General features: G+C 48.0%; 8 protein-coding genes, 2 long non-coding RNA genes and 3 other non-coding genes across 22 annotated transcripts; 9 read left to right on the top strand and 4 right to left on the bottom strand.

The window, feature by feature from the left end:
- Positions 1 to 30,972: 30,972 nt before the first annotated feature.
- Positions 30,973 to 38,418, top strand: ZNF23 (zinc finger protein 23). Of its 3 annotated transcripts, none has more exons than XM_040982407.1 (4): positions 30,973 to 31,044; positions 33,614 to 33,740; positions 34,321 to 34,434; positions 36,542 to 38,418. In XM_040982407.1, exons 1-4 carry the CDS (start codon positions 31,012 to 31,014, stop codon positions 38,311 to 38,313), a joined length of 2,046 nt encoding a protein of 681 aa, XP_040838341.1. In that variant the 5' UTR covers positions 30,973 to 31,011; the 3' UTR covers positions 38,314 to 38,418. The 3 variants fall into 3 exon arrangements, with proteins under 3 accessions (XP_040838341.1, XP_040838342.1, XP_040838343.1); XM_040982408.1 differs by having other exon boundaries at positions 33,564 to 33,740; XM_040982409.1 differs by lacking the exons at positions 30,973 to 31,044; positions 33,614 to 33,740; positions 34,321 to 34,434 and adding an exon at positions 34,474 to 35,442.
- A 1,621-nt stretch (positions 38,419 to 40,039) lies between these two features.
- Positions 40,040 to 51,437, top strand: TLE7 (TLE family member 7). The gene is made up of 7 exons (XM_040982162.1): positions 40,040 to 40,090; positions 49,529 to 49,741; positions 49,855 to 50,096; positions 50,269 to 50,410; positions 50,519 to 50,672; positions 50,992 to 51,065; positions 51,333 to 51,437. The coding sequence occupies exons 1-7, from the start codon at positions 40,040 to 40,042 to the stop codon at positions 51,435 to 51,437; spliced, it is 981 nt and encodes a 326-aa protein (XP_040838096.1).
- Positions 51,438 to 67,467: 16,030 nt separating this feature from the next.
- Positions 67,468 to 86,504, bottom strand: CALB2 (calbindin 2). 4 transcript variants are annotated; one of them, XM_040982040.1, is made up of 11 exons: positions 86,339 to 86,502; positions 77,132 to 77,208; positions 76,177 to 76,266; positions 74,671 to 74,751; positions 71,749 to 71,805; positions 71,416 to 71,493; positions 70,964 to 71,019; positions 70,625 to 70,664; positions 70,416 to 70,469; positions 69,984 to 70,055; positions 67,468 to 67,584 (listed from the first exon to the last, which is right to left on the bottom strand). In XM_040982040.1, the coding sequence occupies exons 1-11, from the start codon at positions 86,433 to 86,435 to the stop codon at positions 67,468 to 67,470; spliced, it is 819 nt and encodes a 272-aa protein (XP_040837974.1). In that variant the 5' UTR covers positions 86,436 to 86,502. The 4 variants fall into 4 exon arrangements, with proteins under 4 accessions (XP_040837974.1, XP_040837975.1, XP_040837977.1 ...); XM_040982041.1 differs by having other exon boundaries at positions 67,468 to 67,581; XM_040982043.1 differs by lacking the exon at positions 76,177 to 76,266 and having other exon boundaries at positions 86,339 to 86,435.
- A 49,660-nt stretch (positions 86,505 to 136,164) lies between these two features.
- Positions 136,165 to 140,447, top strand: CMTR2 (cap methyltransferase 2). Its single transcript, XM_040982406.1, has one exon. It carries the CDS (start codon positions 136,229 to 136,231, stop codon positions 138,521 to 138,523), a length of 2,295 nt encoding a protein of 764 aa, XP_040838340.1. The 5' UTR covers positions 136,165 to 136,228; the 3' UTR covers positions 138,524 to 140,447.
- Positions 140,448 to 178,561: 38,114 nt separating this feature from the next.
- On the top strand, positions 178,562 to 187,186 carry LOC121157705. The gene is made up of 3 exons (XR_005884098.1): positions 178,562 to 178,649; positions 180,607 to 180,609; positions 187,173 to 187,186. It is a non-coding gene; the product is annotated as an uncharacterized LOC121157705 (long non-coding RNA).
- Positions 187,187 to 207,861: 20,675 nt separating this feature from the next.
- HYDIN (HYDIN axonemal central pair apparatus protein) lies at positions 207,862 to 443,460 on the top strand. 2 transcript variants are annotated; one of them, XM_040982405.1, is made up of 85 exons: positions 207,862 to 208,015; positions 211,001 to 211,126; positions 212,615 to 212,734; positions 213,524 to 213,658; positions 222,145 to 222,344; positions 231,770 to 231,894; positions 242,753 to 242,954; positions 250,669 to 250,852; positions 262,388 to 262,487; positions 275,405 to 275,523; positions 280,702 to 280,925; positions 285,427 to 285,494; positions 292,293 to 292,528; positions 294,501 to 294,601; positions 296,870 to 297,005; positions 299,230 to 299,394; positions 299,785 to 299,937; positions 319,749 to 319,987; positions 321,854 to 322,136; positions 323,732 to 323,875; positions 329,088 to 329,231; positions 332,076 to 332,389; positions 349,214 to 349,354; positions 349,946 to 350,024; positions 352,105 to 352,215; positions 352,454 to 352,663; positions 354,690 to 354,827; positions 356,070 to 356,247; positions 356,948 to 357,075; positions 359,055 to 359,188; positions 359,622 to 359,758; positions 359,994 to 360,121; positions 360,268 to 360,459; positions 360,793 to 360,942; positions 364,902 to 365,141; positions 366,069 to 366,234; positions 367,111 to 367,284; positions 368,970 to 369,143; positions 371,375 to 371,548; positions 373,245 to 373,465; positions 377,930 to 378,067; positions 379,837 to 380,020; positions 380,645 to 380,786; positions 381,870 to 382,032; positions 383,853 to 384,479; positions 385,308 to 385,529; positions 387,336 to 387,544; positions 387,711 to 387,893; positions 388,488 to 388,607; positions 391,794 to 391,953; positions 392,058 to 392,230; positions 393,379 to 393,577; positions 395,123 to 395,222; positions 397,042 to 397,141; positions 399,148 to 399,316; positions 399,802 to 400,040; positions 402,314 to 402,428; positions 403,260 to 403,464; positions 404,463 to 404,698; positions 405,170 to 405,321; positions 405,430 to 405,619; positions 407,018 to 407,120; positions 407,352 to 407,639; positions 409,089 to 409,231; positions 410,375 to 410,593; positions 413,968 to 414,128; positions 415,885 to 415,982; positions 416,385 to 416,592; positions 418,044 to 418,256; positions 418,715 to 418,853; positions 420,559 to 420,724; positions 423,279 to 423,426; positions 423,727 to 423,934; positions 424,802 to 425,023; positions 426,275 to 426,444; positions 428,471 to 428,669; positions 429,582 to 429,740; positions 432,387 to 432,664; positions 433,813 to 434,032; positions 436,337 to 436,549; positions 437,192 to 437,355; positions 438,103 to 438,253; positions 439,303 to 439,533; positions 440,908 to 441,132; positions 442,515 to 443,460. In XM_040982405.1, the coding sequence occupies exons 1-85, from the start codon at positions 207,881 to 207,883 to the stop codon at positions 442,995 to 442,997; spliced, it is 15,363 nt and encodes a 5,120-aa protein (XP_040838339.1). In that variant the 5' UTR covers positions 207,862 to 207,880; the 3' UTR covers positions 442,998 to 443,460. The 2 variants fall into 2 exon arrangements, with proteins under 2 accessions (XP_040838339.1, XP_040838338.1); XM_040982404.1 differs by having other exon boundaries at positions 367,105 to 367,284; positions 373,245 to 373,459.
- Positions 443,461 to 447,343: 3,883 nt separating this feature from the next.
- On the top strand, positions 447,344 to 530,948 carry VAC14 (VAC14 component of PIKFYVE complex). Of its 2 annotated transcripts, none has more exons than XM_040982403.1 (19): positions 447,344 to 447,707; positions 458,494 to 458,644; positions 458,836 to 459,003; positions 459,741 to 459,803; positions 460,307 to 460,414; positions 460,848 to 460,957; positions 461,186 to 461,292; positions 461,760 to 461,894; positions 462,230 to 462,382; positions 471,441 to 471,501; positions 478,334 to 478,478; positions 478,573 to 478,638; positions 492,719 to 492,875; positions 501,124 to 501,256; positions 522,727 to 522,901; positions 524,063 to 524,181; positions 524,945 to 525,024; positions 527,166 to 527,316; positions 530,357 to 530,948. In XM_040982403.1, exons 1-19 carry the CDS (start codon positions 447,604 to 447,606, stop codon positions 530,517 to 530,519), a joined length of 2,349 nt encoding a protein of 782 aa, XP_040838337.1. In that variant the 5' UTR covers positions 447,344 to 447,603; the 3' UTR covers positions 530,520 to 530,948. The 2 variants fall into 2 exon arrangements, with proteins under 2 accessions (XP_040838337.1, XP_040838335.1); XM_040982401.1 differs by having other exon boundaries at positions 471,438 to 471,501.
- On the bottom strand, positions 456,476 to 456,546 carry TRNAG-GCC. Its single transcript has one exon. It is a non-coding gene; the product is annotated as a tRNA-Gly (tRNA).
- Positions 463,256 to 463,326, top strand: TRNAG-GCC. Its single transcript has one exon. It is a non-coding gene; the product is annotated as a tRNA-Gly (tRNA).
- TRNAG-GCC lies at positions 464,087 to 464,157 on the top strand. Its single transcript has one exon. It is a non-coding gene; the product is annotated as a tRNA-Gly (tRNA).
- A 1,463-nt stretch (positions 530,949 to 532,411) lies between the features above and the next one.
- MTSS2 (MTSS I-BAR domain containing 2) lies at positions 532,412 to 549,826 on the top strand. 2 transcript variants are annotated; one of them, XM_040982399.1, is made up of 15 exons: positions 532,412 to 532,480; positions 535,982 to 536,043; positions 536,141 to 536,214; positions 536,580 to 536,664; positions 536,768 to 536,859; positions 536,951 to 537,025; positions 537,242 to 537,250; positions 538,020 to 538,177; positions 538,465 to 538,572; positions 539,241 to 539,338; positions 540,374 to 540,596; positions 546,014 to 546,088; positions 546,402 to 546,578; positions 546,700 to 546,865; positions 546,956 to 549,826. In XM_040982399.1, the coding sequence occupies exons 1-15, from the start codon at positions 532,412 to 532,414 to the stop codon at positions 547,723 to 547,725; spliced, it is 2,241 nt and encodes a 746-aa protein (XP_040838333.1). In that variant the 3' UTR covers positions 547,726 to 549,826. The 2 variants fall into 2 exon arrangements, with proteins under 2 accessions (XP_040838333.1, XP_040838334.1); XM_040982400.1 differs by lacking the exon at positions 537,242 to 537,250 and having other exon boundaries at positions 540,470 to 540,596.
- LOC121157932 lies at positions 540,999 to 543,479 on the bottom strand. Of its 2 annotated transcripts, XR_005884121.1 has the most exons (4): positions 543,407 to 543,479; positions 543,038 to 543,096; positions 541,877 to 542,041; positions 540,999 to 541,424 (listed from the first exon to the last, which is right to left on the bottom strand). It is a non-coding gene; the product is annotated as an uncharacterized LOC121157932 (long non-coding RNA). The 2 variants fall into 2 exon arrangements; XR_005884120.1 differs by having other exon boundaries at positions 540,999 to 542,041.
- Positions 549,827 to 550,551: 725 nt separating the features above from the next.
- On the bottom strand, positions 550,552 to 559,788 carry IL34 (interleukin 34). The gene is made up of 6 exons (XM_040982160.1): positions 559,572 to 559,788; positions 554,818 to 554,951; positions 554,099 to 554,176; positions 553,828 to 553,989; positions 550,898 to 551,033; positions 550,552 to 550,709 (listed from the first exon to the last, which is right to left on the bottom strand). The coding sequence occupies exons 1-6, from the start codon at positions 559,597 to 559,599 to the stop codon at positions 550,552 to 550,554; spliced, it is 696 nt and encodes a 231-aa protein (XP_040838094.1). The 5' UTR covers positions 559,600 to 559,788.
- Between the last annotated feature and the right edge of the window lie 10,781 nt (positions 559,789 to 570,569).

Genomic DNA, 570,569 nt, shown 5'->3' with positions numbered 1-570,569 from the left:
ATAGCACTTGTCTCATATTAGATCTAGAGATGAGATAAGGTGGTGGTGTTGAGGGGGAAGATATGTACAGATTATATGCAAATCCTGTGGCATCTTGAGCATCTTTAGATTCGGTTTCCTTGGGGAGTTCTAGAACAAGTTGCCTGAGGGACAAGCACGCTCCCCTCCACCTCCTGCCCCTGATCTCCTCACCCTCCCTCACCCCCTCCTGCTTCTGGCACCCAGGAAGCGATTCATATTGGTTGAACAAATAAATGAATGTGACCTCTTCTTTGTATTTTTTTTTAGTCATTGTTAACAACATCTGTTTTGTGCTGCAGTTTCCTATCTGTTTTATCTGCCCCCTGCTGTTAAGCAAATCAGGTCACCTTACTCATTTTGATATGACCCGTGATGCCAGGCACAAGGCTTGGTATGAACAATGTAGACAAATGTTAACAATAAGAGCAGGAAGAGCTATCACTGAGCCAAGTGTGATGTTTAACATTAATAGGCGTCACTTCACTTCTACAGGTCAAGTGTTCTTAGTCCCAAATGTTTGGTGGTTTTGGATTTGAGAATATTTGCACATATGTATGAGTGTTTTTTAAAACATTCCATGGAAAATGTATGCTATGAAAAGACTATTCATGGATTTCCAAAAAAAATACCCACCCAAAGATTTATTTTTCTATTTCCATTTTCCTGAGAACTTTCTGAAATTGCCTTGTGTAAGATATATTGGAGATAGGACCCATGTTTAAGTTTATACTTAATTTATGTTTCTTGTATATCTTAAATGCATTTAAAAAATTTTTTAAATTTATTTTTGTGTGTGGTATGATGGTTCGGTGGTTAAATTCTCACCTAGCAAGTGGTGGTGTCCCAAGTGGATGCTGATTTGTGTCCCAGCTGCTCCACTTCCCACCCAGATCCCTGCTTGTGCCCTGGGAAAGCAGCAGAGGATGGCTCAAAGCTTTGGGACCCTGCACCCATCTGGGAGACCTGGAAGAAACTCCTGACTTCAGAACAACTCAGTTGCAGCCATTGCAGATGAAGGATCTTTCTTTCTATCTCTCCTTCTCTTTGCAAATCTGATCTACCTTTCCAACAGAAATAGTCTTTTTAAGAAAATATTTATTTATTTTTATTCAAAAGGCAGATTTGTAGAGAGAAAAGGAGAGACAGAGAGAGTGATCTTTCATCTGATGGTTCACTCTCAAAATGGCCATAGTGACCAGAGCTGGGCTAATCCAAATCCAGGAGCCAGGAGCTTCATGCTGGTCTCCCACATGGATGCAGGGGCCCAAGGACTTGCACCATTCTTCATTGCTTTTCCAGGCCATAAACAGGGAGCTGAACTGGAAGTGAAGCAGTCAGGACTTGAACTGGCACCCATATGGAAAGTTGGCACCACAAAGTGGAGGTTTATTCTACTATGCCACAGTGCCAGCCCTACCTTAAACACATTTTATGTCATTATTTAAATAATGTGTATTAAACAGAGCTCCACAGTGTGAATATTCCAGTTATTTTGTCAGGTTGATGGACAAAGCATTTCAGATTTTGGAGAATTTCAAGCTTCAGATTTTAGATCCAGGAAGCTCAGCCTGTGTGTTTAAGTAATGGTGCAGATACCTGTGTCTACCTGTAAGGGCCCTTTCTGTTGCTAGTGCCACCTCATAGCTAAGGAAGCTCGGGCTCAGAGATGTTCAATGATTTGTCCCGGAGTCTTGTACCTAGTAGGTGCCACTATAGGGAAGTGGAATCCTAAGTTACATCACATGCAGAGTTCTCAAATGTGGCCCAGTCTGCAGGGCAAAACCGTTTTCATAGTAATATTGGATGTTGTTGCCTTTCCATTCTCCTGCAAGTATGTGATGATTTTCTAAAGATCATGTATCACATGGCAAAAAAAAAAAAAACCCTAAATGCAAAACTGGAAAAGAGAATCTTGCCACATTTGTCAAGGCAGATATGAAAGAGATTTGAGATTTTTGAACTTGTAATACTAAGGGCTGCCACCATGATGTAGCAGGCTGTTTATGCCTGTGACGCTGGCATTCCATGTGGGAACCAGACCTAATCTGGGCAGTTCCACTTCCCATCCAGCTCCCTGCCTGTGGCCTGGGAAAGTAGTGAAGGACGGCTCAAAGCCTTGGGACCCTATACCCACATGGGAGACCTGGAGGAAGCTGCTGGCTCCTGGCTTCAAATTGGCTTAGCTCTGGCCATTGCGGCCATTAGTGGTGTGAAGCAGTAGACAGAGATCTTTCTGTCTCTCCTTTCCTTAAATCAGCCTTTCCAATTTAAAAAAAAAAATCTTTAAAAATTGTGAAAGTAATGTAAGTATTTACTCCTAATTTTTTGTTTGGGAAAATACAGTTATTCTTCATAAAAAAATATGGCATTTATGTTCACCTATAGTATTTTTACCATTGTTATCCTAAAATAAATGAACTATGTTAAAACGATTTGCTTTAATTTCTAATATAGTAGCTGTTAGTAGATGGAACTTGTTGTAAACTAAAACTCTTTGGGGTCCTCTACCTTTTTGAGAGCAGTAAGGCACCCTCTGACTGAATGCACTTCTCAGCTGGGAGATGGTTCAGGTTGTCTGTGACTTTTGGAAGGCACAGATAGTGACTCAAGTTGGCTTATCCATCCCCAGCTGCATTCAGAAAAGGGGGGCAAGTGTGGGACCTGTTTCTGTACCTTCCCCTATCTGACCTTGCTTACCTGGATTTATTTCTGATTTTTAACTTCAGGGAACTTCCTACCTGTGTGGGTCTCACATAGAGTTCCCAGGCACTTACACGGCCACAGTCTGTCATTTTCTTTATCTGGTGTCTGTTCTGTTCATGTCTATGTGATTTTTTTTTCCCCTAGAGAGACAGAAAGTGTTTCCATCCACTGGTACACTCCCCAAATGACCAAAATGAGCTAATCTGGAGCCAGAAGACTTCTCTAGTCTCCCACAAGGGTGCAGGGTCCCAGGGTTTTAGCCATTCTCCTCTGCTTTCCCAGGCCACAAGCAGAGAGCTGAATTGGAAATGAAGCAGCCAGGACTAGAACTTAGGCCCTTATGGGGTTGAGGATGGAAACTGCCTTTGGGAGCTTTGACTGTTTGATTACTTCCGAAGTAGTTACCCAAAGCTTAGGGTGGCAGAATAAATTAAGAATATCAACTGGACTCTAGGACATACAAAAACAGTTGGGAAGTTCATATATACCATGAACTAAGATATACTGTATATGATACGCAGTGGACATACTGGATACACACTAGGGGTCGCTGTATTTGTGTTTAGTTTTATTTTTTTATTTTATTTTTTTTTTTAAAGATTTATTTTTATTATTTTTTCATTGGAAAGGCGGATATACAGAGAGGAGAGACAGAGAGGAAGATCTTCCGTCCGATGATTCACTCCCCAAGTGAGCGCAACGGGCCGATACTATGCTGATCCGAAGCCAGGAGCCTCTTCCGGGTCTCCCACGCGGGTGCAGGTTCCCAAAGCCTTGGGCCGTCCTCGACTGCTTTCCCAGGCCACAGGCAGGGAGCTGGAAGGGAAGCGGGGCTGCCGGGATTAGAACCGGCGCCCATATGGGATCCCGGGCGTGCAAGGCGAGGACCTTTAACCACTTGCGCCACCGCGCCGGGCCCTGTGTTTAGTTTTATTAGGTTTAGTTTATTAAGTCTCGCTTTTGTTTGTTTCTTGTTAATTTTTCATGCTGAAGGCTTTAGAGAAAGAAGTCAATGCTGACACTGGTCCCAACCCAGTCACCTACTTGCGTGTGGTCTTTGGCCTGTCTTGTCCTGGGTCTCTGTGACCCACATCTGTCACAATACAGGGTACAACCTGCCATAGGAAACTTGGGAGGGCCACACAAGACCCAGGTAGCAATGTCTTTAGAAAATTAAAAAAGCTATTCAAGTGCAAAGTGATACCACTCACTATTTCCCAACTAGAATTCTCAAACATATTATAAGAAGGAAACAGGAAACAAAGTATTGGTTCCCCTTTCCTGCTCAGAACAATACTGCTATAAAGCATGTTCTCAGAGTCCCAGGGTGACAGAATGCATTAGTGGTTGAGCTGGTTCTGTCTGCCTTTACCTGGCCCTCCTCAGAGCCGGGGAACTGGGGTCAGTGGTTTCCTGGCAGGAACACAGTGTGGACGGTGCGGTCAGAGTACTCAGTGTGGACGTGTGGTCAGTGGTGTCCCGGGCAGGAGCGCAGTGTGGACATGTGGTCAGAGTACTCAGTGTGGACGGTGCGGTCAGAGTACTCAGTGTGGACGTGTGGTCAGTGGTGTCCCAGGCAGGAGCGCAGTGTGGACGTGTGGCCAGTGGTGTTCCGGGCAGGTACACAGTGTGGACGTGTGGTCAGTGGTGTCCCAGGCAGGAGCGCAGTGTGGACGTGTGGTCAGAGTACTCAGTGTGGACGGTGCGGTCAGAGTACTCAGTGTGGACATGTGGTCAGTGGTGTCCCAGGCAGGTACTCAGTGTGGACATGTGGTCAGTGGTGTCCCAGGCAGGTACACAGTGTGGACATGTGGTCAGTGGTGTCCCAGGCAGTAGCGCAGTGTGGACGTGTGGTCAGAGTACTCAGTGTGGACGTGTGGTCATTGGTGTCCCAGGCAGGAGCGCAGTGTGGACGTGTGGTCAGTGGTGTTCCGGGCAGGTACACAGTGTGGACATGTGGTCAGTGGTGTCCCAGGCAGTAGCGCAGTGTGGACATGTGGTCAGAGTACTCAGTGTGGACGTGTGGTCAGAGTACTCAGTGTGGACGTGTGGTCAGAGTACTCAGTGTGGACGGTGTGGTCAGAGTACTCAGTGTGGACGTGTGGTCAGTGGTGTCCTGGGCAGGTACACAGTGTGGACATGTGGTCAGTGGTGTCCCAGGCAGGAGCGCAGTGTGGACGGTGCGGTCAGAGTACTCAGTGTGGACGTGTGGTCAGTGGTGTCCTGGGCAGGTACACAGTGTGGACATGTGGTCAGTGGTGTCCCAGGCAGGAGCGCAGTGTGGACGGTGCGGTCAGAGTACTCAGTGTGGACATGTGGTCAGTGGTGTCCCGGGCAGGAGAGCAGTGTGGACGGTTCCAAGGGCATCAGTTCCAGACTTGCCATGGCTCTTTGGGTGCATCTTTTGAGATGGTTCGTGCCTGCCCAGAATTTTGCTTCAGGAACCTAAAACCTCTTGGGCACCAAACAAAGTGACATTTTAAATATGTGTTTCTGAAGGCTTTTTAAAAAATTATTTCTTTTTATTGGTAAGGCAGTTCAGATTTACAGAGAGAAAGAGAGAGAGATCTTCTGTCCACTGGTTCGCTCTCCAAATGGTTGCAATAGGCAGAGCTGAGCTGATCTGAAGGCAGGAGACAGGAGCTTCTTCCTGGTCTCCCATGTGGGTGCAGGATCCCGAGGCTTTCAGTTGTTGTCCACTGCTTCATATTGGCTCAGCTCTGGCCTTTGTGGCCATTTGGGGAGTGAACCAGCAGATGGAAGACTTTTCTCTCCTTCTCTCTATAAATTTGATCTGCCTTTTCATTAAAAATAAACAAATCTTTATATATATATATTATATAATATATATATATATCGACTTCTCAGTATTTTCTGAGTATTTCAAATTAAACAAGGCATCTTTTTTTTTATTTTAGCAGATACTTTTTAAAAGATGTATTTCTTTTTATTGGAAAGTCAGATACCAGAGGAAATATACAGAGAAGAAGATCCTCTGCGCGATGATTCATTCCCCAAGTGGCCATAACAGTTGGTGCTGCGCCGATCAGAAGCCAGGAGCCGGTTTACTCTAGAAATGCCCAAAGCAGTTGTTGCTGGGCCAAGCCAAGGCTAGGAGCCAGGGCTTCAGCTCAGGCCTCCTACGGGGTGCAGGACCCTAATGTACTCTAACCACCACCTGCTGCTTCCTGGAATATGCATTAGCAGGAAGCTAGAATTGGAAACAGAGCTAACACCCAAACCCAATAACCTCAATGTGCAATGCAGGCAATTTTGCTGTATGAAATGCCACCCTACACTTAACTTTAAATTCCGTTTTCTGTAAATCTTTTGAAATACCCTTAAATTTGTCTAGGAATAGTACAGGAACACACATCGAACCTGTTGAGATATGTGTCTTCTAAAAATTTATTAACTTTTGGCAAAAATTATACATACTATGGAGCACAATGTGAAAATTTGATGTATGTATACAAATGTAAAATGCTCAGACTGGAGTAATTACCATTTCCATTGTCATTTCTTTGAAGAGATGTGTATTTTTTTTTTAAGATTTATTTATTTTTATTGTAAAGTCAGATATGCAGAGAGGAGGAGAGATAGAGATGAAGATTTTCCGTCCGATGATTTACTCCCCAAGTGAGCGCAACAGCTGGTGCTGCTCCGATCTGAAGCCAGGAGCCAGGAACCTCTTCCAGGTCTCCCTGACGGGTGCAGGGTCCCAAAGCTTTAGGCCGTCCTCAACTGCTTTCCCAGGCCACAAGCAGGGAGGTGGCTGGGAAGTGGAGCTGCCCAGATTAGAACTGGTTCTCATATGGGATCCCGGCGCGTTCAGGGCGAGGACTTTAGCTGCTAGACCATGGCGCCGGGCCCGAGATGTATATTTTTAACAAAATTTTTCCTGTTGTATTTATTTATATTGCTTATCAATTTTTGCGGAGCTTCTGCTGTTAGTATTAATTGTTTACCAATACCAACAATAGCAACCCAATGCAGAAGAAGGTTTCATTATTTGGAGACTTTAGTATCAGGAAATTTAAAGGAAGCTGTTAATTTACATTATTTACATATTTTTTATTGTATACATTTTATTTTTGATACTTATTACATATTTGATTAGGGTGCGAACGGTCAAGGGCTAGAGGAAAGTGAGTGAGACCATTGTTTTGACATTCTCTTTTTTCCTTCTTGTATCTGGGGGGAGGGGAGAGATAAGCAGAGAAGCCACACCCAGCCTCCCAACCATCCGAGGGTCCCACTGTGGGGCATGCTCCAAGGGTCTGTATGGATACATTTAAGAGAACAGTGTGACAGTTTTTATCATTAAAAAAAAAAAGTATTTATTTGAGATCCAGAATTACAGAGAGGAGAGTCAGAAAGATCTTCCATCTGCTGGTTCACTCCTCAAGTGTCCACAACGGCCAGAGCTGAGCTGATCCGAAACCAGAAGCCAGGAGTTCTGTTTCTCCCATGTGGGTACAGTGCCCCAGGCCTTGTCCATCCTCCTCGGTTTCCCCAGGCCATATGCAGGGAGCTGGATGGGCAGTGGAGCAGCTGGGACATGAACTGGTGCCCATATGGGATGCCAGCACTGCAGGCAGAGGATTACCTGTTGAGCCACTGTACCAGCCCGAATGTAACAGTCTTTATATTAAATTACATACTATGTATGTTTGCTACAAAATGTTAAATGTTAGCTGAAACCATATAAAAACTGTCATCTTTTTTTATTGATATTTTACTGAGTAAAATTCACCGCATGTAAAATTAACCATTAACTATTTTAAAGTGTGCAGTTCAGCAGCATTTCCATTCACAATATGGTGCAACCATCTCCCCCTTCCCCTTCATCTTTTCCTAAGGCGTTTTTATCAGTTGGAAGGGAAATTCTGCACCCATGCAACAGTCGAGGGCCACACACTCACCTGTTGACTGTTTCTGTAAATTCACCTACCCCAGGATGCTCATGCCCTTGGAAACACATGAGCCACCTGTAATGAAGCACTGAGCAACGTCCTTAGGTGCTGGGCTTGTCTGACTTGGCATGATTCTTTGAGGTGCGCCTGGATTGTAGCATGTGTCAGTCTTTGATCCCTTTATGTGGTTAAGTGGCATCCAGTTTTGTGTTTATTCATTTGTCTGCTGACAGACATTTGGGCTCTTTCTGTCTTGTGGGCAAGCTGACCAGTTCTGTTAGGAGCATCTCGTGTGTAAGTCTGTGTTTTGGGAGTAAACATGGAACAGTGAACTCGCTGGTGACTACTGAGGCTTGTGAGACATTCCCTAACTTTCCTGAGCTGACTGCCCCGTTTTGTGGATGGGACTCTCATCATCTCTCCATGTCCTCTCCAGTGAATCTTATTTCCCCCTGGAAGGTTTCGACTTGGGTGAGTGTGAAGCAGTAGCTCCCTGTGGTTTTCCTTGCATCTCCTTCATGACTAAGGACATGAAATGTCACTGGATATGCCTTCTGGCTGTGGCTATCTTGTTGTAGAATCATCTTGTAGGGAGCCAGCTGGGGCCAGTGATCCACCACCATGCTCCTGAGCTGGTGACCCAGCCGTGGGATGGCACGGGATCTGCCGGGCCTGAGGATGTAGGCTTGGGTCAGGGGGAAGGCTAGGGACATAGCACTGGTGGGCATGGGGGACCTGGGAGCTCACCTCTAAGCAGGTGGAGAGAACCAGGGATTTCCCCACATGCTTGGTCCTGGGCGAGCTGAGGAGGGGAGGGGAGAGCCCCAGGTCAGCATGCTGCTCTGGTGTGCTGGTGAACCAGTCCTGGAGAACTTCAATGGACCCAAATCAGGGGTGTGTGGAGGGCTAAGGCACAAGGACAGCACATGTGCTAGGAACTTGGGACTCTGGTGGGTGGGCAGAGCTTCGGATAAGCACACCTCCCACTGGGCTTCCAAAGGCTGGGTTGGAGAACCCCGGACTCCTGGGCACATGGATTGTAGATCAGGGAAAGGTGCAAGGGGATATGGAGTAGGGAAGACTGCTGTGGGATTATCTTGCAGGTGAAGATGATTCCTGAGGAACTCCCAGTGGCAAGGCCACTGTACTTGCAAGTAAGTAAAGGGACTGAGATCTAGTGGTTTGGAGGGGAGACACCGAAAAACCTTTATGGGTCAAACCTTTTATGGGATTGCTCTGATTAAGCTACAGCTCACACTGGTTTGTGTGAAGGCCAAGTATGGTGGGCAGGGTCAGGCTGGGCTATGACATCTATTGGTTTGCGTAGAAGACAGGGCTGGAGACAGAACTGACCCAGCAATTGCAACTACCAGTGCGTGCACAAGCTGATTTGGGCGATGAACTGTGCTGGACCCTATATTGGCAAACATACACAAGATTCAGGTCCGGGATCATCTCAGATGAGTTTTCTTTGGGGATCCCCTCAACTGAACTGCTGAACTCAAAACTCCAACCATGGAGGAAATTGCAAGTTCTGTGATCTGACCATGGAGTGTATGTGTCAGAGTTGGGCCTCCTCAGTGGCTCACACAGGATATCCAGGTGCACATGGAGGATATGGCAGTACTATAGCCTGCAGAGGACACCTGGTACCATAGCAGAGGATAGAGGACAGAACAAATTGATCAGCTACTCCAGCCAAGTGTTGGCAGTGTATATTTGGGCAAATGGAGACTCTAGGTAGACTATGTCAGCCGGTGAATTCTGGAGAGATTTCATTGTGATTAAAGTGACGAGACTGGCAGCAATGCAGAATTGTTGAACTACCAAAACCACTTGAGTACTTGAGTGAGAGCTTTGAAGCATGCCCCACAGTGGGGACCCTGGGATGGTTGGGACGCTGGGAGTGGCTTCTCCCCTTGTTTTCCCTCCTCCCCCCGGATACAGGAAGGATAAAAGGATGTGGAAACAGTGATCTCACCACTCTCCTCTAGCCCTTGACTCTTTGTACCCTAATAAACTATGTAAGAATCATTTAAAAAGATATTCTAAAGCAACAACAACCAAAAAGTATACTCTTGTAGGGGATTTGAAAACCATGGCTGTGAGTCTGGGCCACTGTGAATATCACAATCCTATCTGCCCCTCCTCCAGAAGCCCCAGAATGAGAGAGAGAGAGAGAGCACTTGGGTTGGGGACTGTTGAGCTTCCCTCTCCCCTCTTGATGGGAACAAAGCGGTAGCCACACTCAGGTGGCAGTTCGCCCAACAGTTAAGACATTGGTTAAGAAGCCTGAGCTTGCATCCCACATCCAACTACCTGGGTTCTATGCTCACCTCCTACCAGTGCAGGCCCTGGAAACAGGGGTGATGCCCAAGTGGTGTCCCTCCAACCTTGGAGACCTGGGTTGTGTTTCCATCTCTCATCTTTGGGCCTGGCCATCGTGGACATCTGAGTAGTGAACCAGCCAACAGAGGCTCTCTCGCTGCCTCTATCTTTTTCTGTCTCTTGAACTCTCAAATAATAATAATTTGAAAGTGGACATTTCACTGGATCCTTACTTACTCTTGTCCCTCTCAGTCTGACATCCTCTACGCACTTCCTCTCATCTCCTACCTCTCTCTCCTCTGGGATTCCAGCTTTAACATACAATGTCTGCTGTGGCAGATCATTGTTTCCAGAATGTTCCTCCTGCTCCCTTGTTACTTCCGCTGCAGTGTGCTGTCCATAGGCACGGCTCTGTTGGGAGTTCAAGCATCACTTCCATAACTGTAGTGAGTGTAGTGAGTGTTCATGAGAGTGCTTCACCTTCTGCTGCCAGGTCCCTCACTGCCCCCCATCTCCCAGTGTTAGAGGTCTATTGTGAGTTGTGCACTGCCTGTGAGGCTGCCGTCAGGGGCGTAACGCTTGCTTGGTGGTGTTTTGTGGAGCCAGGCGGAAGAACAGGCCTGGGGCTTGAGGCGAGATGTGATATTTCTCTGTTCAGTATTCACACATTGACTCATCTCCTTGCCTCAACTCCACCATCTCTGGGTGCTGTTCGTCCCACGGGAGAAAGAACCTCCTGTGTTGCCGGATATGGGAGTGAGAAGAGAAGTATCTACGTTTTGTACATGGGAATGGAGCCTGTGTGTCCAAGTGCTTCTCAAATGTCTGCCTGGAGGCCTGCCTCTCTCTGCCTGACAAGCGTCTGACACCTGCTTCTTTAGCCTTCGCCTCGGGTGAGCAGCTTGCTTCCTGGCATGGCCCACTGCCCTGGCCAGTCCAGCCAGCTCTTGGGCAAGGCTTTGCAAACTGTGCTGGCTGTTCAGTCTGCTTTCGTGTCCTTTTTCCTTCAACCATCCATGTAGGTTTTCATCATTCTGAACTATCGCCACCCCTGTATGGGGCTCAGGAATGCTGTGTCCCGCCCACACATGTAATAAGCAGCTGTTCTTTACAGTCCGTTGTTCCCTAGAGTGTAATACTCAGTGACCATTAGGTGGAATAACATTTATCCTCATGTCTGGGCCTGTAAAATGCCCTGAGTGATATAGAATATTGAACGAAAAAGGCAAGGCACTGGTTGGAATGTGTATAGGTACTTTAGAAAGTTTGTGGAAAATGTGTATATGGGAAATACTATGCATGAATTCAACTTTTTGGGTACAAGATAAACTTATCTGTTACTTTTACTTGTCTATAAAGTATTCTAATACAGTATAACCATTTACATTTAAACATTTAACATATTATGTGTATATATACATATATGTGTATTGCATACATATACCTTTAAAATTATCTGAGACAATATCAAAGCAGATATGTAGAGCTAATTACAGCTTTTCTTTTTAAAACATATTTTTATTTATTTATTTGAAAGAAAGAGAGTGATTTTCCATCTGCTGGATCATTCTGCAAACAACTGCAGTGGCTTGTCTGGGCCAAGCTTAAGCCAGGAGCCAGGAGTTCCATTCAAGTCTCCCATGTGAGAAGCAGGGTCCCGAGCACTTGTGCCATCTCCTGCTGCCTTCCCAGGCACCTTGGCAGGGAGCTGTATCAGAAGTGGAGCAGCCAGGACTTGAGCCAATGACCATATGAGATGTCAGTGTGGCAGGAGGCAGCTTTGACCACTGTGCCACAACCCCAGCTCCATTTTCATTTTCATTTTCATTTGGTAAAAATATTTCAGAGGATCTGATGTAACATTTTGGGTTAGACATTTTGCTAAATGCAGTGTTTCCCTTGTGGCTTAGGAACCAGTGAGTCTGGGTCCCAGGGGTTGTCCAGCTGCAGTGGCAGCTCCCTGGGGATCCCTACCCCTCAGGCAGACACTGCCCCTCACATACAGAGAAGGGAGAATTCACCTGGGAAGGCTCTGCTTGTCCCGGGTGACCGGCTCTGAGTGGCCCGTCCTCCCCGGAGTGTGGTTGTCTGACAGTGACTCATAAACCTTGGAGCTGTCCCAGGGAGGCTGACGCACAAGGAGCGCAACAAGCAGCAAGCCCTCCTTGGTGCCGACGTTCATTCTGTCACGCTGTGGGGAACCCAGGCACCCTCACCAAAGCGAGCAGCACTGCCCGTTTCCAACCACCCTCAGTTCCTACACCCCCCATCAAACCAGGAAGAATGGGTTCCCTTTCAGTTCAAGGTTAGTGGCACAATTCTGAAAGTTCAGCTACATATTCAGATCCTACGTAATGATAGATCTTTAAGAAGTTCTTAAATTTGGCTGCCTATTAGAATCCCCTGGAGAGCTTTGCAGGAATCCTACATCCAGGCTGCACCACTGAACCCACAGCATCATATCTTTGGACTGGGTTTCTCAGCCTTGGCCCTCTCGACATTTGAGCCCAAAGAATCTTTGGTTGTTGGGATGCTGTCCTGTGCATTACGGGATGTTCAGCAGAAGCCCCAGACTTTACCCATTGGCTGCCAGGAGTACCCTACCCTGCTGGAAGACATTGCCAAGTGTTTCCTGGGTAAGCCGCCCCGTTGAGGATCACTACTATCCGAGTGGGATGTGGGCATCATAATCTCTGCACAATTCCCAGCTGATCCTCAGGCGGCCCAGTTGGAACACCAGTGCTCTGACGGAGTCTCCTATGGGAAGCGGGCCCTCGTGGAAAGTCCCAGGGATCCTGGAGTAGGCTTTTATGAGCTACGATTTACTACAGCTTCAGTAAGAATGGGAATATTCTGAGCCAGATGAGCAGTTCCCACTCATCCTGTCCAAGAAAGCATCCGTTGTTTTCTGTCCAAGGGGAGTCTGTGAACAGCTTGCAAGGCCAGCAAAGCCAGCTGAGTGTGCAGCCCGCAGGACACCTGCAGGGGAACAAGGGAGTGGAGCTAAGGAAAGGTCTGGGCAAAGTAGAAGACCACAGGGCATACATTGTGGGGTGCAGAGCCTCTGTGCGCCATGGTCCAATATAGTATGAGGGTTCCCAAGCAGTATCTTAACTACCACACCATATTATAACACAGAATATTCACTGAAAAGATGTCTTGGCCCTACAAGAGAGAGAAGAGCTAAGATGTTAAGCTTTAGTTTCAGGTAAGTTGCAGAGCTAGTTAAGGTTTATCCAGGAGATTCTGGATTCGTGACTGTGCTATGTAAACATCGCTGCTACTTGACAGTTCTATTCAGTGTTCAGAACAGGATCAGGATGTGTACGTGGTTGGAGATTGGCCACTTCTTCCCTCTCTTGATGCCCGATTCAACAAAGACCGTGATCACCAATGACTCGGTTCCAGGAGGCACCAGATAGGACAGTTCTGCCCAATATCAGCCCCCATCAGCTCACAGAAACCAATATGCAGGGCCCTGGAAGCCACTATCTAGCAGCTAAAGTCCTCACCTTGAACGCGCCGGGATCCCATATGGGCGCCGGCTGTAATCCCGGCATCTCTGCTTCCCATCCAGCTCCCTGCTTGTGGCCTGGGAAAGCAGTCAAGCACGGCCCAAAGCCTTGGGACCCTGCAACCGTGTGGGAGACCTGGAAGAGGTTCCTGGCTCCTGGCTTCGGATCAGTGCAGCACCAGCCGTTGCGCTCACTTGGGGAGTGAAACATTGGACGGAAGATTTTCCTCTCTATTTCTCCTCCTCTCTGTATATCTGACTTTGTAATAAAAATAAAATAAATCTTTTTTTTTTTAAAGATTTATTTTTATTATTTTTTCATTGGAAAGGCGGATATACAGAGAGGAGAGACAGAGAGGAAGATCTTCCGTCCGATGATTCACTCCCCAAGTGAGCGCAACGGGCCGATACTATGCCAGTCCGAAGCCAGGAGCCTCTTCCGGGTCTCCCACGCGGGTGCAGGTTCCCAAAGCTTTGGGCCGTCCTCGACTGCTTTCCCAGGCCACAGGCAGGGAGCTGGAAGGGAAGCGGGGCTTCCGGGATTAGAACCGGCGCCCATATGGGATCCCTGGCGTGCAAGGCGAGGACCTTTAACCACTTGCGCCACCGCGCCGGGCCCAAAATAAAATAAATCTTTAAAAAAAATGAGGAGGCTGGAGCAGAGTGTGGGTCAAGCCAGGTTCAGTTGCGACGAAAGCAGCACACAACACAGAATGCCAAGGTGAGGTTGCCTGTGCCAGATGTGACCGCAGCACCCAAGCAGCACACGTGAGAATCAGGAAGGGAGGGGCAGAGCCGGCAGGGGAATAAGGGAGGGTTCCCTTGCTGGACAGACACTCCCACTGGAGAGCGTGTGAGCCAGGATGGGGACAGACCAGACTAGGCAGGGTTACAGCACCTGTGCGCCTCATGTGGCCCAGAGCAGGGAAAAGCCAGGCTGGGTGGATTATTCCTATGGGTGCAAACATAACTGGAGTGGGTGAGGATTGTTGGGGCTTAGCCGCAGCAGAAGCTGGCACTGGGGGCTGATACTGTCAGGTCTGACCACAGAACCACATGGAGAGTGCACAATCTGGGAGGGAGAGAAACCTGGGAGGAAAATAGTGGGCTCCTCCCTCTTGGGTTACCACTCCCATGGGAGGAAAAAAAAAAAAGGAACTAGGACAGAGGCTGGGGTGGCTAGACAGAGAGGCACTCAACAACATCTGTGAGGGCTGGATAATTGAGCTGGTTAGAAGGAACTAAGCTTCAATACCCTTCGACATGTACGAGAGCCAAATGGGATATGGGGCAGACTGGACTAGTCTGCCTCACATACTGGCAAACCAGGGTAGGGGGCGGGCCTGGTGGGGGTTATTGTGGGTCGCTCTGACTGGGCTGCAGCTCCCATTGGTTTGTGTGAGGGCCGAGAGTGTGCTGGGTGGAACCGGGCTGGACTGCAACGCCCATTGGTTCCATTGAAAGTCAGGGCTGGAAACAAAACCAACCCAGCAATTGCAACCACCAGCTGGTCAGGGCGATGGACTGTGGCAGGCCCTATACTTGCTAATACATACAAGAATCTGGTCTGGGAACACCTCAAAGCTTCTTTTGGAGATCTCCCCAATCGAAATGGCAGACTAAGAACCCTAACCAAGAAAAGACAGAAGACAGAACAGGCCAATCAATCATCTCAGCTATATGTTGGCAGAGAAATACAGGGCAAACGGAGATTCTATGATGGACTATGTCAATCAGTGGATTCTTCAACGACCTCATCGTGCTTGGAATGGCAAGATTGGCAGCAATTCATAACTGGTGAACTATCAAAACCCCTTGAGCAAGGATCTCAGAGCATGCCCCACACTGGGACCTGGGATGGGGAGAGACTAGGTGGGGCTTCTCCCTCAATATTCCCTTTACCTTAGATATATGAATAAAATTTTGTAAAAAATGAGAGAACTCTAAATAATAAATATGCACACACATATATTTGAAATATTGGTGTTTATATATTTGTGAAAAAGAAATGGTCAGAAGCGGGACCTCAGACCTTCAATTTACCAAAGATGAAAGTAACAGGAGGCTGGGAGCAAAATATGAAAATGCATTATTATGTCTTCCAGAAATTTCCACCAGGTGGCAATCTTGCAATTCTTTCCCCCCCCCGCCCCCCCCCCGCGCTTCCCCCCTCCCCGCTTACCCCCCACCCCAAAACCGCAGCTTAAACCTAGATGAACTATGATTTGGTTAAGCCACCTATGGGCCTTCTCCTCTCGGATCTTGAGCCCATGTCCTGAATAAGCTCTTCCCCTCCCTGGGTCCCTAAGCCCTCACTGTGTCCCAGAGGTCTTTCCTGACTGATGCTCCAACATGGCTGTGTAAACTTAAGATCCGTGCAGAGGTGAAAGTTCTGTCTCAATGAGCTGAGGCCTCTGAATTGCCTGCCGGCCCTGTGTGCTCCCACGCGGTCCTAGCTGTGTCCCTGAGGACCCTGTGGCCGCCCCGTGCCCTCCCCTGACCTTCAGATGCCCATTTTAAGTGGACCGAGTTTCCTGGCATACATCAAAAGCTCACCATTGCCTGTCCGTTTCTGCCTCTGAAACCCACCATCTGCCCAGTCATCCGAGGAAAAACCCAGTGTAACTTGACAGTTGCCCCTCTGCCGGAAGAAATCATGAAAGCTACAGCTCTCATCATGGCTGACATTTACCAAATGAACACAGAACAATTGGAGCCTCAGCTGCTGTGGGACAAAGTTCGGGGCAGCGTAAAAGCCCACGGCCGTTCCCATGAGGGCTAAACAGAGGATACCCAGGGACCCAGTGCATCCACTCTTAAACATACCCAACAGGGATTGAGAACTTACTTCACCAGGATGTGTGTGTGGGAATTCATAGAGCAAGTGGTATGTTTTTGTAGTAGCATCAAATGGCAAATGCCCTAATGTCCACCACAGTAGGTTGTGGGGGGGTAAAATGTTGGTTTATTAAGTGACAGAATGTTATACAACAGTAAAAATGAACTGTTGTGTACAATAGGTAAATTTCACAGAAATAATATTTAGTGAAAGAAAGCCACATACTTATGGTTGCGTTCTTCAGGCAGACAAAATCGATGTAAGGTGATGGGGATCCGAATATGATTATTTGTGGCACTATAAGGGGGGATCCAGAAGAGATTGTTGGGGTGATCTGACCATTCTCTGTGTTGATTTTGGTAGTTATATTTATACTCATGAAACCGTATGTTGAAGATGTATTTCCATGGTGACAAAACCCCCCAATTTTTAGAAAATATTATTTGGAAGGCAGGTTTTTACAGAGAGAGGAGAGACAGATAAAAATCTTACATCCACTGGTTCATTTCTCAAATGGTCGCAATGGCCACAGGTGAGGCTACCTAAAGCCAGCAAACAGGAGTTTCTTCTGGGTCTCCTATGTGGGTTCAGGGTCCCAAGGCCTTGGGCATCCTTCACTACTTTCCCAGGCCATAAAGAAAGGAGCTGGATCAGAACTGCAGCAGCCAGAATACACACCAGCACCTATATGGGATGCCACTGCTACAGGTGGAGAATTAGGCTACAGTGCCACCACAGCAGCCTCAAAGAAACTATTAAAAATGCCACTATGGTGAAATGGCTAAAGCCCCCATTGCAAGCACCAGGGTCCCATATGTGCACTGGTTTGTGTCCCAGCTGTTCCACTTCCTTTGTAGCTCCCAGCTTGTGGCCTGGGAAGGAAGTAAAGGATGACACAAAGCTTTGGGAGCCGGCACCCGCATGGGAAACCTGGAAGAAACTTCAGGCTCCTGGCTTTAGATTAGCTAACCTCTGGCCATTGCAGTCATTTGGGAATTGAACCAGCACATGGAAGAATGTTCTTTCTGTCTTTCCTTTTCTCCATATATCTGATCTACATTTCCAATTTAAAAAAAAAATCTTTAAAAAAGGCGCCCATGTGTTTACTATAAGACATCAAAGAGAGTGCTTTTCGTAGGCTGTTTAATCTTGTGGCAGGTGGTAAAGAATGACTGTATATAAAATTGAAATGAAGGACTAGGATGGGACAATGCAATGGCTCAGTTGGCTAATCCTTCACCTGCAAGCACCTGAATCCCTTATGGGTGCCAGTTTATGTCCCAGCTGTTCCACTTCCCATCCAGCTACTGGCTTATGGCCTGGGAAAGCAGCAGAAGATAACCTAAAGCCTTGGGACCGTGCACCCATGTGGGAGACCTAAAAACTCCTGACTCTTGGCTCCTGGCTTTGAATTGGCTTAGCTCTGGCCACTGTGGCCATTTGGGGAATGAACCAGGAATGGAAGATGTTTCTCTGTCTCTGTTTCTGTTTGTAAATCTGCCTTTCCAGGGCCCGGTGCAGTGGCGCAGGTGGTTAAGGTCCTCACCTTGCACGCCCGGGATCCCATATGGGCGCTGGTTCTATCCCGGCTGCCCCGCTTCCCTTCCAGCTCCCTGCCTGTGGCCCGGGAAAGCAGTCGAGGACAGCCCCAAGCTTTGGGACCCTGCACCCGTGTGGGAGACCCAGAGAGGCTCCTGGCTTCGCATAGCATCGGCCGTTGCGCTCACTTGGGGAGTGAATTATCGGACAGAAGATCTTCCTCTCTGTCTCTCCTCTCTGTATATCCGCCTTTCCAATAAAAAAATAATAAAAATAAATCTTTAAAAAAAATCTGCCTTTCCAATGAAAGTAAATAAATCTTAAGAAAGAGAAAAGAAAGAGAAGAAAGCAGAGAGGATGTAAGTAATTTGTCTAAAATCACGAAGTGAATGGAATAGGTTTGTAAATAAAGAAAAAATCAGCTCAACAGGCTCCTGTCTCTTCGGCATGATACCCAAAGAGTGCATTTCCAAGACAGTGATAGGACGGTTACATGTGAAGCCTGGGGTCACACTGCTGCAGTTTGGTTTCTGGCTGTGCCATTACTGTGCACATTCCTGAACATCCTATCTGATCACTGTCTTCAGTTTCCACATCTGTAACATGGGAGTTATGGCACCTTTTTTATGGTTCCATGACTCTCAGAATTTGGTGATTTCCCTTTGTGTCACCGTTGCCCACCCACCCCTCACCCTGCCTGGCCCCACCGCCTTACTGGAAGGGCCAAAGTCAGAGAGCTTGTGTCTGTAATGCAAGAACATAGCGTATCTGGGCATCTGAAGGACTATCTGATTTTTTTTTTTGAAAGTAAATTTTATATGGTGAAAGGTGTCTAGGGTTTAGGACTAGTGTAAGAAAATTGTATTTACTGGGGGCAGCATTGTGGTGTAGTGGGTTAAATTGCTACCTGTGACCTGGAATCTCCTGTGAGTACCAGTTCAATCTCTGGTGGCTCCAGTTCCAATCCAGTTCCCTGGTCTTGTACTTGGGAAGGCATCTGAGAGTGGGCCAACTGCGTGGACCTGTGCCACCTGCAGGGGAGACTCAGATGGAGTTCTTGTATCCTGGTTTCCAAGTAATGCAGCCCCCTACTCTGTTTCTCCCTCCCTTCATACTTCTCTCTCTCTCCTCTCTCTCTCTCTCTCTTTCTCAACTCTGCCTTTCAAATAAATAAATAAAGAGGGAGCAAAGGCAAAGCTGAGCCAGTGTGGAGCAGATAGGAGATAGAACTCGTATTTTTGTTGTGTCACCAGCCTAGGACATAATAAAAGTTAATTTAAAATTTATGAGGTCCAGCTCGCAACTCCCAGAATTTATTGTTTGGGGCAACTGAAACTGGGAAAAGCAAAACTGGGGATCAGCGAGGACTGCTGTACTTCCAGTTTCCCGGTGGGGTGGTAGGGGGGAGGGGGATATGCTCACTCTTAGCCTAGTTAATTCTTGTAAAGTTTTCCTTGGCCACAGTAGTTCCCTGCTTGCTTGTTTGACATAATTTGCCTCTACCCATTTTTAAAAATTCATTTATTTTTATTGGAAAGTCAGATTTACAGAGAGAGAGAGAGCAGAGAGAAAGATCTCCCATCCATTGGTTCACTCCCCAAGTGACCGCAATAGCTGGAGATGAGCTATTCTGAAACCAGGAGTTTCTACTGGGTCTCCTACACATGATCCTGGTTCCCAGGGCTTTAGGCTGTCCTTTACTGCTTTCCCAGGCCACAAGCAGGGAGTTGGATGGGAAGTGGAGCAGCCAGGACATGAACTGGCACCCATATGGGATCCTGGTGCAAGCAAGGCGAGAACTTTAGCCACTAGACTATTGTGCTGGGCCCCCAATTTTGTTTTAGACCACCGCATACCTATTCTGAGTGTTTAACACAGTTGTAAGTTAAACAGTTATCTGAAAGCTACATGGGAACAATAATTCTTCCTCTTACTGCCAGCCAGACTGCTTGATACAGGTGTATGCTTTCATAAATATGTGTTGATTGGGAAGGGAAATATAATTATGATGTGAGGTTGTTGGTACATGGTAATATAATGTGAGGTAATTGGTGTATAACACAGACTACAAGCCAGGCAGATTTGACTTAGATTGCAGCCTCCAGGATGTAACTTTCACACTGAAACTTTAAGGGTGAGAATTTAAGCATTTCAAGGCTCAGCTTGGTGCTGGGCATCCTGTGTGGAAAACCATTGGGTCCCAGGTGCTTCCCATCCGGCTCTCTGTTGGAGGACTAGGAAAACAGTGGAAGATGGTCCAAGTGTTTTGGTCCTGCCACCCAGGTGAAAGACCCAGTACTTGGTTGCTGGCTTCAGTCTTGCCCAGCCAGCACTGGCTGTTTGAACCAGCAGACCAAAGCCCTGCATCTGTGTATCTGCCTTTCAAAAAATAAACAAATCTCCAAAGGAGAGGGAGAGGGCAGGGATGTAGCTTGGGTAAGGCTATTGGGGGCAGATCAATAGCAAGTGCTACGGTTCTGAGTTGGGACCCACTGTTTTTTGTTTGTTTGCTGTTAAGATTTATTTACTTGAAAGAGCTTCATAAAGAGAGGGAAAATCAGAGACAGAGAAATATTCATCTGCTGGCTCACTCCCTAGATGACTGGAATGGCCAGGGCTGGGCCAAGCTGGAGTCAAGTGCTTCTTTCAGATCTCCTGTATGAGTGGCATGGGACCAAATACTTGGGCAATCTTCCACTGCCACTATTAGGGAACTGGATGGGAAATAGAGTAGTTAGGATTCAAGCCAGTACCTATATGAGATACTGCTGTTGTGAGCAGTGGATTTACTCTCTATGCCATAAAACCAGCCCAGTCAGTCAGGGTTCTTGTTTGTTTTGTTTAAGATGTATTTATTTACTTGTGAGGCACTAAGAGAGGATTGAGATCAAGATCTTCCATCCACCAGTTCACTCCCCATACAGCCACAACAGGAGCCTGGAGCTCCATCTGGGTCCCGTAATTGAGTGGCAGGGGCTCAAGCCCTTGGGCCAGCCTGCTATGCCTTCCCAGGTGCACAAGCAGAGAGCTGGCTGAGAAGCAAAGTGCTGGGGTCCGTGCAGAGGGTGTGGATGACACAAAGGTGTGAAGAGAACAGCTCCCCTATTTGACCTGGCCCACCAGCTGTTTGGGAAGGCCTGGTAGATGTCTCACCTTGACACAGTCTTACCCCCTTTTGCATGGACACTCAGCCATCCCACTAAGAATTCTGTAATTTATTGAGGCATTGTTGTTTGCCTGTGTGAGATGATTTTTGCAACCGATGTGAGCTAGGGAGTTAATGTTGCTGGTAATGTCTTGGTGAGCGGGCCTTTAACAGTTTACACACAGGAGCACAATTAAGATCGTGCCATTTTTGGACACCATATTATATGCCTATAGTTGTAGGGGGATTTAATATTTGAAACTTTTGTCTTGGATTTTAATGTTTTTTCCTTGTGGCATATTTTCCCATTAAATAATGGGTAAATTGTAGAAATAGAAATGTGGTAGGAATGTATTACTGATTAGCAGGTAATTGCATGTGCCTTGGCCTTGGAGTCCTGGCTGTCGCTCCATGGCTACTACTGAAGAATGAACAATGGCTTGCTTTGAAAAATATGAATATGGTGTTTTGCAGAATTATCTTCAGGGGCACGTGCTTAGCCATGAAGTACAAACAGAATGACCAAATGTCTGTACATGCCCCCTTAGTCCTGAAGTGAAGATAGAACAATTAAATGTTTATGCAAAAGCGTGTGATATGGCTGGCTAAATAAAAAAAGGACAGCTTTTTGAGCTGTTACAAGAGGGTACCAGCTGACAGTGTTTGTGTCTTATTACTGACTCCACACACCCTTCTCGAGCTCTGAACTTTGCTGGAGCTGGCCTCCAGCAGTATAGTAGCTGGGACCTGAGTGGGTGTTCACAATACCAGCCCCTACTCAGTTATTTCATATTTGTACTGTGATGTCTATTTTAACTCCAAAAGAAATAATACATTTCTACTAAGAAAATTGGAAGTATCAAAATAACACAAACTAAAATTCAATAAAATCATTATTTAGACATGTTCTGTTTATGTCTAAGGAATGATTAATTATGAATAAAAATATATGAAATTTATATAATTAGAGATTGAAACAGAAATCATTTAAAAAAGATTTACTATTTTTGAAAGGCAGAACTAGAGAAGGAGAGAGAGAGAAAGAAATCTGGTTCACACCCCAAATGGCCACAACGGCTGGGGCTGTGCCATGCCAAAACCAGGAGCTTCTTCCAGGTCTCTCATGTGAGATGCAGGGACGCGGACATTGATGCAACTTCTTGCAGCTGTCCCCGGTGCATTAGCAGGGAGCTGGACTGGGAGTGGAGCAGCCAGGCCTTGAACAGGCACCTATACTGGGATGCCTCCAGTGTCACAGGTGACACTTTAACCTGCGGCATCACATGGCTAGCCCTCAGAGGTAATTTTAAAGAAGGATCTATTTATCTTAAAGGCAGAGTGACAAGAGGGAAAGATGGAGATCGAGAGAAAGGAGTCGGGGAGGGAAATATAGGGAGAGAGATATAGATGTCGTGGATTCAAGTGAGGGCATGGTCAGTACACGTGCAATTTTAAAAATATTTTTAAACTTTCAATTCAGTTTCCATGAACCTTAAAAAATATATTTCTGTTTATTTGAAGGACAAAGTTACAGAGAGCAAGGCAGAGATAGCTGTTTCATCCATTGGTCACCCAAATAGCCCATAACTGTCGGGGGTAGGCCGGGCAGAAGCCAGGAGCAAATTTTGGGTCTTATTGATGGTTGCAGGACCCCAAAGACTTGGGTCATCTTTTCACTGTTTTCCCAGGTATGTTAGCAGGGAACTGGAAGAGAAGTGGTCCATAGGGGATGCTAATGTTGCAGGTGGCATGTGCCACAACACCAGCTCCTAACATATTTTATGTTTGAAAGTTTTTACTTTGAGGGAAAGACACAGAGGCAGGGGCACACACACACACACACACACACACACACACACACACCCCTACACACACACACACACACACACACACACACACACACACACACACACACACCACTAAACACATACACACACCCCTACACACACACAGATGCCCCACCAGCTGGCTTACTCCTCAGATCAGATAGGGTGTGGTCAAGTCGAAGCCAGGAGCCCAGAACTCCATCTGGTCTCTTCGATGAGTGATAAGACTCACATACTTTTCTGCCTTCCCAGCAAATGCATAGCAGGAAGCATGTAGTGGAGTAGCCAGTACTGAATATGCTCTGACGTGGGTTACAGGCATCAAACTCTACCTTAATTGCCGGGCCATATACCTGATACTTAACTTGGTATTTTCTGAATATCTTAATTTCTGTTTACTCATCTGTGTAGAGAGAACAAGAAAAAAAAAAAGCGCCAAACCCCACCCCTTGTGTAAAAGGGCATCATGAGAATTAAACGAGAGCTCTGCATTAAGCATTTAGCATAATGCTGCACATGATAGACTGGTAGTGAGATAAAGTTACTACATTCACGGATTGGTTTGCAGGTAAGTTGACATTTCTAAGATAATAATACTTTCCATAATATTTCATGTTGTTTTCTGTGAATTTGTTATGTTTCTTGTTAAATGTATTCCTCATGTGTGTATATATTAAGTGTGAGAAAACAAACTTATCAAGTTCTCACGCCTCTTATCTGTGCAACCAGTGTCATGGTAACCAATAGGCCCACCTGCGTGGCTAACTGGCTGTTATGTAACTGATTGGCTGTTGGCCACTATTGTTTATAAGCCCATAACAGCTACTGGGAGGAGTGGGGCATGATGAGACGCAGCTGCTTGTGGATAGATGGGGACACACGGAAATGACTGCATGTGACTGAGTGTGGCTATGTGTGGGCGTATGTAGGGTGTGTGTGTGTGTATGTATTCAGCCAACTCTCCCAGACACTAAGACAGATTTTTCTGTGGTCCTGATGTCTTGGGGGCGCTGGTGACTGTTCACTGTGCAAGTGAGGAAAGAGGGTGGGAGTCCTCAAAGAGCTCCGAGTTGGCATCTGAATCTGCTTGTCCTGGGCCCTCAGTTACTGGCGTGCAGGTGGGGGGGGTGCATGTTTGGCTTTGGTTTGCTGTTGTACATGTGGTGTGCATGCTTTGTTTTATATACTGTTTTTCTGGGGAAGAAAATATTATCTTATGGTTACAAATACAGGTCTAGAATCCCAAAGTAATGGCTTCACTTTTAAAGTCTCATTTTGTCATTTTGATGAAGTGATAATATTACCTATCTCCTGGCCCCTGAATGAACGCAGCATCATTTCAATTGGTGAGGGTAGATTGAATCAAAAAACTTTTTGTGTATTTCGTGGGAGCAGAGAATGCCTGATTCCTCATAGCCAGGGGATTCCAGCAAGGGAGCCAGAGGCCCAAGGCTAGCTGGGGTCTCACCGGGTCTCTCTTCCTATCCTGAGGGGTTCTCGGCAGGGCTGTGGCTCTGGGATTCCTCTCCTTCCCAGTGGGGTAAGGAAGCCATTCATCTCTGCACCCCATTGGCCCCTGTGGCTCTCATGGAATGCTGCTAGTAAGTGAACTTTTAGGACGAGGTCAGGTCTCCGTTCCCCTTGGGCCCACATTTCCTTGGCCTCTGCCATCTTCTAGCCTGTGTCCATGGACCTTGTGGCCGCTGAGCTGCTCTGCCGTATGTTTCTCTTGATGCAGCAGGCCTGGCACTGCAGGGAGTGGGGAGGGAATGTTGGGACACCAGTGTGAGATACCAGGTAGAGCTCCATTCCCCAACCCCTCTTTTCAGGATGCCCAGTTTGTAGACTTTCCCTGAGAGAGAGGATGGTTACCTGGAGACCTACAGGCACAAGATGGCCACCTTACAGGCAGGGTTGGTGTAATCTGCTAAGGTCGGCGGGTAGGCTTGGAGCTGGCAGCTGTGGTCCCTTGTTGGGCGTATGTCTGAGCATTTGCTGTGTGTAGGACTTAGCTCAGGAACCTATGGACGGTACTAGTTATGGAGACAGATATGAAGATGTTCATTCTTGGTAGTGTGTGATATGAGCAAGAGGCCGTGAGAGCATAGCACAGGGTTAGGGGATTCCATATTCCATTTTGGAAAATCAAACAAAGCTCCTTCAGTGTCAGGGTTGTTTGTTCCCAGTTCCACAGAGAAGGGTGTTTTTGCAGGGAGGGTGTTTGGCATAGCCAGTTAAGCTGCTGCTTGGGATGCCCGCTTCCCATACTGGAACACCAGTTTGAGTCCTGACTGCTCTGTGCTTCCCATCCAGCTTCCTGCTAATGTGCCTGGGAGCAAATGATGCCCCAAGTACTCCCGCCACTCATACCCTGGGCCCTCAGGACAATGATGCTCCCGCCACCCATGCGAGAAACCAGGATGGAATTCCTGATCAGCCTTGACTTGGCCCAGCCCCAGCTGCTGTGGACATTTGAGGAGAAAATCAGTGAGTAGGAGATCTTTCTGTCCCTGTCTGCTTGGAGAAAGTGACTTTAAGATCTAATATAAGTTGTGAGATAATGTATTCTCAGACAGAGGGTTGACACTCACCAGTAAAAACAAATAATCCAACAAAAAAATGTACTAAAGCAATGAACAGGCATGTCACCAAAAAATGGAATACAAATGGCAACATACCATGGAGAAGATATTCAATTCCTTTATCCTTCAGAAAATACCTGACCTGTATAACACATGTGTAATTGTGAAGAGCTTTGTGGCTGAACATGGCGCAATCATAGGAATAATTTAAACATGGATGATTCTAGAGCCTGCCTGTGAGCGTTCATTCTTCTGTCTTTCCTGGTAAGCAATGAGGAGCCTAACACTGAGATCCAACAGCCTAGGAGTCTGTAGTCACTGCTGCTCTGTGTTACTGTGGTATGCTTGTATCCCACTTTCACTGCAGTTAAGGGATCCCAGAAAGGAGTCTGCCCTGAATTTTATATCCTGGAATAATACAATCACAAGGGGGGAGGAACCATTGAAGAACATTCCCAGCAAAAAGTTTTTGGAGCAAGACAAATGTATCTTTCAACCTCCATTAACTTTTTTGAAGTACCATAAGGTGTTTCACACCAGGGTGTGGGATTCAGTAACTGCCCCTTCTCTACCTTACTACTACATTTGATCACTTCTGCACAATTATCAACCAATAAACGATGCACAGATCTGTAAACATGACATTGTCATAACTACAGGAACATGGTGCCAACCTTCTTTAGTCATTTGGTTTGCCTAACTTCATGGAAACTTGCTAAAAAGCAGGCTCAGAAGCTGTCTACCCAAGAGAGTAGACCAATTCTTTGTGTGTTTCTGGAAAGAAGTTAGAAGTTGGAGGTTAACAAGGCAGGAGAGGGTATATTTGAATCAACAGCCTGACTCCCAAGTGGTCACAATATATCTTCCTCCTCACATGCATAGTAGCTTGCTTCTAACCCAGAAATTTCCTCACACAAGTACTGAGTATCTTTCTTTACATGGCAAACCACATTCCTCCCCTCCCCCAACCCTAACCCCCCCACCACCTCTTGAAGGATGCTGGCCTCCAGAATAGCACAGTGGTCCTGGGACCAAATCCCACAGTCCAATTATGAACTGATGTTGAAGGTCATGTGGAAGGAAGAGAATCCCAATTCTCCTCTTAACATGATTAGCCTTCTAAAAGACTAATGGCTTTCATAGGATTACAATCCCCAGGTACCCAGATGTGAAATGCCACCTGTGCTTATACTGCCCTCCAGATGCAGAGGAATGCAGCAGAAAAACAGACTGTGGTTCTGTCCAGGGTGCTACCAGCCTCACGGGAATCTTGGTGGAGCTCTCCAAGGTGCTGGGCTGGCCTCCGGTGCAGAAGTTTAACCCTGCTACAACACAGTGCCGGCCCCCAAGGTATCCTTTCACTGTATATTTGTAAAAAATTTTATTTATCTGAGAGATGAACACCTAGAAGCTGAGAGGTTTCCCATCTGCTGATTCACTTCTTAAATTCCCAAGACAAGCTGAAGCTAGAAAAGCTTCAATCTAAAACTCCCACATGGTAAAAGGAACTCAATTATTTAGGCCAGCCTCCCTGGGGTTGCCTTCCAGGGGCTGCACTAGCAGGAAGTAGCAGTTAGGAGCCAGAACCAGCCCAGGTGCTCAATGCCAGGAGTTCTCATCACCAGGCTAGCTGGCTGCTGCCTCCCTCTCTAACTGTACCTTAAATCCTCAGATAGAGATTTTGCCTCTTCCAGGAATGCCACAAGCTCTCGGTGCACAAGCTATTCTGATCTATTGGGAGAAATAAAAAGTCTTTCATATGTCTTGTTGGTCACTCCCATAGGTGAAAAAGCCCATTTACAAAGCTAGAGCTCAGCACTGTTCATTTTTGCACAGCTCTGACAAATGCTGATGTTCCAGAATAAAAGTACTAAAAATTCAAGAGATCACAATTATTTCATTCAGAACTTTAACAAAAAGATCGTTCACTGATTTCTGAAACACCAACCTAAGATGCAGTTGTGCAGCTGTGGCATCCAAATTCTGTATGGAATGGACACTTCATTAGCTTTCCCACAGCAATCCCGATCCAGCATTTAACATATCTGAGTAGTATGGGGTCCAGCATTGCGGTAGGACAAACAAAGCTGCACTCTACGATGCCGTCATCCCATATGGGCACCAGTTCATGGCGTGGCTGCTCTACTTCTCATCCAGTTCCCTGTGAAAGTTTCTGGGAAAAGCAGCACTGAGTGTTTGGGTTCCTGGTTCGCAAGCGGGAAACCTAAAAGAAGATCCTGGCTTCTGCCTTTGACCTGGCTTAGCCCCTGCCATGGGGCCAGCTGAGCAGGTAACCAGTTGGCAGTAGATGTCTTTCTCTCTGATTTTCAAGTTATATATATATATATACACACACACACACACTTTAACGCGACAAATTATGGGGCCATCATTGTGGCATAATGTGTTTAGCTGCTGCTTGCAGTGCCAGCATCTCACATGGTTGGAGTCCCAGGTGATCCACTCCCAATGCAGCTGTCTGCTGATGGTTCCTGGGAAAACAGTGAGGGTGGACCCTTGCACCCATGTGGGAGACCCAGATAAAGCTCCTGCCTCCTTCCACTGGGCCCATCTAGGGAGTAAACCAGAGGATAGATCTATTTTCTCTCTCTCTTTGTTAACTCTACTTCTCAAATAAATCTTCAAAAAAGTTACAAAGTATGTTTTTATTTCTCCCTTGTTACATTTAATGCTTAGCGTCAGTTTTTACAACGCAGGGATTATTTATGAACGTCCACGCCACTATTTCTGAGTTCCAGGACAAGAAGAACAAACTGCGCACCTAGAAACACTCCTGGCAAAGGGGGCGCAGGGCTCGGCACCGAGCGACGCTCCAGCCCCTTCGCTCCGCAGTGCCTCTCCCTCGGCTTTCATTTTTGCCTTCCACCGGAGTGAGAAGACCCGCGAGCGCGAGCGGTGACGCACTTCCGGCTGCGCCGCGGCCGCGCCGTTGCCGAGGTGAGTGAAGCCGTGGAGGCCGTGGGCGGTGCCCCATCCCCAAGGCTCCGGGCCGGCAGCCCTCGGGTGGGCAGGTGGCCCGGGCTCCGGGACTGTGGACTCGGCGGTCGTTGGAGCACGAAGCGGGCACAGCCGCCCAGTAGGCGGTAGGCGCGCGAATAACCCGGGCGTGGAGGCGTGCGGTGCGGCCCGCAGCGGCACGGCGCGCCCTTGGCTGTGGTGAAGGCGTGCGGGGGGCGGGTTGTTCGAGAATGGGCGGCGCGCCCAGGGATTCTCGCCTCGACCCGACCCCTCCGGGCGGCCTGCTGCCAGGTGCGTCCGCACGGGGAACGGCCCCGGGAGTCTTGGGGTCCTGGGTCGGCTGTGACGAGGCCGTAGGTTTGCTGTTGCTTGTGTTTGATTTGGGGTCGTCGCTGCTTCACCGTGTGTGTGTGTAAAAGGAGTGCTTTTGGGGGGGGGGGCTTTAACGTGTGTGTGAGTAGTGACAACACGATGTGTCCTGCTGTGTCCATCCGCGTGCTGCCCCTCATCACCTGACCCGGGGGGGGCGGGTACTCAGGGATAGATCTGCACTTGTGTCTGTAATTATTTTGGCTTTATTTAGATGACGTAGTGTCTAGTCGTTTGGGACTTGCCTAATGTCCCATTGAGACAAAGATTTGGGCTCATTTCCAGATTTTTGTTGTTAAAATAGTATTGATGGGGAAATATTTTGGCACCTATGAGTTGCCTGAGTTGTTCAGATCTGAGATTTGCTTCGTGTATGTATTTTTTTAATTTGAAAAGGGAGAAAGTGAGAGACTCTGCCCAGAGTAAAGAACGTTAAAATGAGCTGTGAGAGCAGAACTTTCTGTAAATATCTTCAGCTTCTGTTGAAGGTCAGTACTCCTGTGCTCACCTTCCTTGTAGGAAACACTGATCTTTATCAGCGTGGGACGTGGGAAGAGCTCTGTGCTGAGCTGCTGCTTTGATGCACTGCTCCTGTCTCTGCTCTTTACCATTTAGAGCGCTCACACACAGGAGCGACACACACACGCAACCCACAGCCTCAGGATTCTGTTACATAGAAGTTGATACATCAGTTTATTTAAGCAGTACTTACCAGTACAAAAGAAGTTAGCAACAAGTTCTTCTGAACAGTTATTATGTCAGTGGTAATTACAATAGAGGTGCTAAGAGGCCTAGACCAGTAGCCTAGAGGCTAAAATCCTTGCCTTGCACATGCCAGTTTCCCATGTGGGCACCAGTTCTAATCCCAGCAGCTCTGCTTGTGGCCTGGGAAAGCAGTCGAGGACGGCCCAAAGCCTTGGGACCCTGCACCTGTGTGGGTGACCCAGAAGAAGCTCCTGGCTGCTGGGTTCAAATTGGCTCAGCTCTGGCAAGTTTGGTCCCTTGGGGAGTGAACCAGCAGACACAAGATTTTTCTGTCTCTCCTTTCTGTATGTCTGCCTTTCCAATAAAAATAAATAAAAAATCTTTTAAAAAAATTCATTAAGCTAGATATTTAAACAGGATGAATCTTATAGTTAAATTAAAAACAGTTGCTAACTGGCTTTAATATTGCAGTTAAAATAAGAAATGTAGAATTTCAGGAGCTTGGCTCATAGTATATTCAGAGGGAAAATTGTGGCCTTTTGAATTTTAATTGCAGAATTGGGAGAATGAAAACACATGAATAAATCATGCACCCTTACAAAGATGGGGGAAAACATTTGCAGTCCAGCTTTCCCTGGAAGCAGCGTGTGAGGCGAGGAGCTGTGTCTGACTGTTGAGGGATGTAGTTGTAGGGACAGAACACAGGCGAGTGAGACTGACAGGAAGGTGAGCCTGTTAACTTCAGCAAAGAGTGACTAAGGGACCTGCCTCATGCTGGAGGAGTTAAGCCGTTGCTTTTCGTGTCAGCGTCCCCTCATGGGTGGCAGGGGTCATGGCACTTGGATCATCTTCCACTGCTTTCCCAGGTGCATTAATGGGAGGTGGGTTGGAAATGGAGCCGTTGGGACTCAAACCCATGCTGTTCTGAGATACTTGCATTGTAGGTGGTGGTTTAACCGGCTCTGTGACAACGCTGGCCCTGACAACACACACTTTGGAGACTGGTTCTAGCACAGGAAGAAAATCAGAGAGTAACTACTTCCTGTGTCTGCTGAGCAGAAAGCACTGAGTGGCAGCGCTCTGCATGCTGGGCCCTTCCAAGTGGAACAGGAGGCCTTTCTCCTAAGATTTCCATAGAGGCCTTGGGGGCTGGAGGCTGCCTCTCTACCGTGTTGGGGGAGGGTGGGATGGAAGGAAGCTTGGCCTGAGTTCTTTCCCAGAGGAGTCGAGGTTGACATTTGTTTAAGCAAAGAGGAAGGAGTCCGAGATCTTAGTGATGTTCTGTGTGCAGCAGACTCTCCTCCATGAACCTTTGTTATAGTTGTCTTTAAGTTCTGCGCACGTGTTACATACGCCCTTTTGTATATGTGATTTGTGACCTGGTCATTTTCAGTGGGCACTAAGCCAGCGCACAGGTGCCTCCCTTCTGTCGGTGTTCCCGTCCACTGCAGGCTGCCTGGGCTGCCTTGCCTTGTGCTGTCTCACGCTCATATCTCTTTCTGTTTCTCCTTAGCTCCAGCCCTTCCTTGAGAGGGAGACCAGGTGATGACCACCATGCTCCTGACTGCCTGGCCCCAGGTGAGCTGGAGTCCTGCAGCCCGCCCTTTGGGGGACATTGAGCAAGGGCACTAGGGAGCCTTGGGGTGCGAGCTGGGACTTGTGTTAGAGAATGAGGCCCAAGACTGCCCTGGGGAGGAGAGGGAGGCAGTGTAGTGAGCACATCTGTGCTCAGCAGCCTTCCCTGCCAAGGGCTGCTCACGTGGAGTGATGTAAAATCACAGGAAGGGGTGCTTGGGGCAGTTGGTGAGGAAGAGTTGCAGCAGTAGCAGAAGGCTGAGAGGGGCTGTTCCCTGATGTGGAGACAGTAGACTAAAGGGTCAAGAGACAGGGATGACAGGAAGTCCGGTAGGATGGAGTGTGTCCTGGTGTCCTTGTGAGACATTCAGATTGAGATGCAAATCGTCAATTTTTTGGTCTTGGATAGAAACTTCCAAGCCTTTCCTCTGCACTGTAGACCTAATCTTCCATACACATTCAGGAACTTAAGGATTCCCATCTCAGGGGCCTTCCCTGAGACCATCAAGGAGTGAGGCGACAGTGCTCTTCAGCTGAAACACTGGAGATGCACGGGTGGTGAAGAATGTCTGTTTATCTTAGAGAAGTCACAAACTTATATAGGGTAGGAAAAGGGGGCAGGTAAAAGGCGGTCCCAACAGTATTTCCACCAAGCGACATTGTGACTGGCTTACAGATATGTCTATCTCTCTGGACCCTCCAGTGAAGTTAAAGGTCAGGAAACATAGGAAGCTTGTCTCAGGGCAGACTGGTTAGCTGCTGAAAAGCAGGATGAATGTCACATTTGATTTCCTAGAGTTGTTTACCAAGGAAGTCCTAACACAGTTCATTAAAGGGGCAGAGAAGAGAGACTGGGGTGCAGTCCCTTCCCCTTGCTGTATTCCCAGTGAACAGAACATGTTGGGGTCTCAGCCAAGGGTACAGTATGCCATATGCCTGTGGCCTCCCATATGGACTAGGCAGGTGGAGATCTGGGGCGATCTCCCACAATCCCCAGGTTGCATCTGTGGACCTGTAGTTTGAGACTTAGCACACTTAGTGTGCTGCAAGCCCCAGCCAAGCACTTTGCATGGGTCACTGTCTTCTCTGGAGGCACTGTGTCCTATTCTTTCTACCACAAAAGGGGGGAAAATAAAACAAAAAGAGAGGGGAAAGGGTGCAGAGCAACCTGCCCAGAGCCCTAGAATCAAAGTTAACTGTATGATGCATAGCTACTCAGCAGGCTGAGCACTCTGGAGCCAGCTGTGTCTGGAATCACTTCTAGGAGACTTTGAAAGCCAGGCGAGCAGTAGGAAGGCAGTGCAGGTGATGCAGTGTCATCGAGGAGAGCAATTGTCAAGACGGAGGGATCCAGTTCAAGTCGTGCTTAGAGTGGAGGAGAGTTGGAGGGTCGGGAGCTGGGGTGCAGGCCAGGGAGAGGGCAGTGTCAGGAATGGGCTCCAGGTTTCTGGGTGAGGTTCTCATGGGTTTTGCTAACATCAGCTAAACAGTGAATCCAGGTGGAGGTGCCCTCTCACTTGGAAAAGGGGAGTGTGGTGGTACACAAGTAAGGCATTTAAACTTTGCAGAGAAGTTCCTTGACTTTCCAAAGACCCCCATGAAGAGAACTCAGAGAAACATCCTGTCTGGATGGCACAGAATTGTTGGTGGGTGGTGGTCAGTGGGAGCCAGGAAGACAGACCCTGCCAGTGAGGCCCTCGTTATTACAGAAGACTGGAGTGGGCAGAGTAAGAGTTGGCAGACTGCAGCTGCCCAGGGTGGTGCAGGGCAGGTGGTGCTGGGAACCACACACAGTATAGCTCTGAGTGACAGGGTGTGTGTCGAGCACACATGCAATTTAGTGATGCAGAGATCAGACGAGATCGGGTGCATTCAGGGTGGTATGGCTGTAGACAGTGATGCAGAGAGAAGCTTAAAGGGAGTCAGTGGTCAGGGCTGGTCTCTCCTTTCCTAAGCCTTCTTGGAAAAGCTGAAGGCCAGGGAATGGTTTGAAAGAATGGTTTGAAAGAACTAGAGAGGGCGGCAGAAAATAGAAGAGCTGCAAGGAGCGGGTGCCTAACTTCCTAGGCCCCAGGGGCCTGAGTGGAGGCTGTACCGCCACCTGTTGGGGGCTAGAGGTGGGAGTCTGGCAGTGATGGGGGCTGCTTGAGCTGGAAGCCAAGACTCTTTTTGGGGGTGTGAGGGGTAAGGGTGAGGACAAGGTGTGGGAGTGGAACGGAGGAGCTGGGACCTCACTGGATGAAGTCTGTGCTGCTTGCCAGCACGGGTGTGAGGTGTGTTGAACAGAGCAATTGCTCTAGGAAGTTTACTCATGGGATGTGTTTTTTCCCTCTGCTAACTTGTATTAACTTTTTTTTCATGTAAAGAATGGCGTGAGGTTCCTATGCTGTGACAGAAGTCAGATATTTTGTGATTTACTTTCCTGACACCTTTTCTTAAGTCTCTTTTTTTTTTTTAATTAATTTTTTGCTCTCACAAGCTCCCTCCCCAAGCCCTTATATTGCCCTCTGCCCCCCACCTAGGGCCCGAGCCATGGAATTGGCCCTAGGGCAGCGGGAACCTGTTGTTTCAGAAGTCGGTGACCTTCGAGGATGTAGCTGTGTACTTCACCCAGACGGAATGGGATGACCTATCTCCTGCCCAGAGGGCCCTGTACAGGGACGTGATGCTGGAGAATTATGGCAATGTGGCATCCCTGGGTAAGGCCTCTCTCTTCCTGGATCTTCACTGTGCTGTTTGGGGGCAGGGTTCCTAGTTTCCTTTCCCAGTAAAGGTGCAGGTAGGGTTTATAGTAATTGCTTACTGAGCAGGAACCCCAAGACTGTGCGTAATCCTCTGGACTCAAGGCTTGCTGGGAACCCTAAGTCCTTTTGGAGCTGGTGTGAGACTTTGCTGGGACGGTGTGCTCGTGTGATGTGCCTGTGGAAGCTGTGTGGTGGACACCACACTTGGGGTCCCCGTCATCTTTCTTGTATGTTGAGCCTTTCCTGGGATCTGGGTGGGTTCTGAGTATTTCACTCTATTGCTTTGGACAGAATCTCGCTGTTTGCCCTGCACGAGGGTTTCAGGATCCTCTCTGGCAAAATCTGCCTTCCCTACCCCTTTTAAAGCTCCCTAGCTTTTGAAAAGTATGACTGCCTCGTCCTTTTCCATAGTCCTTGTCCTTGAGGCCCCCTGGGCTCCAACCTTGCTTTCCCATTGCTGAGACAATCTCAGAAGAGGCTTAAAATTGTCTATGGGAGAGTGTTCATCTATTTCTGTTTCCCTCCTCAATGCCAGGGTTTCCACTTCTAAAACCTGCTATGATCTCACAGCTGGAGGGAGGAGGTGAGCTGGGGGGCCCATCCCCTCCAGCCCCTGGAGCAGGAGCACGCCTCCAGAACTCCTGGACTGGTAAGGGAGACAATTACTGCTCTTTATTTGGGTACATTTAACTCTTGAGGAAGAGGGCCAACATTGGCAGCTTGCAAACACCCAACATACAGGAGGCAGTTTATATAAGCTTTGATGATTTGGAGTTAGGGATAATCCATTCCATTTTTGTCCAATTTTAAGAGCACTTTTTTTTTTTCAAGTACCTCATTTTCTTTCCAGTTCAATATTTGGCGTTCTGTTTTTCTCAGTCAAAATAAATGGATTTGGTAATTTTTGAGGCTCTTTGCCATTTTCTGACTGTGGTCTGCTTGATTTGGAGGGTGTGGATTAAGAGCTTTTCCACACAGGAATACAGAAGTGGCTAAAAACATGATTTTAAGATAGGTTTTTCTGGGTTCCGATTCCACCTGCTGATTCCAAGTTTTGTGATGGAGCATGTCAGTCCTGAGTGCTCTAATATTCAATATTTGTATCTCTGAAAGTGGAATACAGCAACAACAACAATAAATGAGTCTAGGGGATAATGATACTCAACTTGCTGCAGCTGTCACATGGCCATGACAGTGAAAGAGAAGATGGAAGATGTTTATTGCTGGTTATACTGCTACTCCTGAAAATGAAGATTGTGGAAAATGACCATGAATGTTGGCATCGGCCACAATGTAGGATTTGATAAACAGAAGATCATTAGCGGGTAGAAGCTGGCAGAGAATCTGAGTGGTTGATCTACATTAGGAAGAACAAATTCTGATAAAGGTAGAAGCCGCCACCCTCAAAAAGCCCTATACCAGTTACTGGAATGAGATTACAATGAGAGATTTCACCTAGCACACTGAGAACTATTAGATTACATGAAGGATTGGTTGCAGTGCAGCAGAACTGGAATAGTCTTCTGGGAGTGAATGTGACTCCAGGATGACAGCTTTGTACGTGATAACCTGGACATTGCCCGTTAGGACTGAGCCTTCTAAAGTAACTGAAGCCGTAGGCAAAAGTATATTCACACAGAAGTTTACATAGTATTATGTAAGTGTACATATAATATATAAATTTATATAAATTCATATGTGTCATAAAATATTGGAAACTGAATTTTCAGTATAATGAGGATGGTCAAATGAGATACTATTGTAAAATGATCATGAATATTAGAAAAACATTTTCAGTTTTGAAAAAAATACATAGTTGCTTTTAGAAAAATGATTTAAAGAAAAGTGGTGAAATTTAATTGGTTGTATTTCAGGTAACATTTACTTTCTTTAAAAAAAACTTTCTTTTAAAAGAAGAAGACAGAGAAGGTTTGGCATGATGGCTCAGTGGCTAAATCCTTGCCTTGCATGTGCTGGGATCCCATGTGGTGCCAGTTCCTATCCTGGCTGCTCCACTTCCCATCCAACTCTCTGCTTGTGACCTGGGAGAACAGTTGAGGACAGCCTGAAGCCTTGGGGCCAAATACCCACATGGGAGACCCAAAAAAAGCTCCTGGCTTTGTATTGGCTCAGCTCTGGCTGTTGTAGCCACTTGGGGAATAATGAAACAGCGGATAGAAGATCTTTCTGTGCTTCTCTGTGTAAATCTGACTTTTCAATACAAAAGGGGAGGGGAGCAGACAGACAGATAGATCTGCCACCTGCTGTTTCTCTCCCCAGATGCCTGCAGTGATGAGGATGAGAGCCAAAGATACGAGCCAGAAACTCAGTCCATGTCTGCCATGTGGATGGGCAGGAGTTTAATTTTTAAAATTGTTACCACTGCCTCCCCGGGTCTGAATGAGCAGAGCTGAGTATTGAATTCAGGTACTCCAGTATGGCACATGGGCACCTAAACAGATTAAACACCTGCTCTTTATAAATCTGTGATAGCACGCTGTACCAATAGCAGGTGTCTGGTAAAAGAATACCATCTAGACTTGTGCAGGTACGCTCTGTTTTCACCACAGCAGTGTTGCCCAAGGACATGTGTCTGAGGGTGTTGCCCTGTCGTAAGTGATGCCCAGCTCTACAGGTGTGTATGCATGTGTCTGTCCTGTAAAGTCCCCTGGTTCCTAAGGTTGTTTCTGTATCACACTTCTTGTTCTTCTAAGGTGTTTCTGACATTGAAATTTTATGTTTTGTGTTTGTAATAGTAGATACTGGTATCCAGACTGGCAGTCAGTTGACAAAGGACATACACGATGAGAAGGATGGCACATCCTTTATGTGTCACAAAGTCTCCTACCAGGAAACAGACATCTCAGAAGCTGTTACTCCAGTGCCTCCACAGGAAGTCCACTCGGTTGGACATGTGAAGGTGGAAAAGAGCAGTGCCCTTGCTGGGACAGTGAAAGAGGAGGCAGACCCTGTGCAGGAGGGTTTCTCTCATTTGAGTCCAGGCATGAGTGGGTATCATAGCCCGTGCAAAGAAGGGCAGTCCCCTGCGTGTCCAGGATGGAGGAATGCCTTCACCTTTGATGTACAGCTTATTAAATATGAGACAGTCAGCACTGTGGGAAGACCTCCAAAACATGAATTATCTGCAGAAACCTTTACCTGTGACTGTCACTTTAATCAGCCTCAAGAAAGCACTGAGGAGAAGGAATGTCATCAAAGAGTGGAGTGTGACCAAGGCCTCAGTATTAATGTAAAACTAGTTAGGCTTCACAGAGGGGAGTGCGGGAAAAGCTTCCACTGCAGTTCCCACTGCATCACCCACCAGACCGTTCACAGTGGGGAGAAGCCCTACCAGTGTAAGGTGTGCGGGAAGGCCTTCAATATTAATGGGAGTCTGAGCAGGCACCAGAGCGTCCACAGTGCAGAGAAGCCCTTTCAGTGCAAGGACTGTGGGAATGGCTCTAGCTGTAGTTCCACCTTTATCACCCACCAGAGGGTCCACACTAGGGAGAAACCTTACGAGTGTACGGATTGTGAGAAAGCATTCTCCGTTAATGCCAAACTCGTCCAGCATCAGAGAATCCACGCTGGAGAGAAACCCTATGAATGCAGTGAGTGCGGGAAGGGCTTCCTGTGCAGCTCCCAGCTGAGGCAGCATCAGAGTGTCCACACGGGAGAGAAGCCCTGTCGGTGTCAAGAGTGTGGCAAAGCCTTCAGCAGTAATGCCAGACTCGTCCAGCACCAGAGAGTCCACAAGGGCAAGAAGCCCTACACTTGCCCTGAATGTGGAAAGGCCTTCAGTGTTAATGCAAAGCTGACACAACATCAGAGGATCCACACCGGGGAGAAGCCCTATGCATGCAGTGAGTGTGGGAAAGCCTTCAGGTGTAGCTCCCAGCTTCGTCAGCACGGGAGGAGCCACACAGGGGAGAAGCCGTATGAATGTAGTGAGTGTGGAAAGGCCTTCAGTGTTAATGCAAAGCTGACACAACATCAGAGGATCCACACCGGTGAGAAACCCTTCCAGTGTGGTGAGTGTGGGAAATGCTTTACTTCCAAAAGAAACCTCCTTGATCATCAGCGGATCCATACAGGCGAGAAGCCTTACCAGTGTAAAGAGTGTGGGAAGGCCTTCAGCATCAATGCCAAGTTAACCAGGCACCAGAGAGTGCACAGTGGCGAGAAGCCATTCAAATGCACGCAGTGTGAGAGAGCCTTCAGCTGTAGTTCTGATTACATTGTGCATCAGCGCATCCACACTGGAGAGAAGCCTTTTCAATGCCAGCAGTGTGGGAAAGCCTTTCACGTCAACGCCCACCTGATCCGGCATCAGAGAAGCCACACTGGGGAGAAGCCCTACAGGTGCGTGGAGTGTGGCAAAGGTTTCAGCCTCAGCTCTGACTGTCTTATACACCAGACTGTGCATACTTGGAAGAAGCCCTACTTGTGTAATGTGTGTGGGAAAGCCTTCAGGTTCGGCTTCCAACTTAGTCAGCATCAGAGGGTGCACAGTGAAGGAGAAGCCTAGCAGTGAGGAAGGTGTGGGGCACTGCCAAGGCGGGTGCTGCCCTGGGTCAGATATGAGCTTCACCCTGGGGGGAAACGCAAGACAAATGAGGACAATAGTCTTCTGTGGAAATGTTTCGTTCTGTTTTATTTGTTTTTTTTTAATCAGGAATGGATGACCAATTAAAAAGTCACTTATTTTAAAATACTAACAACCAATTAGAAAGTATCATGAAGGAAAATACCCTGTTCCCAGCAGCATCACACAAAGTTGATTTTCTAGAAATGGGAAATTGTTTTGCAGGACCTCTATGGAGAAAATGACAGGCCACCAGAGAGTCGAGTAAGTATGTGGGGAGAAGCCTTGTTCTTAAATCAGAAAATACATATAATAAAGATATTCACTTTATGTTAATTTCTGTTTAATTTTTGACACCAAGCAGGCATTACTTTTGTGAAGGGGGAAGAATAGAGAGTTCTTTAAAAAAATACATGTGTAGGGCCCAGTGCGGTAGCCTAGTAGCCAAAGTCCTTGCCTTGCATGTGCTGGGATCCCATATGGGTGCCAACTTGTGTCCTGGCTGCTCCACTTTCCATCCAGCTCCTTGTTTGTGGTCTGGGACGGCAGTCAAGGATGGCCCAAGGCCTTGGGACCCTACGCCCGCATGGGAGACCCGGAAAAGGCTCCTAGCTCCTGGCTTCAGGTCAACTCAGCTCCAGCCACTGTGGCTATCTGAGGAGTGAACCAGCAGACTGAAGATCTTTCTTTCCTCCTCTCTGTATATCTGCCTTTCCAATAAAAATTAAGAAATCTTTAAAAACATATATGAGTAAGCGTTTTAATTTTATGAAATAGAGAAAACCTTTCTAAACATCAGGTGAAGGACAGAAACCAACCACAAGAAAAGTTCTGGTAAGTTCAAAATTAAGTGCTTTTGCATTTTTTCCTTTAAATTAATCCCAAATAAGGTGAAAAGATAAAACACTGATTACGAGTCAATGGCTTTATAAAATGTGTTATTAAAGCCGGACAAGTTCAGTGTCAGTGTTGGCTGTTTGCAATGTCACATCAGTATATTTTATTACACAGCATGCCATACAGCCCCAAGGAATGCCACTAACTGAACCTGATCTTAGCCAAAAGGCCGAGAAACAATAGGATGCCTTCAGGTGTGGATGCTCCATGGCATCAAATGCAGTCAGGATGGAATGTTAGAGGGTTTTGTCTAATTCTAGAATCATGGCTCCTGAGATCTGCGTTGAATTCCTTATCATGGTGCTTTTAGAAGTCTTGAATGAATGCCATCAAAGTCTTGGAAGCTTCAGCATATTCTTTAGAAGAAAATAATCCACTAAAAAAAATTGTAAGCAGTAAAAATATCCGAAACTGTTAGCTGAAGAACAGCAGGCACAAGACAAAAATGGAGAGGAGAGCCAAGAGGCACAGGTGGGCCTAGAGGACAGAGCCCGCCCTGCCGCCCACACTGCACACCTGCCTACCCGTGAGCTCTTGCAGGGTCGGTGTCTGCCAGCCCCAGCATTCCGCAGTGCTAAAGCTGACCTCTAGGTAGCTTTTGGTTGGTTTCAGTTTAAAACTCCTAAAACTGGAAGAGTCCTTTGTTTCGGCCAATTTGCCTTCTTGGGAATATCTCTTGTTTTCAAAGTCTTCTGTTTCACGTCTTTTCAGCTAAGAGGAAATGCTGCATTAAAAATGGCCACCGATAAGAGACAGTCTCCACCACTACAACATGCCGCTAGAGACTGAGCCCTTCACAGGGAACAGGTTGCTCCAGGTGGCCGTAAGGAGGGACGGCGAGGCTGGGCCACTGGAGGAGGCAGCAAGACAGAAGTCTTGTCAGTGTCAGAAAGGAGGTGTGAGGAACTCAGAAATAAAATCTCGGCTTCTGTGGTGTACAGCAAGAATCTGGCTGCTTGGTAGGGTGACTGAGTGTGAAAGCCAAGTTTTTGTGTGTGTGTGTGTGTGTGTGTGTGCGTGTGTGTGCTGTCACCTCTGATAGACATTAACGGAAAATTATGCTAGACACTCCCCAAGCCAGATGGGTTCATTTTCACACTAAGCAGTTCGGTTTCCTGTGGATACCATTTGGGTATCTCACAATTTGGTTCTGACACTACATAAAAATCATGGCACATCCCACAGGTGAAGGGTCCAGTTTCACAAACTCCTATCCCCCAGCCACTTTGTGTCTGACTTGGCTACGAGTTGGGGGTTCCCATGGCCCTCTCTCCTTGGAGGATTTCCTGTAACAGCTCACAGTCATCAGGGAGAACAGTCTTTGCTAGTGACAGAAATGAACAGCCAGATAATGAGCTCTCTGGACCATGCAGAAGGGTCCTAAGTGTGGGAACTTTTGCCCATGTGACCTTGGGATGCAGCTCACTGACACCTTTGCTTTCAAGGAGGCACCATGATGAAAGCCACGGTGAAGGTCCCTGCAACTAGATGGTAGGGTTGGTTTTCCTAGTCTGTCACCAGGAGATGCACTGTTAGCATAAAATCCTTCTGCTTGAGAAGGAATTGCTGCAGATGGCAAAGGATGGCCCAAAGCCTTGGGACCCTGCACCAGTGTGGGAGGCCCGGAAAAGGCTTCTGACTTCACATCATCTCAGCTCTGGATCAGCTCAGCTCTGGCCATTGCAGTCACTTGGGGAGTTCTATACCTGCCGCTGGGGAAGAGTCTGGAATTTATGCCAGAAACTGGGAACAAAGATCAAATACTTAAACCACTGGCAGAAATCCACTTGCTTGGTTCACATACAATTTTCAAAACCTACTTGCCGTGCTTGCTTATTCAAGGTGGTGGCTTGAATAAAAGACCCATAGGATGTTAACAACCACAGCCTATCGAAAGTAGATGTTTTTCTCCACTGTAGCTACATTTCTTCCTGAAATGCCTTCATTTACATACACATAACAACTTGAGTGCTTTCCCGTGTACCTTTCAGTACACTGACAGTCCATGCATGCTATGCCACTGACAGGCGAAGGAACAGCCTAGCTTTCCGGGTTCCTCTACGTGACACATCTACCAGCCACCATGACGGGGAACTGTTGGCCCATATATGGAACAAAAAAGGGGTGAGAGTTAGATTCTGAGAAATTGCTTCCCCAGAAAAACTGTAATAATTCATCCTGTGTATTAGAATGTACCTCCCCTTCCATTAAACAACTTAGTTAAACACAGTTCAGAGGTGAGGCATTTCTCAGTGAGCCTGACTTCTTGCTTTGGTGAGTCTCCTTTCACAAGAAAATGCTTGCTGCTTGCTGTGTGCTCTTGGTCTCTCATGGACTCTCTCTCACAGTGAAGCAGAGAACGTGGGTACCACGTGTATATGTAATGTTTGGCACCACCGTCTAGATCACCATGATTTAGTTTACATAGAACTGTTTTAATGGAAAGCAGATTCATAGAAGGAGAGAAAGATCTTCCATTGCTTGTTCACTAGCCAAGTGGCTGCAATGGCCAGAGCTGAGCTGATGTAGAACTGAGCTGATCTGAAGCCAGAAGCCTTTTTCAGGTCTCCCACATGAGTGTAGGGTTCCAAGGCTTTGGGCCATCCTCTACTGTTTCCCAGGTCACAAGCAACTGAGACAGGAACTGGTGCCCAAATGGGAGCCCAGCACTTGCAAAGTGAGGATTTAGCTGCTGAGTCATTGCACCAGGCCCTAGTTTATAGAACTTTTTAAACACCTCAAAAGGAAACCTGATAGTTTCTAAGCCATTCTTCTCAATCCCCTACCCCAACCCTACTTCCTAGCCCTTGGCAGCTACTTAAACACTTTTCATCTGTATTGGTTTTCCCACTTTTCAACATCTGTTTTTCTTTTGGGGATACCTAGAATTAGAGTTGCTTGATCAAATGATAATTCTGTATTTCACTTTGAGGAATAAGAAATCTGTATTCCATAGAAATTGAAATATTTTATATTCCTATCAGTGATGTATGAGGTCAATTTTTCTACATCCTCACCAACATTATTATTTACCACTTTCTATTATTTCAACTGTAGTCAACCTCATGATAATGAAGTGGTATCTGTGATCTTGGTGGTTTGAGGAAAGAGTGAGGGAGGAAGGGAGTGGACTTCCAGCCATGGCCACTACCACCATGGCAGGGCCAGTCTGAGGCCAGGGGCCCAGGGCTTGGCCATCCTCCACTGACTTTCCAGGCCATAAGCAGGAAGCAACCAGGACACAAAGCAGTGCTGGCACCACAAGCGGAGGGAGGCCTGCTATGCCATGGCACTGGCATCCAGAAGCATTTTATTTTGATGCTATTGTAAGTAGGATTTTCCCACTCCTTTTCATATTGTTCATTTCTAGAATACAGAAATTGATTTTTGTGTGTTGGTCTATCCTGGAGAATGTACCATCTGCATTTGAGAATTCTTCCATTATTTCCTAGTGTTCTGAATATGCCTGTTCAAGTCTGGTTAGCTTATTGTGTCATGCAAATCTGTTTACATATTAACCTTCTATGTGTTTATATCCAAGTGGAAGGTAAAGTATTGAGGTCTCCAGTTACTGTTGGGGTGTTGCTTATTTCCTGCTTCAACTCTCAAAATTCTGCCTCATATTCTAAAACTCTGACATTTCATATGTGTCTGTATCTCTTCAGGCTGCTGAAACAAATGCCTAAGTGGGACAGCTTATAAACAGTAGAAATGTGTTTCAGTCCTGGAGGTTGGTCAATCCAAGACCAGAGTGCTGGGAGACTCAGTGTCTGGTGAGGGCCTTGCCCTTCTTCCTGTGCATGACATGACAGAGGGGGCAAGACTGCTCTTGGGGACTTTTTCATGAGGGTAATAATCCCAGATGATTGGGTTTCAATAAATTGGTTGGGAAGTGGGGATACCAATTATAGCACAGACCATGGTAATGTGTATATGTTCACAATTTTATATTGTCTTGAAGAATCACTTTTTTAACGCTTATTTATTTATTTTTTTTATTGGAAAATAACATTTATAGAGGAGAGACAGTGAAAAGGTCTTCCATCCACTTGTTCACTTCCCAAATGGCTTCAATGGCTGGAGCTGAGCCAATCTAAAGATATGAGCCAGGAATCAGAGCTTCTTCTGGGTCTCCCATATTGGTGCAGGGTCCTAAGCCCTTGCCTTGGCTATCTTCCCTCCGCTGTTCTCCCAGGCCACAAGCAGAGAGCTGGATGGGAAGTGGAGAGGCCGGGACATAAACTGGTGACTATATAGGATATCAGTGCTAGGGGGATTAGCCAATCAAGCCCACATTCTGTCCCCTGAATCACCCGTTTATCAATATGTAATGCTCTTCTTTGTTTCTTGTAGAGTTTTTGTTGTGGTTATTTAATTTTTTACGTAAGATTTATTTTATGTTATTCAGCAACCATAGTTCGCTCTTGGTTTCTGTGTGCATGGTCTATCTTTTCCCATTCTCTCACTTTCCACCTATTTTTGTTTCTGCATCTCAACTGAGTCTCTTGTAGGCAGTGTTTAGGCGGATCATTTAAAAAATCCATTCTGGGCCTGGTGCAATAGCCTAGGTGTTAAATTCTTACCTTGCATGTACTGAGATCCCATATGGGCACCAGATTATATCTCGGCTGCTTTCACTTCCCACCCAGCTTCCTGCTTGTGACCTGGGAAAGGAGCAGAAGATGACCCAAAGCCTTGGGACCCTGAATCCACGTGGGAGACCCAAAAGAAGCTCCTGGCTTCTTTCCAATAAAAATAAATAAATCTTTAAAAAAATTATTGTAGTATTTATCTTTTCATTGGAGTATTTCACTCATTTATTTATTGTAATATCTAATAAAAGAATTATTTCTTTTACTTTGCAATTCATTTGGTTTTATTGTACCCTTTTAATTTCTTCCCTCAGTATCACTTTGTTTCTATTTAACTGATTTTTGTAGTATACCATTTAATGCCTTTTTTTTAAACTTTATCTGAAGGACAGAGCATCAGAAAGAGATGGAGTGGAGAGAAAGTGAGCTGTTCTCGCCGCTGATTCACTCCCCAGATGTCTGCAATGGCCGGAAGTCAGGAACTCCTCCGAGTCTCCCACGTCAGTGACGGGGATCCCAGTACTTGAGCCATCACCGCCGTCGCCCAGGATCTGCATGGGCAGGAAGCTGGAGTGGAAGCCGAGGTGGGACCTGACCCTGGCAGGTACTCCAGTGTGGAATGGAAACATCCCGAGTGGCAACGTAAACCTTGTGCCATCACGACTGCCTTTGCTGAGTACGGAATCTTGGTTGATATTTTTTTTCCTACATTTTGTCATTGCACGGCCTTCTGGCTTCCACAGTTTCTCATGAGAAGTCTGCTGTTGATTATAGTGAGGGGCCACTTGTATGTAATGAATTGTTTCCCCTCTTGCTGTTTTCAAGAGTCCCATGGTCTTGGTCTTTCAGCAAAGCGCCTTCTCCTGGCCTGCTGGCACCCTGATTGGCCAAGAGATCTTGCTCCCAGACGTCTGCCTCTGGCTGTGTCACTTGTCACAGGGACAAATGTGTGCAGGGAGGGGTGGTCTGCAAGGGCTCCTCAGGCACCTGTGAGTTTAGGCTGGATCACAAAGCCCCACACAGGCATATTTATTAATGTCCACCTGTTCTCAGTAGCAAAATTTGAGAGAGGGAAACAATTATTATTAATAATAATAATATCCTTCCATCTACCTCCAGCCCGTGAGTTTCAGAAGTTTTGCACATTCCGTACTGGGACTGATTCCTAGCTTGATGGGGGTGCAGACAGCAACTGTCACTGTGGTTTCACAGTTGTAAGAGGACAATCCTGAAAAATATTTGTTAGTATCTCTTTGGCTCACAAAACAGAAAGACTTGGTTTTAAGATCCTTAAAGAAAAGAAAGAGATTTACATATCCAGCAAAGTTAAAGGTTGAGAAGTTAGTCCTGCATGGTCAGGAAACTAATCATTTAGGGTGGGGAGTGGGGGACAAAATCATTCCATCTGGCTTTGTCAAGGCAACCATAGGTGGGACTCCAGATTCAGTTAAATCCATAGCAGGCTAATTTTTAAGTTGATGGTTTTGTATGGCCCTTTTGTATGGTATCTGCTCCAAAGAGGGGAGCCACTGAATGAGAAAGAGACTTGAGGACAGAGCAGCCTCAGTGAGAGGAGAGTGCCAGGACAGGGGGGCACTTGGAATAGACCGGTAGAGGGGAACACCCCACTTCAGCACAGCTGCCCCTCCTGCCAGGATGGGGCTCCCATGGAGAGAAATTGCTAGAAATACAATATCTGGAGCCTCACCCCAAGCCACCATAATCCAGATTTCTAGGGAGTTGGATCCAGAATCTGTCTTTGAAAGCCTGCATGGGTGTGATGCATGATTAAATCTGACAAGGTAGGCAAGGTGTCCTTGGGGATGCTTGGCTTCCCTGGCCCTTGTTTTTGGAGGTGCTGTGCCACGCAGCGTCAGGCCAGCATCAGGAAGAGAAGTCAACCGGCTGCTCCCTCCCAGGATTCCTCATCATTGGCTTCAGCCCAGTGGGCCTTTACAAGCAAGAGGATCACCTGCTGATGAGAACCTGCCTCAAGTTGATTGTGGTCATGCTGGGTAATTGGTAGGCCTGTCAGGCCTGGGACCCCTGGCCCAGGATCAGGTTCTAGGGCTTGATTATCCACTCCTTATATTGGGGCAGTGCCTGGGAGGGGAAGGGAGGATATCCTGGCCCGGCGGGCCCTTGCTGCATCCACCTCTCATCCCTGGGCTTTGAGCTTCTGCCTTCAGAGGTGAGTTTCCTGCGTTTGGAGGCTGTGAGTGCTGCCTGTGCTCTCTGTCTTGAGGCTTTGGAGGGAAACTTGTGGGGGTGGGAGAGGGCTAGGCTTCCCCTCTCCACCAGCTGTGGTATTCTCTGTATGCTCTGGTCTCCACAGGGCCTTCCTAGGGTAGACTGTGATGGAGCCTTCTTGAAGGAAAGCACTGCTCCACCTGAAATTCTTAAGGCTGTCAGCACAGTCCACAGCCAACCACACTTTTCCATCTACATTAATGTGAGAGGGCTACTTCATGGGAAGGGGAATGAAAAGAATTTTGTTTGGGAGTCAGGCGCTGTGATGGTGTATCCTATGTGGACACCAGTTCAAGTCCTGCTTGTTCCACTTCTAATCTAGCTCCCTGTTACTGCTCTGGAAAAAAAAAAAAAAAGAATGGCCCAAGTTCTTGGGCCCTTGCACTCTCTAGGGAGACCCAGAAAAAAAAGTAGACCCTGGCTTTGACCTGGCACAGCCCCAACTATTTCAGTCATTTAAGGAGTGAGCTAGTGGATAGAAGATTCTCTCTGTCCTATCTTTGTAACTTTCTTTTTTTTTTTAAAGATTTATTTTTATTATTTTTTTTATTGGAAAGGCGGATATACAGAGAGGAGAGACAGAGAGGAAGATCTTCCGTCCGAGGATTCACTCCCCAAGTGAGTGCAACGGCCGATACTATGCTGATCCGAAGCCAGGAGCCTTTTCCGGGTCTCCCACGTGGGTGCAGGGTCCCAAAGCTTTGGGCCGTCCTCGACTGCTTTCCCGGGCCACAGGCAGGGAGCTAGAAGGGAAGTGGGGCTGCCGGGATAGAACCAGCGCCCATATGGGATCCCGGGCGTGCAAGGCGAGGACCTTAACCACTGCGCCACCGCGCCGGGCCCATAACTTTCTTTTTAAATGATTTTCATGATAACATAGTTGATCAGAGTGAGATGGGTCAAGGGTTAGGGAAAAGTGGATGTGATCATCTCCGGATTTTCTATTTCTTGGGCCTGTTTGGGGGTTGAGGGAGCTGTGGACAAAGTAAGAAGCTGAAGCCAGCTTCACAACCACACCAGTATCCGGGGATGGGAAATAGCCATCCGATATCAACCCAGGGTCCTAAACTCTTTCAAGTAGACAAAATATTTCTAAAAGGGGGATGGCTGACACAGCGGCACAGTGCTCTAATCCTCTGCATGCTAGCTCTGGTATCCCATTTGGGTGCCAGTTTGTGTCCTGGCTGTTCCACTTCCAATCCACCTCCCTGTTTATGGCCTGGGAAAGCAGTAGAAGACAGCCCAAAGCTTTGGGACCCTGCACCTGCCTGGGAGACCCAGAAAAAGCTTCTGGCTCCTGGCTTCAAATTGGCTCAGCTTCAGCTGTTGCAGCCATTTGGGGAATCAATCAACAGAAAAAAGACAAAGGAAAATTTCACTTTGGTGCAGAAATGTTTTAAATTCACTCATATGAGGAATCTTCAACATTTAGGAAAAATATTGTATTGTGGCTAACTTGTGTGGATTTAATTTTTCTTTTTGCACTAAAATAAGTTTGGTTTCATTCTTCCACTGACTGTGAAGTGCCCTGCCCTTAGTCTCATGAGGTATTGAATATCGTCCTTGTGATTCCATTTAGTTAATACTCAGAGTTGTCTCAGCAGTCAGTTGTTCCTGACCCAGGTATGCGTGCCACACAGAACACCTGTGAGGCTCCTGTGGGATGTTGAAGCCCTCGGAGAGGGACACAATGGAGTATAGGGGCCCCATTGTTCTGTGTTTTATTTTGGGGCTAAGCTCTTCTCTGAAAAGTCTCTGGCAAGGAGAGAAGGTGAGTTAGATTTTCTGTGGTCAGAAACAAAGTCCATCTGTGAAAGTTGTAACACGTGGTGGCTGTTTCCAAATTGCTCACGCTAGCACTTGGGTAAGATGTGAGCCTGCAGCCCCAGACAGGGAAGCCTCAGCAGGGCCGGCCTCCTGGGTGCCTTCCGTGTAGACCTGCAGCACCTGTGTGCCTTCCTTCTCTACCCTGATGCAGGGGTCAGGGCCGGCTTGGGACCTGGGACTTGCCCTGCCGGTGTCTTTCTGGAGACCTCAAACTGGTGGCCCAGGTGCTTCTTCGCTGACCTCTAAAACAAGTGGAGAGAAGGAGGAAGCCTTCTGTTTGAGGATTCGTGATAAAGCAGAGGAGATGCTGAACCCGGAGGAAGGTTCTGGGGCTTCCTCGGGGCCTGAGCAGGGAGGGCAACAGCAGCTGGGACATCTGCAGGGAGCACCTCAGCCGTCCCCGGAGCACAGCCCTATTTCTCAAGACAAAAGTGAACTGTCCCAGCCTCAGGGGCCCCTGCCAGCTGCTGTCACACCTCAACCCCAGACCAAGCAGCTGGAACCGGCAGGAGCAGCAGAGGCCGGGGCCAGGTGGGTCTGGCTGGAGCAGGACCCAGTGGGAGGTGGCACACTGTCCTTGAGAGAGGCTGTCCTGGAGCCCTGAGCTTCCTGTTCTGTCTGTTTCCCCTTTCCCCCCACCCATCTGTCACAGCTTTGAGCTAGGATCTGGGCTTGGTAAGTAATGGCTGTGACAGGGTGGAGGGGCCAGGCTGGCTCCAGACAGGTGTCTGCAGGGTGCAGGGCTCCCTGGGGGTGTTGCTGTTTGTTTTTTTCCTGCAGGCCAGCCCTGTTGTCAGTCCCCTCCCAGTGACGTTCAGGAGCTCCTCAGGACCATTGTGAGTGTCACCTTAACCTTGGGCTCCTCCCCTTCTTAACGGTCTCGCAGTCAGGTGGGGGGTGTGGGCGGAGTTGATGCTTCTCTCCCCCCTGTGGGTGGAGGGTATTTAGAACAGAGCTGTGCTCCTCCGGTCAGCATCTTCTGAGTGAGGCTCTTGGTGACACTGTCACTCCTTGGAGAATTCTTGCCCAGAGGGAGAGGAGCCATGTCACATGTTCAAGGGCATGGATGCTAGCAGCTCGCGAAGAGGCCAGGGTTAGTCGGGGCTGCCAGCCATCTCCTCTCCCCAAGCCTGTTGGGGTTCAATAAATCCAAGCAAGACTCCAAGGCGAGTGAGATTTTAATTTCTAGTCCAAGGGGCAACCTCTTGCCATAAGCAGGAAGTGCCCTGAATGAAATAATCATGGGATTTTATAGTAAGAGTCAAAAGCTACGTGACAGTGAGCAAGTACATGATTAGGAGCTAACGGTGACACAAAACAGAAAACATGTGATAGGAATTTACAATGTATAGGCTTGGGGGTCCTGATCATATCACTTCAATGCAGACAGCAATAAAACGGATGCCTTGAAGGTAGCGGTCTTTCCCACAAATCTACAAACTCAAGGTTCTCCCTATCTTCTGCCTGCCTCCTGGTCTTTCAGGAAACAGCTTTGCTTGTAACAGGGTGCAGGTGTCTGGTGTCTCTTTGGAGATTCCAGACTTCCAGGAGCACAGTCACCTTTACGATTAACCGTTTCACCTCTCCCCAAGCCCCCTGTCCCACATGAAGCTGTGGTCAAGCAGAAGATCCCCAGAAGATTATGGAAGGTTGGCATGCTGCGACATAGGAGTAAAGTCCATGCTGTGGCAGTCAGCGGCTCAACCCACAATGTGTACACGTGTGGCTTGGGCTACATCAGGGTGTGGGATGAGAATTCTCTGCACACGTGGGACAAGACCCCTGAGGCCCAGCTGGATCTTCAGGTGACAGTCACCCAGGGAGGGCTGGAAGCAGGGTAGCACACACAGGGGCCCTGAGACCACAGGACATCTTGTCAGAGCAGCAAGGAGATGCAAGGGCGTGACTGTCCCCACAGGATCCCCAAGGGTGTATCCTTGTCTGCAAGCTGACCCCCGATGAGCAGAGCCTGGTCACAGCAGGCAGGTCAAGGACCTTGACTCTCTGGGACTTGGCACCCACTCCTCGTGTCAGGGCAGAGCTGCCTTCAACAGGCTCCGTTTGCTATTCCCTGGCCATCTCCACCGATGCCCGCATCTGCATGGCTTCCTTCCGAGGCTTTGTTGAGGTCTGGGACTTGCAGAACCAACAGTTGATCAGGTGTGAGACCTCTGCAGAGCCCCTTGGCTTCCTCTGTGGGAGGGTTTGCCCACTGCCACCTTACATCCTCTAGTCCAAAGGACTTTGAGTATGGTGAACCTGTCTGGGGTTTTCTGGCCTGGAAGCTTCCAGAGGAAGCAGACCTGCTTGTGACTTCTGGCCTGTTCCCCAGGAACCAAGTAGTGCCCATATATGGGTCCCGATGCATCGACATCGCAAGCACTAAGTTCTGGACAGGAGGTGAGGACACCAAGCTGTATTCCTGGGACCTGAGAAGCTACAAGATCGTGCAGCAGTACTCCTTGCAGTATGAGGTGGTGTCTGGGTGTTGGCAGCGGCAGGTCCTGCCATGGCAGGGGAGATGGGTGTGACTGAGGGCACCGGGAATTCTGAGCACTGAGCCCAGGCCTTCTCCCCCGCAGATCCTCAGTATCACTCATGACCCCAGCGAGGAGTGGGTACTAGCAGGCCTGGGAAATGGTGAAATCCTTACCGTTCACACTCAGCGGAAAGAGCATTTCAAGGTTGTTGGGCTAGAGTGCAGCAGCCAGCACAACCTCAAGTTTGCCGCCAGTGGTGAGTGGAAAACTGGGGGCACCCTGCTTGAATTCACTTTCTTTTTGGTTTGCTGGCTCCTTCTGTAATCTAGCTTCCTAAGTGGAATGGCAGCCTGAAGGCTGCAGGCAGAGACCTCCAGCTCCCTCTGATTGTCCTGTGTGTGGTGGGAAGGTGGGGACAGAAGAGTGGCTTGGGGTGTGGCTCTGATGGCCACAAGCAGTGTGTCTGTGGCAGAGCAGAGAAAGCCCTTGGTGTGGCCTTGTTGAGGACAGGAGCCAGGTGGAACTGGAAGGCAAGTTTGATCTGCGACCTTGCCACCTGCCCTCTCCTTCACCAGGGAGCTGCTTTGTGGACACAGTGGATAATTACATCAGGTGCATAGAGGTCCCCTCTCTGCGGAGGCTGTTCCAGGTACTGCAAAGTGTTGTGGAAAGGAAGGAATTTGTAGCCAGGCTATGGCTCCCAGAAGTGCAGGGAAGGACAGCCGAGAGGGTGTTCAGGGCTGTTTTGTAGGATGGGAGGGGCAGTGTGGACATGGGGGCCTGTGGGCTCACTGCTGTGTCCTGTGTGGAGACAATGACTCGGGTCTCCACTAACCTGGCCCTGGCCCTGGAGAATGCCAGACTGTAGCTGTAGCTGATGGCTCGGGGGTGGGGGTGGGGTCTCCCCTCGCTCCAGGTCCAAGAGCCTTCCGAGATCCTGTGTTGTGACCTGTCCTCTGATGACCACTACCTGGTTACCGGCTGTAAGAATGGTGCAACGGTATACCAGCTCCTGTACTGAAGGCTGTGCACTGTGCATGGCTGTGGTCAGGGTGGGTGGGGAGGTAATCTTGGTTTCCTGGCCAGTTTCAATACCTGCCACCCATCCACCTTGGCCTTGTACTCCCAGGTTCTTATCACATAGCTTGGGCTTTTTTCCTAACCAGCAATTTCTGGGTTTGGGTGGGACCTGACATTCGTAATTAATAAAATGGCAAAGCAAAAATGAAAACCTGAACATGTTCTTTTGAAATAGCAGTCATTCCTGCTGGGTGCTGGGGCCTGTGCTCAGCATGTGCAGACAGATTTTCCCTCTGTTCTTACTGGGGTAGGGAAGGAATTTTAGACCTGACGTGATTTTAGTACCATTTGGGGGGCAGCAGGACATTTTTGGACTCTTAAGAAAGCTTGAAAGAACATCTGGACCATCAACCTTCTATCAGCTGATTCAGCCAAATGCACATAAAAAATATTCAGGGAAACAACTGTGCCTGCGCTGAACATGTACAATACCCTATAGTGACTGACCGTAGGACTCAGAGTAGGTGTGTGAGTGAGCTAGGGGTAATTTCAGGATACCAGGACGTGGTTTGGGGCAAGTCAGAAATCCCTGTCTTGCTGCTGCTGAAGGACGTTTTCCTTCATATCCAAGGGTTTGACACTGCAGTGTTTCATGTGGCCTTCTGTCTGGGGGAGGAAAATCAGGGGAAAAAAGCATGTATTAAGAGGGTACTCTTGGGGTCAAGCATGACAGACTGACAGGCTAATAATCCTCCACCCCCAAGCAATGGCATCCTATGTGAGTGCTAATCGGTGCCTCGGCTGCTCCACTTCCCTTGAAGTTCCCTGCTTGTGGCCTGGGAAAGCAGTGGAGGATGAAATTCTTGGGTGCCTGCATACACACAGGAGACACAGCAGAAGCTTCTGGCTCCTGGCTTTGGATTGGCTTAGCCAAGGCTGTTGTGGCCATTTTGGGAGTGAATCAGTAGACAGGGGATCTTTCTAGCCTTTTATATTGGAAAGGCAGATTTGCAAAGATACTTTTTTTTAAAGAAGGTACTCTTAAGTTCTTGGAAAATTGATTAGATGAAAAGATGGAATCCATAGCCTTTTCATAAGCTGAATTTTCATGGGATTTTTGAGGCACTCATATACATAGCCTTTAAAATGTTTGCATAAAAACCATATTTGAAAGGTAGAGGGACAGGGAGAGAAGAGATACTTTCCAAGTTCACTATGCGAATGGTTTCAGCTGCCTGGGCTGGACTAACTTAAAGCCAAGAGCCAGGAGCTCTTGGTTTCTCAAATAGGTGCAGCGACCCCAAGCACTTGGGCCATTTCTGCCGCTTTCCCAGGTACACTAGCAGGGAGTTGGGAAGTGGCACAGCCAGGACTCGAACCAGTCTTCTAGTTTGGGATGCTAATATGAATGGCTTAACCTGGTACACCACAGTGCTAACTTCATAATCTTACCATTCAGTGCAATTGTTCCAGGAATTTTAGGAATCGGAATTTCTTTAGCCTCATGTTGAGTGGGCCTCCATTGGGTGTGGGGGTAAGGAGAGGGAGCTTGGACAAAATTGTTTGGGCCAAAATTGGTTGCTTTCACAACTCTGCCCAGCAGGGGCCTTCTGGGCCTGTGTTGAACACCCAGGGTGGGGGGCAGAGATGCCAAAGGTGAGTGAGGTGCCATCCAGGCTCATGGTGTCTGCACTTGAGACATTTGTCTTGCTAGTTTGGATTCTGTTTTCCCAGTGGCTCTTACTGCTTAAAACAGCTCATCAGTCCCATGCACACTTTGCTGTTTTTGTATACTCACCACGATCAGTTTGCAAACATTTGTGTCATGCCACTAAACACTACTTCAGTAGTAGACCTTAGCAGTTTATCACCTCCAGGTCTTGCATCAGCCACGTACCTCCTTGCCCACCTGCTGTTCCTTCAGATGACCACTCATGGGCTCTGTCTCCAGAGATTTGCTGACTTCTAGGTTTTCCTTAGAAATGGAGTCCCTATAGCATATATGCTTGCCAACATGATCTACCTCCTGATTCAATGTACCATAGAACACCATTTCTGTGTTAATCTTTTAAAAACATTTTTATTGGAAAGTCAGATATACAGAGAGGAGACACGGAGAGAAAGATTTCTCATCTGCTGGTTCACTTCCCAAGTGGCCAAAATGGCTGGAGCTGAGCTGATCCCAAGCTAGGAGCCAGGAGCATCTTCTAGGTCTCCCACATGGATGCAGGGTCCCAAGGCTTTGGGTCATCTTCTGTTTTCTTAGGTCATAAGCAGGCAGTTGGATGGCAACTGGGGCAGCTTGGACACAAACCAGAACCCATATGGGATCCCGGTGCATGTAAGGTGAGGACTTAATCCGTGAGGCTACCACACTGGGTCCTTCTGCATTAATCTTGCCTGATATGTACAATCTGGATTGAGTCATGAAGAAATGATAAACTGATTCTACAAAATTGCTAGCCAGCACTTTTTAAGGCAGACAGCATGGACTGTCTGAGGTTGGCGAGACTTGAGACCAAGTATGAGTAAATGGCTGTGTAGCAGACCATCAGTAGGCTAGTGCATGTAGATCCATATCCATTTCCTAGTAGTGATCATCCCTTTTACAGTGATGCCACTTTTAACATGGCGGGGGGAGTAAGGCGTGAGCAATATATGGGTGCTTCCTTTATACAGTGGTTTATTAAGTCAAAAATTAACAGCAAGTGAGCAAAAATAGAAGCCTTACACCAGCATTACACCAGAGATTGGGAACCAGGAAGCCTTTGGGGCAGTTTTATAGGTTTTTACATCAAGAAATGCATATACTAACATCCATGTTGCATTCTTTGGTGCTGCCTCTAACATTCATGTGCTTCTGAACAAAAGCCAGCTCACCAACTCCAAATGCAGTTACGGTTACCTTTGTGTGTGGGATGCTGGGGTGGGAAGGGGATAATGCCTAAAACAGCTCCTGTTCCCCCAAGAAGCTGATGGTTCATGGAAAAGGCACATACACACTGAGGACCAACTGGACCAACAGGTACAGGTTCAGGTTCATGGGGGTGAGATGGGGAGCCCTGGGGAGGGCAGCTCGTAAGCAGCAGTGGTATGCATCCTGACACAGAGTGCCAGTCAGAGAGCAGGAGCTGGTGGTACTGGCCCAGCCTCCCGGAGGCAGGGAAGAGCCGTTGGGTTGGTGGAATGTGGGGAGAGCCGCAGTCTAAGAGGCAGTTGCAGGGGGTTCTGAGAGGACTGTTGGGAGAGTATGCATTCAGTTGAAGCCAATGGGCCAGGGCCAACAGGAGCCCTGTGAGCAAGAAGGGAACTGGGCTTATGTGGGAGGCTGGTCTGGAAATGGGGAAAGGTCCAGATCTCCTGTGCATGTGGGGCCAGAGAGGCTCTCAGAATGGGATCTTCCACCCAGCATCCCACAGCTCATGGCCACTAGGAACAAGCCTCCTGGACAGGATGAGTTTAGTGACCCAAAGGGGTTCCAGGGAGGAGTTGGTCAAGTCCTGGACAAGGGTTGGGACCAGGAGGTGGGGCTCATCAGCTGTCAGGACAGCCAGCCTTCCCAAGGCTCCACCCTGTGAGTCTGTCGGTCAGAAGAAAAGATCAAAGTTCAGGCCAGGGGCTTAGATATGCCCTCACAACTGTCATGTGACCAAATGGGTTAGGAAGGGAAAGAGGAGTGTGGAGTGGCTGAGGTGGGATCCTGGATCTTCTCACTGTGGGAGGGGATGGGGAGAGAAAGAAGAGGGGTGCCACAGCCAACAGTCTTGACTTGGACTCCTGTTGTGTCCACATGCCAGTTCAGCCCTTTGTCACCTTGAAGTCAGGAAGCAAAGCCCACCTGGGAGCAGCAATATGGCAGAATTAAGTGATGTACACTTTGTAAAGTGGCTCGACGGATACAGCATATTTACTGCACATTCCTGGTAAATTAAGGGCAAGAAAAGACTGAAGGAGCAACTCAATGCAGAGAATACCAAGGAGGTACGAAGTTGCTGCAGCCCTGGGTAGAGCAGGTGACTGGGAGCAAAGTGCGGGAAGTATGTAGAGTGTGTCCTCCCAAACCGGCTCACCATGACCTTAGCTAGAGCCTTCTAGGAACAGGCCCTGCTGTCCTGAAGCAAGCCCGAGGGGGCAGGAGCAGACCTTGCCATTTCCAGGTATGATTCAGGCCTTGGGCTAAAGCCTGGAGCCTCTTATGGAAGGTCGTTTAATGTCAGGGTGCCTTCTGAGGGTCAGGATCCGGCCACGTGCCAGGGACCTGAAGGTGAATGGCCTCTGTGAGCTCCCTGAAAGAGGGGTTTTGTTTCGGCTTTCTCCCTGGTGCCAAGGCCACTACAGGGCAGGACAGAGTCCCAGAGGTCATACCAGGGCACAGAAGTCCTCCCCTCCCTGATTCTCTGTGACCCCAAGCCCAGGGATGGATCGAACTCTGCCTAGTCTCAACTTTCTGCTGCCCCAGTTTTGCCTCATGCTGTTGCCCAGCCCTTGCCTGGGGCCCCGGTCACGTTGGTACCTTTCCCACCCAAGACTTGTTGCTGTCTTGGTCTTTGGGTCTGAAAGGTAGCCCTCTTCCTCCAAGCTGTGGCCCTCTCCCATGCCCCATCCTCCCCTGCCCTGTCCTGCCCTTTTCCCCTGACTCTACGTGAACCTAGACTGTCTGCAGGAAGGCTTCCTGTCCCCACACAGCCTTCTCTTCTCGTTTTCCTAGATTTCAAGCAGGCTGCACAGCATGTCTGGAGGTGAGGGACCATCTTTGGCTGACATCACATGTCCATACTGAGTTATGTGTGAGCAGGAAAGCTTCCCTGGGGTCCCCCCAGGTATTGGGCTGTGGCTCTGGAAGTCCCCAGTACACAGCCTTACACACCCCACCACCAACCTCCAGCCTCTGTTGATTGCCATGTTGGTCCTGGACACAGCTCTGGATTGGTGGAGTATGTTTGGACGGGGTCAGAATCATGAAGTCTGTGTCGTCCTGCCCCATCCCTGGCCAGGGGCCTGAAGCAAGCAGATTGCTTCCTACTGGGTTCAACAACCTGCAAAGACCAGGCTCTGCCAAGCCTCAGAGCCATCCCTGACTTGACCATGGTAAAACACAGACTGTAATTCCATAGGTTTGGGTGGGTCTGAAGGTTTGACCAATCGGGGTGAGACCCCAGGTAGCTTTGAAGTCACCTAGAGCTGGAGCAGCCAAGCCAGGGGTGCCTGGCCCTCACTGGACCCTTAGAGAGCTTTGAGAAACTGCTGCCTCTTGACCTCCTTGTTTTCCTTCTCCACTGCCAGTGTTTCTGGTGTGGGAGTTGGGCCACACCTAGGTGCACTGAGTCTGAATTTGCAGGAGTGGGCATCGCCCATCAAGGGCCCAGGCCAAGGACAGTGCCCAGGTAGCACCCCAGGGTGGCTTTTGTGTTCCCTCATCATCAGACTTCCAACTCCAATTCTGGAGAGAGAGCAGAAATGGCAAAGGGATCAACATGGCAGGCATGGGGTAGCCCCATGTGAGTGGGCAGCACTCCACACCCGCTGCTCCCAGAAGACAGGGGAGGGCACAGGGTCCTGGCTTAGTGGGAGTAGATGAGGCCCCACCCCAGCACCTGCCACCCACAGGAAAGTGACCTGAGGGGCTGTGGTAGCTGACAGAAGGCCTTGGTGAGGGCAAGAGGGTGTTCTCAGAGGTCCCTTAGTGGGTAACAGGTTCAGAGTGAGGGCTCAGCACTCTGGGGCTACATTCCTGCTGCTTTTGTCTGGATTTCCTCTTCGGCCCCCACCACCGTGAGGTGCCCCAGAGGCCCAGCATCACCCCGGCCAGGCTTGCTGATTCACTTGGGAGCAGGAGTGAGGGGTTCTGCCCAGAGGACAAGAGGGCAGTAAAGCAGGTGAGGGGCTCATCCCAGACACTGCAGGGATGACAGGGGCAGCCTTTGCTCTGAAGGCCTTAGGCAGCACCTGGGGGCCTGTTGTGCCCTTTTCCTGTGCACAGTGCCAGCTTTACCAGCACCAGGGTACTCCTGGTCCTGGTCACACCTGCTGTGTGAGTGTGAGAGTACATCCCATGGGGAGGCCAGGGGCACTGTGCCCATGTGGGTTAGGTTTGCGTCTGCATACTGGGAGCTGCTGAGTGGTGCTGAATGAAGTTTCCTGATTGTCGCTGCTCTTGTTCAACAGCCTTCAGGCCTATGGGAGCCTTCTCTGGAATGTGAAGGCAGATGAGGAGTCCCTGTAGCTCCCAGCTCCTGAGCCTGGTGCCCATCCCAGGCCACAGCCTCCAGAGGGAAGAGGATGGAAGATTGGTTCCTGTGTGGCCACCCCATCCACAGAGAGACCCAGGAAGAGGCCTGCCCGAAGCAAGACTCACCTCACTGGGGTGCTCATTTCGTTATCTCCCAGGAGTGGGTCATCTAAGGGCCCTCTGAGTGGGCAGGCGGGTGATGGGTATGGCACAGATGGCGGGGTTGGAGCCAGCTCACTGGGGGTGGGGCAGGCTGCGGGATGCAGGGTAGGGCTGGAGACACTTGGGAAGCTGACTGGGGGACTCGCAGGTATGGTGTGTGGGTGGTGGCAGCGGCAGCAGCAAACCCTGTGGGACTGTACCTGGAGTCACTTGCACCTGCAAGTGATAAGGACAGCTTTCTGGAAACCCCTGGGAAGGGCAATATGCTTGCGCTGGTCAGGGGGCCTAAGGTCACTTTTTGTAGCCTTTACCTTCAGTTCTCATTAGGGAAGCGAAGAGGAGCCAGGGGGCAGAAGGGGCTGGCTGAGGTCTCTGTGGGCACCTCATGTGGCCTCTGAGCCTGGTGGGCGCGGGTGGGGAATGGGTGTGTGGGGGTGATGTGCCTCTGATCCTGCCACTTGACTAGCTGTGTGTCACTTTGCAAAGTTGTCTAATTCTTTGCCCGGTCTTTTCCTCTGTCATACAGTGCTCTTGAGAATTCCAATGATTGGGAGGTGGGGGGGACTGTGAGGGTAAAATGAGGTAGTATATGCAAGGCGAAACAAAGAAACCCCACAGCAGAAGTAGGAATGCTCCCTCAATCCAGTGGTTGGCCTTAGTATCTCTGGGTGCCTGAGATTCAGGGATGTTTTCTGAAGAGAGCATGGGTGCTCAGATGCCTCCAACCCTGCAAAGCTTTGTGTCTGTGTTTTCACAGGCTGGTTGAGGACTCTGGACTGGGCATGGATTCTCCAGCCTGTCCAGGGTGCTCACAGTGGTCATGACTTCAGGTCATACATCCACAGGGCTCTGGGGAACTACATTCTAGACCCAAGTATCCCAATCTTGGCTCTTGACACATGGGGTTGAAGCAGTTCTCTGCCACATGGAGCTGTCCCGGGCAGCATGGGGCAGCTGGCAGCATCCTTGGCATGACTCGCCTCTACTCCTTGGGTAGTCTACAGACACTGCCCAGCATCTCCTTGGCATGGGAAGGAGGGCGAAGCCTGCCCTGGCTGGGTGTTGTCTGAGCCATTCCCAGTTGGTGGTCTCAGCCATGTGGAAGCTGAGTGGCATTTGTTTTTTAAATCCTGGAGGTTCCTGCCTATTTCATGCACACTCTGGGGGAGTTACCCAAACACCAGCCTTTCATTCCATATAAATTTCCAGTTTCCTGCCCCTGGCTGGGGTGCCTGATCAATTTGCAACTTGGGGTGCTTTTTGTTCATTCTTCCATTCCATATTGTCACAAGGTTTTTTTTTGTTGTTGTTGGTTTTGTTTTAGAACATTGCATGCAACCTAAAACTCAGTCTTTTATGTGTCATTGAAATGCCAACTAGGTTAAGACACCAATAGTTAATTCAGTGGGAAATCCTCTATTGTTTCGGAGCCTATGGGTTCATGGCTGAGTTCATCCTCACGCGCACAAGTGCTACAGAGGGACTGCATGGGGCCTGTAATGAATGTTTTTATGAGAGCATGTCCCCGGCTTTCCTCATCTCGCCTGACTCTTGCACACCTGCCCTCCCATCTTGTGCTCGTAGCTGTATCACTTAGGGGCTCAGAAGATTCCTTCCACGGGCCAGTTTTTAGAAAATTTTTGGATCATTTTGTATACCTGCTAGACTAGTCCTCGGGTGTGAGTTCCTGGTTGTGGAGAAGGTGGCACGCATTGGCAGACGGGCTTCTGTGCAAAATCAGTACCAAGAATCAGTTGTGGGTCAGGCTCTGGGGAGCATGCTCCAGGGTAAGCCACTGTCCTGGCTGTGGAGCCAGGCCATCTCTTGCCAGTACCATGGCTGAGCCAAAGCCAGTGTAGGGGCGAGTGGTGCAGGGCTAGACATGTGCTTTGCTGCAGGAGGCCAATTGCTGCTGGCCACCATTTGCTGTTGGCCACTTTGCAAAGAACACGTGGCTGCAACCACAGTGCTGTCTTGGCAACAATACTGGGATCCTGGGTGCTGTGTGATGTAGATGTATTAGGATTGTCATGCACTGCTACACGGGAGGTTCTTGGAGGCCCTGGAGAGAGTGATTCCACAGAGTCCGAGTGTTGGGGTTGGAGTTGGTTGCAAGGGGCAGCCTCCCACAGTGCGGTCTCCAAGAGCCAGGCGTGCAGCCGTGTTGGTTGGCCTCCCAGCATGGGCTCTCTCATTAGCTGTGCCTGCAGGCAGTGCTGCTTGAGGGTGTCCCCACAAAGAGCCCAGGGGAGGCTCTGAGGAACAGCCTGGAAGGCAGAGGATGGCTGTCGCCAGGCTGGCCATCTAAAAGCTGAGCTTGCTCCTTTTTGATGACCCTTTGACCCAGTGGCTGGTGGGTACTGACAAGCAGAAGTGATGGCTTTTGGCAATGCCCACGTGGTGTGAACCAGGGACAGCGCATGGTGTTCTCAACAGGCACTGTCTCCTTCCTCGGCTGGGCTCTCCCCAAGGTGTGGCAATGAGAGCCTTCAAGTTTGGCTCTTTGTTAGTGTGGGAGGCATGAGTGTGGGGGTGAGGCCTTCTGTGTGGCCCTTCTGAGTGGCCCAGAGACCTCAGATGGTTGTCTACATACACTGTCTTGGGGACACGGAAATTATTCAGGGCAAATATGAATTGGGTTTGCTCAAAAAGGTCCTTGTTTTGTGGTGATCAGGGTATCCGGGTACGCAACCCATGGCATCTGGCTCATTGGATGAGAAGGGTTTGGCATGCCAGTTGGTGGGAGACAGAGGAGGCGGTGCTACATCGGGGGCCTCAGGGGACCCTCGGAACTGTGCTCATGGGGGCGTCCTTCCAGTTGGGGATGTTACTGATCGTGTGAGGAGGAAGACTGGTGCCTGCTTTGGAAAAAGCCTGTGGTGGTTGGGGGCTCTTTTGAGGACATGTCCAGCATCCACTATGGGTTACTGACACTAGGTTTGTCCCACAAACACATGTGTGAGGTGGGTATCTCCTCCCACCCCACCTAAGGAAGCAGCGCTCTTCTCGCACCATACATGATGGCCTTCAGTCAGAAGGTGGCTGTGGCCTTGCTAAGAGCTTGCTGGGGCGGCTGACTTTTCACCCAGCCCTTGGCTTTTCTGTCTGTTCACTTCAATTTCCTCAAGCAGCTTCTGCTCTTTCTCCTTTCTGCCCGTCGCAGTCCCTGGGGCATGTGTGGGTGCTGAGGGGGCAGTCTCCAGGCTCTGTTCTCCCTGCCTCATTCTCCCTCCTTCAGCCCCACACCTGGCCTGTGGCGAGAGGCCTGGCAGGTGGCATCCTTTTCAAACCACTCTGTTTCTTCCTGACTTTCTTTGTGTGGCAGAGCTATGATTGGCTGCCAATGGCCTCTGGAGGCTTGTGCCCGGTTTCCTCCTGCTTTTCGGTACAGCATGGGACATATCTGTGATATGGGTCTCCACCTGGCATGGTCATGGGAGGGAGGTTGGGGGTGTGGGGCGGGGACTGTGTTTCCACAGGCAAGGTGGAAAGTGTCCATATTTGATTCTGGAATTTTGGTGCCCCAAACTCACCAGACTTGTTGCTCTGGGGCAACCCCTGGGACTCAGCTGCTTTCTGGCTTGCGGCACATGGGACATGGGGCGCTGAGGGGCGAGCAATGCCAATCCCAGATGCCCAGGACGGAGTTGGGGTTTGGGGAGGTGAAAGTGGGGTTACCTCTTCTTCAGATCCCCGCCAGGTCAGGCTGTTTGCATCCTTCTTTATGCTTTTGCCTGTACCTCTTCAGCTTTTTCCTAATGAGAGGAGCTTTGTCCCCGATAAACTCTCCCATCTTCCCAGCAGTGTCTCCTGACGTTTGTGACCCTTGTGGGCACCTGGGGCTGCATCCCAGAGACCTGCCTGATGCCCAGTGTGCTGGCTCTTCTTGTATATTATTTCTTTTTGTGTGTTGACAGGAAGTTGTGGTCAACGTTGCCATGATAACTAAGCAAGGCTTCAGTGGTTTAGTGCTTAGTTTTATGATCATGAAAGACTCAAGACTTTCCTTTGGTTTCTAAAACTTCACATTCACAAACCTGGTTTTTATTCTTATTTTCTCACCTAAGATTCCTTTTTGCAGTTCCTGCCTCTGACCTGCGGTCCTCGCAGTTCCTTTTATGGGGAGGAGATGCAGGTCCCAGGCTCTCTGCTTCCTGCTGGATTTTGATGCTTCTTTGTCCTCCGCATGGCTCTGGCCTTGGTGTCTTGCTGGATTTGCACAGCAGGAGGCTTTGAGTTTTCTCTGCACATAAGGCCTTTCAGGTGACGCACATGGGCCTAGGGGCAGAAGAGTGTCCTGTGGGTGCTGGTGGCCATGGGAGAGGGGAGGAAGAGCCTGGCCCACCAAAGCCCATTCTTTCAGTGAATGGGATTTGGAACAGGATGAGGGCTCAGGCACTCAGGGTTGCTGCAGGCCAGAGCAGCCTGTTTCTGCTCCTTACAGCCCTTGGGTACATGTGGCGGGAGCGATGTGTGTGGATTTGGGTTGACAGGACCAATAAATGCCTGGTCTCCTTATGGGCGGTTTCATGGTTGGGGCTGTGTGTTTGAGTCCATATTAGTGAGCCCTGCCCCCTGACACTGGCATCTCGGCAATCACTCTGTGATTCTCAACACCTTTTTGGACCTTCATCCTGAATTCTGGCGCCCCCCTCACCTCACCCGTTGACATTTGCCTGCAGCCTGAGCAGAGCCTGCACCCTGCTTTTTCATCTCCCTCCACTTAGCCTGCTGCCATGCTGGATGGTGGCACAGTCCTGCAGCCCACTCCAACCACATTGTCTCTAGTTCTGAGTCACTTGTGATCTGCTGCCCACTGGGCTATGCAGTTCCTGCTCCTGGACAAACCCTGCAGGTCACAGAAGTCGTCTGAAGGCGTTTGGCGCATTGTCTTTGCCCCCGGGCTCTCCGGCTTGGCCCTGGCCTGGCCTGGCCCAGACGACTGCTCCCTCAAAGGGCCTCAGGATGCGTGGATCAGCTGGACAAAGTGCTGTGGAACAGGGGGCCCTCGGGAGGGTGTGGATGCTGGGGTTCCTGTAGCTACGGCCGTGCTAGGGCCGGGGATTCCTGGGGATGCACGTGGTTACCAAGGGTCCAGGCAAGGTCCTTGTTATCTCAGAATCACTCGCAGACACTGTTCTAAGATCTCCACCCTCCAGCCTGGGAAGGTACGGAGATTATGCCCAAGAACTTTGCTTTCTGTGTATTAAAGATTCTGGGTCTTGCTATCATAGAAATCAACACAGAGAGACTGCTTTAAAAAAAAAATGCACGTGTGTCTATCTGTTTTGAAAACAATTGTAAAGGACCTCTTGCATACCAAAAGCTGTAACGTTTCTATGAAAATGGTTTTGACCTTGCTGACCCTCTGTCCTGGTGAAGTGCCGGCCTGTCCTAGGGTACTGCAGGCTTCTTTAAATGTCACAGAATGGAGTTTGGTTTGCATTAGCAGAGCCTGACAAGAAACCGCAGAAAGTGTGAGATGGTACAAGGCCCACGTGGTCAGGAATGACTAATCCCTTTGCCTCAGGGAAGTTGTTCTGTGTCTGTGTCATTCTGTCCGCCTGGGATACTTTCTGGTGTTTTTGGTTGAAATTTTTAATGTTCCGGAACAGATGATTTTAAAACGCAAAGGACAAAACTTCCTCACGAGCAAGCTCTGTTGATACTTCTAGCTTCTTTTACTTATTTTGAAGTTCATGGCAGTGTAGATTTCCTCTCCCCGCAGCCCCTGCAAAAAAAAAAAAAAGTGTGAAATGTTTTTGTCATTTTTGGTGGTTTTTGATCCTCGATCCTTGTCCCCAAGCCACTACAGCCTCTGAGCTTCCTGTGTGGTGGCCCCTGGACCACCACAGAAATGGGAATCACGCAGTGTGTTGCCTCTTGCTCATGCTTTTTGTGCTCAGTGTGGTATGTTATAGCTGGCCCTCGATCACATGCCTTTTGCCCTTGGGATCTTCCCACTCAGTGGCATTTGTCATTCTTGCACATACTTGGTGCTGTGCGCTTCTTGATGCTTTCATAGCCCCGCTCTGATCATGTGTTAATCAAGAATGCACTCCATCCCTGGATCTGCCCCCATCTCCCGTCCCAAGTCAGAGAACAAGGAGAAGCGGGAGCCTGCTGGGGACTGCGACATCAATGATGACCTCTGCGACTTCGCTCGCGGAGGAACCTTGGAACAATCAGATTTTGGGGTTTTGTAGGTTTTGTTTTTCTTCTCCCCTTCTTGAAAGAAGGTTGCTCTGAGTCCTTGGGGGCCCTTTGCTGTGTTCCTGGTGTGAGTTTGCACAGGAGGAGGTGTTGGATGTGGGGACACGATTGTCCCAGCATTGGTGGGGAGGAGGTGGTTGCTCTCATTCACTGCAGTTGAGGGACCACAGCTACCAGTTGTGTTGTTGGCATGGGGCGTCTGCTTCCCTCCAGTGCTTGCTGGAGCTCTGGGCATGCCCTACACTACAGGCTGGGCTTGCTTTCATCTTGGAAAAGGACTTGGAACCTGCCAGCTGCCCGCTGCTCTGGGAATGGCCAGTGGCTGCCCCTCTAGAGAACAGACTTGCTGACTATCCCTCAGCAGCTCTTAGGGATCCCCAAGGATAGTCAGGGTTCCCAGGGCTCTCTGGAACCCATGAGTAGACAAGTGGCAGATACAGCAGAATAGGAGTTAGTTCCATGGCTCTATGAAAAGCCATGAGGGCACTGGGGTTAGAGTGATTCACTTAAGCCACTGCTGTTTTACGGATCTGGTTTTTTGCTCAATGAAGAAGTACCTTCTCATTTTAAGTTTCCCATAATGCACAATTTAATGGGCTCTGCTTTATGTCCATTGCAATAAAAAAATTTGAAACGGCACCTGATTTGTACACTGCTTGGGGATGTCTCACAATTCAAGCTTCCATTCCTTGATGGCAAATGGCATCCTTCACCTTCCCTGTGTCTGCTGGTTGGTTGTCTTCAGTGGTGTGGCAGGAGGAGAGGTTCTGAAGACGTATACACCACCCAACCCCTGCTCCCCATCCTACACATGGGTCCCTAGAGACCCCAGAACAGCCTGAAGCAGACCTGAGCACCCTGTACCAGGCCTCGGGCAATTTCAGGTGCCTTCTTTTGGCATGGGGTGGCTAAGCCCAGGTCAGCTCCCTATGTCTCCCCCACAGAAGAACCTGCTGGCTCCCAAGGGCCAATGCTGCCACCGGAAGTGGCCTACAATGTGCCTGGGAGGGGGTGGGCAGGACTTGTGAGCTTGGAGTCAAAGCTATCCCTAGGAGTTGTGGGGCAGTCACAGAGCATAAACCTGGTAAGGCAGGAAGCAGCTTCTGACCTGAAGTTCAGAAGCTTAGGACTGGCCTCGGCGGGCTGACTCGAGGGTACTAAGGGTGCCTTGCGCTTTCTCAATGCCTGTCCCACCTCCCTGTTCAGAGCCCATGGAGGAGGCTGGAGGGGCCTTCCCCATGTGGCTGCATCTCTCCAAGTCTGACCTTGCATGCTGCGTTGTGGTTTCATCATCCTGTGCAAGAGTTCCCAGTGGAGACTTGGCTGGACACCCACCCTCCTGTGCTGATGGTGAAATTATTCCTTCTCTGTGTCTGTTCTTGTGCCTCTCAAAACACAAACCATGGAGACTTAGAATAAGCAGGTAAGTAATTTTGGTGCAAGAGATTTGGAAATCCAAAGATATATTACTCTGTACATTTCTATGAATGTTTTTGAAGATCCCCAATTTGAAAGTGTTATTGTTTTCTATTGGAACCTGGGCTGAATTCATAATTGGTGCTGGAGATGGCCCCTAAGAGCTTCTGCTTGGTTATTCTGGGATTGGGTTGATGAATTACTCATGAAGGGCAGAACAGCCCTCCTTGCCAGTAGGACATGGGACATGAACCCTCAAATAGATCCTTAGTAGTCAAAGAGATGACAGGCAGGCAGGGGGAAAGCATGGCAATGAAAGGGCATCTGAGCATTCCAGAGTCCCATGGATTCTTGGGGTTGTAGAGGGCATATACGAGGAGCAGGAGGCTTTAGAAACCCCAGCCCCATCTAGTCAAGCTGCAGGAAGGCCTTGAAGGGTCCCTCTTCTCCTTGGCTGAGAATCCAGGGCCAGGAGACATGACCAGGCTGTGCGTCTGCATCCGTGGCTACAACACCAGGGCAAGGTAGAGTAGGAACACCTACATGGACCAGTTGAAGGCCAAAGAAATGGGCCTGCCAGTGTTGCCTTGGATTCCATCCCCCCTTTGTCCCCTGGGAGCAGTCCCTTCTCCATCCCGTCCTCCTCACTCCATCCAAGGTTGGGAACCCATCCCTCTTCTGCCAACAGCCTTGAAATGGCTGTACCTGCACTGTTGACCCCTGGGCTGACACTGGCTCCTGGGTGTTCCCCTGCATACACTTGTTATACTCCCCTAAAATGACTGCTGTGGTCAGGGCCAGACAGGTTGAAAGCCAATAGCCTGAGACTTCACCCAGGACTCCCATATGTGTGGCAGGAGAGCAGAGATGTTGACCGTCTTCCCACTGCCTTCCCAGGGTGCCGGACTGGAAAGCAAAACAGCTGGAACCTAATCCACCACTCTGCTGCAGGACTGGAGTTCCAGGCACAGGCTTACTGGTTTTGCCAAAATGGAGCCCCCATCTTTCAAGTGTGAGTCCATGAAAATACTCAACTTACATTATTTTTTAACCATAATTCTTACTGAACAAGCACAATGGAGCAAATGCAAGGTGCCCATGGGAGGGGCACCCAACCTGAACAGCAGGAAGCTTGGGGGAGGTGGTCTGTCAGCTGCACAGGCAGGGGCACTGCAGGGCACCAAAGGGTGTCCTCAGTGTGTATCCAGAGTGGCCAGGGCCATGCCTTGTCAGTGCCACTAGTCCTGATCCTCAGGTAACAAGTGGTAGGTGGTAGGAAGTGTTTGCCATGAGCCCTTTTCCTGGAGAAAAAACTGGATGTTGGGGGAGGGAGGAAGTGGCTCAGGCTGGGGAGGGGACAGGCAAGGAGTAAGAAGGTGAAGCCACAGCCAACCCAAGGTGATCCTGGCACCCTCCTCTCTCTGCAGGCAGCTGGCCACCTGCCAAGAAGTGGGCCCACACGCAGTCAGAGCATAAGGTTTCTGTTTTATTGTCTGTAAACTCTTCTTTGGTTAAGGAGACAAAGGGAGCCAAGGAGAAAGAGGAACACATCAAGGGAAAACGGCAAGGCAGGGGCGGGTGCCCCCACACGAGAGAGACAGCTACACCAGCAGCAGGGTGGTGGAGGGCCCCGGGGGCCTGGGGCAGGGGCAGCCGGAGGGACAGAGAAGCCTACACCACACAGTGACAGAGCTCATGCATCACACGGGGGTTGGGACGCTCCACCCATGGCCCCCATCCACCATCCGTGCAGCTGGGAATGCTCTTGGGGCAGAGAGTCTGCTTAGCTAGGGCTGGGTGCCAAAAGGCCACCCAAGGGGCCAGCAGCAGTCCACGCGCTGTCTCCTTCCCTGCAGGCTGGTGTGTGCAGCTTGCATGGGGCAGGCGGAGGGGTACCCACAATCTCTCTATCTGGGTGGGATGTGTCAGAGCGGCAGGGGTGGCTAGGCGGGGGGTCGGGGTGGGGTGGGGGGGTAGAGACGCAGCCCCTGTCCTCCACCCCCGCCCCCTTTTACATGGGCGGCTCGCTGCACAGCACAATCTCCAGGTCCTTGCGGTAGAGCTTCCCTGCCTCGGCTAGGGACATGACACTCTTCCTGTAGCTGGTGAGCTGCTGGATGTTCATCTCCTAGGAGACACAGCAAGAGGGTGAACGCAGGCTCAGGGGATGACCCCTACCAGAAGCCCCGCCCCCTCCCCACCTGACAGACACACCCACAGGTCAAACTGGCTCCTGTGGTACACCGGTGTGAGTGGCGTGGGGAGTCATGGGCTTTGAAATCAGACAGACCTGGTGACTTTGGGGGGAAAGAAGTCACCTTTTCAGAGATTTAGCTGCATCCACCTGTACAGTGGCACCTGCCTCACTGAGGAAAGAGAATCAGAGGAAACAACACAGATAAACAGCCCTCCACAGGACGGTAGCCATGGTAATGGCAATTATGATCTGTGTGTAGCCTTGGCTATATTCCACCAACTTGTCAGGCCTCCACCCACTCATCCCGTGCTGGGGACAGACGTCCAGGAAATCCCCAATTTAACAATCCCTGACTTTGTGCCACCACTTGGTGCAAGGGTGTTTTTGCAGGCTCTGCTAGCTCAGGGTGGGATGCAGGACATCTCCTCCAGTGTTGGGTACTCTCTGGATGTGTCACCTAATAATACCAGGATATGCCTGAGCTCTCTGTCACTCAAGACCCCATATTACAACTCCCATGGTAAAACATGGCTGCGGCAGACAACAGCCCCGAAAGACAAGCTGCTTCACGTTTTCTGCTTGTCACCGGGGAGTGCTGAGAAGGCCTAAGGAGTGCAGGTTCGGTCCCCCCAGCCTGTCTGCAGAAACCTCATCTTGGTCCGAGCCAGCAGCATCTGCCATGCAGGGATGGGATTCCCCCATAAATGGTCTTCCCTTCCCACCGCAGGCACTGCTGGGTAGTCCAGCCTGCACTATCCCCTTTCTGTTGATTTCTGGTGTCAGAGTGTTGGTGCCTACCCAAGCCTAGTACAGGTGGCAGGCTCTCAGGTGCACAGCTTCACTGATACCCTGGGTCTCGAACCCTCGGAGCCCCAACACTGCAACTTGTAACTTCTGTCTTCCAATCTGGGCTGCTCCTATGGCAGCCACAAGTGCTTCCCTTTTATTCAGAGTTTGATAAGCTCATGACCAGGCACTCTGGGTCTCTCAGATTCAAGCCTTCAGGGTTTGTGGACCTCAGGTGCCAGGCAGGGCCTCATGAAAATGAATTACACTTGATGAATCCAACTGTAGTTCCGGGTGTTCGTGGAAACAGGAAGGACGTGGAAATGTCTGTGTAGAACTAGGTTCATAGGAAATGTTGGCCACAAACACCTGCCAAGGACTTCCTTCTATTGCAAACTGTTTCTTTGGGTTTGCTTTCTGCCTCTTTCAGAAACGCAATTACAGGTGACATAAAAAACCATAAATTTAGGCTGAAATATGCGAAGGGTGATATTTAGGACAAAGATGAGATCAGAAGGTACTTGGAAAGGGAGACAAATAGACTTGGAGGCTTCAGTGAATTTTCTCCTGAAATTGAGCATTAAATTTAGCTCTTGCTGCAGGCAGACAACTCCAGGAATTACAGGGCTTTCATCATCTGATTAAAGAAAGCAGCAAAGCCATTTGCTCAGTGCAAGACCAGTTCCAGGAGGTGCAGGCAGGCAGCTGCAGAGGCCAGGGCTCCAACCGACCCCTCCCATCCAACTGCACGAGATGAGCCCACCAGAGGGCCCCTGGGGGCAATCTCACTCAACACCAGCAAAGAATGGGGTTCACTGTGAGCAGTTCTTCCTCTCAGCTGCTCCCCTAGATACTGTGCCAGTGGATTCTGCACAGCCTTCCCATCCCACTGACTCCTGGTGCCGACATCTGTCTGCATAAAGTCTTGGTGAGGTGGTCATTGGCAGCGTGCCTTTGTCCCCAAGCATACTGAGGACCAAATCAACCCCAGTGTCACAGCTGAGGGACAGGCCGAAGAAGCACGGTGCATGCACATGACACACCATGATCCAGCTTCAAAAGGAAGCGACCGTCTGCCGCATGGTGTGGCCCAGATGACCATTAGGACACCACGCTAAGTGACACAAGCCACTTACAAACAGTTCGTGTGGTTTCCACTTGTGTGAGGTGCCCACAGCAGTCACAGAGATAGAGCTGGGGTAGGGACCAAAGGGGCGTTTACGTCTCATGGTGCAGAGGCTAGTCCATGAGCAGCGCTGGGCCACGTACTTTGTGTCAGCAACTTGAGCAGCTAAAACTGGACAAGATGCTACATTTTCTGTTCTGGGAATTTTGACATCATTCAGTGTAGGAAGAATTCTCACTCCGTGAACCAAAAGCTCAAAAGGCAGAGCCGAAGCCAGAACCGCGCCCTTGCCATGTGATGGAGGGCCCAGACAGAGCAGCGTGCAGCTGGAGGCCTTGCCCTGCAGCAGCCTCTCCTCTTCCCCCGGGGGCTCCCCCTCCACAGGGACAGCGCCACAGGCCCTGGGCCCGTCACTCACCTTCTTGTTTTTCTCGTACAAATCCTTTAGGAGGGCGTCCAGCTCGTTCTCATCGATGTAGCCGCTGCCGTCCTGGCGGTGGGGCAGGCAGTCAGCTCAAAGTGCTGAAATCTGGCCACTTTGGTCTGAGCCCTTGCTTCCCCCCGCGCCCCCTGCCCAGGCAGCTCTCAGGGGCCAGCCCTCCTGTTACTCTCCCAAGGAGGCATATACACCTCCTAAGGAAACAGTGGCTCATCCCTTCCCTCCTCTGCAGTCGGGCAGTGCAGCCTGGGGCACCTCACTGCACCCTTCACCGAGCCTTCCCTTTCACGATTCCTCTTGTCAGACAGCAGAGGGCGCTCCAGAGCCGCGGCCCTGGCGAAGTCCACTTCCAGGAATGAGGCCTTTCTGCCCAGGGTGACAGAGCCTCCAAATCGTGGCACTCCCTCTTACCTTGTCGTAAAAGGTGAAGATGGCATTGAACTCCTCCGAGGTCAGCTTCATGCCCTGGAAGGACACAGAGGTCACCAAATGTTGCAAGCTCCGAGGGAGAGAGCCAGTGGAAGTGTCCCTGTGGCTGGACTGGGAGTGGAGGGGAGGGTAGCAACGCAGCTCAGACTGGAGGGGAAGGAGGCAGTGGAGGAGAGTGTAGCAGCTGTTACCTGGAACTTAAGCAGGAAGTTTTCCTGGACAGGCAAGAGTCTGGAAAGAGTGTTACAGCAGAGGTCAAGAGCAGAACCTGGGCCGGGACACCCCTCCCCCCACCAGGATGGGAACTGCGGGGACCCCCCCCCCCACCTCCAGGAGCATGGAAATGACCTCCAAGGATTAGTAATCAGAGTTACTGCAAAGTCCGAGAAAGAAGGGGAATGCACAAAGCCGGGTTGGCATCAGTTCCCTCTGGTGTTGTCGCGAGCTGCCAGACCCGTCACGTTTGCCAACTGAGCAGAGCAGCACTGGGGAACCCCGATGGGGAGGAGGGGGTGAGGGCAGGTGCTCACCGGGACATCTCTGAGAGGCCCAATTTGCCGTCCCCGTTCAAGTCAAACATCCGCAGCTGCAGGGGGAAGGGCGGGCGGGGTTATTGGCTTTGACCTTTCCCAGGTGGGACACTGATTTGCCACAGTCAGCCCCTGGGGAAGGCAGCGGGCAAGGGACTGTGGTGGCTGCCATACAGTAGGCCAGCACCCAGGGCCCACCCTTTCCAGGAGCTGAAGGGGTTGCTATGGAAGCAGACGCTTGTAGCAGCAGGGGAGCTCAGAGAGAGGAAGGGATGGGGAGGGGGAGACAGATCATGAACTTGCATCCTTTGTGTCAATTGCCACCCTGAGTTACTTCATCTGGACCTGGAGAGGCTGCAGACCAAAGGCCTCCCTACCCCCAACTGAGCGCCAGGGGCACAGGACCCCTCATGTCCCGCACCCTGGGGCCAGGTATCCTCGCGCCCACTCACTATGGTGTGGGTGTACTCCTGGAGCTTGGCTTCATCATATGGCCGGTTGGCCTTCTTCAGCAGGTCGGACAGGAAACCCTGTGGGACAGAGCACAGCCTCCTTGGTTCAGTCCCTCGTTGATCCACTTACCTGCTCACTCAGTCCCTGGGTGCCTTCTGACCCCTGACCTTTCCCACTGGCCCCCCAATGACACAGTTTCTACTGGTGTGACCACAGGCCTTGGGCCACCTTGGAGTGACCACAAATTCCCACTCCTCCTCCAAATCCTCCACTGCTCTGGCCTCAGGCCCCATTCCCTGGGCCTGGTGCCCCCTGCCCAAGCCCTGCCCTACCTTGAGCTCATTGGCTTCGATGTAACCGCTTCTGTCTGTGTCGTACTTCCGCCAGGCCTATGGAAAGAAGTGGAAACATCGGGCTGCTCATGGAGAGGCAACAAAACTATACCTGCGCAGCCCCCCGCTCTCTGCTCCCTCCCTCCAACCCAGCCAGGCTGGGTCTTGGTTATTTACAAACATTGGAGTGGGCCAGGGTTGCCCAGCCCCTTCACTGACCCAGAGGAACAGATTGGGGCCACTATCTTGGTCAGGATCATAGGAAGCGGGAGAAAAGCCCCCTGTTCAGGTCTCCCTCCTCTGCTTGGCACAGGCGTAGTTCTCCCTGGCTCAGCTTTGCATCCAGGGTGGGTGTTTCCTAAGGGATAAGCAGGCAGCAGCTGCTGCCATGGCTGGAGCAAGGCTCTGCCGGATTGGAGCTTTGCTGTAGGTATACAGGAGATTGACTCCTCTCACCCCAATCTCCGAGGCTGGTGGACACAGGACCCATGCCTCCCTGGATGCCCATGTGCGCTGGCTCCGGGCTCAGCTCCGAGCCCTCGTTGTTTGGGAGTTGCATTGGATTCCTGGCAGGAGCCAGGACACAGCCTGCTGACCATTGCATCTGGTGGGGTGCGGGGAGGGTCTTCATCTATTTGATTAAGACTGGTGACAGGGGCTCTGTTACGGCCATCCAGGAAGGGGCAGGCATTGCACAGGTGAAAGAAGGAAAAAGGTTGCCACCGTGTAACGAAGTCCATAAATTCTCTACTTCCCTTCCCAAGATGGGACCCAAACCCATTTCCTGATGTTAGCGGCTCACTTCCAATGAGCACAGGGCCAGCAGCTGTGACTTCTGACAATAGGACACCGGGTCATAAAACGTGCTGTACCTTCCTTCTCTCTCTCCCTCTCTCTCCACCCCCTGCCCCCATCCCTTGCTCTGGAGGGAGCTGGGGGGCAGCCAGGTTGTGAGGTGCTCAGGCAGCCCTTGATGAACCTTCCTGCCAACAGCTAGCCAAGCTTTTAGCAATTGCCATGAGAGCGAGTCATCTTGGAAACACATACTTCAGCCCCAGTCGGGCCTTCAGATGACTGGGGTCCTGTGAGAGACCTTGGACCCGAGTCACCTACCTACACTGCTTTTGAATTCTCGACCTCAGAAACTCTGAAATAAGCCATGCCTGTTGCCTTAGACTGCCCAGCGTTGGGATTAATTTGCCACATAGCAATGCGTACAGTCAACCACCTAAGGACACTTCCGAAAGTTCATGGGAAAAGGAATCAAAAGATAAATTTGGTGGAAAAAAATTGTTCAAAATCCATGCATAGATTATTACTATATTTCAATGTTCCATTTTTAATGAACTTGTGCAATGGCTCTTGTTTACTTAGATTTCAAAATATTTTGTAACAAAATAAGCTTGTCTTTTCATTCCATTTATGGTGAGCATTTTAAAATCTGAGTGTACCTCAGCACTTGACTTTGGATGACCAACAGGCTGGTGCTCCATTTTCTCCCCCCTCCTCCCCCACTTCTCCATACGTGTGCCCCTGTGACTGTTAGGGGTGCCAGAGTCTCTGGGTCTTTCAGGGTCTTTCTCACTGGCATGCTGGGCTGGGTAACTGTCACTCTTCATCATTATCAGGGCTCAGGGACTTGAGTCCTGGTTTTTGCTTTCCCCTTATTTGAGCAAATCTCAGTAGGGTAGACTGACATTGCAGACAATTTGGGTAGATGGCCACATAATTAGGAGTGGGTTTTTTTTTTTCAGTCAAGAGAAAAATGCTCTGGGACCTGTCAAAATATTCCTTCCTCAGGACGCTCATTCAGCGCCCAGATTGGGGTATCACCCGGGGCACATGTATCCCAGATTGGAGGACCTGGATTCGCCCTGGCTCTGCTCCGTCCAGCTGACCACTCAGTCGAGTCCCTCCTGGATCACATGGAGGTTTGTGGAACATTGGGGTTAGTCACGTATTGGACTGAATCCAATGGAGCTTCAATGTTTGTAAGTAGAAAAATGTTTTCACTATCAGCAATTTCTTAGTGTTCTCTCTTGGCTGAAGACCCTTGGGTTTGAGTGGCATCTTTCCCAAAAGGATCACAGAGACTTTGTATTGCAAAGAAGGCAAGACCTATTTTAAGGGAGCCACAGAGCCCAGACCACAAAGATCAGGCCCTGGAAACCAGAATCCTCATAGCGGGGTGGGGGAGAGGGACTCCTGGCTTTATTTATGCATTTGAAAGGCAATGGAGGGAGAGAGAGAGGAGAGAGAAGTGGACAGACAGAGACCTTCCATCCCCACATGTATACAACAGCTGGGGCCAGTGGAGGCTGAAGCTGGGAGCTGAATCCAAGTCTCTCATGTCAACAATAGGGACCCCAAAACTTGAACCCTCTCCTGCTGCCTCTCAGGGTGGATATCAACAAGAAGCTGGAATCTGAGACAGTCCTGACACTTGATCCCAGACCCTCCAATAGGGGCTCTAAGCACCCCGACCAGCAACCCAGTCCGTGTGCCCAGCTCCTGTCCCTTTTGTGACTTTATCCTGCTGAGCCTGCTCCATGGCACTCTGACAGTAGGGACACAGATGTCACCCGATGGTGGGATACCCCAGGCCACCATGTCTTGGCTGCAAAGTATCTGCAGAAGTCTATGACAAGTTCTCCAATGTAGGATGCAATTCCCAAATATCCTTGACCCCAAACTGACCCCACACTCTTACCATGCACTCACATCATCCAGGGGGCTCGTTAAAGTGTAGATCCTTCATCCAGCAGGTCCGGGAACCTGACACCCCAACAAGCACCCCGGGGTGCTGATGTCACCAGGCCACCCCAGAGTGCTGAGGGGCTAAGCCCATGTCAGGCCCATCCCCAGACTGACCCGGTGAGAGGCAGAGCTCAGGACCCAGAGCGAAGACGGTGCCTTCCTCACCTCCATGAACTCAGCGCTGGAGCCCACGCACTGCCTGAAGCACAGAAGGAAGCTCTCTTCCGTCGGTAGGATCTGCGCCAGCTGCAGGGGGATAGGGGACACAAAACAACACCCAAGTCACAGAGGGATTGTACTCCTGCCAAGGGTGGGGTGGGCAGGGCAGTGTTGTTCTGCTCCCTGTGGCTGCCTGCCTTGGGAATGGGGGGTTGGGGCAACAGCATCCTGAGAAGTGCCAGTAGCAGCCTCCTGGCTCAAAAGAGTACTGAAGCAAGGGCTCTGTTCCTCTGCAGGCCTCCCACCACCTAATGCTCCTGGAAATCTTGGGGCCATGGAAAAATCCTATTTAAGCCAACCACATGATGTCCTCCTATTCGCATGGCCAGTGGTTGGCTTATGGAGAGGCATGTGACCTGGTTCTGGCCAACGAGCGGTGAGAGGAGGGCTGGCTGAGGGGGCTTCTGGGAAAGGCACTGTTGATTACGGGGTCAGGGTTGCACTTGGATGTGATGTCTGGAGCTGCTGTGACCACTATGCCACCAGCCGCAGGGTTGGTGGGGGTGGGGGGAGGCTTTGGAGGGTCAGAGGGCAGAACCAAGAGGTTTGTAGAGAAACAGAGGTGGGGACCTGCCCTACCCATGGCCTCTTTCACTGGGAGCTCCTCCTGGCTTAAGACAGGAGTCAGTGAGCCACCACGGCCCACCAGCCGACACAGCCAAGGCCTGTTGGTGACGTTTCACCACTGGCTCTCCTCAGGAACGTACTGCCTGCACCTACCTTCAGGCTTCAGGGTCAGAGATGTCTTTGTGGACAATCTCTGATCTCCATATCATGTCCATCACCTGCAGCCTGAGCATCCCTAAGGTCCCCTCTTAGTGTCCCGACCTCCTGCTCCCATGCTTGGGGCAGTGAGGGTTGATTGCTTATGGCTGCCCCCTGCAGGGCATCTGCGGAGCTCGTTCACACCCAGGAATCCATGGCAGGAGGTTCCACTGGGCTGTGTGACCTGGAGGACGCAGTGGTCTGATCAGGCTGCCTCCATCGTCATGCTTGACCCCTTAACTATGGGATGCGTGCTTGTGTCTACCCTGTCCCATGTAAGACAGGGAGAGGGAGCATGTGCCTGTTGCATGTGCGAGAAATATGGATATATGTTTGCATGTGTAAATTACCTAGATAGTTGTTTGTGAACTCTACACACACAGAGGGCTATGTGAATATCTTAAAACATCTGGCCTTTGGATGCCTCTGGGTGGGCTGGAGCTTTCCTTCGCCAGTCTCCCCACCCCTCCTGTCTCAAGGCAGGTTCCTCCCACCGTTGTAACAGCTATTGGACCCCGAGGACACTTCCTGCCTTTCTGTCCTAGGTCACTACTGGTTGCCCTCTGTGGTCACCCTAAGTGCCATGGGCAGGGACTTTAAGGTTCCCAGGAGGAGGCACCTGCCCGAGGAGATGCACAGGGAGCCGGGGTGGGGTGAGGGCGGCCCGCCCAGCAGCCCAGTGCTCACCTCGGCCATCTCAATCTTCCCGTCCGAGTTCTTGTCGTACTTCTGCATGAACTCCTTCATCTTCTCCCCGAAGTTGTCGCTCTTCAACATCTGAGGACAGGAAAGGGGGGCTCAGCTTGCTGCCGCCGCCTCCACTGCATCCCACAGCAGTTCCAGGTCTCAGCACAGCCCAGCTGGCGGTCACCCTGTGTCCCTGACCTACATGGGCATGGAGCTGGGTTCTGTCGATTCTCTCATGGAGATCATTCCAGATGCACCTAAGTGTCCTTCAGGGTTCGGTTACGTGATTTTCAAAGGCAGGTAGGATACTGCGGTGTGACCCTCAGGGTTCCTGAGACGGACCGAAGCCCTCTCTGTAGGAATGCTTGGGATGTGCAGTGGACGCCAGCAGACATGCAGCTGGAGGGGAGGCGAGGTGTGACCAGCCAAGGACCCCAGTAAGCTAGAGAAAGCGAGCAGGTCTGACCCCACAAACTCAGCTCCAAAACACCTCCCTTAAGTGAGTTTAGCAAGTCCTCCCCAGCTCCCATGGTACAGAGTTTAATAGACACCCTTGCATCTGCACCATGGTTAAGAAACTCTGGTTTAGAACAAAGGCATGTGTCGTTGCCCGGGGCATCCAATCTTGACCCCTCTGAGCATCTTAGGGAGGCTGTAAACTTTGCCAGTAGCAGACTAATACTGTAAATGCAAATGGCATCATGAAACAGCTTCAGGGGGCTCATAACTCCTGCTACCCCGTCACAAACACCCTTTATCCCAGCCACCCAAGTATACTGAGGCAATGAGTGGGCATTTTTAAAAATTTTTAAAAATCTGTACAAATAAAATGCTAAGTGTCAAGGCCAGAGGTCTCCGGTCTGTAGATGGGATACACACCTTGGGATAGGCAGCCCTGAGAGCCAACGGTCAAGTTCACAGAGAATCCCCAGCCATGGCAGGGGGTGGAGCTTACCATGCCAGAGCCTTTTCTTGCTTTCTCCAGCTCTTGGAAAAAGTTCTCCAGCTCTTTCCCTTCAATGTAGCCATTTCCTATAAAGAAGGGGGAACGAGGAATCAATCTTAGAAGTAAGATGGTGGTGGGGAGACAGTTGGGGGCTGTATGAAAAGAATGTCTCTCCCCATTGGTCCCCAATGCAGCAGCCAGACCAGCTGCCTTAGGGAGGTGGGGCTTGTCTTCCGGGCAGCTGCCCCTTAGGGATCTGACGTCAGGAGGAGTGTGTGCCTGGGCCCTGTACTTGGCAGCTGGGGTATCCTAGGAGGCACTAACTTCTGGACCAGAAGCTGGGAGATTCGCCCTCTTCTGGGATCACCTGGGCAAGCACTTCATGGCAGAGGTGCCATGGGAGACAAGCCATCAGCTTCTGAAGTTATCAGCAGGTGGCAGTCCCCAGTTCGAGGCAGAGGTTGGGCCCCTGAGGATCAGGAGGTGGATGGAACCCAAGCTTTCCTCCAGAATCCAGGTCTGCGCATCGTAGAAACCCTGGCTGCCTCTAGACGCTCTGCAGTGACTGGCCTGGGTGTGAAGCAGGCATCACACTCACATTTCAACGCTCCCAGGGTGACTTCTGTGCCCAGCCACGGTTGGAATTCCTTGACTTCATGTCTTGTCTGAAAACTGGTCCAGAGCAGGGGAGCAGGGTTCCCCCAGATACTGGGCTTGAGCAAAAAGGGGGTCGGAGCCTCTGGGGCAAACAGAACTGTAAATTTCAGCAAGAGACAAAAAAAAGCATCTCTCTGCTGCTTCCCCAAGCAGTTCTGTTCCCTAAATAACCTGGGAGGACCCCACTAGTGAAGTGGCCACCATAAATAGTGAATGGAAACTCACATGGGATAAATTATGGATTTCTGTCTGCAGGGTAAAGATGTGACCAGTGAGCAGGGAGGTAGGGCTGGAGTTTCCTTTTTTTTTTTTTTTTCTGGGACAGTCATCTTTCTTCTAGGGTGTTCTACAAAGTATCTTGGGAGAAGTGGAATTTTACAGTCTATTGCAGTGAGGGACAGTGGAGTGGGGGGAGGGCAAAGAGGCCATGGTCATACAGAGAGTCAGCGGGTGCTTCTGCTGCTGCAGGGCTCCGGCTGTCCTCTCACTGCCTAGGTGTGATCTCTTGGAGGAGAAGGCAGATTCGCCCTCTCTCCCTTGGAGCCTTTGTGGAGTGAGACAGAGAGGGCGGAAGCTTGGCTCAGATGAGCTGAGCTCTAGGTCTCTTGGCAGCTTGTAGTAGCCTGAGACCAGTTGGGAGGCTGGTGGCCGGAGGCCGGAGCACTCAACAGGTGACACAGTGGCCACAGGAGCTGTGCCCTGAGGCCACGCTGGGCAGAGGCGGGGTGAGTGTGTCTGTGTTTGTTGAGTGTATCAGGAGTTGGCCGAGACGAGACGCGGGAGGAGGGCAGCTGCATACTGCTGGGAAGCCAGGAGGTGCTCCTGAGAGATGGCCGGAAGCCTTGGTTCTGCAGCCCCACCAGCTTCCCCATGCTGCACCGGAGCCTCACTTCCCATCACGCAAGTGGGCCTCACTATGAGCTGTACGGAAGTGAGCAGTACCCAAGCCCTGTCTAATTCCATCCCCGCTGGACGCTGGGTGAGGGCATCCCCCCACCTACTCTATACTGGAGTGGGCCTCTCCTTCACCATGATGAGTGGCTGCTTGCCTTCCGTCTAACCACGTTCTGTCACTTCCAGTAAATCCTGCTGTCCTCACGCCTGACACCTCCTCCTTGAGCTCCTGCCTGCCTAGTCTAAGTCCACCAGGGGCCCTGCTGCCCATATAGCATAGTGTTTGACATTTCCTCTTTTAAAAAACATTTGAGAGGCACAGGAGGCACTCTCCCCTACCCACTGGTTCACCCCTGAAATGTCTGACAGGGCCTCAGCCATGAAGCTGAAGCCGGCAGAGGCGGGAAACTCCTTCCAGGTCTCCCATAGGGGTGACAGGGACCCCAAGCACTTGGGGCAATCTCTGCCACTGCCTGCCCAACATGCACACGAGCTGGGGACATAGCCAGGATTTGAACCCAGGCACTCAGATATGGGATGGGGGCAGGGCAGTGCCCGAAATCTTTTCACAAGTCAAGGCCATGTCCCTGCCCTACAAGGCAGCTCAGAGATGCACCCCTCCCCACCCTCACACTGCAGGGTCCCTGCCTTGCCAAGGCCTATCCAGGCCTGTCCAGCCCCATCCACCTGCTGTCTAGGGCGTGGCACAGGGACTGTTCCTGCTTGTTGGGACACCGACACCCAGTCCTTCTCTTCTCTCTGTCAAGCGCAGGCTCAGGTATGTGGCTGTGTGTCCCTGTGTTCCTGTGTGTACATGTGTTAGTGTCTGTGTGTTCCTGTGTGGCTGTGTGTAATTGTGTACATTTGTGTGTGTCTGTGGCTGTGTGTCCCTGTGTGGGTGTGCACACACATGTATGTGCAGAAGGTCTCTGCTCCTGCTTTGGCTTCCCATCCACCTTTGGGAGGCCCTGCCATCAGAGGCTGGGCTAGGGGTCAGGTTGGCTGGCACCCTTCTAGGAGGGACTTCCCACAGTGACCTCCTTGCACGGGTGGGGTGACTGGCCACCAAGCAAGTCTCATGCAGCCAGGCAAGGATAAAGATGTGGTTGCCATGGTAACCCTCATTCCTAACCTCCTTATCCAAACACATCCTGTGCACTCCAGGGAGAGGGAGCTGGTGGAGCGCCAAGAACCCAGCATCCTTCTTGCCCCACCCCATGCCTCAGTTTCCCCAGATGTGACATGAGATGATGTTGCCCCTCTCCCGTTTCCCTGTCTCCCCCTCCCCGAGGCAGGCACTCTATGCCCTGCAGCGAGGCCAGCCTCTCTGGGTTTGCTTTTTTTCCTGACTTGCCCTTTGAGCTCTTCTCCTAGCTGAACAGGTGAGAAGCACCAGCCCTGTGGCTACCCACATCATGCTGACCCTCTCAGCATCTCCAATACAGGCAGAACCGTGGCTGCCTGTAACCCTTCAGGCCTCCTGGGCGGGCCCAGCAGGCACTGTTGGTAGAACACACCGGAAATGCTCGGTTGGTACAGGGTGTCACTTTTATTATCTCTTACGAGGCTGCCTGTGTCCACCATAGGTTAGAACCCTTCTGCCCGCCCAGAGTGTCCAACTCTGCTATTGTGTGTGTTTTTAAGAGCACTGGTTCTCAGCCTAGGTGGGGTACCAGGACCATCTCCCTGCCAAACCAACGGGAGGTGCCTCTAACAATGCCTTTCCTAGGGCCCCACACCTGCCTGGGGCCTCGGGTATAACAGATAGGGGTAGGGAGATGGTTTCGGAGCTTTTGAGTGATTCTGATGCGCAGCCAAGCTTGGCATGTCCCAGACTTCAAGGTGCCTGAAAGCCCCCGGGAGGCACCTTGCTGAGATGAGGACTCTAACTTGGTAGCTCAGGGCTTGCTGCTCCAGTGGTCTGGGGCCAGTGGGACAGGAACTGCCTGGGAGCCTGTCGGTGATGCTGTGTGCCTGGGCCTGACTTCCTGTGTCTGCTCTGCTGGGGTAGAGCTCTGTAATCCGCTTTTTCAACCAGCCTGGGTTTTGCCACACTGAGATCAGGGACACAGCTGCAGCAACCCCACCTGGGTGCTTGGTGGGAATGCAGATTCTCAGGCCCCCGCCCTGGACCCTGCTGAATGCTGGGCTCTGGCAGGGGTGGGGAGGACCCTGAGAAGCTGTGGCCTGTCTGTGTGCCCCATCCCTTGTAGCTCAGCAGCCCTGGTGGTCGCCCTGAGAATGTGTGGTGGGGATTCCACTTCCTGGCTACCCCCCAGCAGGAAACATCCGCAAGGCCAGGCCTTTTGGTGCTCTGTCTGGAGGCTCCTCTATCAGGAACAAGCATCTCTCCCACCCACCTTCCCCAGCTTGGGCAACCCTTGGGACAGTCGCAGGCCACTTCCTGGACAGGCAGCTGGCTCCAGCAAGCTCTGCCTGGTGGGGGATACAGTCCTGGTAAAGAGCTGCCCATTCCCCACTTCCTCCTGCCTCCCCAGTTCCATCAGGGTCTCCCACCACTTTGGACAAGAGGAGCTTGAGGGTGGCAGGAGGTGGGGCCATGTAGCTAATAGAAGTCCCGGGCCAGCACCTGCCAGGGACAACTCCCTCCATGTGGGTTCTGGCTCTCTCTCTCTCTCTGTCTCACACACACACACACACACACACACACACACACACACACAGAGTTCCAGTAGCTCCTAGAGAAACAGAATTCACCCCCTCAGCGAATGGCTACTAGGTGGCCGTTGGGACACTTGGGGCACTGTGCTCTCAAGCAGTGACACATCTGGAAGTGGCCGGGCAGCTGGACCTGGTCTCCTGAACCAGTGGCCATCTGGCAGCCCCAGTGCCAGGCCGAGTCCCAGGAGCAGGGGAGGCCAGAAGGATGGGACAGATTGAGTGAGAGTGGGGGACTTCAGAGAGCCCACTAGGAGAGCCAGGGCCATGCTGGAGGCCTCGGTGGGACTGGGGTAGGGAAGGTGGCAGTGGTGGTGCATGATGCAATTGTCAGGAGGGCACCAGGTGGCGGGGCCAGCACCGCAGGGGCTCCGTTCTTGGACAGCCTGAGCTGTTAACTGTGGCTCTCTGGGCGATGGTAGAGGTTTCCCGAGGGGTTGTCTGAGCCCTGGGACCTCCCCAGGGACTCAGTTAAGTAAAAGTGCTGAAGTCTGAGATGCGTGCCTCGGGGAGAGGGGTGAGAATAAACAAGATGAGCTGGCACAGAGTGGCTGAGCCGATGGCTACTGTGGGCAAGGCAGGCTGCAGTGTACCTCTTGTATGTGAAACGTGTCCCCTGGTGGCCTCCCAGGGAGCCCCAGGCCTAGCCTCAGTCACAGTCCCTGCCACGTCTTCTGGCTGGCATGGTTTGAGGGTCAGGGTCATGACAGCCCATAGTGCAGGGCCAGCCATTAGACTCACACCCAGAGCCGGGGCCAAGGGCCTGTCCCAGTTGTGGCAGGAGGCTGGTGCCAGGGAGCTGCCCAGCCTGACATCATGCCCCTGGGAGACTTAGGCAGACTTGCAGGGAGTCATGGGGCTGTGTGTGTGGCAGGGTAGTATGGGGAATGAGGTGATGGGAAGGGGAGCTGGGGATAGCACCTCAAAAGACAACCTTAGTCTTGGCTCCCAGCACCAGCCCCCGTGATGTGGATGGCATTTAAATGGTCCTTCATTTAACCCGTGGCCACCTTCTAGCCAGTGTGGTGACCCTACACAGTGCCTTGTCACAGACCCATGACAACACCAGTCGGACGGACTCAGGGGCCCACACATCCACCTCTGGGGGGCACTCTTGTTCCAGTTCTGCTCCTCTGCCCCCTCCTTCAGGTAGGACAATTCAGCAGCCGCCAGGATTTGGCCAAAGGCCATAGGTGACGCAGGGCTCAGAAGAAGTGGGGGGCAGATGGAGCGGAAGCCAGCAGCAGCAGAGGTAGGGAGGGGTTCAGCCTGTTGCTGTTTCTCAGTTCTTTCAAAGCTGAGGCTGACACAGACACAGAACCAGGTGCAGGCCCCTGGGGAGGCCTGGTGACCCCTCCTCCCCTAAGGCCCACATGAAGGTCGATGCAGCCCCGGAGAGTGGGGCACATACCCATGCCTGGAGAACCACGGGGTGTTCATGGAAAGCATGCATTGTTACAAACCTAGGCATGGGACACAGGGTCGGTCTTGTCTTTTGTACATAAATCTATGTGTCTTGGAATTCCAGTTCCTCCTGCAGGGATGTGTGTGTGTGTGTGTGTGTGGCTTTCAGCACTGCAGAAATCAACACAGTCAGTGGGAGCAGACTCCCCTCTTCATATTGTTATCCTACTCACTCTGTAGACGGAAGAGCCATGGCTTGGCTGTATTCTCCCCACGGTTCCTACACACACACACACACACACACACACATGTGTCCTTGACACGGAACACAAGCTTACATAGTGATAGGATTTCGTGATGGTTTTGACAAAATTCTAATCATGTTGAACATTTTTCCCTCTTGCTGCTACTCCATCTCTCTCTTACCTGCCATGTAATATTCCACCCAGAAGGTGACTATAATTTATCTTTCTATCCCTCTGCTCCAGTTTTCAGTCCTGCGCCGACTCCCTTGTTGCTGTTCCCTCTTTACTGTGACCAGTAAGTGGAGTGTCTCTTTGCAGGGTGGAGCCCCTGCTGGGTCCCAGCAATGTGTACCCTTGCCCATTTTCTCTCTGTGGCTTCTGGGATGGCGGCTAGTGGTGATAAAGGCCAGGGCATTTGTGTCCTGAGCCACAGCATGGCTGCCCTGCAGAATAGGAGGCAGGAGGCTCTCGGGTCATAGCCCCATTGGGGAAGGAGGAGGGGCAGGCTGGGGGCGGCATGTGCTCTGAGCTGCTCAGGTCTGGCAGCATAAGATAGTTCCCGATACAGCAGAGGCCAGCAAACAACACCACATCAGGGTTGAGCTCGAGTAAAGGGCACGTGGCACTGAGGTGACACTGTCCTTGGGTGGGCAGGCAGGCTCGCCTACTCTGCGACCCCCCTCTGTCATTGCCGGGCAATGTCTGACCACTCTAAAAGGCAGGACCTTGGCAGGAGGCTGAGCATGCTTTGGTGGGGTGGCACAGGAGGCCAGGAGGCCTGCTGTCACCTCCTGCTCTGCTGTGTGACCCTGTGTAAGAAGCTAACCTCTCTGAACCCCAGGAGGCCCCTTCTCCTAATCCCTGCTCCTTCCTATGACAACACCTTGACAATGCCTCCTGCTCTAACACCAGGACAGGCTGCGTTGGGGGGCAGCCCGCCTTACTCCTGCCCCCTTTCCTGGGTTCCACTTTCTCAAGTTCTCTTTGGCTTTGTTTTCTATGAGAGTCTAGAAGGGGTGCTGAGGTGGCCTCCCTCTCTTGGCACCTGTGACTAATTGGGCTCCAGTGAATTCTCTCCAGGGACCTGGCGAGCAGCAAAGGAGAGCTCTCCTACAGGTCCTTAAGGCAGTGAGCAGCAGTGGGGCAGGGCAGCTCTTGGAACTGAAAAGGAATCCTAGAGATCAGAGACCAGAGTCAGTAGGAGGGAGGCCGGGCAGGGCCTGGGACACCTGCTGTTAGGCTCACCTGGTGGCTTCTTAGGGAGGGGGTGTCATCCGGGGAGGACTAGGCAAGGAAGAGGGGCCAAAGGGAAGGCCCCAGGCGGGAGCAGCCAAAGCCCTGTGGTAGACCACGCAGCACAATGCCAGCTGGGCTGTGTGGCCTTTTCCGTCGCCTCCCTTCCATCCCCAGCCCTTTTGCCACTCTTCCTTCTGTTCAGGCCCTGCTCCTTCCTGGCACCTGCAACCTGTAGTAGGCAATGAGAAGCTTCGGGAACAGGCAAGCAGGAAGCAAGGGTTGAGCTACCACTTGTCGTAAGTGCAGGAGGCAGACAGAGGCACGAAAGAATGGGGAGCTCTTCCAGGGCTGTGGGGCTTGCCCATGAACCCCCTTCTGGGATGAAGATAGACCAGGTGGGGTGGGGGGGGAGGTCCTGGGTGGCCGAGGCGGGGGATTTGAGCCTTACATCATGGAAAGACCCCTCTTCTTGCCCACACGGGTACCTAAGAGCCCTAGTGGTAGGATTAGCCTGGCTGTGAACCGGCTGTGCAGCCCCAGGGGAGTCACACCCTCTGTTGCGCTCTTAAACTGCACTGGCTGGGTGTGGTGAGGGGCAGTTTTTCCTAGACTGCAAAGGGCCGTGACTGCAGTTTGGACAGTTCTACACGCCTGTTGCGAGTGCGTTTGGCTGTCCTCCCCCCGCCCCGCCCCCCCCCCCCCGGGAGAGACCAGGGCAGAGCAGAGTAGTGGAGTCCTCTGTCTATAGCTGACTCATCTAGTCCGAGGCCCTGTGGTCTACCCTTGGCCACCTGGTAACTTTCCCTGAGTCGTGGCAGGTGTAGCCTACAGGGAACATGTGTGTCATCTGGAATACTGGGAGCTTGCAGCCCTATTACAGCACTAAGGGCTCTGCAAATACAACCCGTTTAGCCCATTTCATGGATGGAACCATCTGCCACCTCCACCATCAAACAGGTGTCTGGAGACCCTTGCTCTCCGCCCCTCCAGCTTTGTCAGTTCATCCATGGACATCATGAGCCCCTGCCTGCCTACTCCACTGCCAGCCACTCCTACCCCCACCGCCAGCCGGGGTGAAGACAAGAGGTAGGAACCGAGGGAGTCCCGTTTCCTCCTCTCCATCCACCACCGACCCCCCTCCCTGCCCTCCACCCCAGGATAAACACCTCTAGCCCCCACCCTGCTGGTGGAGCGGAGCTGTTGGAGGGAAACAGATCGCTTATTTTTCTGGAATGACAGAGAGCAAGCCTAGCCATATCAGAGGTTTCTAAGCGGGGGTGGGTGGGTATCCCTCCTTGCCTGAGGCTGACCCCCGTAGACATTTGGGTCCCAACACTGGCAGTTGCCCTCATTTTTGCTGGTACTTAAACCTCACCCCCACTCCAACCCAGAAGCAGCCAGGACCATCACCCCAAAATAACCCTGTCCCACCACACCCATTGCTGCTCTGGCTGGGAAACCCAGCTGCCTGAGGGGAACAGGAGACGGTGGACACGAGGAGGCAGGCGCGTGGTGCTCAAGACCCCATCCTCCACTCCCACCCCTCCAACCCGCCGGTTTGGAGAGGCCAAAGGTCTCCGGTCTCAGGATGTGCAGGTTGCCTCGTCCCAGCGGGGCTGCACTAAGCTGGCATTAGCCCAAGGAAGGAGAGCAAAGATTCCACCACCGCCGCAGAAACCTGTGGCTGCCATGGAGGAGGGCAGGAATGTGGTCACCTCAGAGGGAAAAGGGGGGCAAGAGGGCCAGGGGAGGGCGCGGGGCGCGGGGAGAGCGCCTTTCAGCGCTTTTTCTGGGAAAGCTCCAGCTCGCCCTGAACGGTGGCTGCAGGAGCCGGTGGGCTCCACGTCGAGGAACAAAAGTTACTGACAGTTGAAACCAAAGCAGCCGGGGTGCCTTCCGAACACGCAGATGCCCAACCGCGGCAGGCAGACAGGCGTGCGTGCAGATCACCTCCCGCCCCGCTTCGGATCTTCCCTATCCCTCACGCACACACACCTGCCCGCCAGGAATCGGGGCCCCCCGCCCCGCCCCTCCGCCGCAGGACCTCCCACCCCACCCAGCGCCTCCACGGCGGGGCTTCGAAGTTGGGTGCTCCACTGACCGTCTGCGTCAAAGTGCTTCCAGATCTCCAGGAACTGCGACGCCGTCAGCTCGGCCAGGTGCAGGTAAGGGGGTTGCTGCTGCTGCGGGCCAGCCATGGCGAGCGGCTCGGAGACCTGAGGCAGCGCCGCGCTCTGCTCCCGCCGCTCGGACTCTGGCACTCGCGCCTGGACTGCGCGCCACGCGCGGACCTTATATACGGTCCGCGGCTGCGCGCTCGGCCGACCGCCGGCAGGGGGCGCGCGGGCCCCGAGGATCAGGCTGGGGCGCGGCGCGGCCGGGGCCGGGGCGGGCCGGCAGGTGGGCGACATCACCCCCAGGTCCTGCAGCCCTGCCCCTCGCAGACGTCCACCCAGAGACACCCCCCACCCCAGAGGCTTTGCTTTTCGGTGGGCTTGGGAACGAGGCTGCTGTCCCTGCTCGTGTGACCGCTGCGCGGTGTGGGGCCCTCCGGTGTTTTTCAGGTCTGGTCCTGGGGTCCCTCTCAGCCCGCCTTTGCACGACGGGAGGAAGCGGACCACTTTTCTGACGAGGGATTGGAAGGCTCCAGTGGCCCAGCCAAGAAGTGGCGGAGGCAGGATTAGAACCCAAAGTCCTTCTCATACTAAAGGGGCCACGTTCTCAGAGCTCTGCTATATGGACAGCAGGCTAGGGGGCGTGCAGAAGGGGCCGTGTGTGTGTGTGTGTGTGTGTGTGTGTGTGTGTGAGGGTCGCACTGTCTCTTTAGGTCTTCATTACCCCTCACCTGGGCACCTTCCCTCCCCCCCCCCCTTCACCACTTTGCACCTGCTTCTCCCCTACCGCTTGCCTTTCTCTGGGAGAATGTGTCCTGGGGTGGCAGAATGAGCCCCTCCCGCATGCAGTCTTCATGCCAGGCTTGGGACTTTGCCTACTGCTGCCCCAAGCTGGTCTGAGAGCCTCTCCCCACGTAGCAGACAGGACTCTCCTGGGGTGGCGGGAGGTGTGGAGGACCAGCTCTGTCCTGGTTCCTTCCGGTGGTCTGCCCCAGGGGTGGGTCTGTGCCAGCTGGTGATCGTCTGTCTCTCCCCGCCCCTGCCGGGGCACTTCATCTCTTCCCCCTGTGCCCTGCCGAGGTGAGGAGCCCTGGACTGTGGCTCATTACCATGTGCTAATGAGTGTTAGCGGAATGCCTTCCACGCACACGCAGAGTGAAAGGGAAGGAGGGAGGTGAGACAGGAAAGGAGGTCACCAGGGGAGAGGGGGCACCCAGGAGGAGATGACGGGGGCAGGAGAGGGCCTGGTGTGAGCCACGAAGGGACAGGGACGAGCTGAGTGTAGGTTCCACAGCTGCCCCACTTGACCTCTGCCCTGGGCAGGTGTGGCTGGAGCCACTCACTGAAGCTAGCTTTAGCTGGCTCCGGGCACCGCCACCCCTCACTGCGAGGGCTGAGAGGCTGGGTCTGTCGCTGGGCTCCGGAGGCTGGGAGGTTAGCAGGCGCTGCAGAGCCAGAAGCTGCAGTCTGTATACTGGAGCAGTCTGTGTGACGGTGGTCTCTGTGCTTCCCCGTTTCCCTTCTGTTCAGATGAAGGATGCACCATTCACCTCTTAGAGTGGACCTGGGGGGTGTTAAATGAGTGAGTGCTCCCACTGCCAGTCGGGCACCTGGGGATCAGTGGGCAGCTTGGTGGGGAAAGCCCTTGGTCAGCAGCCTTTCCTAGGGCAGGGGGGATGGGTAGCAAGGACTCCCTGGAGGGGTTCTGATCTTGCAGCTCTGCAAGAGCTGCAGCTCTGACACCTGGGGTTCAGCCTGCCTCTCCCCTGCCCAGGTATGGGGATGAGTGGGAGATGGAGGGGCAGGCAGCTCAGCCCTGGTGCTGTGCTCCGCTCCAAAGACAAAAGCCAGTGGTCACTGCCACTGCCGCTCCTCCTCCTCAAAGCTGCTGAGACCAAAGCCAGATGGTGTAGGGTGCCACCTCCATCCTCCGTACCAGGACACCTCCACCCTCTGTACTGGCAGTGCTTTAGGTTGCCTGGTGGGAGTCCTGGCCCCAGAGGAGCCCTGCACTCCCCGCCATGTTGCACAGTGTGGAGAACTGAAGACCCTTCGGTGCTGCACCCCCAAGCCCAGCAGAAGCATTCACGTTCAGTAATCCCAAGGCCTTGCCCTGGGCTCAGATGCAGAGCTCTCTCCAAGGGCTGCGAGTGCCTGGGCAAGCCACTGAGCCTCTTTGTTAGTGAAAATAGAGATTGGAATGGCAGTCCCACCGGGTCCAGGCCAGCTCGTGTGAAGCCCTTCATTACAAGGTAGGGGTTAGAGCACATCGACTCCTCACCAGAGAGACTTTGTCCTTAGGTCCCACCTGTCTCCTTGGTGGTCTCTGTCCCGGGCTGTGACAGACAGACCTGGCTGGGAGACAGAGGAGGCTTACCATTTTGGAGTGTGCAGTGTTTCTGGGCTCTTCTGAAGCTAAGCTGTTCTTTTTGGCCGGGCGGTGGGGGTGGGGGTTGGGGTTGCAGTCAGAGAATCTCTCCCGGGATCTTGGGTATGCCTGCAGCGCGGAGCCCGAATGAACACACCTGGTTCCTAGGTGGGCTGAGGCCAGTAGAACTCTGGTGGTCTGACTGCTTGTGAGAGAGGGCTGAGTGGTGCTCCTGTGACCTGGGTGAGGCCACTGTGACTGTCCAGGGCTGTGTCCAGGAGGAGGGAGGGCAAGCAGAATTCTCTGTAGCCCCAGGAGGCTGCTGTGATACCTTGGTGTGTGTGGTGTGGAGGGAGAGCTTCAGCCAGGCACCTGCTGGCATTTCAAGTGTCCCAGTAGTCCAGGGAAGAGGAGACTCTGGGCTCACTTCTGCAGAGGAGCTCAGACCCCCGTGTCTCCATCTTTGTCTGCTTCCTGTTGCTAGGACACAGTACCTGGAGCAGGTGATTCGTGAGGAGGAGACATTGTGTGTAGCTCATGGTTCTAGATTGGGAGCATCTGGGAGGCCTCGGAATGTGGGGCAGGCTGTCCCATGGCAGGCAGAACAAGCTGCTGGCTCTGGACTCTCCTTCTCCTACAGCTGGTACTGCAGGTGGAGTGTTAGCCTGTGAGCCACCGTGCTGGCCCCTCCCAACATTCTTAATACTGCAGCAAACAAACCTGAACATGTGAATCAGGGGAGGGGCATAGTCTGACCACAGGGTAAGAAGAACAGCAGCAGCCAGATTCCACAGCTCGCTCCCATAGCCCACAAGTGTCCAGACCCCCAAGAAAACCTCCTCTTCCCTGTCTCTCCTTTGCAGCAAGCCCCTCCCTTCCTGGGAGGAAATGTCCCAGAGCTCTTCCCCTGATCCCCGGCCTGCCCAGGCTCAGCCCTTTCTTCAGCCCGGGCCTCCTCCAGTGTGCACTGAGGAACAGGAGAGACTGGGGTCTGGAGCTGGGCCAGGCAGTGGTGGTGGAGCTGACGATGTTGCCTACACCGCCTTCGGAGCCCGTGTGCAGACTTGAAGGTATGGTGTTTGTGTGTGGGCCCCACGGCGTGGCCACTTTAAAGATAATGAAACCAAGGCTACAACCGTGACCTAGCCGGGGCAGGGTATCAAGACCACTGTGGCCTCAGCCAGTCCTCAGGCATGTGGCATCCTTGTGGTCCGGGGGTGGAGCCTCCTGGGGTGGTCCATGCCCAGTGCTCCTCACAGTGCAGCTGTCAACATGCCCAGGGCACCTCCCATGGGTGAGGAGGGATGCCCCATCACCGCTGGCCTCTGGTGGCTGGCTGTTTGTTCCAGGAGGGACAAAAAGGTGCTGTCTTTACTTTCACAACCCCCACTGCTGGTGCGGAGACGTGCCTGGCTGGCCTGTCTCCGCCCAGATCCCCAGAAGCCGCCCGGGCAGGGAGGAAGGCCTGGCAAATTGGGAGATGGTGAGGGGCCAGGAACTGATGACAAACAATCCTCAAGCCAGTGTGACCGCTGGGCCACAGTGATTGGCATAGCTGCTCGGAGTACCTGGTGTTGTTTTGGAGAACATCAAAGGAAAACAAAAAAAAAGAAAGAAAGAAAGAAAGAAAAGAAAACCACCCCAGAAGGTGACCCGGTTCTTCGCTCTTCCTGCTTTCACATGTTGCTTCTTTGGTCTTTATAATGGCCAGGCCTGGTGACTGGGGTGCCTGAGAGCTGGCCTTGCTTCCCAGAAGGGAAGATGAAAGGGATGCAGGAACCCAGCAGTTTCCATGGAAACAGATGGAGATGGTGTCGAGGGGGTGGGGTGGGGAGTAGGGAGTCCAGAGGAACCCAGAGGTGGGGAGCAGGACTTCTGGGCACCTTGGTCTGAAGCTTGCTGCTACCAGCCCCCTCTGCCCTGAGGCTTGCAGCTACCGGCGTAGCAACAGGAGGCAGAACAGCCACAGCTGTAGACTCAGTGACAACCCCAATCCCACCAATGGCTGAGAGGTCAGGCTGCAGCATCCCTTGGGTCCCTTTTAGCCCCCGGAAATACTGCTGAGCCTGGGGCACTCCCCCTCTGACCTTGGACCTCCTTGTCTGCAAGTGAAGATGAGCCCAGTGGTGAGCCAAGAGGCCCATGTGAGCGTGAAGAGAAGCAGTCTGTGTGAAAAGTGAGGGAGCAAGCCCAGGGCTCTTGGTGTAGGGGCTGGGTCCATCTGGGCAGCCCACCCTACCCTGAGCCAGGCCATCAGTCCAGGGACCAGCAGCAGAGGTTACCAGGAGCCACTGGGGTCCCCTCTCCGCTTGTGAAGTATTGTAGGGAGCAGGAAGGGCTGCAACAGCTGCGGCCCTCCTGGTCTTGGGAGTGTAACTTCGGAGTGGTCTGAGACAGAAGAGGGCACAAAGTAATGGGGGAATGAGGATGAAGCCAGTATTGCAAGAGGGGCAAGATGTGTGTGTGTGTGTGTGTGTGTGTGTGTGAGAGAGAGAGAGAGAGAGAGAGAGAGAGAGTAGTGGGGCAGAGATGGCAAGAAATCAGGTCACAGGCGCCTGGAGCTGAGCCTGGGGAACACCGGGCTTCTTAGTCATGTGACTCAATACGCATTCATTGGCATTAGAGTGCATCTGCGTTAGACCTTCTTTTACTTGCGATCTAAAAGGCACAGCTGGTAAAAGTCACAGAGGAGAGGGTGGTCTCTGTGGGAGCTAAAGCTAGGAAACCTTCCGGAGCCAAAGCCGCTTCCTCCCTTTTACTGTTGGTCTTGTTTGAGTTTGCCAAAGAGGTGGGCAAAAAGGTCTTTGTAATAGGCCAGAGGACAAGTAGTTTTGGCTTGGGTGGGCCGTGGTGTGTGTGTATGTGTGTGTGTGTGGAAGAGAGTCATTTTCTCAGCCCTAGTATCATGATGAAAAACAGCTGCTGCCAAGGTGCAAACCAAGGAACATGGCTGTTTCAATCTCACTCCTTTCGCAAGAGCGTGCGGTCAGCCCGCCAGACTGAGACTGTGGGGAGTTATTTTCTGACCCCAAGTCGACCAAATGAATTCCAGGTTCTTGCTCGCCTGCCCTAGAGCCAAATGGGATCATTCACAGCAACCTAGACAGGGGCTGGGCACGGTGACCTGAGGCATGGGGACTGGCCTAGGACCGGGAGATGCGGCTGCCTCTGTTCTCTGCTTTCAATCTGAACCCTCTTTCTGCCTCTGTTGAGTCCGGAAGAGTCTGTTCGACTGCTCCTAGCTGAGCTGGAGGAGGAATGGAAAGGCAAGACATGCCTTGGGCTGTCAGGGGAAAATGAAAGGAAAAATCTTAGCCACTGAGCCCCAAGCTGCAGGGACCCAGTGTGAGGCTGGCTTGGCTCTGCTAGGGCACCTGGCAGGGAGCCTTGGACTTGATTTGCAAACAAATTTGCTCCATTTCCTGCCAGAACAGGGCTTCCTGGTAGCCCAGGGGGGAACTTGGATCCTTTTAGTCAGGAAGAGAAACACGTCCCTGGAGAAGCCAGCGTGCCCACTTGCAGGGCCCCCCGGAGGCAGCCGGGGCTTTGAGGGGAGGCACACCGGGTCGCAGCTGCATTTCTTGTGCTCACACACTCCTCGGCGGTTTCTATCCATCCACATCGTCAAAAAGCCTTCGTTGACCTTGGCTCTGGGCCCCAGGGGTACAACGGTGGGGAAAACGGAAATGTCCCTTCTATCCAGAGTTCAAGGGGCAGCTGGGGAAGAGACGGTCAGACCCTGGAGATGTGGGGGTGTCAGAGCATTTCCGGTTTGGAGCTGCCTGTGTGTGGCAGCCCTCTGGCTCTGGGGGTGGGGAGGGCAGGAGGGTAATCCCTCAGTGGACTTTGGCAGCTGGGCCGCAGAGAGGGGTGTGCCCCAGACTTGGGGAGGGGCAGTGGGCATGGGAAGCAGGTGTTGGCAGGTGGGTTTTGGCTGTAGAAGGAGAGGCAGAATGGGGAGAGTACACATTTGCTGGGAGGGGAGATGATGGCAGAGAGTCAGGAGTGGCGAGGGAGGCCACTAGCGTGGTTGGATGTGTGGGGTCTGAGTTGTCTTGAATCAACCGGCCGTGGACAGCATGTTTGCATCCTTTGGAAATTCCCGCGTGGGAAAGCTGAGGCCCCTATGTGCTGGTGTTAGGAGGTGGGGTCTTGAGGAAGTCATGAGGTTGGAGAGTCATGGTGAATGGGGCTAGGCTCCCTGTAACGAGAGCAGGAAACTGCGCAGGCCCCTTCTTGGGGTGCTGCCAGCACGAGCTCACCAGGAGGTGCTAAACTTCCTGCATGCTGGTGCCTTTGTCCTGCACTGCCCACCCTCTGGTATTAAAGAAAACACATTTCTGTTGAATCCTCTAAGTCTACAGGATGCTGGCTACAGAAGTCCTAGCTCAGCTGCAGTCTCAGAGTGGACCAAGCAGGTGGATGTGTAGACCCTGGAGCTTGGCAGAGAAATCCGGGCAAGTGCGAGGAGCCTTGGATCTTGAGATTGAACACCACAGCCCCACCCAACTGGTACAGGTCCTGGCAACCGGTACTGGAGACGCTCTTTGCACCAGGGGCCTTTGGCACCATCCCCAGCCCTTCCACCAAACCCAGGAGCCATTCCAGGAGAGCAGCGAAATCCTCCCTTTCCCCCAGCTTATAGCGCAGCCAGTGGCTCTTCTATGCACAGTGAATGAAGAATGAATGAAGGACAGGCAAATGGAAGAGGGTGCACCTGCTGATGGTCAGGACCCTCCTAGAAATGGCCTCCCACTTGCACCTGCCAGGCAAGGAGCCCACTTGGCCCACCAGGAAGAGGGCAGCTGCTGGCCTGCTGGGGGCCTGGTACCGTCTGTCGAGGAGGAGCTGCTCGGCTCCATCCCTCATTCATCATGCCCAGGCCTGGCACGTGGCCGCTTCCCTGTGAGACCATTGTTGCCACGTCAGTGGGAATCCCCTTGGGCATGTTTGGGGTTGGGGGGTATGCAGGGCAGCAGGCCCTGGCTGGGAGAGGAGGCTTCCTGGAGTCTTCATATCTAAGGACGATTGCCAGTTGCCAATGGTTGAAGATGAGTGTGGGAAAGCTGGGTTGGCTGAGGTTTGGCCAGAGTTAGGGAGTGTGAAAGGAGCAGATCCAGCTGGAAGAGAATGTGGGAGCTGGGTGGCGGGGGAGAAGGGGGCGGAAGGAGAAGGCTGTGTGATTCTCCTGGAGGTGCAGAGCCCACTGGCAATGCCCCCCACCCTTATGATTGCTGTGGTGCCCGCAGAGGTGCCTTCTAACTGTGGGACGTCTTTGTTCCCCTGCTGTGTCAAGGCTGGTTGCCAGGGCTCAGAGTTGCAGTGTTCGCTGTCCTCACTGTAGGACAGCCCATAGCTGAAGACTGTCCCCAAAGTGTGGGAAATAGTGCCACCAGGGCTGTGGCCTGGGAGACAGTGGGTGAATTCAGCTCCCTGGGCTTGCAACTGACCTAATCCTGGGAAGCTGTGATTTTGCAGCAGCCCGTGGCCGGCTGCTGGCTCGGCTTGGCATCATAGCCGGTTTGTCACTCTGCTGGTCAGATCCCCAGGGATCGTGGCAAAATACAAGGAACAAATCATCTTTCTGTTTCCACATGGAGAAGGTAAGGCAGGGATGGCTTAGGGCAGAGACCAAGGGTACTGGGTGATCGGGGCTGACTGGGGCAGAGACTTGCTCCTCCCTGGCTTGTACCTCGTCCTTGTCTGCCCATCTCTTTGCCTTCAGATTGCCTGGCCGTTTTGTTAACACCTGGCTAACACAGGAAGAAGCTGATGAATGCATTCACACCAAGGTGTGGGTGACGTCATGGGCTGTACCCTTGTTCCTCCCAAGAGATTGGGCTGAAGGAATTAATCTGTGACTGATAGAATGTAATGAACTGTGGTGTGTGTGTGTGTGTGTGTGTGTGTGTGTGTGTGTGTGTGTGTGTGTGTGTGTGTGTGTGTGGCTCTTGAACCTTTGGTCACTAAAGGTGTCCGTTGTCCTGCTGTGAATTCTAAACCGCTACAAGATGGGTAGGGCTCCTCGGATGACACGATCACATCATGCACATACAGGGACTGTGTGAACAAGTCAGGAAATGGGAGCATCTCCTGCAGCCCTCACACCCAACATGGTGCTCAGAGACCCAAGTCTGTGGCACTGTCCCGGGACAGGTGCTAGTGGACTCACTGCCTTGGCAGGCCTTGCTGCTTGCTTGTTGCCGCAGCCGTCTTGTGCACAGACCGCCTGCCTTCACCCAGAGCCAAGCCTTTGTCTTGTTCTTCCTTTGCCTTGGAACTGAAGGTCAGTCACAGCTGGAGTCCGGGGCCAGGGCTGCCAGCAACTGTGGCATTCACCACTCCCACTTTGCCAAGCTTGTCAAGTGGGCATTCCATTTCTGCCACTGCGAAGGCATGCCAGTGACGGTGCCAGGAAAGGCTTGCTAAGTCATTGGAAGCATTCTGAGCAGCAGAAGCAAGCCTCATCGGCACTCCACCCAGAGCCCCCGGAAGGCTTGCTCTCTTACAAGTTCTGTTTGCCTTCCATCTCAGGGGATTTAGCTCCAGCAGCTCACACCTGCCGCCTTTATCAGGCCTGACCTGGAATCACTTCATCCACAGGTCACCCGGAAGCGTGCCCACAGGGTCATACTGGGGCAACTTCCTTCACGAGCCACCACATCCTGTCCTGGCTTCTCTGACTGCCCCGGCTTGCCTTCCTGACTGGACTCCCCTGGCAGTGTTTGCTCGGTGAGTTGCTCATGCCCAAATCCAGGTGGGGTTGGCAGTCTTGCAGCGCAAGGCCAGATAATGAATGTTCTAGGCTCTATGCTCCACAGGCCCATTGTCACATGAAGGCAGCTGGAGGCCTACTGGCTTAGGTGTGTGACGAGGGGAGAGTGGCACGGCCTGCAGACAGGCTTGGAGGCCACCCCGCCCCCACCCAAGTAGTAAGCATGGGTTGGTGAGTGGCTCCTGGAGTGGCCTGGGGTGAAGGCAAAGAGGGGTTCAAGTGGGAATACTCTCACTGGCTTCCCTGCCCCCCTTCAGGAGGAAGGTGGCACATACATACCAGGCCTTTCCTAACTCTGGCTAATCTTCCCCGACCCCTTTGGTTCTGTGGGTACTGGGCGACCTCAGGAGTCCTGGAATTCTTGATACACTCAGAGTGTTGGAAAGGTTTTGTTTGTTTGTTTTTAATAACAACAGGGGGCCAGGCGCAGTAGCCTAGTGGCTAAAATTATATAGTACTGGTTTGTGTCCCAGTGGCCCCATTTCCCATCCAGCTTCCTGCTTGTGGTCTGGGAAATCAGTCAAAGTCGGTCCAAAGCCTTGGGACCCTGAATCTGCATGGGAGACCTGGAGGAGACTCCTGGCTTTGGATCAGCTTGGTTCCGGCTGTTGTGGCTGCTTGAGGAGTGAATCAGCAGATGGAAGATCTTCCTTCCTGTCTCTCCTGCTCTCTGTATATCTGACTTTCCAGTAAAAATAAACAAATCTTTTAAAAAAATAGCACTTGATCCTTCAACAAATTGAGTGCTAACTGCCTGGATGGTCTGGCATGCTGGCTGGTAGATTACCCCCATGGCCACAAGTACTGCCACCTGCCACTGACGTCCCACTCATCCTGGGCTCTGCACTGTCAGGTGTGTGTTGGGATGGGGAGACCTGTCGGTTTACCTTGACCTTCCCAGCTCAGACTTGAGAGCCACGTCATCACAGTGGCTGCGACCTCTGTGCCTCCAGCACACCTCTGCACTTGCTGGGGTGTGGGCTGGGAAAGCCGGGCGCCCATGTCCATTGCCTCATCAACCTAGGAAGCGTTCTGTCAAGTTTTCTCTGTGCATGCGTGCGTGTGCACCCATGTGCAGACTTCCTCTTTGCAAAAATCATCTGTATTCATTGTTGTAAATGTTGCTGAACAAAAAGAAGAAAAACCATCCACGGTCCCTTGAGTTAGACGTTACTTTGATTTTCATTTATTTCCTTCCCATCTTTAGCCTCTGCCTATATTTGCATATTACTTATGTGTTACATAACCGGGACACTGCTGTGTATGTAGCTCACTTCAGTGAGATATCCTGCTCATCTCTGTGCCATTGCACCCTTCTGCATGAGGTCTTTTTGCAAGGGCCGAGCCAGACACAGTCTTGGGGTGAATATGTTACAATCTCTTTGTTTGCCAGTTCCCTACTAGGAAGGTATTCTGTTCAGTCGTTTTTGATGTGACAAAGCAGCTGACTATTTGCTTGAGTCTTTATTGATCCTGTTACCTTTTTTGTTGTTGTTGTTGTTGTGGCATCACTGGGGCTTGGGGCAAACTTTGGGAAGGTTGGACTTGTGATGATCTGTTAGATTATGGATTCCTCCTTGGCAGGAGGTACAGTGAGGGAGCAAGTGAGGACATGTGTTCTAGTGATCAAATGGCCAGCTTTGAACCCCAAGCTGACCTAGTAAATACCTGGGGCCCCGAGTATGTTGCTCAGCCCGTTTCTCCATCTGTGACAAGGGAGCCCTTTGACGTGGTGTTGCAAATACGCAGACTCCCCATCACTGCCCTGCCTGGGTACCTGCCCTTGCCCCTGTCCGCCCAGACTCGCAGCTGGGCCACAGCCCTGGCCTGTCTTCCTCTGCACCTGCTGACCTCTCGGTGTGATCATTCTTTCTCCACGCAGTCTGTCTCCTTGCTTCGGATCTTGGGTTACCCGAGCCCCTCTCTGGCCATCCTCTCTCTGGCATTCTCTGTCCCCTTATGGGGTTTTCATTCTTATATCAGCAGATGACTGCCTAGCCTGTTACATGCCTGTTTGCTTTTACCTATCCACCCAAAGGATAGAAATTCTTTGGGAGCAAATAATTTATTTTATCCCTGTCCATGACCCCAGTGTCTGAATTGCATTGCCCATTATGTCAAAAGTGCTGGTGAAATCCTGAGCACGGGGTGGAGCTGGCCCATGTGCAGTTAATGCTGTTCACCCACCAGAGGGCTGGATGAATGACTGAGGAGTGGGAGCGGCAACTCAAGGCGGGTCCCAGCAGCAGGGAGGGCAGGGAGGGCCGGGGAGGCGTCCTCTTCGGTGGCTTCTGCAGCTTGACAAGAAACAAGCCGTGGGAGCGGTGGCCACAGTTCCTTCCTCTTCACCTTCTGCCTGGGGCACGGCCCTGCCTCCTGCAGCAAAGGACCGCCCCTTGGTCCTTTCTCAGCTCATCTCTTCCTGGGCAGCAGAAACCCAAATGGGATGTAAGCATCTTCCTCCTCCTCACCCCCTGGATTTCTAACTGGGCTGCCCATCTCTCTCCCCCTCACCCTCACTCTCCAGCATCAGTCCCAGAGCTCCTTCGTGTGCTCCAATGTGCTGTTCCCTCGGCTGAGGGCACCTCTCTTCCTTCCTCTCCCCTCCCTTCCCCTCTGTGACCAACTCCTTTCCTTCAACACTCAGCTTAGGTCTCTCCTGGAAAGCAGCACCCTGGGTGGGTCTAAGGTCTCAGGATAAGGCATCCTTTGCCTGGGGCCATGGTATACCAGGCGCTGTCCAACTTAAATGCTTTTTGTAAATGAGAGCATTTCAGCTGGTCCACCGCTGCCATGGTAACTGCTTGAATTTTAGCACTTGGCCGGGAGACCTGGTAGTCGTTAGAAGCTCCTTCAGGGCTGAGAGCACCTCAGTGGACACTGAGTGTGTCCACTTGCCCTGTGGTGCTAGCACTTGCTGTGTTCCTCTCTTGGGGATGGGCTCTGATGGGCTTTTCCCTGGTCATGTTTATAGAGTCCTCAGCCTCAGCGTCTCAGGTCGTCTGGGCTTCAGGTGAGGTGGGCTAGGGTTTTCCTTGGCATACCAAGGTGGTAGTAACAGCGGAGAGGTATGGTAAGGCAGGAAGAGGAAGGCCACTCTGCTTCATAATGTTTGACTTTAGTCACACTTCTTCTGGAGCCGTAATAAGTGGTGCTATTTCCCTTATGGCTTTTTTTTTTTTTAAGGGCCTTTCTAAGAGGAAGGAAGGCATGGATTGAGGAGGCAGAAGCTGGTCTTTTCAGAGCCTTCCTTTGCTGGGATGGCAGAGCCATGCCCGTGTCTCCCCTGATGCCCAGGCAGTTCACTCAGAAACACACATTATCATTCCTAAACTCCAAATGAAGCATGCAGCAAGTGAACCTGATTATGTAGTAGATTTGACGAGCACAAAGAGAAATCAGTTCACATAACTTGTAAAACACACTTTAATTGTAGTAGGATGGAATCCTTTGTAGAGTGAATTTTTTCTTTGTCTTTTTATTTATTGGCAATAGGCAAGCACACACAAGGGAAAGAGAAAGACTATGAGAACGCTTCTTTGATCTGCTGGGTCACTCTCCAAATGCCTTCAACAGCTGAATCTGGGCCAGAGGGAAGTCAGGAGCTTGGAACCCTGTCTTTGCCTCTCACATGGGTGGTACGGTTTCCCATGATGTGTGTTAGCAGAATCCTGGAGTTAGACATGGAGTCAGAAATGGATCCTAAAGGTTATTGCGATTTGGCGTGGAGACATCTCATGTTGTGCCTTAAAAAAAAGATTTACTTATTTTATAGGTAGAAAAGAGATACAGAAAGAGAAAGAAAGAAGGAGGGAGGTTGAAAGAGAGAGAGAATTTTCTTTTTGCTGATTCATTCCCTAAAGGGCCTTAGCAATCAGGGCTGGACCAGGCCAAAGCAGAAGACAGGAGCTTCGTCCAGGTCTCCTACATAGGTGGCAGGGACCAAGCACTTGGGCCATTTTCTGTTGCTTTTCTCAGGGAGCTGGATCAGAAGTGAGCAGTCAGGACACCAAGACGCTTGCATATGGAATTCTGGCGTCACAGGTGAAACACTTTGCTAAAAATAGTGATTAGAAATAATATTACCATTATTATTTTGTATACTGAGAGTAAATTAAGCAAATAATTATTAACAATGATGTTAGTAGATACCAAGATTTTCAACATTAGAGAAATACAAAAATAAAATCAGAGCTAAAGAAACGATTCTTCAAAAAAATTTTAAGGTTTATTAAGGAGTCTTTATTAAGCAAGTTTGGTGATAACAGGGTCCACTAGAAGAAGCAAATCACAAGTCCATTTGGTAATCCATATGGTCATTCGTAACCCCAAGAGGAACAAATAGTCATTAGTCTGAAGCCCATCCATTAAACTGAAAACTTATGTCCCAACTTCTCCAGCAATATAAGTTATCCTAAGAGACATGCAACAAAGTTAGGAGACAGCAGAATTTAACAGTGTTGTTTAGGGGTATATGAACAGGTGGTGATTTCAAAGACAAGGTCCTCACAAGTTGACAATGAAGGACCACATTGTCTTCAAGTAGGAGGTGGTGGTGTGCCTCAGATGGGGCTCCTGGAGGGTGACTTGTCACTCAGGGTTTCTTCTTTAAAAAGACTTGAGGGATTTATTCTGTAGTTCACCCAACTACAATATAGGTTCCAGATACAACTCTATAAATGTGTTATATTTCACAATATAGATGTAAATACAATATGCCTTACTTATAGAGATTTAGGAAGCCAGACACAAGCGTGAGATGGAAAGTGGTCCCCTGTGATTTTCTCACCTAAAAGTAACCACCATTGAGGTTGTGGTGTGAGTTCTTTAGGAAGGAGTTGAGCTTGGTTAAGCAGATAGAATTTGAAGTTAAGCAGACCTCATCAAGGTTCAGATCCTGACATTGTGGAAATGTGGGCCAGTTACTGCAGCCCGCGTGTCCAAAGCAGGGAGATAGGAACAATGCTTGTCTTAAAGGGTTGTCATGGGGATGTGAGAAACTTTCAGAATATAATAAATTTTCCATCAGCATTTCCAATTTTAACTCATGACAATCTTTTTAAAAGCACATGTGTATAAATATACATTCTATAATATCTATATATTATGTATATGTGTATATATAGACACACACATATATATGTATGAATATATATCATCTATTTTATGAAATTAGCACTTCATCCTTACCAGTTATGACTTGGGATGATTTTAAAAAGCACTTCCCCCCACCCCCCGGTGAATGTCTCCGGCACAGTTCTGTGCAATGCAGCTTGTATTATCTGCCACAGCATCTGAAGTTATCTGTGGCCCATGCAAGGCTCTTTCTGTTCTCCACAGGTTGGTTACCTGCTTGTGCCTTTGTGTTGTTTGCCTTCTTTTTGTTGAGTGAGATTAATTTTGAAGTCTCTCTATTCAGTTGTGGTTGACATACAAAGCTTTACACACTCCCCGTATGCTGCTTGAGTGATCTGGAGAGAGGTATGCAGTTGTGAAACCATCGCTCCGGTCTGTGCGGTCAACCTAGCTGTCGCTTCCGAAGTTTCCTCCTACACAACTTATTATTGTTGTTGTTGTGATAAGAATACTAAACATGAGATCTACACTCCTACTGAATTTTTTAAAATACATTTCTTGACAGACGCAGTCATTGTATGTATTGATAGGGTGCATTTTTTTTTTTCACATTTTGATGCTTTTGAGGGATGTGGAGTTATCAGACCTGGGTGATCGGTGTTATCTGTTGATTCAGACATGCATTGTTTTATTGGTCTGGGAACATTCAAAATCTTCATTACCAGCTATTTTGAAATGCTCCATTAGCGGTCGTTAATAGTTAATAGTTGGCCTCCTGTGCTGTAGAGCATCAGAAGTTTCCCCTCCGATGTAAGCGCGTGCCTCTACCCACGAAGCAGCCTCTGTCCGTCTCGTCCTTAAACTCTGGTAACCACTATGTTTGCTTCCATGCTTAAGAATTCCCAGTGGGAACCTGGAGTGTTTGATCTCTGTGTTTGATTCATTTTTACTTAGCATAAGTCCTTTAGCCCCATTCATGTTGCTGCAAGTGTCAGAAATTCATTCTTTTTCATGGCTGAATCATACTCCACTACGTATGTAAGCCACATTGTCTTCATCCTTTCATCCATCCATGATTGCCTAAATTGATTCTGTCCCTTGGATATCCTGGAGAGTACTGCAAAACAAAACAAACAAAAACCACAAGAAAACATGTGAATGCAAATGCCTCATTGTCATATTGATTTCATTTCCTGTGGAATTAAGCCCAGTAATGTGATTGCAGGATCACTTGGTAATTCTGTTTCTAGTTTTTTCAGGCACTGCTGTTTTCTATGACACCTGTGCCGGTTCACACCCCCTCACCCCCTCATCAGTAGAAGGCTCTACCTTTCTCTGCATCCTGCCCCTTAGTTATTGTTTTTAAATCTGCCTCCCCCCCCTTTTTTTTTTTAAATAATAGCCATCCTAGCGGGATATGATGATATTTCATTATGTTTTCATTGGCATTTCTCTGATGATTAGTGCTGTTAAGCATGTTTACTCCCATTCGGCAGGTTGTCTCTTCACTTTGTTGATCGTTTCTTTGGCTGTACAGAACTATTTTTTTAGTGTTACAAAATTATATTTGCCAGTTTTTCGTTTTTGTTGCCATTGGTTTTGAGATTTTATATATATATACATATATACATATGATCAATGTACTGAAATGTTAGCACATGCTTTTTTTTAAAAACAAGAGTTTTATAGTTTCAGACCTTATGTTTGAATCTTTAGTACATTGTCAGTGATTTTTGTGTTTGATTAAAGAAAGGGTTTTACTTTTTTTGTTTTTGTAGTTGTTTATCATGTAGAAACACAGTTTTCCTAGCCCCATTTATTGGAAAGATTTTGCTTTTTCCAGTTTCTGTTCTTACTACTGCTGTTGCTGAAAATCAGCTGATGCTGAGTCTGTGGATTTATTTCTATATTCTCCATTCTGTTCCATTGGTCTGTCTGTTTTTATTTTACAAGCATGCTGTTTTGATTGTTGTAGTTACATAATGTATTTTAAAACCAGGAAATGTGATGTCTCCATTTTTTTTTTCAAAATTTCATTGACTGTTTATACTCTATTGACTTTTATATGGATTTAAAACCTTTTTTTTTTCTATTTCTATAAAATTTGTGACTAGGATTATGATGGGAATTGTATTAAGTCTGTGTGTTGCTTTGGATACCCTGGACATTTTAGCAATGTTCTTCTAATGCATGGGTATTGGATCTCTTCCATTAATTTGTATTTATTTTATTTCACAAGTATTTTATAGTTTTCAGTGTACAAACCTTTTATTTCCTTAGTTGATTATCCCCAAATATTTTATTTTTTCTGATATTGTCAATGGAATTCTTATCTTTTTTGAATATGATTTATTTGCTTGAGAGGTAGTGGCAGAATCTCTCTCTCTCTCTTTCTCTCTCTCTCTCTCACACACACACACACACACACACACACACTCACACTCTATCTGCTTGTTCACTCCCCAAATGACTGCAATAGCCAGGGTTGCCCTAATTTAAATCCAGGAGACAGGACCTCCATCTTTGTCGCCTATGTGCATTAGGAACCTCAGTATTTGGGTCATTCTCTTCCCAGGTGCATTATTAGGAAGCTGGGTCAAAAGTGGAGTACCCGGAACCACAGCTACAATCTGATAGAGAGCATGGGCACACCAAGGGGTGGCTTAACCCTTTGCGCCATCGTGCCTATTCCTGAATTAGTTTTCTTAGTTTTCTTTTTTGGAGAATTCATTATTAGTGCACAAAAACATCACTGAGTTTCATGCTGATTTTGTGCCTTGCAATTATTTTCCTGACAACAAATTGGTGGGCTATTTAGGGTTTTCTATAGGTAAGATCACATAATCTGCAAATAGAGATACATTTACTTCTTACTTTGATATCTTATTTCTTTTTGGTGCCTAATTGTTCTGTGCACATTAATACCGGGTTGAACTTACTAGCTAAGATGGGCATCCTTGTTTGTTCTAAACCTTAGAGGAACAGCTTCCAATCTGCTGCTGTTGAGGATGACATTAGCCATAGACTTGCTGTGCGGTGATAATTCCTGCTATACCTAATTTGTTGAGTACTTTTGTCATGAGAGGGTACTGAATGTTATCATAAACTTTTTCTGCATTTATTAAGATGATCACAAGTTATGGTTTTAATGTTAGTTAAAGACTTGGTCCCCCAATCTTAATGGTTAATGGGTGGATGTTGTTGGTTGATGGATTAATTAGAGGCTTGATACCATTATGATGTGTTGGAGGGGAACTTAGTGGGGGAGGCTGTCCTTCGGTCATTGCTTACATATCCTAAGAAGGAAGTTCTTTTATGACAATTAGTTATTAAAGTTTCCTGGCGTCTCTCTGCTTTCTGGCTCACTGCATGGTCCTTGCTTCCCTTGTGTTCTGTCATCTACTACTCTTATCGGAGGCTACAGCAATGGGACCATCTAATATTAGTCTGTGAATCTCCAAAACTGTGAGGTGAAATAAGCCTTCTACCAGGAATTTAGTTATAGTGATGTAGAGATGATTAATACACCATGTAGGTTTTACCCTTCATCCTGTTAATGTGGTATGTCACATTGGTGGGCTTGTGTGTGTTGAATTGTCCTTGTGTCTCAAGGTTAAATCTTACCTATTCATGGTATATATTTCTGTATCCCTTTAAATGTACTTTTGAATTTGTTGATATTCTGTTGAGGGTTTTTGCATCTGTGCTCATGAAGGATATTTAAAATTTTTCTTTAGCGTCTTAACCTACCTTTGGTTTCAGAGTGACGCTGAACTCATAAAAATAGTCTGGAAATGTTGCCTTGCTGGTTGAAATTCTACCCTTTGTGATCTATCTTAAAAAAAGGAAAATCCTCTTCTAAATCCTCCTCCTTTCTTACATTTGAGGGCAGGCAGATTAATCCTGTACCTGGAGAGCTTTGTTTTATGGAAGCTGTTAGTGGAGAAACCAATACTACCCCCTGCCACCAAGACGCAGGTGGAAACTTAGTCAATGTTTATCAATAAGGACAATGAATAAATCCCAGAGTTACTTCCTGCTGTTTTGAAAGCCATCAGTAATGAGTCCTATGCCAGGGCTGGAAATAACTTACTTAGATGCTAGGATCTTGAACAGAATTTTAAACAGTACAAGTTAGTTGGAATTCTTAATATTATCTAAAAGTCAGAAAAAAGCAAAAACAAAAGATCTTGCAGATTTAAACACGTAAGGATTTGTTTTTTTTTTTTTTTTACTCCAAATCCCAGAGGCACTAGGTCTGTTCCCCCTCGTCCCCCGGCATACCTCCGATGCACAGCTGCTCTCCAGTCACCCGGGGGCCTGAAATGGCTTCAGGTGTACCATTAGATGTCCAGGTCAAAAAGGGAGAAAAGGGCCTTTGTTTTCAAAGAGCCGTTCCAAACAACACTTCCATTTATGTATTGCTGGCCAGCACATAGAAACCTGCTCCATACTGGGATTCAAGGGGATCTGGGGAATATTACAGTTGGGTTTCTATTCAAAGGGAGTAGGAGGAGAGAATAATTGTTAAACTAAGCAGCAGCAGCTTGGGACTGGCATCGCGGCATAGTACACTAAGCCACCACTTGCAGGGTCAGCATGCTTCAGGTCCTGGCTCCTCTACTGAGGAGGCAGATGATGACCCAAACGTGGGAGACCCAGATAGAATTCCTAGCTCCTGGACCGTGGCCACCATTTGGGAAGCATGTTTCCTCCTCTTTCTGTCACTGTGCCTTTCAAGTAAATAAATAAGTAACTTAAAAAAAAAAATAGAGCAAGCAGCTTCTGCTATAGCTTCTGCCAACAGGCAGTGTTGTCTGCATGGCTCCCACCTCTAAGGTAAGATGGTCCAGAGCAGGCATTTCTAGGGTGACGATTGAAGGAGGAGGGGAGCATCAATGTCATGGTCACAGGCAATGCCGTGGAGGCCTGGAAGGTTGCTGATCCTGCCTTGCGGTGGTTTCTGTGTGTCTCCTATGTCTTGCTCAGGGATGCCCTTCTGTGAACTTGCCTTTTAAAAAGGCCTTCACCAGCTCCTCCTCCCCAGTGCAGTGGGCAGGTGCTCACAAAGCTTTATGGTTTGTTTTTTTCCCATCCCTTTGTATGTTCACTCTATTCACACAATCTTGCTTTATTCTAGCACCATTCAGGTGTGCTATAGGTGGTGCTCAGCGATCTTGCTCTCATCCAAGTCAAACAGGTGCTGAGCATTTTTATGGGCATCAGTCTACTTGACACTCATAATACCCTGAGAGGTCAAAACTGCTGGAAACCCATTTTCCAGGTGATGAGACAGAGGCTTGGAAAGGTTAAAGGTCACATAGGGTGTTGTTGAGATTTGAACCCAATTCTGTTGATTCTAGAGCCCTGTCTCTTGAACCATAAGCTGGAATGCTCCTATTGACCCTTGGGCATTGAGAAGACAAGCCTCTCCGAGAGTTTAAGTGACCTTGAGGGGTGCTGTACTTCTTGGTAGCTGTGCCACAGCTAGAACCCAGGCTCTGGCTCTTCTTAGTACATAGCTACATGGCCTTGCCGCCTGGGACTTCCGAACTCGTGTGCACCAGGGCTGCGGTGCAGTCTGGATTCTCCCTTTGAGCCCCGCTCACTCCACTCCATCCCCAACCCAGAGGCATCCAGGCTAATCAAGACCAAAGCAGGATTTGTGAGGTGTCAGGAGAGAGCAGGCCTGGTGGGAAGGAGTGGGGAGCATCTTGTGATTTGCTCACGGAGCCTCTTTGATCTGAAAAGCAGTAGGAGTAAATTAGCAAGACCCAGGGAAGTCTTGCCCTGCTCCTGTAGCTCTTAAACCTGTCACTGTCTGTCACACGGTGACTCCCCCAAGACGGCCGCTGTGGGTGGTCTTGGGGCAGACCCGCAGCCATTCAGCCAGCAGCAAGGCAGCAGTTGCTTCTCCTTTTTTGTTACTGGTTCCAGCATGTGGTGTGATTTTGATTTTCTTCCTACGGTTTGGCAAGGGCAGCTGTCCCAGCGGGTCAACTGTAGGAAGGAGGTCAGGATTTTATAGATCTTTACAGCCAATGCCAACAGTGCCCAGCCAAGCTTCCTGGATACTCTGCAGGGAGCACTCTTTGGGCCTGCTCCAGGACTGAGTCCTGACCCCAGCCAGCTGAGGCTGTGGTTTCTGGGCACTGTGTGCTTATCCACAGGTTCCTCTTCTCCAGTGAGGGGTCCAGGGTCTTCTCTTCCTCTTTCCATTAATCCATCCCAGAAATCCACCAGGCATGTGGTATATGCTAGATGCTGGGGAAGCAGTAGAAAATAAAATGGGTACAAGTGCAGGCCTGGTCTTACGGAACTGCCATTCTCTTCTTTGGGTAGCTCAGGGTAAAGGTGACCAGTTCCATGTGCAAAGCAACAGTGACCTTTTCTGACCTCTGTTCTTAGGCAGAAGACAAAAGGGTTGAGTGTAGTATAATCGAGTTAAGTGGGGACAACGGTTAACTACACAATACATGGTCCACTGATGGGGACAGTCACTTCTCAAATTGAGCTGTATGTAGTCCTGAACTTCAATAGTATCAGATATTTTTATTCTGTTAAACAATGAAAATTAATATTTTTATAGGAATAATCCATGTTTAAGAGTTGGGCAATTCATTCTAATGTTCCATATAAACCTCCTGCTACTATGAGCCTTATCCAATCTTTGGGCTGTTTGTTTGCAGTATTGGGTTTGTATCAATCCATCTGGTAAGTTAAGCATGAAGTCCCCATTTAACATTGTTATTCCATCCTGTGGCCTTTTTTTAAACACTTAAGGTTGAAATTTTATTCCTATATGTATCACCTTCTGCAAATAGTTTCGCGTTCTGGCTAATAAATACTATTACTCAAAGATACCTGGAAAACACACATATAAAACTCTATTTTGCTATGTGGATTTTACTTCAGTGTTTTATTTCACCTTGTTTTCAGGAGGAAAAAGCAAGGAAGAGGAAAACCTGAAGGGTTTTTTTTTGTTTTTTAATTCCATTTTGTTATGAACAGTCAGAACAGAGTGGAAGGACACCCAACTCAGGAACTCAGAATCAGGTCACAGACAGCCTTTTGTGTCTAGGTCACTGACTCGAATCCAGCCCCAGGCTTGACTGTTGAAAACGTGTGAGCTTCAGCAGTTGCTTGGTGGACCGTGCACAAGGGACCGGAGATCTCAGTTCTCTCTGCAGTTGAGTTTGCCATGTGACTCTGTGACTCTGTGCCACCCTTCGTAACAGCTGTGTGGCTGCTGCTGGCACTTCCCATTTGGTGGGTATTGAGGTGGAAGCAGAGGGAAGGAGGAGATAAGCATATATTTAGAATTAGCCAGCTGGACTCAGTTTAGATGGTCCCCAGTTTGGTTGACCACCCACAAAGCATCATAACCAGGAACCGCCTGGGCACATGCCTTCTCTCCGTCGGGCCTGGTCAGGTTGTGGGGCTTGGTCACTTCAGTGTCCTGCAGCTTGTTCACAGCCTTCCTGATCTGCTGCCTATTGGCCTTGATGTCTGCCATGAACATGAATGTGGTATTTTCTCCTGTGGTTTTTATGGAGACACAATGGTCATGGGGAACTTGACAGTGGCATGGTGGTCGAGGCTGTTTTTTGTTTGTTTGTTTTTCCTGAGGATTTTTGGACTACCCCAGGAGGCAGAATATGTTGGGTCTCCAGAAGGGTAGTGATGCATGGCTGTTGCTTCTTCAGTGGCCATGTATGCTTTTCCGCACTGCGTTTGTGGAGATCAGCTTAGTGGAATAACTAGGATGGAAAGATGTCAAAGCAATCTACTTGGAGATGTTTACCCTTTAACAGTTTGTGAGAAAGAAGTATTTTCCTCTGTCAGGATTGCCTGTCTCCACATGACATGGCTGTGCTAATGGGGCTTCTGCATTTCTTGAGAAATATTATTGTACCTAGAATAGAAGGTTCTCATTCTGTCTTCGGCTCTGAGCTCACATACACTGATGCAGACTGAAGCACACAGTGAGCAGGGAATTTGTCTTTGAGTCCCAGGCTTTTCACTGAGTAACTTGCGATGAGATCTTTTGGGAGATGTTTTCTAGGCTCCTTTGCTTTGGCCCGAAGCCAAGACAAGTGGGGCACTGTCTCTCCTGGGCTGGGTTGTGCATTTTGTTATTCTCCAGCAGAAAGTGACTCTGGAGAGGTTTCTACAATTTATAAAAAGTTTTACTGATGTCTACAAGTGAATACATTTTAGCTGCAACTTCCTGATTTGTAAGTTCCAGAGAGGAAAATATTACAGTTGACTATTTAGCACTAAGTATATCGAATCTCAGTTGTCTGGTTGTATTTTAAATTCAGTACCTTTTGTTATTTGGTATCTGGCTTAAAACTCAGAGGTGTGGTTGCTGGGCCCTTGCAGCTGCTTGGATCATTACGGCTTGATGAGGAGGAAAGGCAGGAGCAGCTGTGATCATAAGGAGGTCCCAGTAGTCAGGGAAGCTTACATAGTTTGGGAACAGATTGTTCTAGAGAAAAGTGAGCAATTGGGCCAGTGGTTTTCAACTTTTTGTTGTAATATATGGAAGTGTGTTTCAAATGATTGCAGTAAATGTAATTAAAATACAGGTTTGCTTTTGGTGGAAAAATACCTTGAAGTAATTTTTGCTTAATACACATTTTAAAAATTTGTTTTATTTTTATTGGAAAATCAGACATACAGCAAGAAGGATAGACAGAGAGGAAGGTCTTCCATCTGTTGATTTACTTCTCAAGTGGCCACAATGGCTGGAGCTGCGCCGACCTGAAACCAAGAGCATAGAGCCTCTTCCAGGTTTCCCATGCAGGTGCAGGGTCTAAAGGCCTTAGGCCATCTTCCACTGCTCTCCTACATAGGGAGCTGACACGAATTGGTGCCATGTGGGAGCCTGGCACAAGCCAGGCAAGGACTTTAGCCACTAGGCTACCACACCAGATCCTTAACACACATTTTTATGACCTTGCTTAAGGCCTGTACATAGAGATCCTTGTGGTACACACGCACACACAAGCAATATAGAACAAAAGGTCCATTTAACAATACTTCTCTTGGCAGCATATGAAAACACTACGCATTTCTTACTTTAATACATTTTTTCCTTTTACAGTGCTGGTCACAATCCTCTGGTATTGATTTTGCACAATGCTAGTTTCAAAGCATTGACACAGTAGTTCAAGTGCAAAACCAGCACCGTCTGCCCAGCGTGTAATCATTGGAGCTGTCCACAGTGCTGATTTCTGATCATGTGTTTCTCTCAGAGAGCAGAGAACATCCTGAATTCTATTGAATTAGACACCAGAAAATGCACTTTTCTCCTCAATTTTTCCTCTTTTCTACTCTGAAAGATGTTCTGTTATAGTGCTGGATATCTCAATGCATAATTGTTTGGAACTAAAGTAGCCTCTGCTGGATGTTGGCCACTGTCCTGAGCACTGGGCACAGACGGGCATCATCTCTTTCAGTGCTTATAAAAGCCCTATTCATACGAAGTAGACACATTGCTACCTTTATTTTCCAGCTAAATAATTTGATCCTAAGGGAGATTGCATAATTAGCTCAAGGTCAGACAATCACAGAGGTAAAGATGAGATTTAAATCCAGACCTCTCCTGTCTTGAAATATTTTTAAGAATTTTTTTCCCTTGGGATGTGTGGTTATTGGAGTTAAATCACTTAGAACAATTCTAAAGTACAGTGTTTACTTCTTCACAGGATGTTTTTGTTTCATATCTGAATACCAGTACTCACTCCGGGTCCCGAGCTGCTGGCGGTTGTCGCAGTGCACAACTACACATGAGGCTCAGTGTGGATAACTGGCCAGCACTGATGACTAAAGCTTGCTGATGGCCAAAAACACATTTTTATGAACGCCAAGCACCTCACCATCTGGAAGCAATGCTTCTCTTACATTTTGGTGATTTTTGCTAAACATAACAAATCCTTCATCTGCACTTTCCACACGACTGTATGTTGGTTTACACAACTCCAGCCAGAGGTCACACAGTCAACACACGAGAAATCCGAGGGGCACTCATGTTCAAAGAGTCCCTATGTTGCAATCCTCATGATAGATTCCCAGCTTAAACCAGAAAGTTCAACACATCTACATAAATGGCCACTGTTACACCAAGGCAAGGTTTCCCAAGGTCACCCAGGCATTGCAATATTTTACAATCCAGACAACTGTCACGAACCAAATGTCCCCCTTCTTCTTTCATAATAATGCATTTACTTCTTCTCATCCTCCATCTGACATTTATGGAGTACCTGGTCAGATGAGCAAGGAAAAGTAAGACAGGGCTCATCTGCTATCAAAGCTGTCGCAATCACCTTCCTTCCAGAACTGCCTATTACAGGGCTTTGTGTATTGCCCAAGGCATCACCTTTTCTTTTTCTGTTCTCTTTCTGCAGACTCCTCCTCGCTCTCCCCAGGGACAAACACAAATTAGTGTATGCACTGGAGACCAGCACGTGGTGACATCAGAATTTTAAAGAAGCCACTTTTCCCTGTGTAGAAATGATAGGATCAGCTCATCATGATTCCTTGATTTCTAAACAAACATGCTAATTAGAACACCATGAACAATCAAAGACTCAGAAGAGGGTGTTTTTGAAGAAAGTACATGTGGAAAGCGCTTCTGAATTTCACTTACATTGTTAGTTAATATTTCTTACTCCCTGTTTCTCACCAGCATGTGTTGTTTATACTCTCCCAACCTGCATTATCTTAACTACTACACAGGATAATTGTTTGTCCTTTTTTTTTTCTGAGAGTATATGGCCTTCGTCTTGATGATAACTGACAAGCAACACTTGTGACAAATCTGAGCATCAACAAACACCTGCACTAGAGACATAGGTCACATCAGCCACTTTGCCACCACCATCTGTGCCCATTTTAGATGTATTTATTTTATTTATATGTGATGCAGAGAGAGAGACGTGATGACAGAGAACTCTCTTCTGTTGGTTCACTCCTTAGATGTCTGCCGTGGCTGGGGTTAAGCTAAATAAAAGCTAAGAGTCAGGAACCCAACCTAAGACACCAACAAGGGTGGAAGGGCCCCAACCGCCTGAGCTGTCACGTGATGCCTGTCAGGTCTGCATCAGCAGGAAGCTGGAGTGAGTAGAATAGGAAGACAAGCCCAAGCCCTGTAATATGGGATGCTTGTGTCCCAGGTGCTAGGCCCAATACCTTCCCCCAGCACCCTTTTGGAAGGTCCTATTCTTCTTATATGAATTGATCCTAAAGATACAGAGGGGCTGAGAAAGCTAAATCTGAAAGAGAATGTGTGTGTATTATGAAATGTTATAAAAAGCAAAGTTTGGGGAACACTTAAAAAATCATGTAATTTTAATTACTTGGAGGAAGACTACAGTGTTGTCCCCATGATCTGGAAAAAATTAGTTGTCCATAACACATGTTAGTATTTCATTAGACCTCTGTTCTCTGGATTGACACAGCACTTTCAAGTGTCCCAAGGTTCACAGAACTTCAGGGCTGAGAAAAGTTGGTGTCACTAAATCTGAATCTCATTTCACACGAGAGTCTGTGGTGAGTTGAATTCTTTTGTTTATTCTGCACCTTGACGTCTGCATCTGGAAGAGTTAGTAGATGCTAGGGGTTGACCTCATGGTTCTGTCCCATGGCTCAGAGTCCTCCTAGCATCTCTCTTTGCTCATGGGAAGCTTGCATCCTAGTGAAATGATGCGGAAGAGAAAACAGCCATCAAGTGAGAGGCTGAAGTGGTTTCAGAGAGTGTGAATGCTGTGAAGGAGGCAGAACAAGGCGGTGGTCTGGCAGTGACAGGAATGAGGATGGGGACAGCAGAGGGGAATGTACCTCTCTATGGAGTCATCTTTGGGCTTTCAATGACGGGGAAGGTGGGGGGCGGGCAGTGGTTAGCCTTGCACAACTCAAGGTGCAGAATTTTCTGACTTCTTCTCTACCACAAGGTGGGAACAAGCTGTTATTTTAAGATCAGAAAGCAGGCAGGAGTGCATGGATCATGCCGAGGAGGAGGAGAGGAGGAAGAAAAACATACGCTGGGAGAGCTGGGCATTGGGCATATCAGGGACAGCTTTTTTTGGTCATGACGAGTGTTTTTGGATTTCACTCTTTGTACAGTGAGGGAACCATTGGAAAGAGCTAAGCAGGGAAATGAGGCAATATATGTGTTTGGGAGAACCATTCTAGCTATCCAAGGGAAATAAAATCCAGGGGGAGTGGCCAGGGAAACATAGGATGTTGGAGCCAGAGAGCCTGGATTCAAATTCTGCCCCTTTTGGCTATAAACTCTGTGACCTTGGTAAGTCAGTTAGTTAACTTGCTGTTTTCCTCATCTGCAGACTGGAAGGGGAAGAATTGGTTTTGCTTCATGGGACTGATGATGTAACACTGAATGTGGAGCAGTGCTTGGCATGTCATAAGCATGCAGCAAGTGTAATCAGTATCCTTTAATCACACCATGTGCACAGGAACTATGTTTTAGTTAATAAGTGCAAAGATCAGAAGTTCCTCATCTTCTGTGAACCCAGCATGTTCAGCCCCTGGAAGTTACAGTTTACTTAAAGCCAGATGAACTTACTCTGATTCCAAACAAGCTGGCAGAAGTATCCTAGCGCTCCATCTTGGCAAGAGTTTCCAAGGTCGTGAGTTTGTCCCCCTTGGAAGTTCTGCTTTAACACCTGCCGAGTTTGCTCCGGAGAGCAGGTGCTGGGGAAAGCGAGTTCTGGAATGCTGAGCTAAAGGCCGTGGTGGGGTTCAGGGGACGAGTTTGCAGAACTCCCATTTAGGAATAAAACCAGTGGGGAAATGTGAAAGGAACTTCGCTTTTGGCTAACATTGGAAGGACAGCCAAGCATAATAGACCAGCAACTAAGACCCAGATTCAGTGACTTGATGAGTTTCTAGAATGTGGGTAACATGGCTGCAATGAATTTTTTTTTTTAGTTCAAAAAGAGATCTTTCATCTGCTGGTTCACTCCCAAGTGTTCATAAAAGCCCAGACTGGGCCAGGAGCTGAGAATTTCAAGCAGGTCTACCACACAGGAAACAGGAACTTGACCATTCAGGCCATCACCTGCTGCCTTCCAGGGTGCGTACAGCAGAAAACCGGATTTGGAAGGAGTGCCGGGACTCAACCCCAAGCACTCTGATTTGGCTTGCAGGCATCCCAACTGATGTCTTAACTACAATGCCAAACACCCACCCCCATGGTTGCTGCAGTGCTTCCTATGCTCTCCCGATATCCCCATGATGAAAGGAAATGCAATCTTTGGACCTTGACGTTGCAGAGAATCAAGAGACCCAGAAGTCTGGATCCCATACTATACATCCAAGATGTTCAGAATAGGCAGTAGCAGGGCTTGGCCAGAGGTGAAAGGTCTTATTTCCCTGAACTCCTGGGAGCCTAGGAAAGGGAGGGAGTGTGTGGGTTGAACTGAGGCTGATAAAAGTTGCAGGTGATCTTCAGAGGTTGCTTTCTGCATGTGTGATATAAAGATTCCTCACCTCTTCCCATCCGACCCACCCTCCAGCACCCCCTCTCTACTGGTCCCTGAAAACAGATCTCCCCCTGCCTCTACAGTGTCTGCGGGGTTTCAGTGTCTGTGCCCTTACACACGACGGTCAGCAGGGGGCACTGTGACCAACATATTACTTGTGAGTGAGGGGGCTGTCTGCTTTTCGCATAAGGGTCTCAGGAAGAGGTACGCAACTAGCAACCATGCCGGTCCGCACCGTTTCTAAGTGAAAAATTCCCCTTGTCACTTCTCCCTGGGATCCCGTGCTGCCTTTTCTCCGTGTGGCTTTCATTTTGTCTCACTGTCCTGCAATCTGCTCCGTCTCGTGCCTCCACGTCTCAATTTTCACTTTTGTAAAGGAGGCTCGTGTGGATTTCTTGGGTTTCCAGATGTTCTCTGTAGAGCGCTGGGGGTCAGGTTGAATATTTGTCACTTTGCAGTTGAAGAGAAAATGGCCCAGAGCAACACCTGTCCCGTAGCCTCTGTCTCTCCTTCCGGCCAGTAGACGTATAGGACCTGTAAGCCAGATGGCCAAGCTTACATTGTTCAACAACACGGAAAATGCTCTCATTCCTCCCAGCACAGGAGCCGAGACTCTGACAAGGCCAGGAACCGGAAGGCGTGTGTTCAGAGCAAGGACTCTGGCTGAGGTTGTCATTTCCTCCTGTCCTCCATCAAAAGGATGGAGTTGAAAATCTCAACCCTTTGGAGGCATGCACTGGGAACCAGATGGGAGTAGGTCTTTCTCTGTGCTTCTTGAGAAAAAAATCACTGGCACTCCTGGCTCCAGGCCCAGGGGGCTGGACCAAGCCAGTTAAAGACATGAGAGGGTAGGGGGTGACCTTTTTCACTTATGTCTTTAGAATTCAGTTTTCAGTCCTATAAGGGGTGGTTGTGTCGGTGACTATTTCATCAGAGTAAGTTTTGAGAATCCAGTATATATTCACAGTCGATCCTTCTTGCTGTTGGTATTAAAATCGGAGCTGACTGTTATGGCTGCTCATGGCAGAAGGTGGTTCCAATGAGTGATTCCTTGCAGCCACAGCCTCCAGTCCTGCCCACTCAGACTCCAGGTCCGCCTGGGGTCTCGCTTGGGGTCAGTAGAATATAGCAGAGGGCTGCATTCTGAGTTTCCAGTGTGACTTCCATGGCCTTGAATTTCCCTGCCCTCTCTTGCTCACTCTTGAAATTCTGCCACCACCATATGGAGAAGCCTGGTGTGTCCTGCTGGAGGGTGAGAGTCGCAGGGAGCAGGGCCAGTTTTCCTAATGGAGGCCATCAGATGCGTCCAGCCGACAGATTCCTGAACACGGCTGCAGTCAGCAGAACTGCCGCCTGACCCTCAGCTGATCCCAGCTCCATGAGCAAGCCCTGCTGAGACCAGGAGAACTGCTCAATAGACCCTGGTAGTTTTGTTATTTTTAAGTTACTCATTCTCCACCCCATTGCATTTGAAAGACTAACAGAGAGCTTCCATCTGCTGGCTCACTCTCCCAATGTCAGTACCATTAAGGGCTAGGCAGAAATCAGGAGCCTGGAATTGCATCATGCTCTCCCACCCATGTGGTAGTCAGCCCCCATGCACCTGAGCCATCATCTGTAGCTAACAGGATTGCACATGAGTGGGAAGTTTGGCTTGGAGATGAAGGAGCCAGGATTCAGACCAGGCACTCTGATGTGGAATGCCTTAAATGCTGTGCTAGACGCCCACCCCCAGCACCACTTACTTGGAGGAAGTTTGTTGTGCAATGATACTAACTGATACACTAAAGCTTTGTGTAGGCTTGTTAAAGCGGTAGAGGCAGGTTGGTTGGAACAACTGGGAAGCGTTTTACCCATACTGCCTGATATTTAACGCAGTACTCATATTTTTAGCATCTCAGGCCAAGTGATAAATGTGTGATATGTCAAAATAATCACTGGGAAAAAAAAACGGTTTCTAAATCCTGTCTACCTCTGATCAAGTTTTCAAGCTTCTCTGTGAGTCAGTGTCCTCTTCTATTTCAGAGGATTGAGGTGAAGTGGAAGTTTGTTATGAGGACAAAGTGAGCTAATATATGCACAACATTCAGACGGGACCTTGCACATCATGAGCCCTCAGCAGGTGCTAAGCTTTCTAATTCATAATGGTAAATTAAATCTCCACTGTTGGTAATACAGGATAAGATCTATTCTTTCTAGAACTTTGAACAAACAGAAAACATTAAATAGGTATATTCTCTGTGTCTTGAATAATAGTTTGGGTATTCAGAAAAGATCCACATACTGGGGTCTTATGCCAATGGTGAATGGACTAAGGGTGGGTATTGGTCCAGTTGTGGCATTGGCGAGCTGGGCCTATGGAAAGGCTTTTTTGATCCCTGGGAGCTTGTCCTTGGGAAGTGGTTCTTATAGGGGGTTAGGTAAACTGAATCAGGCCCAGCTGTTTTCTCTATGCTTCTAATCCTTCCTCTACGTGTATTCTGCTGTCCACTGTCATTGTCAGACACCAGACTGATGGAAACCATGCATCTCCAAACCAGTGAGCCAAGAGGGACTCCTTCCTCAGTAGTTCCTCTTGAGTATTTGTTACATAGGAATGAAAAACTGACCCACACACCTTCTTTATTTAATGACAAGAGGAACATACTCTCTACACCTCAATTTCAAATCTCTCATAGGACAAAGCTTCTGACTTAAAGCAAATGGAGCCCGAGTTATGGCTTCCAGTGAGGAATACTGAACTTTGCTTCAGTGCGTTGATGTCAGCCTTGCTGTGCCATTCTTGTTCCTGTGGGAGACAGGCTCATGGGGCTCTTCATGTTGTGAATTGCCACAGCTTTCCTCACGTTTTGTTGAACAGGGAAGCAGAGCAATCATCTGCAGTTAAGGGGAGAAAAAAGGTGTCTGAACTCCATAGGAGATCACAAGATTTCAGGTTTAGGCTTAATGTTTAGGAGAAAACATCAAGGATCCTTTGCTCACTGGTGTTCAGGTTGCACTCATTTGTTTATTGCTAATGAAGAGGGCAAGCAAAGGGGGAGATGGCAAATCAGGATGTCTTTCCTAGTCTGGTTCCTCATTCCGGAGCGGGAGCACACTGTGTGAGCCACCCTGATTCTTTTGACTTACAGGTGATTTAATTGAGAATGAACTTGACACTGGCTCATGAGTGATGTTGCTTTTGTTTCCTCTTTGATCCTGTCATTTGTTGTCAGTCAGCCCCACACACAGCCCTGAAGCCCTGCAAGCAATAACTTGGGCCCCAGATTTCTATGTCCGTTCTGGAGGAAGAGGTGCTTCTCAAATCCCATCACCCAGGGCGGGTCTTTCCAGGCCTCCTCCCACAGGCTGGGCGTGGGATGTGCACCTCTCTGTGTTGGGCTTGTGTGTCTCCGAGAGTCACAGGGAAGGAGCCAGAGAAACACTGCTCATTGCTGCCCCCCACTCCGATAAGCCTCACCTGAGACTTGTAGTCCCCATAAGGTGTCTGCCATGGGCTGTGCCATGATTCCACATCCTGTGAGCTGGGACTCTTGGTGGGCACCCCGTGTCTGGTTCTGGCATACACTGATGTGTAAGAGAAGTTTTTCCTGAATTGACTGGTGTTGGGGCCTTCCTGGCTGTTAAATATTACAAGTATTCCCCTTGCTTGCAAGAGTGGAAATCTCACGTTTTTATTATGCCTCTCCAGATTCTTCAGGAACCACAGCTCCACCCCCACCCACACACACATGCACACACCTGTATAGACTGCCCAGTTAATATCACTTGAGGTCAAGACTCTGGCAGAAACCAAGCAGGCTGTCTCATTGCCGTCGAGAGTCCCTGGAGGAGAGACTGCTGTTGGCACAGATCAGGGATCACAGTGACATGGTGTGCGTACAGGTACATTTCCTTAAAACAGTGTCTGCAGTAAAACAAACTTTCACTCCATTCTCCACAGACTTTCTGAAATCCTCTCATGCAAGCTCGCCTTTTTGCTTATTCCACTTTACGGTGAAAATTTATTTTTATTATACCATTTAATAGACTCAGGGATTTCCCCTTCAACCTTCCTGCTTGTTTCCCCCTTGTATTATTATAATAATATAGTCCTTCAGCAACAGTCATAAGTTCATCATTCTGCTATTCAAGTGTATCATGACATTGTAGGTATAGACAATTGTAGAAAGTCCAACATCCTATTGTCAAGATATATTTAGCAGTTTCATTGGGAGCCCATCTTTTTGTTCAAGAGTAGAAATACATACTGCAGTGTATGTATTTTCACTTCTTGGAATGCTAGTTTCCATTCTACAGTTCCTTTAGATGAATATATATATATATATATATACCTTTATGTCTATTGATCTTGTGATGTGCATGATGGTTGCCTTATATCAGATAGAACTAAAGACGTTTGTCCTTTTGGGATTGGCTTGTTTCACTGAGCATAATGGTCTCAAGTTGGAACCATTTTGGCATAAATGGTGGAATTTTATTGCTTATGATGGCTGGGTAGTATTCCATAGAGTAGATGTGCCACAGTTTCTTTACGCATTCCTCCCTTGAAAGGCATCTGGGTGGTTTCCATGTCTTTGCTATTGTAGATTGGCAAGACACCTTTTAGTCCTCTGGTGTGAGTGGTGGTGGGGAAGAAGGTAGAGATGGCAGTATCTGAAAAGGGCACCATGGAAGGTGACTTCTGGGTTAACTCCCAGTGACTCCTACCCCCTGGTGTTTGCATATCTCACCTTGAGTAGGGCTGGACCTGGTGTCTGGTTTCTTATGGGCAGATGATGCTCAAGTGATGTGAAGTTATTGACCAGAGTAGTTTACAAAAGGTAGTGAACATAATCTGGGTCTTGTTTGCTTGCTCTGATACAGCAAGCTGCTGTGAGTACCCTATAGAGAGATTCTTGTGGCAGGAGACTGAAGGAAGGTGAGCTCTAGCCAAGTGCCAGCAACCACAGGAGGTAGCTTGGGGTGCGCTCCTTGGAGGAGGAGCTCCTTTGCCTGCAGCCCTGGGAGGGGCCATGAGTTGGAGGTGCCCGCTCAGCTGAGAATGGATTGCTGACCTGGAGGAACTGGGAAGTAAGAGGTGGTGCTTGAAGTCCTTGAGCTCTACTGTACCTCTCCACAAGTCTGGCCTCCAAGATGCTGAATAAGGGGAAGAGCTTGTTACCCATGCAGTGGCAGAAAACTAATGTGGGCATTTCAGGGTCTGGCAGGCTCTGAGATCAGAGCCTGTTTGGTCCTCACTTTATCAGATACCAGCTGGATTGTTTTGTGTGTGTTATGGAACCTGTGTAAGTCACATTCTCTTCTGTGGTGAAATTAATTATAATAACACGGTTGTGAATGTGGTCGTCAAAAACCCAGGGCCTTTACTTTGGTTTAGCTCTGTTAGTGTTAATCAATCCACCGATGTGAATATTAACACTATTAATACATTTTAGTGGTTGCTATGAAATCACTATGTCTCTAGCCTTGTATACTTGGGTCATTGGTACTTCGGATCCTTCTAGGAAGCCTAGAGAATTCTCTGACCCTTCCAGAAATGATATGGGAAGCAACACAAAATATCCAAAAATTTTCTTGGAGCAGATGGCTATTTAGCTACTGCATATGGAGAACTATTTTCATCTTACTCATTTTGGTCCTGCAGTAAAGAAGCACTTCATACCACAGGGAAGTCAAATGAAAACAGAGCTAGTACTCCCAAACCCACATCTCAAACAACAATGTGAGCTAATCGAGTAGATTTTTTTTTTTTTGCAGTTTCCTGCCACAGAAAAGCATTCAGCAGCCAATTATTTTTTTTGCGTGGAAATGCCAGGGTGTCTTGCAGGTGGTGGTCTGTCACAGAGGTGGGTCCTGCAGAGGATGCTCATAGCGACCTTTGACAGCCCTTGAAAGGCGTCTGCCTCCCAAGACCAAAGCCAGGAGGTTAGAGGTTGGACTTTGCTTATTAATTGCAAGCAGACGTCCCCACAGCCATGTTCCATGCATCTTTGGAAGTCTCTCCTGCCCTGGGAGCTGGGGGCCTTGTATTGTGGCAGGAGATGGAACTGGTGACCTCCCCTCCATCTTCTCACTGCTCTGACCAACAAGTTAAGATATGCCCCCTCTCCTCTGGCCCCATTGCTGTGCCTCTTCCAGGTGCCAGGGACCAAGCCTGGCTGCCTTGCTTCTTCTGGTGAGCATCCTTCCTCCCAAGTCTGGATGCAAGCAAGGCATGGCTTCTTTGGCTTCCTGAGTTGGACTGTCCAAAAACCAAGCTGAAGCCCCTTCTGGGATAAGAGTGACTCCACTCCTTACTGAGAAAGCAGAGAACAGCAAGAGTTGGTAAGTGTGATGGCCACATATCCTTCACAAAAACATCCCAAGCTCCCTGCACAGGGCATGTCCCTGGCCATGATGCTGGGGTCCGCTGGGAGTGCCACATTTTCTTCTTTCACCCCACCCTACTCCTGCCTGTAGGTTGCTAGAGGAAAATCCAGCTTTCTTTTCATTTGGTTTTTCTTTCAGAGTAACCTTCCCCCAATCTTCAACATGATAATCCAGATTTAAAAATTTCCCAGTAACAACCCAAACAGGGACAAAGGTTTTACTAAAAAATATCCAACAAGAAAACAAGGAGATTTGAGTGTCAGTTAACATTGTCCCTACATCACTTATTCCTTCAGAAATGATAAAATAGAAATTTCTAAAACTGAGAGCAGGGAGACTGAAGAAAAGTCAAGGAATTCTCTTTATGAACAGTCATTTTTAATATCCAAGATGAGCCAGAACAACTCTGTCCTTCCCTCACTCTGTAACTAGGTTTCAAATAAATAAATAAATCTTAAATACACACACACACACACACACACACACACACACGTACATACACACACACACGGGGGGAAGGTAAGGAGAGAGAGAGACTAGCACTACAGCATAGTGAGTAAAGCCTTTGCCAGTAGCAATGCTGGCATCCAATATGGGTGTCAGTGCCCCAGCTGCTTCACTTCCAAATCAGCTCCCTGCTCATGGCCTGACAAAAGCAGCAGAAGGTGACCCAGATGTTTAGGTCTCTGTCACCCATGGGGAAGACCTAGACGAATCTTTTGGCTTCCTGGCTTTGGCCTGGCTCAGGCCTATCCATTGCAGCCATCCAGGGAGTGAGCCAACAAGTAGATCTCTCTTTTTTCCTCTCTCAGTCCTTTCTCTGTTACTCTGACTTTCAAATAAATAAATCTTAAAAAAAATGGCGATTCAGGAAATACCATCCTCTAGAGCTCTGTAAACCCAGGGCTGATCTGCAGCCCGCACATGCCCACCTCGGTGGGAAGAGGGAGTTTTGCCTCTTGGACAGTCACAGTGTCTTAGAATATGATCTGGTCCTAAACCAAAGACTGTGGGAAGTTTGTTGAAGTTCCTGCCCTCAGATTGTAGGGAAGCTGGTTGAGTGTAATCCCTAGGTCTCGAAATATAATTGAACAGGGAAAGGAGTCCCAGGCAAGGTTGGGAGGGTGACAAGAATTCATTTTGTTTCTGGTAGAGTAAAAAGAACTGGACAGATGTGTCCACTTGAGTCATGTGCAAGGGGAAGAGAAGTAGTGTGGTAACTGAGCAGACTTTCTGCAGGAGAATAGAATCAAAGGGAAGACTTAAGCAAGCATAGCAGCATACAATGGGCGAAGGACTGCAAGAAAAATAGGCCAGAGAGCCTTGCAAAATCCCCCCTGCAATTGCTTGAAGCTGTTTATAAAAATTACCAAGAACACGGATCCAACAAGACAAGAACCAAAGCAAAATTCTTGTGTGGTGACATTCAGAGAAGCAAAAGATGAATACAGAGGTTGAGGGAAGAAGGGAAGAAATATTAAGAAAAACTTCCCTAAGCTTTTCTTAATATTTCCAAGACAAGCATGTGAGGGCAGGAGAGGGAGGCAGGGACAGGGGAAGGATTTTTGCTCTGTTGATAATAAAGCTACAAGTCCATTTGATGATGCATTTAATAGTCCTTCAGAGATTTGTACCCATTCATAACCATGGGCTTCATCTTCATGACAGCATGTTCTGGTGGGTGGCAGTTTTCATCTTCTCAAGGTCCCTAGTAGTGTCATCGATGCAGCATTTTTTGTGACCTTTCTTCCCCAGTCTTGGCAAACAACCTTGGTTGTCCTGGTAGGAGCTTGAATCCCCTGTAACTTGCTGTTGCCTCAGCCTCACTGCAGCACAGAGCCTTGGCTAGAGTTGAGGCTGGGAATGAGAGGTGAAAGTAAGGATACATTTTTTTAGATTTATTTTATTTTTATATTTTATTATTTTTTTTATAAAGGCAGATTTACAGAGAAAAGGAGAGACAGAGAGAAAGATCTTCCATCTGTTGGTTCACACTCCAAGTGGCTGCAACAGCTGGACTGAGCCTATCCAAACCAAGAACTAGGAGCTTCTTCTGGGTTTCCCACGTGAGTGCAGGGACCCAAGGCTTTGGGCCATCCTCAACTGCTTTCCCAGGCCTCAAAAAGGGAGCTGGAAGGGAAGTAGAGCAGCCAGAACATGAACCGGCACCCATATGGGAACCTGGTTTGTGCGAGGTGAGGATTTAGCCACTGGCCACTGTGCAAGGTTCAGGATACATTTTTCAAACTTTGTCATACTTTGTGCCTGGAGCTTCCTGGAAGAAAATGTTTCACAAAAGGCAGAAACGGATAAGCCACAGAAAAAAACGTTGAAAATGAATCAACTTACAAGAACTGTAAGAGTGAGTATTTATCTCATTCTAATCCCCAACAGTTGAAAAATGGGCAGCTGTAAGTAGAAGAAGTTTTTGCCACTGGTATTTAATTTCAGGTCAATTTGAGATGCCTCTGAGGCGCCTTAGTGGAAACACTGAGTTGGCAGTTAGACTCACAGGACCAGAGCCTGGAAGACAGATCTGGGATGAATGTACACATTGGAAAGTCAAAGATGTATAGATAGTGTTTAAAGCTAGGGATTCAGTAAGATTACTCAAAGTGATTATAGAGAAGAAGACTAAGGAATGAGCCACGATTCACTGCAATTTTAAGAAAACAGAAAAAAGCAAGAATTAGCAAATAAGATAAGATGGAAAGTTAGTAAGAAGGAAAAATTAGGAGAGGCTGTTACCTCAAAAGGCAAGTGAAGGCCAGGCAGCAAGAGGAAGTAAGTCATCAGCTGTGATTTCAACTTGGAAAATGTCCATTGCCTTTAGCAATGTAGAAGTTCTGGGTGACCTTGACAAGAGCTGATGTACTGGAGTCATATGTTTGGAAGCCTGGCTGGAGAAAGTTAAAAAAAAAAAAAAAAACAATAGAGAGGAACTAGAACAAGGATAGACAATTTTAAAGACTTTTTTTTTTTTTCTGTTGAAGGGAGCAAAGAAATGGCGTGGTAGCTGGCTGGGATGGTGGGGTCAAGATTTTCTTTTTTAAATGTGGAACTGATATGAGTAAAAGAGAAGAGGAATGATTTCTAATTCTGTTAGGCATTTGTATAGCTTTACTAGTGAGCTCTAGGTTGCAGAAATAAATTTGAAAATTCATCAGAATATTGACAGTTGCTGGAAACTAGAGGAGACAGACAAGGGAATCATGCAGGTTAGAGTGGAAGGATTCATAGGGAACAGTGCAGACATCTGTTTGAAACCAGGCAGAGGTATAGAGCCCGAGCAAGAATCACTGTGGGAGGAAAGTCAGATTGCATTGCCACTACAGCCACGAAGAAGAATGTTTCCAGGAGGCGAGATGACAAGGTTGAATGGTGTGAGGAATGCAGTAATGGGAAGAAAAGGACTCCTGGTTGGGTGCAGAAACAAGGGGAGTTATTTTACAAATAGATTTGTCATTCGTTGAAGAATTTTGGTGAGATGGTGAAATGGAAACAGTGGCTGTGAAGAAAAAGAGGAAATCAAGCGACATATGGAGGAAGATGAGGATTTGAGAGACTTCTTTTCAAAAATGGTAGACACATGTACAATTTGGTTTTTTTCTTTTTTGTTGTTTAATTTATTTTTTATTGATTACATTGCATTATGTGACACAGTTTTATAGGCTCTGGAATTCCCCCCTTCCCTCCCCAAAACCCCTCCTCTACCCCATGGTGGATTCTTGTTGCGTTACTACAGTTCAGATTCAGTTGAGATTCTTTCCTTGCAAGTATCTACAAAGCATAGAGTCCAGCATCTTATTGTCCAGATAAGTTCAGCAGTTTCTTGGGGAGACCGTCTCTGGTCTGAAGGTAGAGCCGACAGAGTATCATCCCAATCAATTAAAAACCCTGACATTACATCAGTAACAATTTATAACGTAATGGAATTAGTTGACATGGTATTGTGTAACCAGCATGATAAAAGACAGAGAGAGAGAGAGAGAAAAGAGTGCAAGTTCTGAACCACATCCTATAACAATAGCAAAACTACAAAGGCATATGTGGGGAATCAGGAGCAATCCCAGCAACCTCTTAACAGGAGGTCATATGCACAGAGCCGGGGGGACCCCAGAGTGGAGCAGGCAGACAGGAGGAGGCTTGTATCCCAACCCTGAAGACTTCTAGATCCTCACCAAGGACTATCAGTACGAGCTCCGAGGACTACATCCCAACCGCCAAGGAGACCACGGGGAATTGGAGTGCCTTCGGAGGCCGAGAACTCTGAGGTCACCCACCACCATTTGGATCTCCCACATGGGATGGCAGAAGCCCATACCCTGCCTTGCAGGATCCAAGGTCATCGGAACGACAGCCAGGAGCACTGAGCAGTCTGCAGAAACAAAACAGTAAACTTTCTTCGGGACTAGGGAGAGGAGCTTTCTCTGGTTCTTGCCTGGTTCCAACTTTGGGTCCCCACCCTCTCTCGTAATGACCATCAGGATCGCTCCAGAAACCCCCCAAAACAAACAAATAAATAAATAAACAAACAAAAAAACCCTAGAATAGATAGAGAACAACAAGGAAAGCTTAGAAACAGGAAACAGGCAGTGAGGATGCACTTATAACTCACTGGGTGGAACACAAAGATTAGTTACTCCTCACTAGGGTTTTGAAGATTTCTCTGCACACCCCTCCTAAAACTGTTCACCTAAACTGTTGACATATGTCTTGTTAGAGTTATAGAGTTAGACTACCTGAAAAACAGCCAGGTTCTGCAAAATCGTGCTTCAACGCTATGAACTGCTAAATATTAAAATTAAAATAGACATGAGACAGCTGAATGGTAATCTATAGCCATTTTAAGGTGTATAGAACCCAATTGTATATAAACTAATAATTGTAATGTCAATGTAGAAGTCATAAGATGTGGTTCAGAACATGTACAATTTAGATGTTTATGGGGTATTTCAAGATGAGAAAGAAGGGAGGAGAGAGAGAGAAGGGGAGAAGAAAGAAAGGGAAAAGGAAGGAAGGAGAGAGGTCCTTTTTCTCTCCTTAGTTTGGGATTAAGAAGGGATTGGCAACCCAACCCTGCCAGACACTTGGAAGCATTAGAATTCTGGGATTTGGGTCAAGGTTGAACAAGTAGTCAATGAAAAAGCTAGACATGTGAGTGTCTTTTTTTCTATCATCTATAGCAGAAGTCCTCCTACTGTGGCCCCCAGGATAAATCCAGCCCACTGTCTACTTTTGTAATGAAGTTTTACTGTAACACAGCCACACTTATTTACATTTTGTCTGTGCCCACTTCCCACATACAACATGGTGGAGCAGTTGTAACAGAGACCTCATATGGCTCACAGAGTTGAAAATATTAGCTATAAGCCCCCTCACAGAAAGTATTTTTCTATCCACGTTCTAGAGGAAAGAGGGAAAGTTTTTGAAGAAAGGGTCACCTTGAGTAAAATGTCTGCTTCTGAGTCTGTTTGCTTTTTTGCAAAATAAGGACACCATTCATTAAATCCTATTTTAACACCCATTTATTGATTGTTTGCCATGTGCCAGAAACTGGGAGTGCAGAGATCAATAAGATCGGGCTTTGTCCTTTCAAAGCCCACTGTCTGCTGACTGAGATAGATGGGCAAACAAATACTTGGAAGTCTTAGAGATAAGTGCTTTAATGTGCGTGCTGTGTGGTGAAGGGCAGGTGTCATGTTGTACCTGGGTTGGATGGGATTGGCAAGGACTGATCAGCATATAGGGTTGCTGTAGCTGAAATTAATCAAGGGCTGGCATGATAGCTCAATTAGCTAATCCTTCATCTGTAAGCACCTGCATCCCATTAGGGTGCCGGTTCATGTCCGGCTGTTCCTCTTCCCATTTAGCTCCCTGCTTCTGACTTTGGAAAGCCTTGGGACCCTGCACCTGCATAGGTGACCCAGAGGAAGCTCCAGGCTGCTGTCTCCTGGCTTCGAATCCACACAGCTCCAGCCATTGCAGCCATCTGGGAAGTAAACCAGTGGATGAAAGATCAAGAAAGAAAATCAGTGACTTTTACAGCATAAGGTAAGATCAGAGAATCAGTGGGGGAGAATTCTAGAAAATGCTGAAGCAGAAGTAGGTGAAGGGAGATGGAGAAGGAGCAGGAAGGAAGGTGGAAGGAGACTCAGCGGAGTGCTGGGAGTATCAGCTCCCTCTGTCCTGTCCTTGACACTCCCTCCTGAATTCAGTGTATTTTCAGTCTAGAAAGCTACCATCACTCAGCTAGATGTGGCCCCTGAGAGGAAACCTGTTGGTCATCACCTTTCTTAGTGTGTACACAGGCATTTGATTCACTGCAGTGTACCCCCCTGAGGTGTAATGTGGTTTTACTGCTGGTGCTTTAATAAAAGAAAATGAAATAAAATACTGGCAATTCAACCCAGCTTTTTGAAAGTATGAAATACCTTGTGGTAATGTCATATGAAATAAGCTGGCTTTTTAAAAAGAGATTTGTTTATTTGAAAAGGAAACGGAGATGAGAGAAAAGAGTAGAGGAGAATGAAAGAGGAGATAGGAATGCTTCCATCCAGTGATTCACTTCCCAAATACCCACAGCAGCAAGAATTGGGCTAACCCGAAGCCAGCAACCTCATCACGTTTCTCAGATGGGTGGCAGGAACCCAATTACTTGAGCCACTACGTGTTTCCTCCCAGCGTGCATTAGCAGGATGCTAGATAGGAAGTGTGGAGTAGCCAGGACTTGAACCAGGCACTCCTGGTACTCCCTAGCAGCAGCTTCGTCACGATACTCACCCCTGAACAATCTGTTTTTAATAAATTTACTACCCTCCTTTCTAGTTGAATCGAGGACATCTGCTGATTCCTAAACAATAATCCTACCTGTGATTTGGCTGAGGATTTAAGGCAGTTTGAATGGATTTAAGGATAGGAAAGGTGGTTCTCTTTTTATGTTGAATATTTCCAAGAAAGTATTTAGAATATTCAGTGACAAGAGAAATATAACACTTTTATAGCCACTGCCTATGTTTTAGAGGTACTAACACTTCGCCACTGTTACAGGCTTTGATAAAAAGAATATGCTTAATAAAAATGCAGCTTAATAAAAAGGTAACACTTGATGCTTCTATTGATGCTTTTCTGTCCCTTCTATCTTCTCAGAGGTTCAGAGGTATCTTCCTTGCCCAAGTTTTTGTATTTTTTTTACTGTTTGTGTAGGTCCGACCAAGCAACTGCAATATGTGTGAGCATGACAACAATGACCAGGGGTTTGGAACTGTCTGGAAAACTTAACTTTGCCACCCTGCACTGTTTTTGAAGTACCCATCAATCGTGAGTCCGTTCATTTTACAGCCTGTCTGCTTTCTCTTCCTTGAAACCTGCCCAACTGTTGAAGACAGAAAGCAGACACATCTTAACAGTCTCCACAGCAGATGTGAAATCATCTAACCTCAATCATCTTCTGTTTTCCTTTCCTTCTCTTCAGGAACTTCCCTTCTATTCCTCTTCTGCTCTATTAAGGATTTTTAAATATAAAAAGAAACAGCAGAAGAGAGAAAATTCTGTAGGAAGTTCTGAATTTAGTACCCAACCTTCCAGGAAAGAACCCGTTTTTCAGAAGCTGCTAACATTTCTCAGATATCAGCTAAGCACAGGTGCCCGTGCTGACTGCTGTGCAGTCCCCAGGGAATCCTCAGTAGGCAGCGTGCAGGTCTTCCTTGCCCAAGATTACAAAGCCAGTGGCTGGAGAATATAACCCAGGCACAGGGATGCCAGAGCCAGCGGTTCCCCGAGGCCTGTCGATTATAACGCGGGGCAGTGCAGGGGGTACTGTAAGCAGTTAACAGTCCCCAAGGCTGGTGCTTTAATAACCTTAGGTATTGATTTCATTTCTAGAGTAATATACGTTCTCTCTTAAACCTTTAGACTTTCAGAGGTGATTTTGGTCAGTTTTACCTGGAGTAAGGCAGTGTGCATCACTCTGCTCAGGCCTCCGTTACAAAATGCCGCACACAGACTGAGTGGCTTGACCAGCGGGAACTGTTTCCTGGCAGTTTTGGGGGCTGGAGCCCTAAGATCAGAGTGCTAATGGGGCTGATTTCTGGGAGCAGGTGCTCTATTCCCAGCTTGCAGATGGCGCCTCCTTCCTGAGCCGACACACAAGCTTCCCTCTTTCTGCAGGAGGAGAGTTGTAACACTCCATTTTCTTATGGGAGCATGTTCCTATCTGATTATAGTTTCACCCTTTTGAGCTCATTTAGCCTTAACTACTTCCTTCCAGGCTGTGTGTCCAAATACAGTCACCTCAGATGTTGGGGCTTTAACACAGGATTTTTAAAAAGACTTTATTTTATTTTTATTGGAAAGGCAGTTACAGAGATGGGAAAACAGAGAAAGATTTTCTATCTAATGGCTCACTCCCCAAATGGTCATAATGGTTGGAGCTGAGCCAATCTGAAGCCAGGAGCTCTTCCAGGCATCACACCTGGGTGCAGGGTCCCAAAGCTTTGGGCCACTCTCCACCGCTTTCCCAGGCCACAAGCAGGGAGCTGGATGGGCAGTAGAGCAGTCAGGACACAAACTGGCACCCATATGGAATGCCAGTACCAGAGGTGGAAGCCTAAACTGCTGTGTGATGGTGTGGCCCCAACACATGAATCCTTAGAGGGACACAATTTATCTCACAACAAAAGCTATTTAAAGTAAAAACATATTTTAACTCAGCATATTATTAATGACAGTGTGGCAAACTTACTTTAAGGTTAATTTTAAAGTATCATCTTTAATGATATTTATCACATATAAAACATTTTTTGACCTTTTCCCCATTTAGTGGTTCACACTGTTAACTGAACTGCGTGATTTAAAAAAAAAAAAAAAACTGAGGAAATTTAAGATACCTCATGTTGAGTTTTATCCCTAAATATATATCCATAACCCCTCAAAAAATCCTTTTAAGGTTTTGGAACCGTGATTTATATTGGTTTTCTCAGTTTCTATGTGAGGATATAACTTGGGACACAGCAAGTTGACTTGTGATAAATGACCACAGAAGCAATTCAACTTCTATTTTTCTTGACAAAGAACTATAATGAGAGCAAAGGCGCGGAGCCAATTGTTGTAATTCTTATATTCTGCCTATGTTCTTATTGTCATGCCAGCTGAGCATAAGGAAGCTAGCTTCAGGCCAGACACTGTTTTTGCATGTTGTTAAAATACGTTTGTTAAAATCTACGTTTAAGAGTCAATGCTAAATGCATTTACCTAACTGTGCATTTGTATTTGAATTTGAAAATCTCCTGGTATACTCATTATTTTGGTTTTTTTCTTTTCAGTTGTTATAGTTTATAGCTGCTGGAGCAGGTGTTTGGCATCAGCAGGTGGAGGGACCTGCATCTCACATCACAGTGTCTGGATTGGAGTCCTGGCTGTACTGCCACCTCCAGCTGCCTGCTGATACGCACCGTGGGAGGCGGCAGTGCTGTTGTAGCTGGGCGTCACCCCTGTGGGAGCCTTGCGTTGAGTTCTCAGCTGTGAATTCTGACCTGGCATAGCCTCAGTCGCTGTTGGCATTTAGAGAGTGAAGCAGCATATGGAAGTGCACCTTCTCCCTTGCTTTCTCTCTCTTTTCAATCTTTTCTCTGTGTGACCAGGGCTGTCTGTCTCCATCTCCCTGCCTCTCAAATAAGTAAATAAGCAAGTAAAGTAATAGAGATCAAGTTCATTCATAGTAGCCCATTTTTTTTTCCTAAAATCCTTCCAATAATCTGCCTTCCTGGTTTTATGACACAGTGAACTCTCTCTCTTCTCTCTTTCTCTCTCTCTCTCTCTCTCTCTCATCATGAGTGCTTTTGCTTAGGAGTGAGTGTGGACTCTAAAATTGTTGCTAAGTTACTGGAGACCATTTCTAGGCATTTCCTGCATATTCAGACATTCCTGAGTCCAGACACTGATCCTGCTGTTTATAAACCTGTTGAACTTCTGCCAACTGCTTACTCAGTTTGACTTTTAATTGCTGTTTACAAAATGGGGACAATAAAGGTACGCATCTCATGGAGTTTTGAAAAGGTTAAAATTTTAAAAGCATCTTCGTCTTAATTCTTAGCACACATTTTGTTCTCAAAAGTGTTATTTGATATGATTATTTTAGTCAGGACATTCTAGTAATATGTATAATACTCATTGAATGTAGTAGTTTTTGGGCCCAGTGCGATGGCTCAATTGGCTTATCCTCCCCCTACAAGTGCTGTTATCCCATATGGACTCTGGTTCATGTCCCAGCTGTCCCACTTCCCATCCAGTTTCCCTGCTTGTGCCCTGGAAAAGCAGTAGTGGATGGCTCAAAGCCTTGGGACCCTGCACCCGCATGGGAGACCTGGAGGAATCTACTGTCTGCTGGCTTCAGATTGCTTCAGCTCTCGCCATTGCTGCCTCCTGGAAAGTGAACCAGAGGATAGAAGACCTTTTTGTCTCTCCTCTCTGTAAATCTGCCTTTCCAACAATTTTTAAAAAGAATGTAGCAGCTTTATTTAAGATATTATGTATCATTTATTTGCTCTTCAGTCCCCCAAATAACCAATATTCATTTGTTTATGTTTTGTTAATGTTCCTTAAGAATATTACTTAAAAAGAAACCAGTTGCCACCAGCATTTTTACATAGCAGGTTGAGCCGCTGCATATAATGCCTACATCCTGTATTAAATGGTTGGTTCAAATCCCAGTTCCCTGCTTCCCAGGCAGTGGGATTCAGCAGAACATGACCTAAATACTTGAGCCCGTGGCACCCACGTGAGAGACCCAGATGGAGTTCCTGGCTTCTGACTGCAGCCTGGCCATTGTGGCTATTTGAAGAGAAAAGATTCCTTTTCTTTATCTCTTTCTTCCTCTGTCTGTCACTGTGTCTTTCAAATAACCAATCTTTATTATTATCATCTATGATTCAGTTTTGGAGGTTTAGGGATTCCTCCTTCCCACCATCTCCTCCCCCTATTACCACAGTAGTACAGTCCTTTAGTAACAGTTACAAGCTTAACGTTTCTACTATTTAAGAGAATCATGGCATTTTAGGTATAGGCTAAGGTAGAAAATCTTGTATTATACTGCCATGGTATATTTAACTGTTTCATCGTGGGTCCTCCTTTTATTTGGAAGTAGAGCTGTGTTCAAATAATAACTTAAAAGCACACAAAAAAACCTAACTTCTAATAATTGTTAAAATGAAAAAGGATTTACAACACCAAAAGTTGGTAAGAATATGAAGCAACAAATTAGCATGTATTGGGGGAAGGGATATAAGTTACGGATGAGGGTACTTGAAGAAATTGACTAAGTAGTGGAGGTGAAGGAGCTTATTTTGGTGCTGACCTTTTATAGGTTGGTGTTTTCCCAAAGACTAACGAAGCGGAGCACTTTCTGTTTGTCGTGCTTTTGGAGACCATCTTTTGGAAATCTTCATCCATTTTTCTGCTGGAATATCTGTAGGAGTTACAGGTTCTGGATGTGTTACATCTTTTATGTCATTACAGGTGTCACTCTCAATGGTGTCTGGATGAACAGTCTTGATTTTAATATGTTGAAATTATTACTTTTCTGATCAGTGGTTTTCGTGTTCACCTCAGGGTCATAAAGCCTATATATATTTTCTTACTGAATTTTAAGATGTAGATTAGCAATCCAATGGAAGTGTATTTTTATTGATGGCGGGAGGAAGGAGTCCGAATGAAGCTTTTAATCCATGTGGCTGTCCACATAACACAGCACCATTTTATTTAAGAGGATAAGATTTTTTCCTTTAGTGCATGTTCTGGAAGACTAGGTAAAAAAGCACTTTATATTTATACCTGTATGTCTCCTTACATAACCCTGGAAACGCTGCACCCCGTTCTGCCTTCTCCGTGTTCTTGGTCAATACTGTTGACACACACAGCCTGTGGACGGCCTTGTATAACGTATGTCTGTGTTATACGGCTAGACCAGCAGCAATGCAATCAGTTTCCTTAAAGGCTGCTTCCTTTTTTGTTTGTTTGTTATGATTGAGGCGCACAGTTGGCTCAAAATGAATGTCAGCTTCTCTTCTAAGGAGAAATTGCTGGGAGGGAGAGCTACTGGGCTACCATGCACATCTGGTTTGCAGCTTGCCCTATGTGAGGTGTGTAGCCATGGCACTACTCACCCCCCCGCCCCCGCACTTTCTTTCAATTTTCTTGGGCATCCGTATTAGCTAGCTATTTCACTTTATTTTTGGGTGAGGAACCACGCCTCCACTTATTATAGGTTGGGACAAGGACACACCCCCGCCTGCGCGCGCACCTTCTGTTGCCATGGCAGCCGGGCGGGGGACTGACCCTTCCCACTTCCTGTATCCGGCGGGAGGCCCCGGCGCTGCGTCACGTGGACGCCGTGACGCCAGCCCCGCCGCGCGGAGGCGCGTGCGCGGTGGGACTGGAAGGGCTCGGGCAGCCGCGGCGGGGCTCTCGGCGGAAGCGTGACCCACAGGTGGGTCCGGGTCCCTGGAGGAGCGGCCTTCCCGGCCTCCGGGCTCGGCCATCTCCCTGTGCTTGGGCTGGGTGTGCCGAGGACGTAGAGTGACGAGCACCGTGGGGAGCATTCCTGGGGAGGCGGGAAGGGGAGCGCCTACGGAGACGGTGGGCGTGCCGGTGGCCGTGAGCCAAGGTTCCCCAGGCCGGCGTGAGAGCCCGGGCCTCCCTCCACTCCCCCGAGGGCGAGAAGGGAGCTGGGCCTGAGCTTGCTCCACACCCGGCGAGAACCTGGCTGTTCGGCTGGGACTCGCCTGCAGCCCTGGAGATGAAACACACCTGCTGTCATTTTCCCGCTTGCTGGAAGCAGAAGTTATCCAAAGACACTTCTAACTCTCCTTTCTGAGGGTTAACCGGAGGAGTGACACCTATGTGGGCTTCCTGTTCGGCTCAGGAATTCTACACGTGTCCTCTTTGTGCCTTGAGGCAGGGAACTGTGTAACTTTTTACACTGGAGTGTGCAATATCACAGTGACCCACCCCCACCCGCACCCCTGAATTCTGATGCCGCAGAGCTCTCGGCAGGGTGCATAACCAACAGAACATCGCATCACTGCAACATGCCCCCCCCCCCAATATCCTGTAAACCACACGCTTCAGTGAACACGGAAAAACCAGGTTAGAGAGGAAATGAATGTGGGGAGGAAGGGAATAACTCTAGCGAGGAAATGCAAGATGCTGTAGAAGTCACGGGGAAGTGACATTTGAGTAGAGGCAGGCGGGTGAGGGAGTTAGGCAGGTGCCTGCCCCAGGCAGAGGGAGTGGCCTACTGGGAGGTCTTCGCACTGCGCCAGGTGGGGATGGTGTGTGGCCGGAACACAAGGAGGGGTGTGAAGAACATTGGTGAGATCTGTAATCAAAGCAGGGAGTGCTGGGATGGCCTCAGCTGCCTTCAGCGGACAGTGATGGTGTATTAGCTAAAGGAAGATGTCAGTGTACCCATAACCAGGAGTTGACACGGGAAACCCAGCGTCTTCCAAACCACCGTGGAGATGTGTGGGTCGTGTGCAGTGTGAGCAGTGTGAACTCAGACAAGTTCGCGTTACTTTCCCTCATTTAGGGTTTCAGTGAATGCAGAAGTGCCTTTTTGCCGTCAGAATTGTCTAAGAGCATAGCTACTAAACTGAAAATGAAACGAAAACCCCAAAGGCAAGAAAGGAAAAGATGCTGATGGGTAATTGTCACTGTGAGCAGGAGCTTTTTACTTGTAATTTGTCCATAAATTGGTAAGCAAAGTAATAATGAGTACTAAGTAGTAATACTTTGTAGTATTACTAAATAATAATAAGTACTAATACTTACACCTGTTACTTCAAAGAGTGTACACATTGGTCACGTGAACGCCCTTGTACATAAACACAAAATGATGAAAATGTGGTAAAGTCACGTAGAAGCAAAGGCTGCTGGAATGAAGTCATTTGGATGTTGTACTGTGGCAGTAGTGCATTTTTAAAAGTGTTTTAAAAGTTAGAGGCTGAGCAAGACTAACAAATCTGCAGATTCACTTCTCAGATCCCCACAAAGGCCAGGGTAATGCCAAGAGCCAGGAACACAGCCCAAGTTTCCCACATGGTGGCAGGGACTGCGTTATCTGAGCCAGCACCTGTTACCTCTTGGGGTCCCCATTAGCGGGAAGCTGGACCTGGGAGCACAGCCAGGTGCTGGGATCTGGCACACAGGCACCTTCAGTACAAGGACAGCTGTGCTCACAGCTCATGTTCATCTCCCACACATCTGCCAGTGTTTGCACATTTAGCAAACTGAGGTTTTTTTTAAAAAGTGATTGGTATGCCCTGTAAGTACAGAATTCATGAACTGAATCCTTCCTCTCTAGGAGAGAATGTGGAATATTTGTTTGTCTTTAATAAAAATACTGTTTCATTTTACAGTTAGACTACCAGAGCATTTTACGGAGTTTTAGGAGCAAGAAGAATAGTGAGAGTGCAGTGACATGCCAGGTGGACGAGTGGTGCGTCAAGCAGGAGGGGAAGAATTCAGTTCTAGCAGTTTACAAAACGATGAGTGTAGTTGGGGCTATTTGGGTGATTGGTGTGACAGCACAGACAAAAATAGGAAACGGACTAGGTCTTCCGGAGCGTGGACGAGTCCGTAACCTGACCTTTGCCTTAACCTTGGGTTCTTGGAAAGTCCCGGAAGGGAAGTGACAGTGCTTATCACAGGATGGTACCTCATTGCAGGATGAGATCTTGCTTTCCTTTTGAATATCAGGAAGTAGGCTAATGGTCCCACATTGTTTTCTGTGAATGGAAGACCTTTTCCCATGATTCCGTTGTTCACTACTAGGTGAGATGCAACTCTTACTGATTGGATAGTTTAAAATGTATGATGCTTAAACTGGGTATCTGTATTCCATGCTCCTACAGTTGATTGGATCATTTGTATTGTGCACTGAGGTGATCTTGGTTGATTGATTTGCTTCCTGTGCCAGTGCTCTCTTAGTTGATTGCTTAAGAATCCTTGAACATGGCTCGTCAGGACTGCTCCCCTCTTCCACATGTCATGGAATGGAACAATTCACTGGTTGGTGCCAGCAGGTGAATAAAGACTCCTGAGCTTCTAAGAGCCTGCCTTCAATTCATTTCTGCGTTAGATTTGATCAGCCTGCCACAGTTAGTACTACCAAAAGTGTGCTGTGTTTGCAGAGTGAAATCTGCATAGAGGAAGTGTTCTCCAAGGTTAGTGGTCCTGGTAGTAAGTAGAGTGGTTGTTGGCACAAAGGCCTAGTAGCAGGACCAGTGCTGGGTTCATGTGCAGAATCTCTTCCCAGAAGCAGGCAAGGTATGAAAAAAAAGTTAAAAGCCATTTTGTAGAGCTGTTCAGAGATGGATCTCTGGATGTGTGTTTGAGACCAAGCAGTTGGTGTGCCAGCCATGGGCAGAGAACCATGGGAAGGATTTTGATGGGTTATTGGTACGATAGTAGTAGCTGCCATTCACTGACATTCCGTAGTGTATGCTGTGTGTGTGCCACTGTGTTTTATCCTCTGAACAAAGATTTGATACAAAATAATTTGCCCAAGGCCATTTACCAAGCTGCAAGTAGCAGAGCTGGGATTTGAACCCAGGTCTGTGGACTAGCAAAGCCTTTGCTCTGGCTTCATTGCGCATCCGGTCATTCTGTAAGAGCTTGTGCTGCTGTCAGCCCTCTGCATTTTAAGGGGTGTGACTTATTCATCTGTTTGGTTCGTTTAATTATGTGTTTTTCTCTCTCTAGATTTTAATTTGGCTTGAAAATGAGTAAGTGCAGAAAGCCACCAGTTCAGCAGATGGCAGGGTCAGAGGCTTTTAGTCCAGAGGTACTTGCTGACATTTCTGAACTGTTCACCAAGAACTTCCCTTACAGAAAGCCACTCAATGGTGAGTGGCAGCTGCCAAGTCCACAAGAGATTTTCAGCTGTGACCACTCAGAACTGACTGTGTTTCTTGAGCTGAAACGCTCCCTAAATGAAGTGAAAAACCTATTGAGTGACAAGAAGCTGGATGAGTGGCACGAGCACACAGCCTTCACAAACAAAGCAGGGAAGATCATTTCCCACGTGAGGAAAGCTGTGAATGCCGAGCTGTGCACCCAAGCATGGTGTAAGTTTCATGAGATTTTGTGCAACTTTCCACTCATTCCGCAGGAAGCTTTTCAGAATCAAAAACTGAATTCTGTGCACCTCTGTGAAGCTCCTGGGGCTTTCATCGCTAGCCTCAATCACTATTTAAAGTCCTACCAGTTCCCCTGTGAATGGAGTTGGGTAGCCAATACCCTAAATCCATACCATGAGGCAAATGACAATCTGATGATGATTATGGATGACCGACTTATTGCGAATACATTGCGTTGGTGGTACTTTGGTCCTGATAACACTGGTGACATCATGACCCCGAAGTACCTGACCGGACTGCAGCATTTTGTAAGCAGCATGGCTACCGTGCACCTGGTCACTGCCGATGGGAGTTTTGACTGCCAAGGGAACCCAGGTGAGCAGGAGGCCCTGGTCTCCTCTTTGCATTACTGTGAAGCTGTCACCGCTCTGACCACTCTTGGAAATGGTGGCTCTTTTGTCCTGAAGATGTTTACTTTGTTTGAACATTGCTCTATCAACCTGATGTACCTTCTGAACTGTTCCTTTGACCAAGTCCACGTTTTCAAACCTGCAACTAGCAAGGCAGGGAACTCAGAAGTCTATGTGGTGTGTCTCCGCTACAAGGGAAGAGAGGCCATCTCTCCTGTGTTATCAAAGATGACGCTGAATTTTGGGACTGAAATGACCAGGAAAGCTCTCTTTCCCCATCATGCAATTCCCGAGTCTTTCCTTAAAAGACATGAAGAATGTTGTGCTTTCTTTCATAGATATCAGCTGGAGACTATTTCCCAAAACATCCGTCTGTTTGAGTGCATGGAAAAAGAGGAGCAAGAGAAACTGAATAATCTAAGGGATTGTGCGGTGCAATATTTCATGCAACAATGTCAACTGAAACCTCTTTCCAAAAATAATCGGTTAGTAAAAAAATCTAATATCGGTTGTAGTACAAATACAAAATGGTTTGGGCAGAGGAACAGAAATTTCAAAACTTACAATGAAAGGAAGATGCTGGAAACCCTTTCGTGGAAGGAGAAAGTGGCCAAAGGGTACTTGAATAGCTGGGCAGAAGAGCACGCCGTCTACCAGCCCGGGCAGAGCTCTCTGTTGGAAGGGACAGCTTCCAACCTTGAATGTCACTCCTGGACTGTTTTAGAAGGCAAGAAACTGCCAAAGGTCAAATGTTCCCCTTTCTGCGATGGCGAAGTCTTGAAGACTCTCAATGAAGCAATTGAGAAGTCATTAGGAGGCACTTGGGCTCTTGGTCCCAGGCCCAAACAGCAGTATTGCTGTTCTTGCCACCTTTTTTCTGCCGACCTGGTGCTTTCTGAGGTGTTCAGCCTCATCAGGTGCCTTCAGGATGAGCAGGTTGCAGAAGCCAGCAACCCAACCAAGTGCCTCCTCGTGGGCTTGCCCGCTCTCCGGGATATCAAAATGCATGCGCCCATGGAAATTTGCCTCTTGGAGTCAGCTGAACTCGTGACTTTCAGCTGTTCCTTGCTTCATGATGGAGACCCCACTTACCAGCGGTTATTTTTGGACTGTCTTCTGCATTGCCTGCAGCAGCTTCAGCCAGGAGATGTTATGGTTTTGCCAATACTTTCCTGTTTAACGAGATTTATGGCTGGTTTGATTTTTGTTCTTCACGGCTGCTTCAGGTTCATCACGTTTTGTTGCCCCACCTCCTCTGAGCCCCTGAGGACCTGCACAGTTCTGCTGTGTGTTGGTTATCAGGACCTTCCCAGCCCTGTTTTCCAGCACCTGCAGCATGTGAATGAACTTTTGAGTACTTCGCTCAACTCTGATTCTCCCCAGCAGGTTTTACAATTTGTGCCAATGGAGGTGCTCCTTAAGAGACCCTTACTTAATTTCTTATGGGATTTGAATGCTGCCATTGCCAAAAGACATTTACATTTAATTATTCAGGGAGAGAGAGAACTCAGCAGCCTTCCAGTATGAAATGGGGCGTGGCCTTTCTGAGATTCAATTTTGTAACTTGCAGTTTTTCATGTTGATTGCATCCATTGGCTCTCTTGATTCGGTATCTTTCATTGGAGGACAAGGGCAGCTTCTGCATCCTCCAGCTTCTTGTTCATTCTGGAAAACTGTCAGCTAATTTAGATCTCCAGGAAGTTTCTGTCCATCTGCTGGCCTGGAGTTCTCCCAGGAAGTGGTGGTGTTCAGCCTTTCAGATGAGCCGCGGGTATCATGCCTGCCATGGTCACACCTGTGCTTGCCTATGCAGGTCAGGTGATCAGATCTGCAGACTGGCACCCATGTGCCTTCGTTCCAGGTGGCTGGTGTTTTTCCAACTAACTGCTTCTCAGTGACTCGCGCAGTTAAGGAGTTGACAGAGGCCGATGATGGGAGGAGGCCAGTCGCTCCTCAGCAATGCTGGTTTTCTGCAGCCCTGGCTGCAGTGGTTGGGGCTTCCAGGGACCTCGTCTCCATGTGTGCCATTCGTACTCCTTAGACCCCGTCCTGATTTTATGTCAAGTGAGATGCAACTGGCATGCTGATTCCATGAATATTTAACCAGCCACAACCATCCAGCTAAAAAAAGAATGGAGCAGCTACAAACCAAAGATCACGTTTAAAGCAATGAAAAATTATCTAATCTTCTGCAATCATGAAAAGCCTAATTTAGCTATGAAATTTTTGACTTGTGTGAAATAATCTGTGAATGAAATGACTTTTAACATTTTAATGTATTTATAGTCTCATTGGGAATGTTTGATGTGATGTGCAAGGGATGGACTGGAGAATAGTAACGCTTTGAGGATGGTGATTCAGCATTTGAAGAGTTTTTAATGATTTTTAGTATGAATGTAACACTTTGCCCTTACGATAGCCATAAAATGGTTATTTTATCCATCACATTTGATTTGTTTCAAATTGTATATTTGTGTTGTGAGCCTTTCTGGCAAACTGTTAAATATTTCTTCATTGTAAGCTTCACAAAGTGGAGAATGTTTATATTCCCACATGTGCATTTTTAGGCATTTTGTTATATGAAAAATAGATGTATTCTCTGATGTATTTGGTTGATAAATATTCATCTGAAAATTTTTCATGTCTTTGCTATTTTGAGTTCCATTATAGATTCATGAATAAAGTCATTAGCAGAGCAATTTTTGTGTTCATCCTTTTTAAAGAGAATCATAGGGAAAGTTAAAATTATAACTTGGAAACAGACTTTTTTTAAAAGGGAGATTTGAATGGGAGTTAATGTTCCTTCATTTCCTCTGATTTGTATTCATTAAAATTTAGTCCTTAATATTGTAATATTTATGGAACATCTACTTTGGGAAAGAAATAGAGTCCATCAGAGTGGGGTTGGGGAGGGAAGGATGTGCACGTTAGAGGTGGATTTCTGGAGATTTTCTACTGCAGACTTTATAGAAGGAGTTCCAGTTTATGATGGTGGGAACCTGATAGAAAATAGACTAGTAGCAGAAAAAACCTCTTGGCACTTAATAGTTTTTATGCCATGTTAGGTTAGGGCTCATAGAGTGGTGTTCCTTACACTTACTTTAGCTGTTTGAAGTTGACAGCCTGGGTTTAGATGAAAATGTGAGCCCCTCAAAGAAGTATTGACTGTTTAGTGTTTTACACGTTGATCTTTATCAGAATGTATAGCCCTTGGGGTATACTAGAATATGTTTTTAAACAAAGTTTTGAAATCTGTTCGATCAGTTTATTGAATTCCGATTGCTTTAGAGATGAGATTGATTTGAAGGTTCAAATTGAATTGAATGAAAATGGCAGGTACCAGTATTGTACAGGAATTTCTCTTTGATTGAAAAGGGAGGAAAATTGGTACCTCAAAAATTAGTGAACAGAGGAGAACAGGAAAACATGAGAAAAGTTTTGGCACGTTTTTATCAAATTGGTTACTACTTGGAATTTTGTAAGTATAGCATTTTAAAGATTTCTAAGCAAAATGTAAAAGACTTAATAAAAAAAAGATGTCCTCATTTGAAAGGTGAAAGTTTTCAGAGATAGATTGTGAGTGTGAGCAAGAGAATTCTCATCTGCTGGTTCAGTCCCCACACTGCAATTCCTGGGGCTGGGCCAGCGGAAGCCAGAAGCTGGGAGCTCTGTCTTGCAAACTATTTCATTTTTATGTTCTGAAGACAATAATACACAGATACATTCAGGCCTAATATTTGGTGAAACTTAATTTGAACAAAATGTGGATGTAATGTAAATATTGCCTTCTAGTAAAGTGATGACAGGTTATTTTGCATCAGTGGTACAGATAGGTGTGGCCTGGCTGAAGACTGTTTCACTATATAGTTAATTTTGAAGAGAGGTAATTATTTGATAATGGGCCTTCGCTACCTATTTACATTTTTAAGAAACTAGGTAAAGCATTTTTTAGGTGGACCTTAGGAGCAGTGCTAGATATAAAAAATTTAGATGTTGAAATGAAAAACACATTTCATATTTCAAATTTAGTATTAAAAATTAATTTCTCTTTGGTAAACTTTTTTTTTTTCAGATTGGCTTAATGGACCAAATAGCAAGTAAACTGAAGCTTGGTCCTACATGTAATAACTGATAGTCCACAGATATGTTTCAGGATATGTAGTTGAAACAATCTGAAAAAGAGAGTAATGAAATGTTTATTTGGAGCTAATCCATACACATTGCAAATTTAAAATAAAGTGCTTTTATTTCACTCTCTGGTGACTGAATCACTTTAAGAGTTGCCTTTTCTTATAGACCGTCATACAAAATGAAAAGAGCAAATACCAGCTTATACTGGAATGATCTGGGAAGAGGTGAGGGTTGATAAGAGATTGATAAGGTTCTTACCATTCAGCCTCAGCATTTGATTTCACTTAGTGGAAACTCAAACTTCTAGTAATCTGGGTTCCCATGTAGATTGTATACTCATTTATGAGTTTTTCTTATCGTTTTCCTCATTTTCTTGGGATTTTTTTTTTATCTTTGTGTCTTCCTGGAGTATCTTCCTAGGCTAAATGGCTAAAATCTTTCCATATTCATTTATACCAAGTGTAGCAGCGTTAGTTTGGTCTATAATAGGACATTTAGTATTATTTAATGTTTCATATTGCAGCTGTATCTTCAATTTATGACTTAAATGTATTGTGATTTAAGGAATACAGAGACTGTCCCTTTTCTAGGAAGTGTTTTTGTTCTTTGAAAAGACTCTTGCATTAAAAATACTCCATTGCTCTTTGCATGTGTGCCTGTATTCTAAGTACTTATGCATCTTTCTGTTTTTTAAATTGTGCTTTCAGATTACAGAGTGCAATAGATATACTTGTCTTTTTACACCTTGGAGGCATTTGGGGTGTTTCTGTTCTGTTGCCAGTGTGTCTAAGGACTGGAAAGTCAGTCTGTGGTAAGTGAGCAAAGAAAATCCAAAGCAAGGGCCCGTATTCTCTTTCTGTCTGAGGAAACACCCTCCCTACAGCTCCCTGGTGATTCCTGAGGATCCTCTCCCTGGAGTCATTGCACTGCCAGGATTGTTCAGTTTGAACATTCAGTGGTCTTGCACAGCCCCCTTTTCACTCTTATTTTCTTGCCAGGATCACAAAAGTGCAGGGCTTGTACTTATTTTGTATGCCGTGCTATTCGTATAGGTGTCTGTGGGTATTATTTGACTTTATTATTACAGAAAACTTAAAAAAATGATTTGCTTATTTTTGTTGGAAAGGCAGATTTATAGAGGAAGATCTTCCATCCTCTGGTTCACTCCCCAAATGGCTTCAATAGCTGCAGCTGAGTCAATCCAAAGCCAGGAGCCAGGAGCCTCCTCTGGGTCTCCCACGCAGGTGTGGGGTCCCAAGGCATTGGGCCATCCTCTGCTGCTTTCCCAGGCCACAAGCAGGGAGCTGGATGGGAAGTGAAGTGGATGGGATAAGAACTCACACCTAAAATTCCCAGTGCTTGTAGATGTTGAGTGAGCCAATTGAGTCACCACACCAGCCCCTATTACAGATAACTTTCCAACAGGAACAAAATTAAAATTGAACAAGTCCCTTGTATCCTTACCTATACTCTATGATACTTAGAATTTGTGGTGAAATTGATACATCCCTTTATTCTTTTCCTCTTGGAATGTTTTAAATTTGTAAAGCACACACCTATGTGTATCAGAAAAACATTTTATCATACCTAGCTAAACCACTCAATACCTAATCTGTATCGTCTCAAAAATGCCCTCGTGCCATTGATTGGTTCAAGTATGGATCCAGCATTGCATTTTACTTAGTATTTTTCTGAAGTCTGTCTTATGAGTCAATCCTTTGAGATCAGAAGCTTTTCTTGTCATTTTTGCAGAATTGGTTATTCTGCACCTTTTCTGCATTCTGTGATTACTTTTTAATAACTCCTCCACAGATTTCCCTTAAATTGATACTTGAGGCTTGATTGCTTTGGGCAATAGTTCACAAATGGCCTGTGTACTTTGTTTTTCTTTCCTGATCAGAAGCACAAAGGGTTACTAGTTCTCAAGGACATTAGGATTAATCCAGCTACAGGTCAATTTGGTCCATCAATTATTTTCTTTCTCATGAGGTTTAGCATCCATGGAATGTTGATGTTGCATCTGTTAGGGGTTGTAGTGTTTTTCTAATAGCATTTTTTCCCCCTGTATTTGGAGTTATGAAAATATACCCATTATCAATTTTTTTTTTTCCTGAAAACTTGTACAAGAACAGCTGGGCAAGTTTGAGGCCTTTACCAGTTTTCAGAGGAATCTGTTGATGCATGTTGTCTCCCAGTCTTGGGCAGATGGTTAAACCCCAGAGTCAACAGATTGATGGAAGAATCCAGTTCTGTCCAGGAGATGAGCGTGGTAGGAGTTTCTGAACCCCTGAGCAGCATGTCCTCAGAAGGCAGTCCTTGTGCGAGTGTCAGTGAAGAGCTGGCCTGGCCCTGGCCCCTCATGCTGCCCGGGTTACTGGGCACTGCATCCTCTGCACATGTTCCACCCTCTGCAAGGACAGGTGACCCAGGGGTCTTTGTGGTGGTCCTGGGTGTGATTATTTTGAAACTGGGAATTCATGGGTAGTTATGCATGTAATGCATTTTAGTCAGTTCCAACTCTTGTTCTCACTTGATGCTCCAATTACGCCATTTTTATTTGTTGAGTGGGTGGAGGAAGGGCTCCTTTGTGTTAATGCCTTTTTTTTTTTTTTTAATTCTGTGGTGTAATTCTGTGGTCTCTGGTAGCTTCTGGCACAGCGTGTGCTGGGTTCATCTTGTAGATTTTCTGTCTGGTGCTGACAACATCTGGACATGAGTTGGAATGTCTGCCATATAGTGATTCTCAAAAAATTTAAATCAGGAGAGTTCCTTATATTAAAAATTATTGAAGAACCCAGAAAGATTTTGTTTATGGGAGCCATGCCCATTGATATTTTCCATGAAAAACTAACAGGAAATGTTTGCTTTACAGATTTAAAGATAAATATTAGGGAGTGAGCATGTGGCCTGGTGATGAAGATGCCGGCGCACACAGCATCGCTGTGTCTGGGTCTGATTCCTGACGCCAGCTTCCTGCCAAGGCCTTGGACACGCAGGTGATGGCTTGTGTGACTGGATTCCTGCAGTCCAGGTGGGCATGTTCCTGCTGTGGGCGTTGTCAAGCCCCAGGCTTTGTTGGCATTTTGGGAGCGAACCCTGAGGAGGGAGCTCTCTTTCTGCCTCTTAAATAAATACAGCAGCGATAAGCCTTTATGTGTTATAAAACAGCTTTTTAAAATGAAACATGTTCAAGATAAGTGGAAGATGTGACATTGTTTACAGTTTTTGCAACTTTATGTTTGTAATGGGATACATCTGGATTCTTAGCGGATTCTACATTGAATGAGTTACAATTTGTTGTTGTAATTACTTAAAGTATTAACTCCCACAGATGTTTAATAGGAAAGGGGAGGAATATTTTAACCACCTCCTCAGGTAATTGGGCCTGTTTGATGCTGTATCAAAATGTGACAGGTAGTGGTGTCTCTAATACATTTTTATTGGAAAGAACTCTAGCTTCCGTCTATTGGTTCAGTCCTCAAATGCCCGCAGTTCTTAGTGCTAGACCAGGAGTCTGCAGTGCCATCTGGGTCTCCTACACAGACGTGAGGGGCCCAGCTCCTTAATCATCGCTTGCTTCTCATAGGGTGTGCATTAGTGGGAAGCTGGATTAAAGTGGAGCAGCCACGACTTGAGTCAGACGCTCTAACACAGGATGCAGACAGCCCAAGTAGTGGCTTAAGTACTGTGCCATATCAGATGGCAGTGAAGAACTCAAATTAATTAGCTATTTATTCTCTGTTACACTATTTTTTAAAAAACTTTTATTTATTTATTTATTTATTTTTATATTCTTACTTAGTTACTTAGGGCACAAAGGGTCAAGGGCTTCAGGAAAGTGGGTAATACCATTGTTTTTATACTAATATCATCATTTTTTCCCCCAATATCTGAGGTCAGGGGAAAAATAAAAGGAAAAACCCCATCCAGCCTCCCTCCCATCCCAGGTCCACAGGCCCCTTTCTCCCGCCCCATTTCCCCACTGTTTTCCCTGGATAGTTTTTAAGTTCTCTTGTTGAAGATGAGTTTGCTATCCATGTGTGGGCTCACTGCTCAGGTTTCTGTTCTGTTCCATTGATCTCTGTTTCTGAACCAGTGGCAGATTGTTTTGATGACCACTGCCCTGTAGTATGTCTTGAAATCTGGAATTGTGATTCCTCCAGCTTTATTTTTATTCTTCAGGCTACCTTTCTAATTAACTTCTTATCTGCCAGGAAACAAATAACAAAGCTAGTACTCAGTTAAGCATCATGGCCACCTAGATGAAGAAGTGGATTCAAAGTGCAGGAGTCTTCCTCCCAGCTCTGCCTGGTCACTGTCTCCAACAGTGATAGCATCACAGCTTCTGACATCCGAGATGGACCAGTCTTGGGTTTGGACTATGTAAACATCATCATCCCACATGTATTCATTTATGTCTGGCTCTTTTCCCGGGTAGTATTTTGAGATTGTATTGTATCATGTGTAGTTTTTCACTGTGTGAGTATGCCACGGTTTGTTCATTTTACTGTGGACCTCTACTGGGCTTGTTTCCAGTGTGGGTTCTTATGAGCATTCTTGTACATTCTGTCTGGTGCACACATGAATTCTTTCTCACTAGATGTCATGTTAGCTTTCTAGAGCTCTTGTAGCCACAAACTAAGTGATTTAAAAAATATTTGTTATCTCACACGGTCCTGGAGGCCGGGATTTCAGATCTCAAAGTGTTGGCTGGACTTTCCTCTCTGTAGTGGCTCTAGGGCAGGATCTGTTTCAGACGTTCGTCCAGATTTATAGAAGTCCCTTGTCTTCTGATTACATAATTCCAGGTTTCACAGGGAGATCCCCCTAGTTAAGCTTCTATGTTCATATGATATTGGTCATGCTGAATTAACAGCTGGCCTCATTCCAACATTGTTCACAGCCATTTACATCTGCAACAACTCCATTTCCAAGTGACGTCACCTTCTGAGGTGCTGCCATTAAATGTTCAACATGACAACTTTTGGCAGGCACCGCAGTTTAACCTGTGACAGATATGTAACTGGCCGTGAAATTGCTGGGTTATAGAGTGGTTAGGAGACACTACAACCATTTCCCAGAGTGTCCTAATTAATTATTCTCTTAGTAGTTGTGATTTCAAATGGTGCAAAGTGACTTTGAGTCAGAGTCAAGGTGAAGGAGTTCCAAGAAGTGTACAAGGAAGTGTACGTGCTGCTTGTCCACATTCGTCAGCTGTTAGCATTTCCTCCTATCCTGCTGTGGATATGCATAACTCTGTTATCTGAACCATTTGGCAACAATAACTTAGCAGCCCTGTATCCCTTTATCCCTAAATCTTTCAGTGTGCATCCCTAAAACAGGGAACCTCCCTTATGTAACCGCACAGTACACTGATCAAAATCAGAACCTTTAACATCGATCCAACACCAGGGGCAGGGACTCCTTTTTCCGCCAAGGGCCATTTGGATGGTTACAGCATTGCTTGTGGGCTGTACTAATTTATCAGCGCACACATTAGCCTGCTGTGGATTTACTGACTTCCGTGTCCAGTAGTTGCACTGGCAAGGCTGGGTGATCCCCACCTGGACTACATTCACATTGCGTCTGCTTCCCTAATAATGTTTATCGCTTCCTCTCCTTCAAGAGACAGTCTAACAATACACTCTTTTTTTTTTTTTTTAAAGATTTATTTATTTTTATTGAAAAGATCTACAGTAAGAAGGAGAGACATAGAGAAAGATTTTCTGACAGCTGCTGGTTTATTCTCTAACTGACCGCAAAGGCTGGAACTGAGCTGATCCAAAGCCAGGAACCAGGAGCTTCTTCTGGGTCTCCCACACCAGTGCAAGGTCCCAAGGCTTTGGGCTGTCCTTTCCTGCTTTCCCAGGCCACAAGCAGGGAGCTGGATGAGAATGAAACAGCCAAGACACAAACTATCACCCATATGGGGTCCTGGCACTTGCAAGGAGAGGATTAGGCAATTGAGTCACACTGAGCCCTGTATTTGATTTTAAAGTCTCTTTACTTAGGAGACTTTCTTAGCTGTTCTTTTTCTTATAAGCAACTTAGACCAGTTATTTTTGCAGAATGGATCTCAATTTACATTGCTTTGTGTTTTCTCGTGTTTTAATTCAAATTAAGGTGGGGACACACACACACTCACACACAGAAGTGGTAATGTTTCATTTTCAGCACCTCTTATCCAGGGGCAGGGGATGTTACAATCAGTGTTGATATTCATTTTGGTTACTATGTATTGTCTGCCAAATTTCTCCATCGTCCTTGAATTTATTCACCTTTTTTCTGCTGCCATTAGCCTTCTGTTAATTCTGTCTGGTGAGTTGTTGTTTTTTTAAATCTCAGATGTTTTATTATCCAGTATTGTGCTTTTTGCTTGACTTTTTTTTTTTTTACAGTTTCTATTTTTCTGCATTTACGGTCCCTATGTTCATTCCATATGATCATATTTTCCTTACGTCATTTAATTACTTATATTAGAGAAACTCTAACATCTGAATAAACCCAAAGTTTTTTTTTTTACTGTTTCTCATAAGTGTGAATTATATAATACTGCTTCCTCATATGTCTCATAATTCTTTTTCCAAAACATTGTGGGTGGCGTGTTTGATGATTTTGAAATCTCTGTCCTAACAGGCATTTTACTTTGAATTCCAGACTCACTTTCCCATTTTTGAAAGCACCTGACAGTTATGCTTAGTTGGTTTTTGTAACATTTTTGGTTGTGTATCTATCTTTTATTTATTTATTTATTTTTAGCAAGCTGGTCTCATAATCTCCTCTGAACATTTTCAGCTCACAGGTTGGTGAATGATTTGGGCAAAAATTACAGAGAAAAGCTAGTGCTCATATTTCTTTGATTCTCATCTTCCTGAGATTTCTGTCCCTTGCTTTTTAGTTACTCTTGAAGGCTCTGGCCCAATTACTTGATTCCATTAGCTAGTAGGATTACATATTTCCTATTGAATTTGAGCCTTTCTGTGGGAACAGACTGCAATGACCAGCCTGTAATGTACAGGAATTATTGCTTGCCATTCCCTGGAATGGAGGTCAGCTCTCCACCGTTCAGATCTGTTTCCCTCCACTTCAAATCAGTCTTTTGCAAAAACATTTTGTGTGGAATGAGAATTATTTTATAATTACTATCTGTTGGATAGTTAATATGCTATACGGCACTCTATCATTACTGAAGAGGTAATTCAGAATGTTGTTGTTAAAGCTTGAGGTGCCTAAAGTGATTTTGTTAATACAGTTCGCATCTGGTTTCACAAATTAATCAGTAATTAGTCACCAAGGACTCTTTGGTGCTTGCACATGGCTTCTAATGCCTGGACAAAGTCGGGTGCAGGAATATATGGATTTCTGTTGGTGTTGATTGAATGTTTTCTGTGATCCAGACTAGTCAGGCTTAACCCTTTGTGAAACAGCTGTGACGTGATATTTCCTGCCTCCTAACTCGGCTAATGGAATGAAGGCTAGGCAATTACTGCCTTTCATTTCCAGGGCTGAATGTCCCACATTTGCAGAGTTACATTCGACTTTGCTTATTTAAATGCTATTTTTGTCCTTGGACTACTGAAATCACAGATGTTATTAAAGCATATTTTTCTGTAAACTTTGTAAAGAAGGAGGAAAGTAATGAATTTGGGAGGGTCTGGTAGTTAAGAGAGATTTTTATTAGGATTTCAAAGAGCAGGAATGCAATATTGTTTTTTGTTTTTTGTTTTTTTTTTTTTTGATTTTTAACCTAGTTTTATTGGTGTATTTTGATACAGCCTGTAAGTTTTGTTTGTATACTTTCTTTTCATTTATTAAGGTATTTACTTCCCTGTTAAGGTTTCTTTTTTTTTTTTTTTTTGTATTTTTTTTTTTTTTAAGGAATGCAATATTGTAAGGCAAGGTTTTCTTTTATCTTTTTATCTCCAATTTGTATCCAAATAGCTTTAGACTAACAGAGTTTTCTGCTTTATATAATCTTTTAACATGTATTCAAAAGGTGTAACTCAAAATAGGCAGATTTCTTTTTTCCTTTCAGTTTTATTTTGCTTGAAAAATTTCAAACCTACAGAAAAGTACTAAGAAGTATACTTAGTAAGTATGTTACATCCTTCACCTATGAGTGTTTCGGCATTTGAGATTTAGTGATCAATTGGCTTTGCGCATGTCTCTCACTGAGAGACACCAACCATTGCTTCCTCTGCCCCACACCATGTATGGTTTGCCTGTCTACAGGCTATCACTGAAACATCTCTTGTTTATGTGAACTTTTAAAATTGATTTATGTATTTTAAAGAGTTACAAAGAAGGGGAAAAAGACAAAGAGAAGGAGGGAGAAACAGAGTGAGGAAGAGAAGAGGGAGAGAAAGAGAAGAGATGAGATGTCTTCCTTTCTCTTTCTGAATGAGCACAGTGGCCGCAGAAAGTCAGAGACAGGCCAGTGTGAAGCCAGGAGCCATGATCTTCCTCCAGGTCTCACACCTGGGCACAGGGGCCCAAGCCCTTATAATGATCGTATGGAAACTGGAAATTAAGAAGCGTACTTGTATAACTTCCTACCAAAAACCGCAAGTGCAGGAAACAAGAACACGTTAGTGATTGCCAAGTGGTCTTGGTCAGGAAGGACTGGCGTATGTGACAGGTGGGTGTTTCCTGGCTGTGACTAGTTGCTTTGACTCTCTTTGCAGGCAAATGTTTTTAATTTTTACAAAGTCCAGTGCCTTAGTTCTTTCTCATCTAGAGCATGCTGTATCTAAAAACTCTTTACCTAACCTAAGATGACAAGGATTTTATGCTGTTTTCTTTCAGCCATTTTGTTATTTTACATTTTATGTTTACTTCTGTCACCTATTTGGAGATAATTTGGGAATAACATAAGGGTGGTCAAGGTTAATTTTCTTTTTGCACATGTAAGTTGTTATATATCATACATAAAGTTGTTAAATATTATACATGTCAAGCATTATATATAAGTAATTTTACATATAAAATATTAGATTCTATATAAAAATTATTAAAATTTTGCTGTTGAATTGCTTTGAAAATGACCTAGACCTTGGGTTATGTTGCACTGCTCTCAGTGGCCATATTTGGGTTATTTCTACACTGTCTTCGTTGCTGTGGCTTTCTAGGCAGTCTTTACATCACTTAGAGTGAGTCTTAAGCTTTCTCTGTCCTAAAAGTATAGTGACTATTTGGATTCCTTTGTCTTCCCACACGTTTTGCTGCAGCTGGCTCGTCAGTGTGTAGAAGAGAATTCTGTTGTGACGCACTGGGATTGTGTTGAATCTGTTGATCCCTTGTGTTATACTCTCACTGCAACATGCAGACAGTGGATAGGGCCCCTCTCCCCATTTGTTCAGGGGGGTTTTGGTTTCTTCATTGCCATTTTGCAGATTTCGGCACACAGGCTTTGTATAGGCTTTGTATATATCATCCCTACATCAAGCCTGTATACTTTTTTCTGTATTGATTTTCTGCAATGACTTTGCACCCATAAATATATGCCTTTTCAGATGGTTATGATTTGAAGTCACTGGACTTCTTGAAGACTTTTGATATGTATGTTAATGAAAAATACTAGTCTTTAGTTTTCTCATAAAACCCGGTTTTGGCATCAGGATAATGTTATCCTCATGAAACAAGTCCAAGAAGGTCCTCTTTTCTGGAAAAGATTCTGTAGAATTGATAGTTCTTTCTTAAGCAATTGACATAATTCACTGCTGAAACCATCCAGGATTCAAGTTTATGTTTGTTGGAAAATTTTAAACTATGAATTCTATTTCTTTATAGCCAGGCAATTATTTATCTTCTTGAGTGAATTTTAGTTTATATCTTTCATGGAGCTGGTCCATGTCATCTAAATTTTTAAGTTTATGGAAAAGAATCTTTAGTAATTTTATAGTCTTTTTTTCTTTTAACAAAAAAGATGCTTATTTTTGTTTGAAAGTTAGAATTACAGAGAGATAGAGAGATACAGAGAGATCTTTCATCTGTTAGTTTACTCCCCAAATGGCTACAATGGCCAGGGATGGGCCAGGTGGAAATCAGGAGCTGGGAGTTTCTTCTAGGTCTCCCACATGAGTTGTAGGAACCCAGATACTTGGACCACCTTTCATTGCTTCTCCCGGGCCATTAGCATGCAGCCAGAAAATAAATATAGCAGGCATACAGGAGCTAGCACCTGTAGGGAATGCTGACATGCCAGCCCCCGCCCCCCATTATCTTTATTTTTTTTTAAATAATGATTACATGGTTGATCAAGGTGGGAAGGAGCGATGTTTAGGGAAAATTGGGTGAACTCATTGCTTCTAAACTTACTATTTCTTCTTGATGTTTCTGGGGGAAGGGGAGAAACACAGGAGAAAACCACATGACTTTCCAAACATCCCAGTGCCCAGGGATGAGGAACCGCCACCTCATATCAACCCAGTCTCAATGAGCACCTATTCCAAGTGGTTTGGATAATTCTGAAATGCTGTCAATTTCACTGATCCAAGGATGATGTCACCCTTTCAATGTCCATTGGTTGACATGGTAAGCCTCAGGTCTCCATTCACCAAGGTTTTTTGCTGTCATCGTTTGATGGGGGTAGTTGTCAAGTTTGTTCTATTTTTCTTTTTCTACTATGGCACCAAATGAGCTGCCATATTCTGCTTTTACAACAGGGCCTGTGTCCGCAGCTCTGCCTTTTTCACTAATTGCGACATGTTTTTGTATTCTAGCCCCCTCTGTTATCTTTTTAATATCTGTGGCATGAAGCAGTAATCCTGTCCTCTTTTTCATTCTTAAAATTAGTGATTTCTAGCAGAATCAAGATGGTAGAATAGGGTAAGGACACTCTTAAATAGACAGAGAAACATTAGCCAGTGTGAAGCAGAGAGGGCGCATTCCAGGAAACAGGAGAGGTCAGAACAACAGCAGAGGGGCACCTGGAGGCTGACAGACACAGGAAAGCAGTGAACACAACGGTGTGGTGTTGCAGTGACTGATACTCCAGAAGCGTTCAGGGCAATCTGAACTGCACCAGCAGTCCGAACTCTACCGCAAGGTAGGAAGGGACATTCACCAGGAGCTCAGGAGGTGAACCCAGACAAAGAACTGCTCATCCTGCTGGTCTGCTTGATTTGACCAGGAGCAGAGACAGAGCAGCAGGTCCCAGACAGGCGGTGTGGGAACAGGGTGGATTTCACAGCCCAGCCCCCTAGAGCTGAGTCGGGTGCCATTTTGTGTAGGGAGATAAAGATTATGGGACAGGACTGCACATGCACTGAAATGGGAGCGAACTCGTTTCTGGCTCAGTGAACCGCAACAATGTCGCATGCTACAGGTTCTACCCAAGACGCGTCCAGGTAAGCCCTCAGACCTGATAGCCAGCAGATCAATTTTACAATTTCTATAATAAAATGTTTTTAAAGAGATTCAATTCAGAGCCCTGAAACAAACTTCCCAGCCTATGGATTCAATCCATGCAGTGATTTTTTTCCTGTGCGTATCAGAGGGCAAGTAGCATGTCTGCAAAGTTTATAAGAAAACTAACTGCTTCAATGATTTTTTTCTTTTTTTGAGAAAATGAGATGGTCTGTGATGTGGCAGAAACAGGGAGAAAAAAAGAGAAGAGAAAAGGTGCCGTGGTTTTGAAGTGTCTCAGTCCTGTCCACGTACGTGGAACCAGGGTGGGTGGCATGGGCCTGACTTGGCTTAGTCTCTGTTTGGTGCAGGTTTACTTGACAAGGGAGATGCTGCACTTTGCTTTGCTGTTATCCAGGTTCTCACATCTCCTCTTTTCCCTCTGTTCATTATAGAAAAAAGGTAGATGACTTGGGATGGGAGGGCTGGAAACTCCAAGGGGCAAGGTATGTGGCCTATGTTGACGGTGAGTGGTATCCTCACTACCACTGCCGGCACATGTAACAGTAATCAAATAAATATTGCAGGAAGAAATCAGTGAATAAATTCACATTTGCTGCTGGTACACAATTGTAATCTGATAAATACTATCTCTGTTGAATTAAACTGTGAGTGACACAACTGGAAAGGGAACTTTTCCATCGTGTGCAGTGAATGCTGGATCTATTTGCCAAATGTTCAGATGTGCTGAGACAGGGCGAGGGACGCCAGCATGAAGAGCAGCTTTCGAAGCAATAGGGTGGCACACCAGTGCAGTCGCGTGCTCCCCACTTTATTTTCAAATTTGTAGAAATGACTGGTCCTCTGTCTCTGCAAAGAGAATCAGGAGACTTTGTAATATCCTGCCTGTAACAAGTTGGAACGACAAGTGTCCTTAAATAAACAGGAGCAATTAATCATGGTGCTGCTACTTGTTCTGATGAGCATGCGGGAGTGACAAGTTATTAATAAGTCTGCAGCTTGTACTAGGAAGGTGGCTAAGGAGGTGCTGGGGTTTAATTTACATCTTCGGAAGACTCCAAAGATTTAATAATGTCCCTGCCTCATACATCAAACCAACACCCTGGAGGCAGAAAAGCAAAACATTTTAAACTGCTAATCGGAGAAGCAATAAAGTACTGTCTCAAGTCACAGATAAATCGAATCTCTGGTAGTCTCTCCAGACCCCTGGGATGTGTGATTAATTCAGATTCTAAAGCCACTCAGAATTAGGGGGTCCTGGCTGACAAACTGGCTAAGCCCGACTTCTCTAAGCGTAACAAATCTCATTCGATGGTTTTGATCAAGGGCAGTGAAGGATCTGGGCTTAGATTCCTCCACCTCAATAGTGTATTTCACCTTGTAGATCAACTACAGTATATCATGGCCTGGCAACATACATGAAATGAAGGTTTGCTTGTGAAGGATTGCTCTTACATGGGGTTTGAACTGGCTTTCGGCTTAAATAGAATGTGTTCTTAAGAAACCTGAAGCTGTCTTGAAGTTTCTGTGTTCCAGCTGGGCAAAATGGAATCCTGAAGGGAAAAATAACCCTCTGTGGCACGGTGAGCCTTTTGTGAAACCAAAAGTTTCTGGATTTGAAGCTTCTTTATTTGTAACCAACAGAACTGTAGTGGGGCAGGGAGGGGACTATATTGACTTTGTGAATTTGGAAAACCACCTCCTTATTCATACAGAAGTATCTTCCTCATGAACAGAATGGAATATTGTGATTCTTTAAAAAGGAGGAACATAGAGTTATGAGTATTTGTCATATGCGTATGTGTCTTTATTACTCCAGTTTGTCGTGAATTGTTTTCATAAGGGGTTGGAAATCATGTTCTCTAGCTCATCTGTTTACTAACACTGTTTCCACTCTCAACTGCAGTGTTTAATGCACTGCTGTAGGGAATGAAGAAAAGAGTCTAACTGGTTGATCTAAAAAGAGCCAGTTTCCCTCTCGACAATCCCTAAATTACAGCTGTGAATTAGGATTGCATCGTGCCGTGTCTTCTAGCATAATTCTGATTCTTCAGAGGGTCACTAGCAGAAAGGAAGGTGCATGGCAGCCCTGGTGTCCCAAGGCTGGTTCTGCATGCCCCTCTGTAAGGGAGTCTCTCTTCCTCTGATCAGAAAGGAGTTCATACTGGGCCAGGTTGGCGAAGCCTTGTAGCAGTCTCTCAGGAAATGGGCCCTGAATGCTCTGTGTGTCAGGTCCTGCTTTGGTCCTACTCAGAGGGGAAGGATGGAGGCAGAGAGCAGTGTGTCAGCTTCCTTTTGCTACTGGGGAAAGTTCTCCCAAGTACAGCAGCTTCAAACAAGACAACTTTGTTGTCTTACTGTTCCTGAAGACTGGAAGCCTAAAACCAAGGCAGTTTGCCCTGTGTTCCTTTCTGGGACCACGAGGGTAGCATGCGTCTTATCCAGCTTCTAGAGCACATCCACAAGGCCCCACGGTCCCTTCCTGGTCACTTCCAATCTGGTTGCCAGTGTTGCCTGGCCTACTCAGTCCGATCTCCTCCCCTTTACAGGGACTCTGTGCTGATGACGTTGAGCCCACCCACACAATCCACCATCATCTTCCCCAGCCAAAGGTCTGTAGTCACATTTGTTGAGTCCTCTTTTTCTATACAAAGTAACACTCACAAATTAGACATCTTTGAGGGGCTATTAGACAGCACAGGTTTGATCATTAAGATCCCCTGCCAGTCTCTAACTTGATGTAACGAATACATGGATTTCTTCACCTTTCCAGAACGGTCAGTGCTGTGCTTGCCATGGAGTTATGAGAAGATGGAATGCCTGAAAGCAGCTAGCACCGCGTCTGACACCTGCAGGGACTGGGAGACTCGTGCATTATTGTTCCTGTTATGCAGTGAGCAGAGGACGCAGCCTCACCTCTTTGCAGACTTGTGAGTCAGGGGCAAGATGAGCAGGTAAGCAAATAGCTGTAACTGTAGACAAGGCTACGGTCGTCTCTGTCCTCCATGCCTGACTTCGATCTTCTGTGGCTGAGCACCTAACACATTTTAAGGTTCAGGAAGACAAAACATAGACAGCTGTGTGAGGCTATAGCTCACATGAAATGCCAGGCACCAGAACAGTGTGGATTGCAGTTTTGACAACGTCATGTCTTCTCTAAGAAGAAGCTGTTTGCTGGCCTGGAGATGTTGTATTAACTCCCTTGAGCTCAGAGCATATGCTGTGCTACTGGGCAGGCCCTTGACAGGCCTGCAGTCAGACCGCAGGGAAAAGCTGAGTGCATCCTATCCTCTTTCTTCTCTCCTCTTCTCTCGCCTTTCACACCCTTTCTCCCAGGAGACAGAGGGTTGATCTGATTTCTAGCATCCCAGTGTTCTGGTTGGGCTAAGGTTGTGAGGAGAGTCCCTGTGGTGAGCAAGTCAGCCCTTTGGGTAGGTGTCATTCATTGTCCTGTCTGTGTGATGTGAGTGGTGAGGGGCTCTCTCTCCCTTCTGTGGGGCAGCTGGTCCCAGCACACATGCTCCCCCATTCTGTCCATCTTGTTTCCCAATTAGATCCTCATCTCATGACGTCACAACAATATGTGCTGCTGATCCTCCACTTGACTACCAGGACCCCACTTTGTCCAGTCTCAAGTCCATGGCTTCCCATTTGTCTCCCTGGGACTTCTTCATTTCTCTGACTTTATTGCTCAAATACCTCACAGCTCAGTCCCAAGACTCCTTCTCTCCTCTGTCCCTAATCATTACACTTTTACATAAGGACTTAAATACCATGAAATGAATGGCTAATGTGTTATCTTACAGTTGAAAAGTCTGATTTGATTTTCTCTGGACTAAAATCAGCCTACTTCCTGCAGACTTGAGGGGGGGAAATCTGTCCCTTGCCTTTCGTATTTTCTCTGGGAAAACCAGTTTTCTCTTTCCCTTGTCAAGGTCAGCAATGTCTTACCTTTCTTCCTGTCAGTGGATGGAGCCTCTGTTCTTCAAGGTGCACAGAGCAAATCTCTGTCTTTCATCTGTGTGTCCAACCTGTCTGTATCTGTCCAGAGGGACCTTGTAGCTTCAGCATGTCCCATGGGCTCTGTCCTTAAGAGTTCCATAGCAGCACAACTGGCATTTTTTGTTTGTTTGTTTGTTTGTGTTTATTATTTGTTTAAAGATTTGTTTATTTTCTTTGGAAATGTGGATTTACAGAAAGAAGGAGAGACAGAGAGAAAGATCTTCCATCTGCTGGTTCACCCCTAAACAGCCGCAACGGCTGCAACCAAGCTGATGGGAAGCCAGGAGCTGCAACTCCCATGCGGGCACAGAGTTCCAGGGTTTTGAGCCATCCTCTACTGCTCTCCTAGGCCATAAGCAGGGAGCTGGATGGGAAGTGGAGCAGCCAGGATTCAAACTGGTACCCATGTGAGATCCCAGCAATTGCAAGTTGAGGATTTAGCCACTGAGCCATCATACTGGGCCCAGCATGACGACTTTTAACCTCCTTCACTGCCATCTCTATCCTCTCCCATTGAAACTGTTAACAGCAGCTTCCTAACTGGTCTGAGCCTGAGCTTGCACTCTCCTTTCTGCATTCAGGAATCCTCTTAAGATATGAGTTGGGTAAAGTCATCCTTCTGTCCAAATGTCAGAGATGATTTCCCAAGTCATTTGGAATAAGGATCTACGACACCCTAACTACCCTGATCATGTCCTTGACCTCCTCCGGTCACCTTGCTCTTCTCGCTCGCTCGCAGTGGCCACCTTACAATCGCACGGTTATTCAAAGCACATTCACACCTTGAGATCTTCACACAAGCTGTTCCCTCTGCCTGGAGGATTCTGAGAAAACCACCTGGCTTCCTCTCTCGCCTTGTCCAACTCTCATGTCGCCTTCTTAGTGGTGAGACCTGCAAGGTCCTCCCCTGCTTTGTTTCTCTTGTACTTTGTGGTTTACTTGTTAATCTTGCCATGGCTGACTCCCCCCGCTGCCATCAGAGAATAAACTGCACAGAGGCAGGCGTTTATTCTTGGGGTGCTCAGAAAAGTAATTGACTACAAATAGAGGCCCAATAAGATGCATGAATGAATTGAATGCCTGAGTTCTCCCTACAGTTGGTAAGTGGTTTATTGATTAACCTTCCTTGCATCAAAAGAATTATCACCAAGCTTGGGTGCTGTGAGTCCAGAAAGAACAATGCAACGTGGGCTAGCTCTAGTTTTAGGGTGAGGGCTTCTGAAAAGTAATGTGCCTTCTACATATGGATGCTTTTCCTAGAGAAATAAAGCACATTTGGCCCTCAGGGCCTGGAACAAGAACATTTTTAATCAAACATATTTGTTGTCCATGATTTCTGATTCATGGGAGTTAATGAAGGGATTAGATTACCGCTCCCTAATTACCTTCTCCATACCTAAGGAAGCAGATGGTTGCAATGTTCACCAAGTTTGACTTGAGGCTTACTTCCTTTGTTTGCTATTTCTCTTGGAAGACATTCAAAGCTGTCCAGACATGTGAGAGTGGAGAAAAAGGCAAAGTTGAAAAAAAAAAACCCGAGGTGTTCCAAATTATTTTTCTCCCTGTTTTTAAAGCAAAAAGACTTCTCCAAGACTTGGAGGAAGAAGTGCGAACCAGTGATCCTGGGGCTTTTTGTCCTGTCCTGACCGAATGAAAACTCTTGAGATTGGAGTTGTGGCTGCCTGGTGGACCCAAGGGCAGTTTGAGAAATGAATAATTCCCGTGATTTCTTGAAGCTTAGCCCATATAAAAATATCTGAGTTCGTCCTGATACTTTAAAAATGATCCTCCCTAGAAATTTCCATGGCACCAGTTCATCACTCTGAACGGGTTTGCAGTCTCAGAATCAAGCAGTTATTCCATGTTTCCTAGAGGAGCTAGGTTCAGGAAAAAGAGGCTGAGGAAGAAAGTTACTGTGTGTGTGTGTGTGTGTGTGTGTGTGTGTGTGTGTGTGTGTGTGTGTGTGTGTGGCGGGGGTGGAGGGGAGGTATTTTGACTATCTTCAAACAATCTCAGACTTTCTGTAAGTGGCAGGTGTAGTTCGTGAAATTACTTCTCTTCCCCTTGAGTCAGTTAAGAATAAGTTATTAACCTATTGCCTCCTTAGTCCTGAACACTTAAGCGTGTCTTTCCTAAAAATAAGGGCCTTCTTTTAGACAACCACAACACAGTCATAAACATGAAATTAAAATTGATTAGCCAACTGCCATGAGCATATATTTGTCAGCTAAGGGATCTCATTTAGAATCACAAGGTCCTTTAGTTTAGTTGCCTATTTTGGAACTATTCCTGAATCCCTGAGTTTCATGATCTTGGCATTTTTGATGATCACAGCTCAATTATTTAGGAGGCCATCCTTCAGTTTGGAGATATTTTATGTCTCCTTGTGATGATAGTCTCATGTCATACATGATTGGGAGAAATATCATGGAAGTGAGGCTATGTTCTCCCCTTTACATTTTACAGTCAAGTGGTATTGTTTATGTGTGTTCCATCACAATTCATGTTAATTTTGATCTCGATTAAGTTGGTGTTTGCCACAGTTCTTTGTGGTAAAGTTACTCTTTTCTTTTTGTAATTATAGGATATAACTTAAATATTTTTAAAATATTGAAATACACCATTCTGCATCATTCGTTATATTAATTTATTTTTATTAGTTGGACTCATGAATTCTCATTTTGTTCAATGAATTATGTATAATCTCTTACTCTCAGATTACAAACCTGGTAGCTCCATGAACTGGGCTCCTGCATCCACTTGGTATCTTCCTTTAACCGTGTATATGCTTTCTGAATCAACATGTTCTAAGCAAATATCTAGTACATTCCTTACCCCAACCCTTGTGCCAGCCATTTCTCCAGGAGTTCCTGGGTCCTTTGAGTGAAGAATATTATTTAGAAGCAAGGTGATGTGTTAACTACCTTTAGGGTATCACTTCTTCCAGTTCTTCTTTCATCCTAATGGATGGAAAAGATATAGGTACACATGGGCCTTGCTTGTGGACTGGTTAAAAAGAACCGATTGTCAAAAGGCATTTTAAGAGGGTAGCGGAAATGTGATATGAAGTAAGAATTGGGTGATAGCAAAGACTTGTTAATCTTGTTATAATTGACAAAGACATTGTAGTTATGTGTGTGTGTGTGTGTTTTTAATCCGTATCTGAGAGAGGCAATTGACTTGCTTACAAGTGAGCTCCACCTTCAAGGGGGTTAGACAATAATTCAGGTGAGAAGCTCTTCCTAACTTGTATTCTATAAATGTGCACTATATAGTCACACATATGTGTATATACATTATGTACATGTGTATATATTTTTAAATTTAAGGTTAAGCTGGAGCTTAGTTTATAAATACCTGGAATTTCAGCAATGTTTAGAGCTCATTTACTCCTAAAGCTCCCTGTGGAAGTGAACTTGTACCGCAAGCCCTGCTTGCTAAGACCTCAGGAAGGTTTTTAAACCATGTTTGAGGAGGAGAGTTCTCTCCAACCTTCAGCTTGGCTGCATCTTATCCCAAAGATAGAGCTGATTTCAGGGTATCCTCAGGTATTCTTGGCATTGGGCCAGTTTATGTGACACCTCAAGGCAAAATACATCCTGCACACTCTTGTCTGAACTGCTGCAAGTAGGAGTGGAGAGGGCAGTAAAAGACATCAGGGCTTGTGTCTCTCACTAGGTAGGGTGGCTGTCCTTCAGCCTCCACAGCTGTTCCCTGCTGGCCTGCCATCCCTCATTAACATCCTGAGCAGATGTGAGAGCAGGTAACTTAATGCAAATGAGTCCATCTGTTAATCTGCTTGTCATTGAAATTTTCAGATGCTTATGCCTTCTTGAAGGGACTGGTGCTTGTCACAGACATACCTTAATGTTAAAGTTGTCCTGCCTACCCTACCCACCACGCGTGGTACACTCCAGGGCATAGGGAAGGGACATGCTGAGAGGTGGGGAGATGGCCAGTCCTTGGGTTACACACAAGCCCCTCAGTGCTGCAGTGACTGTGTCTTCCACCCAGATGCTGCCAGGGAGCCAGAGGTCTAACCTGGAATATTCTTTAACTGTGAAGAACATCCATTATTTGCAAACTTCAGTCCTTGGAACACTGCTAACAAACTAGTGTCAGGAAATCATGGTTGAGAGCTTCTCTAGAGGGATGCTTTTAATAAAGAAAAAGGTGAAAAACAATATCTGTGTACTCTGGCGGAATTGTCCAGAGGCCTGACTGTTGCCAATGCTGAAAAATCCCTTGGAATTCTTCAGCTTCACACTTAATTACCACCTCCTTTGGCTGTTTTTCTTTTACCGCATTTCTCTCCTCCCCTTGTGGTTCCCTTCTTGTTGCCAACACACTTCCTCTTCCAGACACCATCTGCTTTCAGAATACATTTGCATCTTCTAGTTCCTTCCAAAAGTGGCCCTACTTTGGGGCCTGTATTTTTGTCTCTCCAGGGTACTGGTACTATGTTAGCATACGGATTGGTGGAAGGGCAGCTGTGCCTGGCCTGGCACAAGTGAAATGTGGCTGGGAGCCCAACACAGACAGATTTTTCCTTGGCTTGGAAGTAAATACCCATTATACTCTTGGTGCCCCCTACCTTCTACAGAGATTCAGGGCTCAGGGATTCGTTTACAGCATAGCTTTGAAATATTTGTGTTTTCTTATGGACCTAGAAGAATTCTGGATTGTGTAAAGGCAATGCTGGAATCATTCTTTCCAACCACAGTTGTGTTTCCAGAGGCAGGTGAGCTCCACAACTATACAAGATAACCCCAGTGACTACTCAACACTGTATTGTGTGTGTGATCTTCCTCTTCTCACTATGAAGGCATCAAAATGTGTGATAAGAAGACAGAAATTTGAAGACAAATTGGATCATACAAAATCAGGGGGTATGTCAAATGGATCTTGGAAAAATGGAATTACAAGATATGTTTACAGAGAGGCAATTGGCTAGCAGTTAAGATACCAGCATCTTATATTAGAGTGACCAAGACCATTTCCCAGCTCTTCTCCTGGGTCAGGCTTCCTGCTAATACGCACTCAGAAAGTTGCAGATGATGACTCAATTATCTGGGTTTCAGCCACCCACGTGGGAAACCTGGATTGACTTCCTGACTCGGACCATGACCCTTAGCAGGCCTTGGAGTAAGTGGTAATGTGAGCTTTCTCTCCCACAAATGAAACAAGCAAATAGATTACTATGTTCACCAGTGTTTAATTTATATGACTTCCAATTAATGTGTTTTCCAGTCTGTGCTTGTTTTTTTTCATAACATGGCATTTTCCATGGAAGATATGAAGATCCTTCTATACTGTTTGCGAACTTGATTATTGTTTGAAATAAGTATCCCAGGCATCTTTTCCTGTCAGTATGCTTACAGTTTATCATGTCATTTAATATTTGTATTCCAAAGTCTGACTATAGTATGATTTATTTATGCAACTCAATCATGATGCAAGTTTTTTGATTTCTCATTATTGTTACCAATGTGTAGCTCATTTTTCTTTCTGTGTGTACAGCTCTGTAAGAGAGTTGGAGATAATGCATTAAAGGATGTGTTGTATATATTTCAAACTCTGACAGTCCAAATCTTTCTCCATAGCTGCAAATAGGAGAACATTTTCTCCCTTAAGATTCTATCCCTGAAGTTCCTATGTGGTACACCTTAGTCCTTATGTGATGGTGTTGGGAGAGAAGGTTTTGCAAAGTTCATTAGGTTATGGGGAAAAGATCTCGTAAGTGGGATTAATACTTTACAAAAGGGACCCCCAGAGAGCTCCCTCACACAGCTCCTGCGGTGTGGAAAGGAGAGCCCCACCAGACGCTGCATCTGCCACAGCCTTGTGCTTGGGTGTCAGCTGCCAATTTGTAAGGTTTGCAGTGCACAGCATTTCTATTAGAGCAGCAGACTGCCTGGGCTAAGATGGAGATGTAACCTCATCCCCAGTTTGCAAGTGCAGAGACTGAGGCTGTCCAAATCTGAGTGGTTTACCCAGTGTAGCACAGCCTGAGAAAAGAAGAGCTGGACCCCAGTCCCTCTCCTGTCCCCCAGACTGAAGTTGCTTGTCCTGCACCTACTGCCTCCCTGGGCAGTAATAGCATTCCTTCTGCTGTGAAGGACTGATAATTTCTCAAGGGGAATCCCACACCAAGGCACGGAGGGAATAAAATTGTGTCCATCGTGTTACATAATGTAAACTGTTGATGTAAACATGGATAGAAATATTTAACCTGGTTTGAGGATTATTAATCTGCATTTCTTTTCTCTATTTTCCAAGAATCTGATACAACTCCATCCCCAATTACACAACCACATTTTTTTTTTCCTTTTCTCCTAAAGCTTACCAATAGAGATTCCACTAGGGCCAGAGCTTAGCTGTCTTCTTGTTTGGGGGACAATAAAAAACAAAAAACAGAATTTTCCTCAGAGGTCTGTGGCTTGATGCATTAACAAACCCCTCAGGATAGTGGCTTTGCAAGTGGAATTGTGTGCATCTTCGAAACAAAGTGATGCATCATTCCTAATGGAAGGCATGAAAAATTTAAGTCAGTTTTGGACCAGAGGCCATAATAATGAGAATGTTGTCAAAGTCATGCATCAGAAAGAAGGTGAGAGAAGTGGGTGGGGTCAGAGCCTGTGGATGCTCTGGAGTCTTGGGGAAAGGATCTTCCTGCTCCTCTTGGAAGTGACACATCCAAGTCGTGGTGGCAAGCTGTTTGGGGTAGAAATTCATAACCTGGTCGCACTTCCATTTGCATACCTTCTTTGGATTCTGCAGGGAGTGCCGCTTACTGGGAATTGGTTAGGGGAAGAAGGGGTCATGGGGAAAGAAACACGAACAACGGGCCAAGAGTTTAGAATTTCTGAAGCTTCCAGAAGTTCCAGCTGCTATGTCCTCAAGCACATGACATGATTGACAGTCACCATGCATTTGTAAATGCTGGCTCATATGCCAAGAGTACTCCTCTCCCACCTACCCCAGTGACCCACTACTGATCTCAGGTGGCCTGGTTCAGAAACTGTCGCCTTCCTGGATAGAGTCCCATGTTTCCCCCTCAGTGCAACTTAAACACTAGTTTCCTTTTCAACACACAGCACCCTTCCATGAAGCATGCTGTCATTGACATGTTCTCTGTCCAGTAGACCATGAGCCCCTTGTGAGCAGGAGCCTCACTCCCTGGAGTCGAATGGCACCCAGCTTGCCCAGGTGTTGAGTGAATGGTTGGATGTAGCCAAAAAGCACAGATGTGTGAGGTTTGGGTTGGCAACCACTGGGAAAACCCTGTACTTCTCAGGCTAGCTTTCCTTTCTGTCATTCCACTGCTCTCTCATCCTCATTGCCCTTTCCTGGTTCCTGAAACTTTGTGAGGCGCTTTGCCCATCCCAGCCTTTGCTTTCAGGCAGCTGATGACAAGGTGGTGTGGTTGTGAGTGATGGGGTGTGACTTGTGATGGAGGAATGATGAGAGGGTAACAAGGTAGCTTAAAACTAGAGCATGTTTATCCATCATTTCTCTGTCAGGGGATGGAGTGAGGGGGATTGCTTAGCTGGCTTCTCTGGATGAGGGGTTCTCCAAAGATAGCAGCTTCTCAATTGATTTGTGCTCATTGCATATGGACACATGAAAACTCACCAGCCAAACCCCCACTTCATCAAACTGTTATAACCCCTGTCACATTCTGGGAATGGGCAGTTAACTACAAATGAAATTCCTTCCTGTGTGGTTGTCTGTCACTAGATATGTAAAGTATCCAGTTGTGCTTGACTGGGTAATATGTCTGTCCTAAACTTTTCAAATTTATTCATGTATTTGAGAGTTGGGGAAGAGGGAGAACAAGTATATATACTCCATTCCCTGGCTCACTCCGAACGTTCACAGAGCCTGAGACTGGCCCGGACAGAGCTGGGGGCTGGGAACACAATCTAGACCTCCCCTATGGGGGCCAGGAGCCCAACCACTTGAGCTGTCACTGCTGCTTCCCAGCTTCTGCTTTTGCCCAAAGCTGGAGTCAGGAGCCAGAGCTGGGTATAGAAACCAGATATTGTGGTATGAGATGAGTATCTAAAACACCAGGTCAAAGGTCCATCCCTGCCCTAAATTTTAATGAACAAGATAAGTTGGCTTGCAGATTCCTTCTGCCACTTACCCATATGAGTCTGCATCTACATTATTGAAGGCACAAAGTGCATGATGAATTTGTGGACGTCTTGTAGGAATCCTCTGAGGAACGTTAGAGCTGCCTAGATGAGGGACCAGTTTTATTATCTGCTGCCCAGAGCTAGAGAAAAAGAAGGGCTAACATGGGCAGTGGTGGAGGGGAGGAGGAGGACAAGCAGGCAAGCCAGTAACTGTGAGTCTGAGAGTGCCCGCGGCAGGAGTTTGGATAAGTCACTGGATTAATTAATCAGGAAGATAAATGCTTTCTTTGCATACTTATGAATGCTGAGCAGCCGTTAGCAGCTCAGTGAAACTGCTAATATGGGAAAGGCAGAGACTGATATAGTCAACACTGATTAAGGACTGTTTTATTTCTTGAATTCCTAAATTGCCAAATTCTTTTCTGAGAATGGAACAAAAACTGTTTGTTTTTTTTTTTTTTTGAGTTTGGGAAACATCTTACATGTAATCTGACAAAAGCATCAAATGTTATCAAAATATGGGTGTTTTCATGCCCTTTGGGAATCACTTTATTGATAAACATTTCACTGCTAAATGACTCTTTTTCTTTTTTTTTAAGATTTATTTTATTTTTATTGGAAAGTCAGATATACAGAGAGGAGAGACAGAGACAACACTCTTCTATCTGTTCATTCGCCTCTTCCTCCCCAAGTGGCTGCAGTGGCTGGAGCTGTGCCAATCCAAAGCCAGGAGCCCAGAGCCTCCTCCAGGTCTCCCATATGCGTGCAGGGTCCCAAGGCTTTGGGCTGTCCTCGACTGCTCTGCCACAAGCAGGGCGCTGGATAGGAGCAGGTCCTCTGGAATCCATATGGGATCCCGGTGCATGCAAGGGGAGGACTTTAGCCGCTAGGCTACTGCACCAGGCCTGCTAAGTGACTCTTGCTGACTATGGCAGTTGTCAGCAACAGAGGCAAAGACCATTTATTTAGGGTCTAGTGGTAAGCAGGGTACAGATATTAACAGGCTGAGACAGTTGGTCAGAAGCAAGAGCAGCACTGGACAAGCATGTCATGTAATTCCACCTTATCCATGTGGATTTAGGTTTACGTCCTTATCTTCATCTTGGTTTTGAAGAAGTATGCATGTGCACACAGGCACTCAAAATATTCATACACACATAGTCACACAACAGACATACAACATACATGCTTAACACAGTTACTCACAAATCATGCACATAGGCACAATACCCAGAATTAAACACACATGCACCACACACACACTGTGGTATATACCCATGTTTCTCCACATGAGTCTCAGTCTTGCCTTATTAATGTAATGCTAAGACTCTTTGAAATGTATTGGCCCTTTCACGTTTGCCTTCATTGGAACAGGCATGGAACATGCACATTGACTTCACAGTCTGGAGTTGCTACTAATCTGTTTTAAGTTTCATGGCTTGTTTTATCTGTTACTATAAGGAAGAGTTCTTTTTCTTAAATCCCCAACATAATTTTAGGTCTTGCCTTCTTCATTTCCCATCAAAAGTCCTTCAGCTTTCAAAGTCATGGTCATCTCTAGAGGGTCAAGGGCCAAATCATCCCCGGGCCAACATTGGCTGCCATTAACCCCTCTGATAAGTCCATCTGCTTCTCTAATGAGGTCTGAGGCCTGAGGACACTTCAACGTCTCGGGGATGGTCTAGTGGGGAAATGAGCTAATGGGGTACTTTGGAGTTTGACTTTCCTGTTTCTTCCAATTTTCAGCCAGGTCAGAGTGTGAAGGACCACTGGCTTAGTGCTTCACTTTCTGGCCTCTCTTTCTGGTAAAGACTTGGTGTCTTGAGCACAGTTGTCACCACATCTGGGCAAGGAATCCATGGACAACTAAGTCCCAGGCTGAGTAGGCATGGGGCACGGTGGCTGGTGGAGACCTTGCAGCTTATGGAGTACCCTTAGGCCTGTGACCTTCCGTGAACTCTAGCAAATTTTGGTATGGTGAGTGCAAGTATTGTTAGACCTGTTTTCATTGACATCAGAACTGATGATCAGAGAGGACTTGTCCAAAATGAGTTAGTCAGTAAGTAGCAGAACAGCACTCAAAAGTCTAGGACTGTTTTCCGCCACGGTGTGGTCCTCAAGGCTGGGCCTCTTGGTCTTACGAATCTTCATTTCCCTGGAGCTTTTCTGAGCAACTGGGAATTGGAAACAGTCAAGTAATTTTGGTTGAATAAGTGAGTGAGCAAATGAATGATACCTCTGACAACCCAGAGCTTTCCCATGGTTGTGTCCATGAAAACCCAAAAGTGTACTGTGAAGGTATATTTCTGTAACCTGCTAAGCACCCCTGCAAAGTAACTCGCTCTTCTCCCCTTCCCTCTGGGCTGGAGGGACAGCAGGGTCCGCAGAGCACTGAGCTCTTGGGTTTGTGCAGGAGTGTGCTCTCCTAAGACACAGCCTCCAAACCCCAGCTATGGCTGTTGTGGGTCAGGATCGGTTTGTTGCACTCAAGTTTTGAATCTCTAGAGTGCTTTGTCCATCTTTTTTTTTTTTTTAAATCCCAGTTCTTGGTTCTTGATGAATTTCTCTCCAGGGACTTCTCTTAACCTTTGTGTGTGTGTGTGTGTGTGTGTGTGTGTGTGTGTGTGTGGTGGTTATTAATGAGGGAAAGCTGTAATTCTTGCAAACTCCCATTAGGTTAGGTCTGACTTTAAAAGGCAGACTTATTGCTCAACATCATGAGGGACCAGGACTGTGCTCAATAAGTTATAAGCTGCCCCATTACTCAAGCTGTTAGAGTCCTCCTGTGGCCTTGGGGCATGCCTGGATGCAAAGTGGCATTTAGAGACAGAATGTGGAAGAGGTGACTGACTGCAGCTGCGGCGCTGAGCTCCCCTGTGAGATGGTGCTGGGATTTGGGCATGCCTTGAGTCCTCAGTTCCTCCACCTTTGACTGGGAACTCTCCTCACTTGCTCTGCATTAGTTCCTCAAGCGAGTTGTATAGATGACCTGCACTGTGGTAACAGCCAGAAATGAGCTGAAACTGGAGAAGCTTCTCGGGCACTGTGGCAGATTGTACACCTCCACCTTTAGTCCAGCTGGAAAATGCAAGGGGCCTTGAAAAACGTTTGTAGAAAGTACACATATTGCAAAGTCATCACATGGCTTTCCAAAATATTGTGCACTGAAATAAACTTACCTTTCGTTCCATTTACACCTTCCCACCTCATCTTTTTTGAAATGCCCTCATATGAGTAAAACTGATACTATATTTTTCTGTTCCTAGGAATCCAGTTGTAGAGTTTTCGGTGTATAGCTGTCTGGGGGATATGTCCTTAAATGATTGGATGATTTCTTACATAATTACCTGCATTTCTATGATTAGATATTCTAACTGTAAGATAAAAACTTTCTGTGGACTCAAATATTTTCTTCTTCTCTTTTTGGGTGGTCTTGCCCAGGCATTTCACAAATCCTTCCTTGTTGTTCTAGAAAAAAAAGAGAGAGAAATTGAGGTTTATCAATCCCCCTTCCCTCAGAATTCAGGAGCCTGGCTCCATTTCCTTCTCACTCTACTCTGTAGGTTGGTTGCTCCCTAGTCTTTCATTCCCAAGTGTGTAAGATGAAGTTTTCTCTCTGAAATCGTCAAATTTACCCTGGTGACCCTGTTGAGCTGTTTACAAGGGCTGTTTTTATCCCCTGCTTCTGGCTGGAAGCAGACTCTTCTTTTTTCTGCTCTCTAGAATCCTAGCTTGTTCGCAATTACACCCCAAGGGCCTGGCATACAAGTACTCCCTGAATAGCTGTTGTATATGCAACGTATGCAAACGAAAGGGCCCTGGCTTCAGTGGACTGCAGTGACTGGAGCAAGGGCTGAACACAGTGTGTGATGAACCCATCAATAGCTACCGTAAGTATGCTCTCCTCTGAATCCTTCTTGTCAACTCTAGCCAATCACAGTCTTCCCATTATTAACTGCTCTTGTGTTTATTGATTTTTTTATAGACTGTCATAGTGTCATTTATTGAGGGACAGTTCTAAAATTTTTGTTGGAAGTGGAGGGGAGAGAGGAGAGACGAGGAGAAAGTGAGTTTCTTCTTCAGCTTCACTCCCCAAATAGCCTCAGTGACATGGGCTGGCTTGGGCCAGAAGTTGGGTGCCAGGAACATAATTTAGGTCTGCCATATGGCAGCATCGTTGCTGCCTCCCAGGTGCTGCACTAGAACCTTGAGTGGGGGATTGGATCCCAACCGCTGCAGCGTGGGACGGGCAACTTAACCACTGAGGCCTGCTCCTGTGGTGCACTTACTGTTCTCCAATGTTTGTGTGTATGTGTGCTTTACCCTCTTTTATTTGTAAACTCTATCTGCAGGATGATTCAGATTTTGTAGGGTTTAAGGTATATATAAACTGTAATTGCATACCTTGCATTCTCAGGTATTTTCCTAGCAGGAGACAACTTTACTTTTGTCTACATATTGACAAGTATCAGATCCTCTTGTATTTGTATAGATGGTGATGGTTTTGGATGAGTATTCAGAGACTGGCTCCTTAGAGCTTCTTTAGCCCATGCCTCCAGTTTCAGAGCTCTAAGTAGGACACTTTGTCCTCGTGGATCAATCCCCGATCTTGTCCGCTGCTCTTTCAATTGTCTCAGGGCACAGTGAGTGTCTGGGGTCTCCCCTTGACAAGGATTTCGCCTGGGCTGTCCTCTTGACAGCTCATCCCTGACAGTGTAGTCTTGCAGGCAGTCCCAGCAGGAAATCCAGAACAGGACAACACCTGCTTTTAAATTCTATTCCAATCTAGACATCGACTATATTGATTAATCCTTAGGATGTAAAGTAAGATATATTTTTGCTCTTGAAACAAGCTCTTGGACAATTAAATGTGGTGCTTCATTGTAGCACTTGAGTCTGAGATACTAGTAAGACACGTCCAGTTCTCTACGGATGGGAGGGATTATTTTCTGTTCGTGGCACCCACTAGAAAGCTCTTGGCCTATTACAATCCCTCCCAGCCATCAGCAGCCCACTACTTAGGAAGTATATTTTGCATCTCATTTCTCTGTCTTCAGAATGACCTTCTGGTGACCTAGCCACCTTGTGATTGCTGAGCCCTGCCTGCCTGTCCCCTCTTGTCTGGACAGTGACCTCCCTCCCTGAGGCCGCTTTGTCTAGGAGGGGCCCTCTGGCAGATGCAGGGAGGCCATTGCCATCTCACCACTGGACTCACCGACTCCAGTGACCTTGGCCTGATTCCATCAGACCTCCCCTACTAGAACATCCTGTTTTATTATTTCCTAACACCTCCCACTTCGATATTTTACCTCTTAGTGCTTTATTATTTGACAATTTACCCTAGAATAGAAACTTTGAATTGGCAGAAATACTGTTTACTTGGTCTGTTTAAGGTGTGTGTCTTCTCAGTGCTGACCAATAGCAGTCCCAAAAAGGGTAAAATTTGTTGAGTGAACAGAAAACAATGTAGTCTTTTTATGTTTTAAGCACAGGGTTTAACACAGGACAAACAGGAATATAATATACACAGAGTGGTAAAATTGGGGTCCATAGTGAGGATGAAGTGTTGTACAAGGCATGCTGGGGAAGTAATTATAAGAAGTGGAAGCTTTAGGGCACTGAATTACAGATGAGCACCAAGTTGCTTCGTAAAGAACATCCTGATGATGGGACCATGCCCCTTAACAGCTGCAGAAGCTGAAATGCCCTCAGAAGCTGGGAGGTGAAGTAACTAGTCCCAGGACATAAAATTAATCCATCGTAGAACTGAGTCTGTAACCTCGGTTTCCTGGGTGTTGTCTGTTTTACTCAAAGTCACAGTGAGTGCTCAATGCATAGTTTCTGAATTGACTTCATCACACCAGACAACCCCGCAAGAGGAAGCAGAGAACATGCATTTCCTGGGTGGCACGGCAAATGATCTCAGAAAGACGTTTTGTACCTGAGAGGCCAGCTTAGTGAAACTCACGGGCCATTGATGATGCATTCTACCTGGATTACCTTAAAAGTTGAAGTCAGGTCTCTAAAGGAAGGGTGGAAAGGCGAACAATGGCTTTTATATCTTACTGATTGTGTCATCGCATCCAACAGCCACAAGAAACAGCCAACTGGTGATCAGATCCAACTATGTTAATAAGAATGTATTTACAAATAATTTAGTGTCTGTTGGCCGCTGTGCATCTTCTCAAGCCTTGAAGTGGTTTGGGAGTACACCCCTTCATTTGTTGTCCCACATTGGTTTTCGATAGGCATTTGTGTTTTACCACAGCAGTTGCTGTAAACCCAGCTTGAACAGATTTGGTATCATTGCAAGGAGTATAATAATGTAAAGTTGCAACTGTGAACTCCCCCCAGGCTAGTAGTTTGCATGGCATCTAACAGATGTATCTGTGATGCCCTGTGAGTTGGCTGTGGCATCTGTGGCTGCTCAGTGCATGGTTTGGGAACTGTGGCAGTAGACCAAGGCAAGGTAAGATGCTGGCTTGACTCAATAGACTATTTTACTACAAAACAGGGAGCAACACAGGGGAGATATTATAAGTGTCCTTGTTAATACTGTGTTTGCTACATCTCATGGGTTCTGATATATTTGTTTTTACATTAATTTCTTCAGTGACATAGGTCGTTCAGTAACATGTTATTTAACTTTGTTGTTATACGTTTTCAATTTCTCTTCCTGTTGTTGATTTTGTTCTATGGGTTTTCATTTAAGGGCATGTACAGTAACTGCTTGATGAATACTATCATAACCAGGTGTGAAGATGCACTGGAAATTTTACCATTCCCCAGCCAAAATGTCTATTTAACCATCTTAAACCAGATTTCAATTTTTTAAATTTTAATTTACTTTTTTAAAAAGATTTATTTTTATTTGGAAAGTCAGATATACAGAGAGGAGGAGAGACAGAGAGGAAGATCTTCCACCCGATGATTCACTCCCCAAGTGAGCGCAACAGCTGGAGCTGAGCCAGTCTGAACCCAGGAGCCAGGAGCTTCTTCCGGGTCTCCCACATGGGTGCAGGGTCCCAAAGTCTTGGGCCATCCTCGACTGCTTTCCCAGGCCTCAGGCAGGGAGCTGGATGGGAAGCGGGGCTGCCGGGATTAGAACCGGCGCCCATATGGGATCCCGGTGTGTTCAAGGTGATGCCTTCAAACACTATGCTATCGCGCCGGACCCAGATTTCAATTTGTTTTAATTCAACTAAAAAAATTTTCACTGATTTTCAGTCCAACAGAAATAAACATGAAGCACACATGTAACGTAATGGTTGAAATGAAGAGAAAAGGCAGGTGAAGTTAGTTTCAGTAATAATTCTTAGGTGGCGCAAAATATGAAAACACTTCAATATGAAATGTGTTTTAAAGAACATTAGTAACGAGATGTTTTGCATTCTCGTTTTACACGAAGTCATTGAAATCCAGATCTTACACTCCTATTCTGATTAAGACCTGACCCGTATCATGTGTTCCATGCCGTAAGTGCACTGATAGCATGGCATCCACTCAGTTCATAGCCAAGGTTGGTGTCTGTCTTGTTCTTTGCTATAAACCCACTGCTTGGCACATAGCAGGCACTGAATACTTCTGAGGTTGAACTACAACATGTTTCAAAGAATGAAGATTTTTTTTTTCAGGAGAATTATTGAAATCACATTGAATCCTATACCAATTAGTCGGAACCATTCCATTCTGCACATGGCTGCCCACATAGTTCGTAACTCATTCATTCCACCAGCATTTAAGCCTTGTGAGGACACAGGTGTTTGTGCTGCCCACAATTTTTGGAAACATTTTTTATTTTGAATTTTATGGTACAATTCCATAGGGTTTGGGATTTCCCCAACCCCCTCTAAAATCCCACCCCCTGTCTGATTTTCCCCATATTATTACAATAGTATAGACCTTCATAAGCAGTCGTAAGTCCATCAGGCTGTTATTTAAGTGTGCCCGGACATTGCTGCTACAGACACTGTCACACAGTCCAGCATCCCATTGTTTAAATATGTCCAGCAATTTTTATTGGGAGTCGTCTTCGCTTTGGAAGTAGGGGATGCATATTTCATTGTATCTTCACATCTGAATATAATAGTCCCGATTATGCCATCACTATGTATTGTCAACAGGCATTTACTTGGTGTTCCTATTGGGCCAGTTAGGATCTCAGGTGGTGGGGATACCAGGACCCTCATGGAGGTCACAGACAGTAAAAAGCAACAGGAGTGTGGATGAAATCAATAGGGGGATGTGGTAGGGTGCAGAGGGTGGCAGAGCAGCAAGGACGTGTGGAGGAGAAGCAGACAGTTGTGCGATGAGCCAGGCAAGGAGGGCCTCCCACAGCCCTGCCTGTCCGCCTGCAGGCACATGGGCCGCTCATGCTGGTAAGCAGCCCACTTTGGCTTCTGTCCTTAACGCTTGTTTCCTTTGCCTGTGCTGCCCTCTCCTCAGCTCCTCCAGAGCTGGATTCTTTTGTCTCACATCCGGTGCCACCTGCTCTCAGAGGCTGCCCCTGGCACCATGGCCACAGCAGTCAGTGCCCTTGGCACGCTCCGTCACAGTGCCGCCGGAACCACTACTACTTCTTCTTCTTTGGAGATTGATTTATTTTTCTTGGAAAGAGAGCACCACTTCTTATCATTACAGTGAAGTGCTAAGCAAGGAGACTGTCCTGGCTGTTACTGCCTTTCAGCATCTAGAAACACACCTCCGGGACAAACCCGTGAGCCTTACTTGGTTGTCAGTGTCAGTGACTGGAACATTAGCAATTTTTATATCTTTTGCTGAAAGACAAAACTTTGTATGTGGTGTGGATCAGAAATTAAATAATTTCATGATTTCAATTTCTACTAAACTTATTTCACTGAAAATAATTTAGAATACAGATAAGTTATACACGTGTTTTGTACAAAATTGTAGTTTTTGTTTGTTTGTTTTTAGCTTTTGAGCTTTTGATGTCAAAGGCTCCTGACATACTAGGGCAATTACTTGGTTAAGAGTAACTTCGGGGAGAGGGTATCTGAGGCGTCCCTGGAGACCAAATTCTTCCTGCGCCCAGAAGAGCTGCCCGGCGGTTGCTACAGACGCTGGTCTGCTCCAATCATCGCGCGGTTTGCTAGGCTGTCAGCGCCTCGTGGTTACCGTGGCAACAGCTAGCAACGGTGGCGCTGGACGCCGAGGGCCAGAGAAGAGGCGGCAGCGTGCGGTGGGTGAGCTCAGGGGTCCGTGGGCTGCGAGTTTGTGAGTTGAACTTCGTATCTCCTCAGGGGAGAGAGTGTGGAAATGAGGTGGGAGCCGCGGTGTGCCAGGGTCGCAGGTCCTTGCCGTGGTCCCGGGGACGGTACCTCCAAGAGGGGTTCAGGGAGGGGTGTCACCTCACTTCCCCACCCCTAGTCCCGGGACCGGCTTCGACTTTCCAACCCCCTTCCTAAACTCTTCCTTCCTCTCTTTTCGTCCATAGAAGTCACGTGGTTCTGAATTTCTCCTCGGGAGAATTCCCCAGTCAGGCAGGTAGCTGGGGGCGGGCGTCCGCCTGGAGGACAGAGGGCCCGGGTGTTAGCTGAGGAACCCGGAGGAATGGGGTGGCACGCCGCTCCCTCTGTCAGCTTGTTCCCCGCCGTCCTTCTCCAGATGGTTTTACCGGGTGGAGCCGGGGCCGAGCGCACCCAGGTGCTCCGCGCCGGGAGAGGAGCCGGCCAGTGAGGAGGCTGTGTGTGGGATTCGGGCAGGGCTCTACGCCGTGTCCTTCCATTCGTTTATGTTCCGTTTCTCCTTTCCTGCATCGATTGGATCCTTTTTAAAAAATTGTACTATTATTATTACTTTTAACACTTGAACCGGTATGTATCCAGTGTCTTGGAAAAGTCCGTCGAAAATCTGTTACGAAAAAACTGGTTTTCAAAATTACTTTTTAATTGTCAAGATAGGTGTCTCAATTCCACTTCCTCAAGCTTTCTGGAAGTGCCCTTGTTTTTTCCCAGGGAAACTCTTTACCATTAGCCTTCAAGATACTGAGGTAATTGAAGTCCCCGCTGTGGGACTAACCCGGTGTGTTGCAGAGAAGAAAAAAAAAATAATCCACTAAGGCGGGATGAGTGTCCGTGATGAGCAGAGCCAGGAAAGGCATGCTGAACTTGGCGGGGTTTAAATATCAGTGCATCATTAAGTTTAGAGTTGTACACAGGCAAAGGTGATTTCCCAGACAGCCCGCGTGTGCTCAGGAATTACCCATTTCAGAAAGCAAACCACTGAAAAGCTTAACTACTGGAGCTGTCTGGGCAGCTTTTGCCGAGTTGTGGTGTATGGACCACAGATGAGGAGGATGTTGCCGTCTGTCCCGTCACACCTTCGCTCTCCTGAGTTCTGCACGGCCCCGTTTTCGCACTGGTGTGTCTGTCTGAGCATGTTGAGGAGATGGCCAGGGTGGGGGGTGGCTACCAGGATGCCACTGTCTGCATGGCGGGGACTGACTCCTTGGCATGGTTCACGTGTCTGTCCCTTCGTTCCTCCAGTGTGTGCTGTCCTCCCAGCGCTTACATAACCAGCGTGTTCCTGGCCCTCCGTCCCCGCCTCCTGTGGACAAGCACAGTGATTGCGAGGGCAACAGTCATCTCTCAGCTACATGGCAGCGCGTCTGTCTTCTGACTTAGCTGAGCTATAAGCGCACAGTTGGAATTGCATCGTCCTGAGGGTTGCAGCCCTTTGGGGGGGGCTGTCTTTGTGTAGTGATTTAACTTTGCTTAAATGCTCAGCTATACTGGGTATGATCAGTCTTTTCCAGTCTTTTACATCTAATGGGAAGAATAATGGTGATCACTTTGTTATAGATTATGCTTTCCTGATGAGTAGTCAGGCGGAGAGTGTTGACCATGTGTGATTGCATCTCTTTGGTTATTTTTGCCAACTTTTAAATTTAGCCGTGCTTTGTATATCGACTTAGAGGAGTACTGTATTAGATAGTGATACTTTGGAAGTTATATTGAGATATAATTAAAGTTAGTTTTTTTTCTCAGGATATTCTCGGGTATCCTTTCATGTCAGGAAGATTGATGTGTACTCTGTAAACAGCAGACTTCACCAAGAAATTTGAAAAAAAAAAAACACACACACAATGGTTGTAAAGACCTGGGCTAGGTCAGCAGCTGGAGCTCCATGCCAGATGTCCCATGTGTGTGACAGGACTCCAAGCACTTGAGCCCTCTTTGACTGCTTTGCAAGGCACATTGTAGGGATGGCATGCTGGCATGCCCACTTGCGTATTAAAAAAAATTTTTTTTTCATGATTCTGTTCCATTTGAGTACTTTTAAATACCAGGAAGTAGGATTGCTATGTGCTAAGTGTGTGTTTAACTTTACAAGAAACTGTGAAGCTTTTCCAGGGCCATTGTACCACTGTGCACCCTCACCTGTATGGGATGGGAGTGTTGCTCCCGACCTTGGCGACAGATCATGATGGAGTTAATTTTAGCTACTTGGTGTCATTCTGGCTTTAGTTTGCATCTCCCTTATGACTAAAGGTGCTGCACAGCATGGAATTATTTGTTACTGTATCTGTAGTGAAGAAGTTTGCTGGATTTCTATTAGTTTAGAAATGCTTGCCTTGACACATTTTTGTATGTATAGTTCAGTTAATGATTTGTAAGAATATGGTTATAGGAGAATCATATGTTGTTTTGTTTTGGCTGAACACAAGGTAACAGATTTTTCTCCTAGATTTCTTCTTGAAGAAGTTTCATAGTTTTAAGTTTAGTTCTGTGATGAATTTGAATTCGTTTTTGTGTACAGTCAGGCAAAGGTAGAGATATATTTTTCTTATGAATGTTCTTTTATTCGAATTCCATTTGTTAAGGAAACCTGGAATTACCTGGAAGTTTTGTCAAGAGTTAGTTAGCCGTATCTGTGTATCTCTTTCTGTTTAACACTGGAATGTATTAGTCCCCAATCATTTCAGGCATGTGTTTCTCATGTGAACTGACAGTCATTACAACAAAATAGTGTATTGATTTTGTAAGTCTTTGGAATGTTTTTAAGTCGAGTAATTTTAATTCTACTTTGCTCTGAGTTTTCAAATTAAGTTGAGATATTTTTGGTTGCTTTATTTTTCCCATATAAATTTTAGAATTAAATTGTTGGTATATAGATAAACCCTGCTGAAATTTTGATTGTATGTGTTGACTTGTGTTTTAGTTTGGGAAAATTGACATTAACAATATGGAATCTTCCAAATCAGGTACACAGTGTATTTCCTTTTATTTAAGGCTTGTTTAATATCCCAAAGCAGCGTGCTATAGTTTTCAACATACAAATTTTGTAGATATATTATTACCTCTATAAGGTTTTCCTTTTATGTTACTGGGTAAAGTATTGTTCTTCAATGTTCACATTCTAATGATTAATTTCTTGTTATTGTGTGTAAAATGCAACTTATTTTTGTCGTTTGATCTTGTATGTTACAACCTCGCTATATTCACTCTGTCTCCATCATTTTCATTTTGGTAGCTTTTTCTTATTTTCCATGTAACAAGCATGTCTGCACATAAAGACAGGACTAGCTTTTTTTTTTCTTTCTTTCTTCCCTCCATCTTGCAGTTGGTGTCACCTAAGTCCTCCAAAGCACTGTTGACTAGAAGCGGAGCTGGCATCTGCTCGTTGTTACTAATTGTAGAGCAAAACGTTTCATCCTGCACTGTCACTCATGACATCATCTTAGTTTTTTTTTTTTTTGTGGAAATTGTTTATTATGTTGCTCAAGTTGCTGTGTTTTACTAGTTTTCTGGGAGAGTTTGCCCGTGAGTAGATGTTCACTATTTTCACCTTCTTCCTCTACCTCAGTGAAGAGGATCGTGGGATTTTTTCCCCAGTGTGTTGCCATGACAGATTACAGGGTTGTGTTTTTGAATGCTGAGCGTGCTTTATTCTCCCCTCCATAAGTCTCCTGTGGTCATCATGGAACACTGTTTTATATGCAGTTGGGTTAAATGTGCTTATATTTTGATAGGGGTTTTTAAAAAAGATTTTTATTGAAAAGTCATATATACAGAGAGGAGGAAAGACACAGAGGAAGATCTTCCATCTTTTGATTCACTCCCCAAGTGGCTACAATGGCTGGAGCTGCGACAATCCGAAGTCAGAAGCCAAGAACCTCTTAAGGTGCAGGTGCAGGGTCCCAAGGCTTTGGGTCATCTTCACTGCTTTCCCTGGCTATAAGCAGGGAGCTGAGTGGGAAGCAGGGCCTCCAGGACTAGAGCCACCACAAATATGGAATCCCCGTGCTTACAAGGTGAGGACTTTAGCTGCTAGGCCACCGCACCAGGCCCAAGGATTTTTATAAATCCATTCATGAGGGATATATGCTTGTATTTTTATTTTTATTTTTATTTCTCTGGTGATGTCTCTTCCTGTCTTTGGTGGTAGACCCACCCATTTTACAAGTCTGTCTTCCATTTTTTGGAAAATTTTTGTATACAACATTTGTATTGTTCCCTAAATGTTTAATGTTCATAGATTTTCAACTGTATTTATGGCATAACATCTTAGCAAAAATTTTAAATTTTCATGCAGCCAAACCTAGCAATCTCATCCTTTGAGTTTTGTTTATCAAAGAAAGTCTTTTCTATGTGAAAATGATTTGCTTTCTATCTTTGTCCAGTTTTGTATTGTTTATAGATGATGCTTCTTCAGTTTATAGGGAATTATTTAGTGGAATCAGAGGTTCACTAAATCATCTTAATGTAATCAAACGTAGCTTTATTTTTTTTTCCCTCCAGGATTAGTGGGAAAACCATTTTTTATGGTTTCTTTAAAATTTTTTGTAGACTTCCAAGTACACAAGGATTTAAAAAAATATTTTCTTGAAAAATTACATTGCTTACCATCCACATTAATATATTTTATTAATTAACTTTATTGCTTTGAAAGAATTTTTATTGGAAAGTCAGACTTAGAGAAGGAGAGACAGAAAGAACTTCCATCTGCTGGTTCACTCTCCCAGGTGGCCGCAGTAACCGGAACTGAGCTGAGTTTGAAGCCAAGAGCCAGGAGCTTCTTCCTGGTCTCTGATGTGGATCCAGGGGACCAAAGACTTGGGCCAGCCTTCGCTGCCTTCCCAAGCTATCATCATCAGGGCACTGAATTGGAAGTGGAGCTTCTAGAACTCAAACTGGTGCCCATATAGAATGTTAGTGCTGCAGGTAGAGGCTTGGCTTGTTATCCCACCATGCTGTCTTCCCACCCCCCGCCCCGCCATTAAGATATATAATTACTTAACAGTAATTTCTACATGTGGTATAGTTTGATAGGAGAATCTTTGTTACTTACTGTATGCATACTGACTTGTTTAGCACTCTATTGAAATGTCCCTAGTTACTCAAACGCTGTTACTGTCATAAATCATATGTCCGAGCATCTCTGCCACTTTGATTTTTAAAGGCAAAGTGAAATGTAAGAGGCTGGCATTGTAGTGTTTTAGATAAAGCTGGTGCCTGTGTTGCCAGCATCCTCCGTAGGCACCAGTTCAAGTCTTGGTTCCTCCGCTTCTGACCCAAGCTCTCTTCCAATGATCTGGCTCCTGACTTCAGATCAGCTCTGCTCTGGCCATTGCAGCCTTTTGGGAAGTGAATCACTGGATGAATGATCTCTCTCTCTCTCTTCCTCCCTCTCTCTCTTCCTCTAACTTTAGCTTTCAAGTATGTAAGACTATTTGATGTGAGGCGGAGTATTGCTTTGGTGTTGTCAGTACCGGCTTAGACCCACCCCCACGAGTGTGCATCCTTTTGCAGTCTCCTTGTTTGTTCCTGCTTCTCAGGCTTCATCCAGGGCACAGCTGTTCCTCCTGAAATGCATGTTCAGAAATCTCTTAGTGTAAGTTCTTATAGCCCTTCTCTCTTTCTCTCCTCTGTTTATGTCCAAGTTTCCCCGCAGTACTTTTCCAAGAACATTTTCACTGTTTTAGTATGTAGGCAGCACCCACAGTTAGATTTCTTTTTGTTTCCACTTTTGCCTTTGACATCCCACGATCTCATCCGGACGTGTCTGGATGTGTATTTATACATTCTCAATATTGACTTTTTTTCTTAAATCCATTTATCGCTATTGATCTGGGAAATATGAAGAAACTATTACTTCTTAAAGGATTTTAATGCTAACTACTACAGTTCTTCAAAAAGCCATGGAAAAACACATATTCTGAAACCAAGCTATGCTTGTTTTACCAGTGTTTCTGAGTGAAAGTTTGCTTACCTGACCATCTGCTGTGTCAGAATTGTATGTACTTTGAGGCAAAGAACCTGTGTCAGAGCAACATCAATTCTGCTAAAATTGAAGAGCCAGAATGTAATTTGTACTGAAGTTTGGGTAAAAGAATAGTGAAATCATTGATGCCTTGTTAAAAGTTTGTGCAGGAAATGCCCACAGTAAAGTCAGCAGTTTATAAATGGATAGCTTACTTTAAGAAGGAATGAGAAAGGGGCTGGCACCAGGGTGCAGTAGGTTAAGCCTCTGACTGCATTTCCAGCATCCCATATGTGTGCCAGTTCATGTCCTGGCTGCTCCACTTCTTTTTTTTTAAGATTTATTTATTTATTTTTATTACAAAGTCAGATATACAGAGAGGAGAGACAGAGAGGAAGATCTTCCGTCCGATGATTCACTCTCCAAGTGGCCGCTACGGCCGGTGCTGTGCTGATCCGAAGCCGGGAACCAGGAACCTCTTCCTGGCCACAGGCAGGGAGCTGGACGGGAAGTGGGGCTGCCAGGATAGAACTGGCTCCCATATGGGATCCTGGCACGTTCAAGGCAAGGACCTTAGCCACCAGGCCACGCTGCCAGGCCCCAGGCTGCTCCACTTCTAATGGCCAGAGAAAGCAGTGGAGGATGTCCCAAGTCACTGGGGGCTCTGTTCCCACATAGAAGATCCAGAAGAAGCTCCCAGCTTCAGACCAGCTCAGTTCTGGTCATTGCAGCCATTTGGAGAATGAGTCAGTGGGTGGAAGATTCTATCTCTGTGCGTGTGTGCGTGTGTGTTTGTGTGTGTGTGTTCTCCTTTCTGTAACTCTTTTGAATAATCTTATTTTAGAAAAAGAACGAGGCAATATTGAGGATGAAGCTCAGTGTAGTAGATCATCCTGATCAATTTGTGAGGAAAAATTAAGCATGTTCATGGCCAAATCGAAGAGGACCCATGTTTGTTAGCAGAAACGGTAGCCGATGCTTTAGAGAGCCCAGTGGCTTCGGTCATTCTGGCTGAACAGTTGAATTGAGGTAGACGACTCTGATTACGTGTGCAGTGATCAGCTGCAGGCAAGTCAAGTTTTCCATGGGAATTGTATACAAGTGGGATCAAGATGCTAAAGTAATTCTTCGAGGAATCCTAATGAGATGAAACTTGGCTTTCCTGGTTTGATCCTAGAGACAATGCAGAGTCAGCACTGTGACTACCAAGAAGTGGAAGTGATCCCAAAGCAAGAGTGGATGGGTCAAGAGCAAAGGTTACAGCAGCAGTTATTTTGGGATCTCAACTCAAGTTGCTTGTTAACTTTCTGGAAAGCAAAGGACCAATAGCACCTGCTAATGAGGAGTGAGAAAATGGCAAAACCCCAGGGAAGATTTTACCGGCAGGTTCTTCACCATAACATGATGCAAGCAAGGGCTATTTTTGAGATGTTTTCAGTGAGAAGTTACGAGGTATCTGAAAGTCCTAAGTTCTGACTTGTTTTATACTTACTCTTCAAGAATAAAAATGTTAAAGGGCGTTCATTTTCCTGCAGTTAGTAATGTGAAAAAGACTGCATTGACACGCTTAAATCCCCAGGACACTCAGCTCTTTCGAGATGGACTCAATATTTGATATCATGACTGGCTATCTTGAGTTTGGTGACACTTATGTTGAGAAATAATTTTACATATTTTTGTTTTAATCCATTTCCTGTTATCTTTCCCGGCACGTTTTGAAGCTCCTTGGTATTCCCCTTCGGCGCATGCTCTAACTGTACCACACACGTTAGTCGTGCTTTTATATTCCTTCTGCGAATGTTCTTGTTTTCCCTGTAGCTTAGAACTGTGCTTTTAAAGTCCATGTATTTGGAGATTTCCTAGATATATTTTGTGTTTGATACCTAGCTTAGTCCATCTGTGAGAGTATCTTGTCCGTCATCTGTTCTCTGATATTAGGATTTGTTTTACAGGTCAGCACATTGTCTGCCATTTTTTAGGAACTCCTTTTGTGTTTTTTGCTGTGTAGGTGTGCCTGCAACACATGCATTCAGCTTTGGTTTGTTTGAGGAACTCTTGTTTTGCCATTCGTTCTGAAGGTCAGAGACATCGAAGTTGCCTTTCCCCCTCCTTCAAGGCTTTACGGTGTTGTTGTTGTTGTTGTTGTTGTTGTTTTTTCCTGATGGTTTACTTGGAAAGTTAGAAGGCCTGTTCGTTGATTTTTAACTATATATTTTGTTCCTTGAATTTCTTTTCCCACGTATGTTTCTTTGGGGCTACTTTTCCCATTCTCCTAGTGCACTTGCCTGTTTTAATGATGAGCCGCTTGTTTTCTTCCCTGGAAAGCTACTCACGGCAAGTTCTGCAGGGCCTGAGCCGAAGTAGCCGCCCATGGAAGAGGCTTTGCCTGTGTCTCTCCTGGTCCCCCAGGAACCTGCCTGTCCAGGCTCACTCTGAAGGGCACTCGCCCGTGGAGGCCTTTGGAGCCCACTAGCCACGAGAATTTGGGCTGTGTGGTCATCAGAGTTGGCTTGTGGCTAGAGCCTCTCAGACACTTTGGGGTTTTCACGTCCCTTCCAGGTTCATTGCCAAGGAGACTTACCTAGCATTTAACTATGGCTGTGAGCACGGGGAGGGTTGATCTTTTGTTGGGTCTCACCCTCCAGGGTGGGGTCTCCTGTGACCGCCCCCACAGGAGAGTTCCTGGACTTTGACCCCTCTCCTGAGGCCCTGCAAGCTGAGCCCACAGTCCCTGTCTGCTGAGGAAACTCAGGATCCATTTCAGTACTCCACCCACCTCCTGTGGTTGCTGCTTTCCATTAAATATCGATCAGCTGATAATTCTTTCTGATCTTGTTAACTCTTCTGTTGCCTTTTTGGGGGGGGGTGAGGGGGGTTGGCGGTAAGAATTCAGAAAGGAATTTAACCAGTGATTTTGAAGTATATTCACGAGGATACATATGTGTACATCAGGAAATAATATATAATTGCTTGATTATAGTTTTTAACACAGTAGCCCACATTTTGCTTGTAAAAATAAAGCCATATACATTAGAAAAATAGAGCTGGAAAGCTCCTCATGCTTCCCTTTCTTCTAACACAAATCCCCGTAGGTAACTGACCACTCTGATTGGTATATTGCCTTATTTATTGAGAACATCAGAGCAAGTCTCTTAGGAAGTGTGGTCACTTTGGCTGCCCACATGTCTGGTAAAGATGGAAGGATTTGTGCTTAGCTGCTGCCAGTTGAAGAGTATGTTTCTACTAGGGAGTTCAGTATTTTCATGTAAAATAGGTATAATTATTTTATTGTGCATTACTTTTAAAGATGTGAAAATAAGTGCATGTCTGAAAATACCTGTGGGAAGATGGCATTTGTAAGGCATTGGGAGTTTCATACCTTATATACGCTGCAAAGGACAAGCCATTAGACGCCCTTGGCTTGTGGGTGAGAAGGGGTCACACCTTTGCAGAGTAGAGAAAGTCACTGTCCCTTCTTAATTAATGCTGTGGTGCCACAGGTCTTGAGAACAGTTTTCAGAATCTGTCTTCACTGTAGCAGCAAAAACGCTTGGAATGTGAAAGTCTCATGAGGTTTGGAAGAAGCCCACAGAGCCTGTCCGTGTGGAAGCCCTGCTTTAACTGGTGCATGTTTGAGAGCTGGGAGAAGTGGAGCTGCTTGACCCCAGGCTGCGTGGGCCTTGGGATTTGATGGTTATGCTCATCTTGGGGCACCGTGTGTGTAGTCTGCTTTGGATTCCCAGTGGGCCACAAAAGCTGAAGATCACTGTTTTGGTAGGAGCACTCTGCAGAATGCAGTGGACCGTAGTGAGCGCTGTCACCGTTGCTGTTGTTAAAAGTGAAAACACAGCGCTTTCCCAAGAGCAAAGGTTTGCTCTCAGATAATTTCTTCCAAGATGTATTTCCTCATTAACAGTGTGGGTGTCCTTAGCATATTGGTGCTCCTGGGACACAGGGAGCTTCAAATGAGGCAAAAACAGTGATAAGATCATGGCAGGGAGGACCTTAGGCTGGGGAGAGAAGGATAAGTGAGCAGTTGATATATTGTGACATATGCAGTATATCAATTGTAATTTAGTTTGAATACCTATGTGAGCCACCTTTTTCATTTCTTAAAGGATTTAAAGTGCAGTTCACTGATTTCTTTCTTTTTTTTTTAAGGGTCATTTTTATCCTTCAGGGTGGTGGGATGGAAAAGGAGACTTTGCAAAACTGATGTGTGCTCGTTTGATAGGCTGCTCAGAATTGTATGCCATTGTTAAAGTGATTTTCATCTAAAAACGGAACCAATCAGGTTGACAGATTAAAAAAAAATAAATGCAGTGACAGGAAAATAAATCTTGTTAATTTCACGTTATTCTAGTAACGTCATGGTCCAACTGCTTCTGTGTCTTTATTTCTTCAAACTGCTGCTATAAGCCCAAGCTAAACAACTTTGTCTGATTCTGTGTTCTATACAACGATGCTGTTGGTGCTTGCTTTATTGTTACTATAATAAACAAACCACCCAAGTTTACAACCACAGCTTTGAAAAATCCCTAATTAAAATAAATTTCAAGGTTAAGCTATTTCTATTCATGCCTGAAGACAATTACCCATAGTGGTAGCTTTTTAAATCCTAGTAGAGTGGTGAGCATGTTTCAAAACCAGAAAGGCAGAAATCTGTGTGTATAAAAGCCAAAAATTAGTCTTCAATGCTTTGGAATGTGCTGGTTAATTAATTATAGATGATGTGGTGGATTACATGAAGCCTTAAAGATTTTGATGGGACATGGAAAAAAAAGGGGGCCCACATATGTTTCATTTCTGATATAATCCCTTTAACTCTCTTAGGGAATTAAGGTTTAATAAAAAGAAATAAGAGAGGAATGCCAACTAAGAATACTAATGAATAACTTTAGCTCTGCCCGAGTGAGATTCTGTAATAAATAGTAGGCTGTCAGTTGCTAAACCATGAAATATTGTAGAGAGGGGAAGGGCAACATATTCTTTCACAGTGTGGCTCATGACATTAGGACTGTTGGTGGTAGAGAATTCTGCACTGGTTAATCATTTGCATTTTTGCATAGCCATTTGTAATTACAATTAAACAGATGGTTCAGAAAAAGATAGTGTGTTCTTAGCAATTAAAACCAAAGCAGGCAGATTTCTTTCTTTCCTCAACATACAATTAAACTGAACAGAATCACATAAGCCAGTGGGTTGTGCAGTGGAAAGGTTCTGAGTAGCTCTGCGTGGATTAGTATTCTGTCCCCAGCCTTTGATTTCTTGCCAATCTGAGTGGTTTGCAGCTGGCAGAGGTCTAACAAACATCAGTTTTATGAAGTGGTTACCTTTTCTCTGCTTTCTTCCCAAACACAATATTGCCATGTGATTAATAATAGGAAATGTTTTAAAATAGGCTGTCTGCCACAGTGTCCAGCTAGCTGTTGGGTTGTATCTAATACGGCTTGCTGAATTCTGGCAGTTCAGTTGATGCATGGAATGCCTCAAGATTACAGGAAAATTTTTTTCTTATCAGAAAAGCTAATATCTGACATGTTGGCTCGTGAAAAGAATTTTCTTTGTGAAAACAGTTTTGTATGAAAAGAATAAAGACCCTACTTTGGGGCCTATGGAATTCACCTAATTGCTGGATGTCTGCAACAACACATTGACTTGAGATTTTTCAACAAGTGCTCAGCGCTGAAGAGTATTTTTACCAGTGGAAATGCGGCTTTGTGGCCAGCGTCTCCTCTTTTGAACTCTGCCTGCACTGTTTGAATGGCTCCTCCCAGCAGCCTTGGAATTGGAAGCGTGCTGTGTGGTCCGCTCACAGATGAGTCTGTAGAAATGTGTTTTGTCTTCATGATCATAAATAGGACCAAGTTTCCTTTCAGTGATTTTAGGTGCAGCTTTTGTGCCCACAAGTAAGCAGTTATTTGCTCATGCAATTAACCATCTGCACCTTATTATGAGAGTGCAGCTGGCTAATTATGCTCAGCAGCATAGGGCAGGTTCAGTTTCTCATCTGTATGGGAACTGTATTTGCGGCAAAGGACGCTGACCTTTAAAAATGAGTCCTTCAATGTAACCCTTTCATTTGTTTTTTCAGTCACCACTCGTGGATTTTGGTGGAGTTTTGGGCTTGTTTTCTTCAGAAATGCAATTCATTTATGGGTACCTATATTGCCATTTGGAAAATTAGTACAGACATTTAAGACAGACATATTATTGTGAATCAGGGACAGATGAGATTCCTGTAAAGTTGAGCTTCCTTTGGCTTCTCATTTTGGAGATTGTATATCAGTACTAGTGACCACAGATTCATGAATTTGTGTGAATTAACAACTTAGATCATGATTAAGACATAAAATGGGGCAAATTTATGGATGAGCCAGTTCAATATCATTCTTAGCAATAGTTCTGTGTTATACTTGTAATTTATTGGATGGGTTGTTTGAGAGAATAACAACATCATTTGGGCCTGGTGCAACAGCTCAATTGGCTAATCTTTCCCTCTACAAGCGTCAGGATCCCATACGGGCACTGGGTTGTGTCTCAGAAGCTCCACTTCCCATCCAGCTCGCTGCACGTGGCCTGGGAAAGCAGTCAAGGATGACTCACAGCCTTGGGACCTGCATCCACCATGGGACACCTGGAGGGAGCACCTCAATCCTGGTTTCAGATCAGCACAGCTCTGGCTGTTGTGGCCATTTCTGCCACCAGCAAGTGGAAGATCTTTCTATCTTCTCTCTGTGTGTTTCCAATAAAATAAATAAATAATAATAATAATAATAAAAGAATCACTGGAAGCTTAGAAGAACCTATCCATTAGGAAGCTCCTGAGATTGTTTCCTGGGCCAGGTTTCTAAGCCTGTAAAATGTAGGACAAGAATTACAAAAGGCAAAGGATATCCAGGCCACACAAGCACAGTGCAGAGGATCTTGGGCTAGGGCTTGACGAGCAGTGGCTCCTCTAGTTCTGCCGCAGCCCACTCTAAGGGTAATTGTCTTGGAAAATACCAGTGCATTGGACCAACCATGCACCTGTGGAGTCAGGCTCTTTGGGGGAGTTGTTGGGTGATTCTGAGCTAAGGCTACGGTGGGGAAAATTCTACTCTTTTCTTTTTCAGGTAGGGTTTTTTTTTTCTCAGTTCACTTACAGAATAAACTAGGCTGCTTATAAAGTTCCAACATTATTGTTTTAATTTTAAATACTTATTATTTAATTGAGCAACAATTAGAGTTCGTGTTCATTGACTCACTCTCCAAATACCCTGGATGGTGGGGCTGGAGTGGGATCAGAGCCAAGGGTTGATTACCTAATCCAGGGACTCCCACATGGGTGACAGGGACCCTGCTATGGAGCTGTGACCTGCTGCATCCCAGGGATTACATTGGTGGGAACCACAGCCCAGCACTGGGAATTGAACTAAGACATTCCCATGTGAGCTGAGGGCATCTGTTTGCCAGGCCAAACACCTGCTCCCTCTATTTTATGATTTCATATCCTCATGGTGTAATTTGGAACTGAACATTTAGCTATACATTATTTTTGTGTGCATGAAGTGTAGAATAAGATCTAAATTCTTGATCAGATTCGAGTCTTATTTTTTTTTTAAAGTAATTCATAGTAGTGTGCACTCCCTATTCCATTAGGAGGATCATACATCTGGTTGTTTTCCTTTTAATGACAGTAAGATTGATTAGGGAGTTTCGGTGTTGTCAGCCAAAGTGATTGATCACAATGTTTCCTATTGAGATTTCACCTGTTGGCTTTGGCATAAGGGCGTCACTCCTTGCAGCAGAGTTGGCAGTGCGATCATTTGATGTATACCCATCAGCTAGAATTGTTCTGTAGAGAACAACTCTTTTCTCATTACTCTTTTGATACCATGAATTCTTTTCATATAGAACAGGAATGATTAATTCCTAGTTATTTCATGTATCCAGTGCTTATTTTTCCTCTCTTTTCCACCATCTCTCCTCCCTTTCTCCCTCCTTTCCTCTTTATCTCCTTCCCCTCTCTTCCCTATTCAGAACAAAAAAGTGATGTTTTCGTGACTTTCAAAGGTGACGGAAATTCTACCATTGGCAGCCAAATGGTCCCAACTAGAGACCGTTATGCTCAGTGAAATAGGTCAAACCCAAAAGGAAGAGAGTTGAGAGACTTTGTATTTTAGGTATTTCATCTTTTGCCTGTATGCCTTCCTTTTCTTCTTTGATCATTGCCTTGTTTCAGATGTGACAAGGTGTTTCAGGCATGTCTTGTCCATTTCTTGTCCCGCACTTGTCTTTGTGGGTGTTGATGTGTCATGCAGCAGCTCTCCACAATCTTCTCTGGATTGCCCTGAGAAACTAGAGCCCGAGTCCAGGACTTGAGTGTTGTTGATTGGTGTTGGGAGATGCTCGAAGGGGGATAGAATGAAGAGACTGGAGGAGTGAGCCATGACAGGAAATAGAAGCAGTATAAGATGTGTTCTGAGGCTAACCACTGCTGTGGGCAGCCAGAGCCTTAGGCCACTGAGACCCACAAAGGGCCTTGTAGAATGTACCTTGAAGAGTGGAACTTTGATTCACCAACTTCTTTGTGTCTCCCACTAAGCAAAGGCTGTCTCCTTCACGCTCTTGAGGCTGCATTTGTGTGGGTGCTAGGAGGGTGTAGTCTCAGGACCATCTGGGCATGAAGTGTGAGATGATGCAGTGCATCTGACGTGAGGTGCTTCCGGGTGATGCTGTGGCAGGCCCCATGCTGGTCTGCAGGATGTGCGGCCAGGTGCAGGTGCAGGGGATGTCCAGTAGATGTGGCTTGTTCTTCTTGTTCAATATAATTTTGATTATTCTTGACTCTCTTTCTCATAAAATTCTTAGATTCAGCTTATCAAGTTCTACCAAAAATTATGGCATGTGTTGGAGACTTGAGGTTTTAAAATTATTTTTATTCATTTGTATCTGTAGATAAATTTGAGAAAAATCAATCTCTTTATACTACTGAGTTTTACAACTAATAAACACAGACTTAACCAATTAGTTAAGTCATTTTAATCTTTCTTTTGAAGAAGATTTATTTATTTTTCTATTGGAGAGATGGAGTTATTAAGAGAGAAGAAAAAACAGAGAAATCTTTCATTTGCTGATTCACTCCATAAATAGCTACAACAGCTGGAGTTGGGCCAGTCAAGCCAGGAGTCAGGAGCCTCCTGTTGGTCATGGTGTGGATTCAGGGCCCTGTGGACTTCAGCCATCCTCTGCTGCTTTTCCAGGCATATTAGCCAGGGGCTGGGTCAGAAGTGGAGCTGCCGAGACTCAAACAGGTCTCAATATGGGATGCTAGCACTGCAGGTGGAGGCTTAGCATGCTGTGTTATACACCCTCCCCACTTTAATCCCTCTTAATATAATTTTACGGACAGTATAGCTCTAGGAATTTGAATTATCATTATTAGTTTTTAATTTATCTCTTTTAGAATCAGAGATGGACAAAGCTCCTATCCACTGGTCTGCTCCTATCCATCAGTCCACTCAGATGCCTTCAGTGACTTTTACGTTGGTTTTCTAAATGCCTTTAAAGGTGGTTAAATTTTTTTTTACCTAAAGCTTTTGCTTGGTGCTTACATAGTGATTGCTGCTACTACTACTACTTGCTATGACAGGAAGTGGAGGGTTTGTTTTTTTTTTAGTTTTAGCAGAGTATCTTATTATCCTTAATGAAGACATAGGCTCTATATGGATACTTTTTATGCTGTTATTAGGAATTGATGTCAACATACCCCATGAAAGCAACACACTGTTTTCTTACCAAAGTGGTAACTAAAAGGGGAAAAAAAAATGACCTTGCTGTGTGGCACACAGCTCAAGTACAATGTAATGGTGTGTAACTGATCTTTGCCTCTGGTCTTCATAACTACGTTCCATCATGACAGTCATCCATGAATTAAAATCACTACATTTGGCACGTTAATAAAATGTAAACATGTAACCTTGAACCAGATAGTTGCTAATGAAGATTTTTAAAGAAGCCACCTTATTTGTTACTCAAATCCTGAACATAGGGTGGGTTCAGGTGCAACTCCTGGCTCCTCCCTTTATTCTGGTCCAGCCCGTGCTGCTGTGGGTGTTGGGGAAGTGAACAAGCAGATGGGAGAGCTCTCTCGTGTCTCATTCTCTCTCTGTAAGTCTGTTCTTCAAGTACATTTTTTTGGAATAAGGAATGTATTAGTTTATTTGGTTAAGACACAGGGATGGCCTACAGAATTTAAAAACAGGCCTATGGACCCCGGCTGTCCCCCAGATTTAGAACTATTTCAGTGCCTACTTTGACTCACTCATATTCGTCTTTCTTCCCACATTCTGTCCGTCCACATGTCCATAATTCTACTCACATTATTATCTGCTTAGTTTTTTTTAAAAAGAAGGACTTCTTCGCTTAGTGAAAAAGCTGACACTCTTAGCTTTAAGTCCATTTCCAGGGAAGGAGTCCAAAAAAACAAGTTCTTTCCCAACTTCCAGCTCTCAGTCAAGGGAAAATTTTTGGTTCCCATTATTTGGATAATGTCCTAACCTCTGAGATCAACCAAAACAGAGGTGAATAGCATGACTGATCACGTAGACCTATTTGTCTGTACATGACAGAAAGGAAATCATACTGGGTAGTCAAAAGAAAACCACTCAGAAGAGTAGCTTATTGAGAAAAAGAGAGGGAGGTGTTTAAAAGCTCTTGGGCTATTTCTTTTTTATTTCTTTCAAGATTTAGTTATTTTCGTTGGAAAGTCAGATATACAGAGAGGAGGAGAGACAAAGAGAAAGATCTTCCATCCAATGACTCATTCTCCAAGTGACTGCAATGGCCGGAGCGGAGCTGCTCTGAAGCCAGAAGCCAGGAACTTCTTCCAGATCTCCCATGCAGGTGCAGGGTTCCAAGGCTTTGGGGCTGCCCTTGACTGCTTTCTCAGACCACAAGCAGGGAGCTGGATGGGAAGCAGGGCTGCCAGTATTAAAACCAGTGCCCGTATGGGGTCCTGGCACGTTTAAGGTGAGGACTTTAAACCCTAGGCTACTGCGCCGGACCCTCTTGGGCTGTTTCTGATTGAGAATACTGTCTTGAGTCCCAGCAAGGTAAATAGATTTGAGAAAAATATCCACTAAACTTATTTCAGGCATGTAAAAAGATATTTCCTATATTCTCTCTTGGATAGAAAATTTCGTGGATTAGAATTGATGCAGTACAAAGCCAACAGGACAATTGATTTAGAAATCATTGCAACTTTTAGGGATAGAAATGAACATATCCAGGAGTTCCTTTGCTTAGATTATTTTTCCACAAGAGGGCACAAGAAACGGTAGGCTGTGGCTTCCTGATGTCCATATGTATGCGTGTATTATTAACTGAAGAAGGGGTAGAGGGGTCATGATACCCATTCTGAACGTTGATATGTAAGACCTCATTGATTTGGTGGTCGGGTCCAGAGTAGTGATTTCAATATCTCTTTGTGAAAGTAATGAATCCCTGGCCTTCCTGAGAAACTTACAGAATAGATTACCTTGAGTGGTGCCTGTGTGTCCTGAAGCAAATGCTCCAGCTGAGCGTTGATCACGTGTAATAGCTGTGGAAGCCGAAGGCGTTCTCACTCTGTGTTTCTGAAAGCTTACCACCTTTTCAGGCTCTAATAGCGACAGAACCAATGGCATATAAAATACAAGTGACTCTGTTTTAGGAAGGTAAACAATGTTTTAAAATTGCTTGCCTGCCATGTTGAAATTAGCATATTTGACAAATTGAACAAGACCATCAAAGATTGTCTTTGCAAGTTATGGTCTGGATAACAATTCCAGCCATTCATGCTATGGTAAAACATTGTGAATTATAGATGGATAATTATTATTTATGAATAATTCTGTTTATAAAGAGACAGCAGTTGGAATGGTGAGATTGGCAGCAATTCCGAACTGATGAACTATCAAAACTGCATGAACAGGATCCTCGGAGCATGCCCCACATCTGGGACCAGGGATGGGTGGGAGGTTGGGTGAGGCTTTTCCCTTTATCTCTCCCTTTACCCAGGATACAGAAGGAAAGAAAAATATTAATGTGGAAGCAATGGTCTTACCCACTTTCCTGTAGCCCTAGACCCTTTGTGCCCTAATCAACTATGTAAAAAAAAGAGACAGCGGTCATAGCATATATCTCAGATGACACTCAGAATTGTCAAAGAAATTAATTACTTCTGATCACTTAAAAAACTCTGCACCTAAGGGTTCAAGTGTGGCCATCAGAGCTGTTTCTTGGCACTGTTTTGGTCTGTGTGGCTTCGTTCTCGGACACCATCTCTCCTCATGGGGACAAGGTGGCTCCCAGCAGCGCCAGGCTTAGTGGCCAGTCCTCAGCCACACAAGGGCAAGTATGCCTCATTTGCAGCAGCTCCTGTCTGACCAGGGTGCAGTCTCACTGGCCTTGACTGATTTGACCTGTGTTAGTGGATTGGTCTTGAACCATTGGTAAGGAGGTGTAATTTTTGGATAGGCCACTCCTGGATTGAAGGAAAGGAAACTTCCTTTAAGGAGAGTCAGGGTATTATTCCCTGGAAAAAAAAAAAAGGAGAAAAATAGAGGCTAGTAAACAGTAAAAAACAAAAACAAAAAAATAACCTACCAAATTATTCTTAACAATCTTTCCTAAGGAAAGTGTTATGCATAACTGGTTCAGTGATGCAACATAAGTTTGTGGACTTCCAGTCACTAGGCCAGGCATGTATACTAGAGGTGAACAAGACAGTGTGATCCCTGCTCTCCTGGGCTTACTTGCCAGTGAGAAAGGCAAATATAAAGATTAGTTGCACAATTTATGAAATATGTCAAAATGCATTGCTATGAAATAGGGGGGAATCCCTATACCTACAGAAACGTACCATGGATAATGATAACAGCAACAGCAGCACACACACAGGAATCATGTAGCCAGGGCACTTCAGGAATCTCAATGAACTTCTCTAAGACATATTTCAGTTGGGACCTGGAGGACTGGTTGAAGTTACTACGGGGAAGGAGGCAGAATGGAAGAAAAGTAATTCTGAGCATTTACCCATGTGTGTGGTCACAGTTTGATCGATAGGGAGGCCTTAGAGGGTGAAGCTGGGTGTTCCAGAGACGGTGTTGTGGGTTCTGCCATGTTGTCTGAGGGTGCCAGTGACAGGGACTGCTAATCCTGAGCTGTGAGTTAAGATTCCTGAAGAAGTCTTAAACTAAAGAGAGTTCTGGAGACTCTCAATTTACCTTTTGAAAAAGAATCTATTCTTTCATGTCCTTCAATTGAGAAGGTGATAGAAAATATGCTGTTCCTTGCTTTGCTTTTTTTTTGTTTGTTTGTTTGTTTAATTTTCTTTTCCTTCCTTCATTACAAGCTTATAAATAGCCATGTGTAAGTATTCATTTCCACTAACATTAACAGAGCAATCAAGATGTCAGAGCATCAGCTCTCCGTTTCTTGGGTTAGGTAGCATGAATGAACCAATCACATTCATTCCAGAACATGAGCAGCATTCCAGGTGAGCCATCCAGGTGAGTGTTCCAGGTAGACTTCCACCGGGCTTGGATGCTGTGGTGCTTCAGTGTTACCATTTTCCATTCAATTAAAAAAATTTCCTTTCTGTTTTAGAAAGTTTATTTTTTTTTTACATGAAGTAAGATCTACCCATTATATTATATTTACTTGGTAAATGATGGAATTTCTGCTTCTGGTAATTGTAGAGTAGGTAATTCAGGCATAACCTGTACTGAGAGCAACCAGAAAGGTTGCACAAATGATAAATAAATGTTTTCATTCAAGCTGGATGATAGTGAAGATTTATTTTTGGGAGATGTCTTTTTATTTATTTGATTATTTGATGGCAGGGTTACAGAGAGGAAGAGAAGAAGAAGTCTTTCAACTGCTGGCTCACATTCCAGATTGCTGCAGGAGTCAGGGTTGGGGTGGGTTGAAGCCAAGAGCCAGGAGCATCTTCTAGGTCTCCCATGCAGATGCAGGGTCCCAAGGTTTTGGGCCATCCTCCACTGTTTTCGCAGGCCACAAGCAGGGAGTTGGATGGGAAGTGAAACAGCTGGGACATAAACTAGCACCCATATGGAATGCTGGTGTCTGCAGGTGGAAGATTTGAACCACCATGCTGGCTCCAGCATATTGTTTCACTTATACCCATAATGCTTAAAGCGTGCCTACACAAGTAGAAAAAGACAGCCTGATAGAAGGAAGTCATGAGATGTGACTGTTTCATAAGGCATTTTACAAAAGGGGACACGTGGACTACTGAGTGTCATCAGTAATCAGAGCAATACAAATTAGACTACAAGTTAGCATGAAACATCTACCAAGCAGTTAAAATGAAGATTTCTCATAGCAGATGTTTGCAGAGTTAGGAAGCAACCAGCTCTTTCATTTACTGCTGGGAGAAGTGTACATGGGTGCAAGCACTTTAGAAATGATCTTACATCTTCTAAACAAGTTTTAGTTTTAAGATCTGTATACTGTGAATCAAAGTAGTGGTTTGCTTGGATTGATGAGATGGAATGGTTGCACACAGATTCCACGAGTGAGCAAATAGGCAGCAAGAAGCAACAGAAGTCCAGATTCACTGCAGGCTGGTCCCCCATGGTTCCAGAAAGCTGCTGAGAGCAGATGGAGGCTGATCTGACACACAGCATGAGGACTCTGGAAAGCCAGAGTCACAGGGCCACAGCACTGAAGGACATCCTATTCCCGGGGGTTGGAGTACTGGAACAGAGTGCAGGCTGTCCTGGCCAGTCTCTTCCCGTCTCAGGACATTACTGCTCAGCACCTTCTTTAATTATCCTTGCAGTCTGCAAATGAGAAAAGGACTCCAAGGCCATCCGGTGACCTTCCCTGCACACAGCCTGTGATCTAACACTACCTCTCTCCCTCTCTGTGCTCACCTCATGTTCATAGCATTAGAGTTCATGATAGCCTTGAGTTGGAAAAGCTGGAAACCACTCAAATGTTCATCAATAGCAGAATGGATAAATCAGTTGTAAAATATTCAAATAATATTAAACTGTCCATATATTAGATACATAGATACATAGAGAAAGAATAACACACAGGCCGTGTGATTGTATTCAACTAAACCTTGGAAACCAGGGAAAGCTATAATGTTTAAGTATGCATGCATGCCTAAGTTATAAAAAAGAGAGTCAGGGAAGTGATTACAGAAGTAAAAATAGTGGGTCCCTTAGGGAGAGGGGCCACGGGAGACCTTCTTAACCTGGGCAATTTTTGCACAGATGTTCACTTTGAATTCCCATGTGCGAAAGTCAAGCTACTTTGGAACTGAAATACTTGTAGACTTTTAATGCAAATCATGAAAATGATGTGAATTAGAGTTCACATATATTAATAAGCACCTTGTCCAGCTGCAGCTCTCTGTTCTTATTGCCTCCTACCAACATGGTCCTTTGTTGGCTGTTTGTTTTAAAAACTCTCCAAGCGTTGGGCCTGTGGAACTACAGTTTGAACAAGTCTCAAGGATCCAGCACAATAGCTCAGCTAGATAATCCTCAATCTCTAAGCATCAAGATCCTGTTGGGGCACCAGTTCATGATCTGGCTGCTCCACTTCCCATCCAGCTTCCTGCTTATGGCCTGAGAAAGCAGAGAAAGATGAGCCAAGTCCTTGGGACCCTGCATTCACGTGGGAGCCCTCAAAAAAGCTCCTGGCTTCTGGCTTCGGATCAGGTCAGCTCTGCCTGTTGTAGCCACTTGGGGAGTGAACCAGCAGGTGAAAGATCTTTCTGTCTGTCTCTCCTTCTCTTTATTTATCTGCCTTTCCAATAAAAAATAAATGTTTTTTCCTTTTTTCTTAAAAGAACAAGTTTATAGCACCTCATATTTTCCCTGTGAAGCAGCAGTTATTTTGTAATTTGAACCTTTGGAAAAATCATTTTTTATTGCACATATGTCTACAATTTGCTTTTTTTTTTTCAACATGGGTCAAACAGAAGGATTGTTTTTGGAATGTGTCCCTTTATCCATCAGATGTGGGAAGTCACACATCCTGCAGAGATGAATTGCTTTCAAGAAATAGTCCAAGGAGAAGAGGGCAGAGGCCATATGTGGAGCCTATAAAATCTAAAATAATCCAGCTTAAAGAAGATGGTAGGCCGAGGAGCACAACAGCTTTAGAGACAGCAGGAAATCAGAGGATGAAGTGGGATTATAAAGTGGAAATTGATCCTCTTACCCTGTGAGTGCTTAGAGAACTCTTGCAACTCATGTCCCATGTGTTTTGAGTATTATCCTTACTTTTTAACTTGATACTTTCCTGTTAAAGTGGTGTTCTCGGGGTAACTAACATCACCATCCCCAAAAATAAGAGTGCCTACCTTCACCGATAGCACTTTTAGACTTGAAATATTCATGTTTACTTTTAGCAAGCAAGGCTCATTGAATGGGTCCTTCCTTTTAGGTTTTCTTTTATTATTTTTTTTAAATTTTTGTTTTTGACCACATTTTTTGTTAATACCTACTGTGGTTACATGGCAGATACTCTACAGAGTGAAGTAATATACAAACACTGTCCCATTTCAGCTTCACCATAAACATTATGCAATGATATAGCAGGTGACTTTCAAGAGGACTCCTAGCTATCCTCACTTCCTGGTGTTCATATCCTGTTTTTTCTTTTAATAGTTTATATGTTTGACAAGCAAGGGAGAGAGAGGGAACGAGCAAGCTCCTAACAGCTGGTTCATTCTTCAAGTCCTCACATCAACTCGAACTAGGCCAGTCTAACAGGAGCTGGAGACTCACTCTAGGTTTCCCATGTGAGTATCAGAGACCTGAGAGCTTGAACCATCCCTGCTGCCTCTTAGGGCATTCATATAGAAGGCACTTGGAATCAGAAGAGGAGCTGGAACTCAAAGCCAGATAGTTTTATATGGGATAGGATGCAGGTACTCCATCAAATGCCTTACCTCCTGGTTATTTCCATCTGTGTATGGTCTTTCCCATATCGAACAGGGATGGTCAGTGGGGCCTAAACTGTTGTGTCCATGATGATGTCAAGAAGCACTTTTGGGTCAGAAAGGTCATTGGAGCTTTCCCCACAGTTTCTTGCATTGTTTGCCTTGGTGGTGGCCAGTGGTTAAGCTCTGGGGACTCCCATGCTGGCCTGCAGAGAGGCTCCCAATGGAGGAGCTCGCTGGCCGTGTAGGTGAGCCCTCCTCCAGCTCAGTGCTCTGATCCCAGTCAGGACTTGAGGGCACTGCAGCCCTGCTCACCATCTGTGACAGCAACCTAGGGGGAGATGCCAAGCCAGAATCACCAGGCAGGCCTCTTCTGAGATGGCCGGTCACAGAGCTGGGAGAGAAAAAAGGCAGCGTAAGTGCTGTTGCTAACCGCTGAATTTGGGGGCACCTTGTTAACATGGCAGTAACAATTAGAGTTGAGTCACTGCCATGCATTCCATTGAAGCCCAGTAAGAAAAATAAGGCATGGGAAGATCAATAGCGAGGGCTGATGGAAACCTGTTCTTTCTCAGGGTTTTGATGTGTTACTGCTGACAGCCCTTTCTGAAGGGCAATTTGAAAAATTAACTTGGAAAAAAAGAAAAATTAACTTGGGAAAACAATTTTAATCAGTGTATTTGTTTAGATGTGTTAAAGATAGATAGGCCCCTGAATTGCATGTATGAATATGAAATACAGAGTTTGGCACTGATACTGTTTGAAGCTTGTTTACAAATCACGCACTTTGCTCACTGGATAAAAAGGACTGACTTGTTCTGAGACTTAAGTGGGAGCAAACATGCCATTTATTTGCTTGGCTTTTTGTGCACCAAAAGAGGGTCTTGAGAATTGAAAGGCAGAAAAAAACACAAGTCAGTATGCTTTTGAGACATTTAGAATAAAAAGGAAAGCAAAGAGGGATGGACAGATTTGGGAGTGTGGCTGTGATTATGGGGGTCATAATGGTTATTAACATGACGTGGATACCTCCCTGCAGCATCTGGAGGCATTCTGTCTTACACACTTTAGATGTGAACTCTCTGAAAAATGTATTTGTTAAATTTGAAAGACAAAAACAGAATTTCCACCCACTGGTTCACTCCCCAAATGCCTGCAATCACTGGGGCTGGGTCATGGCCCAAGCCAAGAACCCAGAACTCCCTCCATCTGTGTCTTCCACACGAATGGCAGGAATCCAGCCTCTTGCCTGCCACATGGAGGGTGTGTCAGCATGGAGCAGAAGTCAGCAGCAGAGCAGGGCCTTGAACCCCCAAACTGTAAGATGGGATGCTGGCATCCCATGCAGTGTTCTCACAGCTGCAATAAACGCCTACCTCAGAATGTGAATTCTGAGACTCAGCTCTCTTAAGAGTTCTAGAGGTAAACAGCTCCATACAGAATGTGAATTTTGTGCTTTAGAATTTCTACTCCAAGGTATTTTTGAAAAATAAATGAGTAAATAAAAAAGAATCCAGGGCCCGGAGCCGTGGCCTATTGGCTAAAGTCTTCGCCTTGAATGCAGCAGGATCCCATATGGGTGCCGGTTCTAATCCCGGCAGCTCCACTTCCCATCCAGCTCCCTGCCTGTGGCTTAGGAAAGCAGACAAGGATGGCCCAAAACCTTGGGACCCTGCACCCGCATGGGAGACCCGGAAGAGGTTCCTGGTTCCAGGGCCACTGCGAGGGAGGACCCGAGACAGCTGCTAGGAGAAGAGCTGACAGGGAAAATGGATTAGGTGGGGTTGGTGGGTAGTGGCCTGGTGGAGGCTGAACACTGAGCTTGTTGTGAACTTTCCAGACCATAATATGGTTTACTAGCAGTTCTAATGGCCTGAGAGTAAGAGAGAGGAATTGGAGCAGCTATCTGGTCCAATATTTGGGTTTTAGAGGATGGTGAGACATAGGGGATTGACAGGAATGTTCAGAGGCTGTGTGGTGAGATTCCCTGTGAGATCTGAGCTGGGAGAAATGAGTGAAGCTGTGGGGCTTGAGATCACCAAGAGGGCCCAGAAGGTTCCGAGCAGGCTAATGGAAGATGCTACAGAGAGAGAGGGCTGGGAGGTGACAGCTTGTGATCATGTCCAGAAAGAGGGGTGCCCCTGCACTAATCCAGGGTTCCATTGTTAATTTTAGATTTTAAAGGCATGCTTTTGGTAAGCTTTTCACTTTCAAAAATGTGCTTAGCAGTGAAAGTCCTGTGTGCTTCTAACAGCTTGTTTTCATTATTTTTATCTGATATTGATCACAGTTTGACATATATTTGTCCCTGTTTTTTCCCATGCATCACTTCTTAAGTATTGTTCCAGAGATGGGATATTGTAATTATGTCCTGGAGCTTTGTCTAGCGTGTCTAGGATATAATGAATCTGTGCTACCTAGGAGCCTTTGAGAGTGCAACGTCTCAGCTGCGACCAAGGCATCCAAGGACTGTCAAGGCCTGTTGGCATTCGTTCAGCCCTTTGTTAGAGACCAGAGCGCTGCACAGGGATATTGTGATGCTTTTCCCCCCCCCCGCCAGCCCCCACTTGTGAATATTGACTCTGTTTGCTGGTAGATGGCGCATTGGAAATTCACAAAAATCCATTATACGCAAAGCACTGTGCCTTGCAGTCTGTACGCCAAGGAGTTTATAGTCTATTAAGATTAGAATAAGCACACACATAACTGCCAAATAGAAAGTTTTAGGTGCCATAAAAAAGAAAGAAGCAAGGTGCTGGAAAAGTCAAAAGTGGCTGACTAATCACTTCCGGATGATAGGATCAGAAATTGCTTTGATTAGGAGATGGCACCTTGGAAACAGGGAGGCATCGTTGCAGAGCTGGAGGAAGGACACTGACGCTGGGATAAGCAACACGAGCAAATCCTGGGCACAGCACTGCAGCGTGTGACCCAGGCACCACAGCTCGGAATCGCAGCACAGCCTCAGTGATCAGGTACAGAAGAAAGCAGTCGGATGTTTTTAAAAAGTACTCAAGAAGTCAGCGATGGGAATATAGAAGACCTGGGTTATAAGATTTTAGTAAAATTGCATCTTTATTGAGTTAGAATTATTTATTTAAATCATAGGAATCAGTGCAGTGATATATCAAGCCAATAATCTGCCTGTGGTGCTGGCATCCCATAGGTGTGCTGGTTTGAGGACTGGCTGCTCCATTTCTGATCCAGAATCCTGGCAATGGCCTGGGAAAGCAGTGGAGAAGAGCCCAAGTCCTTGAGCCTCTACACCTATGTGGGAGACCCAGAAGTTCCTGACTCCCAAATTTGGATTGATTCAGCTCTGGCTGTTGTAGATATTTGGGGAGTGAAGCAGTGAATGAAGACTCTGCCTACCTTCCTCCCTTGCTTCCTCCCTCTCTCCTTCCCACCCCCTCTAACTCCTTTCTAATCCTTCCTCTTTCTTTCTCTCCCACCCTTCCTTCCTCCCTCCCTCCGATTCTTCCTATTTCCCTTCCCCCACATCCTCAACTCTTTCAAGTAAATAAAATTAAAAAGCAGATCATAGCCTGCAGGGGCTGGTGCCATGGCATAACATAAGCTAAGCCTCCACTTGCAGCACCAGCATCCCACACGGACACCAGTTTTGTTTCTCAGCTGCTCAAGCACACGTCCCACTCAGCTCCCTGCTTATAGCCTGAGAAAGCAGCAGAGGATGGCTCAAGTCCTTGGGCCCCTGCATGCATGTGGAAGACCCAGAAAGGCTCTTGTGTCTCGCAGGAGTAGCAGGGGCCTGAACACTTCGGCCATCTTCAACTGCTTTTCCCAAACCATTAGCCTGTAGCCAGATCAGAAGTGGAGAGCATCTAGGACACAAACTGGTGCCCATGTGGGATACTGGGGTCACAGGCAGTGGCTCTACTTGGTCCTCCACAACACAAGCCCCTGAACATATTTTTATATGTTGTTTTTATTCCTGTCTGTGTGTCCTCTCTGGTGAAATGCCTTTTCACACCTTTTATTAATTTCCTAATTGGATTGTATATTTGGTAGAATAATGTCTCCCAAACATGGATATCCTTCACAATCTATCCGTATCCTAATTCCAGGAACTTGCAGTTGGGTTAATTATGTGAGACAGGAGAATTAAAGCTGCAGATGGAGTTAACACTGCTCATCAGGCAACTGTAAGGAAGGGATTTTACACTGGATTATCTGAAAGAATCCAGTATTATAACGAGGGTTCTTCAGAGTATGAAGGCAGGGGCCGAAGCAGAGCAAGTCAGAGAGCGGCCTGCCGTTGGAGACTGTGCAGACGGAGGAGACGGCAGAGGAGCAGAGCCAGTATGCGGAAGCCCGACAGTAGCAGGGAGCGGGCTGTCACTCAGAGCCCCCAGGAAGGGCGCCATCCAGCTGGAGCCTTGATGTAATGTCAGACTTCTGACCTCTGCGAGTTGTCCTTCATCAGATGTGTGGTTTCCAAGTATTATTTCCCTTCAGTTGCTGCTCTTTCCATCTTAAGAGGATTCTGTGAAGTGCGGAAGTTTTGAATTTTGGCAAAATCCCCTTTGTCAAATATTTCCCTTTGTAGATGATGATTTTGGGGCCATGTCTGTAGCAAGCCCTAGGTCTGGAAAATGTTCTGTTTTTCTTTCTAAAAATGTTACAGTTCTACATTCATGTCTGTGATCCATTTTAAGTGAATTATTGTATAAGGTATGCTATGGATTGGTGTTTAATTTTTACTTACAGGTCTTCCCAGTTGCCCTAGCACCATCTGATTATTTTTTCATTGAATGGTTTTTTGCATCTTTGTTTAAACACAAGTTGGGCATACTTGTGTGAATATACTTATCAGTAATCTTGTATTCTATTGATATTTGTCTTTCTACTAATAAAATATAGTCTTGATTCTTCTTACTCACTCACTTATTCTTCTTGAAGATTGTATTTAGCCATTCTAGGGCTGATGTCTTTCCAGATAAACTTTAAAATAAGCTTGTTTTTGTCTAAAAATTCCCCAGATTTTGTTGGTTGGTATTTCGTTGAAATGGTATTAAACCTGTGTATCAATTTGAGAATTAACATCTTGACTGTGATTGGACTCGCAGCTGATCAGTATAAATCACTAGCTATTCTGATGTTCATTGACATTTTCTAGCAACATTTTGATATTTTTAGCATAGAAACTGTGTTACCGTTTGGCTTATGCCTTTTTGTGGGGGCAGTAAAATTGTAAGTGATATTGTATTTTAAATGAGGGTTCTGTACTTTCATCGCCACTGGATTGAAATACACATGGTTTTTGTATGAGTATTCTGAAACCTTGCTGAACTCACTTATTATTTCTGAGTTTATCGAAGATTGAGGGGTAATATATTTGTAGGCATTCATACAATATATGAATGGGACATTTTCATTCTTCCCTATGTTGATAACCTCCTCCCCCTTTTGTTTTCTTGGTTGGCCTTACAGCAGTGAGTAGAACATCTAGTGCTGTGATGGAGAGCCATGATGAGTGTGGATAGCCTTGCCGTGTTTCCCATTGTAGGGGGAAAGTACTTAATTTAGTATTCAACCTGATATTAGCTATGTGTTTCTCTGTGCTTCCTTTATTCTGTTTCTCTCTATTCCTAGCCTACTGGAAGTAAACATTTTAAAAATTCACTTATTTCATACACATATCTCTGTCTCTGTCATCTCTCTCTGTGTGTGTGTGAATGTGAATGGCTAGTCTGAAGCCAGGAGCTTGGTGCAGGGGCCCCAGGACCTGGGCTTTCCCAGTGCATTACCAGGGAGCTGGATCAGAAGTACACAGCCCCAACACGTACCAGAGCCCACAGGAGGTGCTGGCACTGCATGGCACTGGCTTTACTTGCTGCAGCACAATACCAGCCTCCTTGTACTTGTAGACAGTTCTGATGTTTGTATGTCATCTCAGTGGTGGTGTCTACTGGTGAGGCTTTCTCACGAAAGATGGTATTTCCTGGTTTTTGAAGTGATTTTCTGTTGAAACCTGGGCATTTGCAGGGTTATGTTGTGAGATTCAGAATTTTACTAGAATCATTTGCCATAAAAGCAGTACTCCTGCATCACTTTAGTGGCCAAGGGTTGTGCTACCCCGTTACTGCCAAATGGAGATAGAAGTATGTTTCTTCCACTCAACATTGGCATGTAGGAATGCAAGGACGTCTTGTTACTGCCAGGCAGGTGTGTGAATTTTGCTTCCCGCTAGGCTTTTTGCAGCTCCCACCCAAGCTGAGAGGAGCAATGTGCCTGCTCACGTGGCCTCTGTTGACAGTGCAGTGGGGCAGAGTGGGCTTCTTGTTACTGCTGAATGATGGTCAACAGCCTGATTCTGCTGGCGGTGAGCCAGGCAGGTGTGGCCTCACCACCAGCAGGTGGAAGTAGCTGTTGAGGCTCACTGCACAGTCTTCATGAACACAATAGGGTGTGTTTGGAGGCTCATTCTTCCCATAGCCGCCTAGCCAGGGTGCAAGCCAGGCCTTTGCAGATAACCTACAGGCAGAAGTGTGGGCACAGTGCCGCAGCCTGAAGAGGGCTAGCGTCTAGAGTCCAAGGTGTGCCTTTGTTGTCAGGATTTGTGGTCTAACGTTATTTTTCCTCTGGGCTGTACCTTGAATACGGTGGTTTCATCTGAATCAGTTTTCTGCATTTCTGAGCTGCACTTCTGATTTGGGGTTAGAGAGAACATGGTTTGCTTGTGATTTCTTTTGGTTGTGGCTGTTTCCAGATTGTTGACTTGTCCAGAATCTAGCATGGATTATGAGAGAACGCTTCACCTTGTTCCCTGGTTCAAACAAGGTGCACCTTTGCGTTTGTTCAGTATAAAACTTTCTTTGCTTTCTGTTTTTGTCACCATTATTTTTCATTATACAGTTTTGTAGGTATAAGGCTTCCCTCCTTACCTCACTCTCCTCCCTCCCCATTCTCCTGATATAAAACTCTTAATTTACAATCATCCACCCTTCAATGTATTAGTTGAATAAACTAGGTTATTTTCTTATAACATTTCCTATAATTCTGCATATTGATGAATTGTTCCTTAAGGAATGTTTCTCCATTCCGTTAATCTCTGTCATCTTGTTAGTAGATCTAAGGGCTCAGTTAGATTCAGTTTTAGAGTTTTCCTAATAGTTTCACATAGGTGATGCCATGTACCAACTGTCAGTAAACCTCAGGTGTCAGATAAAGGTCCATTTCTCACTCGTTTAGTGCTAAGGTTGATTTAGAGGGCTCAGGTGGTGTTAGTGTGATTGAGCCATTATAAAGTTCTCCACCAACATCCTGCCTAATTAATTTAGCGTTGATGATCCTTCATTTCCTTAGGAGCTGCAAAATGGTGATTGTTTTTCTCTAAATTTATTAGCAAGACTTCTTCGATGAAGAATAATTTTCCTTCATTAACTTGTTGATAGGCCTACAATGTAATTTTTTTTTTTTTACCAAAAATTGCAGGATGCATGATTGATTATTTCCTTTTATTAGTTACAAGGCAGTTTCTTGTCCTGGCAAATTCTAAAGGTGAGTGAAGATATATATATATTTTTTATCATGATTTGAACTCAGCTTTCAACCACTCATCTGCTGTAGACATTCTCTTTTTTAATATATATGTATATTTTATTAATTGCATTGCATTATGTGACACAGTTTCATAGGCTCTGTTTTTTGTCCCATTTTTGGTAAAATCTGAACTCCTTCAGGTTGTTCTGGGTTCTCAAGCTTTTGGTGACTTCCATGTTTCATGGCACGGGACAGTGTCTCAAGTTGTCTTATCTGGTCCTCAACCTCACGTGGCCCGTTTTCCCAGGGGCGGATGCTCCTCTTAGTGGTGGAGTCTGGAGAATGCAGTGCAGCTCCCAGGGCTGTCATTAGTGTTGGTCTTCCACTGCTCCCGGGCTTTTCTTCAGTGAGCAGGTGATTTAAACAGAGAACATCACCCTTGGCTCACACACCTATTTTCAATTTAAAATGATAACAATTCATAGTGTCAAAACATTTTTGGTTTTAGACTTTTAAAATGCTGAGATGTTTAATTCCTAATAGTATTGATATGACTTATTTGTTTAAGATAGTATTATTAATGCTATGACCTAAGACCATTCAATAAGTGGCGAGATTTCCCTGCAGTTCTAAAGAGTTTAATAGTGTGTAACTTGGAGGAAATATAGCTAAAGTACAATTTTAAAGTCATTTAAAAGAGTGTGTTTTTTCCTTTGTAGTTTAAAACAAGTTTCAAACATAACAAGGTTAGTTTATTTCAGTTTGTTTCCAATTTTAAAAAAGAAGTATTTATTTGAAAGTCAAAGTTTCAGAGAGAGGGAGAGACGGGAAGATCTTCCATTCACTGGCTCACACTCAAATAGCCACAACCAGTGCTGTGCCAGCTGAAACCTTGAGCTTCCTTCAGGTCTCCCGTGCAGGTGCAAGGGCCCAAATATGCACATCATCTTTCATTGTTTTTCCCAGGCCATTAACAGCGAGCTGGATCAGAAGTGGAGCAGCCTCAAATTGGTGCTGTATTATTAGCAAGTAATCTTTGATTTTGATATTTCTAGGTCGTCGAACCTGATTTCTTTGTTTCTTAATATAGCAAATTTGTTGCTATCATATTTTCTTTAAAAGAGGCATTTCCCCCATTATTAGCAAGTAATCTTTGATATTTGTCTCTAGGCCTGTTTAATGCTTTACTCTGATCTGTGTCCACCCAGCATATCTAGTAATAGGAGGTTGAAAATCTGTTATTTGTGTATTTGTAGCTCCTTTTACTTCTTGTAGTCTGACTCAAACAGATGGCTTCTGAGCTATTTGACACATGTAAATCCATAACTTTTATGTTTTCATTTTTACTAACAGCTATAAAATATCTTCCTTTATATTGTTTAATGTTTATTTTAAAATTCTCACACTAAATTTGAATCACAGTCCTGCTTTTTAATTGCTTTTGTTATTGTCAGCACTCAAAGTGGACCATTCCCACCAAAATTTGATTTGAATGTCAAGGTTGATGATGCTATATGCACCTAGAAGATACAGAAAAAGTTTTTACTCACATAATGGGCTTTCTGGGAGACTAGGGCATGCCCCCAAGTGTGTTCCTATGGGGCGTTATTGGGGACCTGTCCAAACAGGCTGCAGTTCTAGCTGGCGTACGTGAGGGCCGATTGTGTAGTGCACTGGTTTGGTCTAGGCTGCAGAGTCCATTTGCACAACAGATGGAGCTGGAGACAGAACTGACCAGCAATTATAATTACTATTGTATGCATGGGTTGATGTGGGTAATTGACTGAGCCAGACCCCATACTGGCAAGCACACACAAGAGTCAAGTTTGGGGTCACAGACAAGGTTCCTGTGTGGATCCCCCATCTAATTGAACCACTAGACTCAGATCCTCCAACACACATGGAGGATATGCCAGCCCACTTGGATCTGCAGAGGACATCTGGTACCATAGGAGGGCAGAACAAATTGGATAACCACAGCAGCCAAGTGATGATAGCAAACATCTGGGCGAATGGAGGCTCTGAGGTGGACTATGTCAGCCAGCAGGCATTAGAAGGATTGACAAGCTTTGGATGGGTGAGATCGACAGCACCTCAGAACCACTGAAACCGCCTAAGCAGATCCCTCGGAGCATGCCCCACTTCGGGGAATCTGGGTTGACATCAGGTGGCCGTTCCCCATTCACAGGAACCAGGGTGGTTGGGAGGCTGGGTGTGGCTTCCCCACTTGTCTCCCTGCTTCCCCTAGATATGGGAGGAAGAAAAAGTTTTGGAGACAATGCTCTCACTCACTTTCCCCTGACTCTCAATCTTTCCCACCCTGATAAACTATTAAACTATGTAAACACCAACCAAAAAAAAAAAAATAGCCGGAGAATGCAGGGAGACACAGGTTGAGTTTCATCTTGTTCAAGGGTGCGGTTGTGACAAATGGGCCTGGTGTGCAAACTTCCAGCTTGCCTGGGTGGGTGGCAGAAGGGAAAAGGTAGTAGTGAACTTGAAAGCTCTTGGCAGCCACATAACAAAAGAATCAGGCTCTCGCCTATTGGATCATTGTAATTTTAGGCTTGTCTTCTATGTGTATATCCTAAAGTTGCAATTTCCTTTTGATTCAGTTTGAAATATCTTTCTTGTAACATAAGCCCATTTGCCTCTGTATTACGCTTGACTTTCTTTTTTTAAAAAAACAAACCCATGTATTTTTATTTGAAAGGCAGGAGAGATATATAGAGAGGTCTTTCATCCTCTGCCTTTCTCCCCAAATGGCTGCAACATCCAAGCCTGGGCTGGTCCGAAGGCAGGAGAAGGAGCTTCTCTGGGTCTCCCGTGTGCGCAGAGGCCTGAGCCATCTTCCGCTGCATCCCCAGGCCATGAGCTGGGGAATTGCAAGTGGAGCAGTTTGAACTAGAACTGACAACCATAAAGGATGCCGGTGGCACAGACAGAAGATTAGCTTGCTAAATTCAGTGCTGGCCCAGTATGTTTGACTTTTAAAATCTCACTTTAATCATATTATTTTATATTGTGCTCAAAGTGTCTAGTACATTTGATTTGTTCAGTGTGCTTGCTTTGCTTTTTTCAAAATTTATTTTGCTATTGTTAACTTGCTGAAGTTAATTTTTACATTTTTAAAAGATTTATTGGAAAGTCATATATACAGAAAGAAGGGGAGAGAGAGAGAGAGAGAGGAAGCTCTTCCATCCGCTGATTCATTCCTCAAGTGGCTGCAATGGCCGGAGCTGCACTGACCTGAAACCAGGAGCCAAGAGCTTCTTCCAGGTCTCCCACATGAGTGCAGGGTCCCAAGGCTTTGTGCCTTCTTCTGCTGCTTTTCCAATTTGGGGTAAGGATGAATCTAGACTAGCTGATGAATAGAAGCATCTGCTTTTGATATTTGTTCCAAACATTTGGTCTGTCTTTTGAAAATCAATATTTTCTAAACCTTTGCGTATTTGGAAAATCTTGAACATAAAAAAATGACCTGTATTTAAGAATTAACTATATTTGTTTTAAAACAGCTCTCTTTTTTTCTCCCCACTCTTAGATGATTGAAGAAAATAACTAAAAATGGCAAGTAAAAGACTGGAAGAGTCCATGGGAGCAGTTCAGATGGGGTTAGTGAAAATGCTCAAAGGATTCAAGAGCAAAGTTTTGCCACCCCTGAATCCAAAGGTTGTTACAGAAGAAGAAGTGAACCAAATGGTAATGTACCTGGGCATTTCTGTGTGGGATATTTTCTGCAGCCTCTTAGGTGGTTGATAGTTGCTATTCGACATTCTCAAGCTACCCACCAGAATCACTGATTAATATCAACTTACTTTAGAGTGATAGCTTGCTGTGGAGCAGACGCACATTTTAAAACTTGAGAAATTTTGGAATCGCATACATGTGTCCAAGTGGAGGCTTGAATTACTTAAATCAATCAGGAAAGAAGACTCCATGCCTCAGGCTCTTTCCTGTGGCTGTGATAGAATTCAGGAGCCTGGGTGATGATTTGTTTGGCTCACTAATCTACAGGGTAGGAAGTCCCAGATTGGTGGCTGCATGTCATGAAAGCCTTGTGCTGCGACCTGGCATGGTAGAATAAAGGGAGAGGGAAAGCAGGTGGGTGTATGTGGGATAGAAAAAAATGAGGAGTGGGCAGAAGTCCCTCAAAACCAACCCAGTCCCTCCAAGAAAAGGACAATTCATGTATAAGGGCTCTGTCCCTGTGACTCAAACTCTTTCCATTAGACCCCACCTCCCATCCTTGCTGTCCAGAAGAATTAAGGCTACGGTACGTGGACTTGGAGGGACACACTCAAACCATAGTGCCAGGCAAACTGTTGCATGCAACCATGTGGAATCATTTGTGTAGTTAAAGAACAAAGATGTGAATTTCATAGCAATCAGCCTAATGCTTTACTGCTCGCTGGTTGGCAAAAGTTATTTTTTGTTTATATATTTATAAAAGGTAGAACATTAAAATTGCTTAAGAATATCTAGGAAAACAGCACAATCTTTTGTCCTGCAAACTGAAATTTTAAGAGAGCAGGCATTGTGGCACTACACGTGAAACCATCCATTGGGACACCTGTCTTTCATATTGGAGTGCTGGTTCGAGTTCTGGTTCTCCTGCTTCCAGTTCATCTCTCTGTTAGCATTTCCTTGTGGGGCAGCATAGATCATTCAAGATTCTGGGGACCATGACACTCATCTAGAAGATGGAGTTTCAGGCCCTGGACCTCTGTCTGGTCAACCCTGGCTACTACATTTATCCGGGGGAGTGACCAGCACATAGAAGATCTTTCTCTTTTTTCTTTGTGTGTGTGTATCTTTCAAGTAGATGACCAAATAAAGATTTAAAATATTTATGTAATTTGTTATTTGTTGATCGCTGAATTATTAGCCATGTGCATTAGAAAATGTTAACAAAAATGTATAGTGATTGGAATAGCATTCACCATATTTTAAACAATTATTTTCAAGTTGCAAACTACTTAGCAAAATAAAATCAGTTAATCTGCATTCTTTTGTGGTTGGTACATATTTATAGAAATTCCTGCCCTTTTGCTTCAGACGTTTTAATATTCTAAGTCACCGTATAGCCGATACTTCTTACACTTTGTTACTTGCATCTGTGTTCCACAGAGAATTTAAACACCAGTTGAATACTTGTATTCAAAATATGCCTCCATTTGCATGGATTTAATCATAGAAATCAAATTTGTAAGAAAATAAGCACACTTGAAGAGTGTTGATTTTAAGACAAAATAAATTAGGGCCCTGCGGCTAAAGTCCTCGCCTTGAACATGCCAGGATTGCATTTGGCCGCCGGTTCAAATCCTGCTGGCCTGGCTTCCATCCAGCTCCCTGCTTGTGGCCTGGGAAAGCAGCAGAGCACGGCCCATACACTTGGAACCCTGCACCTGCATGGGAGACCTAGAGGAAGTTTTTGGCTCCTGGCTTGGGATCGGCTCAGTTCTGGCTGTTACAATCACTTGGGGAGTGAATCATTGGACGGAAGATCCTCCTCTCTGCATATCTGACTTTGCAATAAAAATAAATAAATCTTAAAAAAAGCCAAAATAAATTAGCTAGATGTTGTACCCCTGAATGTTTTTAAATTGATTAATTATTTATTTATTATTGACTCACTCCCCAAGTGGCTGCAGTGTCTGAAGTTGTGCCAATCTGAAGCCAGGAGCCAGAAGCCTCTTCTGGGTCTATCACATGGGCACGGGCTTTGGGTCATCCTCTACTGCTTTCCCAGCCCACAAGCAGGGAGCTGGATGTGAAGTGGGGCCTCCAGGATTAGAACCAGTGCCCTTATGGGATCCCGGAATGTGTACGGCGAGGACTTTGGCTGCTAGGCTACCACGGTGCCCCCCATCCCCCGAATGTTTTTTGAAGTATGTTACTGCCAGTGATCACCTTGTTTATAAAGTAGGATTTGGAATCATATGAAAACTCTAGAACAACATTGACTGATTAACAGTGATTTGTCCTGGCTAACTAATCCCTTTTTGCGTTAGTTTTATTTAAATGATAAATTATACTTCTTCATATAGCATCGGTAAGTGTTAAAGCATTTTGTGTTCTCGCTTGGACTGCTGGCTCTGATTAAGTTATAACTCTTTCAGGGGAAGATCTGAATATGCTTTTGTTATTTCTGAAAAGCTTGCTTTCATTTCTAAGTATGCAATACCCTTTCCAAGATCCTTTATATTTTGTAGGCTTTGTCTGTAACATGATGGCTAGGTACTGAAAAGCTTTGTATGTTTTGATTCTATCAGAGAAACAGAAATAGGAGTATTTCAAACTCCTTAGCTCTGAAGCCCGTAAGCGATTTTACAAACTTCGAATTTTATGCTCAGATGCCCCCTTTGAGCGTGAATACTAAACTGTTTGGACATGTTCCTTTATAATTTCTTGACTTTTTTTTCTCTAGAGTTCCTTTGTATGATTCCTTTGGAATTGTAAGCAAACAGCAACCACATGTCATTTTAAATTACTATGCAAAGACCTCAAAAGTGCATGGGTCCTTCTCTTGTATAATTTAGTCATTTTAAATATTTTATAAGGGAAGTTAGTGGCATGCCAGAATTATCCTGAAAGCCGAGAACACAAATTATTCATTGCCGTCACTTGCAAGCACTTTTTCAGTATAACCACTTATAAATTTCTGACTCTTATTTTAAATTCCAGCTGACACCCTCAGAGTACTTAAAGGAAATGTCCCTCACCACCGAGCAGAGGCTGGCCAGTACACATACGATCTGCCGACCGCAGATCATCGAACTCTTAGATATGGGAGAAACAACACACCAAAAGGTAGCTGCTTGCTGTTATACTCCTGTGGATATCCCAAAAGTTACAAAAGTAAATAGAAGTTGTTGTTTCTGGACTAGTGAATCCTTCTCCCGGTTTGTTTCATACCCTACTTTGATACCTCTGTTGATGCTGATACCTGTGATTTGATAATGGTGGTAATTACAGTAAGTGTGAACCTCATTCAAAATAGCTTGTAAATAGTCCTCAGCTACTTCTGGACAGTATTTGACCCTGTTATTTACAAGTTAGGAGTAAATTTAGGAATTGTATTAGCCAAGACTGATGAAGTTATTGTCTTGGCATAACAAGCAGGTCCTTCTTACTTGAGCTGGAAAAAAAGGAAGCATTACTTTTTTATAATTAGGTATTTACTCCCTATTCCTGCTGATTTCTAATCTTCTCCGAGGATTCCCCCACTGTCCTGAGTTTTTACCAGTTACACGGCAGAAGACAAATGAGTGTTTGAGGCCCTTTTGCTGCTAGCCCGTTACCTGTCCTGTTTAGGGCCTGCACAGACTCGGCTGATCTGAGCATTGCCAGCCTCAGTGAGTGTCTCTTCTCTCGACTGCGCCCACCTGCCAAAGCTGGGTGGAATGAACAAAGCCTTTCCCAAAGCTGATGCATCCTAATCAATGCTTATGTCATCTTTTCTGGAAGCATAATAAATGCTAGACTATGAGTAATATATTTCAGCATATACTGCTTATATGCTCATTTTAATATATCTACATATTGCCCGATATAGAACTAACAGATTTCTGATCATTTTTGTAGTTTTCTTGCAGTTGCAAAACCTTTTTTTGATAGTGATAAAATTACATAATTGTAAAATTATAGAAATGATTAGAGCCCTGTGGTGATGTTTCCTTCTTACAGGCAGACTTGTTTAATTCCATCTTCTTCATTCCCTTTTGAGGAACGGGAAGCCACAGCTTACCCTTTTTCTGTGATGCAGCCACTCAGGGGTCCCTGCAGGGCAAAGTCCATCAGAATCCTTTGACAAATCTTGAGCCTCTCTTTCTCTCCCTGGTCCTGCACTGTTTTCAAAAATGCTATACAGGATCTTGGCCACCCATTCTGTAATACACGGAGGAAAAGCTCACCTAACTTTCTCTACTCCCTCCACTCGCCGCCTGCAGTTTTCTGTTTTCTCTTGGACTCTGGCCATTGGTTGTTTGCTGTCTTATTTCCATGCAGATACATCTCAATATAGCTTTTCTGGTTATTCTTGGTCCAATATACCGTACTCACCATTAGTTAACTGGTATTCTGGGTTAATATGCTGATTAGAATATGTATATATTTTAAAGCTGAGGTCTGCTCCTAAGCTGATGACAATAAAATAATGACAATTAAAATAAACTGTTATTGTCTGTTATAGTTGCCCTTTTCTGAGTGTCTCCCAGGTGGTTAATTTTAATAGCCCGAGGTGTACACAGTACATTCTTACTGTTCTGGTAGATGAATAATTTACTCTTTCAATTGCAGTTTTCAGGAATTGACCTCGATCAAGCATTATTCCAACCCTTTCCATCAGAAATTATATTCCAGAACTATACTCCCTGTGAAGTCTATGAGGTTCCACTGGTTTTGAGGAACAATGATAAAGTGAGTATGTCTGCTGAACTTTTCTAGAATATAGCAAAAGTAGTTAGACAACATGGGGTCTCTGGGCTCCTCCAGAAGAGTGCTGTGCTTTGAGCTAGTTAGGAAAGTCATATGAAAACTTACTTCTTATTTTTAAACTTGTGGTTTTAGTGGTTCAAAGAACATGATGAGGCAGGTCTATTTGTTGGGCCATCTGGTGGGGTGTAGAGAGAGGAACAGTCACGTGGCAAGGCAGCGAGAAAAGGGGCTCCATTCAGCTTACATAACCAATGCTCGCCCAAAACTGCCCTGCCGTGGTACTTCACCGCCATCATTGGGTCAGGCCTGCACCCTCGTTAGTACCAGTAGGTTGTGACTTTGGGGAGTAAACACCCACATGAGTTGAGGAGCCAAAAGTTGCTCAAATGATAGCAGAAGGGAGTGCAGGATGATTTCTTTTTTCAGAGCAGTTTTGAAATATTGGGACATCCAGGTGAGCTCTGCTCTATAAGTGTATGATTTCAACTAGTCTTCAGTCTTTGAAGAGAGCCACATTCAAATGGTAAGATGAAACCAGACTTGAAGTTGTAATACAAATGAGTAAAACTAATAATGTTAATAAAAATTTAAGTTAACAAAGGTCCTGTCATCTCTGTGCACTTGAGGAAGCAAGTTCAGGCCTGACCAAAGCCACATGTCCAACAAGAAACTGACAAGGATTTCAGCCTATGCTTAGTTCCAAAACCTTAAAAAAAAAAAAATCTGCATTCTCACATCTATTGTGTGAGCCTTAATACATTTTTCTTCCAGATTCCACGGATGGTGAAAGTTGTAGAAGAAAGTTCACCTTACTTCAAAGTTATCAAGCCTAAAGAGATTGGCAACAAGGTGGCCCCAGGGGTGCCATCCACATTCCGAATCCTCTTCACACCAGAGGAGAACAAGGTGAGCTTCCTACTGGCAGAGAAGCCAGGAGAACGCGTGTTGCTGGCTGTTTGCAATTCCTTTCTGAACACTCACAGGGTTTGGTGGTGGCAGTGGCGGTGACAGCACTCCCCCTGCCTACCGCGGCCCACACCCATCTTGTGATAGACTTGTGATCGTCTTGCAGTAAACAGCTTCAGAATGCAGGTGGGTTATGTAAGTTGTGGCAGGCTACACAGTGCCACCTGGCAAAATACAGGACAGTTGTATTGATTGGCTAGGTTTATAACATGTGATAGATGCTTATATCCAATAGAAACATTGCTACTACCCTGAGGCTTGTTTCCCTGGGCTCTTTCTATATAAGCTTCTGCTTGGTTATTAATAAATGGACAACTTCACCATAACTGTCTCTTGGAATTCTTTATTGAGAATGCCGTCACCTCACCATGTAACCCGAGTGTGTGGTCCACAGCCGAGGCCCCCCACAGCATGGGAAATCAGTAGAGGATAGCCCAAGTCCTTGGAACCCTGCACTCACATGGGAGACCCAGGGAAGACTCCTGGCTCTTGGCTTTGGATCAGTTTAGCTCTGGTGGTGTGACCACTGGGAGTGAATCAATAGACAGAAGACCTGTCTCTGTCTCTGCTTCTCTGTAATATCTGTCTTTCAAGTAAAGATAAATAAATCTTTAAAAAGAAAAAGTAAGAGAAGACCTAAATAGGTACAACAGGATGTTCAGAACAGTGTGCTTGTCTATGGCACTATTTTGGTTGAAACCAGGACACAGTGAAGTTACACCTAGAAGTTAGACAGAAGTAGCTTCAAGTCCTATTCCAGCTTCTCCTCCACTAACACTGGCTGCTGTGAGTGACAGGACCCGCATTCCTTCCGACTTTATTGGAAAACAGGACTTATTATTCTAGACAGTTCTCTCCTTTTATTGACTGAAATTACTGCATCTTTGATATCTGCACCTGCCCTCACTGTTGGAAATCTGACTGAGCCATAGACTGAGTGACCAGTCGGGACTAGGCATGAAGTGTTCCATGCGAAAGAAAAAAGTCAGAGAAGTAAATAGAGCCAGGTTTACTTTGGGGAAATTAGAAACCAGTCATTCACCAAGTGTCACTGTTTCTCCATTTGGCCAAATTGGAAGCTGAAGTCTCTGTATTTTTTGCTCCTTATCCCCTGCTGATCTAAACATGCTCCCTGCTCATTTACCCTGCTCACATCTGGAGGGTGAGATATGTAAATTGCAGCATGCCATGGTTAACAATCCAGTCCCCTTTCAAATGGATTTTCAGTGCCCATGTATATTAGCACATTGAAGATGATAAAGCAACTAACATTTTCCCTGTCATCATCCTAGGGATGGGACTTGTTAAGGATTCCAAATACTCAGATAACAGGTGCAGCAAATTCTACTCTGATTTGCCTTATCTTTACTCACACAGACTTTTAAAAATGATTAAATATGTTATTAATCTAATAATTCTAGTTGTATATATATCATGCATTGTAGAATAGAATAGTCAGTGTTATCATTTTTAAAAAGTGCTATAAAATTCTAGAACTTGGCATTTTTTCTTGACCTCTTTAATTTGTATTTTTACTATTAAAATGAATATAAAAAAAATCAGGCTTTTATGGGAAGCAACACATCGTTGGAAGCCAGAGAGCATTGTTTTGTGGTTGTCACATGGAGATGCCAGTAAGGCTTGGAAAAAGGATGCTGTGATACACTTTTACTGCTTAGTTATGTTGTTTTTAAAAAGATTTATTTTATTTTTATTGGAAAGTCAGATTTACAGAAAGGAGGAGAGACAAAGAGGAAGATCTTCTCTCTATTGATTTACTCCCTAAGTGGCTGCAACGGCCAGAGTTGCGACAATCTGAAGCCAGGAGCCAGGAACCTCTTCCTGGTGTCCCACACAGGTACATCCTGTGTGTGGGCCATCCTCTGCTGCTTTCCCAGGCCACAAGCAGGGAGCTGGATGGGAAATAGGGCTGCAAGGATTAGAACCGGTGCCCATATGGGATCCAGCGGTGTGCAAGGTGAGGACTTCAGCCATTAGGCTACTGTGCTGGGCCCTTGCTTAGTTATGTTTTTTAAAAAATCTAATTTATTATCCAAGTGGTTTTCCTGATTTGTAATTATAAAGTTGAAAACTATAGCAGTAACAGAATAGAAAATTTTAGCATGTTGCCTAAATGTATAATAATAATAAACCATGTTGTCAGAGTTTTGACTTAAAATAGATATCACAAATTTTTTCACAATTGATCATTTTTGGCAAAACTATTGATAGGGATTTTTTTTCATTCTGCTTGGAATTAGACCTCCCTAGTTCTGTGGGGGGTCACCCTGTAACCCGGTCTAGCTAGCACAGTGCCTGCCCAAAGGATGTATGCAGCATATGTTTGTCAAGTGAGATTAATATACAACAGTTAATCCTTTTCTTTCATTTTAAAAGAATATTTGCTTATTTTTTTTAAAAAAAAAATCAGATTTACAGAAAGGAGAAACAGAGAGAGCGATCCTCCATTCATTGTTTGACTCCCCAAGTGGCTGCCAGCGGTTAGAGCTGAGTTGATCTGAAGCGAGGATCCAGGAGCTTCCTCTGGGTCTCCCGGGTGGTGTACTCAGAGTCCCAAGGCTTTGGGCTATCATCTGATGTTTGCTTAGGTTCAAAGTGGGAGCTGATTGGGAAGTGGAGCAGCCACCTACAGACCCATATGGGATGACAGCACTTGCAGGTGAAGGATTAGCCTATTGAGCTGCTGCAGTGACTCCAGTTTCAGGAACATATATGGAAGTTTCTTCATCTTGAAGTTGGCCTATGGTTGAGAAAAATAAAAGCATATCAGAGGGAATCAGATATTTTCCAATGTCATGAATGGCCTAGATGTTTACTCTTTGTTTTCGTTTCAACCAGGCAGGGGATGTCTGAGAAGTCTTCTCTCACTGAGGATCTTACTCTCCGTTGTGTTTTACGTCTTCAGTGAATTAAGTCACTACTTTTTGGTTTCTGGACTCGATAATGTCATTTGATAATGAAGTTAGTGAGGATCTTAGAAATTGTCTATGAACTCTTGATAGCTCAGAGCCTAAATTTAAATATTAAAAATGAACAATGTTATTTCATTCACACTATCTATGCCACATGCAGTTATTTTTTAGCCTTCTTTTCTCCCTCTTTTTTTTCTTTTATTTACATAGAGGGATCATGTTTCATGTATTTTACACATACAGGTATACAGGCTTAGAGGCATGGTGCTTCCCACACTCACCCTATCCCACCCTCCTCTTCCTCTTATTAGTTTACTTTTAATTTTTACAAGAACATATTCCAGCATGATTATAAACTGATACATGCATGTTCAGTAAAAATGAAAAATTAATGATTCAGGAAGCTCCCAGCGTGAGAATGGTTGAGTTCTAATACGTGGTGGGAGGCTCTGGTCTTAGATAGTGATGGAAGTACAGGTAGAGTACATGGGTTATAGACGGGAGTAGATCACTGGATTCAAAGGCAGAGGGAGGGAGAAGCCACCAAAGAGAAAATTAATGATTTATGTGTGAATCATAAGTAACCACACTATCATTATTTACTAAGCACAGAATAACCAAAATTAATTTCGACCTCCTGTTTTTGTTTTTGTTCTCAAGCCAGAGGCCAGTGACCATTGTCTTTGAATTAGTGGGGAGATGTAGATATCACTGGGGAGGCTGAGATCTCAACTAAGTCTCACACTTGGCCATGGTGGTATAGGAGAAGGCGTAAAATACCCAGTCTTGTTTTAAAGCCAATGAGAATTTTAGATACGAGTGTTCCCTTTGGAGGGTGAATTTCAGACTGAGGAGACATTACATAATATATACTTTTAACTAGTTAAAGAATTTAGAACGTTTATAGGATCACCAAACATTGAATTTACTGTCTTAACCAAACCTGGCTTCATCTGGTTGTCATCCCTCTACTAAGCTTAGGAGTGAAAAAAAGTCAGAGGGAATGAGGGCTTAGCCATATTGGCTTTGCCCTTGTTCATCCAGAGTCATTGCAGTAGAAGACATTATTTTCCTTTGCTTGAGATTTGAAAGGGCACAATTATGGTTATGTTTGCTTTCTATCTATCATCTTAATGTAAAATTAAGATTCATTCATTTCACAGAAAGGCATATCTGTCATTTTCATCTTCTACATGGTCTTTGCAAGTTTGGAGGATTGGTGTTTTGGCAGGAAGGCTAACAGCAACAACAAAAATGGTTAGGAAGTTTTATCCAGAGAGCATTGTTAAATGGCATAACATTTGAGGATAGAAAGTAGTTCATGGCTGAGCCTCTAATAGCAGAGGGGAAATAGTTCAGAATAAATATTTTGGCTTTGAATGGTGACCTGACAGCTCTGAATCCAGCACAAAAGGGAGTACATCAACTGAAGTAATTGCTTGGCTTGCAGGCTGCCAGAGCCTCCAAACATCTGAATTAATTTGAAGTCTGTGGAGCCATATATAATAGTACATTACATAAGCTAATACAGTCAGCCTAAATGCATAACTTCAGAGATTGGAATACATCTTAAAGGAATTGTTTAAATGACTTTCTTCATATGCTTAGATTGGTATATGAATTGGCTTTGAAAAATATGTATATATGATCAAATTTCATTCCTCATTTGGGTACTTGAGAAGGTTTGAGAACAGCCTTCATAGTATTTCAGTGATCTTCTTTAACTATTGTCGGATTCGGTTTCTTATAGAACAAAGAAAGGGATGTTTAGATATAGAATAAAATGAGGCAAAACATGCCAGGGTCTCTCCCATTCTGAATTCAGCAGCATTTTAAAATTCTTTCTCCCAAGCCTTCAGTTAATAGTAAGTTTTCAGATGTTTCAGGTGCTGTCCGGTTTATAATTCCCAGCAAAAGCTTTGCTGGCTGGATTTAATCTAGGGGAAAAAATGAACACAGTACTTGTCTCTTTAAGATTCTGTTATAAGGCCAGACGGTTGCTTTGTTGAATTCCGTGGGGTTTTCTGAGATCAGGTATCTTTGTGCAGTTTATATTTATTTCCTTAGGTCTGGATAGCATAATTTTTTAACCTGGTATTATCATTTGAAAAGCAGGCTCAAACTGCAGAGCTAAGAGTCAAGTAACTCAGTTTTAATAAAATTTCATGAATACCACCCATTAATTTTTATGACTCACTCTTACTATAGGACTTTGATGTTTGCAGTTCTCCTGGCCAGGAACACTCTGTCCCTGGGTCTCTTCTTGATGATTCCTTTGGCTGTTGAGATTGCCATGCAAAGGTCACCTCAGGGAAGCCTCATTGCCTGTTCTAATCAAAATAGCACCTTCCCCCATGATTACTCTGCCATGTTTTCTCTAAAGTCCTTGTCATCTTCTGAAATTATTTGGTTCTGTTATTTTTGTACATCATTCGTATTATCATTATTATTTCCCTAACAAGAGTGAGCACCTGTTACAATCTCCTTTATGGTCTGCTGCTCCTGAGGCAGCTGTAACTTCTCCTAAAACGCTGAGCTGGTTATACCCTGCTCAGCTTTCAGCATCCTGAATGCTTTGTGCCATCTTTAAGGCCTGCCACGGGCTAGCAAGATCCTGTGCGATGTGGCTCCCTCCCCTACCACACTCTTGGCCATGTGTCTAATTGCCTTCTTGCCTTGTTTCCCTTTGGCCACAGCTCTAAATCTTGCTTCTCTGGGAGAGCTGGCCACAGACGGGTCATCCCTTCATGGGAGCCCTTCCCGGCCACCCCATGTGGAAAAGCTCTCCAGTCACTATCTCCAATTCTTTTGGTTGATTTGTTTGTTTTTATTCACTACTACCCAACATATTATTCATTGTCCTTCAAGAACAAGAAGGTTTAAATGCTTGCCTAGTCCTTGACTCCGTTTAGGAACCCAGGATACAGGGCTGCAGACAGGGCTCTGGAGGGAGGAGGACAACACAGTCATGAGTAGGTAGAATATCCAATGTCTTCTGTGGCATCGGGGCCAACCAAAGCAGGAAGGAAGGCTGGGATCCACGGAGCGAGAGAGGGAGAATATAGAGAACCCAGTGAGAGTGCACAGTTGTGCCAAGACCCAAGGAGAAGAAGGGCTGAGTGTGGGGAGTGGCTGGAGGGGAGTGAGTGTGGATCTTGCTAGGAACGTCCTAGGCAAAGGCTCTACCCGTGGGATCCACTGCTGCAGAGATCATCAAAAGGAAGAGGGGGAGGCTGTAGGAGGAAGGACAGGGAACCAAGTAACACCAGCTCTCAGAGCTGCTCGTTTGAGCAGACAATGGTCTGAGCTGGCTTACTCTGAATGCCCTGGCCCCTAAGAAAGACTGGGAAACAAGTTGAAATAGAGAATCCCTTCATTTCAGGAGAGGCAGAAGTATCTAGGACGGGGAAAAGCTCTCCAGTGGGGATGGCAAGTAGTGTGATCAGTCTCACCATGTTTTGAAGGTATTTCTTAACAAGATTTGCCAAGAAACTGAGAGAACACCAGCAAAGATGGCTAAATCCAGAGTTTTAAGTCTAGGCCATGGGAATGATGGAGCGCTGAGATGAGGAGGCTTGAGGGAACAGGGCTGGGGTGAAGAGGAAATCAAGGGCGGCACCTCAGCTGGCTTTGCAGAGCCTTTGTGGCTCTGGCTTTACGACCCTCTCTGGGCTGGTCCATTTGGGGCCAGCACCGTGGCTAGATTTCAGGCCACATCCCTGTTCCTTGGCAGGGTGGCTAAACACACAGCCACAGGCCTCTTTCATTCACCAGGGGCTTTGTTTGGGGCAGGGTAAGTTACAGGACAGCTGGGTGTGAGAGTGGAGGTCAGCGGGGCCTAGGGAACGTTGCAATCCAAAGGCCATGTCCTCAGGCTGCCTTGCTATTGTATCTTTATATTTTATTTGTATGTGCCTTGAAGTTTGCATTATGTTCCTCTGTTTATCTGCCCAGTGATTTCTTCATCCTCATGTAAGCTAAAAGAAACCTGTGACTATTAGGTTGTTTCCTAATCAGTACATTGGTAGACCTAGCAGGGAGCCTGGCACAGAGGTATGTAATAACAGGTTGAATGAAGCAACCTGTTGGGGATGCCCTCACTTCCTACCTGTTGTGCTGTTTTATGAGGCCAAATGCGTGGTGAGGTCCATAGGTCAGTTTATGAGTCAGATGTTCTCATTCTTGCTCCATGCCCAGAATCCAAAGAGAGCTTTATAAAAAATAAATGAGTAAGTAAATAAACTTTCATCACTTAGTACCACTTACTGCATGGTTACTGAAAGGAAATTGGAGTTAGAAGTCATTTTACATTTATCAGGATCACCTTGCAGCTAAAACACATGCCAAACGGTGGTCAAACATTTAATGGGGAAAAAAGCCAGTTAGATAACAAATTCCTTTCATTGTTGCTTCTAAGCATCCGGCGTGTTCTTGAGGAGACTGTAAATGTTCTCCATGTACATCTAGTCGTGCTTATTGCTTGGAGTCCACTTTGAACTTTTTTCTTTGCTACATTGTGGGTGAGTTCTATTTCTGTAGTATGAGACAACGTAGTGACTTTGTTCTGTTGCATTTAGACTCAAGCCAGGAGCAGACAAATGCACAGGGCTTCAGATTTTTTTTATCTGGGTTGGCAGTAATGACTTTGCACCAGAGGTTTAACTGGGCTGTGTGTCTTTTAGCTATTGCTGTACAATGACAGACACTCCCAAAGTTCAGGGACTTGAATTAAAAGCATTTGTTGCTGTTCCTGAACCCAGGGTTCAGCCAGGCAGGTCCTGTGTTCTGGACTGGGCTCATTCACAGGTTGGATAGGCAGCAGTGTTCAGCCTGGCCCTGCTTTCTCAACAGATCTAGGCATGCCCATGGCTGGGTCATCTGTACTCCCATCCCACACTCAGCTAGACTAGGTCTGTCTAGTCTAGCAACAAGCTTCTAAGAGCAAGACCAGAGATGTCCAAGTTTCCCAAGGCTTCAGCTGGAAATGGGTGTGTTGTAAATGCCGCCCCCTTCCACTTGTCGAAGCAAAGGGTAGCAAGACAGACTCTGCCCTGGGTGGGAGTGCTGCGGGGTCCCACTGCAGAGAGCGTGAGAATCATGAGTCTAACACCTGGATGTGTAGGGTCACAGGGTCCACTAGGGCCTAGCAAGAGGACCCCAGGGAATGGTGTGACTCTCCTCTGTTGCTAAGAACACTGCTTCTCGACCCATCTCTGTCCTCACGTCCTGTTGCCCCAATATTTGGGAAACATTTTGCAGCTTGAACTTCTCTATTGGCTTGTAGGTTTGAACTGCTTCTCCCTCTCAAAAAGCAAAGAAATGAGCAAATGAACAATCTTGCCAGAAGTACATCTGTGATTGCCCTTTTTTTGTAGAAATATGTGAAAGTGAAAAGCAATATATATGAATATCTGGCGTATGACTGCTTTTCCTGCATGGCTCTCCCGACCCCTTTGGGTTTTCCACAGTGATGAGTGTGTACTTGCCTTGCAGGATTATGCCCATATGTTGACCTGCATCACTGAAAGAGAGAAGTTTATCGTGCCCATCAAAGCCAGAGGTGCGCGAGCCATCCTGGACTTCCCCGACAAGCTGAATTTTTCCACTTGCCCCGTCAAGTACAGCACTCAGAAGATCCTGCTGGTACAGAACATTGGCAACAAAGATGCTGTGTTTCACATCAAAACCCGAAGGTATGCGCTCCTGCCGCCCTAGTTTGATTGATTACGGCTAGCTCTAGTCAGCAGAAGTCATTTGCCAGAATAGCGTTCAGGATGGAACTGCTTGTTGCAGTTTTGAATCGCAGGAACTAAGAGACCTCACCAGTGCGGGTTAGACTTCCTCCTTATCCTAAGAGAAAAAGAAAAAAATGGGGTTTAATGTATTATATCCGTTAAAAAGAAGTAGATACTGTCAACATTTTAGAAATGCTGGTTGAGAATCCTTTTTCTAGTATGGAGAATTAGCCCATGGGAATTTATAAATGCATTTTGCCTGTAAATGTTTATCACTGGCTGGCTCGTTTTATATCGCTGTGATGGCGAATTTCTGCAAATTTAGTGGCTTAAAACATCACAGGCTTGTTATTTTACGTCTTATCACGTCATCAGTCTCGCTGAGCTGAAATCAAAGTGTCAGCAGAAATGGATTCCTTTCTGATGACCCAAGAGTGGAGTCCATTTATTTACCATTTTTCTAGTTTCTATAGACTGTCCACATTCTTTGGCTCAGAGCCCTCAGTTTTCATGTCTGAAAAATGGGAGAAAGTGTTAATAGTCATTTCCTAGGTTGTTGTGAGGGAACACACACACACGCACGCACTGACACATATACATATATGGTATGACAGGAAAATTTTTAATTTTTTTTCTTCTGTGAACCAATGTGGTAGGCAGAGCAATGACTCCCAAAATATGTGCACACCTTAATTCTCATAACCAGCACCTGCTGTGTTACATGGCAAAAAGGGATCTTTAAGGTTGTTAATTGAGTGACCTTAAAATGAGGGGATTGTCCTGGATTCTGAGGATGGGCCTAATGTAATCACAAGGATTATTACAAATGTAAAATGGAAAAGTTGAGAGGGATGAGGAGTTGTTCCCTCCAATAATGAGAAAACTGGGGGCTGGAGAGTTTGGGTCATCTCCTATAGCACACAGAGCTATTGGGCAAAGGAGAAGAATTTTAATATGAACATCCATGAAGTGGCTACTGTGTCGAGACCATAGAGCAATATAAGGCAATGGACAATCCTTGCTCTCAAGAAATTCTCCTGTGAGACAAGAAGAACTAATTTGGTATGTAACATGTATGAGACCAGTGACTGATCCATCCATGGGGCTTCATCTGGAAACCAGCTTGGGAAGAAAGGAAGCAGGGAGTCATGTTCTCCTCCACAACTGTGAGAACACAGTGTATGTGTCAGCCTGGGTTGGGAGCTCATTTTCCAAAGGGCTTTGTCTGTGGAGTCCTTGGCTGGTTTAAGAACGTATTTCTCCAGGAAAGATTAGCGTTTGCTTCTGACTGGTTTCTGAAGGTCAGTGTATGCTAGCATATCAAACTGGTAATTTCTTGGCTCAGAGGTCCCTGGGATGGTATTATATATTCAGACCACAAAACTGCATCAGACACAAAGTCCAAAGTTAAAAATTTGCTAGAGGAACTTGGTTTTCCTTGCTCAAAACCAAGACAGACAATTTTTCATTTTGTTGATGGTATAATGTTTTGGAAGCCTTTCCAGTTTCCACTGTTGATAGGAAATGTGGAATACTCACCTGACTTGACCATCCCAAGGCGTTGCCTCCTGACTCACCGGGGCTTTTTAAAACCCACATTTTTAGGCTTTGGAAAACCCAAGTAGACTTATTGCTGAGGTCTTAGTTTCCTCCTTGTTATAGATTCCTGTGTGTTTTTCTTATTTGAGTTCAGTGACACATTTGTGTAAGTTATTTTAAAATGCAGTCTTTGTAGGGTATTTTCCGGTGGAATGTTTCAGGCTACCAGTCTTCCATATTGCAGGAGTGCTGGGTTTACAGGTTGTAGGCACATCCCATTGGAGGAAAATTGAATTTATTCTTTATAGTGTTGTGAGAATATCATTATCTCTGAGTTATTTCAGATAGAGCACATTTATGTCTGATATAATTTGCCTGACTGAAAAACTACCTTTAATATTTCTTGTAGCACAAGTCTGCTATAAATTTTCTTTTTGCCTATCTAAAGAAGGCTTTTATTTTTCCTCATTTTAACATACTTTAATTATTTGAAAGGCATAATGACAGAGAGAGACAGAGAGTTCATCCGTCTGCGGGTTCATTCCCCAGGTAGCTGTGACAGCCAGGCTGGGACACACCGAAGCCAAGAGCCTGACCTCCGTCTGGATCTTCCCTTTGGTGACAGGGACCCAGGTGCTTGAGCCATCTTTCACTGCTTTTGCAGACGGGGGGGGGGGACCTGAATCAGAGCAGCAGGGATTCTAACTGGCATTCCCATATGGGATACTGGCGTCACAAGCCATGGCTTAACCAGCTATATGGCAACACTGGCCTTCTTTCATTTTTGAAAGACGTTTTCTCTACAGCATGAAATTCTGAGCCAACATTTGAATTATACACATATTTTTACAGCACTTGAAAGATGTCTCTCTGTTGTCCTTTGACTTGCATTTTCCGAAGGAGAAGTCAGCTGTATTTCTTGCCTGTCTCCTTTTCTGTGTGATTATGTCTTTTTCTCAATTTCAAAATTTTATATGTATATTTGAGTATTAGTTTGAACATGATATGTCTCAGTGTAGGGTTTATTCAGATGTTTCTTCTCTTTCATCTTCTCTCACAATTTCTTCTTCCTGTAGGGAAGCTCTGCCACCAGTGAAAGCCCCAGTTGAAACCATCTGTGCAGGGTCCATCCCCCTGGTGGAAAGGAAATTATCTTTCAGCTTCAGCCTATTTTTCCTGCAACATCAGTTGTCTGATGGGTTCAAGAAAAGTTGTGAATTTCATTTTTGTTTTTGTTTTTGTTTTTCATTCTGACTAGCTTTCTGCATCCTAGATAGAAGAATGGCTCTCCAAGTAAATCAATGAGAAAAGGCAAAGGCCTCATTCTCGAGGAAACCCAGGTCCTCTGAATTGTTCATATGTACTTGGTGTGTTCTGCCTTTGTCATCTCATGGTGAGCCATACAGATTTTGGTTGAGGGAGAAGGCAGCAGATTATTTTCCTGTTCCACTCTGGTATTAATAGGAACACATTTTTTTTAAATGAAAGAACTGCTGCTTACCATATTGAATACACATTAAAACTTTCTGTTGTGTTAATTTCTTATGGAGAATCCACCTATGGTGGAAAGCCAATGTATTTTCCTAATCTAGAACAATTCTGGTGTAAAATGAAGAACCAACTTGAGAACTATCAATGAATCAAACTACATGAGAGACTCTACTTCAATATTCTCATTTTACAAATGAAAGAAATAATTGCTTGCTCAAAATGTACCAGGAAGGCCTGGGTTAGGGTGAGCATGGGCCAATTCTGAGCCTGATAGCTTTCGGATCTTTTTCTCATCCTTCTCTTGGCTCCACCCAGGGTCACTATGGGGCTGTGTCAGTCTCTGCAGTCTCTTGGGTCAACTGGGTTCTGTCTGCATTTGATCAGTTGGGAACATTAGAAAGAGACTGGAAGGCAGGAAGAAGCCAAGGGATTTCTTCTACCCTCTGGTTGCCTCCAGAAAGGTCTCCACTGTGGCTGAAACTCCTCTGTGGTTCCAGCTACTGTCAGGTGACTCTGGCATGGTTCCAACTTCTGCCAGATAAGCCTGGTCCCCAGAACCAGATGACAGGCCTTCCTCTTCTTTTGCCTCCCACCAAGGGGTAGAAATGGCTTGCTATTATTACCAATCCCTGAACTGTCTCACCATCTTAGGTTTGATTTCTTAACTATCCCATTTTCTGAGTAGTCAAGTCTCTCAAATTCCCGGCTTTACAAGTTTTTTTTTTTTCTTCTGGTTAGAACTATTCAGGAAAGAGTAGTTTTAGGCTCTTGGCACAAAATTCATGCTTTCCAAACATATCGTCAAATCGTGAAGGTTGTCACAGTGCTTCCAGTCAATCTCTTGTCTGAAGTCGCCACACTGGGCAACTGATGTTCGCAGCTGAGGGTCTCGGGGGCCACAGTGGGAAAGGATGCAGTTGAGTTTGTGATTTTATGTTGAATCAGGATCTCTGGGGAGATCTCCTGATAAATATCCATTTCAAAAACTATCTGGAAAACTCTGTTGCCCCAGTACAGTTCTGTAACGACCACTTTGACTGATAGATTCATCTAAGTTATAAAAAATAAAACAGGCGCTCCTTTTATCTGGAAAACTCTGTTGCCCCAGTACAGTTCTGTGAACTTCCCAGACACAAGGATTGTATCTATTTGCATTTATTCTCATCTGTACGTTCTTAGCAAAGTGTCTAGAATAACTGAGTACTCTCTAAATGTTTATAGGATGCGTAACCTGCAATATATCACAAAAGCAAAGCTACAGCTATAAACATTTACAATAATTTAAAATTTAAAAAATGCTCCAACTACTATAAAATAGACATACTGCTTTTTTACACTAATAAAAGGAGCTGCAATGCGTTGTAAAAATATGCAGAGACATAAACAATGACTGTTCAAGTTTATTGCAGATTTGACCTAAAACTCTAGAGGGTGGCAGAATAACTATAATTATTAAACCAGAATTACTTTTGTGAGGTGAAAAAGGATTAAAAAAGCAATATCCAAACCTTAAGTCTCAAGTTACTAATTAGTTGAATAATAAGCATTATCTAAAGGAAAATGCTAATACCCACTTTTTAATAAAGCCAATATTTAGTCTTATGCTAAGATATTAAACTATGTGGCTCAGACAGTTTTAGTTCTTAAGAATAATTTATAATTAATCAACTTGGGAGCTAGGGCAGGCCCTGGCCTCGTCCGCTGGACTCCAGCACCCATTGATTCATGTAGAAGACAGGGCTGGAAACAGATCTCACCCAGCAGTTGCAACCACCAGCATATACATAAGCTGATGGGGCTTTTAACTGTCCCAGATCCTTTACTGGCAAGCACACACAAGAATCCGGTCTGGGATCACCTCAGATGAAGCTTCTTTGGGGATCCCCCCAACTGAACTGCTGATCTCAGAACCCTAACCATGAAGAGAAGTGCGGCTCCATGGTCTGACTATGGAGTGCATGTATCAAAGCTGAGCTGCCTCAGTGGCTCATACAGAGCAGTGGACAGCATATCCAGGTGCCCATGGAGGATATGGCAGTCCATTGGAGCCTGCTGGGGATACCTGGAACCACAACAGAGGACAGAGGACAGAGCGAATTGGTCAGCTACTCCAGCCACATGTTGGTAGTAAAAATCTGGGCAAATGGAGACTCTAAGGTGGACAAATATATGTCCACAATATATGTCCATCTTAGAAGCCAGTAGATTCTGGAGAGATTTCATCATGCTTGGGATGGCGAGATTGGTTGCAATTCAGAATTGTTGAACTGTCAAAACCATATGAACAGTGGCCTCAGAGCATGCCCCACGTCAGGGACCCTGGGATGGTTGGGAGGCTGGGTAGAGCTTCTCCCTTTATTTCCCCCCACCCCAGATACAGAAAAACAAAAGGTGTGGAAGCAATGGCCTTATCTACTTTTCTGTAGCCCTTGACCCTTTGAGCCCTAATCAACTATGTAAAACTCATCAAAATAAAATAATAATCATAATTTTTTTAAAGATTTATTTTTATTATTTTTTTATTGGAAAGGCGGATATACAGAGAGGAGAGACAGAGAGGAAGATCTTCTGTCCGATGATTCACTCCCCAAGTGAGCGCAACAGCCGATCCGAAGCCAGGAGCCTCTTCCGAGTCTCCCACGTGGGTGCAGGGTCCCAAGGCTTTGGGCCGTCCTCGACTGCTTTCCCGGGCCACAGGCAGGGAGCTGGAAGGGAAGTGGGGCTGCCGGGATAGAACTGGCGCCCATATGGGATCCCTGGCGTGCAAGGCGAGGACCTTAACCACTGCGCCACCACGCCGGGCCCAGTAATAATCATAATTTTAAAAAATTAATTAAATAAAGACTCAAAATCTTCCTCAAAATTCATAACTTTTCACAAAGCCAAGTTTCTTTCCTAGGCAAATTAATGAGATTCTGGTATCAAAACCAAGCATTTTGCTGGACAGTGCTAACTTTACACCCTTTAGGAATGATGTCTTTTAGTTCTTTCTAAGAGAACTACTTTTTACTAAAATGAAGCAAATCAAATTATAGACACTATTTAAGTAACAGAAACTTAACACACTCTATTCATTTAGCATACGGTTTATTAAGAAAGATCAGCCAGCTGTAATAGCAATGAGATTCCCAGGAGACTTTACTAACCATTGGAGAATTGTAATGTAAACTAAACAGTGAGCACAGAGAGAATGTACCCATTGCTATTCTATGAGATTTCAATTGCTGCAAGTCCTCTGGAGGTGGGATGTCAGTGTCCCTTCCCTACAGAAACACAGCTTAACTTTTGCAATGTAATAATATCGAATACATTTCAAAATTGTTAACTTTCTGTAAATAACTATTTGAAGAAAAAATGAAAGTGCATTTAAGATAAAAGTGCTAGGAATTGGGCAGGCAATCCCCAAAACAGATATCTAGATCCCATTTTCCACTCTTTTGAATTCTTACTGAGGTTGAGCCTGGGAGACTCATTTTCATCAGCCATGAGGCAGATTCTTAAGATGATAAAAGCTGGCCCCTGTTTTACCAAGGTATTAGAAAATGCAATGAATGGTTGCAGGCATTTCTATTTCCCTTGAAGGATTCATTGTAATTAAGTTCTCTAACCTCTTCTGAAGTTTTTATGAGTAAAGAAATGTGCAGGGGGTGGTGAAAAGGTGAGACACAGGTGAATCTAGCCATGTGGTTTCCATGTTCAAGGGTAGGCAGAGAGGACAGGAACTTGAAGGCAGGCTTTTCCTCTCAGCCTCACCACTGCTCACTTGGGCAACTTTGGACAGGTTTTCTTCCCTTCTGGAGCATCTGTTCTTTCATCTGTATATAAAACATAAATAATCCCTGCTTTCTCACATTTTTTTTTTTCTCAAGAGTTCAAAGAACCAGCATATCTAAATCGCCCAGTACAGTCTCCAGCATAGAAATGTGCCCATGAATTTTCTGTTTGATTTCCCCTTTCAAGAGGTGCTAGCTATTGAGAGAGGTAGTCATGAAGACTAACTCTAGTACAAGGCAAAATGTGGAAAGAACCGTAAAGGTTATGCCTGAGAGAAAGGAGGCATGGTGTCTAAGAGGGAGAACTTGGACGATTTCTGTGATCATGGTGAGTTGGAAAGGAGTATGGCCTGTGGGATGTGGTGAATGTTCCTGCAACATTGGGCAGTTCTGGACTGTCAGTGTGGGGGGCAGTCTGATTGAAAGACAGAGCTGGTGTGGTGCTGGGTAGGAGCGGGCTTGTAAGTGCAGAGACTGTCCTGTCTTACCCCAGCACTGACTTTAGTATGAAAGGTGGTTGGGCTATTTGGACAGATGGATGTGTGCAATCAAAATGCAAAAACTGCTCAGGAAAAAATTGTATGAGACCTCAAATGCCTAGGAGTTTGAATTGCAGTGCCTAGATTAAGAAGACCTGTGGGAACAAGAGATTGATGTGTTATGTCAGGTGTGGGTTTATTACAGTGCCCCTAAAACAGTGTAAAGAATTGAAGAGATTGATAAAAAAAAAAACCTTAAACTCATCTAAACACCTCAATCTATCCTTAGGTTTGTCTTCCAACATCTAAGAAGCTACTAGTAAGGAAAAGAAAAATAACAGTAGCAAAAGTAATAATAAACACTTGAAAAGACCTTTACATGCCAGGCTCTATGCTGAGCACTTGACCTGTATCAAACCCTGCACTTCCCACTACAACCTTAGGAAGTAGATGCTGTCATCACACTTTCTTTACAGATGAGGAAACTGAAGGGTGAGTAACTTTGCCCCAGTTCCCGGCAGAGCTGGGTTTGAACTCAGCTCCAGAATCCAGGCTAGCAAGCACCATACCAGGATTCCTTTACAGCAATGCCCAGAGTCCATTGGAAGATGGAAGCCAGATCAACTCTTGGGGAAAGGTTAGAGAAGGGAAGAGGGGACTTCACCGGGTGAGAGGTGAGATGACCAGAGTAGGGGACACCAGACAAGAGCAAACAGTTGCTCATGATAGGAAGCGCAAGCAGAAATCATCTAGGAAACCAGCCAGTGCCATCCTTGCCAAAAACTTGCTGTACCTTCATGGCAGAAAGCTTAGTTTTTTCAAAATTTATTTCAGCTAAGGGAAGATATGATGACTTTAAAAACTGTTTTGATAGAAATAAATAATCATAAATAGCTTAGCCTGCCAGATATATTGTACAACACATTACTTTGAAAAACTAGCAATTTAAAGAAGGGAAATGGACCATGAAAATAATTAAATGGACTTAGTTTCCTATTTAAAAGGGAGAACTCCAAGTTATTTAAGGTAGCCTGTGATCCAATGCAGCTTCTCTGTTCCTAATCCCCGACAAGACAAACTGAAATATTTCCAGTTCCAAATCTACCTTACTTCCCGCAGTTCCTAACGTCCCTAAATGGTATGTTCAGTTCATGAACTTGTCCCCAGTTTGCTTTTTCTGATGCACTGTCCACTCTTCTCTGGCCTGAGCTCACCCAGGAGGCTGGCCTCTCTGGTCTGAGTCAACAGGCCCCAGTGCCTTCTGGCTTCTGGTTGAGTTTAGCCAGTGAGAGTCCCAGAAGGCAACAGATAAAAAGGGATCTGATGTAAGATTTGCCTCTCTATGGTGCTTAACTGTGAAACCACAGACTGAGGGTCTGCCTTAACCGAAGGTCCAAGGCAGGCCTTCTCTCAGTCTTCTCATAGTAGGTTTTCACAGACCGCTTCTTTCCCCCCAAGACTTTCTGGACCCAACAGGGCAGCTAACTCTGAGCTACTACCACATCTCTTAGAGTTCTCCCACCTCATTTAAACAAATCATTTGTGAACCCATCCTGGAATTACTTAATATGAGTGTGTCATCACTTTATTTTTGGGATCTTGTTTCCCGCTATGGTGAGGTCTTTCCTCTGAACTCTCACCAGGAGCTGATTTTTATTCCTTTGAAGGGACTGTTCTTTTTGCAAATGGCACTAGTCTCATCTATATATTTTTGAAGTATGGCCCTTCCTGGAATCTCAGTGTCTTGAGGGCAAAGCCAGATTTTTATTCATTTTTCATCGTCCCATGCCAGTGCCTGAGCCCAGTGGGATCACTTGGTGGACATTAAAAGAAGGACTGAAGGGCAAGGAGGCAAGCAAGAATATTATTATTGCATCATTCATTTTTTTTCTTGCTGAATCTACTACTTGCTGATCCATTACTGCTATTTTAATATTAACACTGAAGTCCGTTCATATTAGAGAGAAGTAGTCTTTACTTCTTGATCACAGAATTCAGGAGTTGAGTTTCAGCCATGTGCAGAGCTGGAATCCTTGTCCCCCAGACCCCGTTACCCTAGACAGACAGGAGGCCTGACGGAACATCCCCATGTGTCTCACAGGCCGTTCTCTGTAGAACCAACTGTCGCTACTCTTGACGTGGGAGAGTCCATGCAGCTGGAAGTGGAGTTTGAGCCGCAGAATGTGGGCAATCATAGCGAAAGACTGCTCGTGTATTATGACACAGGTATGCTTTATTCAAAAGTTCTTTGTGCTAAGAAAGATGGTGTGTCACCTTCCTGGAGATCATCATGTGCAATGCAGCCCCACTCCTTATCCTATGAAAAGGCAACCCCAGCCTAGGTTGGCGCAGTTCTCTTGAGGTTGTGTATTTATACCATTCCCTTTTAACAAATCCTGTCATTATGATCTTAAAATAAAAGGAGAAGGGGAAAAGAATGGTCAGATATGAAATGTGATGAAGTTTCATAGGAAGTGGTAATGTTGGCTGTATTAGAGAAAGTAAGAAGCCTGTGGTAAAGAACCAAAGCCTGCAGTAGCAGTGATGTGGAGCCAGGAATAAATCCCATCTCCCCGATTTCCTCAGTGCTGGAAAGCCTGAGGAATCTAGGGCTTAGTCCCAATGATTGAGGTTGTTATGTGTAAGTGGGAACTCGGAGGGAACAACCCCATGGGTTTTTCATTTGATTTATTGCTATACTAAGGCAACATTTAAAAATGCAAACCTACATTTGAATGTCCTTTAGTGTACGTTCACTAATCTAGGCAAGAGCTGGTAATTTTAAATATTTAGTGTGTATAAATATATTCATGTACATAACATTGTACATGAATGCAGAGGGCAGCCTATCACCACTGGTATTTTTCTTTCTTTTTTTTTTTTAAGACTTATTTATTTTTATTGGAAACGCAGATTTACAGAGATGAGGAGATGCAAAGAAAGACTTTCCATCTGCTAGTTTACTCCCTAAGTGGCCACAGTAACTGGACCTGAGTGATCCAAAGCCAGGAGCCAGGAACTTTTTTGGGGCCTCCCAATGGGTTCAGGGTTCCAAGGATTTGGGCCATCATGTGCTGTTTTCCCAAGTCATTATCAGGGAACTGAATGGGAAGTGCAGCAGCTGAGACATGAACCAGCACCCATATGGGTTCCTGGCGCTTGGCGCTGGAAGGTTAGGCAGTTGAGCTATTGTGCCAACCCACACTGATATTTTGTTGAGTGCTGTACCCTGTGTACTCATGAACTGTTTTTGCAAATATTTCATTTGTGATCATGTATATTTTGTATATTATTCATTCACCAAACTTGCTTTTCAAATTAATGTCTTAGTATCGTTTATTATTTCATCATTTTTCTTGTTTCTTTCTTGCTTCCTTTTACTCACACATGTTAATTGACCCAAATTTTCCTTGAAAGGACATTATAGGGAGAAAACAAATGCTGAATCAGGGTGAGAGCTCCAGATGACTTCTGAGTCATGGTTCAGGCTTGCTGGCTTTGTGGGTGTATCCGTGCAGCCTTACCTTAGGTCCTGTGTTTAGGTGGCCCCAGTTCCACATTGCCAGCATAACTGTAACCTTTGGCATAGGCCACATGTCTTAGCGACTAGTGTTCACTCTAGTGCACTGGTGCAGGCAAGAGAAACTTGGAGAGGACAGAACTTTTGATCATGTCATGAAATGTAAAAACGTAGCTCATAACACCGAGACATTAGTTGTCCAAGGAAGTTGTGCTGCTTTACGTTGCCACCCAGTAGAGGGGGGCAGTTCCAGTTGCTTCATATCCTTTCCAACATATAGTATAGGTTTGTTTTTAGATGTGCCACTAATACGAAGTGTGTGTAACAGTAGGTTCATTCTCACTTCCTTAATGATTTATGATGTTGAATACCGTTTTGTGTGAATTCATGTATCTGTTTTAAGTATTTGTCTGAGATTTTGTTCATTTTTCTTTTTTTTTTTTTTGTTCATTTTTTTTATGGTTAGTTTTTATTGTCCTTTACAACTCAATATTCTAAATATTAGTTGTCAATTATAGGTTGATATCTGCTTCTACTCTTAGTATTTCTTGATGGGCATAAATTTGTAATTTTGATTTATTATTTTAAGTTTTTTGTTTAATAGTTAATACTTTTTGCCTTCTTGCTAAAAAATTATTTTTTCTTCTCCAAAATGGTGCATATTGACTGCAATATTCACTTCTGGTGAGAGTATCATCTCCGTTCCTGTATTTAGGTTACTAATCTAGCTTAAATGTCATTTTTGTGTAGGTGTGGATAGGAGAGCCACATGTCATTACTCACTCTGGGTTAGTGACTCTTCCCTTCTCTCCTACTCTCACATTCTGGAATTCCTGTTAGAGCTCCACTATCATTCTATTTATCTGTTACTATATTATTTATCCCTGTTAAGCTATACTATGTGTTTTACATTTCTTTGTATCTGTAGACTGATCTCAATAACTTCTTATCCGTTGTCTTGTTCCGGAGGGTCCCCTTTAATGAAATCTCACCCCTAGATTTCTAAAGCTTTTTATCTTGAGTGGCCATTAAATGTTCTCAAATATATTTTTCACATTTATTGACATAATCATAAATTATTTCACCTTTATTTTTCTGACATGGTAGTTAGTTTTGAAATGCTAAATTCCTTCCACATTCTTGGATAAACCTGTTTTAAGCATTATCGTTTTAGTAAATAACTAGATTAGATTTACTACTATTTTTTTCTGACAATTTGATATCCAAATCTATGAGAAAAGTTGGCATATAAGTTTTTTTTCTTTTCAAATAATATCCTTGGTAGGTTTTGGTGTAACATTAAAATATTCTCTTGAAACAAATAGGAAATTATTCTCTTAGTCTTTGGGAAAAAATTTTTTTTAATACTACTGCTGAGGCCTTCTGTGTAAGCTGTCTTTCACTTTTTAAGGAATACAGATTTTTTATTTTTTAAGTGATTTATTTCTTTGAAAATTAGAGTTACAGAGAAAGAGGGTGGGACAAAGAAGGAAGGAAGGAAAGACAGACAATGTGAATGAATCTTCCATCAGCCGGTTCTCTCCCCAAATGGCCACACTAACCCACAGTGGGCCAGGCAGAATCTAAGAGACTGCTTCGAGTCTCCCACATGGCTATGAGTGGCAGGGTCCAAGTACTTGGGCCATCTTCTGCTACTTTTTCCAGACCATTACCAGGAAACTAGATCAAAGTGGAGCAGCCAGGGCACAAACTGACACTCAAAAGGGATGCTAGTGTCACAGATGGTGAGTTCACCAGCACTGGTTTCTTACACTGTTGTTCAACTAATTTTTTCCACTTAATCTAAAACCTTAAGTTTGTCAACTAAAAATGTTTCAGAGTGTGATTTTGTTCCTCTACTTCTTCAGATTTGATTTCTTATACTTTTTCTCTAACTCTTGGGAGGAATGCTCATAACATTGATATTCAGCCTTTATGCTTTTATATTATACACCAGTAAGACAGTAAATTTAAAACTTATGTCAAATTTCCCCTATGTTTTTAGTGTTCCATTTTATATTAATTCTTAATTAGAATCACTTTGGCATTTTCGTTTTTATTTCTTCTTTTTTCTTTCGCTATTTGGAAATGTGTTGAGTAATATTTAGGAATTTTTCAGTTATCTTTTTATTACAAAATCCTAGTTTTATTTCACAAATAAAATGAATCTTGGATGATTTCAGGCCTAGAAATTAATTGATAATTTATGACCCAGAATGGTTCATTTTTCTAAATGTACCCTGTTCTTTTTGCCTGCTTACTAAAAGGTTATCAAGTATCAAATAGGTTAGTTTGTTAATCATGAAACTCAACCTATGCCTCAACTAAATTTGCTACCCTTTTTCTGTTAGATATTTTGAAAAGGTTATTAAAACCCACAACTCTGATTCTGAATTTCCTTCTTCTATTTTTTGAATGATAAGTTTTTCATATATTTTGAGGCATGAAACTTGGTGTATTCACTTGTTGGGTTTTTACAGCTTTCTGCTGAACTAACATTTTACCATTATGAAATGTTTTAATCATTAGCGTAAGGTTTCTGACATCAAAGTCTAGTTGATTTGGTGTTTACTAAGAACCTTGAGTGTGGACATCGAATGTCCCTCATCCTTCTACTCTGAGCTCTCTGTGTTTTCATATTTAAAGTATGGTATCTGGAAATGCTGCCACGTGTTTTATAATCCAATCTGAAAATTTTTATCATTTAATTTTACTATTAAGTCTTTTTTATTGAGTGCAATTACTGATATATTTTTTGCTATCAATCTTTTGCTCCATCATTAAGTATTCAATACCACGGTGGGAAAATCATTAGTTGAATTACAGCCAAAATCTTTGTATTGTTAGAGTAAATAGGCAATAAAATTGGAAAAATATAAGTGCTAATAAACTCATTCTGTGACAGATTTCTTTCATCTGAGTTCCCATATCTTTCCCAGAAATTATTTTGTCCATGTATTGGAAAAAAAGGAAACATGGCCTTAGAAGTAATTATTTTGGATTATCATCACAAGATGTTAATCCAGGAGATGGAAAGTGAATGAATGAACCGTACAGAATCATTTTGCTTTCACTAAAATAAAACTGTTGATAAATACTTAAATAGTGTTTACCTTTCTTTATCCCTTTTTAATATTCTGGGCATATTTTTACTACAGTTGATATGCAAAATTAGTAATTTAAGACTTGCAAACAAGTCTTCAAATGTTGGGATACAATTTCAATTTTGGTTGAGGTTTGATACTTACCTGGTTGGAGTGTTCACCATCTTTTACCAAGTACTCTTTCTACCATTCCAAAATCTTGCTAATTTTTATTACCATATTTGCATTTTTTAATTCCATAATTCATTTGGCATGCAGCTGCATGCTGCAAGTGGCCCTTGATCTCGATTTTGTTTGTATATGTGTGTTAGGATTGTTCCCTTACTTAAAGTCCTGTGCTAAAGGAAATGTGTAGAACCACAATCGTGTTAAAATCTGCTCACTAGTGGAAAAGTTGGTTTGTACACCATGAGGTTCTGGTGTCAGTTTTGGTGAATGGGTAGTCATTTTCTGAAGATTGCAGACAAATAAACTCTTGTGATAGTTTTCCTTACAAGAAACAAGCTGCTGATAAGAATATGCTTTCATCTTTCGTGTGGGTCATCAATGGCCATGACCTATAACTTTGATTTGTGAGGAACAATAATGATTATCTTAGCACAGGTAATAATGGAACTTTTCTAAGCAGCTGTAATCATTGCCTTACCATTTTCCTAAATAAACACTTGCCCAAACTGTCTGCAACTCCTTAAAACAGGAGTCTGTTTGCAGAGGAAAATTTTAACATGGCTGTGGATGGAAGCGTTGCCTCTTCTCACTGCCCCAGAAGGAGCCGCGTGGATGCTCCTCAGTGGGGAGTGCTCAGTCATATTGCCAACAGTTGTGCTTGCCTTATTTTTGCTGCCCCTCCTCCTGGGTGTCGTATTGATTAAATGCAGCTGGGAGATTCCTTTGTTTTCTATGGCAGCTGATCCAATGCTGGAGCAATTATGGAAGTTGAGTATTAACATTTTGCCAATATCTAATATTTTTGCCCTTTAACCAAAACTCTTCCTTTCTGCTAACCCACCCTTCTCGCCCCGTGGGTGCTGGTGAATAATAAAATCAGGTTTATTTAGGCAGTTGATTTTATCCTGCAAGGAATTTATTCACCTTCTATTTATAGCCTAAAAGAAAAAAAGAACTGAAGTAATACGACATCCTTTACACATTCATTTGTATGGAAGAGACGAAGAATATGATTAGCCAAGGCTTATGCTGATAGCCAAACAAAGGACAACTAATTCAGTGTTCTATCATTTCAACATTGTGAGAAGTGAAAACTTTTTTTAACTCTTAGGAGACAAATGGTTAACTGCCCAGCTTTCACACTTTGCAACTTGAGATTGAGAAATTTTATGTAATGCAAAGTTCCAAGGAGATATTAGAGTTCACATCAGGTTTTTAAAGAATTTTTTATTGTACGTTTGGATATTTGAATGAGTATTGGAAATAGGAACAAGTTGAGCAGTTTTTTCTTTATGCCTGGTAAGGTTGCTGTCACCTTAGAGGTGACATTAACTGCTGGCATAGTCAGGCTATAGAGCTGATGTTCTTATTCAGCATTTTTTAAAGTATTCACTCCATACTGAAGAGGAAATATTTCAATTCAGGAATCAGAAGATGGCAAGCAACCTTCCCCCCCTCCAAAGATGTGCTGATGTATTATTACCAAATATAGAATCATTTATAATATTAGTACTTCACAGGGCAGTATTATGGTCATTTATGTATTTTATTCTAGTAAAGTTTCTAAAAACCATAAAGAAGTTTTTTTTTTCTCGTAAAGAACAGAAGGGAATATCAAAATATGATATAGTGAGTAATTGAGCATGAGATGATATTTTGCCACTGAAACTGCAAAATGCCTATCTGAATCTATGCTAAGTCACCCACATCAGCTATTTTTTCAATTGTGTAATTGCTATGACTATGAAATGTGTGTCATAATGATTACAAAATCTAGAAACCTGTAATTATTTTTAAGAGGCAATGGAACCTTTCCTCAATGTAAGTTTTTTTTGTTTTGTTTTTTGTTTTTCCCTTCATTCTTAGGATAGGAGTGAAAGTGAGTGAGGAAGGACAGCCCTCGATTGTTGATTATTGCTTAAGGGCTGCAGTGTCTGTGTAGAACCGCTTGCCAGCCAGGACTCCCGGTCTTTTGGTGTCAATGTTTTAGCATGTCTTTGACTCCTCTCCTCTCAGCGGTGGGCAAATGGAGGTCCGGGGGTGTTGGATGCCTAGGCAAAGCCGGCACTTGAACCCAGGTCTTCAGCTTGCCCCTTTCAGGAGTCCTGCAGCACCTTCTGTGCACATCAGCACCCTGATGCTTGGCTGTGCTGCAGGTGATGCTTTGTGAGCTCAACCAGGTGGCTGAGTTTCTGCCTTCTGAACCAAGGCTGAGCTCTTGCAAGAGGTTTTGCTGTAGCAGGGGATGAAAAAACACTGTTCCCCATCAACTGAGTTCCCTGAAGACTCTGCAACTCCACACCTATAATTTTACTCCATGCCCTCCGCTGTCTGCAAGTAGTGAAACCACAGTTTGAAATGTCGTTGTGTCTGTAGCTAACTTCATATTTGTTTTTGTAAAATTGGTTTTGTTCACCGATGCCTTTACTTGATTGATAGCAGCAAAACTGGCAAGAGGTAATGAGACTTTCCACAAAATGTATCTTTACCGGGATGTAACAAATGGCTGTGGCTAGCCTCATCTGCAGGAATTGCGGCTTTCAGCTTGAGGAAGCGGAAGAGGAACTGCAGTGAGAACAGCGCTTGAAGGGCACTCGGTGCTTGTGCTGAGGCTGCACGTGCTGTGCCAGCAGCAGGGTGACACTGCTTGTGTCGTATGAGTCTTTCAGGGACCCACTTCCTCAGTAACTAGTAATCCTTTTCAAGACTCTCTTTGCACAACTGGGGGTAAAGTGAAAGTACCTGAGCAGTGTTATGCATACTTTGTGATTCGAGGGAAGATATTGATGAGAAATGCAAAATGCCATGGCCATCTTAAAAAAAAAAATAGTTGTTAGCTGTGTTTCTGGAAAGGAACACTTTTGTAATTCAAAAATGATAACAGGAATCTCTGAGTCCTATATTTGGGTGATCATTTTGATTAATTTTCCCTTTAATTTTTACTCAATAAACTATTTCAATTAACTACAAAAACACAGTTTTTGGCATATTTAATACATCTCAAATTTTTTATCATACATATTTCTTTCAGGGGGATTAACGTTATGGATAACTAAACTGTTTGACTTGAAACTATTTAATTACCCTTTCTTGATCTAATTCCCATATTTTTTTTCCTTGAACTACTATGTTGCATTTTAATACTATTTACTTGTCCATTAATTGTACCTCAAGCAGTTTTAGATTTCACATAAATGATATTCCAACATGCTTTTTCCCCATTCATCATATTTTGGAGACTTAATTATATGTTAAGTGGACATTGCTTTAAATCATTTTAATGAATGTAAAGCATTGCAGTATGTAAAATGACTACATTTATCTATTCTCGTATTGGATTTTTAGATAGTTCCTAGTCTTTTTGATATTATCAACAGTTCTGCATTGAACGTTTTTGTGCATTATCTTCTTTGTGCCACTGTGTGAGGCTTTTCCTTAGGATTAATACCTACAAGTGCAATTTCTGAATCTTAGGGAAAACTTGTTCTGCACTTCACTGGATTCTGAGTTGGTCAACTGTTTGTAGCAGTTTGTACCTCCACTGGCAGTATGTGAACACTCTTTTCCCATAACTTCACCAATATATCACCCACCCAATCAGGTGAATGAAACTGATTTTTGCTAACTTGAGGTTTGTGAAATAGCATCTTAGCTTGTATTTTTGATTATTAGAACTATCTAACAATGTTACAAGTGTATGGGAATCCCTAACCTTTCTTTTTCTATGCTAAAGTTTTTGTATATGTTGTACATTGCTGATGCTCAAAACCTAAAGCAATATTTTAAAAATAGATAATGAAAGTTCTTGCTTCCATCCCGCCCTGTTCAGCCCATCCCATTCCCATTTTATTAGTTCCTTGTGTTTTTTTGCAAATAGATGCAAGTATGAATGCATGCTCTTATTTTTTCCTCCTTACACAAGAATGGCCTGTGTCAGTTCTTCTATATCTTGCTTTTTTCCACTTAAATGTGTCCAGGAAATATTTTCATTTTTCTTTTTTTAAAAAGATTTATTTTATTTTTTTTTATTGGAAAGGCAGATATACAGAGAGGAGAGACAGAGAGGAAGATCTTCGGTCCGATGATTCACTCCCCAAGTGAGCGCAACGGCCGATGCTATGCCGATCCGAAGCCAGGAGCCTCTTCCGGGTTTCCCACATTAATTTCTCTTAATTAATCCCCTTTGACTTTAAGCATGCTTTCTGAATTGTGCATTGATGTTTTTAATTCCAAAAAAATTCTAGCTTTATATTTTGAAATACTGTCTTTCCATCATTGCATTTTCCCTGCAAAAGACAACTCTTTTCTCTTGAGAGAAAGGTAATTACATCCAGAGTTTCCAAAGTTTGAACCACCCAACTAAACATACTGAGGTATACAAAGAAAATTCTACATGGTAAGCCAACAGAACCACAAAGAATCAGGTAATGAAACAACCATGCTTAGCATGTTCAATGAAGCAAGTGAAGAAAGGGCTGGTGAGATGGCTCAACTAGTTAATCCTCTGCCTCCAGCATCTCATAGGAATGCCAGTTTGTGTCCTGGTTGCTCCCTTTCTGATCTAGCTCCTTGCTTATGACATAGGAAAACAGTGGAGGATGGCCCAAACCCTTGGGACCCTGCATCCTCATTCGAGACCTGGAAGAAGCTCCTGGCTTCAGATCAGCTCAGTTCCAGCTGTTGTGGCCATTTGAACAATGAACTAGCAAATGAAAGATCTTTCTCTTTCTGTCTCTCAGTCTCTCTATAAATCTGCCTTTCCAATAAAAATAAAATAAAATAAAACGAAAAAAATGGAGAGTGCTCCCCAAACAATAATAAGTGAAAAGGAAATCCAATTGAAAAGGCTCACATTTCAGAGCTTATGGGGGCAAAAAGCCTAGTTTTTAAGATAAAAAGTGACAAAGGATATTATAAATAACAAAATATTACCAGTTCATATAAAAAACAATGAAACAGAATACAGTTCAGCAAATACAAAAGGCAATAGGGAGAAATAAAAATGTGTCGAAAACATACAGCAAGTAAGAGACAAACACGGCCGGCGCAGAGGAATACACTGCGGCTGTGACACTGGCAGCTCGTTCAGGAGCACCTCTTCTCGTTCCGGCTGCTCCACTTCTGAGCCAGGTTCCTGCTGATGCTCCCGGGAACGCAGCAGAGCATTTGGGGCCTTGACACCCACATGGGGGACCAATCTATAAAAGGTTGTTCATCGTATGTTTGGATCATACGTTCTTGAACGGAGCCAAAAACATTTGCTAAGAAACAAGAAACTAGTATTCTTGGTTCTGATTAAAACCAGCCCCAGATATCAACAAAACATTCAGCGTTTATGTATTCATTTTTGTTGTCGACATTAGAGTAACACATCTACTATGACATTGCAGAGATCAAACAACATAATATACAGGTTTTCATCTTCAAAAGTCAAGAACCTTAGTTACATACCTAGAATCAGGTTAATTGCTGTGTCTTGAATGAAGTCAGGGACTTGAATTGCTAGGCTAAATATAGATGCTCTTACTATTTAAAATGTAAAGCTTTAAGTACTTTTTGTATATTTTTTTTTCTGTGAAAAAAATATCCACCACCCAGACTGGTGTGTGTGTGTGTGTGTGTGTGCATTCTGCCAGACCCAAGTCAGGAGTGTCTCTCACATGGGTGGCAGGGAGCAAACCAGTGGAACCATTACCTGCCACCTCCCAGGGTGCCCATTATCCAGAAGCCAGAATTGGGAGTGGAGCCTGAACTCAGATCCAGGCAGTCTGACATGGGATATAGGCACCCCAAACGGCTATGGCTTTAGTCCTCGCTAAATGTTTAGGAGTATAGTTCCTTTTAAATGGTCCATTTTCTGTTTTCGTCCTTCCTGTTCAAGATTTGATTTAAGTATTCTCAGGCTGCATGGCTGTTCCCACATGTACTTGGTATAGTCATTTTGAGAATGAGGAGTCTAGCTCTTTTTATGGAACTCAGTCACCCTCCTGGTCAGACCGCAGCGTTTAAACCATTTGTGAAGAAAATTCTCGGGCACTCTTCACAATGATTTGTATTTTATGTGTTTGTTACCACAACCAGGCAAGGGAATTGCCTTTTTCTTGCATCCAGAATGTCTAAGTTTTGCGATCCTGTCTTGTCCCTGGCTCGGTGGGGGAAGTGGGTGGTCAGAGAAAGAAGTGCCTGCCTAAGGTTGTGTGACATTCCCTAAGTTCAGCTTAGATAAACGGTAGCCAAGGAGCGTCATTCCAGAGTGAATTTGAAGGTGTGCTTGTATTTTATTAACTCCTAGGCGAAAAGGTGTTTGTGTCTCTCTATGGAGCTGCCGTGGACTTGAACATAAGGCTGGACAAGAATTCTTTGATCATCGAGAAGACCTACATCTCTCTCTCCAGTCAGCGAACTGTAACCATTCACAACCGCAGTAACATCATTGCCCATTTCCAGTGGAAGGTATTCGCCACCCAGGAAGAAGAGGAAAGAGAAAAGAATAGGTTTGTAGCAAAAATCATCCCTAATCAATAAAGGGTGGGGAGTGGGTGGGCAGGGGCAGTGTAAAAATCAGTTATTGTGAAAAATCAGTGAGTTTTATAGCAACTTTTGAAGGAGCTCAATTTTAAACTTTTATACCTTGGGTTCCAGTGTATGATGCTCTTTCATAATGCTCGTATAAAGAACCATAGCTGAGCTCTGTGGAACGGAACATTGCCACCCCTGATTCTCCTTACCCTTATTGTAACTGAGCAGTGATGGAACTGCTAGATTTTAAAGACCAAATATATCATTCTTTACTCTTCTTTCAAAGCTCATCTACTTATCTGTTTCTTCTTTTAACTTTATCAAGTCTGATCAGTTTATAAAAATAATTTCTTTTGGACTGGCATCAGTGTAGATTCCTTTTTTTTTTCAGTTAAAAAATATTTCCAGAAAATACTAAGAATGAGGAAATGAAGAGCTTCGATATAATGGCTTTTATGGTCTTGATTTTAGTTGCATTATTCAATCACTGCAAACCATGTAATTTAATAATGATTTCTTATATCACTAACACACTGCTTTTTTAAAATGATATTTTAGGCAGTGGAGAAAATTAATAAAACGTGAAACCAAAATGTTTAACTAATCTCACTGCTGCTGAATTTTGAACATTTTTTTTTTAACTGAATACATCCTTGCCTCTTTTAAACTCGCTTTTCATTTTATCTCTTGCCAGCCTCTCTAAATTAACACTTTGGGCTGCTTTCATTGGAATTTGTTTCAGCTTCTTTTTTTCACCCCTTTTTTACTTGCCTTTCCATTTTCATTAAAGATTAGCCCTGGGAAGCTTCAAAGCTTTGTTTAAGACCAAGTTAGCATGCGATAAAAATAAAAATCTTAGGTCCTTGGAAAGCAGGTGCACGTCCCCCAGTGTGCTCTTCCTAATTGAATCAGAAGGAGCTTCGACAATGACAGGACACAGTGGGCCAGAGGCCTTGTCATTCAGACAATAAGCTTTAATCACTGGATTGCCACTGTGCCACCTTTAAAAAGGGGAGAAAAGAAAACCCTGCCCTGCTCTGGCCTCGTAGCACGGAGATGTCAGTGGCTGGGAAAGGCAGCTGTGGCTTCATTTGTCCTGATTCTCCCAGCCGACACGTGCTCACCAGCCATCGCAATCACCCAAACGTGCTCAGAGAGAACATGAAAGTGTGGGCACAAGTCCTGAAGGTGAAACAGCAGAAGCGGTGTTATAACACTGCCCTTGTCCCCTGAGCCTACATTGTGAGAGGTACACCAGCTACATTTTTGCCGTGACTCTGGGTTGGACTTGTATGTATCTCCTGTGTGTGTTTGATGCTGTGCCAGTGTCCAAAAAGTATCTAAGGAAGTTAATTTTAGCAGTTAAACTGAAAAAAAAAATTAAAATCCATTAGCATTGGGGATACTGAACTACAGTGAATATAATTCCAGCCATAGAAGAAGGGACATTTATTGTTTTTCCCTATCACTTCACCTCCCCCAGCACTCACACCCTGATTTCTTTCATGTTGTCTTTTGATCTTACCTTTCTTCTTGCATTGTCTCTCTTTTACTTTATCTCTTATTTTCGTAACAAGGGACAATGCAGCATAGCAGTTACAGAACTGGAACTAGGAGCCTAATTTTGTCATGTAGCATCCTGCCCCTCTGAACGAATAAGCTTGGAAAGTAACTTCATGCCACTGAAAGATAATGCTGTCTTTTCACTTTGGGTGACATTCAACAACAGAGCTCATGTTTTCTCACACGCAGTTTACAGAGCCTGTTAATGAAGGTCAGATATTTGGTGCAGCAGTTAAGTCACCTCTTGGAATGCCTGTGTCTCATATTAGGATGTCTAGTTTAAATCCCTGTTCCCCTTCCAATCCCAGCTCAGCAGTGACATGCACGCTGGAAGGCAGTACGCAATGGCTCAGGTACCTGGGTTCCTGCCTCTCGTGTGAGCAACCTGGATCGCCTTTCCAGCTTCTGACTACCACCTAGCCCAGTCCGGCCAGCCAGTCAGGGGCATTTATAGATTGAAACAGTGAGTGGGAGAGCTCTATCTGTCTTTTTCTCTATCTGCTCATCCCTTTGCCATTCAAAGATTTTTTTCCCCTAAGTTATGAAGAGTCTACTGAATGGGTGTCCATTCCTTTTTTCCTCCTCACCTGATTGCTGGAGGAGATGGACGCCATCGTAGCCCATCGCTTCATTGATTAGAGGACCCCTTCTCTCTCTGTGCCCTCTCTTATTCCTTTACCCATCCTAGCGTCCTGTATGTTCTGTTCTCAGCCATCCTGGAGGTGAGTGCCAGGACAGGCTCACCCTCTCCAAAAGCAAAGCAGAGACAGAGCTGCTTGCCCTTGGCTCGGCACTTCTGTCCCCCTTGCCCGGCAGCCATGCTCTTGCTGTGGGTGGGGCCACTCCTCGCACACATCACAGATTTTTCTGACTGTTTTCAGACAATCATCAGTAGCAGATGAAGCAGAATGTTCTTTTACAGCTTGTTTGTGGGTAGAGGTTTGTGCAGCCCTGAAAAGCAGCAGCAAGGGTTGTGGCTGATGAGCTCCCGGCAGCACCTGTGCAGGTGTCCTTGGGATTAGCCTCGGCATCGCGCTCTTGCTCTTGCTCAGCAGAGTGAGCAGCTTCTTCTTTTCTCCATCCCCTTCATAGTCTGTGATTAAAAATGTAGAGAGAGAAGGTCAGCTTTGATCCTGAGCTGATACACATTTCTCAAGGCTCAAATTCCCCCTTCCGTGATGCCAGGGAGCTGAGGTTTAACAGCCCTGTAAACTTGCAGGTGAGACCCAGGAGCCTATGCGCTGCTCTCCAGTTGTAAGGCAGGTCAAAGCTTGCCTTGAGGCAATTTATCTGCTGGAACTGAAGTCTTTTAGAAAGTGCTGATGGCTTTGACCCACACCCTAACTTCTGCTCCAACCATCATGGTTTCTTATCCAGCATCTTGATGTGCTGTCTCTTCTCACCAGAGGAGTTTCCACCCCATGAAGTCCTCTTCCCTTCTGACAGTCTGTAATCTCTGTTCCAGTAGGGCTGACCCCTTCCTGCCCACTATGCTCAGTGTGTTGACACAAGCCTGAGGACTCTCGTCCAGGGATGTAGACATAGGGCTGCTTCTAGGCTCCAGACTCCAACCATGAAGATGTGTGTGCCCTGAGGGAATAGTTCTGAGCTATTGTTTGTTTTTCATTCTTTTTTTTGCAACTTTAGAACCTAAGACAGGACCTTTAGAAAGAAAAGTTCTCTTCATTCTCTTTCCTTCTTCACGTTAATTGCTCTGAATCCTGCAGAGCAATTAATCTCTTTATCTCTCTGGAAATAGAGACACCAGTCATTCTTCTGTTCTTTCCCAACCTGGTCCTGAGGGATTCTCATCACATTTGCCACAGGCAGAGACTCAGCATGAACTACTAAGGATTCCTGCTCTCTGTTTCTCCAGCAAGGGCATGGCCATTGTCCCAGTGGCTGCCCAAATTCTTGATCTGCTCTTAGGAAAAAAAAAAAAAACCTGGAATTCTCACTGGGGCTTCCACAGAATGGTCGGTATGGATTTATTTCACCACACTGACGTACAGGAAGTGGTGTGTTCCTCTGGATAAATCAGTTTTAATTGGGCTTCAAGTTTGCCACCAGCTCCTAATAAATGTAATCCGGTGGCATTGGTAGGATTCTTCACTTCCCTCGGGTCAGGTAAGAATCGAATCTGAAGACAAATGTGGTGACCTGGTACCCAGGAGTAGGAGCCCGGCCTCAATTCATAGCTGTCATTGCAGAGTTTCTTTCCCCGGTCACATGGCCCATCTGTTCCATGCCAAGTGGGGTGCAGGAATTTTTGACAGCCTGCAAGGCTGTTGTCTTTGGCTTGTAGTCTTCTCAGCAGCCACTGCTGCATGTGGATTGTGTGAGAGATCAGGGTTCAAGTCTCAAGCCCCTCACGATGAAAGAGCATTACTTACTCAATCCTGCTCCACCTGGGATTCAAGCCTCTCTCTCAAACTCTGCCTTTCAAATAAATAAAGGTATGTTTAAAAAGAAGAGATGAGTGGATGTTATGTTTCGTATTCAGTTCTCTTCTTGTCCTGTGCAGTTCTGTCTGTTCCGTTCATGTTGCTGTGTGTGCATCTCTGCCTCTGGGTGCTTGCTGCAGGCTCTTACCTGCTGCACATCTGCCACCTTTTATCCATGTCTTCCTGCAGGGATTATAGTCAAGGGTCAATGGTAATGTTTACATATTGGGCAACCATGGAAAATCTGCATTGCTTTAATCTGAGAAATGTTTAACAAGTTTTAAAACGAGTCAATTTCTGGTGCTGGCATGGTGGTGTGCCTGTGACACCAGCATACCATACAGGTCCTGGTTCTAGTCCCAGTTGTTCCGCTTCTGGTTTAGCTCCCTGCTAATAGTCAGGAGAGGAAGCAGAGGATGGCCCACAGGCCTGGGGGCTGTGCTTCGGACAGGCTGAGCTCTGGCTGTTGCAGCTGTTTGGGGAGTGAACCAGCAGATGGAAGATTGATTTCTTTCTCTCTGTCAATATATAACTCTTTCAAGTGAAATCTGTGTCCTTTTTTTTAAATTCCTTTTATTATTTTGCTTTTGTTTGGAAGAGTTACACAAAAAAAGAGACAGAGATATCTTACACCCACTGGTTCACTCCCCAAAGGGTAGAAATGGCTGCAGCTGGGCCTTTCTGAAGCCAGGGGCTTCCTCCTGGTTTCCTACAGGGGTAGAGGACCCGAGGACCTGAGCCATCCTCTGCTCCTTTCCCGGGCCACATGCAGGGAGCTGGAGCAGAAGCAGGGCAGGCAGGACTTGAACTGGTGCCTGTATGGGATGCCAGCAGGCATGTTCCTCTCTCCAACCCTTCCGCAGCTCAGCCACTGTAGACAGACATTTGGGGAATGAGCCAATCCTGAGAGTCTCTCTCACTCTCATTCTCTCCTTCTGTCTCTTTCTCCCCCTGCCTCGCAAGTAAGTTAAAAAAAAAAGTCACAGACATTTAAAAATGTTATAAAATATTTTTCCTTATTATTATTTTAATAGAGAAGCATAGTAGGAAGCAGGATAGCTCATTGGCTCATATCAGGGAATACAAACTGCAAGAAATCCACTTGGCCGTCTGGGCTCCCATCCTTCAACATTGTGACTTGGAGCAAGTTGTTTAATCTTTCTGAGCCTTGGTTTAATCATCTGTAAAGTGGGAATGATGTCAATAATAAAAATTACCTCATATAGTAGTTATGAGTATTAAATTAGGTGATGTATGTGATGACTTTGGCCAGTGTCTGATAACTAACATTTAACCAATCCTTCATTTTCTAGCATCAAATTTACTCACTGGGCTTGCTGGTGTCATTCCAGAACCTTAATAAATGTCTTTGTAGCTACGTCTTTGCTTATAAACACGATTATTTCTTAGAGCTTATTCCTGCTGGTAAAATTTATTGTTTGAGAAGGCACATAATTTATAAGTCTTTTAGGTAATTATCAACTAACAACATAAAAATAGATAGATTCCTTTCCTTCTGCAGACGAGCTGTCTGTGATCTGCCCAGCTCGGCCCAGAAGTGATTACTGTGGATGCTGCTTCCCACCTAGCAATAAAGAGAAGGCACGGAGCACTTTCTTCCTGCGAACTAGAACAGCCGAACCCATTTCCTTGACTTCTTTATGCTTTGTTACCAAAGGTCCCTGAATGCTCATGATTAAAAAGGAGATATTTGACAACCCCAAGCATAGAAAGTAATTTAGAAAATGAGGTAGACCCGAACAGGAATTCAACAACCCAGGCTTCCGCTCAGCACTAGCATTACTAAACAATTTGTCATCACTGGTAATGTGAGCACAGTGCTTGAAAAATGATCATTTGTTCTGGGAGGAGGCAAAAATTCACAAGAAAAGTTACACACAGCTCCTGTGCCAGCTGGGGAAGGCTGCTCCTCTAAATTACCCAACGTGAGAGACAGGAATGGTGGTGGGGGTCCTGGAGGGTGTAGCAAGGGACTACAAGCCCAGCTTGAGCATTTTGATATTTGCCTATGATTATCACAAAGAGAAAACTGGTGTTTATAAAGTGCCTGCTTTGTCCTGAGAACTGCAGCAGGTCCTCAAAGATTTAACCTTTAGCACATCTTTCTTACAGAGAGGCGCCTCCCAACGTCCTAGAGCCAGTAGATAGGTCATGGAGTCAGTATCCAAATCTGGTTCCTGCTATCTATTGGTTGTGTGGCCTGGGAAACTGTCAGCTGCGAAACAATCAGAATTCAGCCAGTTTTGAAGTCATTTATCATTGCCAACCAACACCCCGAACTGGTTGGAGGTATTGTTGTAGAACCCTCAAACAGAAAGCCAATCACTGACATTGGAGTGGTGGAAGAAAGTAGCTGTTTATTGCAGTATGCAGAGCAATGGGCCAGGCACCTGTTGCATAATTCCTGGGTTCCCCAAAGAGTTAGGGGTGAAACAAAGATGAGTGGAAGCTATCTCATGGATTTTTATTTCTTTTTATCTAGTTTAATCTCTTTAAAACACTGTATTTCTCATTAAATTCTTCACTGACTCATAGATCCTACAGAAGCATCATTTTCTTCGAGCAGGTTCTTGAATTCCTTTTTCATTTCTTCAGCAACACATTAGTCATTTAATAGCACATTATTTAACTTCATGGTGTTTTTAATTTCTTCTTTTCTTCCTATTGTTCATTTTGTTTTGTGGCTTTTCATTTAAGGGGATGTATAGGTAATTGTATAATGGAGACTATCATATCCAGATGTCAGGATACAATAATGCAGTGTGCATCTCTACTTCCAGATCAAAGATGGACTCCCAATGAAACTATTAACTATATCTTGACAATAGTATGCTGTATTCTTTGCCATTGTCCATGCCCCACAATGATGGACATATGACTGTGTGTGAAGAACTATACCATAGTAACAATATAGGGAAACTCAGGGGGAGGGGAATAGGGAACTTGGGGAGGGGGTAAGGAAAATCCCAGGACCTATGGAAATGTATAATAAAATAATAATAAAAGTAATAAAAAAGAAGAGTGAGTGTTCTTACAGACACTTGCAGCTGAAAGGTACATACGTGCAGGGTTCCTGACTGGTCAGCAATGCCATGATCTTTAGGGAATTTATGAGGGTCTGGTGGGCTCTAGCCCATGGTGGTGGGGGTCACTTGAGAGTAGTTACAGGATTTTCTTCCTGACTCCTGGGCATCACTTCCTTAAGGCAGTGGAGTCCTCTTAATAAAGGTCAGTCAGGGATGCCTTGTTCTAAGGGAGACAACCAGACAAAGACACCTGGAACTAGGGGAGAGGGTGTGGGTCTCGACCACACTTTTATATTACAGGGGTTCAGTTTCAGAGGCAAGATGGATTTCCAGCATTTAACAAAATGTAATTATCTAAAAGAAACTCTTTGTCCAGACAGACATCAGGACTCAGGAGCAAATAACAGGACACTGGGCAACAGTGGAGTCCAGGCAGGGCTTCTGAGAACCTCAGCCAACGGAGGCTCTGAGGCAGCTGATGGCCGGTCACACCTAACCAGGCGGCATGGGGGACTCAGGGCCAGCAGGACCCTGTCAGGGTGATTGATGGGGAGGACTTCTCCAGGAGGAAGGAGGGCAGGGGGCGCCCTTTGGAAGGACCAATGTGAAGCTCTCCTCCCCTGTATCTGCTTCAGGGTGTGCAGTGATCTGAACAAGGAGGAGAAGAAGGAGACGGACACATTCCTGGAAGAGTGCATCGTTGACCCTTCACTCCGAGAGCATCTTTCCATTCTCTCCCGCACCTTCAAGAATCAAAGGATGCTGGTCCAGGAGGACAGCATGTTCTTCCTGGATAACATCTTCACAATCGACCCCCTGGTGAGCACATGAATAAATCCTGACTACCAGTAGATCTAAGGGGAGCTCAGGACTTGTTGCAATGAGACTTACTCAGCTTCAGGATTGACATGGTGAATTCTGGAAGGCAAATTCCAACTGGAGAGCCTCACCATCACAGGATGCTCAGTGCATATTAAGGGTGAGAATGCTCACAGTTCACACAGTGGATCACATTGCCTGTACATCGGTCACTGTGGTACTGTTTCACACATATTAACCCTGTGTTTCATTTGTATGTCCATGGTTTGACAAGAACTCCATCAGGTAGAATTAGAACCCCAGTCTGCAGATAAGGAAATGAACATTTAGACAGACTCCATGACTTGCTCAAAGCCAAACTGCAAGTTTGTAATTGAAAATTCTTTCCTGATGAACCTGATGGCAGAGTTGGATTCCACAGCCTCAGCGTGATTGACATTTGGGGCTGGGTGATTGTTTGCCCTATCCACTGTAGGGTGTTTAATTCCACCCGTACTTTAACCTGTGGGTCTCCACACACTGCCAAGCATCCCCTGGTAGAAAATATCACTCCGGTTAAGAATTGCTTGTCCTTATTTCACTCAACATATTTGTATTGACTGCATGGTCTGTGCTTGGCAGTGTGTGAGGGAAGCACTGAAGAGCAAAACGTGGTTCTTGACCTCATAATCCTATCTGTTGAGAGCTGCCCTAGAATCAGAATAGAGTGTGGCTCCACACTAAAGCAATAACCATTCAATGCCACTGCTTTAAAGTAGCTAGCAATTTGTCCATTAACCATCTGACCAGTGTTATGCTGTGGGCTTCCTGTATAATTACCTCACATGTAGCAGATAAGAAGTGATATGAAGATATGAACAGCAGCAGGAGACAAGAAAGCCAGCAGCTAGTCCCCGCTGCCAACCGTTGCCATGTAAACCAGTTGGAGAACAGAGCAAGAGTACAAGGACATCCAGGAATACAAGGTCATTTGTGGGAAATGCCTCTGACAGGCAAACTCACTTTCCCTCACTGTGCCGTTTCAAGCTGTTAGAAAGGCTTATAACATGAAAAAAGAGGCTTGTAGCTAAATGCATTTGAGAAACATTAGGTTCAGTGTTGTTTGAAGGACTTCTTGGCTGTAAAGCTTTGCCTAGTCTTTAATATGCTAATGTGTGTTGTAAATCTCCAAGAGGGAGCTTTCCCCTTGAAGACATCCCCTGGGGACTCATGTTCTGTGGAACCCGCTGCGTGAATCAGTGGTGAAGACAGTAAGTACACTACACTTGATTGAGAAGCTGCAGTGTTTATCATAGGCTAGGGAATTGCCGAAGACTTCTTGAACCTTGAACTTGACTGTACAGGACAAAGACTTTTGGAAAAGAGAATTGTGGGTGTGTGTGGCCTGGGACAGCCAAGGCTCTGCAAGTGCACTGGCCATTTTCCAACATGAAGGGTCCATGTTGGAAAATAAAGTTGGTCCTGGGGATTGAGATGAAATCTTCTGTCCTGCCAGAAGTTTCTCCAGGGCTGTGCTGAACAAAGTCATCTCCCAAATACAATATGTTAGGCCAGCAAGAGGTGAAATTAAGATAAGGACCCAAAGTAACAACAAATCAAATCCAGGGATATGGGAAGGTCTGGAAGGAATCGCTGGTGCATGTAAGCAAGTGGCTGAGCTGGGTCAAGGCTGGGAAGACTGTTCAGTTACAGTCATCATAGACACACCCCAAGGTCCACAGACTGGCCAGTCCTAGTCTCGCTGGCTGATTCACTCATCCTGTTTCCCACCAGCATTCCCGAGTGGATGGCCCTGGAGTCACAAGCATGGTGGTTGGGAAGAGGCAAGTGGAAGGCCAGAAGTTAGTCTATCCGCTTTGGGGTCAGAAATAGAAAGCTTAGGAAAAATCCCAGACTTCCTTCTCCTTCTGCTTCCTGCCTCAACTTGAATTTTATGTTGGAAATGTCTGTGTATTGCATGGCATTGAGTATGATCACTTTTGAGTTCTAGACAGGAATTCAGTTGGGTGTTTTTATCACAAGGCATGTTCTCACCTGTAGGAAGAAAAACATCTTTAAATATGTACAAATAGTGCTTCTATATAAACGAGATAAATTTGTTTGTGTTGTATATGGGGGGAAATGCCAGAAATAGGAAGAGAATAATATCTGTTTAAGTTGTCTTTATGGAATCTATATTGGATTTATCTATCCCATATAATATTCAGCATTTATTTTTTCTTGTAGTAATGACCCCTAGTTGGTTCTTGACAATTTTTGCAAAGTGAACGTGAAAGCCTGAAACTTTCCAAGTGTTTTCCTAATGTTATTCTGATCAAAATGGCAGGACTCAGTATATTATTTATTGCTGTTTAATCCTTTTTCCTACTTAAAGATTCTGTTAGCTTATGTAAATACAATTCTTATTTGTATGATATCTTACCCTGTGAATTACTTTTGGGGGTGTCTGATGGCAAAATTCTGCCTTCTCACTAGCTTCTCGGCACAATCGTGAATTTTTAATGTTTTTTACTGTTGAGATTTTGATTTTGTGCTTTGGGTAAGTGAATGCTTCAGTAATCTCAGAGAACAGATTTGTGTAAGGATTTATGGAAGAGATGAGATCTGAATTGAATATTGAAATTGAGATGAGATTTAATGAGGTGGGAAGAGAGAAGGAGAGTGTGTCCAGTTGGGGAAATTACAAAAACATAGAAAGAAGGGGAATCTACATGTAAGATCATGATAAATAGAGCAGGTCTTCTGATTGGGGAAGAGAGTAGAGACCTGGGCTGCTTGGGCAGCTGTGTGCATTAGTGTAATCCTACTGTTTCCCCACCCCGCCCCTTCCCCACAGAGGTGGCAGGTGTGCTCCCGGAAATGAGCAAATGTGTGGTCCAGGAGGACTGGTTTCAGAGAAGTGGTGGAGCTTAATCAGCATTTCCCTGTGACGGTACCCCAGAGCTGGCGTTGTGCGGATGCCCATGTGGCCAGTGGTGCTCAGGGTGTCTGAAAACCACTGCCTGGTTCAGAGTTTGTGTTTGACACACTCAAGTTGGTTGAAAAGATCTTCCCTGACAGCCCTTGGAGAAGGACCAACAGAGGAGGAGACTGGTGTTGGGGCTCAGACAGGGACAAGCCGGGACGGGGAATTCGGAGAGGGGGGATCCTCTCTGTAGTCCACATCAGCAGTAGAGTGCGAGGGATGGAGGCCAGAAGGGGGAGAGAGAGAGAGAGAGAGAGAGAGAGAGAGAAAGAGAGAGAGAGAGAGAGTGAGAGTGTGTGTGTGTGGAGTGGGAGGGGGCAGGGTGAAATGTGAGGGGCTGAGACATGAGGCCTACCTTGAGCAGCCCAGTGGTGTTTGGAAAGGAAAGGGTGTGGTGGATACTTTTTGGTTGACTAGTCATTGAGGGTCTAAGTCTTGCTCACTTAACAGGTCAGATGTGCCAAACTGTCACCACTTAATTGATGACAGCTGAGCTATGCATCAGCAATTAGCTTTTTCTGAGACTGTTATGCTTTCTAATTAGCTTCTTGATATGCGTTCAGTTCACAGTGGAAGCAGGAAAATCAGGCAGTATTGCCTACCAGTCAGATAACAGATCTCTGATTTATAGCCTGTTCAAAAGATAAAAATGAAATTAAAATCATCACAGGAGCTTAGAGACCATTTTATTTTGTGTCAGACTCTTTAGCCACCAAGACAGGCCATTCTCTTCGAATGAGGTGGATTTTACAAGACAAAGCACGGTCACAGTAAGATCTGAAAAGAAACAAGAAATGTGTGCTTATTTTCTCTGATTGAGTTTAACATAGCTTGGTTCTTCAAGTGCATCAAACTGAAACACAAGAATCATGTAGCCCTGCTTGTGTTCTCTGCATGAGTGTTTTGTGGGACAGTGTTCCTGTTTTAGAGGCTCGTGGAATTTACAGAAAGGAGAGTCAAGATCAGAAGACAAATTCTGTCCCTAAATAGCCCGGGGTTAGTGATTGGTTTGAATCTGAATCCCATTGTCTTGGTATTATGGCAGAAGAAGCTTGATTCAGTGCTTAGGAAAGAGACCCAAGATAACGCAAGGTGTGAGGCCTTACTCTGTCCTGCCACCTGTCTGCTACTTCCATTGCCTCAGCACAGTTTGTTCTAAGACACATTGGTTCAGGTGGTTGGCCATCAGGTATGTTACCGTAACATCAAGAAGTTGGGTGCTGACATAGCCACAAGGTTCCAGGCCTTCCTGTTTCCATCACTGTCATCTTGTCTAAATGGTGGGAGGCTGCAGCTGCCCCACCAGCAAGAGGTGGCACTTTGTCTTTTGAAAGACCCCAAGACTGGGGAGAAAAAAAGGGGAAAGGACCCAGTGAAACCCATGGAAAGGAAATTCAAGACGGGGGAAATGTTTTCTTAAAGCTTCACTTATTAATTTATTGGTATTATGAAAGTGACCAGAGTTTCTGGTTAATCCTTAAAGTGTGAGGTGTGCTTCTACTATTTATATTGACTTTCTCGTAAGAAACTCTGATAGTATTTCAGAATATTGATACCATTAACGCATTTCATCTTTACCTAGGAAAGTTACTGTGTTCCATAGAATACTGAACATTTGTCAAGCCACCTACTTCCATATGAGTTCCCCATCTCTTTGAAAAAGAACTGCAAAACTGAAACTATTATGTGTGTTTTCTGCCTTCCAGAAAAGCAAGTGAAATTGGCTACTTTGGGAAATAAAATATCCTGTTGTACTAGGTGGACCCCAGTTCTGCAGAATTTTGACATTCTCATTCTGTTATTTCCTCTGCTTAGATCTCTTGGGTAACCTGAGAGAGATTCAAAGCCAAAAGAAAAAAAATGTAGTTCTGAGAATTCAAAGGCAAAAGAATATCACAAGGTAAAAAGAGAGAATTACAGTTTTGCTTCCCATGGGCATCTAGGAGTCCACTGAGAAATGGCCGCACAGATGTGCTGGCCTTGCCTCTGAACTCTATTGCTGCTGGCTCAGGTCACACTTTTAAGATACAGCAATTTCCTGAATGTTTCACACTTGATATTTTCTTACAAAGAAAAAGTTGAGAATTTAAAGGTATCTTCCAGAACTGTCCCTGGCTGATTGGCGAAGAGTGGTGGTCCTGGGGAATGCGTTTCCGCTTCTGCTAGCAAGTGTCTCCCCCATCAAGGGAACCTTCATCCAACATCCCTAGGGAAACTTAAGCTGACTTTAACTAAGCTTTCAAAAGGGAGAGAAACTTGATCATTTCTTTATCCCCATGTAAGTAATCATAAACCATGCTTTGTTGTTACCTAAGCCTGCAGGAAACGTGCTGTTCCAGCAATTCAGACCTCCGGTGCACAGCTCAAATTCAGTTTACTTTTCTCTTCTCCCGGCCGGCTTAGTGAGTGAGCTCAGCATAAGCAAGCTGGGTGGAGGCCCACACGGGTGCAGCTTCATGCTGCAGCCTCTTCCTACTGGGCATGACCATTAGTCATGAGTCACATTGCATGCACAAGGGAGCTGACTCCTTAGAAATGGACACCCGGAAGGAGAAAGGAGGACAAGGATCTGCTGAGAATGAGCTGCCCTTGACTAGCCACCACTTCTGGGCCAACGTGGCTTTCCCAGCCTTGGGACTGCCTTCATTAGGGCTGTCGTTGCAGCTTGGGCTCAGCCGCATTGTCTCCGGTTGTATTGGAGAACCAGTGTGGGTGGCGGGAGGCCCAGGGATGTCTTAGAAACAGCAAGCTTCCTCTTGGCTCATTAAAGAAGTTAACCACCCTTCTTAGCTGGAAAAGACACAATTCTGTTCTTTACTGAGAGGGAAAAGCCAGAGCAGCACGCCAGGCTGCCTCTGCTCTCTGAAGCCCCGGGGGAGTTTTTGCTGTGTTCGGGTTAGAGCTGAGACCAAGATGGAGTACACCTTTTGTGAAGTTTTACCTGACAGATGGCCAAATCTCAGAGCCCTCTTTCAGGAACTTTTATGGTCATTATTTTGAGATTCATAACTCTGCTTGATTCTCAGTTTCTTGTCCTAGGAGAAATAATAGGGTAGCAAAAGCTTATGTGTCAGGGGCCAATTTGATCTTTCCTCTGTGATAATTAGAATGGTTTGCTTTCTGGGTTTTTTTGGCTTCCATTTATTTTTCCATCTCTCTTTGAGACAACTGCTGGTTGCACTGAGTGCCATTTAAGAGAGCCGTGGTTTCTCTTATTGATCTGGAAGGGTCTAGAAAAATAGTTGTGGATAGTCTCAAGAATTTAAGTTTCTAATCAGTGGTTGTTTATTATCATTCACTGAAGAAGAACTTACTTTTAAGAGCATGTTTTCACTTCCTAAGAACAAATAATTCCATATGTTGATATTTCTGTGGTATTGTAAGGAATATGATGTCAGGAAGCATGCTTCTGTGGATAATATTTTCATCTTGGTGGAACTGATGGAATTTATCATACATTAAAGCTGCTTTTGTCGTTATTTCTCTGCTCTGTTCTGAATACACTGGTCCCTGACCATCATCTAATCAGGATAGCCTAGTGAAGATCTGCTCGTGACCCTTGCAGGAGGTGCAGAGCCTTAGCGCTGACTGTGCCATCCCAAAGTACCATCCCTGAGTCACCTTTCAGGGGGCTCTGAACCTGGAGCGGAAAGGCCGTCACTCTGCAAGCGTGGTCACTGAAAAGTGCACTGCTTATAGCTCAGCCTGATTGTCAGCTATAGGATTTTGAAATTTCTTCTGGCCTTTTCCTTCCTTCCTTCCTTCCTTCCTTCCTTCCTTCCTTCCTTCCTTCCTTCCTTCCTTTCTTCCTTCCTTGCTACCTCCCTCCCTCCCTATCTTCCTCTCTCTCTCTCTCAAATAATGTGAGGATGGTGAAGACAGTGAGGATTTACATTGTAATGAGGTGGGGGCAGTTAGGGAAAAAGTTACTGTAGAATATTAGCTCTGCTGCTTACTCTTGGTCTCTGCATGAGTGAGATGTATGGCTAATTTCCTTTTGCCCTGACTTCCCCATCTTTAAAATGGGGTTGATAACTAGTTTATGATGTGAAACTTGAACTGGATAATGTATATAAACCCTTAACACTGTGTAAATATGATTTAGAGTTAGTGTCTCTTCTTAGATGAGAGAGTTTGATTGGAAAGGCTGATAGTTGAATGGAAGAATATTTGAATCACTCAAATGTAAGAATCAAAGTCTGTTTTATTTGACAACTGTGGAACTTGAGTCCTATATGTATGTATTTCTCTGATTTTGCACTTTTGGGTTTGATTTGGTAGGATTTGCTTAAGGGAAGGAAGAAGGAAGGATGGAAAGAGAGAAAGAAAAGGATGGGCCAGAAAAGGAAGGCAAGAGACTTTTTGAAATATTTCCTTTTTTATTTAAACATTTTCAAGAGAATTTTAAAAATACATATTTATTTGAGATGCAGAGAGAAAGGGAGAGAGATCTTCCATCCACTAGTTTCGTGACCCAAGCGGTCATGATACCTGGGGCTGTGCAATGCCAGTTTTGGGGTTAGAGGTTAGCACTGCATCTGGGTCTCTTAGGTGGGTAGCAGGGCACAAGCACTTGGGTCCCCTTCCACTGCCTCCCCAGGGGTATTGGCAAGGTGCTGGAGCAAAAGCTGAGCAGCCAAGACTTGAACTGGTATTCACATGGACTGCTGGCATCACAGGCAGGATTTTAACCTTATGCTGTGCTGTGCCAGTCCCAAAGAAAGATTTCCCACCCCCACCCCATATCATAAACCAATTTATTTGGAGTAATTTAACCATACACTTATAAGTAAAGACTTTTGTACATAAATATCTCAAAAATATGTACTATACATAGATTTCTGAAAAAAAATTAGAAAAAGACTTTTTAAAAAGTTTCCTGAACAACCATCAATATAATTTTGTAATGACCATTAACAAGAGATTTACTTATTTTAAAAGAGTTACATAAAGAAAGACAGAGAGAGAGGAAAGACAGAGAGAGAGAGAGAGAGAGAGAGAGAGAGAGAGAGAGAGAACTTCCATCTGCTCATTCTCTCCCCAAGTGGTTGCAACAGCTAGGACAGGACAGGCTAAAGCTAGAAGCAGGCACTTCATCTGAATCTCCCAAATGGATACAGGGGACCAGACACTTGAGCCATCTTCTTTTCCCATGCCATTAGCAGGGAACTGGATCAGAAGTAGATCAAACGGGACACAAGTAAGCACCCTTTCGAATGCCAGCATTGCAGGCAGTGGCTTTACTTGCTGGGACACAGTACCAGCCCCTAGAACACCATTTTTCAAGAATTCTTTAACTTCTCATGAATTAGTGGCTAGAAGTGCATGCGTGCTCAGAAAGTCACTGAACATAGGCCATGAAGTCACTTGGCTGTTTGTTCTTATTACAGGAGGAAAGCTGATGTTCTATACACACAGAATTAATATTTGGACAAAAATAATGCTTACGGTAATTAGCTTTAGGTCTAAAAATGCAAAGTGGATTCCTGCTAGCAGGTCATTTGACTAATAAGTGAAATGAAATTATTCTCCTTTCATCATGGGTCTTAGGGAAAAACAAAACGTTAAGACCGAGAAAGAAGATCCTTACAGTATAACTGAAGATCATCTAGACGGAGAGTCCCTCACAGATTAAGTCCTGCATACTTGACGTCTCCTTCAGAGCAGGGACATGGGCTGGATTGAGAGAGGGGCGGTACATGAAAGAGCAGAATGGCAGGGTCTTGGGGCGGAGCTGCCAGTATAGAACTGCAAAGAAGGAATGTTGATGTAGGAACCGGTAGGGAAATTTCTGTTTGGAGTTTTCGGAAGCGTTAGAACTGAGCAATCATGAAAGGAAAGCTCTCTTTCCCAGAGACATAAATGACATGGAAGTTAACTTAAGAAGTGTGGGAGAAAGCGTTTGGAAATGTTCAAAGGCATGCCAGTGAAGTCACTTCCTGCTTCTGCAGCTTCCTAGCGGTTTGCTGAAGAGTGCTGTCTTGAGCAGTTGCTACAGAGAAATAGAAGTTCCCTAACTTTCATTTGAACCCCAACTGAACATTAAAGTTGTTGTCCTGCATGTTGCTGACTCCTTCAGATGAGCTGACATTGACAGCCTCCCTCTGTGAGACGAAATGCAAGGCCACACTTGCGGTTTGTAGAGATGTCCCCTGCCCCTTGTACTATGCATTGCCTGCTCCGGGGCCAGTGGGGTTTGAGAATCTGGTTTGCCGTTGAATTATCTCCTGTGCACACAAAATGCTGTGTTATTCGTGGATGTAGATCTGTCTTTCCGATGAAGGATGGCTAAATCTTTAAAAAAAAATAATAATAAATAAATAACATGTAGGAGTCAGCTGCAAGGATGAATAGATGGGTATCTCACAGTAACTACACAGTGTGAGAGCTAGAAGATTCAAATACGTAGTGGGCAGCCGCCAGGAGCCAGCTCTGGTTTAGGTCTGCAGGTAGTGCAGTGCTTACCCTCATAGAGCCTTCATGCTCCCAGTCTGATATGGCAATGTGAGTGCCCCTGGGCCCAGCTCACTATCACTGCCCTCAGTGCTTCTTGGTGGAGCTACTGAGGAGCCCCTTGGCGTGAGGTCTGGAGGGACACTGAAAAAGGTACTGCTTAGATGGGTTGCTCTAGCTTTCTGTGTCTCTCCCCTTGTTTGGCATCTACCGTTCAGGCCATTTTGTTCTCAGTTCTTTATCACGGAAGTATGTGCATTTAGAGCCAGACTGGGCACAAAGTGTTCACCAGGGACTTCTTGAAACCGAAGCCTAATTATGTATCAAGTTGTCTTAGTTTACTTCACTGGTGGAACTGTTTATGGATTTTGGGATATGTTTATCACTTAGCCTCATTTGTTCCCACATACAAAAAACATAGAGAAAACTTAAACATTCCAGGCTTTTCCCACTACTTTCATCTTAGTCATTTTGAGCAGCAAGAACAGCAACAGAGTGGCTCAAGGCAGTTCCTCCTGAGCTCTTCCTGGGCACTGGCGCAGGACAAAGCGTTACATCTGCAGTGTTTTGTCTGACCTTCAGGTGTCCTCGGAGCCCTTTGCATGGCACCATTTGCATCTCCTTTCACAGCCCTGGGATATTCCTGCAGAGGCCCCAGATCACATGGCGCATGCGAAACTGTGCTTATCAAAAAGTACCGGACAAGGGGATTCTGACCTGTGGCATGTTGTATTCATTCTAGTTTCAGAACTCAATTTCCTTATCATAGCTTCTCTGGGGTTCAAGCTAAAGGGAGAAATTCCACCCTGGATCTGAAACAGGGTTTCATCTAGCCATCGCTTTGCCTTGGCCATTACTATGTTGTCGTAGAATGAGTGTGTCATTACACTGTCACCTCAAAAGCTCATTCTCTTTGGCCCTTCTGAACCTCATTTACACAGGCACAGACCTGGCAAGTATGTTATAAACTGTTTGCGTATATATTTATCATCCTGCTAAGGTGTGGGCCCCCTGCCCTCTTCACCCATAGTCTTCCTCTGAGGCATACGTTATGCAGACAGTGAATTCACTGAATACACATGTTTAAAAAATACCCCAAACACCCTTACTCTCTTTAGTAACTCATTATAAATTCATAATCGCAGAGAAATTGTCTTTGGAACTTGTTCCCATCTTTTACTGCCTCCTAAGTTAGCAACCCATTATAAGTTTATTATCTTCTGGATAATATAACGCTTTCTTGTAATTTGTCACAAAAAAAAATTTGCTTTTGATTTCTTGGAATTAAACCCTCAACACAGTTGGTTATATAAATTGGCATAGCTATGAGAAAAAATAATATACCATCTCATAATAATAATAATAGTAGTAGATGCAGAAAGTCCTCTTCTGGACGTTTACCCAAAGGTAAATTTGGGTAAATTTACCTCAAGGAGGTATCTGCACTGTCATGTGCATTGCACATCATTCAGAAGAGCTGAGCCAAGGAAGCAGCCCATCTGTTCCCGCACAGATGAAGGGACAAAGAAGGCGTGGTGTGTGCGTGCCGTGGGACACCAGTCCTTACGGGAGAAGGAGGTCTTGCCGTTTGCAGCAGAGGTAAACCCAGAGGACATTATGTCGAGTAAGTCAGGCCTAGAAATACAAATGCCATATGATTTTATTTTTATGTGGAATAAAATATCAAACTCACAGAAATAGAATCGAGTAGTTGAGACCAGGGGCCCAGGAATGGGGGAAACGGGGAGATGTTGACTGAAGGAGACGAAAGTGCAATCGTGAGAGTAACAAATCCTGGAGACCTGCTGCCTAGCATGGTGACTGTAGTTCATGTTTTCTGTCCTGAAAGCTTGTTACAAGAGTAGCCTTCAGGTACTCCTGCCATGCATACCCGCATGTACACACACACAGAAGGAGAGAGAAAAAAGTTTTGTGGAGATGGATGTATTTAATTTCCTTGACTTTAGTAATCATTTCATCATATGTGTACATATGTATAAAAATGTTGTATAGCTGAAGTATACTTTTATGAGAAATATTTTATGAACTTATAATACAACATTGACAAGCAGTACCTTCCATTCATCGTAATGTTTTTGCCAATCCCTGTTTTTCAGGAAGGTGATGTCTGGCCCAACTCGTCAGCGGAAGTTACAGTGTACTTCAGCCCCCGAGAAGCCAGGCTCTACCAGCAGACCATTTACTGCAACATTTCAGGTACAGAGTCTTCCGGGGAGTCAGAAAGCTTGTGATATTTTGGGTTTTCTTTTCTCTTCATTGCAGTCAGGTGACTCTGAGTCATGCCTGGTTCGCTGATCACTTTGCAAGACACTGAGCTACATCTGCACGTTCCCTACCAGTCATAATGTGAATTTCAAAGACCCCTTTGTTATTCCTGTTCGTAAAGTTCATCCCTTTTTCTCCGTAGTTTCTTCTCTTCAATCTGATGATAATAATTTGGGCTGAGCATCTTGTGTTCTCTGAATTCCTTACCGCACATCTCTTGTGTTTGTTCTCTGTCTATGCATTCATAGGGTTCCTTCCAACACCCCTGATCTATGGTTGTGCATTCACATAGAAGAATGAGAAAAGAGGTTTAATTCTGAAGGAGCCAGTACTACTTGACACTGCTAGTTTATGTGTGGTTATTGTAACCTTGAGGGGAGATATGTAGTAAGGGTGCACAATGACCAAGTCCCTATGAACTCAGAAATACTGCCCCTCTGCCACAGCGTGCGTGTGTTTGGTCTTAAGGCATAAAACTGGTAAGAATTTTACTGAAGCGTGGACCACGTGACTCAGGACTGGCTCCCCTCTGCTTCTCTCAGTTGAGTGTCCCAGACCAATAACATTTGCCACACCTTCCTCAAATATAGCCACATCTCAGCTTTTACCCCAGTCATTTTCTTGCTTTCAGATGTAAGTTTTACCATGCACATATTCACTCCAAAGCAAAACAGTACACTATTGTGTGTTTCTTGAAATTTACTTCAGAATCATACTGCACATTTTATAGTGCTAACACCAAGAAGATGAAGACATTCACTAGGCATTGAATAAATGAATGAGAAACTGACTGGAAATTAAAAAAGGAATAACTAAATCCTGGTTTAAGCTGATCTTTTCCTCAAAAGGGCACTCAAGAAGCCGTTTGTCGATGTGTAGTTTCTGGGTTGCTTGGTTGGACATAAGTCCGTTTACACACGTCAGCCCTGTACCCTCTATGCAGATTCTGAATGATCTGGAGAAAGGGTTGCTACAGCAGGGTTCAAACGTAGGTCAAAAATGCCACTCTGTCCCCTCTGTGCCACAGGTGGCGGGGCCTCCTCCCAACTACTGTTCCCTGGGTGCGTCACGCTTGGCCATGGTCCAGGGGGTTGGCTGCTCTCCGGGAGGTTTCCACACATTACCCAACTGCTCATGTTTATCTATTGTTCCTTTTGCAATTCTGAATTCTGCCACAGATTTCTCGTCCTGGATAAACCAAATGGTATAATTTTCTATCTGCGTGACATTCTTCTTTATTTTGTTAGCAGTTTATTAAAAGATACAGTTGCCAGGAAAGGGCTTTGTGTACATGGTAATTCCATGTTATCTTCCTCCTATAAATTCCATGCAATTCTGTGTCTGTTCAAACGTGGGTGATGATTCCTTACTATTATCTTCACTGAGTTGCCAAAGCCTCCCAAGAAATACTTCTTAGATAGAAAAGCTGCTCCCTGTGTTTTGTTCTGTTTTGCTTTGATTTAGACAGGCAGATAGATATTTTGACATCAGTGATGCTATGCTTTACACCATGGTGGTGTCTTTATTGTTCCGTAAACACTCCACAAAAAAAGTATCATTCTTTTTTCACGATTGTGTTAGAATTCATTGTGTTCCTGTGCCAAAATCTGATTTTAATCTTGTGTCAATATAAATGGAATGTAGGTTCAGAAATGTGAATAACGCATGCTGTGGTAAGCATGGTGGTGGACTTCCACAGATGTCCATATCATTATCCCTGGATCCTATAAATCTGTTGCCACAGATGTTATTATTTTACATGCTAAAGAAGACTTAAAGCAACAGACAGAAATAGGGTTATTAAAATTAGATGACCTTAAGGTAGGATGGTTTTCCTGAAGCTTGTGGGTGGCTCAGTATAGTCAGTCACTCATTGAATGTCAAGGAGGTGGGCCTCAGTGCTGGCCTCAGGGTTATTATGGTGTGATAGGGGATAGTTTCAGCCATTTCTAGCTTTGGAGGTGACAGGTAAAAAAAATTCAGCCTTTGATAACTGGAAAAGGCAAGAAAATGGATTTTCCCATAGATCCCCCAGAAAAGAACACAGCCCTGCCAATACCTTGATGTTAGCACAGTGAAACCCACTGTGGACTTTTGACGTCCAGAATTCAAACATAATAAATGTGTTCAGGAAGTCATTAAGTTTGTGGTGATTTGCTGCAGCACCAGTAGGGAGCTATTACACACATGTGTGCGTGTGCACACACATACACACATATACTATAACAAATCACCCTACTGCAAACCTATGCCATTGCCCCTAGACCAGTGCCCAAATAGTTCTGGTCCCTGGGAACTTCCTGTGTGTTCCTTCCTCATCACACTCCTGTCGCCCTGGCTGCCTCAGAGAGAATCACCCTTCTGTCCTTGAGGCCCGTCACATCCATGTGTTCATTTATAGTTTTCTAACTCTGATGCGAGCTTCCCTAAACAATACAGTTTAGTATTGTGTGTTTTTAAATGCCCGTTGTGTCACATCCATGTTGTTGCTTTTGCTTTGTTGTATTTCATTTTTGTTGCACAATGAACACATGTTCAAAGACTTAGGGTCCTTCCTCCACAGTCTTCCCAGGCTGAAATTCCAGGGACTAGATCAAAAATGGAACTTCCAGGACTCAAACTAGCACCCGTATGGGATGCTGGTGCTGCAGGGAGAAGCTTAGCTTGCTACACCACAGCCCTACCACACATGTCCCAGCCCCCATTTTAAAAAAGATTTATTTTTTATTTTTCTTAAGGTTTATTTATTTGAAAGGCAGTTATTAAGTGAGAGAGAGGGGGGTAGGCACAGGCCAAGACAGCTAGAGAAAGAGATCTTCAGTTTACTGGCTCACTCCCCAGATGGCTGCAACAGCCAGCACTGAGACATGCCAAATCCAAGAGCCAGGGGCATCATCCAGGGGGCCTATGTAGGTAGCAAAAGCCAGTCCTTTAGGAGGGATCTGGATCAAAAGTGGAGCAGCTGAGACTCAGACCAGTGACTGTATGGGATGCTGGCATCACAGGTGGAAGTTTTACCTGCTATGCTACAGGGCTGGTCCAATGGCTACAAAGATATACAGGTGCGTAGCCCTCCCACCCCACCCCAAGGCATAGAAATGAGTGAGGGGAGCTGACACACAGCCCCACAGTCACATTGCAGTGCTGTACGGGGAAGTGTGAATAAAAATAGAAGAGACAATACACATCTCAGTCTTGGGTTCAAGGAATGCTCCTCCGAGAAAATGCCCCTTGAATTACGTGTTTCATAATATCAAAAAACAAAAAGGGAGGGATGGGCCTTTCAGACAGAGAAAGATACTTTGTGGAAATATGTGGAGAAACAGTATGTGAAAGCATTAAAGGCAGAGCATGGCAAATTGCTAAATTGTAATTGCCCTGTGAGTTGAAAGAGGGAGAGAGAGACTGACAGCAGCTTTGGAAGGGGACAGACCCTGACAAGCCAGGATGCTAAGGGCTGGACTACTAGGTAGGACCACTGCATGGGGGACTGCCCTTCAACACCAGACCGAGGACATTGGACTTGATGCTAAACAAATCAGGAATCACCAAAGGGCTGTCTTTTAGTTTCATCTGAACTAAATAGTTTTTCTGCATTTCAGATCATTAGCTCTTCCTAGAAGTAGTGAAATCTGCCTGTTAGATGTTTATAAAGATTTGCTGATGGTTTGATCTGGGTCTTGAAACCATCCTTTTGGTTTCTTTGACATTGCGATGGAATGTGAATAAAACTTAACTGTGAAGACTCTCTTTTGAAGAAACTCAAGGGAAGCTAGACATACTTGGCTTGGGTCAGCATATGGGAATTTCCAAAGGAAGCAACTCTTTCTGGTTTGACCTGTCACGTATCACTGGATACCATTGTTCCTGGGCACTGCAGAGTCCCGTGCAGAAAAACAAAGTGGGGGAGACAATTTCAGACATACCCGCTCCCTTGAAAACCCTGTTAAGATGAAATCCTGTTGTCCATTTTCACTCTATATAGTATAAGAAGCCAACATCTCAATAGGACATGGTATGGTTTTGGATTTTTAATCTTTTTTTTTAAAGATTTATTTTTATTATTTTTTTATTGGAAAGGAGGATATACAGAGAGGAGAGACAGAGAGGAAGATCTTCCATCCGATGATTCACTCCCCAAGTGAGCGCAACGGGTTGATACTATGCCGATCCGAAGCCAGGAGCCTTTTCCGGGTCTCCCATGCGGGTGCAGGGTCCCAAAGCTTTGGGCCGTCCTCGACTGCTTTCCCGGGCCACAGGCAGGGAGCTGGAAGGGAAGCGGGGCTGCCGGGATTAGAACCGGTGCCCATATGGGATCCCGGGCGTGCAAGGCAAGGACCTTTAACCACTTGTGCCACCGCGCCGGGCCCTGGATTTTTAATCTTAACCAAAAAAATGAAGATCAAATTAAATTTAGGAAAAGTAAAGCTAAACCATATGTATCAGTAATTATTTTAGAACTTGGATTTTTCAGGAAAACACATGAATAATCCTCCATATATTTTCTTCATTTAAAAAATTTTTAATTTATGTAAGGTGAACTAATTTCATGCATCTCATTTGTACAGATTTAGGAGCGTACTGATATTTCCTATTCTACCCTCCCTCCTCCTTGCTTATTATATATATACATATATATAATATAAGTTCGTATATATAATATATATATATATATAATATATGAACTTTTATAATGGCATTCTTTTGGTTTGTTTTATAATCACAAGCCTAATGATCTACTAATGATAAAGAATTCAACAAATAATAAGTGGGAAAAGCCCCCCCCCAGTCCTCAAGAATATATAGACAGGGGGCTGTAAACAATAACGAAATCCTAAAATGTAAATTTCACTCAGGTATATTACTATTTTGTATTCTGAATATTAGTCATTACAAACAGGGAAAACATGGTATTTGTGTTTCTGGGACCAGCTTATTTCACTAAGCACTGTGGTTCCCACTTATATTAATTTTGTTTGAAAAAAACAGGATTTCTTTCTTTTTTTTTTAAACTGCTGAGAAGTATTCCCTGATGTATAGATACCACATTTACTCATATAGTAGTCATTGATTCCATATCTCAGCTGTTATGAATTATCTCCGGTAAACACAGCGGTACGGATAACATCTGATCTCATTTCGTTTGGGGAAATTCCCAGGAATGGAATGACTGGGTCGTACGGTAGATGTCTTTCATAATGGTGATACAAGATTGTATTCCTGCCCACGATGTGTTAGGGCACATCTTCCGTTAACATCCTTGCCAGCATTTACTGTTTTTGAATCCTGCATGATAGCCGTTATAACTGTGGTGAGGTGAAACCTCACTGTGGTTTTTATTCGTGTTTCCCTGATGGCTAGTGATCCTGAGGTGGGGTTTTGTTTTTTTTTTTTCATGTGTCTTTTGGTTGTTTGAATTCCATCCTTCAAAAAAATTCCCATTCATCATCTTTGCCCATTTCTTAACATGATTGTTTTGTTGTTGAGTTTCTTGAGCTCTTTATAGATTCTTGAAATTAATCCTGTATCAGTTGTATGGTTTACAAATATTTTCTCCCATTCTGTTGGTTGACTCTACACTTCGTTGGGTGTTTTCTTGGCTGCACAGAAGCTGCCTAGCTCGGTGAAATCTCACATGTCTGCTTTTACTTTTGCTGCTTGTGTGTCTGGGGTCTCTTACACGAAGTCTCTGCCGTTGCTGTTGTCTTGCAGTTTCCCTGATGTTTTCCTCTACTAATTTAATGGTCACAGAGTTTGATCCATTCTTCAGACAAACTACTAAAATTCTTTAGTTCTAGAAAATTCTCAGCAATTATGCCTGTCATTTTTTTTTTCCTGTCAGTTTGCTCCTTTTGGAAACTTTTAGGAATAAATATTTTCCATGGAATCACCATGTCTCTCAAGCTGCCCTGGACGGTTCTGGTCTGCTTGTTTCATTAGGAGGCATTCTTGGAGCTTTCCTAAAGTCTTTCTTCTCATTAACCGAGTCTTAGCTATCTCTGCCTAATCTCCAATGTAGATGTGTCTTTTCAATTTTTTTACTTCATTGGCTTGATTTTCCATTGTAGGGATAATATGTAATTTAAATGCTTTCACATTTTATTCACTCATTATGATTTCTATTCCTTTGTTTATCTCTTCAAAGATTTTACAAAGGCACTCGCTAGAATTTCTTCAGGAATTTTCTATTATCTCGGACTCTTTGAGAGCTAATTCACATATATGTGGGAACCCCTGATTTTCTTCATTCTGGATATTTTCTTCAGGTGATTTGAAATGTTGTGTAATGAGCTCACTTTCAGTATGGGTACTGAGTCATGAGCACTCCCTTATAGTTTTTTTTTTCCCCTCCTTTTAATTCTGCAACTTTTATTTTCTCACCTCTCATTCTTGTACCTGTCAGAGAGTGTGCAGTTAGATTCCCAACCCTGCTTGCTGGAGTCTGATTTCTCTTAGGAGCCTCTTTGCCCAGGAGAGTGTGGGGTAGAAGGTGATGTTTGTTACGGCTGACGTACAGCAATAGATATCTCTGTGCAGGTGTGAAACCAGACTGTAACGCCAGTATATACTTTACAAACCCCTGGACCTGCCTTAGAACATCTCGCTGGTTTATGATTATGCCAAGTTCCTTTTCTTTGCTTCTTTCTCTGTTTGGAGCAGTCATTTTTTTCCCATTTTTTTTTTATCTTTTTGTATTTAGAGTTGAAGGGGGGACTGAGTCTGGCACACTGGCAGAAGTTGAAGTAGTTAACGGTTTTCATTTGTTTCTCACAATAATGTCCTTAGAGAATCGTTATCAGACTCACTGTAGCTGCTGATCTGAAGTGTAGATTCTTAAGTTTTATCTGTGTTTTATTGAATGAAAATAGATGGAGATGGTACTAGGGATTATTCATTTTAGATGCAGTCTAAAAAGAACGTGGAACAAGGTTTCAGTGCACAATGTCTACAGAGGAAAATGGATTGCATTTCTATATCCTAACAATGAACAATGTGAGATTAAATCTATAAAGGTAAATCACTTAAAGTAACATTGAGAAATAGGAAATATTTGGAGATAAATTTGACAAGAGGTGTTCAAGACCCATATGTTGCGGATAGTGAGACATGAGGAGAAAAATTATGGACCTGAACAAATGGAAAACCTTGCCTTGCTCTCAGGTCAGTAAATTCATATTGTTAAAATGTGATTTTGCCCTCCAATTCAATTATTTCATGTAATGAAAATAAATTCAGCTGCATTTTTCTTGAAATTGAAAAGCTGATTCTGAACTTTACATGGAATACAAAGGACCCAAAATAATCAAAACAACTTAGGAAATTAGTAAAATCAGAGGGTTACTGTTACTGCATGGTATTCAGGTAACTTTTAAGCTGTGGTAAGTTAGCACAGGGTTGCTCTCCAGATCTCAAACTTCTTAGCCTTATCTTTTGACATAGAAGGTAATTTTTAACCATTTACCATAGATAATATTATTCATAGGTTTAAGAATTAGGGCATAAGGGCCTGTATAATAGCCTAGTGGCTAAATATTCCATCTTGCATCTGCTGGGATCCCATATAGGCACTGGTTCATGTCCTGGCTGCTCCACTTTCCATCCAGCTCCCTGCTGTGGCCTGAGAAAGTGGTAGAAGACAGCCCAAAGCCTTGAGACCCTGCACCCATGTGGGACACCCAGAAGAAGCTCCTGGATCCTGGCTTTAGATTAGCTCAGCTCCGGTCATTGTGTCCACTTGGGGAGTGAATCAACAGATGGAAGATCTTCCTCTCTGTCTCTCCTTCTCTCTGTATATCTGATTTTCCAAATTAAAAAAAAAAAAGATTAGGGTATAAAAACAGTTATCTTTGGGGCCATTATGCATTTGGCTATAAATCCTGTGTGGATATCCAACTGTCTTAACTTAAAAAAGAAAGAAATAGAAATAGAGAAATTTATTTAAATATATTTGAAAGGCAGAATTACAGACAGCAAGAGAGAATGCTCTTCCATCCTCTGGCTCACCTCCAGATGATTTCAACAGCTGAGTATAAGCAGATTGAAGCCAGAGCTTCCTCCCAGTCTCCCGCCTGGGTGCAAAGGTCCAAATACTTGGGCCGTCTTGTACTACAAGGAGCAGGACCTGCAGTGCCTTTTTTCAGATGTTCTTGTCTTATGGTGCAGAAATGTAACTAAAGCATAACACTAACTTCTAAGACAGCCTGAGTCACGTCTTAGTCTCTTCAGGCTTCAGGAAACACCATCACATGCTGCTTTATTCCTCGCAGGAAATTGTTCCTCATAGTCCTGGAGGGCGCGGAGCCAAAGATGTTCTCACCTAGCATTTAGCAAGAACAAGTTTTCATAGAAACTTCTCACCGTGTCCTCAAGTGGTGGGAGGGACAAATGAGATTTCTTGAGCTTTTTTTAAATAAGGGATTGTTCATGAGGGTCCTGCCTGTTTTATCTGATCGCCTCCCAGAGGCCCCACCTCCTAATAACATCACCTTGGAGATGAAGATTGCAGCATCTGGGATTCAGCCTTTTGGGCAGTGGTGGAGATGCCTGCATCTTATCTCTCAGTGCCTGAATTCAGGTGTCTGCTCCACTTTTGAGCCAGCTTCCTGCTGATGTACCCCTGGGGCAGCAGGTGATGGCTCTAGTGCTTGGACACCTGTCGCCCATGTGGGAGGCCCATATTGAGTTCCAGGCTCCTGCTCTCTGCCTGCTCCAGCCCCAGCTGGTATGAGCATTTGAGGAAATGATCCACCAAATAGAGAATTCTCTGTGTCTCCCTGCCTTCCTGCCCCCACTCCTCCACTCCCTCCTCTTCCTCCTCCCTTCTCTCCCTGCCTTTAAAATAAATAAAAGCAAGAAAATGAATATATATTGTACATATTTGAGCATATGGATTTTGAGAATAGATACCAACATTCAGACCCCAGGAAAAGGCAAGCCTTTGAATGGCCACGAGTTACCTTGCTGGTATTTGAAGCAGGGTAATCTGTTGCATTAAAGGCATTTGGTAGTGCATCTTGATGCTTTTCATGTGTAAAACCAGGGCACTACAGTCATAGTGGAGAAACTGCTCTAATTTTTAATATGTTAATATTTTTCTCTCTGAATAATCTATCCTTACAGCCTATTAGTTCCTTTGTATTTGTCTCTTTTGTTGTCTTTTGCCAAAGCAGGAAAAACATCTTAGAAAGCCCTATGGGAAGATAGTATTTATAATGTGATCCCAAGATTTAGGTGTACTATTTAGGAATGCAAGCCCAGATGTTTCTTTATTTTTTTTAAGTTTTTTTTTAATTATTATTATTCTTACTGGAAAGTCAGATATACAGAGAGGATGAGAGGCATCCGTTGGTTCACACCCCAAGTAGCTGCAATGGCCCGAGCTGAGCTGGTCTGAAAGCAGGAGCCAGAGCCTCTTCTGGGTCTCCCATGCAGGTGTAGGGTCCCCAATCTTGGGCCATCCTCTGCTGCTTTTCCAGGCCAAAAACAGGGAGCTGCAGGGCCTGCAGGGATTAGAACCAGCACTCATATGGGATACTGGTGTGTGCAAGGTAACAACCTTAGCTGCTAGGCTAACATGCTGGGCTCTGGGATGTTTCTTCAGAAAGAATACTCTCATTCTCTCTGGGGTGAGGGAGGTGGCTCATAACAAGCAAACAAACAAGCTCCTTTGAAGCAATTAATTTCCAAAGAAATGTTGGCTCACTCCTTTTTCTTTGTTTTTTACAACACATCTTTTTTTTTTTTTTTTAAGGAAGGCAGTCAAGGTAACAGATGGAAGAAGTTGTAGGACTGACAGTTATAAATAGTCCTGCAGTTAATTCTGTGATATATCTGCAATTCTTTTTCCTTGCCATTCTGAAAGTTGAATCTCAATCAAAATACTTTTTTCTTGACCAATGAGTGCAAATTATTGCCAGATTAGAACTCTGAGAAAAGTGGAGCAAGGTCACCAGGTTTTGACCTGGTGAAGTTTTTTCTTATGCTCTGAAGTATTATCATCAGTACCCGAACTTCAGGGTACCCACTTTTCCACGGATCAGAGATAGTGGGGGAGCCGCTTGAATAAATCAGCTGTCTTGAGGGTTGCTTGTGTTCCTTATAATCAAAACACTGTAGGATTTACCTAAAGATTACCATGTTGACAAGAACTAGAGGGGACGAAGGGACAGTATTCCCGTCTTTGAAATGACTGCATTGAGAGTAAATGCATTAAACATACTAAAGCCAACTAAAAGCAGAAATGGAACATAAAATGTAGAAACCATTTGTAATAAAATAAATTAGAAATGTCACTTGGTTGACTCCAGTGTATTTGCTGTAACGTTGGCAATTAACTCTAATAGAGTACTGAAAGTATTTTGAATATTCAAAATGTTACATAGAACAAATATATTCCTTTTTTTTAAAGAATTTGAAATTCTGATGATGGAAATATAACTGCCAGAGTTTCAAAAGTTGTGATATGCCCATTTCCGGAAGCATTTGTACAGAAGAAATTCCTCAGTACCTGGTTGAGTATAATTAGTATGACCATTTGGGGTGAGGTGGAGTCGAGCAATGTAACTATAACTATCAAAATGTCAAATGCATATTCTTTTTTCTGGAAATTCTATTTCCAGTATGGCAGGGTAACCTGGATTAACTGTTTTTTTTTTTAACTATTATTATTACAAAGTCAGATATATAGAGAGGAGGAGAGATAGAGAGGAAGATCTTCCATCCAGTGATTCACTCCCCAAGTGAGCGCAATGGCCGGTGCTATGCTGATCCGAAACCAGGATCCAGGAACTTCCTCCAGGTCTCCCACATGGGTGCAGGATCCCAGAGCATTGGGCCGTCCTCAGCTGCTTTCCCAGGCTACAAGCAGGGAGCTGGATGGGAAGTGGAGCTGCTGGAATTAGAACCGGTGCCCATATGGATTCCTGGCCTGTTCAAGGTGAGGACTTTAGCTACTAGGCCATGCCATTGGGCCCAACTGTTTTTTTTTTTTAATTTATTTAACTTTTATTGAAAAGTCAGATTTACAGAGAGAAGGAGAGACAGAGAATGATCTTCCATCTGATTGTTCACTCCCCAAGTGGCCGCAACAGTCAAAGCTGAGCTGATCCAATGCCAGGAGCTTCTTCCTGGTCTCCCACACAGGATACCAAGGCTTTGAGCTGTCCTCTACTGCTTTCCCAGACCGCAAGCAGGGAGCTGGATAGGAAATGGAGCATCCAGGACAAGAAATAGCACCCATATGGCATCCCAGCTGATGCAAGGCAAGGATTTAGCTACTAGGCTGTTGCACAGGGCCTGATTAAATGTTTTTAAGGACAACTAGAAAAGCAAAGAAAATGTTTTTAAAATCTGTTTTGAAAGCATAAGAAACTTCCTTAGCCAGTAAAAAATTATGGAGCCACGATTTAACAGAGGAAGGAAATCCAAAGCCAACAAACTTTGGGGTCACATTATCCTTAAAGACAGTGCTCTTGGCACAGAAACTGCAGAGAGGATGAGAAATTCAGCAGGGTCAAGGACAAAGAATTGAAAGAGAGGCCCTGGTAACCCTACAGGTTGCAGGATGGGACCCATGGATGCCCTCACCAAGACTGAAGCTCAGATTTAAACTGAAAAGATAACAAACTAACAACTCAGAATGAGTGTCACAACCAGCTATGTATATTCAGAGAGATATCAAAAGAAAGTATCTGTAAATCCTGAAGTGTTTAGTGACAAAATCTAAAAACAAACATGAGGGTCAAGGAGAGAAAAAGAGGGGGCACAAGCATAGAAGCAGTATGTGAAGAAATAATGAGAGAAAATGAAAGTCGAACTCTGACAAGAGCCATTCACCAACGTATTCTGTAAGTGCTGCCTCACTAAGAAGGGTAAATGTAACCACTTTTGGGGACATCACAGTAAAGCTGCTCAAAGCCAAAAACAAGAAAACCAATCTTTGGAAAAGACATTGCCTCAAATGAGCAGAAAACATTGTCAGCTTATTTCTCAACAGAAACACTGAGGTATCTTCTTATTACCTAAGGAAAGTGTATGGAAATTATGCACAGATACATACTCACTTTCTGTAATGAAAAATCTGGAAGTCACTCACATACCCAATCAAAGATTTTAAAATATTTACCTCCCCTAAAGTTGACTATGAATCCAATGAGGATGATGAAGATAGCTTTAACTGAAGATAATGTTAAAAGTGTTCCAATGTTCTGTTAGGTAAAAAAAAAATTACAAGGCATTATGTAGCATATGCATTCATTTGCACTGACCGTCTTCGATAGGATTAAATGTAGAAGGTTAGGCACCACAGTGTGAACTCGCTCTCTTTCGTGGTAGAATCAGGACAGAATCTCCACGTTCCCCACAATGTCTGGTAACGACGATTGTCATCCAGTAAAGATGTTTCTGTTGAAAGGGAGGACAAACCCAGTCGATGTTCAATGTTATATGCTCTGTTTAAACCCCGGGTCCATCCTAAGTGTGTTTGTAACAGATAACTGCCCGTGAGTGTGTTGCATTACCTCTCAAAGGAAGAGACCTTGACCTGCACAGTGGAGGTCAGGTGAAGGCCTGGAGACTCAGGTCCTGCATGCCTGTAGTCTTCCTACATCAAAGGAGGGTCCGTCGGGTCGTGCACCCTCAGAGCCCTGGGATGCTCTCCTTTTATTAGCAGCACCCCGTTAGTGGTCTTCCTTCTCTGATTTAGGGAAATAACTGCCTTTACTTAAATAAAAAAAACAAAACTCAGAATCATGTTAAGAATTATGTTAAAATCTGATAATCTTGATTTTTTTTCTGTTGGTACCAAGAAAACACTGTTCTGGATGGTCAAGTCTGAATTTGTGTTCTAGGCCGGGAGATCCGTCTGCCTCTCCGGATCAGAGGGGAAGGCATGGGGCCCAAGGTGCACTTCAACTTTGAATTGCTGGATGTAGGAAAAGTTTTCCTTGGCTCTGTACATTGCTATGAGGTAAGCCCCCAACCTTGCACAGAGACTGCCAACAGTATTTGGCATTTTTGTTTGATTTTGTATGGTGTGTGTTTTGATGGGATAGAAAATGAGTTGCCATTGCTGGTCCTCAGTCAGATCCCAGAGTGTTCAGTCTCCTCCCCTTCTGTATTATCCATGTTGATAGGAGTAACTTTTCCGTTCTCATCAGCCACCTTCTAAAGTTACAGAAAACCAAAGCATGTCAAAGCCGTAACTTAGTTGGTTTTATCCTCATCATGTTGTGGATTGTGAAGGAGAAAGCCATAAATACATCCTCCCATCTGTCTAGTACTTTTTATCTGATAGCATAAATCTTACAGCTTGGAGGATAGAGAACATTTTACATTTTCTAGAATGTTCTAATGAGAATAACTGCTTTCACACTTTAGAATTTTCCCCAAATATACAAATGTCCAGTCTATGTTTAAAAAAAAACTGATCATTGTGAGTCTTGGAAGAGTCCCCCTTGCATCCCCTCCGCCTATTTTATTCAATTAAGTAGAAATTGTACAGGATGTGCTGGTCGATCTTCAGCAGTTCTTTGAGTGTCACCTAATCTCCTGATTTGTACCTGGGACACATTGTTACATTCTAGTCAAACTGTAACCACTGAAACTTTGTTTCAGAAAGGACCATGAATTGTACATATTTGGGTTTTATAGAGATGCAAAAGTGATTATTTAATGAGTGACGAATAGGTGTCAGATGCAGTGACTCATTGTATGTACACGTGTGTGTGTGTGTGTGTGTGTGTTCTAATCCTTACAGAATTGTGAAAGGAAGGCCACACTGTACTTACTTTACAAGTGGAAGATAGAGGCATGTGGTGGCTGATGGCGTCAGTGACGTTGCCCTTGCTGTGTGCTGAGCACGGTGCTGGTGCTTTGAAATGCATTTCTTCACTTGGTCCTCAGCAAAACCCTGTGGAGTTTATACAGTTACTGTTTTCATTTTACAGCTGCCTAAGCTGATACCCAGAGGAGTTTTGTTAAGCGAGGCAGTACTAAATATATAACAAAGAGGGAAAAAGTCTATCTCAAGTGTGGGAGTTTATTCTGCTGTGTACATCATCAGTCCAAAGCACAGGCCCCAGTCAGCAGGATTCTGCGGTGCAGAACCCTGGCTCCATCCTTCCTCGACGTGGCCATTCCTACCACGAAAGCTGTAAAGCTAAAATCTCAGCTGTGTCACACTGAATCAGGGCCAGAGTGGGGAAGACCGTACAGGAGATTTTTATAGGAGGTGACATTGGCAGTAGAACACCATACTTTTGTTCACATGCCATTAGCTGACCATGACTGCAAGGCAGCCTGGAAAAGGTGGCCCAGCTGTAAGCACAATAAGAGAGGAACTAGGTTCAGGGGACAGAAAAGCTGTCCTGTTCTGGCAAGAGAAGGCCTTTGCAGTCATTTCAATCCTTCAACCTCTCAGCATCCTACTCTTTGGCCTTGAACAAACCCAGCCTGCAGCCAGCTCAGCTCAGCCCAGCCTGATCTGGCTTGAGGACAATGCCCTTCACCTCCCTTTACCAGGGTAACCGTGGCTTATGTGGAGGGGCGGGGATGGGAGGCAGCAATGCTAATGTTGTGATGGGATAGATTATACACAGGCATGTAATTTAAACTGTATCACCTTGCCAAGCTGCTTAACTTTTCTCACAGTCAACTTTTCTGTTCCCTATTCTCTATTCATTTCCTCTGCTGTGCTTATGGCTAGACCACATTTCCCAGCCTCCCTTGCACTCATAGTCAGCTAATGGAGTGTGACATCAGTTGCATGTTTGTCATGCAATGCAAAATAGCATGGGTATATTCTGTCAGCATTGTCCTGCATTGCATTTGGGAGAAGGGCCACTTAGGGAAAGGAAGAAAAGGTTCATATGAAATTGTTCTTCTAGATATAAGTTAACCAGCGTGTGTTTTCCTAGCATCCTAAAGACTGTACCTTACAAACAGCACTTGAGAAAATCACTTCTAGACCTGATGCAAAATGCAAGATGCCCTGAGTGTTGTAACAACTTTTTACAATCTTTAAAATTTCAAAATCAGAGAGACAGACACAGAAAGACACAGAGATCTTCTGTCTGCCGGTTCAGTCTTCAAATGCCCAGACAGCTGCAGCTGGGCAAGGGTGAAGCCAACATCCCAGAACTCAGCCAGAATCTCCCAGGTGGTTGACAGGGACATAGCTACTACAGCCATCATCTGCTGCCTCCCAGGTTGTGTGTTATTAGGAATCTGAAATGAGGAGTGGGGCCAGGATTCAAAACCGAACACCCACTCTGCTCCTTACAGAACTAGCAGGAGTGTGCTGTAGGCTATCACATTCTAACGACAGAGCAGACCACGGGTAGGTAAAGAAGTGTTGGTTGGGCAACAGAACGTACAGACAGGCTTGAGAGAAGGACAGGGTAGGTGCTTCTTACAGGAATATTTTACACTCTGCATATTTAAAACTGATGCCTCGTTGCATCACTTTTTCAATGTATTACAATACCTGCTTGAGACAAATTTGAGTAACTAGCCCTTAGTCATTGCTGAGCTTAGCAGACATGTAAAAAATTAAACTAGAACTCCCAAGAGTGTACATTTATTCCCCAATGTAATTACCAAGGAAAATAACTGGAAGGTGAAGCTCTGTTATGAATGTTCTCTTCTACAAGGAGTCAGATTGCAGGGTGAGAGTGTTACCGAGAGCCATAAGGACTCACAGTCGTGCTCCATGTTATTTGCTGGGTTCTGTGTTCCTAAGTGGGTGCTCCTTGGGCAAAGGTAGAAGAATGACACGCATTTTTCTAATGGGGAGAGGGGACTGTCACCATATAGAAAATCTGGGTGAAACATTCCATAAAGATAGTAGCACATTTTGCAGATTGAAGTTTTAGGGCCCAGGGAAGCTAAGAAGATTGCCCATAGTTACGCAGCTCACAATGAAGCCGATGGGAAGGCTGGATCTGAACCAAGACAGTCTGGTTCCAGAGTCCCCAGCCATAATCACTTTTCCCACTGGCCTCTTTAAAAGGAGTAAAGGGTGGTGCATAAGCCCTACTCCCACGGAATTTAGAATGAGGGAGATGAAAAATGAACATTGAAAGGTAACCAGACAGCAAGTGCTGGTTATTTGTGTGCCTTCTTGAATGCACCGTAGCCATCTCTCTTGGTGGAAATGGTTGCCCTTGTCTGGGGAGGCAGCTGGCTCTGTCTTACCTGTGGTCTTGTCCTCTCTTCTCTGCTTCTTCAGAGGCAACCCAGGCCCGTCAACTTACCCAGACCCCTTTTTCCCGGCCATCCTGCCCCCTTCACTAATGATAATAACTAGGAGCTTCCCCTAGACCAGGTGCTGAATGTGCCCTGTCCCATTTAATTAAGTCTCCTTTAACCCCTAGTCTCACTTCTCTCTATGAAACTCCTCAAAAAGAGGAGGCCCAAATAGTCATTGCTATTTCCCCACTCCCTAAACATGTGTCCCCTCAGTTCCACAGCCATCTCCCTTCAAGGTCAGGGATGGCCCCTAATGAGAAGTTAAATGCATACAAGCTTCAGTTGGGCATATACTCCTGTCACATTTGGCCTCCTCCTTTAGCTTTCAGCTCCTGGCATGCTTCACACTTTCCCACTAACATCCTGCATGTTTCTTTGTGATCCCATCCTCTTTGTCCTCCAGCACCTTAAGTTTAGATCGAAAGGAGTTTGTACATAAAATGAGATGACATCATGTTCTCCCTTCTGGGTGTGAGGCACAGCATTGGCAGGCAATAGAGACAGTGGTTTAGGAGGCCTGGAATAAGACAGTGTGTCTGTAGTGCATGTGCAGGCATTGTGGAGGGCAGAGCTGGAGTGGTAACCCGACTCCCACTGTGGAGGACTCTGCAGGCAAAGCCTGAGCCCTTCATGTACACACGACTCCCAGAAGGCAACAAAACTTTTCTGTAGTGGAGCTATTACTTGTGTAAGAAATCTAGGGCAGTCATTCACCTTGGGGTGGAAGATGGGTATATCCCACTAGGATGCACCAGCAGCACCGCGAGAGAACCCTGTGATACTGAATCCTCAGGGCTGCCTCGCTGACATTCTTCAGGCCAAGCATGAGTTCCGGAACTTTCCGGTCCTATAGTCTGACTTGCTTTTTGTTTTTCACTTCCATCTTTCTGTGCATCTAAAATACCTTTGCTTAATTAATTTACAGAAAATGAAAGATTGTTTTAAAGCCTTTCGTAGGTAAAAGTGACTATAATCCATCTCTTTTTAAGAAGATCTATTTTTATGTTTTTACTTGAAAGATGAGAATTGAGCAAGAGAGAGAGAGCTAGAGAGCTCCTCTTGTTCAATTCCTCCAATGTCCACCAGAGCCAGCACCTGGCAAGGCTGACTCCAGGAGCCTGGAACCCCTCGCAGGACTCCCCTGTGGATGTCTCCTGGAGTATGCCTTAGGAAGCTGCAGTCAGAGCAGAGGCACTAGGACTGAAACAAGGCTCTCTGAACTGGGGCACACATCTCAGGCAAATGCTCATTCCTGTGACCCACCCTTAGAGCAAGGACGTAGTGCAGACTGCTAACTTCATGTTATTTTATTTTTACAAAGATGTGTTTATTTACTTGGTAGAATTGTAGAGACAGAGACAGATATATATATATATATATATAGAGAGAGAGAGAGAGAGAGTGAGAGAGAGAGAGAGAGAGAGAGAGAGAGAGAGAGAGAAATATATAAGGAAAGAGAGAGATCATCCATTTGGTGATTAGCTCCCCAAATGGCCATGTCCAGGAGCCAGCAGCTTCATCTCATTTTTTCACCTGAGTTCAGGGTTCCAAGTGCTTAGGCCATCTTTCTTGCTTTCCCTGGTACATCAGCAGGGAGCTGGATCAGATGCAAGTTAGCCAGGATATAAATTGATGCACATATGGGATGCTGAAATTGCAGGAGGCAGCTTAACCCCGGTATGCCACAATGCCAGCCCATAACTTCACTTTGAAGAAGAGGCTAAAAACATAAAATTACTCTGTGAGTGTCAAGCTTCCTGGACAGAATGCTCGTATCTCCCTGAAAGGTGTTGTAATTTCGCATAACTTTGTCTGCATTTGCTGTGAGTAATGCAGCTCATGTGAAAGTCCGTCAGTGACTCCCTTACTAACCCTCTCATCTTTGCCTTTGGTGTAGACGATTCTGTACAACAAAGGCAGCATCGATGCCCTTTTCCACCTGATCCCTCCAGCGTCAGCCTCGGGGGCCTGCTTTGTTTTCTGCCCCAAAGAAGGCATCATCGTACCAGATGGAGTCCAAGCCGTGCAGATCTCCTTCAGCCCTGCCATCCTGGGGCACTTTGAGGAGGAGTTCCTGGTCCATGTCAATGGGTCACCTGAGCCTGTGAAATTGACCATCAGGTAAGGTGCATTTGTAACTCAAAGTCTAGATTTACTGCTTTCCTGAAGACTAGACCATGTCTTAGATGTCCCTGTAACCATCTTGGCTAATACAAACACATCAGCATGATGGGGTATGCTGAATTTCCAACAAAATTACTGTACTGAACACGGGTGACTTACTGTAGTACAGTTACAGATGCTGCTTGAAGATGCAGTTTCCCTGTAAATTACAACATTTTGCAATAAAGATTTAACAAATGGGTCTATTCCTGTCTCTGTTTACATTTTAGAATGTAATTAGAAAGTAAGTTATTCCAGTAACCTGAACAGGCATCTTGCCTAAGCTGTGGCTGTTGACCACTTGCTGCTCTACCTTTATCTTTTGGTTTTGCTTTGAGGAAAATCTTTGGAAGATCTCAGCCATACTGCTTGCAGGCAAGAGTCCGCTTCACGGTGTCACTCAGCCCAAGAGAGGCACTTCTCCAGGGGCTTGTGATCATCGGAAGTCATTAGTAGTAGCCAAGTTTGTCCTCAGGTTCTGTAAAGAACTTCCCTCTTCCCAACCCTTGGGAAGACACACACACATATAGCTTTAATTCCTAGTGTGTTAGAAAAATTGTGTCTTCAGGATAGAAACATCCTGTCTTCAGAACACATTGCTCTGGATTCCCACAGCAATGAGACGTTCATTACTGTGGAAGTCTCTCTTTTATGGTCACTGCTAACAGGATTTCACCCACAAGCTGAGGTCTCCCTGGAGATCTGGAGATTACCATAGAAAAGAGACGGATTCAGGCTGTCTGGAGGGCCCTAGGAAATGTGTTAATCCCTTGGAATTCTGAACCTGAAAAGTCAGCCCAGAGGTAGTTATCATTTATTCTCAAATTCACCTAAATACCTCCGTTATGTGATGAATTGTGCTGCTCAAGATGCATAGGTCAAAGTTCTAACACCCACCACCTCCAGATCTGTTCTCGGAGTCAGGGCTTGAAATGGGAAGCTAGATTACAGTGACCTAATCCAACGTGATTGACTTCTGATTCCGGATATCAGTAAGTGCAGGGAAAGACACAGGAGACGATGACCATGTCCCAACTGAGAAGAAAGGCCCTCAGGGAAAAGTCCCTACCTACAGTAGCCCAGGGAGGCAGAGAAAGGAGTTCCTGTTACACAGCCCAGTCTGGGGCTCCATCATGGCAGCCAGTCACAATAACACCACCCGGAAAAACCAAGGAGACAGCCCTGTGGCAGAGCCAAGGCAGCCTGCCACAGCCTGCCACAACTGTCATTTTATTTTATTTTTTTGTAATTTTCAAGTTTTATTTGAAATATTTACAAGCTTTTAAATTCTTTTTCATAATGTACTAATGTGTGTTTCAATTGAAAAAAAAATTAGGTTGGTCTTTAAATGTTTGAAGAACACTGACCTCTTAGGAGCTGTCCTATTTTTATCCCATCCTGTGATTGACATCCTTCAAGTACACATACGGTGGGAGAAGGATGTGCACTTTTGCCTTATATGAACTTCAGCCCTCTCCCCGCCTGCAATATGGCTCACATTTCATGACACGGAGCTGATCAAGAGAGACAGGGAGAGCAAGCTTGCAACTGAAGCCTTCGCCTCCTACCCTCAGATCTTCGATTGCTTTGAGATGCTTCCATCAGCTCTGACAGATTAATCCTGGAAGCTTTTGAGTTGAGCCCTTAGCTTCTTGGCATCATGAGGTGTTGCTGGTAGTCATGCATACCCTTCGGAGCATCCAGCATTCAATTTTTCATCACCAAGGGGAGTGATAAACCCATGAGGATCTGTTCTTAAGCATTGAGATTAATCATGTAGAACCTTTATGAATGTAGGTGCAAAAGTTCTTGACAAAATACTAGCAAACCTAATCCAGAAAGGTACTACAAAGATTATATACCATGAGCAGGTGGAATTTGTCCCAAGAATACAATGTTGGTGCAAAATGAAAATGTAGGGGCTTGGCACAATGGCTCAGTTTGCTAGTCATCCACCTCCGAGTACCCATATGAGCATCGATTTGTGTCCTGCTGTTGCGCTTCCATCCCAGCTCCTTGCTTGTGTCCTGGAAAAGCAGTAGAGGACAACATGAAGCCTTGGGACCCTGCACCCTCACAGTCAGATAAGCAAAATGTTGTACATCCACATCGTAGAATGAAAAAAAAAAAAACAAGCGTGGAGCACTGATGCATGCCACAGAATGATTCAGTGGATGAACCTTGCAGACATGACAAGTAGAAGAAACCAATCGCCAAAAACCAAACTCCACATTCTACTGCCGTGACATGTCTGGAGTAGGCGTGTCTCTATAGATGAGAAGTCCGCTAGAGGTTGCTCAGCGCTGCGGATACAGGAAGGAGAGCAATAATCAAAGGCATGCGATTTCCTTTTTGGTAAAAATGTCCTGAAATTGGTTGTAGTGATGTGGTACTGTTTGTATGTATCTGTGAAAAGACAAAAGCCATTGATTTATGTACCTTAAATTGATTAATTTCATGGCATGTAAATAATATATCAATGAAGCTGTCATTTAAAAATATTTCTGGGAGGCTTTAATATTAAATAATATTGTCATTCTCTGGGTGAATTTTTGAAACCTCTGTGTATGTGTGTGTTTCTCTGTGTATCTGTGTATCTTTATCATTTGTCGGAATAGGTTAATGTTTATATGGGTTTTCTCCTGTGTATCTGGCTATCTCCCAGGAACCTATTAACAAGTGAACTTGGCTAACTACAACTCCAACTCCCTGTGGATGTTAAGGCTCTCGTTCTGTCTTCTGGACATTCCCATCTGCCCATTTCCCATTCAGGGGCAGGCAGTTTGCGGGAATGTTGTTCATTCCTGGGTCTTTTCAAAGGGAAGGAGAACCTGGCTGCAGAAGGAGTGTTGGGCTTTATCCCACACCGCTCACTGGTTTCCAAGAGACGTGGATTAGCTCGGTGCTCTATCATTTCAGTTCCTTTAACACTCTGTTTTATATATCCAAAAATGTCCAGGGGATTCAAACCACAAACAATTTCTAAAACCAGGGAAAATTCTTATTTTTTTTTAAATGTATTTCTATTGGAAAGTCAGATATACAGAGAGGAGGAGAGACAGAGAGGAAGATCTTCCATCTGATGATTCACTCCCCACGTGGCCGCAACAGCCAGAGCTGAGCTGATCTAAAGCCAGGAGCGAGAAGCTTCTCTCCCAGTCTCCCACAATGGTGCCAAAGCTTTGGACCATCCTCAACTGCTTTCCCAGGCCACAAGTAGGGAGTTGGATGGGAAGGGGGGCTGCCAGGACATGAACCAGCGCCCATATGGGATCCTGGTAGTTCAAAGTGAGGACATTAGCCACTAGGCTACTGCGCTGGGCCCATATTTTTTATGAAGAGACATTTATTCATGAGATAAGATACTTCCCTCATGTTTAAACAAGAGAGGACTGGACCAGGTAACCCGGAAGGATCTTTAAATGTTGATTTATTTCACTCAGGTAAGCCCTCATGATCTTAGAGAGACGTTCTAGCTTGAAATGAATAAAAGGCAGATCTACAACCACTAGCTTACTGTAGGTATGAAATGTAGAGTTCCCAAAGATGTCTGTTTAGGTTGTGTGACACTTGGGGATTAAGGTGGCAGATAGAATTAAGTTATGTAGTTAATTCAGTTTAAGAGATTGTCCTGGTAGACCAGGTGTAATCCTAAACGTAAGAGGAACAGACTACTGGAGGTAAAGGGACAGGCTGAGGTTACAATTGGAAGGCAACATGAATGGAGCTACGTAGTGATATGAGGTGGTAGCATGGATGGAATTAAGAGGCTTTTTGTCAGCTGAGGGGAAGGCTGTAGGAGAGGAGGACATTGGTATTGTGACACAAGGGGTTAAGCCACGACCTGTGATGCCAGCATCCTGTGTGGGTACCAGTTCAAACCTTGGTTGCTACATTTCCAACCCAACTCTCTGCCAATGCACCTAAGAAGATAGCAGAAGGTGGCCTAAATATTTGGGTCTCTGGCGTACACATAGGAGACACAGATGGAGTTACAGGGAACTGAGTGCGGCCTGCTCTGGTAGATGGAAGATTCTCTTGCTCTCTCTCTAACTCAGCCTTTCAAATAAGTAAATAATTTTTTATAAGTGTTAGGAAAGCATGATCATCAGGGATTACTCAAATCATTGATCTTTGACATTTCTCAGATATGCAAAGTTAATTATGTGACGTGCTTTATGTGACACCCAAATTCACCACCTTTTGTGCCACTGGTTTGGTAGTTTGCCTGCTAGCCTCTGCCCCTACTCTTTGGTAAGAATAAAGCAATAAATTAACCACAGCGTCATTTGCTTAAATTTAAGTCCATGGTTTGAGTTCTGACAAAGAATTTTAAGAGCCGCTGTGACTAGCCATCATCTCATGATTTATGTGCTGGCATCTACAACTGACTTCAGTAGGTTCCAGCCGGTCACCCTGAATTCACTGGCTTCTCTGATCTCCCCCGCTTGCCTTCCAGAGGCTGTGTCATTGGGCCTACCTTCCACTTCAACGTGCCCGCGCTTCACTTCGGTGATGTTTCCTATGGTGAGTAACTTTCCCTTTTAAATGTGAGATGGGGTGGGATTCCTTTACCCTCCCTGTGAAAGGAGCAAGGGTCTACACAGAATGTTCTCTCAGCCTTTCTGTGGGAACGAGCTAGGAGGCTCCACGCTTGTTCTTCCCTTCCTCAGCAGCAATGGCATTTTGGTCCCATAGTCGACTTTGCACTTGAAAGCAGTGGCTGAGTTCCGGGGTTGGTAGCTGTCAGGCCGTGGCTGTCTCCGCTCTTCTCACGATGAGACAGCAGAGGCCCCGGGAGCTTTCGTCCTCTCCACAAGCACTCTGCACTGTATTTAAATTGCATTCTGACTTGATGATCTGGCTTCATAGAGAGGCACTGAAGCTTAAGGTGAACTCTGCGGTGGGTCTACCCTGGAGTTCTGTTGCTCTGTATCAAAGGCTTTTATATATCTCGGTGTCAAATTCTCATCCGGTCGCTTCCCTGAGCCATGTCTAAACTTCTTCCTGTCTAAACTTCTCCAGTAGTAAAAATGATAACAGTAGTAGCAGCAGAAGCTCTTTTTTTTTTTTTTTTTTTTTTTTGCTATTTCTTGTACTTGAGTCACTGCTGGATGGATTATATGCAATATTACATTTAAAATTTTGCTAGTTCTATGGCAAGGAGGGACTGCTTATTACCCCCTTCTGAGAGATGGAGGCACTGAACCCTGGGGCAGTGGCGTGACCCCTTACGGTCAGACATCCCAGTGGCAGGATTAGTGTTGCAATGGAGAGCCATCTACTCTGATGCACTGTCAGTGGGAATAATCCTGCCTCCAAAGGGACAGAGTATTTTCTTGGTTGGTGAGGACATCTTTGATATACCATGGTTTGTGGGTTCATCCCTCCTAACAGAATCTTAATATTTAGTATTTACTTTCTGTTACTAACCTGACTTTAAATCCTATCAAATTAACTAATATGCTTTGGTTTAAACAACTTTGCCTTCCTTGCAGGAAGTAATCATGAAGAACATGTTGATAAATGCCAGCCTAAAGCCATGTTCCGTTCTCCTTTCCATCTTGCTTCTTTGCTTCCGTTTTTACTTTTGCTTCATCTTCCTTAGCCCAGTCAGCTTTGGGGAGAAAGAGTTATTGAGGAAAAAAAAAAGAAATTATTCATAATGCCCTTATCAGTTAACATTTTGAGGTTTTGACAGTTTTATTTATTCAGGCCATTTTCATTTATACAAACACCCACCGTTATATACGTGATACTGAACCAGGTCCAAGCTATTAGCAAAACATGCGCAGATGAAGCTAAGTAACTGCTACTTTGGAATATATAAATGGCTGAAGGGATTTTTTAAAAATAATAATATAGAGAATATTTGAGCTGTAGACCCTTTTGAAGAAAAGTGTAAGTGACCTTTAACTTGACAGTCATCAGGTGGCCAATTAAGAGAAGCACGCTCTCTTGAAGGCAGCTGTAGCCAGCCACCACGTGAGGCATGGTAGCGTGCCATAGACCTGTGCAGACACCGCCCCCAGACAGTTCAAACTGAGTCCACGGAGGGGCATAGCAACTGATGCATGACAACAGCATGGATTCCAGAGTGCAAGAATACAATAGCACAGGGACATGGGACACTGCGCCCCGTCTCCTGTTTCCCTGGGGGCTGAAAACAGAATCCAAAGAAGTATCATAAGTCAGAAATGCCAAGAAATCTCACCCAGAATCATTGTCAGAATCCACCCTGCTGTTGAGCTTTGAAATTTATTGTAAATGTTATGTACTAATGGCAAGCTAATTATTGAGCTTCTAGACGTCTGAAGCTTTTTTATTCCAGAATTCAGACACTTAAAAAATATCAAGGCCCCTAATATTGTACATTTCACTGAATGTCATGGCCCATAATATTGTATATTTCACTGGAATATAGTATACAAAGGGAACTTCAGAAAGATCATCGGAAATTTGAATTAAAAGATTTTTACTGAGGCCAGCCTTTGTGATACTACAAGTTAGACCACTGTTTGCAATGCCTACATACCATACAGGCACCGGTTCAAGTCTCAGTTCTTACACTTCCATTCTAGCTCCCTGCTGATATGCCTGGGAAAGTGGCAGAAAATAGCCCAAGTCCCTGGGCCCCTGCACCATGAAGGAGACCCAGATGGAGTTCCTGGCCTTGGCCTGGCCTAGCCCTGAACATTGAGGCCATTTGGGCAATTAACCTGTCTCTTTCTATGTCTCCCTCTTTCTTTAATTCTTTCAAATAAATACATCAATATTTCAATAAATAAGTAAACAAAAGATATTTATTATGGTACAAAAATTTTGTAGTCCATGCATAGTTTTTCATAGTACACATTTCCCTTGAGATTAAGACTGTTTCTCCGCATGGATTTTAAAATTTGTACCAAAGTAAACTCACTTTAATTCCCTTTTTCAGTGAACCTTTTGAAACCTGTTGTATATCCACAAGAGACCAGTGATTTCCTTAAAATTCTGTATTTTGCTTTTATCTGCGTATTATTTCTAGTGAGTGTCAATGACCATAAACATATCACGAAAAGAGGGCCTTCAAAGCACAGATGATTTTTAATGGGCCAGCTTCTAACATGAATAACTTGATGTTAATGTGGACCAAGCTGAGTTAGAAGTCACTAGTAATTTCTAGGTCCAACTGTAAGTATTGAGAGCAGAAGCTAAATTGCAGTGTGGGATGAGACTCAAAGTGAGGTGAGCATCTGGCCTAGTGGCTAAGGTCCGTACGTATCAGAGTGCCTGGCTTCAGCACCCAGCAGCAGCACCTGACTCCAGCTTGCTGGGGAGGCTGTGCTGATAGCTAGGGTGAAGGGTTCCTGCCACCCGTCGGGGAGACCTTTCCCCACCCCCCTGCTGCTTCAGCCCCTTCTGGGGACTCTTGGAGCATTTAGGGAATGAGTGTAGGAAGGTATCTATCTAACCCTGCCTGTCTATGTTTATCTGTCTCTTCATCTCTCCAAGTAATTATTTTTTTAAGATACTAAGAGCAATGTATGTGTATATCTGACATAGTGAAGAATTCTTCTAAAATGCCTACAGGAAAGACTTTGTTAATAAGAAATTATCGTCACTTTCATTTTATGAAATGAAATGTATTTTTAGAGTACTCATTGAAAGAGAAGAGACTTTGTGAGTGGGTATTTAGAGAAATCCTCTTGAATTTGTAGACTAGTTGGTTTTTTATAAGTTTAGTTGTAACTAATTAAAGTTGACTGCAATTGAGGAGACTTGTAAACACATGGGTCTTGTAGTTAGTATTTCCTCAGGTGAACAGTCTGATCTGATGGCTCGAGGAGCTCCAGCATCCTCAGTTTGACCTACAAAAGACTGATAGTGCGCTTTTGTGCTGTACGTTTTCCAAAGATTGTAGACTCTTTTTTTTAATCAAAGGGTTAACACATTGAAAGAAAAAAATTATTTGTAGTTCTTCTAGTGCAAGGCAATAATCTCTATGTGGGGAAATTGAAGTCTAAAATTTTCTTAATTAATACACTTAATGGCAGTGGTCTTTCTGTACTAAAAGATTCAAATTGCTGCTGGAGCTGCAGCAGAGTGGCTTGAGACTCTGCCTGCAATGCCAGCATCCCATATGGGCACCAGTTCAAGTCTTGCTTGTCCCACTTCAAATCCAGCTCCCTACCAATGATCTGGGAAAGCAGTGGAGGATGACCCAAGTGCTGGGGTCCCTTCCACCTCTGTGGAAGACACAGAAGAAGAGTTAGGCTCCGGGCTTTGGCTCTGTCCAGCTCTGGCTGTCATGACCAACTGGTTAGTGAACCAGCAAATACAAGATCTCTCCCTCGCCGTAACTCTGCCTTTCAAATAAATAAATTAATTAAAAAGACTCCAAGTCTTTCTGAAGGATTTATAGATGATTACAAGTACATATTTTCAACTTTATGATTTGGGCACTGCTGATCATGCTCCACTCGTACCGTTTTCGTGAGCTGTGACGGCAGACAGAGCCGACGAGTCAGGAGCCCTCCGTGACCCTGGCCGCAGAGGGGAGAGTTCCCTATCAACTCTCATTTTGAGGCTTTCTTCTCTCTTTTGTGGTAGAACTGCAGTGTTGACAGGTTTCTCAAGACTGTTTCTTATCAAGAGGCATAATCGTTGCTCAGAGATGGTTGGAGTGGACAAGGGACAGCCCTCCATTGTAGGCCGTGTTTCTTTTCTAAGTGAGGCTAAATGTTTATGTCTAGAGTGGATTGACTGTATGCATACTGATCATTCTTCCTCATTATTTTTCTGAACAGCTGCAAGGATGCCCACCTGATTTGCATGATGGTCTAGTCAACATATCTCCCCTTTGCTTTGTGGACATTTTTACTTTACTAGGAAAATTAAGACCATTGTCTAAAATATCCAACAAGTAACAAAAAGTCCATTAATTGTAATTTAGTTTTTGGTTTTTGTGTATTGCTGAATCGACTTGTTATTCTCATTGGTTAGAGAATATTCTTTAGAAGGGAGTTCGTGCTGCAGTTAGTATTCAGGCTTTTAAAGGAATCATAATTCTTCTTTTGCAGCTTTATGTGCTAGTTTCTCCAAGTCTTTTTAGCGAAAAAAAGAAACAATTGACCTCCTTGACAGCTGTGTCCTTCATGTCACTGTTAAAGTTCCGAAAGAAAGAGGAGGCACCTTTGTGAATCCTTAAGACATTCTGTCCACCATGTTGCTAATGACTCCAATGAAAGGAAAACCAAATGTTGGCTTTTGATCTACTGGACGTTAGAACAGGGGAGATACTTGCATGTAGGTGGAATCATAGATGCAGTAGTAAGAGGGTTGGGTACAACCACGCACCTGGGGATAACATCATTATTAGTGAACAGTCTTAAACCAGTATTCCCTTCCTTTTGGCTTTTCACAAGCAATGTGGAAAGTGACACACGTTAGTGTAAGAGGCCATTCTGACTAGTGCATTACAGTTGGCTTTGCTCTATGAAAATCTGAGCAATGGTGTGGAAGACTCCCCCGCCCCCCGAGTGTTTATATGCTCTGCTTTCCAGAATACACACTGCCTTAGGATGTTTAATCCATAAACGTCAGGGTAAAAGAAAGGCAAGGCATCTGTGGTTTCAGAACCCAATATTGGGCAAACGCAGAAAAATCACATGCAGCAATTACATGACTGAATCTGACATGTAAATGACTGGAATTTCCAGAATTGCCTTTCAAGTGTGCTTAATTTGGTAGTTATTCTGCTTCTCTTATTTACACATTTTTTTGGTTTGACTTACACATAAAAATTGTACGTACTTATTGTATACCAGGTGATGTCTTGATTATGTAAGCACTATATGATGTTCAAATCACGGTAAACATGTCTATCTCCTCAAATGTTTGAAATTTCTTTTTGGTAAAAAGGAAAAAAAAAAAAGAAAAAGACTTTCAAGATGCTTTCCTCTATAGAGTTTTTGGAAATCTACAGCCCATTGTTATTTATTGTTAACCTGTTAAACAATACAACACCGTAACGCTTCCCCTTTCTAATATCCACTAGTCACCCTTGCCACGGCTCAGCCATAACAGATCTCTTCTGAGTGGGTCTGCAGATGTGGGATCACAGTGGAGACATGACTGTGTTTGCTGCTGTGGTCTCACTTGAAAGTTAATGTTGCTTTGTGGGGCAGAAGCATATTCGTTCCAAGCATCCTCTGCAGTGACACTGATGACTCCTTTAGACCAGTGTCGTTATTGTGGCAGGCCTCAATGTAGAGGTGCTTCCGGTGTTTTCTTATGGTTAATGCTAATGCTGCTTGTTCTGAACGCGGCAGCAAATGCAGTGATCACCCAAGAAATCCAAATGATCAGAGCTCAGTCCATGACTCACCAGGCAAGGAAGCTCTGCAGCTCTTAGGAAAGGAGCACGAGTCCCCTTGGAGTGAATGCAGGAGAGCCGATAGAGGATGACCAAGCAGCTTTGTCTGCAGAAGGTAGAAGTTGAAGTGTTGCTCCCTGGCTGGCTCTGGAGCTGATTCTGGGGTCTGCCTTGGGAGCAGCTGCTATTTGATATTGTAGCATCAACTCCAAGAGCATGATCTGAGATGGATCCAGGACAGTCTAATGTCTTGACAGGTTCTGAGTCACACAGTGAGCAGGACCATGCAAATGTCTTCTTACACACCTGGAAAGTACACAAAATCTATGGAGTTTTTTAAAAGAAATCTATGTCTTTGTTTAAAAAAAAGTATAAAGTATGCTTCTGCAAGACAACTCAGCAAACTAACACAGGCTGTCCCTTTTGAGGGGCTTGAGTGACAATCAGGCTTTTAAAAAATATATATTTATTTTTAATGGAAAGTCAAATATTCAGAGAGGAGATACAGAGAGAAAGATCGTCTGTCTGCTTGTTAATTCCCCAAGTGGCTGCAACAGCTAATCCCATGGAAGCCAGTAACCTCTTCTGGGTTCCCCATACGGGTGCAGGGGCCCAAGGTTTTTGGCCATCCTCTACTGCTTTCCCAGATCAAGCATGGAGCTGGATGGGAAGTAGAGTAGACAGAATTTGAACCAGCACCCATATGAGATCGGCAAGAATTTAACCATTAGCTAGCTCATCAGGCCTTATCAGGAGATTTTGTTTTAATCTACCACATAGTAATTACATAGGATATAGTCATTGAATGAAGGCACACACAGGTGGATGAATGGCTTTGATCAGAAGTAGTATTTAAGGCAGGGTGAAGTCAAGTAGCATAATTTCATAGCAAATTAATTCAAGGGTTTGGCAGTTACTAACGCAGATTGAGGTTCAAAGAAAGCCATTTCTTCTCTCCTGTTTTCCAGGGTTCTGTTACACCTTGATGTGCTCACTCAATAATACTTCTTTGGTTCCTATGACTTTCAAACTGCGCATCCCTGGGGATGGTCATGGCCGTCCAAGCATTTCAAATTGTGAGCTGAGCCCAGACCACCAAGGGCTGGCTGGAGCCAAGGAAGAAGGACCCACAATGAAACCGAAAGAATTCACCATCACCCCCAGCTCCGGCACCATTCGCTCCCAAGGATTTGCTGCTATTAAGGTAATATGCCCAGCCTCCTCGTACATGGGCACACCACCAAGCAGCAGGACTTCCAGCCATCCCTGGAATCCCATCCAGGTTTACTCCATCAGGTCCAATATCCCTGGGAGGGAGCTCTCATCAGCTCATGCAGACAAGCACACCTGGGAGTAAAAGAAAGGATGGCAGCAAGAAAAACCAGATCCAAGAAACTGACCCTGCTCCACTGGATGGGCCTCACCTTCAGCAAAACAGTGGCTTCTGGCATGCCCTCGTGGAACTGCTGCTGTCTACAGAGAGTGTGCCCTTTGGTACTCACAGAGGCATAAGAGCCCATTCATAGTTAAGATCTTCTCGCCTGCAGACTCAGATCCTTAAACCAGCTGTATGCCAGGCTGCATGCCTAAGACAGATGTGATGTTACTGCCGGCACTGGTTGCTGGGTTCCACAGAGAATGTGGGGAAGAGGCAAATAACTCCACCTTCCTTGCTTTGGATGAAATCAAGACCCCTGCAGCCCCGAGCCATGGCCTCCAAGGACCACCAGGAGAATAATTTCATGATTAACTTGGTTTTTAGCTGGCTCTTATCACTTTATTGCTCTTTTGAAGAGTTAGGTCTAACAGTATCTCAAGTTACTAGATGGCAATTATTTTATATTTTTCAGTTGAAGAAAGACAGATATGACTTCATGGCTAAGGTTAATAATTTTCTCTTTTAGTCAGTACCATTGAAAATTAAATCCAGTCATCATTTCTTTAAGGTTTCCTAGTGTCTCACCTCAAATCCACTCATCCTAAATCTTTTGTCAGAGATGTGGCTCCTCCTGGAGCTTCCCTACAGGCGTAGGCAGGGTCACAGCCCCCCTGCATCACGGCAGCTGCTCGAGGGGGCCCAGTGTGGCTCTCCTGACGGGAAGTGCCTCCATCAAGTTAGTTAGCTGTGCTTAGCAACACTCAGCCTCACTGTCCTAGCACAGGAAGATCCCAAAAGATGCAGCCTCCCTGGTGGCCTTCTTCTAGAACTAGTCCCTCTTCTTTCTTCTGCCCCTATCCAAGATTTAGAAACAAGGGGTTATAGTCACATTGGGATGCTCTGCGTCTCTCCAAGCCTGGCCAGTGTTCCTTCCAAATCAGTGACTTCGTCTTTATTTGTTCCTTTATGTCTGGAAAAGCCTTCTCCACCCTCCTTGAAGGGCACTTCAGCCAGGTCTATGTGGACTCTCATTTGCATCCAGTGATTCCCTGTGCAACCCAAAAAATTTTTAATTAGTACCTGATACATAATTTATGGGCAGAGAAGCCTTAACCCATGCCAGAAGCTGTTTTCTAGACTTAACAAGTATCTCTTCCAGTACAAACCGTTTCAATGCAATTAAAAATTGTAACAAGGCTTTCAGAAGTTTCAGAGCAGTGAATAAAAATGGGAAAATGTTCTGGCCAGCTATTGTCCTCAGATAGACCTTTATAGCTGCCTGTTTTCTGCTTTAATAATGAATACAGGAATGAGGAAGGGGCAGGATTTTGATCAAAGAGATTAATTGATTTCTTACACCATCTTTCTGGAACTGACATGGTTATTTCCATTTATTTTTATGTAAGAGAAATTTCATTGTAGTGTTTTGTCATTATATTGAGTTTTACATAATTCATACAGCCTTGAGGTGAATGGAACGATTCAAATTACAGTGATTAAAGTTTCTGTAATATTATTCTTTTCTGGTCATTTTTCTTCTTGTGCAGGTGAATGGCTCCTTTGATAAAATGCCTCAGAAATGGGCAACATTATTGTGCTAAGAAAGCCATTTGATTTCTCGCCTAGCCTTTGAAAACAGCATGTCTTGACCCTACAAGACAAAATGTAAAAGTCCACACATCCAAAACGGCACCTGGAATCCACCCTGGTCGTGGGGGACCTCCTCATGGCTTCCTTCTCCCACCGTGTAGAGAGGGGGCTGGCCTTTCATAACAACTTCTCTCCTTTTCCTTTCCAGGTGACCCTATGCTCCAACACTGTGCAGAAATATGAGCTGGCACTGATGGTGGATGTGGAGGGCATTGGAGAAGAGGTCCTGGCACTCTTAATTACAGCCAGGTATCACTCGTCTGCTTTCTGTCTTCAAGAGTCCCACCCCTACCCTGAGACACCTCCCAGAAGCAAGCTCACTTGTCAGCCAGGGCACACTGCCGTTTATACTGCCTTCCCGGTATAACTGATGCTGGATGACCACGGTTAAAAGGGGCAGTGTTTCTAATGCACCTTCGATGGAGCCAAGGAGAGTTGCATGTGTGTTGATGAATGCTAAGGCAGTGCTGTATCCTGGGTCTGACGTTCAAACCTGTAACTGAAGAGGTTTTAGAAGGAAGAGGTCAAGAATTGTTAGGCATCATTTTCAGCATTCAGCAGAGTTCTCTGGAGTTAAACCTCAACAAGCAGCTGCCTTCACCCCCATAGTGGAGGGTCTGTTCAGATGACAGCTTCCTGCTCCAGGGTGCTCTTACCATGTGGCTGCCATCACCAGCTTTCCCAAAGCCAGAGTCAGCATTGAGTTCAGCCATTTGTTCTCTGTGTCTCCTTGAGCCAATGACAGTCTTCCCAACAGGAGTGGTATCACCCATTGATGAGGCCAGGGTCCCAAATAAAACCCTGAGGCTTCACTTTCCCAAAGCAAACAGTACCCAGATCTGGAACTCTCAAGTATGTGTATTCAAATGCTGTGTGTGGGAAAACAGAAAATGGGAATGTTAATGTGTCGTTCTGGAACGTAGTTCTGTCATTAACCTTGGGGAGAAATACATTAAAGAAAGTGCAGTTGCTCTGGTCGTTGGGAAGATAGTAAGTCATTCCTTATGTGTCTTGGGCATAAATGAAGACAAAACGTTAAGTTCCCTAAAGGAACTTGAGTTGGGACTAGGAACACATTGTCTTGTCTTGACCTAGTTAGTATTCCTTGAAGACTTAATTTGTTTGTTTCAGCAAAAGGTCTTTTGTTTGATCCTTTTCATAGTTAAACCTGCCTTTTGCTCTGACGCTCCTTTTGTCCCTAAGCTTGTTCAGATACCTTCAAGCCCTTTCCCTCTACAGAAACTGAAAAAAAAAAAAAAGACAAAGGCCCACAAAGTCTATGAGTTTCCTACTAATATCTACCCTGTGACCCAAGTCAAATATTATCAACTCTCAGTTCAGTTACAGTGTTTCAGGCAGTAAAGGATCTTCTTCATGAAGGGCTTTAGGTCAACTGACAAATTTTGGTTCTGACTGAAAATGAACCACTCATCTCAGGCTAAATCACAAACTTAGGGGCACAAAGAGCCTCTTTCATGTTGTCACTTTGGCTGTAATCTGTAGGAACTGCTTGCTAACTCCCCAGAAGGGTTGTTTTAGAACTCCATACCTGAAAGGACTCTGCTGGCTCCGCACGCGCATGACCACAGGTTAATGCCCTCTTACTGAGCATGTGCCCGGTGCTGGGCTCTGCCCCTCACTCATATCATCACCTGGATTGTCCCCACAATAACATGAGAAGAGTGGAGTATGTTTGTGTTTATCTCTCAACTTTACCTTCATTTCACGTATGCGAGAAATGCAACTCCAAGACAGAAAGCGATTGCCCAAAGTGGCGCCGGTTGTGCTTTTTATGGTCCATGTTTGGACCTGCTCTGCTTAATTCAGAAGCCAGTACTCTTCACCTTTGCATTATATATTGCAGCAAACACAGTAGACATTGAGGGTTATGGACAGAACTCAGAACCCAAGTCACGTGATAACAGGCCAACACAGGGCTTTGACTCCTTTCTCCCCTGCACTCAACCTTCCCCCAGGCCCTCTACATGTTGAGAACCACTGTCACGGTGCCAGTTCTGGGCTGAACAGCTGCCTGAGACTACCCACCCAATGCAGCTGCTTTGCATAGAAGTTAGAATTATGACCATTATTTAGATGATGTGATTTGTTGCTAGCCCTTGGCGAACTTTCTGACAGGTCCAAAGTGTCACAGCTAATTAGGGCCCCATGCTGAGGTCATTGGCCCTGTTTGACATAGAAATAGATTCACTACCCTAAGGAACTTGGCACCATGGGAGCCCCTTGCCAGAAACCAAGTATGAAAAACAATACAATCATCCTTAACCACCGTTTAAGGAGTTCTGCTTCTAGTTCTTTTTTGGTTAAAAAGTGATGACTAGGGGAGCAGCGGGCATGGGGCGGGGCGGGGGGGTGGATGACAGGAGAGAAGATTTGAAAATGATTAATGTAGTTATTAAAAACTACTATGTGACAGTGACAAATGTATTTAACTTGGGACTCTGTGTTCTCTGAGTGTAAACAAGCTTCTGCTTGAATTAATTGGTCTCCTTCGAGCAGGTGCATTGTACCTACCCTCAAGTTGGTTGAGGAAGAGGTGGACTTTGGGCGCTGCTTTCTGAAGTACCCATATAAGAAAACGATCCAGCTTGTCAATTGTGATGATCTCCCAGGGTACTATGAGGTCCTGCCTCAGGTGAGTTCATTTCTCTTAGTGTTTCTACCGCTGAACTCCTTCAGTAGGAAAGCGGCATCCTACTGAAGAACCATGTTTCTGAACACATGGCCTTATATAATCCTGAACTTTAATCCTCAGATAACACAAAGATGGGGTTGTACAGCCGCAGCTGGATTGCCATCTGCATGTGTAAACAGCTGTAGGTGTAAATGATTGTTAATTTCCTAGGGAAATTGCCCTTAATAAAGAAGGGAAAAGTGTCAGTTAAGCCAACACGCAGAAGCGCACCTGCAAATAATTGCCTGTGAATGAACCATGCATGAGAAATAACCTGTTTATGCTGTGACTTGAACAACAGCACTGAGATATGACAGTGCAGTTTTTGTAAGTGGACTTGTTGAACCAGAAGAGTAGAAGCAATGCTGGGAATGAGAAAGGAGTTAGCCCGTAGCATTTTATGACATATATCTCTGTCCCTATGGCTCTACACCTAGCTAGCTGGGAGACTAAGTAATCTGATCTGTGAAGAAGATTTAACAAGGTGTATACAGGCTGGAGTAATGGGAGGTGACTAATGAGATAAAGCTGATCAAGAATATATTTGTGTCTAAATCTTAGTTGTGTAAGCACAGTTCTCTAATTTCATGCAAATAACAGATCAAGGGGTGGGGATTATTTGGCTATGGATTTATTGCAAATTTTAAGGAGAGTATGGGAGCTGCTTAGGCTGCATCACAAAAATACAGCTCAAGACAGACACTGGTGAAACAGTCAGAATTTTGTGTTCGGTTCTTGTCATGACTTCTGCAGCCAAGTCAAGTCTTGAGCCAACTCAAGTCAACTCAAGGACAGGCTAGGATAACTCCCTTTTCGTCATCAACAGGTTTCTATGGAAAAAGAGTTAGAATTCTTACGTGGGCTGCTTGGAGCAGACCTGGAAGCCAAGCACATAGGTGATGGCATCTGCAGCCATCCAGGCACTCAGCATCTGGGCACTCAGCACTCAGCAGCCAGCCAGCAGCTCTCATCATCACCATGGCGTTTCAGAGCAGTGCCACCCCTGGTTTCAGGGCTGCGAGAAGGATGAATTACCTGCCTAAAGCATGGGGTTTCAATGGAAGTCCAACACCCAGGAACCAAGAGGCACAGTTTTCATGCCATAGTTGAAACAACATATAATTTTTTAAAAAATCAAAACATGGATAAAGATGAGATTTGTATTAACTGATTTATTTCCTTTTTTTTTCTCTGCCTCTGGCTTCAGTAGGGCTCAGCAGAACACTGCTGGACAAGGTGGTTGTGTCAGGCCATATCACATACACGAGGAGCACGGGGCTCTGGATGAATGAGGCCACATGCTCTGTCCTTCTCCCGAGCAGAGACCTCTCTGGGAGTTACCCAAGCTTATTCGACCATGGGATTTTTAAGGCTTGATTTGTTCTTCTTACACAAAAGCTAGAAATCTACCACATGGTGCCCTTCCTAGGATCACCCATTGCTAAGTGGCTGATGACATTTGAATCACTCATTCGTTTTCTCATAAAACACACACACACACACACACACACACACACACACACACACAGAGTGAGTATATGCTTGTGGCTATAAAGTGAGCATGTAGAGAGGAGAGGCCTGTTCCTTGCCCTACAAAGTTTCCAGCCTGGAGAGCAGATGGGCATGGGGATGGTCACAGGACTGTTCTTTGCATGCTATGGAAAGGAGTTCACAAGATGCTGCCTGAGAACAGAGGAAAAGCCTCCACCCTAGATCACATACCCAGCATGGGTGGCAGTGGGGTTGGGGCGAGGGTCAGCCTGAGTGTGCCAAGTAAGCCATTCTAGCAAGAGGAACAACAGGTGCCAAAGGATGGAGATGGGAAGCAATGGCATGTATTCAGGCCAAACCAGCAGTATCTGTTGATGGAATACAGAGTGACAAGGTGGTGGAAACTGAAGCACGAAGGCCAGAGGCCAGGCTGAGAAATGCGGCAGTACAGGGCTATCTCCCCGAACTGTGGAGAATTTATGCCGGTTGGGCACTTCATTTATCTTTCCCTTTTCGGCCTTGTACACACTCCATTTACTCAAACATGCTCTGGCTGAATTGGGGCCCCCCCCCCCCGCCTGTTTGCCTGAGTGATAAGATTCAGTACAGTACTTGTTTGGAAATGAATGAAAGAATGTATTTAGCTTGTTCTGTGTCGTGGCTTGCTGACCCCTTGGTTTGTCTGTTCCACCAGGTGTATGGCAGTGAACCTGCTGTGCTGCTGTCCAGCCCCGCCCCATGTGGGATCATCCCTCCCCACAGCACTGCGCACATCCCACTGGTCCTGGAGACCCAGGTCATCGGAGCACACAGATCCACAGTTTACATCTCTGTCTTTGGGAGCCCAAACCCTCCAATGGTGAGAGCCAGTTTTCTGGACTGTAAGTTTAAATTACTTGACTGATTGTCCAACATTTTGAGGTTCCTAATTTAAGGCATATGCCATATGCAGAAATCCCCCAATTATTTGTAGTTGTAATGTTTTACATTTCACTCTACAGTGGTAAAATGCAAATGCTGTGTTTCTTAGGAAACCTGTTTGCAGATATATCCTCATGTTGTTAAACTCAGCATGGCCATCCATGCTTCCCACATACCACAGCAGTGGGAAGGGATGCAGCTTCTCCCAAGAACACTTTTTTGCTTCTGATTTTACTTAAATGGATAGCTAGAAGCCTCTATAGAAACTGACTTTTAAGTTGAGCCATTTTCAGTTGTTGCTGTGTTCTTTCTCTCACATCAAACACAGGCTTGTTACCTAAAAAGTGTTGGAGATGGCCCAGTTATCTACGTACATCCCACCCAAGTTGATTTTGGCAATATCTATGTCCTAAAGGACTCTTCCAGAATTCTCAACCTATCTAACCAGTCCTTCATTCCTGCGTTATTTCGGGCACGCATGGTAAGTGAATTGTGTAAACACAGTTTTGACTTAAAGGCAGTAACCCAGTTTTGCAGCATGTCTTTGAAAATGATCATTATGAACAGGGATTTGCATGGTTAAACTGCATTAAACCATGACATTCTGTGTCCAATTTCTCTTTATTATGATCCTTTCATTGATTAAGAGACGTGATGTGTGCATGTGTTTTGGCAAATAGGCAAGTACGTTGCACATAGTCCCAGTTTGGGAAGATGCTGCAGAGGCCAACCAGCTTTCCTAATAAACAGTTCATAATCTGAGCCCAACCTTCCCAGAAATACCTCCCCACTGTCCGTGTCACTGAAAGAGCCCCTTTTCATTGGAATCTGCTTAGTCACAAACCTGTGTGCTTACTCCATTTTTAGTCTTTCTCCATTCCAAGAGCATTTTAAGGTAGTCTGTGAGCTTGTTTGAAGCACAAGGCAATGTTGTGCAATCCTAACAAAATAGGATTTAAATAACTAGGCAAAGACAGATCAAAAAGGAGATGTAACACAAGCTTAGAAATGTGTTCACCTTACTTCTACATGTGTGATAATGACTCTAACCCATTGCTCATTTAGTAACATACTATTCAGTCTCCATGTGTTTGCAAGTCTTCCTCGTGTTTTGACTTCTTGATCTCTAGCTTCACTCCATGATGATCTGAGAAGATGCCTGGTATAAGTTCAATTTTTTAAAATTCGCTGAAGCTTGTTTTGTGGCCTGTAACATGGTCAATTCTGGAGAAGGTTCCATGTGCTGATGAAAAAAAGTATTCTCTGTCTGTAGGATGAAAGGTTTGGATAGATATCAACTAAGTCCATTTGCTGTAGAGTTTGGGTGAGTTCTGTTGCTTCTTTGCTGAATTTCTGTCTCTTTGATCTGTCCATTGATGTTAATGGGGTATTAAGGTCCCCCACTATGATTGTATTGGAGTCTATTTCTCCCTTTAAACCCATTAATATTTGTTTCACGCAGCTAGATACTTTGGCATTTAGCACATATACATTTATTATGGTGATCTCTTTTTGCTGAATGTATCCTTTGATATTTATGTGGTGTCCTTCTTCATCTAAAAGATGTTCTTCACACCAAAATTTATATCATTTGATATAAGAATGGCTACACCTGCAAATTTTTCTTTACCATTCGCTTGGAATAACTTTTTCCATCCTTTCACTTTCAGTTTCCTCTGATCTTTGTTGGTGAGATGTGTCTCCTGTAAGCAGCAGATAGATGGGTTTTGTTTTTTGATCCAGTCCTGCAATTTATGGCATTTGACTGATGAGTTTAAGCCATTCACATTCAGAGTTATTATGGATAAGGGGCAGTTTTGTCCTGTCATTTTAGCGATGGGTTGTTCTTTGATTAAGTCTTCTGTTAGCCTTTTAGTGGGATGTTCTCCACATTTGCCTTTGTTTTTGATAGTTGCTATTCCTATTTTCTTTCATGGGAACATCGCTTCTTTTGGATACATTCCCAGGAGTGGGATTACTACACCATATGATAGATTAACTTTCAGTTGTCTTAGCACTCTCCATATTGACTTCCATAGTTGGCCGCCCCCTATGTACTTTCAACAAATATTTTTGTTTGAAAAGTAGTTACAGGAAGGGACACACACACACACACACACACACACACTTTACCTGATGCACCACAGCATCAGCACCTCACCATACTTTTTAAAACTTTTTTTAAAAGATTTATTTATTTTTATTGGAAACTCAGATTTAGAGAAGGAGAGACAGAGAGAAATATATTCTGTCCACTGTTTCACTCCCCATGTAGCTACAACAGCCAGAGCTGAACCGATCCAAGTCAGAAGCCAGGAGCTTCTTGCAGGTCTCCCACATGGGGGTAGGGTCCTAAGGCTTTACTGCTTGCTTTTCCAGGCCACAATCAGGGAACTGGAAGGGAAGTGGAGCAACCAGGATACAAACCAGTGCCCATTTGGGATCCCAGCTGTTGTAAGGCGAGGACTTCAGCCTTTAGGCTATTGTGCTAGCCCCTCTCTATACTTTTAAAAAATTTCTTGTATGTTGAATGAGCCAGTTGTTTTGTTAAAGTGAGACTTGTTCTTTCTCATCAAGGTTCTGTGATTCTGTTCTCTGATGCTTTTGTATCAGTTTATGGCATCAGGCTCCAGGTGCCAGGAACCCAACGTGGGATGCAGTGGTCCACTGGAGGATATGTTTGTCCCTCTGGTCTCTCTTGGAAAGCTGCTATTCCCTGGGCTGTGGCATAAAGCAATTTCAGTTGTAGCTCTCATTAAACTCCTTTCAAGTTCCAGCCAGCCTTTCTGTTGGATTTCCTGGTAAATATGATATGCATTAGCATTGTGAAAATTGATTTATGCTAACCTAGACATTAACTGCAGTGGAAAGAAATTAATATAACATTTATTAAGTTTCAACTTGATATATGGCACCAAAACCTTCAGACTCATTCTTACAGAAATTGTAAAGCATTAGGAGAGTGTTTCAGTAAATCGCCATTTGTTCTGTAATTAAAGCTGCCACCTCGTCAGGTGGGCGAAGCTCTGCTCTGCTTGCCGACTGCCCCATCAGGAGGGGTTGCTGTCTGTCCTCTTGGTGCTGCCCATGAATATCAACCCCTCCTAAATGTGGCTTCTGTTGCCAACCACACATGGACACACCTCACGGTGACCACTTAACAGAAACCAGCGGTTGTTCTTAGCAGATGGAAAAGCCAGGAGATCGGAAACCAAACACCTAGCTTCACAGTAACATTAAGGAGCCTAGTGACAAAGTACCTTTGAATCTGTCTGAAACAAATGCTGTGCAAAACAACAACAAACCTGAGGCCTTTTCATGTTCTGTGGAGTGAGGAGTGACAATTATGTTTCTTGTGTTCTGTTAAATCCTGATTTATTGTAAATGAAAAATAGATTGATTAGTATGAGAAAGAGTGTCATGTGAGTGAGAGCATTGGGTTCACCTTTGCTTTCGAATGCCCTCCCCCAAGTATTATTTGGAAGGATTGAATAGGTCATCTGTCTCCCATCCAAGTACTAACCAGGCCCGACCCTGCTTAGCTTCCGAGATCAGATGCGATCAGGCGCGTTCAGGGTGGAATGGCCGTAGACTGAGTAGGTCATCTGTGGCTCAGGGTTGATGAATCTGAGTAGTGAAGGGAAAGGCCTTCAGACAGTGCAGGTTCTGCCCATGCACAGAGAGTTCTCTCAAGAAAGGAGCTTCTCTCTGTCTCCCTAAAGCGAGAACATGGTGGTGACTGGGCTGTGGGTGAAGGGATGTTTGCTGCTCTCCATGGGTGCCCTGTGTCAGACAGAACCAGCACCTTGCTTGGCACTCTTAGGAAGCGTCTGTAAGTTCTTTCCCTTTCACTCTGGCCAACTTCAGCCTGGCTTCCGAAGCTAGTTCCACCTTGGGATTTGTTGGGTGCTCAGATGTCTTTGCTGTGCTGTGAGCTGAAGGAAGAGGCCATCATGGTTTGATACTGAAAGTCCTGGGGCCAGGAAGCAGGAATTGTGATGCGTTATCCCAAGTTGTTTCTTTTAAAGCATCTCTTTGTCTTGGTCACCTGTCACACCGTACATCCTGTGATGTGGGAGCAAGGCAGGAATTGTGCTGTTGCCTCTTGTTCAGATCCATGGCCCTTAGGTCATTCCTCATGCCAGCAGGAGACTCTGCATTGACTTGTCTGTGGGTCTGTCTCCTTTGAATAACAGTTTCTATGCTGCATTTCTAACACCTGGCATCGGGCTTGGCAGTTCTGATGGTGACATTAATTATAATTAAAACCACCAATTCTGACCATTTACCACCTTATGTTCAGTATCAAATTTATATTATAATACTGTCATAAACACCATTTTAATGAGGTATAAATAAAATAGATACAGGCTAAATAAACTACCACGGTTGTCAGTGACAGGCTTGGTTTTGGCCTCCTGATGGTCTCATTTCAGTCAGTGCTATTTCCCAGTGTGCCACTGCCCTGTCTTACTCTACCAAATCGCAGCGTAAGGAAATCGGTTTATAAATGAAGAAAAAATCATAGTTTCATGTCCATTAAAGCCCACTCAGACCTAGGAGAACATCAGTTGCTAAAAGGGAAGGGAGAAAAACATATGAAGCATTTCTGAAAGTGAGAAGCGCCCCGGATAAGCTTTGCTCAGTGGTGTGCTGATACGTGCATAGGTGAAACATCACACTACGTCACTTTCAACCATCCGTAATCCCCTGCCTTGTCTATCTGAAACAGACTCAAAAGCTACTCTTCAGCTTTCGTGTTTTATCCCCTGTGACTCAGTGTAACAGAGCATTCAGCTTACACGTGTAAATGTACATAAAGATTTTTGACTATCACTGCTCCTGAACAGATTTTCAAATTCAGTTATGCTCGTCTTTTGGCAAAACAGAGGCAAGTCATCAGGTATTTCACATGAGGTGAGATTCCTAGTGCTGGACTGGGTCCTTTGTAGGACATGTACTAACTGTGGCCATCACCAGAGAGCTCATTTTGCACCTGCTCCTTAGCAAGCTGGCTGTGCCTCATGCTGCATAGCTTTCACCATGCCTGAGCTCTCACTGCAGACCCAGAACATGTACCTGTGCACAGAGGCCTGCATGGGGACTCAGTGCTAGGCAGATGGCTAAGGCCCAGTGTTTTTTATTTTATTTTATTTTATCTTATTTTATTTTATTTTTAGTATATTGCAGACCTGCTTAAAAAATATGTATGTATGTATGTATTAATGTATTTATTTGAAAGAGAGGAAATGACAGAGTGAGGTCTTCCTGCACATCCCTACCAAGGCTTTTGGAGAGAGGACGTCCTTACAGTGCTACAACACAGAGGGTGTGTAAAGTACAGACAGAGGGAGCCACGTCACAGGCCTCAGGACGTTCAATCTGCCCTAACATGGAACCATTCAAAGAAACCACGAGGAGGAAGGAAAGAAGTGAGCGTGAAGCAGAGACCAGCTACGGTTGTTGTGTACTTCGTCCTTTGTTTGTAGCTTTGTTTCCTAAGACATATGTTGAGAAGAAAATACTAGGATTCAGTTCACACCCCTGCCGTGTGCAGCCGCACAGCCCATACACGCTCACCCTGGGTTCTCTCTGCCCAGTCAGTGGGTGGCATGGCTCAGATTCTCTGGGTTCAGAGAGCTCACCAAAGCTCCACGAGAAAACTCCACTGGCGCTCTGACTTTCTGAACTGTAGCCTAGTCCCTTTCTGTTCCAGCACTGAGATATTTGATTCTGGAGGGCAAAATTGCACAGTGGATGGAAAAATTGCACAGTGGGACATGACACTGAAATCTCATGCATGTTAACACCTTTCCCTGTACCTGCCTCAGATTCGTTATTAGGGAAATCAGACATTAACAAAAACATTAGCCCTATATACAACCCATGGGCCCCTTTCTTTTCTCTTATATCTAATTTAATTTGATGTTTGATGAATTTTTAATTTAAATAAGCCACGTTTTTGTATTTAATTAATACATACATCCATAAAAACTAAATCGTGATTTTTTGAAGTTAGTGTGTGTGTATATATATAACAATATAAATAAATAATATTACTGTGTGATACCCCACAACTTATTTTGTAGGCTATTTGAGTAGGTGCATATAAATTCATAGTAGTCTTTACTTACTGGCATTTTATTTCTATTTTTCGCAATATATTATTCATTTTGGTACTCATTTAGGCTTTCTGATAAATTCTATTTTGTGTGATAACATTATTTTATTGGCTTCTTTTTATAGTTGTTTCCTAGTATTCCTTTTCATTTCTTTATTTTCCGTTTTCATGAGTATTATTGATTTAGATGAATCCTTTTTAATCTGTGGTTGGGTTTTCAGAATCTAATGAAGATCCATCTTTCCATGGGCAAGTGTACTAGTTTTCCATTGGTGCTTCAGCGCAAGCATGAACTTACAGTTACAGGGGTCAGTATGAAAATAGGTCCTTTTGGTGGCTCAGGAAGAGGGGCCTGCCTTGAGCCACTTCCACAGGCTGCCTGTACCCCTTGGCTCAGGGCCCTTGCTCTGTCTCCACAGCCGGGAGCATCTCTCTGCCTCCTGCCCCACTTCTGTCCAAGGAGTTGGGTTGTCTTGTGCTTCTTTTCCAGCACGTTAGCAGGGAGCTCTGTGGGAAGTAAAGCAGTTAGAACTCAAACCGGTGCCCATATGAGATGCCAGCACTGAATGTGGCAGCTTAACATGACAGGCCACAATACCAGCTCCACTGATGTCTTGGGTTTTTTTTCTTTCCTTTCTTGGCCTCTCTCCCTTCTTCTTGCTGATTTATATCCTTAAAGCTATTTGATGATTTATGATACTGCAGCCTGGCGTGATAGTTTAGCCAAGTTGTAAGATTCTATTTGATGCAGTTTTATTCCGTTTTTAACTCTTTAATGATTGGCATCTGGAATTAATTGCTGCTGTCAAAAACTCCGCTCCTCGTCTGATTATTGTTCCTTGATAGGCAACTGGTACTTTCTCACTGGTTTCTCTTAAGACTGTGTTTTTATCCCTGTTTTTCTTACAGTTCTCTTTAATATCAAGGAATTTTAAATAAAAAGCTTCAATCATTATCTTTTGAAATATTTCTTTTTGACTGTTCATCCTGTTTCTTTAGAAAGACATGCACACATACTTAATGAACAGATCCTAATTGTATAATTTGCATTTACATATATATGCATATGTTTCTAATACTACTGATTGTACTACCCTACGTGTCTTATTATTTTCTCTTACATATTTTAATTTCTTTATTTCTCTGTTGTCTTATCAGTAGTATGTCCAGTTTAAAAATTCTTTGAATTTTGCAAGTCTGAAGTTTATCTCGCTTATTTTACATTCTCAGTTTAACATCAGAGACTGTACTTTTCAATACAGCTGTTCTTAACTGCTTGTTCTTGATTTCTGCCTCATTGTTGTCTCACAATCCTTGTTCTATGTATGTTATTCCATTCTGCCTCTTCTTTAGGGTCTCAGGTGCGTTTCTCAGTGATGTCAGTGTGTTGATTGCTTAGAGATGGATGTATTACCCGGTCATCTGTGTCTGTCCTGGGCGCTTGGGAGCTTCAGTGGGGACTCAGTCTAGTGGAGCTGATCTCATGCTCGGTACTCAGATCTCTCTTTACCCTGGACAGGAAGCACTGGTCCAGAATCATGTCTTGACCTTCCGTCCGGTAAGGAGAGTGGAGAAGTGACACGTTCAGTCATAGTGGTAGCCAGAGGCTTGGCCTAGGGTCTGTCTGCATGACAAGTTCCTCTTTCACTGCCACCACACTTACCACAGCTGGCACAGTGTAGTACAGATGGTTGTTGCAGCACCGTCACAGCTCTGTTCTGCTTCCTTCTGCGTGCAGAGAGGCTGCTGCGTCTGGGAATGTTGGCCAGCAGCTTCTGCTTCCTGTGGGACGATTTTGGTTTCCATTTTCTGCCCTCCTCTCCTGTTGCAAGACGTAGAACCCAGGTCTAAGACTTATATTTTGTCCTATTTGTAGCCCATTTGTTATCTCATTTTTTAGTATACAACTAAACCTTGTTGTTTTGTTTTCAGATTTTTGTATCTGTATATGCATTTAACAGTGCATTTTAAAGCTTATGCTGATTGATCTATAATTGACAGACTTTTTTCGATAGTGCTTCATGCATTTTTGCATGAGCACCTCCAAAGAGGAGACAAAATGTGTTTTCAGGTGGCATAAGAGAACACAGTTGTTTAATCTTCATCTTAATCATAGAAAATCTATGAAGAGATCATGCTGGTAAAGGAAATAGGAAGGAAGTAAAATTCCATTTTATTTTGGTGGACATTGTTTTCTTTTTAGGTATAAAATTCATGACCATTCAAAAATGTGTTAGACTCTTGGTGAGCTGTCCCAAGTGACCCAATAAGTGACAGGAGGATGCCAGAGCAAATACCATCAAGAAACTTCCAAAAGCAGAGATTTGTGTTGACCAGGAATTGGGAGCTTCCCACCCCAAGTTCTCCTGAAAGCTCTTTCACTTGGGTCAAGTTTAATGTGAAACTCAGAAGACAGATTTCAATAGGTCATATCGATGATAAACCACACTGAGCAAAGGAAGGCTATTGATTGAACCACCATAGTTAACGTGGTGGGTCAGCATCTTCCCTGAATTTACAATGACAGCTCTACTGGTCAAATGTGATTTGCTGGAATATAAGCCAAGGACAAAATGAAAGAAGGCAGGGGCTGGTAATTTTATCACTAAAGAGATTTCCATAAAACTGTCCTGTTTGCAAGCCTGGCCATCTTCATTCTGTCTGTCCCGGCTAGTAATTAGTTTTAGAAAATTATTTTTTCCAAATTAATTATTATTTAGGTATACAATTAGTACCTTCATCAAGGAGTTTAAAATGTCCTTTTTATGTGTCTCATAGTTTTTTTCTTGCAATTCCCGCCTTCCCTCCTTCTTGAAAATCTATAGCTTCTTTCCATTGCTAGCATCATCATCAACCCAACTTACATGGTTTTTAGCAGATTGGTATTGTCATTTTCAGCTAAAGCTTTTACTTTGTCTGTTTTGTGCACTGAAGTAGATAGTCATATTCAATATTAATCCAGTTTTACAAAATGAAGTAAAAATTTTATGCAGTGAACAAAAACAAGAAGCACTTTTAGTAGTACTGTGTGGAGGTTTATTGGTAGTACAAAACTTCTAGTACACATTTATCAAAATTACATAATGTTCATACTAGAGAACATTATTCTTTTCCTCAGTTCCTCACCTGTGTCACAAACTAAAGGTCAGAGACCCAAGAAGCATACATGGTACGGTAGAACTCCCTACCATGGCACCTGGAGTATGTCTGCTTGCTAATGTCAATGTGATAAATTTGTTGTATGCAACGTCATGCTTCATGCATGAGAAGAAAAAAAAAACTCTCTTTTGAAATGTTAGGGCAATAAATTAGGGTATATCTGGGGAGTAGAGGATAACATTTTCTGAGGGCAGGCAATGTCATGTTCCATGCCTGGCTTTGTTGTGTAGGACAGTCACTCAACAAATCATTGCTGCTGAATGTGTGTGAATGCTGACAGTATCCTGAACTATCAGTAACAAGGCCGCCAGGGCTGCCTGATGTGGCGAATGCATCTCATATTGGAGTCCTGGCTGCTCCACTTTCTGACCGACTTCCTGCTAATGCACCTGGGAGGGCAACAGAGGATTGCCCAAAGTGCTTGGGCCCCTGCTTCCCAAGAGAAAGATTAGGATGGAAGCTTGGGCCTCTGGCTTCAGTCTGGCCCAGATATAGCTGTTGCAGCTATATGAGGACCGAACCAGTGGTGTCTGTCCTCACCACTTTTCTCCCTTTCTCCTTTTCTCTTCTCCCTTCTTCCTTCCCTCCATCTCATTCTCTTTCCCTCTCTCCCAGTTTCCCTCTCTCTTTCCCAGTCTCTCTATTGGTCTGCCTTTCAATGAATCTTTGTAAAAAAGAGTAAGGGTGTTGTGATTAGACAGATCTGGAATCAAGTCCAAATTCGACATATTCTGACCCTGGGAAGATTATTTGCCTTTCTGACCTTTTGATTCCTGTCTTCGAATGGAACTAATAATGTCATCCAAAATGTGTTATTACTGCATTGCAAGTATGGTGATGCATTCAGAAAATCTCTGTGAAAAAATAAGCATTGAATATCTGGTACCTTTGATGATTGATGTTAACAGACTTAGAAAAAAAAAAAAGCCAGATGAAAGAACTTGGATTAAGACACACACTGTTGTGTCACAATAGTTGAAGGTCATTTGGTCTGTTTTTACATAAGAGAAAAAAATAAGGGAGACTCAGGCAGGAAAACTCGGATTCTGAAGCCTTGGACCCATCAGTCCACACAGCATGGAGCTATGTGCTGGAGAGCCAGGACACTTCCCCCACCTCTCTGGTTTCTGTGTTGCTGAATGCAACTATGTCCTTCCCCTATGAAAGCAAATGGGCCACCTAGCAAATAAAGCATTACATGGAAAATTTTGTTCCTTAGCTTTCTGACTCTGTAATCCCCTGGAAGCCTGCGTATTTAGTTGTACAGATGTCTGGAACCTTATGCAAACCATGTGCGTGAGCTCAGAGATGCCCTGCTTCCTTCTCCTGTCTTATGTTTGATCCAGTTCTGGAAAAGGCAGTGAGTTTCAGGAAACATTTGAAACAGAGGGAATCCTCCCAATCTCCTATAGTGCCAGTATCATCTTAGTTCTAAAATCAGAAAGGGAGTATAAACTAGCACAGTCATAATACAATATTAATATGTTTAATATATTATAATATATTATGCATGTTTAATATATAAGTATGGTAATTTTTAAATACAAATAAACTTGTTTTTTCAATTTCATTTTTAATATGCTTTTTGGAATGCCCTCATGCTGTTGAGTGAAAGTAGCTGGTAACAAAACAGTGTTGCTCCACGTGAGAGGGCAGGCCTTTGTATATGTAGATATACATAGTCTTTCTGTACTTACACACACACCACAAAATTCAGAATATGCACCTCAGAAATTTAGTAGTAGTTGTGTACTTGATGGAACTTTGAATGATCCTTTTGTGTTTATATTTTTAATTTATGTAAGTGCAGTTTTTTTTAAATACCTCATTCTTGTTTGTGGATGCAAAATTGCCTTTCATTTTCCTGAGACTGGTAATTATCACTATTTTATTTTAGGCTCCCTTCTCCTTGCATTATCTTTACTTCCTCCGTCTCTCTCTCTCTTTCTCTCTCTCACTCTCTCACTCTCATTCTCACTCTCTTTCTTTTCACTAAACCTTTACTGATAGAACTTGGCTAAGCAGTGCTTCGATGTGAGGCCCTATGTTCTGTGGATTTGGTAGTATTCAGCCAGGAGCCACCAGACATCTAGGCTCAAATGGCTCAAGTGATAATCTTCCAGTTTTGTGTATATGTTCTGACATTGAGGGAGAAAGGACCTGATTTTCATTGTGAAGACTTCTGTGTGGTCTACTTATTTTCATGATGCCATCCTGCCTTAGCGATATGTGAGAAGTCAGTAGCCAGTTTACTGTTATCCAAGGCAGTTCTTTCCCTCCTGTCTTCTTTGTATCTCTTGGGACCCTGCACCCGCATGGGAGATCTGAAAGAGCTCTTGGCTCCTAGCTTCGGATTGGCTCAGCTCCAGCCATTGCAACCACTTGGGGAGTGAATCAGCAGATGAAAGACCTTTCTCTTTGTCTCTCCAATTCTCTGTATATCTGACTTTCCAAAAAATAAATCTTGAAAAATAAGTGGCAAACATCCCCCACATGTAGAGTCCATGACTCTGGAACATGTTTGTGAAGTTAAGTGATGTGTGTACATGGATTTTTCTGTGAAGGGCTTTCTTGGATTTCTCAAAGGGAAGAAAGGATTTTTAGGAAGCACCACATGGTATCCTCAACATTGGGGGAGCAGGGCAGGTCTTGAAAAATATTCCTTGAGCAGTGTAGACTAGAGAGTGTTGCAACAGGAAGAACTGGGTGTGAAGTGTGAAGTTTTGATGACAGTAGGAGGGACCACCACTTACTCAGTATTTGCTCCGTGCCATACAAGGTAGTAGGTGGTTGGCACTTGTTTCATCCCCAAGTAGCACATTTAAGAGACAAAGTGTCCAGAACCTAGATTTTTTTTAACTAGCTCAAGGTTGCCTGGTTGCAAAAATAGAGTCTATAGATGACCACCAGGCCCATGATAACATCCTTTAATCATGACTCCGACTTCACCCCATTTTCTAATTTTCGGTTAATTATTATAAGTGTCAGAAGGATACACTTCAGAGCAGAGAACCTTAAGACCAGGGACACCATTTAGAAGACAAAAAGGAGAAGGGCCTTGGTGAAGCTCAGAGTACTGATTGTTAAGACAATAACATGTATCCAAAGAAACTATTGGTCCCTGTTGTCATGTGCTTCTGTTTATTCCATGCAAGGAAATTCTTGAAGATTCCAGTTGGAAAACAAGCTACCTTGAAGAAAAGTACTCTAAACCATGACAGAATGACAGGTCTGTCTGAACATAGTCACACCCGCAGTTATTATTGAAGTGACATTTGCAAACAATAACATCCACTTCTGCCTTCTGTGGCGGATATTAAACACACAGTAAGGAAATGTTTAGCAACTCAAGCAGTTTTACCTTGGAAGCTGAGCACTTCACAGGAAGTGCACTGGTGCCCAATGTTATCGTTGGATATGTGAAGCCTCAGAGAGGAGGGCTGACCCCAGTCACCAGCAGGCAAGGAGTTCCCAGCTGCAGCAGATCACAAAGGTCCCGTGCTTTCTTACAGTCATATGCACTTGTGTGGATGTGCATATCTGCTCAGAGTTGTTGTTTATGTGCAACTCAAATGACACCTGAGTTTTGGCCCCAACTCAGAGGAAAACCAGTGGCAGTTGTTGCAGTAATTTTGCTAGAACACTTAAGAAGGCTTGTTTGTTTGTTTTTAATTATCTTTGAAACAGATATGGGACACTCATTCTTCTATTGCTGAATAACAAAATGCACAGGATTGTGGTTTAAAGTCATGCTGATATATTATCTTAGTTTCCATGAATGAGAGATGCACGCCTGGTCTGGCTGCATCCTCTGGTTCTGAGATGGCAGGTGTGAGCTGTGCCATTTGCCATTTAGAAAGCTTGGCTGAGGGCCGCTCTGAGGGCCCAGGAATTTATTTCTTTGCAGTTGTTTATCAGCAAGCTTTCAGCTGCTACAGAGCCACACACAGCTCCCTGCCATGCCACCCCTTCCACGGGCCCTCACCTACATGACATCTCTTCACTCAGAGTCCAGTGGGGTGATTTGGAACCACGTCTGTGCAGTGCCTTCACAGCAGCACCTTGATCAGTGTTGGACTAAATAAATGGGAGAAGATCATCACACACCCCCAGAAGATGGTGAACCCTGAGGCGTGTACCTGCCACAGCCCCTAGCAGATGTCTGCTTCTGGCCGGAATATTGCATATTAAGTACTCTTTTAGCACCATGTTCACTTGATCAGTTTTGCAATACTTTCAGCAAATGCCGTCAAATCCATCATCACATGCAGCATGGGGCGTTTCAGATTGTGGTCAAATGATGACCATAGTTGTTGTTTGTGAGAGCTTTATATGTGCCAAGCACTGAGTTCTCACGATCACTCATCCACAGCTCTGTGTGGGAGATACAGACAGTACTCTGAGCTTCAGGCATGGCTAAGTGACATGTGCTGAGCCAGGGCTTCAAGCTCACATCCTTCATCTTTCAAAGCACTTCCTCCTCACCTGTTTCCATACCTTGTATGTATTGTGCTGTTGAAAAAGGTGATGACGTGTCCTCCAGAGATACGATCCTTATATTCATGCATCCATTGTTTAGCAGAACATGCCATCTATTAACAGGAAAATACCACATAGACTAAGTTCTCTTTAAAACCAAAGGACGTGCCTTAAAGTCAGACACCAAAGAGACCCAGGGAGTCAGAGCAGCATCCAGCCTGCCTCTTGGTAGGGATCTGAGCATCCAACAGTTCAGAAGGCCTTGTTCTTGGGATCTGTGATCTGTTTTTGCTGATTTTATGCCTGACAATGATTAATAAGCTTCATCAAAAAGGGAGGCTCACCAATCCAGCCCTGGAAAGCAACTCCAGGTTTTCTCTCCAGAATAGTCAACCTGTGTCAGCAGGATTCAGAATAGAAACAGACACGTCTATTGAAGACTACTGTCCCCTGGCTTGAAATAGCACCAAGGCTGGTGACAGCCCTCAGAGGACTGACCTGTGCTACTGGCTAAAACAAACAGTTGGAATGGGAAAGATGACATTGACAGTACTCTCTCTGAAGAGCATTTTCTTTTTCGATAAAAGAAGCACACAATGACATTGATTTATGTGTTAATTATAAACTGGATCCCGTAAGTGAGCAAAACTGTGCAGAATGCTCCAAGGCCACAAATTGGAAAAGAACCAACCGAATGAGCTCTTCTTGCCTAGAACTTTCTTATTTCCTTTTTCCTAGTTGTGCCTCCATTTGATCTTAGGAGCAAATGCACCTGAAATTCCCACAGGATGTCAAATGCCAAGTTGTTTTGCAGCACCTGAATTCTGATGGAACGAGCTCCTCTTCTTTTAGAATCAACTTAGAAAAAGAGAGCTGAGGGCAGTCCCAGGGATGTGGAGGTAGAGTGAGTAAAGCAGCAGGAGTAGTTTTATCAGACCTCCCTCTGCTCTGGGCCCAGAACTGGACTACATTTCCCAGTCTGCTTCAGGGTTAGGTATGGGATGCATGGTTGAGTTCTGGCCAGTGGAAGTGGACAGAAATGATGTGCACCACTTCCAGGTTTGGTGCAAGAAATCTCAGCACCTGCCTCTCCATTCCCTTTCTTCTCATTCGATCAGCTGAGTGCCAATGCACAGAGTCTCCTTTGAAACTACAAGTCAAATAAGTCAGGCTCTGTTTAGCTGAGGTCCTGGGCTGGCTAAAGAGAACAGGAGCTGATCCCCAGCCCTGTCACCAATGGGAATTGTTGTGAACCATAAATAACCTATTGTAGTAAACCATTGAATGTCAGAGGTCTTTCTGTTTCAGCAGCCACTGCGATCTTATCTAAATTGAGAGCCCAGAATTGAAAAACTGTGAGCAAAAAGACAAATAGTTCCAAGAAAAGTACTGAGTTTCTTAAGCATGAAGTATCTATTTCTGTGTATTGCTTCAATTGTGTGGGTCATACTGGAAATGATATAAGTCACGAAATTTCTTGTCTACTGGAATAGGAGCTCTGCATGAAGTGAAGCTAGCTGGGATCACTTTTAAATAGCTATAGAAATTGAATTGTATTTGCACCTCTTTTAGAACTCATTTTTGTGTCATTTTCTGTGGTTAATGTATTAGGAGTTTAGCATTTTCACTCAGACTATTGAAGTAAATTTTGGGGGTAAAATAGAAACATGTATTGGAGAGATTATTTCTTCGGACTGGAGCTGTGGAGTAGTGGGTAAAGCCACCATCTGAAGCATCAGGTTGCCATATGTTGTCAGTCCCAAATACCAGCTGCTCCACTTCTGAACCAGCTCCCTGTTAATATGCCTAGGAACAGTGAAGGTTGGGAAAGCCGGAAGTGCCTGGCTGCTGGCTTCAGATTAGCCCAGCTCTGGCTGTTGTGGCCATTTGGGAAGTTAAGCAACAGATGTTAGATAGCTTGCTCTCTGTAACTCTTCCTTTCAAATAAGTAAATCTTTTAAAAATTGTTTCTTTGGTTCTAAAGAGCAGAATATTAAGACAGTCAATTCATGTAATTATTCCTACCAATAATAATTGACCTCTAATTCTGAACATTAAATGTGTAAATATCACTTTTTTACTTAGTATTTTAATATAAAATTATAGACAATAGTAGACTAACGTTCCTAGAACATGGAAACTATACTTGATGGTTTCTCACTCCATTACGACTAAGTTACTATGACTAGGAAAGTTCCAGAGAAAAATCTTGAAAAGCAGATTAAATCATATAAGATTGAGCATTTTCTCCAAGTGTCCTTCAAGTAGAGACGGTTATTGTTTAGACAGTTTATAAATATGGTATTTGTTTTCTTCTCTTTTTATCTTTAGAAGTTTTCCTATTCAAGAATCATAATAGGACTCGTTTTCACATTTATTATTTATTTAAGAGAGAGAGAGTAAGCTCCTGTATGCCACAAGAGCCAGGAAAGGAACCAAACAGAATGCAGGAGCCAGGTTGCCCCCCATGTGGTTGGCAGAAACCCGGTTGCTTGAGCCCTTATCCCCACCTCCCGGATTAGCTGGCAGCCGGAATCAGCAGCCAGAGCTGAGTATCAAACCAGGTGCTCTGCGTTGTGGGGCCGGGACCTCTCAGCAGCAAGGTTAGACACCTGCCCCCCAGGACTCTAACGCAGGTTCAAATCTGTAATTTCCACAGTTAAGATGCCCTCCTCATCATTTACGCACCCCCTCATTACATACAGTTCACAGTTTTGAAAAACATTCTTTTTTTGCTTCTTTTGACTTAAATTTTGAAACGCAATTTGCTTGTTTCTCACATAGACATTCGAACCAGAAAAGAAATGTAACTAGCTTTCTGGTTTGTCTAACAAGGTTTGTGTTCAGATGTAAATTGGGAAGTTGACATTTTGGTTTAAGTATTAGATTCTCCGCAAAATAAGCCAGTCCCCAGAGTATAAATATCTTGTGTTTTTCCTGATCTGTTGTAACTAATATGCAAAGTATTTTAAAAATTGTCATCTGTGTGAGCAAACTTAACATTTTGGGATTTGATTATTGTTTACAACCTTTGTTTATACTCTTGAGGAACAGTGGTTTTTTTTCTACTTGCTGTTTTTTTAATTCGTTACCCAGCAAAGGGTTTTGCTTGTGATTCTGAAGTGAACTGAAAGCACGTTATTGTAAATTAAAAAAAGAAAGGAGGGCAGTGGGAAGTCAGGATTAAAGTAAGGCAGGAAGTATCATTATGTGCAGCTGAATCTGCATTGTGAAAAATCCAGATCTTTTTTTCACCTTATGGAAATAACATTCAAATTTTTTTAAATAAATAAGAAATTCTCCTTAAATGAGTGCATATTAGCCGGTTCCTAAGACAATGACCGTTGAGACCCTCTGGCCTCATCTCATCTGTGACCCTGAGCAAGACCCGACATTCCTAAGCACTCACTACCGTGGGATGCGAGTTCACTCACTGACATCTGTAGCAATGACTTAGAATGTGCAGGGTACATTCTGCTCAGATTCAAAGACAAGCAGCGCAGCTCCATTCCCAGCCCATTCTAAGCTTTTCAGAAGTTTCTGCTTCACGCCAGCATTGTTCCCAAACCCCCATCGAGCTACATGTAGTTTTTTTTTTCCTTGCTTCATATCCCTTTTCACTATGAATACCACAGAAATTAAAGGGAAGAAGGCCAATTTTAGACTCTAACATCCTCTAACATCAGCGCAAAGGGCAAACTTTACAGTTGTGTTTAAGTAGGTTGTTTCCCCCTACGTGCTTGGCTTTGTAGGGCTTGCTCAGGGATACCACCTTCACAGGAGCTTGGGGAGTTTAGGATGGCAAGCGTGGGACTCATCAGGCTCTCCTCTAATGATCTGGCAGAGTTTGGCTTTCCCATCGGTCACCATCATGGAAGTTTCCAGATGACCTCTCAGCCTCTCCTTTTTCAACCTCTCCTCAATGCATTAAATTAGTAACCACTACACATTTCCCATGAAGACTAACCCACCTGTATATCGCAGAGTAATATCTTCCCCAAAATAAAAATGGAACTGTCACAATTGATTTTAAGTGATTGAGCAATCAGAATAGGGAAAGGATGTGCCTTATTCATTTTGGGATACCTATATATGTGATTAGGGTAAGTTGTGACTTTTCTTTATTAATTAATAGCATGATACAATTAAGAATTACATCTCCTGACATTTAAGCCAGATTTTGCATTTGAAGGCAAAAGGAAAGGTGTGTGGTCGTCTGTGTGTTTCCCAATGGCTGCAACAGCCTCTGCTTCACCCGAGGCGATTTCACCTGAGGCATCTTTCTGACTCAGATTTCTTGTTTACTCATGGATCTCTATGAATGCCCTTGTTGTCAAATGGTTAGGGGAAGCAAGTATGTTGAGTGCATGCTAGTATTTTCCACAATGGCTAGCCCTCCAGTCATTCATTAAGCATCTGCTGTATTTACCATACTTGAAAAGTCCTCAAAACAATTTTCAAATTTGCAGATAATAAGAGGGGCCTTGGGGGAACAGCTAATAAGTTGAATGCCATAATCAGAATTGGAAGAGCTCTCAAAAGACTGAAAGCCTTATGAAAAGGATATAAAATACCAAGAACTGAATTGAAAATTAAAAAAAAAAAAACAATGTAGATGTGCTTAGCACCCAGGTGAAGGATGAATTAGGGAGCTGAAAAATAAATCAGAAGAAACCATTCGTAAATGAAGCAGAGAACAAAAGAAAAGTCAGCTAAGAGGTAGGGGAGGTACAATAGGATGTCACGCACGGTTTAATTGGAGTCCTACAGAAATAGGAGAAGGAGAAGGATAATGCGATGTTGAAGCGCACAATGGCTGATACCTTTTTAGAAATGAAAAATGCCAAAACTACAGATTCAAGGAGGATATCAAATCCCATTCAGTATGCAAAGCTAATTCTGTGCACTAATTCTGGCCTGAAGGTGGACCTGCAGCAGAAACATCCCAAGACAGCAAAGTCTTAAAAGCAGCCTAGAAAAATATGCAAGATTACTCCGCTAAGAACTGAAAGTTATGCTTAACTAGAATGCCTACAGCGTGAGTGCTTTTCTGTGGTTTGCCACTCACTGTGCCATCTAGGTTTTCTTCTGAATCAGGGAAGCAAAATTTCAAGGGTTGCTGAGCATAAAGGATACATTCAGTTAACCCTACATCGCTCCCAGGGGGTGGCCCGAATACCCATGTGTGGACAGTTCAAAAAGGCTCACCGCTACTTAATATAAGGGAGGTGGATTCTTTTTCCTTTTTTAGTAATTTGAACAGTTAAAACGTGAGACATTTTGCCTTACAAAAGAAGTGAGTTATCACTGCCATCAAGGGTTTTGATTAAAGGATAGAGGCATTTATTCATTCATCAAATATTTATCAAACAGCTACTATATAACAGGCCTGGTTATAAATGTTGGGGATATGTGAATAATCACACAGGATAAAAATTACAGAGCTGATAGCCCAGTGCAAATAGACAAGCTTGATCAACAAGCAAATGATGCTGAAAGATGATAAATACTTGGGTAGATGAGGACAGGGGAGTAAAGTAAAGGTGACCAGGAGAGCTGGGTAGGGGTATGGTTGCAATTTAAAATGTGGCAGCTTGGAGTGGGCATTTGTTGTAGTGGTTAGAAGGCACTCATTCCTTATTGGAGCATGTGCCTTTAATGCCTGTCTTCAGCTGCTGATCCAAGTGTCCTGCTAACGCAGACCCTGGGCGACAGTGGTGATTACTCCAGTAATTGGTCTCCTGCCGTGGGAGACCTGTATTGGGTCCTGGCCTCTTGCCTCAGCCCCAAATTCAGAGCATTGAGTACATTTGGGGAATGAACCACTAGGTGGAAATTGTTTCTCTCTTTTTCTCTGTCCCTCTCTGTTTCTCTGCCTTCAAAATAAGTGAATAAAAAGTAACTAATGAAAGTGTAATGATCATAGTGGGCATTATGGAAAGGTATTATTTTGTCAAAGAACTTGCAGAGAAAGGGAGTGAAGTGTGAAGGTCCAAGCAAAGGAATAGGTTAGAGTCACTCCCAGTTCTGTCACTCAGGGCTGTAGTGCAAAATGACCTGGGGATTTTAGTTAAGACAGTAATAATCAACATGATCCTGCATTGTTTATTAATTGAGGCTTCCTGTCCTCATTAAAACATTAGGAACTTGGCATTTGAAAAACATTTCTTTTAAAATTTTCAAGTTCCACAGGGGGGAAATGGCATCTTTTGTTGGTATCTCAGAATTTGGAGATTAGAGCGGGTAATTAGTGTAAGCTTGTTAAGGAATTGGGCTGTCATCCTGGGAAAGAGATGTAAAGAATCTTTGCAGAGCATTCAAAAGCAGAATTGTAGGTTTGCTCTTCAGAATCAGATGCTTTTTGAAATAATAACGAAAAAAGCCAACAAACATCCATCTGCTTTGATTCAAAAACATAATGTTTGTCTCTGATGTTGAATTCCATGGTGCCAGTCATTTGAAGTATAGAGGGCTTCAATGTGTGCAGAATGAAAACCAATATCTTCCTGCTAACTTGCAGTCTTCTGTTGCAGGCACGCAAAAAATCTCTTTGGACCATTGAACCCACTGAAGGCATAGTTCCCCCAGAAGCTGATTTTCAATTGGCGGTGACTGCCAACCTGGATGATGTAATGATATTCAAGGACACAGTCATCTTGGACATTGAAAACAGCAACACCTATCGGATTCCAGTCCAGGCCTCCGGCATTGGCTCCACTATTGTATCAGATAAGCCCTTTGCTCCGGAACTCAACCTGGGGGCACATTTTAGGTAGGGAAATGTCATGAACCAGTTTTTATAGCTGTGACATACATTGCATAAGCTGAGCCAGCACCACTCCTTTAGGAAATTATTTTTCAAGTAAACAGAGCTAGTCTCCTCAGCTCCTTCTCCTGCTCACTCCCCCTCCTACCTGTTGGCTGCAGTAGCCATAAGAAGATGCCATCTAGTCATAGACTGGTTGTATCTCCCAGTCTTTGCACCTCTACCCTAGATAAGAGATGATTATAGGAAACTTAGAGTGAGAATCTCCCTATAACAAAGTTAAACTTTCAACCGTTATTTTCCTGTTTAATTCCAATGTACTGCTAGTCCCCCTGCACAAGTATAGAAAATGTGGATACAAAAACATCTTAATGGGGCCCGGCGCGGTGGCGCAAGTGGTTAAAGGTCCTCGCCTTGCTCGCCCGGGATACCATATGGGCGCCGGTTCTAATCCCGGCAGCTCCGCTTCCCATCCAGCTCCCTGCCTGTGGCCTGGGAAAGCAGTCGAGGACGGCCCAAAGCTTTGGGAACCTGCACCCGTGTGGGAGACCCGGAAGAGGCTCCTGGCTTCGGATCGGCATAGCATCAGCCGTTGCGCTCACTTGGGGAGTGAATCCTCGGACAGAAGATCTTCCTCTCTGTCTCTCCTCTCTGTATATCCGCCTTTCCAATGAAAAAATAATAAAAATAAATCTTAAAAAATAAAAAAAAAACATCTTAATGGTAACCTAAGTAGAGTTCACATAGGAAAAGCAAGTAAGTTTTGCAAATTTATCTGATGAGGTATTTCAAAACCTGGTACTACGTTTGATGTTGTCTCCTTGCGTTGCCCCATCATCCCACCCCACCTCTACACCATAATGCCATCAGTTGAGATGGTTGCAGTTGACTTCACCTGATCTTTTTTTTTTTTTTTAAAGATTTATTTTTATTATTTTTTCATTGGAAAGGCGGATATACAGAGAGGAGAGACAGAGAGGAAGATCTTCCGTCCGATGATTCACTCCCCAAGTGAGCGCAACGGGCCGATACTATGCCGATCCGAAGCCAGGAGCCTGTTCCCAGTCTCCCACGCGGGTGCAGGGTCCCAAAGCTTTGGGCTGTCCTCGACTGCTTTCCCAGGCCACAAGCAGGGAGCTGGAAGGGAAGCGGGGCTGCCAGGATTAGAACCGGCGCCCATATGGGATCCCGGGCGTGCAAGGTGAGGACCTTTAACCACTTGCGCCACCGCGCCGGGCCCTTCACCTGATCTTTTATGAAAACCCATGAGGTCTTGATGCTTAAATACAAGGAAGTACACCAGAAACACCTTGAGTAAAGCAATCTAAATATGTGTATTAAAGGGCATGAAGTTTTGAGGTCAGTCTATTGATGAAAATTCCTTCCACGTTCCTTGGAACACTCATCAGCCATCCCTAATGACTTCTGGGTCCCAGTTAAATTTGTGCTTGTCTGTCCAGTGCTGGGCACAGATCTAAGAAAGGTGGCATTCCTGCCTTCTGGTCTAGCAGATGCTCTATACCTACAGAAGATGTGATGGCAGGAACCAGATAGAAGCCTTCCCCATGGTCTGATCCATACCTCCTTTCTACTGGTCCATCTATAAAGCAAGGGACTTCACTGAAAATGCCATAAACCAATAGTAAAGTAAGTAACAGGCAAATCAGAGAGTTGAACTGCATGTATTTGAACAACCTCAGATCCCGTGACTTCAGGTAAATCAGCCACTTGACTAATGTCTACCTCGTTCTGATAGCATCATAACTTAACTTTTCCTGCATTGCTTAAACATAAACGTAAATCACATCTAGACAAGTAAATCCTAAGAGTACGCAGAGTCATATAATGAGCCCTCTGCCTCTCCTTTCCTAGCCTAGAGCCTCATTACTACCACTTCAAGTTGACCAATAAGGGACGTCGAGTCCAACAGTTGTTCTGGATGAATGATGACTTCTGTCCACAAGACAAGCTGAAAAAGAAGGAACAGGTTAAGAAGAGATACGCCAAAGACCAGCTCCAGCCGCGGCCCCAGGGCTGCCAGAAGCCTGGGAACTCCACATACAGACCTGTGTTTCAGCTCCAGCCCGTCAGGATGGAGCTGCATCCAGGCCAGACCATCGATGTAACCCTGGAAGGCTATTCTGCTGTCCCAAGGGTGAGAGGATGGCATGCTTAAAAGCTGTTTTTTTCCTAACTGACTCTTTGCCATATCATGTCTGTTCCTTAGGAAGATCCCTTGACATTTGTCTGAGAAAGGATGTGGTTTTTCGTGCATTGCTCACAGCACTGAGTTACCATGGTAGCATCCCTGACTTTCAAGGTCCAGCCCTGCTCAATTTTCTGTTTGTTGCTGGAGCTAGCATGAGCCTAACCTTAAGGGACCGTTTGAAGCAGATTTTCATTATTATGACCAACAGTGACGAGCTAGCGAGTTTATGGTAGAAAAACATTAATGTTTTTGTTTTGTTGTTTGTTTTGTTTTGGGTTTTTTTTTTTAACCCAAAGCAAATTTCCCTGATAATACTTAAAAACACTAACAATATTTATTCAGAAGGGTTATTTTCATAGATTCTGTTGATTGCCTCTTCCAAACAGGTCTTAGGCCATCACTGGTTTCTTCCATCCCAGCCTGACTACAACAGAATCCCTTTAAAGTGTCTATCTCGTATCACAGTGCCTGGGCTTGAGTTCCAGTTCTGTGCTGGATTCCAGCTTGCTGCCAGTGCACATCCTGGGAGGCAGCAGGTGACAGCTCCAGTTGGCGTTCTGCTGTTTACACAGGAGGCCTGGATTGAGTTCTTAGCCCACAACTTTGGTCTGGCATCTGAGGAGTAAACCAGAGAATAAGAAAGCTCGCTCACTCTGTCTCCTTCTCTCTCTCTCCCACTCTCCCCTCTGGCTCCCCATCCTGCTCTCCCTCCCTCTGTGTGTGTCTGTCTGCCTCTCAAATTAAAAAGATGTCATTTTTCCTGAATAAATGAAAGAGCCACATCTGTCGCCAGCAACATGCTTTAATTTTCTGCCAATTATTTTTTGTTAATTGCATCATCATCATGTGTTCTGCTTAAACTTTTAAGCAGATCAAAACTATGTATCTATTTCAGAAACTAAATTCAGCTTAAATTTTACAAAAAAAAAAAAAAAAGAACCCTCCCTGAATTTACTTCCAAATCATGCAATGTAGCTGAGACCTGAATTCCTTAGCATCGCAAACCAAACCACTCTTTACTGCTTTCTTCTTTATAAAACTCTGGCATTCCTGGGTCCAAAGAAATACTAGTTTGTAACACATAATTTTAAAATACGTATGTTTGAAAGACAAATTTTTCCTTCCACAGTTTTCAATAAGTTTAATAAGAAATAATATAACTGTTATTGACGTATGAGACCCATAAAGGATTTTATCTGCCTTGTTTATTACTCTTTTGCATGCTTAGCCCCTACCACAGCTTGTGACGCATAATAGATCAGGTTTATATGTGTAAATATATACATATGTATATTACATGTTGGCAGGGGGAGGGAATGCAAATTTATTGCATCCTTGAGGCCATGAGAAATAAATAGAAAATCCATCAAAGCCATGGTTCACCAACCCAAACACACTATGTGATGGGGAGCACTGCTCAGGAAGAATGTGCTGTTCTTCAATATCCCCAGGCAAGTCATTGAGAATCAGTTTGTTCTTGGTGGGTCATTAAGCTTTCTGAATATGGCTGTTCCAAAAGTGCTGGTATACCTCATCTGCAGATGGTCCGTGAAAAACTGGTGTGCCACGCTGTCATCGGGACCCAGAAAGGGAAGAGCCTGGTGATGACCGTGACTGTCATCTGTGAGTTTGTCGCACCTGTTATCCAGCTCTCCACCAAGCAGCTCGTTTACCGCCTGGAGAAGGTCAGTGGGGCTGTGCTGGGGAGGGATGGGTGTTCTAGCTGTGGGTTGGCATGTTCACAGTTTAATTTGGAAAACTAAATTAAGGCCAATCCTGTTCTACCCAATACCCAGCTAGTGCTTTTTAAGCTTCAAAAGCCAATACATATTCAACTAAAGATTCTGAACCTAAACCTGCAGTTCTTTGAAATTTAAATTGCTATGGAAATATTACTTCCATCAGCGTTTTTGTAGAAAACCAAAATACATTTTAGTTGACCATTTGAGTAGGTAAAATAAACATCACAATCAAGGATTAAAGAATTGATAATAACTGTCGCAGTAAATCGGAAGAGCTATTACTTATGGGTTCATATGTGTTAGCCATGAAGCCATGTTTGTTACACAGATTTTCCCTACAACACCCTGTACGGTGTGTTCTGTTTTCATTCCCATGATGCATCAGGGAAACTGATGTATAAGCTAAGCTATGTAGATTTCTCAGCACTGCTGTAGAATATATAATCAGCTTCTAAATTACGTGATTCACTTGCTTCATGTGGTCAATAAAGCCAGAAAATAAATGGAAAAAGTCAGGAGACAAAAAAAGAGATGAAAATGGCTGCTGTTCATTTCAGGGGACCAGGAGGGTAGGAAAGCCCAGAAGATGTCACAGGAGACCATGCCATTCTCCTAAGCAAAGCCTTCCATCCCAGAACTATTTGTCATTCAAAGCAGGCATGTGTGGAATGTGTGTTCTGCGTCAGAGACTTTTTTGGTGCCGAAAATCCAGTGAAACAGACCAATGCATTCAAAGCAGAGGTTAGGTTATGGGTACAGACTGTTAACAGATTGCCCAAATGCAGTATTTTCAATTACAGTTCTAAGCAATGCTATAAAGAAGATATGACAAGGCTGTGAGAGCCCATCTCAGGGGCTGTGTCCTTTCTTCGCATAGTTGTGAACAGATTCCCTGAGCAGGTGCCTCAAGTTGGAAATTGATGTGAAAATAGAAGTTAGTCTGGTGATAATGGAGGGTGGAAGAATTTTTGGCAGAGGGAACAACTCAAGTAAAAGGACCAGAGGCAGGAAGAAAATATGGTCAGAATAAAGAACTGAAAGGCCCCCTTGGACACAGATTGTGCCAAGAATGGCCAGAAGTCCATCTGGAGATGCGGACAGGGACCAGGTCTGTTTGGCATTTCTGGGAAGCATGTTAGGAATTTTTTGTTTGATTCCTGGTAGCCATTGGAGAGCTTCAGGGAAGCGAGTGACATGCCATTTTTTCTCATTTTAAGCTATACAGGCTACTGGGAGGAATCTTCATTCAGGTTTATTATGTACTTGGCACCATGTCAATTGCTAAAGACACAAGAGTGAGAATAATCCCTTCCTCATGAATGTCATAGGCCATGTGCTAATTCCGGAAGCTGTTGTCCCATGGTATGATCTGTGCTGGCATAGCAAGGTACACTAGGTGTGGCAGTGCCAAGTTACTCTTAGGGATCAACCAGGATTCCTTTCATTACCTAGAGGCCTGCAAGACAATGCTCAAGACCATTTACTCTGTGCTGGGGTCTGTGCACAAAGGTGTGGATGGCACACAGGTGTGAAGAGAACAGCTCCCAGTTGGCAAGGCCTAGCAGATGTCTCTCCAACCACCTCAACACAGTCTAGCCCCCTTTTGCATGGACACTCAACCACCCCACTAAGAATTCTGGAATTTATTGAGGCATTGTTTTTTGCCCTTGTGAGATGGTTTTTGCAATCAATGTGAGCTTGGAAGTTAGTGTTTGCTGATTATGTCTTGGTGAGTGGGCCTTTAGTAATTTGTACACAGGAGTACAATTAAGTCCATGCCATTTCTGGACACCTTAATTGTGTGCCTACCCATTGCCCTGGAATCTGACTAAGACATGTAGCATGCCTTGTGGGAAGTGGCTTGAAAAATATCCTAAAATTAATGAAAGTGATGGGAGTAAGAGCTGAAAGTGCTATGCAATAAATACAGTTACTGTGATGACTTTAGAGGCTCGCCTGTGTTTGCAGTTTTTTTGGAGCATAGGAAATGCATTTGTTTTAGCTACTTCTATAGTTTTTTGATAGAGGAATTAAGGATGTTTTTATTAATATTATAGAGATATGCTTTTAATTATTATTTGATTGCTTATGGGGTTGTAGAGCCTGCAGTTGTAGGGGGATTTAATATTTGAAACTTTTGTCTTGGATCTTTATGTTGTTTCCCTTGTGATTGTTTCCCTTGTGTTGTTTCCCTTTCTCATTAAATGATGGATAAATTATAGAAATAGAAATGTGGTAGGAATGTATTACTGATTAGCAGGTAATCACATGTGCCTTGGCCTTGGAGTCCTGGCTGTCGCTCCATGGCTACTACTGAAGAATGAACAATGGCTTGCTTTGAAGAATATGAATATAGCATTTTGCAGAATTATCTTTAGGGGCACCTGTTTAGCCATGAAGTACAAACAGAATGACCAAATGTCTGTACATGCCCCCTTAGACATGAAGTAAAAACAGAACAATTAAATGTTTGTCCAGGAGCTTGTAATGTGACTGGGTTTAAAAAAAAAAAAAAAGCTTCTTGAGCTGTTACAAGAAGGCACCAAGTGACTGTGTTCATGTCTCTCTTCGCCAACTCCACACCCCCTTCCCGAGCTCCGAACTCAGCTGGAGCTGGCCTCTGGCAATTCTGGCCATGGATTCCACTGTATTTTGTTCATTCAAGCAAGCGGATGTCCGTTGAGTAACACCATGAATGAGGTGCTGCTGGGAGATAAATCAGGGGACTTGTCCATTGATGAGGGGAGGTGAGATTCAGTTCAGTTCAAATCAAGTAATCTGTGAGCACCCACAGTGTACTGGACAGCTCCAAAGCACAGAACAGCAAAGACCCTGGCTTCACGGACTTGAGAAGAAGACCCTCAAGTGGCGCACTGCAGTGGCAGGAAGCTAAACCAGCAAAGCAAACATGAAGCTAACCAGCTCCAATATATAAAAAGAAAATACAATATATAAAAAGAAAATACTGTAAGAGTTCCTGCTACAGCCACTGAATTGCATTGCTCTGTTTTAAATTATTTCTTTTGTCATTAAAAAAGAGATTCCTTGGCAACAGCTGCACTGAACTCAGTGGCATCACAGTTTAAACACACCTAATGAGATAAAATTCAGTGAATACTTGTTGAGGGGCTGTTTTGTACAAAATATCATATTATTAACTATGTGGTTTCATCTCTTATTGCATTTTCTAAGCCAGTAATCATTAATAAAAGTGTGCTTGTTCGGTTCCTTTTCTTTTCATTCTAGCTTTTTGTCTTTTAGAGGAAAAATTGTATTTATGTTTAAATGTCTTCTGTTTGAGTCTATCATTAGGTTAAAATATGCACATATTTTGAATGTGGCAGTAACTTCTGATTGAATGAAGCTCCCTGTTTGCTTCCTTCACTTCTTTCTTTCCTCAACAAACAGGAGCTTGAAGATATGTCTTCCGTTGTTCATTTCTTGCCCACATTTAATTCGTATCAGGAATGAGAAAGAATGCAATTTCACTTCCCAACATGTGCAAGAGACCTGTTAGGTCCCAGTATTCAAAATTAATTGTGTAACACCCAATTATCTGTTCTGTCTCCTTGTTTCTGGCTCAAGGCAGTGCATCTCATTTGGTGCATTAGAACATAGTGACGTGGACCATGACTCTGGAAAGAATGTTTCTCTACCCGTTGCCTGCAATCTAATCTACTTTATGTCTGTCATCCCATTCAGAAGCCGCAGAGATGAAGCCACGTCCCTGTGGGACTGAAAAGGTCAGTTGAAAGCAGCAGCCGGCTGGCTTCATGAAGTTTCGGCAGCCGATTCCGTCTGTTGATATTTGGGGAGACGGCCCAGAGGGAAGGGGTCATTTTAAAATAGAATGGCCTCTCTAGGCTTCAACTCCACCTCAGCACTAAACACTAAATGGTGTCTCTTGCCAAAAGCAACCAAGTGTGGCTTCTTCACTTCAAAGCCATCTACAGTGACACAGCATCCTTCCGGGAAGGTCACTGTGTGGACAGTTCCCCATGCAGCCCCAAAGTGCTTCTTCACCTGTCTGTCACTGCAGTGTGGCATGCTGCCTGTAAATGCATGATGACCCCTGTGTCTGTGTTGCTGGGGGGCGGTGGTGGGGGGTGATAGTTGGAGGCTGGCGTTTCGTGGTAAATGCTAGCCAAGACCACCGACATAACCGTGGGAAAACACGGGGAGCTGCTGTAGTCAGATCACACTGACTCATCCACAGTCAGAAGACCTGGGAATCACAGTGAAAGGAAGACTGTGATAGACAAACAGCTGGAAGTCAGAGTCCCACATAGAACCGAAGTGGTTTCACTGCAATCAGAAGAAGGAGAAAAGACCAAAGCAAGAGGGCTGGGATGAGCCAGCCACAGTTGTCTAAAGAACCAGGGACTAATTTCCGGAACTGAGCTTGTCTCGGAGGCTTACAGCTGAGAGTCCTGGTTAACTGGTACTGATGTGAAAGGATTCGATTTCCACGGCTCACAGGAATCCATAAGGGCACCAGCATCAGAATGAGAAAAATCCAGACTGACAAGAAACCTCCAACTCGGATGCTTTCTCCAGTTGAAAAATCCAATGTTGATCTATGTAACACAGGGAAAGGATACTTCTAACTCAACTTTCTTGATACTGCCAGGTGAAATTTACAAGCACAACTCAAGAGAATTTGTCAGTATAACAAGATAAGTATATTTGTAAGTTGGGCATTTTAAGTCTGAGGAAAATATTATGTAAGGGTAAAAGAGTTGACCTATCATGATACCTAGATTCCTACAGAAGATGTCACTAATTAATTACACCTTCTTTGGGACACTGGAAATTTCTATGGTAGTTTTATCCAGAACATGGCTTATACAGGTCTTTTTTTTTTAACTAGATAACAAAGAAAGTCATCTGACCTGGCTTCCAGGTTATGTAGAATCACTTTTACAGTAGTCAGCCATATGTCAGTTCACATAATTTATCTAAAACAATACAAGGAGGAAAAAGTGTGTGTGTGTGTGTGTGTGTGTGTGTGTGTGTGTGTGCATTTCTAACTTATATAAATGTAAATAAATATATAGAAATGTGTGTATATGCACACACAGCAGGCGAGCACGTGCTAAGTTTCTTTCCACGTTTACCATATCTTCGTTGGCTTCCTCTTTTCTTCTCTCCACAGAAACCTAACACTATCCTGGAACCGGACTACAAGCCCGTGGTCATTAAGAACGTTTCCACCTTGCCCGTGAATGTGTTGCTCTCTACAGGCGGACCTTTCTTTCTGTGTGAGAATGATAAGTCCCTGCTGCCCTCCACCCCTGAGGTAACTGGCAGGGGCTGTCCTAAGCCCCTAAGCGGTCAGGAGTGGGGTCATAGAAGGGAAGCGTCATAACGTGTTGCCCAACTGCGGTCTGGAGGAATCTAAAGGAGCCAGGAAGCCATGAGGAGTGACTGCAGAAAATTATACAAATGAGTCCTACATGGAGTCTGGTAACACTGTCAGGAATGGTGTGAGCATCTTCAGCTCATCACAGTCCTTTCACTCCTGCCCATTACAAGCAAGCCATAGAAAGTAGTAATTGCCTACTGGTGATGGTCATTTTTCTCTAATTTTTTTCCTCCATTAAATCCAACTAAGTGGTCATACTAAATGACATGAGGAAATACCCCAAACCAGCAAGCCCAACTACAATCACTGAAAAATCTGAAGCAGGCTGAGGCAGGAGGGTGCGGGCTCAGCCCGGCCAGCAGTCAGCTGAGGGGTGTAGCATTGTCCCAATAGCCCTGTGAGATTATCCTATAGGACATCTTGGAATGTCTAGGTCTCACTAATACTGAAGGGGAAGAACACATGGGAAAACCAGCCATGAGTCCTTTCCTTCAGCTACCTGCTCCAAGAAGGCAGCCCCTAAAGAAGCAGTACAGAGGAGGAAAAGAAGCCGGACAGCAACCACAAGATGTCTGAACAGAGAACCTGTGACTGCAGGTTTACCATGAGCCACATGCGGAGAGCTGGACCTGTGGGAGAGAGAGAAGACAGAGCACTCAATGAGAGGGTCTTCCAGGCAGTGGCTAGCTGAAGGATGGGATCCACACCACCACCCCCGCCATCTGTCCCCACCTCTGCCACCATTTTCTCGATGGACTAAATCCCATGTAAGCCTGATCTGAGAGAGGGGAGCAGGAAATAGCTGAGATCCTTCAACAACGAGAAAGAAAAAGAGGCAGTGATCATGAGCAAGAGGTAAATGGGAAAATACTGCTAGGAAGAACCCCCAAAGCACAGGCACACGGTTCTGTAGAATTACAAAGGACTGAGAGGTGATGCGGCCTGTGTTTGAAAAGAACTCAAGGATGAGAACAAGTGTGCACAGAGAAGCTGGAGAGTTAATTCAGAGCAAGGAAGCAGAGAAGATGCTCAGGCATGAATCAGTCTAATGGTATATTAGGCCCAGCGTGGTGGTGTAGCAGCGAAAGTCCTTGACTTGAACACACCAGGATCCCATGTGGGCACCAGTTCTAATCCCAACAGCCCTGCTTCCCATCTGTCTCCTGGTTTGTGGCCTGAGAAAGCAGTCGAGGACAGCCCAGTGTCTTGGGACCCTGCACCCTCATGGGAAACCCGGAAAAAGTTCCTGGCTCCTGGCTTCGGATAGGCACAGTACCAGCCATTGCGCTCACTTGGGGAGTGAATCATCAGAGGGAAGATCTTCCTCTCTGTTCTCTCCTCCTCTCTGTATATCTGACTTCCCAATATCAATAAATTCCTCTCTGTATATCTGACTTCCCAATACAAAGAGAGAGGAAAATCTTCTGTTATTTATTTGGAGTACAGAAAAAGGTGCTGACAAGTCCAGCATTATCAATTCACCGATCACCTCTCTTTTATATCTAGGAGTCAATAATGTCTAAGATTGAAACTGAGCACTGTTTAGCCATCTCTTTTTCTGGGGTGAAAGGAGATAATAGTAATTAACACATAGGGCACTACCCTGAAGCATCACAGGTTTTGCATGAATTTCTGATTTTTTTCTTTGTACCTTTTACACATAAGTGTCTATAGATGTGTGTGATTTAAAATAAAGTCAATTTTCAAAGATGATTTAAGTACCAAGCACTGCAGTAAAAGGGCTGAAGATGTCATGGTCTACAAAAATGAATTCCGAACTGTGGCCATCCTCATGTGCCAATGGTAGGGTCCGTGGACCGGTGGCTGGCATGACTGCGAGATGAAATCAGGCCAATTGACGAGCCCTTTACTCACTGATTGCTGACTCAAGGAATTTCCTTCAAAGGACAAAACTCTTCCATTTTATCATCAAGGCACAACTAGATACCTGGTTGACATCTGATGGAGCACGTCCCGAGCACGTCCCTCCTCACGCTGGGGCACTTGGTACAAAACCAAGCAGTGAGAACTGAGGCAATACCTAAAATTTTAAAAATTCAACTCCAAGCCACTCCTTCTATGGAAAGTATGACCTTTCATAGACATCAAGGAACAGGTGGGGATTTGAATCAGAAAAAGAATGAAGAAAAACTAGCAAACTCTGAACAGCTCTGGCGTGCCATTTCAAGTTGGATAAAAAGCAGCAGAAACAGTGCTTAGGAGTTAGAATTGCAAGCACGAGAAAAAATATTACCTAAATCTGTTCCATCCTAGGCCTCTCTGTGCAGAGGCCCCTCTTGCCCCAGTGCTTCAGAAAACACTTATAAAATATTTTCTAATCCACCAGCTTTTTCCACTAGGCTAGGAAGAACATTTGACAGTCTTAACTTTTCAGTTATGAATATCTTATAGTACTTACTCATTGTAGACTTTCCTTTTTACAGTTTCTCAAAACTTATAACCAAGCAACTGTTATAATTTTTAAAAAGCTCTTCCTTTAAATAGTTCTTCTCCAGATATCCCTTGGTTTCATTTTCAGCTGTGTGTGTGTGTGTGTGTGTGTGTGTGTGTGTGTGTGTGTGTGTGTGTGTAAATATCTATACTTATGTACTTGCTGTTTAGGAATGTATGTATGCATGAGTATCTCATGGTGCTATTTGTATATTTATCTGTAAATACTTAAATATACATGAAAGACTTTAGTTGTCCAGTTTTGTGTATAAGGTTGGAAAGGCATACAGTGTGAGTGTCAGTAAATCCCCATTGTCTTATTTGTAGCCCTTTAAAATGGATGTTGGAGGAGAAAAGAGCCTACTGGTCAAGTTTGACCCTTCCTACAGAAACGATCTGAACAACTGGGTGGCAGAGGAAGTGCTGGCCATTAAGTACATGGAGCACCCACAGGTAGACAGCCTGAGCCTGCGTGGGGAAGTTCACTACCCCAACCTCTGCTTTGAACAAATGGAGGTGGATTTTGGTTGCATCCTGAACGACACTGAGGTCATCCGCTACGTCAGAATCACCAACTGCAGCCCCCTGGTGGTGAAGTTCCGCTGGTTCTTCCTGATGGACGACGAGGAGAACCAGATAAGGTACCATGGACAGAGACATGCCCGAGACCTCTGCCCTTCTCTCTCTGGGACTTTTCCCTGGGCTTCCTGGATTCCACATTCTGATCTTTCAGGGATATTTTCCGTTCTGTCCACTAATCACTGCAGAATCAGCCAAAAGCCCCCATCACCACCAACTTGGCTAGTGACACCCATAAGCTTGCTTTACTTGAACCCAGTAGTGAGATCATTAGGAAAGTATTGCGGAGTTTTATTTTAATGACTTTTTGTTGCAGTAAGAACACAACGTGAGCTCCCCCTCTTGCATGTCTCAGTGTATACTTGCATGGTCCTGACTTAGGCACAGCATCCTACAGCACATCTCTAGAACTCTCTCATCCATCTTGGTCAACCTTCTGATGCCCACTTTTCTCTCCCCTCAGCCCCTGCAGCCACATTCCACTCTTTAATGATATAGCTTTGGCTGGTTTAGATACCTGATACAGGTAGAATCCTGCAGGTGCCCAGCCTGCTCCTCGGAGCATTAAGGTCTCAAGGTGGACCCACATTGTGCCGTTCTAACAAAATGCCTTCTTTGTAAAGGTAGAATAACATGCTTGCCCTCTGTATGTGTGTATGAGTAATGTGTAACACACTTTTTTATATACTGTCCATTGATAGGAATTTATTTTCTACATGTTGGCTATTATGTTGTGGCTGTTGTTGCAGTGAAATGGGAGTGAGTGCTAATGTCTCTGAGAGAGTTTGATTTCAATATTTTATAAGTGGTATTGCAGGATGGGTTCAGCAGTCCTGTTTTTTAACTGTTTGCAGATTCTGCTTATTGTCTCCCTTAGTGGCTTTGTCATTTTGCTTTCTCAGCAACAGTGTGCAAGTATTTCAGAGTCTTTAAATCCTCCCCAGCCCCTTTGGTCTTTTCCTACTTTTCAAAATAGCCATCCTCACAGGTATAGGCATTATCTCCTGTGGTTTGGGTTTGCATAGCCCTGATAATCAGTGACATTGATATGTGTATGTGTGTGTTTGGCTACATGGGGGCAATGTCTGGTCAACTCCTTAGCTCATTTTTCAAGTTGGACTATCAACTTTTGTTTGCTATGAGGTTACAGAATTTTCTTATATATTTTAGAGATTACATCCATATCAGATATGCAATTTACCTTTTTACTGTTTGTTTCCTCTGCTGCTCAGCTTTCTAGTTTTATACGCTCCCATTTGCTCGTTCCTGTTTCTGTTGCCCTTGGAGTTTTCTTCATGAGCATTTCAATCTCAGATCACACACTAAGCAAGACCTGATCTCCATGTCTCCTGTTTGTCACGTTTCAGTGGGTTTCAGTTATGGCTCTAGATACAGGAATATAGGCACATAGAGTTGTAAAATGTTGGGATTGTTACATTGCTAGCTTGGAGTAATGGATTTTTGTATATTTCCTTCCTGGATGTTTTGACAGCTCAGCTTTTAGCACACGTGAATGTTGGGGGACTGTTACTAGCTGAGGAAGCCACGTGTTGTTTCTAGTGGGTGTCAATGCTTCCTGAACAGAATTCTTATCTCATATATGACAGCCACCCTTTTCTTGTCTGCACTCGTTACCATGGTAACAATGGCTTACCCAGGATGTCTTTCGAAGGCATCTAATGATGGCCCAGCATAGCATTGAAGCTGGCAGCCCATCCTGGGCCTGAGAATTGGAGCTTTTTCATTAAGGGCCATGGATCATTTGGGCTTGGATGAAATTCTGTCGATAGTGAACATTTAAAATAATTACAGAAACGTCAGTCAACCCAGCTTCATGTGCTTCAAATACCAGATTTTGTGAAGTGAACTTGACATTATGCAGCTAAATGCCTTATTCCTTCTGGAAGCAAGGGCATGTCTTTTTTTTTTTTTTGAGAGGCTATTTTCATAATGAAAGTAATATTTTTTAAAAGATACTGAGCCAGTCTTTAAGAAAATGCACCTAGTTTGTCATTGTAGCTTTCTTCCCCCCACTTTACTCACTGTCTTCTTTTCTCTTGCTATTGAATGTCTGCCTGTAATTCATTTGTCCATTCATCCAGTCAGAATCATTCAGGAAACATTTGATAAGTGACTCTGGCTGACCAAATATTGTGTGACACACCAAGGATATGAAAAAGAGCAAAACCCCTGTCCTGAGGCCAGTGGGAGAAGCAGATGTGAACGCCACAGCGGGCATGAGATGACACTGGGCCCTGAGAGGGTGGGGCTTGGGTGACTGTACCCAGCAGAGGAGTCAGGAAAGGTTTCACTGCGGAATCGCAGCTGAACATCACAGATGGAAAGGTAGGGGAACCTTGGACGTCACAAGATCAGCCTGTATACATTAGGTGGGATTCGTAGATTAGCTCTGTTACAAGTCATAGAAAACATACTATAAGCAAAAATTAAAATGGATAGAAACTCATTCACACCTACAACTCAAAAATGTCCAGACACATTCTGGCTGCAAGCCTGGGTTAAATCCAAGACTTAAACGACTGTCAGGAGGTGGAATTCTTCACGTCGGCTTTGCTCCCTTTCCCTTGGGGACCCCATTCCCTCAGGTCATTTTTCCCCATCTGGTAGTCACCAAATGCTTGCTAACACTCCTTGAACTATGTCCTTCCCAACTCAGATCCACTGGAAGCAAGACCTGAGCCCTTTGTCCAAGAACTCCCTCATCAGAGTTCTGGGACATCTGCTATGTCCCCATCCAACTGGGGACACACTGTTGGGGAGAGCCTCACACTACTTCTCATTGAATTGACCACATGCCTCTCAGCAGGAGCTCCAAAGGATGCTCTCAGAACTACCCGTACAGTAAGGAGTGAAAAATAGGTGAGTCTCTAAACAGAAACTGACACACGAGAGAACAGAGGCTGGAGAGCAGTGACACCTCTGCCCCCAGAGTGTCGGCAGCAGGTGCATCAACATGACCTGGACTTGAGCTTTGCTTGGGTGGGATACATTTTAGGACATGAGCCAAGAGCTATGTGGTGGCTGCAGGATATGCAAAGCCTGGTGTCCCCTAAGGAACTTGAATTCTTCCTGGAAGCAGCAGTGAACTGCATAATTAATGAGTGCCAAAGTCAGGTCAGAGTTTGGGTTGTTATTTTCGCCCCCCAGAAAAACTCTCAGTAGTGTTCAGCACAAGTGACCAACTCCTCCTTCCAGAAACACATTCCTTTGTTGCGTAATACACCATAGTCTCTTGATCTTCCTATTACGTGTTTATTTGATTTTGTCTGCTTTAGAGAGTGGGGATAGGAGGAAGGAGGGCAGGGAGATCTTATCTTCCATCCATTAGTTCACTCCCCAAGTGGTCCCATGAGCTGAAACTGGGCAAGGCCAAAACCAAGAACGCAGAATTCAGTCTGGATCTTCACTGTGGATGGCAGGGACCCAAGATCTTGAGCTATCTTCTGCTGCCTCCCAGGATGCATTAGCAGGAAGCTGGGTCAGAACCAGTGTTGCAGGGACTCACACCAGCACTCTGGGGTGCTCATGTCTCCAGCAGCAGCTTAACCTGCCGTACAGCAGCACCCACCCCTGTTTTTGCCTTTTCTCCCTTTAACAGCCCCTCCTAGTAGGACTTGTTGCTCTGTCCAAAGCCCTCTTCTCTTCCCAGTCACCAACTCACCTCCATGGCTTTACTCAGCCTCAGCGAATGTAGATCTAAATCTAGACCCAGAGCCCCAGCCCATGCCAAGACCAGGACCAAGACCTCTCCATTGAGTTTTAAGTCCATTGCATTACTGAACTCCTCTTAGGTGTCCCCCAGGTGGCTTTTGCCCAATATACCCTACATAATCTCTGGGTCTCCCCTCCCTCGCTGTTTCCTCCACTCCAGAGCACCTGGGAGGCCTCAGATTCCTTTATGTCACAGGCTCCACACAACCTATCAAATCACCAAGTTCAACGTATTGGGACTTCTAAAACTCTGATTTTCATCCCCATTTCTATTGTGTTTACTCTGTTTGAGCTCACCATCACCAGTTGGCTGAGCACTCTACTCCCCCACATGGCACCAAGTCTGTTCTACCCTTAGGAGCTAAGACACAGGCATGCCCCTGCCCTGGCATAAGACTTCAGTAACTATTCAACAACTCCCACTCTACCCTCCTCTTCACCATCTGTTCACCCAGTGTGGTACCCCCATCCCGCCCAGTGTTGATCTCATGCTGTCGTCCATACTCCCTGCTCAGGCCTCAGCTTTTTATGTTCTTTGTCCCATCTTAAGGGCACTGGTGGTGCCACTCCTTGGTGGTGTGCTCCACACAGGGGCTCATAGCTCAGTATCCATCTTTCATTCTTCTATCAGCTCTGGTGTCCGCCCCCCCCCATGTCTTGTGTGGTCCTTAGCACAATCTATATCCTCAAAGGACATTTGTTTAGTCAATCAACAAACTCATACAAGGGGATTCATAGTCAAGGGGAGATCATTTCATAACTGCTTTAAGATTCTCTTTCCTGCAGCTTCCATGACACCTGCTGAATGGGAAGGTTCAAGGCATAAATGTCACCCAGAATAGGCAAAAAAAAAAAAAAAGAAGAAGAAAAACCCACAGAGAGAGTCATCTTCCCTGCAGACATACTCTCTGTGTGCAGGCCATCAGAAAAACATGAGCTGCTATTGGCTAAAGGTCATTTTTATCAGATATACCAACACAAACCTTTCCTTTCCAATTAGAATTCTTCTAAGCCTTGGCGAAAGAAACAAAGGCATGGGCAAGGGTGTTATTTTTCTTTTGTTAGGCAGAGATGAGACTGCCTAGACACTGCCAATATTCTTGTCACAACACATCCACACCTGCTCTGTGTCTATGTGATTTTTAAGGCAGTTCTGACTCACAAATTTAAAGCATCTCTCTTACTTGTACACAAATTTTTCCCCCAACTTGGCCCTCATGTCACATAATGAGAAAAGAAAGAAGTGAAGTGGACAGGCTTGCTAACTACTGACTCAGTGAAGGGAACAGCCAGCCATGACCTCAGAAACATGTGGGTCCATGTAAGCTCCTGTCCGTGACAGCATCTGTGTTGGCCATGGTGATGACAGTCCATCACCTCACACATACTTAATGCATAATAAATTCTCCATGAATTTTTTTGGATTAAAAACAACACAAATTTGTCATCCCCTAGTATTCAAATAGAGAAATCCAACATGAGCCTCAGTGGGTCAAGGTCAGGATCACTGGCAGGGTGGCCTACCATTCTGAAAGCCTGTGGAGAAAATTCATTCCCTTGGCAGCTTGCAGCAGCCATCCACATTCTTGGGCTCGTGGCCCCTCCCTCCTTCTGCAGAGCCAGCAGCACAGGGTCTCTCTGACACTGCTTCTGCCATCACAGCTCTATCTCAGAATCTGTCCACTTCTCATGGCCCCTTGCTTACAACGGGCCCACCTGGATAACCCAGCATACTCTTATCTCAAGATGGTCCACTTCCTGTCTGCCGTGATCTCCTTCACCCTATAAATTAACCTGAACACAGTTCTCAGGGATTAAGGCACCAATGTCATTGGAATTAGTCTGCCTGCCTCGGGTGTTTTCTCATTTTCATTCATTATTTATTTTCACTTCATTTGAGGGAGAGAGAGATTAACTTTCCATCTGCTGGTTCACACCACAGAAGGCAACAGTAGCTGGCTCTGGGCCAGGCTGAAGCCTAAATCTGGAAATTCAGTTCGGCATCCTCATTTGTATGCCAGGGATCCAGGGATTTGGAGCATCACCTGCTGGTTCACACAGCCTATATTAGCAGGCAGCCAGAGTCCAGAGCAGCAGTAGGACCTGGATGCAGGTACCTGGCTGTTAGATTTGGTGTCATCTTAGCAGCAAATACTCACCATGGCCTACCTCAAGTATCATTGCAACAAGTTGGGACTATTAGAAACATGGAGGCTCATCATCCTCTTTGTGCTTTTTGGAATTGTAAAAATCAGACTTCCATCACAATCAATACTCAAACATGATGGTTAAGTTGGTGATGGTGATGTAGCATATTTACTTCTTTTTTTTAAGATTCAGTTATTTGTATGGGAAAGACAAATTTACAGAGAAGAAGAAACACTGGGAAAGATCTTACATCCACTGATTCACTCCCCAAGTGGCCACAACGGCCAGAGCAGAGCTGATCTGAAACCAGGGGTTTCTTCAGGTCTCCCACATGGGTGCAAGGTCCCAAGGCTTTGGGCTGTGTTCTGCTGCTTTTCTAGGCCACAAGCAGAAAGCTGGATGGGAAGTTGAGCAGCAGGGACACAAACCAGTGTCTATATGGGATCCTGGTGCAGGCAAGGAGAAGATTTAGCCACTAGGCCATCGCATTGGTCCTTTTCTCATTCTTGCATGTTCTCTTCTCATCTCCTGGTAAAAGGCTCTGGAGAATCTGTTCCAAACACTCTGAATGTTATGAAGGGGGGATACAGTTCTGGGTCCAAGATACCTCCCCTTGTACTTGGAAAGCAAGGATTCCACACACACGTGCCTCTTCTGGTGTGTCATGGTGGGTAGCCACAGTGCAAGGCAGAGAACTATGTCATTACCTCACGTTCAAATCATTTGTGCTCTTTTAAGTTTTTGGACAAAGTCTTGTTGGCTTCTTTGGGCCTGAGCAAAAAGGTAATGGTGGAGCTTGAGGGCAAGCAAGTCAGAATAGCTGTTGGGCTCCATTCTGAGAAGCAGTGTGAAAGAGAAAGGCACAGGAAATCCCGAAGAGGAGCTAAGGTTCTGAACCCCCAAGGACCCTTGTAACGTAGGAAGACTGTCAGGGTGAGAGGTGTTCTATAGAAGGAACAAATTGGATGCAGCAGGGATTCCCACTCAGGAACAGACCTTGAGGCAAGTGTCCATACTCTGATTCCCAGAACGACACAGATGGTGGGCCAGACAGATGGAGGGGGTGCTGCAGGCTTGAGGGGAGGTGCGGGCAGAAGGATCCGTGACTGTAAAAGATCCTGATGAAGCTCCCTGGACATCAGCTGCTCCCTCCACGAAGTAGGAATTGGGGTAGGGAATAGAAAGTCAGGCTCACGGAGTAGGAAGGTGTGACGTGGCACCACATTGGCAGTGGAAGTGCTTCTCAGGAGACAGCAAGTCACAGACGCATTTCAAGATCAGTGTGCACGGATTCATATTATCTCTGTCATTCAGTTCAGCTCTGTCTATAATCCAGTAAAGACTCCGTGCCCTTAACCTCGTCTGTCCAATTAGGAACCTGTGAAAGGAAAAAGAAAATGGCGAAGTTGAGAATGAAAAGTCTCTCTCTCCTAGTCCATCGGGAGCATGCCGGAGGTTGGTGGTCTGTGGTTTTGTTGTTTGCACTTCGCGGATGAGAGGCTGGGGTAATCAGAGTCATGTGCTTTCTTAAAGTGTTGGCATTTTGTGATTCTAAGGTGATCAAGGATGGAATTTCTATGTAAAGGATAGGGAAAATTAGAAGACTCAGCAGAGTGGGGGTGGGAAAATCATGATAAGAAAATCAGAAGAAAGTAGCCACATAAACCAAGAAAAGGAATGTTTTTAAGGCAGGAGGAGGAGAGGTAACCACTCCATTTCCAGTAATACAATGAACTAAAACATCAACTTCACTCTTTTTTTTTTTTCATTTTTAAAGCATAGATGAGCTGTCAGGATTTCTCATAGAGGAATTTCTCGGAACAGGAGCATTTGTACTTCTTTGCCAGCTCTAACGGAATATTGAGGCTTGGGTGGCTTAGACACCAGAATGGCTCTCTCACAGCCCCAGGAGCTGTAAACCAGAGGTGCCAGCAGGTATAGTGCTTCGGGGAAGGCACCCTCCCAGGGCCTCTCGCTGGCGTGAAGCTGACTTCCGCTGTCCCTCTCCACACATCCTCGTCCTGCCGATCTGTGTCCGCATCAGCCACCAAGGTTCCTCTTGGAAGGATACTGGCCATGTCTGCTTAAGGCCCATTCTATTGACCTCAGTTCAGTGAATTCTTTTTAAAATTTGCATTCTAACTTACAGGGTTAGACTTACCAGGGACTGAAGGGCTACAACAAATCAAAACATATACAAGAGGTAAAACTCTTCATCTTGTGACTGTCCACATGGAAAACCAAAAAAATAATCAAAAAATTATTACAATTAGTAAAACAATCCAGTGAGGATGAAGCACTGAAATAAGGCCATAAAAAATCGCTTGCAGTTCTGTATAACAGCAACAAATAGAAACTAGAATATAATTTAAGCATGTAGGAATAAATCCAACAAAAATACAAAGTATTTATATGTAAGTACTTTTATTAACAGTTATTAAGAAAGACCTAAATGGTAAGCGGTACCTTTTTCATCAGTTTAAACAATCAATTCAGTAAATATGTCATTTTCCCCAAATGAAATATAACTTCAACTCCTAAGAAAATGTTGACAGGTTATTCTTCAAATTTATATAGAAAAAAAGTAACAGATAAGACTATTCAAATCCTCCACACTGGAAAGTCTTTCCCTACTAGATATCAAACCCCTCTATAAAAGAAAAAGGCCCTCAGTCCCTGTTAAGTCTGCCCTGGTAACTTAGAATGCAAAATTTAAAAAAGAAAAGAATTAATTAGATTGAAGCCATTCATATTTATTATATGGTATTCATATGTACATAGGCAGATAGAATGAAAGAGCAGATTGAAGAGGCCAGAAGCATACTCAGTCACAGGAGCATGATAGAACTTAAGTTGTCTTTCAGAAGAGAAGGGATGGCTTATCCTGCAGATGCTCCAGGCATAATCATTACCTATATAGATAACTCATACCAAACCAAAACATTCATCCCATATGAGCTTAAGGTGTCAATGTGAAATTCAAACATTTTTAAACTTAAAGAAAACATAGGATAATACATTGACTGTCTAACTAAGGAAGAATCTCTTAAGATAGAAAAAAACACGAAATTATTACCACTTAGTATCAAATTTTAATTCATTGAGAGTTGAAACAACAGCCGCAAAGTCAGAATTTTAGAATGCGTACGACCTTCAAATGATTGGCTTACATAACACGTTAAAGATGCCTTTGAAAGAAAAGATATAACTGGATTTGAAAAGAGCAGAAAGTGATAAGCAGTTATTCATAGAAAAAATATATGGACAATAAAAAGTTTTTTAAAAGATGATCCACCTCACTAGTAATCTTGAAAATGGAAATTAACAGAGCAGCTAGTCTTCATTGCACTCCACCACATTGGAGAAAAAGAAACACAACATACCCAGCGCTGCTGGGGATATGGGGGAACAGCACCCCAGACCTTGCTGAGGGGAGTGGGTGTTGATAGGGACCCTTAGGAAAGCAGTGTGTCACCTGCTGGTAAAGTTTAAGACTGCCCACAGTCTGTCTGGTGCTGTCATCTCCTGCCCTTCTCCCCGCTCTCCCCTCCCTGGCAGTACCTAGCTGGTCAGTACCTTCCCACCAGTGTATCTACAGCGAGATTCCTAAGGCTTCTCCCCACCCAGCCAGCCCTCATCTTGCTCAGCCAACCTCCCTTTTGAATGTCCAGTCACACTTAGCTGAATGACTTTGTCCCCTCTGGTCCCCGTTGGCTAAGCCCACACCAAGTGTTTGCTTTGCTTTTGTCATCTTTACTGTGCTTCTGTCATCTCATTTCCTAATCGCTGCCTCAAATAGCAGCCCTTCCTTTTTTGTGAATTCCTAAGTATACAGGAAATGGAATCCATTGCTTTTTGAGGCCAAACTCTGTCTCTATGCACTTCGGTCAGTGACCCCCTCTCCCTCATGATACAGGCAGGTTCTCGGTTCTTTAGCTTTCCGCGCCAGTGCTCCACATCCTAAAAGCCCTTCACCTCCTCCTGTGTTGTTCACCAGCTCTGCTAGGCAACGTGAAAAGCCATACTACATGTCTACCATAACAACGCCCTGCCCCGCAACTGGACATAAGATGGCTTTTAAGCCCTTGCTCATCTGAAACTGCCGCTGAGGGCAAAAGGAGAAGTGGTCAGCAGTGGCTCATTGCCCTCTCCTGCTTCACATAGTCCTGGACACCCGCTCTCTTTTTACTATGAAACCACATCATAAATGCAAACATTTACATGGTTTATATACACAATCTAAAAACGACAATGAAACAAGTGTCCATCCTCACCTCTGTGACAAATATGGCATTATTCATACAGCAGAGCCTCCTGGTAAAAAATAGAAGTCCACCTCACACCCCCTCATTGAGGTGCCAAGGCCCTTGTCATCCAAGCTTCCTGGGAGCCCCCCCCACCCCCGAGCCATCTAGAAATCCCTTTCTTGCTGGGGTGGGAGAGGTGATTAATCCGATTCAGCTGTGGAACTAATGAGAGCGCTGCATCCCAGCTCTCACATCTAAGCTTCTAGAACCGAGTTGTCTGCCTTGATGTTCATCCTGCCAGCGACTCAGAGCCAAGCAGGGGGAGATGCAGCAGGGAGGGATACGCCGTCAGCTCACTTTGTGCTTTACTTAATGTTATCCGTGTGTTACACCCCATAGGATCCGCTTCTAATCATGATTTACTTTGGTCCAGTTTCCAAAGACACCAGAATTATTACCCAATGGATAAATGAGTCAGGCTGGTTTTTGTTTCAGTTTTGACTGTTCACAAACCTTGGGTCTTTGCTTTCATGAGATTAGAGAAGATTTTTAGCCGTTTTAACATATTAAAGATCCATTCTTTTTAAGGCATTTCCCTGCTAATAGAAAGTATAGGATTTTGAGAGGCACAGGGTGAACTCAGCCTTCAGTAGAAGGAACCCATGCATCTCTGAACCCGAGTCAGGATTACAACTGCATGGCTCATTGAATGAGCTCATTCTTAAGAAAAAGAACTTATTTATCTGCATACTCATTTTAATTAAAATTCCCCAAAGCTTGCTACATCAACAGAAGACCAGGCATTAAAAGAAATTGACTTTTAAAATCCATCCTGTTTTGAAAGTATTTCTCAAGAGCTTTGAACCTGACTCCAAGGGAGATTTCACTGCCTACCTGTTTGGCAGCCTCTCTGAGAGCATGTGGCAGTGGGGACACCTTCTGGAGCCTTTGTGGAAGTGGCCATTTCACACAAAAATCCCTCTGGAAGGGAGACTCTGGTCTGGTTCCCCCACCAGACTCACCTCACAGCAACAATCTCTGGAAAGGCACTGCTCAGGCTGGATGGGAGGTGTCAGCTTGGGTGTATCCAGGTTAGCTCAGGATGGGTTCCTCTGATCCTGAACAAGGGGTCTAGACAAGGTGTCATGTGTTTTTTGCAGGGGTGGTTGCTGTCATTTTCTTTGATGCAATGGGGCCTCTTTTCTGAGTGGCTACACTCTAACTGGCACAAGCTCACCTATTGATCAGGTGGACTCCCCAGTAAAGGAGCAGGAGGCTTGGTGTGGCCCAGCTCCACTCAGCCACTTTCTCTGAGCCTCAGCTTTGTCATCAGAAGACTGAAGACAGTAGAGCCCCAGTCTCAATGTGAAATTAAATTAAACTTATTAAAAAGTGCACAATAATAGCTGGTGGGGAGTAAGTGTAGAGTAAAGCTGGCTGCAGGGACTTTACTAGGCCCCTCCTTAGCACAACTGCTTTTCCAACATTTGCTGTGTAGCCCTCTGGCCACCACTTCTCATCACTGGTTCCCAACCTTGAAAGCACAATCAGAATCACATCAGGAGTGTTGAAATAGATGAATACCAAGTAAATCAATAGCTGTGGTTGGGTTTCAGGCATCTGTCAGTCTTATGCTTCCATGGGTCATCTCAAAGGACAACAATGGGTCATCTCAAAGGACAACATTGAAAGAGCTGATGATCTCTAACCTTCCATTGCACCTCCCTTGAAGAAACTTTTAAAATAGTGTATCACGGGTCAGCACTGTGGCTCAGTGCATTAGGCCACTACTTTTAACGTTGGCATCCCATGTCAGAATGTCAGCTCTACTTCCAATTTAAGGCCCTGCTAATACTCCAGGGAAGATAGTGGATGGTTATCTAAATGCTTGAGACCCTATAATCCACATGGGAAATGGAGATCCTGGCTCCTGGCTTCAGCCTGACCCAGCCTTGACTGTTGCAACCATCTAGGGAGTGAACCAGCAGATGGAAGATTCCTTCTCTCCCCCATCCACCCACCCCCCTCGCCATTTAATAAAATAAATAAGTAAATAGATGAAATATGATTTCCACCTCTACAGTCTAAGTAATTTGAGTTTCACCTGCTCAGTCATCTCTTAAGAACTTCTGTCTTAGCACAGGTGGCCAGTTGAAAGTTCTGTCAAACATAATAATGCATTGGAGCTAGGAGACAGGTTGCTTTCCACAATGGGTGCATGTGTCTGTCACTGGCTTCCCCTCTCCCGTGGCAGAGCTAGAATGTGCTGGCAGGCAAGGCACTGGGCCAGGCCCATCTGTTTCTGTCTGTCATTTGCTTACCAATGTGGGAAAATCAGCAAGCATAAGATCTCAAATCCAGGCAATAAACAGGAAACATAGCAGGAACTATGAAGTTTGTGCTCAGAGGGGAGCTTCGGAATTTGCCACTTTTAACAGAATTTAAAACCATGATTACAGTCTACTCCCTTTAGAAACACAAAATCAGTGGCCTGATGAAGTGGTGCTTGTGATTATTTGTTGAGAGGTTATCAGGAGCAACAGAGTGTTTGGGGTAGGGGTGACTGAAGTGGGACTAGAAGGGGAGACAGGACTTCAGACATGCAGCACCTACCTGACCCTGTTGGAAGCACAAGAGTGTTGACTGCGTCAAAGCTGGTCCAATTCAGACATGGGAGACAGCTGGAACAGCCCTCACCACGGTCAGCCAGTTCTTTGCCCACAGGCTATACTTCAAGGGAAGAAGGCAGAACCTCTCAGCAGGATAGATGAAGCAGCTCCCATCAGGCCAGGACAATGCTCCAGAGAAAAGTGAAGTGGCATCTGGGGTTGGGGGAAAGAGAGATGCAGCACTGTAGTCAAGTGTATCTAGAGAACACACGAACAGCATCTGCTATGGCCACTAAACTGAAAACACATTGGACGGCATATGCCGGGCCTTTTCATCTAGCCAGTGGCAGTTTCCACCCTGTTTAGTACACACTCCCAGCATCCAAATCAATGAACCAGTGAAGGGGTTGTGTCTGCTTTAAGGTGGCCACCCACCCCATTCTTCAAGACCTGCACGGATTCCAGGGATGTCCAACGCACATCTGCAAATACCATGCCAGCCTCAACACATAATATTCAGCTGCATACAAGCTTGTTCTTGGGATTTTGTTCTGCCAAAACACTGCTTCCAGTGAAGGGAAGTAAGAGAAATAAGTGTGGTGGAGTTTTTTAAAGCTTACAGCAATGTATGTATGTATTCTCTCTCTCTCTATTGATCCTTACCCAAGAATTCACAGCAAAACATGAAGAGAGAAACTGCTGATCCCCAGCTGCTGGTCAGCAGGTGTCTGATGTTCCCTCAATTCTAAAAGGGAAAGGGTCTTCTCCTGGCTCCTCCAATGACCATAGAATTTGAGCAGTATTGATTTTCCTTACTTGCTACATGTTCTGTCTTTTAAATAACCCAATCTAATCCAGTCAGTCTGCCCAATCAGAAAGCAGTCACCTGTTCCTGAGGGTAAAAAAAAAATGAGATCTTATCCAGAACACTCTACCAATATTCAAGTTCAGTTTTAGGACCAGTTTTGTGGTTTTATTCACCGTGAGCTGCAACTCAGACTGTAAGCAGGGAGGGCTGTGCCAGCCCTTGGTTTCCAGAGAGCTTTCATTTCCCTGCTGTCCAGGTATCATTGTCAGGAGGTGTTATGTCTCCCCACATGTGTTGCTGTACTGTTTGGTGTTTTTCCTCTATAGATATTCCCACCTGTTTCCACCCCCCCTCAGCACGACATCCAATGGGGTGCACATGTTGGGTGAGAAAATGCTGTTATGTGGGGCAGTGATCCTAGCAGGCTCCCCAGGCCTCTCTGCTGACATGGGGTGATTTAATAAGTGCTCAGAATTTGTGCTGTGCAGGTTTTCAGTGTCTCTATTTGGTAAGGCTGCAAGTGATAACTCCACATTAATTATCAGTTCCACTCTCAGCTGTCAGATTGCCATTCCTACCCATGACCACTCTTCAGTGTGGCCATTTGTTAGATTTACCTGAAACCTGTCAAATCAGAATCTACCCAAAATGGAGTCCAGGTATCATTATTTCTAAAACGGTTTCCAGTAGATTTTACAGCACCTGGTATAACATGGATCTTTTACCCAGAATCATGTGATTTCAGCCAAGAGAATGTCAACTGGCGATATCTCAACAGGACCCGAATAGGGAATGGCTGAATCACCCTCCATGTTATTTAGCAGTTCTCATTCAGCTACCTGCTCATCCATCATTTGCCTGTCCACACCTACCCATCCATCCATCCATCCATCCCTCCCTCCGTCCTTCCATCCATTTATCCAATCAACCAAACATCTATTGAGTTCATGGCCTATGAATTAGAGCCTGTGCTAAGGGGCTGTGATGAGGAGACACCATTGAGCCTCCCTTCTAGATCACATTTCTGTAAGGTGAGAAACCCAGACACAGATGGTGCAAGCCCCGCGTTTTCCAGAATGGAAGTAAACTCTCATCCTTTTTAAAAGAGCAAGCAAGGTTTAGCTCAGAACCGCTACCAGGAAAGAAAAAAATATTTTTCCCTTGCTTTTTTCCAGTGGGAGGTAATATTGAGTTTTCTCTTACAATGTGGATGTAAAATTTTCCTTTAAAATAACTCAGTTAATGAACACTGCAATATACTATAATTATGTAATCATTTGAATAGCTGAAATTAAAAACACAGAGTGCCAGGAGTGGATAGCAGCGCAGACCAGCCAGCATTCTCATGTACTACAAGTGGTGGTATAAAATGGTACATGCACTTTGGAAAACAGTTCAACAAGTTTCCTATAATACTGCATATAAGTATGTGATATAATCCAGCATAATTAGGCCATGGAATTCCCCTTCCAAGAAACTTAAAAAGAAGAAAAGCAAATACCTAGACTTATACACAAATACTCATAGCAACTTTATGAGTAGTATCCAAAAGCTGGAAACAGTCCATGTGTTCATCAACCAGATGGATAAATATCCACACTGTGGACTACTGTTCAGTTAAAAAAAAAATACAAAGCAGACTTTGGTTCCATGACACATGGTGAATCTCCAAAACTTTACAGTGAGTGAAGGAAGCCAGATACATAGAACAGTACATATTGCTGATTCCATTTCTGTGAAGTTGCATGCAAATATAATCTATAGAGACTTGAGATAGAATAAGTATTGTACAAGGGAGCTTTTTAGATTGATAGGAGAATTCTGTTCATTAATGTGGAGCAGTGACCTAGGCATATAAACAAGAGTGCTTCAAACATTCATTAAGATAGCGGTTAAGACACTAACGTCCTGTACTTGGAGAACTTGCATGGGATATCCGACTGCAGCTTCCTGCTAATGCAGACCCTGAGAGGCAGTGTTGATAACTCAAGTTATTGTGTTTCTGCCACCACCCAGGACACCTGGGCTGAGTCCTGGGCTCCCAGCTCAGCCCCAGCCGGGGGCCATCGTGGGTGAACCATGCAGAGCCATGCGGAGCTAGCTAGCAATTGAGAGGACTCTGTCTCTCCTCTCTCTCGCTCTCAAATAAACACATTTTTTAAGTTCATAGAAATGCATATTATAAAAGCCATACATATATTTCAACCACTTTACCAAAATAAACATCATTCTGATTTCTTCATAAAATTTTTCAAATGTATCTGTATTTGAAACAGTGAGTTAGAAAGAGACAAAGATTTAATCTACCTGTTCACGTCTCAAATGATTGCAATAGCCTATCTGAACCAAGCCAAAAGCAAGGAATAAGATCTTTCTCCAGATTTCCCACAATGGTGGCAGGGTTGTCTTTCTCTGCTTTCCCAGGCCATTAATAGGGAACTGAATTGGAAATGGAGCATCTGGGACTAAGCTGGTACCCGTAGGAGATGCCAGTATTGTATACAGCAGCTTAACTCATCGCACTACAGTGCCAGCCCCATCCATGAACTTTCTCAAGTAGTCATGTGTGTGTGTTGGTGTGTGTGTGCACAAAATCTTCAAACTGCATGCTTTCAATGAGTGTATTGTCTGAATAAACTATTCTTCAACCAAATGGCTTTATCAGGTGATGCTCAATGTGGCAGTAGAAAGCCTGCAGTTCAGTAAACAAAATTCAAGGACAGAGTGGAGAGGGACAGTGTCCTAGAAGAAGTACAGGTGAAATGCTGTGAAATTTTGGAAAAACTTCTCCCTATGGAAAGATGGGACAGTGGTGAGAGTGTCTAACACCGGATGGCTTTTCTGCTAAGGCTCCATGTACACAGGGAGGCAGAGTGAATATAGTTGTGAAATTGGGTTGAAATTGCTGTCAAGAGTGTAAAACAGTGAGAGGAGGGGGGAGGCAAGGAGCCCAGAAAAATATTCAGGCTGTGAGGAAAACAGGAAGACTAGGAATGACCTTTGTGACATCATAAAGCCTTGGAAGTCAGCCCTGAAAGTGGGCTTCAACACCAGCCGAGCTCACCAATGGGCTCAGTGCCTACGTGTGGCGAGCAAGGCACTGGGGTTACAGTCTTATGGGAGGCAAGGTCAGATGTTCTCCGTGCCAGGCTCCATGGTCAACTCCAGGGCGTGGTCAGAAAAGGCTTCAGGGCAAGGGAAGCTACAGTAAAATTCAAAGACAACAAATCCAAGGGAAGCCTTGGAAACAGAAATGCTACCATGGGGTGATTTGCAAAAGTAGATGTGTGCTTATGTCCCTTTGTGCCTACCCTTCATCCCTGCCCATGTGTTCCTTTGTAGGTTTGTGACATGGCCGAGGAAACCCCTCGGTAACCTCCTGTCCCGCATAGAATCCATCCCAGTAACATCAACATCTGCCAGCCTAGCAGCAGCCCCAGCGACCACAGAGTCCACCGAGATGGATTTAAGTGATTCTGTCAAGTAAGTGCAAGGCCAACACAAATGTTCTGTTATGGTGTTCTTCCTATGTGCTGACTTTTACATCCTCAGTATTCATCCTCCATTGTCCTTGCGGCCATCAGTTCACCAGTCAGCAGTAAAATGAGCCCCTTCATGTGTTAGGCCCGGGCGAGGCAACTGGAATAGAGAGCTGAGAGTTATTTCTGCTCTCACAAGAGTGCAGAGTCCTGCACCCTGGGGAACTAAGTCTTCCCTATCTTGCTGCTCTCTCCGTATGTACGCCCGAGGTCTGCAGTCACAGTTGGACCCAGGGTCATGAGCAGAGTAGATGTAACAGTTCACCCAGTGTTACATCCTCCTAGGAAAATGTTCCCAAAAATGGCAGTGCATTCTAATGATCTGAACAGCTGCAAGAGCTTTCTAGGACTTTCTGCAATTTGGACACAGGTTTAATGGTCCAAGATAAAACGTGCTTGGCCGAGTCATTGTCATAGGTAACACATTTGGGGCAGAAGGCAACAGGGCACTTGTCCTTGGGGTGTGGCAGAGTGGACGGGGAAGATGGGTGGCTCTGCCATGCAAGTGATTCTCCGCATCTCACTAAACCCCCAGGACCACGCTAGGAGACGATGACGACGGCCCTGAAGAAGGAGAACCCAGAAAGAACAACATGTTCACCACCATCTCAGATGTACAGGTCCCTTTCCCTCAGGAGGGTTGGCAAGTTGGGGTGGGGAATCCTTCACATGCAATGAAGATAGAGTGGCAGGTGCAATGCTGGGATTAAACTTGGATTGGGCTAAGATAAGGGGGCAGACCTCTTCTCTTCACCAGGTCCCAACCAAACACCCCACAGCCAGCACCTCCATGAGAGATCAGGGCACCTCACCACACAGATTTCAAAGCCTGGTGGTCCTGTGCTCTTGCTACCCATGAGATGGGGGTTACCGAAGGAGAGAAATTCTTCTCAATGTTTCCTCAGTAAACACAAAGAGATCAGGAGAGTTCAACAACTCATACCTTTCAATTCTCTCATGAAGATTTGCATACCAAGATGTGTGTTATTAGAAACATAATTTAGAAATTGAAGACATAATGAAAAAATAAGTTGCTGTATTCCATGATATTACAGTCTTTTAGAATAGTGGCTATGTTAGTAGCAGCAAAAAAAAAAAAATTTGAGCAGGCATTTTATAGACTTTGTGGGCAGGAATATGATACCCAATTGGCAAATAGATCAAAATGCAAAATTTATAGTTCTTCCAAGTACACTTCCGCCTTTATATAAAGATGTGAAGCTATACTTATACACTTTATTTATAGAAACAAGAAAAAGTGGAAACAATTTAATTGCACTGATGGGAGAGCAGTGGGTAAACAGAGACTGTATCTGCAAATACATTAAAATGAGAAAGTCCTTTCTTGAAAGACATGAGGACGTTCTCCATATTGCCAGTTTGTCATAAGTTCTGATGTAATTAATAAAAAAATTACTAAGTGTAAAACTATGCAGAGTGAGCTAACATCATGTCACAGAAAAAAAAAAAGTATATAAAAGCAAGTAAGACTTCCTTAGCCCTTACGTGAGCTTTGAACTGCCCCTGGCTCTCTTTTTTTGTACTCTTTTGCCTTCCACGTAGTGCCATGTTTTGAATGCTGTGATTTTTCCTGTTTTAGCAACCAGGGCCACATCCATGCAGCGGGAGCTGGGCCCGTGGCCCTTACCCACTGCGTTGTATCACCTCCCAGAGAGTTAGGCAGATGTGTTTGCTCTTGCGTGGGGGTATCTCTGGAATATGTGTTTCATAATGCAGGGAATTCTTTTCTGTTTTGTTCTCCATTACCCCTTTAGGATCTAGAACTAATTCATAGTAAAGCCCTTGATAAATACTGTGAGTGAAGAGAAAATGAATTGAAATATTCAAGAAGCTGGACAGTGGCTACTCAGGAAACAGCACAGGAATTTTGTGCTTTTTACCAGACTGTTGAATAATTTTAAATTTGCACTGTACATGTGTATTGTCTGGTTTTTAGTCTTTCACTTGATGCTTATAAATACTCTCCAGTCCCTGGAAGAAGGTGACGCTAATGTTATAATATCGACCAAAAATCAGAATACCGTTGTGTATACATGTTGTCATGTATGTGCACAGTGCATAGAGACACGCATGACATCTACCATATTATGTAACAGCTGATTTTTCTTTTTGTGGAGCTTTCTATAATTTTTTCCTTACAATGCAGGAATGGAACAAGGAAAACATTTGCCTTCTAAATGTGAATTCTTCTTACACTATTTGGAAAACAAATTTCTCATGGAAAATTGGAGAATATGGAGAAATTAAAACATCAAGATCCCATCACTCTAGAAAAATGCTACCATAGCATTTTTGGCAAATGCTGTTTGCATGTGATGGTCTCTGAACGGACCTGCACAGCTCACAGTTCCAGGCACATGAGGCATGGGTGTAGTCTGATGTGACGGAAACTGCTTTGCCACTCAGTAATCTTGGGCACACCATTCCTACTCTAAAACTCACATTGCATTTCCCAAAAGTGATTCCTTATTGATGAGCATTTAGTTTGCTTCCAGGATCCTTCCATCATAAATGCAACCGCATTCAACATCCTTATGCATACATTTTGGGTACTTCTCCCTAAGAAGAAAAATATCTATATGAGCGATGTTTATGACCACACACATCAGGAGGAACATGTTGGCAACCCATTCTGAATGCTTGCTAGATTCTCCTTGCATCTTTACTTCCCAGGGAGTAAAGCCTTGCTCTGCCGAAACAGAAAGGACCCAGAGCCAAATGGATTGTCCAGAATCCCTGTGGATCCTTGAACGGGATGACATACTTTCCATCGGGATAGAAGAAGTAAGTACCGCCTCCTGGACCCTGATTCTTCCAACAGAGTCCCCACGTTTTGGAAGCTTCAGTCTCACTGGAACACTGTGATGAAATCATGTTGCCATCCTATATATTTGGGGGTGCTTTGTCTCTGGTCAAGCAAAGGAGTTAGGAATCTAGCTGCTGGCAAGATTTTAGCTTCCCCTCTGGACAGGCCCTTCATGCTGACAGCTGTCCTCATGTGGAATGGCTTTCTCCTCCACAGGTGTTTGACATCTTGCCCCTGTACGGAGTGCTGCAGCCACACAGCAGCCATCAGATCTCTTTCACCTTCTACGGGCACTGTGACATCGTGGCCCAGGCCAAGGCACTGTGCAAGGTGGAAGAAGGGCCCACATATGAGATAACACTAAAAGGAGAGGCATCCATAATCAACTACTCCTTTGACACCACAGATATTAACTACGGATTGCAGGTACTGTGGTTATGAGCCCTGGTCCTTTTCCTTGCCTCCCTTCCAAGCCTTTGTTCATCACAGAATCACCTTTACCCTGTCTTTGATCCCTGGTCAGCCTCCATACCTCTGATTAATCTCTTAATGCCAGCTGTTGGCCAGAAATGTTTGCTTACTCTCTCTCCATCTCCCAAAGCTCTCCATGTCAGATGCTGAAGTTTGTGTCTTCCTTTTTAATGCACAAATCCTTCCCACTTTCTCTGTCCTTTCCATTGCACTACCATTTTCTCACCTCTTATAGGGCTCTGTCCTTTGGCCCTGTCCCCAGCATCCTCCCAGTCTGTTCCCCCGGTCAGCATCCCCATCCTATAACCACACCAGGGGGTCTTATCAAGTCCTGCCTAGATTATCACAGCAGTTCCCCCACACGGTAGTATGCACCCAAATCACACAGAATATTGTCCAAGTACAGGCTCTGGTTCCGTCAGTCCAGGACAAGGTCTGAGAGTTTGCTTTGCCAACAAGTCCCCAGGGTTCCTGAGATTGCTGGTTCCCTGACCCCTTCATGTGAGGGGTTGCAGAGTATTCATAGCACCCTTCACTGATCCATCCAAGCATCATTGCCAGGTAAGGTCTTCTCCCAATTGTCTTTTTCATCCCATCAGTCCTCTGACTGAGCAGATATTCCCAGAAGCATTTGGAAAAATAACATGGCATTGAGAAAAGACCATGATTTTGCATCCTGTTTAATTCACAATGACTGTGACCTTGGGTGCATCAGCCAACTGCTTAAAGCCTCTAGCCATGTCTTAAGTGAAGCATCAGGTCAATGCTATGTTGTGGTAGAGTAGGCCTGCATGTATTAGTTTCTTTCTCTGTTGTCCAGTGGGAGCCATCTTCTTGCACGTGAGTAAGGGTATGCTAAGACCCTTTATTAAGTGATGCTCATTACACAGTTCATTTCTCATAAGCCCCCATCATAGCCCATTCGTTTAATTGTGACCAAGCTGGTTTACTGACGGGCCCTAATGTCCCCCAGCCTCTCCTGGCGCCATACTTTCTCTTGTGTTGTCCCTGTTATCCTCCGCTCTGCCAGCGTCAAGCCTGTGCATGCTATGAGACACAGCTCAGCTGCATCCCAGTTATCCCACCACTTCACAAACCCTTAGCATTTGAAGCATGGACTTCACCACAACATAATATACTTTCTCATCTTTGTTTTGAAATAGCCATTAGTAATTCTGTCTAGCCAACTGGTCTTCCCAATTATATTTCATATAAGGTACTCAAATACCATATCTAGAAATTTTTAAGCAGGATTGAATGCCCAGAATGTGGCTACTACATGAATAATTATTGACTCACATCCTATGTCTATAATTATTGTGCCTAAAATCAAATTGACCCAACATCCGTGTTGACCAAATAGAATTCTCTTTCCTTCATTATCTCCAGGGTCCTTTGGACAATTGGCTTTGGTTCATCTCTGGGTAGATATTTCAAAACAGCTCATCCTTGCCCTAGGTGGCCCTGAGGGTCCCTGCAGTGGACTTGGTTTGTGGTTAGTTGAGTTGGCTAACGTAACTGGTGAATTATGTTAACACAGGACTAGGAAAAAGAACATAACTGGCCTATGACACCCTTCATTCTCATACAAATGGAAAAATTCAGCCCAGAACATTCTGGCCTCAAAACTTATTGTTTTCCTTACGAGATAAAATTCAAAAGGGAAGTCTTGGCATATTAAAAAATGGACTTCCAAGATTCTACCAGAGACATATTCCTGTGGTGAAAGACGCAGAGCGGCAGAGGGCTGAAAGGCTCGCACCCCACTGTCCCCTGCCTCACCAGACGAGAGCCGGGTCCTCCAGGTCTGCAGAGCCAAGGGGTCCCCTTCTTGCTGCTGCTGGTGCCTTTCTGGGGTCCTGGAACACGCATGCTGCAGTGTGTGTTTCACAAGAGCCAACACCCGCCTGTGAGGCACATTTGTCGCTCACCTTCGTCAGGTGGCAGCAGGTGCCACCACTCCTCCCCGTCTTCTCCCCAGCTGTTTGACCACGTCACAGAGCGTGAAATCAGGCTGACAAACCTCGGGAAGGTCGGCTTTGACTTCAAGGTCCTGACCGACCATCAGTCTTCACCCGAAGTCCTCCTGCCTGGAGTGCCATTCATCCAGCCTTTCTCGGTGAGTTGCAGCAGCAGGAGCCCAGGGTCCGTCCCACAAGCCACACTGCCAGCCTTCACTGCCACGAGTGTGCACGGGACTCCTTTCCTTTCCTTTTGTTCTTCTAATTAAAACTGAAATACACTCAGAAGCAGTAAAAAAATAAATTGAGGTCACACCACTTTCTTATTAAGCACTTATTTATCAATTTTTGTTTTATGAAGTATTGCTTTATCTTGAGCTTTATAAAAATGGCATCATTGGACCCAGCACAGTAGCCTAGTGGCTAAGATCCTTGCCTTGCATGCTCCAGGATCCCATGTGGCACCAGTTTATATCCTGGGTGCTCCACTTCCCTTCCAGCTCCCTGCTTGTGACCTGGGAGAGTGGTAAAGGACAGCCCAGGGGCATAAGACCCTGTACCTACGTGGGAGACCCAAAAGAAGCTCCTGGCTTCAAGTTGACTCAGTTCCAATCATTGTGGCCACTTGGGAAGTAAACTAGCAGATGGAAAATCTTTTTCTTTGTCTCTCCTCTCTATGAATCTGCCTTTCCAATAAAGGTGAATAAATCTTTTTTAAAAAATGATATCATTAAATATAGTCTTTTGTGTTTAGGCTTTTTTCCCCACTCCATATTGTTTTATAATCTTTGTCAACACTGTCAATGTAAATGTGGTTCATTTATTTCCACTACTGAATAATATTCCTTTTCTAACTAAATATTCTTGAAAGTAAATTTGATTTTTTTTTATACTAACTGTTCACTAGTATAACAATCCTACTATAATCCTTTATACAACTCCTGGACCACCAGTGAGAGAATTTTCCTGTGACTTTTCTTAGGAGTGGAATAGCTGGGTCATAGTGTACGTGTGCGTTCAACTTATTAAAACAGTGTGGACATTCTCTGTGCTTATTCCCCACCGGATGTGCAGGGAGTTTCCTTTGTTGCCAAAAAAAAGAAGGATCAATCTTACAGTTTGTGAATATTTTGCTGTGGCCTTAGTTTGCTGAGTTACGGGTGCGGGCCCTTTTTTATTGTTCCTATTTGCTGTTATGTTTTGTCTTTTATGAAATGTTGCCTATTGTTTCTTTTTTTGTTTCTCTTGTCATTTTTCTTGTAGTTTCATAAGAATGGGTCGTTGGGGAGGAGTGTGAGTGGAGAATAACCAAGAAAATTTTCTTTTGAGATGACTTAGTTCATCAAACCAGAGATTTATTTGTATGTTTTAGAGTTCTCGCTGGTCTTTCTACTGCCTAGGGCTTTATCGGTTCGCATGATGAGCAGGTGTTGAAGATTTCCTACCTACCTGGAGTACCTGAGGTATTTCAAAGAAGTTTCCAGATCCAGATTGCCCACCTGGACCCAGAACACATCACCATCAGTGGAGAGGGAATTTTTCCTCGAATCAGCCTTGATCTCCCCAGGAATCTCAGAGGTACTTGTGCACCCACTGTGGTATCTCCCCACTGAGGGACACAGCATGTGTTTCTGCTTTGCTTATTTGAAGGTTGATGGCTACTCATGTTTTTACTTGGCTTTGTAATTGCTTATGATAAGCTCCTTTATTCTTTTGTAACAGGCTTTTGAATTCCTTTGCCCTTGATCATTAAAGCATGAAAATTTGCGCTGGCTTAATACTGGAGTAGTTATCATCTTCTTACCGACTGCCTGCCTCCCTGATACAGGATGTTGTGGCACATTTAGAGTTAGTTTTTAAAAAAAAAAAAAAAACAACTTTGACTCAAATTCACTTTGTAAACAGAGCTGTATTCAATGTGAAAACTGACTTTTCACAACAGAAAAGGAATATCCACCTGTCCTCATCTGTCCATCATTGCAGGGGTGCCAGGGTGTGGGGTTTCAGAGCAGGACCAAGGGAAGTGCCCAGCAAGCTGGAATCCAGATGGTCAGCATGCCAATCATTATCTCCAAGTTCCTGTGTGGCCGCATCAACTCAGATACAAATCCAGCTACTCACCAATCACCTCACCCTCTACAAGAGAGGAATCCTGGCAGCTGAAGTGGCAGACAGTTCACGTCCCTTCTCACTTCACCCTGCACTTAGAGTCTGTGTCTGGGGCTCAGTTTGTATTTTTCTGACGATCCTGTTTCCCTTCTCCTTCCGACCGCCACAGGTGTTGAAAAGTACGAAACCTTCTTGAATCAGGCCAGAGCAAACGTAGAGAAGGAGTACAGCAAATGTGAAACCTTGGATCACTTTGAGATACTGGCTGAAGAAATGGCTGAGGATGAGTCTACCAAGGTAAGAGTGGGTTCCCCCACCACAGAGCGTGCAGCAGGGGAGAAGTGTGAAGCAGGGAAGAGCAAGCAAGAACCGCAAAGGCGAAGAAGCAGAGAGGTGATGGAGGCTATGTGCGCCTGGAGAAATGTGTCACTTCCCACAGGACCCGCCATAGGCTTGGGACTTTATCCTAGGAACACTGGGGAGCCACTTTGATGCTTTGTTGGCTTTGATGAATTGTGGGTGTGGGGACTGGGGGCTGGTGAGCGTCCATGTGGGAGTCTCTGCTCGTGGCAGATGGCAGTGATATCAGCAGCGGGGCTGTGCTTAGGGTAGAGACAACAGGGTGAGCTCAAGGAGTGTCCAGAAGTAGGATGGTGAGGGAACAGGGATTGATTGGAAATGGCATGGGGCTTGGGGGTTAGTCGAGGATGATGCTCAGGTGTCCTAGTTAGTTGACAAGGTAAGAAGGGAGCTCAGAGATAGGAAACAAAGGAGCAGCAAGTTTAGGTGAGAGAGTAAGAAAGGAAACTCAGTTCAAATGGTCCGTTATTGAGCATGAAAACCCTGTGCCTCAAGGAACCAGGGCCATTGCGTGGGATGTGGGGAAGAGAGATGGGTCAAAGAAAGTGATTCAAGCATCAGAGGGTCATTGTAATTGTCAGATGTGATGCGGTTTCCTTAAAATGTGGAGTGCACAGAATGGATTCAGAATGGAGTCCTCAAAGACTAGACAAACAAAATTACATCAGCAACAGGGTCTGAAAAAAATGAGGAATGTGAGAGTCCAGCCAAAAGGTGGTCTCTGAGGGAAAAATAGAGGCTTTTAAGTGAAGGCTGTGACACAAGGCAAGACTCTCCAAATGTCCTTGACATCTGAAACTCGTCCCTTGACAAGCTGTTCCTAAACCTGAAAGCTGCTTTCTCTCATGCTCTTCTGTTCACATGGGCAGTGTCCATGGGACTGCACAAACCTTGGGCTGGTTAGGAAGGGGTTCTGCCCAGAAAAGGAGGGTATTGTGGTTTGGACAGGAGCCCCAGAGCCACCGGCCATGGCTTGTTTTGCAGAACCCTGGTTGAGTACAGGATATAAAGCAGAATATGGTGGCTGTCACAGGCAACCTGCCAGCTTCTGCCTAAGCAGAAGGAAGTCCTACCATTTCATGCAGCCGATCAGTCGCATTCCGAAGTCAGCAGTCGCTAGTCCTGCAGCAAGAAGGCTTGACAACATCTCTCTTCTCACTCAGTGATTGGGGTGGCTCCCACGTGAGCCAGCCAGCTTACTCCAAGGAAAGGCAGCTTCCCTTTATGACCGAGCCCCACCAAAGGCAGGTTCCTGCTGGTAGGCATGAGCTAGGAGATGGGGACCCCATCTTCCTTGATGCCTTTGTGTTTGAAAGAGATGACTCCCCGGCCCTTGGGAAAGATCTTCTTGGCCTAGCAAGTTCGAAATATCAAAGAGATGGAAAAAGAACTAAAAACGACAAGATTTCTCAAAGAAAAGGGAGAGAAGAAGATGGCTCTTATATTCAACAAGGAGAATGAAATCTTATTTTTTAATTGAGGTTTTGTTTTCAGGTGCTTAACCTCATAACCACACCCACTCTCCACATCCATTAGTCCTGGCAACCATTTACATGTTCTTCTGTAGGCGTTTGTTGTTTCAAAGGTGTTGCATAATGCAATCACACGATATATAGCCTTTTGGATTCGACCTTTTTCATTCAGCATAATGCATGCAAAATGTCACAATAGTTCACTTCTTTTTCATTGCTGAGTAGTATTCCATGGTAGGGAGGCACCTTCCCCACCCCCTCATGAAGACTTGCTAATCCAAATATACTACAAATCTGCTTTGGAGAGCCACAAATCTCTGCAGTACTTGAGACTTTCACCATCCAGAAAGGTCAATTTTCTCCCCCTTGGGGGTGATAGTCTCTCCTTTGAGAATGCATGTTCTAGAAGAATCTGCTGACTTGGCTTTTTGCTTCTTGCTCCAGCTGAGTGCTCATCTCCAGATGGAAGTGGAGCGACTTATAGTCCAGAACTATGCCCTGGAATGTCAGAAAACAGCCGTTCCTGACCCTGCGGATGACACGTGCTTCAGTCACCGGAATCGCCGCAGGCTAGCCAAGTGAGTGCCCTTCCCTGTGTGTGTCGGTGCCAGGGGGTGGCCGAGCAAGCAGAGCTGCCCCATGCCCAGCACACGCCGAAATGATGGCTGATCATCTGCAAATGGAAATCACTGTGCCGTGCCCTCGCATCAGGCAGGCTGGGAAAGCATCTACCCCTTAGGTGCACTAAGCCCCATCTGTCCAGTGGGCAGGGCCAGGCCCTGTGTCCAGTCCATTCAGCCCCATACTGCAGTCTAAGATAGCAGCTAAAACACTGGTGTGGACTTCCTAGGGGAATACATTGTTTTAGTCTCCATTGTCATGGTCATGAGTTGTTCTCTCTGAAAAATGAAATGGTACATTGGAGCTAGAAGAAAATGTAACTCTCTCACTTTCGGAGAAGTAGGCTTGTGGGCTTGAATAAGACAGGTAAGAACCTGTTGAATGTTTCAGAATCCAGCTGCCAGAGTATATCCTAGATTTCGGCTACATTGTCCTTGGTGACGTCCGAACCCACACCATCAAGATCATCAATACCAGTTACTTTCCCGTGTCGTTCCATGCAGAAAAGCGTGTCCTCCATGACACAGGTACCCAGGCCGGGAGACCCCTTCCTGTTCCACTGCATTGTTGCTAATGGCAAAACCACCTGTCCCATGCTGGGGCAGCAGCCACCCTGCTCCTGGGACCCTGCTGCTGGGTCAGCTGGGTCAGCTAGGTCATTTGTAGATGCTGTAAGTGGACCTCCGGTCCCAACAATGGCTTTTTCCAGATTCTCTCTCACTCGCTCTTTTTCACAATGACATTTTGTTTGCTTTGGTTCAGGCTTCAGTACTGAACTGGATCGTGTAAAGAACCTGCCTTATGGTGAAACAGAAACATTTGAAGTGAGATTTGACCCACAAGGGGCTAACCTTCCTATTGGAAACAAAGAAGTCATTCTGCCCATCAAGGTGAGATGCCCCACTGGTCCACCTGCCCCCCTCCAGGTTTACCTGCTCTTCTGGCTGGCCACCCTGGGAAAATCTGGTTATTGTGTAGCAGCTGTGCATCTTTCCCAACCCAGTACCACAAGGTAACAACTTTGTGCCTGCTCTAGGTGGTTGGAGGGCCCACAGTCCACATCTGCCTACAAGCCAAGCTGGCCATCCCAAATATGACACTGTCCTGTGGGAAAGTGGATTTTGCCTCAATACAGTGTGGACAGTGCATGGTGGAAACAGTGCAGCTTTCCAATCACCTCCAAGTCCCTTGTGAGTGGTTTGTCCACACCCAGAAGCCTGTTAGCAAGGTAAGTGAACTATGGCCCTTTGATCCCTTTTTCTCCATCTCCATTTCAACCAGATGACAATTTGAAGTGTTTATTCTCATCCTTTTAACCCCAGATCAAAGATTTTCAGTGGCATGGTGCCTTCTGAGTTAAATATGGGATCTTAGCCCAAACACAAGGTCCTCTCAGGCCATGTAGTTACGTCAGAGGTCATGTTAGTCTTAATGCCCATAGTCTGTACACATTTCCTGATAGCTGAGAGAGACACTTGGGGAATGTCACTCATGCCAAGTGGAGGATAGGATGAATTCATTTTTGCATAGACGGTCTAATTAACCCATGTTTGTAAACCAGCTGGACAAACACATGCCAAGGTACTTGAGACGGAAAGTGCATCCTGAATTAAAGCAAATGGCACAGATCTTTGAGATCCAGCCCACATCTGGAGTTTTGGATCCCGGTGAGAAGTCCAATGTGCAAGTGAAATTCATGCCAAAGGAAGAGGTGAGCTTGAAAGCAACGTGGCTTCTTTCAGATTCTGTGGTTCTCCTTGGCCTTTACTTTAAAGCCCATGCTTGCTTTGAGCACCAAGGAAAGCTTAAAGCAGCCTGAGTTCCACTGCTGTGACCCTTCTCAAGTGCTTGGAGTCCACCTGAGTCCTGTGACCCAGTGGACTAGAGTCAGCAGGTGTATCTTACACATCAACTTTCATCAGCAGACTTGCATTTGAGGCTTTCTGTGTGAGTATGTAGAGGTTGAGTGTCTCTAAGCAGATTACTTAGCCCTGCTAAACCTCAGTTTGCTCCCAGATTAAAATAAAATAATAATAATGATATTACAAGTAAAAAGCCTCACTTGCAATTCTGAAGTCCACTAAGTTCCAAAAACTGGGGGAGAAGGCAGGGAATTTTCCTGAGTTTGAGGCCAAATTCATCTGGCAGAAAAAGCTCAACAAACTGAGGTGAAACTGTTTCACTGTTCTGTGTCACTCTTAGATTTCAAAGTCCGAAATGGAAACAGAAATATTAATGTGTTGCTGAAAGTGGCCCCTGCTGAAAGTCTTGAGTAACTCATAGGATATATGTATTCTTTATACTCTTTAAAATATGAATTTGTTAGAATCTCAAGTTCCAGGTAAGCCGTTAACTGCCACAGCTACTTACTAGGTGCACAGTGCTGAATAAAATCTCACAGCATACTGCACTATGTACAGTAAGCCCCTCAACAGTTCCCAAGTCTTATCCTAAGTAGCCGTGATAATAAGTAGTTCCTGTCCTCCAGTTGGCTTAAGCCTCATAAATGCATCTTTTGTAAACATTATAAACACAAACCACCTCGTCCAACAGCACAGCAGAAATTATAAGACTTTAGAATCAGGAACGATCCCAGGAAGTTACCTGGCAAAGATGCTTGTTCAAAGCTCAAGGCATTTGGGAGGATGAATTTTCCTCCACTCTATTCAAAGAAACACTGATGTGAATTTTGTAGAATAGTAACAGTTAACTCCCATCTTCCTAATAATGGGCTTTGAGGAACTACCTAAGAATTTGTAGAAAGGAAGTGGGAAAATAAATTACTTCATATCTCATTTTAAAATGAAGCCCATGTTTCTATTATTATCAGAATCTTTCCAAGCCTTTGAAAAGACTTAATAATGTGTTTGCAATTTTAAGAGTCTTAAGACTGTCAAAGGGTTTACTTGAGTTTTAAGGGATTTTTTTTCCCCCATTGCTGAATAAGTAATATGTCAGAAAATAGGGGGAAAAGTAGATTTGTACAGGCAGTTCCATAAAGATTGACTTGGAATTGATGGATGCTAATGTTTTCACTAATTAGGAAAGAGTTTATTGACAGTAAGTACAAGTACAAGTTCTAAAACCTGTTCTGTTCACACGTGCGTCTCCATCAACATCAGCCCAGAGAATCCATTATGTCTACACGTAACAGCTCTTACAACGTTTGATTAAAATACTCTATGCAGGAAAACAAGGATGGGGGTAGGGTCTGCTGGTATTGTGGCACAGCAAGCTAAGCTACTGCCAGGAACTCCAGCGTCTCGGGTGAGTACAAGTTCAAGCCCCTAATACTGTACTTCCAATACAGCTCCCTGTTAATGCATCTAGAAAAACAACAGCTGGAGATGGTCTGAGTGCCCAAACCCTTGCTACCCACGTGGGAAACCAAGATAGAGTTCCAGGTTCCTGCCTCCGGACTGGCCCGGCCCTGGGCGTTGCAGCCATGTGCAGAGTGAACCAGTGGATAGAGGAATTCCCTCTTGCTCTGTATCTCTACCCTTGCAATAAAATGAAAGGAAGGGGAGGGAAAGAAACAAGGGTTGGAACTTACCACTGAGAGTGACGTCAGCAAAATGGCCAACTAGAAATGCCTAATTCACTTCCTAAACAAAGAAAGCAATTGTCAAACTGAAGTGTTTAAGATCAACCACAGAGTACGGTGGGGTCATGGCAGAGACATCACAGAGCATATAGAAACGTGGGAGGGAAATGGGCAAACAGCAGCTACTGCCCATCTCTGGATGACAACCCTGAACCAAAATTGCTCAGTATTAGCAGGGAAAGCAGGAGGTGACCAGCAATCTCCACACAGGCCGCAGGTACCTGACACATGTGACGGTGGAGAATCCTGCAGCCCTCACAGACCCTAAGCAGGTTGGGAAGGTGCCAGACCGCCACACCACTGCATTTATTGTTAGAATACTCATACCGTCCACAGCAGTCTACAAGTTCAACATAGTTCCTATCAAGGTGTCTAACAGAAGAAACTAAAAAACCTAATAAAAGTTTTGTGGGGGCCTGGCACAGTGGCCTAGCGAATAATGTCCTCGCCTTAACCACGCCAGGATCCCATATGGGTGCCGATTCTAATCCCGGCAGCTCCACTTCCCATCCAACTCCCTGCTTGTGGCCTGGGAAAGCAGTGGAGGATGGCCCAAGGCCTTGGGACGCTGCACCCGTGTGGGAGACCTGGAAGAAGCTCCTGGCTCCTGGCTTCAAATCGGTTCAGCTTCAGCCATTGCAGTCACTTGTGGAGTAAATTATTGGACAGAAGATCTTCCTCTCTGTTTCTCCTCCTCTATATACATCTGACTTTGCAATAAAAATAAATCAATCTTAAAAAAAAAAAAAAAGTTCTGCGGAACCACAAAGGACCCTGAATAGACAGAGTACTCCCGAGGGAGGACAACAGAACACAGTCCGGAGGTGTCGACTTCAAAGTAGACTACAAAACTATAATAACCACAACAGCATGGTTCTGGCATGAAACAAAACCAGCCTACGGGGACACAGAAAATCAGGGGGGAAAACAAACATATTTACAACCAAAGTATTTTTTTTTTTTTTTGCACTAAGGGAGCAAGAACCTATCTTGCAGAGTAGGAAAGACTCTCATAAATGTTGTTGAGAAAACTGGATTACCCAGAGGCAAAAGAAACTAGACCTTTATCTCTCACCATATTAAAAAAAAAAAAATCAAGTGTAAATGTATGAAAGCCCCAAACCTGTGAAATTCCTAGAAGAAAATGGAAGGGAAACTTGACGACGTTGGTCTGTATTTTGTTGTAACTAAAGACACAAGCAACAACAGGAAGAACTGCCTACTGGGATTTACATCCAGCAAAGGAGGCAGTCAGCTGAGCAATGAGACATGCAGCAGGAGGGGAGGAAACATCTGCCGGCTTTTTTAACAACAGACTGACACCCAGAAAAGATAAGGAACTCAGGCAACTGAGCAGCAAATAATAATGATCATAATAACAAGAGTAATCTGATTTTGAAAGGGCCAAGTGGGGGCAGGTAGTTGGCACTAATAGCTAAGATGCCCACCTGCCATGTAAGAATGTCTAGACTCGAGTTCTGTCTCTGCTCCCGAGCCTGTCTTCTTGCTGGTGCAAACCCTGGGAGGCAGCAGGAGATGGCTCAGTCGGTGTCTTGATTTATTCGTATCAGAAGAACCAATTGAGTGCTCTCACTCTGGCGAACTCTGGAGAACTAGACAAAGTACGTATTTTGAAAATTATCCTTGCTGAGGGTCTTACATGGCAACCACCTCAAGCCATCAACTGCAGACTGCTCCCCGGCCGCATTGCTGCCTTCGTGCTTCTGCTCTGTCTCCTCTGTCCAGGGGCAGCACGGCCTGGGAATTGAGCCTTCAGTCTCGAGGTACAGTGACCAGACTTGAGGAACAGGAGTGCCCCACTCATAGGACATACTTCAAGTGACAGAGCGCCTGGTGCAAGGCCTAGCATGCACCTGTCACCTACAGATCTAGACCCATGGTTAATACAGGAGTATACATACAGTGTTCCCAAGCAATCTTTATTCTCTCTTCACCTAAACAGGCTGTCTCGTCCCCTTAGTCATTCTGAAGTTTTTACACTGCACGTAACAAACCAGAACCACCACAACAAAAATTTAAATCTTGTTTTGCCTTTGTTTTTCCAGAAATTCTATAGCCAAACCCTGATGTTCCAGATTGGCCAGAGTGCTCAGAAACTCACGCTGCTGGCCCAGGGACAAGGTCTGCAGCCACGCCTGGAGTTCAGCCCCTCGGTGCTGGAGCTGGGGCCGCTGCTGCCTTACTCACCGGGGGACGAGGGCGAGGTGGTAGTGAGGAACCCCTGCAGCTTTCCCATTGAGTTTTACTCCTTAGAGTTCGACCAGCAGTACCTACTAGAAGAGAAGGTGAGCAGAGGCCCGTGTGTCTTCTATAGCTTCATTAGGTACTGCCGCAGGTGTCAGTGTTCAACACGTATCCGTACACATATGTAAGATCACAATCAACTTGCACTGCCGTTTCGCCAGTTCTCGCATAACTCAGAAGCCATCCCTAGCTTTATCTCCCTTTCCGTTCCACTCTTTTCTATATAACTGACATATTTCTTTGTCAGATTTTTTTTTTTTTGCTCAAACCAGCCAAATACATATTAGAAAACGCCAGAGGAAAGGGAATTGTATTACGTGTGCCTTTCTATGACTCTTTCTTCCTTCCTTATAGTCCAAGATTTCTTCTTCTTTTATTTACTTTCCATTTGGAGAGTTTCCTTTACTTATTTCAAGGTAGACCTGCTGATGAGCTTATCTTAGTTCTCCCTCCAGGGAAATTGTCTTTTCCCCCTTAGTTTTAAAAGTCTTTTTCATTGTGTAGATTTCCAGAATGTAGGGATGGCTCTAAAAATATACAAATTTTAACATTATTTATTTAAAGGTCAGAGTTACAGGGGAAAAAAAGCAAGAACCTTTTGTTCAAACTCCCTGATAGAAGCCACAATTTTTTTTTTCAAATGGGTATTTCAAAATACATAGTGAAATTCTTTTTTTTTTTGGCCACTGTGGGAAAAAAAGGGCAGCATGCATTATTTTTAAAATAAGATTCTTTTCCACGTGTGAACTGGCCACACTCAAATGAAGCAAAAGCAACATCCTGCATGCCCACAGGCTCCCAATTCAGCCCTTTCAGACTCCTCCCACAGGCCCCACCCACTGCAATCAGTAAGGTGTTTTCAACAACTCACAGCTTTGGGAGCAGCCTGGGCTTTGACAGGGTCAGTGCAGGGCGCAGGGAGCACCCAGGGCAGGGCCCGCAGCAGCTGCCACTCTTCCCTGGAGCAGATCTTGCGAAAGCTGAAGGGCTACGACTCCTGCAACAACTTGCTGATGCCTCCGCGTGACCCAGGGGAGAAGCTGCCCGTGGAAGTGTACGAGTACTTCAAGGAGCTCAAGAGGTCGAAAGAGGAGCAGATGAAGGCCAAATACTTGGACAATTTGGGACCAGATGGTGAGAAGAACTTTGTGGGGGGTGAACCCCTGGTCCCAGCCACTGTCCTGGCCCGTTTGAATGAAATCCCTTATGTGGGGCCAATTACTGAATGCCAGATGCTAGGAGTCCAGCTGCCAAGTGCCTGCATATTTTTATTGTTGACTCTGAAAAAGTAGGCCGTGTTCTCTCCTCCTTGTAGTACAGAGGTGGGAGCACATTCAGCTCACAGGGAATGCCATGGAGTTTTATGACTTTTGAAACAGCTGGTACAGGTAAAAACATTGCACAGAAGCTGTGCCGAGGGCTTTGCCCCTGTGCCAGTGAGTGTAGCACAGAGAAGCCAGGGCCGTGGCTTTGGGTGGCAGAATTAGGATAAGCCTCAGCCCAGGCATGTCAGAGTCCTCTGCTCCAGCCCCTCCTACAGGTGTGCCTAAAGGATACCCAGTAATGTGCCATGTAAGGTAGAAACTGGTACCCCAAAAGAGGCAGAAGTTTATAAAAACAAGGTCAGCCCCTCTGTGCTCTTCAAGGCCAAAGCTCAACCACAGAACTGAATTGCACTCTCTCAACCTGGCCCTTTCTGGCCCTGTCACCCCATCAGCTGCCCCGGGGGCTGGTTCACACATGCACATGTGTTTCTCTCTCGCTCGCTCGCTCTATATATGTATAGATATATAGATATCATGTATATAGATATCATATATACATATATGATATATGATAGAGAAACAGCCAGGCGTCCCACCGACGGAAGCCCTTGTCTGTCTGGCCTGGATGCCTGGGGATGGTGGCCAGCACAGGGATGATCTCATTGGCTTTCCTCTCCTGTCCCGCCTCCTTTTCCCTCCCCTCCCCTCCCTGCCATGCACCTGATCCTTTGCTCCCCAGCAGAAGACGAAGATATTTTCTCATCAGAAACGGGCACCTCACCCAGCACGAAAAGGACATCCCTCAGCCAAGGGGTCTCGGCCACATCCAACCTGGGAGAGCGGCCCCCTCTGGCCGATTCCAAAACCTTCCCGGATGAAGATGAAGATGAGGATAGCCTGGAAAAAATCGTGTTTCAAAGTAATGGAGCGTTTTCACATTCGGGGACCAGGTCTCTGGGATCAGAAGTGGGAAGGCCACCTGATGCCTTGTCCCTTTTCTCCATTAAAATTCTTGCTCCAGGGGATTGAACAAGGGAGAAAAGGAAGAAAGGCATTATGGTTATTTTATTAGAGTTACACCTATGAAATACATTAAATCTCTTCTCTTTATATATTAATTTTAAAAATCAGAAACTTCCTCCTCTGAACCTCCTAGCCCATCCCCACCCCACCCCAGCCGCCACTATGCCTGCCTTGGGGAAGCTGTGGTCTCCAGCCCTCCCCTTAGTGTGCAAGCCCAGGACCCTGCTGATAACTTAGTGTAAGATATATAATTCTTGCCGTGGTTCTTTGCATTCTGCCGAGCCTAAGGCCTCATTTGAAGGTCTTACCCCTCTAAAGCCAAAATTCCAGCCAGCGTGGGGGAGTTTCAGAGTCACACGATAGAACAGAGGGGATAGAACAGGAGGAATGACATTCTGCCTCATGCCCTCCTACAAGCCCCTCCCCTTGGCCTCCCAGCATTAAAAGCCCATTTTTCCCCATCAAGCAATACGGAATGCTGAAAATCATCTTCAGAAATCAAATCCAGTTCAGCCAGCTGTACAGAAGCCGCTTGCTTACCAATCATTATAAACCAGGAGAAGGCCCAGCTCTGGGACTAGGAAACCCGGGCTATGTGACTGATGTCCGTAAAGAGTTTAGTGAGCTTCCCCTTGTTAGCCTTGGTCACGCAGATCAATAGGAGAAGGCAACAGGATTGTGATGGTGACACTAAGTGTAAAGACAGCAGTTCCCAGCTCCGTGCCTCATGTTGAACCTGGCTCTGTGGAAAGTTATCCAAGTTGGAATACGTGAGAAAGTCACAGAACAGAATTTTTTTAAGAGTGTGACCTTGTTTTTTGGGGGGAGAAAACAGTGTGGTTGAAGTGACCATATATGTATCTGACACTGTATGGTGTTCAGCATGCTCCTAGATTATTCCACAGCTTTTTTCTGTTATAGATGCCACTCCAAGACCACTACTTTCCATATAACTCAGGAGTTTGGCAAGCTTTTCCCGTGAAGGGTAGAACAGTAGCTATGTGGGACTTTGAAGGCCATGTGGTCCCTGCTGCCTCTAGCTGGCTCCACTTCTGTAAGCTAGAAGCAGCCAAAGATAACATGATCTATAAAAGGTGTGGTTGCATCCCAAGAAAACTTTATTTATAAAAACAAGCAACAGGATAGATGGAGCCTATAGTTTCGAAGCCTCTAAGACTTGTCATACTTGTAACAGCTGCTATGTGTTAATTCTGTAAATTTGGTTATTTAGCCATTTCCCTTTATGTTACACATTCAGCTAACAGTCTGATATTTTGCCACTAGAAAAAAAAAAAAGTTGTCTTCATACAGACGCTCTTTCTGTTATTCAGCCAGATAGATTCCCCCAGACTGGATTAGAAGCCAAGAGTATCTGTATTTTAAGATTTCAGTGGCTGTGGAAAAATTATTATCCAAAAGAAGCGTGTATAGGCAGCGACTGCTAGAGAGTTTGCCAGTGTAAAACAACAGTGCTTAAAAGGAACATCCCCTCCCTGTTCCCACAAGCGTCCACTTCCGTGCTGGGTGTGCATACCGGCACACACATGCACTCACACACACACACACATGTTTAACCTGCAGCCGACAAGATTCAAAGCATAGACAGCCACTCTGCCGACGAAGTGGGAGAGGTGGACAACAACCCCGTGAACAGGGCGATCGCACGCCACATGGGTGTCGACATCTCCGCCGAAGGCCGCATGGCCAAGAACCGCAAGGGCATCGCCATCATCGTCCACGGGACGCCCCTGTCAGGTACGCCCCACTCCGGAGAGGAAGTCTGCACTGGAGCTGCCACGTCGCCATCCCAGCTGGGTGGTCACAGTTGACTGGGATTTCACTGGACGGACAGGGTAATGTTGAAAATGCACCTCTGAGCCAAGCGGCTTTGGCAGTTCTGTAGGTCTCTGTGCCCAGTTTACTTGTCTGTAAAATGGTGAGAACAGTATTTTATAGGATGATCATAATAAACAACACTGCTAATGCTAACAGGGTACAATGCTAACCCCAATATTCGGCAAATAACAAATAGTCCAAAAAAAAAAAAAAAAGCCCAACTTGATTTTGCCATTAGTATTATTGTAATGACTTGTCATCCACAATTATATCCATTTCTGGAGTTTGAGTCCTCGCTGAAGAAAAAAATAGCCTTTAAAATTACATGATAAATAGTATAGAGGAACAGCCAGCAAGTGTAGGGCAAACCTCTTCATGTTCTTCCCAAGCCCCAAGCACACTGCTAACTTCACCGTGAACCCAGAGCAGCCAAATCATCCCTGTGAACAAGGTCTTAAGCTGACGGCATTGTTTGCAGGCTCTGGAGCTCCTCCTCAGTCACCGCCATGTTTAGACTCCACGGCTATCAAAAGAAGAGGTTTGAGAGCCCCCGCCCCACAGGAAAGGGAGATCCCAAGAAACTCACGGGACCAAGCCCCAGATCACATAGAACATGGCAGGGGAGGAATTGCTATCGGGAAGGAATCTCACTGAGCCTCAGCTCCCTCGAAGGAGGTCAAGGGGACCTTCCTGTGAAGCAGTGACTGTCACCCAAGCAGATCCCACCGATAGAGTGTTCCCTGTGTCCTGATCACTGTGTGGCCCCAGGAATCTTCACAGATGTCACAGCATCCATCATGCTTTCCTTTAGGGAGCCTTCTCTGAAGGATGCACACAGCAGAACCTACCAGGCCAGGTTGGAAGGCCATTTGCAGCTGGAGGCAACAGCATTACAGACAGGAGTGTCAGCTGCAGCCAGAAGAGGCCTGTGGCATCTTTGTGTGGAGCTTTATAGTTTTCAAAAAAAAAAATCTTGACACAGATGGTTTTGTGTCAAAGCCAGGCTACTCACGGTACTTTGGAGGTCATGGCGGCATGAGCGTGTGTGGTGTGTGATGCAGTAGAGGGCTCTCTGCTCTTTATTCCCCTGCTCTGGCCATGACCCCGCTGTCCCCTACATGGACCTTGGCATTAGGTGCTGCCTGCCCAGAAAATCCAGGGCTGTCTTCCGCATCAAGAGCCATCGGTTAATCACATTGACACTGTCTCTTGATCACGTAAGGTGATTTATTTGTGGGCTCTAGTGATGAGGCTGTGGACAGCTTTGGGGGCCATTACTCTGCCTAGCACACACAAGTGACATGCTTCCAGAAATGAATTTAACACCCATAGTCTAGCCCCACTATCTCCAGATGAGTGGATTATAGATGCTTTAGTCTGATATTTCTGAATATTATGTTTGGTTTTTTAAAAAATGTATTTATTTATTGCTATTGGAAAGACAGATGTGCAGAGAAGAGAGACAGAGAGAAAGAGCTTCCATCTGCTGGTTCACTCCCTAAGTGGCCACAATGGCTGGAGCTGAACCAATCCAAAGCCAAGACCCAGGAGCTTCTTCTGAGTCTCCCACATGGGTGCAGGGTCCCAAGGCTTTGGGCTGTCCTCCACTGTTTTTCCAGGCCACAAGCAGGGAGCTTGATGGGAAGTGGAGCAGCCAAAATACAAACCAGCACCCATATGGGGTCCATATGGGGCAGGTGCAAGGGGTGGATTTAGCCACTAGGCTATTGTGCTGGACCCTTTACCTTGCTTTTTAATAAAAGTGCTATGAAAAAAAGGGGGGGGGGGGCGTAAGTCGGCACAAGCTGTCCTCTCAACCAAAAGGTCTTCTCATTAGAGACCATAGGAACTGCATGATATCTAAAGGTCATCTGATGGAATCTGTTTTTTAGGCTGAGGAAAGCACCCCAGGAGAAAGGAGGTCATTATTGCACACAGATCTCAGGAGTGGGATCAGGGCCATGTCCAAAACCCCAACCACGCTTTGAGTCCTCCTCCAGCCGCGGGAGACTTGAAGGCAGAGCGCTCCGAGGGATCCACTTAGTGGAGGCCTCTGTTCTAGAGACTCCTGCCCAGCATACTGAGCAAATACTGCGCATAAAATTCAACCCCTGACCTTTTTTTTAAATTTTTATTGCTTTCTTTCCTAGGGAAGACAGTCAACGCCATCAGTGTGGCCAAGCACTACCACGCAGCCTGCTTGAACATTGACTCCGTCGTGGTGGAAGCCATATCTGACAGCAGTAACGTCCCAGGGATCCGGGCGCGCGAGCTCTGCATCAAGGCCGCCATCGAGCAGTCCATGAAGGAAGGCGAGGAATTTGGTAAGAGCTTGACTGCACCTGCCCATTGGCGGAAACAGCAGCTGGCACCCACTCTGGCAATGCCCTCGTCTCCATCCTGCCGCAGAATTTCCCTTCCATGGCCTGGCTGAAGGCTGACTTTAATGCCATGCCAGCTCCCATGCTAGGGCAAGTTTAGGAATATATTCTTTAAGATGTGTTGGTATACATGTATCATGAAAATTCATTTCGATTCTTTAATCTGTAAATTTCATGTCCATTCTTTATGGAACTACTATAAATTTTAGAACTATATATCATGTGGTTCGCATCATCTGTTTGGTAGAACTAATATAGGGTTTTTGAGAACAGGTTAGTGAAGGAAAAAGAAGAGGTGCAATAAAGATCTTGACAAAAACAAAGGGTTAAATGCAAGCACGCGTGAGTATTGAATCTGTAAAAACTGTTTTTTGTTGTTTTGTTTCTAAAATATGGAAGAATGATGCCATGTGCAGGGAAAAGTTAGAGGCACATGGAAACCACTGAAGAGATTCTGCAGTAGTCAGGGCAGGATGGGCATGGGTAGGGAGGAGTGAGAGCCCCAGCGCTGGGCCAGGCGGGCTGGGGCAGTCATTATTACCACAGTGAGATGCCTGGTGGCAGGTAACATGGGCAGGATCAGGAAGGGCTGGGGTTGATGGAGCTGAGTGAGCATGGACCAGCCAGTCCTGTCGTTGGAGAACCTTAGCACAGCAGCTCCAGTGCTGGCTGTAGAGTACGGAATCTTCTGCCACATGCTGTATGGAGTGCTTCTACTCATAGTCAGCCCCCCAGACGCTGGGAGGGAACAGCATGAAAGGATATGGCAGACTCAGTTGCAGTGACAAGTCTAGAAAGATTGTGGAGGTTTACTTGCCAAGAAGGTCACCCTGGAGCCCTGGGTCCCTAATGAGTCTCCCCGAGAGCGCAGGAAGTGTGGGTGAAGCCCAGCACCATCTGTCCCTGTCACTCTCTCTTGGGGCAGAGCTGGGAGCAATAGCATCTTCTGTACCCTGTTCTTCAGGGTCCCAGGGGACATGATGAGACAGGATATGCTGTTGGAGGGTGGGGAGTGGGAGATTATCAAGAGTTTATCACAGTGGCCACAGGCTCTCTAGCAAGGGTCTTCTCTGAGTGGTTTTTAGGTAACCAAATCCAACCCTGACCTTGGGGAAGGGAACATTCCAGTAAAGGGGAGTTCTTAAGGGTGGCCATCTAATTGGAAGAAGGGTTGGGGGCAGAAAAGGAGATCAGTGTTGAAGCCATTTTGCCATCAGCCACGCATGGTCATTACCTGACTCACTTGTTCATCTGGATGACTCTTTGAGGAGGCAGAGAATGCCCTGCTAAGATGCTCATTGGCTTCAACATAACCTCTCACCAGGAAAGATCAGGTGTTGGGCATCCAAGACCAGAGCTGTTGTGTAGCAGCAGTTATCAAAAGTATTCCGCTCTGGGCTGGAGGGGTTACTGAGTGAGCACAGGTTAACGTGGGGACCCCCCTGGCAAGGTGAGTGATGAAGTACCCCATGAAGCTCACCACAGACCTGCCCCCCAGTGCTCCGTGGGTGCAGCCTCTGTTCCCAAGCCAGCTCAAAGGGAGACAGATGGCTCTGTATCCCTTCTGGAGAACTAGGACACTGTCATTTTCTTAGTATTCTAATGTGGCTTTTAATAAAAACCCACCCTCTCCTTGCAGCCCAGGAGACATATCTGAGCCAAAACATCCTGGGCCAAACACGTCTAAGCTCTGAGAACTTGGGCAAGCTTACATCTGATATCACCGTGTTGACCCCAGAGCTGAAGCCCGGGAAGAGTGTGCGTGGCAGTGTGATGCTGCCCAAAGGCAAGGTGGACAGCCATGGCTCTGGGTCACAGAAGCAGCACCACTCGCACCAGTCCGACACGCCGCAGGTACCAGTCGGGGCTTTGGAGCAGGAAGCTCAGGGCCGTTCTTCCTTCCCCCAGCATCCCACAGCCCATGGTCAGCACCCCTGATTCCCACTGGCATCCTCACCAGACCAGCCTGAGTGCTGTCACCACACCTCGGTCCTTCCCAAAGGAGGTAAACTCCCAGCAAGTGCTTAGCCAGCACTCTGTGTGTTCTGTGCCCTGGGCTGACTGCTGGCAATGCCAATATAAAGCAAACACAGCCCCTTCAGCCAAGCTGCACTGAAAAAGATGCTGATACAGGAGGAAAATGTCACCTCCAGATGTTTACCGCAAAAAGAGATGAGTGACAGAAGGGGTGTGTTGACAGGGATTCAGCTGAGCCATATGAAACTGACAGTTTCTAACCCTCGGGGGAACCTGTGACAGTGATGTCCTGTGCGATGCCACCTAGTACCGTAGGAATGTTCAGGATGAAACCATTAGTACAGTTGCAGGAGGGCTCTGGGGAGAGTCCTGGACAGCCATAAAGCTCACAGAGTTTGAGCAACGTAAGGATGTAGAAGAGTGGGAGATGTGAAAGCCCAAGAAGGCAGCTGCAGGTGAGTAATGAGTTGTAGGAATCAAAGTGGAGGTGAATGAATATAAGATTTAAGAGAGTTGAAAAAAATAGCAAGATAGAGTAGTTGTTACAAAGACAAACCCAGGGTCAAGAGTCTACTGCCAAAAGGCAGTAAAGGTGCAGTCAAGTCTCCAGGAGCTGCTGGAGATGAAGTCTTGATGGGGGACACCAAGACTGGATGGGAGATTGAGGGGAGGTGGGCTAGACAAGATTGATCACAGTGGACAGATAAAGGAGTCAGCCTGTTCTGGGGTCAGAAAAGGGATAAACAGACAGAGCTAAGGGTGGGAAAAGAAGAATAGAGTATGAAATCTGAAGATCTTGTTAAATGGCTCTCTGATAATGTGCCAGTGGCAGTGTCTTTTGCAGGCAGTACTGGGGTTGGGCATATAGAGAATGATGGAGGAGACTAAAAAACCTCTTGTATCTCAAATGCAGTGTACAGAACCAAAACCTGGTAATGGACAATAAAAAATAATAGTTGGAAGTGGTCCAATCAATGCCACAAACTTACTACTCAGCTGAAAGATTTTTCTCATTGGGCCTTTGGGTCTCTCAGAGACAGAAAAGTTGTCATCATTGCCTGGGAGAGAGCGTGTTGACAACCGAGGTCAGGAGAACTGACCGCAGTGCAGGGAGCCCAGGCCAGATAGAGCAGATTCTAAGAGGACACTCAGGGAGATGCTCGAAGTTAGAACTTTGGGCCTCACCTTATCTGAGTGCTGTAGGAACAGGAAGAAGGGTGAGGTTTCAGAGAGCATTGCTGAGGCTGACAGAGCGAAGTGAAGATTCCAGTAGGAGAGAAGGCCCTGTGCATTGTCTGGGACAGAGCCATAGGCCTCCATAGCACAGACGACTGTGAACCACAGGTGGGTGGGTAGGGATTCATGTCCTTGCAGGAGTGAAGGCCCACGGGTTAGACAGGGCAAATGGATGCACAGAAGCCAAGATCTCCCTGGAAGAATGGGCCTGCAGGTTGGATGGAGCATCCCATGGGGCTGGGATTGTGCCAGACAGTGTCTCTGGCTTTATTTACTATAAGATTCACCAACCACCAGGGAAGGAACACATCAGCCACATATAGAAATGAATTTATATGGCCTTTATTCCAGGAACCCCAGGAACCACAGTCATGAACTTTCTTTCCCCGTGTAGTGAAAAGATAGATGTGAAGCAGGGAATTACCGAAGAAAGAAAAGCCAGCAAGAGATGTGCAAGGGAGTTTTAAATCTCCCTTAATGCAGAAGCTGAAGCGGGGATCACTTCAGTCCTTATTATTGGGCAGTATTGGTCTGTGTCCATCACTGGTACACCGGTGACCCTGTTGTCTGAGAGGCGTGCCAGAATCCATCCTTCGGAGGCCAAGACTGAGGTTAGAGAGACACATGGGGCTTAAAGCAAATTCTGCCCTCCTCCGGTCACTGTGGCAACCATCATTTTCTTCCATCTTTTCCTTCTAATACCTTGAAAATGGAGACCATTGACTCAGTGTTGTATTGAGGAACTATCCTCTATTCTAGGAACTAATAGGAAACTCTTGGCACAAATTTTCATGGATAAATGAAAACTCATATATCTCTTACCAGATAAGGTCTTACAGTGATTTGATTCTTTCCCTCTGGGTGGTGAAGTAAGGTTTTCTAATATGTTGTGAAGGCAAGAGAAAATCCCAGTTGTGACTCAAGATGCCTTCAAAAAATTGGAACTATAATGATCATGGTTAGGAATCAGAGCCCACAGACCCCACAAGAGGCTGTCTGTACCACTCCGCTGTGACAGGACTTAAGCGGTTATACAAGAATCCCCTTGTGAAAGGACTTTTCCTGGAGAGGCAGCTGCTTGCTCGTCTTGAAGCTCCCAGAGAGCGTGACTCCTCCAACAGCTGTATCCTCAATGATGTTGCACATTGACTGAGAAATGTATACTATACTATGCAAGTAAAGTGGCCTGTGATAGGCTGCTTTTGTTTATAAATCACCTTCTTTCATGAAATGACCAGTTAGAAATCCTGATCTTTTGGATCATGTTTCATGCCACCCTCTGGCCTCTTAGCTCCAGGGTCTCCTCAAGCTGCTGCCTCCCATGACCATACCCTAGATACTGTTTATCATCACTGTAGACACCAAGCTCTCCTTTGGCACGCCCCACTGACCAGTAACTGCAGGTCACTTACTCCCAGCTGACCACTCACCTTCCTGCCCATCTTACCCAGTTTGCATTCCACAGTCCACCAGCATAGGCGTCCACTCTAACTTCCCTTTCCTCATGCTCTCCAAGCAAAACTGACAGTCTGGAAACCCCAGTGACTCAGCTGGTCCATGAAGAGCTGCTGGACTTGGCTGGAGACAGAACAGCACCTCCTCAGTGCTCCTGCTTTGACTTAAGACCACAGCTTTCCAGCAGACACTTTGGTCTGCCCTAGTAAGCCTGCCTCCATCTAGTCAACATAACTATTTTCTTGATCTCATCACGGTTGTAACCTGTAAGACACATTTCTCTTTGGAGTTGACTAAGAAAGCAGCAGTCCTCAAAAGGTAACCACCACCTCCTCACAACACCAGGTCTGCCAGTCAGCCTGTATGCCAGCCTTCCCTGCGTGCCCTCATCCAGGGTTGGTCCCTCACAAGTGCATGGCACAACATGTGTTTTTCTTATTTGAGAGCTAAGTTTATGCAGCTGTCCTCTCCTACCCACAATTTCTGTGTCTGTTATATTGTCCCGTTAGTGTGTACACAGGCTGTCATGCCTCCCCTCACTGAGAACACTCTGGCTCCACATCCATTTGTAGGCATTGTTTCATCTCTGACTCTGTTTTCTATTGGTAACAAAATACCTAAGACAGGGTTATTTATAAGGAAAAGAGGTTTGTTGGGCTCACAATTCTGGATGCTAGGAGGTCTGAAAGCCTGGCACTGGCACCTCCTCAGTGTCCAGGGATGGTATCACTGGTGAGACGGGGCAAGAGGGCTAGCTCAGGTCTCTCTTTCCATCTAAAGCCACAAGTGCCATCACAAAGGCCCTACCCTCTTGATCTCATCTCATTCTAACAACCTCCCAAAGGTCCCACCTCTGAATACCGTTAACATGACTTCAAGGATTAAGTTGCAAAATACAAGCTTCGGGGAGACACTTTCAAATCAGGCCATCCCATCTGCCATCTCCTCTTCCCTGCTGTTCCTTCAAAGAACTGGCGCATGAGCTGTCTCCTGGTCATCCCGCCTGCCCCCATCTTCCTCATTTGCTACAACCTGACCTTCGTTCGTTCTTGTCCATCTTCCTGTTGTTTGCTCAGCTCAATGCACCCTGGGCTCACATGTGTTTCCCCAGGTACCCCTAGCATAACCATGTTGGCAGGGGTTTTTATTTTCTCTCAGTAAGCCTCATCCTTTAAGACTTGTCCCACTCTACAGCCTACAGTAGTCTCTCTTCATAGCTCTTCATGCCCTGGCCCAGCTACTCTCCCCCAGGAATGTACCTCTATCTGAAATTAGGTCATTGATTTGAATGTGAAAGTGCTGCCCTACCTCTCATCCGTGAGACAGTAAGAGCCATGCAGGCAGCACCACTGAAAGCTGTACTTGTTGTCAAGCCCTGTTACCAGAAAAGGCCTGCTGCTTGGTCGCTGCTCTGGAACTATTTCTTGAATGAAGGCACAAAGGTGTGGGCTCCAAGACATTCCCAAAGGACTACCCTCCGCAGTGCTAGACTTCTAGCAATTCTTTAAGGCAGGGAGGAGTGAGCCCCCCGCCCCCATCTTAGGAATGAAGGAATGAGGCCTGGAAATTTCTTGAGATCCTAAGGCTTGTAGGCGTAGAAGTTGTTGAGACATTAAAGCTGGATTCTCACTCCTGGTTTTCCTCCCACTTTCGCAGATTTCCTGCAGCCCTCTCCTCCCAGGACCCACCCCACGGCGGCTCAGCGTCAGCGCCAGCGTGGGAGGTGAGACGGGGCTGGTGAGCTGTGTGCTCCCTGAGGACCTTCTCGTGCAGATCCTGGCCGAACGGATACAGGTGCCCGCATACCCACTGCACAGAGCTATAGCATGGAGCATTCATGCACTGGCCCCGTGGGGCAAGCTGAGGTTCAGGATTGCCCGGACCCAGGGTCTTGAAGAAGAAATGTGGGAGTCTTCACCCACAGGGCGCAGTTGCTTCTGGCAGCTCCAATCATTCCCTGACCTTGGCCCATTTTGTCATGGCCTGAAGCCACTCACCTTCTTATAGACCCAGCAAACAGATTATACTTACTATTTTTTTAAGTAGTGGAGCTCTTAATAGTTTGAATTTGGAGCTGTGATAGTTGTTTTCAAGATATGGCCTTAACATGTTATTTAGTGAAAACAGTAGATTATAAAGTAGAACGTGAATCCCAATTACATCTCTATGTAAACCTTTGTAAGTATATGTCTCAAGTTCATGGTAACAGGATGACAGATTTCTGATCTTCCTTCACAACTCTGAATTATTTTGTTTTATGTCATATTCCTTTTAAAAGTTGATTTTTTCCTTTGTTAAAAAAAAATCGGTAATTGTTGTATGGTTAAAGAAAACAAATGGGGTGAGGATTTTGTCAAATGGTTGCTCTGCCATTTAGGATACATGGGCTCCAAGCCAAAGGGCCTGGGTTCAAGTTCTGGTTCCACTCGTGATTCTGGTTTCCTGCTAACGTGCACCTTGGTGACGGCTCAAGGTATTGGATCTCTGCCACCCACTTAGGAGACCTGAGCTGAGTTCTTGGCTCCCAGCTTTATCCTGTCCCGGCCCCAGCTGTTGTGTTCATATGGTTCATATTGTGAAGCATGAAATAGAAGCACTCGCTCTCTCTCTCTCTCTACCTCAAAAAAAAAAAAAACCTAAATAAATAAAACTTTAATCCAAAAAAAAAAAATAAATAAACTCAGTGGAGTTTGGGAAGGGATATCTCTTCAGCCTGATTTATGGTTTGTGAGCAGAGAGCCGAGTTGCTCACCAGGTCCTGTGGTGATGTGAAGAGTCCATTCGGAGCAGCAGTGGCCAGGTGACAAGCTGTGCCTTAAGCAACGCTGGAGCACAGTGGAAGCTGCTCTTCCACAATGAATGTTACCAGAGTGTTACATGCCAAGGCAGGTGCCCCTGAAGAACTCTGCAAATGGCTCATCCTCTAGTGCCACTCCTGCCAGCCCCTCATTCTGGCCTTGGAAACCTCTTCCCTTCCCATCTTGTCTTTCTGTCCTTCATGGATCTTTCCAGATCTGCTTACTTTAACCTTTAGCTGCTCAGTCACGTCTATAGAAACAGAATAAATCCTTTATACTATAATTAATTAATTAATTAATACAACAAAGACCTTTCAAGCCTGATCAGATATTTCTGTGCTTCTCATTTATAATAGAGACTTGAATCTAGCAATCAGGGCACGGTTTATTTTTCTTTAACAGTCAGAGGGAAAAGATCTACCAACCATTGGTTCACTCCCCCAGATACCCAGGAGCTATGAACACAGGCTGGGTGACCCACAGGGATGACAAAAAACTAACTACTTGAGCCGTCACCTGTGGCCTCCTCACAGGGCAGTTAGAATGAGGAGCAGAGCCAGACTCAAACCCAAACACTGATGCAGGATGCTGATGATGCACACAGCGTCTCTGCCTCTGTGCCGATTGCCCACAATGTGAGGGAGGTGCAGTGGCATTTCCAGAGGCAGCTGGAGCAACAATGGGATGGGCAGTCTTCTCTAAGCAGTATGAATGACACTGTGGCCCTGGCAGCCATGTTTGTCTTTCCCCCACCCCCGGTTTCAGATGAGTGACTGTTTCCGCGGAGTGGTATTCGATGGCCTGGACACCCTCTTTGCCCGGAATGGGACGGCTGCCCTCCTCTGCCTGCTGAAGGCCATCGGCAACCGGGAGCACATATACGTCATCAACATGGCCCAAGATTACACGGCCATGAAGGCCCAGGAAAAGGCCAAAAAGGAGCAAGAAGGCAAGGCCCCAGTCCTTGCCAGACTATCCTTCCCAAACCCCAAAACGTCTTTCCTTTCAGTAGATCCTCGGGCTTTTACAGCAGTTTCCCTGATGAAATACACTACTGGAAAGAGATGAAGCTCATACATTGGCTGTGTCCTCCCAGCCAGGGGTCCTGTTGTTTTTGCTTTGAGAGGAAGGGCCACCTCTCTGCCTTTTCTGGTATTAGTAGCCCCCTGTATTTTTGAGCTCATGGCCCCTTCCTTGCACCCTCTGATTTCTGCTTCCTTTTGTCTCCTCTTCCCCTGCTTCTGTGACATGACACTGTCATTCATAGACAACCCAAGGCAGTCCCATCACAGACCATTAATTTAATCATAACCACCAACTCCCTCTGGTATGCACATAATAGTCACAGATTCAAGGGTCAGGACACAGGTGTCTCTGATGTTGCTGTTAAGCCAATCAGAGCTGAGCCCACATTTGGAATTGTGCCAGTGAAAGAAAGTCTACCAAGAGCTAAGAATGCCAACTGCTACCCCAGCCGCCCCTCCCTGTATTGCCCCCCTTGGAGCCCATGTCCCCTGAGAGCTGAGCTACTGGAGGCCTGGGCCTCACCTTGCCATCTGTGCTGCCTGCACAGAACACAAGCGCCGGGAAGCAATTCAGAGAGAGAAGGAGCGCCTCCAGAATATGGATGAGGACGAGTATGACGCCCTGACAGAGGAGGAGAAAATGGCATTTGATCGAGAAGTTCAGCGGGCACTCCAGGAGAGGAAGAAGAGGTAGGGACCAAAGGTGGCCCAAGGCAGAAGCCATCCCTTTAGAAGGGCACGCCAAGGGGGTCACAGGGGTGGGGAGTGGGGTTCTTTCTCAGCTCCAGGAAGGCAGCACAAGCCCCTGGACATGACATGCTGGGAACAAGAAGGACTCCCTGCACACCCCCAGTCCTAGGTGCCTCAGCCTTTGCTTTCCAGGCTTCTCCCTCCCTCACCTCTGTTCTCTCCAGATGATGTTGTCAGAGCTGGCACTTGGGGAGGGTCTTCTAGCCCCTTGTGGTCCCAGTGTCCAACTGATTCCCCTGTTGAGTGCACCCTAGCTTAGCAGTCTCTGTGCCTGGATGCAAAGGTGATCCACAATGGCATCTTTGCAACACACACACACACACACACACACACACACACACACGCTCACCCTGTGAAGTATAACAACTGGCTCCCAAGGACAAAGATTGATGGCAACAGAGAATGACTGGGGATTCCTGGAGATGAAAGTAAATGGGTTAGGTATCTGCACAAGTGCTGTCTGCTCTCTTGCTTGCACTTGGTGCTTGGCTTTGGTGGCCTCTCTGCTGTTAACAGCAGGAACAGGTACAGCTGAATGCCCAGCAGAAAGGGAGAGGATGGAGAGGATGGTGGCTTTCAGCCCCATCTCCATGACTTCATGGTAACCATGGTAGGGACTGCTGTTAACAACACCACAACACTGCTGTCTGAGTACATATGTGACAGTATAGGGAGCTAGGCCTTACTGGAGCTAATCGAACAAGCTTTGTAAGTTGCTTTTTTCACCCTGTTACCGTGAGGTTTATTTTCAGCACTTGCTTTACCTTCCCTTGAGAGGAGATTGCAATAGCAATACAGGTTGATAGTTCTGTGGACCTTTCTTCCTCCCTTCCTTCCTACTTTCCTCCCTCCCTCCCCTTCTTCTCCCTTCTTTTCTTCCTTCTTTTTTCCTTCCTTCCTTCCTCTCCCTAGACCCAGCTTTCTTTCTTTCTGTGCCCAAAACCCCCTCACCCAGAATCCCCAGCAGGAGAGGGGCTCGGGTGGGGGACCACTGAACTGTCCTCTCTGCCTGCTTTGGCAAAGGGAGCTGGAGAGGTTGGCCAAGGAGATGCACAGGAAGAAGCTGCAGCAAGAGCTCGAGCGCCAAAAGGAGGAAGAAGAATTGAAGCGGAAATTCAAGAAACCAAAGCAGGGACCAGGAAAGGAGGAGCCCCCCGGGAAGAAGCCTCAGGCAGCGAATAAGCAGGTAGTATCCCTCACCAAAAGGCAGAGGGCAGCCGTGTGTCCCCTGCAGATGACTGATCTTTTGCCATGGGGCAGAAGTAGGAGGGAGGAGCCCACTGATAGCTCACTGTAGGCCAAATGACAGCCTTGTGCTTAACATGACCATTTCACATTGGGGTCCCGCCCACCCTGTGGAGTTCAGAGAGGTGAAGTCACAATCCCAGGTCCTCACTCAGATACGTCCGACCATAGCCCTCTTTCTGCTGCCTCCCACATGGCGCTAGCTAAGCTGGCATTACACATTTTGCCTCCCGGAAAACACAAAGTCCATGAAACCCATGTGTTCCATTCAGAGTGCATTCTTGATAGCCATCAAAGAAGATGCTGCAGCATGAGTTTATCCCTGCAAGACCAGAGCTATGCCTTCCAGTCACATCCCCACCCGCTGTGACCCAGGAAGGGCAAAATGGCAAGAGTAGTCCCCACAGGGCACAGCGTGATAGCATAGCAGTTGAAATCTTCCAGTCTCCCACTTGAGTGCAGGGGCCTAAGGATTTGAACCACACTCTGCTGCTTTCCCAGGTCATAAGCATGGAACTGGATTGAAAGTAGAGCGGCTGGGACATGAAATGGTGTTTACATGAGCTACTGGCACTACAGATGGAAGATTAGTTTGCTATACCATGGTACTGGCCCCTGACCTTGTATCTTTGGAGCTTAGGTTGAAACAATGAATCCTGTTCCCAGGAAACTTGCTATAAACTCTTCTTGGACAGGCTAGTCTGCAGCTCCAGAAAAGCTGCTGATGTTTGGTTCTCAGACATGAAAGAACATTCCAGCAGTACACCAGGCTGAAAGGGAAGGTCTGTAGGCTGAGAGCCATTACCCATTAACTCTTGCACATTGCCCCTCCACCCTTCCACTGCTCTTCCTCTGGGGTTCCAGTCATGCGTAAACTGAACCCTTTTGAAAACTTTTGAATACCACTTAATTTGCAGTTAGGTTTTTCCCATGTTCTGCCTACTTCTGTCCCACCCAGCTCCATGCTAGATATTTTCTTCTGACACACTGTCTAATTATGTTGTTTCTTCAGTGGGGTCTAATTTGCTATTTAAAGCCTCTTAATGTTCCTGTTGTGTTAAAAAAGCCATGGTGTCAGGGTTATGGTATAGGAGGTAAAGATGCCACATGCAATTCCTATATCCTATATAGGTACCAGATGAAGTTCTGATGGCTCCACTTCTATTCCAGTGCCATGCTAATACCTGGGCCTCTGCCACCCATGTGGGAGAATCTAATGAATCTCCTGACTCCTGGCTTCAGCTTGGCTTAGCTCTGTTATTGTAGCCAACTGGGAAGTAAGCCAACAGATGGAAGATTCATTCTCTCTCTCTCTCTCTCTCTCTCTCTCTCTCACACACACACACACACACACAGCACTGAACATTTTTCTTAACTCCTTGTCTGATCACACCGACACATGGAGTCCCCAAAGTCAGGCCAGATGCTGAAAGCAGAGAGGGCTGCATTTGCCAAGCTTTTCCTGTTGGTCCTTCAGAACAGCAACCCTGAACCAGGCATGCCTGGAAAGCTCTCTAGGCACATTTTTCAAACACACAAGACTAGGACCTAGCCAGATCCATAGCACACAGAAGAGCCCACAGGACAGATATTAAATCAGAGTCCTCAACTGGACCTGAGGCCCCACGTCAGCGTCCACAGAGGGGCTTGGACACCAGGAAGCCACCTTATACATCAGACAGCCTCCCGAGGTACATTCTGAAATTGCCTTTTCCTTCACAAACTATTTTTTTAAGCATATTTTGTGCGTTTTGCCTCTAGGTTCTTTCTTCTACCAAAGCAGACGTCAAGATGGAATCCCTCGAAAGGAAAGTGTCCGTGAGGGAGCAAGCAGCGGCCGAGAAGGAGGACCCCAGCAAGAAGAAGAAACTCCTGACCGACAGCAGCATTGCAGGGTTTCCCATCGGCCAGGAGCAAGAAGACAGCGAAGGCGACTTCCCCAAGGATGGTGATAAGCAGTTGGCCCAGAGGTTCAAGTCCTATGAGTTGAGTCTGAAGGACATCCAGAACCTTCTTGCCTACTGGGACCGGAAGCAAGGGATCCCACTGCACCAGGCATGGATAGAGGAGGTTCCCCACGAGCCGGATGACCAGCGCCAGGTCCCTTCAGCAGGAGGGGGGCGTCGGGGCCGCAAGGAGCGGGAGCGGGAGCGCCTGGAGAAGGAGCGAGCCGAGAGGGAGCGCCAGGAGCGGGAGAAGGCCGAACGGGAGCGCCTAGAGAAGCTGCGGGCCCTGGAGGAGCGCAGCACGGATGAGGGGGAGGGCGAGGAGGACCGTGAAGGCAAGAAGGACCTGGGCGTGCCGTTCATCCACATCCAGGTTCTGGACTCAGAAGGCTCGAGCTGGAAGCAGGCCCTGGAGAGCGACAAGCTCCCCAAGGAAGATCAGGTACACACCCTGGGCCAGGCTGGCAAAGGAGCCATGCGTATAATCATCAGAAAGTCTTTTTTTCCCCCCTTTTTTTTTAAATTTAAGATTTATTTACTTTTATTGGGAAGGCAGATTTACTAAGAGGAAGAGAGACAGAAAGATCTTCCATCCACTGCTTCACTCCCCAAGTGGCCACAATGGCCAGAGCTTAGCCAATCTGAATCCAGGAGCCAGGAGTTTCTCCAATGCTTTCCCAGGCCACAAGCAGGGAGCTGGGTAGGAAGTGAAGCAGCTGGAACACAAATCAGTGTCTACATGGGATCCCAGCAGATGCAAGGTGAGGATTTAGCCCCTGGACTATCATGCAAGGCCCAGAAAAATTTTTTTTCTTTTCATTGAAAATCCATGACCCCTGAAGTTCATTCGTCTCTTGTGCCCTTAGAGATGGATCTGAGACAAGCCTCCCACTGGGAAGGAACCTATCCTGTCGCATGGAGCAATGGTTCAGATGCAGTGGCTTGGAAGGAGAGTTTACGGCCCTATTACATAGTCTTTTCGCAGTCAGCATTTACATGGGGGGAAAGGCTGCGATAAGACAGGAGCAGGCAGCACATAGCCCAGAGCAAGAGTTCCCCTGCTGGGTCCAGGGTGTAGCACTCTGGAAAGATCTGCAGACCCATGCCCCAGGTGCTTCATGCCCCTTCCCTGAAACATGCAGTGGTCTAATCCCCAGAACGCTGGGCAAGAGGGAACACAGAGGAAGTGAACCGCTTTCTGCTCACTCAGTAGGCAGCTAGCATGAGCCTGCCCTCTGCACAGGAAGTTAACAAGGGGCCTCTCCTTCAGATCCTAGAGCTCCTGGGTCTGGGTTCCTGCGGACCGCCCATCCCTCCACCCACCTTGTTCTCAGTCATCTCCTACCCAGTGAAGCGGCTGCCTCCTGCCACCACAGACATCATGAAGCACTTTGTGTTTGTGAACCCACCCTCTGACGATCTCTCTCTGATGGATGAGAAAACAGAAGCAGACATAGAAGCAGATCTCTTAAGCGCCGCCATCACCCTGAAGGTAAGAGGCCAGCAGCGAGTCCCCCGGACCCTGCCAGGACTGTCTGCAGGCAGGGCAAGGAGCTTCCCCTCGAGGCAGCCCGCAGCTGAACTTTTGCTGAGAAACCCACAGCAGCACCCCTGGACCCGCCTTCCACGGGTTTCTTCAGTGCACCTGTCAGATGATGACAGAATGGTGGCCCCTTCCATCACTCCCAGACCTATCGAGAAGGTTTTGAGAAAGTTTGTCAAATGACTCCAGACTTCACCTGTCGGGAAAAATGAGCCAAACTAGCTCTTTGTTTCAGAGATGAAAGTATATGGCGAGGCAGGAGTGACCCACGCAGTGCATTAAAACACAAGAATCAACTGACACAAGTTACAGAACACTCACCACTGGAGAAGGGACAGCTTATTTGAAAACGGAGAACGAAGAATGGGTACTTTGGATAAAGTCACTTTTGGTCTTCTCACAACCAAGTGAATAATTCCAACAGGAAGAAAAATATGTAGTCTAAATCAAATCATGTAAACACAGAAGAAAATATACAAACAATGAATAGTGTAAGTCACAAAAGAAAGATGGGCTTGACCCGTAGTACCAAGTTGTGCATATTAAAATTTACAAAGACCTTTTTTATTCCTGGAGGAGAGTGGCATCCTCAGGTTTAATGTCCTCACACTGCTTCCTAGAACTGTACACGTCAGCAAAAAGTGAGCACAGCTCACTCAGAGGTTTTGCCTGCAGCGCAACAGGGCAACCAAGACCACTGCTCTAAGCAGCAGCTCACAGTTGCGTGGGTGTTCAGCATCCAAAGGCAGCAGCATTGGGAAGCGTGCCTTGCTGGGGCAGTGAGCTCATTCATAATGAAATTTTAAAATGAAAAAAAAAAAGCCGCCACCATCATCCAAAGCAGATCTGCACAAATCTCTTATTTGAGGAACTGCCCGTGAAAAGGGAATAGTTAAGCATCCTCTAGCCTGTCATTTTCAGAGAATTACTAATTGTTCTCTGAGAGTTGATTCATTTCTAGATGCATGGCAGCTTAAGAGTGCAGGGCTTGGGAGAGAGGAATGATAGAATTAGAAAAAAATGGCATTTTATTATTCCCAAAAACATAATTGATTCAGGACCATCTTTGAGTATGGAAAGTAGTAGGTAAATGGTTGTTGGGGAAGGAAACGTTCCCAGCAGCCAGAGCATCCTCAGGAGGTGACTGGCCAGCCACGAAGACAAGGAGGGGTTCACTCGAGCACTGGGACTTGCCCTGCGCCCGTGACGGTAGGTCAGCCTGATGGTGCTGGAAGGCAGAGCTCATAGCTTCACCTGTGAGTCTAACCGTGCTCGCTCTTTCTGGTTTCACAAAGAGTAAAGGAATAAATTAAATGTCTCTATCAGAGGAGACAGAAAAACCCGGGCAGTGGGATAATTTAGTGAGAGCACCGATCCAGGCACTCCAAAAAAAAAAAAAAAAATCAGTGTGATTGGGAGAGGTTTAGAAGGTCTGGACACTAATGGATTGTAGCCGCACAACATAATGTAGGAACCGTGATTAGATGCCTATTTAAGAATTTAAGAACAATTATGAGAAGGTGCATCTGGGACAAATAGGAATGTGTTTATTTCTGCTCCTTCCAAAAATAGTAACAGATTACAGTCCATTTCAGCTTCAAGTTTGAGCTGGGAATAACTCAGGCCTCATCCCTGGTGGGTGAGACCAGGCACCTGCAGCGCTGTCACCCCAGCCTCCAGGCAGGCCTTAGGCATCTCTGTCTGTGTACATCTGTAAGATAAGTGTCTAAGATCTCATGTTCATTTTTAATTAAGGTTGCAGAGGAGCAGGCCACCTCGTCCAGAGGGGGCAAACAGAAAATAAAAGAAAAAGCAGACCAAAATCGCGACTCTCAGAAGGACAAGCGCCGCATGCCCTTCAACAGGAAAGGCATTTCTGGCGGAGCGACTGGGACGATCGCCCCTCTGTCAGACATAGACCAGAACAACTTCAGCGGGCAGCACTCCCAGGAGAAATTCAGCAGGTGGGCCTGAGCATCCCAGGGAGAGTAGCAGGCAGGGAGCAGGGGAAGGGGGTTGTCCTGCCCACCTGGCCCCATGGCCTGGCCTGCCTCACCCCAGTAGGACGGGGCTTCTCTGGGCATGTCAGGGAGCGCCCTGGCCTTTGAAAGTCTGTGTGCTCATTTGCAGGCTAAGTCACTTCCGGTGGATCGTGCCGGCCAATGGTGAAGTCACACTGCGAGTGCACTTCTATTCCAACGACGTTGGGAACTTTGACCAAATGTTTAACTTTGAGATCCTTGGAACTCGCTGCCAGTACCAGCTGTATTGCCAAGGTGTCTGCACCTTTCCATACATTTGTCAAGACCCAAAGTAAGTGCGTTTCATTTCCCTCATGGCACTATGCACAAGAGACCACTTTAAATAACCTCATGTGACAGGGACCGTAGGGACCACATGCCAGGCCCCGTTGGTATGTCAGGCTTCGGTGTCTGGGACATGGACTAAGAGCCATAGGAATGACGTGATGCCATGAAGTCGTCCTGGACCAAGATAAAAAATAAGTAAAAGAATAATAAGAAGTATAAAGTCAGTTTGCTTATTCCATTATTGAGCTAATTTAAACTAGTTTCCTATTTACAATAAAGCTTTTTGCATCCACCAGAAGGAACTCTTTAGCAATTCTCCCCAAATCAAGAACCCTGATTAATATCAACCTGAGCTGGTTTTCCACAGTGATTTTCAGAGAATGTTCTAGCATCCAGGTAGCTCCATTATCAGCCCACCACTATCTCTTCTAGAGGTGAGGTGGTGGGGGTGGACGAGACAAGGTCATCAGAGGTTCTCAAGGCTTTAAGGAGCACTGCCCCCAGACAGCCAACCATTGTGCCCAGAGTGTTGGGTTTGTTGTTGGCTTCAGGTAAGGGTCCACGCAGGCGTCCCGTCCTTACCTCTCTCTCCCCTCAGACTAGTGTTCCCTCAGTGCCGAAAGGACATGAAGACAAACGAAGTCGTCTTTAAGAAGTACATTGTGAGCATGGAGAGGTATTACTTCGGGCCACTGCTCTGTGGAAAATCAAGAGATAAGTAAGTATTGAATAACTCTCATGCAAGGTACGTGGAGAAAGCTTTTGCTAAGCCTGCCTCAGCCTGGATCAGGAAAATCAGATTCTGGCCTGCTAAGTTTCTGCTAAGCACCCAGAGGATTGAAAGAATAGGAGAAGGCCAGTGTTCACAGCGTGGAATCAAGAGTTCACTTAGGGATGTATCAAGTTTCAGGTACTTGAGAGATAGCTCAGCTAGCCAGAAAAGAAGGGAATATAGGCTGTGTAGTTTAAGTTCTCAGAAGACAGCTGTCTTCAAGACAACAAAAGCGAGCCTATGAAACTGTGTCACATAATGCAATGTAATTAATAATATATATATATGTATATATATTTTAAAAAGACAACAAAAGCTGTGGATGCAAATGAGATCACCAAAGAGGATGACCTAGGCAGCAGCCAGAGAGCTCCAGTACACGCATAAAAGAAGGGGATGGCAGATGGGGGGGAGTCAGCAAAGGAGATAATAAACAGAGCCAGAGCTGTTGCCAGGAGCAGTCAGGAAGGTGTGGTGTCACGGGGCCGAGAGAAGGGGTCCTCGCTAAGCTTGATGCTGCAGAAAGGAGAGTGTTGATTTCCACAGCACTCAATATCATGGAGACCACCAAGGCCTTGGTGAGACTCTTCCTAGGGCTGCTGTGGTACTGCATGTTAAGTCACTATGTGAGTGCTGCTTCTGATCTAGCCCCCTGCTAATACACCTGGGAAAGCAACAGTTCATGGCTCACAGACTTGAGTCCCTACTACCCACATGGGAGATCCAAACGGAATTCCTGGTTTCTGACTTCAGCCTGTCCATCGCATGCATTTGGGGAATAGACCAGCAGATGGAAGATATCACTCAATCTAGTTTCCTTTCTCCCTCCCTCCCTCCCTCCCTCCCTTCCTTCCTTCCTTCCTTCCTTTGTTTTTTCTTTCCTTCTTTATTTTCTCAGTTTTTAAACAGTTTATTTATTTGTTTGAAACAGTTACAGAGAGAGGGAGAGACACAGAGATCTTTCATCCACAAGTCTACCACCAAAAATGGCCACAATAGGCCAGGCTGGACAAGGCCAGAATCAGGAATCTCATCCAGGCCCCCCCCACGTGGGCAACATGATCCCAAGCACTTGGGTATCTTCCTCTTTTTTCCCCAGGCCATTAACAGGGAGCTGGATCAAAAGTGGAAAAGCCCTTGGGGCCCCGGCGGTGTGGCCTAGCGGCTTAACTCCTCGCCTTGAACACGCCAGGATCCCATATGGATGCTGGTTCTAATCCCGGCAGCTCCACTTCCCATCCAGCTCCCTGCTTGTGGCCTGGGAAAGCAGTCAAGGACGGCCCAAAGCCTTGGGACCCTGCACCTGTGTGGGATACTAGGAAGAGATTCCTGGATCCTGGCTTCGCATCGGCCATTGCACTCACTTGGGGAGTGAATCATCGGATGGAAGATCTCTGTCTCTCCTCCTCTCTACATATCTGACTTTCCAATAAATAAATAAATCTTTAAAAAAAAAAAAGGGGGAGCAGCCCAACACAAACCCAGTGCCCTTTCATCTCTCTCGTTCTCTCATTCTCTCATAAATAAATAAATCTTTTAAAAAATAAAAATAAAGGATCTTCTTGAGAAATTCTGGAGGCAAAGCCCAAATCAAGTGAGTTGCAGAATCCGTGGGTAGTGAAAGAATAGAGACAGGCGTGAGGATGACTCTTTGGAAAAGCTTGGCCGTGAATGAAGATGGTTGAGAGTAGATGAGAGGATGATAGAGTCTGTGGGAGGTTGCTTGGACACTGTTGTTGTTAGGGTATGTGTGTACACACCAAACAGGACGGAGTTTCAGGAGAGATTAAGGGCCAGCAGCAGCACAGCTCCCGAGGCAGCCCACTAGGCTGAGAGGCTCTCATCCTGGGAGGCCAGAAGGCAGGATGGCTTCAGGTGAAGGTAGAGTTACAGTTTTGTTGGAACAGGAGAAAGTCCCTCTATCACTACAAGACCACTTCAAAGGTTCATGGAAAACTCAATTGTAAGATTTTTATCTGGGCAGAAAAAAATTGGAATTTGATCCTTTGATTTTAATATAATATGTATTTTCATGAACTTTTTTGTGAAGACCCACCCCTTTATGCATATATTTAAAACATTTGTGCCAAAATAAGCTTTTACTTTCATTTTCACGAACTCTTTTGGAGTACTCTTGTATGTTTACGAGAGTGATACGTGTGTTTGGGACAGCACTGACTTGACGAGGACGTGGGGCCGGATGATGCTGATCCAGGAGGGCACTGATCATGGTGAGCAAGGTCCATGCCCTGCTCAGCCTCACTGTGCTCGTCTGCCAAGAGGCAAGGACAGAACCCACAAATCCATAGACTTGTGTGGAGTCAGCTGGTCCGACACACGGGAAACCCACCTGTGCTGTGCTGTGCTGGATGGTGGTGGTGCTGAGTCAGAAGCGAGGGCCGCCACCCCGTTGGCAGTGACTCACACACACGTGTCTCCTCTGTCATAGTCTACCCAAAGAGTGGTTTGAACTGTTTGTGATTTCCCGGCCTTGGCTGTAATTGCTCATGGTGTGCACCCTTACACCCGGCGCCTTCTCCTTTGCCTCCTTTTCTGTTTAGTTACCAGCAGATGAACATTTTCCAATGCTTGTAGTTCTTCATTCTGTGGCTCTCTCACTAAGATACTGAGGAGTAAGAGCGAGCAAAGCCACATGAGTCCATGTCAGAACCGTAACATGCCATGCAAATGTGGGAGACAGAGGTGAAGGAGGACTTCTCTAAGCAGACACACAACAACAAGTTAAGCAAAGGCTCATCTCTCCCAGGTGCATAAGCACAAAGAAGGATGCCTCTGCATCTTTCTCCCGTAATAGTGGTAACTGACATTTGTTGGGCTTTGATGGCCGCAGCTGTTCTAGGAACTTCAGGCACACAATCTCCCATAGTGCTCAGTAGTCTCAAGGGAGCACTGTGAACCCATAGCAGAGGTAGGAGGCCTCGGCTCGAACGGTTGAGTCACCATTCGGTGTTCTCAAAGTCTGCCAAAGTACAGATCTTGTGTTCTTAGGTGCCTTGTCATTCCTCGAGCCCGAGCTGCTCTTGTAAATTGCCTTGTGCTTCGTAGTCTGTGTTTCCACTTGAATTCTCATTCAGTCACCAAGTCCACATCCCCATTTGTGTTTATTTCCAGATACAAGTCTTCCTTGTTCCCAGGCAACGTGGAAACACTGACAATCCTCAACAACTCCCCTATGATAGTGGAAGCGTTCTTCTGCTTTCAGAATGATGTCAGAGCCAGCACCTACTTCCTGGAGCCCATGAACATGACCCTGAAGCCCAACGAGAAGCAGGTACAGTTGCCGGGAAACGAGTCTGCCAGGGTGGGGCCTTCTCGGGAACTCTCAGATCTCGGCCTCTCAGCACAAATGTGCTTTTCTTTGGACTCTTCCATCAGATACTAAACGTGTGGGCCTACCCTACTGCAGTCGGGACCTTTGAAGACAGCATCGTCTGCTGCATCAAGGAGAACCCAGAGCCCGCCATCTTCAAGTTAAGCTGCCAGGGAATCCGCCCAGAACTAGAGCTAGACCCCAGGCAGTTGCATTTCGACCGGCTCTTGCTGCACAGGTAAGAGTTCGGGGTTACACCAGGACGGGAATGCAATGTAAAGAACACACAGCTCTGTGGCAGCCGACTCATCCTGCTGGACTCTGGATCACGCTGGCTTTTGCACTGAGAATCCCGTCCTGAGGATCTCTCTATTCCCGGGAAGGCCAGAACGGTTAGTCCCACCTTCTACTTCACGGGTTGTTAACTTGCGGTCAGTGGGTGGGTCTCCAGCGTCAGCTGCCCAGGTGTGTGCATATTTGTATTTTTCTCAGTACTAGCTTTCTTCTGATTCTCAAAAGCAGCCATTACCCTAAACGATTAAAATCCTTGCTCTAGAAATTAACGTACACAGAACACTAGACCCAAATTAGAACTTTCCATGCCACAGTGCCAGCCTCTAATCTGTTTTTTAAAAATTGAAACAATGGGGCCTAGTGCAATAGCCTGGTGGCTAAAGTCCTCATGTTGCATGCGTCAGGATCCCATATGGGTGCCAGTTCTAGTCCCTGCTACTCCACTTCCCATCCAGCTCCCTGCTTGTGGTCTAGGAAAGCAGTGGAGGACAGTCCAAAGCCCTGAGACCCTGTATTCGCATGGGAGATCCGGAAGAAGCTCCAGGCTCCTGGCTTCATATCGGCTCAGCTCTGAGGCCATTGCAGCCACTTGGGGAGTGAACCAGCGGACAGAAGATCTTTCTCTCTCTTCTCTGTAAATATGACTTTCCAATAAAAATAAATAAATCTTTTTTTAAAAGTTGGAAACAATGTTAAAATGTGAATGCGAATTAAATAACATTATCATATCATTGTGAAATTCCTTGGGCTCAATAAACATTCTTATTTTCTTATTAAATATACCTTGAACTATTTCAAGACACAGGAGCACAGTATCTCCTGTGGAATTTCAAATGGTTCCAAAAACAGAATGCTGTGGATGGGGAAGGGAAATACACAAAGCAAAGCAAGCAAAACCATAAGCCCTGGCCAAAACTGGAGAGGGGAGAATTTCCTTGGAGCTTTGCGCCAAGTTCTGAGTTGCATTTGGGATGCTTTGGGCTAACCACAGAGCCAAGAGGGGTTCATAAATCTGCAAACACCCACAAACCAAAAAGAGATTGTGATCTCAGAAGTCACTGTAAACCAACACAGCTTCCTTTGGTCCGGCAGGAAAGAATCCAAGGTCGTCCTCCTCCGCAACGCCTTGCCGCTGCCAGTGGCCTGGCGGATCACCAGCCTGGAGCACCTGGGCGACGACTTCACCGTGTCCCTGACCCAGGGCATCATCCCCCCAAGGGCCGAGTATGGCCTGCACGTGCACTTCCAGCCCTCCAAACCCGTCAACATCAAGAAAGCCATCCGGCTGGAGGTGAGCCACACGCTTGTGCATGCTCGCTCCTGCCGAGCTATGCACGCAGCGCTCACACCCTCACACACCCAGGTCGGCTAATCGCTCCTGTGGAATCCCTGTTTTAACATTCCCAGCCCACAATACCTCGCTCTGCACACAACTGTAGGCACTGAAATGGTGCCATCCCAGGGCCAAGAGCAGACCGTGCCATGAAGGCAGAGTGAATGAATGGGAGGCCATCATGACAGCTGCTTACCAACTGGTGCAGAAGCGTTTCTGTATCTTAACTGTTGTGACCATCCCTGCGTGTCCCCCAAAACCAGCAGCCTGACAGAGATTCTGCAGAGCAGGGCGTCCCTCAAGCCCCCGGAAACTCTGCTCTCCCACATAGTGCTCCTTCAGTATCTGCTCTGTGCAGAGTGTTCAATGCACTTGTTTTGCCGGTACACCTCTTTCATTGTCATCGCTGTCATCCTCGATTATAAAATGTAACCTGAACCCTCATCCCAGCGGGTGAGGAAGAAAGGCACTGAGCACTCCAAGTACCTGGTATGTAGCAGAAAGGAAGTGCTGTGTGACGGCAGGCCGCCCTCCTTGTCCTCTGATTCGGAAAAGCAGCAGAAGGGCAGAGGTGAAACTGACATTGATCCAAGTTACCCTGCAAGCCTTGGCCAATATCTGATGAAATAAAAACTAAAAAAAAAAATCTGATTGAAAACTCAATCTTGGTGACAGTCACAAATGTCCCCATGGCACCCAAAGCCTATGTGATAAGGAGCTGGTGACTCAGTTTCCCAACTAGAGCCCTTAACAGGAAGCAGGTGGAAGCCAGGCGCCCGCTGCCTCCTAGTCCAGGAGCCAACCGTAGGGCATGCTGTTCGGCACAGTGGCTAAGGCACTGGCTGAGATGCCCACATCCCACGTCAGGGTACCTGGACCACCCACCTCTACCCCTGACTCCAGCATTCTGCTCATGTACATCCTGGGAGGCAGTGGCAACAGCTCAGGTGGTTGGCTCTGTGCCAGCCCTGGACCGGTTGCCGGTTGCCCACATGGGTACAGGAAGGCTCCTCAGCAGGGATCATGGCAGCATGGTGAGCCCCTGGAACCTGGAGGCCGAATGGTAACAGTATCCACGGGCTGTGAGACATTGACAATGGAGAAACATCAACCACGTTATTGCATATGAAAAATGTAGCTCTTCCCGGCACTATTACTCAGATTTATAAAATTATTTAGAAGGATAACTTAGAATATATAGTGTTAGAAAAATGTTCTGAAGACTTACTTGATTTAAAGATAAAAAAAAAAAAGAAAAAAACTACACACACATTCCTGGAGTGTCTACTGTCAGCCCAAGCTTCAAGAATGTAGCGCTAATCATGGAAATAATGAAAATCCAGAGGAAAAGGACACAGGAAAACTGCAGGCTCCTGTTCTCATTCCCACGTTGTCTACACCAGCCTTCCCTGCAAGGGGCACTAATCCCGACATTCCCTGCATCAGGCCCCCCTGAACCCCACAGGCCTGGCTTTCACTGGGCGCCCCTCTCCATCCTGACAGGTTTTAGATGCAGAAAATCTTGTTGGTGTCGTTCAGATCGAAAACATCCTGATCTTTGCAGAGTCCTATGACATCGCCTTGGACATCACCTTCCCCAAAGGTCTGTCCACCCTGGAGGGAAAGCGGCTGCAGGTTGTGTCTGTCTCTCCGTATAGTTTATTTCTGCACAGCAGGAAGGCCGGCAATGTCTAGTGCCAGAGAGGTGATCGGTGAGGGAGAGGACAGTTTTGGTCACGAATGGTCAGCTCTCCAGCTAACAAGAGGACAGTCATCGGTCAGTGTGACACTGGCGGGCTCTCCCCTGAGCAGTCCTCTCCTGCCTGCCCTCATCCATTTTCTATCACTGCCCTTAGTTAAAGATTGCTCAGGGAGCCCAATGCGATCGCCTAGTGGCTAAAGTCCTCACCTTGCATGCACCGGGATCCCATATGGGTGTCGATTCATATCCCAGCTGCTCCACTTCCCATCCAGCTCCATGCTTATGGCCTGGAAAACAGTGGAGGATGGCCTAAACCCTTGGAAACCTACTCCCATGTAGGAGACCCAGAGGAAGCTTTTGTCTCCTGACTTTGGATCAGCTCAACTCCAGCCATTGTGGCTACTTGGGAAGTGAACCAGCATATGGAAAATCTTTCTGTCTCTCCTCTCCGAATATCTGCTTTTCCAATATAAATAAATAAATATTTAACAACGATAACAAAAAGATTGCTTGGGAACCTCCTGACTTAAAGTAACACATTTATCATCCTATAGTTATGGAGGTCAGAAGTCTAAGATGAGTCTCACTGGCTGAAGTCGGGGTGAGGGCAAAACTGGGCCTCTCTGAAGGCCGAGGGGAAATCCTCTCTTCTGACCCTTTCATCAGCCCGCAGCCTTCCTTCTCCCTCCCCCTCCCCCGATCCTTTGATTTGGTCCCCCTCCTCCTCCTCCTCCAAGGTCAGTTGCATCTGACCAAGTCCTTCTCACTCTGCCACCTGTCTGGTTCTCCCTTTTTTGCAAAGTCAGTGCCATCTGCCACCCTAGCTTTCCTTTGCGTTGTGAGGTGGCACACTCACGGATTCCAGGGGTTAGTTCGGCTGGGGCACAAGGCTATACATCTGTACCCAATTATGTCTCTCCCTGGGTACAGCACACTCTTTTCCAGTATCCCTCCTCTGCCTACCAGGGTTGCTCCTCAGCAAGATTCATCAAATGCTAGAACTCAGCACCAGCTGAGATGCCACTTGTCTGAGGTGTGGACCTCCTCATGACAGCATTGCTTGGAAGGATGAGAAACTGTAAATCAACCTAAACATCTCTCCATACTGGAGGAATAATAATGTGGATTACGCACTAGCCATATCAGGGATTATCACACAGTCCCTCAGAACACAGTTAGAAGGAGCTTTGAATTACGTGGGGAGTATATCCCAACTCTGTGAAGTATATATTGAATATATCATGTGTTTAAAACAAGTTTTGGTGCAGCAATTAAGCTGCCCGTGGACCTCTGCCAGCTCTGGCTCCCGTTGCCTGCTCCTGCACACTGCAGGGACTGTGGCCCCCTTGATTGAGTCCTACCTCGCAGATTCAGCCTCGCTCAGTTTTGGCTCCTCTGGGCACTTAGGGAGTCACCCAGCCAGAGGTAGGGTTTTCTCTCTTTCCCTTTCTCCTTTCCCCATAAGTCAAATAAATACATAAAAATAAAATGCCAAAAGTTTTAGAAGGAAGCTGTACACTGTATCCGGTTGAAACAGGGCGCAAAAACAGCAGCTGGCGACTCCTCGTCAAGACTCGCACACAGGAGGCCGTTCTCGCCACAGTGTTGTCCAAAGCCAAATTCTCTGAAGTGGTCCCCGTGGATTTCCCACGTGAACTTCGCTGAAATGCTCGTTCCCCTGCTTCTGTTCCCACCCCTCCCCTGCTTCTGGCCTCTGCAGGCGCTGAAGGAGGACTTGACTTTGGCACTGTGAGGGTCCTGGAAGAGGTGAAGCAGCCCCTACAGCTGAAGAACCGTGGGAAATATGAGATCATCTTCAGGTAACCCCAACCCCACCATTGTGTACGTGGCCGTCTGTGTCCACTCATGCTGAAAAAGAATTTTGCTTGGGCATTTTAAAAAAGAATCATTCCAGTAAGTAGCCACAAGCTTGTCTGCCCTTTTGCCTCCTTTGGCTTCAAATGAATAAAATCCCACCTGTTGAGAAGTCAGAGGTTTCCACCTTGTTCTCACCTGCAGCTTACTAGGCACCTTGGAGGAGCCTCTAAATCCACCTGCATTTGAAGGGAAGAGGCTGGGAGGAGCCGTGCAGGCATGGAGAGAGGGAGGCTGGGGCGTAGTCGGGGGGGGGGCGGAGTGGACAGGGCTGGGGGTGGCACCTCTGTTTCACTTGCAGATCTTCCCTGTTCTACAGATTCACTTTCTAAGATTTCACATAACAAAAGGGTTTTCTGAGGGCTTTTTGTTTTGTTTTGCTTTTTGGTTTTTTGTAATTTGAAGAATCTTTGTGGTAGAATGCACTGTAATAGTTTGGTAGATTGCGTTAAACTCCAGCTTGAAATGAGAAGTAAAATACCAGGGAAGTGCATGTTTGGCCTGGAGGGTAAGATGTCCACCTGCTCCACTGAACTGCCTGAGGTTGGTTCTTGCTCATGCAGACCCTGGGAAACTGTGGTGAGGGATGGTGGAGTGGGCTGGCCTAGTCCCTGCCACTGAAGGTCATTTGGGAAGTGAACCGCTGACCGCGTGGCAGTGCCCTCTCCTGCTGTTTCTCTCTGCCTCTCAGATAAATATAGGTGAAACCTCAAGAAGAGAGCCCCCTGAGAAAGGAAAGGGGATGATGCAGGGTGGTGGGGAGATGGGGAGGGCGTGGCTCGGGCAGTCACAAAGCTCTGACAGCCAGCCACGCCAGCATTCCATCAGCTGCTTTTCCTGCACGGTCATCTGTCTCCTGGGAAAGTCACAGCTGACAGAAAGGGACTTCCCCCTGTCAGACTTGAGAGGAATTCAGTGGCTTCCTGGCAGTTTCATTTCAGCTGGCAGGATGCTCAATTAAAAGACATCAGCTTCAATACTCCCGTGAGTTAGAAGTAATGAAGCTGTAAACTAAAATGAGCCAATGCTAGTGAGACAAACAAACCCTGGGAAAAGCCGCTGTCACTTTGGAATTAATGCTAAAGGGCAGCTTCCCCACTTGCAGATTTTGGTTTAGATTGTGAGAGCCTTAACTTCTCCTTGGTTGCCTGGAATGAAGTCACTCTTGGGTTGGAAAGGTGATAGGGTGTGGGGAAGAGGAATTGAAAGAATGTGCAAGAAATGAGAAAGCACAGGCACCACGCGTTCAGCGGTAAAGCCTCTATCTCTCTTTCTGGCCAAAGTGGGAAAAAAGTAACATGGTCTAGTCCATGCTCAAGTGGCAGGGAGGCACCAGAATTTGCTCTCAACTAGCAGACATGGGAGTGACGTTTGGATGCCATCTGTCCTTGACTCCAGGTGCCCGGGAGTCCTTTGGGTCCAGTCTAGCTTTTGTGCCATTCCTAAGAGTGAGCTTCACTCTATGGTTTGCATCCCAGCCCCAGCATGCCCTAGACCTCTCCTGCCTTTGCCTCTGCTCCATGCCTTCTGCCCCGCCTCCCCAGCCACCACCTGGCCATCTCTCCTCAGATGTCCTGGCTTCTCTGCTGCTGATCCTCCACGCGTGTGCCACATTCGGTCTCAGAGGATGAGAGAGACAGGGAGGGGAGGGAAAGATGCAGCAGAGAGAGAATCTAGTTGGTGCTGCTCTAGTATTGAGGGACCCTGTTGGATAGAGCAATCCTACAGGGGCATCCCCTAATCGTGGATGCAAGGACAGCCATCTGGGCCTCAAGCAGCAGCCCCAAGCAGGGTGGATCCTGACTAAGGAGAGGAGGTCACCAAGCACAATTGCAGAGGACACCTCTGAACATAGCCGTTGGGCGGGACCAGAGATACAGCAGGCCCTTGGTGTGAAGTCCGCCCACTCGCAGCCTAGGAATCTCACCCAGGTGTTTACGGTGTCTTTCAGCTTTTCTGTGGACTCCGCAGGGATTTCTGTGACCAACCTAAATTCCATGATCTCAGTCCAACCCAAGAAGGGCTCACTAACCACAACAGAGAAGCCCACAAATGTCCAGGTGTTCTTTTGTGCAAAAAAGGAAGTGAGGATAGAACAGCAGCCCATTTTGCGTTGTCAGGTAAGAGGGCCCAACGTGGGGAACCAGTGCAGGCAGAGCTATGGGCTTCCTGCTGAAAAGAAAGGATGTGATCCAGTCCATGCTCCAGGGGGCAAAGGGCAGCAGATCAGACACACAGGCTCCATTGCAGGCGGGTGGGTCAAGTGGAGACGTACAAAATCATCAGAAATAGAGCAAGAGAGAAAATATGCCCAAAGTCTTGAGGCAGCATAGAAACAAGGAGGCTGAATTCAGTTGTCAAGTGCAAGAGATAGTGGTGAATTGACGACAGAAGGCAGAGCTAGTCAGTGTTGAACCTGGGCTAGTAAATACCTTGCTCTGTCTGTATTCTCATTTGCAGATCCTATTGCGGAGGTGCTAAGCCAAGGTGGGTGGGACAGGACCTGGCTTCCTCTCACTGACGGGAATGGGGCATGAAAGGGACAGTCACAGGAATTCTGTGCCTTTTCCGACAGCTGACATCTTCCCGAACCTTCTTTTTCTAGATTGTTGAGCCCAATATGGCAGAAGGAGGTGAGGTCATCGCCAATATCCCCATTAAGTTTTCTGTGAATGCAGTGTACTCCAAGTACAACATCAGCCCCTCGTCCATCATCAACTTTGGGGCCTTAATCTGTGGCACACGTAAAAGCACCACATTCACCATAGAAAATCAAGGCATCATCGACTTCAAGTACGCCCTGTACAGGATGACGGGGGAGAACCCTACTCATCAGAAGAAAGTGTAAGACAAAGATTGGCTTGACTCATGCCACTCCCTGGCTAATCAGTGTTGTACATTTTATTTAGAGCCTTCATATGTTTTACCTAAGTTCACTCGATCCTCTTTCGTAAAAATTACACTGAGGTTTACTTTTTAAGCTTTTTAAAAGTTTATTTATTTCAAAAGCAGAGCGAAGAGAGAGAGAAGGGAGAGAGAGTTATCTTCCATCCACTGGTTCACCCACCAAACGCCTGCAACAGCTAGGGCTGGTCTAAACTGAGGCCAAAAGCCAAAAACTCCCAATCGGATCTTCTACCTGAGTAGCAGGAACCAGTGCCCTTGAGCCATCATTACTCCCTTCCAAGGAGGGTAACTGTTAGCAGGAAGTTAGATTAGAAGCAGAGGCTGGACTCAATCTCAGGGGCTCCAATAAGATATGCAGGCATCCCCAGTAGCAACTTAACTATACTGTGTCCCAGTGCCCAGCCCTACACTAAGACCTAGAAATGGCTTACCCCAGGGTGGGCCTTAGGCCTGATAATAAATATGACATCATTTGATACATCCACATCTCGCGTCAGAGTGCGGGGGTCAGCAGGCCAAGCTCCAGGACCCAGCCCCCTCTTAATGTCCACCCTGGGAGGGAGCAGGTGGTGGCTCCAGTAGCAGGTCCCACTGCCATGTGGGAGACTTAGGTTGAGCTCCTGGATTTAGCAGACCCAGCCCTGCTGTAGCAGGCATCTGGGGAATAGCTAGATGCCCAGTTTTCTTTTTCTTTTCTTTCTTCCTTTTTTTTTCTTTCCTTCCTTCCTTTCCTTCTTTTTCCTTCCTCCTTGCTATTTATCTATCTAATCTATCTGTCTCCTTCCATCTATTTTTCTGTTTTGTAATAGATAAAAATAAATGTTTAATTTTTAAAATATTCATGGAAGTGAATGCCATGATGTGTGAACTTCATTTTTAATATCAAAATGAACTTTTAGTTCCATTTTCCCACAAATTATTGTCCAACATCAAACCTTCACGTTCTTCTAAATGTGGTTCTCAATCAATCCACCAAAAATAACCTACTTTGACAGTGTTTTGGGCCTCTGTTGGGTTGTCAGATTACTTTTGTCAAATTAGGAATGGTTCTGCAAATTCCTGAAGTACTTTTGACTCAATTTTGACTTCCTGATGAAATCCTTTAAGTCAAACATGTGTTTTTACAGAATTTATAATTGTTTTATTCTTGGCTATCCTTTTGTATATTGGCAATATTTGAACATATTAAGAAGGGGGGCAGCACTGTGGCTCAGCAGTTAAGACTCCTGTGGTGTTAGTATCCCATTTGGACGCCAGCACGAGTCCTGGCTGTTCCCCACTTCCAGTTCAGCTCCCTGCTAATGCATCTTGGCAAGTAGCAGAAGGTGCCCTAGGTCTTTGGCCTATGTATTCATTTTGGAGACCTGGATCTGGCTCCTGGTTTAATCTGGCCCAGTCCTGGCTGTTGTGGCCATTTGGGGAGTGAACCAGCAGATCAAAGATCTGTGACTGTCAGTAACACTGCCTTTTAAATAATAATAATAAAACAAAACTTTTTTTTTAAGAGTTGGGGATGAAAATGTCCACTATATCTTTCAGATTTAATTTCAACGTAATGTTTTAGAATTTCTTTTACAAATTAGTAATTTAGCAATTTATTGTTTCACTAAATTATTTTAAATTTAAATTATTTTCCACTTTTGAATGCACAGAAAAGGATGAGCTTCAGGCTCTCTGGTCATGGGAGCAAGTGAATGCTAAATACATAAAATTCTCCAAAGTTTAAGACACACCCCAGATATATTTGAATGTTTTAGGTCAAGTGGTTTCTAGGTGAATTAGCCTCAAGTTCTAAAACCTGTGTTTCAACTGTGTCCTGCACTAAGCCTTAAAGAATCTCTGTGACTACAAATGTGAAGAATAGGGGCAGAATTTAGTGTGTTTGCCATCTCATAGTTTTAGGTGAGATCAGGTGAAAGACTTGATGGAAAGAACTAATTTTCTACACATTGCTTTTCATTAAGCACAGGTCAGCATTTTTAAATTATCCTTTGCCTGCAGTGTTGGCAGTGTTGGCAGTACCCTTAGAGTCCTGTTTAACAAATGCCAGCACTGCATAGAGAAGAACAACCTGACTGTGCCACTCCGATGCCTCCTCAGGCAAGCAGGGTCCGGTTATTGCTAGGAATAGGGACCCTGCCAGCAGACAGGCAGGTGACGGCTAATGTCGCCACCCCACCCTGAGGGGATCTTCTTGCTTCTTCAATCAGAGCCGCCCACATTAGGCATGTAAGAACCCGGGAAAGTGAGAGTTTCTACAAGAGTGGCACTAAAGCTGCCAAGTTCTCGGATTCAATTCAGAAAGAAGTAAACATCACGAACCAGGTGGGTGTGCCCCTTTTGCTGCACACAGAAATCCAATAAGGCCACCTTCCAACCAGCCCTCTCCAGCCAGCCCCTTCCCAGGGTAACGGGATTTGAATCTACAGGAACATTAAACCATTATGCTAAACCCTCACTTTGATGTTAATTAAGCTAGGGCTTGAAGAGCTTTAATGTGCCCTTGGGTCCTTATTACCAAAAGTTGACTTCAACTTCTTGTGCCTGTTTTAATCAAGAATCATTTGTTTGTAAAAAACGAAAAGCAAGAAAGCAGTTTTGGTGCCTAGTTGGCGAATCTGGGAATCACCAGCACCTAAGACAGGTCATGGCGTGTAACAGATGGTCAATAAATACTGACCGAGCTAGAGCAACAGCAGCCTGCAGGTGTGGCTGTGTCGGCACACTTCGTGACATCAGGGGCTCCGTCAATGACAGGTGCCCTGTAACAGCAGTGCCGTGTACCAACCTGCCTGTAACAGCATGGCAAGAGCTTAGGGAATTTCCTGCTATCCTGAAAAATCTAGACCGTTTCCTAACGCAGTGTGACTGTAGTACACGCCTGGAGATGGGCGTTTTGGCACTGTGAGTGGAGCAACTTTACCCTGTGTCAGAATACCTGGGTTTGACCTTAGCCCCGCTGCTGTGTCCGGCTTCCTGGGGACAGCAGTGATACCTCAAGTACTCAGGTCTACCACCCACATGGGAGAGCTGAACTGAGTTGTCCACCTGTGCCTCCTTCACACACATCTTACAGGTCGGATGAAAAGTCTCAGATTCACACCCACCCTGCTTCTGTCGTTTCCCCTCTGCCGTCCCTTCCCCCTTGCCCTGCAGGCCCGCTTCTCCCATGGCATGTTCACTGTGTACCCTGGGTTTGGCACTGTCCCTGCCGGAGGCCAGCAGGTGATCACTGTGGACTGTGTAGCAGATCCCGTGGGAAGATGTGAGGAATTCATTGTCATCGACATCACAGACCGAGACCCTACCGACCAGCCAAGTGGCATCACCTACACACTGCTGGCTGAAGCCTGTCTACCAGGTACTTGCTGCTTGTCGTGAGCAATGCCCGCATAAGAGACCTTCCTGCATAACACACACACACACACAGCCCCGGCATGGTGCATTTCTCACAGATATCCAGCACGCAAGACTGGGCTGCCTCCTCTGGGGTGGAGAGCCTCCTCTGGTATCTACAGCCCCACAGTTCCTTATAAAGACTTACAAAGAGTGTACAACCCAGAGAGGGCATGCAGCCCCAGACTCCTTCTGACCCCAGTCAGTAGAGCTGTCTGAGAACTGTTGTGAAGGGCAAAGAGACATCATACCAGACACAAGCGTATGATGTCAGGAGAAGTCTTTATTAGCCAAGCTTGGCAACAGCAGCTCCAGCCACGCTCCAGGAGTCACTGCACATCATGGCTGAAGTCAGGAGTTTTTAAGCTCTCATCCTCCAATCAACTTGAGTGGCACGCAGTACAAAGCATTCAGTTAACTCAGATGGCTTGCTGAAGGAGGCAGGAAGGGCAGAGCAAGCGGGTCTCTGCAACCCAAAGTTTCCGTGCTGTCAAAACGTTCAGCAAGCCTACCCACTACCACAGAGTGCTTTCACCCGGCTGCTGACTTGGGCTCAGGACACTGGAACACTGAGTCCTGCTCACAGTCAGGCCCCTCCCAGGGGAGCCTGTGCACAGACAGCCGTGCTCAGGCACTCAGCACGTGACAACCCTCCAAGAGCTCATCTGAGGCGGGAGGAGGCCAATAGTGGGCCTCATGCCTCCTTCCCTCCTAAGCCCACCTCAGATGTTGAACCTTACTCTCCCTTCCCCCTGGCCAGAAAAGGGCTGGTGGGGTGGGGCAACCAACAGGAGCAGCACAGAAAGAGGGAAAGGAGACAGAATCCATCCCATTACTCACAGCCCCATGTGAAGCCCCCTCTTCCTCCAAGGCATCCTTTGTCAGGAACGACACAGCTCTTGGCATCTGGGAGCAGGTACCACCCCGCCTCACCTCACAGTGTGCCTACCCTCTACTCCCCAGCCTTTGTCACCGACAACAATTCCTCCATATTTGAGGAGCACCAGATCTGCACCAGCCCCAACCTGTTCCACATCCTGCAAACCATTGAGAGTGGGGGCCTGTTTGTGGAGGATGAAAACAAGTTCATCTTCTGTAACGTCCTGGTGGGCCACCAGGCCAAGGCACGCTTCAAGATCAGCAACGTGGGCAAGATTGCCTGTGATGTCAACATTGTAGTTAAGCCAATCTCCAATAAGGTAAGACTCCCCAAAGAGACCCTGGTGCACGGCGCTTGGCAGGAAGCCCAAGGAAGAGGTTCAGAAGGCCTGCCCTGGTGCCACTGTACCTGGCAGGAATTGCCTGGCCCTTGGATCCTGAGGATTCACCCAGGCTAGATTCATGCAGAGCCACTTCAGGGATAAAAGATTACTAACTTTGAAAGCTTTAGTTGCTCGAACCATGTTGCTAATCCTGCTTGAACAGCCTCGTCAGGGATTCAAGCATTCTTGCCAAGCAGGATGTAGGCTGCAGTCTCACGGGTACAGGGATACCTCACCTAAGATGGAGCCCAGCCCAGCATGGAGTCCCTCATGTCAGGCCCATTATTTCACTGGAGCATCTCTAGCACAGAGCTTATAGAAAAGAGCAGTCACTACTGGGCAGAAGGTGAGTGGCAAGTGTGACTGCCAAGTGGCTAATACACTCTGGTCCCTGCCCTGCCTCCTCAGGCCATCAACCGTATCATTGACATCTTTGAAGTGGAACCCAGTAAAATGTGTGTGGGCAGCCGCTCCCATGCCTTCGCCACAGTGTCCTTCACCCCACAGACCATGCAGACGTACCAATGTATCTTTGAGGCCACCTTGGACGGCTTGCCCAGGTACTGCTCCCCATCCCATTTCCGCAGCAAGGCAAGGGCCCCACCTCTCATGGGACGTCATTCCTGCCACACCAGATTGACCAACCACCACCTTCCTATTTTCTGCAGCAACCTGGCCAGGAACCGAGGCCTTGTGTTTGACATCTTTGGTGAGGGGACCCTCCCCCGAGTGACGGTGGTGCGGCCAATCCTCCACAACCAGTACGGAAACCCCATGCTCCTCTTCAAGAGGCTCCAGCTCGGCCACTCAGAGAAACTGCCACTCATCCTCAAAAACAACGGCACCATCCCTGCGCAGGTGACACCCGAGGGAGAAGCCCTGTGGGAAGGGAAACAGGAGACTCTCACCCTTGGCTCTGCGCCATACTGGGTGTGTGAGGGCTGCCTTGGTGGTCTTCAGACCTCAGCCTGTGTGTGTGTATGAGAGAGAGAGAGAGAGAGAAGAAGCAGCAGCAGCAGCAGCCCTGGAAGTTAAGTTGACCCTCTTGCATTCCAACACCCTCAGAGATGCTGACACACTACCCTTCCTTGCCTGTTTAGCTCTTTACTGCTTTTAATTTCTTTGTGTTATCTTAAGTTCAGTTTACCTAGTTGCATTGTGTTTTAGCATCTAGTTGAATGAATTCCTGTCCATTCCCTGTTTTTGTGATTTTCCTTGCCAGTGTCTGGGTGTTCACCTCCCAGATGAACCTGAGAATCACAGGGAAGCAGCTCTACTTTTGGAGCATCTGGACTCTCCATGAGAAACAATATTCAAGATCACTACCTATTTATTTAAATCTTTTACATTAATATTCTTACAGATAACTCCTCTATATGGTTTCCTACTGAGGTTATTTCTAGATATTTAATTTCTTATCTCAGAAACTTCTGTGTGATGGCACTATGCCTTCTTCATGCCTCACTTTTGCAGTGTTATCTGTGTATGGATTATTTATTTGAAAGGTGTGGAGATAGACACAGATGTACAGATAGAGGTCTCCGATCTGCTGGTTCTCTCAAATGTCCACGACGGCCACAATGGGCCAGGCTGAATGCAATCCAGGTCTCCCACCCGGTGGCAGGGACCCTAGTGCTTGGGCTTGCACCTGCTGCCTTTTAGATGCACTAGCAGTAACAGAGCAGGGAGTTGAACCCAGGCATACAGATAGGGTATATAGACCTCGCAAGCAGCTCCGTAAGCAGCATGCTCAATACCCACACCTCAATTCTTCTTTTTACATTACTCAGTTTTATTCATAATGGTGCCAGTGCTGCTGCCTTCTAGAAATATCCACTGATGTTTCATATCTAAAACCAGCTCTATAGCTTTACTCTTACCTTCATGCCAATGGGCTAGCAGCCTTCCCTTCTCTCCAAGTGGGTCAGATGCCCGCCTTGTTTTTCTGCTCCTCCTCCTGGTGGGACACTCCACATGATACTGTCAGAGAGCAAAAGGAAAGTTCGTAGGAAATACTGGCTTTTTGGAATTTCTATTCATGCAATCTCTGGTTGGACTGTGAGTATTCATTCCCACTGTATTATTCTTGTCTTGTCTTCTCAATATCTAATATATATTTTTATCTCTCTTAAGAAAGTAAAAAATGAACACATGGTACAATGACTTTTGGGGGAATCCTGTCCCAGTTGTACCCCAGACCCGAAACTGAGAAGCAGCTTGTATCCCTAACACTCAGTCTTGCTTACTTTCTGCCAGCTGCATGTTGACCTGCAGGACCCGTTAGGAGTCTTCTCGCTCAAAGGGAGGCCCACAACCACCTACATCTACATCATAGAAGAAAACAAACCAAATGAAAAAGGTGAGTTGGGGGGTAGGGGAGGGTAGTCTTCCCGGAGGCCATGGGTCCCAGTAGCTGGTCAATTAGGGATCTTCCAGGGCCCAACCAGAATAATCTGCCCGTCGCATCACCCGGGGCCTGTGGCCAAGGCTTGTTCTCATGCTATACCTGCTTCCCCTTCAACCAGAGTCTTTATGGATCCGTATTTCTTTAAACTGTTTCTAAATTGCATCTCTTCTCCTCTCCATGCAGCAAAGAAAGCTCACACAGCCTCGCTGGTGGTTTCCCCTGGAGATAAAGCCGAATTCGAAGTCTTCTTCCACTCCCAAAAGGTTGGCAGGATGACAGGCACCATCCACCTGTCTGTGATCAACAACCAATATGAGGAGACCATCATCTACATGGTGGGGGAAGGCTACGAGGATGACATCACCCTGGACAACATCCACGGGCTGGTGGCCGCCGCCAGCCAAGAGATCTCAGCTGGCACTGAGATCATAGAGTTCTCCGAGGAAAATGCCATGGATGACTTGGTGGCAGGTGAGAGAAACGGCAGTGAGGCAGCGGCAACTGATGGGTCTCCCTCTACACAGGAGTGAGCTTTAAATACCAGTCTGGTGAGCTTCCTGAGAACCAGGACATTGTCCATCCAGCCTGCCTCAGCCGCTGCCTCTGTCTCTCTGTAGAGTCACATGTTCACTCTGCTGAGCCCTGGACTTATAAAGATTAATAAGAGAATCCTGCTCTTAGGGAACTGTTATAGGTTGATGCTCAGAAATTCCCATTCAGGTGAATAAGTGAGTAAGTGCTTCCTTGTGGTTGGCCTTATCTTTGCGCTGGCTTGTGTCGGCAAGGGCTGGTTTTCAGGAATATGTATCCTGGACATCCTAAGGGAAAAGCTGGGCTTGTTTAACTAGAAAAGATCAAGGTCTGTGCAGCTTCCAGAAAAACATACCCTACAACCCCGCTCCTCAGTTTTAACAGGCAGTCTGGTAGCCGGTGGCGTCAGCGCCACCTGGTAGTCTTCGATAGGGAAGCTTCTGACCCATCCTGACCTATGGAACACAAATTTAGCTTTGAACAAGATCCCTGGGTGGTCTGTGCCATAAGAAAGCTTAAGATGTGCAGTTCCACAGTCTTGTATTTGAGACAGGAAAATATTTACTTGGTGGTTGTGATCGAAAAGCACTTGTTGCCTTAATTGTGTGGCTGATCGTTGTAAAGGGGGTTATATACACAGTCCAGCTGCGTTTCTAGCGGCTTCCTTTCAGTTCCGGAATGTACCCTGCAGGGATCGCTACAGCAGCGGTAGTGCTTCTCCCCCTGTGTTGTTGTCCGCCCTGCTGGAGGTTACACTGTGACATCTCTCACGTCAGCAGTCAGGCAGAGCCAGCTGTGACTCCTCACGTGGAAAGCAGACTTCAGCACTGTAACAGGATTGCCAGATCCAACAAGTTAAAATGCGATATAATCTCCAATAAATTTGAAACTCAGACAGCCTGTCAATGATTTCTAGTATGCATTTATTCAGAAGGATTTATGGGACATATCCACCCTAATCCACTGTTGAGCTGTAATTGAAATTTAATCGAGTCTCCTATATATTACCTGGCCATCCTAATACTTAATGGTATTATCTCACTAATAACAAATACATAAGTTTACTAATTATTAATTTTAAAATTGATTGGTAAGTAATAAATGAAGTTGAAGACCTACACATTGTCTTGTCCAAGTGGAAATGAAGGCTGAGATACATGATAGATTATGCATGGATGGGTGAGTGGGTGGGTGGATGGGTCTATAGATTCCTTTGGGGAGAAAATCTTACTCTCCAGGATTGCAAGGGCTCCAGCTTTTTCACAACTGTCCAAGACAAGAGTTGTGTCAGAGGAAGGCGTAGTGCTTCTCAGGAACTGCCTCTTCAACAAGCAGGCCCTCTAATGAGGCCAGGAAAGACCCACCAACCTTCCCGTTCTGTCTCCCCAGCCGCCCTGGTGGACCACATCCAGTTTGGGGACTGCCACATTGGCTGCGTGTATAACGTGAGCTTCACGGTTACTAACCACAGCCAAGTGAACATGATACGGTTTGAGTGGCCTCTCTTAGCGACAATTTCTTTCTCCCCCCAGGTGAGTAAAAGCCTTCCTTGTACTCTAAACTCCATTAGGCCTAAAACAGCCCGATATGATTATCAGCTTGTTCTGGTGATGTCAGGGACTGGAGAAGGTGCACGCTGACCAGGAAGACAGCCTAGGAAGTGTCCTACATTCAGACCGACTACCAGAGGACACGGTTCATGTCCTCCTGGTCTGAGTTCCAAGGCTTTTGAGCCTTGCTTGACTGCTTTCCCATGCTACAAGCAGGGAGCTGGAATGGAAGTAGAGTAGCCAGGATTAGAACCAGTGCCCATATGGAATCTTGGAGCATGCAATGTGAGAACTTTAGACACTAGGCTACTGCATTGGGCCCATTACTTTTGGTTTTCTTAGTAATCGAATAATAGTCATTTAATTGTGTAGAAGTTATATGACTGTTTATAGGAACATATTTTCAAAAAGTTGGAGAATGGCATTATTTTATATTTGCATAAATCTCCATAATATATGACTTAATAGAAGATGATTGATTCTTGTATCCATTTTTTGCATTCAATTTGATGCAATATTATACGTAAGCTCTAGAGAACTTCAGTGTAGGCCCATCAGGAAATAAGAGTGAAAAAAAAAATCAGATGCCATCTTTCATCTTTGATGAAATAGTTTTGACCTCATGGAGTCCCTAAGAAGGTCTTGGGAATCCCAAGGGCCACCAGAACACATCCTGAGAGCAGCTGGTCCACTGTACTCACTTCTCCATGATGTGTACGAGTCGTGCTGAGTGGCAAGTGTAAGGAGGCCGCGTGTGGTATTGAGAGCCTTACTCCTGGGTCTGAATCCAGCTCTTCCAATATTAAAGACCTCAGGGTAATCCAGAAAGCTTCCTTGACTATAAAATAAGAGTAATAACTGACCTCTCATAAAATTGTTGAAAGGAGTAACAGAATTACGGAAATGTTGGGACTAGGCCCTGAAATAAGCAGTAGTTTGGTAAGTGTTAGCTGCCCCATTATAATGATCTGCCTCTTGTTCATATGTTGATCAATCCATGCATACAAGCTGAATACATATATTGTAAGACTTTTATTTCCACCCCTTCTTTAGAAGGTCTTTACCAGGTATCAAAATTCCGCATGGTTGAATTCTAAAAAATACTAATATCGGGCTCTTCCTCAGATGGGCCACCTCCACCCTGGATGTGCCAAGGACATAGTTGTGACCATGAAGTCAGACGTGCCCATCAACCTAAGAAAGATGGGAATCAAGTGCAAGCTCTCCAGGATCATGTTTCAGCTCCCTTCAGACCAGATCCCCGACTGGGATGATCGCATGCGCACAGTCAAGTGGGTGGATGTGCCCAAGAACACACCTGGGACGTTCACCATGAAGCGCAAAGTAAGTGCAGCAGCCCCAGACCTCGGCGGGCCTGCCACGATGCGTTCCCTCTGCTCTCAGGTCCACTTGCTCATCCCCTCGCACACATTCTCTGGGTGCCACACATAGCGTACACCTTAGCTGACAGAGCTTTGCTTTTTAAAGCCTTGTAACTAGTTGAGCCAGTCTTTCTGCATTTCCCTTCCAAAATGTCATGGCTGTTCTTTCAGTTCCATTTTCATTTCTCCAGAAATAGATTAGTCACAATCCTAGGTTCATCACAAGATCTCATCTTTGGTCCACGCATGCTCCCTTTTAATTTATGCCATAGTTAGTTTCTTTTTACTGACACGACAAACAGAACACCAGCCTCACCCAACATGGAAAGCTGAGCACCTACCGCCTAAGTGGTCCTCAACCACTTCATCCCTCTGCTTCCCTCCTAGAAGTAATCTTGTCTTTGCTCATTCCTTGAAGTTTTGGTTTTGCTTTATTTAACCTACTTATAGCTCTTAGTTCTGTTTTTACGAAGTCTGTTGTATGTGATCATGGGTACACAGTTTCCATTTCACTGCTGTATAGAATTTCATTATTATTTGCCTTCCAAAATTATTTCGGATTTTGCCATCATGGGAGTTGTTTCTGCATGAATTGTTCCTATCACATGGTATTCATGTGAAATTGTATTTGTAGAAGTGGAATTGCTGAATCAGAGGACAGGTTCAGTTTTCCAAAATAAAGGATGTCCAAGATTTTTCCTAAGTGGCTGTTAGCTATTTGTATTCCTGCAGTAAGATCTTATAGAATCTACATCTTCTCCAACGCTTGGCAGTGTCAGACTTTATCTTTGAGTGAAGGGAAAACGCCCTTTTTGAGTCTAGAATGCCCTTCCCAGTCACTAATGCTTCGTAAAGTTGGCCATGCCAGATATTTCTTATGTGAACACCTCATCATGCTTTTCCCCATTTTGTGCTCATGATGCTTGTCCTTTGTATGAGTGGTTTAATTTTTATAAATTCTTGTTTGTATTACTGTACTATCCTCCCCAAATTAATAGCTCACTTTTTTATTTTCTTTAATGTAACTTTTGATGAACAGAAAATTTTAATTTTGACAAATTTGGTTTTTTTTTGTAGTTACTACATTTTATATCTTTTTTTTATTATTATTTCCCTGCAAGAAAACACACATGCACACACATGGTTTCAGAGCTTTGCTTTAAATATTGAAGCCTTTGGACTACCAGGATGTTACAGATGACATACGGCAAGGATATAGTTTCAGATTTTTAAACTACATAACTAATATTGCCAAATCCAGGGAGGGGGCTGTGGTTTTTTTTTTTTTTTCATTGAAAGGCATGGGGCGGGGGGCGGGAGAGAGGGAGCAAGAAGAGGAAGAGAGAGAACAGCCCCGTGTGCTAGCTCCCTGCTCAGGTGCTGTGACAGCCATGCCGAAGGCAGGCGTCCCGTACGGGTGGCAGGAGCCTCCCAGGTGCATTAGCAGGAAGCTAAATCATAAACACAGAGCAGTCAGAACTTGATCCAGGTACTTGGATGTGGGATGCAGGTGTCCTGCACATTAACAGCTAACCCAATCCTGGTTTGTAGCCCTCTGTTCCTCGTGTGCTGGGACCCCGTTGCCGGGAATGTAGACTGTGCAGTGACTGGAATGTCCCCTGCCTCTGTTACTGTCAGTTTGTCTATGTTTGTGCCAATTCTACTCCGTCTTCATTTCTTCCTCGGTTTCAGAATCAGCCTTGATGTCTAGAGGGGATTCCTTCCTTCATATATTTGTCTGCAATATTTTGCTTGTTCTCGGATTCTCGTTTTTCTATGTGATTTTAGAGTGCATATATCAAGCATAGGAAAACCCCTGAATGAAACTTAGTTGGAATTGGATTCCTTCTACAGGCCAGTTTAGGAAAAACTGAAAATTTTGTATTAATTTGTCCTTTCTGTTTACCACTTGTTTTATAGTAAGAGGACTCTTCATGAACTTCTTTTACTTTTTTTCATGGTTATAAGACTTTTCAGAGTTTCTTATTCTTATATCAGGCTGATTAAATTATTTTCCTAGGAATTTATCCTTCAACTAAATTGTTGTGTGCATTTTATAAAATTGTTTATAATAGGGCCTGGCACAATAGCCTAGTGGCTGAATCCTCACCTTATATGCACCAGTATCCCATATTGGCCATTTCATACCCAGCTGCTCCACTTCCCTTTCAACTCCCTGCCAGTGGCCTGGGAAGGCAGTTGAGGATGGCTCAAAAGCCCTGGGACCCTGTACCCACGTGTGAGACCCAGAAGAAGCTCCTAGCTCCTGGCTTCAGATCAGCTCAGCTCCAGCCATTGCGGTCACTTATAGAGTAAATCAGCAGACAGATCTTTCTGTCCTTCTCTCTCTCTGTGGATCTGACTTTCCAATAAAATAAATAAATAAATCTTTAAAAAGAAACAATAAACTATTATAAACAAAATTTTTAAAATTTATTTGTTTTTGTTGGAAAGGCAGATATACAGAGGGAAAGTAAGGCAGAGAGAAAGATTTTCTGTCCACTAATTCACTCTCCAAGTGGCCGCAATGGCCAGAGCTGAGCCTTTCTGAAGCCAGGAGCTTTCTCCCAGTCTGTGACACGGGTGCAGGGTCCCAAGGCTCTGGGCCGTCCTTGACTGCTCTCCCAGGCCACAGGCAGGGAGCTGGACAGGAAGTGGGATAGCAGGGACATGAACCAGTGCCCATATGGGATCCCGGTGTATGCAAGGTGAGGACTTTAGCCACTAGGCTACCATGCCAGGCCCTAATTTACTGGGTTTTTTTTTTAATATTCATTTGTTTTCTCTTGACACAGATTTACATGCTTACGGGATCATGATAGCTTACTGTTATGTGTTTGAATCTCTAGGTTGACGGCAATGTGCATTTTTGTTTCTGCCATTAGTTATTTATATAGTCCTTCCTATCCATTAGTCTCATGGGATTTTTTTAGAGATATTTTCCAATAAGCAATTACACTGGTCCTCTCTATGTTAGATTTGCTTCCTGTTTCATTAGCATCTATTTCCATTTTTATGATTCTCCTTCCTCAGTCTTTTTTGGAGACCAACCTGATCTCAAAATGCTGGCCCCTACAGACCTAAAGCAATCTCTCTCTCTCTCTCTCTCTCTCTCTTTTTTTTTTTTTTTTGTTGTTGTTGTTGTAATTGTTGTTGAGGAGGGGGTATTCACTTTGGTTTTTGTTTTGTTTTGTCTTTCATTCTGTGAGTCATTCATTCTGGAACTGGAGTCTGTGGCATGGTGTGGACTTCCGTGTGTAGATGTCCCACGCTTCGCCCCTTCCTCCTGCAAGGTGGCTGACTCTGAGGCTGCTGGCATGGCTGGCTTTGTTGCAGGTGGTTGAGACGGACCCCGAGCCTGCCCACTCAGTGCTGGAAGAGAACTACCGCGACCTGCAGCTGCAGATCAGCGCCAACGTGGACTTCGCCTCCTACCAGTGCCAGACGAATGACATATGCTTTAAGGAAACGCTGGTTTACCAGACCCGAGTATTTGAGTGAGTCACCAAAATCCTCACAATGCTTCCATTCATCATCACGCAGTGCCTGCAACAGCTCCTAGTCGGCATCTCATTGCGGGGCATGGGCCAGTGTTGTCTTAGGCCCAAGAGAAGGCAGCATTTTTCATAACCACTCCATACCAGTCACCTCCAGGACCCTTTCAGGGAACAGTTCCCTAATATAGGAGTCACTGCACTCAGAAAACCCCAGAATATGGCTTCCCTCTGGGTAATCCCAGTTCTTCCCAATCCACTTGCAATTTACCAGCCAGAGTGATTTTTTTTTTTTTTACAGCAGTATGTCCTAGTAATATAGCTGGATTTTCTCCTTTATCAAGTTTCCAGGCATAATGAGCTAGAAAGCTAATGCAGAGTCCAGTTTGTCTTCTCTGAACTGTCAGTTGCAGCACTGTGTCCTGTGTGTACAGCAAGAGGCTTTGTTAATTCAGATCAAGATGTGGAAAGAGCCAGGGAGAGAAGGTGATGCCCAGCTAAGGAATGGGAGGGAACCAGGTGCAGGGGTGAGAAGAAAGAGCCCACCAGGCAGGGAGAGCAACATGTACAAAGACAGAAATATACCCCAATTGCCAGTTGTACCTAATAAAAGTGAGTAACTCATGCTGCTCATTTCGCATTTAACATGTCCTCTCAGATTATTAGGGGGCCAAAAACCAGAGCGTGGTCATTTCCCTCAAGCGCTGTTTTGGCATGTTAAAATTGGGGGGAGGGGCAAACAACCACGTTCATACATCCATGTGCCCTCTGTGGGTGCTTTGGCGCTACAAAAACAGAACTGCATTGCTGCTATAGAACCATAATGCTGCGCAAAGCCCCCCCGCAAAAAAAAAAAAACTTTGTTATACAGCTCTTCATAAAAATATTTTCAAGCACAAACATATACCAACAAATTTTGTTAGGAAAGTACTCTATGCCACTCAGAGGGCATCCACATTTTAAAATTATCTGTAGGATAAAAAAAATTCACACAGTAGGTAAGCCCTCATGGTTCAGCTCACTGTCCCCCTGGACTGGGTAATAGAAATCTCATCTCTGAATCCCAACTTGCACCTGCTCATAGCCCACACCTTCCAGCTGCAACCGCTCCCCAAAAGCCAGGGAGTGTTTCTCTAACACCGTCACATTCTGGTGTCATGCGACCTCATCTTCCTATCATGACTGTGAGCAGATTCAATAGTGATTCCAAAATTCAGGCTTCTCTCTCCACGTTTTTGTCTTAGCATTGGGAACTCAGTCAGAGGCAAGAGAATCCTCTGCCGATTCAGAATCTGAGGTTGAAACAGCCAATCCCCACAGTTGGTCCTCAGTCAGCGAGAGCACCACAGGCAGGAGTGGATGACTTCTGATCACTGAGATGTTGTCCTGGTAGGAGATGGTTCCGGAAGCAAGGGCCCATGGGATCAGCACCTGAACAAGATACCATCAGAGATTTTTCTTTCTCTGTTACGGGAATGTTTTAGGATTGCCTTGATACCTGCTTAGAGATCACCGGGAAGAGTGTGGGGAGTGTGCAAAGTGACTGAAGTGCTAGACATGTTCACAGTCTTACTCTTAACATGGCGATGTAATAGCTACATAGGTCTCTTACACGTTTTAGGAGGAAGTATAACTAGTACATCAAATGCCTGGTTTCAGACTAAAATTGCTTAAAATATAAAAGGGGCAGATGATACGTGGGCAGGACCGCGAGTGCCTGCTGCACCTTTCTCAGTTCAGTTTCCTGACTAATCTGCAGGCTTGACCTGGTTAACTCAGGACGTGTTCAGCTGGAATTCAGCTGGGTCTCAGAAGATGCTGCAAAGGCCGTCAGCTTTGCAATGCCAGGAAACCAAGGTAAAATCCAGGGCCTGAACCAAATCACTGTTAGTAGAAGGGTCTTGTTTGTAGGACCCCACAGTTTAAGCTCCCACTTTAGAATGATTCCCCAAAAATTATATTCACTGCCCATTTTTCTAGGGCAAAAGGTCCACATTCATGGACCAAAAGGTCCATCCTCTTGACCTAAAGAAAGCAAACGTGGAGACTTTATAGAATTGCTAGAAGTGTTTTTGTTGGGTGTCCCATGGAATATATGAGCCAGTGCCCACTTCCTGCCCAGGGTTAAATCCACCTGCTACAAGAGATGAGGCTGCAGAGCCTACAGAAGGTCCCCAAGGACTGGCGCATGACTCCCTGCCTTCCACCTGCTTTCCCACCGTAAGTGCCAAATGTGACCCTCTTGCCATCTGCCCCCAGGTTCTGTGCAGAAAGACCAGCTTAGTCAAATCACACTGCACACGAGCAGCACTCAAGACAGCAGCGTGGAGAACTGGATGGAAAGTTCTCTGTCACCCTTCTCTGTGGAGCCCTCCTCAGGCATTGTACCTGTGGGGAAGACGCAGAAACTCAAAGTGAAATTCTCCCCGCTGGACCCTGGAGACTTTGAGAGCACCCTTTACTGCCAGTAAGGAAATCTGCACATGGGGCCCTACAGCTTTTATCCCCTCTTCCACCACCATTTGTTGCCATCCATAGATTCCACCAGAGCCCTGGATCATCACTTTTCCCTTTGGAGAGATTAGGCTTGGCCGGCCTTTGGGGAACAAGGAGAGTTTGACCTTTGTCATGCTCATCAACCCCTCCACATGCTTCCTCCGCATCGGCCTTGCTTCTCATCTCCCAGCCACATGTGGGAGTCCACTGAACCACAGGACAGTTGACAGCTAAACAGGTTCTAAGCCTTAGGGGCACATGACCTTGGGCCAACGTTCTTGTACCTTCCTGAGAACTCAGTTTCCTTCTGTATAATATGCAAATAGCTATACTCATCTTTTGGAATTATTGGGAAGATTAAATAACTTAAACAGAGTTTAGAACAGGGCCTAGCACACAGTAAGCTCTGTAAACGTTTGGGTGTGTGGTAGAGGGGACTTTTGGGCTTGGTAATGGCAGCTGAGGAACCCCTACTGCCCAGACCCAATGAGAGAAGACCCCATCCAGTGACATCTGATAACGGAAGTCCCTGGTGTGGAATCCAGTCCCAAGACAGCTCCCAGGGGGAACAGACACCTTGCAGAGGAATTCTGGAGAATGGCAGAGACCTGCATGAGCTGTCGGGGCCCCCTCAGGTCCCTCCTGGCCACCACAGAGACCCTGCCACACCTGTGCTACCTCATCTTGGTCCTAGGAGTCTGCTCATATCCAGTAACCTTCCCCAAGGAGTCAGGATATGTTTTTGATGAATGCCAGATCACTTTTACATCCCACAGAAAGCCGTAAGAGGGCCCGTGATGTCACTCGTTGTACAGAGATTTTCTCCTTGCTGAAGAAGGAATCGTATTCAGCTCCATAGAAGGAATCAAATTCAAATGTCTCATGTGCAACCTATTCATGTATGAATCCATTCAATCACAAACTCACAGGTACCACTATGTACCATGCATTATTGGTCAAGGCATTGAGGTGATATTGCTCAGACCCAGCCTCTCCTCCTATTCTGGTGGATTTAACATTCATTTCTCCAGCCAATCAAAAAAGTGTCAGTTGGAGCAGATGTTTGGTCTAGCAGTTAGAGACCACATCCCATATCAGAGTGCTGGATTTGAGTCTCATCTCCGCTCCTGCCTGGCTTCCTGCCTGTACAGACCCTGGCAGCGGCAGTAATGACTCAAGCACTCAGGTCTCCGCCATCCACATAGGACACATGGAGTGACTTTCTGCCTCCTGGCTTTGGCCCCAACCACACAGGCATTTGGAAAGTAAACTAGCAAAAGAAAGTGTGCTGCCCCTCACTCTTTCCCTCTTTTTTCCACCCCTCTCTCTGTGTCATTCCGATCAATTGTTTTTTAAAAATGAAGTGTTTATGAAATAAAGCAGAAGTAAAAAAAATAATAATCATAACCATATCCTTCTCAGGATTCCCAACCTGCCACCTGGAGTGCAGGGTCCAGTCCTAGTAGCAAAAGGGCGGAGCTTCTTGCCTGTTTGCCACTTCGACTTAAAAGACTCTGACTACATCAGCGGTCACCGGCGCAACCCAGAGCTCCGAGGGTCTGGGGCTGCACCCCTGGACCCGAACACTCGAGTGATCGAGTTCAACAGTGTGGGCATAGGAGGGAAGAATCTCCGGTGAGTTGCTTCGGTGTGCGTTGACTGAATTCATAGCAGTCTCTCTTTCTTAAAGAACTCAGAGGAACAGGCTGTGCTTGACACCCTCAGAAGTTTGAATTTTGAGAACTTGTAGATTATTCTGTCTCAGAGATTTTACAAGATGGAAAGGTATAATCCTTGGCCCCAGAGAAGCATCAGAGCAGAGGTACCCATGGCAGCATGGTTACCCCAGGGTCTAGAGGATCCTAGCCCAACTTTACAAAGTACTTTGTATCCCCAGAGAAGAGGGGTTTCTTGTTTCTATAGTGACAAAGCACTCAAAGCAGATCTAGCCCCAGACGGTGGGGGCGGGGTGGGGAGGGAGCAGAGGTGGGGGTTGGGGGAGTGGGCTACACCAGCATCCGGCTCCATGAGAATTCTCTTCATTCTCAATCCCCCTCTTACTTCTTCCTGTTATTTTTTCTTGCCTTGACCAGGACCTTTACAATCCTGAACCTGACCAATAGCACCTACTCCTTCTTTTGGCTCTCTGAAGAACCTGAAAGTCTCCAGAACCCTCCAGCCTTCACGTGCCTCACAGAGAAGGGCCTCATCCACCCAGAGAAGAAGGCAGAGGTGTGTGCAAGTGAGCCTTCAGCCCAGGGTTTAGACCATGCCACCTGCCTCTGTATTGCAAGTATGTCTCAGACAGCAAGTGAGGTTAGAGACCCAACCAAGGGCTGGTCGCTCAGCAACCGCCCAGGCAGAAGCAATCAGCAACCCTGAGCTCTTTTGGCTGACTGTGGAAGAGAAAGATCTAGGATTTGCAGCTTTTAAAACTTAAGAATATTCAAGCTGCAAGGTGTAATCAGATCCCATTCTCCACCTCACCCCATCCCCGTGGAGGAGGGGGAGGGGCTGAGGGCTCTGTGATCCATACAATGGCCTGAAGAGTTATCTTTGTCTAAAGGACTGACAACAGTCCTTTACTTAGCCCAAACAGAAAGGGAATAGTAGAGTCACCTCCTGGCTTAATCTGAAACATTGACACCGTGATACAAAGTGGGGAGGAGAGTAAAACATATAGAAATATGGCTTGGAAGAGTGGAAAAGACCTGTAGCTTCCATGTCAGGTAAATTCTTCAGAGGGAACACTGGGCACCACACTGCGTTGGGTGATGGCCACCATACAGACATGTGAACCAGGGTGCCCAACTCTCCCAAACTTTTCCCAAGAAGCCAAACTGCCAAACATTTATATGAATCTCCCTATTTTCCTGTTGGCATCTAGTTCAACACTTTTATTTAACACTTCCCAAACTAAATGAAAGGTATTTGCCAATTTTCCACTTTAGTTTGACCTCTGCATGCTGTCAGTACCCAGCCCATCTAGTTCAGCATGACAGAATCCAGGAGATGGGTCCAACACAGACAAGATCTTCCTTGGATGTGACCCCCACTATAGCCCAGCATTTTATCAAAGATGCTGTCCAGTTCCTAAACAAGAAGAATCCATCATCCAGAGTTGTGCTGGTCTTTGGAAGACAACGGTGTCATGGAATGTAACAGATCTCCACATTTCTGCCTCTGCATTCTCTTGGCCTGGCCTGTACCATGCATGTTCAACCTTCCTGGAAAACCAGTATTCTACTCAGTCCTAATTAATCAATCACAAAGAGACACTCCAGTAAGCTCAGAGGAAATTACAAGGACCTGGGCCAGCTTTTTTTAAGATTGGACTTCGCTTCTGGGTCACTCTGTTTCTCTCTGCCCATCTACTCCATTCTCTTCTTCCTGGCCAGTTTCTCATTTATTTCCTTATTGTCTAGTTGCTTTGTCACTTCACTTATCAGATAGGTTATGGATTGCCACGGCCCAACTCCATAATACCCCTCCCCTCCCTGTCAGTTCTACCGCCAACTGGCTTAACCGTTTCACTCCTGATTCCAGATTTGTGAGAAGAAAAACCTCTTTGGCCCTGATCACCATTTTTGTGTTAGGCTGGCAACAAGCATATGGGTTGTCTTTCTTGGGGTGATACCAACTCTTCGAGTCTTTCTACTATGGTGTGTCACCATTCTATCTAAAGACATGGCACCAAATATGACAGCATAGCCGGCAAGGGCTGGGGTAGGCTCCCTGGGAAGGACACATGGACAGGACAAACATGTTGATTTGCCAGAACATCCCATGAGGTTGTGCCCATACTGAGCCTGAAGAAAAGTAACAGTTACTTGGTAATACCAACTCTCGTGGCCCTAGTGCTGGCAAGCCTCCAAGGGAGCAAGAAGCCGGCCAATAGAGATGCCTCTCACCATTCTCTTCCGAATTGTCTTCTTAGATTGTTTTCCAGTTCACCCCTTTCCACCTGGACATCACTGAAGCACTGTGGACTTTCTTAATTCCCGAACACAACATCTCCGTCCCCTTCCTGCTGGTAGGCAAAACCACGGATCCTCTCATCTCTCTTGACAAGTCACACCTCAACTTCAGTGCCCTCCTCATCGGTAAGTGTGTTTGCCAGATTTTTACAACTGCAGTAAAATACTTGAGCAAACTAACTTTATAAATAGCAAACAAACAAACAAAGAAACAAAGAAAAAAAACTTATTTAGCTCATAGTTTGGAAGGTCCAAGTCCAAGTTTGGGTGGGATCACGTTGATTTGGCCTCCAAGGAGGACAGCAGATGGCCATGGCAGAGTGCACACAGAAGAAGGATCACATAGCCAAGCAGAAGCAAGAGAGTACGTGGGCCCAGACTCAGTCTTTTCTAACAATGTTCTTCTGAGAACTTAGAAGATCACAGGAGACTTACCATCTGAAGGCATGTCCGCCAGTGATCTCAAGGGCTTCCCATCCAGCTGCACTTCCTAAAGTATCCACCAGCTCTTATCAGAGCCACCCTTAGGGACCAAGCCTTTGACATACGGGTCTTTGGGGGTTTTCTAAATCCCAGCTCATCTCCAAACCATAGTGGTAATGCCGTCCTGCCAGGTTCTGTTTGGAGGTAATATGACCTAAACTTCAGCAGCAGGCTTAGGTAGGGAACTTCCCCTGGTGCCTTCCACATGCATGTCAGAGATATGTCAGCATAGCACATCCCAGAATGCCGTGAAATACTTCTTCTGAATCTCATTTCAATCAGGTATCCCTTAAGCCTACACACTAACAACTGAAGGAAATAAGGGAACCAAATTGAAGATCTTGCTCGGCAGATTCCTTCCTGTCCCAGACTGACCTTCAAGTCCTTCATCAGCCCCACTCTTTTTGCTTGTGTCCCCACTTTATGAGCTGTGTTACATGCTTCCTGATTCACAACAGTCAGGGTTCCTGGCTATAATTTCTGACTTTAATTGAATTTACCAAATTTTATTGAAACCTGGTACAACACAGGTACACTTCTGTGGGCTGGAGACACACTGGGATGAAGCTCAAAGTTCCCACCCTCACGTTGTTTGCGTTCTGGTAATAGGAGATGGAGTCAAAGGAAAACACAGCAGGGTGGCAGAGATGAGACAGGCAGTAGGCATTGGAAAGGTGACATTTGAATAAAGACCCAAAGGACATAAAAGAAGTGATTGTCAGGTGCCCTGGTAACCCTGTGCATTGTTCTCAGAGATGGGGGAGTAGGGGAAAGGGAAGTGTAAAATGCAACTAAAATCAAATTATTTTTAATATCATTTCTTAAGGTTTTTAACTTATCGAATAGTATACTCTTTACTTATAAATAGAATTTAGAGTAAATAAATCTGAGTGGTGTCGTATGAAAACAAAAAAGCTTGGCAGCTCCCCATCTGCCTCATCATTCCCTCCCCATCCAAGGAGTGTCAGCTGCAGGTGTGTGTTGCATGTGTATTGTTTTCATGTTTCTCATACTGATACACATAGGAATGGGAGAATTACAACATTTTATTAAAGTTTGAAACTCAAAAGCAAAATGGTATCAGGAACAATAGCAGTAAGACCAACAGTTTAGGAATGCAAAGATGTGCATTTTTATGTGGTGATGATGTCATGATATCAACAAAAAGTCCTGTGATCATATTAACACATACTGAAAAGGCGCTGCACAGAGAGGCAGCAAAAGACAGCTCAAGTATTTGAGCTCCTGTTTTCCTTGTGGGAGACCCAGCTCCTGTTTCTGACTCCTGGCTTCTGTCTGACCCAGCCCTGACGACTGTGAGCGTCTGGGGAGTGAGCCAGTGGTTGGCAAGAACTGTAGCTCTCTGTCACATTGCCTTTCAAATAAATGAAAATAAATAAGCTTTAAAAAGAAAAGAACAAGCCCTATCTGAAAAGCACTTTTAAATGTTACTAAAATGCCCTCAAGTAAAAGCTGAACAACTGTCAGCTCTACCAAAATTAGATGCAAATTTCATCAGTTTCCAATTAGAACCCTAACTAAGGTTGCCAAATAAAATATAGGATGAACAATTAGTTTTTTAATTTGGAGAAAATTGAATAATTTTCAGCGTAATTATGTCCAATGCAATATTTGGACATCCCTGTGTTTACTAAAAAATCATTGGCTGAATCTAGCAACTCTGATCCCACAGGGATAGGGGAGAGACTTGCACAAAATGTTTCCAAAACTTAGGTGGGAGAACAGATGTTCTACAATAGCCAAGGGTAAAACAAAGTTAAGAGTAAATGTATTAGTCAGAGCTCTGTTCAGGAATGTCAAAAGAATTTACTGCAGGGACTATTTACAGAAAAATAAACAATTAAAGGATAAACCAGAGAGTGAAGCCCTATCAACAAATTCAGGAGTATGTTCCAATTCCTAAGTCTAAATGAGCAAGGAGGGAAAAAAAAAAAAGCATCCCAGGAAAGCTGTGACCAGGGTGTGGTGGGCACCCAACAGCACAGTCAAGTTCTAGAGAGAAGAGAAGGAATCCCCTCTGTGGGAGGAAGGTTGCTTGTAGATCAGAAGGAAGGCAGCAAGATAGAAGAGAAGGCGCCAAAGGCAGAGAAATGCAGCAGGGCAGGGAGAAGGCGGGCTGCCCAAGAGGTGCCCGTGCCAGGGAGCCCTGCCCTGAGGTCTGCGGCTTCCTGCACAGGCCGAGAGGCTCGGGAGACGGTGCAGATCATCAACAAGGAGGAACAGGGCTTCAGCTTCGCCATCCAGGATGACTCGCGCTACTCCGAAGGTTTCAGCAACAGCCTAGTGGTCTGCCCCATGGAAGGCTGGATCCCGCCGCTGTCCAGGTAAAGAAAGGCAGACGACTCAGGACACAGCCTCCCTAGGGAACAGAGGAGGAAGGAAGTCCCAACCCTGCCCCATTAGCCTGTCAGAGTGGAAAATTCAAACTCCTTGCTCTCAGTATTTGTTCTTGGGTTTGTATTCTTTGTCATGCATCCACAGATGATGCCTAGCCAGCCTGGCATTTCTGACAAGTTCATTATAATTTGGAGTGCCCCTTGCCCTCCAGTAGGCTCCCTTTTCCCCAGCAGGTTTTAACACGTGTTCATCTAGTCTGCTAATCTGCTGCCTTGTTTCCCAACCAGGTTCCCAATTGATATTTTCTTCACACCAAAGCAGGAAGGAGATGTGAACTTTAATTTGATCTGCAATGTTAAAAAGAAAGTTCACCCTCTAACACTGAATGTCAAGGCTGAGGGCTACACCATGAACGCAGAGGTCAAGTGCAAGGACAGGGCTGGGACCATCACCCTCTTGACTCCCAACCAGACCAATGTTATCAACTTCTATGAGGTAAAGGTGTAAGAGGGTCTCCCTCTCTCCCTCTCTCTCTCTCTCCCTCCTTCCCCCCTTCCCTTCCTCTCCCTGTCTCACCTATCCCCCTACACTGACTGGAGAAGGCAATACAAATGACTATGAGCTGTGTCTTTATGCTTCAAATGTCTGGGAGACCAGCAGAACAGAAACACACCAGGCACAGCTCAGCGCCAGAACACATGTCCCTATGACGTGAATTAATTTTTTTTTTTAATTTTTTTTTATAAAGATTTATTTTTATTATTTTCTCATTGGAAAGGCGGATATACAGAGAGGAGAGACAGAGAGGAAGATCTTCCATCCGATGATTCACTCCCCAAGTGAGCGCAACAGGCCGATACTATGCCGATCCGAAGCCAGGAGCCTCTTCCGGGTCTCCCACATGGGTGCAGGGTCCCAAAGCCTTGGGCCGTCCTCGACTGCTTTCCCAGGCCACAGGCAGGGAGCTGGAAGGGAAGCGGGGCTGCCGGGATTAGAACCGGCGTCCATATGGGATCCCGGGCGTGCTAGGCGAGGACCTTAACCACTTGCGCCACCGCGCCGGGCCCGTGAATTAATTTTTTTTACTAGATATTTGGAGGAAGTGATAAAAGGGTAAAAATGTGTGTGAGAGTATGATACATAGAGGAGGAATGTTGGACTACAGTAAGGGAGGTCTAAGGATTAGACTGCCATCTAACTCGTGAGGAGACCCCCACACTCAGGAGCTCTTAAAGGAACTGGCTACAGTAAATTGGTGACACCTAGCTCATCAACATCCACTTATTTCCCAAAAGACTGTTTTCCTCAGGGAAGGGGTAGCAGTTGGCATTCACTATCCTGTTCTCTGTCACACACACACAGGTGGAGTTAAATGAATGTGTCCAGTGCGAATTCAGTTTCATCAACACTGGCAAGTTCAACTTCAGCTTCCAGGCTGAGCTGTCTGGCTCCAAGGCCCTGCTGCAGTACTTGGAATTCTCACCCATCGATGGCACCGTGGATGTCGCACAGACTGTCCCTGCCACCCTGTCCTTCCAGCCGTTTAAGGATTGCGTTTTAAAGGGCCTAGAACTCAAAATCAAGGTGAGACCATGTACAGTCTAAACACTGACTGCGCACAACCTGCCGTCCCTGCAGGCTGGTTCTCCTGTCTGGAAGCTGCTGCTGGTGGTTGTGTTAGAAACAGCCCCCATCTCCAACACAGCGGCTTCGATGGTTGAGCTGCCTGGTGAAGAAGTGTTGACTAAAAGGTGGCTGACCATCCCTGCACTGGTCTTACCACTCAGCAATTTAAATTAAGAGGACTAGATGGGACAAGCAAGTATATACACACTTCCCAAAAGAAGCTATTGAGCTCAATAAATAAAGAAAGACAGGAATGATGAAGTCAGCAAAAATAGTAGACTAAAAACATTGGAAACGCTTCTCTCCAATAGCAACAAAAACACTGACCAAAAAATCATCAAAATCAGCCTTTTCCGGAAACTGACCCCAGGTTTGCAACAATCTTAGGCGCACCAGTCCACCCTAACCCTGACCCTGTTCAAGAGACATGGCTGACTCCCTGTAAGAACACAGCTCTGAGGTACTTTCACCTGCCCCATCCCCTGTCTTCTCTCCTCCCTGCCCTTAAGTAGCCTTGCAAACCACTGCAACAAAAGTGGAAGGGAGCCGAGCACGCCTGGGCCTCCCCGCAAAGCCCAACTCTGAAACCATTGTCATTATGTGCCCTGTCTGACAGCACACGGGGGCCGCACCGCAAGGGCTGCTTGCCTCTGTTTGATCTGACTCCGCGCCTTCTTGCTCGACATAAGCAGCCTTTGCCCATGAGGCATTTGCCAGAAACAGTCGGTGTCAGTTGTTTCATAGAGCAGCCGAGGCGGGACAAGCATGAAGTTGACACAATAACTTAAAAAAGAAAAGCTTACCTGTGGTGAACTGTGACCCAAAATTACTAGAGTGGAAAACTCCAGAAAGAAGTAATTCAGACCTTTTCAGTTACATGCCACTCAGAGTCTCATGAGGAAATATTTCCCATTGAAAACTGTCTTTTCCAGAACTTTTTTTAAAAAAGCAAAAAGAAATACCAGATGACTTAAAGGTCTTTCTATTCTAACTGGCAGAAGTGTTGACAGCAAGATCTATAAGTGCTTTTCAGGAAATGATGCCCAAAATATATTCAAAACTATGACCAAGAAAATGGATTTTTTTTAAAGTTCATCAAGATGTGTATGAAAATTTGTGTTACTGGTGTTATTGATTCTAGTGAGTTCTCTTGCTTCACCTAAGGAACTGAGTGCCCTCTGTTCCCTCCCGCCGTGTCCTCCCTCACAGATCAGCCACGGCCCCGTGTTCCTGTGCAGCATTGCAGGCTGCGCCGTGAGCCCAGCTGTCCATTTCTCCTTCACCAGCTACAACTTTGGGACCTGCTTCATCTACCAAGCCGGGATGCCTCCCTACAAACAAACTCTGGTCATCACCAACAAGGAAGAGACCTCAATGAGGTAAGCAGGCTTCCAGAACACGCAGATGGAAGACAGAGTACCTCCAAGACAAAAAAAGAAGAAGAAAGGTGGGGGTGTTATGGGGAAAAACAAAACACGTGTAGTCATGAACCCTGGGCCCCTGTTCTAGTCTCTGATGCTAACACCTGGGTAAACACACACTGCTGCTCCACTTAGAATCCTCTTCTCTGAGGCAGCAGGCAGTGCCAGGCAATGTAACAGAGGGTTCCATGGCTCCCCTCTATCTCCCTTGTGTTACAGATGAAGAAATTGAGTTTTGAGGAGGTAACAAGTGAATGTCTCCCTGTGCAGATCTGTGCTAAGCTCAAGCGTTTTGGTTCAGATCAAGGCTGCTCTGTCTCATCCCTGTGGGTAACATTCCAGTCCATTCCTGACCGGGCCCAGGCAGCTGTGCTTATTCAAAGCTTGCTCTGCCCATATTGAAGAGAACTTTATCCACAATGATAGTCATGTATCTATACTTCTCTGTAGCTACATAGAGCTGTCACACTCAAAAATATGCCCCACTCTAACTAAGAAACTGAGTGTTTGATTTTAGTTCATTTGAGTTTGAATTTAAACAGCTACATGTGTCCTGAGGCTACCATATTGGGTAACTCAGGTCTAAGTTCAAATTTTAGGTCTTTTCTCCCTGTGTGGTTTTGGGCAAATTTTTAAGACTCTCTTTGACTCTGTTCTGTTGCCTAAATGAGTGATTGTGAAAGTATCTGCCATGTAGGGACTATTAGGAGGATCAAATTGAATCTGGAAACAGTGTTTAGAATAGTACCTGGAATATAGCCAAAAACAGTTATTGTTAGCTACTGTTATTGCAGCTGTTACTGTTGTAGTTGTTGTTATCCTAAGTGGTAATTCTAAGAGTGTCACGTGATTTAAAATACTGATTAAAAAATCAGAGGCAGGCATTTGGCCCAGCAGTTAAGATGTCAGTTAGGACACACATGTGCCCTGTTGGAGTACTCGGGTCCAACGACCAGCTCCAATCCCTATTTTGGTTTCTTTCTAAGGCACCTCCTGGGAGCCGCTGGATGATGTTGTTTCCAGTGATTTTATTCTTCCCACTTACATGGGTGGCCCGGATTGGCTTCCTGGATCCCAGTTTATCCTGGCCCAGCCCCACTCATTGTAGGCATTTAGAAATTAATATGTAGAAGTGACATTCTGTAATCTCTCTCTCTCTCTCTCTCTTTTTCTCCCTCACATAAGTAACATTTATTTTAAAATCTATTTACAGTTTTTCTTCACGTAATTTGATGTCCTCTCAGCCCTACTTTAAAGTGTTGAGTCCATACCTTAGCCTAACCAGACTCCTTTGCTACACTCCCAGAAAGGAGAAGTGAAGATGTTGCTCTGAAGAGGCCTAAGGGTGTTGCTATTCGACAGAGAAGTGAGATAGACATGACCTTGCAGGATGCTTTCTGGTCAAGCAGCTAGTTGTAGTAGTACTAATGGTGGTGGTGGTAGTAACTGCTCGCCTCTGTGGAAGGTCTCCTCTGTGCCCTGTGGCTGCTTTGCTCACTCCCTCTCACGTAATCTCACAGCAACTCTGGGCAGCCGTCACACTCCCCAGACGAGAGACCCGAATGGGCTGGATGACTTCTCCAAGGTCGTGGCAAGCTAGCAGATGGCACCTGGCCCTCTCTCCTGTCTGACTCTAGAACACAAACTTCCTCCTCTCCACAGCATTTAGCCAGTCAACTGCTTCTGGAAGTACCTCTGATGAAGAGGCACAAAACCATGAGCTGGTTTATCAAGAAACAGAGCGCTTGGAATCTCAGGACATGATTTGAGGGAAAGAACGCAGTTGTGCCTTTGAGTGGATGGCTGGATCTTTTGCTGAGTCCCGCCCCCCTCCCCCGTACCATCACCAATTAAGTGACTGCTGTAAGTCGAGGCCAGAGGACAGAAAGGGCAGCAGTACCCAGCCCAGAAAGACGGGAACAGAGCCAGTCCTTCCGGGTCAGCCTTGTCCAGTCTTACACACCTTGCCTTTGATTTTCTGCAGCATAGACTGTTTATACACCAACACCACCCATCTTGAGGTGAACTTCCACGTGGACGTGGTCAAACCAGGAAAGACACTTGAGATTCCAATCATCTTTTATCCCCGAGAATGCATCAACTACCGGGAACTCATCCCCTTTGAAATTAATGGGCTCTCACAACAAACAGTTGAAATCAAAGGGAAAGGCACTGAACTGAAGGTGAGAAGCAGATGGGGAGAACTTGGGGTTGGGACCCTCCTTGCCCTTTCCAGCCTCTTTTGCCCACAGTTACCCACAAACCACTCTGCGCCCCCAGGCTTGGTGAACAAACCCCTATCGTGATGATGCCCCCCCATAACAAGTGGGAGAAATGTCGGATCCAAGCGAATCACCTGTCTTGTTCAGCACCACACTTCCGTGTGCCAAAGGGCACACAGAATCACAGGTGCCAGAGCAGCACTATCCCCAGGAAGGTGGACAGTCAGATCGGACACCCAGCACATCCTGTCCTACTCCATTAGGGTAGGACACGGTTGTTTATGGGCTTAATAGTTAGGCAGGAGACACAGACATAAGTTTCAGAGGTCTTCCCTTAATGCTTGTATTGATTAGCAGTCTCTGGCCAGCCACAAAGCCCAGAGTCACATTTGACCAAGGGCATCCCTCCTACCCAAGTAGAAAGGAAAAGATCATATCCAGCTGCCCACCTTTGTTCCTAGGGTCCTTCATGTTTCAGGGAGGTTTTTATCTGGCCTGGGCCAATGACTTCCCTGGCTCAGAGCATTGCCACAGATTGACTCCTTATCTTGGGGTGCTCCCCACCCTGCCTCAAACTGACAAGGCCCGCCTCTGTTCTGCCCTCCATAAGAACCTGCCAACAACAAATGGCTAGAGCTGGGCCAATCTGAAGCAAGTAGTCAGAAACTTCTTACTCATCTCTGGCCTTGGGCCATCCTCCACTGCTTTCCCAGGCCATCAGCAGGGAGCTGGATCAGAAGTGGAGCATCCAGAACTCAAAAGGTGCCCATATGGGATGCCAGCACCACAGGCAGAGGATTAACTCTCTATGCCATAGCACTGGACCCAATCAAACCTTCTCTCTCTCTCCACCCCCTCTCTCTCATTCCTCAGATTTCAGTCCTTGATCCGGCCAATAGGATTGTGAAACTGGGAGCTGTCCTACCAGGACAGACTGTGAAGAAAACCGTTTCCATCATGAACAACAGCCTCACTCAAGTCACGTTCAGCCAGTCAGTCCTGTTCTCCATTCCAGAGCTCCAGGAACCCAAGGTTGGTGTTTTGGAGAGCGACCAACCCTGTTTCTGCTCACCCCAGGTGATACTGTAAACAACATGGTAACATACATGTAGCTCACCATACATGTGCATCTGTGACCATCTGCTTGCGGGGAATCCTTGAACGTGAGTCCATTAGGTCAGAGGAGAACCATTCTCCAGTACACATCATCCATCTGTCCCCTGAACAGTGTCGCACATCACACTCCCACATTCGCTACTATGTCTGTGTCCTCAAGGTCCCTGGACAGAGAAACTAGGCTGCCCATCAGGCCATCCTTGGTACTTGGGTACCCTTTGAAGATGGACCCAATGTGTTATGTCCCATGGGTGAGAGCAAACTGTCAGATGGAAGATGTTTCTCTTTGTGTTACTGCCTTTCCAGTTAAAATAAATCTGAAAGAAGGAGAGGGAGGGAAGGAGGGAAGGAGGGAGGAAGCGGACAAGGAAGAAAGGAAGGAAGCAAGGGAGGGAGGGGAAGGAAGAGATGAAGGGAGTAAAAAGGGGAGAGAGAGAAAGAGAAGTGAACGAGAAAGGAAATGGGAAGTGACGGGAAGCAAAGGGAAGAGAAGGGAGAAAGAAAAGAAATTCCAGAGGCGGGAGACGAACCAGGAGCAGGGACCACAGTGCAGAGAGGACCGAGTGGGCTGTCCCAAGCTGACCATCTGGGGAGGGGCATTGTGAGGAAGGACATCTGGGCAGTGTAGGATGCGGGGAAATCAGCTCAGAGGCCGGCCAGAGCAGAGAACCATCCCCGCCAGCATCTCACCACGGGCCCTCTGCTGCTCCCCTCACCATCCATTCAGAAGGCTGCGTGGCTTCCCTTTCCTTAACGTTAATCCAGATGGAATTCCCTGGCTCCCAAGTGCCAGGCCCCGTGGTGGCTTGGCCCCACCAGCTGAGTGGCCCATGCTGGCATCACTGCTGGAGACCAGTTCCCGACACCTCACAGCGTCCTTTCCTGACACTCCTCCGAGCCCCTTATCATGCCCTGCAGCCGCAGCTCACTCATAGGTGACTTCCAGAACCCAGTGCCACAGGGAGCCGAAGGACAGAAAGGAAGGCAGCTTCCTCAAAGCCTCTCTGGATTTGGGCTTCAGTTGGACTAGGAGGGCAGAGAAAGCCAGATGAATGTGCACCATGGTTCTTGGACTTGAAGATACAGGGGTCACCTGGGGAACTTTCAAAACCATAGATCCAGGGGCCTGGCGCGATGGCACAGTGGTTAAGGTCCTCACCTTGCACGCCCAGGATCCCATATGGGTGCCAGTTCTAATCCCGGCAGTTCCACTTCTCATCCAGCTCCCTGCCTGTGGCCCGGGAAAGCAGTCAAGGACAGCCCAAAGCTTTGGGACCCTGTACTTGTGTGGGAGACCTGAAAGAGGCTCCTTGCTTCAGACCGGCATAGCATCGGCTGTTGCGCTCATTTGGGGAGTGAATCATCAGATGGAAGATCTTCCTCTCTGTCTCTCCTCTCTGTATATCCGCTTTTCCAATGAAAAAATAAATCTTTTAAAAAAAAACAAACCACAGGTCCAGAGTTCTCCCACAGAAACTGGGATTATTCAGCGGACCTGGGGCCAGATCTAGGAATCTGTTTTTTAACAATCACACATAAATCTGCAGTGGTGTACCGCGCTGATCATCCACCTGTGACACTGGCAGCCCACGTGGGCACCAGTTTGCGTCTTGGCTGCTCTACTTTGGACGCAGCTCCCTACTTATATCTTGGGAAAGTGGAGGATGGCTCAAGGCTTTGGAACCCTACATCCCTGTGGCAGACCCAAAAGAAGCTCCTGGATTCCAGCTGCAGATTGACTGAGCTATGGCCATTGTGCCCATTTAAGGAATGAACCAGTGGATAGAAAAGTTTTTCTTGGGCCTGGCGCAGTAGCCTGGTAGCTAAAGTCCTCACCTTGCATGCACCAGGATCCCATTTGGGCTCCAGTTCATATCCTAGCTACTTCACTTCCCATCCAGCTCCCTGCTTGTGGCCTGGGAAAGCAGTCGAGGACAGCCCAAAGCCTTGGAACCCTGCACCCATGTGGGAGACTGGGAACAGGCTCCTGGTTCCTGGCTTCAGATCAGCTAAGCTCTGGCCACTGTGGCCACTTGGGGAGTGAAGCAGCAGATGAAGGATCTGTGTCTCTCCTTCAGTCTGTATATCTGCTGTTCCAATGAAAATAAATAAATCTCTTCTTAAAAAAAAAAAGAAAGAAAGAAAATTTTATCTCTCTCTGTTATCTCTGTAACTCTGACCTTCGAGTAAAATAACTTAAAAAAAAATTTAATCACACAGAATTCTGACATAGGCAACCCCAGGCAGAAACTCCGGAATTCTGGGTCCTTCCAGTTCCCTGCTGTGGTTTCACTTATTTGGGAGGAAGGGGGGAGAATCAAAGACCCACAGGAAGTTAGCAAGGAAGGGACTTACTTAGTGCTTCTCAGCTGCCCATTGGATGTCCTGGGTGATGCCTCTTCATGCAGCCGGGTCGCTGGAAGTTTAAGGTAGCCACACACAGATCACACAGCTGTTGGGTGAGTAGGAGATGAGATCTAACCCGTGTGCATTCAGCTCCTGCAGCTAGACCTCGCCAAGCCGAGGCTCTAGGAGCCACCCTGTCTCTGTTGTTTTGTTCAGGTCATCACCTTGCTACCCTTCCAGAACATCACCCTGAGGCCCAAAGAGGTCTGCAAGCTGGAAGTCACCTTTGCCCCAAAGAAGCGCGTGCCCCCCTTCTCCGAGGAGGTGTTCATGGAGTGCATGGGACTCCTGCGCCCCCTCTTTCTGCTCAGCGGCTGCTGCCAGGCCCTGGAGATCTCCCTGGACCAGGAGCATCTTCCCTTTGGACCAGTTGTATACCAGACGCAAGCCACACGCCGCATCCTCATGTTGAACACGGGTGACGTGGGTGCCAGGTAGGGGAGTCATGGCCTTCTAGCCCAAGGCTGAGACCAAGACCTCAGTCCCTGGGAGGCCCTGGGCTGTGTGCTTGTTTTTACAAGTGTAGCCACTTAAGAAGTGGCTTTTCCCTCCTTCCCTCATGATGCCCTAGAAATGGCCTCACCAGGGCAATTGCTGCTACAATCAATACGATCATAAACGCTGGCTCGGTGCCTTTGTTTTAGGCTCTATACATGACTCTCCTCAGTAGGTCCTAGCAGCAACTCTGCCAAACTAAGACTGCCAGAGACCCACTAGACAGATGAGGTTCAGGTACAAAGAGATTAAGTCACTTTTCCAAGACCACACGCACAGCAGCCATGTACAGGTGTGGCACGGAGTGGCCCTATCTTGGACGGCCATTCAGTTATCCTGGGACTATCCAAGATAGGTGCTGAGTCCTCATTTCACAAGCAAAGCTGAGGCCCAAAGAAGTTAGATAACTTGGCCAAAAACACACAACCTGGAAGTGAAGGATGAGCTTAGGACCTAGGTTGTATGTCTGCAGACAACTATTGTCACAGATATTTCCTCCTGGTTGCCCAGCCATGGGCTGACACAGCCATCCATGCAGGCTGGGCATTGCACATGCCAGGGACACCCGTCATCCTGAGGGGTGGGATGCTGTGGCTCTGGTAACCAGAGGTGCTATTCTGCAGTTGTCATCCACTACCTCCTGCCTGGACCAAGTGTCCGGCCACAGAGAAATGACCCCACAGGACCCACCAGGAACAGGCACAGCTCTCTCATGAAGAGATTGTCAATACCACTGGGGACCTCCTGGGCCCGGCCCCACCAGCTTGCTCCTGCACAGCCTTGGGAATACACGTGTGCGTGTCTTGTCTTTGTTTCCTGGTGAGCCCCTGGTGGGTAACAGATAAGGTGTGGCCACTCACCACCCTGGCTCAACTCTGAGAAGAATCCAAAGCACCTCACCCAGAGAGTGACTTTGGCTCATGTTCAGCACGTGCCTGTGTTAGCTGACCACCTCCTCCCGGGCCCAGGCAGCATCCAAGGGCACAGCCTCTCAGTTGACAGCCCAGGCAGTCGTTTTACTCTCCGTAACAGGACAACACAGGACATTAGTCAGCTGCTTTTCTTATCTTCCTTTGTCTCGGAAAAGGTTTAAATGGGACGTCAAAAACTTTGAGCCTCACTTCTCCATCAGCCCAGAAGAAGGCTATATCACCGCGGGCTCAGATGTGTCTTTCGAAGTGACCTACCACCCTACCGAGCTGGGGAAGGAGAGTCTCTACAAAAACTTGCTGTGCTTCATCCAGGGCGGCACCCCTCTGAGCCTCACCCTGTCCGGCCTCTGTGTAGGACCACCTGCAGTCAAGGAGGTGAGCAGGCGCTCTCCAGAGGGCACCAGTGGCAGTAGGAGCCAGACCAGGAACCTCACCAAGGTTCTAGCAGTCAGACCTGTTCCCACGCACTAGAGGTTCCTGGAACAGGCTAGAATGTTCTCTCTTCTCTGTTCATTTGGTTCACTCTTATTGGTTACTCAGAAATCAACTCAATTATTACTTTCTCAACTGAGCCTGCATTGATGTCCCTTCTAAGTAACATTCCAATACCAAGATTTGTGAAGTAAAGGGTTAACTAGTCCCATTGCTGTTAACTTGCCTGCATTACCTGGCGATACTGCTTAACAGTAACAAATGACACCCAGTCTCTATAATGATGGTTCAAGAATGCCATGTGAATGAAATCAGTCCACCCCAGACGTGTATGAATCAGCACAAACACACATGCTTTCTCTTTTCTCGAGGAAACCTGCCCGGGGATGGAATGGCAGAGACCTACAATGAGTGTGTGCCTGCCTTTTCAAGATGCAGTCAGGCCGTTTTCTGAAGTGTTTGAATCCCTTTTCCATTTTCATAGCAATGACTGACATATTCCCACTTGGCTCCACATCCTTGCCAACACATTCACTTCTAGAAAGTCTTGAGTGATGGCTGCCCGGAGTTGTTCACATTCAGCACCCTTCTGATGATGTCAAATGCTGAGCGTCATCCATGTCCTTTCTGTGCCATGTTCTTTACTCAAAGCTCTGTTATCAATCTCCTATTGTTCATTTGGTTCCTTGTCCTATATTGCTCCAAATATCCTGGGTACATTGATTTACATTTAGCTCTTGTTCATTTTTGCACACAATTTATACAAGAATCCACCTTTTTTGTACACATATGGTTATCCAACTTTTCCAGAACCTTATGGTAAAAATAGAACTCTTTATCATGTGAGTTACTTTTGTCCTCTTGTCCAAAATGAATTGACCTTGTTCAGTGATCTATCTTACTGTCTTTACAAAAACACCACACTGCCTTGTGGCTAAACCCAGCAGCTGGCTGTCCCCTTCCCTCTCACCTGGCCTGTGACAAGCACTGGACATGAACCAGTCCCTTCTCCCCCCACACTTGTTTCGCTTGCCTCCAGGACCCCCACACGCCCCTGGGTTCTGCTTCCCTCACTGACCGCCCCACTCACCTCTTCAGGTTCTCCCCTCACGTGGAAATGCATCCATCAGTCCTTAGAGTTCTTCTTCCTAAATGCAACCTACTTCTTCCTTATCACACCTGGGACTTAAAAAAAAAAAAAAAAAAAACTTTACTGACAACTGGATTTTTCTATTGAACTCTGACTTGACTAACAGGCAGCTATCCTGATCTCTTCCCCAAACCTGTTTCTCCCACATTCAACCCTTTCTCAGTGGCATCTCCATCTTCCTGGCTGCTGTGGCTGAAGTCTGGATTTCATTCTTGAATCTTCTACTTGGCATCTGTGACTCCATGCATCAGAAAAACCAACTGGCTGAAGAGTTGTATTGTGAAGACAGTACAACTGGAATATAACCACTTCCCACTGTCCTGGTGCTACTAGTGCCATCCAAATCACCATGATGTCCCCCACACACCTTTTCTGGTGTGTCTTCTAATTGACCTCTATCTTCTGCTACCTGTAAGCATCCAGAGAGATTCTAGATCAAGTCAGATCACTTCTCAAAGCTTTCTGTGTCATCCTATTTAATTAGAAGGAAAGGCCTTTACATGACTCTGAAATCCCTGTGTACTCTTGGTTCCTGCTACTTTAGTCCCCCCACCCCCATCATGTTCACCACCCTGGCCACCTGGTGCCTTGTCCAAAGGCAGGACCTCTGCATTCTCCACCTTCTCTGTTGGGGATTCTTTTCACTCAAGTCTCCACTGATGCCATCCTTGTTGGTCATTAGTTAAACACATTTTCCAAGAGGCCTTCTTCTATCACACTATTTGAAATTCTGAGCCCACTACTCATCTGGAATTCACTATGCCCTTGCTCTGCTTCAATACACTCTGTATCCTTTATTCCTACACTACAGATTCTGTGTTTAACTTATTCAGTTGTTTTTTGTTGTCTATCTTGCCTCTGCTAAAGTACCGTTTCTTTGAGGGTAATCCAGTTATTTTTGTTCATTGCTGACTCTTCATCACCAATGAACAATGCTTAGAAGAAACCCAATAAATATTTATTGAATAAATGAAAGGAAAAGTAAATGATCAATTGAAACTCTTGATGAGAAGCCTTCCCCGCCATGCATGCTGGACTTCCGTCTCTTAGACTGCCCAGGAAGTGCCACACAAGATGAGATGCCCATTTTTTTCCAGGTGGTGAACTTCACCTGCCAGGTACGCTCCAAGCACACCCAAACCATCCTGCTGTCAAACCGCACCAACCAGACTTGGAATCTGCACCCCATCTTTGAGGGGGAGCACTGGGAAGGGCCTGAATTCATCACCCTGGAGGCCCATCAACAAAACAAGCCCTATGAGATCACCTACCGGCCCCGCAACATGAACTTGGAGAACCGCAAGCACCAGGTAAGCTGACACCCCACTCCTCATCAGTTGAATAAAGTGGGTGTGGGAGAGATGTTGGAGAAGAGTTTGGGGGCTCAGAACTGAGAGTATATTAGAACAGAGTGGGAGGTGGGAACTCCCAGGTAATGTTGGAACAACGGCAATTTGTGAACATTACCCAGTTGGGGCTTCCCTTCATCCACACATTTCAGAATTCTCTTGTTAGAGCCAAGAGCTCGGTTCTGAGGAGGGACCCTGAACCAAGCAGCAAAGTGATTCCCATATAGCTTAATTGCATCAGTAACAACATAAACAATTTTGTAAAGGGGTCATGACCATTTTTAAAGACAGCCTAATATTTGGTTGAGTCAGAATTCCATGACTTACTTAACATTTACCTGTTGTTGAATGTCCATTGCCACATTTTCTTCAATATGGTAAGGGATTTCATTCATAGATATGCATTTTTTTTTTTCATTAAGTTCCCATGGTGGGATTCCTGATCCAAATACCTGTGAACATTTTTATGACTCTTGAAACATATTACCAAACTTTTCCCAAAGCACCATGCCTTTATGTGGATTCCCATTAAGCTTGTGTGGACACTATGGACAACTAATGAAGGACCACCTGTGTTGCTCTGATCATAGTTCTTCTCCTTAGGGTACCCTCTTCTTCCCCCTCCCGGATGGGACTGGCTGGCTATATGCTCTGCATGGGACCACTGAACTCCCCAAAGCCGTGGCCAACATCTTCCGTGAGGTGCCCTGTAAGACACCCTACACTGAGCTCCTGCCAATCACCAACTGGCTGAACAAGCCCCAGAGGTGAGGAGCTGGGGGATCAGAGATGGAGACAGAGAGCTTCCACCATTCAGTCCGGGCTTCCCAGCACCTCCAGGGGATGTTGGGGTGTGGGTGGCTGACAAAGCTCCTGAGGAGGCCTGCACTTCCTGAACCCACACCTCTGGGGAGATTCTCCCGCTCAGGACCACGATAAATCTCTTAGAACAAGACCTAACACGAAATCAGTCCCAGTGCATGTTAGGTCTCACTACCACTGTGACTTCTAAGTGCTCTGTCCTAAGCTGCTTGGGTCCTTGGGAAGAGAGTGGACTGAAAGGACAGGAGGAGCCTGAGACCACACATCCCAGGCCCTTTCTGTTACATGGAAGGACCCAGGGAATGGCTGACAAGGAGTGACCTACTGAAGGCCACCAGCCAAGTCTGTATCCTAGTCCTGCCAACAAGTCCTGCCACCTGCATGTCTGATCTTCCCTCCTTTGGTCTCTGTCCCCTGGTTAGTAAGTCAGAGTAGAAAGACTAGTGACAGTGGAGACCCACGAGGGTGAAATCCCTGTAGCCTGTGGAGAGCGCTCACTCAGTACCCGACATGCAAGAAGTGGTCAGTAATTCAGTGACCTGCTTTGTGAGTGACCACAGACCACAGCCCTGGATCGTGCACTCTCCACTAATGCCAGGGTACAGGTGGAACCTTCCCTCCCTTCCTTCCTTCCTTTGGGCAAACACCCCTAAGTTCCTGTCTCCCTTTGTCACATGCCTGTGCCACCCCAGATTCCGAGTCATTGTGGAAATAATCAAGCCAGAGAAGCCAGACCTCAGTATCACAATGAAGGGCCTCGATTACATCGACGTACTGTCCGGCTCCAAGAAAGACTACAAACTCAACTTCTTTTCCCACAAGGAGGGACTGTACAGTGCAAAGGTATCTAGGGGTCAGAACCACAGCCTCGGACCCCTGGAGGTTTTGCCCCAAGGTGGGTGAGGCCAACATCAGGAAGTAACAGGGAGCCTCCCACAGTCGCTGCTGCCAGACACAACCATCTCTCCGAATTCATTCTTGTTCAACAAGCACGTATTGAACATGTATGCCCTGCGCTGCACACTAAGTGCTGGTAACACAGCCCTGACCAAAAATCAGACAGCATCTTATGTCATGCAACACAGTCTAATGGAGGAGGGAGAGAGCCGTTACTCAGACAACTGGAGCAGGTATCTAAACTCACCAGATGAGGTTCGTGTTTTAAGAGAAAAGCGTATGCACACGTCAGCTCTTGGGGAAGATCAGGGCTAAAGGCAACCTGTGGGAGGATCATCGCTCACAGGTAGTAGGTGAAGCCACTACTGCACTGAAATTGACAGGAGAGAGATCTTAAAGTGTGGAGGAGGAAGACTATCTAGAAACACGCACACACACAGAACGGACACTGGCAAAAACCACTCAAGACACGCCAGTCCCACAAACAGCCCTCCTCAGAGCCACATGCACAGCCAAGATTCTAAAGAAAATCTGAGAATCAAGGAATCGTGAAGCAAAGGCAAAATCCATAAAAGGGAATTTGCAACTCAATGAAAACAATTACTTATTAGTCCCCATTTGGTATGGTGGTTTTGGAAACTGTTTCAGCAGCAATAGGAATGGGAGGAATAAAGCGTACCCCACCTTGAGCTTCCTGAGGCTTGCTTCCTCTCACCCTCCCCACTGGGGACAGGAGGGCTTGCTGGCACTGCACACTGCTCTGGTCCATCATCTCATGCAAACCCAGGTTTTTCATCTCCCACTTTGAAGAGCCAGACCGACGTGCCTCAGAGAAAGGCTAGTGGGCAGGGACGCAGAGGGGCTGGGAGAGCCGTGCCATCTGGATTCTCAGGCTCCGTGTTCCAGGCAGGGCCAACAGAGAAGGAGCTTCTGAAAATGTGCAGAAGCCCATTGCTTAATCCCACCCTCCCTCTCCCTTCTCCCTGGGAACGCAGGTGATCTTCCGAAACGAGGTGACCAGTGAGTTCCTGTACTACATGGTGAGTTTCAGGGTCACCCCGTCCGGTGTCATCAAGACCCTCGAGATGACGAGCCCCGTCCGGCAGAGTGCCACAACTTCCATCAAGGTGGAAAACCCCCTGCCCTACTCCGTGACCTTCGCCACCGAATGCCGGGTGCCTGACATCAGCCTGCCCTCCCAGTTCTCCGTGCCCGCCAACTCTGAGGTACAAGCCTGGCCGAAGCAGGGGCACATAGTTTGGCCAAAGTAGACATCTTTATTATGAGCCTTGTCTTTAGTATTTGTTTGTCTCATTCAAGCCAAAGTTGGTTGGTTGGTTGTTTTGGTTTTTGGTGGGGCGGGGGGACAGGTGCGAGATGTAAGACTGGCAAAGAACATACATGCTGAAAAGGGAAGCCGGCTATGTGAGTGTCCAGTGTGCATACGTGCGCTCACGTGCTGCTTCCAGAAGCATCCTCCAGAAGCCTCTGACCCCGGTTGGAGTGAACCACAGTCATCCCAAGGCCTGAAATAGTGAACTAGCATTCAGAATTGCCACACAATATGTCGATATGTCCTTCCATCATCTGTGCCCTGTGTTTATACGTTTGTCCATGTTACCTGATTCTATTTTTTAAAGATTTAATTCTTTTTTATTCGAAAGTCAGATATACAGAGAGGAGGAAAAAGAGAGAGAAAGAGCCTCCATCACTGATTCATTCCCCAGGTGGCCACAGTGGCCAGAGATGAGCTGATATGAAGCCAGGAGCTAGGAGCCTCCTCCAGGCTGTGCATATAGGTGCAGGGTCCAAAGACCTTGGGCCATCCTCCACTGCTTTCCCAGGCTAGAGCAGAGTGCCAGATGGGAAGCAGGGCTGCCAGGATTAGAACCAGCACCCATATGGGATCCCAGCACATGCAAGACGAGGACTTTAAGCCACTAGGTACCACACTGGGCCCTACTTGATTCTTTTTCTTCTTCTTCTTTTTTTTAATGTTTATTTATTTATTTTGGAAAATCAGATATACAGAGAGGAGGAGAGGCAAAGAGGAAGATCTTCTGTCCGATGCTTCACCCCCAAGTGGCCACAATGGCTGGTGCTGCACCAATCTGAAGCCAGGATCCAGGAACTTCTTCTAGGTCTCCCACACAGATGCTGGGTCCCAAAGCTTTGGGCCGTCCTCGACTGCTTTCCCAGGCCACAAACTGGTTGGGAAGTGGGGCCTCCGGGATACAAACTAATGCCCAAAGGGGATCCCAGTGCGTGTAAGGCGAAGACTTTAGCTACTACGCTACCACACCAGGCCCTAACTGATTGTGCTTAGATCCGAAGTCTTTCTCGGTGGCTCTATATGATTCCACTGAAACTTATTTAACTAATCCCCTATCCTTGCATTTCAGTTGTTTCTCTTGTTTTGCTGTTACTAACCCTGACCTTGGTCCTGGTTTGATTCTGTCTGGACAGTAACAGGAAGGGCATGGACATGCCTGTGTAGCATTACGTCTGCCACCAGCCCCCGTGAGGTCTCACAGGCCCCCGAGTGGCACAGGATGGGCCAGACTCCCCGTGTGACACCCTGCCTTTCTCCTCCCATGCAGGGCACGTTCTCATTTGAATTCCAACCCCTCAAAGCTGGAGAGACCACGGGGAGACTGACTTTGCACAATAGCGATCTGGGTTACTACCAGTACGAGCTCAACTTGAAGGCGGTGCCAGCGCCCCCAGAAAAGCCCGTCCACTTCCAGACGGTTCTTGGCAGCAGTCAGAGCATCTTCGCCAAGTTCACCAATTATACACGGCAGAAGACGGAATACTTGTGCAAGGTCAGCGGCCCCCACCCCACTCTCCGCACACCCTCCCTCCCCGGAAGTCTGAACTCACAGCAAAGGGGAGGATGCCAAAGGGGAGGAAAAAAAACCCCAAGAGCTGAAAGCCTCATGGTTACCACGACACCTGCCGGGGGGCGGGGAGGTGCTGAATCTAAGCCTGGAAAGCCCCAGCTAGTCACGGAGAGCCCAAGGCCCAGGTTCTTCCTGCACAGGTTTCTGTTTCAACCCAGACCCAGCCAGGGACATGGGTGGAGAATTCTACCTCCCATGGCATTTTCAGGGTCCATAATGGGAGGCAATGTAGCCTGGTGGCCACAAGTAAGGGATGTTGTGGGAAGTCGGATGTGAACTTGAATCCTGGTTTCATCACTTTTTGTAAGAATAATTTACTTAAGCTGTCTAAGCTCATCGCTACATGGAGACAGTTTTCCTGCCTTGGCCCATTGTCTGTTGCAATACCTGGCTATCACAGATTGGGTCATGTATAAAGAATAAACGATTCCTCAGCTCATGGTTCCAGAGGCAGAGTGACCACAGGTTCAAGGACTGAGAGCCTGGTGAAAAGCAGGGGCCCTCAGCCTCAGAGTGGCCTAAGTTCCTGGTCATCCTGTCAATCAGGAGACAGCAAGCTATGCTATGCGAGGCGCTTGGCAGCTGGGAAAGGGAATGTTGAGCTCTCACATGTGCTGTTAGTCCAGTAAGGATGCACAGGGGACTCTGCTCCTCACAGCTACCCGGGGACCCAGCCGAAGGATCACCCCCACTTCAGCTACCTTCATAGACCAAGGGCATCCTGACCCCCTCATCACAGCTGGGGAATACATCATCCCCTCTTCAGAATAGCTCTGCTCCCTCAAGCCCAGGGGCCCTTCTTGATCTGAGCTGGGTACAACATAACCATCCTTTTCAAGAACTTCCATCACACACACTGTGAGAGAACCCGGCCTTCCATGTACACGTCAGATGCCGCTCAGCCCAAGAATAACACCCAGAAGGGTGTTATTAACGCCCAGAAGCATCAGAAGGGTGAAACAACCCCAGGTACGGGTACATAAGGCTCTAGCGTGGAAGTGACACCTTTCACTTCTGCCTACAGCTACTTGTCCAGAACTAGCCCAACATGTTCACAAGGAGTCAGAATGTTCCATCATCCATGACCGTGGGAAGAAAGAGGAACCAGAGCCCAAGGACCACCCTGCCCACATAATCTAGCCGTGTGTCTTTGGGCATGTTGTTGACATCTGTTTACTTCTGTTTCATGGTAGCAGAGGAGGGATAGTAACTGGCAGTATGTACCCTGTATGTGAGCTTGGAGCAGCCAGCTTAATAATCTGTCCAGCTTCACCCAAACACCCATTCCTTTGTTGCCCTTCCAGACGGACTGCCCAGACTTCCACACGGAGAGAGTTATCAGTGCAGCCGCTGGAGCCCAGGGCGGCACAGAAGTCAGCGTGGAGGTCTTATTCGAGCCCAGCCACCTGGGTGAAACCAAGGGCATCCTGACTCTGTCATCATTCATGGGTGGGGAATACATCATCCCCCTCTTTGGCATGGCTCTGCCCCCCAAGCCCCAGGGGCCCTTCCTGATCCGAGCAGGGTACAACATCATCATTCCTTTCAAGAACATCTTCTTCCACACCGTGAACTTCTCCTACATCGTGGAGAACCCGGCCTTCACCGTGCGCGCCATAGACACCACGCGGCCCAAGAAGATCAACAACATCACAGTCTTCTTCGAGGGAAACCCATCGGGCAGCAAAACCCCCATCACCTCCAAGCTGATTGTCTCCTGCCCTCCTGGGGAAGGCAGTGAGACTGGGATCAAGTGGGTCTATTACCTGAAGGGGATAACCCCTTAGTGACAATCCTGTGGTGGCCAGAACCCCCCAAAGGCCGTTTCCTTGGCCTCGAGGGCTGTATGTTGTCCTAGCCTGACAATAGAGTGAGGGGAAACATAATATTTCTAAGGGGGTTGTCATCTTTTCATCCTCATTCATAGAGCTGAGTATTTCTTTCCTATGTTTTCCAAATGCAGTTATGAAGTGTAAATGTCCTGTCAGTCACTAGAGGTGCATACACCCAGTAGATTCTGATTTCATTCACTGAATCCTTACAAGTCTCTGAATCTTTTTTCCCTTGGCACAACTGCAAAGCTCAAGTGTTCTGCAGAAATCTTCCTTTTGAACAAGAAAGGACAGGTGTCTTACCGTGCAGCACTATGCAATCTCTTTATGCAGTCCATACTGACTCAAAGAGCCCTTGGCCATAACTACATTGATGTGATATTTTGTTGTGCTTTCTCAGTCAAGTCAGAGAAATCACATTCAAAGCAGTGAACACATAACATCAGAGCATCCTGGGATGTTCCCATTCCCTTTCACTGTTGCTTGTTAAACCATCAGTCTCAAATCCTGTACCTGTTCCCCCAGGAAAGTTCTCACTGAGGGCCGGGTCCTTGTTGGGGATTAATAAACAAAGGACATGAGGTCTTGCAGAACTGAATTTTTTTATTATGGCAGCAGAGCAGTCATCATCTTGCAGGATGATGCACTGAGACAAAGTGAGGGTTTTTATGCTTTTACAAACGCGTAGTGCAAACGGTGGGAAAGCAGGTGTGCAGAGTACAGAGTAGCTGAGTCTCCATAGGGTCAGAATAATCCATAACAGTTCCAAGCACAGGGTAGGTGACAGTAGTTCTACTGTGGGAAGGAAATGAGTAGGCAACATTCCAAGGGACAACAATGCATCAGGCACTGGAACTCCACGACTCTAGGACTGTCCCCAGCTTGCTCTTGCACACAGGAGGTCTTGGCATGTCTGTCAAGCATCCGCATTAGTCCTAACAAAAGGCTGAAGGTGCCCCTGGCTCATTCTTTCCTACGAGAGCAGTTTGTTATCAGTCGACCTGCACATCCAGTCACCTACTTTTCTCACACAGAACTCAGCCCTTCCCCAGGTCTGACTTGATTGATGCAGAAAAGGGCTTGTCCATCACGTACCTAGGTCTCGTACTGCTGCACTGAGAACCAATACTGCACCTGGTTCAAACACGCGCTTGGCCACTTGAGTCATAAATCCTTTCCCAGGGGAAGGACCGCGTCACAGCTGGCTGGCTGCAGCTATTTTGTGCACACATAAAGGGTGACAGTTGAAGTCCGTGCTTTTCGGTAGGACCACTCTGGAAGCTCTACGTCCAGGGGGCCCCTGCCTCAACCCAGAGCCTTGGTTCCACAGCTGCCACTTTCCTTCCCGCTCTGCCCCCACCCAGGGCCTTGTGGTGTGTCTTCATAGGAGCATGTACTTGCTGCTACCACCTGCTGAGATAAAGATGATTATGGTCAACTAGCCCTAGAGAGGATCTGCTTTGCTCAAACTCTGGGGGACAATGTCTTATATAACGCCCCCAACTGTTTCTCACTCTTCCAAGTACTGTACGAACAAGGCATCAGCACACAGACGCAGGTGAATAAACACTGTGAGATGTTGGCCAACGTGCCAGCATGCTTCTCAGTCGCCCCCTGGGCACGAAGAGTGTGAGCCTGGTGGAGTCGGCCAGGGCAAGGGCACCATCACCCTTGGCACCCCTGCCTGCCAGCCAAGGACACATGGCTCAGTTATCAACATTTCCTAGACCGTCACGTCTCTGCAGGAGCTTCTAACTCAGAAGTAGGATGAGAGGGAACCAGTTTCTTAGCAACCTGAGCTAGGATGTAATTTCAGGAAGAGAGAATACCTTATGATTAAAAAAATGTTTTTTGTTTAGTTTCCTCATTGTTTCAGTTATTAAAAAACCACGTCATGCTATGACCCTTGGGAAATTTAGTTCACTTTTAAGAAAAAGTCAAACCCATAAGCAAACAGATGGAAATGCTACATACAATGGTGGTGGGAATGAATACACCGTGAGGAAACAGACCTAAATCACTCTCACTGACTCAATTCTTTTCACATATCATGACCAAAGTCCTACCAGCACAAACTTTGTAACACATTCAGAAAGGTCCTTGGCGGTGCTACTTTCTGTCAAGGTACGAAACCATTAGACAATGTACCTTTTCTGCCAAAGCGTCTACCTGGGGAGTCTTCGTGTCATTTGTAACTGACTGCCTTCGTCAGACCCTGTTGGAAAAGCTTTTAACAACTGCAAACTCCCATCAGCGTAGGAAAAAGTGCTTTTTGTGAAGCTGTCCAGACACAGTTTCTCCAAGATTTACTGAATTTGGGATTGACCCCTGTGTTCATTTTCTCCAGCAACATAAACAACCAAAAACCTAGTGACCTAAAACAACACAGGCTTGAGTCCAGAGCAGTAGCCTAGCGGCTAAAGTCCTCAATGAAACTGTTGAATGCCAAATTTGTGTTTACTGTGCCAGCATAGTTGCTTTTTTTTAAAGATATATGGGGAAGATGGGAACACTGGGCCAAGACACACCACCCCGGCCCCAGCCCCAGGTCGGGTGCTGCAGATTGCCCTGGGAAGATTGTCTGGGAGCAGCTAAGGGCATGTTTGACAGGGGAGGAATGATTTCTAGGATATTCCATGGACTGGGCCACTGCACGTGCAGATAGGCAAGGGAGCTGAGACCAGAGGACATGTCTGGGTCAGGCCAAGGGTACCAGCCTGCCCATGTGCGAGACCTGGGCTGGACTAAATAGCAGCACTTGCCACCTCCTGGTGTACACAAAAGCTGGAGCTGGGTGGCATGCCTGGCTGGGCTGGGCCGCAGTACCCACCCACCAGTATCATGGGAAGGGCATGTCACACTGAGCCACAACACCCACTGGAACACAAGAGAACCAGATCTGGGGGCGGATTCTGTAGTGGACTTGTAGGCCCACCTCTGTGGGACTGCAGCACAGCTGGCTTGTGTGGAGAGCTGGGGACAGCGACCTGACTGAGCCACGCTGCACCACAGAACTCCCCTGACAGGAGCCCATCCGACACAGCTGCGGCTGGGAGGAGGTGGGCGGGACCACCAGCACAAAACCAACACATGCAAAAGCCAGGACTGAGGGCAGACCATGCCAGGCAGGGCTGCTGCACCCCCCGGAACATGTGAGATCTAGGGCTGCCAGCAGACCTGATAGGGAACTCGGGGGACTCCCTTGCTAGACCACAGCTCCCACTGGCATGCATGAGATCCAGGACTCAGCTGGACTAGGCTGCAATGTCCGCCAGTGAGAGCCGAGACTGCCGGTGAGCCATGCCAGGCTGGGTCAAAGTACCTGCAAACACAAGTCCCAGGAATGGGAACAGCCTGCTAAGGGGAACGCTGGGGACTCCCCTGCTAGGCTGCAGTTCCCCTCGGTGAGTGTGACAGCCAGGGATGTGAGCGAGCTGGGCTGGACAAGGCTGCAGCACCCATCAGCACGCTTGGGTCCGCAGGCAGGCCAGACTGGTCAAATTGCACTAGACTCCAGTACCCACTGGTGCTTGCAAGAGCCGGGCTAGACTGCAGCCCCTCAGGGTCACATGAGAGCCAGATGTGGGGCTCCCTGCTACTACGTCTTCAACTGCAACACAGCCACAGACTGCTTTGTAAACTTTTACCATGCGGCAGTGATTTCTGTACCACCATCTAATTTTGAAATTACCAGAAGGGACTGCTCTCCATCAGCTCCGCCTGGAGACCTGGAGCTCCTGCCCTGGGCAGTGTCAGAGCCTGCCTGTCTGAACATATCCCACACCCAAAGGGTAAAACCACGGCCACTGTGGATACCTGAGAGTTCATTTTAAAGTGCGACAAACAAAATCCATAACCATCTATTTAAACTGATAATTTTAGGGTATAAGTAAGGGTAAGGTAAGAATTTTAGATTTTAGTTGATTGGAAGAAAATAGCAGTTCAAGAGTATTACAGGCATAAACAATGGCAGCCTTACTCCCACTTGAAAAGCACTGCCATGAACTATTCAATAAATACGGAATAAGTTAGACTGACTACAACTCAGGCTCCTGGCAACCCAGGGTTCCAACCATGTGCAAAGCCGGCAGCATCAGTGTGTGGGCCCCACGCAGGCGAACTTTACACGCTGTGGGGTTCAGCGCCAAGAGTTTGAGTGGAGGGGTGGAGCTCCGGGGGCGTGGCCAAGCCTCCCGAGGCCGGCGTGCGGGGGCGTGGTGGGCTGGGGGCGGATCCTCGCGGCGGAAGGCGGAAGCGGGGCGGAGTCATGTGACCCGAGTAACATGGCTGCCACCCCGTGAGCGCCGCCGGTGCCGGGCACGATTGGTCGCGTGAGCCTTTAGGCGGCAGGGGTCAGGTGTTCGGAGCGAGAGGGGCGTCTGGGCTGGGGTTCCGAAGTGACGCGCGGCGGCGGAGCGAAGCCGGGGGTCCTGGGGCGGCGTGGTCCATGAGCCGGCACCGGCGGCAGCTTGGAGCCGCAGACCCCCGTGGCCCCGGCGCGGTCCCGGCTGCCGCGGGCTGAGGAGCCGGAGGCTGCAGGACTCCCTCGAGGCTCACCACCATGAACCCAGAGAAGGATTTCGCGCCGCTCACGCCCAACATCGTGCGGGCCCTCAACGACAAGCTTTACGAAAAGCGGAAGGTGGCAGCGTTGGAGATCGAGAAGTAAGAACTGCGGGGTCCCTGCCCTGGCTGTGCACATCCCCTCCGGGTTGCCCTGCGCCCGGAGCTTTAAGACCCGTTAACTTGAGAGTCCGACTTTGCGCCTGGACAGGTGGTGGCATTTGAGCCAAGTTCTGCAGCTTCCCCATGTGTCTTCCCTACCTCCCCAAGGGCTGTGCAGGGGAGGAAATGACCCCGTGTGCATGCGGTGCTTGGCACTGTGGAGTGCCCGACAGTGGCAGAGATCTGTGGAGCGGGCAGTGTTGCTACTGATGGAGCTCCGCCTGCTTGCTTAGCCAGCTCCCCAAAAGTGAAAGGGTCCATTGAGGGCCCGAGAGGAGAACCCCCTGACTTCAAGGTACAGAGCGCTGTTTGTTCTATCTCTGCCTCACCACGCTTCCCAGCAAGCGGGAGCTACTGTGCCACTGCAGCTTTGTTAGGGGGTGTGTGTGTGTGTTTTCGCCGTGTTGGATATGTAACTGGGTGTGTTTCATTAAGGTGTTTATAACTACTGTTTTACCTTTGTATGTTTCTCCTCCCCACCCCCAGCCAAAGAGTAATTATAAAGTCAAGTTGGATGCATGTGGTTTCGGAAGAGGGAGAAGGAGCAGGGTTGGACACTGGAAGAAGGTTGAGCTGGGCCAGGACAAAGTCTGCCCTGGCCACTTGGGTAGCCACCAGCTAGACATCTCATTTAAATGATTCAAGATTAAATGCAGTGTTTAAAATGAGTTCCCTTAGCATCCTTCCCCGTAGGACAGGTGTTTGCCAGCCACAGGTTTTGTATTGGCCATCTTGTGGGGCAGCACATATTGTAGGACGGTTCCAGAATGCCGCGGTCTAGCCCAGTTTGTAACACTCCGTCTTGGGGGCCCAGCGTGATAGCGTAGTAGTTAAAGTGCTCGCCTTACGTGCACCAGGATCCCATATGGGCAGCCAGCGGTCCCACTTCCCATCCAGCTCCCTGCCTGTGGCTTGAGAAGCAGTTGAGGATGGCCCAAAGCCTTGGAACCCTGCACCCGCGTGGGAGACCAGGAAGAGCTCCTGGCTCCTGGCTTCAGATTGGCTCAGCTCCGCTTGAGGAGTGAACCATCAGAGGGAAGATCTTCTGCTCTGTATATCTGCCTTTCCAATAAAAATAAATCTTTAAAAAAAAAAAAAACACTCCCTCTTGGACCCCAAAAAGATTCGTTAATGCAAGTCTTCCTTTAAAAAAAAAAAAAGATGAGGATTATTAACTTGAAAAGTAAAATATCAGGCGTGATAGCATAGCAGTTAAAGTCCTCCCCTTGAACCCACCAAGATCCCATATGGGCGCCGGTTCTAATCCCAGCGGCTCCATTTCCCATCCAGCCCCCTGCTTGTGGCCTGGGAAAGCAGTTGAGGACGGCCCAAAGCCTTGGGACCCTGCGCCTGTATTAGAGACACAGATGAAGCTCCTGCCTTTGGAGCTCAGCTCTGGTCTTTGTGGCCATTGCAGAGTGAACCATCAGACAGAAGATCTTCCTCTCTGGCTCTCCTCATCTATCTGCCTTTCCAATAAAAATAAATAAATCTGTAAGAAAGAAAGAAAGGAAAGGAAAGTATCGGGGCAAAAGGCAGAGAGAGATGGTTAATCTTCTGGTTTATTGCCCCCGCAATGGCCATCATGGCTGGGGCTACGCTGGGCTAAAGCCAGGAATTCCCTTGAGGCTGACAGGGACTCAAGTACTCATCTGCTGTTTTCCCAGCTATGTTAGCAGGGAACTAGATTAGAAATAGGACAGCTGGGACTTGAACCAGCTCGCATATGGGATACTAGCATTGCAGGGGTGACTTATACCACTGCGCCCCAGTGCCAGCCCCGTTCTAAGCATTGTTGAAATGTTGAAATGTAGCTCTTAGTTGCAGAATGCCTCATAGGATTTCTAACAGCTTCTCTGATGTGTACCCACTAGGTGCCAGTAGTAAACCTTCAGATGTAACCACCAAAACTGGCTTCGAGGGCCTGGCACAATGGCAAAAGTGACTAAATCCTCACTTTACAGACAGCAGGATCTGAATCCAGCTGGGTTCATATCCCAGCTGTTCTACTTCCCATCCAGCTCCCTGCTTGTGGCCTGGGAAAGCAGTTGAGGACAGCCCATAGTCTTGGGACTCTGCACCTATTGGGGGAGCCGGAAAAAGCTCCTGGCTTCTGGCTTCAGATCGGCTCAGCTCTGGCCATTACTGCCATTTTGGGGGTGAAGTAGCTCTGTTCCTCTCCATAAATCTGATCTGCCTTTCCAATTAAAAATAAATAAATAAATCTTAAAAATAAAATTAAAAAGATGTCTCCAGACATTACCAGATTTCCCATCAAAGTAGTAAATTGTTCCACTTGGGTGCCACTGCCTTACCTGTTTTGGGTTTAGTTGTCATGTTAGTTAAGCAGCTGCTTCTGTCATCGGGGACCTTTTTTTTTTTTTTTTTCATGCGATTCCACCAGCCTCACCGCTTTTTTTTTTTTCTTTCTAGTTTTCAATTAATTTTAGTTATTTGAAAGGCAGGGAGGTAAAAAGAGGTTCTCCCACTGTCTGATTCATTACCCTGAATTCCCCCAGGAGCCTGGGCTGGGCCAGGACAAATGTAAGAGCTGGGAACTGTCAGGGACCCTGATGCGTGTGCCCCTCACCTGCTGCCTCTCAGGGTATGCCCTGGCAGGAACTTAGGCTTGAGCGTAGAGCCAGGACTCAAAGCAAAGCAGAATGTGGCTCACAGGTGTCACAAGTAGCATCTCAACCGTTACGCCAAATTTTACCCCAGATCCTGGGGAGTCAGAATCTGCACTTGAACAATCTGAGTGAGCTGTGGGTGCCTGGGTGTTTGGAAAGCACTGCCTCAAAGACCACAGAACTGGTGCCGGCCCTCTGCAGTCACGTGAGGCAGGGAGCACCCAGACTGGTATGTTCCTCAGGACGTTAGCTTTGCCACGGTTTGGAGCCAGCCCGGATCCCAGCCTTCTGCAGTCGAGTGGGGTACGTTCCTCGGATGTAAGCTTGGCCATAGCTTGAAGCCAGCCCCAGTCCCTGGATCAGCTCTCCCAGGGCCTTGCATGTCTAGGCACTTCCTGTGTGTCACATGGAAGCGGGTTGTGGGATATCTGAAGAGAGGCTTCATTGCTCTGGGCAGAGGGAGTCTCCGCCAGACACAGATTGCTGGTTACTCTTTGCTGTAGGCTGGAACCGCCTGTCAAAGGGGAGGCAGGAGCTGGGTGGCCGTCTGTGCGGCCGTCTGTGCGGGACAGTGAGTCAGCTCACGTGCTCCGGAAGTGATGTGGTTAGTGCTCTTATTAGGAAGGTCGCCCCGCTGAGATCGCTTCCTTCTTCCTTCCTAAGATTTATCTTTTATTGGTTTGAAGGGTAGAGTAGTACAAAGATAAAGACAAGAGGGGAGGGGTGGGGAGAGAGAGAGAGAGAGATCTTCCATTTGATGGTTCATTCCCCAAGTGACCACAGCAGTCTGGGCTGGGCCAGGCCCAAACCAGGAGCTTCCTCTGGACCTTCCACGTGGGTGCTGCAGCCCAGAACCTGGGCCATCTTCTGCTGCTTCAGCAAAGAGCTGAAATGGAGCAGCCAGAACTCAACCTGGTGCCCCTGTGGTAGGCTGGTTTTTGCAGGTGGTGGTTTAACTGATTAGGCCACAACACCAGCCCCTACATGCAGTGTCCTGATAGGTTATGAGAGTGCTGGTGCAGTCCTGGGCCTGTTACAGTTCTTGCATTACATAGTCATGTCACCTAAGGGTAAGAATGTCTTCTGCGAACCACATTGTTTGGCCATTGAGTAGGATGCGGGAACATCATACAGTACGTTTGCACAAACTGAGACATTACAGTGTCACGCTAAAGGTAGAAGGGGCTCTCCAGCCAAGGACTGCAAGCAGCCTCTAGCGCCAGCAGGAAATTGGGGTATCCCCCTGAGCCTGTAGGAAAGAATGGCTCCTTGCATCTTGTCATCATCTGCCTCCTGAGCCAATAAGTCTGTGTAATTTATCAGAGTAGCCAATAAAAACCCTGCTGCGTGAGCAGCTCCCTGACGGCAGGGCTGTTCCTTCCTGCCCTTGGCTGCTCTGTGCTTGCCAGCACTGGGCAACTGCAAGTCCCTGGCTTTACCACACCAGAAAGCTAGTTGCAGCCTGGATCCAGCCATCAGTCAGGTTTGATTCAAAATCTACAAATGGCAAAGGCAAAGGTGGAGGTTGGTTTATGGTTTTCACGGTGGTGGTGGTCTGGGCCTTCCCCACTACAGTCACTGCCTAGCTCGAGTGCTCTGCCGCAGTGGAGTGGAAAGGAAGGGACACTTCTGGGTGCTGAGCAGTGTGAAGCTGGCCTCAGTGGCCCTCAGGAAACCACGCTGGCTCTGTGCACTGTAAGAGCTAGTTGACCTGCTCAGGTTGCCCTGACCCAATATTGCCAACTGATAGCTCCCACTGGGCTGGAGCTGGGAACCCAAGACTCAGGTGCTGGTGGATGCCATTCAGGATCCTGGAGGCAGCAGCCGTCCACCACCCACCCACGAGTCTCCCAGGAACCCTGCTTCAGAGAGGGGCTGCTCCTGCCATTTTGACCTCATTTGACGTGAGTTTTTCGTGGCCCACTGTCCACAATGCAGTCATGTTGCAGGATAGAACTTCAGCAGGGACTTGTGGATGAGAACCCTTAGGTGATCATGGTGACTCTGGGGGTAGCACAGCCTGTCCCACCTGGGCTGGGGGAGGGGCTAGAGGTGCTTGACTTGGTTGGGCCATTGTGCATCCCCACCTCGGGTGTCTTGCATGGCTGCCCTGTGCACCTGCAGCTGCTTCACAGGTGGTGTCATCCTCCCCCAGCGTCTCAGCCATGCTCCGGAGAGAAGGCCCGTGTTCAGAGGCTACCAGCTGCCTGCCAGAGGGCAGCATGCATAGCCTGGAAGAAGCCTCCCACTTGGACAGCCATCCACCCAGGTGGTAGAACCAGCACTGCTTGTGTGTCCCAATGAGTGCTAAAACTCTCCTGGGGCTGGCCTCTGGGACACTGAACATGCAGACACAGGGTGCTTGGATCTGTGCGGAGCCCTTTTGGTCACATTTCCAGCATTCCTGAGTCTTCAGTTCCTTCTGCCAAACCCCTGTGCCCAGCCTTGTTTGTGCTTTAGAGTTCCAGATACCAGCAGATGAGGTGTCCTGGGAAAAACCCCAAGACATGTCCCTACGAGGGCCTGTGAGGTCCACAGCCCTGGCCTGCGGCAGGGGAGCCCTTGGAGCTGTGATCTGATCAAGGTGTAAGCATCCAGGCTGAGGTGGCTCAGTGGAAAGACCACCGTGTGTTCCAGGGTGGCTTAAGAAAGTTTCTGGAGGTTGGGTCAGAATTTTACCCAGCACCACCACTCATCAGCAGATTGCCCAGTGCAGGAGTCTGTATGGCCAGTTGGCTTTTGCCTGGCTCACAGTGGCATCAGCTGAGAGATTCTGCTGCTGAATTTGCTTTCCTGGTTTCCCTTAGGTGAGGGATGCTGTGGCTGTGTGGGTCCCACATTCCCGCCCAGCAGGTGGGTGGGAGCCAACATGAGCATTGGTAAGGTTGCCAGCGCCTGCTACCTCCCTCAACCTCCTAGTTTGTGTCTCCTGTCCCGGCCTGTGAGCATTTGCATTTGTCACCTCTGGGGTAACGACTTTGTGTCTCGGCAGCAAAAAACGAAACTGCAGCTGGAGAATGTGGTCATGCTGGATGGAGGAAGCCAGTAGGTGAGGCCACATACTGCGTGAGGCGTCCAGAACAAGCGTTGTAGACGGAGGGTTAGGTGAGCACTGGTCAGGGATTGGTAAGGAAAACAGAGTGGCAGCTAAGGGAGTGGCAGAGGTATCTAAGAAGTGAGTGTGGGGATGGTGGCACAGCATGGTGAGCGTTCTGAAAGCCGTTGGCTTGTCCAAGAGTCAGGGTTGTAGACTGAGGCTCAGATGTTTAGCATGTGAATGCCAGCAATGCTTGGTTGCAGCATGAGGGCAGCGCTCGTAGGGACCACAGTTGTTGCCTGCTGAGCTCCAGATGGGCCTCCTGCCCCTGTCCACCCCCTCGCTCGTCCACTGGCTGTGTCCACAGGTGCTCAGAGCTCAACTTGCCAAGGAACCCGTAGCCTTTCCAGGCTTTTTTCCCCAGTCACAAGAATGGTTAGCAAGCTGAAACCCAAGATCGCTGTGGTGTCCAGCACGCACATGGAGGAGGTGTTTTCCCAGGAAGCCCTTGCCTGGGGATGCTGTCCACGTGGGTGACATGGAGAGTACGGCATGGCCCGGGGGAGGTGGGCCAGGTCGCTGGCCTTGCAGCTGCACATCTCTTCCATTCATATGGCTACCTAAGCGTCCGCTCTGCATCTGTCTTTATGCCTTCCTCGAGCGAGGCGCAGCTTCAGGGGCGTGAGCATCACCTGGGCGGTCTGCACACTCAGCTGTCCCCTGAGCATGTGCGGGGCCAAGCATGCGGTGCACATGATCTCTCTCAAAATCTCAAAACCATGCCAGGTCCTAGTCATCAATGCCTCCCTGCAGCAGGGGGAGTCTGAGGCCAATGGCTGAAGCTTCCCCCACCTGGGACAGAGGCAGGGACATCACATCTAGGCATCCCCGATGTAAGAACAGGATCCCACTGCCTGGCACACAGTGGGCATTTAGCTGGTAGCAGCTCTGGTATTTGCCAAGGTAGCTAGTATAACCTAGTAGGAGAGATTTCAGACCTCCGGGTCAGAAAAGCCCAAATTTGATTTTTAGGCCCACTTTCTTCAAGTTGTGTGACCTTGCATCTGCTTCTCAATCTTTCTGAGTTTCAGTGTCTCCCAGCTATAAAATGGGTATAGCGGTCCCTGTGTGTGTGTGGTTTCCTCTCAAGTTTAAATCGGGTGCTGCCTGCAAAGGATCCAGCAAGCCTTCAGTCTTTCGCCAGTCCTTCCCGGTGCCGGGAGGAAGCCTGTAGAGATGGCTGAGTGCCAGGCATCATGGGAAAGTGGATGCAGAAGTTGTGTGTGTGCAGGGATCTCCCGTCAGCCATGGCTTGTGTTCTGTTGGCAGCTGCTGGGCCATCTGTGGGCTGTATAGTTGTCCAGGGTTTGGACCCCCGGAACCCTTCAGAAGGGGCTCACTTTCTCAGGCTGGTTCAAATGAGTTTCAGTAGGAGACCTGTGAGTGGTGTGCAGGGAGCGCTTGGGCTGCACTCGCCTCACCTGTCCCATCCATATGCAACCTGTGAGTATCACCAAGCTGCATAGGTGCCGAGGGCCCAGTGCAGACTGGGTTCATGGCCCCCCCAGGTTGTCTTGGGCTGATCATGGTCTACAGGCATCCACCCCTCTCTGGGGCTCCTTGTCCAGCAGGGAGGGGTTGGCTGTGGGGAGTCTTTGTGGCCTTGCAGGTGGTGATACGGATGTGGTACAGCCCACAGATGATGATGTGGATGTAGTATGGTTCACAGATGATGGTGCAGAGGTGGTATGGCCCACAGGTGGTGGTGTAGATGTGGTGAAGCCTGCAGGAAGTGCTGTGGGCATGGCATGGCCACAGGTGGTGGTGCGAGCATGACGTGGCTGCAGTACCCACAGCCAGTTGATGATGAGGGCTCCGACCAAGCCCTTGAGAGCGCCTCACAGGCCACAGTTTTTCAGGCACTTTTTGGAGAAACCCTGGTGGAAGGGGTTTTCTCCTGGTGTATGGAACAGTTGGGCCCCTGACTGTTATGTCAGTTTGGGAACCCAGGGATTTGTGCTGTGGGACTCTCTAGGCTAAATACCAACTTCAGATGAGCTCGGTCTCAGAGGTCCAGCTCGGGCTGCCCGCCTCCCATGAAAGGGTTTCCAACTTCACTTGACTCTGCTTCCCTTGTGGTGGTTTTCTCTCCACTCTTTCCTGTGAAGGTTGGTTTCAATGCACCCAGTCAGGTGCACTTGAGGTCACATCCCGTCCTGTGGGCATCTTTCCCCGGCCTTCAGCCACAGTCTAGCTCCCTGTGTTGTTTTGGCTTCCCGGGAGCAAGGCTTGGCAGCCCAGACACACGTGCCAGTGGTAATCCGCAGGTATCCATGACCTGTGACCTTTCCTTCCACCAAACCAAGTGCTCGCTCTTCTACCTCTGAGCCTTTGTGGGGCCGCATCCTGAATGGGCCAGAGCAAACCCCTGCGCATGCTCAGAGAGCTCTCCAGGGCTGGCCTCACAAGCTACTCGCTGCCCAATGTCCTTGCTGGCCCCTGCTCACCTTGCAGTTTTCTTTCCAGGTGTTTTCCTTTGCTTTGCCCTGGGGCCCTTAAATTCTCTCTTGTTTCCTCTCTCGCACCCCTCCCCAGCAGCCATCCCGGGGCCCTCAAGCGAGGGGTGCCCTCCCTGGTGGCTTGGTGATTTTGGCGTGGGGCGAGGCTGTGGTTGGGGGAGCCTGTGCTGCCATGAGGGCTGAGTCTCCTGGGTGGGCCCTGCCTCTTCCAGGAAACCATCTTCCCTCCCACTCGTCCCTGTTGTGACTGTTCAGCAGAAACAGGTCCTGGCCACAGGGTGGCTGTCTGGGCAGGACCAGGGGAGGGGTGTGCTTTGCTGCATCCTGTACCCTGGGCTCTCCAAGAACGGGGAGACACAGGCTCTGTGTCTTGTGGGATTCAGAGTTGTTTTTTTGAACACATTTGAAACTCAAGCTAGAAACAAATTGTTGGCAGTCCTCAGCCTGTATTCATGAATTCTGGTGGTGAGAAAGCTAAATGCAGTCTGTCAGGATTAAAAAAAAAAAAGATTTGTCAGTTGCTGCATTGGCCGGGAATCGAACCCGGGCCTCCCGCGTGGCAGGCGAGAATTCTACCACTGAACCACCAATGCTCCAGCTGTGTGCAGCTGGGAGGGCACCTCCTTTAATCCCCCTGTGGGGCCCCTTGGCCTGTGTGCTGACTCAGAACATCAAGCCAGGCTCCCGGGCTGCCACATCACAGCTGCAGGCACAGAGCTCAGGCCCCAGAGCAGAAGGCAGGAGGCAGAGGCCAGGATTGCGTGCAGCTCACTGGCCTTCAGACTCAAGCCAGAAACGAGCTCAAAAACACACTTGGATGGATGACTCTCCCTGCCACTTGGCTCCCCGATGTTCTGCTATGTGAAGCTGTTGGCTTGTTCTTGGATTTCCTGCTGGTTTCCCATTGGAACCCCGCCAGGGCCAAGTGCTACATGAAGGGAATGTTCTCTAGGTAAACGCTGCAGGGCCAGGCATCCCCGGCCAAGTCATGCTTCTTCTCAGGAGAACCCAGCTGTTTTTGGCAGCATGGGCCCAGACTCAGAGGTGTCCTTGGCAGCTGCAGGCCTCATGCTCTTGAGGAGAAGGCTCCACCCGGAAAGGTATGTGGAGGAGGCAGCTGTGCAGAAAAAGGTTTTTTAAAAAAAAAAAAGTAGCAACGCGTTGCATTGGCTGAGAATCGAACCCTGGCCTCCCATGTGGCAGGCAAGAATTCTACCACTAAGCCACTAATGCTCCAGCTGTTTTCAGAGGTGTCTGCCCAGCTGTCTCCATCACCACCCACACAGAAACTTGGGCAGCTTGCTGGGCCTCCACCCTGCTGGCGGCACGTCCTTTCCAGCAGGCCAGAAGGCTCCAGGAGAACCATCCAGGCCGTACCTGTTAGGCCGCTGCACAAGGTGGACCTGTGCACTGGTTCAGCTTCCCCCCAGAGGCCCTCAGTCACCCTCTTCCTACTCCCACTCTTCTGTTGGCTCCCTGCCCCCTGCTCTCAGCCACTGCTCTCAGCCATGTTTCCGGTTTTGCCTCCTGGACAGCTGCAGCTGCACTTCCAGGAGGTCTTGTTCCTGGCCTCAGTTGGCTTCCATCAGACCAGCACCCCATCCGGCATCTCCCAGCTGCCACCAGAGGTGGCCAGGGACAGCGGACGTGTAGGCGTGTCTCTCCATGGCTGGAAAACTATCACTGGCTCATCTCGTCCCGAAGTCTCTCCAGCCACTATTCCCACACCCCATCCCCGAGTGTGCCATGCTAGCCTGGTCCCTGTGCCCGAGACAGCCTGCCTGTTGTTACCTAGGAAGTGCCGGGTCACGCTCCAGCCCTGAGTCCAGTGGCAGCTCTCTGGCTGCCCTCCTGGAGGCCCAAGGAGAGTTAGCCCGTTGTATGGCCTTTCTCTTTTTCCTTTTTCATCAGACAGGCAGGAAGACCTCCTCCATCTGCTGGTTCACTCTACAAGTGTGCACAGGGACTGGGGCTGGGCCAGGGACAGAAATAGTGTCTGGGTCTCTCACGGCAGTGTCAGGGACCCAACCACCTGAGCTGTCACCTACTGTCCTAGGAATCAAAGCAAGGACTCAAACCGAGGCACTCCACAAAGGGGGCTCAGACATCTTAGCCACCACTCTGAATGCCCACTCCACATGGTATGTTCTTGTGTGTTGTCGCTTGCGTCATTTTGCTATAGTTGCCTACTAGATTGGATGCTGATAGGGGTGTATGGCCCCCAGTGCTCTCCGTGGGAATAATGACACGGATGCAAAGAAACTGAGCAGGCATGAGAGTATCAAGTTGAGCAAATGTGGAGAAAGGCTGGCTCTGATGTTGTGATTTCTGGTGCATGCACTCGGACTCCCAAGAGTAAGGTGGCGCCACTCTTCCGCATTCCGTTGCGTACGAAGGGAAACTGAGAAGTCAGCCTTGGAACGGGAAGGTCCTGCTGCCTGCCCATTTCTCCTTCCCAGATAGTGCCTTGCTTTCCCACAGGGCCCACAGCAGGGCCACCTGATGTAACCCATCCCACAGCCCCTCTCCTCTCTCCACAGGCTGGTGCGAGAGTCTGTGGCGCAGAACAATGCCGTGCAGATCAAACACGTCATCCAGACCCTGTCCCAAGAGTTCGCCCTGTCCCAGCACCCCCACAGCCGGAAAGGGGGCCTCATCGGCCTGGCCGCCTGCTCCATCGCTCTGGGCAAGGTGGGCCTTTCTCCCAAGGGATAGACACACCAGTGGTGGCTGGGCCTCTGACCACGCCAGGCTTGGCGCCTCCTGTCAGGCTGACTCAGGGAGAGGTTTTGAGCCTGGCTATCCCCCAAGAGCGTCAGCCGCAGCCCCCCGGGGTGTGCCCCCTCTGAGCTGCCTGCCTGTCCCCCTCCTGCCTGTCCCAGGACTCGGGGCTCTACCTGAAGGAGCTGATCGAGCCAGTGCTGACCTGCTTCAACGACGCAGACAGCAGGCTGCGCTACTACGCCTGCGAGGCCCTCTACAACATCGTCAAAGTGGCCCGAGGTGCCGTGCTGCCCCACTTCAACGTCCTCTTTGATGGGCTCAGTAAGGTGACTGCTCCCCCTTCCGGCTGGGCCAAGCTTGGGACACACACGCACTCACAGCTTGACCTTCTGGAATTCGATGTGCTTCGATGTGCACATCTTCTAGCAAGTGGGTGGCTTTCCCCACTTGCTAGAAGATGTGCATTGTCTTTTGAGTCTAATTATTTTTAAATAGTGTGGTTGGGATTTTTCTTCATTCTAATATGAATTTATACATGTTTCATGTTGTACAAGTCCTGTCTGCCACCCAGCCAAGGCACAGAAGCAGGAAGTCCATGTGGCACTGCCCTCCATGCTAGATTCGAGTGGCAAGCCCAGGTAGCCCTTTGCCTCACACGTGCTCTCACCCCCACTCTGTTCAGAAGGGGCTCTGAGGTTCTCAACACCCCTCAAGCCTTTCCTAGCTCCATGAGGGTCTCCTGACATCCTCGTGGACACCACAGCCTCCCCTGGCACCAGAATATCAGCTTCACAGCGGCCCCCTCCCAAGGGTTAAGATCAGAGATCCGAGGCGTCTGCAGCCTCCTGAGCCAGGTTCAGCAGGCCAGGCAGGTGCCGGGCACAGCGGGCAGCTGCTCCCTCCACCAGTCTGTTTTGCCGTCTTGCATTTGGCCACTGAGAGAGGTGCCTTTGAGATATTTCACGCTGCCCGAGGCCTTAGCCATGAGTTAGCAACACATTCTTGTCTCACCTTGGACCATGACCGTGACCTCTGTGTTCTCTCCTGTGTCTTGGCCTCCTAGTTGGCTGCTGACCCAGACCCCAATGTGAAAAGTGGATCTGAGCTCCTAGATCGCCTGTTGAAGGTACAGGTTCCCTGTCCTCACTTGTTTCGAGAATCTGCTTTTCCTGTCTCTCTACAGCTTGCAGCTTCCGTCATTGGCCTTTCCCTCTTCATTAGTAAATTTACACACAGTACAATCATCTCTGATGTATGATTCTTTCATAAGTGGGTAGTGTTAGCAGCACAGCTAAAATGCAGAATGTGCCATCAGTATAACACTCCCACCAGAGTGAAGAAGGGTACCCATCTCCTTCCACCCCTTTCCTGGGGCACGGCTGGACATGGTCATTCCGACCCCCAGGGAGAGGGAATTTACATTTGTTTGTTTACCTTGACTCGGAGGCAGGCCTATATTCAATTCAGTCTCTCTCTTTGTCTTGTCCCTTTGGTCTGGGATATGATGGGATCCCCAGGGATTTCTCATGGCTGGCTCTGCTTCTGTCCCTTCCTGCCATGGGTCACCAAATCAACCCGGCCGGGAGACCCTGTCCCCAGTTCTCAGCAGCTCACTTTGCTTGGTTTCAGGACATCGTGACCGAGAGCAACAAGTTTGACCTGGTGGGCTTCATCCCCTTGCTGCGGGAGAGGATCTACTCTAACAACCAGTACGCGCGTCAGTTCATCATCTCCTGGGTAAGGCCAGGCCCCGTGTTCCCTGCAGCCAACAAGTGGCCTGCTGGGTTCAGCACTGCTCCCTGGCACACCCAGGCAGTGACGGCTGCAGGGGAGCCACCTTGTGACTCCTCTAGTGGCCATGACATCTGAGCATCTGGAACCACTTATTCAGCTCCACTGCCAGACCTGTCCTATGAGCCCCAAAGAGAGCTCAGAAAGCACCCTCTTTTCTCTCGGAGGCCAACATGGCTGTTTGCAGTAACCATGCCCCGCCCAGCAGTCTGCTCTTCCCATCCATCAGTTCTCCTCAGGCGCCTGAATTTCCTCAGGACTGATTAGCCTCGCTTGCCCCTTGAGCCAGCTGCTGCCCTAGCCCCCTCTCCTGTGGCACACTGAGGAGGAGGCAGGTCTGCCTGCTGTGACTCCGTCCCCGGCTGCTCTACCTCGGCAGATCCTGGTTCTGGAGTCAGTGCCGGACATCAACCTGCTTGACTACCTGCCAGAAATCCTGGATGGACTCTTCCAGATCCTGGGGGACAATGGCAAAGAGATTAGGAAAATGTGAGTATTGGGGCAGGCAATGCCGCCTGCTGGAACCCCTCAGAGTGCATACAGACTCCACAGATCTCACCAAACACAATTGGAAGAGCCAGGAGCACCTCCTGCCAGCCCTGCCTCTGAACACTTGGAAAGGCAGAGTGTGTTTGCACCCGGGTGGCTGGCCCACAGTAGAAATGGGCACTGGCCGAGGTGCCCTTGGCCATGGCTGATCTGCCATTTCCATTCCAGGTGTGAGGTGGTTCTCGGGGAGTTCTTAAAAGAAATCAAGAAGAACCCCTCAAGTGTCAAGTTTGCGGAGATGGCCAACATCCTGGTGATCCACTGTCAGACCACGGGTGAGCATGCCCAGGCCCCGTCGCCCTCACAGAAGCCCCCCATCTCTCCCTGTCTCAGCTTCAGTCGGGACGGAAGGGGCCTTGGTGTGGGTGTTGGCTGGTGCCACATTGAGCCCTGAGAGTGGTAGAGTGATCTTGTGGAGTGAGTAAGGACTCTAAGCCTTGGTTTAAGCCAGCTCTCCCACCACTTCCACCATGTGCTAGTGGCCAAGGTAGAAAGGCCAGCTAAGATTCAAGGGTGAGGAAATAAGCTTCAATCTGTGGAGACAAGGGGTAGTCTCCTGCCAGTCACAGTCTGGCCTGGGACTGTTACTCCCCTCCAGTCCGTGTCTATAGATTAGCACGTGGCATGGGAGTGTCAGTGAGGCTATCGAGGCCCTGGGCTTCCTTAGTCCCTGAGCGCCATCCTGGGAAGGGGCACTTGGCTGCTCGGCTGACCACCTGGTCCCTGCCCACTCTCCTTCCAGATGATCTGATCCAGCTGACAGCCATGTGCTGGATGCGTGAGTTCATCCAGCTGGCTGGCCGGGTGATGCTGCCCTACTCCTCGGGGATCCTGACCGCAGTCCTGCCCTGCCTGGCCTACGACGACCGCAAGAAAAGTATCTTTTGTTCTGGGAGAGAAGAAACCACGGCAGCCCCAGCGCGAGGGACCCTGGAGTGCAAGTGGGGGCTTCATTAGGGTCCATTTCACTCCAGACAGACCCCCACATCCAAGGCCCCAGCCTTCCCTGGGTGCTGACAGGCCTGGAGCAGTCTCCCAGGCCCCACATCCTGAGCTCACACATCTGCCCCCTGGAGAGCCACTGAGAAGGGGCCCTAGGAGAACTAGGAGCCCACTGGGGTACCAGCGTGGCAGGAGATGGAGACCCGGGCCGAGGGCTAGGGCACATGCAGAACTTCCCTGCTGGGCTGCTCCTTACCTCAGGGGACTCAGGCATCAAGGAGGTGGCCAACGTGTGCAACCAGAGCCTGATGAAGCTGGTGACCCCTGAGGATGATGAGCCAGACGAGATGAAGCCAGGGGTGCAGAGGCCAATGGAAGGCAACCCTGACAACTCCTTGGCGAGGCCAGAGGCATCAGCCACTGGTGAGTAAATGCCCCGCCTCTCGCCTCCTCAGAGGACCTCCAGGGAGACAGTGGTTGCAGAACTTGTCCCAGGGGCCTCTCCTAACAAGCTTCAGCTGCTTGAGTATGTCAGCTCACTGGTGAAAGCCGTCCCTCACAGGGAAGGCCAACTGCACAACCAGGCCTTGGCTGCTGGTCAGTGTGGGCTTAGCAATGGAAGCCAGGAAACCAAAGCTCTCACGGTCTCAAAGGCCATGGTGTCCTGCCTTCATCTTTCTCGGTGTGGTAGCAGCTGCCATGTAGGAGGCTGTGGATTCTGGTAGGAGGCCCAGCTGCATGGGTCACTGCTTTCCTATGGACCTTCGGCCTCCGACTGCTCCCCACCAGATGGACTCCTCTGGGATAAAAGGTTAAGAAAATTCACTGCAACTTGGGAGTTGGGAGTTGTTCTGTGTTGTCCTTTCAGGCTCTTGGCTCGATTTTCTTGTTTATCTGCATCATAAAGAGAAGCCCCGTGTACTGGTTGGGCCCTGAGTTTGACTCTCACTTCGTCTCTGCAGGGATCCAGTGTGTCCTCACTGAGGTGGCACTGCTCATCTTTGGGGTGATGACCCCTCTTTGCAGAAATGAGCTTGACATTAGGGTGACAGGGTCAGGTCAGAACATGCCACACCAGGGAGGCAAGAGTTGTTAAAGCTCTTCAGAGCATTCGAGCAGAATGTCTCAATGTCAGATCCAAGTGCGTGCAGCCACAGCGCCTGCTGCACAGGTCCGTCTGGTAGAACTAAGCACCATTTCCTGCTGGACTGGTCTCGGTGTCAAGTTACAGCTATGCCTGCACCTCTGGGATTCAGAGCTGCAAAACCACTGGAGGCACAGCTGCACACAGCTGGAGCATTGGTGGTTCAGTGGTAGAATTCTCGCCTGCCACGCGGGAGGCCCGGGTTCGATTCCCGGCCAATGCAGCAGCTGCCAACTTTTTGGCTACTCCTAGAGATCAGAATGAGCCTTCCCAGGGAGCAGCTGCCTTCCCAGGGAGCAGCTGTGTGATGAGGACAAACCACAACCTCAGGGATGGACTTTTCCTGTGATCTCTCATGCTTGTGAGATGGAGTTTCTTGCTTTGTTTTATTCTGTTTTGATATTGTTTCCTGATTCTCATATTTGGAAAATAGAGAAAAATATAAAGCATGCAGACCAGTCCCTACTAAGGGTTGGATAGTCAGTATTAAAAATCTGGCAATATTTTTAGGTTTACACATGTATTTCTATTCATTTCGTACAACCTGACTGATACATCGTGATGCTTTTTGTTGCATGAGTCTTTGTTTTCTCTGTCTTGAGGTAAGGGTTGGTACCTCTTACATGGTGGAGTCTGAAAGCAGCTTCAAGTGTTCCTGGGCTGGACAAGCAAGTCCTAGAACTGACTGCTGACAGAGCGTGGCTGCTTTGTTGGAGCTATCCTGGAAGTAAATAGTGCTGATGCTTGCACAACCTCATAAGTGTACTACAAAGCACGCGGTTGCATAGGGAAAGTTTTAAATGAGATGTTAGCAGTGTGAATTGTATCTCGGGTTTTCCAGAACAAGCGCCCCTTCCTGCTCAGTGGAGCCGGCAGTGCCTGCCACTTCCTCTCTGCTGGTGTGGCAGCAAGTCAGCCCTCTGAAAGAGAACTACTCCAACCTGTCATTGTGGCAGCAACTAAACAGCTTCCAGTCAGCCAGGGCATTGGTGGTTCAGTGGTAGAATTCTCGCCTGCCACGCGGGAGGCCCGGGTTCGATTCCCGGCCAATGCAGCTAATTTTCAGCTTTTTAGGAAATTTTCCTTAGCCTTCTGCAAACAGCTGCCAACCTTGGAGATTGTTATCCTAAATCAGGATCCCTTCAGGCAGCTTGACTGTGGGCTTTACTGCCCCATAAACAGCATTTCAGCAGACAAAAATCTTGCCTGATTATTATTCCCTGAGATGGTAGCTGCTAATTTGAGGCCTTCATAGCCACTCTCAGCACCATTCAGCATGTAGCTAACCACCAGTCTGTGAGAAGGGCCTGGTAAGCCAAGAGGGGAGTTAGTGTATCAGCTAGCAGGTTTATCCCAGCCCTGCCCACTCACCCTACCTTCTCTGCTCCCTCTGCACCAACACTGGTACCCCTGGTCAAGGACAGAAGCACCCTGCCTGGTCTTCTCGTTCAATCTCACTGTCCCTGACTTAATCTGTGCAGTGCATCCGCAGCCCCACATCCTGGTTGAGATCTCCAAGGGCATCTCTCCTCCTCTGACCCGGGCTTCCAGCCGAGGCAGCCCCTCTGCCGACTTAGCCATACCACTAAGCTTCATGTGGGTACCAGTTTGAGTCCCAGGTGCTCACTTCCAGTCCAACTCCCTCTTTGTGGCCTGGGAAAGCAGCAGAGGATGACCCAAGACATTACATTCCTGTGTCCACGTGGCAGGCCTGGAGGAAGCACCAGGCTCCTGGCTTTGCACAGACCAAGCCCTGGCTGTTGTGGTCATTTAGGGAATGACCAATGGGCAGTGGATCTTGCTCTTTCCTTTTCTGTCTGTCTGTAAATTTGCCTTTCAGGTAAAAATAAATGTATCTTTAAAAAAGAAAAAAAGGGCAGCTGGGACTTGAACCAACACATGTATAGGATACCTGCACTGCAGGCAACAGCTTTACCCGCTACACCAGAGCACCTGCCCGTTATTCATCTCAACAGGCAAAAATAATGCAGATGGGGCTCCCATCTATTGGTTTCCTCCCATTGCCCACAACCAGGCTTAGTCGGGGCTGGAGCTGGATCAAGGTCAGGGGCTGGAGCCAGGATCACAATCCAGACCACCCAGTCCCTAGTTCCCCCTCCCCCACAGGCGTGACAAGACCCTAACCACAGAAACCCTGCCTGCTGGGTTGGCAGGAAGCTGGAGCCAAGAGCTGGAGCCAGGAGCTGGAGCCAGGAATCGAAACCAAGCAGTGGGTGAGGGGAGAAATGCTTAACCGCCAGGCTAATCATCCACTTTGGGGATACATTTTATAGTTTGCTTTTTTGCTCTAATTTGCATTCTATTTCTGTACCATACTTACATAATATTTCATTTCATTAGGGTAGATAGATAAGCCACAGTTTATTTGATCAACTGCCTGTTACAGATCATTTGATATTTTCTAATTTTGTCTTAATCTTACAAACCCTGGTAAAACAGTCATGTAAAAACCTTAGCTGCTAAAAAAGAGCCTTCCAACAGAAAAATATCACAGACATACATAATAGTTTTTTGTTTGTTTGTTTGTTTTAAAAAAAAGGTTGAATTCTTGGGCTTGTAAGGCTTTGCATAGGTGCTCCCCCAGCTCCTGCAAGCTTGCCTGGGTTTCCAGTTCCCCAAGTGAAGCGGTTTTCGAGGAGTAAGCAGGGGTGCCCTGGAAGAAGAGGAGGGCAGAGGAGTGCCATGCCCGGGGAGGTGGGAGCACACTGTCAGTGGGTTTGGGGCTGGACACAGGTGGGAGCACACCGGAGGGAGAACGTTGGTGGGCTTGGGGCTGGAGTACAAGTGGGCATCCCTGTTGGCAGATCTGCCAGAGAGTGGGCAGGTCAGCCAGGCCATGTACCTGCAGCCTGTCCCCAGAGCCCTGTACGTTGATTTGTCCTCAAAAAGCAGTAGTGGGCATAGATGCTTTCTCTGTAGGTGGTCTTCATAGGTAGTGTGTGCATAGGGGCTCCCTGGGGCATGCTGCTGCGCCTCTGGAGGAACCCACCTTCATTCTGGGTGCCAGGTGCCCTGGCTGCGCCATGAGTTTCTCAGAAGGATCACTCCAGCTGCCGGGGACTCGGAGATGCCAGCCAGGGCGTGATCCTTTGGAGCGCAGGCCTTAGAAGGTGACTGCACATGAAGTATAAGTCAGATGAGTACAAGAGCAGAGGTGCCATTGACTGAGATGGGGCAGCCAGTGGCGAAGAGCAGGTGTGTGGGCAGGAAGGAGACAGGCGAACTCAGGCCGTGCTATGTACATGACGCCTGCTCAGCCTCTGGCTGCCTCTCCACCAGGCAGTTCCTGGCAAATAGGCGGCCATGTCCCTGGGAGAGTGTGCCTGTCAGGAGGGGCTGAGCAGTGGGTGGGAGATGCCCAGACAGTAGCAGGTGAGGTGTATATTTTAGTGGAGAAACCACAGCAGGTGTAATCCCTGCCCATCAGTGCTGTTACAGTGAGCACAGACTGCAGTGGCTTCAGACAACTGTGTCTGTTACCTTACAGTTTGGGAGTAATCCTGGTTAGCAGGGCTGGCCCTTCCAGGACCTCTCTCAGCGGATCACTTTGCTTGTCAGTTCAGCTTCTGTTGTAGTTTTTCCATAAGATTTAGTTAGTTAGTTATTTACTTATTTGAAAGGCAGAGTTGCAGACAGAGCAAGAGATCTTCTCTCCTGGCTCGTTCTCCAAGTGACTGCAACAGCCAGGGCTGTGCTAAGTTGAAACAAGGAGCCTGGAGCCTCTTCAGGGATTCCCATGGGGGCGCAGGGGCCCAAGCAGTTAGGCCATTCTCCACTGCCTTCCCGGGCACATCAGCAGGGAGCTGGATCAGAAGTGAAGCAGCCAGGACTCTAACAGGTGCATCCCCTCCAACTGAACTGCTGATCTCAGAACCCCAACGATGAAGAGACTATGTCAGCCAGTGGATTCCGAATAGATTTCATCGTGATTGGAATGGTGAGACTGGCAGCAATTCAGAACTGTTGAACTATTAAAACTGCTAGAGTAGGACCCTTGGAGCATGCCTCACATCGGGGACCTGGGATGGGTGCGAGGCTGGGTGGGGCTTCTCCCTTTGTTTCTCCCCTGACCCCAGATGCAGGGGGAAAAATGGTGATATTAGTGTGGGAAAAAAACAAAACCACTGTCATCATAGGTGGTAACTTGGCCTGCTGCCTCAGACCCTCAGCTTCTAAAGCTAGCTGCTTTCTTGGCTCACAGCCCTATCCTAATTTGTCATAAAAACCCAAACGAGAGACTGCTGTATAGCCTGAATGTAGAACCAGGCAGGGAGAGGAGTGGGTGCGCTGCCTGTGGTTCACCACTGACCCACTGTGTGCTTTGATTCATTGTGTAACCTCGGTCTCAGTGTTCCCATCTGTAAAATGGATCATCAGCACACTAAAGGAACTTATGAAGAGGCTAGAAAAAGGCCCAGCACCAGGGCAGCTGTGTGCTCACCTCACAGATTGCTGACCCCATCTGTCATCTGTCATCGAGTATATTTCCCAAAGATTGGAGCCCCTTTCCTAAACATTGCCACAATTCCATCCTCGTACTTCAGGAAAGAATGGTCCAGCGTCTCAGGTCGCCACGGATCCGTTCAGGGCCCGTGCTTCCCCTCGGCGTGCGCGGAGGTTGCTGTGCTTCCTGCCGTCCTCACCTTGCCTTCTGTTCTTTTCTTCTCCCTTTTTATTTTCTTCTCCCTTCCTTGTGGTTGATTTTTTAGGCCTGTGGTGTTTTTGTCAGGGTCGTCTGTTCCCTGTATTCCCTGAAGGTTAGTAGCCAGTGCTGCTTGATCAGACTCGGTTTCAAAAGCCTTTGGTAAGAATTGCTTATGTGAAATTCACAAGCACAAATTATGTGGAAAAATGTGGATGAACGATGTTCCCATCTTCGCCTTTGCTGTAACAAAATATTTAAATGCAGATGATACACAGAGAAAGGATGTTGATTTAGTTCACCGTCTTAGAGGCCAAAGACCCAGCAGCCCGGGAATGGCTCAGCCGGGGACCCCTTGGCTCCAGCACATTGTGGCCGACAGCAGCGCAGCAGGTGTGTGTGCACGAGAGTATGTGTGGTGAGACAGGAAGCTGAAGGGCAGAGAAGTTGCCAGGTAGTTCCCTAACAACCCACTCTCCAGGGAAGTCACTGAAAAGCTCTCCTAAGAACAGCATCCCCCGTGACCTGACCACCTTGCACTAAGCCCCACCTCTTAAAGGGCCCACCACCTGTCACATCACTTTCAGCACTTGAACCCTTGGAGGATAAGCCACACCCTAAATCATAGCATGCATGACATTTACATCCAAAACTGGTGTACCCAGAAAATGTTTACAAGACCCAGATATTTCCCCATCGAAAACCTTGGTATTCAGCACAAGGGAATGAATAAATAAACAAACAAACCTCTTAGAAGGAAAAAAAGAAAAAACTGGGAGGAAAATGTGAGGAAGGAGATGTGAGAAGGAAGCCAGCATTCCCTGCAGTACAGATGTTGCCATGGCTCTCACGGAGTGCTGGGCATCATTTTAAGCCGCTGGATGTGAGCTTATTGTCATGGCCAACAACTGACTGGTGCAGGTTTTCCATCATTACCCCTGCTGTACAGGCCAAGGCCAAGAGGCCTGTTCAAGGTCACAGCTGGTCAGTAGGGAACCGGGGCTCAAGAGGCTGGCTGGCCTGTGTGCACAAGCACCACCTGGTTCTGCAGCTCCCCCCACCTGCCACCGCACAAAGGGCAGCGAGGGCTGCTAAGCTCGGCTGGGAGGCCAAGAACAGCAGGGCACCGTGTTTATTCACTCTGCTGGCAAACATTCGCAGCATCCCTACCCTCCCTGGGCGAGGCTGTGGGGAGATGGGTGCCCTTCACACAGCAAGAACATGGAAATTGCTAGAAGTCTTTCTAAAGGGCAGCCTGGTGACTAGGGACCCTGTGCAAAAGAAAATATGGGAGCAATGGAAGAGCGAGTTTAGGAGGCATATACCTGGCGTCAGTACCATTTCATCCATCAATGTGTGCATTTCCAAAAGGGATGAGGGCCAGTGCTCCCGGGACGTGGCGTCCCATCCCCCTCGGGGCCTCTGGGCCAGGAAGGGACAGGTGGCAGTGGAGAGCTCCTCTGTTTGCAGGCCCACGCCTGAACTGAGGCTGCTGGGAGATGCACGGAGTGGGAAAGGCAAGGTACAGAAGCGACATGATGCTCCCATTTATATTTGCAGGGCGCAAAGTAGGACCTGAGGCAGCTGGCTGTCCAGAGAGAACAGGTGTATGTCACTCAGTTTGGGAGGTTTGAGTCTGTGACCCGGCAGCCTGGCCGGTCTGTCTGGGATGCGGACAGCAGATGGCAATGGCAGACCACCTGCAGAGGAGAGTCAGAGAGACTGGGACCGGTGCTAGCCTTCAGTAGTGTACCTCTGGCAAGTTCTGCAACCCTGGGGTATGCCCCCAGTGACCTGAGCACCTCCCACGGTCCGACTCCACCTCACTTAAGTTTCCTCCCTGTTGGAACGTTAACTTAGAACCTGAAAGTACTGTGTGAGTTTGAAGGCCAAATCACAAATTTCAGCCACAGCAAAAGCTGGCCAGGGAGAAGCAGGCATGTAGTACAGTGGGGCGTGCCTCCACTTGGGATGTCTGCATGCCACGTCGCAGTGCCAGTCCCAGTGCCTCCACAGCACGGCTTCCTGCTAACGTCGCCTGGGAGGCTAGTTGAAGGCTCAAGTGCCTGCGCACTGCCGCCCGCGTGGGAGACCGGGGCGGGATGGTGCATTGCTGGCTTTGATCTGCTGCTGCCCAGGATCATTGCAGACATTTGGGGAGTGAACCAGTGAATAAAGATTGTGTATCTCCCTGCATTTCTAATAAAATAATATATATATATAATTTTTTAATTTTTAAAGAATGCATTTGGAGATCCAGTAGATAGCTCAGCCAGCGTCAGGCATGCTCTTCAGCGCATGTGCTGTCCACGAGGCTGGGAGAGTGCTCGGCCTGCAGAGCTCGCTGACAGTGCGCATGTGTGGGTACCACATCTGCTTTTACAGCGCAGTAGTGCGCCATCACGTGGCTGTGCCACATTGCGTGCCTCCGTCCGTCAGGGGATGGGCGTTTGGGTCATTGGATTTTTTAGGCTCTTGTAAATGTTACTGCTGTGAATGTCAGGTGCCAGTTTTACTGGAACATATGTTTTTATTCTACACACCTAGAAGTGGTCCACACGCTTGCTTGGGTCTGTGGTAACACTGTACTTACTTAGACCAGACTTTTCCAGTAACCGCACCATCTTACATGGTGGAGGGTGCTGGTTTCTCCAGTACTTGTCATTATTTCTATTGTAGTCACTCCTAGCGGAAGTGAAACAGTATCTCATTTTAGTTTTGACCAACATCCTCTGTTAGCTGACAGTGCTGTGTACCAAAGTTTGTGTTTGCATATGTGTGTGTGTTTAATTTTTATTTATTTAAGAAGCAGAGAAAGAGATAAGACATGGCTCCTGCCCACTGGTTCATTGCCCCAGATGCCTACAACAGTTGAAGCTGGGTCAGGCATAGCAGTTAAAGTCTTCGCCTTGAACACGCCTGGATCCCATATGGGCACCAGCTCTAATCCTGGCGGCCCCACTTCCCATCCCGCTGCCTGCTTGTGGCCTAGGAAAGCAGTCGAAAATGGTCCAAAGCTTTGGGACCCTGCACCCACGTGGGAAACCCAAAAGAAGCTCCTGGCTTCGGATTGGCTCAGCTCCAGCTGTTGCAGCCACTTGGGGAGTGAATCATCAGACAGTCTCTGTCTCTCCTCCTCTCTGTGTATCTGCCTTTCCAATAAATAAGTCTTTCAAAAAAAACACGACATGAATCAGGGTCAGTTCTGAGACAAGAACTGGGAACAGTAATCCGGGTCTCCCCAGTGGGTGGTAGGGACCCAGCTACTTGAGTCGCACCTGCTGTCCACCAGGACGCACAGCAGAGCGAGCTGGTGTTGGGAGCTGGAACGGGAGCCCACTGCAGGCGCCACGACAGGGGGTGCTGTCCTCTGAGCCGCCAGACCGGACGCCCACCCCTGGGAAGTCACTTTCTGCACCCATGGCCCTGGAGCCTGCAGTCCCTCTGATCCCTAAGACGTGTTCCCCAGATGTTGCCCTTGTCAGATCCTGGCACCTGCAAACTCGCCAGGCTGTGTACTGTCCCAAGAGCGCTGAGGACTGCATAGGCTCCTGTTCCTTTTCAAGAGCCTGACTCGGTGCTAGGGACTGCAGAGGAACGGCTTTGTGCATCCGGGACCTTGCTCATCCACAAGGCCCGGCAGCCTTTCATGTCTCCCTCTTCCTCTCCAGGAGGTGCGGATGGCTCATGTGACTCCAGCTTCAGCAGCAGCGTCAGTGTCTTCACTCCATCCAGGTGAGTAATTTGTTCCATGAGAAGTATTTGTGGAAAGCAGGAGACATCTTGCCTGGAGTTAGAGGAGACCCCAGGCTGCCTGGTACAGGCCTGAGGGGCTCTGTGAGAAGGCCTGTCCCTCCCAGATCTCCTGGACAGAGAGCCCCTGGGGAGGGATTGGAAGCGGCTAGAGTAGGCCAGGTTATAAGTGGATGGCTCATGGCAGCCCCCAGCTGCCCCCAGATGCCCTTGCTCAGCAGTTTTGGTTTGTCTAAGGTAACATGGGGCTCTCCAGACTCAGACTGGAGGAAAGGCTGCACAAGCACAGACCAAGCCCAGTGCAGGCCAGCTAAGCCGGAGAATACAAAGGACTCTTTTCTGTACCCATCTAGCTGCCGTGACACAGCCTGCCACAAGGGGGCAGTGCAGGCCAAGAGGCTAAGTATTGCCTTCCACACTTATGGCCTCTACCCTCTGCTATGTGATGGGCTTCCTGGGGAGGGAACTGCCACAGTTCCACCCAGGTCCGAAGCACGTGGACTTGCCCTGGGTCACATTTTTGGTTGGTGATTCCAAGAGGAGGGAGGTGCCTCTCCCAGGCCTTCGGGCCCACACCTTCATTCATGTTCTTGGTGAGCTTAATCCTGCCTGCTGGGCCCCAGGGTGCTTCCAGAACTAGGAAGTACTGATTGTAAACACACGCCCCCACATCATGGCCTCCTCAACAGAGGGCGTCAGAAGTGCTGGTCTTCTAACAATAAAACAATTAGCCTTGCAAAAAAGAAAAAGAAGTAGTGCTGGCCAGTCCCCATGCGCGGTGCTTTATCTCACATCTTCACAGTGGCTGTGCTTGGCCCTGTGGGCTCTAAGATAAAGCAGGGCCCAGGGTGCCTCCCTGTCCCTAAGCTGCTCCAGTGGAAAAGCTGGGAAGAAACCAGGAAGTCACTGGGAATGGGGGAGGATTGCTGTGAGACCGGAAATTACCAGAAAGGGGTTGCTGTGCAGAGTGCTAGGTGGAGATTCAGTCCAGAACACGGCTGGGTAAAGCCCTGGCATCCCATCACAGAAAATGCTCGTGTCCCCATATCCTGGGCTCAGTGATGCTCCCACTGTGCGAGGATGAGTGTAGGGATGGAGGAGACCGGGGCTGCTGCTGTGTGGAGCATGCATGGGCACAGAGCTACCCTCCCGGACACAGGGATGAAGGCTCGGCTGAGTGGGAGTCTGCGTAGGGAAGGAGTTGGGTGGGTTCCAGGTTAACTGATGGAGAGAGAACAGATGAGTTCTAAATGTGCTGTGCCCTGCGCTGTTTCCCGGCTGGAGCTGGTAGGAGGAGCAGGTGAGAGAGGGGCTGTGTCCAGGTAGCCGAGTGAGCCCCTGGAAGGGGCAGGAGGCAGGCATGGGCTCTGGTTTCCGGAGCTAAGGGGAGGGTTCTGTCCTTGGAGGCCAGGGAGCCAGTGTTGCTCCCTGTTGTGAGTGTTGGGAATGGCAAGACCAGAGCTGAGAGGTGGGAGCTCCCTCTGGCAGCCGGAAATCCTATTGTCGACTTGTCGCTGTAATCTGGGCCACGGAGATTGTCATGTCCCAAAGAGGGGTGACAGTGGAAACTGGTGGGGACACGGGAGAGGGAGCTGAGATGGGGTGTGACTGAGGGACTCACGGATCCGCCGCCTGTCTTGGGCGCCTGCTCAGCCACCGGCCGGGCTAGGTCCCCCAAGCGCCCCCTGCTCCGAGGCCAACAGCCACATCATTGAAACCACGGGGTGTTTTGTTAGACCTGTCGTTCAGGAGCTAACATGGAGTCCTACGGTTTCTGCCGTCAAAACAAACAAGAACAAATGACCTGGTGCTCTGAAGTTCCTAGTGAGTAGAGGTCTCCTCACTGACAGGAAGACAGCCGAGTGCCCGGCCAAGCTCCTCCACCTGCTTGCTTCCTGTAGTGCTGCTGGCTAAGCGTGGGCAGCCTGGCATTAGCCGGAGTCACCACACAGCAGAGCTCACCCCACTGTGTTCATGTACCTTGCATGCCCGGGATGCTGTCCCCTCCTGCCATTTCCACTGAGTTCCAGCTGGCCCAGAGTGGGGACACCTGACGACAGCAGCCACCAGCATGCTGATGCCGAGCACCTTGGCATTTGTCCCCCTTGGAGAACCTGGCATACTCAGAGATTCCACCAGACTCCCACGCACACAGCACCCGAGTGCACCCTGAGCGTCCAGGCCCTGCCTGGAAGCCGTCCTTGCGCTGTGCATGCTATGTTTTTGTTTTTGTTTAAGATTTATTTATTTTTTATTGCAAAGTCAGATATACAGAGAGGAGGAGAGACAGAGATCTTCCGTCCGATGATTCACTCCCCAAGTGGCTGCAACAGCTGGCGCAGCGCCAGTCCAAAGCCAGGAACTTCTTTCCGGGTCTCCAGCACGGGTGCAGGGTCCCAAGGCTCTGGATCATCCTCGACTGCTTTCCCAGGCCACAAGCAGGGGGCTGGATAGGAAGTGGGGCCGCCGGGATTAGAGCTGGTGCCCATATGGGATTCAAGCACATTCAAGGCGGGGACTTTAACTGCTAGGCCACCAGGCCGGGCCCGTGCTATGTTTTTTAAAGAGCAAGCAAAGGCTCCTCAGTTGAGGCAAACCAAGGGGAAAGTGGCTGTCCGACCCAGTGTGCTTTTCTTCTCCCATACCATCCCCCTCCCTGAGGATTTGTTGGGAAAACATCACATGGCTTCAGGCTCAGCCGCTAAGGGCAAGCCCCCTGGAAAGCAAGGTTGCTGGGTCAGTGTGGGCAGCAACTGAGCTACAGTGCTCCACTGGGAGGGGCTGGACTGCCCAGCCCTGCAGGGAACAGGAACGGGTAGAAAGAGGGGAAGATAGGACAGATGAAGCCAGCTCGAAGCCAGAGACGGGGTTGAGAGAGGGCAGCGCCTGTGCCTTAATGTACTTGGGCCAGGATGGGCCTGACTCCTCCGGGGCGCTCACGGCACTGGAACCAGCTGCCTGTCCCCATCCCACCCCACCAGGCCAGCAGGGGGCCGCATTCGGCCTCTCCCTGCTGCCTTGGATTCCTCATCTGTCAACCAGACATAACGATGTCACCACTCTCCAGGGTGCCTGGGCCTGTGTGAGTGGACGTGTACTGTGAGCTCTGAGCATCCTGGCACACAGAAGGCATCTGCATAGTGCATCCGCCGTTCTCCCTGAGCAGGGCCTGGAGAACATCCTTGTACCAAAGGTCACTCCACAACCAGCGACCAAGGGGGAGCGATGCCCAGCTTGCTCCAGGCCCTGACATCTCAGTCTGTTTTCTGTCAGTAGAACAGAACAGCTGAGCAGTACGTAAGAAGTGGGTTTTGACTGACAGGTGCGGGAGCGGGGAAGCCTAAGGCAGTGGTGCCCTCTGCCGCCTCAGCTCAGGATGGAGTCGGGGCTAGCAAAGGACCCCAGGGCTGTTGCCTCACTGCAGAGCTGTGTCCCTCCAAGTCAACCTTCCTGTCCACCTCACCAGCTCATCAGTCAGTCGAGGCTGAGTCTGGGAGGGAACAAGCCACAGCGCCCTTCTTGTGCCTCACTGGTCATGGCTGGAGAGTGCCTGGGCTTTGCCCCGTGGCCTCGCACCTTCTCTAGACGCTAGAGGTCTCACGCAGGTGGCGCCCAGCCTGCCTTCTGTTGCCAGCACCTTGCCAAAGCAAGTGTCCTTCAATGCTTTCTTCTTGATAGGATTCCACCCTTACACAAGTAAGAATAATCTAGAAATCCAGGCTCCCCAACCTGTAGCTTTATTCCCTAAAAAGATCTGTAGTGGTCTTCTTTTTAAAGGCACTTTGGGCTTGGGACACAGCCCTGTTTTTAGGTTCACCTGTTGATTTGAGGAGCGCCTAAGGAAGTAGAGTACCGTCTCCTGGAGAGAACCACTGCTCTTGTAAGTGCTCGCCGGCTGCATGGCAAGCAGTGGTCATTGGATCTGTTGTGTGGAAGGTGCAGCAGGGCCACGCGCTGGGACTCCACAGTACGCAAAGACACTTTGTGAGGTGCACTCCAAGAAGGCTCCGCAGAAGCAGGCTGCTGCAGAGTCTTGAAAGCCCCAGGAGTAACTGTCTAGACTTGGAACTGGTGCAGAAATGCATTGCGCATTGCGTGTAGACTTCCTTCTTTTCCTAACGGAGTAGTTAAGCTGGGGCGGAGGGCCCGGGAGAGCTGCCCACTCAAGGCCGTCGTCCCTGTCCCCAGCTTGGATCAGTTTCCTGTGCCCTGGGGTACAGCTGTTTCCCGTGACAGTCATCTCCAGCCAGCCAGGAGAGGAGGCATGCTGTGCCAAGCACCACAGCCCACGAGCAAGTTCCCCACATGAGTCGCTTGGGCCTGGGACCACCCTGCACTGTCTGTGGAACTGGATTTGCACACCTGTGCACAGAATGAGCAATCTTCATGAAGTGTGAGGGCTTTTTCCAGTAGGAAGCCCTTGGTTTGGCAAAGCCAACACCTGCATGACTAACAGGCTCAGCTGCCCATTTCAGGAAGGTTTGCCCTGGTGGCGTCTGCTAAAGGGAGAGCCATACAACAACCAGGCCACCAGCTCACACTACAGGCTTCCCTCTGCTGTGTGCCCGTGACATGGTGGCACCGTGGGCTGGCTGGCAGCATCTTTGCCTTCCATGTTGGAGCTCGGCTCGCCAGGGAGCCATGGTTCTGATGTCACAGGACCCTGTTGAATCAGCGCCAGGCTGTCCCAAGGGTCGTCTTGCTCATGTTAGGCCCGTATGTGCTTTTCCCACAAGCAAATACATGAAACACACTGTAAGGCTGCTGCCCCCACCAGGACACAGAGACGATGCCCCTCGTGGCCTCTGCCATTAGGAGGTAGTACATTGTGGAGGGCAGAACGTTCCAGAGTCACCGGCTCAGGTTCAGACTGCCAGTTCCTGTCAGGCCTGGCTCTGGAAGCTTCAGGAGCCTGTGCTTGAGCCCCCACCAGAATGGAAACGGAGCGACCAGGTGCAGACTGTGGGGGGAGTTAGCAAGGCCACTCAGGAAGCATGCTCAGCACAGCGTGTGCCATCAGAGCCCTTGCTCCCCTGACCAGTGTAGCCCTCAGCCCCTTGGGGGAATAGACGCCTGGGGCTGGTCCAGCTAAGAACATGGCAGTGACCAGGCAGGAAGCACCAAGGCACCCTTAAGCCCGTGATGCACCCAGATGCCTGCAGTTCCTGCAGGAAGAGGCCTCACCATCGACTCTGGGACACAAGGTTAGGAAAGAACAGACCAGGGTGGGACAGCACCACGACCCAAGCCCAAGGAGAAGAGCTCCATGACCGCTGGCCAAGGCGAAGCGCCACAGTAAGTGCTGATCAGCAGCAGAGGGAGAGGGAGCCTCTGGGAACCCGGCGGAGGCAGTCGGAAAGTGCTTAGGAAGCCCTGACGCAGTTGCTGTGCTGGCTGCTATGGCAGCCGCGCAGCCATGGAGCACCTGAGATGCAGCTGAGCTGAACACGGCTGCGCCATCAGCGGAAAGAGCACACTGGTAGGCCCTCTGAGCCCCAGCCGTGAGGACGTCCACTATGTTGACCACGTGCCAGGATGCTAGCACTGCGGATATGTTGGGTTAATTAAAATGTTGTTTACCTGTTTCTCTTTCCATTTTTGATTTAAAACTGAAAGAGGTAACATTGTGTCTGTGAGTGACTCTGTGTTTCTGTTGAACAGCAGGCTCAGGGTGCCGGGTGCCACCCCAGGACTGTCTGCGCTTTAGCTTCCCTGGTGTCTTAGGCTACCGAGGAATTTAGATGTTGTGACACCCCAGAAGACAACAGCAGCCTCGAGCCTTGTGGCTCCTGGGGAAATTGTAGTGTCCACCTGAGGCTGTGTCACTCACACACTCAGATCTTGTGGCACTCAGCATGGATATGCAATCTCGCCACTGAAGTGGGCACAGGGGCATCTTCAGACCACACTAAATAGTGATTCCGCTTCATATTGCAGAACCCAGAACAGTGCCCCGTAGAGGTTCACATCACATGGACTTGAGAGAGGCTGCAGGCAAATGCGCATCCCACAGCCACCAGCTTCCTGATGCAGATGAATAATTGAGCAGCCTGGAAATGCCGCTGAAAGACTGCTTGGTGCAGGCAGGCAGCTAAACTCCAGGCCCCCGCCCCCAGGAAGCGCAGGCCTGCCCTCACGGTGTGATGGGTCCCTGATGTGGCAAGGGAAGAGAAGCCAGACCTCTCGAACCACCTCAAACCCCTGGAGCCCTGGTCCCTGGCAGGCACAGGGTGACTGTCTCCCAGGGACACCCAAGCTCCTCTGGGCGGCTGGCGCAGCATTGCCCCAACTGGAGGACAACAGGGCTTCACACCAGGGATGGGGGCAGAGGCTGTGTCCAAATGGCCTCTGCCACTCCCAGACAGAGGCAGGTCCAGGATGCCCACTGCAGGGCCAAATGCCCTGGACTGGCCACAGACAGTGTCCCACAGCTGCTCACTGAAAGGGCTGCTGGCCTCAGGACTGTTCGCAGGGCCCTTCCTGAGCTTCTCAGGTGGGCGGGCCTGCCTGGCCAACAGGGACCCTGGAGCTACTGCCTTGAGGTCCCCACAGTTGGACCCTCCCTGCCAGTGTGCCATGAACAGGACCAGCCAAGCTGCAGGTTCCAAACTCTCTAGGAGAGGGAAAGAAGCCAGCCCTGGATGGGAGGGAGATGCAGCCCCAGGCGGTGCACACGAGCCGGCTGCTCAGGTCTGCATGCTGAGCCCGGGACCATGAGTTGGTTCTGGGTGTGAGGGCCCAGGCAGAGCCACAGCTCAGTGGGAGAGGGCACATGGCAGGTTCACTCAGCTCTCCCTCCTGGTCTTGCCCACAGTGCTGAGAGAGCCCCAATGACCCTTGACCTCGACGGAATCGTGCAGGTGCTCAACTGCCACCTGAGTGACACGGCCATCGGCATGATGACCAGGATTGCCGTCCTGAAGTGGCTGTACCATCTCTACATCAAAACTCCCCGCAAGGTGAGCCCTGGGCCCGGGGGCCTCTGCCTGTGCCTGCAGGGGCCTGTCTGGGACAAGAGCACAGCTCACAGGTGCTCGGCTTCTCTCTCCCCAGATGTTCCGACACACGGACAGCCTCTTCCCCATCCTGCTGCAGACACTGTCAGATGAATCCGACGAGGTAGGTCCCCCACACGCCCCTGCACTACGCAGCATCAGTTCTTCAGGCCCTCGGCCGTGAGGGGTGTGGTCTTAGGACAGAAATGTGCAGTGTTGTAACTTAGCACTTCCTGCCTGTCGAGGGGCTAGAGGCAAGGCTGTGACTGAGCCCATTGGCACCGGACATGACGTCTCCTCTGAGTGCTTCCTGAAGCATGCCAGGACAGGGCAGTGGAAGGGCATGGCTTTGGGGTCAGGCTGCCTCTGAGCCTCTCTGCCCCCTGGGGCAGCGGTGGGTCCCTGGACTGTTAGAACAAAATGCCTCAGCAGGGGCATGCTGCACACTGGGGGAGATGTGGTTGTCACTCGTGTCCACTGGGCTCTATTTGACCTCTGATTTGAAAGTGGGCTCTTCAGCTTTGCTTCACTGAGGTCATTAGACACTGGGCATAAAAGGGAGAAGCTGAAAGCCCACCCACCTCGCAAGCAGTGGGAGTTAGCCGTGAGGGGAGCCCGCACAGAGGCCGGCCTATGGGCCTTGGGCCCTGGCTCTGTTGTGTACCTGAGTCAGCGCAGGGCCCACTCTCTGTGGCCACGCTAGGTCTCTAGATTGCGCGTCAGCCACTCCTTCTCTCTCAGGCACTGTGGGTAGTGGACAGAGCAGTGTACGTGGGCATCAGTGGGTTCATGAACTAACAGCCCTACTCACACTGCCCCGTGCCATGTGGAAGTGGGCAAGGCTTGGGTTAGCAGAGAAGGGGAGGAGGATGATGACCATAGCCCCCAGTGCAGGAAGATCACTGGTCCTCCAGGGCTGGGACAAGAGCCATGGCAGCCCTAGCTGCTCCGTAGGCAGGTCTGCGGGTCCGAGCCAAAGCTGGAGAAAGAAACGGACAGGCAGGTATTCGCCTCTGGGTCCTTGGAGATTCTCTGTATTCCCAGAAAAATCCCGAACAGATGGTCTGGGAGTGTGCCCTCATCCGCCCAAACCCGCACACACATTCACACGCACACACAGCCTCTCCACACTGCCTACACTGCCCCCCGCTGCATGAGGCCCAGGTGGACATGGCCCAGTTCTGCCCGCGAGCTGAGATGACTCAGGGCACCGGCTGGGCCCTCATTTCAGTATAGGAAGAGAACGCTGCTGATTGGTTCCCTCCCCAGTACGTCACTGGAAGTTGTCAGGCCTTGAAATTGAGCTGTTTGATCACATCCAGCCTCCGCGTGTGACACTGGCTTTGTGTGCCTGTGTCTCCTTGTGCTGCATCACACAGTCAGGTGTCATTAGGACTCTGGGGTGTTTCTCATGGGCCTCTGCTGGGGGCAGCTTGAAGCTGCTTTGGGGGGCAGTTTGGAGGGAGCAGGGCTGTAACATCTGGAGGGGTGCCTTGGGGGTGTGCTCCTCAGCACTGGGTCCTGGTTGTAGGATGTTGTCGTCGGGAAACTGGTGGGTGAAAGCACAGCAGCAACCTCGTTTCTTGTCTCACATGAAAGAAGAATTTTCATGCGGACAAACTCTAGTTTCCAAAGTATGATTGATCTGACGGGGAGAGGGAAAGAGGCTCCTGCCTAGTGGCAGGTGGGCGCGCCAAGGGAGGAACGGTCCAGGGAGTGGTGGAGATGGGGTCTGTCATGCACCGTCTCAGGGAGGGGGTCACAGGAATCACCCCAAGGGCAGAATAGAAAAAAATTATTTGGAATGAGCAGTAATTTCTACCACCTTACCCCAGAACAAAAAGACTGGTGGCTTCCTTCCCCCATCCCGAAGATAAACTGGCATCCTACAGAGATTGATGTGTTGATTCTGTCCCTTTGTTCCCTCTTCCCTTCAGGAAGAGTATAGAAATGGGGTGGGGGGAAGCCTTGTTTTTTAAAGAACTCCATTGACATCTTAAAGCTAACTTTACCACTGACCCTAACTGTCCTCTAATGCCGTACACGTCTGATGCTGCTGTATCTGGGTCCTGCCCAGAATCATGTTCCTCTGTGTCGTCTGTCCAGTCTCTGGCCATGTCAGGGTTGTACTTGGCAGTGGGAGCACAATGTGACGGCAGCCAAGGGTTCTTTGGGGGGCGATGGCGGTGTGGGGGTGCTGGAAGGTGTGCCCAGTGCTTAGTGTCAGGCGTTCTCAGATACAGATGCCATCTTCAGTTGGCCTCCCCTGGAACTCCAGATCTGGGAAGCCTGCTCTTTGCAGGGGGTTGGGCACAAGCAGCCTGACAGGGGCCAGGCCCCTTCCTGAGGCACCTCCCTCATTAGCAAGACTGAACTTCAGCACTCCTGCCGTGGGTCTTGAGGCCTGAAGGCACAGCTTCTCACACCAGGCTCTGTCCACAGGAAGATGTTGCTGCACTGGAAACCTGCAACCCCAGTGGCTGCGGGATCCGTGGAACCTTCATGCACCAAGTGCCGTGGTTCTGCACTCGTTTCTGTTTTGCAGTTCAAAGCTCTGAGGCCTCAAAGCTAAGTTGCTTGCACACAGCAAAGAAGGGCTGAAGGCGCCCTCAGCGCCACGTCCATTTGAGCCCAGAGCTCATCCCTTGCGTCACCTGACCACCGTGCCCATCACTCACCCTCTCTATCCAGCCTCCCGCTCAGAACAAATCACAGGTGGAGAGCTTGTGGTTAGTCGCATTTGCGTCCCTGTTTCCTTGTGCCTTTGCCAGGAGAGCCTTCAGGCCTTGCACCTTCCCTCTCCTCCCTTCCTCCGTTCCACAAGTCCTTGGGCAGAGCTGTTGGTTTGTTGTGTTAAGGACATGTACATATTTTGAGAAAGCTTTCCTGTCGCCACCCCAAATCCCCTGTCCATCTTAATTGCTAAGTCTCAGAAGTTCTCTGTATACTGGGACGTTGCGTTTGTCACCTGTGTCACGAATGTCTTCCTTCGCCGGTGTGATTGTGATAAACACACTGTGCCGTTCCACTGAGAGAAACTGGCCTGAGACAAGGTGTACTTGGGCACTTTGATGCACAAACTGGACATGGGACAGGACAGAGCCAGAGACCCAATGCAGTCCTCACTGCAGCTTCCGTGGTTCCTTGGTACATTACCCTACTGGGGTGTGTCCTGGGCCACTATCCCCAGTTCTATCTGCATGTTGACTCGGTTCGTCAGTCCACGCCCTCTTGGCTCCCTCACCTCTGCTGCTCTTGTGAGCAAGTGGCTGCTTCCCCCAGCCACCTGCTCCTTGCTGACGTGATCTGAAAATCCCTTTTGTCAGAGAAAACCTGCAGATGTCAGATTAATATTCTTGGTGCTGCAGTAAAAAATACTCCCATTTAGCTATGGATCAAATTACCTGCTTTGTAAGTGAAACTGTGGCCCTGATTTCCACAGCCCAGCATGGAATGTGGGGTGTGGGCTCAGCACTTCCCACCAGGCCCCTGTGTAGTGGTAGACTCTGTGGTGCCCTGCCCTGGACACCACTTGCCCAAGGGAGGCCCGGAGCAGCTGTGACACAAGGGCCGATCAGTGTGCCTGGCTGGCCTAGAGTATTCCCCTCCTTGCTAGCACAGCTGTCCCGCCCCCACCCCCCAGGATTCCCAGGCAGCCGGACCTGAGCCCACACCCTAGCTCTGACCCTTCCTCACCAGGGACCCCCTGTGGGAGGTTTTGCCTCCCTTGCCTTGTCAGATGGATGATGACGTCTACACCCAACTTGGAGACGTGTGGCAAGCCAGGATGAGCAGCCCCATGCAGGTCCTGGCCATCATCACACATCTGCTTAAGGGAAACTTGGCCTCTTCAATGTTGTGGACTTGCTGTGCTCCGGGGCGGCTGTGGGGCCTGCTCTCCAGTGTCGTTGATACACCAAGGCCTTGACTTTAGTGGTGGTGCCATGATGTGCACCACGTGCCTTTCCCATTACCATCTCTCGCAGGGCAGCCTGTAGGCTGAGAGCAGGGTGTTGGGTCAGGCGTCCCAGGAGTCCAGGCCTGGCTCTGCCAACCAGCAACTGGCTGACCCTGAGCAAGCGGCCTGGCCTCTCTGAGCCTGTTTCTTTATCTGGAAACAGGAAATAATGACACTCGCAGCATCCCATCCCAGAGTGGTTGTGAGCACTAGGGGTGATGTAAGGTCAAGTGCTCGGCGCAGGTAGACAGGAGCACCTGGTGGGTGGGCTGTCCCTTCTGTGGCAGCACCAGCTCGCTCCCTGTCTGGTCTGAGCCCTTCCACCTCCCTCAGCAGCCAGCCACCCTCATGTCCACCCCCTTCCACTGTGTTTCTCCTCCGTGTTTGTGAGGTCTGCTCACTGCTGGGTGTGTGAGGGGGTTGAAGTCCATCTCCAGGCCAAGCAGAGGGCTACGTGGGTGGCAGGACCCAGGCTCCCTTCCCACTGTTCTCCAATATGGTCGGAGCGGCCTAGAGCAAGCGAGAGGCTGCGCAGTGAGCATGTTTGCTGCCCCACTCCCCCGCCCGCACCCGGAAGGGCTCCAGTGGGCTGGCCTGGGTCCGAGGAGGGGAAGAAAAGGTATGGTCTGCAGAGTGTGCACCAGGGCCTCTGTCCTTGGCCATCCAGAGGAGCCCCACCCATGGGCCCTTCACACCAAGGTCTCCTCAGCGTCCCAGGGCTGCTGTGTCCCCAGCATCTGGAGTAGAAAATCTCAGGGGAGCTCCCGCCCTTAGCCTAGATGCTCTGTGCAGAGGTCTCGCTGGTCGGAGTCCACGGTTTCCATGTTGGGTGAGGAGAAGGCAGGGATCCGCCTTTCTGGGATGCTTGGAGTATAGGCTTCTGGGCCTTATCCAAGGCCCTGGTGAGCTTTGTAGCATGAACGTGATGGCTGTCATAGCTGGATGGCCTGGACCATGGCTTGGGAGGAAGCCTCAGGGCCAGTTTTAGGGCATCTGAAAGGGTTTTGTAAAGATTGCTTAGCATGCCCCATGGGTGCCATTCTGTCCCTGACCAACAGGGTGTCTCAGAAGTGCCCAAACCCAGGAGCAGGACCCCAGGGTGGCTCCCACAGCTGCTGCGATCAGGGAAGGGGAACATGGGTGTCTCATGAGGCCCTCAGTTTTTTTTCTTTGGTCGGGACCCAGCCTGGCAGCTTGGCTCTCCGGGCCATCCTTTCAGCCCTTGCCTACAGGATGGGTGCTTGGAAGTAGGCACTGCTATGCCAGGGATGAATGTGACTACATGAGCGGTGGCTGGCTCTGGGGGAGGGGAGGGTTTGGCTGTGTTCACGGTCCAGATCCTGGGAGAAATGGAACGGAAAAACTAAGGAGGCTCTCCAGTCTTAGGAGTGAGCTCACAGGGCCCAGCGGGCTGCCAGGCAGATCAAGACATGGCTCATCAAAGAGCCTAGAGAGAAGTCCGCACTCTGGGGGTGGGCTGTGGCCACGCTGTCTGCACCACCACTCCAGGCCAGCCTCCTGAGCTGGGGCCTGCCCTCCCTGTTGCCCTGTCACGTACCCCTGCCCCCGCCCCATATTCCACAGGAACACAGCCCAAACTTCTCCCAAGTTCTCGGCACTTGGGTCCAGGGGAGCTGGCCTAGTGGAATCAAGGGACACATTTCTGTTTTGAAGCAACAGACACTCTACTACAAAACCTCCCTGGGATAAGCCACAGACCCAGGGCCAGGCGGACGGCCTGTTCTCTTCTGTCCCTGGGGCATGCCATCCCTCAGAATGGGCCCTGCACGCGAGGGCAACAGGGAGAGCCAGTGGCGACCCTGGCTTCCTTGGGGACCGTGGGCAGTGCCATGTGTGAGGCCCCATGCACCTGGGTGAGGAGAAGTCGCACAAGGACTTTGCTGGCAGCAGGGAAGGATACTGATTTGAGGAAACAGAATGACAGATTTTCCATCTGCTGGTTCATTCTGGAAATGCCTCAGAAGCTAGAGTTGAACCAGGTCAAAGCCAGGAGCTCCATCAGGTCTCTCAAGTGGGTGCAGGGGCTGATGCCCTTGGACCACCCTCTGCCGCCTTCCCGGATGCGTTAGCCTGGAGCCTGGTCGGAAACGGACTAGTCAGGACTCCTACCAGTGCTCATTTGGGGTGCTTAACCTATACCACGCTGCCTGCTACTGCTCACATCTGACCTTGACCTCAACCTTCCTCCTCAGCCCCCATGGCTGCCTCTGGCCTGCTCACAGACCTGGAATCTAGCTCCCAAGCTGAAGGCTGGCAGCGACCAGTACCAAGGAGCGACAGCACAGGTCTGCCTCTGCTGCCCGGCTGTGTGTGGGGCCGGGTGGGGCAGCCCGTATCTTCCCTTAGTCTTTCCATCTGGTTCTGGATCCCATCAGGCTGCCCCAGGTCCCTCCCTGCTCTGCATCTGTGTGGTCCTGACTCCACTGCCCAGAATACTAATGCTACCCGCTCAAAAGTGGACAGTCTCCGCCTGAGCGGGACTTGTTTTCCCCTCTCACTTCCTTGCCTCACTTTTTATTTCACTCAATTTTCATTCCATCCACTCTCCAGAGCAAACAAAGCGAGCCCCTCCACCCCGCCTTGGTTCCACTGATTTCTTTAAAATCAGATCCTGTGGTGAGGTAACATCTCAGCCGGGTGAACGCAGGGGCAATGTGTGGACAGCCAAGTGCTCGCTTCCTCTGCCAGGAGCTCACCCACACAGCCGTGAACCCAGCAGCATGCGTGGCTCAGGGTCCTGCCTCAGCTCTCCCTGCATGGGCCCTGCAGCTTCCCTGGGGACTCCTGAGAGAAAATGGTAGGAGAGGAGGGGGCATTGGGCCGCCAGCTGTGACCTCTGGCCTGCCTCATTAGGGCAGCCAGGCCTCAGCCCAAGCCCTACACCCCAGAACCCAGAAGAACTGGCAACCACTACTGGGGCCCCAAAGAGGACTTTGTTCTGAAATCAGCCCAAGCAGCAGGCCCGTGCCAGGAAAGACGGGGCTAGAAAAGCAACAGACCCAGAAGGGCCCCTGTCCTGCCCAGCAGGCGTCTGCTGGCTTCATTCGCCCAGATTTCCACGCTTTTGCCTTCAGTATGGCACATCAGCCACCCCAGAACAAAGGGGGCTCCGTGGCAGCCGTGGATGGCCTTGGCAGTTGGACAGCAGCAGGAGGAAGGGGCGGGAGCAGGGAAGTGGTATTTATCTCTAGATCCTTCCACTAGGCAGGTGGCAAGTTAGGGTCCTAGAGCACAGTTCCTGTGAGTGCTTCTGGAGCCAGTAGCTGCTGCATGGCTTCTAGGGAAGGGGTAGGCCAGGCTAGCACAGTGGCAGCATGGCAGGTGCAGTTCCACCCAGGGAAGCCAAGCTGAGGCAGTCATGCCCTCAAGAGGGACAAGCTTTCTCATAGACCAAGCATGCGGCCTGGTTCCCGCGGCCCTCCTCTGCTTGACTTTAGAAAGTGATTTGACCTGGAGAGCCCACAGTCACCAGCCTGGCTCTGAAGCCGCACAGCAGAGCCCCCCATACCAGGGCTACCATCAGACTGCTCGGCCATGTGCAGGTCCCTTCCCTGGATTTCCTCTGGCTGTCTTCTTCGCATTCTCAGGGTGGACTGAGCTGCCCACACAACGGCATTTTGCACAAAACCTTAGGAGATTAAGCCCAGGATCAAATATGGGATCCTGTTTGAAGATCCTGGGCCCCGCCCTTGGCTCTCAGCCCTCTTGCTGCAGGTCCAGGCTGCCAGGCTGCAGCCATGCATTGCCCCCCACGCTCCTGGCATCTTTAGAAGCCAAACTTCTTCTAAGCCGTGTTTTGGTTTTTCCTTCTCTGATAGTGGCTGAGGCAGGTCACAAGGCCACAGGCCAGCAGGGGAGTAGAGGTGAGCCCCGAGCTGCCAGCAGGGGACTCTGTCACTCTCACCCTGTTGCAGACCTGTGCTCAGCACCCTGTGTGGGTTTGGTTCACTTTCATGGCACCCTGGGGGCATGCTCTGCGTCTCCCCTACTTCATCAGAGGGCTCGGGATTGGTCACGGCTTCATCCCACACACATGTCCCCTTGTGCACACCAAAGCTGGACCTGGTGCCTTGGTGTCTTCACGTTCCTCGTGCGTTCCCCCTCTCCTGGCCCCTTGGCTATGCCTTGGGAGGCAGGGTCTGTCCAGCCTGCAGCAGGTGCTCAGACACCTCCGGGGGCAGGGGGAAAGTAGACAAACACAAGGTGGGCTGGACAATGAGCTGATCCCATGCAGACCTGCCAGAGGCGACAGGAAGCACGCCTGCAGGGCCAATCCTGCCTAAGGCATTGAGAGTGCCCCCAGCTGCCAGGCGCCACACTGTTCATGCACACAGAACTTGGCACTGGCCTTGCACACAGGTGGCACAGTGCTAGGCACTTCAGGAGACATTCCTGGTCTCCTGATGGGAACAAAGCAACCCTGGTCTGCACGGGCCTGTGTTCAGTCAGAGGCACTAAGTTAAGTCTTTTTGAAGTTATAAGTTAATTTTTGCTTTACTAAGAGGGTACAAGGTCCTTCATCAGAATTGTTTCCTTTGGGGAGAAACAGATTGGGACTGAGCAGTTCTCTCCCAGCTGCAAACCTGGATGTCCTTCTTGGAGACAGGCTTTCCTTCCCCTTTCTAGAAGGCTGGCCTGCTACGAGCTGGTTGTCAGCCACAGCTTTCCCAGGCCAGAGACTTTTTGCTGCATCTGCATGGCCAGTGTGGCATCTCGCATCTGGCCGTCTTGTCCCCTGCTCCTGCTGTGACCTTCAGCCTAGCTTCCTAGGATGAGTTCTGCAATTCCCAAGCAGGACAACAGGATCCCTTCTGTGCTGGTCCCCCCATGAAAGAAAGGGCCAGGACTGTATACTAGAAAGCAGAGCACTCCATAAATGCCAGCGATGAGAAGCAGCCCGACTCGACCCAGATGTCAGGCTGAGCCCTGTGCCTGCCTGCTCAGGTCATTGGCAGCAAATAAGCCTGGATGGTGGCTTGTACCAGCCTGACCTCAGTACCCACAGTCGTTAGCCTAAAATCCTCTCTCCACCTACAAGGATATCGTTGGGAATATTCCTCCTGTAAGACTGGAAGTCTCTGCCCCCGCTCCCCGGTTGGGAGTTTCTGGCCACTCCAAGAAGGGCTCATCCTGTGCGGCATGAGCTGCAAGGCCAAGGCAATCGGCCTCCAGAGGTTTTTTCCCCCACCAGTGGCCTGTGCACACTGTGGACTGAAGTGCCCCAAAGCCAAGCGGCCACGTGACACAGAGGCTTCCCCATCCATCCTGCCTGGCATCCATTCAGGACCATCCATTTCCTGTCAGCACCGCAGCCCAGTAAGCGTTTAGTCACCGTCTGCCGACTGGCTCCACCCTGGGACTTTGTGTTCTGGAGCCTTGCTCAGAGGCAAGGACAGGCCACTGGAGAGAGCAGCCATGGTGGCACCTCAGAGAGTGTGGGAGAGGGGACGGCAACTGCCAGCCCCAGTACCGTGCAGGGCTGGGACAGGAGCGCCTGCCCTGAGCAGTCACGGAGGGGAGGGTACTTACCACCAGCCCAGAGATAGTGGCCCTGCTCAGGCCTTGATCCCCTCCCACACTGCAGTGTGTCCTTTGCTGCCAGGTCCCAGAGGGTATGGGATCTCATATCCCTGGTCCTAAGGATCCCCCTGGAGTGTTTCACCCTAAGCTTTCCCCATTCATTTGCCTCTGGCCCTGACCCTCCACTCAGCCACTGGCCAGCTCAGTCCACCCCAGAGCCAGAGACCAGCTGATGAGCCCTCCGCACCCCCTGCCGTCGTCATGGTGACGGCAGGCAACCCTGCTCCAGCAGAATATTGCTTTCTTGTGCCCTTCCTCCCCTCCCTGTCTTTCCCCCTTCTTTCACACAAAAAGAAAGCGCAAGTGTTTTATATTCATTTTGCAAAAGGCTACGAAGTGCATACTAATTGCTGTGGCTTCCTCCTGCTTTCATTGAGCCTGCCCCATCCTTGGAGCCAGAACTCCCAGCCGGCCTGCTCCCTGGCAGAGGGAGTGCACTTGTTTTCCTGGAGGTCGAAGCTGGGATACCCAGGTGCCAAGCCTGGCCTTGAGCAGGATGCCCAGTAGGAGGGCCCCGGGATCTCCTTTCCTTGTCTTGGAACCCCTTACCCATCCCCCAGAGGCCAAACCAGACCACTAGTCCATTGCTTAGTCTGTCCAGCACTGCTGTGGACATTGTCTCCTGGGGCCACTTCACACCAGGGCTTAGCTCTGTGCAGGATTGTAGAGCCATAGCCCCAGGCCCTGGGTCAGGATGGCTGATGAGCTGGGAGTCAGGGCCTGATGTCTGCAGGAGCAGGATGTCAGAGTCGCCTCAGAGCCCCCAGGGACACTGCACCCTCTCCCTGCCACCTGCCCTCAGCCCCTGCCTCGCCTTACCTGATTCCTGCTTTCCAGAAGAGACAGGAAGAGCGCCATGTGCACTCACACACATGTGTGACGCGAGAGAAGTGCAAGCACATGTGCTTACAAGTGTGCAGGCGGGATTGTGGGCTTTCTGCCAGGCCCAGGGACCCAAGACCAATCTTGAGTGCCTTCGCACTGAAGGCACGCTGGGAGTGGCGCCACTCCCGGCAGACACCACTGCAGCCTGAAGTGTGTGACTGAAGTGTGATTTGCATTCGTTTGCCATTTGGTGTTCAGCTTTATGCGATCACAGCATCCCACAAACACACTACACAGCCTTACTGGCAGTGCTTGCCCGTGGGTGGGAAGCGGTGGCACAGACAGAGGCTGGGCACACTTTTTGATGTGGAAAGTGGAGTCAGAAACTGTGTGGACCCTGTGGGCTCTGCCCAGTCACCAAGCCAGAGCCACCGACCAGCTCGGCTGTGCTACCCGTGATCTTGTGGGTGTGGTGAGCCAGAGTCTTGATGTATCTACTCTCGATGCTGTGCTCACAAAGCACAGTTGTCACTTGGCTGTGGCACCCCAAAGGATACCAGAATCCATAGGTGCTCACGTTCTTTGGGTTAACATTCCTGTGTGGTCCATGTGCAGCCTCCCACGTACCTTAACCATCTCTAGATCACGCACGATAGATACCTAATACAGTATAAGTACTTTATAAATAGCTGTTGCACTACTTCGTCTAGGGAATAATAACTCGGCCAAAGTTCTGGGTGTGGAGTACAGATGTGCTTCTTTTCCAGTGTTTTTGATCCACAGTTGGCTGAGCACAGGACTACGCAACCCACCGAGGCATTACACTAGCTTGCATCTCCTGTGGTCAGCACAGCAAGATCAAGCCCCTGTGGAAACCTGTGGAGAAATTGAGGCTTCCCACCCCCCCAGAGGCAAAACTCAGACTTCTCTGGCTGGTCCCCTTTTAAGATTCTGGCCATATCCCCCACCTCTGTCCTGTGCCTGCTCCAGAGTCCGGCCACAGGCTGTTAAAGCCTGGAATGTGTCACGTTGCTCTCGGCATCCATCAGTGGCTTAAGCTACTTGAGAGAGCGCTTTGACTTCCTTTTCCTCCCCAGTCGCCTGGCGGACATCTGAACTTCCAAAGCCTTCCGGCCCTCCCCAGACTGTGCTGCTGGTTCTCTGTGGTCTCAGAGCCTGTCTGGTCATCATTCAGGCAGGACCTGCCCTCTGTGTCCTCACAGATCCTGCAGCCAGCCTAGAACAGGTCTGTGACAGCTGCTTGGCAGCCACTGGAGAGTAAAAAGTTGGATGCATGAAATGAACTGGCCGAGGCTTGGGCACCTGGAGCCAGGACTGTGACCACAAAGCTCAGGGCAGTGATATTAATGGATTCAAGATTGGCAGTCAGAACTGGGTTCAAAGTGGCCTCACTGCTGCCCTAAGCTGATGACTGCCCAAGCTTCGGATTCCTGCTGGTAGTGTGTAAGGGAGATCAGTGACAGTGAGGGCCTGGCCTGGTACAGGGAGAAAGGATACTTCCTCTCTGCCGCAGCCTGGCGCTGCACCTGCTCCCCCGGGAGATGACTTCACACAGGACAGGTCTCGCAGGTGGAGAAGCTTCTCCAGGCGTGCTTTCCAACAGGAAACAAGTGCTCAGTGGACCCTGGCGTGGATTATTATGTCTACCGTGATGTCAGGGATCTGTCACCCTTTGTTCACTGGCTGCATTTGGTTGCAATGGGCCTCACCCACCTACACAGACCTGAGAGGCAGCATAGCGGCTGGGGGAGGGGAGCAGGGCTCAGGGCGGGCAGGTGCAGAGCGCTGTGCGGAGGCCTGGCTGCCTCCCCAAGTCCTCCACTGTCTCCTGTGAGTCTGACTCAGGTGTGAGATCATGGGGGCAGCGAGACCCCCACCTCAGGCCCTGCATGGAACAAGAACCAGTTGCTATACACACAGCACTGGATCAGGAGCATCAGCATGTCCATTTAAGGTTTGCACTTGAAATTTTTAAGTAAAATTCAGCAGTTGCTCATATTCTCACCAAGCGTCATGCTATCACTACCACCTCACTCCCCGAAACAGAAACCCTGAGCGCATGAGTGGTCACCCCCAACCCTGACAGCCTCTGATGTGCCTGTTCTGGACATTTCTTGTGAATAGAATCATCTTAACACACATGGCCCTCTGTGGCTGCCTTCCTTCACTTGACACTTGTGCTGGGGTTCCCCACAGTGTAGTGGACCTGCTCGCCAGGTGGTGGACGGAGGTGGTTCTGACTCACTCCTGCAGCCCCTGGCACAAAGTCAGGGTTCAGGCAGTCCCTGAGAAGGGTCAGCAGAAAAGAGCCATGGCCATCCTGGAAGAGGCCAGGCTGCAGCTGAGGGGACTTCCTGCCAACATGAGCCCTTGGAAGGGGCCGCGGAAGCTGAGTAGGGCTCACAGCTGGTCAGGGCAGGGGAGGACACTGGCGAGTCACCTGTATTAACAGGGACCACTTCAAGAGACCAGAAGGTGTAGGCCTCTTACCTTTCCTTGAGATGGAAATTCAAAGTGTACACTTCTTGGGGCAGGTGTTGGGTGAGTTCGGTGTTCCAGGCCCAGTTCCCTTGCCTCCTGTCCAACTTTTGCTATTGTGCAGTGCTCCAGGAGGAAGCAGTGATGGTTCAAGTACTTGGGTCCTTGCCACCCAAGTGGGAGACCCGGATTGAGTTCAGGGCTCCGACTTTCAGCCTGGTACAGTCTCAGCTGTTTGGTGCATTTGGGGAATACACCAGTGCCTCTCTCTGTCTCTCTTTTTCTCCCTTCCTCCCTCTCTCTCCTTCTCCCTAACTTAAACTGAATGGGGAGGGGGCAGCTCTGTGGCACACCATGTTAACCTGCAGCCTGCAGCACCAGCATTCTGTATTGTGTGAGTTTTGTGTCCGGCTCTTCTACCTCCACCCCAGCTCCCCACTGTTGCTCCTGGGATGGCAGCAGAAGATGGCCCAAGTCTCTGGCCCCCTGCACCCATGCGGAGACTCAAAGGATGCTCGTGGCTTCAGCCTGGCCCATCCTTAATCATCTCTTTCTCTCATTTTCTAACTCTTTCAAATAAATCAATTTTTTAAAACCCTGATGGTATATAGTTATCTGGTTTATGGTATCCAGAAAGTTCCAGGCTTACACTGGTTCAGCATTGCATTTTGTTTTTTGTTTTAACTTATCTTTGTATTTATTTGAAAAACAAGGTGACAGAGAAAGAGAAGACAGAGAGCTTCCATCCAGGGGATCACTTCCCAAATGCTCCAAACTCGTTACTTGTCCTCCACTATTTCCCAGACGCACAGGCGGGAGTTAGCCTGGGCAGTGTAGCTGGTGGGGACAGCCCTGGGGGACTCCATGTCCCAACACTAACTGCCTATGCCCACACTGGCTCTGAACTCTGTGTCAGGGTGGTCAGGCTGCAGAGGCATCATTTCTGCCAGACCTGGGCGTGCGTGCCTTGTAAACAGTGTGTCCGAATGTGGCAGGCCATCCATCCTGAAGCCCAGAACCAGCTCCTGAGTGTGGAGGGCACTTCGGTGTGCCATGGCCCAGTGACCCCTTTGCACAGCTAGTGACCCAGGGACCCATGTGGCCTAGGGCCCCTGGGGTTCCTCCTTCTCCTGGGGGATGCCATCCAGGGCCTTCCACCTTTGCTACCTCCTGCCTCCATCACGGTTCTCAGAGCAGTTGCCCAGCCGTGGTCTGGGAGCTGTCACCCACTTGTCGTCAGCTGAGAGCCCTCCTGATGCCCGCAGGTGGCTTTGTCTCAGACCTCGCCTAGTTATCGTTTGTCCTGTGCTTGTCTCACCAGGTCATCCTGAAGGATCTTGAGGTGCTGGCAGAAATTGCTTCATCCCCCGCAGGCCAGACGGACGACCTAGTTCGACCTGATGGCTCAGACCTCCGGGCCAGCCACTCAGAGCTGCAGGTGCCCAGCCCAAGCAGAGCGGGCCTGCTGAACACACCTGGTAAGTATCCTTGAGGGTCTTCCTTAGGGCCACACTGCTCCTATCCCTACCCAGCCCAGCCTTCTGAAAGCCCACAGGTTTCCCCCACTCAGCTGGACCAAGGAGCCCCGGAGGCACCCTGCTGGCTGTCCTCACTGTTTCCTCCTCTCTGAAGCTTGGAGCAGTTGGCTAAGCTCAGAACTACCCAAGGTAGCCACTGGTCTCTGCCCAGGCAGCATCTCCCCATGGGCAATCTGGGGACTTTGGTCTTGGATCTTCCTGGTGTAAAAAAACAAGGCAGCCACTTTTTCTCCTCAGTGAGAAACTCTTGTGGCAGGCAGCCCAGGCCAGAGACGGGATCACTTGATCAGGCTGCTTCCGGGCCATCCCTAGCTGTGCAGGCAGCCTAGGCGCTCCAGTGCTGCTACTTCGGGTCTGTCCAGACATCAGGCCCCTCTTCTCCTGGGCCCTCACACCCAGACAGGTGCCACCCTAGCAGCCGCTTGGTCCTGGCACATGCCCAGGCCACAGGCCAATAAGCAAGTATTCAATGAATCAGAGGTGTCTGCCCATGAGATCCCTCTCAACCCCCAGACCCCAGACCCTGGGCATCACCTTCTTGATGCAGAAGCTACGCACCACATCCGTCTATGGCCTGCAGCTCCACCAAGCTGGGCCCATGTCCTCAGTAGAGCTACCTTGGCTCTGCACAGACAAGGCCAAGTGCCTGCAGAGTTCAGGATGTCACTGGAGTCCCCCCCGGTCATGCCAGATCCAGTCAAAGTACTTACATGAAGGATGTTGCCCCATGGTGCTGAAACACAGGGGCTCCCCAGGCCCAGACTTCAGGCCACTGCCGGTCTGCCACATGTGCTTTGCCCACAGCTATTGAAGCAAATGTGGTTTCCCACAGCTGCCCTACTCCCTCTCTGCTGTCTACCACAGCTGCTTCCTGACCCAAGACCCCTACTGCACTCCCAGCTCTATCTCCAAGTCTGAACTCTAGCCCCGGGATGGGTGGCGTAATGCCAGGGCTTTAGCATGGAGTGGAGGGGGTGAGATAGGGAGAGGTATGCATAGCTCTTATTTTGGAAAGAAAGCAACAGGGAGTGAAGCCCAACAGGAAGGGGGGTGTCAGCTGAGAGGGAGCCAAGAGGCCGGCAGGGAGGAGGCGGCCGACCACGGATATCAGCTCTGGCACTCCCCTTCCAGGGCCAGAGCTGGACGTCTCCGTCCTCAGGGTGTCCGCAGCACGGCCCTGGGGTCGGGCCAGGACACCTCGAACTCCCGGAGCCTCTAAATGCGTCCTTGCGCCCGGATGGTATTGATTTCCAGTGACAGTGACCTGAGTTCCCACAGGGGAGGGGTGGGCACCCCCAGGAGGGCATCCCGTGAGCCTTGGGAAGCCTACCCGGCTGATGAGGCCAAGCAAGCCTTGGCATTCATAGAAAAGCAACCAAGCATGCCAGACGGCCAGAAACACCAAGGAAGTGCCTCAGGCTTCAGGGTCACAGCCCCAAGCTCCCAGCCTGAGACCCACGGCGGGCTCCAATGCGTGAGAGAGCCGCCAGGCCAAGGCCTGTGTGTTGGCCTTTTACAGGCTGATGGGTGATTCAAGAAGGTCAGGATTGAGCCAGTGCTGGGTGAGCACAGGGCAGGAGAGCACTCCCACCCTCTTCCCCAGCTGAGCGGCCCGGCCCATGGTGGGGTGGTGGCTGGGTCAGAAAGTGCACAGGAAGTTGCCACTTGCTCCCCTGCCAGCTGCTCTTCGCAGACTGTCTCAGGCTTGCAGGGCCCATCCATCGCTTCCCTGCCGCCACGCACACAGACTGCAGGGCTGACCCACTTCCTGTTTGGATTTCGCTTTCCTCTGCTTGCCAGAGCCCGGCTCTGAGAGGCCACAGACTGTAATGCTGCAACCCTTAGGGTAGACTGCCCAGCCCCCACGCAGGAACAAAAGGGCCTGGGGTGGGGGGAACCAGGCAGCCCCACCCACGCGCTGGGGTCGTAGATCTAAACAGTGCAGCTCGCACGCATGTAAGCGCAAACAAGCGGGCCTCATCACCCACCTGGGAAGCTGCTGTACTGGTCTAAATGCTCACAGCAGTGGTCCCTGGGGGCCCTGGAGGGAGCCGCCCAGATGGGATTCTCCACTCGCCTGGCATAGCACAAACATCTCTGCTGGCTCAGAGCATGGCAGAGGCCCAGCGCTGGGTTCTTCCTCACTCCTGACCAGCCACAGCTGCGGGCCGAGGAAGAGAGGGACAGTGAGCAAAGAGCCACACAGAGAATGTCTCCTCGGCCTGCTTCTGTGTCCGCCTCCATGTGGGGGAGGCCATAGAGGTCCTGCCAGTCTCCAGGGAGAGGTGCAGGCCCACAGCTCTCTGGTCCTCCTACGGCCTGGAGCGGTCTCTGCTGCTGAAAGCGGCAGCGCAGGGAGAACTCCCCCAACCTCCAGCATCCTTGGCGAGGCATAAATGTAGCATGCTGGGGTCAAGGGTTACCTGGCATGATGGTCCCTAAGCCCAGCTCTTTCCTGACCATCCCTTCCTGCCACAGGCCCCTTCTTACAAGAGCAGAGTCACCGCTGTCACACCCTGCAGGGCCCGGTGTCCTCGGTTCTCACCCCTCACTCTAGAGAAGCTGAAATGTTCCAGTCTAGTTCATTCCTGCAGCTTTAGCCAGTGTGACCAGGTGTCAACAGGCGCATCTAGGGAAACCCCAGCGCATTTCCCCAAAGCCCCGCCCTAGCAGAGCAGGGGTACTCAGGCCACAGTGTAGACTCTTATCAGGAGCAGACCCCTTGCCAAGCCTCAACACCCACTTGCTTGGATCAGCCCCCCATCCTGTGGCAGCCCTTGTCTGCCTGGTGGGTTGCCACGGACGCTGTCCTCATCCCACAACTGAAGGACATGCGCGCCAAGAACCACCTGCCTGCCCCACTCTTGCGTGTGGCCTCTGACTGCCACTGGAAGCTTCCATGGACTGAGGCTGCCCTGGTGCCTGGCGGTTTTGGGAGGCATCACTCTGTGCCTGCTTATCCCATGGTCTCTGGCTAACGTCCCGCCTCACTGTCCCCTCCTGCTACTCCTAAACAGGAGAAGAGGCTCCGAACACCTGTATGGAACAGGCCAAGACCCCTGGTGCCTGCTTGCATGCAAAGTGTTGCCTTTGCTTCTGTCTCGCTCATTATGAGACCCCCACATGCTGGGATCCCTCCCGCAAGGCCTCTTCTCTCCTGCCTCTACCCCTATCCTTCCTGCCCTTGTCTGTGTTCCGGAGGATTCAGGCCTGTTCCCTCCCAGCCGTGATCTCAGCCCTGCTGCTCCAGGTCAGGTGGAGGGTCTGCATCAGATGGGGCCCTCAGCCCCCAGGGCCATACAGCCGGGGACCCCTCTCCCCTCCCCCGCCCTTTCAGAGACGTGCTGGTGTCCACTGGAGTGAGGCTGGCGGTGGGAGCAGGGACCTTGCTGAGCCAGAGCCAGGCAGCTAACGTGCTCACATCTGGATCTGTTGAACAGTAAGTCGCGTCGAGCATTGAGGCCAGGGCTATTTTTATCCTGCCATGTGAGGTTCCTTCACGTCATAGCCACAGAACTCAATCCCAAACCTCTCTGGGAAGGTTGTTTGTGAGTCGTTCACCATATTTCCTCTGTCGCCACATGAGGTTTCACTTAGGACCATCTGCAGGGCTGCCTCTCTGCACTGCCAGCCCTTGTGTGCTGTGCCTCCCCCTCCAGCATCTGTCTACCCCTGGCCACCCGGCAGCTCACGTGAACTTCCCGCCAGAGCCTGGCAAGGCCCTCACGTGGCTGGTGAAGTTGACAGCCGGGCAACTTCCAGCTGAGACCCTGACTTCCCCGCCCCCACCCCATGCCTTGCATGCTCTGCAGGTCAGGGGAATGGAAACTTCAGCTTCCCCAATCCCTCAGAAAACCCCTGAGAGACTTGGCCAGGTGATTCCAGCCTTTTGCTCCCCTCAGCCTCTGCCTGTGGTCCCCCACCAGGCCCCAGCAGTAGCCAGGACATTGTGTGGCTGATAGGGAAGGCGCCCAAATGCAGCCCAATGTGGGAACTCCAAGTCGACACATTGAGCCCCTCTCCCAGCTCTGTCCCTTCCCTGGGAGCAGGCAAGCCCCAGCCCACAGCCACTTTGGGCAGAGCTGCTATAAGCAGCGTCAGTCAAGCATGCAGTTGAGCAATGATGGAGATACTGGCACTGTCCCTGGGGATGAGCCAGCAGCAGTGAGGCAGGAACCACACGGTGGAGAAAGGTTTCTTGTGCTAGCCCCCCGGGGTGAGTTTGTTCTCCTCCCACCTTGCCTGCCCCTATTTGAGCCTGTAGCTCCTTTGCTCGGGTCACATGTCAAGCCACCTGGGCCCAGGAGCGCCTCATCTCATCTTGAGGACATAGGAGCCTGCTTCGAAGCCCCTGTGAGAGGCTGTAAACGCAGCCTGGAGACAGGTGCATGACCCTGGAGTGGGGGGGGCACTGCAGCTGCACACTGGGCCTTCCCAAGCTCCCTCTGTGCCACATGACTTTGCCGCCCCTGACACGAGGTGCCTGCCCTGAGTGGAGGGTGAATTGCCCTCCCCAGGCTAGACACAGGCCACCTCCTCTCGTCCATGCAGCATCCTAACAGAACTGAGAATCCAACACCTCCAGACTGCCCCCTGAGCCCCTCGTCACCCGCCCTAAGGCTCAGCACCCACATGGCACCCCAGCATGGTTAATGCTTGCTAGTGAAAGCACAGGTCATACTGCTGACCCAGTACCTGGCACACTTAATACGGACTCTTATTGCCCCCAGTTCACAGATAAGGAAATTGAGGGTTAAACATTGCTCAGGAGTTGTAAAGTTCCTGGGAGACCAACTCACAGCCCCCTAGGAATGGAGTCACTGCCCCAGCCAGAAAGGATTTTTCAGTGGTTTCTCCCTGATGACCCTTTTGCTGTTGGCTCCTAATCAGCCCTAGGCCTGGGAACGAGGTGGGGCAGGAGTGCACATGGGGAAAGAAGAGACTGAGGCCAAGGAGCGTTCACAAACAAGCCCCTAGAAGAGGCCTGCAGTACCTGGGTTGCAGTCCATTCCCTCCTCCAGGGCAGGGGCCTGCGTCCCCTGCCTCGGCCAGGCCACCAGGGCTGCCGTCGGACTCCTCTTTGGAATGTGGGGCCGCCTGGCAGCTGTATCTGCAGGCACCTCTGCAAAGGCCAGCCCCAGCCGGGTCTGGGGTAACTCAATCTGTAAGTATGTGACACTTGATTCTGCAAACAGCCCCTGGGAGCCAGGCAGCAGAGGCTGTTTGCCATTCCAAAGTCGCTCAGGACCTCCCCGGCCAAGCTGCCCTGGGCAGCAGCCCAGGACACTGCTGTCCAAGCAACAAGAAGTTACAGGAGGCTTGCCCTTGAACCGTGCCCCCTCTCAGGGCTCACCGCTCACACAGTTCACTATCGAGGACATCCTTTGACCTGAGGTCATATGTTTGGGACGATGGTTCCTGGTCAGGGACCTCACATGCTAATTCATGGTCACTTCGCCACAGGGACCATGGGAGCTTGTAGCAGCCAAAAGGCAGAGCTCTGAGGCCGGGTTGTCCCACTGCTTTCCAGCCGCTGGCATCTCAAGAACCCGTGTGGGCTCCTCTGTGAACCTTGCTTGGAATATTCTGAATGCTTTCGCCGTTTCTCCTCTGGTGCTTCAGTCCTGTACATCTGGGAGCTGATCTGCCTTCCCACAGCCAAAGCCAATGCCAGAAACCTCTCTGACTACCTGTCTTAAGCCAGTGCCTGGCCATCTCCCTGGATCAGGGAGGGGCTGGCCCAGAACTGATGGTGTGTGTGCCTCAGCTGGCCCTGGCTTCCCCAGCATCCGCCAGTGTTTGCGGAGAGCTGCGGCCAGGTACCTGCCCCACAGCTCATTACCGTGTCGCATGTCATTTCTCCAGTGTCCTTGGTGTTGGCTCCAGTCTGTGCTGTTCTCTGCTCTCTTGCCTGGCAGGGTAGCACCTTCTAATCCATGAACCTCAAACTTGCCCAAAAACCAGTGTCCAAGAGATAAGCAACGTGGTGGGGTTACCAAAGCCAGAGCATGGCAGGGTCACTCTTCCCCTCACTCACGTTGTGACTTTGCACCATCCCTCTGTGTGGGATGAAGCAGCAGTCGTGTCTGTTTTCAAGAGTCATTTTGATGGTTGAATTCAACAGGAGCTGTGGGAGGGCCTAGACATGCATGGCCCAGAGGAAGTGCTCCATAAATGGCAAGAAAGTCATGTTTCCTTGTTGACCACTGCACATCCATCCACCTGCCAAAAAGTAGGGACCCCTCCCTCATACCACATAGAAAATTCAGCTCGAAATATGTCAGAGACCTACTGCAACCTCTCTGAAAATCTTTAGGGTCATAGATAGGACTTGGAAAGCAGTGAGGATCCAGAGGAAATAATGACATTGGACCCTGACAGAATTATGTGTTGTACTGAAAGGAATACCAGCAAGAAAGTTTAAAAAAATAAAACAACACACATACAACCCACAGATTGGAAGAAAAGTACTTGCAAATAGGAAACTGGTAGCAGATATATGAATAATTCTTGTAGTTCAGTAATAAAATGACAGTCCAATTTATGAATGTACAAAGAATTCCAGTAGACACTTTGCCAACATCATTAGATATTAAGGAAACAAGTCAAACCCCAGTGAGATGCCACTTCACTCCCAGTTGGAAGGCTGTGATGAGAAAGACAGATGGGACAAGCACTTAACAGTTAGGACATTCATGGCCATGCTGAAGTGCCTGCGTTCAATGCCATCTTCAGCTTCCTACTAATACAGCCCTGGGAGACAGCAGTGATTGCTTCAAGTAACGGGCTCCTGCCACACACATGGGCACCTGAATCATGCTCCTCCCAGCTTCGGCTCAGCCCAACTGCTACAGGCATTGGGAAATGAACCAGCAAAAGAGGAGCACTCTGCCTCTCAAATACATAAAAATTTTAAAAAGAAAACAAGCATATGACCCAGCAGTTCCAGTCCTAAGTGTGTATAACCAAGGAAAATGAAAGCAGACTCCCACACAAAATCTTAAAGAATGTTCCTAGCACCATTATCTCTGGTAGCCAAAAGTAGAAATGGGCTGATGCTCACTGCCTGACAGACACAATCCAGTGTATTGCCATTGCAGAATATTACTCAATGGTGAAGCCAAAGAATGGAGATAGATCGCAGCATGGGTGAACCTTGACAGGGACTGAGTGAAAGAATCCTCGTGCTGTGCCATGCCATCTGGAGGAAGTGTCCAAAGCAGGCAAATGCACAGGAACAGCAGCCTGGGGGTGCTGAAAAAACTTCAGGAATTGTTGGTGGTTAGTTCACTCCTGTGTGACTGTCCTTTGTACTTTGAAAGGGTGAACTTTGTGAATTTTCTCAGTGAACATGCTCTGTGAGCACCTTGGACAGACCAAATCTGGGCCACCTGTTGCTGGCAGTGCCGTTAAGGTCAGTGTGTATTGGAGAGGAAGTGTCCCCCGGTGTGCCTGAGCACATACCATCAGGACAGGCATGCCTTCCAACCCCTGCCTTGTTCCTTCAGTACCGGAATCCTCACAGAGGGCTGGGGCCCACATCAAGGAGCAACGCCGCGTTCCATCCTGCTAAGCAGGCAGCTCTGGGCCATCAGTTTCAGGGTTCTCCCTGCAAGTCAGCATGTTCCCCGCAGATAAGGAAAAAATAACAGTGTTTGGTTTCCAAACCTTAGATAAAGAAGATGCTCTAGACTGGTTGGTGTTTGCTGTGTTTGACCCGGCACTGTATGCATCGTTGGTTTCTTCCCAAGTGTCTCTGGGAAAGGATCCTGGCTTTTCCCTCTCTTGTATGTGTCTGTTTCATTGGCCACTAAGATTGTGTGTCCATCTTACTGTCTTACTCATCATGTGTCCTTGCCTGGCCAAAGTAAGCCCCAAGTACACTGAAGAATGTGGGGACAGCAAATAGAAATGATCAGGGTTTTTTCTGTTTGGAGATTTCACCTGGCAGGGTGTTAGATCTTAGGGACATCGCTCGGTGTCTTGAGGTCAGATGGAGGATGCACAGGAAGCCTCGTGTTTTTATGGAAGTAGTGCTTACACACTCTCCCACAAGCCTTTCTTTTTGCCTTGCTGTTGCTGCATGGCCTTTGGCTAGAGATTTCCCTCACCTTGTCACTTACAGACCCCCCACCCACCCCACACTTCACACTCGGAATAAATTCTGGCTCTGCCCCTTTCTCTACAGGTACCAAAGGCTTAGAATGTTCTCCTTCCACGCCCACCATGAATTCCTACTTCTACAAGTTCATGATCAACCTCCTGCAGAGGTTCAGCAGTGAGCGGAAGCTCCTGGAGGCCCGAGGACCCTTCATCATCAGGTTAGTCTGTGAGCCCGTCGTTCAGAGCAGCCACCGTCTCTTCCTTTCTGGCTTGTTCCCATTCCCAACCTGTGTGTCTGTTCTTCAGAGAGAAATGAGCTGCCTCTCCCCCTGACCCTGGCTCGCTGGTGCTGCCCATGTGTGCCGGGTCCGTGTTGACAGTTCTCAAGGCTGCCAAGTGAGCTTGTTTGAGCTACTGGTTTCCCAGGAGCTGGAAGTTCCTCTGTCTCAATGCCATGTCAGGAGGGATGTTGGTGAGGCAGATGGCCCAGGGCGCCTGACTGCATGCAAGGTCTAGCCGGCAATGCAAATTTCAGCCAGATTGAGTAGAGTCAAGTTCTTGAGTTATCTGGATTCAACCCAGGGCACCAGTACCCATGGCTCTGATCTTGGGAAATGTCCTCGACAGCAGCGTGGCTGGGTCTGGCCCTTAACCTCTGGCTTGGCTTCATAGAACAAGATCACTCAGCATTGCGCTCAGTGGTGAACATCAAATCAGGGACATGAATCCCTCCCAAAAGCAAAGTAGAAGAAGTTTCTAGAATTGTCCATGGGGCCCAGGTACTCTGTAGGAGAGGTTCTCAACTCTGCAGATGGGATTCCTGGAGAGGCTTAAAAAAGAAGCTTCCTGTACCTCCCTCTGAGCAATGAAATCAGAGTCTTGAAGTGAAGGGTCCCAGGAATCTCTGGCGCAGACCAGCAGACCAGCAGATACAGAGTATCAAGACAGGAGCAAGAACTGAGAGCTCCCTTTGGTATAACCCAGAAAGCTCTGCTGAGGGGATGGGCTCCTTACTTGGGTCATCAGGGAGCAACTATAGGGACATGGCACAAGAGTGAGGTGACCAAGGTTCAGATGGAAGGAGAATGGGTTGAGGAAGGCCACCATGTGTGGAAGCCAACAGGGAGGCTGTGGTCACAGTGAGAGACACAGCACCTTATTGCGGGATGGGGAGGATGCAAATGTTAGAAGTTGCATTGACGGGGCACTCACACCAGGGACTCATCACAGAGTACAAGGTAGGGAGCCAGGGCAGACAGGTGCAGGAGGAATGCCTGTGTCCAGTGGGCAGTTGCGTGCGTGGCTGAGGTGGGAGCCATCAAAGAGCAGCAGGGAGTGCGGGGGCCGCACTTGGACTGCTCTGGAGGCCTCAAGAGAACAATGTTGAAGCAGTTTGATGTGCCACGTTCTCAAGGGGGAAACCAGATACAGGTCTGGAAGTTGGTGCTCTAGTCACTCAGTCAGCCGCTGTTTTCTAAACACCCACCCTGTGCAAGATGTCCTTCCTGGTGGTTCTGCCCTTGGAGGAGAAGAAGAAAGGCAGTGTGAGCTCAGCCCTCTGGAGCTCCAGGAGCAGGCAGAAGGAGACAGAAAGGAGGCCGAAGCACCCAGGCATGCTGGGGTCCTCCTTGTCCCCTCAGACTCCACGCTTCAGGACCTGGATACTCTGGGGCAGTGCCTTTTAGCATCTCCTGAGTGCCCTCTGCACACAGGGAAGAGAGAGGAAGCCACCTGCCCCCTGGGCTTGCTTAATTAAAACAGGCTATCTCAACAGCCCCCTGGTACTTGGTCCCATCTGTGCCAAAGCATACAGCCTAATGCTTCCCCCATACCCAGGATCCCAGCTGCTCCTCACCAGGCTTAGGTAGGCCCCAGGTGCTGGTATCTCCAATAGGGCATTTGCCCTTCTAGGGCTTGAACCTCTTGTGCTCCGTGCTGGTTTCTCAGAAGCCTGGAGTCCAGCCTGCTGGCCAGGCCTCACTGCCAACCCAGCCTGACCTCAGAGGTCATGCAGCCCTTAGCACCAGCACAGAGGTCCCAGCGGGCTGAGCCAGGAGCCCCTCACATAGGGGTAGAGCTCTCCCTGCCCTTTGCCTCATTTTTCCAGTTTGCCGTCCCCTAAAAGCAGCCCCCAGCTCCTCCCAGTACGTGCTGTCATTGGCAGCTACACAGGCTAGGTTCTGGGCAGTGGCTACATGCTAAGGCAGCTTGTCCACGCAATGCTGACCAGTCCCAGGGTCTAGATCCTGGCCGTCCAGGCCATGGCACAGCATATGATAGGCAGGCCCTCTCTAGCAATAGCTTCCTCTGGCCGTCCAGGTACAGGACCAATGCCCTCCAACAGAGGCCTGCTTGGGACCCCTACTGGGTTAGCCTGCCCTTTCATGTCTCCATCTCCTTTGCTCTTCTGACAAGGGCTAGAGAAGCAGTGTGAGAATGGCTCTGCCACCTGTCAGGAAACACGGTGGGTGAACTTGCTGCCGTCTTTGGGCTCCAGGCAAACCCTAAGTGGCTCCTTGCAAGCCTACAGGCCGAACTCAGAAAGCAGAAACAGGGTTCTTCTGCCCTCTCCCTGTCCCCCACCAGCTTGGAAGCTATTGTTTCTGCAACATGCTGTGCTCAGGACCCTACACAGGACAGAGGCATCCGGAGTTCTTGAAGACAGACACCTGCTGGGGCTTCTCGCCACTGTGGAAAATGCATGGTTTCCCTCGGGAATGTGGGAGCACTTCCTGTCCCAGGCTGTGCCTCAGTGCTGGCTGTCAGGAGTGGGAACGGCACCTGAACTCCAGCCAGGCCTGAGTGGGTTGGACGTCCTCTCCGTGTCCACATGGCCTTCTTATCTGGTGGGGTTAACAGTGAGATACATGCTGAGCTTGGGAACTCAGTGTCTCCGAAACCCTCAGCTCTCAGCCAGCCCCACAGCCTCCCCAGAGCCCAGCAAGGGTGAGACGCATGGGCTTCCCACAGCAGCCAGAGCTGGAGAATGGAGACAGCGTCTGGATCAGACCTGGATTCAAACCCCAGCTCCTCTCACTGTTGGCTTTTCTGGACTGGGGCACAGCTGCGTCTTCACAGTGCTGGGCCGTGAAGCAGAGGTGATGTTGAGGCCTGCATGGTTATTTTCCCTGTTGTAGCCCAGCACTGTCCCTGTGTGGTGCAGCCTCATGGCATGCCTTAGCTCCTGCCTCCCATGGTGGCCTTTGGGGAACTGAAACCAGACCCACGCGAGAGGGTGAACTCATTAAACCCTGTGTGCCCAGGGCCTCAGGCACCGGCCCGCAGCCAGCCCAGCCCCACTAAAACAACTCCACACAGTGTAGGTGTCGGTGTGCACTGCGCTCCCCAGGGCCCAGCCCACCCGCCATGCTAATGTGGCCAGAACAGACTCAGGCCTTGTCTACCCATGAACCATGGCCCTCACACGCGGGAGAAAAGGAGCGGAGGGGGAAAAGCCAGCCTCTTTGATAAACTGTGAGATGAACTCCGGCGTAACCCAACAGCTGGGATCTTTACAAGCCTGCTTCTGTGCCGGGAGGGGTAGCTGCGCCTGCCAGCACAGCTCTCTGGCTGGCCGGCTCTTGGCCGCATCCACCGGGCCTCCCCCCTCTTCCTGCTGCCTCTCACGGAGCGCCTGCCAGAGAAGGCGTTCATTTCAGTGAGGGGCTGTGCTGTGGGTCCAGCTGACAGGAGAGGGCTTCCCAACACGTCCCAAGGGAAAGGGGTACTCCCAAGACACGGCAGACATTCAGAGAGCACAGGTTGGAGCTGTGGTGGGAGGGGAGGAAGCCATGCAGGCGAGCAGCACAGCCATGGAGTTTCCGGTTCTTTCTGGTGCTGCTCTCCCTGAGGCACACGAGGGCAGCGTCTCTCATTCCGCAAGAGGCTCGGAGAGACCCTGCTGGAACCCCTACTCCTGCTGCCCCCAGCACCCCCAGGGACCCGATCAGAAGGGCTAAGGGGACTGGCCACTGTAGCAGCTGAAGAGCAGTCACTGGAAGGTGGGTGGGCTTCACCTGTGGGCACCAGAGAGGGAGGCCCCGTGAGAAGAAAACTGTTTCACACTGTCACTGGGAAATGCCACTTGGCTGGTCTTGTCCATTCTGTGCTACGGGACAGGGCTGCTGGTTGGGGCCGGGACAGCCCCCAGTGCACATGGGCCAGCCAACCCCTCCCAAACTCAGCCTCTTCGCTCACGTACCGTAACCCTGCCAGCCCATTTTGCTGCTGATGACAGCAGGTGAATTGGGGTCAGGGGTAGGGAGCAGGCAGGGGGAAGCTCGCTTGCCTGAGTGACGGTGTCGCTGCAGGCCTCCACTCCCATCCCTTAGTCAGAACTCCTTAGTGGACCATTTGCATTCTCTCAGGATAATGAAGTTGATGAAGCGGACATGTTCAGCTGCCCTGAGTCCCTGCCCAGCAAACAGGTGCTTGGGGTTGTCAGCAGGTCTGTAGCTCTATAGAGGGCATTCCTCTGACCCAGGGAAGGGGTAGGGTGTTGACCAGGGCCCAGGGTTCTTCCAGAACACCTGATGTCCTTCTCAAAAGGAACCGCCCTTCTTTGCCAGCTTTAATTAAGGTCTACAGCTCCTTGTGTGAATCTTCTGGAACCTCTCATAGTCATTCTACTCCTGCGCCGGGGCAGGACAGCCAAAGGGAGTGTGATGGGAGCCATTTTGTGCAGGCAGGCCTTGGCTGTGGTCTGCTCTTGGGAGACATGGCTACAGGGCTGCGAGTGTTGGGCAGGCCCGGAGACCTCAGCTGATGTGTGCGAAGCTGCCTGGGAGGGAGCATCGTGTCTTCCACAGTAAAGTGATGTCCTTGCCCAGCCATTCTGCATGTCCTTGTCCCCTGACTCCAGACAGGCGTCCCAGCATTTCACAGAGCTGGCAGAGGGGGCTCTCATACTCCATGCCGACTCGGGGAACAGGTGGGCTAAGGCACCGGGGGCAGGCCCTGCCTTTGCTCTGCCTCTTCCAGGCAGTCCCTGCTCTCACTCACCCTGGCACTGACTGTGAAAGAGCTGTCTTTCTTTTGGGAAGCTGGAAACCATGTGTTAGGGCCTCATTAGGCCAGGCTGGGATTCATTAGTTTCTCACAGGCAGGGGGAGGCGGGGGACAGCGGCCCAGCAGGAGCAGGGCCTGTGCACAGGCCCTGGGAGCCTGACAACATCAGAGGGCAGCGGCACCACTTTCCATGGGTCAGCTCGCTTCAGGCAGGACCTGTGGGAGGTGAAGGGCCACAGGTGAACCGGAAACGAAAGGGTGCAATATCCTTCAGGATGGGCCCATCACCCCGACCCTGGGCCAGCTGTTAGCACTGTTTCTAGGAGCCCCTGGACCATGGAGGGGTGGGTTCAACAGCAGGCTGATAGGAAAGCACCGCACCACTTGCACTGCCACCGCCTGGGCTCCCCCAGAAGCACATTGTGTCTACCACGCATCTTAGAAGCCTCAGGTGTTTCCTGACTCTGAGCACATGGGAGTGAATTTCTCACTGAAGCTGGAGAGACCTGATCCAGATGGAGCTTGAGCCCTCTCTGGGCCTGGCTGGTTGTACTTGACCAGCAGATGCCAGGGAACTCGGCAGCTTGGAGTGAGGAACAGAGACAGCTTGGTGAATTAACCAGAAGGCAGAACGTGTGGCTGTGTATCATCCTTCTGGAACTGGTGCCTAGAGCGCAGGGACACCCTTTGTGCTGCCTGGACCAGCTTCTCTTCTGCCTGGGTCCTGCCCCTCCAAGGTCCCCCACTGCTGCCACTCCTGAGCGGGCATAGAATGCCACCTCAGCCCCTCTGCACTCTTGTCCTTCTGCACCCTGGCAGACTGGTGCTCCCCACAGCCAGCTCGGCCTCCTGGAACCCTGGGGACTTTGGCAGTGGGCATTTGCTGGAGGAGCTCTCTCTCACTCCTGCTCTGAAGGATGTACGTTGCCCTCCCTTCCCAGGAACATGCATCATTTCTCGTTTTCGCTAGGCTTCCATTGAAGATCCCTCTGGGTCTCTTGCTTTGTCACTTCAGAAGCTGCTGCTGTTAGTGCTGAATTTGGTACCTCTTTCTGTGGTGCCCTGAAAGAGGGGACCCACGTGCCCCAGTGCCATACATGCCCCACTCATGAGGCCATCAAAGCCTCCTTGTTGATCCTCACACAGCACATGCTTTGGGGCCTGTGTCTCCATTTCACCCTTAGCCTTGTCAGCTTGGGGACTTTGGGGCGGATATCTGGCCTAGTGACTGCCATGTCCACACCCATATCATAGTATTGTCACTCCACCTGCAGCTCCAGCTTTCTGCTAATGGGTACCCTAGTTGGCACAAGTCCTTGGGTCCCTGCCACTGACTTGGGGATCTTGGATTGAGTTCTCAAGCTTCCAAATCAGGCTAATCCAACCCCAGCCATCATTACAAGGCTTTAAGAAGCAGCCAGTGGGCCAGACTGTCTTCATTAGATGGATAGATGTAGACATGTACCAGTGCACACACTCGCGCACATAATATGGGTACCTCTCAGTCAACGTCCCAGCCTCCCCGCTGCTCCCCAGAAGCCCCGCCGTGGCCTGAGAAGGGGCAACTTGCTTCCACTGTGGTATTTCCTGTGAAGCTTGCCTCCTGTCTTAGTCAGGTAGCACTGTGGGCTCAGCTGCCCCAACCTGTCTTCCTTCCATCTCCTGATCAGGGCTGTGGGGCAGCCACTCCCCAGTGCCCATGAGGCCTTTTGTGAGCATCAACTCCACATAGAGAACTATTACAAAGCTGTGAAATCCTGGGCCCGCACTAATCGCCCCACCAGCTCGCTCGGAGACAGAGCAATTAAACACTCCTTGCCTTTCATGTCTCCTCCCCGGGGCTGCCCCTGCCCTCCTTCCCCAGGAAGCCCTGTCCTGCCTTCTGACTCTGCCCCTGCGCTTACCTGGCTTTGAACCACATATAATGGAGCCGTGCAGTTTGTGCTCTTTGCACAGCCTGGCTTCTTTTCATCCACATTGAGTTTGCGGGAGTCGCCTGTCAGCTGTGGCAGTTCACACTTCCCTGGAGTATTCAACTACTCACTTATCTGCTGCAGCATTGCTGGACTGTGGGTGGCTTTCAGTTTGACCGTACTATGAGTCATGTTGCTGTGAACACATGGTCACGGGCGTGCACGTCACGTCCCGTCTCCAGGAGGTCCATGCCAAGGAACCGTGTTGTGTGTGTGTGCACATCTCCTCCGAACGCCAGGCTGGCGAGTGGGCTGCGACCCTGTGGAGAGCCTGTCGAAAGCACACATACCAGTTCTACTCCCTTGAGCACACACTCACCAACCCTTGGTTGTAGCAGCTGGTTGGTATACAGCTCCTTGATGCTTTGGCCTCTTCCAAGCTACAGACATGACTATGAAATCAAGGGGCTGTCATGTCGCTCTGCAGATCAGGGTCCAACAGAGTTCTGTGTGTCCTGCTGTAGGGTCCATGTGCCCGCCCTAGTGGGAATGGCAGAGTCCAGGAGGGGGGCCATGAGGTCCTACAGGTCCCAGCCCCAACTCAACTGACCCCCAACAGTCAGAACGACTGGGCCCATCACGTGGCTACCTGCCAGAGGAGTTTTCTTTTTCTTTTCTTTTTTTTTTTAATATTTATTTTATTTTTATCATAATGTCAGATAGAGAGGAGGAGAAACAGAGAGGAAGAGCTTCATCCAATGATCCACTTCCCAAATGACCACAACTGCTGGTGCTGTACCAATCCGAAGCCAGGAGCCAGGAACTTCTTCCAGGTCTCCCACATGTGGGTGCAGGGTCCCAAGGCTTTGGGCTGTCGTTGACTGCTTTCCCAGTCCACAAGCAGGGAGCTGGATGGGAAGTGGGACTGCCAGCACCCATATGGGATCCTGGCACTTTCAAGGCAAGGACTTTAGCTGCTAGGCCACCACGCTGGGCCCCAGAGGAGTTTTCTTAAAAGGGAAGTGCAGACCGGGGTCATTACACCCGCTCTAGTCATGGTGAACATTAAGTGATGCCACCTGTTTGTATGTAAAGAGCTCTGAGGAGAGCCTAGCACATGGCAGCTGTGCAGCCGGTGTCACAGGAGAAGGAGTGTCTCAGACATGTCGATAGTACTTGTGTGTTCAGTGGATCCGTAGTAGGCATATGGCAGGTGTCTGAGTAGTGACTGCCATCAGTGTTTAGGCAGCTCCCACAGCGTTACAGGTACCAGAGATCGTATGCCCACTTTTAGACACAAGAGGAAAGATTGCATATGGAACCAGTAATAAGGCCGTGGGCACAGGGAGGCAGTCCCGCAGGACTGAGGGACTGGGAGATGGAGCCGGCCTTATTGCAGGCCAGCACTGTGGCAACCCAAGGCACAGCTATCCAGTCCTCGGCCGGTCCCCAAAGGGAGGGTGGGTGAAGGCTGACTGTGTAATCCCACAGTGTCCCTGCAGACTCCCTTGTGGCAAGGTGGCCGGGGCTGGGGAACGTGCCCTGTGGAGAAGCTGCCTTCCCAGAGCAAAACTGTAGGTGTTGGCATCATGGGGGTGGGAGAGGGCGTGTGGCCCACCCAGCAGGAGCCCCAGGGCCATGATTGCTGAGAGCAGGAGCACCCCTCTCTGCTGAGTTCACTGGCATAGCAGAAAGCTGAGGCCCTCGGCTCACAGTGAACATGACCATAAGCTGCCTTGGGGCTGAGGACTGGACTGGACTGACAGTCGCCTCCCCTCCCCCAGCCCCTGGAGGAGGCAGTTGGACATGGTGGGACATTTTATAGGGGTCTGGGGAGTTGGTGAGAAGAGTGCTCCCCAGGTTGGGAGCTGGCTCCATCCCCTAAGTGCTTCTGGGCCCCCCAGTCTTGGGCCCAAGATGTCCGAGGCAGCCGGCCCTGCCTTCTACCAAGGTTGCCAGAGTCACAGAGGAACCTCCAACCAGGGTTGTGATTCTCAGCTGTGAAGGGTTTCGGAGATGGGGTTTGGGGGCGGTCCTGGGCCTAGGGGAGCACACCCCAGCTTCAGGCAAGCCAGAAGCTGTGACCTGGATCTGCTGTTTGCTGTTTTTTCCAAGCAAGACGTGCCCTAATTTCCCCTCTCCCCGGGCTCTGCGGAAGCTGCGCCTGGAGTGGGCTTTTGAAAGGCTGCCTGAGTGCGGTTGGGCACCAGCGATCTATAGAGCTGGTGCGTTTGCGATCTTGTTGAGAGTGCTTACGGACTGGAACCGCAGGGGTGGGATGACTGGGGTCTTTTGTTGCTGGGGTTTTCATTTGTTTGCTTGTTTTTTACTTTTTACAACTTAAAAAAAAAATCTGTCTGGTCCCTGCTCTCACCCCTCCCACCTGGCACAGTCATTAGCCTCATGCCTGACTCCCTCCTCCAACCCACCCAGCCCCTCTTCTCCCCTACGCATCAGGAATGAAACATGCCAAGTGATAGAAGGAAAGAACCTGGCCACAGCCTGGGAAATTAGGCCACAGCTGTCAGGCCAGGCAGGAGCCGGCGCATCTCTGAGAATGGAACTGCCGGGGGCTGACTGGCAGGGCTCACCCCTCCTCCCATTAGCATGGCACCGTGTCCACCTGCCAACTATGAGAGCACCACCGGCAAGTGAGAGGGCCAGGCCGCCACGTGCCCCCAGCAACCCCGTCCCATGCTCACTGCTGGGGACACTGCTACAGGCAAAGCAGGTCCCTACCCTCTGGGGTTCGTCTCACTCCTGAGTGACAGCATCACAGTGTGAGGATGGTCAGTGGGAGCAGATGAGGTGGGGTGGGGGCACCCAGCCCGCCAGAGGCACCAGAGGGGTACAGAGCAGCTTCTAGAATAGAGGTAGTGTCTACAGTGCTTCTGGTCCAGCACTGGTCAGCCCTGAAGCCCAGAGGCCACTCCCCGAGCCCCCTGGGCAACTGGAAATGACTGGGAAACCAGGAATAACAGGGAGGCCAGCCCCTGACGTGTGCCAGGAGCCACTAAGGGTCTGAGCAGGATCCCAAAAACTTCCACGTGTTGGGAGGGCACCCAGAGTCTCCCAAGAAAAGCCGCTGAGACACAGCCCCCTAAGCCTTAGACCAGGATACAAGCAGAGCCATGCCACAGGTTGCTGCCCCGAGCCCAGCGCCATGCCAGCTTCCTGCAGCCTCCCAGAGGAGGAAAGGGGCCCTGGGTTCCCCAGAGGGGATGGAGGAAATGCAGGGGAGACCCTCACTGCCTCACTGGGACAGCTGTGGCTTTCTTCCTCTTCCCCTGCCACGAGCCTCATAGAAAGTCTGTGTCCCAGTTAAGGAGGTGGCCCCGGGCACTTAGTGCTGCTGAAATAGCGTGGAAGCCATGAGTTCATCCAGTGCCCCTTCTCTGCCAGACCTCCTGGTGCACGTCCACCTTTTCCTTGCTGCAGTCTGAGCTGACCCTCTCCTTTCCTGATGGACAATTGGGAATTTCCATGCTGCTGCCTGTCCATGCGGCCTGAGCAGCCGGCTTGTCCACCCTCTGCCCACCCCCTCTCCCCTCCGCAGCCACATACACACCTGGTCTTTGATATCTCGGGCCTGCAGCTGTGCTGGCCCTGGATGGCATAACCCATCCAGATGTGAAGCCTGAGGAACAAGGCCAAGGAGCAGGTGGATCCTGCCAGTAGCTGCTCAGTGTAGAAAAGTGCTGCCGCTTTCTGCCCCCAGGTCACGCAACTCCATGTTGGTGTGCTTGTGAGTAAAGTTCAAGTCCAAACTTGGGCTTCCCCAGCCCGTGGGGAAACTTCTGGGAGCTAAAAGCCAGCTGTCAGAGACAAACCAGGGCCAGAGGCCAGAGGTGTGCCAGGCCACAGCCCAGGATTCCATCCCTGTGTGTTTCGCTGTGACTGCGCCCACCTGTCCCTCTTGCTCATTGCTGACTTGGCTCTTTCCTGATCCTCAGAAAGGACAAGTGCAAAGGCAACTCCAAGATTTTGTTCTTAAAATCAGGAGGCAGAGTGAAGTTCAGGTGGCCCTCATAGGCTGTCGGAGTCTGGTGCCTTGGCTGCAATGCCTCTGTGACTGTGCAGCCGCTCTGGCAAGGCCACTGTTCCACTCTGAGACAGGGGCTTGGTCTCCATTGATGAGCCTTCCCCGCCTTCCTCACTGGTGAGTCTATTTCAGGAGGAAGCCCTCCCCTCAGTAGTAGGCTCTCCTGCCTCGGAGTACAGCCACGCAAGCCTTATGCTGATCACTCCTCCAAACAGGCCGACTTGGTAGGAGGTTTGCCTGGTTTCAGATGAAACATACGCCTCTGAAGCCAAGAGCCACAGGAGCTAAAAATACCATTTCCCGGCTGTTGATCCTCCCGTTTGTGAATGCGTGTTTCCTTTGTTAAATCGGCAGCAGCCGCTCTCAGACCACGGAGCTCTGTCTCCCCGGCCCGGAGCCCCCGACACCCCGCGCCCCCCTGGCATTCAGGGAGGGCGTCAGGACAATGTGTGGCACATAAGAGTTTTAAAAACTCCCTTACTTACCACTTAGAAATAGTCAAGTTATATAAAAGGCAAGTTGAAACACAGCTCAAGATTATGGTGTAAAATGTGATGGTTAATGGCGTAAACTGTGAAGATTATGGTATAAAATACCGGAGACCTGTCAGCTTCCTCTCTGAGAGGTAGCCTCTGGGGTTAGCTTCATGCTTTCCCTTCCAGAACATTTTCCGCGCTTTGATAAACTCGGGCTTTGCTTTGCTGGCTGTGGATGCTAGATAGCATTGCTTCGCAGCTTGCCTGATTTAACCCTGCACCATCTCAGCAGGCACATCTGCCTCAGGACTCTGGGCTGCACATGCCCCCTGGGGCACTGTGCCACCTCCCGTGTGGGTATGGAAACACATCCCACGTGAGGCTGCCTCCTTGCTCTGCTCTGAGGGATGGTGCTGAGTGCCGCCCCGCCTACCCCACACTGACTCTCCTGAAGGGGCCTAGTCTGTAACCTGAGCCATTTCCTCCCCATGGCGGCTCCCAAAAACACCTTACTTCCCGGGCTCTTTTTCCTTTCTCTGTTTAATCCAGTGATGATTTCCTAGGCTGTGCAGGAACGTTTGCATGGAAAGCCCGTTTCATGCATCTTACAATTCCTTGAAAATGATTGGTTGCAGAAGGAATTTTTCTGCCTTCTTGCAGGGAAGGGGCTTGGGAGAAATCATCCCCCTTTCCATTGGCTTCAAACACCTGAAGGAGCCCCCTCCCTGCTGTCTGTCCCACACTGCTGCAGTGGCTCTTCCGTCCCGGCAGTCCTTTCAGACTCTAATCTTGCCACTTCCCAGGCGACCCTGCAGGGAGCCGCTCTGCTGTTTGCGCTTTGTTACGCCCGTGGGTATTAGTGTTTAACTTCCTGTTCTGTTTTCTCCGCTTATCTTGGTGCCCTTTAAGTGGGCGCTTGTGAGGAGCTCCCAAAGGCCATCTCAGTCCATAAAATTCCACAAAACCACCTAGACCAGAGACGGGAAGACCCAGAAAAGCTCTTGTCACCCCAAGTGCTTCTGCAGGAGCTATGTGGCCGTAAAAAAGCAGGAGTGGTTGGGCTGGGCCGGACTCTGGAGCTTCTTCTGGGGTGCTGCTGCTGCCAGAGGCAGGAGGTGAACCCATCACCTGAGGAAGGTGAAGGCAGGCAAGGACCGTGGCAGGGGTGACCATGACAGGCCCAGGACTCGCCCAAGAGTTCGCCTTTTACCCTCTGGGAGTGGAGGTAGAAGGATGGGCAGGGAGCCCGTGATGTGCCAGGCAGGAGCCAGGACATGAGGCCTGGACAGGAGGGGGGAGAAGAAGGACATGCGAAAACAAGCGTACCAGCCTCTGCCCAGGACTTCGTGGCGTCGCCCGGCGGGCACCACACTCGGCCTACTGTCTGCCCATCTTTAGCAGACTTAAGTGCAATCTGGGTCAGGGGTCCCGCAGGCTCAGGATCCCTCCTGGGTCTGGAGGGTGAGCGCGCAGCCTCCTGGGTAGGTGAGGCCCCTGGTGGGGCAGGCGGCCATTGCCAAGAGGAGAGGTGTGGAACTGAAGCCGTGCGTGTGGGGCCCTAAGAGCACATTGGTACCTTGGGAGGGAGGCAAGCCCTGGGTGAGCTCCTGGCTACCCAGCACCCATACCAGTGGGCTAGACAGTGCGCCCCAAGCTTGTGGTGGGGAAAGGCAGCAGAGAAGGGCCTGACTGCTGGGCTCTGGCTGGGCACCAACACTCAAGACCTCACACACATGACGTCCCTGGGACAGAGAAAGTGCTCTCTGGCAGGTTACTCATGGCCTGTACCGGGAAGGAAATATTGGTTCCCACCCAAAGAACATCCCTGGGCAGAAGGCAGGAGCTCGGCCAGAGCCACAGCCAGGGCTCAGGCGTGTGTCAGCTCCTCTTAGCATGGGTTGTCGTGGAGGCAATGGTATTTTCTTTAGTGACCTGTCTTTGGTTTTCATGCCCTCAGAAGGGTCAAAAGATGAAATTTGAACACTCAAAAACCATGGGCTATCACCCCAGGGGTTTGCAGCCAACCTCCACTGCAGAGACAAGCTATCCCCCACTTCCAACGCCTTCCCACTCAGTGGGACGCAGCGCTGTCCCCCATTATCCTGCCTTTTCTCCACTGGGGCAGAATGCTCAGCCTCTTTCCTGGGAGGCAAACCCAGACCTCACTGTGATCAGAGATCTGAGTCCCTTCCAAGGGCCCCCTCTGAAAGTGTCTCAGCTGGAGCAAGACACTGCCCCAAGCCCTGGTAGCAGTCCAAGGGGGTCTAGCACACAGCAGCTCAGGCCAGCAGACCTCCACAGCCAAGGAAAGCCAGGCCACCTGTGCCTTTCCAGCTTTTTGTTTTTATTACTTCATTAGTGTATTTGGAAGCTGGAACGACAGAGACAAAGTTCTTCCATCCACTGGTTTACATCCCACATGGCAACAATTGCCTGGTCTAGCCCAGATCGGAGCCAGGAGCCAGGAACTCCATCAAGTCTTCCACCCAGAATGTAGGGGATCAAGTCCTTGGGGCATCTGCTGCTGCTTTCCCTGGCTAGCAGCTGAATTGGAAGTGGAACAGTCAGGATTCAAACTAGCATTCCCATATGGGAGGCCCCAGTGCCCACAGGGGCCCAGCCGTGACCAGAGCTGAAGCACAGCTGTGAAAATAGGTGGTTAGGAATTGGCAAAGCGAGGCAGAAGAGGGGTGAGGGCTGTTCTGAGATGGGGTGCATGGCTTGAGCGAAGGTCCAGAGAGGACTGGAAAGGTGCCTTGCAGGCCCAATGGGGGCTGGGCTGGCCAGGCAGGCCAGGCCCTGCTGCTTCAGCAGCAGCAACCTTGCAAGGACATCCTCCCCAGAAGTCTCCACAAGCCCAGCCCAAGTGTCACAGGGGCTCCATCTGAACAGAGACAGCCAGCCAAGGACAAAATTCCCCTTTGTCCCTGCTCCTTTCCCCATCGTCCATCCACGGCCCACCCTCCCTCCCTTCATCCCTTTCCACCTGGTGCCAGCAAGACCCAGAAAAACAAGTCCTCATGCCTCCTCCTCCCACCCCAAGAAACTTTTAAGTGTATCAGACACATCGACTGCATTAAACACGATGAATTTTTAAGGCATGAGTTGGCAGGGTTACCATGGCTGCTTCTGCCCTGAGGGGCACACTGGCGAGGATTGATTGAAATAAATAAAACAGATTTACAGTGTTCATGCTTGGGAAGCCGAGAGTTGGAAGGGAGGAGGGGCAGGGTGCAGGGCCATGTGGGGCTTTCCGAACTTCGACAGGGAGGCCGCTGCTTCCTCCCCCACCCTCAGGCTCGTGAGACCCAGAACTGCTTTCCCTGTAAATCCTGAACCTTCCCAGCCCCCCACCCAACTCCCAGCTTGTGGGCAGGGCCACAGCCTTAGAGGAGTCCCTCTGCCCTCAGGAATAGCTCTGGTCCTCTATCATTTCTGGCCTTGACCTTGGCTTGCACTTGGGCTTTGTTGCTCCCCCCCATGTTCCCTTGGCCTTGGACCCCCGGAGAGTGTGTGGACGCCTATAAGCAGGCCATGTAGTGGAGGAAAAGAGGACTTGTCACTCTGCATGGTACTGGCCTGGTCAGCAAACCACCAGCAGCTCTGAGCAGACCGGAAGGAAAGCAGCCCAGGCCAGAGACTGAGCAGGGCAGCCAGCCCTGACTCCTGGGGAGCACTTGGACCTCAGGTTCCCAGGGCTAGCCTGCAGGACTGGGGTGCCTGGCCCCCACGCGCTCTTCACATGCAGCCTCCTAGAGGTGCTAGAGCCAGTCAGCCTGCCTGGCCATCCTTTCATCCCCCTCACCTGTGCAGAGCTGGCTGTGGCCAGTGAGGGGGCCCAGCTTCCCTACACCAAAAAGCTACACTTGCAGCCTGATACTGCCTGCTCCCAAGGGGCTTGGAGAAATGGAACAACTTGGGGCGAGAAGAAATCCCCCAGGTGGGAGTATTGGGCATGGGAGGTTCCACTGAGTGAGGCAGTTTGAAGGATGGCACATAGTTCTTCCTGGCCCGGGTGGCACCATTTGTTTGGCCCAGCCTAACGAGAGGCACCAGTGACATCTTCCACATCCCCTGCCTCTATGGTGGCAATCACAAGGCCCAGTCCAGAAGGAGCAGCCACTTGATGGCAGGTGCATACAGGGTGCAGGCTGAGCCTGGGGAGAGGGCCCCTGGGAGAGGTGACTGGGCATAGCAGCCCAGCTTCTATGTATTCCGCCTCCCAGTATTGGCGTCTCTGCTTCACAGGCTTGGGCCAAGTCCCCTCCCAGTCTGCTGTTCTGCATTCAGAGCCAGGTGCACAGGTGTTCCTGGGCCTCACCACACCTCCCTCGTCCAGACTGAGCCCCCCTGCACATGGTACCAAGGAACCAGCGCGATCATCACTCTAATGCTGGCATATGTAAGAGGTGGGGGGGCCGAGGACAAGCTAAGGGAAGAGGGCTGCCCGCCCACCTTCCCATACCCCCAAATCAGAGGACAGGTTGGGACTTCTGGGTGTCCCCAGTATGGGAACCTGGGAAGGGTAATATGACAGTGTGGAAAGGGACCTGTTCCCACCTTGGAACTGTCAGTCCTGCTTGGAGAGTTTGCTTGGGAATGGGGTCATGGAAAGTCTTTCCTGTCCCCAGGACCAAGCATGGTGGAGAGGTAAGCCGGATCACTGGGGATCCCTGTGTGCCCAGGCCCTGCCCTTACCCAGCACCCCCAGAGATTGTGCCTTGCCCTTCCCCGGCACCCTCAGGGCCATGGCCTGCCCTTCCCCAGCACCCTCGGGGCCATAGCCTGCCCTTCTCCTGGCCCGGGAAGAGGCCTGGGCCTCTGGGTGCAGAAGCTGCTCCCCACTGCTTTCCACTCTGCACTTAGCCAGAGAGGGCTGAGGTTGTCCTCCAAATCAAGCCTTGACTGTGCCCGAGGTGGTAGCCTTCCAGTCCCTGGAGGAGAAGCCACACTGTCCCTTCTGGACAGAGAAGGCAGCACCTGGCTCCCTTCAGCCTTCACTCGGTGTCTAACCCCACCAGCTTTCCTCAGAAATGAGGCCAGCTGCCACCTGAGGTCCAAGGCAAGGAAAATGCCTTCCACCCCAGGCCACAACTGAGGCCAGTGTGGGGAGGTTTGGCAGATGCTGGCAGTGGAAGAAACAGTGAAGTGCAGGGAGTCCTAGGCCCTGGGAAAGATCTCTGGCAGTGTGGACAGGGAAGGTATTGGGGACTTTGGCTCCTGACCCCAAGTAGTCCTAGGCTGTGACCTGAGGCTGCCCGGCAGGGACTTTGTGCATGCAATGCCGTCATCCTTTCTTTTTTCTTTTTCTTTCTTTCTTTTTTTTAAGATTTGTTTTTGTTTGGAAAGGCATATCTACAAAGAGGAGATAGAGAAAGAATCTTTCGTCCTCTGGTTCACTCCACAAGTGGCCACAATGGCCAGAGCTGAGCCAATCAGAAGCCAGGAGCTTCTTCTGGTCCATTCTCGACTGCTTTCCCAGGCCATAAGCAGGGAGCTGGGTGGGAAACGGAGGAGCCAGGACACAGACTGGTTCCCATATGGGATCCTGGCACTTGCAGATGAGTTAGCCTTTGAGCCATCGCACTGGGCTGAAGCCTGGAACTTTTTCCCAGTTTCCTTCATGGGTGCAGAAGCACAAGAACTTGAGCCATCCTCAGCTGCTGTCCCTGGCCATTTAACAGGGATTAGAAGTAGAGCAGCTAGAACTCAAATAGGCACCCCCATGGGATGCCAGCTACAGATAGAGACTTGGCCTCCTTTGCCACAGCATCAACCCCAGGAATTTTCTTTCAATATCCACTTTAGTTGGAAATTTGATTGGGAAAGGGTATTACATTTTTTTCAGCATTTACAGGTCTACTAGATTGTGTAACATTGAGGGGTTTCCTAGTACTCACCCATCCTTATATTACTGGAATAGATTTCTTGGGGTCCTTTAGTGTCCTGTGTCCTTTAGTGTAGCACTAGGCTCCAATCTCTCATCCTTAAGGGAAGGTGGCCACCCTTCTCTTGATCCCTGGGAATTCAGAGCAGGCGTGGGGGGCATGTTGCTCCCTGGAGAGCTGGCAGTGTGTGGCAGAGGGAGCCAGACTCTTTCTGCTGAAAATAGAGGAGTAGGTACTGGGGCAACAGCAGATGCCCAAGAGGCAAGGCCTAGGGGAATCGGCCTGGCACCCCATGACCAGTGGCAGAGCCCAGCTGCAGCCCCTGAGTGCGTCCCTCCCTCCCCTGGGTCACAGCTGAGAGCCCTTCACCCACTGGGCACCTGGGCACCCTCCCTGCAGGCCTCCTCCCACCCCACCTCTGCCGAGTCTCCAGACATTCTCCAAGCCATTATCTCAGGGCAAGTAGCACTTTAATACAGGCATTATTACAAACAGTGCCTGCAAACTGTGTTTCATTACCAGTTCTGTGCAGCTCAAGCGGGACAGGGAAGTGATGATGCCCCAGCCTGCAAAGCAGCCATCTGCCAGTGCCCCATCCCCACCCTGGGCAAGGGCGCCCCAGTGCCCGCTCACAAGGAGCCTGGAAGAGGCTTCTGGAAGCAATTCCTCGTACCCTGGTTGCTGGGTGACCAGAAACCCAGGGTTCTTGGCTTCAGGGTCTCTTCTGCCCAGGGAGATACCAGTGCTTAGGACTGTAGCTGGGTACAGCCAGGCACCAGCATGTGGCCATCACAGCTCCTGCTTTCCTCCCTCTGCCATCTGTGTCTCGGTGGGAGGTAGCTGCTGCCTCCTCAGGCTATTGTGGACTGCCTGGGGTGGGCTGACTTTCCAGGTCGTAGACCCCCAGTAGGGCAGAGTGAGAGAGAAAGAGCAAAGTCTGGGAGAATGGAGAACACAACGCTTCCGCCTTCCCCACCAGGGGCTTGGTTGATGGGGGTACAAGCGGGAAAAATGTAGCATTGGGCATCAGTTGGTGCAGACAGAAGGAAACTGCCAGCAGTGCACACTGGCCGCCCAGGGGCCTTGTGGGGTGATGGTCAGCTCCCCCAGGCAGGCAGCCACTGAGGGCCAGGCTGCCTTCTTTCTTTTTTTTTTTCCCTTAATTCATTTATTTGTATTAGAAAAGCATATTTATAGAGAGAAGGAGAGAAACCATCCATTGGTTCACTCCCTAAGTGGTTGTAATGGCCGGAGCTGAGTTGATCTGAAGCCAAGAGCAAGGAGCTTCTTCCAGGTCTCCCACGTGGGTGCAGGGTCCCAAAGCTTTGGGTCATCCTCTACTGCTCTCCCAGGCCACAGGCAGGGAGCTAGATGGGAAATGGAGCCATCATGACATGGACTGGTACCCAGGTGGGATCCTGGTACATGTAGGGAGAGGATTAGCCAATTGTGTAGCTGAGGCGCCAAGCCAAGGCTGCCTTTTTACTTTGAAGCATGCAAGGGTCACAGACAAGGCCCTGCCTTTGCAGTACACACTAGAGGGACAGGAAGGAGCCCAGTGTACAGGCACAACAGCAAGATGAGCCAAATGGGATGCCCTGATGGCTTAGAAGTGGGGCTCAAGGAAGGATGTACCAGACCACAGTCTTGTCAAGCGGCAAGCCCTCAGTGGCTGGAAGGAGCAGGCCACAGCTGGGGTGGTGAGGTCAGGAACAAGAAAAATCATAGTGGAGGATGGGAGGAAGCCAGCCCAGGGTGTGGGGCCTTGCAGGCCGCAGGAAGGAGCTGGGCTTGTGTTAGAGCCGGTGGCAAGACTCAAGCCAGGCAGGACCATGCTTGGGTTGGCACTTTTAGGGTTGCCCCAAGTAGTGCATGGAAGGTGAACTATGCAGATGAGAGAAGCCACAGGCAAATAGATTGGGCTGTGTCTTGAGACTCACCAAGCTGAGACAGGCGACTTAACTTGTGATACCCGTATCGCGAGTCACACTGCCAGTTGGAGTCCTGGTGTTTCCACTTCAGTCCAGCTCCCCAGAGACAGCCAATGATGCCTCAGTGGTTGGATCTCTGCTGCTTATACAGGAGACCCAGACAGAGTTCCAGGCTCTGGGCTTCTGGCTTCAGTCAACTCCATACCTGGCTGTTGAGGCATTTGGGGAATGAACCAAGGAAGGGAAAATTCCCCTCTCACTTTGTTCTTCTTCTCAAATAAATAAAGATGGTCCCAGCAAGTGATGGCAGACCCCTGCTCCGAACTGTGGTGATTGAGACAGAGCACTGGGAAGGCAGGGTGCCGCCCCAAGAGCCAGAGTGACTCCCTGGTTTGCACTTGAGTGGCTGGGCAGGCAGTGATACTATTGAGATGATGGGGTGGCACTTATATCCCAGAGGGTACCAGGAGTTGGATCACGGCACTGCGGAGCCAAACAGGCCTGCAAGGCAGCCGGAGCCCCAGGAAGAAAGACACGTGGGAATTGCTGATCTCCAGGCAGCCCAAGAGACCACCAAGGCAGACTGGAGAGCGGGTAGAAGGTACAATTCACGAGGTGGGAGGAAAGCCAGGAGCAGGTGGAATCACCATTGGCTAGGGAAGAGCATTTCTAGAACATTCCACCACCTGACATCTGCAGCCATCAGAATGCCCCTGTCCATCAGGACATCGGGAGACCTTGGCAGCCCCCACCTACCCCTCTGCACCCTTCACAAGAGCGCCCCTCCCCACCTTCAGCTGCTGCAGGTCCCAGCTGGGTCCCCAGCCTCTCCGGGAGTGCTGCCTGGCAGCTCTCAGCTGTTGGCTCGTGTCGTGGAGACGGCAGCAGCTGCAGGTGACGGGCGTTTGTCAGCAGGCTCCCCTCTCTCCCTGGCCTGGCCTTGGGGCACATTTCTGTCCCACATCCCTGGAGACAGAGCTCCTCAAGGGAGGGGGTTCTCAGTGGGCCAGGGAGTGCTGGCTGTGTAAGCTCCTGGCTTGTGGGCCTGCTGTCCCCACCACTGTAGGGGACCCAGCCCCTGTGCCATGCACTCTGCCCTGAACATCTCACACTTTGTCTGTGCTCATTGAATGGTCCACTAAAATTTTGCCTGTTTTGGCCACAGCCATTACCCCACATGGGAGAGTTGAAGCTGTTGTATGCAAAGACATCGAGATCATATGGCTGGGGATTGGGGTCACCAGGCACCAAGATCCTTGCCCAGGGCAATGGCAAAGGCCCAGTAGTGTGCACAGCGTGGAGGAGCGGGCTCCGGTTCACATGTCCAGTTGCCCCTACCCCCTCGACCTCCCAGCCGCCATGGTGTCTCAGCCGAGTTTGGGTTTCTCTTGTGATATTTTGCCCAGCCTGCTGGTTGCAGCTGGGGCTCGGCTGGAGACGTCCTGCCCACTGTTTGCACTTCGTGGTTTGGCCGCTCCGTTACTAAATACTCTAGGATTGTTCTGGGGCCCAAACCATGGCTGGTGTTCTGAGGGAAGCGGGAAGCTAGGCCCCATGAGGCTCCCTGACTTGACTGGGAGTTCAGGGACACAGAGCAAGCAGACATGTGCTTGCTATGTCTGTTTCCAGGCATGTGGCATCAAGGTGTGGCTGGAGGTCTCAGGTCTCACTGAGCCCAAAGCAGGGACAGGTGGACAGGTGGACAGCAGCAACCCCCAACACCCTTGGTGGGAGCCACCTTCCCACCAGCCTTCACTGGCTCCCATCACCCACTCCTCGGCTTCTAGTAATGTGGGGCATGCCCAGGCTCCCTCTGCTATTGACATTGCCCGGCCCCAGGACCCTGACAGTAGATTCTCTCCACTCCTGGGGTTCCTTTTGTGGCAGGGAGAATCCTTCCTGCGAAGCCCCATCCCCCTCTCCCAGGACCCTTCCTGGAAGACATGTGGCATTGGCTGACAACCAATAGAGTCAGGCACTTTGGTCAAGTTGCTTTTGCTGCCCCAGAGTGGCCTCTCGACTCTTGGAAGGGTAGAGCCCAGGCCCAGACTGTCTCAAGGCTATATTCGTTCCTCCAGCACCTGCTTCACCTCTGCAACCTGCCGGTGGCGCACAAGTCCTGACCTAGGCAGAGGGGCGGGACATCTGCCCTGGTGGGCAGAGAGAAGAGAAGAGCTCTGAACTCTGAGGAAAGAAGCAAGAATGCATAGGCATGTACCATGCTGATGTGGGGAAGAGCTCAGGTGGGCACCCTGGGGACTGGGACAGCCCAGCTGGCTACGCCTCCACCACAGGCCTTAGTATTGGTCAGGGACCCTCCCCCTCAACCCCAGGGAAGAGCAGGTGTGTGTACTCTGGACACCAGAAAGAGAGACGAGGCATCCAGGCCGGGGCCAGCCTAAGCTGTAACCACCACGTGGCCATCTTCCAGGCAGCTGTGCCTCCTGCTGAATGCAGAGAACATCTTCCACTCAATGGCCGACATCCTGCTCCGAGAGGAGGACCTCAAGTTCGCCTCAACCATGGTCCACACCCTCAACACCATCCTGCTCACCTCCACCGAGCTCTTCCAGCTGAGGAACCAGCTCAAGGACCTGAAGACCCTGGTATTGTGTGGCCGGGACTCTGACCTGGCTTTTAGGCCAGGCTCAGTGGGAGGGGGTGCACCGGGGCAGGTATGACAGCAAGATTATCCCAGGTCCAGAGAACAGCGAGGGTCTCCTGGGAAACAGTGTCACTCACCCTGGGCCCCCCCACAACTGAGGTCTTTGCCCGCTGAAGTCAAAGTCTGTAGCTTTCCTGAACCTCCCTCACCAATCCAAGCCCTATGCCCTCAGCGGGCAGTGTCCCCTCTGCATCGTACCCCACCCAGGAGTCAGACACTTCGTCTCCTCAGGTGGCCGTCTTAAGCCAGAGTGTCACAATGCCACCTGACCCAAACCTTAGATGACAATCTCCACAGGCTGGTCAGAGAGCAAGGGGCCCCACACCCTCACCGGAGTGCAGACATTGGGTCCAGGCCTCCAGGTCAGTTTACGGCTGTGGGCACCGTTCTGCCTGCAGGACCCAGGGCTTAATCCCGTCCTCCTGGCTCTGTCCATTTCCCCTGTGCCCTTGGCCAAGCCAATACGGCTTCCAGTCTTGTGTCCTAGCCTCCCCAAATCAGCCAGGCCTCCCCATCTGAGGATGTCTGGGGCTCAAGTGGTTCGGAGCGATCCAGACCACAGCCCGTCTTCCTCCTGCGGCTCCTCCCAGACATTCGCAGAGGCCTTCGGAATTGTCCCCAGGAAAGAACTCCCCCAAGAGTGGGCTCAGCTCCTAGGCCACTCCTAAGTGAGCTGGGCCACGCAGTGCACTGTGGAGTGGGAGGCGTGTGCTGAGGATAGAGGCATGCCCCTCACCCCCCTCCAGGAGAGCCTGGCCACAAGGAAGCTTCTTCCTAACCCCACCCCAACCTCAGTCCAGCGCAGGGGCGCCCAGGGACCACAGAGTCAGGGCGAGGCTGTGCCCTGTTATTTTGCCAAGGGCTGACTCGCGGCCAGGCCCTGGCTGCCACCACGTGGCTCCATAGGCCCAGGAGGTAATGACAGGGTCTGAGGAGGAGCTGTCAGCGTTTCCTTTGTGACAACTCGTTCCCAGCTGGGCTGCCAGACACAGACAGGCATGCTGAGCTGGCTCCCTGGCCACTCCCAAGGGCCCCCGGTCTCCCCCACCCCCGCCGCTGGCAGGAGCAGGGTCCCCTCACTGTCCCCCATCTCCCCTCTCAGGAGAGCCAGAACCTGTTCTGCTGCCTCTACCGTTCCTGGTGCCACAACCCAGTCACCACGGTGTCCCTCTGCTTCCTCACCCAGAACTACCGGCATGCCTACGACCTCATCCAGAAGTTGTATCCTTCCCAGGCTGGGGGTGGGGTGTGGTGGAGGGTGGGCAGAACATGGAGGGGAAAGACAGACACCCTCCTGACTTGCCTCTGCTCAGCCTCTTGTTCTGGATGTCAGAGCCCTGTTCACATCATTGCTGGGAGCTTCCTAGAGGGGTGCGACAGCTAGTCAGGCTCTCAGGGGAACAACGGGTGCTTCTGCTGGGGCACAGCAGGGCTGGTACCTGAGTGAGGGTGGAGACAGCCTGAGAGTGGAAAGGAGTGCAGGGGGCCTTCAGGGGCCACCATCCAGCAGAAGACGGTGACAGGAGGGCACATGCGCCCCCGCTGAAAGGCAGGTGCAGCCAGGCTGGCTGCCCGACCCGGGCCCTGTGGGATCCAGAGCCAGCTTCCACCCTTGATGGGTGCCTAGCCTGGCTGCTGTGACCTAGAGGCCCCCAGCTCCACAGGCTTCTGGTAGCCCTGTGGGGGCTGTTGGTAGACCACCCCTTCGGTGGGTTGTGAGCAGAGCCTTTCTAGACCCGGGACCTTCCTAGAGCTGGACACAAGCGTCCTGTTGGGGCCCGGCTAAGCTGCTTCCCATTTGAGAAGTAGGAAGGCCGAGTGAGAAAGGACCTGTATCCATTCCATGCCAGAGGCTGCTGGTGTGCACCCAACCTTGCACACAGGAAACCAGGGCCAGGAGGAGGCCCTGCACCTCTGCCGTCACACTGCCCCTCACCCATGGGCCGCTGGCCACGTGGCAGACTTTCCTTGATCATGTACCCAGCGGGGACCTGGAGGTCACTGTGGACTTCCTCACAGAGGTGGACAAGTTGGTGCAGCTGATTGAGTGCCCCATCTTCACCTGTAAGAGCCTTGCATCGTGGTAGCCTCCAGTGCTGTGGGCGGAGCTGAGCCCAGAGCCCAGCCCTTGTCTGGGGCCTGGTGGGGACCAGCACCCCAGGGAGGTTTCTGCAATGTCAGGAATGCAAGACCAGGGATGACAGGCCATGCTGAGACCAGCTGGAGCAGGGTCAGGCACCAGACGGCAGAATATCAGTCCTGGCTGTGCCCCTCAGGCCAGCACTGAGGACAGAGTCCCCACAAAGCCCCACCCCTCTTCCCAAGCCCTGTGGTGGCTGCCTCCCCTGCCAACCTGGTTGCCCAGGCTTCCCACCCACCCTGGGGCCCAAAGAAATGCACAGACTGAGGGAACCCCACCCCACACTGCTCCGTCTCCTGCTCCCAGTCCAGCTTCCCCTAGCAGCAGGCACCATGGTGACTGTGGCCCTGCATGCTCAGCTGACACTGCAAGAGCTAGGCCAGGTGTAGGCCTGCCCTGGTGACACTGCAAGACTTCAGGCCCAGGTTCTCAGGGGCAGAGGGCCCCCTGCCTGGCATTTGCCCCAGTCCCTTCCACAAGTCAGATTCCACAAGGCCCAGAGGGTCTGAGGAAAGACCCGAGGCAGGCTCAGGCTTCTGCTGGAGCCATGGGCATAGAAAAGTAGAGGTCACAGCTTGCCTTCCTGCAGTAGGCAACATGGGGACTCTGGGACCCCCAAAGACCAAAGCAGGTAGGAGGTCCCTCACACAGCACCACCCAGGGCTGACCCTGCCTCCATGGAGGTACTGTTGCAGCCCACATGAGCGGGGCCAGTTCCCCGGAGTCCTGGTGCCGGTGCCTCTGGCCTACCTGCTGGGAGTCGGGGAGCCTGACATTGATGAACTTGCCCAGGCGGCTCACAGAAACCCTTGTGCAGTAGGAAGGCTTAGCAGAGGGTACACAGAGATGACAAGGCACAGGGGAGGGGGCCGTTTGCAGCCCAGCACCCTCTAGGAACCTAAATGTATTCAGCTAACTGGAAGCTGAGCTCTGCGCTTTGAGATGCCTGTGGAGACTCCATTACCCAGACAGGATTGATTGTATCATCCATCATTGGTGATCGGCTTAACCTTCTCCCTGGAGAAGAGTGTTGGGGGGACTGGAAGGCCCCATCCTCTGGTCCTGCCTTGGTTCTGGGACGCAGCCCTCCCCTTCCCCCCACCAAATGGAGCAGCTCTGGGTATGTCAGCCAGCAGTCAGCTCATTAGCATATAAGAAGATGTTTAGCACTTCAGAGACTCCAGAAGTTCTGGAGTTGTCCTCCTGTGCCAGGAAACAGGCCAAAACGAAATCTATTTCACAGTATCACAGCCAGCAGCCAGCTAGGTTCAGGGGCAGGAGGAAGGGCTGGGGCAAGCCCAGCAGAGGCCTGGCTGCCCCTGACAACCCCTCCTAGGCAGCAGTTGGTAGTCCATCTTGTACCTAGGATGCCCTGGACTGGTCAGATAAATGACCTAGTGGTGTCCTAGAGGGGCTCCAAGTAAGAGGGGAGGTGCAGGCCTTGGGTCAGACCTCCACCAGCACCAGGGGGTCCAGCCACCTCGTATTGGAGGGGCTGCTGGCTGGAGGCCAGGGGGTACACCCCCAGGTGGGGCATGGGGGACACAGCAGACCTGGGGAGAGGGCTAAGTTGAACCTCCAGCAGCACCTCCTGAACACTGCCGGGTGGCCACGTGTCTTGCTATACACACAGGCAGTTTTCCATACTGCTCGCCCTCAGAGCTACCCTAATCCGCCGTCTTTCTCTGCAGTTCACCCTATTTATAGCTTTCTGTGTTGGCACGTGCCGAGCCATCCAGGGAAATCTTACACTGCAATCCCCCAGCCCCCTGATACCAGGGAGACAGCTGAGTGGGGGTGGAAGGGGAAAGGATTTAGGGACTATGGGCAGGAGGGGAGATGGGAGGGGAGAGATGAAATCAGGGAAACAGCTGAGACGCCCCTGGGGGCGGTGGGGCAAGGCCACCTGCCTGGCCCTGCCGGGCGGGCTAGGTCCCGGGCGCTAGGTGCCTCAGTACCAGGTACAGGATGGCTCACCCTCTCCTCGCTAGACTGAAGGAAGCGGGAGTGCTGGGTTGGATATATTCCCAGGCAGTACCTGACCCTGACCCATGCCCCACCACAGACCTGCGCCTGCAGCTGCTGGACGTGAAGAACCACCCATACCTGATCAAGGCCCTGTACGGCCTGCTCATGCTGCTGCCACAGAGCAGTGCCTTCCAGCTGCTGTCGCACCGGCTCCAGTGCGTGCCCAACCCTGAGCTGCTACAGACGCAGTGAGTGCTTCCCCAGCGGCACCAAGTCTCCCCCACTTCGGCCCAGCCCCCATGACCCTGGGCACCCCATCAGAGCCCCAGGCCAGCGGTTCTGGGAGTGCTTGCCGGCAGGAAGTGGTAGCATTGCCCTGTCAGCGTGCGGTGTGTGGCCCGACTTTAACCTGCACACTCAGGCTGTCCTAGCTAACCCAGCAGACTCCAGGAGACAAGCAGCAGGAAGGGGAGAGCTCCAGCCCCACTGAGATGAGGCCCAGGTGGCAGTAGGGCAGGGTCACGTGTGTGGGACTGAATGCTCTGGAGCACACGGCCCCTCCCCCGTGGCACAGGAGCACAGCCCTAGGTTGTTGAGAGACCCCAGCATCCCTGGACAGATGGGGACAGAGTATTCCCTGGGCTACTCTGCTCCTGTCTGGCCATGGGAGGAACTGGTCGGTCCTGTAGCAGCCCCCGGGCCAGGGGTCCAGGCTCCCACCCTGAACCCACTGCTGGCCCTGGCTCCAGAGCCTGCTGGGCTGTGTCTATATTTGGTAACCCTTGGAGGCTTTGCCTCATCCACAGGCATTTGGCATCCGAGATGGAAAATTTCACTTGTCAGGTCGCCATGGAAACAAGCAGAGCCACCAAGAAGATTTACGCTGAATGGAGTGCGCCCAGCTTGCATCTGATGCCCTGTGTGTCTAGAATTCCCTCCCAGGCTGTTGGAGCCACTCGGCCAGCCTGGCGCCTTGTTCTCACCAAGGGCCCCAGCATTGGCCCTGGGGGCGCATGCAGAAGCCTTGGCATGGGACTGCCCAGATCCCCCAGGCTGTCCATGCAGGGGGCTTGGCTTCCTTCTGCACAGTCCCGTTAGGTTGCTACCCCCTCATGCATTGCCCCAGCCATGACCCAGCTCCCACTTCCTGTCGCACTCCCAGACTGCAGCCCTCTGGGGTGGCAGGATGAGGCCTTATCTGTCCGTCAGGGTGTCCCCAGGTGATCCCGAGATCATCCGGTACCCTGTGTGTCCTGGGGTGCAGGGACGCTGCCTCAGTGTTGGCTTTTTATCACCCTGGCCCTGCGTGTAGGCGCCGGAAACCTGGTGGGTACTTGGGCACAGAATATGCAGGTGGCTGCCTCCCTGTGACATGTGGTTATCCCATGAAAACTAGCCTGCCATCCCAGGGAGCCCTCATGACCAGGGACGGGCCCCTCCCCAAGGCAGGTGAGGACAGGCAGGCAGAAGGCAGCCGGGGAGAGATGCAGATTTCCTCAGAACCTCTCCTGGGCCAAAGGCTGCAAGTCTCACAAGAGGATGTTGGGGGCCCAGATCATTGCAGGGCTGCACTGGGCTGGGGGCCAAGCTGTACCGTGGGTTCGGGGCCTCGGGCTGGCCTCATTCCCCCTCTGGGTTCTCCGTTGCTTCCTTACAAAATGTGCATTGACAGGAAGCGTCTGTGGGAGGGTCTTTCCAGCTTTCTCCTGCCTGGGTCGAGGAAGAGAGATCCCAGATAGCCAACACAGCAGCCGGTGTAGGGACAGCTGGAGGAGGGAGGGTCAGGTTGCAGGTCTGGGCACAGAGGGGCAGCTCAGACCCTGGAAGGGAGTTCAACACAGGCACAGCCCTGGGAAGAACAGGCAGCTGGCAGCCAGCATCAGGTTGCCCACCAGCCCTGCGAGCCAGGACAGCTGGGGGCATCTGCCTGCCCCCTGCCCAGCCCTCCTCCACATGCTCGCCTCGCCTCCCAGGGGCCTCTAGCCACCACCACCCCCTCAAGCTCCCAGGCTACTCCTCGGGAACCCCCTCTAGGGTTATGGGGCCATGGAGGAAGACTGACGGGAGCAGTGGCCCCGGCTGCCCACAGTCCGGCAATAGCTCTACCCAGCTGTCCTGGGCTTTTGTGGGACTAGTGTGACAGACACCAACCAAGTTGCATTCAGATGCTGTGTCTCCAACAGGGAACTGTGAAGGGATAGGTATGGGCCAGGGGTGCAGAAGGCTGCCCCAGGCTCCGGGGGTGGGGAGTGCATCTGAAGGCCCCATCCCATTTCAGCAGCCTGGCGGGGCTGGCGGACACACATCATGCTGCAGTATTTAGCTTTCTGTGCTGGGCCCGGCTCCCTGCAGACAGCATCACTGAAGGCATTCCATGGGGCTTTCTGCAGAATGGCTGAGCACCAGGCTGCAGCTGGGTGCCAAGCTGGGTCCCTCCACATGGTATCTGGAGTGGTCCCATGCCCAGTGACAAGTGGCCAGGATGGGTCTCTGCAGTTTCTGTGCTTAGCCGCTAGTTGCTCCACCCCTGTAGATGGGAGGAAGGTGGGTCTCCATGAACTCGGAGACCCCAGGGATTCACAGCCTAGCTGAGCAGCCCATAGTCTCCACAAGCCCTCTGCCCCCAAGTCACCAGGCTCCAGGGCTAGAAGTAGAAACATCCCTGCCCCCATCTTCAGGCAGGGAAGGCAGGGTACAGTGTGTCCTAACCCAGGATGGGGACTTTGGGGACCAGCCGAGCACTGGCCTGGCAATCAGGGGAGCAGCCATGCACACTGCAGTCATGCACCCTACAGCCAGCGCCACCTTGCGTCCCAGGTGGAGGACCCACAGCGGGCCCAGTTCCCCTTCCTTAGAGACAGTGCATGACCACTGGTCGTCAAGCCTGACACTTTTTGCAGAACCTGGGGCCCGGCAGCCACTCTTCCAGGGTCCCGGTCATTCCCAGTGCCAGCCCTGCCACAGAGAAAGGGCTAGGCCGCCTCCCCCTTCTCCCTGGACCCCGTTCCAGGCCCCAGCTGGCTTCCTGGCTGGCTGCTGGTCCTGGCTTTCACCCCAAAGGGAGCCACTGGTAAACAGGAAATGCTTCCCCATGCGATGCCTGCTCTGGGCGCCGGTCGCCAGCCCACAGGCTGAAGCCAGATCCAGGCGGCAGCGGCTGCTGTTCCCACCACTCAGGAGAGGGGATGCTCCCGGGCTGTCCCCTTCCTGCGGGCTGGCTGCTTGGGGGAAGGGTTGCTGGCAGACGCCCTGGTCCCCCACAGCTAGTCCCTGCACCCCTCTTCCCAGAGACGGCTCTCAGGCAGCCCCCCAGTCCCAGAAGGCCGGCCCCGCCAGCATTGACTATGCAGAGCTGCTACAGCACTTCGAGAAGGTCCAGAACCAGCACTTGGAAGTGAGGCACCAGCGGAGCGGGCGCGGGGACCACATGGACCGCAGGGTGGTTCTCTGACAGGCCCGGCCAGGAGGGGCCTGAGCAATGGCCCCATGACACACTCAGGGTCCTCAGGCCTTCCCCCGCAAGGACTTGAGGACCTGTCCCTTGGGGGCAGGGCTGGATCTGACCACCAGCCCAGGCCGGGGTGGGCGGGAGGGAGGAGGACAGAGGCTGTGTCCATCCGTTCCCCTGTCTGTGCTCCTCTTGCAGCCCAGCCCAGGCTGCCGGGCCAGACAGAGGCCGGTGTCCCCAGGGTGGGGCCGCAGCCGCCCACACCATTCAGCCCCCAGATTGGTCTTTCATGCCTTCTTGTCAAAGAGCCGCATGGGTCTGCATGTGGCGTGTGCTGTGCAGATGTGAACACGTGTGGAGGCGTGAGGCCAGCACAGTCTTCTACTGAATGATGCGCCCCCCACCCCAATAAAGAAATGACAGAAACCTCAACCTGCAGCTGCCTGTCCTTCCTAGCTGAGCTGAAGACCTTGTTTCCCACAGTCCCCGGGAGTGCTGTTCACACCAGGCAGCCCGGGCCCTGTGTCTTCCTCCCAGCCCTTCCTGGGACCGTAGATCCCTTCCTGTTCCCTCCTCTTCTAAAAGTTCTTAACTTGAAAGGCAGATTTTGAGAAGGAAGGATGGAGATTTTGCATCCATTGGATCACTCCCCAGATGTCCGCAGCAGCCAGAGTTGGGCAGATCCAAAGCCAGGAGCCCGGAGCTGCTGCTGCATCTCCCACGTGGGTGAGGGTCCCAAGGCTTTGGGCCGTCTTCTGCTGCCTTCCCAGGTTAGGGAACTAGGTGGGAAGTGGAGTAGCCACAAGGCGGAGGATTAGCCTCATCTGACTTCCATGCCGAGTCAGGGGTAGAAGGTGTGCTACCGGGCAGATGGGAGTGGCCCTCTGGAGTTCTGAGGGAAGCCCAACACAGCTTTCCAGCACTTGTAGGCAGCCTCCTAATGAGCCCCCAGGTGGCTCCAGCAGGTGCCTGGGTTCAGGGAGGAGGAACCCTGCCCTGCCCTCCATCTTAAGGACGTTAGCTGAACGTGGCTATCCCCATGTGCACAGGCCTGTGTCGCGTCACACACACGTGTGCGCAGGCGACAGGGACTAGGGGCCATCCACCTCCTGCTGCTCCCACGCAGACCCCAATGTATCAGGCAGGAGGCTGCCGGAAGCCTGGCCTCTGGCGCCGGCTCCGAGAGGGATCCTCCCGGCTTGGAAAAGAAGTCGATGCAGTTGGAAGAGGAGGGTCCCTCCCTGAAACGACGAGACGCCCTCTGACACCCCAAGACCCTGCTCGGCGCCGGCCGGAAGGTGCTGCTCCCTGCCTGGCTTTGAAAGCGCGAGGAACCCCACCACCGCCCCAGACCCCGGGTCAGAGGATGGCAGTGGAGCCCCTTCTCGGGGAAGGGGTCGGAGCCCCCACCCATCGCTGGCCCCGCCGAGGGGCTGGCCGGGCCCCGCCCCAGCGCTGCCCCGACCGCCCCGACGCCCGCGCGCGCGTCGGCCTCGCTCGTCCAACCAGTCTGGCCGCACCGGGGCTCGGATTTCAAAGACGGGCTCCGGGGCGCGGACGGGCCCGCGCCCGCCCGGCCTTTCCCACAGCCCCTCCCCGCGCGGCGCGCCCCTCCCCGCGGCCCACGTGACGCCCGCGCCTCGGCGGCTCGGGTTACGGCCGCGCTCAGTCCCGAGCCCAGGCTGCGCCGCGGCTGCCCTCCCGCGCCGCGCCCCCCGCGCCGCCGCCAGCCCCGCGCGACATGGCCCGCGCCGCCCGCCGGCGGCCCGAGACTCCGGAGCGCCGCGCCGCCGGCCGCTGAGCGCGCCGGGGAGGCGGGAGGCCCGGGCCGGAGCGAGCGCCGCGCGCGGCCGCCACCCCCTGCTCCCTGCGCCCCGCCGCCGCCCGGCCCGAGCATGGAGACGGCGGAGAAGGAGTGCGGCGCCCTGGGCGGGCTCTTCCAGGCCATCGTCAACGACATGAAGGTAAGCGGGGCGCGCCGCGACAGCCGTGCCCTTAACCGAGCCGGCGCGCCCTGCCCCGCGTGCCTGCCGGGCCCGGGGAAGGTGACGGCCTGGGTGTCGGGGTGTCCGGCGCTCTCGGGGTCGCCCCGTGGCGGGGGGTCCCGGCCCAAGCCTACGAGCGCACGCTGGCCTTCTGCGCCGCAGACCTTCCCCTCCCCCCAAACCATGAATGGGGTTTCGGTCCCAGGGCTAACTCTGCTGCGCTTTAACGGATCTTGGGGGCTCCCCGGCCTCCACCCCCCTTCCGTCACCTGGCCCGCTTCCCAGCTCCCCGACACACACACACCGACGCCCCCCGCCCCCGAGGCCCAGACAGTGCTGTCACGTCCAAAGCAGGAAAAAATAATAAAGCGGAGAACCGTTAACTCCTTCCCAGCCGGCCTCGGCCCCTGCGTCCGGCCCGACGCCAGTCCCCTCCCCCCGAAAGGAGCCGCCCGGCTGAAGCTCCAGGCCTCCAGACTGAGGCCCCCTGGATAGGCCTTCGGCCTCACCTTGGAGGAGGCGGGGAGAAGGTGAGGGTTGGCGAGTGAGCCTGAGGGAGCGCTTTGCCAGCGCCTTGCCGCCCCAGGCTCTCGTTCCCCACTCCTCCCCGCCATCACCCAAGGTCAGGCCCCAGCTGCACCAGGTTGTGGCTCAGCCCCCAGGTGTGCCCACTGAGGGCCAGCCCGGGCTCAAGGTCATTAAGGAGAAGGCTGCGCCCCACCTGACCTCAGTCCTCATTGTTGGTCTGGGAGGAAAGGAGAGATTGGGGTTTTGAGGGGTGGGGATAGTCGGAGGCTGACCAGACCCGGAGGCCCCAGGCTGGGGGGCTAGGAGCCAGCACGCACCCCACACTGATCAACAGTGAAGGGGCCAGGATTGTGGGCTGGAGTAGAGCAAAGGGCTGGGCTCATCGCCCTGGAAGCCCAGCACAGCCTCCAAGTAAGTGCACACTGCAGGGGGCCCGAACCCCACACACCCCCAAGGCCTCCCATTCCTGGTGCTGGGAAGCAGGTGGTTGGTGAGGGGTGTCAGAGCCTCAGGGGCAGCTGCCACATCCCAGCCCCCCACTCCCTGCCACAGGAGGCTTCAGACCACCCTGGCCTGGGACTACTCATTATTAGCATTTAAATTCCCCCAAGCCCCCCCATCCCTGTAGTGACCTCCTCCTGGGACCCCCCCCCTCTTCCAGGCAGGTCCTCCCTCAGCGCCCCTTCTGGTCTTTAGCACCTGCCCAGCAGGCATGACAGCTCCGGCACTGGGGCCGCTTTCTGGGGCTGAGCAGTGCGAACACCCCAGCTCCCGCTGCAGCCATGCAGCCGGCACTGCAGCAGCTTTGCTCAGAGCAGGATGGCTTCCTGTGTGCAAGGAGCCAGGGGACAGAACAGAAAGAAACAGCCATGATGGGGCCAGGCTAGCCCGGGGACAGGACCCCCTCTTGTGCAGACTTCACTGGGGTGGCACAGGCACCAACATGCCCCAGCCAATGGTGCACTCAGTCGTTTGGGAACTCTGGTGAGGGTCAGAGAAGGGGGAAGTGTGTGTGTCAGGGCCGGCTTCCAGCTCCTGGCCCAGCCAGCAGGGACCCTGGGCCGAGGGCAGATGAACACTGCTGTCACTGCACCCAGAGGCCAAGGGCAGCCTGGAGGGGGGCTGCGCCTATTGGATGCTGGCCTGCCCGGTGGCACCCCGAGGAACTTCAGCCAAGGGGACACTGCCTGGTCCTGGCCCAGCTGGAAGGCACAGTGGTCATCCTTGCCTTCCCTCCAAAGCGGGAGTGTGGCTTTGCCCTGGCTGGGGAGGCCCCGGCGTGGTAGGCTGTGCGCTGGGTGTTGTGCCTGGAGATCCCGCAGGGCTCCTCCCAGGGGTCACAGGGGAGGAATCAGTCTCAGAGTGGCTGCTGCCACCTGCCATGGTCACCCCAAGAGCCAGTCCCAGGGACCCAGGTCTCAGTGACTCCTTCATGTGCCCGTCCTGTCTCCCAGGTGCCTGCAGGCAGCCCCGATGCCTGGGGCAGAGCCAGCTGTTCCCTACACCCAGGTGCCCACCACCCCTCCAGGACCCGTATGTCAGACATGAGACCTGGGTTCCAGCCCAGCCACCCTGTGACCTCACTGATGAGGCTGGTGGTGTTTCTCAAGTGTGCGATGTAACGGGGGAGGGTGGCGGCAGTTGCTGCGTGGGTCTCCTGGGACTGCTGTGACTGTTGTGGCCTGGAGGGAGCATGGTGCACAGGTCTATGTGCTGAAGGCGGCTGGGCCTGGCTGCTTCATCCCACCACCCCTCCCCAGGGACCATTGAGGGTTTGGGAAAGCTCCCAGGACTCTGCTGGTTGGCCCCAGTGGCCCACGCCCCTTGTGTCCCCTTGTCCCCTCTGCTCCCTCACCAAGGGCCTTGGCAAAGCCTCACCGGCTGGGCCCTGACAGAAACCCTGCAGGTGGTGGGAGCGGGACCCCTTCAGAACACCCCTGGGGGTACAAGGTCTGGGACATCCCCTGGGACTGCTTTACAGGCCCCTCCACGCTGGGCTGTGCCCCCAGAGGCCAGCCCACCCACAGCTTCCCAGTCTTGCCGCAGCCGTTGTGGACTTGTCAAATATTTGATCTGCTTGGATATGGGCAGAGCTAGTAGGGAGGTTGCTCTGAGCTGCCCGCTTTCTTGCCGTCCCTGCAGCCCTCGGAGCAGGAGGTGCTTGTGGCTAAGGTATTTGCCATCCACATTACTGCCCCTCATTGCCCTATCCTGTGAGCGCCGGGTGAGGTCAGGAGGTCCTGGGCTGGGTCTGGATGTCTCAGGGAGGAACGCCATAAGGCCCAGGCTCCCACGGGTGCGTTAGCCAGAAGAGCCCCATCATCAGAGAGGACAGCGGTCGGTCGCCAGGGGCCCGGCCTCCCTCCCGGGAACCCCCTCCCAGGGAGGAAGCGCTGGCCAGGCTGGGATAAAGGCCACACTGTTCCTCCCGAGGGGAGGGCTGCATCCCAGAACGGAGCCTCTGTTGGCCACACAAGGCCTCATTGAGCCTGGGACCTGCTGGTCCTGGGCAGGCTGGCCAGGCCCACAGCAGCCATGGCCTCCCTGGGCCTGGGAGCCCTTGCTGGCCTGCCAGGAGCCACTTCCGGGCCTTAGGGGAAGCCACAGGGGACACCTGGCATGCCCTGAGTCCGGCCAACCCCCACCCCAGGGGACAGGGATAGGATACCCCTCCTGGGGCTCTCACAGACCCTTTGCTAGTTCCTGGGAACCTGTTTTCCATGCACCAGTGAGGGAGCAGGGAGCAAAAAAGTTGCCCATGGTACACCAGCATGACAGACTTTCTGCCTCTTGGTGGGAGGGCTGCCTGGTGGCCCAAGGGCTTCCTGTCCCGAGTCCTGCAAATTGCTTAGTGTGGACAGATGCATGCAGGGAGCTAGCAGACGCCCCTGCACTCCCATACCCCTGCCAGCAGGGGGTAGGGTCTCACAGCCTCTCCCATCTCCCTTCCAGAGCTCCTATCCCATCTGGGAGGATTTCAACTCCAAGGCCACAAAGCTGCATTCCCAACTGAGGTGAGGTGGCCAGGGTGCCCAGTCGGGGAGGGGCAGGCTGATACAAGGATGCCTTCCCGACTGACCGCACACCCCATTGCCCTCCCCTGCCCCCCAGGACCACCGTGTTAGCTGCCGTGGCCTTCTTGGATGCCTTCCAGAAAGTGGCTGACATGGCCACCAACACCCGAGGTGGGGAGGGGGCACGGCTCCGCAGGGGTGAGCTGGTTCCCCGGGTCCTGCACCCTGAGGGAATGGGCTGGTTGCAGTGGATTGAGCCCCTCGGCAGCGATGAGTGAGGGGGATGGAGTACAGCATTTCCTTCTGGTGGGGTTGGGGGTGGCTCCTGCAGCCAGGGAAGTTCACCCTATGTGTGGCAGGTTGGACCCTGGCTTCTTCACCCCACCGTGCTGGGGCTGTGGGCATGGGAGGGCCCCCGGCCTCCATCAACACAGGAATCTTTTCCTGGTCCCCGCACACCCCCTTGTGGCCTGAGCCTGGGAATGCAGGGGGTCCCCCAGCAGGCCCCTTCCCACACTGCACACTTCCCTCGCCAGGGGCTACGCGGGACATCGGCTCCGCGCTCACACGCATGTGCATGCGTCACCGCAGCATCGAGACCAAGCTGCGGCAGTTCACCAAGTGAGTGTGCTGGCCTGGTCAGCTGAGGGTGGGTGGCAGGTGTTTCGCCCAGGGAGCTGGCCCTGTGGGCCGCATTGACCCTCCGACTGTGCCGGCCCCACAGCGCGCTGCTGGAGAGCCTCATCAACCCACTGCAGGAGCGCATCGAGGACTGGAAGAAGGCGGCCAACCAGCTGGACAAGGACCACGCGAAAGGTGGGAGCCAGGCCGGGCCACAAGGGCTATCCCACTGCCCAGACCCCATAGGGACCCCGCTCTAGCGCGCCCCCTCTCACCCTGCTCACAGAGTACAAGCGAGCCCGGCATGAAATTAAGAAGAAGTCGTCAGACACACTGAAATTGCAGAAGAAGGCCCGAAAAGGTAGCTGCCACCCTGGTCACCCCAGGCTCAGCCCCCCAACCCCACCCTGGGGCTCTGTCACCATGCAGAGCCCCCCAGCAGCACGCTGGCCAGGGGGCCCTGTCTCCAACACAGGCCCCTGCAACCTGTTGGGTGGGCCCCAGGGAACGGCCTGTCCACCCGGCTGTCTTTCACACATTCTCTCTCTCTGTCTCTCCTCCCTCACCCTTCCCGTAGAACTACTTGGTAAGTCCGGTATCCATGCCTCCAGCCGCTCCTCCTGTCCTTGTCGCATTTGTCTGTCTTCCCCCAGCTCAGGGCCTTTGGAAGGAGCCTCTCCCAGCCGAGGAGGAGCGAGCAAGGCGGTGGGTCCACCGGGGGGAGGTACCCCTGGGGCCTCGCAGGGGGCCCTTGGCCAGGGCTGAGTCCAGGGCTGCTGCTGGTCAGCTGGGGCAGGGTGGGGGGAGAGGGCGGGCAGACCCCAGCCTGCCCCACCTTAGCCATGCCGGCCCCAGGTCGGTGCTGACTTGCCCACCACCTGCCGGAATGCCTCCGCCTGGCCACCTCCTCCACATCGCCCTCTGGCCTCTCTCTCTCTCGCCGCCTCTTGGTGTCACCTTCTTCATGCACTGCTCTCGAGGCCCAGCTCTTAGCTTTCCTGACCCCTGCCCGTACTCTCCTCCCAGCCTGGTCTGCAACTAGTGCCTGGCTCTGCCTGGTCCTGCTTCCAGCCCACCTGCCCATCTGCTGGGCAGCGAGGGTCCTAGGCTGAGGAGGCCCCCAGCTGGTTCCCATGCATTTGTCCACCCACCCCAGGTCCATGTGGCTTTGCAGCTTTTGTGTCTTTCCTGTGTATGTGTGTCCTCTCTGCTCCAGTGGGAACAGCCCCTCTTCAAGCCCCAGCATCCCAACGACCCTCCCCAGCTCCCTGCCGGGGACACAGCTGGGGGCCTGAGCCATCGTGCAGATAGTCAGGCCAGCACCCCCAGCGCGGCCTGTCCTCCCAACCCTCCAGGGAAAGGTGACCTGCAGCCACAACTGGACAGCGCCCTGCAGGATGTCAACGACATGTACCTGCTGCTGGAGGAGACGGAGAAGCAGGCCGTGCGTCGGGCGCTGATTGAGGAACGCGGCCGCTTCTGTTCCTTCATCACCTTCCTGCAGCCCGTCGTGGTGAGCCAGCCTCCGTGGGCCTGGCAGGGTGGGCTGGGGCCTGGGGCGGCACCCTGTCTGGCAAGAAAGGCCACTTCGAGGTGACTGTCACCTCCCCCAACTTCCTTCCCCCCCACTGGCTGGGAACCAGCAGGCCCAGAGGCCTCACCTTCAGGCCATGACTTGGTATGGATAGGTGACAGGCAGCCCTGCTGGGCTATGCGGGGTCCAGCCTCCGCCAGCAGCTAGCGGACGGGGTGGGAGAATGGGCAGGATGGGGCCGGCAACAGGACGCACTGCTTCCTCAGAACGGTGAGCTGACCATGCTGGGCGAGATCACCCACCTGCAGGGCATCATCGACGACCTGGTGGTACTGACCGCAGAGCCCCACAAGCTACCCCCCGCCAGCGAGCAGGTATGTCCAGCCTGGGCCTTTGGCTGGGAACAGTGGAGGTGGCAGGCTGCGGGGAGAGACACCTTCCTGCACTCACTGTGTGGTGTCTGGGAGAATCTGCCACATGGAAGGGGTGTGGCCGCCACCTAGCAGGGATCTCGGACTGAGAGCAACGGGTGAACCAAGTCCAGGGGCCACTGCAGTCTTTCAGACCAGGAGGGGTTGGCTCGGGCAGGGCGGTGGGGTTGGGACTCAGGCCTGAACTGAGCGTACCTGTCCCGGGCACTACCAGAGCCAGACTCCTGCCAGATGTGACCTGGGCCTATCCACACACTTGCTGGTCCCTTCCAGTGGCACTGCTTAGGCACCTACTGTGTGCACAGCCTTTTCCACAGGTCATTCCATTTGTGCCCTAAGACACCCTGATTCCCAGGATGAAACAAACAGGTCCAGGAGCTGACAACCCCAGGGTGTCATTGGCTGGCCTGGCCCTTGGGAGCTCCTGGGTCTCCCCTGTTCCCTACCTGACCCAGGCCAGGCCTGGAAGCCCAACTCATTACAGAGGAGCCAAAGGGGATCAGAGAGAGCTGGCGCCCCCTGGTGTCTCCCTACAGAGATGCAGGTTACCCAGCTTTCTGCAGGGTCAAGACCACCCCCAGTCACACCACCCCTTCCCTACCCCTGCCCAGGTGATCAAGGACCTGAAGGGCTCCGACTACAGCTGGTCCTACCAGACCCCGCCCTCATCACCCAGCAGCTCCAGCTCCCGCAAGTCCAGCATGTGCAGGTGAGCAGGGCTGGGCCCTCAGGGCAGGGAGGCACCCAGCACAGCTGCTTCCAGAAGCCTTCAGGGTCCCAGGTGCCAAAGGACCTGCACTTTGCAGGAGAGAGGAGATGGCTTAGTCAGGTGCCTGGTGCCAAGTGCCTGCAGCATTGTCTTCATTGACTCCTAACACCACTCCCTTGGCGGGGGCGGCTGTCCAGCCCACTGAGAGGTAAAACAATTGGCCTCTGGGAACATAGGCTGAGACTACAAGGTCAGGGGCAATTTAGCCTGGCCTACTGCTCAGAGCTGGTGCCCAGGCTGGTGCTCACCTGGGGGTGAGCTCAGGAGCAGGGACCCTCCCCTGGGCTGGCACCAGGGCCATAGCAGAGTGGATGTCCACTCTGTAGGTTTCTGGGCAGGGAAGGTGCCAAGCACCCCTCTCCCCAGCACCGTCCCCCTCCTGGGAACTGGCATAGACCTAAGCTAGGCCTGGCAGGGAGGTTGTGAACAAGGACAGGAGCTCCAGGGACTTGCAGGTTGTGTGTGGGAGTAGGGTCAGCTTTGTTGGCAGGAACGCTGTCTCAGGGTAAGGAACTACACCAGGTCTGGGCTCCCAAGGGCCAGGCACCATCGAGGGATGGCGGGACAGTGGGTTCCTGACCCACGTGGAAGGTGCTCTCCATGCTAGACAGAGAGACAACACCAACTGGTGGACGCCGAGAGCCAGTGAGATGGCCAACACCAGGCTTGGCAAGGGCCATGTACCTGCCAGCAGATACCCGGCCCTTGACGAGTCCTCAGGACTCAGCTCCCCTGGTTGCGCCCTAAGGGCAACCACTGTTCCTTGCAGAGGGGCTGTCTGCTCAGGGGCAGGTGGCATGTGCCCTGCCCGGCTCACCCTCTGCAACACCTGGATCCCAGGACCTCGTCATCTGACATTGTATTTTCCTTCCTTTGCCCCCACCCTTCTTGCCAACCCTCGTCTGTCACCCCCCCAAACACACACCTCTGTGTTTTCCCATCTGGCCGCTGTGCCCTCCTCCCTCACTCCCTTAGTGCCCCAAGCAGCGGTAGCAGTGCCAAGGGTGGCGGAACCCCATGGCCTGGGGGTGCCCAAACATACTCACCCAGTTCCACCTGTCGCTACCGCAGCCTGGCACAGCCAGCCACCGCCACTGCCCGCCTCTCCAGTGTCTCTTCCCATGACTCTGGCTTCGTCTCCCAGGATGCAACCTACTCCAAGCCCCCCTCACCCATGCCTTCAGACATCACCAGCCAGGTAAGGGGGCGTCAGGCCCTGCGGGGAGCAGCAGCCTCGGGTGAGCTTCCGGCTGCTGACAACTGTCGGGACTTGGTTCTCCTCACCATTTACGTTCCCGTCCTATGTCTCTGCTTGGAGTCTACTTTATTGTTCTGTGTTAGATGAGTGAGTAAACAGCATACGCCTTTATTTTCTATGAGACAACCACCTCTTTAAAATATGTATGTTTATATTTTATTGAGAGGCAGAGAGAGGGAGTGAACACTTCATCTGCAGCTTACTCCCCAAGTAAGCTTGCCACAACAGCCAAGGCTGGGGCAGAACTCCTGAGCCGCCCACGCAGGCTCACAGGGCCCACAACCTTGGGCCATCATTTGCTGCCGTGCCAGGGTGCACGAGCAGGGAGCTGTCGCAGGAGTGCAGCAGCCAGGATGTGAACTGAGCACCTGAGCCCCTCGTAGCGCAGGCGCCACTGCGGCCCGTCCCCGTAGACGACAGTCGCTGAGCTGCTCAGACCTGAATGGCTCAAACAGAGACTTGTTTACTTTTGTGCTTCTTCCCTGGTGTTCTGCTTTGTCTTTTCTCCCACTTCTGCTCCACCAGGCTGGGTTGCAGGTTACCTTGATATTGTACCACGCAGCCTTAGCAGAGTCAGAATTCCCTTTCTGAAAACATCAAAGACCTTCATAGAGTTTAGTTCCCCACTCCTTCCCAGCTGAGGCTTTTTTTTTGTACCCTCCCCGCCAATGACATGTGTTTTTAATGCGGTCCTTATTGGTGCAGTCAGCCTTGCACGTCCGTGGGCTTCACACGCACAGCTCAGAATCTGCAGGGAAGATGTTGCACCTGTAAATGAAAAGATTTTGTTCTTGTCTTGTTCCCCTAAAAAGACACAGTCCACCTCCTGTTGGACATCCTAAATGACTTGAGAGCTTTGAGCGTGGAGACACTGTGGATTCTGTGCAGGTACCCAGTGAGCTCCACAGTGTCTTGTGCAGATGCCCAGGGGTGCCTATCAGCATCCGGGTCCCCGCGTTCACTGAGCTCCTTGTTGGGGCCCTCAGAGCCTTCTCCCCACATTAAACAGCATCACTTAGAGGTACAGGCAGAACAGGGCTGTGATGGCAAGTTCTGCAAACCTGCTTCCCCATGTCCTGACTGAGAGCTGGTTGTGCCAGGGACTTGAGCGCATGGGGTGGTATGCTGTTCCTCCACTGACTGACATGCCTGTTTCCAGCCCTTTGCTTGCATTTAGCTACGGGGACTCCACAGCGTAGGCTTACTGCTCCCAAACTTACTCAAGTCTTTGGCTCTAGAGTTTTCAGCTGTTACCTCCCAGCTCCCACTTCCGCTCCTGCAGAGGTGTCAGACCTTCTCAGTCTGTAACTCATTCTCCATCTTCATGTGTCTCCAAACTATAGTTTCTTGAGATCTGTCTTCCAGTCTTTTTTCCCCTTTCCTTGCTGTCAAAATAACCAGAGTGGATTAACTTTTGCCTTGAAACCCTTTTACAAATGTAAAGAAGTTGCAAAGAGTCCCTGAATCCCTTTCCACCATCTCCCTAATACTGACATCTTTGTTGATTTCTAACTGACTAATTATGTTGGCGTCTTCTGAAACCAACAGTTCTCAACTCCAAGATCAATGTTGGTCCAACACTGGCAGCTATGAGCTTTTCTCAGGTGTGTCCTGCTGCCTCTGAGTAGAGGGCCCTGTCTTTCAAGGAGTATCACTCGGGTATTTTGTAGACTGTCTCTCAGTTTGGGTTTGTCTGCTGCCTGATTGAGAGAACAAGAGCTCAGGGACAGAGGACCTGGGTTTGAGACCCAGCTCCGTTCCTGAGGCTGGCACCGTAGGAGACAGCAGATGGCATCAGGTCATGCATATGGGAGACTTGGCATCAAGCCTGATGCAGCCCTGGTCGTTGGAGCATTTAGGGAGTAAGCCAGCAGCTGGGGAGCACATCTCTGCTTTTACTTAAAAAAAAAAACAATTATTCAAAAGGAAGAGTTATAGAGGAGAAGAGAGGAGACAGAGCTCTTCCATTCCCTAGTTTACTCCCCAAGTGGCCCAACAACCAAAGCTGGACTGATTGAAAGCCAGAAGCTTGGAGCTTCATCTGGATCTCCCACATGGGTTCAGGGACTAAGGACCTGAATTGTTCTCCACTGCCTTTCCAGGCCCATTAGCCAGGAATCAAACCAGTGTTCCTGAAATGCCAGCACTCAGGTGGAGGCTTCACCTATTACACACGGCACTGTCTCTTCTCTCCCAAAACAGCAGCTTGAGAGGGCATGCAGGAGTGATGGGGAGCTGGCCACATGGTGCCACTGCCTCACTGCTGAGGGCACCATGTTCCCTGATTAGGTAATGTCTGCCACGCCTCCCCACCCCACAACAGAGGCTTTGCCTGTGTCAATAAGAACTCCTATGCGGGGACGAGCCACAGAGCCGTTTACCTGAGGGCCTGTGCTGTATGTCCATCACTGCCACGTCTTAGTCTTCCCAATGTCCAGTTCTGTGCATGCGGAAAGGTCACTGGGCACGAGCCACACACCTATGGAGCCAACAGGCCGGGAGCCCCTCCAGTTGCTTAATGCCCCCCAAGATTAACCACTCCCTGAGCTGGATGAACTTTTCAGTACTCAGAGTTCATGGAAAATGTATACTATGGAGGAATAAAATACTAGGCATGACTTCAGATATTTTCCTGCCATAGTAAATATCTTCTAGTTGCATTTCTCTGCAAACTTTGTGAAGTGCCTCCTGCTCAGCCTCCTGTCCCCAAGACTGACCTGTGTTCACCTGGAGGCGTGTGTCCCGCTCACTGGATGTGGCCACTCCAGCTGATGGACGTGAGGGGAACCCACAGCTCCTTGGCTGCGGTAGTGTTGATGGTGCAGCCATGTGCAGCACACACCTGTGAGTAGGGTCGCTGGGTGGCAGGACACATCCTTGTCAGGTCCCTCAAGGTGGCCATCCCAGCGGACGCTCCTCTTCACAGGACAGGGACAGCGCTGTTCCATGTCTTTGGCGTAGAAGCCGCCCTGGGTCGTGGAAGCAGTACTCCCCTGTGCTGCACATCCGCATGTCCTTGGGGATGCTGCTGCCCTTTGCGGATCCCTTTCTGGGAAGGGCCCCTTCGGATCTCTGGTTGGTTCCCACACCCGGTTTCCTCTCGCTGACTCCTAGTAGATCTGGCATTGGCTGCCTGAAAAAAGGTCAGGGTTGCCAACAAGGGTGGAAACATGGCTGGGGAGGTCTGAGCCAGTTTGCTGACCCTGGATAGTCAGAATTTGGGAGTGTTCCATCACACACATGAGATGCAGGACAGGATGGATGTGGCAGAGGCCGTTGGTAGGCGACCTGCTCTGCAATGCTGGCATCTAAAATATCAGAACCTTCCATGAACACAGCACCACTGTGCAATCAACAGCACACACATCTTCAGCATGTCCCACAACTCGGCTTGGGCGGTTCTCTCCCAGTGAGAGCTTCCTCTTTTGAGAGGTCCAGGGATGTAGCTGAAGCCTCCAGGCCACAGCCTCAGATACTAAGAACCGGCAAAGGTGTAAACTGCTTGGTTCAGGGAAAAGGACCCCTAACTTCAGTGTGGTAACAACCAGAGATGGGGCCACATCCAATCAGGAGTTAAAGCTGAGCATCACTTAGCAATAGGGAAAGATTTACAGTAACAGCAACAAACATAAAACTTTCAGAGCTACATAAAGTGTTGCTCCTTAAGTCAGTTACAACAACATAGAAAAACTTGGCAAAAAAAAAAAAAGGATCAGCACGTGACATGAGCCCCTGTCCTACAAATACATCAAAGAACAAAAAAATGTGGAAATGGACAGGTCCCCCCACCACCCGCTTTGGACTTTAAAGATACAAAAGCTAACTTTTGAAAACAGCCCTCTAACACCTGTAAGTTAAGGCAGCAGCACTTTTTAAAGGAATACACCAGATGAAGCAGCAGCCTCTGCAGAACAGTTGTGGAACACTGGAGTTCCTTTACCAAGGTGTTGGGAAACCCAGTAAAATCCTGAGTGTCTCTGTGGATGACTAAAGGCTCAGGAGGCACGATGACAGAACAGTTCAACAGTGAGAGGCCATGGGAGAGCTGTGTCGCTTAACCAGGCACAGGCTGACACTGGGGAGCAGCGCACACTTAGAGGGGGCAGGACCGGGGCCCTGGCACCGTGGATTAAACCTTCAACTGTGGCACCAGCATCACCTGGATACTGGTTCAAGCTCCAACCCAGTTCCCTGCTAATGGGCCTGGAAAGACAGTGGAGGATGGCTCAGCAGGTCCTTGGGTTCCACCACCCACAAAGAAGCTCCAGGCTTCTGGCTTTACACCAGCCCAGCTCTGGCGATTGTGGCCATCTGGGAAGTGAGTCAGCAGGCAGAGGATCTCCGTCTCTCCTCCTCTCTCCCTAACTCTTTCAAATAAAAAAAAAAAATTTTTTTTTAAAGAGATGGGCAGAGAAACTTGTATAATTTAGCAAGTGGGGAAAATATGACCTGTGGCTCGGAGCAGCCAGAGGGACTCCCTCATCTTGCAAGGTGGGGGAAGACAACTGGAAGACGAGACCATACAGAGACTGTTTTAAGCAGTTTAAAATTAATTGCAGCCTGACCAGCTCTGGTCAGGGTCTCTTTAAACTAGTGACTGAAATGGTACTAGAATGAGCCATGTGGTATCAGTACAGATGGCAATTGCCCAGGTGCTGGGCCTTGGCTGACCAATACACACAACCCCTGCCCACTTGCTGGCACCTGAGAGGAGGGAGAGGGTTTGGGGCAGACCTTGGGCTCAGAGGGAGTGGGCAGGCTGGCCGAGGGCTCAGGAAGGGCTCTGCCTTTGGAGGCTGGGAAGGCGAGCTTGTCATGTGACATGGAAAAGGGTGTGAGTTCCAGTGTCAAAAACAGGAGGAAGAGACAGGGGTGCCCAAACCCCCCGGGGATTACGGCTCCACAACAAGGCCAGAAAAAGCAGTAGACCCAGCAGGAGCAGCTCAGTATAAACAGCTGGGCCCTCACACCACCAGCTCCTTCTCCAGAGGATGGTCTGCCCCCTGCCAGGGCATCACCTCAGTTCACTACAGTCCCTGTGGCTCGTCACCAGCTGTGCTCGCTGCCTGGACAGCCCCCTCGCACCCCAAGGCTCCAGCCCCAACTTCACCTCTGGGCTCGGTAGAAACCGCTGCCGGAGTGCTGCCCACACACACAGACTGAGCCAGCATAGGATGGCCCTGGACTGAGGAAACACTGACCCAGCTGCCTCTAGGCTGGCAGCAGCCCAGTCCTGGGGTGCGACACCAGGGGCGCAGGGTGGGTGCTAAACAGAGCAGCCCAGTGCATGTGGCTGCCCTGACCAGAGCCTTTTTTCTCCCTGCCCCTGTCGGCCCCTGCGCGCCTCTGCATGGCAGAAGTCCTCCAGCTCTGCGTCTTCCGAGGCCTCGGAAACCTGCCAGTCGGTTAGCGAGTGCAGCTCTCCCACCTCGGTCAGTGCACCAGCCCTGCCCCCAGGGCCATCAGCAGCTCTTTGCCCCATACCTGTCCCTGAAAGACGAGCTACCGGGCCACCCACTGCGGCCACTGCTTTGCCTCCAGGGCATCATGTCCTCACCCCACGACCTGGTAGCACCAAGGAGTCACAGCTGCCCTCCAGGTTCTAGTCTTAGCCTTAACAGTGACCCAGCAGCCTCTCAGACCTGCACACCCTGAGCCTTCGCCACAATGAGGCCCCCTCCCTCCCACCCCCAGCGCGGGCAGCAGTACTAGGGCCCCCCCTGACCTGCCTGCAACACTCCACAGGACTGGACCAAGGCTGGCCCCCACGAGCAGCCCTCAGGCACCACCCTGCAGCGCAGGAAGGACAGGGTGGAGCTCCTCCGAGACACGGAACCAGGCCTGGCCAGCGGAAGTGGCCTAGGCCCTGGTGGAGAGGAGGCACCACGGCCCCGGATGTCCCCTGCCACCATTGCAGCCAAGGTAGGTGGCAGCTCTGTGACCATCTGGTCAGTGCAGGTGGTCTAGGGGCTGCTGCTGGGAGTCCTTGGTGGAGGAAGCCAGCAGGGAGCAAGGCCTCAGCCTACACCATTGCCTCCCTCAGCACGGGGAGGAGGTGTCCCCAGCAGCCAGCGACCTGGCCATGGTCCTAACTCGCGGACTGAGCCTGGAGCACCAGAAGAGCAGCCGAGACTCGCTGCAGTACTCCAGCGGCTACAGCACCCAGACTACCACGCCCTCGTGCTCAGAGGACACCATCCCCTCCCAAGGTAGGCGGGGCAAGGCTGTCCCCCAATACGGGGCGGGGTGGAGGTGGGGAGGGCGAGACGCACAGCATCCACACCCACATCCCCTGCCAGGCTCCGACTACGACTGCTACTCAGTGAATGGGGATGCCGACAGCGAGGGTCCACCCGAGTTCGACAAGTCCTCCACCATCCCACGCAACAGCAACATCGCCCAGAACTACCGCCGCCTAATCCAGACCAAGCGCCCGGCCTCCACAGCTGGCCTGCCCACGGCGGGGCTGCCCACAGGCGCACCCCCTGGCGTGGCCACCATCCGCCGCACGCCCTCCACCAAACCCACGGTGCGGCGCGCACTGTCCAGCGCCGGCCCCATCCCCATCCGGCCACCCATCGTCCCTGTAAAGACACCTACGGTGCCCGACTCCCCTGGCTACGTGGGGCCCACACGGGCGGGCAGTGAGGAATGTGTGTTCTACACCGACGAGGCTGCCTCGCCCCTGGCACCGGACCTTGCCAAGGCCTCGCCGAAGCGGCTCAGCCTGCCCAACACAGCCTGGGGTAGCCCATCCCCCGAGGCAACTGGCTACCCGGGGACAGGGGTCGGGCTGGCAGCCGAGGACGACGACGAGCAGCGGCTGGCCGCCAACCGGCACAGCCTGGTAGAGAAGCTCGGGGAGCTGGTGGCAGGTGCCCACGCCCTGGGTGAGGGCCAGTTCCCCTTCCCCACAGCCCTGTCGGCCACGCCCACAGAGGAGACCCCTACCCCTCCCCCGGCCGCCACCAGTGACCCTCCAGCTGAAGACATGCTGGTGGCCATTCGGCGCGGGGTCCGGCTGCGCAGGACCGTCACCAACGACAGGTCGGCTCCCCGCATCTTATGATGGCACCACCTACCTGCCCTCTCGGGCCCTGTGCAAGCTGGTGGCCTGGTCTGTGAGCAGCTGCTGGCCACCCAGAGTGGAGGCATAGCCAGGGTAGAGGACAGAACCCGGGAGAGGCAAAGCCACCTGACAGAACCAGACACCCAGCTAGGACTTGGGCATCTCAGCAGGAAGTGACTTCAACAAACCTTGCCAAGTCCGAGCCACAGGCCTCGAACTGGTTGTGGAGCCTGTTTTCTATTCTCCTTGCCGCCTCTGTCCCTCCATGCCCTCCGTGCAGGCCCTGCCTGTCCCATCCTCCAGTGAGCGCATGGGACCAGCCAGCGGTCCTCACCATCCCAGTCCTGCCCGGCCTGGGGTGCACACACAGGCCAGCCGCTCCCCAAGGGCCGGCTGCCCCTTCCCCACTAGGACTGCACTCGCCTCCCCTTCTGCCCCTCTGCCTGCCCAGGGCCTCCCCACCTGGGAGATGAGGGAGGAGCCAGGTGCTCAGTCAGCTGAACCAATTTCATGGCTGGGGTTCGGGGAGCAGGTTGGAGGCCGGGGAGCTCAGGGGACCCTAGGGTAGCTTCCCCTCCCCTGTGAGGTGGGACCAACAGGGACAAGAGATCCCTGGGGTCACAGCTGTTTGCAGGTACCCAGTTTTCAGCTGGGCACAATACATGAACAGGTGGCACTTTGGGGTCAGTTTCCGCCACCTCTGGAGGTGGGGGTTGGGGGTATTTTGACTATAATAAATGGAGCTGGCTCTGGGTGAGGACTGTGGGTACAAGGTGACGGAACAGGGTATTTGTCTGCCAGTGCCTGAAAGACAGGTGGGCTCGGGACAGGAGCAGAAAGAGGAAAGGGGCTCCCAAAAGCCCGGGGAGCTGTCTCTCTCCGCCCCCAGGGTCCTAAATATAGCCAAAAGAAGGGTGGAGTGGGCAAGGTCAGGCCCCATGGGGCTGGCCTGCCATGGTGACTGACTGCAGACCCCTGGCAGAAAAGCAAGCCCTGGAAGGCTGGCTTTGACTATTGCCAGAGGAGATGCCGCCCCAGGGGAGAAGGTGGCCGGGTGGGGGAGGCGGGAGCAGGGCTCTCACCCACACCTGAGTCACCACGTGAGCAGGAGAAAGCATGTGAGCCTAGGGCATGTGGAGGGATTCCAGGTGGACCTAGAGGTGGGCAGCACAGCAGGGATCCAAGCAGTGTGTGGGCCACAGGGCAGGGTGTCCGAGCCTGGGGTGGCGCAGAGTTAGAGCCGACCCGGGGCTCAGGTTCAGCCCCCTGGGAGTCCCATAAACTGGGACTGCAGCAGCACAGCCAGCTGGGTGGAGCTGAGGGGGCAGGAAGCTTCCCCAGGGCTCCCCCAAAGCTCCTGAGCCTCAGTGGCTGGGGGCCAGCAGAGCAGATGACCCACTGGGCTGGGAAGCCCCAAGGGTGGGATTTCTGGGCGCACGGTCCTCCCAGGGCTGCCTCAGGGAGTGCCAGGTGGGATGACTGAGGGGGGTACGGGATGTGGGGGGAGGCAGTGGGCAGCCCTGGCCTCTGTTCCCACAGGGGTGGCTGGGCCTGGATGCCCTGTGAGGAAGAGTCCATGGGGAGTTCAGCACAGCTGTGTGGACCCCCATCCAGCTCCCTGCAGCCCTCTGAGGCCTCCAAGGCTGTACATACATACTCCACCCTTACCTGTTTAGCGAGCACCTCGTAGGCCTGTCCCTGGATCCGAGCCGAGCCAACCTCCCCACTTCTCAGATTTTGGTTGGAGGGTGGGAGGGATTCTTTACTTTCATTTGCTTTCTCATTTTGTACAGAGAAATACTCTTTTCAAAAGCTTCTTTTGCCTGAAGTAACTTTTCTGGTGCTGTTAACTTGTTCCTTTTTTTTAATTTATTTTTCTACCCCAGGCTGCACCTCCTGGTTTCTTCTCACCCTGGCCACTGGCCACCCCCTCCATCCCACCTTGTGTCGTTTTCTTCCTGTTCTGTCAGGTTTTTTGGATAAATTCTCTCCTCTCTGCCCCCTTCACTCTGCCCTCCCCTTGATTGAAGTAGTCACTGCTACAAGTAACAAATGCACTGTGAAGTTCCCAGTATTAATAAAGTTGTACTGTAATTAACACTCTCACCTCTGCCTGCTTGTTGGGGCCCCAGACCCCTCACCCCAAGCCCTTCCCATTCCAGACAGCTGCTGGAGGCTGTCGGGGACAGGACAGACACAATAGGATGGCCAAATCACAGACTGGAAACGGCCAGCCCCCTCCCACCCCAAAAGGCTGACAGGCTTTGCAGGGAAGGCCAGTGCCTCACTCAGCCCTTCTCTAAGGCTCCGTCCACTTCAATTCCATCTCTCCTGAGCCCCAGATCCTAGACCAATCCCCCAGGCCCTCCTCCCCTTCGCCCTAGGCCGACTCCCTGCCACGGCCGTCACCACCACCCTTCTAAGCTTGTCTGCAAGGGCAAGCCAAACTGAATAAAAGCGAATATTTAATAGAAAAAATAAACTGGGAGAGCATCCACTGTGGCAAGATGTGGCATCTGACGGCGCCCCCCAGCGGGCCTCCCCTCCTGCCCGCAGAGCAGAGCTCTGGGCCGCGGCATCCTCCCCGACCAGCCCCAGCTGGGGCCTGCCCTGGCCCGGCAGCACTCGGCACAGGTGAGCGGGCCGGACGCCAAGCTGGGCGGCTGCACAGCACCGGCCCCACAGCGCCCCAAGAGACACCCCTTCCCAGGAGTGCTCTGCCCCGCGGCCACGACCACCACCACCACCCCAGCTGAATCACGCACGGCCCAGGCCACTGAGTCACGCCGGCCGCCCAGGGCAGGCGGCCATGGGCCCGGAGTGGCGTCACGGAGCCTGGCGTCCCGCGTGGGCGTCCGGAGGACCGGGCACGGAGGTGGGGGACAGCCGGGGGCCCGCACACTGCAGCGAGGGCTCGGGGCCATGGGGTGGCGGCGGGTCCAGCGCCTCGCAGTCCTGCCAGTTCAGCACGGAGCTCCGCTTACCTGCCAGAGAGTCGGAGAGAGGCGAAGGACGTCCATTACCTCCGGCCTGCCCCGGGCGCCTAACCACGGGCTCCGGAAGTGGGCCAGCTTCCGGCTTCCAAGGCTGACCCGCCTCCAGGGCCGGCGCCAGGTGCACCCACTGAGCCTCCTGACCCCCACGTCCTCCCAGCCCACAGGGGGCGCCTTACAGCATGGGCAGTAGAGCAGCTCCATGACCCTGAAGCAGTTGTCCAGCAGGGCTTTGGGCCGCACCAGCTTGAGGCTGAGTCGGGGAGCGTTGAGGAGGGACAGCACGGCCTCTACCTTGGGGCTGACCTCCACGTCCTGGAAGGAAGGGAGAGAGAAAACAAACCCACCGGGCAGTGAGGGCTGAGGCCACACCACAGGGCGGCTGTGAGGTTCTCTCTGCAGGTGCCGGAAGGTTCCCACAAAGGCCACCCCGCAACCAAGCCCAAGATGGGGGAAAAGACAGGCCGCATTTTTGTGGTCCTAACCCAGGATGACCTGCCCCCTTCTCCCCCACACACCTTGTGAAAACAGAGCTGTCCCTCATCCTCAGACAAGCCCACAGGATGTATCCTGAGGCATAAACACCACAGGAAGCCCAGTGTCCAAATCGGAGCTCAGAGCCCTTCACTCCACAGCACTCCGACCCAGAAGGCCATGGGTCACCCCAAAGGGCAGATGCCCATGAGGAGAAGCCAGGGCTGCTGGCGGACCCCGAGAGCTTCAGAGGACAGTGGCCTTCCTGGAGGAGGCAGCAGCCCAGGCAAGGGGTCTCCCAGGGCTCTATGGGCGTCATTAAGGGCCTCAAGGTGGGCCATGAGTCCAGCGGGAGTGTCCTGAGGGAATGGGCATGTTCCCAGGACAGAGGCCATCTGAGGTGCTGCCACAAGCCAGGAGAGGTGAGGAGGGCCCTTCCCTGGGGCCTCCCTGATGGCTAGCAGATGCATTTCTCTCTGAGGCCCCAGGTTTGCAGGAGTTTGCTGCTACAGCAGCTGCAGGATACAAGTCCCCAGAGGGGAGGGAAGGGATGGCCAGAGGCGAAGAAGTCCCAGCTCTGTGGCCCACTCCCTACCGGCCCTGTCTGGAGGAGAGCCCTGACACTCAAGGCCAAGAAGAGCCAAGAAGGGAGACCCTCCACCGGAAGCTTCCAACAGGAAAACAGCTTCTCGACAAAGCTAAACGGGAGACCTGGCATGGTAGCCTAGCAGCTAAAGTCCTTGCCTTGAACACGCCGGGATCCCATATGGGCGCCGGTTCTAATCCCAGCAACCCCCGCTTCCCATCCAGCTCCCTGCTTGTGGCCTGAAAAAGCAGTTGGGGACGCCCCAAAGCCTTGGGTTCCTGAACCCGAGTGGGAGACCAGGAGGAATTTCCTGGCTCCTGGCTTCAGATCAGCGCAGCTCCGGCCGTTGCGGCCACTTGGGGAGTGAATCATCAGATGGAAGACCTTCCTCTCTGTCTCTCCTCTCTGTATATCTGACTTTGCAATAACAATAAATAAACCTTTAAAAAAAAAACCAAACGGGGTGGGGTGGTGGGTGGAGGTAACACGATGGTATAGCAAGCTAAACTTCCATCTGTGGCACCAGCATCCCATATGGGCATTGGATTGAGTACCAGTGGGCTCCACTTACAATCCTGTTCCCTGATGATGGTCTGGGAAGGCAGTAGATGGTGGCCCAGCACCTTGTTTTGAAAAGAGTATAAGGAGGGAAGGTGGCGCAGGAACAAGGCAGAGCCCTGAGTCCAGAGGAAGCCCTCATTGAATCGCAGCTGGGAGACAACTCCAGGCTTCATCTCAACCCCCTCCCTTCACGAGGAAGGGACAGGTCTGGAACCCAGCAGTAAAATGACTCTCCAAGGCCATGTGTATGTCTCTCTGCTCTTCTCTCTCTCCATTTTGTTCAAAAGGCAGAGAGACACCTTCCATCTACTAGTTCACTCCCCAAACACTTATAACAACCAGGGGCCCAGAACTCAGCTTAAGCCTCCTACGTGGCTGGCAGGGACCCATGAACTTGCACCATCAACCTGCTGCCTCCAAGGGCGTGCAGTAACAGGAAGCTGGATTGGAAGCAGGGCTGAGGCACTCCGAATCAGGAGGTGAGCAGCCCAAGCAGTGACTTAACTGCTGCACCAAATGCCTGCCCTGATCAGTTAAATCCATCTTAAAAAACCAGGCTTGTAGGAGAGAGATTTGGAAGCCAGCTGAATGAGAACGAAAAATAGCTAGATTGCAAGGATGCAGACAGGAGCATCCAGGCTTGCGCACCCGCTGAGAGGCTCGCAGAGCCGCCTCGCAGAGCCATGCACATTGCTAGGCCGGCCAAGGCCTGCAGGCCTGCGGGAGCCGCCCTCTGCTCCATCCTGGGGAGAATCTAAGCAGCTGCACAAACACTTGCTGGTCTCTGAGCCCTTTTATCATCGGAAGCTCTCAGCGGGTGCTGGATATGCCGGCAAGGGCTGGGCCAGGCAGCTGGTGTAGCAGGTCAGCAGGTGCACTGACAGTCCCAAGAGGACTGGAGAGGGTGGGGAGGGAGCCGGAGGTGAAGCAGGACCCATGGCGCATGCCCACCCAGCACGATGTGTCGTGATCACGGTTCCCTCACTTCTGTATGACTTGGGGACTTGGAGGCCCAGTGTTTGAGCCAGCCAGCAGGGAGGGGGAGAGGGGCCTCTTCTCTTAAGTGAACTAAATGTTACAAGTAACTCAGGTCTGTGGCTCACACCAACTTCAAGCTCTGCCTTGTGCCCTTTTGTGGGTTTGCATGAACAGGTGGTGCTGTGTCTCTGCCATCAGCATATTTTATATCCTAATTCACGGACCTTGACTTCATCTGCTGGGGACCCCCTGGTTCCCCCTCCCTCCCCACCAAGAGGTATCTCATGTGTTTCATAGCCGCAGACATAAAGCCGGAAGCTTTGCCCAGGATCCAGGGCAAGAGCTTATCCTGGATCTGGGTCTCAGGGGACATCCCAGCCTGCCCTCCCCAGACAGTCATCCAGACACACCAGAAGCTTCTATGCATTCAGCATTTCCCCTCACAGCCCTCAGCCATAGCTGTCAGAACCCCCCTCCCCCAACACACACGTGCACACAGGGCCAGCTCACCAGGAGGCTCCGCTGGACAGTCAGCAGCAACGTCTGCACCTCCTGCAGGTACTTCCAGGATGGGTGGCCCTCGAGCAGCACTTCCTGTACCGACTCAGCTGCACTGAGACTCACCAGCACCCACAGATAGCGCAGCTCCTGCTCGCTTACCCGGGCTCTCTGCTGCAGGTGACAGAGGACACCACTGGAACCCCCAGACATGAAGGCCTCTAGGCTCAGACCCTGTCCCACCGCCCCCCCCCCGCCATGTCAGGGTCACGGGGCTCCTCACCAGCCTGGTGATGTTGGCGATTCTGAGCACCCCCTCGTAAGGCACGCCAATCCTGTAGTTGATGGGGAAGTAGTGTTTCTAGGAGCCACAAGGACACAAGGCACGGTCAGAGGCAGAGGGGACCTGGCAGGCTCCCTCCTCTCCTCCCACCCCAACCCCACGCTCCCAGAGGAATGTGAGTAGAAGAGGGGAAGAGCCCAGGTCCAGCCCCTGGCTGGCAGAGGTTGGTTCTCCAAGGAGAGGAGCTGTCTGGCTGCCCCAAAGGGACAAAAAAAGCTCAGCCCGCTGTCCTCTGGGACACAGGGCAAACGGAATGCTCAGATCCTTCTGCTCATGGTGGGGCGGGGATAAGATGGTGGTGGCCACACACAACACTGCAAGCCGTGTGCCTCACATGGGAAATGGCATAGAAAAACCACAGAGAGCATGCCACAGTCACCTCCATTCTACCAGCAGAACCCAGCATGCCAACTCCTGGATCCCAGCTTCCCCGCTAACAAAAGCCTAGGATTGTCCCCAGGGTCCTAGGAGTCCCTTGCTGTGTCATAGGACTAAAGGTTAGGTCAGGAAGAAGGGACATAAGCTCCAGAGACGGGCAGGAGCTGGCATCCAGGGTGTGTATGTTGGAGAAAGGCAGTCAAAGAAGCCCACAGCCCCCCACCTCCACCCCATGAGGTGAGCCCTGGGCTGGGGGGCAGAGCCAGTGCCCGTGTGGTTACCATGTACTGAAGCCGATTTCTGTATTGTAGCTTGTCCCTCAGGAAGCCAGTGACCATGCAGTCCTTGCTGTGGGCCAAAGGCCACACCTCCGGGCCCTCGTTCCCCAAGGTCATGCCCAGGAGGATCCCAAGATCTGTGGACCACAGGCAATGAGAGCTCGTGAGTACCTGGCACCATGCTCCAGGCTCCCAGTGTGGCCACCAGCATCCTGTGGGGAAGCAAAATATGCCTCCAAGACATGGAGTCCCCTCCCTCTCCTGCCCTGCCCCGACTTGGGGAAAGGGGTTCATGTTTTCAAAGCCTGTGCCTGGGTTTCCCATCTAGGGATTCACATGTGGATGCTGGCTGCAGTGATTCTTTGTTAACCTAAGTGATTTTTCTTCCATGTTCTAGCCTCAGTGTCCCTCCCAATTTGCTGTACCACTTCAGTGGCTGAGGCCAGCTAAGAAATCCCACGCAAGCAGATTCCATTCAAGTTTCCTGCAATGCATGAGTCACCCTCTGCCAAAGCGTTACCAGCTTTTACCACTGGGGGTCACCATAACCCCCAAACAGTCCTTGTGACAAGTGCCTACCTGTACAGGCTTGGAACGTATCTGAGGATTTGCAAGTATGAATGAGTTAGTGTGAATGAGTTAAGTTCATCAAAGTAGAAAGAACAAAAGGCCAAGATATACTCCCTAGATCAACCTCATTCATACAAGAAATTAGCCTTCAAGCCATCAGACGGCATTTTTCATCCATCAGAAAGGAAAGGTTTTTTGTGTGTGGAGCTTTCTCCCCCAAACATTCATTCTTCATTCATTCATTCAAAAGGCAGAGCAACAGAGATGGTGAGAGAGAGAGAAAGACTGTTCACCCATCTGTAGGTTTACAAATGCCTGCCACAGCCAGGACTGTGCCGGGCCACAGTCAGGAGCCTGGAATTCCAGCCAGGTCTCCAAAATGGGTGTCAGGAGCCCAAGCACTTCAGAGAGCGTTCACAGGGAGCTGGATCGACAGTCTCACGTGGGATATGAGATGTCTCACGCTTCAGCTTAGCCTGCTGCACCCACCAGGCTCGGGATGCCCCTCCCTGCCACCCGCCCCCGCATGCTGCTGTTAATAGCACTCAGGGCTGGCAAAGTAGTGAAGCAGGAGCTCTCGTCCTGGAAAGCAATTTTTGCTATTAATGGTCTTAATCATGTCCACACCCTCTGACCCACTGAACTTATTTCCAGAAGGAAAACAAAAAATAAAGAGAGACACGAGTGAAAGATCTGTGGACAAAGACTAGTACTACAGTATAATTTTCATAATACTGAAAAATTGTACATGGCCTTGGACAGTCCCTACTCAGGAAGGCAGCCAATAAGAAGCACACTGTCCAAGGATGCGCATTGTGTGTTTATGCGGTGAGAACGGCGTGTGCCAAGTTTTTAAAGGGATGAAGCCTATGGCCTGCCTTGAATTCCTCATGTACACGTGTGCTCGAGAACTGTGGTAGAAAGAAACGTACTGAATTTCCATGGGAAATGTTTACGATCTTTGTACACTGAATGACATTTTTTTTTTAATGGTACACTATCAAAAGCTGCTGCTATCATAGTCAGAAGCGACTATTGACTCCCACCTGCCCCCATTCCCCCTTTTTTGTTTTTTGCAAAGATAGGCAGGCTGTCGTGGCCTGGATTCATCCTTGGTTAGCAAAGAAGCCGATTTTCTGATTGGGCTTTTCCTTGCAGCCTCCCCCCAGGCCAGGGCTGTACCACCTGTGGGCCTGTATGGTCTCCCCCTCCTCTGTGCGTGCCTACTCAGTCCTGTGGCCCGGCCTTGCACCTGCTGTGGTCCACTGCACCCTCCCACTCCCGCTCGGATCCTCAGGGCTCCTGGGGCTCTGTGCTTTGTGCGGCAATAGCCTGCCAGTCCCCCAGCTGTAGAACCCCGTTTCTGGCAAGCCTGCCTTCTGTCCTGTGCTTCTACCGGCTTTCCTCCCCTGCTCTGGGCGCAGGACTGGGCCTGAGGAAGCAAATTAACATACACACCGGGCCAGTGTTTGCATTGCTTGTTTTCTGGGTCCCCCTTTGAGTCAGGAGAACTCACAGCCCTGTGGGTTGGGCCTCCTTTCTGCCTTCAGGTTGCTTTCTCCATGCGGCCCTGCCCTGAATGCCCCTTCATTCTGAAGGCCTCCTGCAAAGGCTTCCCCCGCCACACCCAAGGTTCTTCTCCAGAATGCACGCGCGCGCGCACACACACATACACACACACACACACACACACAGGTCTCTTTCTCAGCACCACCAATCTGGTTCACCGGTCACCCAAGCAGACAGCCCATCCGTGGGGTGACGCCCTGACACTGTTACCCACACCATGATCAAGTTCCTCTGGGGAGCTGCTTAAGGCTCAGAAGGGCTAACCCCAGCCAGGACCTCCGATTCAGCAGTCCCAGAACACACAGAGCTAGGGAGTTTGCTTTTCCAACAAGCAACAAGCAGAGAGCCAGGTGATCCATGGCTGCTGGCCCAGGGTCCACAGTCTGAAAACCATGGGCCTAGGGCACCAGAGTTCCAAGGTGATGTCCCAAGGGCCACACCTGATCCACAGGGATGTCACAGAAAACACCCCAAGTCCCACCTTCCTTTTTAAAAACAGTCTCTGTCCACACTAGGTCATCTTGTCCCCATGGCAATGCTCACAGGCTGCCCACTCCATCCCCAAAACCCATCCACACTGCCCTTGGCGGTCTCACCGGCTGGGGCCTCCAGGTCTGGCCACTGAGGTCTTAAGGCCTGGGCTGCATCTCAGCCATGCACAGACAGGCCCACGGGCTGCTGTGAAACCCTGTTCTCCTCGCCTCCCTCTGAGCCTATAGCCCAAACACTACCCTGTCACCTTCACCAGGACCAAAGGTGGCAGTGGGGAGAAAAGGGGTCAGCAGCTGCACAAACATGGCCACCAGGCCACACTTGCCCACTAGCTCCAACCCCTCCCTACAGGGTCTGCAAAACGAAAGAGGAAGCTGGAGAGAGGTCAGGGAGTAATGGCGGGGGGTAGCACATGTCCCACTGTGCAGTTGACAAATGAGGCCTGGCATCCTTGCCCCTGTGGCCAGCCACATCGGAGCTTAAGTAGCATGTGGAGTAGCAGACGCTCCACCCCGTTCTCATTCAGTGTCATCTGGAACCCAGGACCCTTGCAGAGGTGTTTACCAGAAAGATCTCAAGAGGAGAGGCTGCCAGGCTTAGGGGTGGGGCCCTAAATACAAGAAGAGCAGAGGACAAAGCCTGGGGGAAGGGGAAGGAGGGGTGTGGTCACAAGCCAAGGGCTGGCGGGGCCCAGAGCCAGGCAGGTTCATCCCCTCCCACCTTCAGTGGGAGCAGGTCCCAGTGGATTCTCCGCTCTGATTTCTGCCCTGCCAGACTGAGAGAAAATCTGTCACTGGTGTTCTGAGATGCCCACCCACAGGCAGTCTTCACTCAGGCAGCCAGCTGTCCCTAGTCCCCTCTTCCAGGCAGCACCCCCTTGCCCACCTGCTGACCCCTCCCCTTCCCTCACCTCCCCATTAGTCCTAAGCTCCCTTCTAGGACCATTCTGCACTGTGTCTCTCACTCTCACTTCCGCTCGGGGAATGGAAGGTTCATGTCAATTCTGGCCAGCACTAGCAGATGTGTCATTAAGGGTCGCTGCACTTTCCCTCCCCCTGCCTGAGCCCACAAGCCCCCCTCACCCAGGGGGCTCCCTATTCTCCAGTGAGGCAGGCATTCTCTACCCAGTTCCCAAGGCCTCTGCCCCACAAAACCCAATCCAGCTCTCCAGCTCCAGCTTCCCCAAGCTGAGCCTCTGCTTGTGCCCTGCCTTGATACCAGACTGCTGCACCTAGCAGCTCACCCCCACACAACCTAAACGCTTCCAGGATGCCAGGGTCTGCTAGGTCATCTCCGTCCACAGTGGTGAGGGGGTAGGCCCTGCTCCCCTCTGCAGTCGCTGCAGGCTCCGGCTCCCCCAGACTCATTTGGCTGGCACACAGGTCCTGAGCACCTGATGTGTGCTGGACCATGTGGGCAGGTGAGGTCTCGCTGCCATGGCCCTGACTCCCTAGTGGGCACGTGGGAGACACCAGGAAGACAGGTTGAATTGACTTTCCATTGCACTGAACCTCAGATGATGACAGGCGCTCAGGCCTGCCACCTGGCAGACACGAGACATTTCCAGATAGCCTCCTCTGTGTTTCTCTATCTTCATTTTCAACTTACTCTTCTGTCTCCACAGCACTTTGATTCTGCTTTTTAGTGTGTGCTGTGCTGCGAATGGAAGGGATGGGGATGCCAGGGGGTACAGGGCTGCCTTTCCAGGCACCTGGGTCCCTGCACTCTTTCTGGAGCAGCCCCCCTCGCCCCACCCTACCCCCACCCTGCCCACCCGTAATGGCCACACCCAAGCAAGTGGAAATCCTCTCTACTGCCTCTGTTCCCATAGCAGTCCTGGCCTCAGCGCATCTGAGAAGGTGAGCTGCTGTTGTCCAGCCTGCTCACAGCATCCACCGGGCCAGAGCCTTATGCCTGGCATAAGGGCGGAGAGCAGGTGTGGGGGGAGGAGGAGCGAGCCATGGAAGTTCCACTGTGCACACCTTCAGATACATTGGGAAGCATCTCAACATCTCACCAGTCAGGACAGGTTGCCGTGGTTACGGCTGAGCCTGGCTCTGGGCCAAGGCCACGGGGAAGGAGGGGGTCACAGGAGGTCAGGTACCCAGGGGATCCCCAGTACTCACAGTGTACCCAGACGAATCCCCAGGGCATGGTGGTGGGCTGGGTCCTCTGAGAGCAGAGGCGCTGTCCCCCGGCGCTGTATCCACAGAGGCCTGAGCTTGGGGGGCCTACATGGCCTCGGGTGAGCAGAGGTGGCCACCAAGTCAGCAAGGGCTGGCCCGAGGGCGGGGCTGGGCAGCAGGGGGTGCCAAATGCTCCTGGCTCCCTATCAGCCTAGCAGTGGGGAGGGCAGCCGGGGCGTGGCAGCAGCCAGGCCCATGGTAGCCCCTGAGCCGGCTCAAGACTGTGGCCTTGGGGTCTTCCTTCCTTCCGGAGGAGGAAGGCGAGAGGCCCCAGCAGGCCCCTGGAATCCGGGGCTGGGTGGCGCTTTCTCGGATTCCTCCGACCGCAGCTGCTCAGTGTGAAGTCTGGCTCTGGAGAGAGAAAGGAGGAGAGAAGCCGATTATGTAAGAGCAGTGCTGCCACTCAGCCATCAGCCTGGCTCCGAGCATCCCTGAAGCGGATGGCACCCGCTACCCCACCGGCACCAGGAACCACTGGTCCTGGCACGAAAATGCTTACTGTCGCCAGACCGGTACTGAGTCCTGGTGATGCCTTTGGCAGCCGGCCGGCCATGGGTCTGAACAAAAGCAGATCGGGAATGCACAGGTGATGGGAGCTCATCTATCACGGGGGGCTGCCTGGAGGAGGTGGGATTAAGGGAGAAGGCCGTGGAGAGCCCAGGCCTCAGGGAGTTTGGGAAGGCAGAGACTGACAACCCTTCTGTTCACTTAACATGCAGCTGAGTTCCACCCTCGCACGAGGGTACTTTCAAAAACCTCGTGGAAAATATGTATCGCGACAAAATATACAGATTTCAAGATCTCCATTTTTTTGGCACAAGGATTAAACTTATCTCTTAAATCCATTCTTTTTTCAACGAACTTTTTTTTTAAAGTCCCCCCCTCTTAACCCAGATCTACTTCCTCTATTAGTAGGGCTGCCTTGGTTTAAAAAAACAAAACTGTGCATCCAATTAAATCTAAATTTCACAAAAATAACAAAAAATTCTTGTTTCAAATAAACGTGTTACAAACAGAATTTTAGAATAATTATCTGCCAAGTGTGACATAGAAAACAGACAAGGCTCGGACAGAGGGCATGGGGGGAGCTCAGTGTGCCTCACATAGCGCTGACTAGCACCCCAGCTGCCTCCTTGGTCCCACCACGGCAGTCTGACTGTGACGACTGCGATCCTGCAGACACCAGCTGACCATGACCCGTGGTCAGCACGACTTTTGGTGATTTTCAGCATTAATTGAGGTATCATCTCCATTCATCAAAACTAACCCTTCTCAGGGCAGAATTCCCAGAGAGTCCGGGCTAATACATGCACTCAGGGAAGCACCTCAAAGATGAAGATTTTAAACACTTCCACCCACGCCGGAATTCCTTGCTCCCGTGGTTTGTGCCCAGCTCCTCCTCTCGCCCTGACCCTACCTCCGGCCCCAGCCCTAGGGGGGCAGCATGCCTATCCTCTGTTCAGCACATTCGCTTTTTTCTAAAATCACATCTCCAGGCAGTTGGTGGGTGTAGCCTTCTGTGTCTGGCATCCATCACTCAGCACATGCATTTGGGACTCAGCGTCCTAGTGTTAGTTCACTCCCGTTCCTGGCTAAGTAGTATTCCATGGTACCAAGGGGTCACTGTCTACCTGTCCACCTACCAGTCTGCAGGGCATCTGAGTTGTTCTGCCTGATGATTATGAATAAACAAATAAAAGGTCCTGGAGCACAGGCTTTGGAATGGCTGGAAGTTGTCATCTCATTTAAGTATAATGTTTTTGAACAATTCATTCAGGCACACGCTTATTTGAAAAGGAAACAGACAGAGCTCCCATCCTCTGCTCCACTCCCCAAATGCCAACAGCTGGCTCTGCGCTGGAGCCAAAGCTAAAAGCCAGGAATTCAACCCAGGTCTCCACTGACTACTTAATTTGCAACATCTGCATTAGCAGGACACTGCAATCGGGAGCCAGAGCTAGGGGCATGGACATCCTAGCAGGTGCCTTCACCAGAGCCCAACTGTCTACTGTGCTGCAAGCCACCCACAGGGACTGCACCACAGGTTATAGGCTGCCTTGGCTCTGCTACACATGGGGCTGGGCACTCCCAGAAACAGGCCCTTTATCCTGCCCTAGCCCATGGGCTCTGGTGGCAGCCCTTCGCTCTAAAAAGAACCCTGGTGCCAAGCCTCACCACATGGCGTCCTGACTGCCAGACCCTGATAATGAAATTAAGAGATTGGGTCAGGTTATGTTCAGGATGACTGTGGTTCCACCAAGACAAAGAAATGTGACCAGCTGTCGCAGAGGAGCTTAAGCAAGAATGACCAAGACGACATTGGAGCCAGAATGGGGACAGGGCACGGAGAAGGCACACCATTCTGGAGGTCAGGACTGGATATGGAGCAAACGCCTCTGGGGCCCTCCCTGGCAAAAGAGGACTAATCAGGGCCCCTGGTGAGCCTTCTGCCCACGGGTGAGTGGCCTTTCCTGCTTCTGGGAGGGCACGCATCTAGCTGGCTGGCTGGCAGCTTGGCTGCCTGTCTCTAGGGGTGGCAGTGGGGCGGGTAAAGCACTTGGGTGTGTGCCCAACTCGCCCCACCCACTCTAGCCCTGGCCTCAGGGAATCCTTGAGAAGCTAGCATAGATCAAGTTCTGCAAGAAGGCACAGTAGGCAGGGCAATCTGCACAGCTCAGCAGTGGAAGGCATGTTCACAGTCATCATGGCAAGGGGAGAGAACATCAGTATTCATTTCATCAAACCAGGGACTTGGGGCATGAGGGCATGAGGGGCAGGAAGGAGGCGACAAGGTACTAAGTTGTCCATGGGAGAGGCCATGTGGAGGGCCCTGGTGAAGGAAGAACAGGGCCAGGCTCCATGCTGGCAGCCTCCTCTTTACATTTTATTCAGGTATGCCAAGAGCTTAGATTTTTCTAAAAAATTTAACAGTGGTGTAGGGCTGGTGTCATGGCACAGCAGTTTAAGCAGCCACCTGTAACACTGGCATCCCACATGAGCGTGGGTTCCAACCGTGGCTGCTCCACTCCCAGTCTAGATCCTAGAAAACCTGCCTGGGAAACAGCACAAGATGGCTCCAATGCTTGGGCCCCTGCTGCGGATATGGGAGAGCTGAAAGAAGCTTCAGGCTCCTGGCTCCGGCCTGGTCCAGCCCCTGCCATTGCAACCATTCAGGAGTGAACCAGCGATGAAAGATCTCTCTGAATCTCCCTCTGTTTCTGTAACTTTGCCTTTTTAATAAGTAAATAAATTTACAGGAAAAAAAAAAAAGCTGGAGTAGTCTTGGTTCAGTGGGTTAAGGCGTTGATAAGGACACTGGAATCCCATACCAGAGCATCAGATCAGGTTCCACGTGCTGCACTTCAGATCCAGCTCCCTGCCAGTACTTAGGGGAAAGGCAGCAGAAAATGGCCCAAGGGATGGCAAGCACCTGCTCACCGCCGGAGTCACTGACTCTGCCTTCCCATGCCTCCTGCCTTGGTTCCTCTGTCCCCTACGTGGGTACCATACTAAGATCACCTCCTAAGAATAGGACCAGCAAAAAAAAAAAAAAAAAAAGAATCAGAGCAGCAGGACCTTGAACTGCAAACCTGGTGGTTTAACGCTGGAAGTTAACCCTGAAGGGGAAGTGTGTTCAGACCACCCACAGCCAGTGAGAGACCTCTCAAGCACCCATTCACTTGGCAGTTCCATCACAGATCAGCTTGGAATTTGGTGGCTGAAAACAACCATTGCAGATGCTTTTTCACAAGCTATGGGCTGGCTGGGCTGGCTGGGCTGTGCTGGGCTGATGGAGGTTTGACTCCGCTGATCTCCACTGCTTGGCTACTCAGGGCTAGGCTGGATTGGGCTGAGCTGGGCTGGGCTCAGCTGACCTAGGTGAGCCTTGCTTATGTTGGTGGGTCTAAATTGGCTGCACTGGGGATGACTCATTCCCGGCAGGCTGGTCTAGGCTTGTCCATCCTGATAACAGTAGTAGGGTTCTAAGAAAGATAGCCATCGAGTCACTGCACCTTAAGCTTAGGCTCAGAACACTCACAGCCTCCATCACATTCTTCGGGCCAAAGCATACTCAGGAGCAGGGGTAAAGACTCCATTTTCTGATGCGAGCAGCTGCAACATCTCACTGCAAAGAGTACTGAGGGGGCAGAGTGAAGAGTGGGGGCCATTCCTTTAACCAGCCCCTCATACCCAACCATGCCATTATTCTTCCCAGACAGGTCCAGCCTGACCATTTGCCCACAAGCAGGATAGGGCCCAAATGAGCCCCAGAGTCATTCCATACAAGCAAGTCCACATCCTAGAGTTGAAGGAGTACAGACAAAGTAGGCAGGCTGGCCCAGGGCCTATGGCTTCTGGGGCCCCTCTACTCTGCTCTCCCATTGTGACTTCAGCCACTGTCCTCAGAGAGACAGCAGGAACTAGTCAGAAGGAGTGAGTCATAGGTTTCTCTGTAAGGAAGAAGTGGGAGAAAATTGGACTGAGTTTAGACCAGAGAGAAAGGGAGGCAAACAAAGGCAGAAATAGGGACTATTAATTCTGGCTCATTCCATTAGCCCAGGATCTCTTATTTCTGAGAGCTTTTTACCCACCACCCCTGTTCTACCAGGAGAAATAAGATTCTGAATCTGGCATTCACTAAACACTCAGCTCACTCCCACCCACACGTCACATGGCCATCTCAGGCCAAGGGAGCCTGGGCCCAGTGCTCCTTAGCACTTTGGGCCCCCAATGCACTGCAACGTACTCTGCAAAGGGTTCTTGTTCCTCCACTGCTGGAACTTGGGCTTGGCTATGACTCATTCTGACCAGTGGGACGTACACTTGTGCCCTTGGATTTGCTCACTTTTGCTGCAGGAGGAGTTCACATCCTATGAATCTGGGCAGTGTCCCAGAAGAGATACTGATGCCTCAGATATTTTGGGTGAGGCCATTGTGGCTCTGCTGGTCCCAGGGCAAGCCAGCTCAGAATCCCTGTCAACTCACAGGATCAGGAGCAGCAGTAACTGTGTGCTTCTGAGCTTTGTGGTGGTCTGGTCATGCTGAGAACACATAGCTAACCTCTCTGAAGGCTGCTCCAGCCCAGAGCATGTTCTGGGAGTGGCTTCTTCTTTGGATTCTTCTATGGATGCAGTGGCTGGGGCCGGAGCCAGGACAAAGCCAGGAGCTTAGAACTCCATCTGGGTCTTCCACAATGAGTGCAGGGGCCCAGCACTTAGACCATTTTCCACTGCCTTCTCAGGCACATTAGCGGGGAGCTAGATCAGAAGTTGAGCAGATGAGACTGGCATTCATATGAAGCACTGACATCACAGCTTGCCCCACTGCACCACATCAATGGTTTCAACATGAGTTTTCTAGAATTCCCCCTACTCTGCCACATTTTTTTTTTTTTGGTAACATTTGATGTGGAAATTTTCAAATAAAACGGAGCTATTACTTAGCTTCAAACATTGATCAGAATTCTATCATTCAAATTTTCTCCTTGGACTATTTTAAAGTACTTGTTAGTATGAAGATTTAGAATGTGAAGAATTATAATAGCATTATGGTACACCTCCAAATTAATAAATCCTTAATAGAATTTAACACAGAATCCACATTCCACATTTGATTTTTCCTGATTTTTTAAAAGCATTTATGTATGTGTGCATTTGAAAGGCAAAGAGAGAGCAACAGAGATCTCCCATTTGCTTTTTCACTCACTAAATGACTGCAACAGCTGATGCTGAGCCAGGCTGAAGCCAGGAGCCAGGGACTACATCTAAGTGTCTCACATGGTTAACAGGGGCCCAAGTACCCAAACCATCTTCTACTGCCCTCGAGGCACATCAGCAGGAAGCTGGACTGGAACCACAATAAGTGATTGCGCGCCAACTTAGGGAGCGGGTGGTTTAACCTGTTGTATCACAACATGGGTCACACTCCTGGTCATTTTTTAAAAAGTTTTTTTTAAGAGTTGCTTTTTAAAAAAGATTTGTTTATTTATTTAAAAGATTTATTTTTATTGAAAAGGCAGATATACAGAGAGGTGGAGAGACAGAGAGGAAGATCTTCCATCCGATGGTTCACTCCCCAAGTGCTGCAATGGCCAGAGCTGAGCCTATCCGAAGCCAGGAGCCTGGAGCCTCTTTTGGGTCTCCCACGTGGGTGCAGGGTCCCAAGGCTTTGGGCCATCCTCAACTGCTTTCCCAGGCGACAAGCAGGGAGCTGGATGGGAAGCAGGAGTTGCCGGGATTAGAACCAGTGCCCATATTGTATTCTGGTGCATTCAAGGGGAGGGCTTGAGCTGCTAGGCTACCATGCCAGACCCTAGAGTTGCTTTTTGCTTTTTTTTTTTTTTGAACGACAACTAGGTATATTAGACTGCTGTGTCTCCTAAGAGCTTCTTAAACTATAAAAAAAAAAAATTTTTTTTTCACTTATTTAAACTGTGCAGTTCCTGGGGCAGGCATCTGGCATGGCGGTAAGAAACTGCTTGGGATGCCCGCAACCCACATCAGAGTGCCTGCATTCAAGCCCAGGTTCCACTTCCAATTCCAACTTCCTCTTCACTTGCACCTAGAGGGGCTGGAGTAGATGGCACACTTACGTGGGTTCCTGCTGCCCACGTGATGTACCCAGGTTGAGATCCAGGCTCGTGGCTTTGGCCTGGACCAGCCTCAGCCATTTCAGGTGTTTGGGGAGTGAACCAGCCAATGAAAGCTCTCTTTCTGCCTATATGCGTCTCTCTGCCTCTTAAGCAAAAATCAGTTTAAAGCATACTGTTCAGTGCGGTGGGTGTTTTTTGTTTGTTTTGTTTTAGTGCCCTTACAAAACCGTGTGGTAATCACCCACTCTCTAATTCCAGAACATTTTCATCACTCCCAAAATAAGCCTTGTATTCATTAGCAGTCACTCCCTGCCCTCTGTCCCCCACCCGGCCCTGGCACCCGCCACCCTTCTTTCTGTCTCTATGGGTTTCCCCGTCCTGAATATTTCATGCAAATGGAATCATACACTATGTGATCTGCCATGACTGGCTGGCTCCACTCCGCCCGTTTTCAGGGTTCCTTTTGCTGGTAGCATGTCATGAACTGAACGTTTATGTTTCTCCAAATTCCACAGGGTGACAAGCCACAGCCCCCCGACCTCTGGACACCAGCAATACAGCCCGCAGGAGGTGGCTGAGGGGTATAGGAGCCCTGCGGGTGCTGAGGTCAGTGTTTGGATGACAGGGGACACCCTCCCTGCCCCTGCCTGTTCCCCATGCTGCCATGCGGCTCCCGGCCGTGTCCTCCTGGAACAGCGGTAAGGGGAGCATGTGGTAAGGCGGGGGCTACTCCGTCCGTGGACCTTGGCTACGGCAGCCCTGACATGTATCAGTGCCTGATTGCTTTTCACAGTCAAGTAGCACTCCACTGCACACACACACTCAGCACTGCCTCTGACCGCTCACCAGCTGACAGACACTGCAGTTGTTACAGCCATTATCAATAATACTGACGGGAAGATTTGTCTACAAGTTTTTGTGTGGACCTATGTTTTCAGGTCTCCTGGATTATATCTGAGTGCAATTGTTGGGTCATATTGTAATGCTAGGTTTAACTTTTAAAAATCTATATATTTTTATTGGAAAGGCAGGGTTACAGAGGCAGAAAGAGACACACACAAGAGAGAAAGGTCTTCCAACAGCTAGATGGTTTGAAACCAGGAGCCTGGAGCTTCCTGGCCTCACCAAGGAAGCATGTAAAACCCAGCTTTCAACCTGAGCTGATGTCGGCATCTGTTGACTTTTTCATGCCCACATCCATTCATTCATCAAGAGTTGCTAACTCATCCTGCTTTCTGATCAAGTCTTTTCCCATGAGGCAAGCAGAGACAGCAACCGATCAGTAGCTGTGCCAAGGTGCCTGACGGGAACAGAGTGATTCCTTCCTATGGTGGCGTCCCTCAGCAATCAGACTTCTCCTGGCTGTGTGACTTGTTCCCAAAGCTTGCTTCTCAAAACAGGATTGCCTGGGTTTCTGGATACATACTGAGTTTTCCACCCTCAAAGCCATCTGAATGATTTTTATCATGTATGGGTCTAGGAACAAAAGTGTTAAGGAGGTGTTGAAAATATGATTAGCATGCAGCTGACTCTTCCTCCAGAGCATGAGTTCTCAGCTCCTGGTCATCCTGTCCCCTTGGGGACTTTTGGCTCTGTCTGGAGGTAGTCTCAGCTGTCATACACTGGGAAGTGAGGGTGCTGCAGCTATCCAGTGGGACTCAATATCCACAGAGTATTGCAAGCAGCCCTATAAAAGGAATCTACTGAACCTGGCATGATGCTCAATGGCTAAATCCTCATCTCGCAAGTGCCAAGAGCCCATATGGGTGCTGGTTCATGTCCCAGTGCTACATTTCCCATCCAGTTCCCTGTTTATGGCCTGGGAGAGCAGTGGAGAATGGCCCAAAGCCTTGGAATTCTAAACTCACATGAGAGACCTGTAAGAAACTCCTGGCTCCTGGCTTCTGCTCAGCTCAGCTCCAGCTTTGCAGCTATTTGAGGAGTGAAGCAACAGATGGAAGATTTTTTTTTTTCTGTCACTCCTTCTCTCTATAAATCTGTTCTGCATTTTCAACAAAAATAAATAAATATATTTTTTAAAAATTTCCTGGGCCCGGCAGGGTGGCCTAGCGGCTAAAGTCCTCGCCTTGCAAGTGCCAGGATCCCATATGGGTGCCGGTTCTAATCCTGACAGCCCCACTTCCTATCCAGTTCCCTGCTTGTGGCCTGGGAAAACAATTGAAGATGGCCCAAAGCCTTGGGATCCTGCACCCACGTGGGAGACCTGGAAGAAGTTCCTGGCTCCTGGCTTCGGATCAGCTCAGCTTTGGCCATTGTGGTCACTTGGGGAATGAACCATCGGATGGAAGATCTCCCTCTCTGTCTCTCCTCTTCTCTGAGTATCTGCCTTCCCAATAAAACTAAACTCTAAACTCACATGAGAGACCCTGAAGAAGCTCCTGGCTCCTGGCTTTGGATTGACTCAGCATCAGCCATTGAGGCTACTTAGGGAGTGAACCAACAGATGGAAGATCTTTCTGTATCTTCTCTCTGTAATCCTGCCTTTTCAGTAAAATATATATAAACTTAAAAAAAAAACTGCTCCTATATTCATATTATGAATAATTTATAGTTCAAAAAGTAGAAAGTATTCCAATTATCCATCACATTGGTTACACAATCACACAGTGGAATACTCAGCAATGAAAAGAAACAACCTATACATGTATGCAATGATATGCATGAACCTCAGCTGAAGAGGCCAGGCATAAAAAACACATGTGGTATATATGTGGTATATAAATCACATTTACTCACATGCCAGAACGGGGGGAAAAAAAACACACAAAACACAGTAATCCATGGTGATGGAACTCTGAACTACAATTGTCTGCAGTAACGGTAGGCAGTAGGAAATGACCAGCAAGAGGCCTGAGATAATGCTTTGGGGAACTGGGGGATGTTCTACCCTTTTTTTACTGGAGTAGTCACCTGGGCACATAACCATTCATGCTGGATTAAGCAGTAGAAACAGTGCCTGGAATCTCAGAATGGGGCCTAAATATCAATGCCGGGATTGGTGTTCCCACAGGTAGAGAAAACAGACACACACCAAGAAAATACCACATGACCCCCAAGGCAGAGCTGGGGGTGACATACACGAGCCCAAACATGCAGGGACTGCAAGCGGTCAGAAGCAGCTGGGTTGAAACGAGGCGAGGTTCTCCCCTGGAGCCTCCAAGATCATGACCCTGCCCACATCTTGACTGGCTTGCTAGGCCCCAGACGCAGGAGAAGAGATACCTCCTCTGTTTTAAGATACTGAGCTTGTGAGACTCTGTCACAGTACTGAGAGGAAACACATATGTCACTTGACAGCTATTTTAAGTAAGTTGCCCTCCCAATGTGAGAAGAGAAAAATGTCATTCTGAATTCTTACAAGGGGCTCCACTTCAGCACTGGTCATCCAGACCCATCCCTGTTCATCGCATGGCCAACAATGGCCTCTGTATCTCTTGAACACCATGCCACACCGTCCACGGGCACTTCACAGGCGCCACCCACCCACCCTGCACCGCTGCAGGCAGCTCCCACCTCAGGGACGCTCCTCATGTCCACTCTCGAGGGAGCGCCAATCCCCAGAATCAGCATCCAGTTGGGGGCCATGGCCACTTGACCAACACTTTTGCCCTGCCCACTGACTGACACAGTGGTGATCTCCACTTCTTTCCTTTACCTTCTGCAGCTCACACACTCACAGAACAAGAGGGTGATTTATTTGTTTGTTGTTTTTTAATGTCGTGACTTTGCTTCCTGGAGGAAGCCCGTCACTTGTGTAAGCACAGATTACCAATCTCTCCCTGCATGAGGATCAGAGTTGGCGCCCAGGATCCCACGCTTGCCACCTGCCCACCTTGTGTCAGGCTTGAACCCACTCAATTCTCCGCAGAGGTACAAGACAGGAGTTACTGCTCTCTTCTCTCTTGATGAGGAAACCAGAGGCCACAGGCGTGAGGTACCTTGTCTGAGGGGACATGAGCCACCAGCTGTCGAGTTGTGGACTTGACTTCCTGCCATAACCAGGATCACAGAAGTGTTTCCTCACGACTCACTCACATCCTGTTAGCTTTTTTTTTTTTTTTCATGGTCCCTGAGAAACTTTAAGATGGTTTGCCCCAGACTTGCTACCTTAATAGCCCAGAAACTCCCAAAGGCTACAGGATTATCCTCCCAAATAGGATATCAGCAAGACTGAATATAAAGGGATAAAGAGGCCTGGCTTGGTTTTGAGGGCTTGGCCATGTTACAGTATATGGTTTCCTAGGGGTTTTTGTTTTTGTTGTTGTTGATATTTATTTTTACAGGAAAGGCAGGTAAGATTTACAGAAAGAAGGAGATACAGAGAG

The sequence above is a fragment of the Ochotona curzoniae genome, unplaced genomic scaffold (assembly GCF_017591425.1).
Source record: "Ochotona curzoniae isolate NIBS_2020 unplaced genomic scaffold, NIBS_Ocur_1.0 contig_3622, whole genome shotgun sequence".
Taxonomy (NCBI): domain Eukaryota; kingdom Metazoa; phylum Chordata; class Mammalia; order Lagomorpha; family Ochotonidae; genus Ochotona; species Ochotona curzoniae.
The sequence above is the reverse complement of the archived record's forward strand: the minus strand, read 5'-3'. Positions and strand labels throughout refer to the sequence as shown.

What these genes read in the sequence shown, in the direction of transcription:
- ZNF23 (XM_040982407.1), top strand. Translation starts at nt 31,012, where the DNA reads ATGACCACCATGCTCCTGACTGCCTGGCCCCAG. An exon ending in TCCTGACTGCCTGGCCCCAG is followed by an intron (nt 31,045 to 33,613) that starts GTGAGCTGGAGT and finishes CTGTTGTTTCAG; the next exon opens with AAGTCGGTGACCTTCGAGGA. An exon ending in CCTCCAGAACTCCTGGACTG is followed by an intron (nt 34,435 to 36,541) that starts GTAAGGGAGACA and finishes TGTTTGTAATAG; the next exon opens with TAGATACTGGTATCCAGACT.
- TLE7 (XM_040982162.1), top strand. Translation starts at nt 40,040, where the DNA reads ATGCCGCTAGAGACTGAGCCCTTCACAGGGAACAGGTTGCTCCAGGTG. An exon ending in CAGAACCAACAGTTGATCAG is followed by an intron (nt 50,097 to 50,268) that starts GTGTGAGACCTC and finishes CCTGTTCCCCAG; the next exon opens with GAACCAAGTAGTGCCCATAT. An exon ending in CTCTGCGGAGGCTGTTCCAG is followed by an intron (nt 51,066 to 51,332) that starts GTACTGCAAAGT and finishes CCCTCGCTCCAG; the next exon opens with GTCCAAGAGCCTTCCGAGAT.
- CALB2 (XM_040982040.1), bottom strand. Translation starts at nt 86,435, where the DNA reads ATGGCTGGCCCGCAGCAGCAGCAACCCCCTTACCTGCACCTGGCCGAG. An exon ending in GAAGCACTTTGACGCAGACG is followed by an intron (nt 77,209 to 86,338) that starts GTCAGTGGAGCA and finishes CCTTCTTTATAG; the next exon opens with GAAATGGCTACATTGAAGGG. An exon ending in ACTTCCTGCTTAAGTTCCAG is followed by an intron (nt 70,470 to 70,624) that starts GTAACAGCTGCT and finishes GTGTCCTTCCAG; the next exon opens with GGCATGAAGCTGACCTCGGA.
- CMTR2 (XM_040982406.1), top strand. Translation starts at nt 136,229, where the DNA reads ATGAGTAAGTGCAGAAAGCCACCAGTTCAGCAGATGGCAGGGTCAGAG.
- HYDIN (XM_040982405.1), top strand. Translation starts at nt 207,881, where the DNA reads ATGGCAAGTAAAAGACTGGAAGAGTCCATGGGAGCAGTTCAGATGGGG. An exon ending in CGTTATTTCGGGCACGCATG is followed by an intron (nt 299,938 to 319,748) that starts GTAAGTGAATTG and finishes CTTCTGTTGCAG; the next exon opens with GCACGCAAAAAATCTCTTTG. An exon ending in CCTACTCATCAGAAGAAAGT is followed by an intron (nt 400,041 to 402,313) that starts GTAAGACAAAGA and finishes TTCTTCAATCAG; the next exon opens with AGCCGCCCACATTAGGCATG.
- VAC14 (XM_040982401.1), top strand. Translation starts at nt 447,604, where the DNA reads ATGAACCCAGAGAAGGATTTCGCGCCGCTCACGCCCAACATCGTGCGG. An exon ending in TACGACCTCATCCAGAAGTT is followed by an intron (nt 524,182 to 524,944) that starts GTATCCTTCCCA and finishes TCATGTACCCAG; the next exon opens with CGGGGACCTGGAGGTCACTG. An exon ending in TGAGTGCCCCATCTTCACCT is followed by an intron (nt 525,025 to 527,165) that starts GTAAGAGCCTTG and finishes GCCCCACCACAG; the next exon opens with ACCTGCGCCTGCAGCTGCTG.
- MTSS2 (XM_040982399.1), top strand. Translation starts at nt 532,412, where the DNA reads ATGGAGACGGCGGAGAAGGAGTGCGGCGCCCTGGGCGGGCTCTTCCAG. An exon ending in CCTTCCTGCAGCCCGTCGTG is followed by an intron (nt 538,178 to 538,464) that starts GTGAGCCAGCCT and finishes CTGCTTCCTCAG; the next exon opens with AACGGTGAGCTGACCATGCT. An exon ending in CTTCAGACATCACCAGCCAG is followed by an intron (nt 540,597 to 546,013) that starts GTAAGGGGGCGT and finishes TCTGCATGGCAG; the next exon opens with AAGTCCTCCAGCTCTGCGTC.
- IL34 (XM_040982160.1), bottom strand. Translation starts at nt 559,599, where the DNA reads ATGCCCTGGGGATTCGTCTGGGTACACT. An exon ending in GGGATTCGTCTGGGTACACT is followed by an intron (nt 554,952 to 559,571) that starts GTGAGTACTGGG and finishes TGTGGTCCACAG; the next exon opens with ATCTTGGGATCCTCCTGGGC. An exon ending in TCGCCAACATCACCAGGCTG is followed by an intron (nt 553,990 to 554,098) that starts GTGAGGAGCCCC and finishes TGTCACCTGCAG; the next exon opens with CAGAGAGCCCGGGTAAGCGA.